The following is a 552,814-nucleotide window of genomic DNA, read 5'->3' on the forward strand; positions in this document are numbered from 1 at the left end:
AAACCAACAAACTGGCCATGGTGGAAAATCTCTTCCCTACATTGTCCAGCCGCCTGCCATCCTTATCCGGAGGCGTAGTCAAAGGTGTTGACGGATTCTTGGACTTGCTTTGTGCGGCCTGAGATATCACAAAGTCAGGCTTTGGTTGTCCTAGAAGACATGCAGGACTGCCCTCAGGGGCCTTGTATTTCTTCTCCAGCCGGGGAAGAACCGGGATGACAGTAGCTGGGTTCTGCATAACCTTGATTCCCTCATCCCACACATGCTCAATGATGGGAATTGACCTGACAGACTTTTTATACTGTGCCTTTAAGTCATATAGAAAACAGTCCGACTGTTCCACTGTGAGAGGCAGACCAAACCTTTTGGATGCACACTCCATAAGATTATGGAACCCCCCAATATCTGCCGTTCGTCTCCCGCCCTGCCGCATCCGGATCTTGCATTCCAGTGTCATCAGGATCCACATCCGGATCCCCTGGATCAGTAAGTGGGACCACGTGCCCCTCATCGTCGTCATCCGTATCCACATCCTGTGTATCCTCATTTGTAGGTTCCGGATACGAAGTCTGAGGAACCACTACTGGTACCACCACTGGTGAGGTACGCGGTATGTCTTTAGGAAGAGGTGGCAAGTCCATTGCCGGCCCACGCGGAACCACTGATGTAGATGGGTGCACTGGTGGAACGTCAGGGTGTGATGGAAAACGAGCTCTGTAGTCCTGCAACATCATCCGCAAGTCCGTAACCAGAGCAACTGGTAAAGCTATCATGTCCTGTCTCAAAGTGTGAGGATGTACTTCCTGTTGAACATATTGTTGTTCCTCCTGTTCATCCTGAGCATAATACTCCTAAGTATCAGTCTCTTGCTGCTTTACATGCAGATCTGAGGGACTGTAGGCATCCCCATACTGCTCAACCTCATCCTCGTCCTCCGACTCATCTAGTAGCATAGATGGTGGTAAAGGCGTAACCCGCCTAGGTGAAGTCATGTCCGGTGTAATTTTCAACCTCTGTATTGAAAATCCTGAATTTTTACCCGTCGACGGAGTCGTCGTCGAAGGGATCCCAAGCGTCAACGAAATCGACGATGAAATAGTCGACGGCACGGTAGTCTTCGTCGACGGAGTGTGAATCGTCGTCGACAATGAGGTCGTTGACGATGCTTGAATCGTCGTCGACGGTAGGATCGTCGACGGAGCCTTTTTCTTCGTCGACGGCAAGCTCGTCGACGGAGCTTTCTTCATCGTCGACGGGACAACCGTCGATGGTCTCGTCGACGAACTCGTCGTCATCAGCATCGACGAAGACATCGCCGTCGTTGTCATCGTCGTCGTGGTCTTCGACGTCGATACCGCCGTCGACAGGAGCTTCATGGAAACCGTCGTCGAAGACGAGAATGAAGCTATCGTCGACGATGAAGCAGACATAGTCGACGGTCCCGTCGACGAAACCAAGGAAACAGCCTTTACTGTGGAAATCGTCGTCGACGTACCTGCTTTAGTCAACGTCGACGGACGCTGTTTCTTCGCCGGAGCCATCTGTGGAGTTCCTGCAGAGTGTTTCTTCGCAGGCTTTTCCTTTTGGGACGGAGGAGAAGATATAGAAACCTCCTTTTTGTCCCTAGAGGCTGTGTCCACACCAGCAGCCTGTCCATGCCTCTCCTTTTCACTTCCGTGAGGAGATTTCATGGAACCAGCCTCCTCAGACCTTTCAGAGATCCCGTGAGGGGCTTTGACAGGGGGTTCCGCAGAGATGGAGGGAGATGACCTACCCCTCTTCTTTGATCTCCTGGAGGAGGTGCCAGAAATCGAATCCTCCTCATCTGAAGAGAGAACCTCCTTCCTGGTCTTCAGCTTTTGCAGCCATGTCAGCAACCGATCTTCTCTGTCCCGCAAAGTCTTGGTAGATAAGGTCCGACAAATCTTGCAGTCTGTGGCCTTGTGTTCCGGGTATAAGCAGTAAATACAACTCTCATGCTTATCCTCAACGAAAAGTCTCTTCTTTCCACAAGAAGCACAGGGTCTGAATAAGGCTTTCTTTTCCTTTTCTGACATAATGTCACTATAGAAGTTAAAATGTAGATTTCTGAAAGAAAAATTTGAGAAAACTGAGCAGAGCTCAGTGGAGACTCCCTAGCACAACGTGCGGTAGAAAAATCTGAGGCTCTGAGCTCTCTCAGGAAGGTTCCAAAGGGTGAGGCTGTGCTGATTGGTCCTGGCAAAAGTTTGGGCTCTTTTACACAAAGAGGGTGATATACTACAAAATGAGATGAGGCCTAAGCCTATTTTCTCTTTTGTTTCTATGGTTAGGATATATTTTTTATTTACCGAGGCTCTCATTCCGACGACGGGGAATGATACAAAGCATGAGAATCTATGAAAGTTCCAATACTGGGGTAATCTGGGAATTCATCAACCAGCACAGAGCAAGGAAACTTTAGCACCCATGAATGAGGGCAAGAGAACATACTGGTAATCCAATGCTTATATATGGCCTATATAGAAGGTGAAGCTTATCGCGGTCTTAAATTCATTTTTTGCTCACCATGTATTTGCATACATGTTGACATTAAAAATAATTATTCTAAAATACAGAGGATGGTCAAAGGGGCTTTTGAAAAGAGTGAATTTCATCATACCACTATCTGAATCAAGTCTGAAATAAAACAATTTTAAAAAGATTGTACACGCTGTGGCAATGAACATCTTCATACACTGTACTTGTCTGCATAAAGCACGGATCATCCATTCTAAGTACCCTATTTTGTGGAGTTTGACAAAATAAACTTTCTTTGTACATATCACTACACGGTAAATTGCTTGGAGCACACCCTGCATTAGCATGTTGAGGCTCACCACCACCACCCCCACAGACTAAACACCTTCCACCCACACACAAACCTCAGTAATGCACTTTCCCAGACCAGTCTCAGCACAATACTCTCAATACAAATGCAGCCAGTAAGCACATGCTCATCACACACAGACACACACATCCACCCACACAAAGAGCCTTTAGTGCATCTTTCCTCACACATACCATGCACTCCTGCTCACTTCCTTCACAGATTCTCCGTACACAGATAAATGAAGCCCTCATAGATCGTAGTTCTCAGGGCATAGCCAAACACCCACACACCACATACTGAACTAGCATGCAAATATGGAAGAAACCCTCAGCTCATCTTTGATGTTCTAATATATAGATTATTTTTTTATAGCACACTACAACATTATTTCTTGATACTGAAGTGGATAACAACTAGAAGAGGATAACAAGAAAAGGGCAAAGTAAAATAAAATGGAGATCTATTAACTTTAAAAAAAATTACAAAAAGTTTTCACTTTTTCGGAGGATCATAAGAGTCGACACAAAGTTCATAAGAGAGGGGAACAAGAGAAAATCAAAAGGATGTTTTATTCCATTATCGTGAAGCTGTACAGAGAAGACCCAATCACTAAAAGAGACAATCCTATATTTCCCATCATAATCATGTTATATAGTCATTGTCCATTGTGTAATTCAGGAGTGTGCTCCCTTTTTTTACCTCTAAATTTCACCTGCAAATGCCTAGTGCTCTCTGTTATGCCTGCCAATTTCTGCTTGATAGCCCTAAGATCAGGATTATACTCACAACAGGTAACCTAATGGAAACTGTGCTAATATGTGAATCACAAAATGCAAAAGACACACTCTAAAAGTAAGGAAATGAGCATAAGCTTTTTAAAGACGAGAACCCTCACTCACCATTTGGGTGACATGCTTCATCATTGGGCTCCCTCTTACACACAGTGCCCGCAAGGAGCACTGTGTGGGCTACCTCTGGAGAGGAGCGTGAGGTGTTTTTTCACTCCAATGTTTGAGGTGAATGAGGGGCAGAGTGCACAAATTATAATCAAAAGTGTATTAAAACCATCTCATACAGGGAAAAAGTCTCCAGAGGGAGAGTGGTAGCCCACACAGTGCACCTTGCTGGCACTGTGTGTAAGAGGGAGCCCAATGATTAAGCATGTCACCCAAGTGGTGAGTGAGGGTTCTCGTCTTTAAAAAGCTTATGCTCATTTCCTTACTTTTAGAGTGTGTCTTTTGCATTTTGTGATTCACATATTAGCACAGTTTCCATTAGGTAATCTGTTGAGAGTATAATACTTTGGAGTGGTATTCCTTTTTGGTTATAGCTACTCCGTTAGTGACCTTTTTGTGAGATAAAAGGGAAATATAGGATCTCAGAGGCAAAAGCCAGTTATCATGCATGTTAAGGTATGCTCTGTGAGTGGAAGAGTTCTTAGAAGCATATTGGGAAAGCCACAGTAATTGTCAAAGTCCAGACACAACCACAGTAATGGGGTAATTAGAAGTAACGCAAGTCAGAATTGTTTTCAAAAGTATGATGTGCCAGAAGCAAGTAATTGGTACTCTGGAGATCTGAGGCACAAAAGAAAGGTGTAGGTCAAAGAATGTCTAGGTGAGGGCCAACTTTAAAAGAAGACTGAGGGAGGGCTATGATCAACTGCCAACTAGCAGGGTTTCGGTTATCAGCGGTCTACCTGGTAATAAGGAGCTCTGTTTTGGTTGGATTAAGTTTTAAAATGTTTCCAGTCATCCAGTGATGAATATTAGGACACTGGAAAGATCTGACACAGTACCCAAAGTCAGGAAGTTGGCTGGCTTGACTACCAGCAGGGTATCATGAACGTGCATGGAAACCTGGCCTCCATACAGTGTGAGAAACTGGAAAGGGTTATTATACGGATGTTAAAGAAGAGTGGTGAAAGCACCAAGCACTGCGGTACAGGAGAGCTGATGGATATGGCTTCCAATCTGTAAGTAGGGAGAAGAGCCTTCTTTCTAATAATCCGTGTAAAAGAGTTTATCCACTTAACAGCCAGATTATCTAGCCCCCCCCCCACCCTCGTTTTGCTCTGTCCAAACGTAGGGAGTGGTCAATGATACTGAAATCTGCCAATAGGTCCACGAGGATCAGGGCATGACCAGTTATCAAATTATCTGCACAAACCCTCCAGTACTAAGGCCACAACCTGCTCTATGCAATGGCCAAATATGAAGCCTGCCTGAAAAAGAGTGGAATAATCGAGTAATTTGTTGGTTCACAAAACAATTTCAGTTAAGTGAAAGCTAGTTTTCCAACATTTTGATAAGACAGGGCTAAAAGGAAATGGGAGTATGGAAATGGGACAAATGTTGTTGGGGGTCGTCCTGCAGGAGAGTGATGTTTCTCAGCAAGGGTGTAATAATTGCTGAGCTCCAATGATCTGGTCCCTAGGTAATAGGATCGTTCGAATGGAGTAATCGGATGGGAATCCAGAACTGGGGGAAGTTGTTGCAAAATCTTGGTGTGCATGAATCAGGGAGAGCCAGAAGGTCTGGAGGTGTTGAGGACTTAACTACATCAGCAACCAAGACTTTATTGAGGAAAAAAATGAAACAAATATCTATCCTTGGGGGTTGGTAAAACAGGGGGGTCTTCCCTAGATGAGAACAAGATTTAAAGGCCTGTTAAAGAAAGAGAGTACTGGTGGAAGAATACAGTAAATAGGGTATGGGTCATGGAAAGGACAAACTCAAGCTGGACAGCCTAAAACAAATTAAGCCAGCAAATAGAAAGGAAGCAAATGTGATTTACAAACCAAAAAGCCAAAGGTAAACAATGGGCGGAATGCATTTAAATGTAAGTTTTCCGAATATTCCCAAGACGTCCCTAGCAAACCAGACAGCTGATCTGCCTGGTAGGCTTCGATCTAAAAACAGGACGAGCCTAGAATCTTGTTTCTGCTACTTGAGATAAAACAATAAATCATTTACTGTAGGAATTAAAAACAGTATTAGTGACATCAAGTAATCACTGAGCTATATGGTATACCATTATTAACACAGACAATACTGGGACATTTACTAATATCTGAATCGGGAGCCAGTCATGGATCAAATTCTCAGAAGCAAATATGGAAAGGGCGAGAACCGCTAAAAGAGCTACAACGCCAGATCAGTGACAGAAAATGCACTATACTAATACCTCTAACATAACATAGCTGAACTCCACTGCTATACATTGCAAGATCAAACAACAATAATGTTTCCATTACAATACCCAATTTAAGTTCAAAAGAGTGTTGTTTCGTTAAACAGTAAATGTTGTATTGTTCTCAAAGTTCTTCGAATTGTCCACAGAACAGGGTTTGAAGTAAATATGTTTTGAAATCCATTGAGGGCACATCTTAATATGGACTTCATAACATTTTTCCAAACTAGGCTTTTTGAAGGACAATATATGTGTTCATAGTTCATTGTAAAGTTCAGAGCGAACACCGTTTACTTTCAAGGAAGTAGTTTTACTAGTTGAGAGGCACTGAGTCTTATTTTTTTTTGCACCTTTCTGCAGCAATTTCTCAACCTCAAACAGCAGACCAGGCAAGCATCACACGCACGTTTACAGGAAACACTAAAAATGAAACTGTTAGAATTGGGCGGTTCTATCTTCAGACCCACGGACCATGAAGTATGAACTGTATTAAGATTTTAGAAGATTCTTGTGATCTCTGGCCTGGTCTACTCTGGTGAATGAATACGGACTGATGAAAGGAGGGAATTCTAACAGTGCGCTGGATTTGGATTCAAAATGGTGTAAATGTTTCACCTGATGCATGCATTTGACTATTGGATTGAATTAGTTTTGATGCAATGCCAATAGCGAAGGCTTACAAACGCACGGTCAAGCCAGACGTAACAATTTATGAATGTTAATGATTGTCCACTTCCCATCTGTGCTGCTGACTGAGATAAACGTCATCTAGTTATCTAATACCTTGAAAGTTTAAGTAATGCAGCTGAATAAATAAATAAAACAAGAAATTACAATGCCATTAAGTCAGGGTTTAAAAGATGTTATATGGTAATGTGAAGCATTACTAGTAAAGAATATGTGAATTAATATGTATTCACTTAACTATAATGCTACTTTAACCTTTGTTTCTTTAGTGAAAACATACATACATATATATACACACACATACATACATATATACATACACACACACACACTGATACTTCCCAACCACATCCACTTTGTTTGGATAAATGGACACGGACTCCGTCAACATCAGTACATAAATCTTCTTTATTGTGCTCGCATCAACTCGCCATTACGCGTTTAGGTCACCACAAGTGACCTTGATCACATGAGGAAACGCTGCAAGTCATTGCTTTTAAATTCATCGTGTCAACGTATCACCTGACAGAAGTTCACTTGATAAGCATAGAAAACAGACTTTTTAGCTGTGAAGCTAAAATAACGAAGTATGAAGCTACATTACATTAAACTTAATAGTTTAAAAATATCCAATGTGGTTTCATATGGTCATTGACATTCTTCAAAATGTATATAAATATACATATAAATACACACATATATATAAATAAATAGATAAATGTACTCGTCTCACATTCCCAGTGCTCTTGTACGTGATGACAATACCTAACTGCATAGTGCATATAAATAGACTGTCATATCATCAAAAATAACTCTATAATACCTAATGATTTATAAGGCTTATAATGAGACATTGGTTAGCAACCATGTTAAGATAACTTGATTTAATGGTTTGATTGAATTCTTTTCCTCTTACCACGTACTCAACTTATTTCAGCTTATACCATCAAACCATCACCAACCGATGTTTTAGCTTCTATAAAAATGTGCTGTGCATATATTTGTAACAACAAACAAATGATGGACGGAATGCTGACAATGCAGACATTCTCCCCCAGTCAATAGATCTGGGTTAAATCCATCGTTCTTTTGCCCACTACACCACCCCAGTTTAGACATGGCCATATGCAAATCAGTCTTGACCCTGTGCCTCATGGGAACAGTCCAGCCCGAACTGCCAAGCCATGTCTTCCCTGGACCGGAATCAAGCATCCTAGGACCGGTTTCTGGCTATCAGCCGTCATCAGCCAGGATAGCTTGACTCCAGTGGCGTAGTGAGCACGGGTCCCACGTCTGGGAATACCCATCCCACTTAGGGCGAAAAGCGTTACAACAAACAAATGATGGACGGAATGCTGACAATGCATACATTCTCCCCCAGTCAAGAGATCTGGGTTAAATCCATCGTTCTTTTGCCCACTACACCACTCCAGTTTAGACATGGCCATATGCAAATCAGTCTTGACCCTGTGCCTCATGGGAACAGTCCAGCCCGAACTGCCAAGCCATGTCTTCCCTGCATATATTTGTAAACAGTATCAGAAAGTGCTTAGTGCTGCCAAAAAGTGCTATGTGCCTGTATTCTTAAAGTGCTTATTTTCTCCTATAAATGTGCTACAAAACAGATAAAAACATTATGATACAGCTGAATGTTGTTTACAGAGGATACAAAGTTTAAAGTGTAGAACTACATTGGACCATTAGATTCATCTTAAATCCTTTTGTATACATACACACATTCTAATGTGGGATAGACTACATCTTTTTTTACACCTTCCCTTTCCTTTCATGAACATAGTGAAAACGAAAATGTTTTGCTTCAAACCGAGAGGTAAATAATATTTGAATATACCCAGCTATATGATCAGTATTGCACAATCATATCCCATCCCAGTGTATTTCCAGAGTTATATAGGACGTATACAAAATTGAGATATAAGTACGATCTATAAAATGTCATAAAAATTCTTAATAAGATTTCTATATAGATTTATAATAAATTGTGCAAATCTTCGCGGTTATTCAAACCAAAAGGCGACTTAGAGTCCAGTTCTGATTTCATTCTAGATTCTAGTCTTCTGAGCAGTTTTTCTCGGTTAACTCCTCTCCTGAGTGGTGGTATGGCCCCAATAACATAATAGGTAAGACATTTAAGATCATTGTTGTGTTCAGCTTTAAAATGCCTTGCTACAGGATAGGTCTGATCAGAGTTAACTATAGCTCTTAAGTGCTGGAGTATTCTTACATGCACCTGCAGCTTCGTGCTTCCCACATAGCGCAGGCCGCAGGTACACGTCAGCACATAGACTGCATATTCTGTAAAACAGTTGTAGTTGTTTCTCAATGGTGTGGGTTATGTACTGAATGGGGTAGTGTACTCGGTGGTATTGCCCCAAATGTACATGCCCTACAAGATGTGCATCTCAAAAAGCCTTTTTTGGGCTTCAGCCACGAAGTACTGGGGTTAATCGCAGGACTATTTTTAACCAGGGTTGACCTCATTGAAAAAGCCCGCCTGAATGTTAATGTAGGCTTTTTGGGGACTTTTTGCGCCATGATTCTATCTGTTAATATAATTGGCCAATTGTGGTGGATAATGCCCCTAATCTTGTTTTCCTGTCGGCTATAGCTTGTTATTAGCCTTCAGTCTCTTTTTCCTTTTGTTTGCCACTTGCTCAGGTCACCTCTGTCATACTGTTCCTCCTAACCTATACATTTCCTCTAGGAGTAGCACTGGCTTTGGCATATTGCCAGATTGAGAGTAGATATGTTATATCCTCTCTTTGAAAATCTTGTTACCATTTCGCTAAGTCAGTTTCTGTGCTGCAGATTCTCCTTAATCTTAATAGTTCACCGTATGGTATGCCATTAATGAGATGCTTAGGATGGAAACTTTTCTCATGAAGCATTGAGTTTCCTGCAGTGATTTCACAGTGTAGAGTTGATTCCAATTTGTGTTCTGCTGTATAGATTGTCACATCTCTGAAATCCAGAGAGTGTTCATCGATATGGGCAGTAAATTCTAAGTTAAACTGTTATACATGATTGCCTTTACAAAATTCATTGCACTTTCTATGCTGCCATGCCACACTATAAAAATGTCGATGAACCTCATCCACTTTACAACAGGTCTTTCAACCAGGTCAGTGTTCCCTTCTGAGAACCTGCTCCTCCCACCAGCCTACATGCAAGCACCCATAACTGGGGGAGAAGCAGCTCCCATCGCCACTCCTCACCTGTCTATACATTTATTTTCCAAATAGAAAAAAGTTATTGTATAAACACCATGTTATGAGATTCAACAACATCTTATTGTGTTTTAACATTCCAATCGGACGATTGTTCAAGAAATGTTGTACTGCATTCAGACCCACTTGATGATCTATACTCATACAGAGCGATGTAATATCTAGCGTGATCAGGATGTATTCATCTCTCCATGTTATTTCCTGCAGTTTCATTAAAAAGTCCCCTGTATCTTTGATAAAAGATAGTAAAAATCCACATATTGAGATATATTCTCAAATAGGCTGCTTCTCGCAGAGATAATTGGTCCCCCTGGTAGTGTTCCTTTGTGGATTTTAGGTATGAGATACATGATTGGAATTACCGGATGTTCTTTGTGCAGAAAGTCAAATTCTTCCTTCGTGATTAAGCCTTCTCTTTCCACTTGTAGCAAGTCTTTTTTAAGTTGTTACTTCGTTGTATTATACTTTTTAATGTTCGTACGCTCATAGCATGATTTGTCATCCAATTTTTCCCACCTTTTGTCAGAATTATTACAACATCATTGTTGTCCTTCAATTTTTTCATTAGTTTATCATACTGTTGCTGTTGATATTTCCATTTTGTACATAGTTTCTTATTCTTAGTGTACAATTTTTTCAAATCATCAGTGACTTGGTCATGGAATATGTCATCTCTTGGCATCATGGGTAAAAATGTCGAACTTGGTTTAAATGGGCTACCTGCAGCTGCTGATGTGTTGACTCCCAAGTCCTATAACTTTGCTTGTATTGAGTTGACATCATCATTGTTCTCTATTTCTTTTAATTCACTAGCTAATTCATACATAGTTAGTAAAATATTAGCATCCGATCCCTGTAGGTTTCCCTGTTCTTTCCTTGCTTTTTTGTCCCTCACTTTTCTGAAGGAAACCTTCTTTGATTGTAAAATAATTTGTGAGCTTCAATTTTCTAATAAATTTGAAGATGTCCACGCTTGTTTGTCCATAATTGAAATATATATATACACATATATATATATATATATATATATATATATATATACATACACACACACACACATTACTATATACATATAAATAGTTAGTTTGGGCCACCAGAGATAGTATTAGAGTGGAGAAGAGTAGCGTATCATACAATATAGTAAAGTGTTCTATAGTGAAGTGGCATGGTGTCTCATATAGTAGAGTCGAGTATCGTAAAATGGAGCGGCGAGTTGTACAGTGGACTGGCGTGTTCTACAGTAGAGTAGGGTGTTGTAGACTGTCAGAGTGGAGTAAAGTGCTTTAGAGTGGAATAGGGTGTAGTTAAGTGCTGTTGAGTGGAGTGCCATGTCAAAGAGGAGTGGAGTATCGTAGAGAGTAGCGGAATGATGTCGGTGTCAAACACTGGCGTAGAGTGAATGGGCATAGAGTGGAGTAGAGTGTCAGGGTGGCAAAGAGTATAATACAGTGTTGTAGAGTGGCACTGTACACAATGGAGCAAAGTATCGGGCAGTGGATCAGTGTAGAGCGGAGTATGATACAGTGGCGTAGAGTGGGATAAAGCATAGTAGGGTGAAGTAGAGTGGAGCATACTGGAGCTGTGTAGCATAGAGTGGAGTAAGTGTTGTGGAGTAACGTGTTGTACACTATAGTGCCGTGGAGTGCAGTAGAGTGGAATGGCACAGCATACAGTCAAGTAAAGAGTCATACATTGACTACTGTGTTGTACAATAAAGTTTAGTGGCGTCTTGCACAGTACTGGAAAATGTACCCTTTCAATTGTGCTTCATAGTCAACATGAACTTACCTTCCCATGCAGTGTATGTTATAGGGTCAATGTTGCACATAACACAAGCTTGCTTTTCCTATGGGGTTTGTATGTATGATAGTAGTAATAATGCTTCATATTATTCCGAGCTATGTTTCACTTACTTTCACAGCTCTAATGCTATATTCATTTACAAAGGAACATGTACAAAATAAGATCGTATGATGTCATCAGTGATCTCAACGATGTAATTTGAGAAGTCATAAATGATGTCATAGAACATGTCATATGTCATATGTGAGGCCATAAGCAGTGCAGGGCTGGGGGAAAGTTATTGCCAGCTCTGCCAAACATAACTGGTGAATTTCTGTTTTTTGTTTTTAGTTCAAAATGTTAATGTTATTAGTGACATAGTCACCTAACTATATTATTAACTTACCCTTTGTTTTTCTTCAGTGAATTTCTTATTTTTTTTATTTATTTTTTTTTAAACAGATTTTTATCACACGTAACTATAACCTAATTTTAACCTGTGGCTTTTTCAGTGAATTTCTAGGTTTATAAAAAAATAATAAAGTAATATTTTATTACCAGATGTAATGCCAAACCCCTGCCGTGCACGGTTTTCGGTCAGGCCTTGCAGCAAACCCCCACCGCCCCCCCGCAGCCTTTGGCTTTTTACAGCAAAGGCTTGGCAATAGGGCCTGGCTGCAGTAGCCAACCCACCTAGAGACAGCCGACCCCCTAAAAGCAGCCAAACCCACGCCACGCACGGCCTTTTCTTGTGCGTAGCGTAGGGTGGGGTTAGCCGCATGGCCAGTGTTGCAACAAGGCACTTCTTCCAACTCCACACTGCATGCAGCCTTAGTCCGAGCACAACAGGGTTGATCACAGGGCTTAGCCTGCTGCTATGCCCAGTGGCCAGCACCCAGCAGGCTGCCAACACCACACCGCGGACAGCCTTTGCCTTGTGCAACATAGAGTTGGCCTTCGGGCCCCGGGGCCAAATATAATTTTTTTTTAAAAGGGAAAGGGCCGCGTGGCTCCCCGCCCCCTTCCCGAGCTTTATTAGGCCCCAGAGATCCTTTCTCCCGAGCTTTACCAATAAAAAAGGGTCATGTAGCCCACCTTCCAAAGCCTCATTAGGCTTGGGAGAACCCATACACTAGGGCCCCTATGTATTTTGAAGGGGGAGCGCGCCCCCTCCCTTCCCAAGCCTCATTAGGCCTTGGGTTCCCCATCTCCCAGGTCTTTTTAATTTTCTAAAGGGGAGGGGGACCGCGTGCCCCCCCCCCCCCTTCCCAGCCTAATTTAGTCCATTAGGACCCAGGGACCCCATCTCCCAGGGCCTTATGTTTATTAAAGGGGAAGGGGCCCACCTCCCTGAGCTCATTAGGCCCTATGGACCTCACCCCCAGGGCCATATCTTTTGAAGGGGAGGGGAGCCACGCCCTCCCCCCTTCCCGAGCCTTATCAGGCTCTGGGACCCCATTACCTGGGGACCAATGTCATAATTAAGGGGAGGGGGGCCATGCGACCCCTCTCTCCAAGCCTTAAAAAGCCCTGGGGGCCCCCCATCTCCAAAGGTCGTTTTTTAAAGGAATGGGGGGCCACGCAGACCCCTCTCCAAGCGTTTAAAAGGCCCCCATCCACCAGGACTATACAGCTTTAAAAGGGGAGGGGGGGGGCGAGGCCAAGATGGCAGCAGAGTAGGATGTGCCCGCTCGCCGCTCCGAACCACAGCCGCATCGGCTGATAGTGGACCTGGGTGGAGCGTAGCCGGCTGCCCACTCTCCCCCTTACCCCTCACCCCGAGGACGACCCCACATCAAATTGGGCCCCAAAACAACCTAGAGCGCTGCGTAGCCCGAAAGCAGCCGTAAGCACTCTTCCAGAGTGGGCCAGGTCTCTCGCGGCAACGGACAGGCGGTGCAGCACAGCGGAGCCATAACTTGAGTGGTCCGAGGCTGCCGGCCGCGGCAGAAGCAGACGAGCACCAGATCCCCGATCTGGTACAAGAAGCTTCCAGGACCGGATGGCGCAAAACAACAAGGCTGCGGCTAACGGCCCGGGAGGAGCGCGTCGCCAGCAGCGTCGACTTACTGATCAGTACAGCGGAGCCGGGGCCTACTTGGATATGTGTCCCCCACCCCCGCAGCTGACTAAAGCCACCTGAAACTGGGCCCTTAGTTAACTCAGCCTAGGAGGAGAGCTACGGGTTTGATGGGAGCTGTGGGCTGGAGGGAGAACAGCGACAACTAGGCTAGGAGGCCCTGCCTGCTACACTGCCACAGCACTGCTCACACAACACCATCCTGGCATTTCTCCCCATTCCTGGAGATCGGGTGCAAGAGAAACAAGAGGGGGGATTTCGGGGGCGAGTGGGGCCCGTGACTGAATGGCCGCCCTTCCTTAGCGATTCACCACGAATCAATCTGCAATTCAAGGCCTAACACTTCACACAATTAAAGGAAGACATGACAGCCCCCTACCCCGCCCCCCCTCCCCTCGGTTGGGGAAACAGAGGCTGGAGTGTGGTGTGATGCCCAATCCAGAAAGGGCAGGAGTGGAGTGGCTGGCAGAGCATACCACAAGACTGAGTCAGTGACACAGACTGTGCAAGGGTCGACATAAGTGGGCCAGGGGCTCCCGTCTTGGAAGCCTGAGTGCGTGGAGGTCTCTCCAACAAAACAGAACATCTACAGTAACTAGAGGAGGTGGGTCCCTAGACATGGCGACTAATAAAACAAAGAAGGAACGCTCAGGAAAGGACCTCCTTTTAATTGAGTGGAAGCCATGTGGAATCTGAGCAGGGGGGCACAAAGGGTCCGATAACACGTGCCTTTCTTGAAACACTATTCGCCTCGCTGAAAGGAGACTTCCACTCAATGAAGAAGGAGATTACCCCAGAGCTCCGATACATGCGTAGAGACACAGATTCGGTGGGCGAAATGGTTGACGCACTAGAGACACAGGCCACAACGAGGGACGAGGAGATTGAACAGCTCCAACAGGAGGTACTCTGCCTTCAGGACCAGGAATTGGACCTCCAGGGCCATGCGGAGGACCTCGAAAACCGCTCTAGGTGGAACAATATAAGAATCCGAGCGGTATCTCAGATGGCGATTCTGAAAGAACACTCTCTGGCTTAGAGTAAAAGCATTTTCATGGTTTCCCCAGTGCCTGCTTCAGAAGCAGTCAGGAAGGCTAGAGCACCGAATTCTAAAGCCTTGCATCTACATTGGATACAATGGGCTAGTTCGTTGATGTCAGCTGATGTCAACTTTATCTTTGACCCTTCTTTACAAACACAGGAGTTTTTACAATATGAACATGTTCATCCTCCTCCTTTATCATTGCGCCCTCTTGATCAGTACAAATGCATTATTTATACTGATGGGCGGCACAGTCAGCCATTGGTTCGAAGCATGCTTATTCAGCAGCCTGTGCAATAGTGGAAGGCACGATAGTGGATAGCGATTTCAAATCCTCCTTGGTGCACACACAATCCCTTGGGAATTGCACGGCACAATTGGCTGAGTTAGGTGCTTTGGTTTTGGCTCTTGAGTTTGCTGATCCTGAAGTTCCTACACTTGTAGTGTGCAATTCTTTTTACTGTGTACAATCCTTCAATGACAACGAGCAGTAATGCTTGTCAATTACGCTTTATTAATGCCACAAAAGGATTTACACAAAGTAGACCTGATCCTCGTTTTCCACATTCCCATACAGTTACCACATATTCTGTTGGTAAATTATGTCAACAATGGATGGTACATTTCACACATTTTCGTCTGTGAAAAAACACATTTCCCTTTTGTCAGGTGACATTGACGTTGCTGATTTTCTTTTGGGTCCAAAATCACCCTCCACTAAACATTTTGTTTATGCAGCATATAATGAATTTTGGAAGCTGTCGCAGATGGAAGCTGCGATGCGCCTATGTCAAATGGATCAGGATAATTCACAGAAAATTCTTGCTGTAGTCGATAACAGCATTAACACGGTCTTCTCGCATATATACTTTGGATAATATTGTATCATCTGTAATTTACATTGCTCAAAATGAAGTGTCTGTTGATGAAAAACGCGACATATACAATGTTACATATTGAAAAACTAGAACACTTACGGTTTTCTGTGGCATAAACTGATTCAGCGGTGTGGTTAATACATGGGGTTATTTCAATGCCCATCTCACCGATCCGGTTTACGGCATACATGAAACACTATCCAGTTGGTAGATATGAACCCCTTGGGAGTAGAAATATTCATGAATTATGGACCTCGCCTTTGGCGTTTTGTTGTCAACGAGCGGTTAAGGAGGGTTCCCCTTCAGGGGAGTATTGCGATTCTACAGTGGGATACTCCCTGGTCTGTAAACAACTGAAACTTTACGGTGCCAGCAACGTTTCGGCCCCTAATCTGGATTGCTTTTTAAAAAGAACCCCAGCCCCAGCTATTATTCCCACACTGACTCTGCTTTCTAATAACCACAACTCCTGCAGCTTACGGGCAGGCATCCCATATATAGTAACAGTTTCACAATGTGTTACATGTTGCAGCAATGTTCTCTTTCAACCCCCACGCAGGATAGTAGATAGTTGGCTGTGGCCTTCCATTTCAACTTTGAAAACATTTTTCAATAACATAAGCAGACTCAAAGTGCTATCATTTCAACAAGAAGAGGCTCTCACATCAGCTTGTGAGACCTTCGAATTGCGGGTGGCAGGAACCTCGAGTGAGATTCAGTCACTGCTAAATACGAATCTCCCCCTACATTTTGGAGAATTAATTCACCAAATATTTAATGCGTCTGATACGGAGGGCCTGGCTCACTTTTTTAAACTTGTGGGACCCAGCCTTGTAACATCCTTTGCAGTAAACCCAGCTTCTATCAATTCTATTTTTTCCAGCACCTTTGGAGGGTTTCCCTGCTACTCTTTTTAGTTTGTGGCATATTTATACTTCTACTGCTGCTCCGTACTGGCTGCTTGACCTGTGGTGCTGCCAAGCCAGGACCAGTTACGGCTGTACCATGATCGAATGCGGCAACTTTTTGGTTTGATGTCATTAGAAGCTCTTAACATGGACTATTGGCTGACCTTCTGGTATGCCTATTTCACTTGCGTGCAACCTGTGTTCTACTGCCGCCGGTGCCCTTTTCAATGGAACCTGAATGTCTGCCTCTCCGATACGTCACACGCTGCCCTGGATTATGAACTGTTGATGGATCCGTTGATGGCCCATGACCGGGACTGTTCCATGGGTGGGCGCTTTGCGTACGATCCTACACTTGGACCATCGGCAGCCTTGAGTACCTGTGCCCGTGCAAAGCACCTCTTGGATCGGAGTTTCAGTGAAGTTAACGCAGGTTGTCCTGAAATGGTCCGGACTGCCTCTGGATATAATGAGCATGTCTGCTCATTCAAATTGCTTAATTGGATAGCATTCCTTTTTAATATTAAAGGTTCTGAGAGCTTGTTGGAGCTTATGGCATTCCACTTATAACTCCAAATTTTGGCCCGGAAGATACACTGTGAATGGATATCGTTTTGGGTACCATTTCGGCTTAATTTTTTAGTCCTCAATGATTCTGCTTTGGATTTGAAAGGCTTTTTGGCCTTCCACTAAGACGCTTTGCCTCTACTTACCTCAGAATTCTGTTTTAGCCCGGAGCTACCGACCTGGCCAAGGGGAGTGTGTTACATGGCCTATTAGAACATTGTCATTTTCTTTAAGTTGGCATGAGCATGCTGCATATTGTCCGCTGCTTGCGCACGTTACTACATGACTTTATTTTTGCAAATGTCTCTTTTGCCATTTTCACATTAAAACGTATTGTGTTCACTCTCTGCTAGTTTCTGGGATTTAGTCTTTACATTGTGAGGAAGGTTGAACAAAAATGCCCCTTGTTATTTTGTTCTGGCCAGGCCTTAGCACTTAGACAAACACTGATGCAGCTGTTGCTTAGGACAATGTACTTTGGTCTTACTGAAATACACAAATAGGTAGGACACACTTGGAAAGGGACCTTTCCGGGGAGACAAGCGAGACATCACCCAAGATGTAGATCTACCATCTTTAGGGTCAGGTATGGGGTCTGCAGACAAAGCCCAGAGATCTTCTAATATATAATAATACTTTTTCTATGCAAGTGGAGGGAGGTTAGGCTAAACTGTCTTATCATAATGACATGTCAGTTTATGATTTATGGACTAATTGCTATGGTGACCGTATTTGTATTATGCATTTTTCTGCCTTTTTGTGGCACATATACTGCATATTAGGGCACGTTAGTTAAAATAAACATTTAAAACTGGTTTGTGTCTCTGTCAGATCTCATTGTGGACAAGTGCAAGAGTGCGGGTGAAAGGGTGCGTCTTGCAACCGCAATTCCTGAGAGATTCGGGAGTGTTGTGTTATGGGCTGTTTAATCATTTGTTTCTCTGTGAATGTGATGGAGAGCAAGTCAGATACTACAGATAGTCGGTCCTGGGCTCATGGGTACTAAGGTAGGATGATTTAGGCCCTACGCACGAAGGCCCCGTAATCCTACACATAATTCTGTTTTTGGGCAGAATCCCTGCAACAGTGCCCCCCTCCTACAGCCTCATTAGGCCTTGGTGATCCCATTCCCCAGCACCCTATGCATTTTTAAGGGGATGGGACCAAGCTCCACCCCCTCTTGAGCCTTATTAGGCCCTGGGGTGCCCCATCCCCTTGGCCCAATGAGATAAAGTAATAGGGGGGCACGCTGCCCCTCACCCCAAGCCTTAAAATGGCCCTGGGACAGCATCCCCCTGGGTGGTCTATTTTTGAAGGAGAGGGGTCTGTGTGGGCCCCTTCACTGAGCCTTTTTTGGCCCCGGGCACCCCATCGCCTGTAGTCAATATAGGTGGGTGCCCTGGTGCCCACCCCGGGCACCCACGACTCACTCATTGTGGCTGTGGGGGGGGCCCGGGGCCCCTGCCGCCCTAGCTGGCTCCCCACATGCTGCAGGAGCCAGCATTGCTCCCACCCGCAAGGAGCAGCTACTTATGCTGCTCCCTCCAGGCGGGAGCAATCTCTTGATCTGTTTGTCTGCCCCCATCAGTGCCGGCAGGTAAACTGATCAAAAGTCTTCTCCCATCTGACTGGAGTATTTTTAAAGCTCCCTCCCGCTGGGAGCAGACTTTGTGTTTGCTCTCACATTGTGGGAGATTAAAAAGTGCTCCTGCCAGACATAAGCAAACTAAAGTTTTCCTGCCGCGCTGGTGAGGGCAGGGAAACTGCTGTGTCCCGGGGGTGGACTCATCAGGACACAGCAAGTTAGCTGGCCACAGGGGATGGTGTCCTCAGGGTGAAAGAAGGACCTTACTTTTCATATAAACAGCAGACCTGGGGAACAGGGTCCTCAGGGCCTATTAAAGGCTATGGGAGGGGGTCTGCTTAGCCCCCTCCTTGAGACTCATTAGACCCAGGGGACCCCATTCCCCTATGTATTTTCAAGTGGAGCGGGGCCAAATGCCCCCGTCCCCACCCGAGTCTTATTAGGCTTTGGGGACCCTAGCCCCCAGGCCCAATGTGATAATTAAGCGATGGAGGGCTACGCAGCCTTTAAAAGTCCTGAGGACCGCATCTCCCAGGGCTATGTGCTTTTAAAGGTACGGAGGCTGTGCGGCCTCACTTCCCATCCCCTGGTGCCTGTATTTATAGATACATACATACATACATATCTTCAGGAGAGGGGCTAAGCCCCGGAGTCCAGTAATGGCTATCAGCAACATTTTCCTCTTGCTGCTGGCAGCTATACAGAGCGTGGTGGCCAGCAGGTAAAAAGCTCCCTGGGCTAATCAGAGCACTCTATTTTGTTAAAACTGGCTTGGAGTAACTCTCGCATGAGATCGCACGTGTGCTTTTGTTATTTGATGTAAACTCCAATCAGTAGTTTTTGAGAAATTAAGGTTCAAAGTTTATTTACATACGAGCATGTGAAGAAACTGCAGATCTAACAGATCAAAAGGTGAAATCTGATTGGGTGCCCCCACATCATCAAAGGTGTGGAAGCAGCCATTTTACGACTTGGGGAGTCAGTCTACTGTCCTAGCAAAGGTTTTGAAAAAAGCATTTAGGGGACAGGGTAGAAATACTCTGCTTTCGTAGGCCGGGTGAGGGGACCCCCCCCTCCTGGGGCAAAAAATGTCATTTCTGGTTTTTTAAATCGGCATAGTGGATCCATGCATCTGGGGAAGAGGGGTTAAGGCTCCAGCCCTTTTTCAATAAGAGCCCTTGCCTTCCCACCCATCAGCGCATCTACGTTTTGTGGGAGGGCGTGCACAGCCCTCCCCAAAGTCTTATTTATGCATGGGGACACCATTTCCCTGGACCGATTTAAATTTAAGTGTAGGGAAGCAAGCAGCCACCATTTCCTAGCTTCATGGAGGCCTTAGGGACCTAATCAACCAGGGGAAATTTTAATTCAAGGGTACGGGTACGGGAACCCCCCCCCCCCCCCACCCACCCACCTCTACATCGGCCCCGTTTACCCAATCCCCCAGGCCTGATGACTGCTGCAAACTTTTTACCTGCCCGCACTCTCCTGAAATGGCTAGAGAGCCAGCACTGGCTGCAGGCACATTAGGGCTTCTCCCGCAGCCCCAACGAACAAGTTACTTACCTCCGGTAATGATGTATCTGTTAGAGACACAGTCTAGCCGCAGATTCCTGAATTTAGAATATCCTCCAGGCACCAGACTGGATCCGGAGATTATTCAACAGTACCTCTGGCACCGGGGGATGGCGTTGCATAGCTCCGCCCTGACGGGGTCCACGGATATGACGTCAGTGGAGCCATACAAGTCCCTCCCGGTGTGCTGGCGTCAGTTTTCTAATATGAAGCTTTACTGCATCATAACGCAGAGCCACTATTAAAACTGTGAGTGTGGATACAGTGTGTCAAAAAAGATTACAAATATTTGAAACAACAATGACAAATAATAAAATGATGAGAAACATCACAGTGCATTGTAGAGAAAAACCGTCATACTGTAAGGAACTGAAAGGGAGAGAGCAGAGTACTAGCCCTTAGAAACAGTCTCGCAGAAGCGAAGAATCATACCCTCTTATGAGGCAAAACAGCAATGGAAATTAATGTTATGGTAAACAAGCAGTCTGCAACCACATGATTGTCACTGTAATGGACAGACAACAAGACTGTAACGCCATGAAGTTATGGCAATTGAAAACATTTCTGCAACAACAGAGAATGTGCATCCATACGCACTAAATATGACTAATTGACTTTAGCATAGTCAAATAGACCCCAAACTAATGGAGAAAAAGTCTCAGAGGGAAGAAGGACATGACCAGTCTCCACAATGGAAAAGAACCAGGGTGCAAGAGCATGGATGGATATAGGAGCCCACCACCCAGTTGTGAGAATGGGTAGAGAAGCAACAGGTAAAACAGAATAAGACATCCTGACCTGGGAAGGATGCAGAGAGACGAACACGCATGAAGACAGAGACCACAGGCAAAAAGACCAGTGGGAAGAACCCAACCTAAAATGGTCCTCGCAGAGTGGGGAGGATGGGTGGGCGTTAAGGAATCTGCGGCTAGACTGTCTCTACCGCAGGTACGTAACATGTTCATCTGATAGAAACATCTTTGAATGTTATTTATGGAATGTTTCTCTGCCATTACCTGATCGTTGTCTTTTACATTTGGGTAATCCGGTGATTACTAGTGTTGGCAGGCTATGATCTTACTGGTACTTTGTACATTGCCTATTCTTCTCAATTATTGGATCCGTCCTGTCTAGTTTTTAAATGCTCTGAATCATGCTGTTATCATGCTCTCGGCTTGAACCTATTTGTGACGATTGCGCTTGTCCCACTTTGGTATCCTGCCTATCCCAACTGTGAAGCGCTCCGATACCCTCCTGGGTCTTGTTTGCGCTTTTAAAAACTTTATAAATAAATAGACGCAGATTCCATAACTTAAAATAGATACCAAAGCTATACCCCATTGGAGGAGGGTCTGAGACTGAACCCCACCAAGTTCCAAAGAGAACTAATCTGTCAATAAAGATGGACTAAGACAGGTGGAAACAGCAAGTGCAAGTGTGGCTGACAATAGACCCATTAAGCTCTGGAAAAGGAGCATGAACAAAGACAGGTGGAAACAGAAAGTGCATGCGTGGCTGACAATAGACCCATTAAGCTCTGGAAAAGGAGCATGAACAAAGAAAGGCAATGTCACCATAGTCTGTGTCACAGGACAGTATGAGACTTTCAACTTCCAGGAAGGGACAGAAGGAAAGCACAGAAATCAGAAAGGCCAGTGCACAATGAAAGAAATTCCATAAGCTTCTGTAGCAAGAATAAGAAGCGGAACTATGTGCAGCATCCCATGGATCTGGCAAAAATAAAAGTCCCAGAGAAAGGACAAAACAGCATGACAGAGTCCAAGCATCGAAAATGTGCGTGTACAACAGTGAATGCCTAGAATGACATGTAGAGAAACAGATGTCACTCATTTAGAGCTATACTAAACCATGATTACAAGGAGACACATGTATGTGGATAATAGGGATACACATATGCAGACTGTGTGGACCATGGAAGCCACAATACACACATGCCCATGAAATGTAGCATCGACAGCACTTATGCGTCGGCAGAAGACACAAAACGTATCACTAGGTAGTCATACCGACCAACCATACACCAAGGTACATTAGTCAAAGAATATCGGCAGAAGCAGGACATTAAAATAAGACTCGCTCTCAAACTAGAGAGAGAGAGAGAGTAAAAGAGAGAGAGACAGAATCTGGGGCTAAGAAACCCAAGTTACTGCAACAAGGAAACACATAGTATAAGTGCTCTCCCTCAGTCAGTATATATATATATATATATATATATATATATATAGATATATATATACCAACAAAGAAATGCACCGCACTCCAGTTGTCTTGAACAACAGCTTTCCTTTTAATAAAGCACAATCTCCTCCACCACCACCATCACCATGGTGATGGTGGAGATTGTGCTTCATTAAAAGGAAAGCTGTCATTCACGACTACTGCAGTGCATTTCTTTGTTGGAATACTTTGTGCGAGGTACAGTCCGACCTCGACATCTAGCACCCGCTGTGCAATAGAGCGCGTCGTTTATGGACTGTTTGTTGAAAGAGATATATATATATATATATATACACACACACACACACACACACACACACACATTTTTTTGTTATCTCTTTTGTTTTCAAGAGAACGACACCGATGTGAACCATAGTGGTACATAACTTATGTCAAAACACAGTAAATCACATACAGATACATTCAGAAATATGTATACATAACCATTATACAGACAGTATAAATGACAATGAGCATCTCTGAACAGAGAGACTTCAAAGGATAACATCTGCCGATGCCAGGAGTAGAGGGCCCGGAGCCCCTGCCTGGCAATGAGCAGAGTGAAGACAAAAGACATAAGCACTTCCCAACACCAGGGATTGAAGCGCAGACAATATCACAAGGAGTAGACCGCAGCCAACGCTGTGGGGCAAGTTGGACCAGCAGGCCACCCAGTGCCTATGAACGTACCCAGTGTGTACCCACAGACCGTGCTAGAACTGAAAGCGAAACAGAAAATGTTCCAAAAGTAGAACAGAAAAACATGCTCACAAGAGACACTGGCTTACTGCTAAGATAGCTAACATAGGCAAAAAAAGGTAGAAACACAGCGGAACGCATGAAAGACCGCCAAAGGCAAGAAAATGAAGGCGTGAACACACCAGAACGAGACGGTCATAGCGTAAACCCAACAATACTCTGGAGAAGTCAGCATCCTCAGAAGCAGGAGAGAATTACAGACCAACCGTAAAATACAAACAAGTAAGGTCCAAAGAGAGCTACGTCACCCTTGTGGGTCTTACCTACCAGAGGAGAAATCCCACAACAGTAGGGGGGACAGAAAGAAGGGAAAACCATATCGCTATAATCCTACAGCATGAACTAAAGGAAAGTTCCCCAGAGGGAAGAAGATAACAACCCTAAGAGGACCTCGTGGGATCCTCAGTAAGAAGCTACACCATCCAGGAATAACAGGACCTGGGGCAATGTACATACACCACCAAGGAATAACACCTCCTGTGGCAAGGTAGAATGGCTATATAATAACCAACGAATACCCCACCTAGGGTATGTCACATCCCTATAAAAATCAAGGGAACACCGAGACTAGCTATAAGACAGAGGAGATGAAAATATGGGAAGAAACAGCTGTCTAGCTGTACTGTCCATCTGGGAAATAACTTGAACCCAGAGACGGACACCAGAGAAAGACAGTAACACTACTGCAACCAATGCAAATAAGACAATAACTCCGCAACAATGGACTTAAAACAATGTCAATCACAGGAAACGAGACACGAGATGCTAGACCGCTGAGTCCGTATTACTGTCAAAAAGATGGGCCCCATCAAAGGGCAAATCTTGGAGACGCTCCTGAACATTCTCAGAAAAACTGCCATCACATAGCCAAGCATGGCGACGCAGAGCAACTAACCTGGCCATAGCCCGACCCGCAGAGTCAGTGGTGTCCATGGCTGATCGAATTGAAAAATGTTGCCAGCTCATGACCATCGTGGAGTATCTGGGTCAGGTCAGCTCGAGGGCCTCCCAGAAGAGAGGGAAGGAGGCGCTCAACCGAGTCCCAGAGGTCGAAAGTAGCCCGTGCAAACACTCGGGACGTGTTCAATGACCGAAGGCCCAAGCTCGCGGATGCAAACACTTGTCTACCACATGTCTCCAACCAGCAAGACTCCCTAGTGGGTGAAGTATCAGAGGAGAGGACGACGGCAGCAAAACTGAGGCTGCCTGGACGACAAGCCCTTCAGCCCTAGGGTGTAGGGACAGACAGTCAGGGTCATACGGAGCCAGGCGATTACGATGTGCGATAGCACGTTCCACAGGGTCCCCCGAGGAGGGCCTCGCCCAGGTCCCCAGAAGAATGTCATACAACAACGTGCCAAAAGGCAGCATGGGCTCGACATCCACGTAGCCCTGGTGGAGCAGATCAAACAAGGGATCAGACGGCAGAGAGACAAAAGGAGGCTGGAACTGTAATATGTCAGCAGCTTTGCGAAAAACTCGTGCACGTGCTGCACTAGCCTCCGTGGCCATTCTAGGTGGCGCCAGCAGATCATAATTAGGGGACGGTTGCAGGCTAACACGTCCACCACAAGCTCTGCAGCCCGAGGAGGGCCATGCAATTGCTCCACATTAACATGTTCCAAAGAACGCTGAAGCAACACGGGGGTGAATCCCTAGGGACCTCATCCATCATCAGCAAGGGAGGAGGAAAGGAAGTCTACGGCGTCGAGACAGCGCGACGTCGATTAATGCTGAACAAGACTCCGTTGACCGGTGTTGGGCCAGCGTCGACCCCGACATCCATCGCGATTGGAGACTGCGGTGTGGGATGGCATTGACATGGGGATAAGTCCCCTGCTGCGGCCCGCATCAGACGTCATCGCAGGGAGCCCCACAGGACTGCGCCCTGACGCCGTAGGTGGACTGCAGCCCGACGTTTGAACGGGACTCCCAACGTCACAGTGACTCCAGAACCAGAGTCAGGGTATTCGACTGGCGCCGAGGGCGAACCTGCCGGCGAGCTCCCAGTCTGAGACCCTACCACCTCTGTGGAGCCCAAAGGCATGCCAGAAAGAGGGGTCAACCCAAAGATGGCCTGCAAAGCCTGGTAATAGGCTTCCATCTGAGACCTAATCGCCCCATCCCCAGGAAAGGGGGGGGGGGTAGGAGGAGTCAACTGCTGAGAGGCCGGGAGCAGCGACCACCGACCGGGACTTCTTTTTGTGCTTACCTGAGGAAGGCAAATGACGGCCTCAGGAACGACTCTGTGACCTGCCCTGAACAGGAGCCTCAGCTCGAGATGGAGACTGGCGACGCTTGGACTCCGAACGGGACATCCGGGCGGACAACAATTTCATCCTACGTTCCCGCAGGGACTTCGACTTCAACTTCCGACAGGCGTCGCACTCCACAGAGTCGTGGTGCTCACCCAAGCACCACATTCAAATTGCATGCGGATCCGTCGCCGACATCTGCCGCGTATAGGTCTCATACGACTTAAAGCCTGAAGGCATCGGAAAACTGTTCACAGACGCGAAGAGGCGTCCGTTAGGCCTAAGAAACAGAAATAGGCCAAAGAAACCGCTTCTCCCGGATCCACGCTGCAGGTGCGGAAAAGAATAAAACTGACGTCAGCGCACCGGGAGGAACTTGTATGGCTCCACTGACGTTCTATCCGTGTACGACGTCAGGGCGAAGCCATGCAATGCTGTCCCCCGGCGTGCAGAGGTATTGCTGAAAAATCTCTGGATCAGATATTTGGATGTGTGTTGGTGCCTACATTATTTAAAAAAAAAAAAAAAAAAAAAAAAAAAAAAAAAAGGGGGTGGGGTAATTTTAAATAAATAAAAACGTACCTTTGGCGGTCAGGTCCCGCGTCATCCTCGCAGGAAGCAGCCGCAGGCAGCCTGCTTCCCTTCCCCAAAGCCAATAACGCTGCAATGGCAGCGTTGTGACTAGTTGGGAGGCCGTTTTCTCCATGTAGGCGAGAAAAGGGAGTGTGCGCATGACTGGTTTGGTCAGCCCTGGGGCCGACCAAACAGTCAGTGCCTACAACACTGGGTTAGCCACTCCTCCCCTAGACTCTAGCAGACCTGCCCACCACCAACCAAACCCTTCTTCTGCTTTCTCACAGTGCGAGAAGCAGAAACATAAAATGATATTTATACCATTGTATGTTTCTGCTTCTCGCACTGCGAGAAAGCAGTGGGGTGGTGACACTCCTCCGCCTACATGGAGGAGCCGCCCCTGGTCATAGAGAATGTCATGAGTGATGTAATATAGGAGGTAATTAACAGTGCATAGTGAGGGCATGTTATATACAAAACTTTATATATAAATAAAGGAAAGACAAAGGAGCAAGTTATATCATTAATTTAGGTGGAAGGGCCAAAGCTAAAAGAGAACCTCAGATTTTATACCAGGAAGACTGGGGTAGAGGGCGGGTATGCAATCTTAAAGTAGTGTACTGCACAGTGAAAGCTATGACCCAACTGCAATGCACAGCGGCATATGAAGGCATGGAGAAGCATCCCTCCCCCATACACCAAAGGAAAATGAAAAGCATGGGTTTGGAGAGGTATTCTATCAACTCAATGAAAAAAGAGCCCACCACCAGGGGAGTGCGGGCTACCAAAGTCAAGCAGTGCTTCCCATCTAAGTGGTAGCCTCCAAATTCTCATTTGGCAATGTGATGACGAGTGAAGCTACACAACCAAGGGTAAAATTTTTAGAATAAACCTACCTAGTATTCTTTCCATTTCTTCACACTTCTTCACTTCATTCACAAATTTCCTTTGGAAAGCGCTCACATGGGGATTTAACTACATGAGAAAACAATTTAAATAATCATTATTTACTATGTCATGCACAAAACTAAACACAACTACAGTAACATCATGAGAAAAGTTATTTTTCTAAAACATTTTTACTAGCATTTAGCATACTGCACAGTACAATACTAGTCTGTACAGCATTTCAAATATACAACATTGTATGCATAACTATAAGCAGGAGACCACATTTAAGCAAAAAGGACCTACATTTTTTCTAATTTAGGACATCCATTCAAAAGGAACCAACATATTTTCTTTTCCCCTGGACAGATCACCACTGTGTACACTTCAGCGTCAACAAACCCACCGCCCCCAAACCCGCAACGCGCCCTCCATAAAGAAACTGAGGCACAATCACCGAGGAACAGCTCAACCTCACCCTCAACCGTGACACCCCACCTCCTCGACCGATGCAAACCTCGCAGCCAAAGCACTCCACACATGGATCTCCAAATGCGCAGACGAACTCGCACCCCTACGCAACAACAGACAGCGCCCCAGAAAAGTCACCTGGTTCACCACCGACCTCCAAGAATCCAGACGCACCTGCAGATGCCTAGAGAAACAAGCATTTGCAATGCAATAGATCTCGCATTTGGGAGAGTTAGCAGTAATGGGGTTATAAATGATAATGTCTTTTACCCATGTGTTTTGGTTTGGAGTGGAGTCAAATTATATGGGTTGCATTGGAATTGTTAGTTGTGGAATTGTGTGTTAGAGTTGTGGGTCAGAGTTAGTGGCAGAATCAGGATTGGGTATAAGGTTTGGGTTTAAGAAAAAAACTAGGATTAGATGAGGCATTGGAGCAGGTCTTTTTTGAAGGTGAAACTTAGGGTTAGGGTGAGTGAAACATTTGATTTAAGAGTGAAAGCTGGGGTTACTGTGAGGGATTAAAGCAAGGTTATGCTTAAGGTATAGATTATGAGTGAAAGCTATAGTTATGGAGATAAATAGGATCTGGATTAAGGGTGAAAGTTAGGTGTTAGGTCTGGGTTAAGGGAGAAAGGTAGGGTTATATGAGGGACAGGAGCATGGTTAGGCATAAGCTATGTGTTACCAACTGATTTAGGGCTAGGGAGATTGTTTGAGTGAAGGTAAACTGCAGTACACAGTTAAAATTAGGGTATGGGTTATTGATAGAGTTAAGGTTCAGGGAGCAAGCTAGGGAAATGAAAGAATAAACATTCGAAAGAAAAGTACATTTTAAACAAATCATCTGAACTAAATATATATTTCAACAGATATAAACAATTTTGATGCATTTGCAAAATAATATTTTGAAATGGAGCGCGTTATAATATAATTTACAAAGACGTTTGTGACTATAGCTCTGATACTCAGAGTGACCGAGCAACCAATAGCTGACCAAAAAAAAAGAAAATAAATTTAAACCCGCCACAGGCCCTGCCGAGAGCGGCACGGGACGGCAGAAGCTGCTTGTATTGAAGTATGTTTTCCCTCTCCAGAAACGTATGCGTTATTTAATTGAGCTGCTAATCTGGCAGCAGACATTGAACCAATATCTAGCTAATTTAAAATAAAAATTCTAATAATTAAAAGACATGAGCACTTTAATGGAGACTCAATGTAATCCACGGTAAGCATAGACTCATCACAACTAGACCTGTACAGTATTCTGGCAACAGCAACCACCAGAATGACATACAAATTTAGGAGATTATCAGCATCAAGGACACACCTCCGAGCACCTTTTACCTGTGCATCAAAATAGTTTCGTTTTGCTGTTGCAAACGACAAGGCCAGAAGAAATCTGCGTTAGTGTAGCATGTCCAGTCATGACCCTTGGACATCCATGATGTAAAAAACATAGAGAAGAGACACCATTATTGACATTGGTACTTGAACCATTGTCAGCGTTTGTGAACCAGAAGCCCAGCAACACTTATGCCGTTCAATCCCACAAAATGTTCCTCTCTTTTTAAAACGCATAATAAACTCTAAAGCTATTAGTTGTATTCACATTTTGGCAGTGGTAACGCGCAGCAGGAAAATTCTAAAGTCGCAGTGCAGGCTTTTAGTGAACAATAAAGAAAAACAAATGTACGTTCAGAGGTGTAAATATGCCAAAAATACAAACTGCACACATTGTTGCAGCATCAAAAAAAGCCCAGAGGTCGAGAAAGGAACAGACAGCAGGCTTCCACTAAGAATTTATGAACTAATAGACATACACGAAATGAGGTAAAGACTTGTAACTGCGTGCCATCTCGATATCGCCTGACACTGTGTTTTTATGTATACCTCGCATTAATGTCCGGGAACTCTGAAGTGGCATGCTTTTCCCAAGTCATAATGAGCACATTTAGAACAAGCAGCCCTCCAGCCCCACTCACCGTCACACAACGCCGCATCACTGTCACTAACCTGTTCAACGGCGCTGGGTGGGACAGGAGCGGCGCACACCCCCGGCTATAAACATCCAACAGCCCGGCCCAGCTACAAACAGCATAGCCCTCGCAACCCCAGTGCAAGTCACATGGAGCTCTGGATCGGCATCATGTCAGGCTGCAAGGCTAGCTACTGGGACAGAGTGTGAGCAAACATAGGCAGCGTAAGGGGAGGAGAGCAGTGCGCCCGAGCCGGCCGGAGCCGTGAACGCGCACATCGCCTGTGAGCAAACATAGGCAGCGTGAGGGGAGGAGACCAGTGCGCCTGAGCTGGCAAGAGCCGTGAACGTGCACATCACCTGTCCGGGTGCGAGCACAGCTCCTGTCCCCCTTCCGCCGAAAAACAGACAATAGATCTCGCCATGGCGAGCAGAGCATGGGCTGCGTCGCTAGGCGAGACCTAAAAATGGAGAAACAGCGAAACCCCGGAAGACCACACCACCTACAACACAGCCATGACAGGATACCACCAATGCATCAGATCCACCAAAAGCACCTTCATCCCAAACAAGATCACCACCATCTCTGGCAACTCAAAAAAACTCAACGTCATCCAGGAATTCACCAAACCCCACAGCGAAACCACTGACATCACCACCTACCAGGACCTCTGCGACAAGCTTGGATCCTACTTCTATCTGAAAATCAAGGGCCTCTACGACCACTTCAGCGACCAAGCACCAGACACCAAAGCCCCCTCCCTCTCGAGCAACACCAACGGGCCTACCATCTCCTCCTGGACCCCAGCCACCACAAAGAACATCACCTCGACCATGAAAAGCATCCACTCTGGTGCCCCCACGGACCCCTGCCCACCGCACATTTACCACAAAGCCGCCATCGTTCCTGAACTACGACGCACCACCACCACCTTCCAGACTGGCACCTTCCCCGATGACTAGAAGCGTGCAGAAGTCAGACCCCTGCTCAAGAAACAGTCAGCAGACCCCACAGACCTCAAGAACTACCGGCCCATCTCCCTCCTCCCTTTCGCGGCCAAAGTCACAGAGAAGATCGTCAATGCCCAGCTAACAACATTCATCGACGAAAACTCCATCCTCGACCCCTCCCAGTCCGGATTCCGCAGCAACCACAGCACCGAGACCGCACTACTCGCCACCACAGATGACATCCGCAACCTCCTAGGACACACCGCGGCCCTGATCCTACTCGACCTCTCTGCAGCATTCGACACCGTCTCCCACCGCACACTCACCACCAGACTCCACGACGCCAGCATACAGGCAACCGCCCTCAAATGGATCAGCTCCTGCCTCACTGGCAGAACCCAAAGAATCAGACTGACACCTTTCCTCTCTGAACCCACGGATATCAACTGCGGAGTACCCCAAGGATCATCGCTCAGCCCTCTTGTCAACATCTAAACGGCCCCCCTCTTCGCCATCGTCAGACACCATGGACTCAGCATGGTATCCTATGCAGACGACACCCAACTTATCCTCTCCCTCACCAAGGACCCCATCACCACCAGGCTCAATTTCCAGGAAGCAATGAAGGACATCGCATCATGGATGAGCAACAGCTGCCTTAAGCTCAACTTGGAGAAGACAGAAGTCCTCATCCTCGGACCATCCCCCTCTGCATGGGACAACACCTGGTGGCTCACCGCCCTCGGCAACCCTCTCGCACCCACGGACCACGCCCGAAACCTCGGCATAATCCTCGACTCCTCCCTCTCCTTGGCCCAACAGGTCAACGCCGTCCCCTCTGGCTGCTGCAACACCCTCTGCATCCTCCGAAAGACCTTCAAACAGATCCCCTCTCTCTCCCCCGCCCACCCCCCAGTCAAGAAAGACAGTCACCCACACACTCATAACCAGCAGACTGGACTACGGAAACGCCCTCTATGCCCGGATTAACAAGTCTCTCATCCACAAACTACAGACCATACAGTACACTGTTGCAAGACTCGTCCTCGGCTTCCATCGATAAGAACACATCACTCGACACCTACGCTACCTCCACTGGCTCTCCATAGAGAAGAGAATCACTTTAAAGATACTTACATACGCCTTCAAATGCCTCCACAACACCGGGCCCCAATACCTCAACGACAAAATCTCCTTCCACATACCCAAAAGAAACCTCTGCTCCGCCAACCTCTCTCTCACCGAAACACAGCGCATCTGCAAAGCCAGGACAGGAGGAAGAACTTTCTCCCACATAGTGGCCAAGACCTGGAACGAGCTCCCGGTCAACATCAGACACGCCCCCTTCCTGAACACCTTCAGGAAGACACTCAAGACCTGGCTTTTCGACTGATCAGAGTTGCTAAAACATGCACCCCCCCCCCCCCCCAGCGCCTTGAGACGCTCACGGGCGAGTAGCGCACTTCACAATTCCCCGATTGATTGATTGATCTAGAAGGCAGGTCAAGTGTGATCCTTTTGGCACCACTCTCCCCAGATTTTCTGATGTTTATGTGAGAAACCACTATCTTAGTATACTGGGATCTCCAATGTCATACAGTATTGATTCTTTCCACCAGTTTCTAGCATTATCGTGGTGAGCAACTAGTGAACTAATCCATAGCAATGTAAGTTTATAGATATCTGAATCGGTGTCAATTATTACATGTAGTAATGTGATTTTAGGGTAATTTTGCATGTTTCCTCCAGTGCTGGACAGCCCCCCCCCCCCCCGCCACCAAAAGGGCTTTTTTGTCACAATACCTTAATATGTGCATGAGGTCTTTAGTTTCTTTTTACATCTAAGAGAAGCACTGGCAAAGCCAATAGGTCTTGCCTTTGCCAATGTTTTTTTTAGCCATGTTGCAAATGGCTTAAAGCAAAGAAAAAAAGCTTTAAGCCACAGCCAGCATTTGGCTGAGCTGTAGCATTTTGTTTTTGTTTTTTTACTTGTAGCTAGACCGCACTGAAGTCATTGTTGTTGTATAATTTATACTGTAACTTCCCTGTAGATCTATAGTCTGGGGGCCGCAAGCACACTCCAGACCTTTGCATGCTGCATCCTGTTCAAAACAGGCAACCATTTATTTACAAGTTAATTGATGTGAAAGAAAGTAACTAGGGTGTCTGCACAGTTAACTTTTAGGCCATGTTCATTTTTAAAGACATTCTGCAACAAGCGTGTAAAATATGAAAAAGTCTCTTCAAAACTTAAAAAAAATAATTTTATTCACATGCAGTACTGTTCATCTTCGTAGAAGTGGTACATCAGACTAAATCAGTGGAAGTAATTTTTTTTTTTTTTTAAGGAATAGTTTTCAAGCATGAATTTTGAAACGTTCATACTTCCACCCACCCTGGCAATGCCAATAGTGAACTAAGAGGCAAGTCAGTTATGTGCACCCTTGAGATGGCCTCGGTTGCTATTCTACATGGACAACTTCTAACTGAAATCAAATGTTGGAGAAGTTTTGGTACAACGCACATCCTAACAGTAAGTTTTTCAAGATCATATTATATGCAATAATAAAGACCAAGCATTGGCAAAGCTAATGGGTTTCGCCTACGCGAAATCTATTGTCTTTCTCAATGTTTTTTGTAAATGTTGTAGATGTAATAAAGATGTGAACTGACAGAAAGAGGTGCCTACTTGGGGAACTGGGCTTGAGTCTCTGCATCGGCTCAACATCCTGTGATCCTGGCCAAATCATACAATCTCCCTAGGGCCATAAAAAAGTATATTTGGGCAATATAACTGGTGCTCTTATAAAACGCTTTAAGACTTTATATAACTTTTAAGCGCATTTTATAAAATCTGCCCGTACTGTGAAAAAAGGCGATCCATACACTTAAGGTGTACAAATGTCCTAGGTGAGGAGAAGAGGAAGCATGCAAGGGAGGAAGCCATAGAGAGGGAGAGGAAGGGTCATGAAGCACAGGGTGGCACTCGCACTGTGACACAGGTAGAATTGGGATGACAAATACAAAAAAACAACAATTGATGGACAGAATGCAGAAGAATGTCATACATTCACCCCAGTACAGAGATCTGGGCCTAAATCCATCGGTTTTTTGCTCACCATGCCATTCCAGTTTACACCCAGCCATATGCACATCAGTCTTGACCCTGTGCCTAATGGGAACAGTCCAGCCCGAACTGCCAGGCCAGGTCCTACCTGGACTGGTACCAAGCATCCTAGGACCGGTTTCGGGGTTTCACCCCTCATCAACCAGGATAGCTTGACTCCAGTGGCATGGAGAGCACGGGACCCACGTCTGGGCATACCCGTCCCACTCAGGGTGACAAATTCAAAAACAACAATTGATGGACAGAATTCAGAACAATGTCATACATTCACCCCAGTGCAGAGATCTGGGCCTAAATCGATGTTTTTTTTACTCACCATGCCATTCCAGTTTGAACCCAGTAATATGCAAATTAGTCTTGATGGCAGTTGATCACTAGGGAGTGTGGTGATAGCGGCCAGAGTCGGTTCTGAGTTGGGGCAGTAGTAAAATAAAGCAATATTCGGTGTTCAGTCAGTTTCCTAGACCTTTCGGCACCTGCTGCACCATTCAAATCATGACCCTAGTGCCTGCAAGGAAAGTGTACTGGTGATTGCCTGTTTAGTAGTAAAATATAGCACTAATCTGTGTTCAGTAGGTTTCCTAGAGCTTTTGGCCCCTGTGCCACTGCACCTGCTGATTCAAATCTTGACCCTAGTGTCTTAAAGAAAATTGCACTTGTGACTGCTTGTTTAGTAGGAAAATATAGCACTAATCAGTGTTCATTGATTTTCGTGGAGCTTCTGGCACAGCATTAATGACTGCTTGTTTAGTAGCAAAATAAAGCAATAATTAGGGATCAGTGTGTTTCCTACACCTTTTGGCCCCTGTGCAACTGCACCTGTGGCACCATTTAAATAATGACCCTAGTGCCTGCAAGAAGAAATGAGGAAATCGTTTATAGCCAGTAATATAAGTGTTATGAAAAAGGCACAGTTGCAGACGGAATACATAATTATTGGTAGCTTAACATAAACGCAAAAGCTTTCATTAAAAAAAGTGTATTTAAAAGTCTCCAACTCTCCAAAAGGAGTTGCCACAGATGTCATAAATAAAACATATGATTTACACATTAAAGTGAAAAACAAGCATTGTTAAATTGTGTTACAATGTGGCTAGCTCTTTCCTGTGAAAATACCTTATTCTGTGGTTGACAGTGAAAGGGCCATAAACAGTGTAAATTGCACAAATTCACTATATGTTAGGCTGAATATGAGATTTAAATGCGGTTTTGTACTTTGTTCCTAAAAAGGCAGTTTCCACAAATTAAATGAACTCGCCAAAAAAGAGGATTTTTTTTTTTAAAAAACGTGTTAAATATGAAAAAGTCTCTGCAAAAATTCCAAAAATGCAGAACGGTTTCATCTTAGTACATCAGACTAAATAAGTGCAGTCTGCAAGCGCTCTCCTGAACCTTGCATGAAGCCCCCCCACTGAAAACGTGCAAGCATTTATTTACAAGTTAATTGAAGTGAAAGAAAGCAAGTACCTAGTTCATCAGACTAAATCAGTGCAAAATGTTTTTTTTATAAGTAATAGTATTCAAACAGGATTTGAGAAACGTTCATACTTCAATCCACCATGACAATACCAATAATGAACTTCATGCCCCACAAATGAAAGGCAAATGTTTTGTGCAGCTGAAGAACGAGATACCTTTTGAGATGGCTATGTCTAATATAAAAAATATTTAAAGGGCAAATGGGCACAAGCAGACTATGGAGAAAGTACGCTGGATTCCTCTTTCCTGTAAACGCTCTCATTTTGAAGTCACTCGAAAGCAAAATAAACACCAGGCTCTCTCGAAGACGCAGCTTGACTTTTAACCTAGGTCTCTGAATGCCCCGCAAATGCAACGAGATCAAGCCATGATTTACAGGCATGTGTATTACAGAAAACGAGTTTGTGGACAAATACTGTAAACACAGTTTTGGCATGGGGAGGTATGAACTCTAGCTGTACAGCCTAAAACAAATAAAGCCAGCAAACGGAAAGCCAGACTACATGAATTACAAACCACAAAGCCAATGGCAAGCAACAGGCAGACTGCATTCCCAGGTAAACTTTTTGAAACACCCAAAGATGTCTTTCGCATAGGATGTGACCTAAAAAAAGGTGTGGTAATATGGCCATATGTCCAGAGCCCTGGGCGGGTAAGATAAACCCAATGTAGATAATTAACGCGATTATACTAAATTGTGCTGCAATTACTGATTTGTACGGGCCCATTCACGTCTCCTGCCTCATTATCCATCAGCTTTCACAAACCTCCTTGCATTTCTGTCTCAGCTTTTTGAAAGAGTCTGGGGGTATTAGTGACCAGTGATCTGTACACATGGGATATCTTGTGTGAATTCAGTTCCTCCATAAACAACTGCACTTCCAATAGGTGAAACTTTGGGAGCTCCAGTAACCTTTCGATATATAGGGTTATTGCATGATACAACTGTCAGTATGGGAAGAACTGACTCTTATGGAGCTTATTTACTCCTGAATATCTAAGAATGATATGAACATCATTTCTGACATCATATCCCCAAGTTTGGAAATTCTAATGGTTTTCCACACTTAAAAGCTCTAAAAGGTCAACCCCTGATCCAAACCCCTCCCCTGCCACAAAGGAGTTTCCACAGTTAACCTGTTCCTCCAAACTCGATCTGGGAGAGCATTGTACCATATGGTAAAGACAGTCTGCGTAGAGGGAGGGAGGGTGGACCTAGGCTTAACCCTATAAAGTAGGTGCAGCGCTTGGTTGTCCACCACGGTTCACCTCTCAGTTGCAAATGCATGGCCTGCCTGTGTTCATAATTCCACTCAACCAAGATTAGATGTGCAGCTCTGTAGTATGAGATAGTGTTTGCCACTGCGATCTTTCACTCAGAGGTGGACTGAAACCATTTCATCAGAGCTTTTCCTGTGTTTTTCTGATTCCTAATGAAGCTGTGCAGCAGTGTAGAGCTGTATGAAATATTTCAAATGGGTAGTTGTGAAGTTGATACAGCAATGGGCACACATCAATTATCTTAAATACAGCCACTCTACCCATCAATGACAAGGAGAGGGGTGGGGGGCAAGAACCCAATTTCACTCTGCAGTTCATCTATTTGTGACTAGACACTTCTGTGCCACATGGTGGTCCTGCTTTCTTTACATGAACTCTTAAGTACTTAAACTCCTCTTTGGCAACCATGAAGGCCCTAACCCATCTTGTTTCCTGCCTACTGGATAAATCGTAGATTTAGCACAGTTATTAATACACACATATTTATCAAAAACGTTACCGAATTAGAGCACCCTGAAACCATAAAATTCTGCGTCTTGTAGAAATATAGAGACACTCGATCTGCCTCACTCAGGGCCAATTTAAATCCTTTAAAACGTTCTTCTACACGGATCTGTTCAGCTAGAGCGTCTATAACAATAGTAAATAATAGAGTGGGCAAACAGCAGCCCCGTCTAGTGCCTCTGCCTTTAGGAAAGGGCTCCGATATCTTACTGCCCACCCAAACTCTGTCCAAAAGGAGCATGTGGAACCTACATTAATTTTCCTTAGCAATACAAAAAGATATCCCCAGCCACTGAATCAAATGTTTTTCGAAGTTGATATAAGGACTGCTAGAGGGCCCTCCAGCCTACCCACCAAAGCAAGTGAATTGTGCAGGCATCTGCAATGAATGAAATGAAATCACATTGGCCCTGTCAGACCAATGATCAGACCACTTTTGTTAATGGGCTGGCCATAGTTTGGTGTGGATTTTCACCTCAGCATTTGGAGGGAAGTAGCACAAAAGGCGAAGCATCTTATGGAGGGTCTTCCTGATTTATATATCACTATTTCAGCCAGCCACAAGTCAAGTGAAAAACTCCCAATTGCATACAGGGCCCTCAAACATTTCATAGAGGGAGATCTATTATTTTGGTTTAGATAGGTTTATAGAATTTGTCCGGTAACACATTTGCACCACAAGTTTTGCAGGATTGCATTTTAGAGTTCCTCTCCCATGATATCATCAAGGAATTCCCTCCCTTCAAGCATCAGATGTCCCACTAAGAGAGCCTTTATAAGACTGGCATGGTTATCTGGGGTTACCGCTTCATTGCATGTGTATTGAATGGAGTAATAGAATGCAAAATTGCATGCTATAGCCTGACTGCCTTCAACCTAGGATCCATTTTTGTTTATTATATGTGCTATATGTTCTTGCTTTTTTTAATTTTGACATAACCAATTAAATATTTTGCTAACTTCATTTACCCCTTTCGTAGATTTGACTTTGAGGCTAACCATGTTGCTTTAGCTTCGCTCGTGACTGCTGTAATATAGTTTTATTGAGTTTAATATTACGAAGTAAGACTGAGCTATGTGAATCTTGATATTGTGCTTCTAATTTGAGAAGAGGAGTTTCAAGCTGTGCCACTACTTCTTGTTAGCAATGGGATTTCCCTGTCATGAGGCTGAGGATTTCTCCTCCAATGTTCACAATAAAAGCCTTCCATAGTGTTCCAGTCACATTCACTGTACCATGATTCTATGATTCTGCGCAAGTACCTTTCCTTCTCATCTATTATTTGGGACTTACAGTTTGGATTAGGCATCCATGACGCTTTGTGACGCCAACCCATCCTCCTGATCTTAGGAATTTAGTGCTAGCTTCACTGTAGACTGGTCCTTTATAATTCGAGCCATCTGTCCAAGTCAGGCCCTGCATGACCACTTAAGGAGTGTGCGAGACAGACACACTCAGTCTTGAGTCAGATACTGGAGACAGCTGCACACCTGTTTGGGCTACTCCGGTCAGCGACCCTATCTCCTACACTGCCCCTCACCTATGTAGGACCCATTAGTCTCCTTCTGGCACACTGGCCACAGGCATCCCTCAAAGCATCAGAGAGGAAAAGGGTGGCTGTAAACCACGTCTGTCAGCGAGTCCTCACAGGAGCTCCACGTCTGATCGCTCAACCAGGCACCTCAAGCTCCAACCCAGTGGCAGGAACTCATGACGGGCCCGATGCCACCAGACCAGCCGCTCACTGCATCTACTCAGGAACCAGCTCCACCGACCTGCCCGTACGTCACAACCACTGTCAGCAGTTGCACACTGCTGTAATAGAGGCCTTCTGTCCAGCAAGCGGCAATGACATCATCTTACCCCACAAATCTGCTGTGACAACTAGCCAAATGTTTTTGTTTACCCTAACTGCCAGCTGAATTTCTTCTACTGTGACCGCTGGTAGAGAGCAACGTCACTGAAGTTTGTACTTTACTGCTTATGGAAGCTCCATCATAGGCAGGATGGTGCTTGAATATAAACAGCATCCGCCATGCTGACCTGTAAATGACGCCCCCAGAAAAGTTAATTTTAACATAACCACATAAGTGGTTTGTTTTCCCACATGCTACTATCATTCATCTACTCTCCATGCTACTTGATTGTTCCTGTCCAACTCCCTACCCGAAAGGCCCTCTATCTTCCCCTCGACCCTCACCAGTTATTGTCGTCTTTCTCCAGAATACATGGGAGAACAATATCTTGAAAGGCATATCTATTTCCTCACAAATATCTCCCTGTAGTTTGCCTTCCCCCGTCCATAGACTATGAATGCTTTGATATAACTGGTTTTGAATTCAGATAAATCTTGGAGATTCGGATTGGACTATCCCAATTTGTACCAACTTTGTAAAGCATATGCTGTACAAAATTTACACAGTACTGGATTAATGACCCAACTTCACATGCAAGAAATGCAAAACCAATGTTTTTTTACCCTAAGTACAGCCCCTGAATCATATTACTTAACCTCATTCAAGTTCCATGGGATCATAGTAAGGATGTGCGAGATTACCTCAGGGGTATAAAAATAGCATGGGGAGGGGTCTTCTCAACCCAGTTAATTTATTTCAAGATGATTGGACTGTTATTGGTTATATTAATGACAAGGAGATCACAGATTGATATTTAGATGAACACCATCAACATGTAGACAGGAGAGTCCCCAACACCTGCTCAGGCAGAATGCAAGCTAAATTTCAAAAAATGCAAAATAGGTTTCCTGAATGTGATTTTCCTGTGATACGAGTTATCGAGTGAAAGGAAGGGACTTGCCTGGATTCCTAGAGAAACATAGGACATTAGAGCTCCAACTACTCTATAAAGAAATTGCAAGCATTATTGGGATTTACGAAATTCAGGAAAATATATCTCCCGCATCATGTGCAGAGAGTAAAAGTCTTGTACTGGTTCATTATCCCAATGATGCTGGAAATCCTTGCAAAAACACAAGACTGCAACCGCACACTTGCACACACCTTAGTGATATAAATAATTCCAAGCCAGTCAGGATACATATACTATGTACAATGAAGTTCAAGCTATGCCAATTGTGTACAAATCACATTTACATCACACACAAGAGGATTGTATCCCTCCAATTGAGAAAGTTCTCACAACAGTCAGGCAGCAATCATTAAAGTACAACCCACCACATAAGGCAAGAAAACTACCGTAAGAACACCTATACCATCCTTGGAGATTGATCAGCACTGTATGCAGTGGGTGCTAAACAACTTTTAGCTTGTACAGCTGTGCAAGGAGTGTTCGAGGTTTAACAATTTAAAAAAAAACAATTCTGCGTTAAGCCATTATTTGTTATAGGATTTGCAGCTTACCTGGCAAAGTAAGAGAGGATGCTACAGCCCCATCGCCCTCTGCTGTAACTCGCTGGCTGCTAAAGGTCTGAGACCTCATGGCAGAGGAGGGGGGGAAAGAATATAGCTTTGACCCTGTCCTATCAAAAGACTGTCAGTTTTCGCAACAAAAGGAACAGAGATCTGATATTAGCACAGTTGCACAGGTAATAAAAAGCAGAAACACGTGTCTAATAATTAAGTGAAAGCATATTATCGAGACCATATTGTACACCCAACCACTGCGGCCTCCAAAGCTACTGTAAACCAAGTACTGGGTACAGCATTGGAGAATGGGTCACAGTTGGAAACTTCTCTCACTGACAGAGTACAGATCATCAAGCAGTAAGCATTGAATTGACTGAAATGCCAGATTACCACCACAGCACCACTACTGACATGAATTCTAGAGTCACTGGTAGTTTGCTAGCTCCAACAGTCAGAGATTCACAAGTTTTTGACTCCGAATTTTAGGAGTGTGAGGCATCTGTAAATCAATAATTTAGCTACAGAAGGCCAAATTGTAGGTTTCAACTGACTGGTCCTAAAAACCCATTGTAAAAAAGCATGAGTGAAATTTAGACGTGCAATGAAGATTTATGCAAAGCCCCCAGGATTTACGGCTGTATTGAATTGACGTGGATTTCATTTTTAACGAAGGCTACAGGTTGTGGTCTTTTAGTAAAGATGGTGCATGGTGAATACATTCTTGCAATTGAGGATCCTGACTTAGGAGCTATCAAGAAGGATTGAGTCAGACTGAAGCGAGATATAGCCAGCTGGAAATCGCTTCCCCTCTCCCTCCTGGGCAAGGCTACCCTTATTAAAATGATGTCCCTACCCCGTTTCCTCTATGTCTTGCAAAACACACCTGATCCAGTCCCAATGACATACTTTAAAGAAATTGAAAGTCTCCAGAGAGACTTCTTGTGGAATGGAGCGCCACGTATCGCCCTTGGTAAACTCACCTTAAACTGGTATGACGGAGGCATTAGCCTCCCTGATATAAAGAAGTATTATTGGGCCGCACACCTGGCGTCTATCAATCATGGCACATACGATAACCCTGAAGACCCTCGACTTCGCATGGATAGGTGGCTTCTCCCGGAAGGGAGCTACAATAGAGAACTTTACTCGAAACCGACCAGATTTCACCTAACAGGCCCCACTGGTTATTCAGTAAAGGTGTGGCATGCAGCTAACAGATCCCTCGGATGGGGGAATAGACGGACACTGGCAACCCCCTTGTGGGACTCTGAGCGGCTGGGTAGTTTGTGGAAGTCAAAGGGATTTGATAAATGGGACCTGATCGGCATTTCCTGGATTGCTGACCTGTGGGAAAAGGGAGGTGTTAAAACATTCGTGGCTCTTCAACGCCAACACGAGCTAGCAGACACTGAACATTTTCGCTATGCCCAAGTTTGTCACGCATTATACTCACTCCTTCCAAAGGGTTCCTCCCCTCCGGAGTCCTCCCCACTAGAGGATAGGTTATTAGATGGCAACCTCCCCGAGAAAACTATCTCCCTTATATAAAAAAAAAAGAATATACAATATGGATGACCCCCTTCTAGGTTTACGAAACAAATGGGTGGCAGAGGGTATAGAAATGGACGATGAGGAATGGCGGGGCGCAGTGTCTTCTCCCAGAGTAGTAGCTATCACAGCACGACTTAGGCTAGTGCAGCTCAAAATCCTGCATAGGACATATATTACAGGACCCCGCTTGGTGCAGATGGGTAGAGTGAGCGACGGGGAATGTCGTAGAAGATGTGGACAGCCAGGCACCTTTATGCACATCATATGGGCATGTGAGCATATCCAACCATATTGGAGGGAAATACACAGGGTAATAAGTGCAGTGTTTGAAATGGTTATTCGCCCGGAAGCACGTTGAGGTCTCCTGAACATATGGGAACCTACTGATTTAAATGCACACCAAAAACAGTGGGCCACTCTGGGGTTTATGAGAGCAAAAAGAAATATTGCTCAGGCCTGGGGAGCGGCGGCACCACCCACAGTAGGGACATGGGAAATAAACCTAGACTGGTACATGTACCGGGAAAAGACAGTATATACGGCCCGTGGCTGTTCTAAAAAATGGTCCCGAATATGGAGTGCATGGAACTCATATCGTGGAGACATATACCCTCCCCCTTTTAGTGTTGAATTAGATGACCTACTCACACCATGATTTATCCCTACGGTGCATACTGTAAATGATGATTGTACTACTCCGTCAAGCCTATAATGATATTGATTGTTTTGTATGACTATATGTCGATGATTGTTGAATATAAAGATTTATAAAATGTTTTTAAAAAGTCTAATAGATAATGTAAAATCAATGACTGTTATATCCTAACAAATTAGTTTATCCTAATTATGGATGTTTAACATGCTTAGAAATGTAAAATAATTTGAGCCATGAGTGCAAGTGACTGGATCGTATTCAAATATTTCAAGACATGTAGCAACCATATTGTGTTTCAGACCCAACCGTAAAGAATAGGTAGGTGGTACAAGTAATCACATTTCGTTTCAAATATAGAAAATCTTGTTCTCTAGGGTAAGACCTGGACTTTAGAATATTGGTTTTGAGAGAGAGTCATCTTCACACCAGCACAAAAGGATGCATATTAATGACAATGTGGTTATGTTGATTATTGGAGACTTAATGCAGATATACAACAGTGTTAACCAGTGGTTTGATGCTTTAATACATATGGAAATGGGTGAGGCTATGTGAAACTGGTATATTAAAGTACTGGCTAATAAAACAAGCATTTGCAAGGCAATAGGTCTCGCAGTTATACGAGTTTGAGCTATTGGCATTATAAATGACTGTGCCTTTTATTTATGTTTTAAAAAAACCAAACTTAAATAAAAAGCATTGTCATTTACAATGCCAATAGCTCAAACTCCTATAAATGCGAGACCTATTGCATTGCAAATGCTTGTTTTAACAGTGACTTCAAACACATTTACTCCATCTGTGCTTCCGAGAGGAGGCAAATTATCAAATTCTTTAATCCCTTGACCCCCTAAGCAATGCCTTAGCAGGTCTAATTTCCTTTTAGGGGAGCAACCATTCTCCTCTAACACTTCCACGTAGGCTAGAAACATGGGATACCATAAATCCCATTCCATCTTAGGTTCCCCAGCAGAAGACAAAAAATGTGGAGGTGCTAAAATATTTGACATTTTAACAGTAATGGCAAACAAGATAAAAGAATAATGCAAATATAAAGAACATGCAAATATGTAAACTTTCCCTGCTATATTTGATCCAAATAATGTATAAAGCACAGATGTAAATATCTGTGCTTAACTTGTTATGGTTATTTGTTTTTGTTTTTTATTCTAGAAAGGTGTGCGAATCACCGATGTGGAATTCGCACTCAGTAATGTTTTTGTGTTAAAATCTGTTGAAAACTATCCCATTTTGTTTAGTTAATGTCTATTTTCTCATAGATGCGAGTAAAGTACTCTTACTATCTTAATGAAATCTGCACACTTTTAACTAATAGCACCGGGCAGCCTTTGACAACTAGGCAATGAATATATTTTCACTTACCCCCGAAGCCCCCATGTACCCCGCCCCCTTGGTAAACTTCATTGCATCCCAGTGTTTGGGGGATAACCAAGATGCAGAAGAGGGAGTCAAATAGTCTAGAAAATGAAAGAGAAGCCGGGATTTGGATTCACATGCTCCGATGCCGATCGCGTTGGTTAGTCTGTAAGCACTACTTTTATTAATGAGTTTTGCATTAGTAAGGCACCATGGTGTGCATGTGTGGCAACACTTCACCCATGAGGTGCGTGCCAAGCAATTGTTGACACAATCCACACTTTGAGTCTTTTTTAATATATTCATTACGAAGGGCAGGACCTTTCCAAGGGATTTAGCACACTACACACATTCACTCCAAAAATATATATTCATCTGCTGCTCGTACATTTTTTAAATGCAAAGTGAACAAGCGCGATAAAGCCGCAGAACTGTTAAGTGTACAATTTAAACCTGCTCAAATAAGGGAAAGCTTTAACCAAATAATCAAAATGTAATCACCATAGTGCATAAACATTTTGACAAAGTGCAATATACAATGTACAAAAATGCTTAAAGAGTCCAAAAGAGCAATACATACACAATAAATTGCTTGAAGCAGCTTTCAAAGATAGAATCTCAATACAGACAAATACATATTCCGGCTGTGCTCATAACTCAATATCCCCCACTGTACACAGCGGGAAATAGCCCCACAGCTGCTCAAATACATCACTTTGGTTCATTCTCTTTGGATACATATATTCTAGCTGTCATATCCTACTCATTTTGGATTGCCACTGGCCAAAACCAGGGCATCTGGAAGATTTCCGGCACTGTAAAATGAGTGATCTAGCAATCAAAGCTACCATGAAAATTAACTTTTGTTCTAATCACGTGAAAGCTTCATTGTTAGTCAATACCCCCAAAAAGTGCTACTAATAAGCCTGGCTCCACCCTTTTAGGTAATCTTACAATCCTGTAAAGAGAAAAAATAATGACCATCAAAAATCTTATATTTTAACTCAAATTCATTTTTATGCAGAATTATTTCTTTTAGTATTATGTATCTTGTTTTCTTGGGGCATTGCCATAATTTCCGAAAAGCAGAGAGCTGCAAACCTACCTCCTGCACCATCAATCTTAAAAAAATTCATATGTTGAGAATGAATCAGCATATAAATGTGCATGATAATCGACAAAGGCTGCCGGATAGTTTCGATAAAAATCGGGTAGGGCCAGCTTGCCCTGGTCTTTGCTAATTGGATAGCTGACAAATCAACACATGGGTGCTGTTGTTGCCATATAAATCTCCTAATTAGACTGTCCAATTACTTAAAAAACTTTTTACTAAGTCGAATAAGTACATTAGTATACAAAAACAGAGGCTGAATCAACATTTTAATTAGGGCAAATCAGCCTAGAATTGACAGGGGCATAAACCTCCAGAATTTCTAAATTCTCTTAACTTTTCCGACCATTCATATTAATTTATCCCGTACACATCAAGAATGTTGGAGGTGACAAAGACACCAAGATATCCAATAGGAATAGTGGGCTCCCACTGCTCACTAAGTACAATAGGAAGGTCCTCAACGAAAGCATTAAACAACGAAATTTCTGATTTGTTGTAATTAATATTGTAGCCCCTGATTAACAAACTCGTTAAACCTATCAAACGTTTTTTCAATATTACCTCGATCTGTATCCAAATATAGAATAATATAATCTGCAAAGTGTTTTAGTTTGGACATACCAGAAGCTGGAGGTAAAATAGAATTGCCATTTCGTAAAAGAACGGCCAACAGTTCAATTAAAAAAGTAAATAAAACAGGTGAAAGAAGCGTTTCACATGAAAATGTAAACTTACCCTACATTACTTGAGTTGATACTAATCGTAGCTACTGCTCCTACATAGAGATTCTTAAGAAGAGTTATAAATTTGACAGGAAAACCGAACCTCCTCAAAATCTCAAATATAGCCGACCAACTAACTAGGTCAAAAGCTTTTTCTGGGTCGACCATAATTAAGGCAGCTTTGGTGCTATTGACCAAGAGATAGTATATGGCCTGAATCAAATATTTAGTGTCAACTCCCACAGACCTATTAGGAAGAAAGCCATTTTTATCACCATGAATTAATTTCTGGACAACAGGAACCAGACGATTGGTTAAGATAGTCATTCAACGTTTATAGTTTGCATTCAACAAACTAATAGGCCTATACGAATTAGGATTGAGAGACGATTTATCTTTTTTCAAAAAGCTTATTACAGTGGATTAAGTAAATGAAGGAGAGCTAGGCCCACCTGCAATTATCTCATTAAAATGTTTGATCCATATATCTTGGGGGAAAAGCTGCAAATTCTTTATAAAACTCGATGGGAATGCCGTCCAGTCCTGCTGCATTAGCGTTGGCCAAAGCCATCCTAAATTCTGTTTCTAAAACTGGATTTAGTAACCTTTCCTGCTGCTCATTAGGTAGCTAGGGAAATGGAATTGAATTGAGAAAAATTGCAATAGTATCCTCTGCTACCTCAGATGGTGCCCAATAAAGAGGGGGCATAACCCTTAAATAATATTTTCTGGATCTTCACTACTAGCAGTGATTCAACTGGTGCCGGAATCTATCATCTCTGATATTCGATTAGCACTGGCCCTAGATTTTACTGGCCAGGCCACAATCTGACCCGCATGCTTACTTTCCTTGTAAGGTTGCTGGAGGCAGCCTTCTCCTTCACTATTTCCTCATTCAAGAAGAAATTCTGAAAATTACTTACAGGCAGTTCTACAGATTTACTAGGAACAGAGAAGATAGATGCAAACAGTCCTTGATCTTGCGCTGTATATTGGCCTGCATTCCCTTAAACAAGGCACAACAAATCTTGATAGAGTTTGCTTTAAACGCAATGAGCTGGCCTCCAAAGCAAGCCTTGAATGCTTCCCATTTACTTGCTAATTGTTCCAAATTCACATTGAGCCTATAAAATTCCCCAATAAAAATACGAACATTGATTTTCCAATTATTGCGTACTAAGAGGGACCTATCAAAGCACTATCTAGTACTTCTTGTATTAACTGATCTCATTTTCAATTGAAAGGATGCCACAAAATGGCCCAAGAAGCGATTTCCTATAATTTGTGAAACAAATCTGTTAAACTGTGGAAAATTAAGAAAAATAAAAAATAAATCCGAGATGAGGACTTAAATCTTTTAGAATAACAAGGATAAAGTCTACCGTCAAGATCCTCAGTGAACCATAGATCTAACAAGCCATAATCTTCTTTAAGTCGAACCACCATAGAACAAGATTTATATTTTGGTTGTTTCTTATCTATACACGACGCATCAAGCTGAGGGGCTTCTGCAGTAGATTAAAATCGCCCTCCCAAAATGATTAGCCCCCTTGCACCCATCAAAGTTGAATACATTTGTTTAAGAGGGTGCATCTCATGCTCTATTGGGCAGTAATAATTAATAAGATTAATAGACTGGGAATCTAAACGCGCAACCAACCTCAGCCATTGTGTGGGTATTCTTTCTAATACTCTTGATAACCCAATTAAATGATCTAGAAAAGAAAATAACGACCCCACTACATGAAACCCCACCGGTGAAAAAAATGCAAAGGAACGCCACTAGGCAATGGACAGTTTAGGAGTATTTGATCACAAGCGGGTTTCTTGCCAAAAGAGAACGCTCGAGCTACATAATTTTAACCAACTAACTGCAGCCATATACTTTTGTCTATTGCCTAGTCCATTTATATTACAAGAGATTACCCTAAAAAAATCGAGCCACTCTCACCGTGCAATATAAAGAGATTTTACCACTTCCTGTAACAAAGCATCAACCTGAGCCATAAAACGACCATTTTTCCAGTGCCACCTCCTCAATTCCCATAACCTCTATGCCCCCCTACCCTGTGACCTGTGAGACCCAACCTTCGCTCATCTGGCACCATGGTTTTGTGCCATGCTTTCTCGCTCCCCCCCGCCAAACCACCACCCACACTGCCACTCCTGAGAAAAAAAAGGGGTTGGGACTTAGATTCCACAGTCATGCCTGAGAAAAATAGGATTGAATACTCATTGTTCATATTTATTGCTTTCTCCTGAATTACCTTTCTAAGAACCTTCTCTTTAACCCGAAAGTCAGCAAAATGTATTAATAACATGTGAGGATATTTAGATTTGGCCAAAGCTTGACCAGGCACGAGATGCGCATGCACAGTTAAGTCCTGCGAGTAGTCAGAGAGGACGTATTCCTTAATAAAATTATTCACATATGTGATCAGACTCTCATCGTCCTAATGTTCCGGAATACCTATGATTCTAAGATTAGACCTTCTTGAGTGATTTTCTTAGTCCTCCTGCTTGATCCTTAATACCCCTAGCTGTTTCCAGAAGTGCTGCATTGTCCCGGAGGACAGGGTCAGTTTATCCTCACAATCAGAGATACACTGCTGCATCTCTTCCATTGTATTGAGTGCTTGTGATATTTTCCCCTCAAGGCTGGACAAGCGTTCTGTGACCTGCTTAGCAATTACTTGTTACAGTTTTTCATTGATTTTACCTCATCAAGGATTTCACATAAGACCCCTTGGAAAGCAACAGGAAAATCAGTTACTTTCAGACCTTCAGTTGATGTGGTATTCCCCCTAAGACTCGAATGTATTAGTTCCACTGCCGGAGTCAAAGCCTCATTCCTGCTGGGGATCAGAATATCTAATGCAGCTTGCCCTGGTGAAGTGTAAGGACTTGAGGGAATAGGGGGTGTTGACTCCAGTCCGGACACCGAGCTCGGCGCAGATGTATTACTCAGGGTACATGGCTTATTGTGAAAAAAGATTAAGAACTCCATAGTCCTGCTGTTCATAATGTGTTCCAGTTTGATTTTGCAACCCATCCAGCCCCGTTGGGCTCTTACTGGGGCCAGGGATGGAGGACATTCACGTCTCTCATGAAGTTTTAGATCAACCTTTCTGTTTTAAGTTGCCTCATCCTCTACGTCACGCGCAGGAGGCTGCTCCTCTCTCACAAGTGCTGCATTTTTACACTTTACCGAATTGTGAGCCTCTAGTCTTGCCGGTATCTGACCCAGCCATTTGGGGTCCAATTATTTCTGGTTGCTGAGCAGCATAGTCTCGTAATGCCAGCTCAGATACTGCTATCTCAGACACTGACCTGCTCACCAGCAGCCCATCATGAGAATTCACTGCCACTTTCGCCTTAATGCTGCTTGGTCAGTTCATACTGGAGTCTCTCAAGCCACCCCTGCCAATCGTGCACACTTCCTAGTGGAAGTCACCTTGTTTGCATAAATGCCTCCTTTAAATGATTTTAACTTCATAATCATCGCAAAATTCCAAAAATGGCAAGAACCACAAAAGAGTCCCCTCCCTTATCAAACAAATACTATGCTTATTTCGGTGAGTTATGGAACCCTAAGAGCGCATTTCTGCTTTGGGGAGAAGGGCACCAGGGATTATAAACTTCGTTGCGAGTTTAAGCAATCAGATGAACCGCCCAGAAAGCCCGATAGTCAGTTGAGATCCGCCAAATCTCGCTGTGTCACGTCACCAGTATTCAATTTCTGCAGGACACTGGTCTCCAGAACTCGCCATAGCCCTGTTCCCACGAACAGGTTAGTGAATCAACAAACCCGAGGTCTGAGCATGCTTCAGGGCTGCTTCATGGCGACCATACCTCTCGCTCGTTTGAAGTGGTGCCGTCAGGGCAGGGCGAGAGAAGCGGCGTACTACAGGGACCGCCTACAAGCCATTTCCACCCACTGAAAGATCTGCAAATAGTTCATATTAGTTTAGAGGCACTATTAATAAGTTCTGTTGCCTTTGTTTCTCGTGTTGAATACCCTGTGCAGAACTTCCCCACACCTTGGCACATGTGATGGGTGGAAACACACAATTGAATATAGTGCCATACAACGTTGGAGCATCCTAGGGAAGCTTATGAGACTGGGAGCAGATACATGTCTCTTACAAGAGACTCATCTGCTAAGACCTGCACCAACTACTCTCTACGTGCTTCCGTACATAATATTATGCAGCTGCCCCCACCAAGAAATCTAGAGGTGCCGTACTATTGCATTACACACACAAATTTGGGGAAAAGATGGTCAAAATAGACAAAAGAGGCAGGCGACCTGGTCGTGGTGGGAGAATGGGTGGGCCAGCCTAGGACTATAGCAACAATTTACAACCAAACATGGGGCAAGAAAAGTTCCCCATCCCAATGATCCAGTTCGGATTTCAGACAACCCAGTTATAATTGGCAGGGACCTCAACTGTGTGATGCACCCTACACAGGACAAATCGGAACAGCAGGTGGTGTGGGGGGGGGCAGCAGATCTATCAACAGCTAGCAAAACGTGGCTCAAAGACCTGCGCTTACACCAGTCCATGACACTTACACATTCAACATACACATCCTGGTAGGTCAAAATGTAATTTAATTTATCTCAGGCAAGTCCGTAATGATAAGACAAGCTGACTGAAAGACGATTCCACATTCACAACTGTATCCACATGAAGAATGTGCTCCCTGAGAGGTTACTGTAATACCGTTGAGAACAGAACTAAGATCTGTGATTTTATGAAGAATACCTGAAAACTATTTATGGAGAAGGTTGGATTGCACAACTGATACCTGTCATATTTCTTTGTATTGATAATGTGCATAGCTTTCTGCTGCTCTGATACAGACCAAGAGAAAGTTTAAAGTAGTGTGATAACTTTACCATTTAAGGTAAAACAAACTATTGACAATGGATAAAGTTATGATGAGGGCTCCCGATTTTTTAACAGTTCTCTCTCTATGTAGTCAAATGTCTTTTGGGCCATCTTATCAGTATTTATCTGTAGTTATTGTTGAGTCTTGTGTACAAAGTAAGTTGTACAATGTATATTTCTAAATTTAACTATAAATGTGCACTCATACTTTGTCGTCTGTCTAGTTTTACAAGGACAAATATAATACAACAATACAAAACAACAATATGGTAAAATAATAGTTTAATACCACAAACAAATTTCGAGGTATGGAGTTATTTAAGGAGATGTCACCCTGTTTTAAACTTCGTATGCTGTCACTTCAAATAAGCCATATATCTGTATTTGTCCACTTTTAAAAATAAATAGAAACATGAAGCACACTGCTTCATGGGTGACCCTAATAAGCCTGCTAGAAAGTAATGTAGGGACTGACTCAACCCTGCTACCTATGAGCAGTTCCTTCATGTCGCAGCTTTTTGTACCTTGTCCATCCCACGGCCAGTAGAGAAAGAGTAGTGCAGCAGCTAGCGCGCAGGTGGTAGCAGCACAGCCCCGGGAAGGACCCGTCATGCCCCTTCACGGTTCCTCTTACCTCGAAAGGGGGCGGGGAAGCGCGGGGTCGCGACGATCGCTCGCAGGACTTGGACCATCTGCGCGCTTGACAGGCTGCAACACAACTAGTGGCACCGGCTCCGAGTCACAAAACAAGGACTATCTCCATTAAAGAAAAATTCTGCAGCAAGCTTCAAGTCCTAACGAGAGAAGCCCAAAACACGCTGAAACGTCCAAAGTCATACATGGCACTTATAAAACAAGCCCGGCGGTCGGCGGAGCGTGGCGCGCGCGCGCTTGGGGGCGTGTGCGTCTGCGCTTCTCAGAAGCGCGTCCACAGACCCCGATCGCTGCGCATGCCCTGGTCTGTCTCCCTTGAGAGGCATCACGATAACAATAGTTCTCGTTGGCGGCAGCGCTTCGCGCTGCAACGCCAGCGAGACCTAAAAAGGAAGGATTGAGTCAATAGGTGTGTGTCGAACAAGCCTCAAGACACCCCACTGCAAGTTGCTGTCTATTGAGAAAATTGGAGCATTTAACCCTAGGCCCAAAAAAGACTACCCAACTGCCACACACCCTCTAGTTAAACCAAGATTACACCTCATCTCCATGACAAGTCACCAGCAACTGGGATAGGAACAGTATAAATAACATGCTCACAGATTTTCAGTCCCATGCTTCCATTTGTCTCTTTCTAGATACAAAATTAATTATTCACCTTTTAGATCAATATACTGAAAAAGGTTCAAGGATTGGAATAAGAAAATACCTTTATAATCAGTGTTGGTAAATGAGGGTAGGCAAAATTCAAGGATCAGACACATTGTTTCCTAGACACATTTTTGTTTTCCTAGAGACTTCATCATTTGGAATGAGATTTTACAACACAGTAATGAAACAAAAAGGGGGACTGCGGAATATACAGGTTCACTCAATTTACAATAATATCCTATTCAATCTTCACAAAAGAGAGATCTCGTAATAGAATTGCCTCTCTGGCTTTGAATACAGCAAAGTACACATTTTAATTCTGCAAATGTTATTCATTTTGTTAATGCCCATACAAAACTACTGTAGGTTTAACAATGGCACAATGCACGCATTAGTTACTAATGCCACTTTTAGTAAAGTAACTCCTGAATCAAAAAGACTGTTTGGAATTTACATAGAAACTAATGCAATCAAAAAGATTTTCAAAGAGAGCCATAGGACCATTTGCTAGCAGAGTAGATCCTAAATATTTATGTTAGCACCTGTAATGCTGATAAACTATGTTAGCATTGGAGCAACAACCATTCATTAGACACAATCACTCCAAATTTAGAAACGTTTCGTGAATGAGTGCAAATTTTTCTTCAAGGTCCCAAAAAAAAAAAAAAAAGGTCCCTGAGAGATTGGATATCTTGGATTTTACAGCCCATACGCATCAACCGGCTTATTATGCAAGAGAACAGTGAGGAAAATTAGAATAGTAAACACTGAGAATACCGGAGGAACGCTCAGGTTAACTGATAAAAACATAAGGATATAAAGAGAAAATGTATTCATGTACAGAATTGACTATCTGCATTTAAGATTGTAAAGGATTTTAGAGCAATACAAACATGACCAACATCAACATAAAGCAATAGTTGTAAAGCAGTTTATTCTAGATTTTTTTCTATAAATAGTGCAACAGATTCAATGTTTACCATCTGGCAGGCTTTCAAGGCAACATTAAGGGGGAAGGATTATTGCCTTGACGGCAAATCAGAAGAAGAAAACGTTCTCAACTGGCAGCGGGCCTACAGGCAGCACTAGAAAATGCAACCAATGCAAGGGAGTGGAATTTTGGAATAGAGCCAGTGGTAGGCTCACTAGCATCAGCAAAACAAAACCTTGGGGACTACTATATTCTAATAGAGATGAATAAATCCAACACCTTTCAACAACAAGCATTGGCAATGCCAATCGGTCTAGCTATTGGGATCTTATATGTATTTAGCTATGCAGCACATTCGCAGAGGGGGAGCGCGACACTCAGCATTTTAGCTGATGTCTGCGGAGGGCTTCTGCTGCCTCAAAAAGCGCCTTTCTTATTGATACGCACTTACCCTGACGTCTAGTGTGAAAGTGATTCAGCACCCACGCTAATGTGCTGCATAGCTAAATACATATAAGATCCTAATGGCGAGACCAATTGGCATTGCCAATGCTTGTATTAACTTGCTGGCCTGTCCACAGCTGCTCTAAACATACGTAGCGTTCGTCTTTTCACTCTATGTTAGAAAGCTGAACAATTCAAACACGCCCTTCTTAAGGACGTATTGCGATTGGTCCGATAAAGCAGGCACTCCTAGCCAATGGCGTAGAACCCCGCTGTCAACCTGAAGACAGCTTCTGAAAACACACGCGAGGAGAAGGCTGAAAAATGGTGAAAATAGAAAAGGGACGGCAGAAGCATGAGTGAACGTGACGAAAACCTTAAGCTGCTGTTGGTCAAGCTACCCTATACTCCGTTCGCCATGACGTCACAAGCAACAACTAGACGTGGCATAGAGGCTAATGAACACCGTGCGTGGTGTGTGCGCACGAACAGTGGACCCTTGGACGAGCTTGGAGTGACGCGACAGGTTGCGGCACTGCGCCCGCACAGCTCCCTAGGGTTTGGGATCGCCCTGGTAACTGGCCTCGCGCTGCTTCTGACTGGTCTTGCGCACAGTCTCGTGGCGGTTAGAAGGTGCACTTCGGCCCGAGCAAGAGGCGGGATGGAGTCTGTGACACCTGGGAAATGGTGAAGAAAAACAAGAAGCCCGGAGTAGGCGGAGGCAAGAAGAGCTCCGGCAGAGGAGCGAGGAAGGCTCTGGGGGAGGCCAAACTGCCGTGCATAGTAGACCCTGCACGTGAGTATCCAGAGGAGCCACTATTACTTGCCCCCTCATGTGTTCATAACGTGAGAGACGTAGGGTTTCGGGGGGAGCAAGGCAATGTCGAGGAGATCGCCTTCAAAGGATGAAAGCCCACACCTCAGCTTTTGTAATAGGTGTGAGAAGAGAGGATGGGGTCCAATAGAAGTGGCTGTGAGTGTATATTATATATATATATATTTTTTTTTTTTTTTTGTAAGTTATTGTTAGTTAGGGAGAAATGCAGGCACCATCCCCTCACTCCGGGTTTGAGGACAGCCCAGGCGCCAACTCACCACACTTTGGTTTGAAGACAGCCCCCTGTTAACCTCTTCGGTGCCCGTGACGAGCTGGACTCGTCATGGGCCGCGGTGGCGCTGTGCCCATGACGAGTCCAGCTTGTCACAAACCCCGCCCGCTAATGTAACGGCCGGCACAGGGGGGGAAAGGGGCGGGCACCGAAGGGGTTAATAAGTTTGCGGTTGAAAAGACCCTCTGCGTGTGGATGTTAATGAAGGGAGATTGTCTGTGAATGTATAAAGCCAGCATTACATAGGGAACACAGTCACTCAGGGTCAGTAGAAAGGCCCAGGCGCCAAAGTAAAAGTGGTCCACATTAATACATTGGAAAGCTAAAAAGGAACTCATGTTTACAGATTGGGGGCGCTTTTAACTTGTTAAATACTACACATTGTATAAATAAGTGTGCGGCAATGTATGGATTTTATCTTGCTGCTGGCAATTTTTGTTTTGATTAAAAAAAATCAATATTAACAAGTAAAATGAAACTCACCTAGATATGCACACAGACGCAGCTATGTAAGCAAAAAGGCACGCATGTTTTCGGGAAGGAATTTAGCGTTTTAATTGCGAGGTGGAAAGACAAACCGCTCGCGTGCGACGCTTATCCTTGATGTCTCGGCATGCAGCCTGTGGTGAGGGAGGGGGAGGGGGAGGGAGCTGAAGCGCAAGCAAAACAGAGGGAGAGAGAGGCGCACGCTGGAGAGCGAGAGGAAAGCCAGATGGCGCCTCTGCTCATAAGCGCTCGCCCGCGCGCATAACTGCAAGCTCTATGCTGGCCATGGTAGCATTTTCTGAGCCCACTTACTAAAAGACTCGCCAGAGCAGCGCATGCGCTGGCTCAGGCGAGACCTAAAAAATATATGAAGAAAACCAATATATTGGCAAGTTTTTTGGTCTTGTCCACCAGGACCAAAAGGAAGACGGCCACCTTAAAATCTTTGGAGAACTCCAAAGGCAATTGGTAACAGATGAAGAGGAGGTGGCTAAAATGCTTTTATAACACTATTGTAACATGTATCAGACACAATATACTGTGTCAAAACTAGTATCGAACCGAAATATGCTGCCATTCAACTTCTTACTTTACCTAATTCACTCTCTCAGTCATTGCTGAAGCCTTTAATGTCCACTAAAATTCAAGAGGCCCTTAAAAAATGCCAAATGCAAAAGTTTGTGGAAATGATGGGCTACCTATGTAATTTTTTAAGACTTTCTCCAGTGACCTGGTGCCATTTTTAGCTGATCTTTTGAATTATATCAAAGAAGAGGAAGAGATCCCTTCAACTTACCAAGAATCTACAATGATCTCATTTTTAAAGAAGCGTAAGAATCCAAATTCAGACCATTCTTATAGACCGATTAGTTTACTTAATTCAGACTATAAATTATTTACGAAAATCTAGGCAACTCGTATAACGCCAGCAGCACAACATTTAATCCATTAGGATCAAAGTGGCTTTGTGGCAAGCCGTTTAATGTTAGTTATTACCCAGTTTTTAATTCAGACTATAGATTGCTTTTCTACGACTAACATAAAAGCCTTAACTATGATGATCGATGCCGAAAAGGCATTCAATCTGGTGAACTGGGATGCCCTGTTTTATAGTCTTCAAAGATTTAGATTTCCTTCTCAGTTAATTGAAATGCTTTCGAATTTATATAATGAGGCGCAGGCTACGGTGATGTTTAATTCTAAGATGGCAGGCTCAATAACAATTAAAAGGGGTATGCGGCAAGGGTGTCCTCTTTCTCCCACCTTATTTGAATTTTGTATTCAACCCTTATCGGAAAAACTACGCAAAGACATTGTCAGGCCACCTATAGAAGGGATGGCTAGGCTCAAATGATTCACAGCTGATATTATCTTGCATCTCCAGCCTGATCAGGTCAACATCAGTCGTGCAATGTAAACGATAACAGACTTTACTAAAATAGGTGGATATAAGATTAATCATGCTAAGACATAATTATTGCTTTTTAACATAACAGCTGTCGACCTCCCGACTCTACGACAACCTCAAACAAGGATACAGTCCCCAATAAGATACTTAGGGATACTAGTCACAAATAATGTTTCCAGTCTGTTTCAGCGGAGCTATGAAAGAGCTTTACGAAAGATAGAAGAAATGCTTGATAGCTGGTCACCGCTCCTCTTGACAATGATAGGACGTGTCTCTATGATCAAAATGACGGTGCTACCATTGATAATATTTCTTTTTTCTAATACTTCTTTAAAAATACCGAACCGTTTTTTTTTTCGGGAACTAGATGCAGTTTTTAGAAGCTTTACCTGGAATAAAAAAACATCCAGGGTAAAGCTATTAGTTCTACAACTTCATGAATTGCAAGGAGGATTGGTCTTGCCCAATATGCAAAGCTATTATCAGTCTGTTTTGATGGATACTCTCTCCAGTTATTTAAATAGGTGCAGAGCATTAGATACATTTTTTATTAACAAGATGATTCAGGAATCTAAGCTTAGCCTACCAGTTTTCATAAAAGTCGCCAAACTTCCAAAAAAGAGCAGATACAATTTTTTACAGGAGATTTATGGGGGGGAGTGAGTGCTTTAAATAAATTTATAAGATGCCTTACAATGGACTATCTTTGTTGCTGCAGGAGGGCAGGTACTTGGGGCTCCTCTTAGGGGATAGTAAAATAAGATTTTAAGAATTCCATAGGCTTTAAGTCCTATGCTGACTTTTTCGTTCAAGGCAAATTTATCTCCTGGGTAGACCTGGTAGCAAGGAGTGGCCCACAATGTACACAATATTTCTTAAGCTTTAGCCAGATCAAACATTTTTTTGCAGGTTAAGATACAAAGCGAAAATTACGACCCTCATTTAATTAGTAGAGCACTGGTGAAGAACAGATTGCTTGGTACAGGAAATTGGTACAGATTAATGAAAGACCTTTCATTGCGGTTTGATCAGAATAATTTTCTTTTCAGGAAAGAACGCGTTACCATTTATCAGCGAGAGATTGGCAGTATATTGCGGAGATAGAAGACAAATCCCTTGGGGCGGCGAATTTTAAAAGAAGGTCATTCCTGTCCAGATAGATGGCATACTTAACACCGGAGACTTTACATAAAATGTATCCAGCAGTATCAAATAATTGTTTTCGCTGTCAACAACAAGGTGAAGGAGGTTGGCTCCACAAGTTTTATTCTTGTCCACATCTGTTCAATCTCTGGCAGGAGCTGTTTGAGGCAATTGGTCAGGCTTTAAGGGTCACCGTAGTTCCAGATGCCACCCTTGTACTATTTGGTGTCTCAAAATGGAGCAGTAAATTGTTTGTTTGTTCAAGTAATATGGTTTCCCTTTGAGTATTCCATTTATCATGCACTAAAAGCATTCTTTCCATCTAGGATTATTTTTAACAAGGAGAACGCGTTTAATGATTTATGATATTTCGGAATATAATGATACCCCTTTAATTGTTTTGGAGGATGAATTAAGGCTTCTGTAAAAGCTATACAGCGATTTTGTTACTGTATAGAATAGATGTTCTTAATTAGGTTTACCCAAATATATTGCACTTGGTATTGTTTGATATTAATAATGTTCATTGTTTTTTAGATACATCCTGATCAAATGATCAAGATTAGATGAATTGGTATACACATACGATCAATGTAAAAAAATATTTTATTTTTAATAACTACTCCATGTATTTATATCCTATGCCCAATATATAATTTAAAAAAAGAAAACTTTAAAAGACCAAGCCATAGCTGCATTGGAGCATTCTCTACAGATTTTAGCCACACAGCACCTTATCAAAAACTCCATATTTTGTAACCGTATAAAAATTAAGTGAACATAAGAGAATGTAAGTCAAAGTGAATCAACATAGTAAACCTACCCATTTACAGCTTATAAAATACAAGTATTACATGGCCTTATTACAATACAGATTAAAGTTGTATGCACTGAAGATTGCCTCTTGAAGGCAGACATAAGATGATGTACATAGTTAGGAAATTCATTTTTGTATTATTCCTGGGAAATACGATATTCAATGCATTGTTTATTAGCAGGGCAACTGATTTATCTGAATGTGAAGGACTGCTTCACCCTGCCAGGAACCCCTCTCATTTGGAAACAGACCAAATTATTTACCAAATGTAACACATCCAATACAAATTACGTCTGCAGACTCAAGGCGTTCCCAGAACAAGAAATAAAAACAGTACTTACTAAATTTAGTAAATTCACAAAATATTGCTGTTCTTTAAAGGAAGGCTATAGTTAACTAGTGACGATGAGTGAATTGATTGAATGCCATAGTCACAAATTAGGTCCACCTTCACAAGGAACAATTGCTTTGCTCTGTTGCCCAAATACTAATAAGTTCTCATATGCACGCTTTCACAAATTGGCTAGCATAGTTTCATTATTATTAGAACTGGACATAATGATTGAGTTAGGTGACAGATTTTACGCAGCAAGTACAAAGTGCACCACAAATAAAGCAGCTGATACAGTTCCCACTTATGTCTTACACACTAGAAACACTTTTTATGCTTCAAATACAACAGGGCTAGTTCCCCTATTTGAAGGCTGCATGTAAGGCAATGTTAAAAGCATTTAAATACACAGTTAGGACCAGCTATACAAACATGAGGATACTTAAAGACTTTTTACTGGAATGGCTCCAATGCAAATCGTGGGTGGAATCATACTTGCGCTAGTGCTGCTGCCGAAGAAACAAAGCTCAATAGACGAAAGGCGATATTTAGATTGTGAATTGAGAAGCGATCTAAGAAGGGTTAAGGATAACCTTAAGCACAAAGGAGCATCAGCTTAAGAATAATAGTATTCTTAAAGACTGTTATGCATCTTATCGTTTCTGATCCAAAAGTTGCTATTCCACAGAAAGAGCACCAGCAATGCATACTGGCGCTCCACTGACTCACTGAAGAGAAGCACTAGGAAGAACTGATGGTCCGAAGAACTTAACAGTAAACAGAATTTCCAATGGGCATCTTTTTTTGTTCAGGCGCTATCCTATACTAGCATTAATACCATAAGATAATACATCACTACATTACATTAGTAGTAAAGAGATAATACTTAACAAAGCCTTTATACTGTATACAAGGCAGGGGCAAACAACTGTCAATCATGACAGTTGCTGCATAAGACATGGGTGCCGTGTGTGACGGGGCTTTCGTGTGACCATGTATGTTCAATGCGTCACAGGCCTGAATGATTGTAAACAAGACTGCATTTATTATTAGCAATGTCGGATAGGACTAGAATCTAGAAAAGCCAACTAACTGCTCAAATGATAAAGCTAACAAATGTGTTCTCATTCACCATGCTTCTCAAAAACTCGGTTTTCTGACACCGTTCAAATGAACAGGGCAGTGGAGGGAAACGTTTCACTTCTCTGATGCGTGTGAATCCCTCGCTGCAAAGTAAGATGACCCTGTCGAGATCTGCCTTTGAAGGAAGAAGGAAAAACAAGCATTACCTTTCAAAGTTAGTGTATGCCTCTTCAAATGGGTATTGTTTGGACATTTTCGTAGTAAAACAGGTGCTAAGCACTAGTGACCCCATCCTCCTCGCTTTAAGACAATCTCAGCAGTAAAGGTATATAAAGTCCACTGGTGCAGGAGCAGAATCAGGCACAAGGGCCAGCTGCTGAGGCGAGATGACGAAAGGCAAATGTTCAACTGCTCACTCAATGAGACCATAAGGTATGCGGGGAAACCCTCTATGGCTTGGCATAATTAAGACTCCGTAAACTCGTACATCTACTTAACTGAGATAGATGATAATATTTACACATTATAGGGAGGGAATACATTAGGGGTGTGTGATGAAATATGATTAGGGCAGATCTAACAACCTTGATTTGCATATTACCAGCTGAGTTGTTGACAATAATCATTATCATTGTGATTGTGATACACGTGATAGGTAGGCAAATAGTGTTGAATTGGTTAGCATATGATAGAAGAATACCTATCCATGTGTGTGGGTACTAATTTTGGGGTACAAGGACAAGTACTCATGTATCATCACCTGCTGATAAGAGATGCTATGACATGTCAGTTTGGGACATATGTATCAATGAAAGGTTTTGGGATTTACAAATAGCGATTTTTAGAGAATCGCTATTTGAGAACCGCAAAACGAGATTTAATCAAATAAATCGCAAATATTTTGCGATTCCCTCATATTCCTTAATTGCGACTCGCAAATTGCGAGCCGCAATTAAGGAATCTCTTCCCATTCATTCCTATGGGCCAAGAGACCCATAGAAATGAGTGGAAATTGAGTGCGTAAATTGCGAGTACCCAGTAGGTACTCCTGAAATGTGCTTCCCCTAAGGGCATGTATGTGTGCCACATGGCACTTTGAAAAAAGCAAAAAAGTGCTTTTTTTCAAAGAATTCGCAAATTAATTTGCGATTTCTTATGCCAACTTCGCAGAACTTAGGTGCTTTCTACATCGCATTTAAGGAATCTCGCAAAATAGGGAATCACAAATTTTGCGATTCTCTAATTTGCGATGTCCTTTTGGGATGATACATCCCAAAAGGCCTTTTCCCGTTCGCAAACGGGCTGATTCTGAGACTCGGCCCGTTTGTGAACGGGAAAAGGGCTTGATACATATGCCCCTTTGACTCCTGACATTCCTCAACAGAGAATAACTTGCTGAAGAGGAGGCGAGGTCACACCTGGTGTGACCCCAATAGTATTGGGGTAAACACGACACAAGTGGGTGTCCAATTAGCCTCATCAGCTGCTGGGGTGAAACATTTCTGACTATTACTATATTACAGTAATGCCCATCAGCTAAAGAATGGGCAATCAACAATGCCAATTGGAAACAGGTATGAACAACAGATTTACTGCTGGTCTCTCAAACCACCATGGAAGATGGGAATGGAAGAAGAGTAATAACAATTGGTGAAAAAAGTGGCTGCCTGAAAATAGATCCGGAGAACTGAGGGCTAGGCTTGAAGGTCTTGTATTGAAAGCTGATTCACTAGAAAGGTACAAAACGCACAACACAAAAAGGAAAGGAGATGCAGCTGCATGAGGTGGAACAGAGGGTGGGCTCTTTAGAGAAGAGTACAACATAGATGAGGACAAGGTCAAATGCATGGGGGATAAACTTAAGAAACATTTGGACTTGGAAGGATGCATACGGCATAATAATAGAAAGACTGACAGATCACCCTAACTTTATCTAGGAAACTTTTTTATCTGTACATTTTCTTGTGACATCCTTGATAGACCCCCACTATCAAGCATGTTTACAATGGAAACAGCATAGCTGTTGCTGTGGCCTTGACCTCTTCCGACCTGCCCCCCAGGGCTCCTGTTCACGCCATTATAGCATGTCCGATAAATTACCTCAAGAATGGCACCAAGGGACGAGGAAGACTTGCATCACATTGGCCTTTACAGCTTTATTTATCCTAGCTTTAATCCTGGGGGTACAGAGCGTCCACAGGCTTCACAGCTTTGGGAGAAAAGAATGGAGTTGCCAAACTAAATCCTAGTCGGATGAGAGGGATTTATGAATAGAAATCACTATTCTTTACTGCTCTAGTGGAGATACTGGAGGAGGCATTATTCCCCAGGATCCATGCTTTTTTTTTCAGGGGGGGGGGGGGGGGGCATGCTCATGCTGCAGAATTTATTTTGATGCAATCTAACAACCCTGCTCTATTAATGTATGACACCTAATGTGCCTCAAACCACTAGATCGCTCTAATTAATAGAGCTGCCAATTTTCTCTTTTCTTAAGGACATTTATTAAACTTCGCAAAAGATACAAGTGACATGTGGGCGCAGCAAAACATTTTTGACCAAGGCCCCCAAACTCTTCTGACATGCCCATTTTAACCATACATTTACATACAACTCAATTATTGGCTCTTGGTCCTAGCCTCTAGCAGTGCTACCCTGCTCTAGTATAATACTTAGGGTCCACTCGATTGTTTAAATGTAAAAACATGTATGTAAACTGCTTGCTACAATCGGCTTCGTCTATTGAGGAAACATTTTGCTGTATGACTTCCGTACCGGAGGCCAGCCTGCTATGGCACGGCTGGTCTCTTGAGTACACACATTTGTTGGCATTTTGATAATTCTGGTGCCCAAGGATCACTTTGTTTTCAGAGTCTAATACATAACTTTTTAAGCTAAAGCAGAAAAGACAATCATTTAAGCAAGCTCCCATAGGCCTGGAGAGGAAAATCTTCTTTTCAGTTTTGCTTGCTTGCTCAAACTGCATCATTTTTACACAACATCTGTGGTCTTAATGACCACATGCTGAGCATAAGTCAACCCCAAACTAGCCTATGTCAAAAAAAGCTCAAAACGCTGATCCTGGCTACATGATGGTAAACTAATACTAAACATTACACTAACAGTGGATAAAGTTACATTTAAACCCCTGTGCTTCTTACATAAACCTCTACAACATAATGTCTTGCATTAGGTTATAGCTTTGATCTCTCTTACATAAGAGATTTCTTAACCTGCGCTCTGCCACCAATCATTCTCCCTTATCTCCAGATTCAAGTGGAAACACTGGAGCAGTCCATCCTTCAGGTCTAGACTATGCAAGTTTGGAACTTACAGCCTACCCATCAATGATCAGAACATTAAAACATATATTTCAAAACACTGCTAAAGAGTTCCCAAACTCGGAATCGGTAGTTACACGTTCGCTTACCTGGCAGATAATGACCAAGAGAGTACGTCTTTAGCAGCTGTCTCGGAGGCCCTAAAGCTGGTAGTGCGGGAGAATTCATCGCGCTGACTGCCGCGTTCACGCGTTTGCATAAGGCTAAACGAGCAGAGCTGGAGAAGGAGGTGGGAGCTTTAGAGTCTGTCCACAAAAGAACGGGTGCTCCTAGGGTGTGGAGGGAGCTTGAAACGAGGCGGCGCATGCTGAAGCACTTAGACCTCGATAGAACCGAGCATGCACTTCTGCGCTTGCGCCATAAATTTTACCTGTGTGGAGATAAAGGGGGGCGGCTGTTAGCCCATAGGTTGCAAGCGCGCGCATAGCGGACAGCGATTCAGTTCATTAGGTACTCCCAAGCGGTTGAGTATACCACTGATGCCTTTATTGTGGATTCTTTCCGCCATTTCTATCAGCGCTTGTATAGCAGGGAGGTGTCAGGACAAGTGGGGAGGGAGTATTACCTTGCATCCTGCCGCATTACACCGTTGTTTGCATCCTCGGCCAACGCATTGGGGAGTCCGCTATTCGCATTGAGGAAGTCATATCTGCAATAGCCCGTCTCAAGATAGCCAAATCGCCTGGGCCGGATGGCTTTTCCGCTCTGTTTTTTAAAACCTTTTGCGTTGAGCTGGCTCCGCTTTTAATTCGTCTTTTCAACTCTTTCCTGGATACTGGGGAAGTAACACCCTCCATGTCGGGGGCTGCGATTACGGGAAGGATCCGAGGGATTGTGGCTCGTATCGGCCAATTTCCCTCTTAAATATAGACATAAAGTTGTTTGCGAGTATCCTGGCGGCGCATCTCAGCCCCCTCATGGATGGTATCACAGACCCAGATCAATCAGGCTTTATTCCTACACGACAGGGTGGGGACAACACCAAGCAAATTCTTCATCTCATAGACCTGGTTCATCGATCTCAGGCTCAGGCTTGTCTGCTTTCCATCGACGCCGAGAAGGCCTTCGATTGAGTGGATTGGGAGTACCTGTTTGCCGTTTTGCGGGCCATTGTGCTCGGTGAGAATTTTATACGCTGGGTGCAATGTCTTTATGCAGCCCCTAAGGCATCGGTGAGAGTGAATGGGTGTACGTCTTCCCTCTTCTCAATCTCCAGGGGGACGAGGCAGGGGTGCCCCCTGTCCCCGCTACTATTCGCACTCTATATGGAGCCCTTTGCCCAGCGCATACGCTTGAATCCGGATATAGAGGGAATCAAGTTTGGCGCCGACATGCACAAAATTAGTCTCTATGCGGACGATGTTATTCTTTCACTTATCCATCCTCACACCACCCTGCGATACTTGGCGAGGGAGCTTCATGATTTTGGAGCAGTGGCAGGGTTTAAAGTGAATATTTCGAAATCACAGATTCTTAATCTATCTATCCCGGAGGAAGAGGTTCGCGACCTGCAGTTTGACTGACTTCCAGCGGGTGCATTCTGACATTCCCTATCTGGGTATCAGGTTGACCTCTTCCATTGCTAAAACTGTCACCCTCAACTACAACCTGTTGGTGGATCAAACTACCAAGTCGCTATCCGACTGGTCTCGCCTTAATCTGGCCGGGTATGGGAGAATCGCGGTGATAAAAATGACTGTGCTCCCACGTGTCCTTTATTTGTTTCAGATGCTCCCTGCGCAGCCTCCACCGGGAACGCTCCGGAAATTGCAGGGGCTTCTTAATAAGATTTTGTGGAATAACAAGAGACCGAGGCTCGCATTATCCCTTGTTACCTCGCCGAAAGCCGCGGGGGGCTGGGCTTTCCGCTCTTGGGTGCCTATTACCAAGCATCTTGTCTGCGCTATATCACGGAGTGGAATAGACGGCTGTCCAGCAAACACAGGAACTTTATGGATCAGACGGTCACTGGGTGTAATATATGGCGTGAACTCTGGCTTCCACGGAAGCATAGGGCATGGGGCCTCTATTCGTCGCCAGTGACTTCCGACTCTCAAAGCGTGGGATCAGTTAGCTGGCCCTAAGGGTTGGACCACGTTTCCATCCCCTATGACCCCTATAGTGGACAACCCTGACTTTCCGCCGGGATGTGCGTCTCCTGTCTTTCAGCGATGGAGGGAGGTGGGGTGTAAGAGAGTGGGCTCGCTCTTTGATTTAGATGGCATGATCCCCTTCGCCCAACTGCGCAAAGACTATTCTGACTTGTCGAAGTCTGACACTTTCTATTACTCGCAATTGGCACACTGGGTGACGCAACCTTGTAATTTTGCTTTGATGTCGCGTCCCCTGACCACTTTTGAGCGCTGGTTGGTTTGTAAAAAAGATGACCGGAAACTCATATCGGAATTGTACGCAATGATAATGGCACGTCCTAAGCAACAGCGGTCGAAGGCGCAGGTTAGGTGGGAGACTGAGTTGGGGCGCCCTCTGACGCGCAAGGAATGGGAGCATATTTTCTACCGAGCCCATCATACAGCGTCTGACACGGCGGGCGCGGAATCTGCCTATAAGGTGGCGGCATATTGGTACTATACTCCAGCGCGTATTCAGTCTTGAGACAACACTAAGTCAAGCCTCTGCTGGCGGGGGTGTGGTCATCCTGGCACCCTAGTCCATTTGCTGTGGCACTGCTCAAAGCTGGTGCGGTATTGGGCAGCGATTCTAGATGACCTTGATGAGGCGTTCCCGATCATGTTCCCCCGGGATCCTGTGTACACGCTGTTGAGTCTTCCTCACCCCAGGTCCTTTCCCTTGTGCTCGTTGCGGGGCAGACAACTTGCGTTAGCGTTGCTTGCGGCGCGGCAGGTTCTTCTGGCGCAGTGGGGCTCTCCGATTGCAACGGACCCGAGGGATTGGATACGGAGACTCTGGCACCTTCTCGCGATGGAGCACCTATCGCTCACCGTTAATGAGGGGTCAGAGTATGCAAAGCTCTGGGGTCCTTTCTTGCAGCTCCTGTCAAAGGAATTGAGGGAAGTTACGTGCCCAAAATATTTACAAATTCTTCAGCTTATCCCTTTGGAACCGGCAGGGGCCGCTGGGGCAGTTTGACTCATCCCGGACTAGGACTGCTGACCTCGGGGGGGGGGGGATTAGGCTTGGAGGTTCCAGACTGATGCGGAGAGGGTGGGGATTTTGGGGGGGGGTTGATGGTTGGGGATTTGTCTTGTTTTCAATTTTTATAAAAGTGGTATATGAGCAGTTGCCCTGCAGGTCTGTTCAACACTAAATCGTTTTCTTGCGGGGTCGCCCTCCGGGCTCTAGACCTGTGCGCTGCGTACTGACCATCCCGTTTCGCTCTGCCGGCCGATGGTTGTAGGCAGTTGAGCTGTGTACTTTGGATGAGTATCACGTATTAAAAATGATTGATTCTAAAGCGTTCCCAATTTGTGCAGCAGAGTGTGAAGAAGCCAAGCAATGTGGATGGCAGAGTCCACAACAACTTTGTATCTATCAGTCAGGTCTCGGCAGCAGACCGAGGAGTGAGATGAGGCACCCTTGACAGATAATTCTGCTGAAGGAATTGATGATGAACCAAGAGAAACAAATCACTTTAAAAATGTTTTTGGTGAATCTGCAGTAAATTAATGAATGACACATGCCTGCACCTTCTATGAAAAAGACGAGAGGTATTCCCTCCCAAACCCCATTTCCCTTTCTCCTACTGCCACTACAGCAGCCCAATTCCAATGCAAGATTATTGTACTTGATTACTCCTAAGCGAGATATTTCTCAGTGATTGCTGGCTCTATCCATTTTCCATCGTCAGATCTTGATCATTTAAGAATGATTTATGGCAAGATACAGCGGAGTCGTTGGGGTAAGATCAGTGAAGGTTGAAATCACCAAGGAAGATTTGGGCCACAACTGAGTCGGCATTGCTAGTGATGATTTCCTTTAGTTGCTCAATGAAGGGGAGACTGTCACCCGGGGGTTGGTAAAAGGTGTGAAGTTTGCAGACCGGTAGGTTCTTACTTGAGATGCTGAGACACAGGTATTCACTGGAGGAAGGCGCAGAGGACTCCAAGTGAGAAATCGAGAGTGTGTTCTTGTGAATACAGGCTAGTCCACCACCCAACTTCAGAGCTCAGTCTAGCATAATTATGTCATGAGTGGGAGGTACTAGGAGGTCTAAGATAGGAATGGAAGCGGGATTCAACCAAGTTTCAGTGAGGATGATAATGTCCAACTCATTGTGTTGGATGATGTCGAAGAATTAAGTAGTACACATTTAAGTCGTAGTGGATTGGGGGAGGAGTCTGACTGATGTTCACACAGGTGAGGTTGTCAACAATGTTGCTTCTAGGATTGCGAGGAGGTTCTCTGTTCGGGTTAGAAAGGATGGAATGTATGTGTCTCGGCTGAACCATGTTAGATTTGGACCAAGAAGAACAAGAGTTGTAACTGTCCAGGTCGGAGATCAGTGGATGCCGGGTGTGTCTCGCATCCTCTGGGGATGGCGGAGGCATCGGGGAGGGGAATGGATTTCGAGATGGAGGGGGCTAGAGGCTGAACCATGTGGTCGCTATCCCTGGTGGATGCTCTGTGCCAATTCAAGGAGGTAAGGAGAGAGCTGATCACAGGGAAAAGATCATTTGAGAGGGCCTTCAGGTCGTGTAGCTCAGAAGTGAGAAGGTGCAAATGTATCTCGTCAAGGCGCGCAGCCAAGTCTGAATGTTGGTCTAGGGGTGTAGGGTGAGAGGGAAAAACGAGCGGTGAAGGGGAGCATCTGTGTAAGCCAGTTGAGGCCTGTGTGGAGGATCGTTGTCCGGATTCTGGCATAGCATGTGGCAAAGTTATAGGGGTGGGGGAAGGGGCATCGTCTAATAATCGAGGAGACAGTAGGTCTTGAGGGAACCTACCAGCTAGAGAGAAACCTGTGACAGACTGACAGACAGTCGATTGAGCCCATAGATTCGCCAACCACCTGAGAGGGAGTTCTAGTGGGTTGACATAATTCCAGCGACGACAAGGCAGCTCGAGAGTCAGCTAAAGGAGATGTGGGGTTAAGGGAGAATGGGGTACTCAACTGTTAAGGGGGGGTACTGGTTAAGCCCAGCTGAGAAGTAGTGGTTGGGTAGGGGTCAGTGGAGTTGCCAAGAACCGCTTTTCTAAGAGCGGGGTAAAAATTGGCCATCTTTGCTAGGTTGATATTAGAGGCTTGGATTAGGATGATACCATTATTGTAGAGGGTGATAGTGGTGGAAGCTTTGAGAGGGGATGAGGGAGACGTAAGTTTGAGGCCATGTGGGGTTTTCTTAAATCCTGTTATTCGAAGCGAGGAGTAGAGCACAGCTTGCCAGCAAGCCCGTTTTCTGGTATAGAAGATGAGGTCATTAACCAGAGTACCTCTGTTGGTGCAGAAGTAGGGGTCTGAGAATAGAATTTCAGGTCTAGCTTTGAGTATGTGATGTTTGTATTTTTTTGCCACATTTTTAGAGAGGTCAGTTGGGTATTTGATGATGAAGGCATTGGAACCATTGGTATCGGGACTTATCTCCATTGTGAAGTAGAATCCTAGAGAGGATGGGAACCCAGAGAAGAGAATAAGGAGTTGAGAGAAAACGACAACAATCCTGGTTCTCTCAGCGAAAAAGTGAGGGGGCGGACAGGCAGCACGTTGGGAGACGTAGAGATCTTGCTGTGCAGAGCTAGTGACTAGGGCCCCCTAGGTCACTGCAGTTGTGGGATCACGTAGCTCGTCTCGGCTCTATAGGCTGGCATAGGCCGTTACACAGGGAGATAGGAGGCCCATCTAGGAAGAAATAAGCGGAGAGCAGAATGGTTTCTGCTCTACGACCTGGGCACAAGACTACGAACCTAGAGAGAAAAGTGCCCAACAGACGCTGTTTTCAGGACAAGACTGCGAACAGGACATGCAGTAGGGACCCAGGGCTTCTAGAGTCATTGTGGGCTTCACAAAAGGGTCAGCATAGTAGTAACATCAGTAGCGTGGAGAAATGATACTCATGATATGCCGGCATAACATCAGGACCATTGTTTATACCCAAGCATAATCCTGAAAGGCGTCCGACCACAGCCATTATCAAGTCTGGCAGACAGTTCCTATGGCTTCAGCAACCAATGTGGGCTTGACACAGGCAACCCATAGAAAGAAATCTGATGTGTATTTGGGCAATTCAACCTGAAATGTAGGAGCTGCAGCAATACAATTAATTACAGGCTTAGATTTCCACTCTCAATATAACTAGAGAGGGTACAGTAATCACAATGTCTTTGTAGAGCCGCCATTTTAATGTCAGGCAATGTACAGTGATCAAGAAGTCTTCAAATTGCCGCCATTTTAAAGTCAGGCAGTGTTCCGCATGCGAGAACTATTGGAGCTGTAAATGCCCAGGTTAAATGAGCTCAGTACCCAAGGCTGAAATTCAGTGCCTAACAAAATTGCCTGCATAATCTTCTCGTGGGAGATACAGAACCATAAACGAGCCCAGTGCAGTGAGCCCCGCATTGCATATGGCGCCGTCAACATAAGCGCGACCACGATCGTCAATAGACAGATTACGGTCTAAGGCGGTGAAATACCGGGCAATCGTCAAGCTGAAACAAAGGGAGGCGGAGGGGCAGGACTCCAAAGAGGACGGAGATCACTGCCGGGCACCGGGATGTCATGGTTGGTGCTGAACCTTGCCAGGTAGGTAGGTCGCTCCCCCCCGCTGCAGCTCCACCTGCGTTCCTGCTGTCACCGCCGAAGTCGAGGCCCTCCTCCACCCGCAGGCTACCACCTGCACCTCATCCCTGGTGGCCAGTGGTGGCCTTAGGTTTGTATGTTTCTCTGAGTGCCCTTGTTGCCCCATTGCCGTTTTCTTCTGCTCTGTGTGCCCTTTTGTTCCTTCTGTGCCCCGCTGCCCATTTTTGCCTTCTGTACCTCGTGCCCCCTGTTGTGCCTACTCGCCCCCCTCGCCTCTCCCGTTCCCGCCGCTGCATCCCCTGCGGCCCCGCCCCCCTCTGTGCTCATTCGCTTCCCCCTGCCACCCGCCTCCCAGGTGCTCCTCCCTCCTACCTCTCCTTAAATGGCGGCCGCGCCTAAGGCAAGTCCGGCTGCGCCTGGACCGCGCCCAGCACCAGAACCCCTGGCCCCCGCACCAGCCATGAAGACCGCCTCCGATGCGACGCCAGCACCCTCATCGCTCTCAACCCAGGACGGACCCTCACCTGCTGCAGGGCCGCCCCGAAGCGCACCCACGGTCCCTACGCCTGCCGGAACTGCAGCTTCTCCTGCATCGAAGACGCCGAGACACCCGCCACGACAGAACACAACCAGCTCCGATGCATCCTGATCAACACCCGCTTCGCACGCAAACACGCCGTCGAGCTCTGGGACCTACTCAACACCGCATCACCAGACGTCGACTTCCTGACCGAGACCTGGATGAACGAAGCCTCCTCTCCAGACATCGCCATAGCCATCCCCGACGGATACAAGATCGCCCGCAGAGACCGCACCAACGGAGTCGGAGGAGGAATCGCCATCATCCACAAGAAGACCATCAGGGTCTCAACAAACACTGACGACACTCTCAGCACCGCCGAACACATGCACTTCCAGATCAACACGGACCCCATGACCACCCTAAGAGGCACCCTTGTCTACAGACCACCCGGACCCCGACCACAATTCTGCGACGCCATCGGCGACTTCATCAGCACGCACGCACTGACCTCCACCGACTACATCCTCCTCGGAGACCTGAACTTCCATCTGAAGAACAACAACGACAGCAACTCCTCCACCCTGATAGACAACCTCGGACTGGAACAGCTCGTCACGATGCCGACCCACATTGCCGGACACACGCTCAACGCTATCTTCTCCTCAAGCCCTCACGTCTCCTTCAGCCACATCTCCGAACTCACCTGGACCGACCACCACTGCATCCACTTCACCTTCCGGAAACCCGTCGCACATCACCGCACCCTACAGATCCCCCATCGCTGCTGGGGCAAGATCACCGAAGTACAACTACCGAAAAACCTCGCACTCAACTCACCGACCAACCCCTCCAACCCCGACGATGGTGCGCGTACCCTCAGACGATGGATGGACGACTGCGCCAACACCTTAGCCCCGCTGAAAAAACAAACCCTCAGACACCAGCAAGAGAGCCAACTGTTTCACCTCGGAACTCCTAGCGTCAAAGCGCACCTGACGGAAGTTGGAGAACATATGGCACAACGAGAAGTCGCCGGGCAGCCGCGCAGCCCACAAAGACGCCATCCGCAACCACCACCATCTCATCAGGACTGCCAAGAGGACCTCCTTCAAAGACCGCCTCAACAACAACGCACACAACAGCAAGGAGCTCTTTAACGTCGTGAAGGAACTCTCCAATCCCAGCTCCAACGCCAACAACATCCCGCCGTCGAAAACCCTGTGCGACTCCCTCCCCACCTTCTTCCACCGCAAGATCGCAGACATCCACAACAGCTTCAACCCCCGGACGACCCTAACAGGCACCAACACGCCGGACCCACCACACCCCACCGACCACGAACCCCTGACAACCTGGGCCAACGTAAGCATCGAAGACACAATCAAGACCATGGGCACAATCCACTCCAGCTCGCCGTCCAACCCTTGTCCACACCACATCTTCAACAAAGCCGGCAGCTCCATCACACCCCACCTGCGCAACATCATCAACCTCTCCTTCGAGACCACGACCTTCCCTGAGAGCTGGAAACACACCGAGATCAACGCCCTACTGAAGAAACCCAAGGCGGACCCGAGCGAACTCAAAAATTTCCGGCCCATCTCCCTGCTACTGTTCCCAGCTAAGGTCATCGAGAAGATAGTCAACATCCAGCTCACCCGCTACCTCGAAGACAACAGCATCCTGGACCCCTCCCAGTCGGGATTCCGCAGCAACCACAACACCGAGACCGCCCTCATCGCCACCACAGACGACATCAGGATCCTACTGGACGACGGCGAGACGGCGGCCCTCATCCTTCTGGACCTCTCTGCCGCCTTCGACACCGTCTGCCACCGCACACTACTCCACGACGCAGGGATCCAAGACAAGGCCCTGGACTGGACCTCCTCCTTCCTCTCCGGCAGAACCCAGAGAGTCCGCCTCCCCCGTTCCGATCCGAAGCCTCCGAGATCATCTGCGGCGTCCCGCAGGGATCCTCCCTCAGCCCAACGCTGTTCAACATCTACATGGCGCCTCTCGCACGCATCGCCCGACATCACGACCTCAACATAATCTCCTACGCCGACGACACGCAACAGATCCTCTCCCTCACCAAGGACCCCCTCACCGCCAAATCCAACCTCCACCAGGGAATGAAGGCCGTCGCCGACTGGATGGAGGATAGCCGCCTTAAGCTGAACACAGACAAGACGGAGATCCTCATCCTCGGGCCCAACCCCTCAGCATGGGACGACTCCTGGTGGCCCGCATCGCTGGTGGCACCCCCCGCACCTACCAACCACTCACGCAACCTGGGAGTCATCCTCGACTCGAAACTCACCATGACCAAACAAGTCAACGCTGTCTCCTCCACCTGCTTCAACACCCTCCGTATGCTCTGCAAGATCTACAGATGGATCCCGACAGACACAAGGAAAACAGTCACCCAGGCCCTAGTCAGTAGCAGACTCGACTATTGAAACGCCCTCTACGCCGGAGCCACGACCAAGCTCATCAACCGACTGCAAAGAATCCAGAATGCCTCTGCACGCCTGATCCTCGACGTCCCACGCCGCGACCACATAACCCCCCACCTGAGGAACCTGCACTGGCTCCCCGTCGACAAAAGAATCTCCTTCAAGCTCCTGATCCACACACACAAGGGACTCCACAAGACCGGCCCAGCCTATCTCAACAGTCGACTCTCCTACGTACCAAACAGGAAACCCCGCTCCGCAGACCTCTACCTGGCTACCGTCCCACGCATCCGTAGAACCACAGCCGGGGACAGATCCTTCTCCCACCGCGCCGCCAAGACCTGAACACCCTCCCCCTCAACCTACGACAAACCAAAGACCTTCTAACCTTCAGGAGACGACTCAAGACCTGGCTGTTCGACCAGTAGCAACAGCACCCCCCCCCCCCCCCCAAACCCTCAGCGCCTTGAAACCTTTGCGGTAAGTAGTGCGCTTTACAAATTATTTGATTGATTGGTTGAATAAAGCTGCTTGATTATGCCCATAGGGCGAAATGGTTGATCTAGCAACCCTTCCCTGTACAAATAGTCTTTTTGGTTAAATGGAAATTGTAGCTGCCACTTCCCTAAATCCGCATTTATTATCCTATGCACATCTGTTTCTGCAGCTCTTCCCGCAACACTCTACTAAGCGATTTTTCTGATGGGGGCTGTAGCAGTACTTTACAAATGCAGCTTTAAAAACAAGATTCTGATTTGTTAGGATAAACTCCAGTCTCACTTGCAAAAGAGATACTGATTTTGGATGACCAAAATCCTCCTTAAAGACAGCTGTTTGTAGAATGTTCAAACAACACCAATTCTTCAACATGTGCTACATACGCAAAGGACAAAGTTGGTCACAGCTTGCCTCTAATTGCACCCAGCAGCGGAGTCATGTCATGACTATAAAGCCTCCTATGCAAGCACCACAAAAGCTAATGCCAAAGTTGAACCTTTCCTATCCATCTCATGGAGATTGAGCTGCAGAGAAGCACACATGGAGAGCCAGAAACCTAAAAACCTATAGGATGAGACATATGTAAGTGTCCGAGCCCCTACTGCACTAACTCCTTTTTCTTTTTACATCTGCCTCACCCCACACGCAATACTCATCGCTCTCGTTTTCCCAGCACTGATAACTAGTTGGTTTTCTTGGTTATATGGACTGAGTTGTGCCCATGCCATCAAAGCCCAAGGTCAAAGACAACTAGGTCATCGGCATATCGCAGCAAATAAATAGGCTGGTGACCTACCTTAAGGGGAAATGTCCTAGCAGAATAAAGGGCCAGGCCAAGGTCTGCTATGCACAGTCTTGTAAAGCAGGGGACCGAAGACCAACGTGTCAAACTCCTGTTAGTTGAAATCCTTCCAGACACATAACCACGTGATCCTGGGTTTACCGTCACCCAGGTATACATATACTGCACCTGAATACCACGCAGTAGGATCTTTTAAATTCTCCAAGCTACTAACGCTCACCACATGTCCTAGTTGACCAAATCAAAAGCCACACCACATCGATAAAGCAAGTAATGAGGTGTGACCTGAGGTGTGGGCATCTTGCAGAATTAACATATAGAGTCTACCAGAACATGATCATTTGTACCTCTTGCAGGATGAAATCCACAAAATCCACTATTTTAATTCTTCAAGCAATATTTTGGTATATAATTTAGCCTCCACATCTAACAAGGCTATCAGACTGCCACTTCGCGAAAATCGCCCTTCTTAAATGTATGATGGAGCATGGATTCCCTTCAGCTGTGTGGCACTATGGAAGATTGCAAGGCAGCTGTATACACCAAGTCAATCAGATTGGCAGCAGGAGAAACAGATTAAAATTTTCAGAAAGAAACCCTTGGAGTAGCACTGCCCCATCTGCCCTCAATCCTTTAATTCCTTTTGCCACTTTCTTCATCCAAATACACAGTATAATATACTCCCCCATTGGCCATCCAAATGATGAAAGGCTGTTGCTGAGTCAAATGACTTGTGTATACAGCCTGATAATAGGAGAGAAAAGTCTAACAGTCCAATTTGTTCTCAGGAGTAACACCATTTAGCTTGTTAAAAAAGGACCAAATGGGGGACGTGGCTTAGCAAGCCAACATGGCGGACGCGTGCTAAGTGAGCTCTGTCCAGCCCACCGAATATCCGTTGATAATCCTGACTTCCCCGACTTCTGGGATTCCATTGAGACGGCCCAGCAGTGCTGCATTGCCCTCACCTTCGCCCGAGTGGTTTTGGGGAGCCCACGGCGATCTCTGGAGGTGCGGTCGACCCACGCCTGGGGTGAGGGGGGTGGATGCTTTGATCAATGGCTGCATTTTCAGATCCTGGGTCATAATGACTAGTTTAGGCTCTCTACTATTGTAGTATGCTGCATAATCTGGACAACTCTATAACAGACTGTTGAATCTGTATTCAGTGGTTCTACTCAGTAACCCTGACTTCCGGCTTCCATTGTGAATTCATGCTTTAGATATGCTTGACAGATACCACAGTCTCCTCATATCAACTCGTATTTGGAAAGATGTTGGTGCTAATAGCACACGATTAAGCAGAGAAACTGAGCATAAAGTATTATTATCCATAATGCATCTATTGCACAAAAATTAGAGTTAAGCAGCAGTATTAGCTGCTACAGCTGTCAGGACATTTGCTAACCCTGTGTCTTTAGTATAACTGCTTTTGGGGGTTCACCAAGCCAGTTGCTGGATTAGACACTATACATAGCTTTAAAGGTCGTGCACAGAGGCATCAAAAGGAAGACAGAGGCTCAAGGTGGGTCAAATGATCAACCATGTATTGCCATACATGGTCAAAGGGCATGCAATGTCAGGCCCACTTTGGTACGTTAGTCATTCGAAGTCTGTGACTGCACAGAACCAATGTTATGTTATTCTGATTTTTAAAGTGCACGGATACTCAGCAGTGTGTCCCGGTGCTCAGGCTAAGGGCAGCAGAGCAAGGCATCTAGACTGACTGCCTGAAGAGCCATGTCTTCAGTTTCCTCTTGAAGGCAGCGGGTCTGTTGGAAGTTTGTTCCAGCTGAGCGGCCCCAAGTAGGAAAACGATCTACAGCCTACTTTACGGTAATTGATCCGGGGCACTCTTGCAGGGCGCGCGGAGGATGACGCAGGGTACGCACTGGAATGTATTCGCTGATCCTCTCACTGAGATAAACTGCGCCTGCATCATGCATGGCCTTATACACTAAGACCATGTCCTTAAAAACAATCCTCTTTTTTATAGGGAGCCAGTGGAGGTTCCAAACAGAGTTTTGGAGAGGATCAGGCTGAGGCACATCAGTTGGCTAGCAGGTTCTCACCAGATTGTGGGGGACATCTCTGAAAACTTGTGTAAATTTACCCAAGTATGCAACATATATATATGTATATAGTAACATGAGAGTAATAAATAGTAATGGTTTCTGAAAATAGTAACAGTGCAAGAAGAGGGAATTCTACAGTCTTATTAAGTCTGTGAGATTTCTAAACAATGTTTTTTACAGTTGGTGTGGTGCATATATTTAATTAGAAACCCTGAATGGGAGCAACAGGATTAGGAAATATGACGTTTTGCAGTAATGGTCAGTAAAAGCATAACAATATACTTCTAGAAACAATGGTAGTCTGGCTTCTTGTAGCAGTGATGGGGTTAAATCAGAACAATTATGAAAAGGGTTTTGGATACACAGAATTAATTTACACTGCCCCTCTTACACACCTAAACATCTTCCTCCTATCTCTTAAAGAAGTATTAAAGACCTAATCTCTCCAAAGCTAACAGCCCATGTCCTTCCAGGTAAGATTTCCTCCAACACTTCTTCAGCAGTGGGCACACGGTTGTATATATATTAGTAGTAGAATCATAAGAGGTCAGACTTTAGATACTGTGGAGTAGCTGGACAATATTAGGACTCAGTTGAACTCGATCTGAACTACCTTAGTATCTCTTTTAGATATACAAAGCTCTGCCAGCATAGGATTCTTCTCTCCCTAAAGACCCCGAACTGATTAAATCATGTAGAAAAGCTTATGATTTAGCTTTAAAATGTAGGAAGGCATCACTGAGGGTTCAGGCTTGGGATAATCTAACACAGGCGTGCTCACAAGCGGATAGGGCAAAATTTTGAAAAGTGGTAAACAGCTCATTTTTTCAAGACAACAAAACAACAAAAGTAGAATGTGTAATTCCAGCTGACAGGTGGGTTGGCTACTTTGAACAAATCTACTCAGAGGTTGTTGCAGAACCTATAGGTCCCTTCTGGGCACCTAGCCCTTTACCCCTAGACCTGACTGTGGACATAAAAGAAGTTCAGAAAGCTATTGAGGGTATGTCCGCCAGGAAAGCCCCCGGTCCTGATGGGATACCGGTGGACCTTTACAAGTCAGATGTGGGTGTATGGGCAACAATTTTAACTGGAGTGTTTAATGCAGCCGTAAGGGCCGGCCAACCTCATTCATGGTCAACAGCGGTGATATTGCCAATTTTTAAAAAAGGAGCCAGGGAAGAACCGGGATGTTATCGCCCAATTTCTTTATTAGACTGCGCAGCAAAGATCATGGGAAAAGTAATTTTAGACCGCTTAGCGACCTGGCTGGAAGAAATGGATGTGTTATCAGAACTACAATTTGGTTTTCGTAAAGGGAGAGGCACAGTAGAGCAATGCATGAACCTACTCATGATTACCAGTAAATACACCCTAGCTAAAAAAGGACGTATGTCATTGGCTTTTATGGACTTAACGTCCGCCTTTGACAGGGTAAATAGGTCTAAGTTATGGCACTTATTAATTGATACTGGGATGGTCATGAACTTAGTAAGTTTCCTGCATTGGTCCCATCTCAATCTAACTGCCTCAGTGAGATATAACAAAGATGGCTCCCTATCTAATGCTTGGAAGGACCAAAGAGCAGTACGGCAGGATTGCATCCTTGCCCCGGTCTGATTTACTTTGTATATTAATAATCTGGGGATGGTATTGTCCAACTCTTGCCTAGACATTCCTAGAGTAGGTTCTAAATCTATTCCAGCACTTTTATATGCGGATGACGCAGTGTTAATTGCCAGGACCCCAAATGCATTGAAATCTTTATTGAACTCGTTTTATTAATTTTATGGTAGCCCTGGATCTTGCAGTTAATTTTTAAAAAATCACACATTATGTCAATGGGTTACTCCAAAAGGGGAAATAAATCTCTTCCCTGTAAAGGTGGAGTGCTAACCAATGTGCCCACTTATCCATACTTGGGAGTATTATTTGACGATAGGGGCTCCTGGGTAGCACAGCGCACGCTAAAGAAAAATATTTTGACTGGAGCCTCACTGAACTTCGCTAGAAGATTAGGTAGTAAACCAATACAACCACTGCTAAAAATATAGAATGAGAAATGTGTCGCATTGACAGCGTATGGTAGTGTGGTGTGGGGTTTTAAGGATTGTAGCGAAATCCAGGGGGTAGAAAATAACTATTTACGAAAACTCTTGGCTGCTCCCCCTAGCATTCCACCTTTTATCATCCATGAGGAACTAAGACAGGGCTACTTGACAGACAAAATTGCTGCAGCACCCCTTATATGGTGGCTAAATATTTGGTCGAAAGATAAACCAAATCTAAACCAGACCATCTTAGAAGATTGTAGGAGTTTGGATGGAGCCATGGGAATCCCGTGGTTAAACTATATTTCACAGCAGCTTTCAACTCTTGGGCAACCAGAGCTATTTAAGAATCCTAGGAAGCTGCAACCTAAAAGTGTGAAAATTGTAAAACTCAATTTCTCACTAGGAGGCAATTAGATAGAGCAACAAAAGAACTTATGAAACCTTTGTGTAGATATTTTATGATTTTAAGTCCTGGCATTTTAAGTCAACCATTTTGGTCTTTTGGAAATAACCTGCACAACCGCTTTATTTTATCTAGGTTTAGATTTAGTTGTATTCATTGGCTCCTAACTGTACCTAAAGGCTTCTCTAAGTTAGGCTCTCTGCAACCATGCCCATGTGACAACTTCTCTGAACAAGATATTTTGCACTTTATGTTCTTCTGTGGCTTTTATACTGAACTGAGAGTTAAATATATTCTACCACTTTTTAAAGATTGCTATTTTGCACAAGTTAGGCCAGCACTGACCTACCTACAAATGCTTTCTTCCCCCTTCGTTTGTTATGGGGTTGCATGTTTTCTGTCAAGGGCGATCCGTAAACGAAATAATATGGTGGGCTTACATTCATGATTTGGGCCATTAGAAAACTTCTGCCCTTTGTGTCTCTATAACTTTATCTATTTTAACTTACAACTTCAATGTCTTTTTTAAAAAAAATTAACATGTACTTTTATGGCCATCATGTGGCCGAATAAAGTTTTAATTGATTGATTCAGTTGAACTCGATCTGAACTACCTTTGTATCTCTTTTAGATTTACAAAACTCTGCCAGCATAGGATTCTTCTCACCATCAACACAAGAACGGCCTTCACTTTGCTGAACCATCCTGCCACCCGTTGCATAGCTCTTAATCAGATGCTTACGGCTGGTTATACAAAAAGCAATGCTGGCTGGCTGGGGAAAAACCAATGTCTTAGAGAATACCCACTTCATATACAAGGTTCATTTGCTCTGCCAGGAGTTCTTTCTTTCTCCTTGACCATATTATCTCTCTCTCACTCCCTCCCTCAAGGTGATCGTATGAATGCTTAAAAAGCTATACAGAACAGATCCTGAAGATGATGCCTCGGACTCAGACTAAAGTGGGGGGGCCCAGAGGTATGGGAGCGGGGTGGTGGATATTGAAGATGTGCACTGTTGTGGAACTGTTATCTGCAAATTTGTCTTTATCAGTGGCTACTGCATTGCTAGTCATTATGGAAAACTGTGTGTTCGATTGCTGTGTTGTACTGCTGCTAATGAATAAAATAATAACAAGTTTAAAAAAAAAAAAAAAAGCTATACAGAAAAGCAAAATATCATCTTGAGACAAATAAGCAAAATAACATCTTAAGGTGATTAGGGACGACAAATAAAGTCCCTTTGCGCTAAGTTTTAAAGTTAACATTCCATTACTTTTGCAGCACCTTTTCTCTCTCTGGAGATCTTTCTTGTGGTTGCACACTTTCTCTCAGATTTTGCTGCTCTCCCTGGATCTCCTTCTATGATTTTTTTCAGTCTCTTTTTCTCACTCGTTCCCTCTCTCACCCCCAATATACTTCTCTTAGTTACTCCTCTGCTCATCATCATGCAACCACTTATCACTTCTTCCTTTGTCAATCTCCACTAGCCTGCTCAGTCTTCCTTCTTTAGATCTACCAGCCTTTCCTCCTCCGCCTCTTCTATGAGATTCTTATCCCATCACTATCTACATCCTTACAAACCTCACCACCTTTCCTTCCTCCAACACAGTCCCTCGTACTAATATCCCCTCTTACTTTTCGCCATCCCTCTTCTCCACAGCAAAATCATTTTTCTCTCTTCATCAACTTCTCCCTCAGACGCAGACATCCGTCACATTGGCCTAGTGGGACTGTAACCAAACATCCTGGGAGAAGGTTTCTCTTGAGTGAGCTGCAAGTGCCATTTGCATCAAACAGATGTCCCACAAAGTCAGAATTTTAGATAACCCATCTGGAGTGGATGCGTGTGACCAGACGGTCACCATGCCCCCTTGTCAGCATTTGGGTCTAAAATCAAAGGTAGCAGTATAACCACAATATTATGTGGTACATTACCCCACTCCACCCTCCAAATATGAAATATTTCTTCAAAGGCAGTAGGATCATTGCACCTCCAAAAAACACACTAAACCGACAGCATAAGTACCATTTACGCATGGTTTTCTCCCACACAAAACATGCACATCATTGGCAACAGCAATACACACTTACCCCCCAGACAGAACAGGTACAGCACAGTCGGCAGAAAGAGGAGCTTTGGGGCCGCATAACACCAATAGTGTGTGAAGGCTGGTGTGAGGAGCAGGGTTAAGCTATGAGGATCATCCCTGTATTAAAGTCTGTGGGCCTGATTCACAAAAGTAAATGTACACTTTTGTGTAACTTTGTGTTGCTTTTCCCAATGGGATTTACGAGTACTATCTTTACGAGTGCGGAGTCTCTGCTCATAAAAAAAACAGGAACAGGACACTCCTATCTTTTTATATGCAGAGACTTCGAACTCGTAGAGGTACTATTCATAAATCCCTTGGGGAATAGCAACCAATCGCAAACTTACACAAAAGTGTACATTTACCTTTGTGACTCAGGGCCTTTGTTTCAAGATAAGGTAAGTGCAGAAGTCTGCTTCAAGGTCCCCAGCAATATATGCAGAAGGGGAGAGCAGAGGTAGATGCAAGCTCAGAGTGTTGGGTCAGAAGACTCATGCTGACACCTGTCTCCCAAAACTCCTCTGTCTTCTCTCAGTACTGGTCTGCAAAACACCCAGCCAGCTGCATACTTTTATTCTGGCCCCTAGAAAACCATGAGCCAGCCGGGAGGTTATGTTATAATTTTTTGCAGAGCATCACAATTACCCGGAGGTGTCAAGGCACTGAAAGGTAAGAATAAGCATAACCCTGTTGATGAGTATGGCATCTAGGTGCTGATATTGTGAAAAGCCATGTTTTTAATGCCTTTCTGAACATGAGCAGATTTGAAATGTTCCTAATATTGTGGGCTAGAAGGTTCTATTCCTTGGCTGTGGTATTCACAAAACTTCTCCTTCCCCAGTTGGTAAGTCTGAACCTTCGAATCTGCAGCTTCCGGGCTCCCGGGGACCTCAGTGTCCTCCCTGGGTTGTACCATGTGAAGGATTGTTTCAGAAACTTCGGGCCCGATCCATGTAAAGCCGTATGGGCAAGGCAAAGGGCTTTCAATTTTGATCATTGCCGAACCGGTAGCCAGTGAAGATCTTTAACTGCTTGTGCGACTGATTTATGTTTAGGGATCCCTATCAATATTCTGGCAGCGGCATTTTGTAGGACCTGAAGCTTATTTAGGTGTTGATGCTGCATACTAAGGTACATGGCATTAAGGGAGTCTATCTTGCCCATGAACAATGACAGGATCCCTCTTTTTGGGCGTTAGCTGGAATAAATGGGAAGATCTTTCCGAGCATCCCGAGTGTATGGAATGTGGAGAAGGTGACTGCCTTTACCTGTGGCCCAAAAGTTAGCTTACTATCCATTACCATTCCAAGGTTCCTAACTTTAGTCACTGGCATGGGCAGAGCCCTTGGTTCTGTTGGCCACCAGGATGGGGCCAGAGAGAAGGATTATTACCAAATAGAATTACCTCTGTCTTCCCTGAGGTAAGTTTCATGCAGTTTAGGTGCATCCATTTGCCAACTGCTGCCATATGATTGTGGAGTGGAAATTAATATCTGCTAAATAGTTGGAGGAGGACATTAACACCACAATTTGGATGTCGTCGGCATAAGACGCAAGATCCAGCCCAAACGATCTCATCAGTGTGGCTAAGGGTTTTACGTAGATGTTAAACAATGTTGGGCTGAGGGCAGAACCCTGCGGGACCCTGCATGGTAGACTAAAAGGTTTTGATACAAACGGGTCCATGGCCACTACTTGTTTGCTATCAGTACGGAAGGATTCTACAGTTTTAGGGCTATCCCATTATTACAGAACTCCTGGAGACAGTCAACCAATATCTTATGGTCACCTGTGTCAAAGTCCGCCAATAAGTCAAAGAGTACTGGGGCTGCACGGTTACCTTATTTAACTATTGCTCCAATTTCTTCCATAGATCTGATGACGGCTGTTTCGGTACTATGACTGCTTCAGAAGCCAAATTGCGTGGAATCTGGCAGCTGGTTGACTGCTACGGATTGTGCTATTTGATGGTTTATTGCTTTTTCTATAACCTTGGCTGGAAGGGGTAAGCAAGAAATGGGTTGGTAATTATTTGGGCCTTTTGGAATTTGAGTAGCCTATTTCAGCACAGGGCGGATGGATGCTTCTTTCCAGAGTATCAGAAAATGACCTGATTCCAACATAGAATTAAAAAATAATGGTCAGGCCAACTGCCACGGTATCCATAGCCAACTTTAGGATTTTTGAGGGACATGGGTCCATAGGAGACCCTGATTTAGTGACTTTAATTATGGAAGAAACTTCTTGCGAGGAGTAGGGGGTGGGAGCTAATCAATTGAGCATGAACCTCAGACACCATTGTTGTGAGGTTTCTCCTCCTGAAATGGCCTCCCTTTGTTCAAACTTATTAAAGATCTAAGCAACTTTATCCAGGAAGACGTCGGCCACCATGTCACACAAAGCTTGGCAGTTATTTAATTGCTCATTCCTTGACGCCGAGACCAGGCATGACACCACTTGGAAGAGTTCCATTGGCGAGTTATTTGCTGCTACTATTTTGTGTGTGTAAGAGACGCTCTTTTCCTTGATCATTAAAGTTTTATAGTCATTCAGACAGACCTTATATTTTTCATTTTCGTTCCCATTTTTTCTCCACTGTCACTATTGCCTTAGACAGGCTTGCTTCTCAAGCTTTAGGTTTTCATAGTACCAGGGGGCTGTGGGCTTTTCTCTGTGCCGAGTTAGGGTTTTAAGAGGCGCAGAGAGTGCTATGGCTGATTGGATCCATTTTGTATATTTAATGGATGACTTCTCTGCTTTTTCCGAGAAAGGGGACATCGTATCTTTTAAGGTTTTATTGAGAGCGTCTGCCTTTATATTATTCCAGATTCTTCCTAAAGCAACTGGATTTTGAGTTTTTTTGTGGTGGATTTGTGTTCCAGCTTGATATCAAACATGACCGCATGATGATAGGTCCATGTAAGAGCTGGTACATCTTTCATAACTACGCGAGAATTGTTAGAGAAAATCCCATTAAAAGGTGTGTCCCGCATTGTGGGTAGGTTGATTTACTAATTGAGTCAGGCCAAAACCCTCAAGGATCTCGATAAGTGCCACTGTATCGTTATTTTCTGAACTTTCTACATGAAAGCTGAAATCACCAAATATGGTGATAACTTTGGCATAGAGACCTTCCTCTAGGATGGTGCCGATGTTTCTAAGGATCATTGCAAGTTGCACACCTCATTTAAAGGACCTATCAACATGGTGGAGAACAGGAGGTGTGGTGGCAAATCCCTTCACATGAAAGCAAAAAAAGACTGCTAGATGGTAGGCAAGGTGGTAGAGAGTCAGGGTGTGAAGGTTACAAGGCTCAGACAAAGCAACAGGGTAGGAGCTAAAAGACGCAGCCCACAGCAGATGATAAATACTCTACAATCAGCACACATTTCTCACTGTGCTTTAGGAGTGGAAAGAGGCAAGAACAAGGAAAAGACCGGGATGTCATGATAGTCCCACATACACCAGGAAAGCCAGGGTACAAACTCGAGCAAAATCCATGGAACCTTTGCCATTTAACAAATATATAATGTGTTCTACATAGTGATTTCTGTAGCAGATTTGCAAAAATCAGAAAAGTGCTGTGTGGAATGTTTGAATTAATCTCAACCATTGGTAATTACTCAGGAACGCATTCCAGTACATGATTGCTTCTGCCCACCATACCACCCCGGACAGAAACAAGCAAATCAGCCGTGGCCCTGCTCGAATAGGATGTAAATACGCAGAGCTCAGACCCCTCCTGAAAAATAAACAAAAAAAACTCTGCTGACCCCAAAAACTACCAACCGATCTCCCTGCTCCCCTACCCAGCCAAAGTACTTGAGAAAGCCCTCAAACAACAGCTTACTGAATACCTGGAGCACAAGCACCTCCTCGATGCCTCACAATCAGGATTCTGTACCAACCATAGCACTGAGACTGCGCTGATCGCTACCACAGATGACATGAGAACTCTCCTCGACCGGGGAGAGACGATGGCCCTGATCCTCCTCTACCTCCATGCTGTGTTAAACAACATCTCCCACCACACCTTCCTCTACAGACTCTACAACATCGGCATACAGCAAAACGCCCTCAAGTGGATCGCCTCCTTCCTTACAGGACGGACAAAGAGCATCGGACTGCCTTCCTTCACCTCCGCATGGAAATCACATACAGCGATCATCGGTCAGCCCCACCCTGTTCAACATCTACATGACCGCCTTGCAGACGTTGTCAAATCCCACTTGACTCAACATAATCTCCTACGCAGATGATACTCAACTAATCTCTTCTCTCTCCGAGGACCCCTCCAATGGTAAAACCAACTTCTGCCACACCATGTCCAAGGTAGCGAAATGGATGAGAGACAATTGCCCCAAACTCAGCTCCGACAAAACAGAAGGACTGATCTTCGGGAAGAACATCTCTGTATAGGACCAGCTGATGGCCAGCAGAACTCTGACCCACACCCACACCGACCGACCATGCTCCCAACCTTGGCATCATCCTTGACAGCCAACTGACCATGAAATGAATAATCAATGCAGTCACCTCCTCCCACACCCTTTGCATGCTCCGCAAAATCTTCAGATGGATCCAAATCATTACTTAAAAGACTGTCACCAAGGCCCTCGGCACCAGCCGCCTTGACTATGGCAACGCTCTCTACGCTGGACCCCTAACCCAGCTACTCAGAAGACTCCAGATCATACAGAACACTGCAGCCATTCTCATCCTTGACCTCCCCAAACTGACCCACATCATTCTACACCTCAGAAACCTCTACTGGCTCCCCATCCAGAAGAGATGCCAGTTTAAGATCCTCACACACACCTACAAAGTTCTTCACAACCAAGGACCATCTTGCATCAACCGCCGACTGAACGTCCATGTGCCTGCTAGACACCTAAGCTCTGCCTCACCCGACCTTGCTCATACAAACCTGCATCCAATGCAGTCGCACAGGGAGCCACTCCTCCTCCTACACTGCCGCCAAGAACTGGAACTACATGATCCACCACGCAGCTTGTTTCTTGTTGCAGCCTTGGCTGCAGATCAGGAGTAGTTGGTGGTTCTCTCCTCCTTATAGCACCGTCCCCAAATAGCGTGACTCTTCTAACTGCTAGTGAATATTTCTTTGTGCCTTCCTATGCCTAATACCACCTCCCTATTTGTTTATACATGATCCACCACCTCTGAACAGCCCCCTTCCCCGGCAGACTTCAGAAAGAAGCTCAAAACATGGCTTTTCGACTGAGACATGATACCCTTAGGGGTGACAGTGCTGCACTTTGCAATTGCTAATTGATTGCTAGTCCAGCTTAATTGCTCAGGCTAGGGCAAACCCAAACAAGATCACAAGCAACCCTAAATCGTTTAGGCCCATTTGGCCTGGTCAGTGGGGTAGTTGAGTCCTAAGATGATGTGAGCACAGGACCCAGGTCTGGGCTCTTACAGCGGTGCCTGAAGAAAGCAAAGAACTGATGGGTGGAAAGCTTGAATTAATCGCCAACACTGGTAAATGCTTGAGGCTTCATTCCAGGCCATCATTTTTTTGTCTACTGTGCCACCTCTGATAAGAACCAGCCATATGCATATCAGCCTTGGTCCTCCTTCAATTTTTCCATCCCTGTAAATGACGTGTTCTATCCTTACTCAATGATATGCATTTTATCAGCCTCTGAAAGATTACATGAATTTAAAATCTCTTCACGTTGCTCATAGATGTCTGTAGTTGGCACAAAAATGATATATATCGCTGCACTGATTTAATTATGACTGATTGGATCAAGTTTTTATATTTAATGGATGACATCCGAGATTTTATATATATATATATATATATATATATATATATATACATATACACACACACACACACCTGTCTGGCTGCATATAATGCGTAATAAGTAGGTTTATAGATGGAGGGTTATTTTTTTAATATTGAGTCAATCAATCAACCAGGGTTTTTAAAGGGCGGCTAATCACCCAATAGGGTATCCAGGCGCTTGCAAGCCCCGTCAACTCAAAACATAATTTTTCTTTTGTGAATTTTACTTCTACTAGTGCTGTACAATATTACTGGCTTCACAGGACCAAGAAATAAACAAACCTCTGTTAAGATGTATGCTATAATTCTTTTGGAATGCCTACTTCTTTCTCTATGTACGGTAGGCATGTACTTGGATCTATATATATTTATTAATTTCCTCAAAAAAAAAAAAAAACACATTATATGCACTATCCTATTTTTCACCCTTTACCTATATCAATATCTTTAATCTACATATACGTACTTCCTTTATGCATCTATAAACTTTCCATGTACTTATGGATCTATGGATTTATTACTTTCTTCTAATTCAGCATTTCCAATGCACTACCCTATTTCTCACCCTACACCTCTACCAATATATCTATTACCTCCACTCTCTCATTCATCCCCATACCACTACTATGATCCCCAAAATAGCCCTTTCTAGACTTTCTCCTACTCTACCCCTCCTTGCACCACCTGAAACCTCTTTTACTATACTGATACCCCAAAACAAGCCTTTCTAAACTCTTCCCTCTGACACTTCCCCTCCACATCCCTTTTTACTTATCCCAAACCTCCCAATACTGCTATGACCTCCAAAAAAACAAAAAGTCTAAATCCTTCACTTTTTTATCCCTCCACTATCCTTTTCAATCGAAACAAAAGACTAACATGTCCACTTGTCAAATTTCATATTTCACTATAATAATTCACAACTAATCCTTTAAGGGTTCCAGAGTAGCGTGCTTCTTGCCTAAAAAAAAGAACAAAAAACACAACTTCAACACCTCATTAGGGGTAGCAAACCTTTTCCCTCTTCTATCCCTTCGCTATCCTTCTCAATCCAAATAACTGACTAATATCCACCACTCAAATTACTTTCATATTTCACTATCCTAATTCACCACTAATCCTTTAGGGGTTCCGGAGTAAAGTGCTACTCGCCAAGAAAGTGCTTCAACACCCCATCAGGGGAAACAAGCGCTATATAAATGCAAACCTTTTTTCCCTCTTCTATCCCTATGCTATCCTTCTCAATCCAAATAACTAACTAATATCCACCACTCAAATTACTTTCATATTTTACAATACTAATTCACCACCAATCCTTTATGGGTTCCGGAGTAGCGTGCTAATAGCCCCAAAAAAAGCGCTTTAACACGCCATCAGGGGTAACAAGCACTATATAAATGCAAACGTTTTTTTCCTCTTCTATCCCACTGCTATCCTTCTGAATCCAAATAACTGACTAACCTATCCATCACTCAAGTTACTTTCATATTTCACTATACTAACTCAACACAAATCCTTTATGGGTTTCGGAGTAGCATACTACTCGACGAAAATTTACTTCGACCCCTCATTAGAGGTAGTAAGCGCTATATAAATGCCATTACAATACAATAAAAAGTAAAATCTCTTAGTACCATTAACATGGACTGCCTGCTGATACAGAAGTAAAGGTTATGCAGGGCCAATCATACCAAATCCTTGGATAACAGGTCACTTTTAGAAGTAAATGTTGATTTGCCTTGTACTGTGATCGTAACACTGCTTCCTAGTATAATGTTCTTCTGTTCAAAACTCAAAGAAATTAGAAAAAAAACAAGATGTACGCTATAATTGAATACACTGCTTATTTTAATGAGCTTTTGTTTGGAAGGAAAAATATTTCTGTCATAGCAGTGGTTTAACTGCCACATGCTGGGTATTTATTGAAGCTCATATGTTAAGGTGTTGATGGATAACCCTGCTATCTACTTGTTGATGGGAGTACTGTGGGATGTGATATTACATTTTCGATCGCTGCCATTTTCCACCTGTCCACATTAAATAGAGCAAGCCATTGCTTTATGTTACGGTAATGAAAAGATCATGTTGCAAAATGTGAGACAGAAAGGCAGCAGCGATTTTGGAAAGAAATAAAAACACCCAGGGAATAGATTAGATGTGGCTAAACATCAAGTCAGCAGCCTCAGCCCAGCCAGAGAACCTGACGTGGGCCCTCTCTGCCCAATGGTCGGACGCGCCCGAACCGAGTATAAGTACCAACTCTTGTGAAGACTAAGTAGCCGTTTCTTGCAGCATGCTTATGGTTTATCGCAAAAGTATCTAGATTTAATCACTATGCAGTGTGCGCTATTCAAAATAAACTTTGACTCAGAGATGAAAATATCTGTGTCTCTATCATGGTCCCTGATGCTCCTGTACTTAAACAGATGATGACCCACAGGCACATAAATGGGAGCCCCAGATTTTCCAAAAGGGGCCCATGTGGTCGTCTTCGCTGCTGCCCCTCGATTTGAGTGCTCTGAATATCACGATGTTCCAATCACTGGCAGGTGGAAAGTACCAGAACTCATAGCCCCTCAGATACTTGGGTGCACAGTTGAAAGCAGTGACTGCCCGGCAGCCTCACACAAAAGTGTACATACGAAATCTCTCATGTGCTAATAAGCACAAAGATAAATACATCCAATTTATCCAAAAGCACATAGCGTGTGGGAACTTCTGATTGACCTATAAGCGCTCGGATTTCCCATCAATGTTTAACCGGACCGACAAGCCTTGAAAGTACAGAGACAGGAGGTGTATCTTCACCAGGGGCATACAATGGCCCGGGTAGCTACTAAGCTCCCTTTAGTCACCAAGCCAGCGCACAACATTGCCCCGCAAGACGACACCCTTCGTCCCACTGTACTCACATCCCTAAACTCGACGAGTCCGAGCTCTCCCAGCTCACTGATACAATCGTAGGCAGAACCGGACTGTAAAAAAAGCTGCGCCAGGCACACAGCCTCGCTGCGGAAGAAGCCTCCCATCCTGCGGCGAAACCAGTCAGACAGCGGCAGGAGAGGGTCCGGGTGACAACTCAGCGGTGTTCACTCAGTAACTAGCTGGTCCACAGAGGCGGCACCATCATCACAGCACATCCTGCTTCGGACATAAACACAGAAGAGGGACAAGTCAACTGCATCCCCGTAGACAGGGCTTCCGCATCAAACACAGAAAAAGGACGAGGGAATTCTAGAAGAGATACAAAAGAAGGACTACATAGGTGACATTCCATTCCACAAAGTTGCGTTGACTCAACGAGCAATGTCAATGTAAGTCGGGTTAAGGGTTGCCCCCTTCACCAGAGAAAAATACCGGCAATCCGTGGGCGCTCTCAGATTCTGAAAAGGGCTGTGCGTTTTTCTTAAGTAGAACTTTATATGATGTCGTCTGTATTCATTTTTAGGTCTCGCTGAGTCAGCGCGCATGGGCTGCTCCGAGAGACATTTTGTAGATGAGTTTTCAAAGTGCTGCTGGCTGGCCTAGCGCTTGCGTTCACGCGAACATGCACATGCGCAGCCGGCCGCCAGCAGTCTTTCACGGGTCATTAGAGCCGTGATGACTTTCACTTTCGCAAAAGTAAAGAAATAGAAAAAAACATCTATTTTTTTACCTTTGCTATAATCGCGGCACCCGCACTTTACTTTTAATGTTCAAAGTAAAGCGCCGGTGCCGCGATGCTTGTTCTCGCGCAGCCAATGCTTGTTCTTACTGAAGGCAGCACATGGACGCCTGCTTTCACTTTAACCCGGGCACTGGCATTATCTCAATCCCCCACTCGCCCCGTTGTTGCTTAATCTTGCTTTGTCACCCTCGTGTATGTTTCTCCACACCCCCCGCACCAACAGACCTAAAGGCCCGGCTCCTCCATGAGACCATCTACACTTAGGTCTAATTCTATCGTTTTGTTGGCATTCTTATCTGTTTACCTCCTGCTACTCCTTTCTCCTTCTCCTTGTCGCTGGCCCACTCTTGCTTCTCTGTTGGATCCTCTGCACCACATTTAAATGCACCGGTGCTCTTGAGCTTTGACTTGTCTTCAGTTTTGGCGGCCTTTACTCTTGGCTGTAATCTCCATTCCATGTGCCAGCGCCACCTTGCCTCTCCTGTCTCGTGCTGTCCACCTATTGGCAAGTCTCACTTTCTTTTTTTTCTGTGCTTGCCCCCAAGCAGGAATGGTAGGAGTAATTTTCCAGAGCTCCAGGCAAATTAGAATTTTCCAGCTGGACCGCTCCCCATTCACCAACGTAAAATCATTTTCATGTCCATTTCCTGTGACTTGGTGCCGGCACTAGGGGAGGGGGGGGGGGGGGGCACTAAAGCTGCTGCTTTAATTCTCATGAAGGCACCAGCCCTCAGTCTCTTTACTCACTCTGTTCCCTCCTAAAGGACCAATCTCTCTTCTTGCTTTCCATCTTAAAGGTCAATGCTGTTGCTTCACAGTTTTATGCATTGTTTGATTCGATGTGACACTGGAGAAGGCGCCCTACACATTTAATAAAATGAAGCTAACTATGAAAGTTATGTATCAGTGACAGAACTGCACTATATTGCAGGGTAGGAGTGACGTTTCACTACTATTGGAAGTGACTATTTACTTGGGCCAGTAAATAGCTTTCCATTAGGTATGAGCAGTAACACACCTACTGCCCTTTCAAAAGTTTCCCTGATATTGCGTGTTTCAAGAAAGAGTGGCATCTAAGAGCTTGAGAGCTCTAATAAACCGTCCATACCAGGAGTAGCCAGTAGAAGGGCTTCCAAGGGCCAGCTCACTGCTCACTCACTACATGAAGGTCAAAGCTCCAAGGAAAGACCTGAACAGCTAAAGTTAGTTGTCCACTATACGGCGCAGAACGGGAGAGACGTATCTGGGATGTAAGCATTGTATTGAATATTTCCATAAGAGTTTCTTTATACAACGTGGCACCTTCCCACAGGTGAGGCCACAAAAGGTTCTTTTAGCCCAAGTCAAACACTTCTTTTGCCTGTGGTCCCCGCGCAGGAGGCGTTAGTTTCCAAACTCGTGCTGCATTTTTAAAAAGGCACAGGTGGTGCACTCCAAATCTGATGTGCCCCTGAGCGTCCCCCCTTTTCTTACATATGAAACATGCTTTATGAATTTATTTTCCAAGTTTACTGTTTTTCCTTCCCTTTGAGTCTTGGCTCTAGCAAGCTCAATTGCCTGCACTTATTTTTCAATACCAGCACTTATAAGATTACACCACAGGGATACAGAACTAGCACTTCCAGGTCTTCCTGCTGACCTGAAATTGTCTAAAATTTCCCACTGGTTTGGTGTGATGATAAGTAAAGTTGGCACTGGAATTCCTCAGCAGTAGTAGCAGGAACTGTGGGTAGTCCCAGCTGGTGTGAAGACCTCGGGCCCTGGCACTTACATTTTAACAAAGTAAGCACTGGTGCGGCCCACATGTGGGCTCGTTGCTAAGCATTGACATGAGGGTAGTCAGGCGCGCAATGCCCATAGGGCTCAAAGAGCATCAGCCCCCCCGTTGTGTGTGTCAGTCCAGGCTGAGTCAGCTTCCCAGGCAGTACCCAACAACACACACAACCACACACCCAACCACACACAACCACAACCACACACACACACACAACCACACACAACCACATACACCCAACCACACACACACACACAACTACACACACACAACCACACACACACAACCCCACCCAACCACACATCCACACACACACAACCACACACACAACCACACATGTAGCCTCGTTGCTGAGCGCTGACACGAGGGTAGTCAGGCGCGCAATGCCCATAGGGCTTACAGGGCATCAGCCCCCCCCCCCCCCTGTCGTGTGTGTCAGCCCAGGCTGCGTCAGCTTCCCAGGCAGTACCCAACCACACATACACCCAACCACACATACACACAAACACACACACACACACGCACGCACGCACGCAACCACGCACGCAACCACGCATGCAACCACACACACACCACACACACACACCACCACACACACACACACAACCACACCAAGCATTGGCATAGCCAATAGGTCTCGCCTTTGGGCCCTTATAAGTGTTTAGCCACGCAACAGTTGATGTGGTTGCACCAAGGATATTGTGCTGCATAACTAAATACTTAGAAGGTCCCAAAAGCGAGACCTATTGGCTATGCCAATGCTTATTTAAATGGTCTTTGTGTCTTTGTTCACTTTATCAGTCAGCGGTCATTAGGGCTGCTGTAGACCATAATTTAAAACGTTTTTTTCTAACATTTACTGTTTAAAGTATATACTGATAAGAGGGAAAAAGTACCGGCTTTCAGTGATTTTTTTTTTCTAACTTTCGAACTTGCCTGAACATTAAAATGCAGGTGTAAAACCGGTCAGGTGGTTGTTATATTCACATTCCTATGTACTTTGGTATCCTCCATTTATTTATTCTTAAGATTCTTAGTGGTATCTATCAGAATGTCTATGCCTGCCTAGCAACGGTATGACGGGGGATTCTGGAAGGTGGAGGGACACGGAGGAGTTGGATGAAGACCGGCACGCAGAACATTAAGGGCTTTCTGTATACTGAATTAAATCTATCTGAAGCTTCCTTGTAAGACTCGTCATTGCAAAATTGGCGACGAGGATGGGACAAAGAGTAATGCAAAAGATCTTAACGGTAGTTAAGAACACTTTAGTATTTCAGGACGATGTATTGATTTGGGGATGTGATGTTGTACAACATGATTCCATCTTACAATCTGTTTTTTGTAAACTAGCTGATGCGGGGTTTACCATAGGTCTCGAAAAGTGCAAATTTTGTGTACCCAAAGTAGAATATTTAGATCACACTTTAACTAAAGAAGGAGTCAAACCCAAGAGTAGTTTAATAGATGCCATAGAAAAAGCACCTTCTCCTACAGACAAAGATCAACTAAGATCCTTTCTTGGTCTGGTGGAGTACTACTCCAAATTTGTATGTCATTTTTCTGATAAAATTCAGAATTTAAGAAACATCATGAAGAAAGGAGTGAAATTCACATGGTCCGATTAATGTCAAACTACATTCGAGTGTATAAAAAAAGCCATTGCTAAGGCTGTTAGTTTAACACCTTTTAATCCAAATGACAAGACCATTATATCTACTGACGTTAGTAACCATGGTCTTGATGCTGTTCTTATCCAAGTACACGAGGGAATGGAAAGAGTGGTAGTGTTTGCTTCTCGCACCTTAAAGGGTGCAGAACATACTTCTTCCACAGTGGAAAAAGAGGCCCTTGCTTGCTGGTGGTGTGTGCAATACTTTCGCATATATGTATGGGGCATCAGATTTACATTAAGAACGGACCATAAACCATTGGTAGATCTTTTTTCCACCAAAGGAACAGCTAAAGCCACGCCCAGAATAGCCAAATGGCTTTATCGACTTCAAGAGTATTCTTTTGATGTCAAGTATGTTCCTGGTGTAAAGAATGTTAATGCCGACTGTTTATCTAGATTACCAATTGAAAATACTTGTGTGGATGATGAGGATGAATGGATGATTGCTGACATTAATGACATATGTAATGCCATATCTGAAGAGGAATGGATGTCTCCTACCAGTAATGACACAACTTTAAAAAATCTTATGGAAGCTCTTACTGATATCCAAGGGTGGAAATTACATCCGAATCATTAGAACCATTCAAACTTATATGGTCTGAATTTGCTGTATTGAACGATCTTGTAGGAAGGGGATGTCGCCTGGTAGTTCCACAAAGTCTTAGAGAAAAACTATTAAATCTCATGCATGAAGGTCACTGCGGCATGTCCGCCTTGAAAAGACGTATCAGGGAAGATTTTTGGTGGCCAGCTATGGACACTCATATTGAAAGATTTGTACGTGATTGTGTGGCGTGTGCTGTGAGCGATAAATCACACACCACCCAAGATACCACTATCAATCCTATACCTTTACCTGAATCACCCTGGGAAAAACTAGCCATTGACATCTGTGGTCCATTTGAGACCCTAGGCAACAATGACAGATTTGCCATTTTCATGATTGATTATTTTTCAAAGTGGCCCGAGGTAACATTTGTAAAAGATGTAAAGTCTAGTGTAGTAATACATTTTTGCAAAGACATTTTCAGAAGGGAGGGTTGTCCTGCTGAAATTGTTTCGGACAATGGTTCTCAATTCATTTCAGCTGAATTTGAGAAATTTTTAATAAAATGGGGAATTTAAACATACCAAAACTCCTTTATATCATCCCAGGGGTAATGGTTTAGTGGAGAGGTTCAACAGAGTGCTAGCTGAAAACATACAACTTGCTAGCAAAAGTGGTTTGAATTACAGACAACAAGTAAAAGACATGTTATGGTGTTATAGGACCACTCCACATTCAGTTACCAAAGAAACTCCTTTCAGTATTCTCAAAGGAAGAATACCTTGCACTGTTGCTGTGCCTGCTTGGATGAATAGAGCATGCAAAAGTGAAACCAATCATGACGAAATTAAGGCTCGTGTTAGAAAATATCAGAACTCGTATGGCCATAGACACAATTCACATATTTACAAACATCCCCGGTCTTTCAAGACAGGAATGTGGGTAAGAGTTTACATTGGGGATAGATCAAAAAAGGCACCTCTAAATGGTCATGTCCCAAGGAAGTTGTACATGTAAAAGGTAATTGCGTAAAATTGGCGGATGGTAATTGGTGGAACATGAGAAAAGTGTCCATATGTAATACCACTGAACAGAATGAATGGCTTAGATGTCAATCTCCTAAACCTAGTCACAGCAATAGTTCTGACTCCACTTCTAATATGAATACACCACAAAGTAAAGTGTATCTAAAACAATTTGTACCCGCCAATCTTCCCGTACCATGTTCAGGCCTAAATTTCTGGATGATTATATTTGTGATCGATCACTTCTATGTCAAGTAAGCATATTATTCAATTTATTCAAATAATCTTATTTGTATGTATATATATATATATATTTTGTTTTGTTTAGCAGGAGAAATGTGTATTGATGCTTTTTTTTCTATTGTTAGAAGGGAGATATGTTATATTCACATTCCTATGTACTTTGGTATCCCCCATTTATTTATTCTAAAGATTCTTAGTGGTAACTATCAGGATGTCTATGCCTGCCTAGCAACGGTATGACGGGGGACGCTGCATTGGGAGCCTTTCCCTCTGGAGCAGTCCTATATTATGTTGATGGGGTAGTGTCCGCCCTTTTGTGAATAGAAAAATGCTCTCCGGCTATCTCTTTAAATGAGGCTATCATTAGCTAGCAATAGCACTCTGTCAATAGTAATACAAACAGGGCTCGAGTGGAGTGTAGACACAGGTAGAAGCCATCTACCCACTATTTTCAGAGGATAAACGCTGTCTACCCTACTGTAAAGCTGGCCGCATTCAGCAGAGTGCCACGCTGCTTTCCTACTTCTCCTAGAATTCACATAAATACGCTAAACTTGTCCTGCTGTAATTTTCTGACACGGGACACTTTCAGCCGCGCCTGTATCTTGTCTGCTTTTGTTCCGAGCAGCAACGTGAAGGTGGGGAGGGGCCTTATCAGATTCCATCTTCGTCCATAACAAAGGCCGAAGCTAAAGGGCTATTAGGCCTCTTTTTGTTGGAGTTCCCTTGCTGGGAGCCTCACACCTAGATGCAATATAGGGGAAACAAAGGCTCACATCTTATCACTGCACAGGTACTTAAGAGAAAAATGCTTTGACTTTGTTTAGTCCCTGTATATAAGAGATATATATGTATACACTGTTAGAATGTCAGATGTGTTGGTCGCCCTAGTATTTACACAAATAGCAATTTAAATAGAACTATTTTGTTTTATTTCTTTTATAACGCTTTACCACTACAGTAGTGCTTAACTACTATAAAAGAAATAAAGAAAAATAGTGGTATTTAAATTGTTATTTGTGTGCGTGTGATGTAAAGCGCTCTGACACCCTGCACTGGGAGGAGAATGAGTAGTAACACTATTCATCCCAGTGTAGGGTGTCAGTACGCTTTACATCACACGTACAGATTATACATTGACAATAAATAATATGTGTGTACATCATTGTAAAGGATGTGTTACAGAAGACAGTGAGGGTTACAAGATGTGGGGGCCACATGTCCTTCAAACCTCGCTGTGCTACATAAGGATTACAATTTGTGAACTGCAAGTAACAAAAGTATCTCCGTCTTAAAAGCAGTAGCCCACTTACCTATTTACATAAAATAAAAACCTGTCATCTGCATGTTACATGATGTGCTTGGCAGGGGAGTTATTAACCCTCTATGCTACTTTGACTCAAAACTAGGACTAGGCAAAACACAGATCTCTCCAGCAAAAACGTTATCGTCCAGTTATATTACCATTATTATTATTCCCGGAGATTTAGCTAACCCACAAAGATCTCTGCAACAGGTGTCTTAACCCGATAAGATATTTAAAAATACAGACATTGCAACTAATTAAGGGGAACAGATTTACTGCATTTCTCCTTGTTGCCTGATTCTTTGTGGCAGGGTATAAAAAAAAAAAAGCTTTTCTATAAGTTGAGCCCCAGATTTTGCATCTGGGTTGCATCTATATTATGGCACAACCCCAATGTAAAATCTAATTCGTTAAATATTGTAATGTGCTCAAATGTACTCATGATAGACCTGCTAAAAATATGTGAGGTCTTAAGACCCGATCACACTTTCTGCGAGGTCATGGGTTGTAATGCCACTTCCGGTGATGCCACATGTGATGCCACACGCCGTGATGTCACTTCCTGTGAAGTCACACGCACTGATGTCACACTCATTCTGCTTACAGTGGTGAGCCCCCCCCTTCCTTTTTAGGACCTGCATCCCGAATATAAACACCTGTTCCCATTTCTCAATAGTTTTGCAAATACTGGTTCTTTGTTTTTAAAAGTGTAGGAGGTAGATAGTTATGTTATCCTCAGGAATGTTGTGGGGAGCGGTTAGTTAAATGTAATATACTGAGCCTTCTTTTTCTGCATGAACATGGCTTAGCTATGCGAGACAGGACTGTGTCTCGGAGTCTTAAGGCATAGACCGTGATTTAGCCTTAATGGCTAACCTGTTGGTTTCTAAATCAATGTCTTCGTCATTGTCCAAGGCCTTACAAAAATTGTAAGGCATGCCATATGGACCCCACAGGGCTCGCAGACTGCTTCTACACTGATATGCCCAGTGGTTAAAGGTGCACCACCAATAGGAAGCTGGGTTACGAAAAGATCCACAAAGCAGGCAGAATCATTTGATAAGTTGTGTAAACCTATAAATTCATTCTATAATACCCAGGCTGATGAGGTGGCAGGTCCCCGTGTCCTGCATCCCGGGATCAGGGATAACTTTTATGATGTGACCACGTCAATAGACTTGTGGCAAGTTTCTTTCGTTCTCCATCCTTCTTTCTCCTATCTTTCCTGCTATCCATACTTTGCACCCTTCTTTCTTTGCTTCCTTCCTTCTTTTTCCCTTCCCTTTTTATTGTCTTCCCGTTTCCATCGTACTTTCCACATCATTCTTTGTCTTTTATCCACCCAGCCATACAAACATCCATCATTCCCTCCGACTTTGACTTTTTCTTTCCTTTGATCTATCCACTCTTCGTTCTCTTCATCCACCCACTCGTCCGTATTCCTCCTTCCTTCATTCAATCTCAGTCCATACATACATGCACCCATCCTCTCCCTCTATCCATTAACCATTTTGAGTCTTCCATCATCCATCCTTGTCTCTATCCTTCCATCCATTCATGCATTCCTCCATTTCCCAATCTATCTGGTCTCTCAATGCTTACTTCCATACAGCCATCCTTCTTTCCATCTTTCCTTCTTTCTGTTCTTGCTCATGTCCATCCATATCCTCTTTCATGCTTCTATCCATCCTTTTAATTTCTATCACCCAAACTTCTTTCTCCCCTTTCATCTATTTTTCCGTTCCTCCATAAATCCAACCCTGTCTCTCTATGCATCTATCCATCCTTCCTTTGTCCCATCCATTGTTCTCTCTGTTGCTCCTCCAGCTCTTCATTCCTTCCATACTCTCTTGTTCCATTTGTTACTCTATTCAAGTGCTCCATGAACCTACCATCCTACATTTATGATTTTCTCTTTGGAGACCAGCCTTAAAAACAAGCTAAATGTTCATGTTACACGGAACTCCCCAGTGACACCTCCACCCCGCATCTGCTACTAAAACAGGGGGTTCATGATAGCCCTGTTGCAGACCTTTCAGTTTTGCCTCTTAACTAACCCTGGTACACAGCACCGTGCAGTAGCCCCTTATTCAGAGGGCATCTCCTGCTTTGGAATCATATTCATCCTCCTAACAAGCCAGATTCTTCCCCTAAACTTCAGTGTTATTAACTGCCCTACACACCTGTCTTTGTCTCCAAACTATATAACATATAAAGGGCAGTTAATAACACTGAAGCTAAGGAGAATAATCTGGCTTAAGAGGATGAGTATGATTCCAAAGCAGGAGATGCCCTCTGAATAAGGGCTTTGCTCATTGCAGTGTTGTGATTGGCTTAGGGGAGCTTGGATGTGCTTCTTGGAGGAGAGATGGCGGTAAGGTACGTTTTTTTCTTATTTTAGATCCACTTACAGCCCCACCCCCACCCCACCCACTCCCGATCTGTGCCAGCCGTCACTGGGAGTCTGGTAAGGGAGGTCATGCACAGTTGGTCCGTATGAGCTCCACCAAAGCGGACACACCTGCATATGCTCAGACTCACTCAGCTGGGGACTCTCAGTACCTGTGAATATTTAGATAAATCCACATGCTACACTTGCGTCATCTCGTAGAAGACTCTAGTTGTCTTACTACGTTCATCACACCACAGGGTCTATTTCAAATCCAGAGGATGTTTTTTTACCTTGCCTCAGCGGCATCTGGGTTTCAAAGGGCAATGTTTCATCATGTGTTTAAAGGTATGGATGGGTTTATGAGGTACTTCAAAGTCAAAATACGAATTTTTTACAAGGATGTACAGGAGCATGTTAATCACCATACGGACGTGTGTAATAAATGGAAAAGCATGCTCTCATGTAGAAACAGAGTAAATGCAGACTTTTTTATGATTCAGTTGAATATTTAGGCCATACATTGTCAGGGAAGGGTGTTGTACCAAAGAAATCTTTGGTAGAAGCCATTGTCAAAGCACCCAACAATAAGGAGAAGTTACATTCATTTGCGGGAGTATGTGAATACTATAGTAAATTCATCAGGGATTTTGCCACCAAGATGGAACCGCTCAGAAAAGTGACCAGGAGGAATGTTGAATTTATTTGGTCAGAGAAACAACAAAGGGCCTTTGATTTGATTAAATGCCTGATTTAGATCTCAGCAGAGGGGTTACTCCGTCACAATGGTGACAGATATCCCTACGCCAAAATATAAATCCCAAGGACATAATGAGATTTATTTTTCAGCAGACGGGATATCTGTCACTGTTGTGACAGAGTAACCCCTCCACCAAGATCCAAGTCTGAAATTGTTATACCGTCAATGTTAAAACTTTTTGTATGTCGACAAAGAATGCATGATTACAGTGGAAGCAAGTTTGTATGGTGTATGAAGTGTACTTTCGCAAAGGTCTGGGGAGAAATGAAATGTGGCATTTGCCTCTTGCTCCCTGAATGACACTGAAAGAAGGTATGCTATCATAGAGCGGGAGTTCTTGGCATGTGTGTGGGTGGTGGAACACTTCCGCAATTATATTTGGGGATCTTGCTTTACTTTAAAAACGTATCACAAACCTTTTGTAAGTATTTTGTCTCCAGGTGGGGAATAGGCTGCTACAGCACATATTGCCAGGATGATGTGTAAGCTTTAGGAGCACAGTTTTAGGGTTAAGTATGTTCCTGGCAAAAGCAATGTTACGCCAGATATTTTGTCTAGCTCACCATGTGTCCATGAGGAAAGTTCAGATGAATTGAGAGAAGTGGACGTGATTGCCACCATTACAGATGTTGTCTCTGGAAGTTTTGGGAGTATCAGCGAGGAGATGTGAAAAAGAGTGTGTAGAAGGTTATCAGCTGTTGAATAGTGTAATGGTACCTGTGAAGGAGGGTTGGCCAAAGAGGAGAGTTATTTCTCCTGAAGTGTTTCAATTCATGAAGATTATTGGAGAGTTGTAGGTTGATGGTTATATGTTGTTCAAGGAAGGAAAGTGAATACTGCCCTGTGGACTGAGTGACCACATTTTGTCATTAGCCCATGAAGGAGATATGGGTATGTCTTCCAGTAAAAGACTTGTTAGGAGGTTTTGATGGTCAGATTTAGACAGAATGGCGAAAAGAGTTGTGAGAGAGTATGAGGTGTGTGCAAATAGCAAAAAAATGTCAAAGGTGGTTCTAACACTTTTATGTCCTGTTGAATGGCTAGTTTCCATGGCAGAAAGTGGCATTTGATATTTCAGGACCTTTTAATGCTTTACCCTTGGATTTCCGTTTTATCATGTTTTTGGTGGATTACCATTCCAAGTGACCTGAAGTAATGTTTGTTGCATAAGCCACCACTAATGCAGCTATTGAGTTTTTCAAAGAGATTTTTGCCAGGAAAGGATATCCTGGAGTTTTGGTCACTGACAAAGGAATGCAATTAAAATCACACGACATGGAAAGCTTTCTTAGGTATGGTAATATTTGTCATGCTGCCTCTGTGTTATATGAACCTCAAGGGAATGGACAAGCTGGAGAGGTTTAATCATGTGTTGAAGAAAAGCACTGTGTGGGCACGGGGCTTTGATTGGAAGTGGAAAACCAAGTTGAGGAAGAAGTTTTAGTTGTATCGCATTACTGTTAAGGGGCAGGAATACTGTGTCTAAGTTGTGTCCATGGTGGTTTAGGAAGAAACAAAAAGGGAAGGAAGATGTTAATGTAAAGGAGGAAGTGGCTCTCAGGCCGGAGAAAGTTAAGCATTCTTATGATTTTAAGTGAAAATTTAAAGAAACTAAGTTTGAAGAAGGTGATTGGGCTAGGATTCGCAAACCGAGGTGGTTTTCAAAAAATGGTGCCAAGTTTTGAAAGGCTAAGAGCGGCCAAAGTCAACAAAAACAGTGTGGTCACTCAAGATGGCAAGGTTTGAAACGTCAGTAGAGTAGCAAAGTGTAAGAGTGATGAGAGACTTCAAGATGGATGTTTAGTTACAAATTCCAGAACAATACGTGGTGACCTGCAGATGGACCATCAAGGTACGCTCAATGGCACTGATAACCCTGAATGTGTGGTATTACGAGGCAAGGGTACAAGTCGCTGTAGAAGACCACCTGTTCGATTTATAGATGGTTTAATGTTTGTCTTTCGGTTGTTGTCTTGTTTCTTTGCGTGTTGTGATGGGTTATTATGTTGTCTGTTTAAGGAGATATGTGTTGTATTTTGTCACTTTCACTTATTATCTGTTATAGAGTGTTTGTTTTGTAGTATGTCTAGTGTTCTTTTATGAGGGATTCTGAATCTATAATGTGAAGGGAGTAGATTTGTTGTGAACTGCCTGGCATGCAGATGTGGGCACTGTGCATTTAACAACTGCCTGCCATCAGAGCCTATCAAGGCCAGCTTCACCGTTTCATTTCCAAGTCAATCAGCCTGGTAGCGAGCCTACTATTAATCTGGGACCATCAAAAGTACTATTCTGATAAGCAACTGTGTTCTTTTATCGTGAAGCGCAACCAATGCTGCAGTAAGAGATGCAGGAGGGCAAGGTACACCTCTAAGTGCACCAAAGTGTAACTCCCGTGAGACACATGTAGATTAGAGCTCTGCCTCACTACTTAGCTAGAACACTGTACGTATGCTGAAACATTTTTATTGTACTTGTTTTTTTTTTTATAATTTCACTCATGCTACATCTTGTGTTACTGACATTGAAGACTGTGTGATATCACTTCCTATGACATATGATATGCTTAAAAAAAAAACGCTTGATAGCTCTGAAGTATACTTCACATTCAAGAACAAAGTTAATTTAAAAAGGAGGCCCAACGTTCTTGCCTTTTCACTTTCTGTGAACTATTGAGTATATTGGCCAGTCTTACCTACGTACTCAGATGATTTGCTGACCTACAAATGCAATGCATTTCTGTCTTAACAAATAATCTCTTATTTTAATATAATTTAAGGCAAGAACCTGAATGCATCCTACAACATATTTCAAATGCCTATTCAGGCCTGTATTGCTTGGTTGTTCACTACAACAAGTGAACATGCAGAAAACCTTGTGCTCAGGTCGGGAATCCAGTTGCCAAGTCAAACAAGTTACTTTCCTTTGGTAACATCCTTACTGGTGGATACTCTAACCACAAATTCCTCACCCTGTGAATACCTCCAGGTGCCAAACAGGATCCAGGAATTTTCTCAGCAATTTCTTTGCGCATCAGTAGGTAGCATAGTGTCCCTTCCGCTCCGGATTTGATGTTGGGGGCCCCTACATAGCCACCACTTCTGCTCGTTGATGTCAGTTTCTTTGTGAAATCTGCCACACTCTCAGATGCCGAGCCTTCAATAATCAGATTGTGACAGTGTGAAGATCTCTAAATTGGAACCTTATTAGTATGGACTAGATTAGTCAATTCCACACAACAGGGGTTGTGGGTGGGTAGGTAGGTGAAGAATCTTTGGTTAGGTAGAATATCCACCAGAAAGAGAGTTACCAAAGGTAAACAACTTGGCCTTCTAATGCCTACTTCTAACCACAGATACCTCATCTTGTGAATAGATACCAAAGCAGTACCTCCCCAGGTGGTGGGGCTGTGGAATGGCTCAGACAAGGAAATCCTGCATGACCGAATAGGCAAAATACCCCTCCCACCAGACTTGGCTATCCACAAAGTAGTGCTTTGTGAATGTGTGGAATTAGGCCCACATAGCAGCTTGGCAAAGTGTCTAAGAATTGTCACACCGCACACCAGAGCCGTGGTAGAAGCCTTTGCTCTGGTGGAATGAACATTTAGATCTTCTGGAGGCTGTTACTTGGCCAGTCCATAACAGATTTTGATACTAAAGACAATCCATCTGGAGATAGTTCTTTTCTAAACAGCTTTCCTTTTCTTCACCCCAGAGAACCCTACAAAGAGCTGATCGTCCACCAGGTGTTCTTTGGTGCGATCAATGTAAAAGCTTAGGGTTCTCTTTGGGTTGAGGAAATGACATCTTACTTCCTCTTTAGATGGATGAGGCGGGACGAATAAGGCAACTGGGCAATAGACTGTCCAATGTGGAAAGGTGTGACAACTTTTGGGAGAGATGCCGCTTTCGTCCTGAGGAACAGCTTATCCAAAAAGAATGTGATGTATGGCTGCTGGAAAGACCGTGCTTGTATTTTACTCATGCATTGAGCTGACGTGATCTCTACGAGTACTGTTGTCTTCAGTGTAAGTAGGCGCAGATAACAACTGTGCATTGGTTCAAAGGGGGCACACATAAGGAAAGTGAGGACAAATTAGGGTCCCACGGAGACATCGTAAATGGTGAGTCAACCATTTAAAAAAAAAAAAAATCAACAAATCACAACGTAGCGAGTACTCACTGTTGCCATAACAAGACCTTGCTTGGCTAGCAAAAGACACACACAAAAAAACAGTATGTCAGACAGGTGTGCCTATAGAGACTGGGTATTTTGGGAGTAACACCAGACAATAAACTTCTCCCAGATTCTTGCATAAACTTTTTTAGCAGAGGGACACCTGGTTGACAAGATGACATCTACTTCTTGAGGAGGAAGATCAAATGCTATCAACTACCGCCACTCAATTTCAATGCAAGGAGGTGGCGGTTGTGTAGGCTTGGGTGCAGGACTCTGCCCTGCTGCTGCGACAGGAGGCCTTCTCGAAGGGGCAGCTGGATTGGAGGACTGATGCTTATGGCCAGATGTTCTAGGTACCACACTCTCCTTGCCTAGTCCGGAGTCACTAGGATGACATGGATTCAGTCTTTCCTAATCTTCTTCAGAACTCTGGTCAGAGAGGTAGAGGTGGGAAGACATACAGGAGTCCCGATGTTCAATGCAAATGAAATGCTATCAGAGTGAGAGCTGGTTTGGGAACTCCAATGCTCAAAAATGTGTACACTGTGAGTTGTCTGAAGAGGTGAAAAGATTGAGCCTGGATTCTCCTCATTACTGGAAGGGACCCTGTGCCACCTCCAAGTGCGCCATTTGCGATCCAGTTGGCAGCGTCGACTGACTTCGTTCACACTGGTGTTTAAAGATCCTGCCTGATTATACAAACTGACGTGAAGACCATGATAAGAGGCACCCTTGCCTACAGACCCATGGCACCCAGAGCAACATCTTGCGACGCCATCCCCCAAGCTCATCGCCCCAGTAGCAATTGAAACTCACCACTACCTCCTACTCGACGACCTCAACTTCCATATCAACAAGGCCAACTTCATCGCCCTCCTGGATAACATGAACATCGGCCTCACCCAACCGGTCCCCAAACCTACGCACAAAGCCAGACACACACTAGACCCCATTTTCACCTCTGGTGACAGAATCAAATTCAACCACACAACTAACCAGGACTGACCACACCATCGTACACTTCACCATCACCAGGCGCCAGATCTCCTCCCATTGCAACTGGAGCAAGGTCACCGAAACTCAGAGTTCACAGGCCCTCACCACCTCCCAACCCAAGGCCTCAACAGACCTCGACCAGGCTGTCCAGAACTTCGCTGCCTGGATCACTGACCAAGTTGCACCACTGAAACTTACAAAATTTAACAAGACCTCCAAACAGGCCAGCCGATACACACCAGAACTCAGGACCATCAAGTGAAACTGCCACAAACTAGAGAAACAATGGCCTGCCACTAAGAACCCCACCGACACAGCAGCACACAGAACAGCCCTCAGCAACCATCACATGCACATCAAAGAAGCCAAGAAAGCAGCCATCACCACCCGGATTGACTTCACGGCCAACCGCACACAGAAACTCTTCAAAATAGTCAAAGAATTCTCCAGCCCTACAGCCATAGAGAACACCATCCACCCCTCCCAAGAACTCTGCAACACCATCGCAGACTACTTCCAAAGCAAGATCATCCACATCTACAACAATTTCAAACTCCAGCCGGCTACCCTCAACTCCCACAACCTCAACCAACCAGCACACAGCCAAACCATTACCACTTGGTCTCCACTCACCGCCCTGACAACCTCAGCCATCATGTCTTCCATCCACTCCAGGGGGCCACCGACCCCTCCCCGCATCACCTCTACAACCTTGCAACAAACCCTATCAGTACGCAACTTACCAGCATCCTCAACTCTTTCATCTCCACTGAAACCTTCCTGGACAGATGCAAACACGCAGATGATAGACCCCTCTAAAAAGAAAGCCTCCGCCGACCGCAGCGATCTAAAAAATCTTCGATCTCCCTGCTCCCCTGCCCAGCTAAAGCACTTGAGAAAGCCATCAACCAGCAGCTCACCGAATTCCTGGAACAAAACCACCTGCTGGACGCCTCAGAATTTGGATTCTGTGCCAACCAAAACACTGAGTCCACACTGATTGCCGCCACATACGACATCAGAACACACTCCTTGACCATAGAGAAACTGTGGCCCTGATCCTCCTCGACCTTTCCGCAGCATTCGATACCATCTCCCACAATACCCTCATCAACAGACTCTACAACTTAGGCATACAGCAAGATGCCCTCAAAGTGGATCGCCTTCTCCATGACAGCGCGCACACAGAGCGTCCAACTGACTCCCTTCACCTAGGCCACGACCGGACTGGGTGCCGAAACCGGCCCCTGGTAACAAAAATGGCCCCCATGGGTCCAAAACCAGCTCCCACCCTGGTGGCCCACCGGAGAAACGCCTGGTACCTGCTACGGCCAGTCCGGCCCTGACCTAGGCACCCAAAGACATCATATGCAGAGTACCACAAGGATCATCCCTCAGCCTCACTCTGTTCAACATTTATATGACCCCTGCCTTTAAGATGTCGTCAGATCCCATGGACTCAACATAATCTCCTACACAAACGACACTCAACTGATTCTCTCGCTCACTGACAACCCCTCCAACACAAAAACCAAATTCTGCAACGCCATGACTAATGTAGCAAAAAGGATGAGAGACAACTATCACCCGGGACGAGTCTTCTTCGCCATGCTGCGCTCGGAACTCATACGATTAGTATGGGGGTAAACAGTCGCGACTGAAGTAGTCTATACTAACCAGGCCATATGAACAAGGGGGGTTTGATGTTCCAGACCTAGAGGTTTACTTTTTATGTGCTCAAGCGCATTACGCCTATTATTGGGTGTACCCTCCGCGATACATGCCGCAAGTGGCGGTAGAGGACTGGCTCACGGACCCAATACCCCTTAGTGGCCTCATATATGGTCCAGCGAACACGCAGGTAACGTCACCTACCACAATTACTAGTACGGTGGAGGCGTGGCGTCGCATAGTAGCCCTTTTAGAGGTCTCGTTCCTCTATTCTCCCAGGCTACCGCTCACGTACCACCTGAACTTGACGTTGTTACAGGAGAAAGGATTTCAGGATTTATGTAAGCAAGTACAGATCAGAACATGGGGGGGATCTTTTTCAAGAGGGAACCTTTCGCACATCTGCACAATTCTTGCAGGCAGAGACGCGTACGCCACTAGACGTATTTTTATACGTGAGATTGCGACAGGGTATGAGATCGATACACCCGGACTTCCCCCGGGAACCGGAGAGTTTAGAGCCATTGCACCGGATGTTGCGATCGGCGGATGGGGGGCACTTGGTGTCCAGGCTGTACACCACGATACGAGAGTATAAAGCGGGAGCCGACAGTTCGTCCAGGATACGATGGGAGGAAGAGTTGGAGAGCAAAGTCACCGAGGATCAGTGGCGATATTGTGGTCTTCAGACGGCGCAAATATCGGCTAGTAGCAGGTTCCGTGTAATACACTTTAAGTTTCTGCACCAGCTATACTACACGCCGGTTAAGAAACTGCGTTTTAAACTAGCTGACAATGATTGCTGTGGGAGATGTGGTCGGCCGGGCGCGGGGTTTCTGCATCTAGCCTGGGACTGTGAAAAAGTGCGAGAATACTGGGAACAAGTGTTCACAGCATTAGAGGAAATGATTGATACTCACCTAGCCAGGAATCCGTTACTTGCGCTCTTGGGGCACACAGCACATATACCCACAAAATACAGAAAGTATGTTGCCATCTCTCTAATGCTGGCAAAGCGAAAAGTAGCCTGCAGATGGGGTAGAGGTCGGGCCCCGAAATTTAAGGAATGGTTGGTGGATATGGTATACTGCCAAGAACAGAGTAACACATATGCTGAATTACTGCCACGGACCTCACGACCCAAGGATATATGGGGGCCGCTGGTGGGATACCTCCTAACGCATAGTCCCGAGGGGGTTGCTGGAATGTCACGTCCGACTGAAGTTGAAGGGGGTGTAGAATCAACAGTAAGACTATCTCTCGTTACATAGGTTCTTTCCTTTTTACCAGATAGGTGTAGCCTAGATACTAGCCTTATAGGGACTCCATGTGTGCCGCAGGACTAGAGAATAACGACAGGGTTCCTGTGTGGGTGTGGTCTTCCTGCGTTGATTGCATAAGGTTTAAGTTGTATTATTTACTCACCTGCGCCCTAGCCATTGATTGGACAGTATAATTGAACATGAGATACCATCCACGAGATTTGTATTGTGGACTGCGCGCCATTCATTACAAGTGCTTTACTGAACCTGCTGATAATGTAATGCTGATTTACTATGTAACTGTTTAAAATCACAAATAAAGTTTAAAAAAAAAAAGGATGAGAGACAACTGCCTCCAACTCAACTCTGACAAACCTGAAGTACTGATCTTTGGGAAGAACACCTTCGCATGGGACCACAGCTGGTGGCATGCAGAACTCGGACCCACACCGACCGACCAGGCACGCAACCTCAGCATCATCTTCGACAGCCAACTAACAATGAAACGGCAAGTCAACGCAGTTGCCGCCTCCTCCTGCTTCCACACACTTCACATGCTCCACAGCAGCTTCAGATGGATACCAGCCAACACCCGAATGAGCATCACTCTGGCCCACGTCACCAGCCTCCTCGAATACGGCAATGCCCTCTAAGCTGACATCTCTACCCAGCTCCTAATAAGACTCCACATCATACAGAACACTGCACCAAGACTCATCCTGGATCTGCCCAAATGACCCCACATCGTCCCCCCACCTGAGAGCCCTCCACTGGCTTCCCCATTCAGAAGAGTTGCCAGTTCAAGATCCTCACGCACACTTTCAAATCCCTTCATGACCTAGGACCTGCCTTGATCAACCATCGACTGAACTTCCACCAGCCCTCCAGACACCTTCACTTCTCTTCACTCGCAGACACTCCCTGCATCTGTCACAGCGGCTGCGCTGGCCGCTCCTTCTCATACATCGCTGCCAAGACATGGAACAACCTTCCCCACAAACTCCGTACAGCCTCCTCCCTGGCAGACTTCAGAAAGAGAATCAAGACCTGAATTTTTGAGGAGGAAAACAGCACCAAGATACCTCCAGGGTGACAGTGCTGCACTTTACAAATGACTGATAGATTGATGTGGTACGGCCAGGGAGATACACTGGCAATTTAGCCACTTCCAAAAGTGGAAAGCCTCCTGGCACAGGACCGACGACCCCCACTCCAACCTCTTTGTTGCAGTACCACATGGCAGTAGTGTTTGTGAGGACCTGTCCCTGACGGGACAACATTTTTCAGTGGCAAGCGTATCGCCCGCAGCTGCAACAAGTTGATGTGGAGACAGGCTTCTGCCAGAGATCAGAGTCCTCTGGTGTCCACCTCACACAGGTGACCCCCCCAACCAAACAATGATGCATCCGTCACTCTGGGTGGAGTATGGTGAACGGTCTACCACTGGAAGAAATGCTGTCCACCAGCCACCTCTGCAGATCCTTTGCAGTCTCCTCCTACACCTGGATGGAATCTGAAAGGTTCCCTTGGTGCTGAGCCCTCTGAGAGTTCAGATCCCACTGCAGAGTACGAAATTCCATCTGCTCAAGCAATTTCCCCAAAAGGGTTGCTTTTTAGATACAGAATATCTAAATATTCTGTGTGCTGCAGACTTCAGAAAGTCTGTGCTCTACTAGGATGGCACGAGTGTCCTCACTCCTGCCCATTTTAACATTGATTTTGCCTGACGTGTCTTGTTACTAGGTTGATAGATGGAAGTGTCAAATATGAATAAGAGGTGATATATATATATAAGCTCCCTTAGTGCACAGCCAGCCCAGGTCTAGCCACACGTGTTGGGCTATTTGTCTATAGAGTAGAAATTGTTTTCTCTATAGTCAAACGTGACTCATTCAGGCTCCACTGCTAAACTGCATTTTGTTACAAAGGGCTGGTGCTGGCTACATGTACTGGGGTTGTCTCTCAATGAGCACAGTCAGCCCTTAGTACACCGGATTAGTGCTTGCCTGTGATCACTTTTCCAAACCGAATGCTAAATGTCTGCATCTTCTTGTGTTAATATACACCCGCCTTCCTGCTTTCATAACAAGCTGTCACTCACAGACTCCAATACACCCCCGCCTTTCTCCTTTCATATCTAGCCGCTACTCACAGACTCCAATACACACCCGCCTTCCTCCTTTCATAACAAGCTGCCACTCACAGACTCCAATACACACCCGCCTTCCTGCTTTCATATCAAGCTACCACTCACAGACTCCAATACACACCCGCCTTCCTCCTTTCATAACTAGCAGCCACTCACAGACTCCAATACACACCCGCCTTCCTCCTTTCATAACAAGCTGCCACTCACAGTCTCCAACACACACTCCCCCTACCTGCTCTAGCTCCTCAGTCATCCCCTTCCTCCCTTCTCCTCTGCCTCCCACCCCCTTGCCCCAGTCCTCTGCTCTCTTCCAGGCCCAACCTCCTTTCTGCGACCCCCCATTCTGCCCTCATTCTCCATCTCCAACCATCCTTGCCTCTCATTTCCGTCCTGTATATCCTTTCCTTCTCTTCCTCACCAAGCTCCCTTCTCGCTCACCTTACCCTGCTGCATTCCTCGTCCCCCCTCTACTTCTCTCTCCCCGCTTCTTTTTTTGGCTGTACCTCATTGGCTATCCCTTCCCTCCCCACGAGTCCTCTTCCTTTCCCCGCTCTTCCCTCCAGCCCCTTGTCCCTCTCTTCATCTCCTTCCATGCCACACCCTGCCTTCTCTTACCACCTTCTTTCTCTCGTCTTTAGCTGTCACTCCTTAGGTGCCCCCACCAATAAATCCCTAATTTTCCCTCACTTCCTCGTTTATTCGTCTACAGTTCATTAAAGACCTTGCGTCATAGTTACTGTTACTATGTAAAGATACAGCAATACCGGTCGGTGTCCATGCACTTAGTTAAAACTAATAAATGATTGAAAGGCACACAGGAGACAAGTGCACGCCGGGATATTAAATACCTTCTCAGACCCGATGCACTCATGGCACGAGACACAGTAGACCGGGACAAACACTTCCATATTGGGAACATTCAGAAAGAAGCAGAACACCTCGGCCCCATGCAGATCAGGAGACCCTTCCCACACTTGAAAGAGATGTGCAGCTCACGCTCCTTTTCAGCTTGTTTTTATCCAGCCCTAAGAGTGTTGATGGGCACTGCAACCAACGAAGGACTGAAGGGCGTGTAATGATTCTAGATTGCAGTGAGAGGCCACGTTTAGTTTTATCGTTAAATGCTGTGTCTCTAAGTTCCAACCCTGTGAGCAAAGCATTCCTGGTACCAGAGGATCTACTGGTAATGCCAACTGATGATCATATCTGGCAAGGATTTGTAAAATGGTAAGAAGAGAGGCCCAGACTGATCATAGGAGGAGAGTCCTGTACATAGTAACAACCTGCTGTAAAATAAAAAGTGCTTTTATAGTGTCTCAAGTAATAAAAAGTGCACTCTGCACATTTATGAGCTGCGCAAGAGACAGAGAATCAAACAATTTATAGTATGGGAACAGAGTCATCTAAAAAATAGACCTAGGAAAAGAGCAGATATGGGGTCGAATTTAAGAAACAATATAAGGACTCAGTATATGAGCTAGGCAATAGGGTCCAAGGGGCAGAAACTAAAGATGATGTAAGAAGTGAGTCTAGGCAATATATAAGTACTGATATTGGTGCACACAGTGGGTTACTGTGGCCAATCTCCTCGCTGAAGCCAGTAGTAAGCCGGCAACAAAAACTAAAAAAGGACTACCAAGCTAAGAGTTAATACTGGGAGCATTGTAAGAGTTCATATTAGGACAAGGGGAAACCGAAGAGCTCAGGGAAAAATTAAGCTAATCGCAACAATTAACCTATTGTCAACTCCAAATATATCCTCTAGCCTTTACCCCATCTTTAATTTCACATTTTACTCGGATTACCTTGTACCTCAGCTACGTCTTACCGCAAATATTCTTAGCTTTACACATTCTGCTTTACACGACTCCCCTCCACATGTAGGCCTTTCTAGACCTCTGTCTTCCAGATCCATCAACTCATGTTTCAGTATTTCTACGCACCATTATGGCAAGGCCTTTTCTCCACAGTATTTTGTTCCATGCCTCCTCTGCATCTTCAGTGTACATTTTACTTCACACTTTTTCCCATTTAACATTTACTTCACATACACTTTACTACACGCATATTTTACATCCTATATTTTGTCAGTATCTATACTATTAACATCAATTAATCAATTAATTTAACATATAAAGACTCAACTCTAAAGTACTAGCTTCTTCCTTTCATGACTGTTCAAACTTACTGGTTGTACGGTCAACCTGATTTGGATGTGCGAAGACATTCATGGTTTGTTACAATATGGATAGATCTATTTTGCAACGGTGTAGTAGTAGTATATTAAAATCAACAGACTTAAGGTATCATTTAAAGGCAGATTACGTCAGCCCTCCTCTTCCTTCCCCACCTTATTTAGGGAGTGGGGGAAGGTGGCGCTCCCTATCCTATAGATGCGGCAAGTATCACCATTGGGAACTCCCTTACTAAAGATGTAATGCCTGTCAAAATAGCCCTGAAGGGTTGCGAAATTCCCCTCCAGTACCACTTCCTTTGGCATACTTTCTGCCCAGCTATGTAAAACATTGAAGTCCCGGATAGAAAAAGTTGTGAAATGCCCTCCCTAACACAGGGAGTGAATTTCCAGTGCCTTCGGAGGATTAACTATGTTATCCCTGAAGATGAACTACGGCTTTCAGGCTCTGTCTCCAGGGGTAACACAAATGATGACGGATGTATGACGATAGAACGCAAACAAAAACAACGAATGCCATTCCATCGCATTTTCTACATCGCATGCACCGTTACATCCATGCATTTACCATGAAAACCATGACATCGCATTCCCCTTCACATGCATACAAAATACCTTTTCAACGTACACAAATACCACGCATTCAATTACATCGCAAAATTCTCCCTAACAGCCCCCCAAACACTAATATAGGAACCTACCAAACACAGTACGACGTCCTGACACTACCCTCAACCCTAAGCCTTAAGTCCTAAACACTAAAGCCTATAAAACGACCCTACACTACAACCTCAACCCTAAACCCTAACCCATAAAGCCAAAAACAGTACCCAACGCTATTAACAATAAGCCCTAACCCATAAAGACAAAAACAGTACCCTACACCACTCTTAACCCTAAGCCCTAAAGCCTAAAACACTACCATATACTACTTCCTCAACCCTCAGCCCTAATGCCTAAAACACTACCATATACTACTTCTTCCACCCTAAGCCCTAAACCCTAATCCCTAAAGCCTTAAATACTACCCTCCACTACACTCCCCACCAACTACCCTAAACCCTAAAACAGTATGAGTCCAGCGTCGTCCTTACCTGTCTCATCATGGTTCCAGCGTTGTCTCCCCGTCCCGGCGCACGACCTTCCCGGAGCCCGTCCCGGCGCACGACCCGTCGGTGTAAAAGCAATGGTTGGTATGTCGCATGCGATGTAATGGCGTGCGTAGTGAATGCACGCGTCGTAACGTCGAGTGCGTTGTAACGCATGCTTTGAGATGGTTGTTCGCCATGATGACAGATCTACCATGTTGCTGACCAGCCGTCGCAAATATTTCTTTCCCCCTGCTGCAGCTCATACCATGAGTACAGGGAAAATGGCCACGTAAATTAAATTGCGGCCCGAATAACAAGGTTTTTTATGTTCATGATATGCATCACATATTTATACAACACATGGAAACCGAAACATTTATTACAAAAATAGATTGTTTAATTTTAAACTTTGCTTTGTCACGTTTTCAATAAAATGTGTAAAACAGACTGAACATTCTTCAAAAACATAATTCTACATTAGATTCCCCCAAACCTTTATATACATATTTTAGCTCTGACAATTTCATTCTAGTACAAATAATTTTTACAAATGCCTTAAATATCTGAAAGTATAAAATTAGTGTCACATGGAAATAAACTGTGCAAATGTATTGAAACCCACAGATGCCAAAACAGTTTTTGCTTTAACAACCATACATTAAAATGTAGTTTTGTTCCAAGCTTGACGGATCTTGTTCCAGGGTCCCCCCAGAACTGCAGCCAGTATGAAGAAACCGACCAGTATCATTCCTTTACCAAGAGCATCGGCATACGGCTCTCCTGAAAAAGAACACAAGTTTAAATATACCAGGTAACATGCCTAAGTTTAGTTACAGCCCTGTTTTCTAGACTTCCTTCTTCCAAGACTTGATCCTGCCCCCTCTTTTGCTGAGTTTTATGAAAGAATTGAAAACCTTGCTTTTAATCTGCTTGTGACCAGTTGACGTTCACCTTCGGGAGCAGGCTGAGCATTTGGTAGCTACTTTCCTTTGCATTTCTGCACGACCTGCATTGAGGTCTAGCATTTCTTGGGGAGAAAAGGGGGTGAGGGAGCTGCGATTTAAAGGTTATCACATTTTTATGACATAATTTCTATCTTTACCAATATTTCTATTGTTACTCTTATTTGTACTGCATATTTCTATTATTACTTTTATTCGCATTGTTTTTACGTATTTGTATTCATTGAGCTATTTTGGCAAGGTTCATGCATAATTAAAAAAGCCTATCACAAACATTTTGTGAGACAGTTACATAAGGATATCATTGCATGCATAAGCATAATGATGGGTAGTGAGAAAGAAAATAAATGCTTATTCAATTAATTACGTCCAAAAGCCAAAAGGTTCATGATTGGCAAAAATGATCATACCCCTTACCCCACCTGTGGCTGGAATACACGGACTATGGGAGTCCAGGCCTCCAAAATCTCGACCCGCTATTTTGGAATGGTGCACAAGATTCTGCCATTGCTCCCTCAGACCTGGAGACGGGTGGTGTTTCAGGCTCTTCTATCTCTCCTGAATTATGGCTATTCACTTTACTTCAGATTTCCCTAAGTAGTCACTTGGAAACTACAAGTTGTGCAAAATGCAGCCGCACGCACGTTACTTGGAAATCCCAGGTCTCAGTCAGCCAGGCAAGGATTTCCATTGCCCAAAGAACATAATTCAAGTTCTTGTGCACAGAGCCATACATGGGCAAAGTCCGTCTATCCTATGCCAGTTAGTCCCTAACAGGTCACTCCAATCGTCGAATCTTCATTTGGTTACTGTTTCGGCTATCAAAAGGGCTAGAAGCAGAGGACGATCCTTTAGTTATAACACAGCTAAGCTCTAGAATTCTCTCCCCTTGGCCATCAGAGCTATAGACAATGAGCCAGGCTTTCATAAAGCTATAAAAACTTGCCTTTTCTAAATGTTCTGGACTCCCTAGGCGTTTTCCTAGTCCTTTATAGTGCAGTCTCTCCTAACTACCGTTGGGATGCCTCCGGGTCGCCAAGCGCTTTACAAATCCCTTAGCATAGATTAGAACCTCCTTTGATGTACCCCTCAAAACCTTTGTATGGAATCCGAATACTGTTGCCTAAGTCTATCCTTAACCTAAAGTAATTGAAGTAGCTAACATGTAACCATAACGTCCAAGACTCATTAAAGGTAGGGCAGTGGGAAGATGTGAATCTTTTCTTCTACAAACTCCATTAAGCTTTTTCAAAACTTAACAAGGTGGGGAGCGCGCGTGGCGGCGCCTAAGATGGCCGCCTGATAACGGAGCTCAGTGCCGCGTCGGGAGTGCCGTAATTAATATGTGGATCCTGCGATCCTGAAACAATAGGAATTGGACAAAGAACGGCATCAGAACATATCCTGCACTGAAGGAGGGTCTTTTTATCCTATTTTTTGTCTTTTCTATACTTATTTTGTGCTCCTAAACTCTTCCTCAGTATTGTGGCAGCCATTTTGTTTTTTGGATGCTTTGATTCTACTCAACACTGGACTGATTGTGACTGCTTTTGTTGCTTTGGTCCCTCATTATATTTAATATTATATTGGTCTTATATTGGTTTTATCTTGCTCTAACCTGCCCTGAGCCTTTTAGTCTGCGGAGATTTGCGCAACTGGCAGACTGACTTGTCTTTCTGGCTTTGAGAGACTATTGGAGGGAAACATAGGTTTATTGCTGTCTGCGCTTTTTTCTTGACTGCGTATTTCAAGATTACTTATGGGCAGAAGCAAAAACTTATTATATTCAAATAAGAGTGGCACTTCAAAGGCATCTAAAGCTGATTCTTTGTGTACTGAGCCCTCCATGAATTGTTTGTTCTCTACAGCAGATATGGCTCAGTCATCTGCCTCTCGCTCAGTACCGCCGCCTTTACCGAATTCTAAAACACAAGCAGTACCTACGGCTAACAAGCGCCTAAAGCAAGATCTGCCTTTCCCTCCTAAACTTCCTGCTCCTGTATCTTTAGATACTAATCTGGAGGAGATACGCACTTTGCGCCCATTTATTCAGGAGACTAACACTCGCCTACAAGTGATGGATAATAAGTGGTCCTCTATGGATTAACGACTCTCCTTAGTGGGACAACGTGTCAGTGATGTCCAGGATGGTGCTGTAAAAATAGCAACATTGGAGAAAGATATTTCACTCCCTAAAAAATCTGTGGAAGATCTCGAAAACAGGAACAGATGTAATAATCTACATTTATATGGTCTTCCGGAGGGCCTTGAAGGGAATGATACAGTTGCTTTTTGCACATCCATCTTTTCAAAACATTTGGATCTTCCTCCTTCGACTAACTTGAACATCCAGCGTGCCCACAGGGTAGGTCCTTGTCTGTCCTTTACGTCTGCCCCATTAAAACCTTGAGGAGTGATTCTTCTCTTCTTGCAGTTCAAAGACCTTCTTCAAGTGTTAAACACAGCCAAGTCTAAGAAACGTCTTGTCTGGTGCTAACTTGTTTATCTCCCAAGATGTTTCTACAGCAACGGCTAAACTACTTCCTTGATCAAAGACCTGCTCTACGCACCCTTGGTGCCCGCTATGGTCTTCTTCATCCATGCCTCTTCAAAGTGACATTTCAGAATAATACGTCCACACTTAAGGATCCTGCAGACTTAAGGAAATTAATTCATTCACATTCTACAACATCGATGGAAATTCCTGGCCCTTCTTCTTTCACTTAACTTTTATAATTTTATATCACTATTGTTCTCAGTTATACTAATGATTGCTTCCTTTACAGGTTGCTTCTTGATGTATGTTTTCCCATTTGTAGTATGTTAATTTTATTCTTCAACTTCCTTGCAGATAATTTGGAATTCGGTTTGTCCGTTCCTTAACTGTTATGTTGGCATCCTGGTGTGGTACCTTCTCCCTTGTCAGCTATGCCATCTTCATTTGTTGTCACCACTCCTTGTTGTCTTCCTCTTCCCCATAAACAGTATGTATTACAATCGTCAGTTTGACATGTACTGTCCCTTCTTGCTGTATCTTTTGTTCCTCCTTTTCCTATCCTCTTCTATCCTTCCTCTTTCCTTTCCTCTAGCATGTGTACTATTATATTCTTCTTGGTACATCTGTTTTTTCTTTTTTTTCCTTTCCCTCATTTTTTATGTGACGTTTGCGTCTCTATTTTCAGAGTCATGTTATGGAAGGTGAAAGGTTTTGTTATTCTTATTAGGAGCCAGAGAATATTCCCTCATTTGGTTTCCTTTAACCTTGAATCCACTCTCTTTCAAATATTTTTCCTTATGAAAGAGGAAGCCTCCAATTTTAATTGCATCGGGTTGGCTTAGTCCCTATTAATCTTTATATGCTGTTCTATGTAAGTTCAATGTTTTCACATTCAGTCATATTGTGGAATGTAAAAGTCTTTGTTAATCCCATTAAGAGACAGAAAAGTTTGTCTCACTTGGCTTCCTATAATCTGGACCTGGTCCTTTTGCAAGAAACTCATCTTACAGAAGCGGAAGCCACTAAACTTAAACGTAATTGGGTTGGCTTAGTTTTAGTCTTTCCTACGTTGACTAAAAAGAATGGAGTTATTATTCTTTGTCATAAAAAGTTAAACTGCTCAGTTGTATCTAAAGAGACTGAATCTGAGGGAAGTTGGTTGTTGGTTAAATTACTCAATATTGGTGTTTCTCTAACTGTTTTTAATGTTTATGGTACCACTCAACCTGACTGTTCATTCTGGCCCAACATTACAAAAAAATGTATTCAACATAAGGATGAATTTTTTATTTTAGGTGGAGACTGTAACCAAATTATTGATCCTTTCCTAGACCAGAAATCCAAAGTCTGTTTTTCTTCCCATAGATCACACAAACAATTCCTCACTACAATTTCACAAACACATTTGGTAGATTTCTGGCGTTTATGTAATCCGCAGGCATTGGAATTTTCTTTTTTTCTCACCCCCCCCATTGGTCATTTAAACGTTTGGATTATATTTTTATTTCTACTTCCTTATCTCAAAATCTTCTCTTCATCTCTTGAACCTATTCTCATCTCAGATCATGCTCCAGTTGTCACTGATTTCGATCTGATCCCTCAGCATCCCAAGTCTAGTAGGTGGAGATTTAATAACTCTTTATTGAAGGATCCTACTTTTTCTTCTACATTTACTTCCTTTGCTAATGAATTCTTTTTATTAAATGTGTCATCCGATACCTCTCCCCAATTATTGTGGGACACTTTTAAAGCAACTGCTCGTGGATTTATTATTGACTATGTGTCCAAAATAAATTAACAATTTATTACAAAACATAACATTCTTTTGGCAAACATCAAGCATTTAGAACATCAGTTTCATACTACTTCCTCTGATACCGCCTTACAAGATCTTATCCGGGCCAAATTGGAATCTAAAAAGTCATCTACGGAGAAGGCTTCCTCTATATTATTACGTAGTAGTGCTCGATACTATGGAGGCCGTAACAAAGCAGGGTCCCTTTTAGCTAACTATCTTAAATAATGAAAAGAACGTTCGCTCATTAAATCCATTCACACATCAGATCCATCCTATTCAAAGATTAAGATATTCTGCATGAATTTACAAAACGTTTTCAACACCTGTATACACTGGAGTCACCTGCCACCTCCTCTCTTATTGATGCACATCTCGCTAGTGTTTCCTCTTCTTCTCATGACGCCCTGAACTTCTCATCGCTTGACGCAAATTTATCATTAGAAGAAATTTCCAAGGCTTTACATTTTCTTAAAAAAGGTAAAACTCCAGGGCCAGATGGTTTTACAGTGGCGTTTTATTTACATTTCTCTAATTTACTCCTACCTAAACTTTTACAACTCTTCCTTTATTTTCAGTAGATAGGTGGAGCCCTTTCAGGAAGCCACCATTTGTTTAATTCCCAAAGAGGGCAAGTATTCCTCGTTTTGTATGAATTATCGACCTATTTCCTTGATAAATGTAGATTATCATCATCATCATCAAGTCTTTATTTCGGCCACTAAGGACCATAAAAGATGCAAATAAGTACAATAACAATTTTACAATAAAACATGAACAATAATAAAATCATGATAAAAAAGACATTTTTAGATGTGTTGTTATCTGACATAAAATGATACACTCATAAAACCAATCTAAAAGTATTTGGAAATGTAGTATTATCTAGTCATGAGGCGATTACGAATAAACCATGCTGTAGTTAAAAATTTGGCTACGGCACATACAAGAGGGGCAGACAGATCAGATTTTAAGATTCTATATGCGGGACGGTGTTCCTTGAAGCCTAAATTCCTGAGGAGTGGAACAAGCCAATATTTACGTGGATTATTATATGCAGGACAAAAGAAGATCATATGTAGATCATCTTCTCGCGTGAGAGGGCAAACCTGGCAGTTAGGTGTAGTCTGCGTTTTGAGCCAGTGTTCTGTGTGAGCCCTCCGCGGGAGTGTTCCATAGCGCCACTGCAAATACAGTTTCCGTGTTAGTTGTGGGCCAACATCGTCAAGGACCAACTCCAGATAGTAATGGTCCTTTAGAGCGATGAAATGTATGGACAACGAGTCTTGGCGAAGAGATTCAATTGTTGCCTGCAACTTGTACTCGCGGTATGCGTCCGCCAGTGACCTACGAGAGATCCTTGGGCAGGCACTCCGCGGGTCAAGCCACAACTCTGGCTTCCCCATCAGTTTAAAAGTTTTCTTGATGTATTTGAACCAGGGTATTTGCAGCACCCTAGGGAAGCGCATAATGTCTTCTAGTTCTGCTCTATAACTAGATAGCTTTAGGGAACTCCAAACTCTGCGCCAGTACATTAGGGGCCTGAGTCCCAGTTCTTCAGTAATTAGTCTTAGGCCAAGATCTAATCTCAACGGGAGGAGCGGGGTATTTGATGGTAAGGCGGTTAGTTGTCTGATGAAGTTGTTCTCAGTTATCTGCAACTTCTGACACGCTGCATGACCCCATATCTCACCCCCGTAGGTCACAGCCCCTCTAGCCTGAGTTTTATAGATATGGAGGGGTGGACCTAGTGGCTTGTAGGTGGACCTAGATATCATCCTGGTTATACCACCTGCAAGTTGGGTAAGTTTTAAATTTACTCTGGTAATATGCGTGTCCCAGGTGAAGGATTGGTTCAGGGTGACACCTAAGTATTCAAAGGTGGAGACCCGATCCAGACTTTCTTTGCCAATTGTGGGATTAGGGCGGGTTGACTGGGGTGGGTTGAAGGTCATGAACTTGGTTTTAGTCGCGTTCACCTCCAAACCACGAAGCTCGCAAAAATTGATGAATCCATCCAAGATTCTCTGGAGGCCCATTGGTGATTTTGAAAGCAGGAGGGTATCATCCGCAAACATAATTGCGGGTACCCTCCTGCCATTCAACACTGGGGCGTCAATATAGCTTAGCCCTGTCAGGAAGTCTATAACACCGTTCACGAAGAGGCAGAACAGGGTCGGTGCGAGCACACAGCCCTGTCTGACCCCCGTGTCCACGGGAAAATCCTCTGTTAGGGCACCTCCCTTGCCACACCTGACTTTAGCATAATTACCCTGATGGAGTCTCATCAGCATAATTAAAATGTCGCCCGGAACATCTAGATCTTTGAGTACTGTCCACAATTTGGCACGGGGCACCAGGTCGAATGCTGCCCGTAGGTCGACAAAGACCGTATACAGTGTGCCTCTACCCGCAGTCACAATTTTCCAATATAAATAATTAAATCGAAAAATCTGGTCTATTGTAGAAACGCCCTCTCTGAACCCAGCCTGGTATGGGCTCAATATGTCCCTCTCTGCAATCCAGGTTTGGAGACGGTTCAATAACAGTCTACCAAACAGTTTTTGTGGGACATCTATTAAGCTTATTGGTCTATAGCTGGAAGGGAGCAGAGGTGATCCCTTTTTGAATATTGGGACAATCTCTGCTCCCAACCAAGTATACGGGACCTCCATGCCGCCCAAAATAGAATTGAATAGGCACAGCAAGTATGGCGCCCAGATGTGTGGTTCGTGCTTAAATAAATCACCAGGCAGACCATCCAAACCAGGCGCCTTGCCTGGTGTTAGTCTATCTATCGCCTCGTGTACCTCCCTTAATGTAAAGGAGTGCACTTTGGTTACCTCAATATTAAAATTGGACATCTCCATTATATTGGATGTGCTGTATAGGGATTTAAAATGATTCCGCCAAGCAGTAGCTGAAATATTTGGTTCAATTGCATCTGGTAATGTGTCTGACCCTGTGTTAACAAGGCGCCAGAATAAGCGGGAATCTCCTTTTGCTAAACTCATTTTTAGTTTCTCCCACCTACTATGCTCCCACTCCTTTTGTGCAAAGCCCGTCATGCGTTTGTATGCTGAACGCCTAGCCCTAATAGCCTCAGTCCCTTGGCCCTCTTTCAGTGCAGCCAGGAGGCTCAATTTGGCCTTCCGGCATGCAGAGTTATACCAGGTGGGAATTGGTAAGCGTTTGGGCGGTGCTTCCTTTGTTGTAAAAAAGGATGTCCGATAATACCAGGGTTAGGTCTGTATGGAGTGTCCCCCACTCCCTCCAGTTATCAGGGCAATCCTCTCGGTCAGAGATTTCCAGAGCCTTAGTCAGTATAGGAATTGCCCGGGCGTAAAGATTGGGAAGGTTATCTGGATTTAAAAGTAGTCTTTCCCATCTCACTCTCCGTCTATTATTAGTTAATGTTAGACCCGTCCGAAGGGACGTGGTCTGCTCCCTCACAGGCTCATAATCGTGAATAATATATTCTGCTTCAAGAGCGTGATGATCACTATCCACACCTGGCAAAACCCTAAAATCTTTAACGGAGGACCAGGACGCTAGAGGAACAAGAATGTAGTCTAGTTTAGATTCCCTCCCACACCTGCTGTATGTGTATTTTGGAGGGATGTCGGATTTTTTCCGGCCGTTACAGGCCCGTAAGCCGAATTTTAAAGTTAATGTCGTGATTTGGACCGCAAGAGGTGTCCATGCTTTTGGTCTGGGCGCCTCAAGAGGGGGTATGGACCAGAGCGCATCCTCTTCATCGGCCAAACCATCTGATAGGCCAAGGAGGGGCTCAAAGTGACAGTTAAAGTCACCCCCAATTAAATAAGGCGTGTCCACAGGGATTTCGCTTAGAACTAGAGCGAGTTCCTCTATTGTACCGGATTCCTGCCCGTTAGTTACTGGGCGGGAATAGACATTTACCAACATAAGTCTATTGGAATTAGGCCAATCCAGTACTACCACAAGGATATCCTCTGTGGAAAGCGGATGTAGGGCAGCACTACAACCCAAATCTGCCGCAATCCATGTTGCCAGTCCACCCGAAGGTCGTCCTTTTCCTCCCCATTTTGCTTCCATGGTAAATGACTCGTATCCTAAATATGTCACCTCATCGCAAGCCCAGGTTTCCTGGAACATACAGATGTCCTTACTCCTAATAAATGTGTTCCATTCTGGGCAATGCAACTTATTAACAAGGCCCGCCACATTCCATGATAACACTTTTAAAAGGGGGGAATTAGTATTACCAGTGGGTTCATCTAAAACTATGATATTGCCCCGCTCATGTGTTGAAAGTGTGCTCGTATCAGAGACAGGAGCTGTGGGGATCGCCAGCTCAACCGGCGGGATGTCTGGATGTAAAAGATTGCAATCTACCAAGGTCCTGGCCTCAACCTTCGAAGGAATGAATTCCTTTATTAGAACAGATGAGGCACATTCCTCTTCACTACTCATCCAAGTCAGTCAGTCCACCCAATCTAGACTCCCAAATCGGTTCTGCGTGGGAAAGTAATCAAGGTGTGATGGGTCAATCATGTACGGGATACCCCTTTTCCCCAAGCTCTGTCTTCTGCCTCTGCTGCATACAAGTTCCCAATCGGCCTCTCCCTGGACTTGTGCTAGAGGTGGATAAAAGAATGATAACGGTAGAGCTTGGATTGTGGTTCCCCTGTCACGGTAGGGCCAGTTACATATGTGGGAGACTGTCCTGGAGTCCCTAAAATTGACCAAGACACAATCTCCCTGTATCGTTTTCTTTAGGCCACCCAACCATTGTACTCTTCTTACCATCAAAACCTGGCTACTTATTCCAGGAGGGAGTGGTCTGTTGATAGTAAGCCAATTGATGACCGTGTTTTTAAGCGACTCAACAGATTCTTGGATTGGTTCTTTTAGTGCAGGGATACCTGCTAGAATTACAATATATGGACTAGCCTCGGGGGGTAGGTTGATGATCGTTAGTTCCGCACTAGAGCTCTTATTCAAGTCCTTAGTGCCACCTTCAGGCATGATCTTTTTTGGGGTTCTTTTTGGTGTTAAATCAGTAACTGGTAATTTGGGTGGAAGGGAGGGAATGTAAGGTTTAGAGGGAAGGATGGCAGGATTCAGGTTGGGGACTGGGGGGGGTAACTTGTTCGACGGGCCACTCGAGACAATATCTGGAGCAATAGTGTCTTTTACGTGAACAGTTGTTAACTTAATTAATTCACTAGCCACACGATTTAGGGAAGTTTCAATTTTCCCCAAGCGTGCTACCAGTGGATTAAGAAGTCGCCTCATCAGATTGTGAATGTCTAAAAGTGTGATGTCCTCCTCCCCCAAAGTTGGGCCAGTATTATCTGCTTTGTTCGATAGCAGATTAGGTGACAGAGGCTCTTTGGTTTGTAGTCTTATTTGGGGTTTGTTTGTAGACTGAGGTTTCTCGGTCTGTGGCGCATTTGGTAATTTGGCGTTTTTGCGTTTATTCCCCCGAGACGTCTGGGGCTTCTTGGTATATTTAGGGATGGCTCCTTCCCTCGCCCCTGCCCCATTATGAACAGGCAGCATGGCCCCCAAAGTGTTTTCCCCCCTGCGGTGTGCAGAGGTGTTGAAACTGGTTTTAGATTGTGGTGGCTTGGGTTGGGGGAGGGGGAGGGACAATATACTAAGGTCAGCCTGTGATAAAATAGAACTTTCAGAGTTGGGAGTACCAAGTAATGGGGGGGATGGAAGTCTAGCCAAGTCTGACGTTTCCATTGGACCCTTGCTCCTATCCATTTGTTGGTTGGCATCAAGACTCTGGGTCGGGGTTGTTGCGGCGGCTAGAGGACCCAACGATGATCTCCTTACCCATTCGATTTCTTGGGAGATGCGTCGTTCTAGTGTGGTAATGTCCTCGATTAATAAAGTTCCAGCTTTGGCAAAATACGCATCCAGGGTGCATTGGGAATTCCCAGCAGCGCTCTGAGTCTTACTTCGTGTCTCCCTCATGGCCATGATTCAAGGGCAATCCACGAACAGACGACAGAGGGCACAGGAGGGCAAGATTGCAGAGTGGCTGCCCGAGACCGATCTCGACCGTACTCGAACGGCCTCAAACGGCCCGCTCTTTGCCCGCTCTTCGCCCCGAGCGTCGTCCCGCGCGCGTACCGCTAGCGCGCTAGGACGTAAGCAGAGTTAAGCCCGGGGGAAGAGTAGGGGGCGTGAACGGGAAGAGGAACCAGGTGAGCACAGTTAGTGGAGAGCAATGCTCCGTGGTCCTCGCAGTCCCGTGGGTGAGTCGATCAGCATCCAGCCCCCAACAAACAGCGTAGCGTCCAGTACGGTGAAGAGCAGCAAAGAGTCCCACGCTTGAAATGCCCCAGCCAAGATTTCATACGCTTGTGGCCAGCGAGCGGCACCCGCGCAGCGGGGGCCGCGAGGCGTGGCGTTAGAGGGAGGCACCAGACGGGAAGAGGAACCAGGTGAGCACAGTTAGTGGAGCGCAATGCGCCGTGGTCCTCGCAGTCCCGTGGGTGAGTCGATCAGCATCCAGCCCCCAACAAACAGCGTAGCGTCCAGTACGGTGAAGAGCAGCAAAGAGTCCCACGCTTGAAATGCCCCAGCCAAGATTTTATACGCTTGTGGCCAGCGAGCGGCGCCCGCGCAGCGGGGGCCGCGAGGCGTGGCGTTAGAGGGAGGCACCAGACGGGAAGAGGAACCAGGTGAGCACAGTTAGTGGAGCGCAATGCTCCGTGGTCCTCGCAGTCCCGTGGGTGAGTCGATCAGCATCCAGCCCCCAACAAACAGCGTAGCGTCCAGTACGGTGAAGAGCAGCAAAGACGCCCTGAACTTCATCGCTTGACGCAAATTTATCATTAGAAGAAATTTCCAAGGCTTTAAATTTTCCTAAAAAAGGTAAAACTCCAGGGCCAGATGGTTTTACAGTGGCGTTTTATTTACATTTCTCTAATTTACTCCTACCTAAACTTTTACAACTCTTCCTTTATTTTCAGTAGATAGGTGGAGCCCTTTCAGGAAGCCACCATTTGTTTAATTCCCAAAGAGGGCAAGTATTCCTCGTTTTGTATGAATTATCGACCTATTTCCTTGATAAATGTAGATTATAAAATCTTTGCTAAAACAAATGCCCTGAGACTTGACCCTCTTCTTACCCATCTCATTGGTAAGGAACAGTGTGGATTTGTTAAAGGTAGATTGACCTTAGACAATTCTAGGCTCTTCTTCAGTGTCCTAAATAAAGCCCCTCATCTCTCATACTCTTTAGCGGAAGTTTCTGTTGATGCGGAAAAAGCCTTTGATAGAGTTGACTGGTCCTTTTTAGGTCTCGCCTAGTGTTGCAACGCGCATGCGCTGCTCACTCTGCGAGAAATATTGTGTATGAGGAGATTTAAGAAGGGGACTTGAAGCCCCACCCATCATTTTCATTGGGTCACGTCGCTGGCTTCCCATTGAATAGGATGCTTTTTCGTTACCGCCCTTTCTCCTTTTCGTCCAGCCCATCCTGACTGGATCTTCTGCTTCACGTCCATCGTGAAGCAATTTCTTATCTTTATGGGGCCATCTGTTTCTAATTAGCGTGGCCTTAGCGCGGTCGCTTTCACTTTCGTGATTATTCACATCGGGCCAGGCGTGTTTCAGTGGGGACGGGTTTATGATGCTTTTGAAGTGTCTGGGGCTCAGCTTACGTTTCCTGCTCCTTGGCCACTTCAGCTGCCAGTTCCTCCAAAGGTATGTGCACCGTAATTAAACCAGAAGCGCAAATGCTGCGTGTGAATGCCTGTCACTAGCATTAAAGTGGCCAGAACCAGAAGCAGGGGGTTTAGTGTTACCTGAGATATCGTTGACTACCCTGGTGCAGGGGCAACAATCGTTGTATTGTATTGGTATTTATATATTTTTTTAAATGCCATTTGTAAGGTCTAAAGGGAGTTGTGGGTTGCATTATTGATGCATTGCCGCATACACCCGCGAGGATGTGCAGTGTTGCACTTTGTTTCCGGTTCCTGGACGTCTGTCAGACTGCATGGTTGAAATGGAGTTTAGCTTATATATGCCATGCTGTGCGAGGTGCGAAAGCGTTAGTGTTGTTCTGGAACATACCTGTCGCACCACAGACGCATGCCTCCCAGGAGGCGCTACATGAGGCTCTAGAGCTCCAGTGAGTGCACGTCATCTAAGTCCCAGTGGACGGAGCTCCCTGTCTCTCCTCCGGCACAACATAGGCCTTCAGAGCAAGGCTCTCGAGGTCTGAAGTCTGGGTAAGGTGCACAGTAACCCTCTGAGTCTGAGAATCACCAGGGCAGGCGCGGACAGGCTCCTGCAGCTGCCTTAAGGGCCCAGTATTTACAGCAAATCAGAAGCACTTTCGACGCAAGCTGAAGCAGAAACTGAGCTGTACATTTGTGGGGAGTACTATTTTTAACAAGCATTAGAAATGCAATAGGTCTGGCATTTTGTTTTTGGTAGGCACGGGTGATTTTGAGTGATTTGCCCAATCCACAATTAGATGCCGAGGCTCGAACCTCGGACTGTTGTGCAATTATCGGTGTTGACAAATATGTATGGGCGTGCTAGTTTGTGCCATGCTCTTCCAGTTGTGGTTCTGAGTGAGGATGGGTGGAGGAGAGATCAAATTCAAGACCTATACTGAAGAGATATACTTCTTTAGTACTTTGGAGGGGATGAAGCCCTATGACACTGGACGTGAATCCTGAACGGCTGCATTTCTATTTATTGTAGGTTACTAGTTATACTGTTATTTGGGGAAAAAGCTCCAGTCAATGGCGACCAACCGGCCTGTTACCCATTTTAACTCTGTATAATATTTGACATCATACAATTTTTCACCAGATTGGCCCCAAAGAATGTAAATAAACCAGGGATTGACACACAGCTCTGCGCACACCAACACACCCCACCTCAAACCTGATTCACAGCACACAGCTCTGAAGTGCACACACAGACACACACCCCACCTCAGACTTGAATCACAGCACACAGCTCTGCACACAGACACACACCTCGCTTCAGACCGGAATCACAGCACACAGCTCTGCACACACAGACACACACACCACTTCAGACCTTAATCACAGCACAAAGCTCTGCACACACAGACACACACCCCATGCACACAGCTCTGCACACACAGACACACACCCCACCTCGGACCTGAATCACAGCACTCTGCTCTGCACACACAAACATGATTTTGAGCTGTGTTCGCAGCAGTGAAAGTCCTACAGTGTTTCGTGTGATCATCTGGTTTGCTTTTAAGGGGCTTGTGCTGTGACATTGCTTTGCTGCATCTACACCATGTTGTAATAATTTATCTCTTCATTTTAGAGCTCAAATGACGGGGTATTTTAGTCACTTCAGATAGCTTGTCGATGCTGTTGAGTGCTCACTGCGGTGACATGTCGGTTTCTTGGTTCTTCGAGGGAAACACGTGGAAGCCATCAGGTGCCTGTCGTGCAGGACGTGCAATGTTGAGGCAATAGTGAAACGGTGCGATAGCTCTGCCAGATGTTTACTAATCATCTGTCCATGACGCATGCACTGCCCACAGTGCTTGATGGCGCCTGGCACGCCACAAGTCTAGGTATACAAATCCTGTACATCTAGCAATACGACAACGAATACTATACAGTCCTGTCCACCTGAACATTGGAAAACAAGCATTGGCATAGCAATAGGTCTCGCATTTTCGAAACTTTAACATATTAGTATTGTAAATGGCAATGTCTTTTATTATTGCAGGTTTTTTAAACAAATAAATAAAAGATATTGCCATTTACAATGCCAACAGCTCAAAATCTCGCAAGTATAAGACCTATTACATTGCAAATGCTTGTGTACCCTTCCTCCTAGTGAAAGGACCAGTACCATTAACAATACCAATAACTCACACTAATGCAAACGCAATGCCATACATTTCACAGTTACCAAAAAAAAGTATTTTCTTTGTTTTTACTATGAAAAAATAACAAAAAAAATGTCATTTACAGGTGGCGGGAGGTCGAGGACCGAGGGACAGGGTCGACCATTGAGGAGGATTATTGGGGGATCGCAGAGTATGGAAGAACTATGACCTGTCAGAAATGGTTAGAACTCATGGACTTGAGGCTTAAGAGGTCGCTCCTGCGGAGGGAGGGTGGTGGGTGGGGGGATAACGGGGTACCTATCTGTGACTTGTCAGCTGTGCATATGTTGGTTGAAAATGCAAATAAAAATATTTATTAAAAAAAAAAAATTTCATTTACAATGCCAATACCTCAAAATAATGTCATTGCGAGACCTATTGCATTGTAAATGCTTGTTACTTAAAGCCCTTGCTTGGCATGGATTTGCAAAAAGAACAATTGATGGACAGAATCCAGAACAATGTCATACATTTACCCCAGTACAGAGATCTGGGCCTAAATCCATCGTTTTTTTGCTCACCATGCCATTCCAGTTTGAACCCAGCCATATGCAAATCAGTCTTTACCCTGTGCCTCATGGGAACAGTCCAGTCCGAACTGCCAAGCTAGGTCCTCCCTGGACTGGAAACAAGCATCCTAGGACCGGTTTCACCCCTCTTCAGCCAGGATAGCTTGATTCCAGTGGCATGGAGAGCACGGGACTCACGTCTGAGCATACCCGTCCCATTGAGGAGGATTATTGGGGGATCGCAGAGTATGGAGGAACTATGACCTGTCAGAAATGGTTAGAACTCATGGACTTGAGGCTTAAGAGGTCGCTCCTGCGGAGGGAGGTTGGTGGGTGGGGGGGGATACCGGGGTACCTATCTGTGACTTGTCAGCTGTGCATATGTTGGTTGAAAATGCAAATAAAAATATTTATTAAAAAAAAAAAAAAAAAATGTCATTTACAATGCCAATAGCTCAAAATAATGTCATTGCGAGACCTATTGCATTGTAAATGCTGGTTACTTAAAGCCCTTGCTTGGCATGGATTTGGACATACTTTTTTCCCTTATTTCTCGGCTCTATACTGCTCCCTGAGCTTCGGTATTGATTAATGGACAGACCTCTCAATTTCTTCCGCTACAACAGGGTGTCCGTCAGGGCTGTCCCTTGTCACCTCGTCGGTTTATATTAGCCCTCGAACCGTTCTTATCTCATATTCGTGATAACAATTCTATTTCTGTCTTTCAGTATGGTGAACGACACCTAAAATTATCTACCTACGCTGATGATATTTTGCTTTTTATATCCCCCCCTTTATTACGAGGAAGTTCTGATTTTTTTTAGTTTCAGGTTACAAACTTAATACAGATAAAACAGAGATTCTTCCCATTACCAAATTTTGTGTTAAACAATCTTTTGATCCTACTGGTTTTCTTTGGAACCGTTCTAAGATCAAATATCTAGGTATTTGGTTTACTAGTTCTGTTGCTGATACTGTTACCATTAATATGAAAGAGGGTCTCAACAGAGTTGAGAAACTTCTCTCTTTTTGGAACCCGTTATTTCTCTTGTGGTGGGGACGTTTAGATGATTCTCCCTATATATCTTGTCTATGATCCCCCTTCCTGTCTCATACTCTTATTTTAAAAAGTTGGATTCAATATTATCTAAATTTCTCTAGAATAATAAGAAACCTAGAATATCCCTACAACGTCTCAGACAGGCTAAATCTAATGGAGGGGTTCGCTTTCCCAATTTTCGCCTTTATCATAAAGCTTATTGTCTTCAACAAGCTTCTAGATGGTTCCTTTCTGATGCTTCTCCTTTTTTACCTTTATGGTGTATTATTGAACATTCTCTATTAGCACCTTTCTCTGTGAAAGAAGTTCTTGCTTTTTCCTCAAAGACGTCTGTTACCTCTTCCCCATTATTTAAGCATACTTGCTCTTTGCTAAGTCCTCATTATCAACCCAAGATCCTTTCTAGACAGGACTTTCTTCAGTCACCTATATGGTATAATCATGTTATCACTCTCAAAAATAGACCCATCTATTGAAAAACTTGGAGACTTAAGGATATAATTTGGGTTCAAGACTTATTCAATGGCATGTCTCCCTGTTCATTTCCTCAATTTCAGGTTAATTTCCGTTTTCCTCGTTCCTTTTGGTATAAATATTCAATTCTTATAGAAGTAATTCTTGAAGTTTTCTATTCCCTTCCGGCATCTGATGACACTCCTCCGGATGATAGTCTTCTTAAGATCCTCTCTCTTTTCCCGAAAGCTGCTCTGATTTACAATTATTTAAGAGCCCGAACCCTGAACATACTAAAACGAAGCTGGAACTTACTTGGGAGACTGACTTGGGATGTGTTTGGAGCATTGATCTATGGGACAAAATTTGGGCTAGATCATTGAAAATTTCTAGATCTGCGTCCACTACCCAAACTATGTTCTTTGTCTATCAAAGATTATATCACACTCCAGTTTCTATTGCTTCTTTTTCTCCTTCACATAATTCGGTGTGTTGGTCTTGTGGCCACCCTTTAGCAGACTTACTGCATCTCTTATTCACTTGCCCTCACACTGCCACGTTTTGGAAGTATGTTTGGTCTCGTATGTCACTTATTTTTAATTTACATTCCCCCTTGTCCATCGTATTATTTTTTCTCGGTAGTCTTTCTGACACCTTGAGCTTACCCTTTTGTCAATGAGGTTTATTTGACCTCATGTTGGCTTTGGGCTTTCAACAGATCACATTAAACTGGAAATTATCCTCAAAACCTTCAATCACAGCATGGTGGAATGTTTGTCACTACCATAGGTTAGATGTTACATTTGCCTTTCCTTACATACCACACATTAACAGAGACTTATTTTGGTTACCACTAACTTCTTATTTGAATAAAGTTGCAAAATGACAATTAACTCGCAATTGTTCTGAAAGTTTTAAGCCCCCATGAATGCTTTCTCTATTCCGTTTTTCATTACTTTTCATCAATAGTCATTTATTTACTTCATTAATTGTTTAAGTTACTATATATCACTATTATATTAACCGATCCTCAGTTGCATGATGTATTTTTTACTCTACTCCTTCCTTCCTTCCTTTTTCCCCATATTTTCTTGTTTCAAAAATTATAAACAGCTTTCTCTTCTGCTGAGCAGTCAAAAACTTTATTTTCCAGATGAATTCCAGGCGTTTTGCAGATACCACTTAAGAATTTTGTTTTCTTTCATCAAGGCTGAAGGATTACCATATATATCAATTTTTTTCAGTCTCATCAATTGTTATTTCATATTTATTCTTTGCAATTTTGTTGCTAATAAAGCTTATCAAACATAAAAAAACTTAACAAGGTTCTAGACAACAACAAAAAAGTGCACTTGAAGGAAAATCCCATAAGGAAGGTTTAACCAAAAACAACCCTTCCATGATAAAACTCACTTCTAGTAGGGAAAGAATTCCTACTGCGCTCCACACCTAGGACGGGTGGGAGGTCGACGATTGCTGTACCGATCTATGGGAAGAAGATTTGCTCCGATATTTGAAGGGGTGGAGAGGGTATGAGAGTGGAGTGGTCTCAAGCGCTGGCGCCTTTCACCTGATATGAATCGGTTCTGGGTTGAAGCACCCTGCCCACCGACTGCCCCCGGGAGGTGTGTATGGCGAGGTGGTGCTGGCAACGGTTTCTGAAACGAGCAGACCTGCACGTGGTGTACGCCTCGGCGATGCGACTTTTGCTAACGCCGAGATTTAAATTATTGATGACGCACCAGAATCACCAGAAGTGGACTGACGCAGGGGTGTTCTCTGGGGGAAATCTTTTCTCTAACAGCACCCTCCACACTTTTGACACCCTAGCAAATATTTGCGGACTTAGGTACCAGCTGGTTTCTCATGCACAATGCACTGCTGGGAGCAATCAAGGACATGTGCATGGAAGGTGAGGTTCACCCCCCTATGGAGGCCGGGCTGCACACACTCCTTATACATGGGATAGAAGAGTGAGCTATAACAATCCTCCAAGTGGCGATATCAGCATCACTATATAAGAACCTAGAACCTGCCAAGAAAAAGTGGGCAGACTTACTTTATAGCGAGACAATTGATGTACGATACACTAAAACTGTGACAAGAAACCCACGCTTTAAGTACACTCAATTCAATTACTTGCACCGAACGTACTTGACACCGAGACAGGTGGTGAAAATATACCCCAGCTCTTTAGACACGTGCCCTCATTGCCAGTCGCCAGGTGTGGATTTTATGCACATTAGGGTGGACATGGGCTGCAATAGTACAATACTAGGTACACATCACAACACTACAGGAACTCCCAGGCAGACAGAGGTTCTGAAGAGAATAAGAGGTCGACAGGGTACTACAGGGCTTGACAGATGGAAGAATATGCAGTCAGTAGTGCAAGCCAAAACAAATACCAAACACCCTATGCCCTGGATGATAATTCTCTACCAGTGAAACACCAGAATGAGAGAAACAAGATAAACAGATAGCTTGGTGCTAACGAACAAGCCAAATGCGGTGGACTGCACACGAATCTAACTTAGATGGAGATCATACAGCATGCCGCGAGCACACAGTATCCGCAGAGTTAACCTATGATTGCCCTCATACTCCCACCAAGCCACCGGGTTGAAGTACCAGAGAATCTGATGATGTGCTCGGCCATGTATTCTGGCTAGATGGGGCTCTGATTAATGTTGTTCTTGTTGTATGGTTTGTTCAGTTGCTGACTATCACCTCCTGTATAAGGTGCTCATTGTAACGAACACCACCTATTGTGCAACAACTGTAATAATGTTAATATCATTAGTTGAATGGGCGTTGAACTGAGATGGGGGCGCTAGCATCGTATTATTCTCCTTGAAATGTGCCACGCATATAACCTACAAAAATGAAAAAGGCCAATAAACATATTTGCAAAAAAATAGTAGGAGAAGAAAATGTACAGGAAAACCCTTATGCTGGAATGTCTGAGTGCAGGGCAAAGACTGTCAAGTCGTTCGGAAGTGTGACATTTGTCAATATTACACAACAGAGCTGGTGAAATTAGAATTTTGCAAACTTGAGACAAAAGCTGTTGTGAGCTCTAACTCGGACTAAAACAGCCCCTATACCTGAGAGTATGTGATCCTATTTTGATCACGGTTTTTAAAAAAAAAATATTAATATGTAGCTTCTGCACAAATTAAAGAAATTACTTGCAACAAAAAGCACAATCAAACAGCATAACTAATTACAAATAAATACGAGAGAACCTATCCATGGGCTGCTCAAATCTCTTGACTGAATGTCTGCAACTCAGCACACAAATCGTAGTTTAGGTCTTGCCTAAACAGTGCATCGGCTCCTCTTTTCAAGACCTTTTGTTTTCCAGCAGTGGGCTCAGAGGCCGCCCATTGCTTACCACTGGTTGTATTCACTGACATTTTTATTTCCTTGCTTCTTAGTGGTCAGCTGGCGTATACTTCCATGCCATTTGTATGTCTGTCCCTTCCCTGGAGCATCAACGCATTACTTGTGTCGTTCCATGGCTCATTTATTCAGCCACTACTTTTTTCTTTGTCTACAAGTGCTCTACAAGAGTGCGTCTTTTTGAGCTCTCTCTCTCATTTACCTGTCCACCTCCATTTTCCTACCGCCTGCTGACCCTCCACTGTCCGTCTGCTTGCCCTGACCCTTACTCTCAGCCACCATTGCCTCCGTCCCTCCGGACTTCCCCTCTTTCTTAAAGAGGCACCTCCCACCCCATCCTTCCTCCGTGTTGCCCCATACCCCACTCCTTCCCTCCATCCATCCATCCATCCATCCATCCATGTTGCCTCATGCTACCTCCCTTCCGCTGTGTTGCTTCCTGCCCAGCAATAAACAAAAAAAAGCACTATTACGCAGCCAGCACTTTTTGCCCATACTCTCACTGGTCTGTGTTGCCCCAGCACGCTCCCTCCTTTCCTCTCTCTGGGCTGCCTTCTGCTCGCCCGTCCCACGAGCAATTAAAAATAATAAACACCAACACGGGCCAGTTCTGGCTGCGTCAGAGTGTTAATGAAACTATTTTAGCCCATGCTTACACTTCTGATTATGACAGCGCAAGAATACCGATGCAGAGTCTGTTACCTGTGTAATACTGCGTCAGAGGATAAGCAAGTTGTGGCCAGCACACCTCGTTTCGATCACAGTCATATTCTGTGTAGTTTAGCTGGAAACTGTAAACAGAAAATATGAGAAGGTGGGCTAGCTGTCTTGTTGGCATTGATATAATAAAGAACAGGCAAACTGTGATTTTCAATGGTTCAATAGGTAAAACAGTTGAAATGTTAGTAAGGTGTCATTCGGTTGGGAGATCTTAGTCGAGTCTTAACAATTAAGCCACTGTGACTGCTCCCTGAATGAATTCCTGAATGAGTGTGTTAGAGTTTGGATTAACTGTTTGACCCACGAGGTAATCAGGAAACCTTGACAGAAACTTGATCAACAAATATTGATTTAGGGTGGATGTTCTTAGGTTCTAGAAGCTGTAGATTTGTACAGTATATACATTTGGAAATCTTTAAAACCAGACAAGGATCGAGCCTTGATGGACCTGTGTTGGAACAAACCTATTCATGAGATCATTCTCCAGAACTGAACATGCTGCTCCAAGTGACGTAGGACATTATTAGTGATTGTTTAATGTCGAGACACAATCTCTCTATTTATCCTGTGTATATACACATCATTCTCTACCATCTCACACTCTTTGTCTTTTTGCATTTGTCACGTTGTGTAGCCATGTGTCCATTTCATAAGGAATGGGTCCAAGCCAGATTTTCATGATATCCACTGGTAGATATGAACACACAAGTATTCTAAAAGGGAGTCAATTACATATTCAGTGTTTATCCTGGAAATCTGTCATTAATCTATTCCTCATGGGCCAACAACGGACAAGGTTGTAGCTAATTTGAGGTAATCAAGTTTATGAAACACAAATTCCCTCTCCAGTTTTAACACCTTTCAGAATACACCTTCGACCCTCTCTAAACGGACTTTGCACATTGGACCAGAATGTATGTTATCAATTGTGCGAACATCCCTCCAGCTTTCTAAAGTCAAAATATAGCCGAAAATGCTCTTAAAATCAGACAACAGAATTTTTCTGAGCTGTTTCCAATCTACCACCAACTTCTAAGTGGCACCCAGATGCTCAGCCCCTCATGCAGCGGACGGGTCTCAAACAATATATAATTAAACAGGAGAGGCTTTCCCTAAACCCTAACTTGGTGTCTCCATTCACAACCACTGCACTCATTTGTCTATATTGCCTTTTGTTGTTTGCTCTACCTTTGATCTACATGTGCCTTTTCTCCATCATTTTGCTGTGCTCAAAGCCACCACTGAAGTGGGTATATAGTGGACATCCAGTTGGATGTTTGTGTAGAGACCAAAGATGGTCTCTGCATATATTCTTAAGTTCCTTGGTAGGTGGCATCTGGAGGCTTCGAGTTCTGCAGAAAACGTGAGGTGTTATGGCTCTCAAACTCAACATCCACATGCTAAATTCATATAGGTTCAATTCGCAGTGTGCGAAATACAAAAAACAGGTGCTTCGTTCTGGTATCCTGTTTACTCCTGCTGGAGTGACCACCATAAGCATCTTATCTACAAACAGACATGATTAACCATCATGCCACTTATGAATGCATAGAATATACAGACAAATCTATTCCCAATGCACCTCCATTTATAAGTACGGCACTACCAATCACTCAACAAGCTCCTCGCAGTTTCCAACCTGCCTCCCACCTGAAGGATGTCAAACTTGTTGGCCAGTCGTCAGTCTTAAACAATCTAAGAAGTGTGCGCTAACCACACTCATTGTTCTGCCCTGAATCACTAAGTGAAATAACTCAATAGCATTGCCTCTGATGTGCCTCTTTCCTTACGACATCAGGGGGATCAGCTCCTCTAAAAGTAATCAACTTTTTTCACATTGTACATGGCTCTCCTGAATTTCCCAACACAGATGTCTGATTAGTTAATGACAGCATGCTCATATATGACTTTCTCCAGCATTATGGAAACCTTGTTTGGTGAATGGACATGGCTGGCTGCAGTGTTACCATAATCTTATTAAGCCATTTAAAATTCTATTACCCAATATGTTCTTTCATCCACAACTTGTGACTTTGCAGTCTCAAGCGGCACTCTCCTCAACAAATTCCTCTGTAGCTCATCTATGACCCCTTATGTGGGACAGTGATACAGGCAACCATCCAGCCAACACATTACGGGTTGTAGAATGCCGGACAATGAAGAACCTAGACATCCCCACAACCCATTTCTTTACACACACTGGGTGGTACACAATGAGGTTCCTTGATTTTGAAAGAGGCCCCCAGATGAAGATCATGCACTCAACTGTTGGAGAGGTACTTTTTAACAGTACCTCTCAGGATTTGCTACTCTTTGATAACTAATGTGGTCACAAGCTTTCAGGATTTCCCACATTTTACTGACTCTTATAAAACATTGACTGTATCACTGTACCATTAGGTGCTATGTTTTGGGTAATACCATAAGGAAGACATTTTAGACACCAAGACATACAGGATAGCAAGCATTGCTTTGCCTACTGCAATAATATATTTGAGTCCAGAGAAATATGTGTTTCACCTTGTTATTGCAGACTGTTGCACTGCAGGTACTTTGATGAACTGGACTGAAGCGCTGATTGGAAAAGAAAAATTTGTACAGGAATCTCCACAATTTAAAGTAACTGTTGAAAAGCTGAAGGAAAAAGTTTTTGAATGTTATTAATAAATGTTAGCCACATCTGGTATCACGCACAGCCCTAAAATGCATTACAAATGAGGTGATATATCATTACAAGTCATGACATATCATTACAAGTCAGTTTGTGGGCATTTGTCTCCTTCATTTTCTTTAAACTGACATTGGTGTTTCAGAGTTTTCTGAAGAAAAAAACCCTGAAATATATATTTTAGTTTCTACTAGATGAGAAAGTGCTGAAACCATAAATAAGGTATTCTGAAGCTAAGAATCAGAGTAGGTTTGCCTTCCTCCTTTCTAAAATTAAAGCTCAGCAAATCATCAAATTGTGATATCCATCTCCTGTATACTTTGGCACATTTGGCTTTATTGCACTACTGTGGGCACAGGCCTTGTGCCTGTCTACTCAGTCAAAAATCTATTTCCACCTGTAGCCAATCAAATCAGAATTAAACGCAGCCAAGAAGTGAGGCGTGCAGTAGATCTGAAATGCCCTTCATCAGTTAGAATAACCTGTAAGTGCCAATGGGAAACCAAAGCACATTCCTTTAATGCATTCTGAGAACGAGGAAAGCTTGGGTGACCCTCTATAAATCTCTAAAAATAGAAAGGGCAGGTTTCCTTCAATATTTTCAGAGAAAGCCACCCATACTAAATAAAGTCCTGATTCCGAGTGGGAGGTGAAAGTGTCACGGGCGGGTCCTACCAAAAGCTGAAGATTCTTATTTATATACCTACTTGATTTTTACTCCGAGTATTGCTTGCTGTGGAATCCCTTCTACTGCACCAATATTGGCAATGATGATTTGTATATTCATGTTGGCAGGAACACTCAAACAGAGACCACTGACATTTCCAAAATTTATGCCAGTTTTATTGGGCTGTGCGTCTGAATATAAAAGTATTACGTTAGTGATTATATTTCATTTGTGGTATTATATAGAACAATATTTAGCACTCCTGTTTAAATTTCATAAATTTATCATAACTAAAATCTCAAATTATTTACTTTTCACTTATTAAATTTGGTGCTATTCCATAAGTGGCAAAGTCCAACGCATACCCTCAATGCTGAACGATTCACTGACAGACTTCATCACACACATTTATCCCTGATGGATTGGCCTAAGCCTTTGACCGTTTATTTCTTGACACCATAACACTTAAGAATAAGATTTTGAGAAAAAAATAAACACTCCCACTTCAACTCTTCATTGTCAAAGTTCAGCACTATCAATGTACTAAGTACAGTAACTCACAAAGGTCTTCTTCAACACATGCATCTAAACTCACTCTCTCCTTCATCTTCCCATTTCAAACATATTCCCAGGTTTGTTTCCCTACAATTAAAAATTGTCACACATGGCTATGTCCGCTAATAGCTTCACCATCACCATCGGTCAGAATTACAACCACAAGCACACACAACATCAATAAACTTTAAACATCCGCCCGTCTCTGACGACATTCTACCTTCCAGAGTCTTACCATAATTTCTTACCCAGTTACAACTGCACCATCCACACCACCACCACCAACATGTCAACTTTAAGTATTCAACATTTATTTTTGTATTTTACAAACTCTGAAAGATATGGACACTCTAACATTTATGAATAGAAGTTGTGACTGTAAGGGAAGGGATATGCCATCAAATTTATTATATACACATCCCCTTTATGAGAATGAACATTGAAAATCTTACATTGCCTTGTATTTTTAATAAACTCGCTAACATCTCCCTGCTTGTGTGACTTATTAGACAGCAGATGATGGAGATAATTAGTGGCTGGGGAACTCAGCATGTTCTGTATTTAACTAGAAGTATGCGTCTTTCTCGATTATGTACAAATGAACACATATGTACAGACTGAAAAAGGAAGCATACCTTTATCCACTGTCTTTATATATACTTCTATGAAATATTTGTGTACATAAAAATATATTCAGAAAACAAGCTCCCTATACACCCAAAATCCAAATGATGAAAAAAATGCTTATTCAGGATAGGCCTGTACATCTTGACCACAGGCTGAAAGGCGTCAGATGGTATCACCTATTCAATGCAAACTATCCTGAGCAAGCACTTTTCCTTTTTTAGACTTAAAGATATGACTAGAATAAAAAATGAAATACACATATATATTATGTATAAAATATATAGGGTAAAAAAGTAATCTTAGTTAAGAGATGCCATTAAGTGACTATCTCAGTCTTCAAGGGATACATTTTTCAATGTGTGTCCTCTAAACTATACATACATATGTCATAAATTTTAATTAATGAAATTGGATTCAGCCATTGACAGTACCATAACGGGGAGTCCCACACTCACAAAGTACACCCACCTCTGAAGATCCCTTGCTACTTCGAAAAACACTTGCCTGCATTTCTCATTGGATACAATGCCCATGAAAGACACAGATCTCGATCATGGGGATGAGGAGTAAGGCCCCCTGCCCCCTCCTCCAGCTGCTCTCCATAAGCCTGATGACATTTAGGATATGTTGGAAACCGGGCAACCGGGTTAGCAGTCACCAGGTTCCCAGCACAGTGGTAGCTTGGCTCGAGCGGTTGGGGGTCAGGCACCGTGTTAAGCATACGTCACACCCTCACAATAACCATGCGTTCATCCGTTCCAAAAACGACACTACACCGTAAAAATTATGGAAGTCAAGTTGAAAATATATATGTCTTTATCTTATTTTCTCTTAGTTGCAGGTTTCATCACATAAATACAATACAATAGGATTTTTCTACAAAAGAGCAGGCCAAATAAATAATGCTACTTTGGAATTTCAATAAATAGGTTCAGGTCATCATTAAGCAAAGAATAAATAGATGTGCAATAAATACCGATGGCAAATAAATACAGTGCAGGAATAAATTAGTGGATGACAATAAATAAAGCACCTTCAATAAATAAGGTAAAACAATCAATGACAGTTACAGTTCAAATCATTTTCATGAGGTCACTTGGTCTTACTTTGTCCATACACAACTTAAGGACACTTAGATGGCATGGGGGTGTCCCACCTAGATTGATCAAGGCTGGGGCCTAAGCTGAGGCAGAACAAGGGTAACCTAAAGATCTGGCCCTCCAAACTACACAGCCCCTAACAGATGTCACTGCACCAGTCTCAGTTCACCCCTGGCACTCCCAGGCTGGTTCTAACACCCCTCTAGCCCCTAGAATGGTCTTTTAGGGCTCCACAGGGCCTCAGACGCCCCCTCTACCACTTACTGCCCTTTTCACGATGATCGACTCCGCTCGGCGCCGTGTCGATGTCGTGAGGCGGCTCCGGCTCGATGTCGCTGGGTGGTCTCGACTCGATGTCGCTGGGCGGTCTCGACTCGATGTCGCCTTCCGGCGTCGCAGGGACACTGCCTCCCCGCTTCCGGGTGTCTCCGGAGTGCGATCTCCACTCCCGACCTCCGGCGCGCTTCACGACCTCCGTCGGCGCCCTCACCTCGACCTCGGGTGGCTCCGGGTACGACGTCTGCCTTCTGTCAGCGCCGCTTCTCTACCTCAGGCCCCAGGTCTCCAGGCTTCTCGACGTCAGGATTCCAGGAGGACACCACTGAACAGGTCAGGAACTTGCTGTTCTTCCTTTTTAAGGCCTGTTTCAAACGTTCAGTTCCTTAAGATGGTTCTTCTGGTCTTGGTCCCACACAGGGCTTTAGGCTGGGCTTGGTCAGTAGGGACTAGCATCAAGGGTGGGTTTCTGGACCCCACTCCAAGCACTGGTTTCCACCCCTGCTGCCTTACTCCGACCTCCTTCTATCTCTGTCCTCTCTCTTCTCCAGTCAGTTGCCAACTGCCACTCTGAGATGGCCTCCCAACATTCTAAGCTGCCTCCTACTGTCACAGGGTTCTAGAATGTTACAGAAGGTTCTAGAAACCTCCAGTGGGTTCTGGTGATGTCACAGGTGACAATGGGTGGCCACCATTTTGTGTCTCAGGCCCTCAGACAGAAGTTCCAGGGGTAGGGAAAATGGCTCCCTGACCCTGCATCAACACTAAAAAGTCTGGTGGTTCCCAAAAAGGAAAAATTATAACAGGGTTTGAGGCAGAAGTGGGACAAAATAAATAATAATGAGGAGGGACCACCCAAAGGGCTGACAGGTCTAACAGGATACATTCCGCGTTTGAGGAAAGCTAAGGTTGACAAGAGTGGTACTTCTGAGTTATTTTGCAGGTAATGTCCTTCAAGGATCTTTGAGTGAGAAAAATAGTAAAAAGGTTTTTCCATGTGGTGGGCAGTGGAGTAGAACTATCATAGAGACAGAATTCACCCCTAAGGTTCAGTGAGAATGGAGAACAATAAAAAGGAATATGCCAACTATTGATACTTTTGTGTAGAAAGGAAAAATGATAATTGGAACTATTTGGTACAATGTAGTCATGAACATTGTGGCTAAGAGGCATATGGGACCCACTCCAGGGATACCTTTCTGCTGCAGATGCCTCTGGAGGTCGCCTTAAACAGGAGATCATAAGTTTAGGGAATTTTCTGGGGGCGCAATGGGGGCTGAGGGACGGATATAGGATCTATAAATTATAATTACAAGAATGTAAAGATCCCACCGATAACGCATCAGCAAAACTGAACAAGGCCTTGAGAGGAACCAAACCGGACTTGGCCAACACCAGAGAGCAGGGTATTCCATTGCCCACCCTTGACAGTAACATTACCTGCACAACCACAGGGAACATTTCAGATTAATCACCACAATAGATCAAATTTCTGATTCAGGCCTTTGTTTTGGGGATTGGCTCTTTACCACAGCAATTAGCTATTCTTCTCTTACCCAATAATAGTGCAATTGCAACTAATCACCTCGAAGAAGCTGGGGTTTTCTTAACACATACCAGCAGCACCAATAAACGTGATGGGGCAATGTGCGTACCCAACCTGGCAGTCAACATCCAAAAGATTAACATCCATGCCGCATGTAACAAATCTGCCACCAAGTGGTGACATGCGGAGCAGCTTGGTTCCTCATCCAGACCAAAGGACTTCAGTTGGAGCAGTATAGTCTATGTGGCTATTTATAGAGTAGTGATATTTGCCTGCTATTTAAGGAGATATGCCTTATTTGGGAACAACAAGAATTCAATCTCTTACCCTTTAAGGACATCCCCAGATCCATGTTTCAGTGTTCCAAGTAGCCCTATACCAACAGCACGCATCAATGTGTAAGCAACTATCACATGTGTGAAATCAAACAAGTATTGCCACTCCTTCAGGAAGGAGGGGTAATTTTTCTGCGGAGTGTGCATAATTAAAAAATATAAGAAACATCTAATACTGTTGTATCTGCTAGCATTTTAAAATGGGCCAGAGTTCAGAACTGCCAATCACGATAAAAATCTCCTAGCCTAAGCAGTTCGATGTGTTTCAGCTGATGCTGGAATTTGTGCCTACTAGTGACCTTCAAACAGCGACTTTCTACCAGAGGCAAAGCCAGGGAATAGAGCACTAGAGCCCCAACACACACCACTAGCCGATGCAAGGTCCACAACATGCATGCCACTGTATTTACACATGTAGAGTGAAGGTCTAGGCATGGGCTACCCCAATATGATATTCAGACGGCAAGGAGCTACCACCTCAGACTCTACTGCAACGTGCAGTAAAGGGTATGCTCATGATACCAGTGATGGAGTTGTTTCTTACCTGTAACTCCAGTTCTCTCATAGGGGAATTTCTATAATAGTCCTAAGCACTAAATAGTGAATAGTCCTGCCCATGTGCAGGGACCCCGGAGCACTTTTTCACAATATATCTTCTTGAATGTAGATGTTCGCCTTTCTTCAGGAAGGCCTGCAGAGTCACTTAAGGAAGAACAATATTATGAAGCCTATAGGGATAGGCTACAATGGCCCAAGTCTTTATCTTTGTATACGAGTATAGTTTCGTGATGTTTTAATATAAACGCATACATCTCATTCACTAACCCTTTTTTGAAGGGAGTAAGGAGAAGGAGGAGTGTAGAACAGTGTTGCCCCATACACTGCCATTATACGAGTTAAAAATAAAGGCTGTGCCTTTAAGAACCCAGTGACCCCCAGTATATCATCATGCTGAACAAGTGACAGTTGCTTCAGTTCTTTTTTTGAGGCGATGCGTGAATCAAATGTATGTCCCATGGTTACTTCTGTTCACTCCGCCGGGGAGAAGGGAGCTTTGCTTATGACTATAATGGAAGTTCCCCTAAGAGAACTGGAGTTACAGGTAAGAAACGATTCCTTCTCTCGTAGGGGATTTGCATTTATAGTCATAAGCTCTGAATAGAGTAGTAAGCCCATCCATACTAAGAATGGTGGAGAAGACAGAGACTGAACCAAGGTAGCCATTTAAGTGAAGAGATTTCGGAGGAAGCAAAACCAAAGGGGATGATGGACGGAGTGTTGAACATTGCAAGCACTCAGCCCCAGTCAACTGATCTGGGTTTAATCCATCATCATTCTTTAGCTCACTCCGCCACCCCATTTCAGACATGACCATATGCAAATCAGTCTGACACTGTGCCTCATGGGAACAGTCCAGCCCGAACTGCCAAGCCATATCTTCCCTGGACCGGAAACAAGCTTCCTGGGACCGGTTTCTGGCTAATCAGCCATCATCAGCCAGGCTACCTTGAATCCAGGGGCAAAGTGAGCAAGGGACCCACGTCTGGCCATACCCTGCCAACTTAGGGCGAACAAAGCAAAACCAAAGAGGATGATGGACGGAGTGTGTTGAACATTGCAAGCACTCAGCCCCAGTCAACTGATCTGGGTTTAATCCATCATCATTCTTTAGCTCACTCCGCCACCCCAGTTCAGACATGGCCATATGCAAATCAGTCTGACCCTGTACCACATGGGAACAGTCCAGCCCGAACTGCCAAGCCATGTCTTCCCTGGACCAGAAACAAGCATCCTGGGACCAGTTTCTGGCTAATCAGCCATTATCAGCCAGGCTAGCTTGAATCCAGTGGCAAAGTGAGCGAGTCCTACTTGAGCGTCTGTTCTAGCCTCAGAGTCTAGGCAGTAATGCTTGGTGAATGTATCAATAGATCGCCACGTGGCTGCTTTGCACATATCCGGAATAGGGATATTTCTCAATAAAGCAAAAGTAGCCGCTTGTAGTGGAGCGTGCTTTTGGTTTAGCTGATATTGACTTGTTAGCTTTCCGATAGCACAATAAGATACAGGAAACTATCCATCGGGAAATGGATTACTTGGAAGTGGCTAATATCGTATGGACCGGACCATAGTTGATAAACAGTCGGTTCGATCTGCAGATGTCTCGTGTCTTATCAAGCTAAAACTTCAAGATTCTTCTCACATCTATAAGAATGAAGAGATCTCTCAGCTGGAGAAGAGGGATTCTGAAAGAATGTTGCAAATGATACTGTCTAATTAACATGGAAATCCGAAATAAAGTTAGGGCGGAATTTCGGGTGAGTTCTCATAACCACTTTGCTAGAGTGAAAAACAGTGTATGGTTCATGAGAGTATAATGTTTGGATCTCGCTAATCCTGCGAGCTTATGCGATTGCCACAAGAAAAGCAGGTTTCCATGATAGATGTTGAAGAGATGCCTTGTATATGGGCTCAAATGCGTCGTGCATGAGCCTGGAAAGGAATACATTGAGTTCCCAGGGAGGTGAGGGACGCCTAATGGGAGGGAAAACCTTCTTCAAACCCTCTAGAAAATCCTTCATTACGGGGATTCTGAAAAAAGAGGTTTGTGAAGGACATTACCTGTAGGGAGTAAGAGCTGTCAGGTGGACCCTTATGGAAGAGAATTGCAAGCCATGTTTTGCCAATTGAAGTAAGTATGGTAAAATGACTTCTTCCTGGCAAGTTGTAGGGTCCACGTTCTTAGAGGAACACCATATGCAAAACCTCTTCCATTTGAAGGCATATGCTGAATGTGTTGAAGGCCGCTTCACCTCTTTTAGGATGTCCATGCAGTTTTGTAGCAGAGTCAAGAGTCAGTCCTGTACTAGCACAGGAGCCATGCTACCAAATTCAAAGATGAGGGATGGGGATGTGGAGATGTACCATCTGGTCTCCGAACTTCGTTAGAAGGTCTGGTGCATGGCAGCGTGAGATGTGGCTGGTCGGACCAGTGAAGAAGGCCCGTGAACCACCTTTGATGTTGCCAATCTGGAGCTATAAGGATCATCTTGGCTCCCGAGTGGGATAACTTAATGAGGACTGAAGGTATCAGGAGAATTGGTACAAAGGCATAAAGAAATCTGCCGAACCAGTTGATCCATAGGACATTTTCCAGTGTCCCTGGCTGGAAGAACCTCGAGGCGAAGCTGCGGCATTTTTTGTTTTCTGCGGTGGTGAAAAAGTCAATGGCTGGAGTGCCCCACAGTTTGAAGAAGTTTTGAACGACGTCATTGTGTAAGACCCACACTTGATTTTCTTGCAGAAGTCTGCTGAGAGAGTCTGCCTGAGTATTTTGGACACCTGGAAGGTGAGTTACTGTGATTGTTAGGTCCCTGGCTATGAGTAATTTCCAGATAGTTTGAGCCTCGTGTGAAAAGGGTCTGGACCTCGTCACTCCCTGCTTGTTGAGGCAGTACATCTCTGACCTCCTGGTCAGGGACCTGCTCTCACCCCAGCACCTCCGCTGGTGTGCCGCTTCTGCCATGTTGGACGCTGCCCTGATCAGCAGGGTTTGAGTCGGCACTCTGCCGGTTTTTACTGTTGGGTATCGTAATTATTTTGTATTGTGCCTCTTTATTGTGCCCGTTACCTGTTTGTCTTATTGTGCATCTTCAGTGCCTGCTCTCTGAGCCCTTTCCCCGCTGCTTCTCTCTGTGCCCTTGTCCCACCGCTGCTGCCCTCGCGGCCCCTCCACCCCCTCGACTCTCCCAGCTCCCGCCTCCCAGCTGTACTTTCCCTCCCCCTGCCCTATTTAATGGCGGCTGCTGCAGGGGTAGCGGAGCAAGACCTCTGACCTCCCTGTCAGGGACCTGCTCTCACCCCCGCAGCTCTGCTGGTGTGCCGCTTCTGCCATGCTGGACGCTACCCTGATCAGCAGGGTTCGAGTTCACGCTCCGCCGGTTTTTACTGTAGGGCATTGTTATTATTTTGTATTGTGCCTGTTTGCCTGATTGTGCCTCTTCTATGCCAGCTCTCTGTGCCCGTTTCCCACTACTGCTCTCTGTGCCCTTTGCCCGCCGCTGCTGCCTCCGCGGCCCCTCCCCCTGACTCTCCCCGTTTCCGCCTCCCAGCTGCACTTTCCCTCCCCCTTCCCTATTTAATGGCGACCGTGCCGAAGGCGCGCCAAAGGCAAGCCCGACTGCGCCAATCCGCGACCCGACCGCGGCCAACGCCAGGAACCCTGGATCTCCAACCATACACCGCTACGAAGCAGCTACCCTCCTTGCACTCAACCCCGGGAGGAACAACAACTGCCATCGTTCCACGGCGAGCACCACCCACGGACAATTCTCCTGCCGTCAGACCTTCCCCACCATCGGCACCCTTACGGCCACCACCCCCGCACCGAATGCCAACACCTTCGATTCCCTGAGGTGCATCCTTCTCAACGTCCGCTCCCTGGACAGACACGCCATAGAGATCTGGGACCTCCTCGACACCCTCTCACCAGACGTTGCCTTCTTCACAGAAACCTGGACCAATGCCTTCTCCGCCCCCAACATCGACACGGCCATCACCAACGTATACAAGGTCCAGAGGTAAGACCGCTCCAACCGGCCAAGAGGAGGACTCGCCATCGCACACAAGAGCTCCCTCCAACTCACCACCTCCACCACGAATGACGCCCAGTCCACCACCGAACACCTTCACTTCCAGATTCAGGACAGCCCTAGAACCACCATTCGCGGCACCCTCGCCTACAGACCCCCCCCCGAACCTCGCACCCCGTTCGCCACGACCATCGCCGACCTCATCGCACCCCACGCCATCCCCTACACGGACTACATGCTCATCGGATACCTGAACTTCCACCTCGACAACCCCAGCGATCCCAACACCAACACCCTACTGGACAACCTCGCAAACATCGGCCTGAAACAGCTCGTCACCACACCCACCCACAAGGCAGGACACACCCTCGACCCCATCTTCGCAGGAGGCAACAACATCCTCTGCAGCCACACCACGCAACTCCCGTGGCCGGACCACTACTGCGTACACTTCAACATCAACAAACCCACAGCCCCCGAAACGACGACACGTCCTCCACGAAGAAACTGGAGAAAAATCAGAGGAACAGCTCAACCACACCCTCAACAACGCCCTCACCACCTCGACCGACGCCAACCTCATAGCCAAGGAACTCCACAGATAGATCTCCAACTGCGCAGACGAAATCGCCCCCCAATGCAACTACGACAGACAGCACCCCAGGAAAGCCACCTAGTTCACCACTGACCTACCGGAACCCAGACACAACTGCAGACGTCTCGACAAGATTTGGCGAAACAGCAAAACACCAGAAGATCGCACCACCTACAAGAACGCCATGACGGAATACCACCATTGCCTCAGATCCACCAAAAGGACCTTCATCCGAAACAAGATCACCGCCAACTCCAGAAACTCCAAGGAACTCTTCAGCGTCATCCAGGAGTTCACCAAGCCCCCCCAGTGAGGCCACAGACATCACCCCCTCCCAGGACCTCTGCGATGAACTCAGATCCTACTTCCATATGAAAATCAAGGGACTCTACGACCACTTTAACGACCAGACACCGAAACCACCTTCCTCCCCAGCAACACCAGCCGGCCCACCAGCCCCTCCTGGACCCCAGTCACCATCAAGATCACCACCTCAACCTTGAAAGGCATCCACTGAAGGGCCCCCACGCACCCCTGCTCACCGCATATCTACCACAGAGCCACCACCACCATCGCGCCCGAACTACGAACACCACCTTCAAGACCGGCATCTTTCCCAGCGACTGGAAACGCGCAGAAGTCAGACCCCTGCTCAAGAAGCAGTCAGCAGACCCCACGAACCTGAAGAACTACCGACCCATCTCCCTCGTCCCCTACGCAGCCAAAGTCACACAGAAGATCGTCAATGCCCAGCTAGCAACATTCATCAAAGAAAACTCCATCCTTGACCCCTCCCAATCCAGATTCCGAAGCAATCACAGCACCAAGACCGCCTTCCTCGCCACCACGTACGACATCCGCTCCCTCCTCAACCAGGAACACGCCACGGTACTGATCCTACTCGACCTCTCTGCAGCTTTCAACACCGTCTCCCACCACACAAACATTGACGGACTCAACGATGCCGGCATACAGGGAACCGCCCTCGAATGGATACGCTCCTTCCTCCCCAAACCCACGGAAATCAACTGCGGACCACCCCAAGGATCGTCGCTGAGCCCCACGCTCTTCAACATCTACATGGCCCGCTCACTGCCGTCGTCAGACAGCATAGACTCAGCATAGTATCCTACGCCGACGACACCCAGCTCATCCTCACCCTCACCAAGGATCCTGTCACCAACAGACTCAATTTCCAGGAAGGAATGAAGGACCTCTCATCCTGGATGAGCGGCAGCTACCTGAAGCTCAACTCCGAGAAGACAGAGGTCCTCGTCCTCAGACCCTCCCAATCCGCATGGGACAACACCTGGTGGCTCACCACCCTTGGCAGCCCTCCAACCCCCACGGATCACGCCCGAAACCTCTGCATCATACTCGACACATCCCTCTCCATGACCAGACAGGTCAACTCCGTCGCCTCCAGCTGCTTCAACACCCTCCGCATCCTCCGAAAAACCTTCAAATGGATCCGCCCAGGATCAAAGAAAACCATCATACACGCACTCATAACCAGCAGACTGGACTAATGTCTCTTACAGATATATCGTTACACAAGTAGTAACTTGTGCATCTGAAAGAGACACGTTAGTGATAGATTCCTTACCTTAGAATAGATACCCCAGCAATACCAACACTGGTGGAGGGTCTGCGAACAATATTACACCAGAAAGTCACGGAGCACAGAACGGCTAAAGAAGCCGTCTCTCCGGACCTGACTGTCAAGGCAGTAATGCTTGGTAAACGTGTGCAACGAGGCCCACGTAGCTGCCAGACAAATGTCCTGCAAGGGAACGCCACGTCCCAAGGCAGTAGTGGATGCAGTTGCCCTGGTCGAATGGGCACGCAGCCCCACAGGAGGCTCCTTCTTAGCCAAGGAGTAACATGCTTTGATACACAGAATGACCCACCACGAGATGGTCCATTTGTGCACAGCCCAACCTTTTTTGGTGCCCACATAGCCAACAAAGAGCTGGTCATCCACCCAGAACTGCTGTGTACGCTTCAGATAGAATGCGAGCACACGTTTTGGGTCTAGACGGTGGAGCCTCTCCTCCTCCCTTGAAGGATGCGGAGGCGGAAAGAAGGTAGGCAAAGTGATGGTCTGCCCGGTGTGGAAGTGCGTGACAACCTTTGGCAAAAAAGAAGGACGGGTCCTTAAAATCACCTTGTCCGGATGAACAGAAAGGAAAGGAGGTTTAGAAGAAAGAGCCTGGAGCTCACTCACTCTTCTGGCAGAGGTGATAGCTACCAGGAAAGCTGACTGGAGAGTAAGAAGACGCACAGGACAGGTATGAAGGGGCTCGAAGGGAGCGCACATCAGATATGTCAAGACAAGGTTTAAGTCCCACTGAGGCATTATGAACTGCACCGGAGGAAACGTGTGCGTAATGCCCTTCAGGAAACGGTTAACAACCGGGGACTTGAAAAGAAAAGGCTGATCTGGAAGCCGTAAAAGGCGAAGATGGCCGAAAGATAACCTTTGATAGTACCCAGAACAGAGCCCTGCTGGGCCAAGGAAAGACGGAACAGAAGAACTTCGGAAAAAGGGGCCGAAAGGGGATCCACAGTCTTAGCTGTGCACCATGCCACAAACTTGTTCCATCTGCAGGCGTATGCCATTTTAGTGGAGGGACGCCTGGCTGCCAGAATGACATCACAGACTTCGGGAGGAAGATCAAAAGCTATCAACTGTCGCCGCTCAATCTCCACGTATGGAGTTGGAGACTGGACAGGTTCTGTTGGAGGATGTCCCCTGCTGCTGCGACAGAAGATCCTCCCGAAGAGGCAGCCAGATCGGGGGGTCGATCGCAATGCTGAGTAGCTCAGAATGCCAGTATCTTCGTGCCCAATCCGGAGCCACCGGGATGACTTGGGCCCGGCGGCGCAGAATCTTTTTCAGCACTCTGGGCAGAAGGTGTATAGGCGGAAAGGGGTACAACCGACCGCAACTCCACTCGCGACGAAAAGCGCCGCCTAGCAAGTGCCGCCTTAGAAATTCCAACGGGAAGAACTGATGACATTGCACGTTCTTTTCGGTGGCGAATGGATCTAACCAAGGCTCTCCCCACTGCTGAAAGAGACCTTGCGCCACGTCTGAGTTCAGACGCCATTCGTGATCCATCAAGCACCGGCGGTTGAGTTTGTCCGCCCTGGCGTTCAGAGAACCTGCCAGGTTTTGAACCACCAAGGTAATGCCTTGATGTTCCAGCCATGTCCAGAGGCACAGAGCCTCCTGACATAGGGTCCAGGACCCCACCCCGCCCTGTTTCTTGCAATACCACATGGCGGTGGTGTTGTCCGTGAACACCTGCACCACACTTCCCTGGACAGAGGGAAGGAATGCCTTCAGTGCAAGACGGATCGCCCGAAGCTCCAAAAGGTTGATGTGGAGCCGGGCCTCTGCCGGAGACCAGAGGCCTCTGATCTCCGCCTACCCCAAGTGGCCTCCCCATCCCAGGAGGGACGCATCCGTCACCACTGTGTACTCCGGTTGACGAAGGGAGAGGGTATGCCAGTGACCCAATCGCGATTCGTGAGCCACCACTGCAATTGTCGTGCAGTGCTCTCCGAGATCTGGACATGATCGGACAGGTTGCCCTGATGCTGCGCCCACTGGAACTTCAGGTCCCACTGCAGAGCCCGCATATGCCATCTGGCACGTTGCACTAGCAGGATGCAGGAGGCCATCAGGCGCAGGAGCCGGAGGGTTATCCTGACTGAAACCCGGGATAGAGGCTGAAAGATCGGAATCATAGCCTGAATATCCTGGACTCGCTGCTTGGGAGGATAAACCAGAAACTGCGTCGAATCCAGAACGGCTCCGATAAAGGGGAACTTCTGAGAGGGACTCAGGTGTGACTTCGGCACGTTGATGGAGAACCCCAGCAAATGCAGGAGGTCGGCCATAGTCTAAAGGTGGGTGACGACTGTCTGGGGCGAGCCCGCCCTCAATAACCAGTCGTCGAGGTAGGGGAAGATTGACACCCCTGACCTGCGCAGATCAGCTGCGACCACTGCCATCACTTTTGTGAACACCCGAGGGGCGCTGGTAAGGCCGAAGGGGAGCATGGCAAACTGAAAATGCTTGTGGCCTACCGTGAACCGCAGGTAACGCCGGTGGACCGGCAGCACGGGGATGTGAAAATATGCGTCCTTCAAGTCCAACGCTACCATCCAGTCTCCAGGGTCGAGGGCAGCCAAGACCTGAGCCAGAGTCAACATCTTGAACTTCTCCTTCTGGAGGAAGCGATTGACGTTCCTGAGGTCCAAGATGGGGAGCAGGCCCCCTTTGTCCTTCTTGGGGACCAGAAAGTAGTGGGAATAACAACCACGTCCTACTTCTGGCCCAGGAATGCGCTCAATGGCCCCCTTGGCCAAGAGGGCCGTAACTTTCTGCTGGAGAAGCAACAAGTGATCCCCCGACATGCGGTGGCACCAAGGTGGCATGGCGGGAGGGGAGGAGTGAAAGGGAAGAGAATAACCCCCGCGGATGATCTGCAACACCCACTTGTCCTATGTGATATTGCGCCAGTGGTGGCGGATCCTGCCACCCACCGGCGTGGGGTGCTCCACAAAGCTCGGATTAGGAAGGTTTGGAGGTAGAAGCAGCAGGGGCGGAGGTGGACTGCCCCCCACGCTGATTCCCAGAGCCGCCCCTGCGGAGGCCGCGTCCGCAGCCGCGCTGAGGCTGGTTCTGCACAGGCTTGTTGAAGGAACGTGCCTGGGCGCCCCTGCCTTGGCCACGAAAGGAACGAAACCCAAGAGTGGCTGTGCTCTTAGTGGACGAGAACAACCGCTTACCAAACTGCTCCAGCTTCTTAGAGTCCTTATCCGGTGGAGCCGTGGGAAAGGCACTCTGCGATGTTGAGGCCTGGATGACCAGACTCTCAGGCGTGGGACGAGTGGTCAGAAACGCGGGGTCACCAGGCACCGGGCGGTGATGCCTGGCGACATTCTTATCCACAGGGGCCCCTGTGGCCGGCTGGAAACAAGTGCCCAACAGGACCTCGGTGAGGGCATCGTTGAAGGGAAGCAGTGGCTCCGACGAAGTTGAAGCCGTCTGGAGCACCTGAGTAAGGAGGTTAGTTTTGAGGGCCACTGTAGGAAGCTCAAGGTTGAGGACCTCATCAGCCCAACGGAGCACCATCGTGTAGGAAGCGCCCTCCTCCATCGTAGGTGGGGGAGAGGCAAACCCTGGGTCAGAGGAGACATCAAGGTCGCCGGCGTCCTCCAGATAGTCCACCCAGTCCTGCTCGGAGTCACATTGAGGGGAAAGAGGGTCCTTGGACCCCTCAAGTCATCCTCCACCTCCGTTGCAGGAGGAACCGGTCGCGGCGGCAGAGCGGAGAGGGTACAAACGGCGTCGGAAACGGCACCGTGAACGGTGCCGGCCGGGGTCGGGCTGATACCAAAGGGGATGATGGACGGAGCACTCACCCCCAGTCAACTGATCTGGGTTTAATCCATCATCATTCTTTAGCTCACTCCACCCCAGTTCAGACATGGCCATATGCAAATCAGTCTGACCCTGTGCATCATGGGAACAGTCCAGCCCGAACTGCCAAGCCATGTCTTCCCTGGACCGGAAACAAGCATCCTGGGACCGGTTTCAAGTTCATAACCCTCATCAGCCAGGCTATCTTGAATCCAGTGGACCCACATCTGGGAATACCCTGCCAACTTAGGGCGAACAAAGCGATACCAAAGGAGATGATGGACGGAGCGCTTGAGCAAATCAAACACTCACCCCCAGTCAACTCATCGGGGTAGGGCCGGCGCCGTCTGACAATGCAGATCCCAGGCAGGAACAAAATGGTCCTGGAACCGGGGCAAGGGTGGAACGAACTGCACCCACTGCGGTGCTGGGGCCAGAGCCGGCAGCGCCGGACCTCGTGGCACCAGGGCCGGAGCCAACGGCGTAGGATCCTGTGGCGCCTAAGCTGGATCCGCCGGCAGCCACGACTGGCCAACAGGATCGGGGCCGCGGGGTCCGAAGGCGCGCCGGCGGGAGCCCTAGGCCTAACAAGGCGGACCATGGTGGCAAGAAACTCTTGCACCTGTTCGGGAGTCGTCGACGGACCCGGGTAAGGCGGTTAGGCCGTGGAACACCCAGGCTCCAAGGGAGCCGCAGGGGCAGAACCCCTGTCCCCCCTTCCTAGGAGCGACGGGGGGGGGGGGGGGGGACGTCGGAGAGCGAACACGCTTCTTCAACTTCTTTTTATGTCGTCGCTTATTGGAATCCGAGGACGAAGACTTGGAGCCCGAGGAGCGACGACTGCGGCCCCGCGAGCAGTCCCGGGAACGGTCCCTGGACCTGGAGCGGCGTTGGGACGAGTGCCAGACCTCCAGCAGCTTCCAGCGCCACTCCCTCAAGGCATTCAGGGCCATGGCTCGACAGTCCCAGCAGGACCGGGAGTCATGTTCGGTCTCCAGGCAGTAGAGGCAAACATCATGGGGGTCCGCCACCGACATGTTGCGATGGCAGGCCCTACAAGACTTAAAGCCAGGCATCCCTAAGTGCACCAGGAGAAAAAAGGGGAGACAAAAGTCTCAAAAGAGTAGTCAAAAAGTGACTAAGGTACGTGCTCTATCCGGATCTGCGCTTGCTAGCGCGGAAAAAGAAAGAACTGACGTCAGCGCGCATGGGTGGCGCCTACGTATTCTCCGTGACGTCATCTCGGCGCTTACGGTGCCAGCGATGGACGCGAAACCGCATGACGCCACCTATAGACGCGCAGGGGTACTGCTAGCAAAACTTTCCGGATCCAGTCTGACGTCTGGGGATATTCTAAGGTAAGGAATCTATCACTGATGTGTCTCTTTCAGATGCATGGATTCCCATATTGCCCTGTCATACCCTCCTAGAAGGAAGTGGTTGCACTGGCTGCTTTAATGATGGTTGCTGCCGTACTCAAAACTTTACGACCCACGGAGTCCAACGAACAACTCTCCTAATCTGGAGGCACTGTAGAAGTAGCAGTAGTGGCATGTTGTTTCTTTGCTGCTACTATGCTAACTGAGTCTGGTGTTGGGTCAGTATTGAGAAAGGCAGGATCTTACTTAAGAAAAGATCCATGGCCGATTCTAAGAGACCGGTCACTAGCAGTAGCAACGGTTTTGATACTGACCTGTGTTGAAGAGTTTCAAATATTACTGATGACATGGGAGTTGGGGTCGACATAGCTATATTAAGTCTTGCAGCTCCCCTTACCAAGACCTCTTGGAATGTGTTAATGTCCACCACTGGTGATTGCATGGAGGCAGGGAGTCAGAAAGAGTTCGAGAGTAACGCTCAGTAGACCTGGAATATGAATCTGTAGTGTGATGTCTAGAACAAAACTGCTGTGGAGAATGACAATGATAGGAGCGCCTAGAAGACGGAGGGGAGAGCCTTGGAGGTGAGCGCCTTGAGCTAGGATGGTGGGGCCTGGAATGATGGCACAATCTGGACCGTGATATGTGCCTCGATGTGACTGGTGCCAGTGGAGGTGTTGGAGGAGGTGGTGATGGTGGTGGAGGCGGAGGAGGAGGAGGAAGAGGTGGCGGAAGAGGAGAAGGTGCTGGAGGAGAACGTGGTTCGACCCTTAAAAAGGGGAGTATGTCCTGGAGTACTCCGAATCTGGAGAGGAGTAAAATTTGTTTCCTCTTCTTTCTCGACTCCTGTAGCCTTGAAGACGTCGAAAGAGTTTGACGTCGAGCTGTTGTCAACAGTGATCTTCGACAGCACCTTGACGTTGGTATCGATCTCGACGTCGATCTGGATCTCAACGGTAACCATTGTGGGAGCCCGGTAGTCGATGAGCTTCTCGATGTCGAAAGAGGCTTGCGTGTGGACTGGGATGTCCTCGATGTCGATATACCTTGTCTCAAAGCTGATCTGCGGCACTTCCTTGACATCGAATGTTGGATTGACGGCAAACAGGTAGGCGCTGTACCTCTCCTCGACATTGTTCCTTTCGGCCGGGATAGATTGCGATTTTCTGCAGTTTTCTTCCTAGCACACCATCCAGAGATAGGTGACAGAGCCCTGGTAGAGGACTGACCCTCTCCTCACCCTGAGGTCCCACCTTCCGACTGAGTCTGTTGTTGTCTTCGCTCCTCAGTGTCATGAAGGCAAATTTTCTCCCTGTCCTTAAGGGTGCATTTTGTGAAGTTCCTGTAGTTGGGACAAGATTCAGGAACAGGACTGTCTGGGAGGCAGATAATACACACCTCATGAGGGTCTATTTTAGCCTTTTTCTCCCACAGGCTGGGCATTTGACAAACAGAGAAGGCATTAACCTGTCAAAAATCCTCTATTTTCTGTCAGAAAAAAACAGAAAAAGACAGGGAGAGATTAAACGTGTTGAGTGAAATGGTTTTCAACAAGTTTTAGTTGAAAATTCTGAAGAAAAAAGCCATGAGTGGCCGAGCTCAAAGCTCTGGAGGTCCTGTCAGCAGGAGCCAGCAAAAAGAACTGAAGCAACTGTTACCTGCTCAGTATGATGGGATACTGGGGGTCACTGGGTTCTTTTAAACTTAAAATGGCAGCCTATGGGGCTACACTGTCCTACACTCTTTCATCTCCTTACTCTATCAAAAAAGGGTTTGTGAATTAGATTTATGCTTTTATATTAGAATATCATGAAACTATACTCATTTACAAGTCTCCTGGCCGCTTTTTAAATACAAGATGAAGACTTTGGCTATTGTAGCCTATCCCTATAGGCTGCATAATATTTTTCTTTCTTAAGTGATTCTGCAGGCTAGGGGTGGGCAGATTTTTGCGTAGTCGCGTTACGCAAAGTTCGGCAAAACGGTAAAAAATCTCCGCGGGCACGCGGAATTGCTTTTTCCGCCCGTTCGCGATGCGTTTTACCTGTTCAGGGACGCTGTTTGCGTGCTCGGGGGGAAATATCTCGCAAACTTGCTCATGCGGTCGTAAATTGGCGCGGCCGTCATGTTTCACTTGTCCCGCCCGCTCTCGATGCGTGTTTACTGTTCGCGAGCGCGGATGTCCGATGGCGCATCCGAATGACGTGTTCTCGATCGCAGGATCTCGTGGTGCACGCGAACGGATAGGAAAACTCGTCGCTGAATGCAGGGATCCCGGTAAGTCGCTCCCATGCACGCGAACACTCATTTGGAAAGCGCACACAAGGAAAAATTCCGCTATGGATCGCGGAATTTTTGGCAAATCCACGTTCTCCACGGAACGCGGAATTGCCAAAATTCCACATATTCCGCGAGCGGAGCAGAATTTACCGCCCAGGCCTACTGCAGGCCTTCCTGAAGAAAGGCAAACATATACACTTCAGAAGATATATTGTGAAAAAGTGCTCCAGGGTCACCGCACATGGGTGGGACTATTCAGTGCTTAAGATATTTCAATGGAAATCCCCTACTAGAGAAATGCCTATTGTGCCTGCAGTTCCAAGAAGTACAGTCCTACATCCGGTACCACAAGCCCCCTTTTACTGTAAGGCAGAGTTAGTTTGTGCCAGCTAAGGGTGGTTTGTTAACCCACCCAATCAATTTTATAAACAATGTATGCAGGTTTTTAAAGGAGGATCTGCATAAAGGGATTGGGATGTTTACAACGAGATAAAATAATCTCAGGTTTAATAACATCTTGATTGCGGCCACCGTTGCAGCCATCGAAAAGGGCAGTGACAACCAAGTATCCACAACCTCCTTTGTTTGAGTGTCCACCAGTCCACAGTTATCTCTCAATATCACCCAACATCTCTGTGCATCCTAATACCCAGTTACCTCATAGAGTCTTCCCTCCACTGCAAAAGGAATTCCAGGGTAGCCTAGACGTGGCTGTCATAGGAAATACCTCCAATTTGCATAGAAGCCCTCCAAATTTGATAATCCCCCTCACTACAGGAGTGATATTATCCACTGGTTTTGTGATGTATAAGAATATATTATCAGTTCATGGGCCAAAGGCCCCTGTCCAAATAATATGCTCTTGAGCGCACAAGCCAGTGGATCCACAGAGATAGCAGATAGGAGCAGGGACACCAGACACCCTTGTCCAGTGCTTCTTGTAATCAATATGGACACTCACATATTCCCAGTGAGTCTCACTCAGGCTCTAGGTGACATTTATAGAAGAGAAATCCATTCCACTAGTCCCAGTTTCCACAGCACAAATAAAGGTCACTGCAAGGAATCAAATGTTGTTTCTGTGTTAAGCACCAGTACCCCTCCAAGGAGATCAGGATAATTCTGGTGTAAGAGGGAAAAGAAAGTATATAGGTTATCCAACATTGAGTGACAAGTGATGAAGTCGGACTGCCTTCGCAGCACCAGCCCTGAAATATATAGCATTAATCACATTGTTATTACTTTAGCAAGTATATTAATATCAACGTTCATTAGGGATAGGCTTCCACAGGATGCACGACAACGGTGCCTACCTGGTCTTTGCAAAGTAATTATGACAGCTTCTCTTAAGGTGGGAGGAAGAACACCCTGCTCTCTGGCCTCCTCAAACATCTTTAGAACATGCAGAGCTAGGCCATTGATACAATTCTGCCAGCAGCCCATTCCAACTGGTACTTTGCTCCCCGCCTTTAATTGTATGGCCGCTCGTATTTCCTCTAGACATACACTGCATCAGCCGGTCACTTTAACGGCCTCCAACCAGACTATTTCTACCTATTCTTGTTAGAGGTTGACTTCGCTCCCTTGTGTGACCCTTGCATACAGTGCAGTGTGCAAGAATACACAGTATTTAGTGAAGAATGTAAATATTTTAGGGGTAGTCCGACAGGTCCAATCCATGACATCCTCCACCTCAAATACCTCATAGCTAGCATCCTGCTTGGTAGTTCACTCTCCCCGTATCGTTTTGTACTGGCAGATTTTCCTAGGTACTGGTCGTCCCAGTCCGCTTATTCCAGAAAATCTAAACTTTATTTTATTTCCTCCAATGTCTCCTGCTTGTGCAATCTAGTTTAAATCCCTTTCAAAGTTTTAAGTTCCACTTCTAATCTATCTAAAGCTGTCCAGATAGCTTTCAGCACCTCATGTTGTTTTGAGATGCATACTCCTCTGATAAATGCCTTAAAGGCCTCCCATACAATGCAGGCGCTTGGGACAGAGCTTACATTCATCATAAAGTAGTAATCAATGGCCTGAAGTACCTCCTCTCTAACACTACATCCATCAATGCCTCAGAGGGGAATTTCTATGTCCTACATCGGTCCTTAAAAGTTGACAGTCTCAATGTTATGGTTATAGCAAGTGATCTCCGAGAGTATGGGTTGCATCTTAGCTTTCGATACCCAGGTGCATCCGTCATGTGTGAATAGCCAATTGTTGATGCGAGATTTTGCGTAGCGTACCGAGAAGAACGTGTATCCCCTCCTATCCAAATTCTTATGAAACAGGTTCTATACATATTGTCTCAATTTTACCCATGTTTGTTTATTCTGGTACGCCTGTGATGCTGATGTTACTATGATACGATCGGGCTTCAAAGTCTTCTTAGCTCGAACTTCCTCCAGTACTCTATCAATTTTTAGGAACTTTCCCCTTTCATTCCTGCATCAACTTCATTAGTCAATATCTGTTGCTCTGTCATTTCAATGCGTGCGGTGTTTTTATCTAGAATCTCTTTCATGTGATCCAAATGTGCTGCAAGAATGTCAATTTTGCAATCAATGATGCTGAGGCTTTTCCAAATTGCAAGTTTTTAACATCAGCACCCAAATCATAAGTGTCATGGGACCTCCTAGGCAGGTTCTGTCCCCTCCAACTCCTTGCCCACATTGTGGTCAGGTCTCCTTAGGCTGAAGGAGTTTTGTTTGTTATCACCATTATCCATGGTTACCCCAGGTCACACACAGGAAGCTGCACCAAAAACGTTGTCAGCAGATTGCTAGTGCTATAGTGCTGTAGGATAAAATGTCACATTTTTAATGCAGTCTCAGAAAGGGGCATACATTAGTGCTCATTCCGTGTTTCTCAGGGCCCTGTCATCCACATCCAGGGTTTTCACTTTTGACTCAAAAGTTCTTCAAGGTCCTATACTATTTACTCTCAGGCCTCACATATATCTGTTTTTCATTGCATGACATAAAAGGTCCCTCCAGAATGGACTTGCCTCCAGTACCCTGCAATGGATGGCAGTGCTTTCACCAATCCTTAAGTTATTCTGCCTCTGTTAGTCTTTTAGTCATTTCCTCAGTCATTCTGCCTGCGGTGACCTCTCTCTCAAGACAGAGCCACGCTTGCGATCCTCCCTAGAGAAACAGAGACACCCTCCCGCACCTTAATCTGAAGTCGCAGTAGTGGGCGGTCAGATCACAATCTGCCCACACTTTTTTCCACTCACGTTATGCAGGGCAGCCTATGTATGTCAGACTGTACACGGAGCCCGAAGTGCTCATCTGTCTGGTCATCTCAGGCAGGCATTACTGTTCCCTTTCTCCTTAGGTGATCCCACCATTCCAGTCATCAGTACCACATGGCCTGAAGAATTATTTTACCTCATTAGGCTGCCTCAGTGTGACTGCCCTCATCTGTAGCATAGAGCCACACAGCGTTTCAGAGAGGCTGACGAGCCCAGGTAATACTGCCAGGCAGCCTCCGATCAGCTTACTCCCAGGTTTCAGACACCCCCCCTTCAGTCCAGGCCTATCACCTTACCAGTCCGAGTGGCACTATCCGACCAGAGAATTCATCAATAACAGTAGCCAAAGGCGTGACCTTGCAAACTGATATCGGGTATTACTTTCTAGTACGGTGTACAATCTCTGCAATCACTAATTATGCTGGATTTTTGGTTGGGTCACCAGAGCCTCTCTAGGCAGCAGCCATCATGGTTACGGTTCTCTGATGATCCCTCCCTCACCTGTAGCTGTTTCTTGCTGCCGATTAAAAGCTTGAGCACTAAAGCTGGAACCCAATAAGAGAAACAGAAAGAGACAAAGTTCTGAAGACCATTTCAGAAGCAGAAGGTTACAACAAAATAGCCTGGCCAATCTTGCTTTGATACCTAAATTGAGGCACTACCAAAAGAATCTGATCAGAGGAACCAAGCCCATGCAGAGGTGTATTGACTGCTTAAGAAACTTGGGGCGTTTGCATATATTACTCAACGGGTAACTTATGAAGACTATGAGGACAAATACAGTCAGAGGAGCACACAAACAAATGGAGAGTCACAAGTAAGTAGGTTAATCAACTTGGGGGACTGGGCTTGACTTTGCAAGATGGAAGGCGCTTGAGCTCCCACCCCACCACATTAATCCTGCACCAAAGACTGGAGCCGATTGGTGCTGGGGAACCAGTGGGAGGTCCACAGCGAGGCTGCAACAGCGTGAGTCTTTGGCGGATTTTGAAGGGTATGGCCCGCACTGTCGAGCTACCCGCATGGCAGATGCAGAGCAGAAGACGAGGAAATAGTGGTGGCTGAGTGGTGTCGGCACTGCTCTGATGGGCCCGTGAGCCTCCTCCAGCCCCAGCGACCTGACACGGTATGATTCATGGACACCTGGTGGCCTTGAAGATGCCACGTCCCCTGTGATGGAGCGAGGGGCGGGATGTCTGCTGGCTGCGGCCCTACTGGGAGTGCGGTGGAGGCTGCACTTACTCCTATGCTGTAAGTGACCACAAAGAGTCGTATTACATATAGGAAGTATTTTCCTGGTTAACGCTGGGCACACCTTTCAAAAGGTGCGCCCAGCGCTAGCCAGGAAAATGTGTTGCATTATAGTGAATGCACTGCTCCGAGGGCAGCCGCGAACTCTCGCTGCCCTGAGGGTAGTGCATTCAGGTGAAAAATGGAGCGGCTGCTTTAAACCGCTCTGTGTTTCACTGTGCAGGTGGCAACCCGCCTGCACTCTAAAGGAGATTAGAGATCCCCTTGCAGGAGGGTGAGGTGAGTGACTGCACCCACCTGAAAGGGGATATACTGGGGTCCATGGGACCCCCTTTTCCCTCTCCAGAGGGATGCCACCAGGGGGTGCACAGACAGTGTGCCTCCTGACAGTTTCTTTGCCTCTGCGCCCGCATCTGTAATACGGCACGGGCGCAGAGGCAAAGGGATTCCCTCATTTGCATGGATCCATGCCTCCATGCAAATGTGGAACGCCCTCTGATGATGGAGCTGGCGCTTTATGTGCGCCAGCGCTATCGGTATTGCAGAAGGGGATGTGCATGCGCCTGCAGCCCCTTCTGTAATACCAAAGTGACCCAGGCGTGCAAAGCTGCCGTAAATGTCCGTTGCGCCCTTAGGGCACTTCCGCAATACGGCCTCTGAGGAGCCAAATCTGTGGGTCGGTGCTTCCCTTTCTTTCCTGCATGCCAGTGCTATGACAAGGACGCCCACACGTGCATCAGGACACAATGAACCTGCAGCTTCACGCCTTCAGGATGTGGTCTGTACTGGGGGTGAGGGCGCATGGCACTGAGGCAGTGCCCAAAATTGTGGTGCGTAAGAACGGGGACAAGCTGGTGCCTCGGCTTGCTGCATACAGCAACCCACATAATATAATAAAAGACTCGGACAGTGACTATGTACGCAGAATACTCCTCTCTTCCGCGATCCTGCGTGGGTCCGCTGGGGAGCTGAGAACTGGATGATATTGTGGCTAGCAGCTTGGTCATGGAAAGCGATTGCCCCGCCTTTACAGTGCACCCCACACACCCATAAAGCAAGGAGTAGATGACACTGGTTCCACTGGCTTAGGTGGGGTGCAACGTGGTTATGGCTGGACCCCTAGCTGTGTGCACGAACCATGCACCAAGGGCAAACTTGCCAATAAAACCCCCCGAAATGTGAAGGGTTCCCAGGAGAGCCAAAGAAAAGTGATGGCCGCTTAGTTACTCCAGGATCGGTAAATGAACTGAACTGACCCCACCTAGGTGGTGGTGCGCAGCAGGATGAGCACCAACGGAGGCCACGGACAACCGCAGACTGGGGACACGAGTATTATCTCTGCCGCGGTGGAGGGACAATGCCATTGCCTTTGATTTCAAGATTGTACTCTGCAGATGTGCAAGTATACAAGAACTAATGTTGTGTTGTTTTTTTTGTTTGTGTTGGTTTTCAGTTGAAATGGTCGAGGACGTTGCACATTGACGGGGCACTGAGTAAACAACCGCAATCTGACACTACAAAACGGAGCCGATACATCCGGATCAATGTGGTTTCGTCCTCAGCTATAACACACACATTAATATCTGTGGACTAATGCATATCATAGATCTGCTTGAGAATCTCTCAGGGGCCCCATCTGTGGTTTCTCTGGACATTCAAAGGCCTTCGAACCTAATGTGCCCATAGTTTTTGAAGTGTTGAGCACCATGGGGATCAAGAGAAATCTCCTGAAGTGAATACGCCTTCTATCCACAGAGCCCCAAGTTCGGGGTGCACTGGGAAGGTGTATTCGGAAAGGTGGGAGCTCTACAGGGGCATCTGACAGGGAAGTCACCTATATGGTTTGTTCTGGCTCGCGAGCCATTGGTCAGTCTGATGCATGACAAAGACCAAATGCAGAGACTTAAGATAAGGGACACATACCAGGCAGTGGCACGGTACGCAGATACCGTGTTCCTGGTTCAGCAAGACCCGAAGCACAGTCTCCCCAAGCTTGAACAGTTACTGTCAGAATTCGGGAAACCGTCTCGACTTAAGGTCAAATGGCGAGAAATCCCATTTATTCCCGCTTACTAACATACATACACCTGACTGCCCATCTTGCATTGGCGATCCCTGAGATGGAAACATACCACTGCCAGATATTTAGGAGCCCAGATTTATCATATGGATCTGGATCTAAGGAAGGGTAATATGGCTAAATGTGTCAACAAAACACGGCAGGTCCTACTGTTCTGGCAGCGCTTACCACTTTTGCCTCTCTGCCATATGGCTATTATAAAAACTATCTTCCTTCTGCAACATTTTTACCTTTTTGTGGCCCTACCCCTATACTTGCTGAGATCCTTCTTGCAGGAGCAGAGATAGTTGTTCTCCGAGCGGATATGGATAAGGTGATAGACAAAGCAATGTGTCCATTGGTGGCAGTTCAGGCTGGACTGTTCCCATGAGGATGAGGGTCAAGACTTGTTTGCATATGGCTGGGTCTAAACTGGGTTGGCATGGTGAGCAAAAGGATGATGGATTTAACCCAGATCTCTTGACTGGAGGGTGAATATTTAATGTGTTTCGCATTCCATCTATCATTTGTGTCTTTTGCTTTGGACGAGGGGGGCATGGGAGTTTCCAATCTGGAGTCTTACCATATGACTGTCTAATTTGTATGGTTTGCAGGGTGGCTCGCAGTAGAGACTAACCCTGAAAGACAGGACTTTGGACCCATTCTAGTTGACAGGAGTCTCCTACAGGTGCTAGACGCAGGCCCAGGCACCCATATTCTCAGACAATAAGTCCTTAAAACCTGCAGGGACAAATACTCCAAGAGATTGCGTATGGATGTACTGTACTCCCCAGCCTTGCCACTGTGGGTGACACTCAACCAGGTGACAGTGGCTAACAATCACGCCACAGAGGCCTGGGGTCAGGCCAGGATGACCACAATGGGTGACTTGTATGCAGGCGGCAAGTTTCTTACATTCAATGAGATAGTTAGGGCTTCGTCCTCCACAAAGGCCAATGTTTGACATACCAAGCGCTGAACGACGCGATCAATGCCAACTGAGGAAAGGGCACTGAGATTCGACAAAAAAAGAGGCCCGGACTATACTGACACACTGGGTACAACGCAAGACAGTAACCAATATGCACTGTGCTTGCCCCTGTATACCTCATGTCCCAACTGCTTTGAGGGTCAAGAGGAAGCAAAAGTTAGATGAGGACATATTTGACAAAGACTGTAGGCGGATACAAGAATACACTAAACACGTTGATCAAAACCCCTGTTTCAAATACACAGAATTATTTACACTATGCTTGCATGTCACCAGCACATCTGGCAAATGTACACCCAGTACTCACATCCGACTGCCCTAGGTGGCAAGCTGCACATTCGACAACCACCTCTGAATGCAACACCCAATGTTGGTGACAAGCTAAATCGGAGGACTACCTCCCTTGAACATCAACGGACAAACTCATATATACACCCGGGTACAACAAGCGACGTAGGATACATGCTACATGAGGCAGGATGGGTCCCCATTCCCAGAGACACAGATTCCGATATGCACCCAAATCTACCATTGGCAGAGATGATAGCTGAGGGGAGCTAATACAGGGATCAAGTAATGTAGGGAGACAACCAGGTGGCCACAGGTTATGGGGATAACTAGCTGTGGGTACATACGAGTGGGAAGCGTGAGAGTGATCAGGGGAGGATTGTATGTGAATAGGTCAGAATGGTGATAGACATTATAGCATGATTACGGTTGACAGGTTTATATATTTATGTGTCAATGTTCACTATAATAAAGCTCACGTACCATATAAATGCAGACAATGAAGCTAACTGATAGGCAGAAGACTAATAATACTGTTGAGGACTGTAACTGGAACTATTGTGAAACAAAAAGTCGATCAACTTGAAAACAGCATTTTGACCAAGTTGAAGCCAGGATTTGGAACTTTGGGGAAGACTCAAAAAAGGGAATCTTCAACATTTGAACTAGAGCCCATCAAAACCAGGACAGCAGACATGATCTATTATAGTAGTTTCATTTGAAAGATACATACTGAAGAATCCATCAATATCTGTGCACAAAATGCCATGCCCATGTTCATCATGAAAACCACATTCTTAACTGGAGAGGTGTGGTGCAGCGGCCAGGGCAGCTGACTTCGGAGCAGAGGGTTCACAGTTCAATCCCCGGCTCCGGCGGCAGCTCAGCTCAGCACAAGAGGCTGGATGACAGTGAAAACCCTGCAGGATCCTCGAAGTCAGACCTCTAGGTATACAAGTTAATGGAGAATGACTGGGAGCAGGCCTGCAAAAGTACAAATCTTGTTTATTTATTTGCACTTTTTGTATAGGTACTCTGCATGATTGAGTTGACATTAGGCTCTGGTGAGAGAGAGGAGAATAGGACCTCAGCGAGGCAGAGTTTAGAGTAGAAAGGTTTACAATTGTTTTATGAATGTCAGGAGGGATTTACAGTTATGCAAGTGCTGTGGCAGGTTGTTCCACAGGTGAGGCTCAGCCACTGATGAGAGCATGACTCCTTTGGACCCTTTTGTCTTAAGGACCAAGCGAAGGTTGAGGTTGTTAGAACAGAGGGATCTGGACTGGGGGTAGGTCGCGGTTTTGTTCTGTAAGTAATTGGGTGCCAAGCAATCAAGACATTTGAACGTTAAACACAGTGTTTTAAAGGTGACCTAGTCCTGTACCACCAGTCAGTGGAGGTTTCTGCGATACTGGGTTATGTTATGAATTTTGTCCAGGCCATAGATAAGTTGTAGAGAGGCATGTTGGGACTTTTGAAGTGTGTTTATTTGGTAAACACGCAGGCCAATGAATTGGAGTTCCGGTACTCCAGGTACTTATGGTCTGGGTATGAACGGCAACAGTTTTTGAACAATGTTAGTTGCTGGAACAGTGATTTGACCAATGCCCGATTTTTAAGTTGAGGCTAAGGTCAATGCACCTAAGGATTCCGAGGTGTCTGGCCTTAGTTTTGACTGGTACACATTCCCAGAAGACGAGGGAGGCATATGGTCTCAATTCTCTTCAAGAAGTAGGGAAAACCTAATACGAAGGCTTCCATCTTATTACTGTTGAGTTTTAGGATGTTTTGACTCATTCAGACTTCACCTGCTTTTAGGCCAGTGGAGACATCTCTGAATTGGTTCTCTGAGCTTGTGATACGCAGGTATATTTGTTTCATCTGCCTAGGAGAGAAATAATGGTGTGAGGTAAATGAGGTCCATAAGAGGCTTTACATATATGTTGAAAAGTAGGGAGGCAAGTAGGGAGGCGAGTGGGGAACCAAGTGGTACCCCGACAGGTTACTCACGAGTGGGGAATCAGGGGGTACCCTCCCAAGTCTGATTTCGTGTGTCCTGCCTTTCAGGACAGATTTGAACTATTCATGTATTTTGTCTGTGATGTGAATCTATGCAGCAAAATGTTATGGCGCATCATATCAAAAGTAGTAACAGGTTGTTGAGGATCAGCATGCAGAGTGATCCCTGGACAAACATTTCCAGGATGGTGTCTGAGACATTTAGAAAGGCTGTTTTGATCCCATATTTGGAACAGAAGCAAGATTGGATGGAGCCCAGTCATCCTAGCCATAAAATAAAAGGACAGTTCAACAGAACGGTATGTTGAGTTGGAACAGAGTGTCACTTGGTCTAAACAGAGTGACTTCATGTGGAGAATACAATCAATTTACAGATTAAGGATTATGCCCCTCTCCTACACAATACATCACACCGTAAATGTTTCCACAGAACACATATGTGGCCGACTGGTGATTAGAAGTGAGTTAGCATGGAGATTATGGTGATCTAGTTTAAATCTGACAGGTTACAATTAAGGTTTCATTTTCTTTGGAGACTTGCCCAAATATCCAGCACATTTGATCTACTAAGATACCACACAAAACCTTACCCAGTTGTTAAAATTATTCTGGCTCAGATCACTGGAATTTTGCCTTAATATATTTATGAAATTGTCTGTCCTGAGGAAGGTGGAGAGTACAGAACAATACCACTGAAACACTGACATTTGTTTTCAAGATTACTGTTAATACTATGCTGAGTTCTTCCTGGGTGAATATGATCTTCACTACTGTGCGTTGCTGTTTAAATAACAGGATCCGGAATTAATCAGTTTGAGAATATACACAGCAATTTAGTCATAAAAATCTACTTAGTATTTAAATATCAAAGCAGTCTTGACGTAAAATGCTGTATGTAATAATGTTATAATTTTTATCTTTTGGTTGTCTTTTGCTGTAGAGAAGGCTCTGTGATTTACACAATTTTATTCGCACGTATTGTATTGTATTGTATAAAGTATTTATAGAGCGCAACAATCACCCTACGGGCATCTCGGCGCTACAGTACATAATACATTGACCAGTAGCTAGGGGGAGCCAGAAATAGAGCAAATAAGACCATAAAGGAAATGAATAAGCTCTAGGAAACAGCCAAGCCTTAAGTCTTTTACTGAACTGCAGAAGATCATAAGACTGTCTGAGTTCCAAAGGAAGGCTGTTCCAGAGTTTAGCTGCAGAAAAGCTAAAGGCTCTACCCCCTGACCTGGCTTTCCGAACCTTTGGAACTTTCACCAAACAGGCAGTGGTAGAGCGAAGACACCTGGTGGGTATATACCACGTGAAGATTTCTTGAAGGGGTACAGGTCCTAGTCCGTGCAAGGCCTTAAAAACCAGACATAGAGACTTAAACTGGATCCTCTGCATTAACGGTAACCAGTGAAGTTCAGCAAGAGCCAGCGAGCCTGATGACCGACGTGGTTTCATCAATGCCAATTTGGCCGCCATAATCTGTATTCTCTGGAGGCGTTCAGTCAAAAATTTAGGGGCGTCCAACAAAAGAGCATTGCAATAATCTAGTCTACTGAGGATAATACCACCCGTGACCAGTGCTCTGCCCGCCTCTGGTAGTAGTGGAAGAATTTTCTTCAGGGCTTTGATCAAAGAAAAACAAGTCCCTACCACCTTATTGACATGCATCTCCAGAGTTTGAGTAGCGTCAAACATGACTCCCAAGTTGCGTACAGCTTTAGCCGGCGCCAAAGTAGGCATAGATAGAGAAGACCAAAGATTCCCAGGAAAAGGGGGGGGGGGGGGGGGGGAATGCTCCCGGTGGTGCAATAGATAACCTCAGTTTTGCCTGAATTAAACTGGAGAGAATTTGCTCTAAGCCAGTGGGCAGTATCTCGCATACAATCGTGGAAGGCAGTCAGAGGGATAGAATGATTACCCTCCAAAGAGAAGAAGATTTGAGTGTCGTCGGCATAATTCACCAGTCTCACACCATGCGTTTTTATAATTTCGACCAGGGGTCGCATGTAGACATTAAAAAGAATGGGACTGATCGCCAACCCCTGCGGAACGCCATGGTGGACGTAAAAAAACTTGGACTGATACGGTGGAAGGGAAGCCGCCTGACACCTATCCAATAGATAGGATCGAAACCAATCGAGGGCAATACCAGACACCCCAATTTCTCCCAGTCTGGTCAGCAAAATTTCATGATTGACCGTATCGAAAGCGGCAGACAGGTCGAGCAAAATTAAAATACCGGATTGCCCCCTGTCAGCTCGCATCCGAAGATCATCCAGTATGGTCACAAGTGCAGTCTCGGTTCCATGGCCGGGTCGAAAGCCAAATTGGTCATCATCCAGCCTGAAATTGGATTCAAGGAACTCAGACAGACTTTTGCTAACCAGACGTTCAATGATTTTTATCGGAAAAGGAAGGAGAGAAATGGGTCTGTAGTTAGCCACACAGGTCGGGTCACAATTTTAATAATAATACTTTATTGCGTGATTAAAAAAAACCATTGCAAGTACAAAATTAAAATATCAAGAAAGATTCATTTAAAATAAGACTAATTTAGTCCAATAAACTTAGGGATATCAAGTTGTGCCTGCCAAGACGTTATGCCGACGGAGGATCGCTGACTGGGATTCCCTCACAGAGTTTTTTTTCTGCGTAAGCCATGAACCTTACCAGGGCACAGTTTAATTTGGTGTTCTTGGGGTCAAAGCAAGCCAAAACTGCTTCTCTACAAGTTCTGATCTTTCTTGTGTTCCAGTAATGTTTGAGAAGGGCCCGTCTTTTGGTCAGTAATTTTGGGCATAGACATATGATGTGTATAATGACTTCTTTTTGGTACACACAAAGTCGGCAGAGAACTCGTCCACGTTCTCTTTTCCATTTTGGCAAATGAACCAACAAGTTAATGACTCCCAGTCTCAATTTTAGGAAACTTAGTTTTGTTCGTACAGAAAAGGGTACGATTAGGTACTGCTGTGAGATCGGCAAGGCGTAAAATTGCAGCGTCAGCCACCCGTGACTTCTTTTAGCTAGGCGAGCCTTGTCTTCCACTATTGAAAGTTGTTTTGTACTTTTTTTCGCTAGCCGTTTGAATTCCTTCTGGCTTATGTGCATGCTCCAGAGATCGTTTAGACCTAAAGTGGTTAGGCCTTTTGCCAAATAGTTGTGACCTGCTCGCCATTTGTTTGTGTCAAGACTGGCCCACAAGTGGATGCCTAGACTTCCCTCCTTAGATGACCTTAGCTTGTGGCAGCACACAAGAAAAGTCATAGCTCTGGCAAGTGATTGCTGGCAGATTCCAAGTTCCAACCTGATTTGTGCCGGTGATGTTTGAGTTGGTAACTTGAACACCGATCTGTAAATCTTTGAAATTATTTTATCCAATTGGCTGCTGTCTAGTCCTTTAAGGACTTCACTGCCATAGGTTAGGGTAGGGATGATTTTCGCCTGCGCGACCTGTAGTGTAGGTGCAAGAGTTGGACCTTGTAGTTTCTTTTGAATTGAGCCAATTGCAAAAGCAAGTGCAGCACCCTTCCTTTTTTGTTCTTCTAAGTGAGATTTATATTTGTCATTATTGTTGTATATGACTCCAAGGTACTTATGGCAGTTGGATTCGACGAGGCTTTCCTTATTCAGGGTCCAGGACAATGTCTTGGCTTTCCCTGGACGAACCACCAGGATTTTGGTCTTCTTGTTGTTGATCACAAGTTCGTTCTTGTTTGAATATTCAAGAGTGGCGTCCAGGAGCCTTTGCATTCCGATCTTTGTTTTACTCAGCAGGACCACGTCGTCGGCGTATAAGAGGTTTGACAACAAAAGGCCAGTTACTTTGGGAGCGTGGGAATTGACCTTATTTAGGGCTTCTGGAAGGTCAAATAAAAAAAAGTTGAAGAGTGTCGGGGCCAGGACACAGCCCTGTTTTAATCCTTTTCCCGTTGGAATTGGGCGGGATAATTTTGAGCCGTCCCCGACCTTAATCCTGACCCATATATCCCGATGTAAAAGTTGTAAAGCTCTTAGGAGGTTGGCTGGAATATTGAGGCTGGACAACTTCTTCCAGAGCTTTGATCTGTTCACATTATCGAAGGCCACTTGGAAGTCTATGAATCCCATATAAAGTGGGCAGGAGCTGGACTTAGCTTGGTCAATCAGACAGGTCGGGTCTAGAGTAGGTTTTTCAAAAGTGGAGTAACCACTGCTTTCTTCCAGCAAGCTGGCACTGACCCAGAGGTCAGAGAGCTATTGCAAATCTGACAAAGAAGGGGGAAGAGCTCAGAGCCCAACTCCTTCCAGATTTTATTAGGGAGGGGATCTAAGGGGGACCCCGAAGATACACTCCCTGCAATTCTAAGAAAGGTGTCCTCTGAAAATAGCTCAAAATGGGCCAGGGTGGGTAGTAAGCCCATCTCTGTTACTTTGACCCTGTCCGACTCCAGTGCCTCAGTGTGATTGTCCACAGAGTCTTTGCAATTGGGTGTATCAGTTAGTCTTAGTCCATCAATAATATTACTTATTTTTTCAAAAAAGTAAATGGCTAGGCTATCACAGAGAGCTTGGGTCGGCAGAACTCTAGATTGTAGACATTCAGGGGCAGTCATGTCCTTCACTATTTTAAAAATTGTCCGTGAGCTATTTTTTGAGTTTAAAATAATATTGGCAAAATATTCCGACTTAGCCATATTAATTTCCTTCCTATATTCCCCTAATAACACCTTCCACTCAGTCCTGCCCTTATCTGAATACGTTTTCCTCCATTTCCTCTCAGCTTGCCGACAGGCCAGTTTCAGAGATTTAAGGTGGTCATTATACCAACTGGCCGATGGCCTACCTATTTTTCTACAGATTTTTTCGGGGGCAATTAGGGCAAGTTGACTTTGAATTTGAGTGCAAGGGGCCGTATAATGATCTTCTACTGTACTACAATCGTTAAAAAGGTCTTTAAAAGAGAGTACAGGAAGGGAGCTAGACTTTCTCTTAAGGAGTTCCCTCCAGTTTCTATTTTTGAACATCCTAGCCTCTCCAACGGCGAGCTGTGTTCTTCGGAGATCAAATATCCGGAATTTGATCAAATAGTGATCAGACCAGCCAACTGGGAGGATTTCGATCACTTCCAAGGCCTGTACCTTGGAAAAGATAAGATCAAGTATATTTCCTCCTATATGCGTGGCCTTATTGACTCCCTGGCATAATTCCAAGTTCTCACAGGCCTGCATAAGGTTACCAAAGCCGGAGTCCAGCGCCCCATTGCACCATAAATTAAAATCACCCAGTATAAACAAATTAGAATGGGTAATGGCCATATTGCAAATAACGTCAATTAGACCCTGTAAATGCGAAGACCTAACCGCTCCTGGCGGTCTATAACAAACAATACCCGCCAGTATACAACCTTTAGGGTCTTTAAGGGAGAAACCAAAAAGTTTGAAACCCTCTACTTTATCTATCTCTAACTGAGTAAAATCCAGGGCTTCTCTAAAAATAATCCCCACTCCACCTCCTCTTCCATTGTTGCGGGGCATGTGTAAAATTTTATAGCCCGGAGGGCATGCCAAGGTGTGCATGCACATAGGCCTTCTTAAAGATGCAACAAAATGTTTAGCCCTTTGTCAAACACATCTACTATAAAACATTTGTGCAGAAAAAGCTTTTTATTTTCACCACTAAAAACAAGCTTCATTTTAGGACTCATTTTCATTGCACTCTTCTTTGGGAATGTAGCTTAACTCTTCTGATGCAGTCTTTGCAACATTGGGCCTTACTCCCAACTTTCATAAAGATGTTGCTTTACTATAGGATTTTATTTCTAAGTCAGCTATGGCAACACATAAATCACTCTACCATGACAATTATCAAACACCTACTATTACAAAAACTCAAATACTATTGTATTTACCAATGCTAACTTCACATGTATCAGCTTGCACACTTGTGTGAATGAGGGGAAGAAATGAACACAAGATTGCACTGGGGGATGACGTGTGAAAAGAGATTGCAAAAACAAATTCAAATACATGGACTATGAAAACATCTACAATACACCAATATCCCTAAACGCAAAGGTTGAGATGTGCCTCTATGCAAAATCAAACCTTTCCCTAAAATATGCATGTACAGGAGTTTGAATAATAAACAAATACTACCCAACAGTGCGTGGGAAGTAAGTTTGACTGGATTTAGTAATTAACAAAGCTGATGCTTACACAATGAAACATTTTGTTTGTGCTTTCACCTGCTTTACCTACATCGTTCACTTTAAGTAAATTAGAAAAATCTTTAAAAATGTAAAAACAAATGAATTAAAGACCTATGTAACCAATATGATAAATCTCTACATTTAAGATGTGAAAAGAAAATCCCATCTACATTTTGTTTTAAAGCCGGAGTCAGTTCAAGGATTTTAACACCCCTAGTTGAAGTAACATGTTGCCAACCCTTACTTCCTAATGCCCTACTACCAAGCTCTAAAGTCTGTAAGGACAATTTGGTACACCCTTGCTGGTGGCGCACTTAGTAGCTGCCTGGTTTTGCCTTGTACTAGAAACGGGCATGGCTAAATCACTGCCATGCATTCCAAACTCGCCATGGCCTTATTCTGGTCTCAGTGTCAAGATGACAGACAGCGTTAGGAATAGACAATTTCAGAAATAAGAGAGGCAGGTGCCAGATTGCCCATAAAAATATGCAATATGGCTGAACTCTTAAAAGGGGCAACTGGGATCCAAATCTAAGTGACAGGGTAGGGAAGGACGTTTAACGATAGCAAAATTGCACTTTCAGGCAAAAATGCTTATACTAGCCATGCTTAGAAGGTGTCCAGCTGTCACTTAGCCCTCGGCCAAAGAAAATCAAATATTTGGCATGGGCTGGACAAGAGTGGACCAAGACAAAACAGAACATTTGACATGCACATAAAACGTAAATGACAACACAGGATCATCCACGTATGTACAAAAGCATTTAACAAAGCAACACCATTTATATAGATTTAGTCCTAAAGATAATGCTGGAATGGTAAGCAGATTTGTATTTGGGCTATTTGCTTTCTTTTAAGATTGCAGTGTCAAATTCTCAAATTCATAGCTCTCCTCTCATCTTACTACGTTGTTCACCGTCTCGTGATTCAATACTACAACCTGTTTATACTCTCGGTTTTATATTAAAACATTTTTTACATTTACAGCAGACTTTATCCGTATTTTTTTTTATTCTTGTATCAATTTGCACCCATATTCATTTATGTAAAAGCGAAATTATAATAAAAATATTTTCGCATTTTTTGCATCAATAAATGCACACTTATACCTGTATATTAAAGGGGTTTTAGTAAGCATTTTAGTATAAACATATGCACAATTGCAACTATTTACCGTGTGTAGGAACATTCATTGCTTTTTTTCAAACTTTCATACCTGTCAGCGTGCACAGCTATTGGATAAGCAACCATTGACAGTACTGAAAATCCCTTCGGGGTCGCAGGATCCATTCCATCAAGGAGGGGGTCTGTCGAAGAGCCAGGTGTTGAGGTTTCTTGCGAAGATGGGGGGCGATGTGGTCTGTCTGAGGTGGAGCGGAAGGTCATTCCAGGCTCTGGCCGAGCGGAAGGTCGTTCCAGGCTCTGGCAGCGCAGAAGGAGCGGCCTCCCGATCTGGTCTTTCTTGTGAGGGGTACCACGGCGTACGAGAGCTGAGCTGATCGTAGGGTTCATTTGGGGTGCGTGGAATTTGAGTCGGCTGTTCAGGTATGCTGGTCCGGTGTCGTGGAGGGCCTTGTGAGCGTGGGTTAGCATCTTGAAGGGGGCTCTAGCTTTGATGGGGAGCCAGTTGAGTGTGCGCAGGTGCTGGAAGATGTGGCAGTGTCTTGGCAGGTGAAGACCAGTCTTGCGGTGGCGTTTTGGATGTTCTGTAGCTTGTGGGTGAGGTTTTTGTTTATTCCGGAATAGAGTGCGTTGCCGTAGTCGAGCCTGCTGGTGACCAGGACGTGAGTGATGGTCTGTCTGTGTTCGAGGGGGATCCATTTGAAGGTTTTACGTAGGAGGCGGAGGGTGTGGAAGCAGGAGGATGATACGGAGTTGATCTGGCGGTCCATTTTGAGCTCTGAGTCCAGGATGATTCCCAGGTTGCGTGCGTGGTCTGTGGGGGTGGGGAGGCTTCCGTGGGCGGGGAGCCACCAGGTGTCATTCCAGGCGTCGGGGTTTGGGCCCATGATGAGTACTTCCGTTTTGTTGGTGTTTAGTTGTAGGCAGCTGTTTTTCATCCATTTGGCGACGGCTTCCATGCCTTCTCGAAAGTTGTGTCTGGCGGTGTTGGGTTCGTTGGATAGGGAGAGGATGAGTTTGGTGTCGTCTGCGTATGACACAATGTTGAGTCCGTAGGTTCGGACGATGGGGGCGAGCGGGCCTTGTAGACGTTGAAGAGCGTAAGGCTGAGGGAGGACCCCTGGGGGACTCTGCAGGTAATAGGTGTAGGGTCCGAGAGGAAAGGGGGAAGTCTGACACGCGGCGTTCTGCCGGAGAGGAAGGAACGGATCCAGTCGAGGGCCTTGTCTTGGATCCCTGCGTCGTGCAGTCTGCGTGTTAGGATGTGGTGAGAGACTGTGTCGAACGCCGCTGAGAGGTCGAGGATGAGCGCTGCTGTTTCTCCTTTGTCCAGTAAGGTGCGGATGTCTGTTGCGGCAAGGAGGACGGTTTCCGTACTGTGGTTTTTTCTGAAGCCGGATTGGGAGGAGTTGCTGAGTGATGAGGTTAGCTGATCGTCGGTGATTCTGGTCCAGTTTCTTTGTGGGAGAATGTGCTGGTGTCTGTGGATGGTGGGTGTTCTAAAGGTGAAGTGGACGCATCAATGGTCAGTCCATGGGATTTCGGTGGTGTGGCTGAAGGTGATGGAGTTTCCTGTTGTGAAGAGGGGGGTCGAGGGTGTGTCCTGCTGAGTGCGTGGGTTCGGTCACGATCTGGAGGAGTCCAATGTTGTGGAGGTTGTCCAGGAGGGATGTGGTGCTGGGGTCCAGTTGGTTGTCGAAGTGGAAGTTGAGGTCTACCAGTAGGGTGTAGTTGGTGAACGCGATGGCATGCGGGGAGATGATGTCCGTTATGGAGTTGGCGAAGAAAAGTCCGTGGGATCCAGGGGGTCAGTAGATGAGGGTTCCTCGGAGGGTGGAGGTAGGGCTGGCCAGTATTTTGAAGTGAAGGTGTTCCATCAGGTCTGTAGGCTCGTCGGGGAGTGTGCTCAGGCAGAGGGTGGATTTGTGCACGATGGCGATTCCTCCTCCCGGGCGGGTGGGGCAGTCCTTCATGGAGATCTTGTATCCTTGGGAAATGGCGATGGCGATGTCCGGTCCAGAGGTGGTGTTGGTCCAGGTTTCAGTAAAGAATGCTACGTCCGGGGTGGTGCTGTCGAGGAGGTCCCAGATTTCGGTGGAGTGTTTGTGGAGGGACCGGACGTTGAGGAGGATGCATTGCAGGGTCTTCGGTTCGGTTGTGTTCTTGTGGGCGGGTTGCGCTGGGTCCGTGGTGTTGGTGGTGCTGCAGGTGTGCCGGCAGCAGTGACAGCTGAAGGGTCCGTGGGTGGCATCTGGTGATGCTAGCTTGCAGCTGTTGTTGCGGCCTGGGTTGAGAGCGTTGAGTGCCGCTGGGTCGTAGCGGTGGCGGTGCAGAGATCCAGGGTTCCTGGAAGTGGTCGCAGTCGGGTCGTGGACGGGCGCAGACGGGCTTGTCTATGGCGCGGCGCGACCGCTGTACGGCAGCGCAGCAACCGCCATTAAGTAGAGGTCAGGGAGGGCTGGACAGATGGGAGGCGGAAGCGGGGAGGGGAGCTGGATTGGGCCGGTCGCACTGGCCGTGCTGGGGGGAGGGGCCGCGGGGGCAGCAGCGGCGGGGAAAACGGGCTGAAAAAACTAAAAAAGAGAGAAAAGTGCAAATAAGGCAGCAGAAATGCAAGAAAGAGTGGAGGAAGACACAGAGGACACAGAAGGAGAGTGAAGGGGGGAGATAGAAGTGAGGGAAAAAAACAAGTGAAAAAGGAGAGAAAAAGCGGAGCGAGAGAATGGAGACAGAGGTCCACTGGACCACCAGGGATGAGGCGCAGGTGAAACCTGCGGGTAGAGGAGGGCCCGATCACCAACACTCGAGAGTGCAGGGGCTCGGGTGAAGGCCTCATTTAATGATGGAGCTGCGAGGGAGGGAGAGCAATTTCACTGACAATGAGTCAGTGGCCTTGCTCCTAATCATGGTAATCCAACCATTCTTTTCTGAAATATGCTCGCCTTTACGCCCAGTGCTTAACATCTTTAGATTGCTTATTTTTCGTTTCTGTACATTCCTTTTGGATTTACATGTTGACAAAAACACTTAACAGACTGTTAAATCCAGTTTACACTGTTTGACTTTCATGTTAGCTCATTGCCCTTCAACCTACTTTTGGTCACCTCACCCCTTAAAGTGCTTTGAAGCACCTTGTGTAGAGCACCACAAGTACAACATATACTTTAAAACAACACAATGTGAAATGTTCACATCAGTGCCTCATTTCACAAAGCGTTGTGTCCATGAGTGAAACAGACACTAGCATGAAACAGTCTATGGATGTAAATCCTCTGATTTTGATTCAGAGTAAGGCAGTGTGGATATTTGCACTCACGATTGCTAAGGACAAATCATCGCTACGCAGGGTTGTTGACAGACAACTGAATGGCAAGGTGCAGGAATGTGGGTGGCCCTTGGGGCGTTTGTAGGTTTTTACAAACCTTTTCCACATTTCCACCATTCTTATTCCAGAGGACCATCTGCCAGGCTGACCAACAAATAGAGATGCTTGGTGGACAGGTAATAGAAATAGAAATCTACAATTTGAGTCGAATACCATTAATGTATTTTGAGAATGATCAAATAAGCATACATCTATGCCAATATGTCAGAAAATTACAGTTCATGGTTTTATACACTCTTTGTGAATTAAGCCCATAATTCTTTAAATCTGGATTCCAACATTTCAATATTTTTGTGTCATCAATTTGCCCAATATTTATCAGATAAACATATGTAAGCCTATCTGCTCATCTTACTGTCTCCTCTGTAGATTTAACTGCAAAGCTTAACATAATTAAACACTCAGTGATAAGATGATTTAACTATTCACTTCACACTTTATCACTGCAGCCTCACTACCTATTTTACATTAAAATAAATATTGCTGACATTAACATTTAAATTTTGTATAGAACTTTACCACTTGCTTCCCCTTATGTCTGATGTTTAAAACAATATTAAAAAACGAATCAGAGAACATGACTTGGAATATTAAATTTACAGAAGTACAACGACTAAAATCACATTCTCAGGTATAAGCATATAATTGTTGGTCCGTTGGAGAAAGAATGTGTTTTTACAATTGTATGGGGTGGTGGTAATGAGAAAGCTGTATCCTGATACTATAGTGATTGTGTAGGTCACTGCAAACGTCACACGGCAATTTAACAGTCTGTACATTACATACTCACATATAATTTCAACCCATTCAGTTAGATCAGTGGCTTTCGAGTTGCCTCTTATTGCGACATATTTAACTTGTGCAAACGATTTTAAGTACCTCACTATTTCTTCACTGTAAAACATAAAAACAAACATACATGAATATTACAAATGATATGAAGGTAAAAGGAGTGCCAAGTTGCTAGGTTAGCTTAGAGCACATGACCAGCCAGCAAACACTAGCAATTGAGAGAGAGCGTAGCATGACTGGGTATTTAATAAACCGAAATTAAGATCCAGTGATCTGAATGCATAAATTACATTCCAAAATGTTAAGCTCTATTTGAAGAATTACAAGAGAAGGGTCGCCAATTTATTTCTTATTTAATTAAATTTCCGCTGACCCAGAGATCAGCATGAAATGTATTTAGAGGAGACTTTATAAGCTGAAGCAGCATCAGTCCACTTAAATGGTTAAAGTGAATATAATGAGAAACAGCTTAAAATTACCAAGTAGAAAATTAGAAGCACAAGAACAAGAATTAAGCAACAGAAGAAAGAACCACAATTACCGTAGAAGAACAAGTAACAAAGCATTCAGAGCTGAAGATAGCTAAAGAGAAGGTACTGGTGGGAATAAGGAGAATTAATAGGAATAAATGAATGGATAGTTGAGTGAAACAAAAAGGAAAGAAAAGGGAGGAAACATGGAGAAAATGGAGACTCTAGAAGAAGTGGAGAAAAGAATAAAATATACTTTTAACATTTCAACACTTAGAAGTAACCACTGTAGGTCTAGAGTACAGGATTTATGCCAGATTTCCAGGTTTGCTCTGATTTTAAATGAGATTCGTTTTATGTAAGTTTATCACCTATGGCTATTTGAAGAATCTAACATGGGTCCATTCTCCTGGATCTATGTTTGACACATCTGTCTTAGTCCCCTCCATTCAAAATGTCTGTGACCACTGCTGGGTGGTGGAACATATTAAAAAGTGATCCAAACGCAAAGTGAAGTAACCCAAAATGCTTAAGGGGTGCTCCGTACATCTCACCACTATCCATTCCATATAAATCCCCTGTGTGCCTGTGAAAAGCAAAGGCCTATAACTAAGATAGCAAATGTTATCAACTTGGCATTTCCATTCCCACCTTTCCTTGCTCTTCTGCTTTTCTGAAAAGATGATACATTAACTATGAAATAAGGAGCAGGAGATGACATGATCTTCTGAGTCCAACACTTCTAACATGGCCTATCACTTCCACACCACAATGTGGTGCCTGTTTCTTATGTGCCTACATGAGTACTAGACTTTTTTGGAGACGTTTAAGTGGTTGCATACTTAAGCTACAGGAATAACACCTTTATCCGTAGATATTGAGTAAAGTAATGGAGAACCTCACCACCCATCATAGAAGATCTTGTCTTCTACTAAGAACAAGGTACCCAAATGTGCACAGTCACATCAGAATACTTATGACCATTTTCTGAGAGCTAATGTGCCTGAGCTAGTGTATTACTACAGGATTGTCTTAAACAGAGAATAGATGCATACAGGACCACACTGACCACTGTAAGAAGATGACAACCTCTTGGAATATCTGGCTCTTGCTGATGCAGGATTCAAATCATAGGCCTTTGTTCTTGTGTTTGATCAGCAAGCAGAACACCTTGGGTTTCAATATTCACTCTTGCATCCGGGGAGGGGTTTTGGTGGGGATGGTAAAGGGAGTTTCGTGCAGGACATGTGCTAGCCAGCCTGTCTCGATTGTCTCGACTCTCACCTGATTGATAGTCAGGGATATGCAATGGGGAAATTACCTACATTAGACTGGATTTTTACTTTGCTTCCTTATGCAGATCAAGACTGGTGTTTTTAGTGTAAAACACAGCCATAATCTCATGAAGGTGTGCCAGAACCTATTTTAGAGCAGGAAAGATTGCTATGCGCTGCAAGATGGTGAGGTGGTCCCTAAGCTACAGTGTATCTGCAGCGATTTGGTGGGAATACACCACTCAAACAGAAAACCCATTGGTGGGGGAGACCGGAGGGTTTAAGGAACTGAGATCATCAGATTTCCCCAGTGTCCATCTAGAGTTTTCTGTGCTATTGGACATCTTGCTACTGTTACCCGAAAAGATCCTTATGCAAACTTAGTCCTTTATGTAAAAAGATACTGCTAGCAGCTTTTACTGTTGACATATTCACAGACCGCTGCTGACATATACCTTGTTACATGATGTGTTAAAAACTGCTGACACAAAACCGAATACTACAGACACAAAACTGTTTGTATGATAGAGCCCTGGATGTAATACTTTCTACGAAAAATGGTGTCCATGACTGTCTCATGCAAAGTCCAGTGATCTAATCATTCTGTGACCTTTTATTCAGAATCTGCACATAAGTAGTTGTTAGCCTTACTAAATGTTCTCCTTGTTTTCAAGTTAGAAACCAGTACTTGGCTCTTATAGCCCGTCCTTCATAGTTTCAATTAATTGATTAGCAACACCAATAATTAGAAAGTTAGGGCCAGATGTACGACGGCCAAAATAGCGCCTTGCAAATTGCGAGTCTTTTGCGACTCTCAATTTGCGAGGCGCTATTTAGGTTGTACGTCAGTGTGTAACACACTGTTAGCGATTCCCAATGGGGTCGCAAATAGAGAGGCTCATGAATATTAACGAGCCTCTTGCAATTTGCGACCCCATTGAGAATGGCAGGCCCTCCCAGGTATGGTGGCCTGCTGGGATCAGCAGACCACCATGTCTGGGACTGCTTTTAAATAAAGCAGTTCTTTTTTTTCCAAATGCAGCCCGTTTTCCTTAAAGAAAAACGGGATGCATTTAAAAAAAAAAAAAAAAATGTTAAACATTTTCGTTTCATTTTTTAAGGGCAGGCAGTGGTCCCTGGGACCTCTGCCTGCCCTTAAAAAATATTTTCCCCAGCGTTTGCAAAGGGAAAGGGGTCCCATTGGGACCCCTTCCCTTTTGCGACCCCCATTACCACCCTCTTGAAGAAGGTGGTAATTTGCAATTGTTTTGTGCCCGCAATTGGATAGTTCCAAGTCATAGCTGCAGAAAGGCCAGCGATGATTGTTTAGAGGTCTAGTATGCTTCCAGTGTGCTGTCAAGCAGAAAGCTTAGGTGCTTAGTTTAAGATGAGGGAAAGACAGACGTATCATAGGTTTTGGACAAAGTCTGCAATCCGCAGATCTTCCGTAGTCTCTAGAAAACATGCTCCGTTATGGATGCCTTAAATTCTTGGCAAATGCTATACATCCTCCCCCCTATAATTCCAGGCACTAATGTAAACAAGCAGCTGACTAACATCTGTAATAAAATCTGGGTATTGTTCATTCATATAGAGCCTAAGGCGGCAATAAGTGCAACAAGAGGGTTAACATACTGACGGAAAAACGGGTTCAACAGACCACAGAGGGAAGTGCGTGAGATGGCTGGAAGTGCTTAGCTTTGCAATTGGCCTGTGAGAACCCTGCGGATCCACAGTAACGCTACGTAAAGACTCATTTACCAAAGAGTTCAAACATTACTAAATCGTCAAAGGTACCAAGTGCAGCAACAGGTCCGAAAGCAAAGCACTCACACTGCAGCCATCCGACGCTTGCCATAAACCTGCATCTACCAACTCACAGTCAGTCTCTCTTCAATAATGAAAATGGACTGGAAAGGGTCGAAACAGGGGTTATACTCGACAACCGGCTGAGCTTGTGTGGCTGGAAACACTGCATTTAATAAATGCCTCTGGTTGCTGGAATCCAAGCGAATGAGATAGTGTATTTTATTTTAACAGGCCACATAAATGTACATTTCAGCTCCGGACTTTTCTTCCGGCAAGGTCTGCTGCTAACCGTCTTGATTTGGGTTTGAGTTTGAACACAGGATGACTTATAAAATTAACTAATTACTGGCGTTACTAAATCAATTCATTGAAACTATGAAGGACGGGCCACAAGAGCCCCATACGGATTTCTATCTTGAAAACAAGGAGAACATTTAGTAGGCCTAAAGGCCACATCCGGGCAGTTTCTGAATAAAGGTCACCGAATGATCAGATCACTGGACTTTGCAGGAGGCAGAGTCATGGACACCATTTTTGGTAGAAAGAATTACATCCAGTGCCCTATCATGCAAATGGTTTTGGGTCTGTAGTATTCGGTTTTGTGTCAGCAGTTTTTAGCACATCATGTAACTAAATAGGTCAGTGGTCTTTGAATATGTCAACTGTAAAAGCTGCTAGCAGTATTTTTTTTATTTTTTTACATGAAGGACTACGTTTGCATGAGAATCTTTTTGGGTAACAGTAGCAAGATGCCGTCCAATAGCACAGACAACTAAGGATAGGCTATGAGCAACTGCTGTCCCTCATGGAACAAAATACACGCCCTACACGCATATACAAAGTACACTCCAATGACCCCTAGCAGGATCGATACATCAGATTAATCTGCATGACTAAATACAAACCACAAAAAAAGACTGATGCTCACTGACTATTTATTATTATTTTATTTAAAACACTTGTAGAGCGCAACTGTCACCTGACAGGTATCCTGGCGCTGAAACTCACTCCTTAGGAAGGAAAGATATGGGAGACTAGTTAGGGGGTTAGCAGTGAACGGGATTGGGGAAGAGCCAGGTTTTGATTCGCTTTCTGAAAGACAGGAGTGTTGGGATTTGGCGAATGTCAACCGGCAACATCAGACCACCGTCACTCCAATCAACAACAAATCCCTCAACTTTGCAGAAGCGGCACCCAGACTTAAAGTGTTACATAACTAAAGTAATGGCAAAGGTGCCCTACTCTAATGCTGGTCCGACTGCACAACATAATTATATAGGTTTTCCATAATCTAACCAACAAACAACAGAGAGCTTTAAGGTTGGTCCATATGTGGATTCCTACATTTCTCTGACGCAATCTATTCTATTCTATTGGTACTAGTATAGCACATAGCAACCAGGAGGCATCCTAGCGCTTAGAGTGCGCCACAGAATATTACTAGGAAATTACCGAGACTCATTTTGGAAAAGCCATGTTTTTAATGCTTTCCAGAAAGGAAATTCCTCTTCTAGAGATCGAAGAGGGTAAGGCTACGGTTCTACAATTTCGCTGCGTTATATATGAACGAATGCCCTCCATATTTAGCCCTATTGATGACAGGGATATTTGCCAAAAAGGTATTAAAGGAGCGCAGCGATATCCCAGGTATGTAGAAAGATAGCAAAGAGCGGGAGATCACAGTCCCTTTATCAAGCAGTTCCCTGTGGCCATTACAAAGTGATTTGAATGTAGTCCTTATAGCCACAGGGAGCAAGTGAAGGACGTAGAAGGCTTGACAGGCGGATAGATGACACGGTATATTGTACAATAACTGAACCGCAGAGTTTTGGACTACCAAAGAAGCGTGGCCAGCTCACATTTAAAGATGGATTGGGATTGTTGCCAAGGATCATAAGCTCGTTTTGTCTCCATTTAGTTTGAGACAGGAGCTTTCCATACATTTGGCAACTATCTCTAAAGAGGGGCCTAGTGCGGAGGGTCAGGACCATGACTCTGAGTAAGTGCAAAGACCAGTTGCGTATCGTTCGCCGACTACTATTTATCACAAGCAATATAAAAGTCATATTAGGGAGAAAAATAACTTGCGATGGAAGCAAGAAGCAAATTTGCTTTAAGTAGTAGAGATCAAAACATTACTGGGGGCATCCCTATCAACCTGGAAACCTGGGTTCATGAACATATAACAAAACAATGGTTCCCTTCGGGGGAAGTCTAAAGCCTAGACTCCCTCGGCTGAAAAATTCAAGGTCAAATCATTTGAATTTTGACAGTAATTTTAGTCTAGCAGGTGCTCCAGAACTGATGTACAGGAAGTGTAAGGTGACATCAGTTAAGTGAGTGTGCATAAGTGCAGTACAAAAAAACCCAAAAAAACTATTGATATATACGTTAGTAGTTAGGGACTACAACACTTAATACAGGTAAGACTCCAACGAGGAGTATATAGTGATTAATACAATCAATGGATATAGTCCGCTAGCGAAATTGTCAATGTTTTAACTCTGTGATCAACAATTTGTCTGGGTCATCATCAGTATAAACAAGATAATGATAGCAGCCTGCAAGAATAGTAGTAGAAGTAGTAGAGAAGCAGAATATAATTGGTGAAAATCAGAGACTAGTAAATGTCAAAAACATTTGCAATTGAAAAAGTTACTTGCGGTAACGGTCTTTCTAGTGGATGCCCTGCAGAATCCTCACCTGTAGAATAAACCCTGGTGCCAGACTGGATCGAGAAACTTCAAGGGACTTCAAGGGACATCCCTGGTACGGGACGCTACTTCCTATCAATGCTAGAAGAGGCGTCAGATGACTTCACCAAAGCCATATAGTGCCCACCCTCGACCAACGACGTCAGTTTCCGTCAATTTTTTCCCCAGCCTTCGATACAAGTGGATGACTAAAATCAATATAGTGCAGTGCCAAAACAGATTGAGTATCTTATGAAGCGGGAGGTGGGCAGGTCTTTTCCCTATAACACATCCATCAAAGGGGGAGGTGGGCAGGTCGGTGACTTATCTGCAGATAGACAGAATATCCACCAGAATGATTGTTACTGCACATAAGTACTTTTTTCTTCTGCCGGATACTTTTACCTACAGGATCCTCACCTGTATAATAGATACTGGAGTAACACCCTGTCACGGAGGATGGTTGATGGATGGTTAGTTGATAAAATCCGGCAAAGAAAGGTCTAGCAAAGTGGCAATACTTGCGCACTTCGGAATCCAGGTAGTAATTCTTGGTGAAGTTGTGTAGAGTCGCTTACATTACTATTGTGCAGATCTCTGCTATGGGAACACCTATGGCAAGAGCAGAAGTGGTGGATTTTTCTCTGGTGGAATGGAATACATTCCCTTCCAGAGGATCCTTCCTGGTCAGAGCGTACAAGGTTTTTTTTTTACAGAGGATGATTCAACTTGAAAGGGGTCTTTTTTTGCACTGCGTTGCTTTTCTTGGCACCACAGTACCCCATGAAGAGCTTGTAATTCATTTTAGATTATGTTATTTCTTGGAATCGAGAAATGGGGATTGTCTGTTGGTATGATGGTGACTACCGAAGGCAAGTGTTACTGTGTAAAGCAATAAAAATTGTTTTTGCAAAAAAAAAAAGAAGAGCTTGTAATCCAGTTGTTTGTCCTTGGTGGGGTGCAGGTACTAGTTAACTGCCCCCCTAGGATCCAGCCTATGCAACTTCTCCTCCTCCTTATTATTAGTGGGATGGGGCAGAAGGTAAAAAGCTGGAAGGGTGCTGGACTTACTCAGATGAAAAGGGTTCACCACTTTTTGCAGGAAAGCAGCCTGGGTTCACAACACCAATTTGTCAGAGTAAAAAGAGGTAAACATTGGATAGGGGCTAAGACAGGGGCTAAGAGCTTGCATTTCGCTCAACCATATGGCTGAAATTGTAGTCACTAAAAACAGAGTCTTTAAGGTCAAAATCCCTGAAGGACAACCATGTAGGGCCTCATAAAATGTCCCCATTAGAGAAGTAAAAACTACATTAAGGTCCCACTTGGGCTCAACAAAGGGGGTTCAAGTATACATATCCAACAACCCCTTCGGAAAATGGATTAAAATGGGGAATTTGAAAAGAGAAAGCTGGTCTGGCAGACAGAGAAACACAGACCATGCAGCCCAAATACCGCTTGACAGTCGCACAACTCCTCTGTGCAAGGGAAAGAGCGATTTGCAGGGCCCGGGACAACTTAGCCTGCAACAGCCCATGTTCTTGTCTGCGCACTATGTAACAAAGTTGCTCCATCTGCCAGAATAGGCTGAGTTGGTGGAAGGATGATGTGTTGAAAGAATAACATTACCACCTGTGGTGGCAGATGGAAGGAACTCCGATGTCCCTGCTTAATCTCCAGGCATGCAGGTGGAGGCCTCGGACATTGGGGTGCAGCACCATCCCCTCCAATCGAGAGAGGAGATCCAGTTTGAATAACAGCTTCAGCAGGGGACAAGTGGAGAAGCGTAGAATCTAAGGTCTACATACTACACCTTCCTTGACAAAACTGGGGCAATGGAAATAACTTGGGCCCGGTCTTGGTGCATCTACTTTAGAACCAGAGGAATCTAGAGTATGGGCAGGGGCAATCGCGTAGTGCAGCTAAAAGTTCTATTTCAACTGAAACCAGTTCCTCAATGCTCCCCTCAAAGGATACTGGATGGCACAGAACTGCTGGAATTGAGCATTGTCTGGTGAGGCAAACAAGTCCACCTGAGGTGTGCCCCACTGGGCGAAGTTGTTCTGGACAACCTCTGGCAGAATTGCCACTTTTGATTGGCAAGATAATGCTGGTTCAGACTGCCGGCACAGACATTCAGAGACTCCCACTAGGCAATTGCCAGTTAACCAGACTCCTCTGCAGTGTACCCAAGACCACAGTATCAATGCCTTCAGACAAAGGAAGCACGACCTTACTCCCCCTTGCTTGTTGACATACCACATTTCTGTTGTGTTGTCCATCAAGATCTGTATGAACCGACCTTGGATGGAGGGGATGAAGGCCATGAGTGCCAGCCAAATCAGCTGCAGTTCTTACAGGTTGATGTGAAGAATCTGTTTTTACAGAGGCCTCTGATCTCCAGATTCTCCAAGTGAGCTTCCCATCCTCAGGTGGAGGCATTCATCACTACTGTAGCCACGGTTGGAGGGGGGGTAAAGGTCATCCCGCAGCTTAAGTTCGCCTCATTCCCCCACCAAGCCACTACCGCTGCACGGCTGGGGGAGATCACAATGGAGTCCGAAGGGACTCCTCTGTACTGTAGCCATTGCCTCTAGAGGCACCACTGCAGGCCCCTCATGTTCCGATTGTCATATGTGACTAGGAAAATGTAGGAAGCAAGCAGACCTAGGAATCTCAGGAGTGGAACATGCAAGCCTTGTTGGAAGGATAGGACCATTTCTTGTCAGCAGTCCGCTGATGTGGAGGAAACGCACGGAGAAGGGTGGTGTCCAAAACTCATCCTATGAACTGGACACTTTGGGAGGGCCTTGGGTTGAATTTGGGCTTGTGGATTGAAAAACCCAGGTCGAACAGAAGGGATACTGTATACTGCAGATGGCGAGACACCATCTCTGGCGATCCGGCTTTGATAAGCCAGTCGTCCTGGTAGGGGGTAATTGGGAAGCCGACCATCAGAAATGGGTTCAACCACTGCCATCACCTTCATGAAGACTCAAGGGATCCATGTCAAATCAAATGAGAGCAATGCAGATTGGTAGCACATAGAACCCACTACAAAACACAAATAATTTCGATGCAACTTTAGGATGGGATGTGGAAGTATGCATCCTGCAAGTAGAGTGACACCATCCAGTCTCTAGCTCCCAACACCAATAAAATGGGAGATAGGGTCAGCATCCTGTATTTTTCCTTTTTGAGGAAGAAATTAAACTCTGAGATCCAGGATTGGACGGAAACCACTGCCCTGACCAGAAAGTAGCAAAATTAACATCCCTGACGAAGTTTGCAGCTCTGGTACTATCTCCACAGCTCCTTTATGTATGAGTGTTGCCCTTTCTTGTTTCAGGATAAAAAGGTGGTCTGGGGAGAGGAAGGAAGAAGCCTGGGAGAAGTGGGGGCTGGAGCCTGTAGAAGGGGAAGAGTGTAGCTCCTTTCTACAATTTGAAGGACCCATTGGCCAGAAGAAAGAAAGACACTGCCCTCCCAAAGGCTCTGATTAGGCTAGGATAAGGTCAGCTTGACTGCTGGTGCAGGAGAGGAAGACGAGGAGGCTTGCTTGCCGGATCTGTGGCCCTTAACCCCAACTCTGTACCTGTGTTGTCTGACCAATGGATTTTATTGCTGATGTTAGGTGTGGTGTTGGTAGGTCTGAGGTTTGCGAGAAGGAAATCCTCTTGAGAAGCCACGAAAATACTTGAACTAGCGGCAATCCTTTGTAGGAGGTGGTAGTAGACCAAGGATGGTTGTCTTGAACTACTCAAGCACCGCATCAGCCTCATCACTAAAAGGGCATGAACCATCAAACTGAAGGTCCAGGAGGTTGGCCTGATTATCGTAGGAGAAGTTGGAAGTGCGTACCCAGGCAACTCATCGAATGGAGACTGCAGCCACGGAGTCTGCAGCCTCAAGCCCATACCTAATTATATGCCAGGAGACATTCGGACATCCTGGATTACTTCCTGGAATTGTGCCCTCATGTCCTCGGGCCCGTGAGGCACCATCATCCGAGCCATGTCTCTCAGAGCATGGTTGTAGGGTACAAGTAGGCAATAGGCACTCGAGGACTTTAGCACCATACTCTCCATTGAGAAGGTCTTTTTCTTCCAGGCCTCTAGGCATTGGACTCTCTATCCAGAAGAATTGTCGGAAATGTGGCAGCGTAATATCCTGAAGAACATGATGCCTGTATGACAAGACTTTCAGGTGAAGAGTGGGAGGAGAGAAAGGGTGGGTCTCCCAGAGCAGGACGATAGCATTGTGCCACCAGTCTGCTAACCGTAGGAGCGTAAGTGGGCATATGCCAGGTCAAGACTGTGTTCACGAGGGCATCTTTAAATGTCAGTAAAGGTTCCGCTGTAGGATCTGCCGGCAGGAGGACCTCAGTGAGGAGAATCAGCACCTTAGTTGCCTTCTTAATGACTTTAGGGAAGGATATCACTTCTGAGGTAGGGATTCTAGTCGGGTGGGCTGATGCCCTTCTGCTAGCTCATAACTCTAGCTGGAGGCATCGTTATCTCCAAAGAGATATAGATTTAAGGGGTTCGAATCTGAGCCAAGCAGGTCATGGATTTTGTTCCTGTACTCTTTTTCCTCAATTAGTTTCTGTGCCTCAAAGAGTCTCTCCTTGGCCTATTTTGTGCTACTTTTTCAGGGGATGGGCGACGTGTCCGGCACAGGAGTGTGAAGCGGGGCCACCACTGTAGAGACGGTTGTGGTGTGGTTCATCTCAAAGCCAGGTCAAAGTTCGGAGGGGCCAGTGTTGGTCCAGGTTGGATGCAGCCGACCAGGGTTGGAGCTAGAGAGTGTCTGAAGGTGCGCGAGATGGCACCAATGCTCTGGCGAAAATAGAGTACATGGCATTGAAGAATGCTGTCCGGTCTGAGTATGGAGCTGGGAATTCAAGGAAAGTGTGGTCCGGTGTTGGATTTTCTGGTATCGCTGTCAAAGGGCACAAGAAAAACAGTGGTGGAGCTGGTGAAGTTCGAAGACGCACCAGGGCCAGATCCAGTGGAGTCGCTGGTGTAGAGCCGCTTGGAGTAGGATGAACAGGCTCCACAACAACCAACTCAAATTCAGAGGATGAATATCCTGTAGTAGACGGAGGGCACCTGGGCCATGCTTTCTTGTGCATTGTGTTTCTTGCATTTAGCCCCCGACTAGTAGGAAGGAGTCCTTGAGCGTGGCCTGGAGTGTTGACAACTATGTCTTTCATCCCTGATGCAGATCATGAAGAGCTTGACCTCATGCTCTTTGATTGCCTTCAGGTGCATACTTTGACAGGATTCACAAGAGCGCGAGTCGTGGCTCGAGCACAGGCACATGACACAAATGGAGTGAGGGTCTGCAATCATCATCTATCCCTCACAGTGCTAAAGGGAATAAACCCTGAATGTTTGGATGGAGATATACTGTAGTAGTAAAATCTTTTGAGTAAAACTCACAACTCTGAAAGGCGAGTTCCAGATGCATGTCGAATGGCATATAAAAAAGGGAACTGATGTTGTTGAGCATGCAGTATATGACTTCGGTAACGCAGACTGATGCCTGGGCTTATTCTACAGGTGAAGAATCTACAGGTAGAAATATCCATTAAAAAAAAACCTGACTATATCATAAAACAACGATATACTGCATACGATTTGGAACGCCTGGAACGTGCTGTATGGCCATAAATACACTGTATGTATTTCTTTCACTTTGTTAAAAAATTCATTCAAAATAAAAAAATAAAAATCTTACACAACAAACCATGCTTAGATAGGAAGCGTTTTAACAGCAACAAACCGCAGTACACCATACCCTCAAGGCAAAAATCGGACAGAATGCTTCTAATTGTTGTTTTGGCAACATATCAGTTTTGGCAATTGAATTTTGGAAATTTGCTACATACACAAATCATATACATCACAAATGGGAACTGAACACCGAGAAGCAAAGTTCACCATACCCTAATTGGGAGCAGTTTCCACTAAAATTGATGTTGAATAGGCATCCACGTGTTGAGTCTTCACCAAACAAAATAGGCGTGGGAGCAGCAGAGGAGCAGAGTCCTTGGCCAGCTGAAGAGAAGAAAAGACTCTTAAATCTTTAAACGTTTTTATGCTGAAATAAAACCAATAATATTGTGAAAAAATAAAATAGCTTCATACCAATAGCCAATACATTAAAACATTAACACCATCCACTTCTAAACCATTAAGCAACAGTCTACCCTAGCTTTTCTTCTTCCTTTTCAAATGTTTTTCATGTGACCCAAGCAATTTCTGGAGGCAGATATCTTTCTGATAAGGTACACTATTTGGCACTGTACAGTAAAACTATTCCCACCATTTAATCGAACACTCTATATCATAAGGAATCCAAATCAAGAATCCTGGAAGGTGACACTCAGTCTACCTAGTATTCAGAACATGCCAGAGCTCCTTCCTTTATTTTGCATAATTTATGAATATCCTGTGCTGGTAGACTGGCTTAAAGTTTGTTAAAGCTAACATACGAAACATGTGCCAGGAATTACTACTCCCCTACTAAGCAAGATATTTTACCAGCCCAAAAGCTGAAAATATTTTTCCTGACCTGAATTGTCTGTAAATTCAGTTCTGGCTTGGTGTGGACTTTACTTTATCAATCAGAATATATCAAATTAAGTCCAAGATAAATAGATATTTGAACTGTCAATTTAGAGTGTCACTGGTGGATAATTGACAAATATTATTCTAGCACCCAAAAAGACAATATCTCAGAGTGCTCTCCATCCTTTTGTACTTTTCATACCACAATAACAAATTTAAAATAGAGGCACAGGAAAATCCCATCCAACAATCTTGTATTCTTCAATCAAATACCAAAAATAATTGTCTACTACTTCTTTCAGCTCTGCACAGACGTTAACGCTCTATCATGCCTAATACCCTTAAGTGTAATAATCACTTCCCTGCTTCCTCAGCCCCATCACCATATTGGCCCTATTTGTGTCCCCATACATACAATAACTCCACCCAGTCTGCCAGGAACCTCAGTGTGCTTTTCAACTCAACTGTGTGTTTGGAGTCATTCATCCGGTGCAATAAATAAATAGGAAGAGGTCAGACAAGATCCACAGCAGCCAGATACCAAGTACTCTCAATCAGAAAGATCTGTCTACACCTTCCCTTCTAAACATCCAACTCTATGATAAGCTCATTGGCATTCAGTGCTTGTATTTGTGGCAATAGTGTCTTACTTAGTATTCCATTTCCTTCTACTTGTTAATGTTGTCAACTTCTCCACAAGAACCCTCTTTAACCTCCAAAGATAGACTCCCACGTCTTCCTATTGATAAGATGTGCGGCTGTCAGCTCAGAACAGGGTCATTTACAAATGTGTAATCTTGGTCTATAAAGCAATCTAATGCTCCCTCCCTGTCGTAGCTTTCAAAAATCTTTCTCAAGTTTTCCCAAGACACCGGTTCCTCAAACCATACAGATCCTTCAGCATTGGCTCATGTGAAAGTTCTGTTATTAATTTGTATTTATTTATGAATGACTAGTTTCTACCATAAATGCAGTACACAGTAACAAGGTGGTACATTAGATTACTGACTGCAAAACAGTTAAAGCGATGGTGAGGGTGATACGTTTCGAATCAAACAATATGTTAACAGTAAATTAAGGACACTGCATATTTTTTTGATAAACTTCTTTTTATTGTGTTTTGCGGCATAAAGAACAATATCAGGAATAATATACAGCAGTGCAGTGAACAAGGCATCAGTATCGGCAATCAGGAAAGCATCAACAGGCAAGTGCAAAAACCCTCCCGCCCCCTCCCATCCCCCGTCCCCCCCCCCCCTGCGCACCCACCCTTCAAAGCAGGCCCCCCAACCATTTCCCCCATATCTTGCGAAATTTTTTTGGGCAGCCCCGTGCAGTGTATAGCGACCGCTCCTGAGCTGCACACCAATCCACCCCTCTACTCCAGGTAGCCACTCTGGGCGGGTCTGGCTGTGACCACGCCGCCGCTATGTCTCTTTTAGCCACCATAAGGGCAGTGGTGAGGAAGTACTTCTCATTGCGGGACCCGTCCATCCCGTCCATGATGCCCAGCAGGGCCATTCTAGGCTCGTGGGGGACCTCCCAACCCAGGACCTCCGCTAGATCGGCCTCGATCGCTGCCCAGTAGTCCCCCAGACGAGGGCAAGACCACACCATGTGGAAAAAATCTGCCGGAACCTCCCCGCAGCGAGTGCAAGAGGCGTCCGCGCGGAGTCCCGCACGATACAGGCGGGCCGGGGTCAAATAGGCAGTGTGGAGGTAATAAAGTTGGATAAGCCGCAGCCTCGCGGAGGTGGTAAGCGACCGAGGGCCCATAAGGGCGTCCCTCCAGTCCGCCTCATCCAGGGGTCCCACCCAAGCCTCCCATCGCTGCTTTAGCCCGCTCCAATCCACCGGTGTATTGTTAATTAGGGATTTATAAATGCGGGATATGCCCCCCCTCCCAAGATACCCCAACATCACCTGGGCCTCAGGCGGACTATGGGAAGGCAGTCTGGAATCTAGAGGGACGTGAGCCCGAACCGCGTGGCGCAATTGAAGGTAGCGGTAGAATTGAGAAGGCTGCAGCGAGAAGCGGGTCCGAAGCTCCTGGAAAGAACACATGCGGCTTCCACGCCATATATCGCCCAGACAGGAGATACCGAGAAGATCCCACTGCCGAAAGCCCGTGAGTCCCACCACCTCCCGCAGCCACGTCCCGTGCCAAAGCGGAGTGAGTTGCGTGGACGTCCCCGACCATCTGGTGTGTCGCAAGGCCGCGCGCCACGCGAGAAAGGGAGCCCGCACGACGCCGGGGAGCGACAGGGGGATCGTTGTGCCGTAGAGCATGTTTTGGATGGAGGGGAACCCGAGGCAGTTCACCTCGAGTCGATAAGCCGGGTCGCCCCAGCCCCCTGAGAACCAATCGTGGACCACCAGTAGTTGGGTGGCCAGATAGTAGAGGTAGAGGTTGGTCATGCTTAGGCCGCCGTCGTAGGAGGGGACCCTGCAGCGGTCCAAGGCCAGCCGAGGTCGACCACCGCCCCAAAGGAATTTGGTCACCATCTTATCCAGGTCCCGGAACCACGGGCGCGGAAAGGGGCATGGAGTGTTCTGCAGCATGTAAAGAAACTTGGGGAGGATCATCATCTTATATAAGGCGACTCTCCCTAGCGGATTCAAAGGGAGGGCCTGCCACCGGAGCATATCTGATCTGGCTTTGTTTACTACTGGAGCCACATTGAGTGCCCAGCAGAGTTCCGGGAGGAGGGTGACCCAGATCCCCAGGTACTTAAAGGAGAGTCTCCGGAGGGGAATATCTGATTGCCAGTCGAAACATTCCCGCGACGGGTGTAGCGGGACTAGAACAGATTTTTTTGGGTTCAGATGGAGACCCGACGCCTGGCCAAACCGATGGAGGATCCGGCGGACCCGGGGCCCCGAGGTCGCTGGGTCGGAAAGATAGAGGAGGACATCGTCCGCGTATAGGGCAATCTTATCGGGGGCCACAGCTGGCCATTCCCAACCGCGAAGAACGGGATCCGCGCGAATCAGCATTGCCAGGGGTTCCATGGCCAACGCAAAAAGGAGGGGCGAGAGCGGACAACCCTGGCGCGTCCCCCGACCTATGGGAAACGGGCGAGAGAGAGCCCCGTTGACCAACACCCGGGCCCGCGGGTGCGCGTATAGGACCGCTACCATGGCACGGAACCGGGGGCCGAAACCCATGCGTTCCAGGACGTCGGCCAAGTACGCCCATCCCACGGAATCGAAGGCCTTTTCAAAGTCAACCAGAAGGAGGGCCAGGTAGGGAGAAAGGCGGCCGCGGTGCGCCATCGCAAGATGCAGGCGCCGCAGGCAGTGTCTGGTCCCCCGCTCCGGCATAAAGCCGCATTGATCCGGATGGACCAAGGAGGCGAGCGACGGGCGCAACCGCTGTGCTAGGACCGTAGCATAGATTTTGAGTTCGGTGTTGATAAGGGATATCGGCCGATAGTCAGAGCAGGACCGCGAGGGAGGCTGAGTCTTGGGGAGGGCAACTATGGTTGCCGTGTCCGTCTCGGGCCGGAACGAGCCCGTGTCCACCACGGCTGCAAACAGGTCCCGAAGCCTCGGGGCCAGCGTCTCCCGATAGTGAGCGTAGTACTCCTGGGGGAACCCGTCGGGTCCCGGGGTCTTCCCAGGTGCTAAGCGGCCTATGGCCTCCTCGATCTCTTGCAGCTCGATCGGTGAATCAAGGGTCTCGGAAACCTCGGGCTGCAACCGCGTAAGTGTAGCCGCGGTCGTCCCCAGCAATTCCTCAAGGGAGAGCGTGGACGGCCTGCGGCGGTATAGCTGGGAGTAATAGTCAGCGAACGCCTGGGCTATCGCCACCGAGGCTGTGTGAGTACCACCCGCTGGGTCCGCGATGGCCGGAATGATCCGTCCCGCCCGGGGATAGGTCGCCAGCCGGTGGAGAAGAGTGCCGTTTTTGTCTCCCCACCCGTAGACCCGGGCCACCGAGGAGCGCCATAGAATCTTCGCCGCCTCCAGGGAATGGAGGCGAATCTCCTCCCGCAGGAAGGCCAAGCGACGAGATCGGGCGGCATCGTCCAACTCCCCCAGACCGCGCTCTAATTCCACGGCTTGGGCTTCGCATTCCGCGAGCTTCTGGGATTGTGCCCGCCGTTGGCGCTGCAGATGCCCCTTAGCGGCGCCCCGGACAGTCGCCTTGCCGGCCTCCCACAAGACGGCAGGGGAGGTGACAGAGCCCTCGTTATGGGAGTAGTAGTCGGCGATCTCGCCCCCGACCGCCTTCCGGAAAGCCTTGTCGTGGAGGAACCAGGCGTTCAGACGCCACATCGGACGGGCAGAGAGGGGTGGGGGACCAAGAGCGAGGAGCACAGGCGAGTGGTCCGAAAGGCCCCTCGGAAGAATGCGTACATCTCGCACCCCCGCGCAGTCGGTGGATGGTACGAAGATGAGGTCGATCCGGGCATGGGAGTGATGGGCCGCCGATGTGTGGGTGTATTGGCGTGCCTGTGGGTGCCAGATCCGCCAGACATCGCAGAGGCCCTGCGCTTCGGCCCAGGATGAGAGCTGTTTTGCGCGGGCGACGCGGGACAGGGAGACCGGGCCCGTCGAGTCCAGGGGAGGCGAGTAGACGGCGTTGAAATCTCCGCCGAGAATGAGGGAGCCCGCCGGAAGTGTCGGGAGGAGACCCGCCGCGTGGGAGAGGGCCGACTGCAAGAGGGATGGCGCCGCATAAAGGGACATCAGGGTAAGGGGTCGCCCCTCCAGATTGCCAGAAACCACCACTACCATACCTTGGGGGTGCAAATGCACCCGGGACAGGACAAAGGGGAAGGACTTGCGGAGCAAAATGGCCACCCCTCGGGATCCCCGCACAAAACCGGAATGCCATACCCTGTCGTAACCGTAGCGGCCAAGGAAGGGGCAGTTGTTACCCAACAGGTGAGTCTCCTGGAGGAGGAGTACATCGATCTCAGCGCGTTGCGCGTATTTGAGGACCGCCATACGTTTAAAACGGTCCAGAAGACCATTGACGTTCCAGGATAGTATGCGCATGGCGGCCCTAGGGACAGGCGGGTCAGCCATGGTCTAGGACAGGAGAGGGGGCCAGTAGGGGCGCGGCTGAGCAGGCCCCCAGAGAGGAAGGACAACGGGACATCGGGCAGGAGAGCAAGCCAGACAGCACATGATGCCTTAGTACAACAATTAAGAGGGAGTCATCCCCCACCAACAAAGTCTTCCCAACGGGGAAGAAACAACCCCAAACCAACCCCAACCCCCCCCCCACCCTACACTTCGAAAACGGAAGCATCTGTCGCCCGAACCAAATGGAAGAACCACCAAGCTAAAACGCTTGGGCTTGAGCGCTAGTGGACCCCTGAGACCGATGAATTCAGACCTGAGTTACCTGCCCTGGCTAAGAGCAACACTGATAACGGGGCATCCCATCCCCGTCCAGGCATCCCCAGCCCCCCCTCCCCCCAAAGGAAACAAAGAGAGTCAAATGTTGGGGCTGCGAGAGAGGTCCGAAGAGTCCACCAATTCGACCGGCTGAGTTGCAGGGCCCGTGGGCCGGGGCGACACGGTCCGCCGTCCATCTGCCCCGGGACTGGCATGTGCGGCCGAAGAGGCAGAGGAGGCTCTCGACCCTCGGCGTGACCTTCTCCCAGAGCGCGTGGTGATCACCTCCTCCGCTGTGCGCTCCCGGGGTAACGTGCGGTGCCGCCGACGGGTCCTCGATGTCCGGGGTCTTCCTCGTCCCCTCCGCATACCCACAGGCGAGCCGCGCCCAGAGCACTGCAGGGGGTGCTCCTCCGTCAACCAGGCCCAGGCCGCCCGCGGGGTATCGAAGAACAAAGTCTTGTGCTGGAGACACTGCATATTTTTACATTACGAATATTTACAGTTGAAGCCAAAGGGAGATAAAGTAATGTGCCCATTCACACATTACTTACTGTTGGTCAGGTCTCTGAAGTTAGATATGTGACCACATCTGCTGCAACATTTCAGAATCTGTCTCAGTCACCAACTCTACTCCTTACAATGAATTCCAAATGTAATCACTGAGTTTGTAATTCTATCCCATGTACCATCACGCTGGGAGATAAAACATTTCTGTACGAAATGCTCTTGTTTGACACAAAAATAAATATATTGACTAATAAGATTGAGTTCCCAGTTATGTCACATCATCTTCCTCAAACAAAGCAAACTTGATATCTTGTGACCTGAACAGCTCCTCCTTTCTAACTTTATCTCTGCTACACAATTACATTTTCTTGAAAGATTTTCAATATTTTCAAGTTTGCCAATGAGGTGCTTTTGAGAGTTATGAAGCTGAATTTTTGCCCACATCTCTGAATGTTCCAGGCCAGCTAGCCTGTTTGCTTCTCGCATAATATTAATGTCTACTACTGATTTGAACAAGTTTGTTTTCAGACTATATCTTTATATTTTCCAGAAGCTAGGAATTTATATTGTTGATTAAACAACAATGCTTCTAATTAGACAAGAGTTTGAAGGGGTGGTAAAGGGCTAAAGATTTGAGAGAATCACTGGATTGTTACCATCTTCTTAAAATGTGACCGTATTTATGGATTAACGCTGCTATACAGACGATAACAAGCAAATGGAAGGAAGCAGTACCACCATCATAACAGCAGTGGTGGAATGTCTTATGCCATCAACCTGAATACCAACTCAGCCTTCAAATACACCTGACCCCACCTTGAACTCTTTCTCAATAAATCAGCTCAAAGAAGATGGTTCCAGCAGGTGTCTCCCTGGAAGAGGAAGAAGACTTTGCACCTCCAGAAAAATCCCTAAAATGGACTGATTTATGTGTTGCTATGATGTACATACATTTCACTTGTGAATGGCTATGTCCATATGCCCGTGATGTACCTGCGCACTCAGACTCGCAACTAATGATACTAAAGACTCTGCTTAAAAAAAGTGATCAGCTCACTTTCTATCCTTCTGAATTGTATTTCCTTTGAGGTTGTACAACCAAAGAAGTTGTCTACCCGTCTTTTTTGACCCCACACCTCTTCATAAAAAGTACATCTTTGTAGCTCTGCACATGACTTCACGATTTACGAGATTAACTAATCTACAGCACTTTATTACAGATCAATATAGTTGATTCTACTCAATGTTGATGTGATACAATACTGATGTAGCTAGTTGAAATATAAAAGAATAAAAATCTTCAAATTAAAAAGATGTTTAGGAAATATGACTGTATTTATGGCTGAACGTAAGGGTTTCTATTATTTATGAATTAACATGCCTGAGAGCCACTGCTATAAATAAGCTATTATAATAAAATGGGTACTATTAACAACTTTTAAGAATAGTGCTTTGAAACAGCAGAAGGGTGGCTTAAAGAGTGAAACAGGAGTATTAATATTATAGTGGCATGAGGTAGCCTGGCATGTTGTGATACTGTAAAAAAATGCAGAAGCAAAATCCCAAAATATATTGATTTCTCTTTGGCTCATGGTCTGCAAGGCAACCGGGAAGCAAAAACAAGAGGAGTTGTTTAACATTTCCATGGCTGACAGGACGGCATACATTTCCATGCTATACATTGACCAATCTTCTGTCCAGGAGGCTTTTCAGCCATTCTGATGATATGTACAGCTTAGTAGGTGGTCCTTCTTTTCAAATTACAGATGAAATGACCTTGCTGCAAGCATCTTCAAGGTAGCAACCAACAAATGGACTACCAATTTGACTTGCCTGTTTAACAACTGCTTACAGAATGCTACGGTGCCAGAGAGTTGGCGTGGTACCAGTTTAGTTCCAATACACAAGAAGGGTGCATAGGATAAGCCGGGAAACTTCAGACTCATCGCCCTTCTGGATGTAGAGAGGAAATGCTATGCAAAAAGCCTCCACAAGGAGCTGGAGGCCTGGACACAACTTTACAAAATAACTCCCGCCACACAGACCGGATTTCAAAAGGGGCAGGACACGTAGATTTATCTACTATGTATGTTGATACTTATCAATAAGGTGACAAAAAGAGGGGCTGGCAGCTTTACAGTGCTTTTATCGATTGTGCTGCGGCTTTTGACTAAGAAGATAGAAACTTGTTGTGGCCCAAATTGGACGCATTGGGCATATCTCCTTGTATATCGGATGCAACTAGGAGCCTTCACACTAACACATGGGTCAAGGTACGAATGTCCAGCAAATGGGCCTTCTCAGATAAGCTCTAAACCAACCAGGGCCTGAAGCAAGGATGCTTTTTGACTCTTTTACTCTTCAACTTCTATCTTGTGGATCTGAATGTCCATGGGGTAAAAAGTTTTCATCCGAAATTACAAGAGACGAAGGTGCGTATAGGTTACAATATGCAGATGAGCCAATACGTCTGGACCAGACTGCAATTGGTCTTCAAAGATCCCAACATCTCTGGAAGAATACTGCAAGATAAACAAGCTCAGCATTAATACATCGAAAAATGATATCTTAATTTTTGAGAATAAGAAAATCAAAAAGGGAGCTTGGTTTATAAACTCACAGAAGACGGAAAAATTACCAAGCATTAAGTATCTACGCGTGTGGATCAATGAATGCAGCCTTACTACACCTCATATTGAGGCTCTGGAAACATTTGCTAAGGCTCTTAAGTTTGTTTTCAAAATCTTTATGGCCCGGATATGACTACAATCCGCAAAGTGATCGAAAGCAAATTGATTTCCATATTAGCATATGGAGCATTTGTTTATTTAAACCGTATCATAAATTGGCTTGAACAGGACCAATGTCAGTGTTAAAGGTGCTTATTCAAGCTACCAGCCGGTACAGTACAAGCACAGATTCACCTAGAATGTAATCTGGCCCATCAAAACTATGTCCTGTACATGTGTTTTCTATCCATGTGCTCCAAAAACTTGCATCAACCGAACAGGGATCGTTAAAAAGACTTGTGGGAATGAAACCTGTTTTTTGCAAGACGTGGACTTTGTTGACTCGCTTGGCCAGGAACTGACGAGCTACTTTGAGATCAACACGGGGTCGGTCTCATCGCCAGGCACTCTGTGGGAGGCCGGTAAGGCCACCATAAGGGGGGTGGCTAGGGTCTTGGTTCACGCGAAGCGCAGGGCTCAGGTCGCCCGCCTTGCAGAGTTGGAGGCCCAGGCTGCCCAGCTGGAGTCGGCTCAGGGGTTGACCGGGGGTGAAGAGTCCGCACGGCAGCTTGCGTTGCTACAGGAGGAGATCTGCCAGGTCTCTCTGGAGGCCGCCAAAATGCTATGGCGCTCTTCAGTGGCTCAGATATATGGATGGAGAGATAAAAACGGCAAACTTCTCCACAACCTCATGTCTTACCCAAAACCCGCCCACATTATTCCTGAGGTCCGCGATGGAAATGGGACCCACCACTGCACCTCACGAGCTATTGCCCAAGCCTTCGCAACGTACTATGCCACTCTCTTCACATCCCGCCCCCCGATGCCTCGCTGGCTATGCTGCTGGCGGAGACCGGGACCCACCTGCAGCGCCGGCCCCTAACGATCTCGGAGACTATGGATCTCCCAATTACTCCGTCTGAAGTCCATGAAGCCATATCCCACCTAGACTCCGGTAAGACGCCGGGTACCCGCAAGAATTCTATGCGACTTTTCGTGAGTCGCTGACCCCACACCAGGTAGAACTATTTCGCCACGTGGTGGACAAAGGATCCTTTCCCCCTGAAACAGACGTGGCCGCTATCGTGGTGCTTCCGAAAACACAGCCCCCTTCCGTCAACTGCGCAGACTATCGCCCTATTTCCCTCATTAACACCGAGGTGAAAATCTTCGCTACTGTCTTAGCCCAGCACCTCCGTCCCTTCTTACGCGAGTTGGTCCATTTGGATCAATGCGGCTTCATGCCTGCCCGGGGTACGCGGCACTGTATTCGCTGCCTCCACCTGGCGCTTGCGCACCGACATCATCTCCCTCCATATTTGGCTCTACTCTTGATCGATTTTGAGAAAGCCTTCGATATGGTCGATTGGACCTACTTGGATGAGGTGATGGAGGTGATGGGGTTCGGCTTGCCTTTCCGGCGCCTCTGCCAGGTGCTCTACTCTTGCCCTAAAGCGAGGGTCCTGGTCAACGGGGTACTATCGGAGGCCTTTCCTATCCGAAGGGGCACTCACCAGGGTTGTCCGCTCTCGCCCCTCCTATTCGCGCTGGCGATGGGACCCCTGGCCTTCCTTATCCGTCAAGACCCCAACATCCGGGGCTGGGCGTGGGACCCATTGCGGGTGGACAAGATCGCCCTATACGCGGACGATGTCCTCCTTTTTCTGGTGGACCCCGAAACCTCTGGCCCGCGCTGTTTGGAGGTACTCACCGCCTTTGAACAAACCTCAGGCCTTCGGCTGAACCCGGCCAAGTCAACTCTGGTTTCTCCTCCACCCATCCCGTGCCTGTTTCGATTGGCAGACAACCATCCCCTTACGCAGGCAATCCTTCAAATACCTGGGGATTTGGGTTGCCCTGCTTCCCGAGCTTGAGTGGACCCTGAACATCACACCTCTAATCATCAAGGCCAGGGCAGGCCTGAAGAAATGGCAGGCTCTTCCCCTTAACCCCCTAGGCAGAAGTTCCCTTTTCAAGATGATGGTCCTCCCCCGTTTCTTGTACATTCTGCAGAACATCTCCTTTCACGTACCGGCGGCCTGGTTTCGAGAGTTTGACGGTGTTCTCACCCGCTTTTTGTGGAGGGGTGAGGTCACGGATGTCCTTGGCACACTGCCGAATACCTCCTTATGACGGAGGTATGGGAGTCAGTAACCTTCATCTCTACTACCTTGCCACAAAACGTATTGTGGTTCACGACTGGTTCACGGGCGGCTGGTCCGACCCGGCGTATCAAGTGGAACTTCAAACGATGGACTTTCCGCAACTCCAGGCCTACTTGTATGGGTCCTCCATGTCGCGCGAACTGCCCTCATCACTCGGTCGGTCGGTCCTCCTGGCTTGGCGCACCGCCTTGCGCCACACGATGTGGGAATCGGACGCTTACTAGGCAGACCCCCATGTGGCAGGGCACATGGCTACAAGAGACCTCATCCCTCCGGGATTTTCACCGATGAGACTGCATAGGGATCTCGCTTCTAGGGGATGTTTGGGTGGGGGACCATATCAGAACCTTACTAGACCTGCAACAGCGCTATTCTCTCCACCCCTCCCAGTTCTACAAATACCTGCAACTTAGGCACCCTCTGGGGGTGCACCTTCCCTCCCCCTCCTTCCTTCCCGAGTTTAGTCCCCTGGAGGCCCAGGTGGTGATGGGGAATCTGGGCATATACCGTTCCCTGGTGAACAACACCCCTGCGAACTTGGACGCGCTGCGAGCCCTTTGGTAGGGTTGGTTGGGCCCCTTGGAGAAGGCGGATTGGAGGGACGCCCTTATGGCCCCCAAAGACCCTGACGACCTCGTCGAAACTGCGCTTAGTCCAACTTTATTACTTGCACGGGGCTTATCTCACCCGGAGCACCTATACAAAGCCCAACTATGCCCTTCCCCGGCCTGCGGGCGTTGGGACCATGCCCCTGCGGATTTTTATCATATGGTGTGGCAGTGCCCTACCCTCGCTTCCTTCTTGGCGGGTGTGGAATTAGAGCTCTCACAGACCCTGGGGTGGAGCGTTAGCCACAATCCCCTGCGCCTGATTTTAGGGGTGTTTGATGGCCTGGACGGCTCTCGGGCCGACAAGCGTTTCCTGGGGACAACGGTGGCAGTGGCAAAGCGAGACATTGCGGTGCTGTGGTCCCAGGCTAAGCCCCCCACTGTACGGAGGTGGAGGCGAGGGGTGGACTGGTGAGGAGTTCCTCTTCGAAGCCCGGGGCTGCCCTGAACTTTTTCAAAAGATATGGGGCAAGTGTTCAACCTGAGCTCTTGAGTGGGTTTGTCTTCTGGGTCAACCCTTTGTATGAATTTACCCAGCTATTTGATTCACCGATCTTTGACGCTGTACACATGCATGCACTGTATGATATTCTGTCTGATTGTGATGCCACTATGAATTTGTGTTTTAAAATTACAATAAAAATTGATTATCAAAAAAAAAAAAGAAAAAAAAAAAAAAGACTTGTGGGACACTATACAGGACCCGAAATCAGATATTCAGAAGCTTGTCCAAGAAGCTACTGACCTACTCACTGCTGGAGACCTCTTGAAGTTTGCACTGCCTCTGAAAAGTATTTCAGAGTTACAGATAAAGCAAGCAAGTCTTTTATAAGCTCACGAGGACTTAGGTCTTATTAGTACTAAGATGTATGCTGCCCTGCAAACTGTTATATATCAACCAATCACTCCTCCAGTCTACATATTAGTTACACCTAAAGTGCTTGAGATTCAGCTTAATTTTTCTAAAAAAGTACAACTATGGTCGCCTGACAGGCCCCTCTGATGCATCTTGCAGGGGCTGTGGTCTTAACCAGGAATCACTTATACATGTCCCATGTTTATGCCCCTCCTTACACTCATCTAGACATTATCTTTTTCCAATTTTCATACAATTTAATATCAGGGCTGGTAATACAGCTGTAGCAGAATGTTTGTAAGGTGACTTGTGTCAACTGACAGCAAGATTCATTAGGTTCATGGCTATCAATACTTAAAATGGTTACACCTTGAAAGTAAAGTTTAAAAATGCAATGTCTGCTTCAATAAGCATTGGCATGGCTTTCTTCATTGTAGGCCTGATTACTTAATTGGCATCGATACATCTTGCACTTTAACTTTGGTATAGGTAGGACGAGAGTCATGTCTTTTTATTGACTACGATATGCACTTGCACTTTTATTTGTCCTTGTTCTTTATCTGCTGTTAGTATGCATGAATGAATGATTGAATGTTTGTACTTAAATTACGTGATACGATTAAAAGTCTGCTTCAGTAAGCATTAGTATGGCCTGCCTGCCTTATTAAAGGTCTGCTGATCCTCATGGTTCATCTGCATTGATACCTCTTGCACTTTAACTTTGGAATATGTAGGACGAGGGCCTTTTCTTTTCTTCCTACTGGCTCAGATATGCACTTGCCCTTATATTCATACTTGCCTTAGCCTGCCTTTGCTCTTTATTCGCTGCTAGTGTAAATGCATGTATTTTGATCATGTGATAATGTATGGTACAGTCTCTTCATACTGTTGTGTATTTTTTCCCTAAATTGTGTAATGATTTTAATTAGTTGTGCAGTCAGAATACACTTTGAACTTTCATTAAAAAGTAATAACTTAGTGGACTTTACACTCAATCATGATGACATTTGCTGAGAATACATGGAGGCTATGTTGCCTCACTAAAAAAAAAAAAAACTATTTCATCCCTCAAAACACAGTACCTGTTGTCCAAAGATTAAGGGTGCCAATGCTAGCAGATGCATTTGCAAGAGCGAGAACAGGTTTTCCCACGTGGTAACCTAGAGATAAGAAAGCATGAATCAGAGAGTGAAACTACTAAATAATGAGTTACGGTGATGCAAAATGATAAAGGATGAGCTTAGGTGAAGCACAGCATATGATATAACATGTTACAAAATGATGGTATAAAGTGCTAGAGCAGGGTAAAATGGTTCAGAAGATCCTTATTATCTGCAGGCACCGAAGGGCTGTATCCATGAATATTTTCTAGATATCCGCATAAAACAATCTTAAAAGTCACTGGTTATTCTTAAATGTGTGTGTGGTTATAATGCAGACTTGTCACCGATCCACCCGATGGTGGGGGCACCTCTGGTGTGGAAGCAAGCAGACAGGGGAGGCTTACGGACTAGACTTCGACAGATAGTTCAATACCCTTGTGAACCCATATTTTAGATATAATGGAACTTAGTGCCAGGAGAGGGTTTGGGACATCTTCATCAGTGCAAGCTCCCCCCCCCCCCTTTAAATGCTTCTTTGTGCTTGCAAGTGCACTGCACCAGAATGGACTAAGGGACACATGCATCAAGCATTTTACCGGTCACAAACGACCCAATGCGATGCATCAAGCCCAAAGGCATTCTCAAAACAGGCAATCGCAATTTTTGCAACTACCTATTTTGTGAATGCAGGATTCCCTAATTGCGATGCATTATGCATTCGCAAATTGCGTTTTCGCAATTTGGAATCGCAAATTACCATCAACTCAAAGTTCATGTTAATTTGCAACTCCTTTGAAAAATGCACAAAAATAAAATTTTCAAAGTGGAATGTGGTGTATACACATGCCCTCAGGGCATGTGTGTGATACAACATGTTCACATTTACCTTTGTTGGGGGTGCTTCAAGGTGTCCTTTTGGCTCCCTTGAAATTACATGCACAATTTGAGATTACCTATTTGGTAATCGCAAATTGCGAATGGGGGTGCTACAGGGTGGCCTTTTGGCCCCCTTGAAATTGCATGCACAATTTGAGATTACCCATTTGATAATCGCAAATTGCGAAGGCTGTCCAATTTATTCCTATGGGCCTCTAGGCGAATCGCAATTTGTGTTTTGCAATTAAGGAATATTTAGGAATCGCTAATACTTAAGTGAAACCTACATGCATAAGGAATTGCAATTCCTTAATAGCGATTCCTGAAGACTCGCAATTAACGAATCGCTAATCCTTGGCTTGATGCATGTGGCCCTAAGTGAATAAATGTGTCTAGAAGAACGGGGGAGCGTGCAAAGTCAAAGTTCTTCCCAGACGATATAGGCTTTATCAAAAAGGCATTTGCTTTAAAGTACAGTCAGTGTTGAGTTTTCATTTTAATGTCTGAAGGGCTTTTTTACAGGGTGGCACTATCGAGGATTCTGCCAAAAATTAGCCACGTGTTCACCATGCAATGGCTGACTAGCAGAAAATAAATAAGAATGGTTCAGTGGGACTCTTTCATTTTATAGTCAATACGACTCTGCCTCTTAATGCCAATCACAGATCAAAAAGGTGCTTCTGTAATGTTAAGCCCCCGGTGGGCCAGGTCACAGGGGCATGAGAGGCAAGGAGGGGGGGTGCACGAGGCCCCCCCCGTTAGGGCTTATGACAGCCCAAGGGACCGCCACCTCCCCAGGGCAAAACTCTATAAATAAATGTGGGGGTGGGTGGGCCCGCACCCCCATCCTGCAGCCCCGGGGACTTCCACCTCCCTGGGGCACTTAAAAATATGTATGCGGGAGGGCCCTATGGGCCCACCTGAAACCTCAAGTGTCAGTGACCTCCCTGGGACAAATCATGCTGAATACTAATGCAGGGGGCACACGTCCCACGCCGCAGCCCCGGGGACCACTACCTCTCCGGGGCAAAGTACTACATAGAGGAGGGCAGCGTAAACCCCCTGCCCCCTCATTCAGTCATGGAGCCCTCAGGGCCAGCTCCTGCTACCTCCTGAGGTGCCCACTCTCGGTAGGTAGCTGTTTCCCTTTACTTGGTGGGAGCAGACAGCTCCCCTCAAGCAAAAGCAAACATAACTCCACTTTCTGCAAGCAGGAGCTGTCAAACAGCTCCTGCTTGCAGAAAGCGGAGTTCTCATCTGTTTCCCTGCACGCAAATATGTGTGCAGAGAAACAGATGAAAACATTGCTCCTGCACGTAGGGAGCTGCATTTCCAGCAGCTATCTGTGTGCAAGAGCAATGACAGCTCCCGCCCGAGGCGGGAAGTCGGCCGGGATCACAGGGGCCTTGAGGCTCCTCCCACGGTTTGATTAGGAAAAGAGGAGAAAGAGGTAAAATAAAGGTCAGAAACGAGGAGAAAGATGCAGAATAAATGTCAGAAATGAGCAGAATGAGGCAAAACAAAGCTCAGAAATGAGCAGAAAGAGGCAAAATAAAGGTCTGAAACGAGCCGAAAGAGGCAAAACAAAGGTCAGAGACAAGAAGAAAGAGGCAAAATAAAGGTGAGAAACTAATAGAAAGAGGCAAAATAAAGGTCAGACGGGAGCAGAAAGAGCCAGAATAAAAGTCAGCAACGAGCAGAAAGCGGCAAACTAAAGAGGGTGGGGCCTCCAACAAGGTTTCAGCAATCCCTCTATGGGGGACTTACTTGTGGCAACAATATGGGTTCTTGGCCCCCAATGACCCTCAGCAGCCAAGGGGACTTCATCCCCCAACCAGAAGGGCGCCAGGAGGCCCCTTTGCTTAGTAGTTGAGAAAGGGATGGGGCCTCCGAAGTGGTCTCAGCCATTCCGTTGTGGTGGACTTACTTCTGTGCAACAATAGGGTTTCTTGGCCCCTAACAACCCTCAGCAGCCAAGGGGACTTCATCTCTCAACCAGCAGTGAGCAAGGAGGTGTGTTTGCAAAGTGGTTGAGAAAGGGGGCAGGGCATTAAACGAGGTCTCCACAATCCCGCTGTGTTGAACTAACTGGTGGCAACACCAGAGGTTCTTGGTCCCAAACGACCCTCAGCAGCCAAGGGGACTTCATTAGAGGTGGCCAAGCAATACTTTGCTGCACACGGAACTCCATGGAATTTGGTGGAGTATTTCGGTAACTCAGTGGAATTCAGCGTAGTTCCACCCAGCCCTAAAAAATGAGCAGAACCCACTAAGGCACCCATGCACCCACTCACCAGACCACCCCAGGATATTGCAGCATAGATTTGCAAATCTGCAGCACAGAAGTTGAAATTTTGCGGCGTTATTATGGCACTTTATTTGACTTTTAACCATTCCTTTTCACCCTTAAAACAATAGAAACGATATTAGCAGAGTATTCCACTCTGAAATAGGAATGCTTCAAGTGTGTGAAGGTCTACGGAAACCACAGCTCCAATCCTAATCTCAGTGGAGGGTGCCGTATTTCTCCCTGGGATATTTTAGCGCACATGTATGCAACCCTGCCGGGGCACCGCTGCCTCCTGGACCCATCAGGCATGACACCTCTTCCTCTGGTGCCTCAGGTGCCCTAGGACGCAGGATCGTAGTGGGTGGAGGTGCATTGCCACTGCTTATATAAGCACAAAAAATATTGCTCTAAGGAGATCAGTGGCATGGGGGTGGGTGGGTGGGTGCAAGCCGTTTCACAATGCAGCTTCCCACCTCCATGTGACTTATAGGGGCTGTGTGCTTTCTAGAGCCCAAATATGAGACTATTCCCACCACAACCCCTCTGCTAGCAACCCCACTCCCCAGGCAGTGGAGTCCCCCACAAAGACAGAATCAAGATCTGAGGGGTTCATTACTTTGCATGCACTTATTGTCATTGAATCTGAATAAATATCTCTTAGACTAAAAAGGGCACTGGATATTTTGCAGAGTTTTAGTACAGTTGACTTTCTGAAACTCCTTTAATTCGTGTCCCCTTCCCAAAAAGAGTTTTTTGTGAATTTACCAAATGGAGCACCATAACACTCTGAGGCCCACTGTGTGTCTTTCCTCTCTCTCGTTTCTCTCTTCCCTTTCTTTCGCTCCCTTCACTTACTGTCATTCCCTTTTCAGTGAGCTCACTTTGGACGCCTCTAGTGTCCACCCTTCCAGCTTTCTGATGGCAGGCTTGCAACACTGCAGAGCTACCTTTACACCCTTCAGAGGGCAGGCTTTTAGCATTGCAAGCTGCCTTTCAAACTTCAAAGCTTGCAGCACTTTTTAACATGACAGAACCAACATTTCTGAGGATAAGCTTGCAGCACAATTAATACTGAAGAGCCTCATCCCGTGGGCACTGGGTTGCTTGCAGCGCAGTACGCATACCCTGACGAGCAGCCTGTTAGCCTACACTACTGCAACGCATTACCAATTGACGCACCTGCAACGGTGCAGGCTCTCCAGGGCACACTCCTGTCATGAAGGGGCCTGGACTGCCTTTGTGTGGATCCGAGGGTGTAGTCACCCATGTGTGCATATTGCCTGAGCAAAATGGCACAGTCACCCAGTTAGAAGGAAAACTGTAATGCGGCAGGAAGAAGCAGCAATTACGGCTGTATAGCAGCACGTAGTGACATGTGCACGTACAGCTAATAAGAGGTCACCATTTTTTTATGTCTTCCAGGTAACCATTTTTTTTTGCGGCCAAAATAGTAAATATTGCGTTCATTGTGCTCCTTTACTGATTTTGCAATTATTTCACGAAACGCAAAATTGCGAAATGCTGGAGGGTCTGACTCACAGAACTCAGACACTCTCACAGCCACTTATAGATCCATTCACTCATGCACCCGCTCAAAGACCAACTCAGATATGTACATCCAATCACAGACACAGTCAGACACTCATGCTCTCACTGATCTATTCAGAGACCCACACACCTACTCACAGACCCTCTCAGAGACTCAAACACCCACTCAGAAACTCATACCCATTTACAGCCCCACTTCTCATACACCCACTGAGACACTCATGCACTTGCTCACACACTCCGTGTCAAAGGTTAGTGGTTACAGTTAGGAAATACAATTATAAAAAAACCTAACAAATTCACTTAGAAAACCACATGTTACAGAAGCTTTATAGTTTTGAAATAGAATTTTTAAAAATGTAGAAATTCACTGAAAAAAATCCAAAGGTTACAAGGATGTTATAGTTAGGAAATAAAAAATTTTAAAACGTAGAAATTCAAGATGGCCGCGCCGAGGTAAAGCTCCGGGATGCCTGACCCCTCGCATCCGTCCTGACTCAGTTGCCGCTGTCCTGGGCGCACTCCGCTTCATGCCACCTGACAAGGAGCCGTAGCCCTACCCTCGCTGCAACTTTGGGCTGATTTGGAGCCGTGGGGACTGAGCTCTGCCGCCTGAGAGCGGCACCGTTGATGAGGCGCGCACTCGGCCGGTTCTTCGGCCGGCGGCGCCTGCTACGAGCGCCCGCGGCATCACACGAGGGGTGCAGGCCGGTGACTGCTGGCGGTTGACCGGTGGCGGGAGGAGCTCGCGGAGAGGAACCTCGGCCCGTGGCGCACTGCGGGTGAGTCGGGGGGGGGGGGCGGTGGATCCTAAGCGCCTCCCCGGACCACCTCCGGCTGCGAGGCCCTGATCGGCGGGCGAATCGGCCCGGGCGGTGGGAGCTCACTCGTGGGACTGGGCCCGGCTACGCAGTTGCCGCCACCCGCTGCCTCGTTGCGATTTGAATTGTGGACCGGTGCGTCCTCCGGGAGACTGCCTCCTTCTGCCCTTCCCGCCCTCCTGCTCTGCACGCCTGGTGAGGATCTGCTGCTGGTGGGGTGACTCCCGCGGGGGCGCGGTCCCCCCGGGTCTTGTGGTGGGCCTCCGCGCGTGGAGCGGTCTCGCGCCCTTGCACCCACGGCGGCGACCTGAAGGGGGCACGCCGCTGGACTGTCCCTGCCCGGCGCCACCTGTTTAAGGGCTATTGACGAAGGGGCCACCCCCTGCCCATTGCCCCTCATCCTCCTTACCCGGCGAGGTTGCCCACGGAGCTGTGTCAGGGCTGGAGGGGGGCGCTTTACGACCTCTGCGTCCCGGGAGGGGTCTGGCTGTTGGCCCTGAGCTGGGGCAGTGGCGGTGCTCCACGCTGCTGGATTGACCCTACGGATTGAGGCCGTGGACAGCGTTGGTGCGGCCAGAGTGTCGCGGCTTGCCTGGGGGCCGCTTCTGGGAGTTGCCAGTGGCGCAGGACCAGTGGCGGGGCGGTGCTGGCCCGGCCCCAGATCCGGAGGGTGAGACGTGTGGACCCGCCATGGGCAAGGAAAAAGGCCCTAAGCCACCGGCGGCGTCCCACCAGACGAAGATTGACCGCTTTGCGACCCCAGACCCCCCGGGTGCCGGCGGGGGGGGGGAGGCGCCCGCCCCAAACAAGGACTTGGCCACCATCCTACATGCTATTGATGCATCTCGCACCTCTTTGGAAGGGATGGTTGGGGAGGTGAAGATAGATGTTGCGCTTCTGCGGCAGGATCTCCGCAACGCCACGGCCCGCATCACGGAAGCAGAATCGCGGATCTCCACGGCGGAGGATGACATTCACCAATTACAAGACCAGGTCCGGGAGCTCACGACCCACTCCAAGGAACTGCATAGGCGGGCGGAGGATGCCGAAAATCGCGCCCGCCGCAACAACCTTCGCTTGGTGGGCTTTCCGGAGGGGGTTGAGTCGGGCCGGGCCGACGACTTCCTGGAGGCCTGGTTTAAATCCTGGATGCCAGCAGACAGCTTGTCAACTTGGTTCGTGGTGGAGAGGGCGCACCGGTCGCTGGTGTCCAAGCCTCCGGTAGGGGCCCCCCCACGCCCCTTTATTCTTCGGATCCTTAACTTCAGGGACAGAGATGCCATTCTGCGGGAGGCACGGGTGAGTGGCCCACTGACTTACAACAACCACACCATTATGATCTTCCCGGACTACAACCGGGAGGTGCAGGAGCAGCACCGTTCCTACACGGAGGTGAAGCAAAAGCTGCGCTCCCTGGGCCTTCAGTACCAGCTTCAGTACCCGGCCCGCCTCCGCCTTGTCTTCCAGGGTACGACGCTATTCTTCGACACCCCCAGGGCGGCCTGGACATGGCTTACCAAGGAGCGGCCTCTGCGATAGCCGGGCGGGGGGCCGTCCGCTGCTGGGCCCAGAGGCCCCGTCGTGGCTGGGTCCCAGCGGCCGCGGCGCGGGAAGCGCACGCGCTCCCGGCAGCGGCGAGGTGCAGCGGTCATCAAGGCCCGGTCTGCGAGCGCTTCTGGCAGACCAGTGAGAGACTCCTCCGCCTCATCTGAAGCCTCCTCCCGGGCGGCCGGGGGGTCCCGGCGCCGAGCGTCGCCTGGGCCGGATGGGTCTCCGACCCCCCTCAACACGCACATTGACTCATCGGACCTTTCCCGCAGTCCCGCTATATGACTTTCTCCTTGTCTCTTGTATTCGCGGGGAAGGTGACGTCCTTGCCCGAGGGCGGGGGTGGGGGGCTCCACAATCTTGCGCTCCCCAGTGCCAGCCCAGGTCAGGACATTGTAATCCGTACTTCAGGAGGGGTCCACCACGCTCTTTATACCCGAGCGCCTGAGCTTGGGGTCTTGTGACTGTTGGTTTGGTTCGGGCGACAGATGCTTCTGGTTTCGAAGTGTAGGGTGGGGGGTTGGGGTTTGGTACTTGTTTGATGTTTCTCCTTGTGAGACTGTTTTCTTTGGGTTGGGATTGTTATTTACTGAGCCTTTCACACAGCGCTGCGCGGCGCGTGGCGTCGTGTCCCTTCATTCAGATCCACCTGTGCGCTCCACTGCCGCTCACCTTCCGCCACCGTCCGCTGGCTTCCCCCGGTGAGAGATCCGTGGTCCCTCCGGGGCCTGTGCGCTCCGTGCCCCCTTCCGCTGGCACCCGGGTCCAGGGGTGTCCTCCCGGCGCTCTCTGCCTGCCTCCTCCCCGGCGCGCTCCATACCCACTGCTGCCATGGCTGATTTAGCTCCCAAAGCCCAGGTGCGCATCCTGTCCTGGAACGTGAATGGCCTGCTGGACCGGCTTAAGCGCACTGCCGTCCTTAAATACGCCCAGCGCGCGGGTGCAGATGTGCTCCTGCTTCAAGAAACCCACCTCCTCGGCGAGAACTGTCCCTTTCTGGCGCGCTTCGGGTATGATCGGGTGTGGCACTCCGGGTTCTCGCGGGGGGGGGGTTGCGGTCCTCCTGCGCCATTCCTTCCCTTTTGTGTTGGCCCGGGTGGTCCATGACTCCCAGGGGAGGGGGGTTGCGGTTAGCGGCACGCTAGAGGGCCGGCCGCTCAGCCTCTTGTCACTCTATGTGCCGCCCACGGGGCTGTCTCCGGCCTTATCTCTGACCGCGTCCTGGCTGGCGACTTTTCCGCCTGGCACTATTGTTCTTGGAGGGGATTTTAACGCCGTCTCGGCCCCACACCTTGACTCCTCGGGTCCGGTCTCGGACTCCCGCGCGGCACGGGCGAAGCAGCTGGCCGGTTGGGCGGAGGCACAGGGCCTATGCGACGCGTGGCGACTCTGGCACCCACACACGCGGCAATATACACACACCTCGGCCGCCCACCACACTCAGGCACGCATCGACGCGATCTTTGTCCCCCCGGCCGATTGTCTGGGTATCCAGGACGTCCGTATCCTCCCCAGGGGGATATCCGACCATTCTCCGCTTCTTCTGGGTTTGGGCCCCCCGCCTCACGGGGCTCGCCAAATGTGGCGCTTTAATGGATGGTTCCTGCAGGACAAGACGCTCCGTAGGGAAGTGGGGTCCGCGATGACACTCTACTTTGGCGACAACGACGGATCGGTCTCCTCGGCGGGCACCCTTTGGGAGGCATGTAAGGCCACGGTTAGGGGGGTTGCCAAGTCACAGGTGGTGAAACATCGCCAGGCGCAGCTGCAGCAGCTCACGGCTTGCGAGGCTCAGGCGCTGCGCCTGGAGCAATCCGTTTCTGACTCTGGCGATCCGGCCGAGACCCGGCAGCTGCGGCTCCTACGTGAGGAGATTCGTCAGCAGTCGCTTGACGCGGCCAAGCTTCTTTGGCAATCCTCGGTGGCGAGGGTATACGGATGGGGTGACAAAAATGGGGCGCTCCTGCACCGTTTGGCCACTTACCCCAGGGCATCACGCATCATCCCGGCGGTGACCGATTCGGGTGGCACGCTTCAGTCTTCGTCCGTGGCTATAGCGGACGCTTTCGCTCAGTACTATTCACAACTCTACCGGGCCCGGGCATCGGATCTGTACCTGGCTTCACTGCTCGCCGCTGGTGATTTAAGCCTTCCCCGGCTGAGGCCGAGTGATTGGGAGAGCCTGGAGGTGCCCATCTCTCCCGAGCAGATCGGGGACGCGATAGGGCGCACGTCCGCCGGGAAGACCCCGGGTCCGGACGGGTTCCCGCAGGAGTTTTATGCCACCTACAAGGATCATTTGGTCCCACGGCTGGGTGCCCTGTATGCGGAAGCGGTTGAAAGAGGCTCCTTCCCCCCGGAGGCCGACATAGCCACGATTGTGGTTCTGCCCAAGTCCACTCCGCCGCCCAGTGACAGGTCGGCCTACCGGCCGATCTCTCTGATCAACACCGATATCAAGCTGTACGCTGCGGTCCTGGCCCAGCGGCTCCGGCCCCTCCTGTCGTGCCTGGTGCACCCGGACCAGTGCGGCTTCATGCCGGACCGGGGCACTCGCCACTGCCTCCGCCGCCTTCATGTGGCACTGGCACACCGCCATCGCATATCTCCCTACCTCACTCTCCTGCTTGCCGACTTCGAGAAAGCCTTCGATTCGGTGGGGTGGCCCTACCTGTTCGACGTCCTGACCCACATGGGTTTCGGTCCCAAGTTTGTCGGGATGGTGCGGGTTCTGTATGCGCACCCTCGCGCCAGAGTGCTGGTTAATGGGGCGCTGTCGAGAGCGTTCCGGATCGGCCGGGGCACGCGGCAGGGGTGCACGCTCTCACCCCTCCTCTTTGCGCTTGCAATGGAGCCCCTTGCTGCCCTGATCAGAGCGGACCCTCTCATTCGGGGATGGGAGTGGCCGGGCCTTGAGGCAGACAGGATCGCCCTTTATGCGGACGACGTTCTGCTGTACCTTGGTGACCCGGCGCGCTCGGGCCCTCGGGCTCTCCACATCTTGGGCCGCTTTGCCCGCGCCTCTGACCTCCACCTAAACTCACACAAGTCCGTCCTCGTGCCTCTTCACCCCTCCCGGGAATGCTTTGATTGGCAGACCACGATTCCCCTCCGCCGGCTGTCTTTCAAATACCTGGGCATCTGGGTCTCCCTCCTCCCGGAATTGAGCTGGGCACTCAACGTGGCCCCCTTAGTCAAGAAAGCCAAAGCGGACCTCATACGGTGGCACTCGCTCCCGCTAAACCCGTTGGGGAGAGTGGCGCTCTACAAAATGATGATTCTCCCCCGGTTTCTGTATGTACTGCAGAACACTCCGGTGTCCTTTCCAAGGTCATGGTTTCGCGAGTTGGACGGGATGGCCACCAGATTCCTCTGGGGTGGTGGAAGGCCACGGCTGGCCCTGTCGATCTGCCGCCTCCCCACCTTTGACGGGCGGCTTGGCATGACCAACCTCTACCTTTATTACCTGGCCACCCGGCTTCTGGTCATTCATGACTGGTTTGGGGGAGGATGGTCTGACCCGGCTTACAGGGTGGAATTGGAGGCCCTGGGTTTTTCCAGTATTCAGGACCGCATGTACGGCGCCCCTATTCCCGCCTCCTGCCCCGACATCACCAAGGCGATTTTCCTGGCTTGGCGGGCGGCGCTCCGCCACACCAGGTGGACCGGGATTTGACGCGCGCCACCCCCCTCTGGCATGGGACATGGTTGCGGGGCTGGAGGGTTTTAGGCCATGGGATTTTTCTCGGCATCTCCCAGCTGGGGGACGTATGGCGGGGGGGGACGCATGTGCTCGTACTCGGAACTGCAGGCGCGCTTTTCTCTCCACCCGTCCCAATTCTATAGGTACCTTCAATTGCGACACGCTATACGGGCATACACCCCGCTGGACATCCGGCTGCCGGATCATAGCCCCCCGGAGGCTCAGGTTCTGATGGGTAACCTAGGGAGGGGAGGTATATCCAGAATATATCGTTCTCTTATTAACAATGCCCCCGTGCTCCAGGAAGGTCTGAAGGAGCGGTGGGAGGAATGGGTGGGTCCCCTGGACAAGATCGATTGGCGGGACGCCCTTATGGCTCCCAGGCTGGTGACGGCCTCCGCCAAGCTGAGGCTTATTCAAATCTATTATCTTCACACGGCCTACCTCACACCAGCGCGCCTGCGCCGTGCGGGCCTTTCCACTGACGCAGCTTGCCCTCGTTGTAGCTTTGACCCGGCCGACTTCATCCATATGGTGTGGTCATGCCCGGAACTGGAGGGGTATTGGCGTGGCATTGAAACTGATCTGACGGAGGTCTTGGGGTGGGAAGTGCCGCATAACCCCAAACACCACACACTGGGCATCACTGACGGCCTGGACGGCACACGCGCTGAAAAAGTGTTTATGACGGCGTTAATGGTGGCGAAAAGGGATATTGCGGCGGCCTGGAAACAGCCGCAACCACCCAGTCTAACCAGGTGGAGCGCAGGAGTGGATTGGTGTGCGGCGCAGGAGCGGACTCTTTACCAAGCTCGGGGCTGCCACAAAAAGTATCGTAGGGTTTGGGGGAAATGGCTAGGAAATGTATTGTAACTTTGCGGTGCAGTGTGGGGGCGGAGGGGGGGTAGTTCGGGGGGGGGGGGGGCGGAGAGGGGGATTGATTCTCAGACGGGGCTAATGTACACTGTTGGTCTGAAAGGCTCACTGTTTTTGTTGCATATGATAATAAAAACTTGTTTATAAAAAAAAAACGTAGAAATTCACTGAAAAAAACAAAGGTTGCAGGAACATTGCAGGTAGGCTCAGATTTCACTCGACAAAGCCAATGCAATTCAGCAGTTAAATTTACCTAAGCTAACTATACTTTACAAACATTAAATTAGAATACTTTGTGTACTACTGAGTAATTCTTATTTTTGACATAGTTTAAGTGAGTAGCTGTGTGACTGTGTGTATCTGTGTGTGAGTGGATGTCTGAGTACCGTATAGGTGTGTGAGTGGCTGTATAAGTTGGATTTTGAGTAGCTGTGTGGGTGACCTAGTCACTGTGTGAGTGGCTGTACTTGTTAGTGAGTAGGTATATCAGTGGCTGTATGGGTGGTTGAGTAAGTAGCTGTGTGAGTAGCTGTATGGGTGGGTGGGTGGTTGTATCAGTGAAAGTATGGGTGGGTGTCTGAATTGCTGTGTGAGAGACTAGGTGTGTAAGTGGCTGTATGGGTGAGTGAGTAGCTGATTGAGTGAGTGGTTACGTGAGCGGGTGTGTGAGTGTCTATATGGAAGAGTGAGCATCTGTGGGATTGGCTGTATGGGTGATGAGTGGCTGTGTGAGTGGTTGTATGGATGTGTGAATCGGTATGTAAGTGATTGTGTGGGTGTATGAGTGAGTAGTTGTATGGGTGAGTGAGTGGCTCTGTTGAGAGGCTGTATGGGTGAGTGGGGGGGTGTGTTCCTGTATAGGTGAATAACTGGGTGTGTCAGTAGCTGTATGGGTGAGTGTGTGGCTGTGTGAGTGGCTGAATGGGTGAGTGACTGGTTGTATGATCAGGCTCTATGAGTGAGTGAGTAGGTGTGTGAGTGGCTCTAAGGATAAGTGAGTGGTTGTGAAAGTACTTGTATGGGTATGTGTGTGGGTGTGTGAGTGGGTATATGAGAGTTTGTATGTTGGTGTGAGTGAGTGTGTGAGTGGATCTGTAGATGATGTCATCAGTGATGTCATTTGAGATGTCAGGAGTGATGTAATATCTGAGGTCATAAGCAGTGCATTGCGGGGGTGTTAGTTATAGTTGACTCGGGTAACTACAACTGCTGAATTTCACTGGTTTTGTATGAGTAAAATCTGAATCTAACTAGAACGTTCCTGTAACCATTGGTTTTTTTCAGTGAAAATATTTTATATATATATATATATATATATATATATATATATATATATTTATTTATAGCTGTGGGATATTGCAATAAAGCACAAATAATCCTATGATACGCTGTGGTCTGTACCTGATTCTGCATGAGAATATTGCTTCTGGACTGTGGTTTCTTCATATATTTATATCTATACATGTATACACACACACACACACACACACACGCACACACACGCACACACACACACACACATACACTCTGCGGGCCACTTTAATTTTTTTTTTTTTATATCCTGGACTTGTTACAAATGGGCTAGAACCATCACACCAGCAGTTTGGCAGCTGGCCAACCAAGTTATAAATAAACCGGTATGAAAAAAGCAAATGTTGTGTTGTGTAATCGGATTTAAAGAACATGGCTGTTCCCCACAAAAGTACTTGTTTTAAGAATAATTAGGGTACAATTAGAACATCATACCAAACACAACACATTGAGCTTTTAGATGCCAAAGAGATGTGTATGCTTCAATCTCTGTCCATGTTTTCATCCACTAGCAATCGCTTTACAAATCTTGTTATTGAATAGCTTAAGCAAAAAAAATCGACTCACAGTACGGTCCACCTACCGCATCATTCCTTGCACTGTGGTACGTTTTGTCAAGAAATTTGATACGACCAGACAACTTATATCTAAAATACCTCTTGCCATAGTGTGGGACATGGAAAAGTCAGCTTCTTTGTTGTGTATTTGCAAAGTGAAATTCCTCATGAGCATGCTAGATCCACATTAGTCATTTATAGTAATTACAGCATTTAATCTCCTACCATTGTCTTGTACTTCTTACTCAGATTTCCAATTTTCAACAAAAAGAAAATGTGGGCAAACGCGAGTGCACCAACATGTTCCACCCCTTCCACTGACACCCCATTTCAACTCTAGATATTTGGGCAGTCATGACTGCAACCTTACTTCATCTGTTTAAAGGCAGGGGGTATTCAGGGAAAGTGTGGAACAGACGTGTGCTGTGCATTTTCAACTGCTTCGAATTAGTGGAAAATATAATTATTCAAGCTACAAATTCTTATGCATAGTAATAAAATGCATTATTGAGCTGTACAGTTTTGGAGCATGGTCATGATAAATAGTTTTATAACATCTTTTCTGTGTCATTGAAGGTTCCATTTTATAAGTAGACCACTTCGTAGACTTAGTTATTGTTAAGGACTTTCAAACACATTTATTATAGAATGAAACCCACATTACAAACCCCTTTAAATGGCCTTTACTGATGCTCAATGATTGGGCTGCAGTTTAACAAAATTATCTCTTCAATATTCGATCAAGGCTGTATCCGAAACATTATCCACTACTTGAATATTTCTGAAATTGTAAACCTGTAGAAATTTCCTACCAGCAAGTATCAGGGATAAGGGGGAGAAGTTGGCTAAGAGGGTGTGTGTGTGTGCTGTAGCCTGAGGCAACGTTGTCACAGAATGACTATCCAAAAGTCAGCTGCATTTTCCTATGAATATATTTTCCTTTTTTATTGTCTGTTTATTACATGCAACACAATTTACCATGAAAAAGAATTGGCCATTTGGGAGTGAATCACATTTTGAATCTCTAGTGTCTATTCAGGGCCTAAGCTATTTAAAAAAATCAATTAATTTTACTCAGCGGTAGATGGCATGGTCTTTTGTGTAATCTCACATATTTAGGTATCGACAATCATGGGGACAAAGCAAAATTGAGTAGAAAACAGTGAGGAAACTGCATAAAAACTGAGAATGGTAAATATTCTAATCCTTTTCTGCCCACTTAACATTTGTTGGGCTTTATTTGAAACGCAACACATTGCCTTTTGATGGAAACAGACAAATCAGTACATGCAGATTCTTCACACATATATTTAATACTTACCAGGGTTTCCAGACAATGTTGTTAAAGGGAAACTGCTGTTCACACTTACAAACTTTGCTACAAATCTCTGTGTCACTATTGCTGTAAAAGGAAAAAAAAACAGCTTTGTCTTCAGCAATTGTACAAAATATCAAAAATAAATACTTAAGCCAGCATGAGATCTAGGAAGTTTTATAATGAAGGCGCTTAGGGGGTAAGAGTATAACAATGTTACATTTTTAGAATGCGCATAGATCCTGATGTAGGGTACAAAGAGCAGTAGGAAGCAATGAAAACCAAAACAGACTTCGATGAAATTAACAGCCCGAACTCAGAGGTGGTCAAGAAGAAAGGGTCCGGGGAGGAGGGATTATGGAAAATACAAAAATTTGCCCAATCAGCTTTGTACAAAAAGAAATAAGTGCATGCCGCATATAAAGTGACTGGAGCAGTCATCGCTTCAACAGAATGGTAATTGATGCCTCTAGAAGAGAGATGCAAAAAGAACACTTGATGGACGGAATGCAGAAAAATGTCATTTGGATACACCTGCTATGAAAGCATGGCCATAAGAAGAGACTAGCGGAAGAGTGAGCACCTGATTTATTTAAAAACAAAAAGCAGTACAGGGATCAATAAGGGACAGGTCCAGAATACTGTTTAATACTGTTTTTAAAATGCTAAAAGTCTATAGTTTACGCATTTAACCAATAACTAGTTCGTGCTCCATCGTTGAGCCTCTTGGTGATACTCAAAGTTGAGAAGGGATACATTCATAAACTTATCCTGAAGGACTAAGGGCCCGATGTACTAACTAACATGCCGTAAAATGTGGCTGCAAATTGTGCACCAACTATTTGCATCTCATCTAAAATTCTGCAGTGTAGTGTAACTTATATACTAATGAGCTGGGTCTGTAGCTAAATTGCAGGTTGCAGAATGACCAGCCTATTGAATAGTAATTTGTCGGGTCGCTAATTACAACACCCAGCAATTGGCTACAACCAAAGGAATGGCGGACTTCAAGTAACAGCCTACCACCAATTCTGTGTTTGAATTCGTTTTGTTCAAAGCAGCCCCTACTTACAAAAAAGAAAAATTAATGCCCTGCTTCCCCAGGGGTCTACCAACACGATTCACAAAGGGGAATCATTGTGAATCAATTACCACTTCCTCTAATTTACTGGTTACTTACCAATGGTTTGCAACCACAATTACAAACCTTTGCTAAACACCAAAGTGACTCACAATTAGGAAGGGACACCCCTTTCATCACCCCTCCTATTTATGGTTCGGTATGTATAGCAAAACAATTTTACAAGACAGAAAGGTTTTTCCAAAACAAAAGTAGATTTAGTAAATAGAAAAATAAGTCACAAACACTGTGAGTGTGCAATTCACAGGGTTTGCAAACTCAAAATGGCTTTGTACATTAGGCCCCAGTAGAGGAAAAGGGAGCCTGGAATACAAAAACAATCCAGACTATTCCAAAGAGGGCACCATCCCCAATTAAATGAAAATAAAGAAAAAATAAACAAACAGGGAATCATGTCCAGTAAAGATTACTTCACACACATTTTTTGTAAGCCACACACAATATCTTTACTACAAGCTATGGGTCCAAGTTATTGAGCCAGCTTAGTCTCTAACTCTATGTCCAGACTCTTATCAGACCAGATGGTCTGGGTGTTTCAGTGCAAGTCTATCTTAAAAGAACGCTGTAATGATGTTTGCAATGTAGGCCAAAACTAAAGTCCTTTGGAGATTGACAGGCAGTACTCTAAGCCTATTAAGACTGGTTTCAGCTCTAGAAATCTGCTTTGGACCGACTTATTTTCCCAAATTCCCTTAGAAAGTCCAAAAAGGTCCAAATAAACCATGATGGATCTGGGGTGCCAAAGGCATTGGCCCTAAAAGAATGACTTTTTAGCAGGAGTGATTCCAGAGCCTACCAAGACAGGATTAGACAATGAAAAGAAAGACAATGGACACCAATGGGCATCAGTTGCATTCACTTTTTCCACCAGAAGAGCATGACATGAGATCATTATTTTATTTTTATTTTGCAGGAGTTAATCACCAGAATGAGCATCTTCTGCAACCAACAGGCTGAAGTGGATAAAAGGCGTGGGAAGCAATGTATAGTGTCTATCAATTTTTAAGTTCCACTGGAGCCTAAAAATATATCGATCGTTATCAAGAATACTTGGGTGGTGCTCAATGGTGACAGGATGTAGCTTAAATAAATTTCTACAGTATGTTCTAAAATGAGGGACAAGTTTATGTATTTGGTAATAAAACCACCTACCACTGTGTTAAGGCGCTTTGTCTCCTTAACTTGGAGAGAATCTACCTGAGAACAGGTGGATTTGACAGTTAGAGTAATGACCCATTTCCCTCATTTGGTTAACGAATAAAGAGTTGGTGATGTTCTACTCAATTTCCTGACTACGTCCCTTCCCCATAACTCCAGCTTTAAATCCAATTAATGCTTTAATATTTTTCACTTTTTGAAGCTATAAAAGGCTTTATACTGTTCGACAGAAGAAGCTGGGTTAGTTTAAGGAAAGGGGCCCAGAGGCACACTGAATTATCTAAAAGTGATTTCTTAGTTGGTTAACAGCCTTCTTATAAGTTACTACGGCTCCATTCAGAGTGATGCAATGCATTCCTACATTGGACCTTGTCCAGTTGCGCAGCAACCAATGTTAGTCCTTTCTCAACATCATCCCATTGAGTCTCCAGGGCTTCTCCCCCATCGCACTTCAAGTGGACATTTCCAAAGAAAGTAACCTGCAGGACACATCTGTGCATGTAGGTTCAATTTATGTCTATAGACGTGCTTTGGGCCAATGTATTCATGACTTATGAATCTACCTTCCCCTGGAGGACTCCAACGAAATACTTCAAGGCAAGAAAGATTGTAATCTTGCTTGTTCAGTTCCTTTGACTACAGCAAGAAATATGGGTTTCATATTTGACAACCAACTAACCTGCTCTACCCGGCTTCCACGAGTTGCTGCCGTCTAGATCTTAAGGACTCTTGAGAAAATCTTTATTTTCCTTCCTGTAGCATCACGGAATACTGTAGTTCGTAACTTGGAGGATAGATCATAGTAATTAATTATATCTTGGCCTTCCCTCCCACCTCATGCAATGACTTCACATGGTCCAAAAAAGCTGCATTAACTATCCTGAACATCCCCAGAAGAAGCTCAGTTGGAGCACCTCTGAAATCTTTACTTTGGCTGCCTGTAAGAAAGAGTTCCAACTTCAAGGTTCATTTTCTTGTTCACAAAGCCCTCCACAACAGTGGGCCCTTTCCACATAGAAAGAAGCTTCTAACCTGCCGTCCTACTCGCAATCTCATATCTTCCTCTGTCACCCTAAGTCATTCCCAAAATGAAACTGGTTAGACAAGGAAGTAGATCCTTGTCAAGAATTCCTGTCATGTGAGGGGAGGAAAACGGTAACCAGCGAAAACGGACTACATCTCCCAGGATGCTTAGCGGTTGAGAGGTTATGTAAACAGGAGAGCTGTTACATAACTCAAGGAAAACACGCCCTATAAAGGGAGGAACCGGGAGGTACAACGCTGTCGGATATTGTGTTTACACCGACGTACCTGCTTAGTGAAGAGCAGTGTTCCGGAGTGGTGCTCCAGTAAGGCAAGAACGGAGGTAGGTCGAGTCGTTACTCCCTGGGCCGTGTCTTGCCCCATCGTCACCTGTGAAGGACCCGGAAGCTCTACCGGATAACCATTGAGCTTCGCTTTTTGACTCGGCTGAGTCAAAGCGCAGTGGCGCTTTTGCTGGTTGGAGTCGTAACTCCCAACCCGACCAGAGATACAGGGACTGCCAGCTGTAACGCACACCAGGAGGTGTTTGCCGCGTTACAGACTCGGAAGTCCACAGGATCGATCGAGCGGCTGCTCTCGGTTCAGTCTTCTTTGCTTGTGATTGGGGTATCGGTGACGCATCACCAGGAGGTGACTCCGCGTCCCGGTGCAGTCTGAGGAAGAGGTTGAGCGGCTGCTCCCTTCAGGTAGAGACCCCGGCTGGGTGTTTCCCTGACTCCTCGATTCTCCCCAACACTCTTCGTGCCCCTCACAGCCTACCGATTGGCATTGTCGGCCATTTCATTTCTGCCCTCTGTTGGCATACGCCGGGATCGGCGTATATGCAGAGGACGGTTAGGACCATCCGTGCTGTGGGCTGGTAACGTACTTAGCCTGGAGGATTCCAGTGACTATAACCTTTGTTTATTCCTTGTATTATTTTTGCCTTCATTAAAATAACTAAACCTTCACAAGTGGTTGCGTTCTCATTATCGTGTCTGTTAAACGATCCTGAGACGTTCAGGGCGTTACAAAATATCCGACCTTAATAACACTAACTGTCTCCCGGTCGATAACAGACATGGCAACACTTGATGATGTGCTGGCTGCTTTAGCGACCGTGCAAATTGAATTGGCTGCCTCCAGGCAAGAAACAGCCGATGTAAAAGCCAGACTGGATGCTATCCAATTGGACCCGCTCACGCCCAGCACCTCCCTCACGAACCAGACCCCTGCGGTAGTAGTGGAAATGCCGGTAGCCGTCCCCTTGGCAACACCAGAGAGGTACAGTGGGGATCCTAACACAGTGCAGGTATTCCTCACACAAGTGGCGCTACATTTATCGTGCAAACCAAGGGCGTTCCCCACGAATCAGGCTCGTGTGGCTTTCCTTATATCCTATTTGGCTGGAAACGCGGCACAATGGGCCGTACCTCTGGTGAGCAGGGACGACCCCATCTTATGTGATTGGGGTGCTTTTCGCGAGGAATTCCTGAAAGTCTTCGACAGAAGGGCTGACTCGTACACGGCGGACCGTGAAATGCTTGAGTTGAGACAGGGATCCAACGACCTGGTGCCGTATCTCAACGCGTTCCGAAGGCTGGTTGCGGAAACCAAGTGGCCTGTTGCTAAACAGACGGTGCTCTTCCATCACGGGCTGTGCGATGAGCTCAAGGACGCCGTGGCTCATATTGACCCACAACCCAAGACATGTGAGGGCCTTATCAACCTGGTATTACGGCTGGAACATAGGCTAAGTGAAAGAAAGGGGGATCATGGGAGAAAAGGAAACTCCCTTCCATCCTATGTGACAGTGGGAAGTCCTGAAACTTCCACCGCATCCAAGGGAGAACCCATGGACATCGGCGCAATACGAGCGAGCCTCACAGCCACGGAGAAAGAGTCACGCCGTAAACAAGGATTGTGCCTATATTGTGGCAAAAAAGGCCACTACGTACGTGAATGCCCTGCCAAACCGAAGACGTCACGTTATCGGGCCAACCGGTCGGTAACAGCCGTGGTGGACGTACCGGCGGAAAACTAGAGGACTCCCAGACCAAAGAAGGGGCATCTCGGAGTCACTCATCCATCCCTTCACTTTCCAACTCGGTCACTAAGGGACAACGACACCTGTTTCTCACGGTGCACGTGGGAGTGCATGAGCAGTGGATACCCGTTGTGGCCATGGTGGATTCAGGGGCCACTGGCATGTTTATGGACCACAACGAGGCATGCAGGCTAGGGCTAGTGCTTCTTCCCAAAGCTGTACCCGAAGACGTCTATGCTGTAGACGGAAGGCGATTGGTGACGGGGCCCATCGGGCAGCACACGGGGGTCCTTCCGATGAGATGTGGGAGGAACCATTTGGAAGAAATCGATTTTAACATCATCCGAGCGCCCCAATATGGCGTCATATTGGGATTGCCGTGGCTACAGAAACACAACCCCTCTGTGGATTGGCCAACACATCGCATCGAACTGACGTCACCGTATTGCATCCTGCATTGTGGAATAAGAACGGAATCCCTTGACGCAGATGAGAGCGGGAGTCAGACGGTGGCTACAGCGGCAGAAAACGATGTGGCTCTCCCCCAGGCTTATCACAGTTTTGAGGATGTATTTGATGAGGTGAAGGCGGAAGTGCTACCACCACATAGACAGTTTGACTGCCAGATCGACCTGGTGCCAGGGGCCAGCGTTCCCAGCGGCAGGCTGTATGCCCTGACGGAGCCTGACAACGTGCATCTCCGGGGGTACCTGGACAAACTCCTCAAGCTAGGATTCATCCGCCCGTCCAAGTCTCCGGCCGCCTCGCCACTCTTCTTCATCCCGAAGGCTAATGGGGAGCTGAGAGCCTGTGTGGACTTTAGGGCATTGAATGCGATAACCGTAAAGAATCGGTACCCCTTGCCTCTCATCAGTGTACTTCTGGAACAGGTCAAGAAAGCTCGTATCTACACCAAGTTGGATTTGAAAGGGGCATACCATCTGGTGCGCATGAGGGACGGAGACGAGTGGAAGACCGCCTTTAAGACCAGGTTCGGCCTTTTTGAGTACCTCGTCATGCCGTTCGGTCTGTGCAACGCCCCGGCAGCCTTTCAGTACTTTTTGAATGAGGTATTCAGAGAGGAGTTGGATATCTACGTGGTCGTATATATCGACGACATCCTCATCTATTCGTCCAGTGTGGAGGAGCACGTACACCACGTCAAAGCTGTGTTCCAAAAGCTGAGGGAAAACATGCTGTTTTGTAAACTCAGCAAGTGTGACTTCCACGTCACATCCGTGGAATTCCTCGGAGTGATGCTGAGTCCAGAGGGACAGGAGATGGCAGAACGAAAGATCAAGGCGGTGAAAGAATGGCCAGTGCCCAAAAAGCGTGAAGGACGTCCAAAGTTTCATTGGCTTCGCCAACTTTTACAGACGGTTTATAGATGGATTTTCAGGATTGGTGGCCCCAATCACACAGCTACTGAGGAAGTCCAAGGAGTTTGTCTGGTCCCCTGAAGCGAACAAAGCCTTTGAGGCACTGAAAAGCGCCTTTGGTAAGGCGCCGGTGTTGGCTCACCCCGATCCGGATCTCCCCTACGTGGTGGAAGCGGACGCATCGGATGTGGCGCTGGGGGCTATCTTGTCCCAACGCAACCACGACACAGGGGTGCTTCATCCCGTTGCGTACATGTCCCGCAAACTCAACGACGCCGAACGCAACTACCATATTGCGGAGAAGGAGCTTCTCGCAATCAAGGACGCCTTCACCGAATGGAGGCATTGGTTGATGGGGGCAAGACATGTGGTATCGGTGTACACGGACCATCGGAACCTACAGTTCATGACGGCCACAAGACACCTTTCTCCCAGACAGCTGCGGTGGATGATCTTCTTTGCGGGGTTCAACTTCCGCATCACATATCGGCCGGGGACGGAAAACCGGAAGGCGGACGCCCTGTCCCGTCAATCTGCAGTTAAGGAACCATTGCCTGCGACCGAGCATCCCATCATTTCCCCGAGGATGGTATTGGGGGTTATCCAACCGGATACTTTCCTGAGGGGAATAAAGAGAGGGATCAGGTCATTCGCATGGCAGAGGTGGCTCCTCAGTCACAGAGAATGGCAGCTGAAGGACGGGATACCCCTGAAGGGCAGGTGCCTATTGATACCCACGCCTAGGCTAAGGAAACAAGCATTCATCTGGTGCCATGACTCTCCATGCGCAGGTCATTTGGGCTTTGAAAAAACGGTGGCTAGCATGGGACGGCATTTCTGGTGGCCAACCATGAGAGTGGATGTCAGGAGGTGGGGACAGGAGTGTCCTACGTGTGCTACCATGAAGGCCGACCATGGCCGAACCCAAGGGCTCTTACATCCACTTCCGACCCCGGATAGACCATGGGATAGCATATCACTGGACTTCGTGGTGGGCCTACCAGTAGACCAGGGGATGACGGCAATACTGGTGGTGGTGGATTACTTGACGAAAATGGGGCACTTCATCCCCTGCAAGAGAGTCCCTACGGCCGGGGAATTGGCGTCACTACTCCTAAAGAATGTGGTACGACTGCATGGATTACCTGGGGTGATCGTGTCGGACCGGGGGTCGCAGTTTACTGCGCAATTCTGGAAGACTTGGTGCACTGCGCTGCATGTTAAGACCGCCCTGTCCACCAGCTACCACCCTCAAACGGACGGTCAAACCGAGCGCCTGAACCAAACGCTCAAACAGTATCTGCGATGTTTTGTGGACCAGGGCAGGGAAGAATGGGTCGACTTGCTATGGGTTGCAGAGATAGCCTATAACAACGCCACTCACAGCTCCACACAGTCATCTCCGTTCTATAGCAACTATGGCCAACATCCCAGGTTCTTGCCATTTCTACATCCGTTCAGAGAGGACAGGATTCCCGCCACAGCGGACAGGGTGGCACACATAAAAGACACGTTGATGCGCTCAAGGGCTGTCCTAATAGAGGCCAAGAGAAGATACAAGGCTGCGGCAGACAGGAAGAGAAGGCCCGGGCCACTGTACCGCACTGGAGACTACGTCTGGATATCCACAAGAAACATGAGGTTTCGAAAGAACAGTGTGTTCCATCCCAAGTACATGGGCCCCTATCGAATTACCAAGTGTATGGGTCCCGTGAACGTGAAGGTGTGCTTGCCCCAGTCATTGCGGATACACCCTGTCTTTCATGTATCATTACTCAAACCAGCACCCTCCAAGCCGTCTGGGACACCTAGGCCGGTATGCGTGGAGTCGGAGGTGGAGTATGAAGTGTCGGGCATACGGGCGTCCAAATGGCGCAGGGAGAAGCTGTGGTACCTGGTTGCGTGGAAAGGCTATGGCCCGGAGGAGCAGTCATGGGAACCGGCTGAAGGGGTTCATGCTCCGCGCTTGGTCTCCTTGTTCCATCGGCGTTTTCCTGCCAGCGCTGGACCCGTGGGGAGCCGCTGAGAGGGAGGATGTACTGTCAAGAATTCCTGTCATGCGAGGGGAGGAAAACGGTAACCAGCGAAAACGGACTACATCTCCCAGGATGCTTAGCGGTTGAGAGGTTATGTAAACAGGAGAGCTGTTACATAACTCAAGGAAAACACGCCCTTATGTAAACAGGAGAGCTGTTACATAACTCAAGGAAAACACGCCCTTATGTAAACAGGAGAGCTGTTACATAACTCAAGGAAAACACGCCCTATAAAGGGAGGAACCGGGAGGTACAACGCTGTCGGATATTGTGTTTACACCGACGTACCTGCTTAGTGAAGAGCAGTGTTCCGGAGTGGTGCTCCAGTAAGGCAAGAACGGAGGTAGGTCGAGTCGTTACTCCCTGGGCCGTGTCTTGCCCCATCGTCACCTGTGAAGGAGCCGGAAGCTCTACCGGATAACCATTGAGCTTCGCTTTTTGACTCGGCTGAGTCAAAGCGCAGTGGCGCTTTTGCTGGTTGGAGTCGTAACTCCCAGCCCGACCAGAGATACAGGGACTGCCAGCTGTAACGCACACCAGGAGGTGTTTGCCGCGTTACAGACTCGGAAGTCCACAGGATCGATCGAGCGGCTGCTCTCGGTTCAGTCTTCTTTGCTTGTGATTGGGGTATCGGTGACGCATCACCAGGAGGTGACTCCGCGTCCCGGTGCAGTCTGAGGAAGAGGTTGAGCGGCTGCTCCCTTCAGGTAGAGACCCCGGCTGGGTGTTTCCCTGACTCCTCGATTCTCCCCAACACTCTTCGTGCCCCTCACAGCCTACCGATTGGCATTGTCGGCCATTTCATTTCTGCCCTCTGTTGGCATACACCGGGATCGGCGTATATGCAGAGGACGGTTAGGACCATCCGTGCTGTGGGCTGGTAACGTACTTAGCCTGGAGGATTCCAGTGACTATAACCTTTGTTTATTCCTTGTATTATTTTTGCCTTCATTAAAATAACTAAACCTTCACAAGTGGTTGCGTTCTCATTATCGTGTCTGTTAAACGATCCTGAGACGTTCAGGGCGTTACAATCCTCTACTTTCCTCACACCAAAACTTTAGAATTCTCTTCCATTTGTTGTCAGACAACTCCATTCCCACCACTTGTTTAGAAAGTTACTAAAAACCTAGTTATTTCTACAATCTCAACTACTGGTCTTAGTTTCTCTTTGATAGAATTCGTCAGCATTGGGACGCGCAGCTGTCGCACTTTAGAAATATTTCATTACTTTATTTCATTCATTCATGTTCTTAATTATCTGAGGGCACAATTTTCACATTTTGTCTTTAACCATACTATCCATCTCAGAGGATATGGGGCTTCCAGGGGCAGGATCAGTTTCATTTTTGATATGACCCTTACCTTGCCCATGTTTAAATCATATTTGGCCCTATTAGAAGGTACTACTAGGATATATAGTGATAGTACATAATAATACCACCAAGTAAGAGGTGGCTTTTTTTCTATATCAAAGCAATCACCTAAATCAACATAATTTATACGAGCTGACCTCTATTATGCAAGTTTGTGATCACTAACAATGATGGGCTATGCATATAAAGCGTACACTACAAAATGTGTCTATTACCACTAAACTAAAATTATGGAGCTATAAGTTTCAAAACCTCTACAGAGCTCAAATGTTTACGAGAAGTCTAGGTTTTAAAATCTAATAAATAGAACATGGCAAAGGGTCCAAGCCCCATGTATCCAGTATCTTGGATCGAGAAGAAAATGAGTTATTTACCTGTAACTGCTATTATCCAGTTTTGGTATCTTTCATAGATGCACATGCTCAATTCTTCCCTGTCTTTGAAGGGGGAGTCCCACGTTACCATAATAAAGCAGTATGTATCACTATCGTAGGCTATAATGGCAATGGAAAAGTCAGTTTAAAAGCCTATCCTTGTCCTTTTTTTTTTTTTAAAGGACTAAACTTGAACTATGACAAATTAAGCGACAGCACCCTCTAGAACACTCCCAACACAGGCTGAGTCCCTCAGATTTTAAAGCACAAGTGGGAGTAAATAATACAGAGTTATAAGGGTAGCCTCTTAGGGGAGGAGGGTGGTTCGCATGTCAATCTATGAAAGATACTAATACTGGATAACTGCAGCTACAGGTAAGTAACTTATTTTCTTATCCAGTATTGGATGTTTCATAGATTCACATGCTTGAATCAGAATAGCAAGGAGTGTTGCAGGAAATGTAAGTGCCCCTAGATGATGCCGGGTAAAAGTAATACACTGTTGTAGCAGTTCTTATAGAGTTAAAGCATACATAAATACACATAAATACACATATAGATATATATATATATATATATATATTACCTACTGGCGGTCGCCAGTAGGTAGTTATAGTTAGGACCCTGTTTCCATAGGAAAACCGCAACATTCTATTTGGAATAACTTTGGCGCCGGTCGACGAATCCTCGCGAAATTTTCAAAATAGGTGGGGCGCTACGCTCCGCTCCTACCCTGAAAGTCTCGGGGGGATTCGTCAAGCGGGGGCTGAGAAAAAAGGGGGGTCCCAAAACGCGTTTTTCCCATGCATTTTTCCATAGGACCTTTAGGCACAGCTACAGCCCGAACGGCTGAACAGAGTTACTTGAAATTTGGCAGAGAGGTAGTCCTCAGGTCCAGGAAGTGCCTTTTGTAGGTCTGGTGTAAATCTGTTCAGTAGTTCCTGAGAAAATAGCATTTAAATCAATATATATATATATCTGTGGCAGCTTACGGTGAGCTTACGGCGCGCTTACGGTAAGCTTACCGTACGCGTACGGTGCCGTGCGGGAATCTGATTGGCTGTTAGATCTTAGTAAACATTCGAATCGGTCGAAACCAGGAAGTTGCGGCCGCCATTTTCTCTCTCGCACTCTGAGAGGGGGTTGAAAAACAAAGGCCAAAAACATGTAAAGGGGCTGTTTAGACAGCTCCTAAGCACCTAGCCATGTCGGGTAAGTCCCCAAAGATCCCCCAAGGCCAAAAATGGAATTTTAATTTTTTCGAAAATTTCGCCGATTACGCTTACCGCACGCGTACGGTAAAAATTATTAAAAAAAAAAAAAATTATCCATACTCTCCCCACCCCGTGTGCAAATGGTGCCCGAAGGGCAACATTTGTGCAAGGCATATTTAACACCGTAAAAATTAAAATATTACCTTTCACAACGAAGCGCATCATATGTCCTCCATGTGCGCACGGTGCGCGAAGCGCATCGTGCGTACATGGCCCATCTAGCGTAACGTGGGCACGCGGTGCGCGTAGCACACCGCGTGCCCACTGTGCGTGCACTAACTGCGTAAAGTGGGCGCGCGGTGCGCGAAGCGCACCGCGTGCTCACTGTGCGCGCACGGAACGAACTGCGTTAAGTGGGCGCGCACGCCACGAATGGCGTAAAGTAACTTAGCATTTAAAAAACCGTACAAATTCACTGAAAAAAACCATAGGTTTCACACACGTTATAGTTAGGAATTAGCATTTAAAAAACCTTGCAAATTCAGTGAAAAAACCATAGGTTTCACACATGTTATAGTTAGCTGGACATTTTACTGATTTACTGATAAAAACCATTGAAATTCCCCCGTTATAGTTAGTGCAGGCAACTATAACTCACGCGACCGCAATCCTCTGCTGATGCTAATACTGTATTTAGACACTTATTTGCCCATGTCTTCTTCCATTAAATTTTAGCTATACATATATTACAAATATTTTTTTTTCATAAAGACACATATGTCATCAGCAGAGGATTGCGGTCGCGTGAGTTATAGTTGCCTGCACTAACTATAACGGGGGAATTTCAATGGTTTTTTATCAGTAAAATGTCCAGCTAACTAGAACATGTGTGAAACCTATGGTTTTTTCACTGAATTTGCAAGGTTTTTTAAATGCTAATTCCTAACTATAACGTGTGTGAAACCTATGGTTTTTTCAGTGAATATATATATATATATATATATATATTCACTGAAAAAAACATAGGTTTCACACATGTTATAGTTAGCGGACATTTTACTGATAAAAAACCAATGAAATTCCCCCGTTATAGTTAGTGCAGGCAACTATAACTCACGCGACCGCAATCCTCTGCTGATGCTAATACTGTATTTAGACACTTATTTACCCATGTCTTCTTCCATACATTTTTAGCTATACATATATTACAAATATTTTTTTTTCATAAAGACACATATGTCATCAGCAGAAGATTGCGGTCGCGTGAGTTATAGTTGCCTGCACTAACTATAACGGGGGAATTTCATTGGTTTTTTATCAGTAAAATTTCCGCTAACTATAACATGTGTGAAACCTATGGTTTTTTCAGTGAATTTGCAAGGTTTTTTAAATGCTAATTCCTAACTATAACGTGTGTGAAACCTATGGTTTTTTCAGTGAATTTGTACGGTTTTTTAAATGCTAAGTTACTTTACGCCATTCGTGGCGTGCGCGCCCACTTATCGCAGTTCGTTCCGTGCGCGCACGGTGCGCTTCGCGCACCGTGCGCGCACAGTGAGCACGCGGTGCGCTTCGCGCACCGCGCGCCCACTTTACGCAGTTAGTGCCGTGCACGCACGGTGGGCACGCGGTGCGCTACGCGCACCGCGTGCCCACGTTACGCTAGATGGGCCATGTACGCACGATGCGCTTCGCGCATCGTGCGCACATGGAGGACATATGATGCACTTCGTTTTGAAAGGTAATATTTTAATTTTTCGTATATGTTATAAGCCATGCACAAATGGTGCCCTTCGGGCACCATTTGCACACGGGGTGGAGAGAGTGTGGATAATTTTTTTTTTTTATATAATTTTTTACCGTACGCGTACGGTAAGCGTAATCGGCGAAATTAGCGAAAAAATAAAAATTCCGTTTTTGGCCTTGGGGGATCTTTGGGGACTCCCTCAACATTGCTATGTGTGTGGGAGCTGTCTAAACAGCCCCTTTACATGTTTTTGTGCTTTAGATTTTAAACATCACTCTCAGTGCGAGAGAGAAAATGGCGGCCGCCGCTTCCTGGTTTCGGCCGATTCGAATGTTTACTAAGATCTAAGAGCCAATCAGAATCGCGCACGCCACCGTACGCGTACGGTAAGCGTACCGTAAGCGCACCGTAAGCTGGCTCAGATATATATATTGATTTAAAGGCTATTTTCTCAGAATCTACTGAACAGATTTACACCAAACCTACAAAAGGCACTTCCTTGACCTGAGGACTACCTCTCTGCCAAATTTCTAGTAATTCTGTTCAGCCGTTCGGGCTGTAGCCTGTCTAAAGGTCCTATGGAAAAATGCATGGGAAAAACGCGTTTTGGGACCCCCCTTTTATCTCAGCCCCCGCTTGACGAATCCCCCCGAGACTTTCAGGGAAGGAGCGGAGCGTAGCGCCCCACCTATTTTGAAAAATTCGCGAGGATTCGTCGACCGGCGCCAAAGTTATTCAAAATAGAATGTTGCGGATTTCCTATGGAAACGTGGTCCTAACTATAACTACCTACTGGCGACCGCCAGTAGGTAATATATATATATATATATTTTTTTTCTTCACTGAAAAAACCATAGGTTTCAGGGCTGTTATAGTTAGCTGGACATTTCACTTGTACAAAACCATTGAAATTGCTCTGTTATAGTTAGTTCTGCTAACTATAACTCGCGCTCGCAATCCACTGCTGATGATGTCACATATTACATCATTCATGACATGGTCAGTGACATCACTGATGAAATCACTGACCTTGTACTACACTATAAGTATTCGCATTTTTAGCTTATGTTATTTATGTATATGAATATATGTGTCATAGCTAAAAGATGATGCGAGCGCAGTATTATTTCTTTCTACTGCTTACACTGTACATAATATATATCGCATACTGTTTTGTGATTGTAACAGCTCATATCTCTTACACGAGAAACAAGACTGTTCAATAAATCCTTTTATTGAAACGCCCTTCTATTCTTTCTGTGTAACTCTGAAGAAACCAAGCATGCACGATTAGCTGAGTGAAACTGTTATCTGTTGTTTCCACGATTCTGAGCGTGTTTCGATTATAATGGGAAACAAAGTTGTCAAGTTTATGCGGTTGCCAGAAACTAATCCCTTCTTGTTTACAAGGAGATTCTAGTGGCCTCTGAGTTAGCTGGTACAAATTAATTAAGTTTAATATACTCGATAGGGGCATACGGACCTCAGTCCTATGCCAAATCTATAGGGTATATTATTCCATTGCGCAGAGCATATTAGGGAAATAGGAACTACACTACATGGCGCCCAAACGTTTGGTAAGGCACTAATTTAACGCTAGATACAGAGTACTCAGTCGTGCTTTCCTCAGAGACCCCTCCTCACATACTCCATAAGACATCTGGAGTGGGTAGGGTTAAGTATCCACCAAAGCTGAATAGGACAAAAATCCTATATATTAGCCATTTGGTTTGTTCAACGTTGAAGGATACAGTGTTCCAAAAATATTATGCGCCTTATCTTTGTTTCTTTGAAACTTGTTCTACATTTTTCAAAAACAATGTCCCAGAACGGGGATAATGCGGACACTGATCCAGTCGTAACAGCTTTTAATTTTATAGGTTTAAATGAAACCGATGAGGGTATTATAAACATCCCTCCAAACTTAAGGAGTGCCATCACTCTAAAAGTTATAAAACACAGCCTAACACCAAGAGGTGGTAGAGCAGTTTTCGTGATAGAGGCACACAAATCCTTTCAGAGGTATTCTATTCATGAATTGTATTCCCAGAATCAAATCCAGTAACAAAAGTATTTCACTTCTTGAAAGAAGATGAACAACCTGATGAATATATTCCTTTTGAGGATATTGAAATTCCACTTACATACCAGGAGCATAATCTCTGGGTTAAAGGCGCCCTAAAACATCACAAAAACATTACCAGGCTCGATTCACTAGGTAGACCAGGAACAACATGGCCGATTTTAGCCGGCTACACAGCTCATCCTGACATCGAAGAAATGTCAAACGAAGAATTACTTACTCAACTACAAGAATTAATAACAATTTACAGACAATTAGTCCAATATGTCATGCAGACTTTCACAGTGCAACCAACAATAACCATTCCAAATCAAACCCCTCAACAAGGGTTACACTAAATATTACTCCACAGACTTTACACGCAGTCATGGGTGAAATGCCCACAAAACGTGAACAAATTCCATTCTGGAAAGCTCAAAAAAATACTCAAGTCGAAGCAGTATTTCCAAATTCTAGCCTTATGAGAAACACAGAATCTAACAATCTGTTTGCCAATGGGGATCACACCACAACTGGAAGACTGCACCACTTGGGGCACAGTCTTTGCTGCCATCTATACTAAAACACATGGTTTTCCGTCAATTGCAGTAATACCAGATGTCCTGAAACAAATTCAAAATGAATACTGGGCAGAGCCTGCTCTGAATTTAGGTATGAAACTACTGAAAAACTTCGACCTGGTCTCAACAATAATATTATCTAATATTAAAGGGGAGGCAGCATCAGTGGCGATAAGCCAACGCTTAAGGGAATTTGATGTAACAGAACATCAACATGAACTACCTAGAATAATAGAAAAATCTTATGCAGAATTAGGAAGAGACAGTTTGGGTGGAAAACCTTTGAAACCAAAACTGTCTGAAGGTCCTGAGAAGAACTCTAATATTCAAAATCCTACATCTTCTAAAAAAAAAAAAGTGGGAAACTAATAAACAAAATCCAAAAGAGAGAGGGGGGCGTGGCCTGCAGCCGAGTAAGATGGCCGCACTCTAGCGCGGCTCCGGAGCCCGGCGCCTGAACCCGCACCGATCCTGCAGTAATCCTGGCCTTGAGGCTGCCTGCAGCGGACGCGCGGCCTGGGAGCGGCGGCGGAGCCGGGGCCTCGAGTGGTGGCTGCACCGATCGGGTGCAGCCGGAGGGGGCGTGGCCAAGGACCCGAGGCGTCGGCGGTCGAGCGCCGAGACTGGAGGCCCGAAGCGGTGGATCAAGTAGGGCAGCAGGCCTGGGAGTGAGACGTCCCCTGCCTCTCTCCGCGCTTGAGGCATCTGGCGGTGGAGTCACTGGCACGACGGCCCCTCTTCCGAGATAAACGACGCGTGGCCTAGGCATCTGGACCTCCCCTGCGGCCTCGTGAGGCCACGCGGGGGCGACGTGAGGAGGCTGCGGGAGAGGCGCTGAGGGAGCCGGCGGAGCATGAGCAGCGACTGACCCGGTAAGGCGCCGGTACACGGCCGGAGACCTGCGTGGTGTGGGGACTAAAGAGTGGTGACGACTGGACCCCGGGAGCGGCGGATAGGTGGCGAATCTGTGCCCCCGGGACGGGCAGCGACATCTGCTGACCCTCCGCTTACGTTTCGAAACCATCCCCGAATCGCCCTTGGCCGTGGCAAAAGGGGTGCGGACACAGCCTGCGCCAGACACCATGGGGGGGAAAGGGCCACCGCGGGGGAGCACAGGCGAAGCTGGAAAAGTTTGCATTCCTAAAAGATCGGACTACATCCCTCCCCCGTGACAAGACAATTACCCTGGCGGATGTCATGGCCACGTTGACCCAGATGCAGGCCTCCATCGGCACGATCTCCACTGACGTTACGCTGATCAGAGCAGACGTCGCAAAAATTAATTCTAGACTGTCCGAGGTTGAGGCTACTACGGCAACCCTCACCCACGAAGCGGCCGAGAGTAAGAAGCGAATACAAACTCTGGAACTGGTGCAAAAGCAGCTGCTAGTCAAGCTGGATGACCAGGAAGGCAGGTCCAGGAGGAACAACGTGCGTGTCGTAGGGGTGCCGGAGAGTGAGCGCGGCCCGGCATTGGATCTCTTCGTGGAAAAACTCATCACGGAACAGTTGCAGCCACGTGGGCTCTCAAAATTTTTCTCAGTAGAGAGGGCACACCGGGTGCCCGGTGGGCGGCCTCGACCTGGGGCCCCCCCGCGCCCGATCCTGGCCCGCATTTTCAACTTCCGCGACAGAGACGCAATCCTCCAGGCGGCGTGTACCGCCCCCCCGCTACGGGAGGACAACAGCACAGTTACCCTCTATCCGGACTACACCGCGACAGTGATGCGGCAACGAAGAGACTTCCTGGCGGTCAAGGCGGAACTCCGCACTCGAGAACTTAAATATGCGATGCTTTATCTGGCGAAGCTACGGGTGGAGGCTGAGGGGCGCACTTGGTTCTTTGCAACGGAGTGGCTGGAGGGGTGGCGTCCGGCGAGAACGAAGGGCCGAGCGGAGCGGCCCCCTCGCAGCCATTCTGCCTCCCCCGAGAACCTGGAGGTCGATGAGTCAAGAGTGGAAGGTGGCGCGCCGCGGAGCTGAGGCTGCGATGGAGCAACCGAATTTGGCGACGGTGAGGGGCCTAATGCCAGATTGCACCAGGCGACCACAGGAGGCTCGGAAGTGGCAGGGGAGTTGTTGTCTTTGAACTTTTTTTGGTCTCCTGACAGTCGGTTACTTGAATGGACAAACACATGGTGCGGGGATCGGCGGCGGGACTGTGAGCGGCTTCCCCCCCATACGCAAGTAGCAAGTTATGGGAACTAAGCACTCTGCTAAGTTGGGGAGGCGGGTAGTTCTAAATCCGCTGGGCAGGGAGGGAGGGGGGTGGGGGGACGGGGGCAGTTTGGTAACATTGGTTTGTGTTTTGTTTTAGGTTTAGCAACTACTCATTGGCGTATTTGGCAAGCTAGGCATGTTAGGGACCGAAGGAGGGGTACACAGCAGCGCACACTTTCCATATCCATCCATGACGACGGAAACACAAAGCGAGACCCAGGGGGCCACCGCAAGCTCAGGAGACGGACAGGCACAGCAGCACAGCCCCTCTTTCAGTGTTCTGTCCTGGAACGTGAACGGATTAGGAGACAAGATCAAACGTGGGCTGGTATTACAATATCTCAAGCGCAGAGGGCCGGCGGTGGCACTCCTGCAAGAAACGCATTTAGTGGGCACAACCACGAAAGCACTAGACAGATGAGGATTCAAGATGGCGATACATTCGGAGTTCACGACTGGGTCCCGTGGGGTGGGCATATTAGTCAACAAACGCTATCCCCTGATTATGGTTGACTCTCGTAGAGAGGAGCAGGGCCGCTTCGCGGCACTGACCTGCCAATGGGAAGGAAAGTTGTATAATTTGGCGACAGTATACATCCCCCCGACACTTCACCAGGCCACTTTCAGGGCATTGGGTGAGTTCCTGCTGGCGCTACCACAAGGGGAGCTCATCATGGGCGGGGACTTTAATGCAACCATGGACCCGCCTCTGGATAGGTCTTCATTCAGGGACCATGGCAGGGCCACCCCCATTCTGCGAGAATTCACGGAGGCACTGGGCCTCATAGACACCTGGAGAACCTATAGGCCGGGGGAGAGGCAATACACATTTCATTCGGGGGCCCACAACACTCTTTCCCGAATAGATTACATTTTCACATCACCCTCGGGGTTAAAGGGAATGACTGAAGTGTTGCACCTACCCAGGGTTATTTCAGACCACTCACCGGTGGTCAATACGTTTGCAACCTCTGACCCACGTAAACGCAGAATATTCCCAGTTCACCCAGGTTATCTCAAAATCCCTAAAATTAGCAAGGCCCTTAAAGCGGCGACCAAACAATACTTCACTGAAAATAAAGATTCCGTGGGGAGCCCGACGACACTCTGGGAGGCTTATAAAACAGTCCTTCGCGGACAGGCTATCTCCATGATTGCCGATCACAAGAAAACCCAGCGGCTGGCGGTACTGGAGCTCGAGCGGGGGGTGAGTGAGGCGGAGGCAGACCATGCAGCACAAGCAGATGATGACTCAGCACATAGAGTCCGCATGGCGCAGCAGGAATATAAGTCCCACCTCTGGGAGGACGCACGAGCTAAACAGGTGGCAACTCAGCTTACGATTTATGAGCTGGGGGACAAAGCAGGTAAACTGCTGGCCTGGCTTGAAAAGGGGGAGCGCGCGGCGCGATGGGTGACGCGGATTAGGCTGGACTCGGGGGAGTATACGTCGGAGCCGCGGCAAATAGCGGGGGCCTTGGCGGCCCACTACAGAACGATATATACACCTGAGGCCTCCTCTACTGTTGCGGATAACGAGGCCTTCCTTCGGGACATCGTAATGCCGCGGCTGACCCTATCTGGGGCTGAGGCCCTGGAGGCGGACCTGACGGCTGAGGAGCTCACATTTGCAATCCTGGCCCTTCGCGCCGGGAAGGCGATGGGGCCAAACGGAATTCCGGTTGAATTCTATAAGCAGAACGCCACTCTAGTGGTCCCGCACTTACTGGCCATGTATAGGGACAGCCTATCGACCGGGATCCTGCCCCGAGATCAGAGAGTGGCTACCATAGTGGCAATCCCGAAACCTAACAAACCCGCGCACGAATGCGCTTCTTATCGCCCAATTTCTTTGTTGAACGCAGAGGCGAAGATCCTAGCAAAGGTGCTGGCGACAAGATTACAGCCATACCTCTCGACCCTGATACACCCGGACCAGTTGGGATTTATGCCTCACCGAAATACAGCTCTGAATATACGGCGTCTCCACGGGATTCTCGCGTGCCGCTCCTCGATAGAGGAGGATGCGGCCATCCTGTCATTGGACCCCCGGATGGCGTTCGACCGGGTGGAATGGCCGTTCCTCTTTGCCGTTCTTCACCACATGGGACTCGGTCCCAAGATTTGCGCCTGGATTCAGCTTCTATACACCCAGCCACTGGCACAGGTGGTAGTAAACGGACATGTCTCGGACGCCTTCCCGTTGGGACGAGGGACGCGACAGGGCTGCCCTCTTTCCCCGCTCCTTTTTGCTCTGGCTCTGGAGCCGCTGGCGGCGTGGGTGCGACAGGACCCGGTGATCCGGGGCCTAAAATGGATGATGGGATGGGAAGATCGTATTTCCCTATATGCAGACGACGTTCTGCTGTACCTGGCCTCGCCGGCGCGCTCAATCGCTTGCCTCCTGGACATCTGTGCGTCGTACGGGAGGAGGTCCGGATATGAGATCAACTGGGAGAAATCTATTGTCTATATGCTCCGAGGATCCCCGCCTCGGCTCCCGAGGGGATGCGAGATTCGGGTGGTCGAGGACGGATTCAAATACCTCGGCATCTATGTAACTGCGGATAACAACAGGTTTGTGGCTGAAAATCTAACGAAGCCCCTGCATAGGCTTCGCAGCGACGTCAAGCACTGGCGTTCCTTGCCCCTGACACTGCTGGGGAGGGCCTCTCTTTTCAAAATGTTGGCCCTCCCTAGATTTTTATACGTACTTCAAAACACTCCTTTCCCGGTTGCGCCTACGTATTTCGCAGCCGTCAACGCGGAGGTCACCGGCCTCTTGTGGGAGGATAGGGCGCCGCGGATAGCACTCCATAAGCTCACCAGTGGGTGGTACGATGGAGGTATAGCCCTCCCAGACATGAGAACGTATTACTGGGCGTCGCAACTTATGGTTGTAAATCAGTGGCTTCATGTGCCTGGAGACGACCCGGCGTATCGTATGGATAGACAACTGCTGGGGGTCGAGGGGGTCATGGGTGCGCTTTACAACCCCAAGAGAGGTCGCTTTCCGGCAGGGCCCACAGCACATACCCTCCAGGTATGGTTTGCGGCACAGCGATCTATGGGATGGGCAGGAAGGATTATCCAGGCTACGCCTCTATGGGAGACGAAACAGCTGGGGGTGCTACGCACCACCAAAGGGTTCCACCAGTGGGATCTAATTGGCATCTCCAGGGTCGGTGACCTCTGGAAGAAGGGAGAGGTGGTCACGTTCACCCAACTGCAAGCAGATTACGACTTGGCTGACACTGAACGTTTCAGGTACTTGCAAATCCGTCACGCACTTCGGGTGGTGATCCCGCCCGGGACCCGGCTCCCGGAGTCATCGCCACTAGAAGACCGGCTCCTCACGGAACATCTAACGCAAAGAGCGACGTCCCTAACTTACCGGAAAATGATAAACAATCGACCTGACCCATTTGTGACCCTTAAGAGTAGATGGGAGGGAGAACTGGGGGACTTGGATGAAGCGGAGTGGCAGGCGGCGCTTTCCTCCCGTAAGGAGGTGGGCATATCGTCCAAATTACGGCTGGTCCAACTTAAAATTCTGCACCGCACGTATTACACCCGTACACTCTTATTTAAAATGAGGCGAGCGGACTCCCCACAATGTCTCAGGCAGTGTGGGCTGGAGGGAACTCTTTTTCACACTCTCTGGGAATGCCCAGTCATAGCGCTGTACTGGAAGGGGGTGCTGCGCACACTCTCCCAGGTGACCAAAGTCCCGACACTCCCGGAGCCGCGGAGGTGTCTCCTCAATATCTGGGAACAGACAGACCTTAAGAGAGTGACACAGCTCTGGGTGACACTGGGGCTCATGCTGGCGAAACGCAATATAGCCCAGCGATGGGGATCGGGGCAGTCACCTACCCTTGCTCAATGGATCCAGGACATGGACTCTGTAATGATTGTTGAAAAAACTGTATATGTGCATAGAGGCTACCCCAGAAAGTGGACCCAGGTGTGGGGTGGGTGGAATGTTTATAGAGGAAATATATGTGAACCCCCGCGCGATGCTTCAGACTCTGAACTCAGCGACCAAGAATAGCCAACCTATCGTTTGCTCATAGAATGAGATGGATACGATTGTATGATACAGATGGAGCGTCTATGTATATTAAATGTGCCCGTACAGATTTGTTGCACTGCCGATGGGCTCATTTCCTGCTGAACCTGATACCAATGTATGTTGCTTTTTGTTTGCAAAAACTCAATAAAAATATTTCCACAAAAAAAATAAAAATCCAAAAGAGAAACATTCTTAATTCCGAGGTAGGTCTCCTCAAAAGGAGCCCTCTGAAAGAAGGAATATCCTCAGGAATAGGGATACTTTAAGAAAACCTGACAGGTATCAGGATACTGATACACGTTCCTCTCGTACCTTTCAGATATCATCACAGACATAAGAAAGAAGAGGACGGTCAGATCACAAAGAAGAACGTGTGAAGTCCAAAGACGATCAACACGTTCAGAAAAATAAATCAAAACCTCAATTCACACAGTAGAAACTGTAGACACCAGGGTTAGTACTCCACAAAAGTTATATGAAATAACACTCCGAATGGAGGGAGACATACCAAAAAAAGTGAAAGCCCGGGAGAAACTTTCAAGGGGTTATGATATACTTCTAGCAGAACAGGACTGGCCACCAAAATTTGTCAGGGAGTGCCCACATGGCGAGGACATCATTATGCCAGCCTTCTCCAACCATATTCCAATTCACCTAAAATATACGATTTCCAGGAAATGGGCAGAAGCCCAGGCCCCAGCATTATGCAAAAATCATGTAGGATGGGATGAGGACTCGCCTCACCACAAAATACAGCTAAAAAAAAAAAAGTCAACCTACTGCACAAAGGCAGTACCCAATAAAGCAAGAAGCTAAAAAACAGGTCAGGGAGATCTTAGATCAACTAGAATACCTAGGGGCGATTGAAACATGCCCCTCCTCAATGAACAATTCTTTGTTTCCTGTATCCAAACCAGACAATACATTTCGTCTAGTTTTGGATTACAGACACTTGAACACTTGTTCCAAAACATTTGCAGTGCAAAATGCACATAGTACAGCATTAATGAATAATATTGTGCGTAAAAAATATAAAACCACATTGGACATTTCAAATGGTTTCTTTTGCCAAAACATAGCACCTGAAAGCAGGTACTTAAAAGCTTTCTCAATAATGAGGACCCTACGTCAATTTTGTAGACTCCCACAAGCGTTCAAAAACAGCCCGGGTTATTCTCAGCAAGGGTAACAGAGTTACTACAAATTTATGATAACGAGGCATGGTCATATGTCGATGACATCAATCTGACAGACGATGACCTAGATAGGCACTTGATCAAGGTGAATACCATTATACTGGGCTTCGCCTCTGAGGGCTATAAATTCAACTTTAAAAAATCCAGAATTGCCCATCTCAATGTCCATTTCCTAGGATATGAGCTTTCAAGTGAAGGCAAGAGCCTGGCAGCTAACATTTTAGAAAAGTGTGCGCTGCTCAAACCTCCAAAAACGCTGAAAAATTTACAATCCATCTTGGGTGTCTTACATTTTGGAAGAACTTACATTCTAAATTACGCAGAAAGGGTTAAACCTCTCTACGAATTAATCAAACCCGATTTTTCAACAAAACATTGGACACAGGAACACACAGACATCCTGCGTTCACTCCAAGCTAACATGTTAGCAACCAATCACTTACAAACACGCGTAAATAAACGCAATTTAGTGATCCAAATAATTTCGGGTCAATGCGGATTCACCTATTTAACATTTAATGAGGGTGAAAAAGAACCATTAGCATAGAAATCACATTTGTATACACAAGCAGAAATGCGCTTCACTTCAACAGAAAAGATACTGACAACAGTTCAAACCGCTGTAGCAAAAGAAAGAGCTCTAGCTCACGGGAAACGCATTATTGTCGTGACTCCAGTACCAGCCTAAGAGGCGGCTACAAAAGCGAGCATTCCAAATGCAAAAGCTTTACATCCTAGATGGATTCAATGGGTTAATTCTCTTGCTGCAACAGATGTTGAATATGTTTTTGATCCTTATTTAAAAACACAAGCGATCCTGCAAAATGAACATGAATGTCCTCTTCCCACTGAAATTCTGCCTCTTGATCAGTACGAATTTATCATTTATACTGACGGATCAGCACAACCCACTACAGGGAGTAAGCAAGCTTACAGTGCAGCGTGCCAAATCGTTAAAGGTTGCATGCGCGAAGGTAATTTCTGACCAATTGCCACTAAATCGCAATCTCTAGATTGTACATCTCAGCGAGTTGAAATACAAGCATTGAAACTGGCACTTGAGAATACAGATCGCGAATTCCCCACACTTATAGTGTGCGATTCCTTTTACTGTGTCCAGTCATATAATGAAAATTTACAGAATTGGCTTCAAAACGGATTCAAAGATGCAAAAGGTAGCACAATAAAGCATAAAACGCTTTGGGAACAAGTAGTTCAGTAACGAACTACCAAAAGCTCATGTGATACACACGCTGAATCATCAACGTGATGGCGTTCACGTTACAGGGAATTCATTGGCTGATGAAGCCGCAAAGGCGGCTTTACAAACGGCTTCCGTAGCTGCCATCACTCGTTCAAAAACGAAAATAGACAGTGAGATATTGTTGGCTGTCAATGCTTCAAGCAAAGACAGTGGTGCAGCGTTACCAAAGAAATTTCCACTCAAGTACTCTTATGCAATTGATGCGAACAACGTTCCTTTCGCTCGAATCCCTGGAGTGGGGGATAGGGTGATTCCAAACATGGAACGTAGAGCAGCTTTGATTTATGAAGCACATCTTGGGGAGGGTCTGTCACATCAGGGTATCTCAAACAATATTAACATTAAAAGAGATGTACTGGTGGCCTGGAATGAATACACTGAATCACATCTTCATCGATGACTGCAATAGACAGCGTGGTGCAGAACACCATCAGACACCAGACTACGAAGTAGCCTGCCCAGTACAGACACCATTGTTAGACAGCATTAGACTATCTACGCGCAGGCGTCCTTTATGACAAATGCAATCCCACAAACACTAAGTCAAGGTTCCTATGGATGTGGCATCAGCGCTCGGCTGACGCTCGAACTGTTATAAAATATTTGCAAGTCTTTATCGGCACATACGCAATTGGCACACTACAGTCTGACCAGGGCCCAGCGTTTAGCTCTCGGCTTACACAGAAGCCATGGCCAGTTTGGGCGTAGCATTGCGGTACTCCTCTCCTTTTCATCCGGAGGGAAATTCTGTTGTGGAAAGGAAAAAAACAGGACATAAAGCAGTCTATAACAGCTAGAGTATTAGGTTCGGGTGATGGGTGGGTAACACATCTTTATGGGTCCAACCCTCATTAAATAATTTGCCAAGAAGTTCTCCGGGGGGGTGGGGGGTGGGGGGGGTCTCTCCATATTAGGTCCTATTTGGGACGAGAATGTGGGTTCCTGATCTCGAATGTAAAGGCACAGTGGTGGAAAATAAACCCTTTGATTTCAAAGATCGTTTGGCTGTTTTACAGGATCTAAATGAACTAAGATCGAAATAAAGCAACTTGTTCCTGAAGCCAACCACCACTGGGGAAAAACCGGCAATCCCAGCAAGGCCTGTCTGGATCCTAAAAGTTAGGGATCTAGTCAGAGAGAAGATTGCGGACAAGAAGGAATTTGGACCTGCTTACAGACAACCAGTACCTGTCCTAGCCGTCCACGGAACAAGAACAGTACTGCTATCCCTTGCTGGAAAAAAGGAGAAAAGATTTGTGTCAATCAACCTCATTAAACCACACTATGTGGCCGATACTAAATAGTAGGCCTCGTGGACTCCGACCTAGTAGCAGATGCCCTCCTCTCGCTACTATCCAAGAGGTTCAGACTGAAAGACTCATAGCCATCGAGAATTCAGCAGTAAGAGATGAAGGACTAAGCAACAATGCTAAGGAACTCATCCCTCTTGAAACTGAAGTAACAGTTCGTCCAGATACACCGGTCTACACAAACGTAACACGTGATCAACTGGTTCCAGCGATTTCCACGAATCCTGATGCAATTCCAACAATTGACCTAACTGCTTCTGGCTACTTCATTAACTTTGATATGTTTTCTGAGGATCCAAGTGAGCCTGAAACGATGCCAGCTCTAAAAACTTTCAAATAACAAGTACAAGAATTTTTTCGTTTTCTGAAAGACACCTATCTGGATTCCCCATGGATTGAACTATGGGTTATTTCTGGAATATTTTTCTTTCTGCTTTGGCTAGCTTTGGTAATGACTCTTAGCGTGCTTATGAATGGCAGATATATTCGTTTGGACACTGAAAGTAAAAATGTGAACTTACATTTAAAACCACACCAATCTTCCCATCGTGAAGCAAGAGACTTGTCAGCAGTAAACATCACAGCCGTTCCTATACAGGATGGTATAGTTTGGGACAAAACCGATTTCGACATATTCGGCCCGACTGAACTTTTGAAGATTCCACATTTATTAAAAATTTCATTAAGTGACTTTATTACCTCCAGTACCTATTCTGATGATTGGGACTTTGAGACTGTTAATAACATGATGTCTGATCTAGAAAGGTCTGCTGCGTTCTCTAGCAATGAAAACTTAGAGGGTTCATCAGACTACGAACAGCTTTTTTGTTACAACCACTATGGTCATCATTTCTTGCATAGATCTGCAACACCTAGAAATGTATTTATGTTTAACCAATGGGGACATTGTCCTACACCACCAAAGGGTAGTTCAAAAACGTTTGCAAATAAGTTTCCATATTTTTCAGGGTACAATACATCTGATCCAGAAACATTTTTCTATAGAAATGTGAACACAACATGACAGAAAAATATGTTAACTAATATAAAACAGATTTATTCTGCAGCCTTTTTTGCCCAACTGTAACAGGAGGGGTAGTTGGCCCCCAAGGACCCTCAATAGCCAAGGGGACTTCATCCCCCTACTAGTAGTGTGCCAGGAGGCGCATTTGCAGTGTGGTGAAGAAAGGGGTTGTGGCCTCCTACGAAGTCTCAGCAATTCTGCTACGTGAGACTTATTTGTGGTGAAAGGAGGGGTATTTGGCCTCCAAGGGCTTCCTTGGGGGCCAACTACCCCTCCTGTTATCTCCAGAAAGTCCCACACAGTGGGACTGCTAAGAGGTCTTCGGAGGCCAGGCCCCCTTTCTTCACCACTCTGCAAACGTGGCTCATGGTGCACTTCTGGCTGGGGGATGAAGTCCACTTTACTCCTGAGGGACCTTGGGGGCCAAGAAGCCCTCCTGGTACCTCCTGTAAGTCCTACACAGCGGGATTCCTGAGAGCTGGTCGGAGACCCAGGCCACTTTCTCCACAACTATGCAAACGCGACTACTACTTAAAAAAACATAGAAATTCACTGAAAAAAAACAAAGGTTTCAGGGGAGTTATAGTTAAGAATTAGCATTTAAAAAACGTAGAAATTCACTGAAAAAGCCAAAGGTTACAGACACGTTATAGTTAGGCTCAGGTTTAATTCGTACACAACCAGAGAAATACAGCAGTTCTAGTCAGCTGAACTAACTAGAACTCGTGCCCCCCGCAATGCACTGCTTAGGACCTCACGTATTACTCATGACATGGTCGGTGACATCATCCACAGAATCTCTGATGCACCCACTCACACCCCATATAACCTTTCATACACCCACTCCAACTTCCACACTACCATTCTCAAACTCATTCACACACACATACCAGTACTTACACAGCCTCTCTCTAATTTTTAGAACTATACACACATCCACTCACTTACCCACACAGCCTCTCATACATCCAGTCACTCACTAATACAGCCACTGACATATACACTCATACACACACACTGAGTCAGTCAGCCATAGAGCTACTCACTCACCCATACAGTCAATCACACAGCCACTTATTCACCCATAGACTTACACTCACTCACCCATACAGTAACTCATATACTCCAACACTCACCTTTGCTGCCTTTCACATACGCAGTTACTCACCCATATACCTCTGACAAATCCACTCATTCAATCCTCTGCTGATGATATATGTGTCTTTATGAAAAAAAAATATTTGTAATATATGTATAGCTAAAATTTAATGGAAGAAGACATGGGCAAATAAGTGTCTAAATACAGTATTAGCATCAGCAGAGGATTGCGGTCGCGTGAGTTATAGTTGCCTGCACTAACTATAACGGGGGAATTTCAATGGTTTTTTATCAGTAAAATGTCCAGCTAACTATAACATGTGTGAAACCTATGGTTTTTTCACTGAATTTGCACATGGAGGACATATGATGCGCTTCGTTGTGAAAGGTAATATTTTTATTTTTATGGTGTTAATTATGCAATGCACAAATGGTGCCCTTCGGGCACCATTTGCACACGGGGTGGGGAGAGTATGTATAATTTTTTTTTTTTTTAAATAATTTTTAGCGTAGGGTAAGCGTAATCGGCGAAATTTTCAAAAAAATTAAAATTCAATTTTTGGCCTTGGGGGATCTTTGGGGACTCACCCGACATGGCTAGGTGCTTAGGAGCTGTCTAAACAGCCCCTTTACATGTTTTTGGCCTTTGTTTTTCAACCCCCTCTCAGAGTGCGAGAGAGAAAATGGCGGCCGCAACTTCCTGGTTTCGACCGATTCGAATGTTTACTAAGATCTAACAGCCAATCAGATTCGTGCTCACGCACGGCACCGTACGGTAAGCTTACCGTAAGCGCACCGTAAGCTGCCACAGATATATATATTGATTTAAATGCTATTTTCTCAGGAACTACCGAACAGATTTACACCAGACCTACAAAAGGCACTTCCTTGACCTGAGGACTACCTCTCTGCCAAATTTCAAGTAACTCTGTTCAGCCGTTCGGGCTGTAGCAGTGTCTAAAGGTCCTATGGAAAAATGCATGGGAAAAACGCGTTTTGGGACCCCCCTTTTTTCTCAGCCCCCCCTTGACGAATCCCCCCGAGACTTTCAGGGTAGGAGCGGAGCGTAGCGCCCCACCTATTTTGAAAATTTCGCGAGGATTCGTCGACCGGCGCCAAAGTTATTCCAAATAGAATGTTGCGGTTTTCCTATGGAAACAGGGTCCTAACTATAACTACCTACTGGCGACCGCCAGTAGGTAATATAAATAAATATATAAATGAATAAATATAATGCATTTAAAAAACAGTTACCTTGCCGCACCGGGTCCCGTGTCTCTGCTCTCCTGGTCAGACAGGCACAGGAAGTACAACCAAGCTCCCCTGACCAATCACAACGCTGCAATGCAGCGTTGATTGGTTTTGAGTGTCCTGGTCCGACGATCAACCAGGGAATGGGGGCCTGGGGTTGTTCTCCATGCAGGCTGTAATGCAGTCTGCATGGAGAATGGGGAAAGTGCGCATGAGCAGCCCGAAAGGGCCAACCACACAGTCATTGCGCACTTAGGAGTGGGCAAACCACTCCTCCCCTGCCCTGCTTCAAGAGCAGAGCAGCCCCGCCCACCGCCCGCCCACACAAAGGCAGGAAACATAAAATGCTAATAACTATGTTATTATCATTTTATGTTTCTTCTTCCTCGCACTGCTTAAAAGCAGTGGGGCGACGCTCCATCGCCATAGCAGAGAAGGCGCCCTGTATTTTTATACTTGTCATGAAGACTGGTAAGTCTGCCAGCTGACAGAATCTTGTCAGACTGTTGATATGTGGCACGAGATTAGTCCACGGCACTAACTGCGTAAAGTGGGCGCACGGTGCGCGCACGGAACGAACTGCGTTAAGTGGGCACGCACGCCACGAATGGCGTAAAGTAACTTAGCATTTAAAAAACCGTACAAATTCACTGAAAAAACCATAGGTTTCACACACATTATAGTTAGGAATTAGCATTTAAAAAACCTTGCAAATTCAGTGAAAAAACCATAGGTTTCACACATGTTATAGTTAGCTGGAAATTTTACTGATAAAAAACCAATGAAATTCCCCCGTTATAGTTAGTGCAGGCAACTATAACTCACGCGACCGCAATCTTCTGCTGATGCTAATACTGTATTTAGACACTTATTTGCCCATGTCTTCTTCCATTAAATTTTAGCTATACATATATTACAAATATTTTTTTTTCATAAAGACACATATGTCATCAGCAGAGGATTGCGGTCGCGTGAGTTATAGTTGCCTGCACTAACTATAACGGGGGAATTTCATTGTTTTTTTATCAGTAAAATTTCCAGCTAACTATAACATGTGTGAAACCTATGGTTTTTTCACTGAATATATATATATATATATATATATATATATATATATATATATATAGTCTACTGGCGGTCGCCAGTAGATAGTTATAGTTAGGACCAATTATACATAGGAAATCCGCAACATTCTATTCCCAATAAGTCTGGAGATGGTTGACGAATCTTCGCAAAATTTTCCAAACTTTTGGACAGCTCCGCTTCTACCCTGAAAGTTTTGTGGTGATTCGTCAAGCGGGGGCCGAGAAAAAAGGGGGGTCCCAAAACGCGTTTTCCCCATGTAATTTCCCATAGGATCTGTTGTCGCAGCTACAGCCCGAACCGCTGAACGGAATGACACCAAATTTGGCAAAGAGGTAGTCCTCAGTTCAGACTCGTGCCTTTTGCATAAATGGTGTGAATCTGTTCAGAAGTTCCTGAGAAAATTAGAGTTAAAAGTACATATATATCTATGGCATCGGAGGATCCGCGCACCCTATGCGCACCCTGAGCGCACCCTCCCCGAACCGAGCGCGCACCATCCCGATCACGTGCTGAATGCTAATTGGCTGTCGAGTGTCTGTCTACGTTCGAAACCAGGAACTGTTGGCGGCCATTTTCTGCCTCGGTAGAAGCGAGGCTGAAGAAGCAAGAGGATTAAGTGTGTAAAACATATAAAGGGGGCAGAGTGGAAATACTCTGACCCTCTAGAGGTGCTTAGGGGGTCCCAGAAGGACCCCCTGGGGCCCCTTTTTTTTTTAAACGGCGAAATGTGCGCAGGGTGCGCGCATCCTATCACGTTTGGTGCACGGATCCTCTTGCGTTGGGTGCGCGGATCCAAGGAAAAAAAATTTGAAAAAATACAAGAAATCATTGGTTGTATGACAACTTTCTACACTGAAAGGCAGGGCGTATATTTCTGTTTTTTAAATGCATGATTCTTATTGGTTAACAAAAACTGATTGTAAGGAACATTATATATGATAAGCTGATATGTTGATAAGTCAAGCACACTTGCTGTCTTGTTTAGCAACATTGTGTGCTGAACTTGTGACCTGTGTGCTCAGTACAGTGTTCCATGACCTGTTTCTATGGTAACAGGCAGAAGGCAGATCGGGGGAAGGGTTGAAATGTATTTCATTTGGAAAGGGTTGAAATGTTTAACCAATAGAAATGTGTGTTTGCTTTTGAATTTATGTGTGAAGGATTGTGATTTGATATTTACATGTATATGTGTGGAAAATGAAAGGGAAACTTTGCTATTCTTTGTTTTTGCTGAGAGGTGCACAGGGCAGAGATTCTGTATAAGAAAATCTGGTGTGTGACTGATATACTTCTGAATCTAAAAAACAACTTGAAAGGTGAGTTATTTAATTGTGCGGGGATGTATGTAGACTATTTTGATTTTAATCAGATTAATGTATTTCTCCTGCTAAAGTGTAGGGAGTACTTTTTTTCTCTACAATCTTATTGACAGTGTTTGTGCATTCTGTGATAAGCATTTGTGTTTTTCATGTGTTTGCAGACAGATAACTGTGCTGTTTTTATATTTTGGTAGAATTAGAAACCAGTCATTGTTTATGAATTTTTTAAATGAGTTATGTTTCTACACTAAAATGTAGTACTCCTTCTAGATGAAGAAATGTGTTTTGGTATAGTGCAAGGGATAGTGTTGCTTGTGTAGAATCACACAGTGAGTCTGTGTGCATTTGGGAACCACTGTGAGAGAAGCATTTGGTAACATCATGTATTTGCTGACAGATAACGGTTTTAAAACATGTCATGTTGTCAAGTTTTAGTAGCATTAGAAGCCAGTCTTTGCTTATGCATTGATAAAATAAGTCATGCTTTGACACCAATGTGCTGTACTTTAATATGTAGATTGTGTGTAGTCTCCTTACCCCTTGCACAGTAGTGAATGAGTTTTTGTAAGCTGCTATGGATAGTGTTGCTTGTCTAGAATCACACTGTGAGTCTGTGTGCATTTGGGAACCACTGTGAGAGAAGTATTTGGTAACATCGTGTATTTGCTGACAGATAACGGTTTTAAAACCTGTCTTGTTGTCAAGTTTTAGTAGCATTAGAAGGCAGTTTTTGCTTATGCTTTGATTAAATGAGTCAGGCTTTCACACAAAAGTGCAGTCCTGAAATATGTAGATTGTGTGCAGTTCCCTTATCACTTCCACTGTAGTGAATGAGTTTTGGTAAACTCCTAGGGATAGTGGTGCTTGTCTAGAATCACACTGAGTCTGTGTGCATTTGGGAACCACTGTGAGAGATGCATTTGGTAACATCGTGTATTTTCTGGCAGATAACTCTTTTAAAACCTGTTGTCAAGTTTTAGTAGCATTAGAAGCTATTCTTTGCTTATGCATTGATAAAATGAGTCAGGGTTTGACACTAAAGTGCAGTACCATGTACTATTCTCTTCACTGTGCCAGAACTGAAAATTTAAAAGTTTTACCCAGGCACTGTCCTAGCAGTAGTGTGATGATTTAGTAAGTTTCCATGTACTCATGTTGTGAACCATACATTACCACATAGACTGCTTTAAATGTCTATGCAGTATGCATGCAGTCTTCTAACATACTATACACTTGTCTTTCACACCTTCAATTCCCTAGTCAGTATCCATACAGTCCAGCAAACATCCTGTCACTCCCTTTGCACTCCTCTAGTGACCCATTCAGTACCAAGTACTAATCCATTAACTGTGTCAACAGCCAACCACTTATAAATTCACCCAGGCACCCTCCTTGCTGTACTCTAATCATTCAGTCAGTACCCAAGTACTCATGCAGTGAGCCAGGCTTTAGCACATAGACTGTTTCAAATGCCTATTCAATATGGATGCAGTCCTCTAATCACCTACACAGTTGTCTTTTACACCTTCAATTCCCCAATCAGTATTCATACACTTCTAGCAAACACCCTGTCACTCACCCAGTGCGTCTCCTTATCGGACTGTAATCATTCAGTCAGTTAGCATGTAGTCTTTTAGTGAGGTAGGCTTTAGGGCATGAACTGCTTCAAAAGTAGAATGCACTATGCATGTAGTGTTTTAACCATTGTCACACTTGTGGTTCAGGGCTATAGTTTCTTAGTCAGTTTTTATATAAAATGTGTTTGTACAGTAATGGAATAGTATACATTTGAAAGTTATTAATATACATGTATTTGTGATTCATTTTTAGAGATACTGGTTTTCAACGTAAAAATAGAGAAATCATGCCAGAAAAAAAAAGAAAAAGAAAAGAAACTCAGAAAGGCGCAGGAGCAGGAGTGTTTCTCATCCATTTGCACTCTTCTCGTGCAAGATTGTTCGGTTGAAGGGTCCTTAGGTGTTTCATCATACTTGCCGTGCCGTAAGAGTATTTCTTGTTAGGATCCCCTCGCGACAGAACTCTTTTGCAAATCTTGCACGTGACCAAGGTGGCATTGGTCTTTGTTTGCCCCTCGGGAAAAGTAAAAAATTTCCACACCACTGAAGAAAAACGTTGTGGGCGTGGTGCCTTCTCCAAAAATGTATCCTCAGATTCAGTGAATATTTTAAAGCGGCAACATTTACAGTTTTTGTAAGTTAAACTTATAACATTTAGATTAGCCCTAAGCATTTTATATATCTGTGATTTTTATCTTGTGGTATTTTAAGTGAAATTCAATATATTCTGAGAACAGCAAAAAAGGCAAACAAATTACTTTGTGGAAATTATGCTGTGTTGTAAAAAATGTATTATTACATGTTATAATTTTTTTTTCCTTTTCTTTCACAGATCCAAATTTTAAAATAAGCAATTTATATGAATTTAGATTGCAATGAAAATCTGAAAAAAATGTATACCATTTTTTATTCCTATTACTGTGAAGGTAAGTTTAACTAAGTCTCTATATGCAGAATGAGGAGGTCTGCAAGAAGCTACAAAGTTGAAACACGTTTCTAAAAACACTCTGTTTATACCTATGTAGTTTTGAAATCTGACCATAATCAGATATCATGTGACCTGCAAAAAAAGAGATTTGAGGGGTTCATAATATTTCCCATTGTACCTATTGAAGGACCACAATCATTTCAATCATTCTTCTTTGAACATCTTTGCAGACAAAACTCCGTGCTTACCTTCTATCATTCACAAGGAATTTTAAAACCGGAAATATGTCACTTTTTGTAACATAGTTATTGTGCAAGACACTCTTTCATATTTACAAAGAGAGGAAAAGGCACTCTGTGCACTTTTTATACTCCATGTAAATACAACCTCATTATGCACACCACTTTGTGTTGAAAGGGTGTTCTATAAGTGTTGTTGTGCATGATTGCACTGAATACTCATAGAACAAGACACATGTCTAGATTTATCAGAAATCATAAATCTCGATGTGTGTGTGAATACTGCACCATTCTAAAATTGGTGTAGGAAAGCACAACAAGGAGAATTGTTTTCATTTCTCCACATTTTTATATCTTCAATGCATGCTACAATGCTCAGCATACATTGAAAGAGAAAAATGCCTTTACTGATTGTTTTTGTGCAGGAAGGTGTGTCTTCCTGCACAACAACAAACAGCACATGACACAGATATCCTTGCACTATGGTGCAAGGGTGCCTGTGACACCACATGGCTGCAGTTTAAGCAGCCGTGCAGAGAGAAGCATAGATTTGCAACATATTTATGTACATATGTTGCATCCCTGTGCTTTGGAAGTACTACAGCACACTGCAGTTAAAGAGGTTACTGTGTGATGCTGCAGCACTTCCTCATAGTTCTGCACTTATACATTCACCATATGCTACTAATGCATTCATTAAGTCAATTACATACTACACATACATTCATCTAAACTTTCACACACTAACTAAGAAATGTAGCTCTCTTTTTTAAACCAGGAAAGTTAGTTCTTACAATAACTTTTTTTTTTTGGGGGTTTTTCCAAAAAAATTTGTCATTTTTTGGGGGGGGGGGGGGGGGGGGGTGGGGGGAACAAATCAGGAGGAACCAAACAATGAACTTCAGGGAACAATAAAAAAAAAAAATAGCAAATGTGACTTTCTTGCCGGCGGCAGCTCAGATCGATCGACTGCTCACCGTAGCACAAAGTCGCATTGCACTTAGTGCAGAGCACTTTTAAATAATGAAATTGAGGACGGATGTCCAAGTTTTGGGCTGATGGATGCACTCTTGAAGTGCTCGGCTGCGATGAGGTGGAAGGCCCAGGAGCAGGAGTGTTTCTCATCCGTTTACACTCTTCTCGTGCAAGATTGTTTGGATGAAGGGTCCTTAGGTGCTTCATTATACTAGCCGTGCCGCACGAGTATTTCTTGTTAGGATCCCCTCGCAACAGCACTCTTTTGCAAATCTTGCATGTGACCAAGGTGGCATTGGTCTTATTCTGCCCCTCAGGAAAAATGAAAAATGTCCACGCCACTGAAGAAAAACGTTCTTTGCGTGGTGCCTCCTCCAAAAATTCATCCTAAGATGTATGAGGAGATGCAGGTGATGCCTGCTGCCCTGAAGCCATTTTTAGTTGAAAAAAGTTAGAGCCAAGTGTAAACTTAGTCTAAAAAATCTTCTTCTCTACAAAGAGATGCTCCTCCAAAGAAGGTCACAGAAGAATGATTGAATTGGGTGGGGTCTTTCAATAGTTAGAACAGGAAGTGTAATGAACCAATCAAATCTCTTTTTTTGCAGGTCACATGGGATCCGCGCACCCTGAGCTTACGCATCACGCATCCAGCGCGCATCCGCGAAATTGAATTAAAAAAAAAATATAGGATTACATGTAAAAATATATTACTTTTAAGACTAGTTTAGAGTTTGTCTTCAATTAGTATTCACATGAAATACATATATATGTTTTTTTAAATGTTAAATATTTCGTGGGATCCACGCACCTACCGCGTCAAAGACGCAGATGACGCATTGCGGAAGCGCGTAAACGTCGCGTTACATACATCAAACATGTCGCGTATAGGCTGGGAGTCGCATTGTGATCGCACATCAAACACATACCCAACGCATACCATGCGCGGATGCTAACGCGTAGGGATCGAGAACGGTGCGCATAGGGTGCGCGGATCCAAAAACATGGAAAAAATAAAATAAAGTTTTGAACATATACTTAAAAAAATATTTGGAAAAATATAAAAAAATATGTTTGAAAATCCCAATAAAAACAAATAATATTTTTTACGTTTTTAAAAGAATTAATTAAAAAAATTAATTTAAAAAATGGTGATAAAAAAGAATTTCAAAAAAACATAATTAATGTAATTGACACACTGAATTTGATAAATATAGAAATCCAATGAAAATCATTAAACAAGATATCTTTAGAGATAAGTTATAGATAGGAATTAGCATTTAAAAAACCTTTGAAATTCACTGAAAAAAACATAGGTTTCATACACGTTATAGTTAGGAATTGGCATTTAAAAAAACCTTTGAAATTCACTGAAAAAAAACAAAGGTTTCAGGGGCGTTATAGTTAGCTGGACATTTCCCTCGTACAAAACCCTAGAAATTCCCCTGTTATAGTTAGTTCAGCTAACTATAACTCGCGCCCCCGCAATACCCTGCCATAAGTTGGCAGGGTATGCTCAGACGTGAGTCCCTTGCTCACTTTGCCACTGGATTCAAGCAAGCCTGGCTGAAGACGGCTGAAATGCCAGAAACCGGTCCTAGGATGCTTGTTTCCTGTCCAGGGAAGGCATGGCTTGGCAGTCCGGGCTGGACTGTTCCCATGAGGCACAGGGTCAGACTGATTTGCATATGGCCATGTCTGAACTGGGGTGGCAGAGTGGGCTAAAGAACGGTGATGGATCAAAACCAGATCTGTTGACTGGGTGTGAGTGTTTGATTGGTTCTGATGCTCCGTCCATCACCACCCCCTTTTGTACCGCTTTGTTCGTCATAAGTTGGCAGGGTATGCTCAGACGTGAGTCCCTTGCTCACTTTGCCACTGGATTCAAGCAAGCCTGGCTGAAGACGGCTGAAATGCCAGAAACCGGTCCTAGGAAGCTTGTTTCCTGTCCAGGGAAGGCATGGCTTGGCAGTTCGGGCTGGACTGTTCCCATGAGGCACAGGGTCAGACTGATTTGCATATGGCCATGTCTGAACTGGGGTGGCAGAGTGGGCTAAAGAACGGTGATGGATCAAACCCAGATCTGTTGACTGGGTGTGAGTGTTTGATTGGTTCTGATGCTCCGTCCATCACCACCCCCTTTTGTACCGCTTTGTTCGCCATAAGTTGGCAGGGTATGCTCAGACGTGAGTCCCTTGCTCACTTTGCCACTGGATTCAAGCAAGCCTGGCTGAAGACGGCTGAAATGCTAGAAACCGGTCCTAGGAAGCTTGTTTCCTGTCCAGGGAAGGCATGGCTTGGCAGTTCGGGCTGGACTGTTCCCATGAGGCACAGGGTCAGACTGATTTGCATATGGCCATGTCTGAACTGGGGTGGCAGAGTGGGCTAAAGAACGGTGATGGATCAAACCCAGATCTGTTGACTGGGTGTGAGTGTTTGATTGGTTCTGATGCTCCGTCCATCACCACCCCCTTTTGTACCGCTCAGAATCCATAAGAGCAGTTTTCTTTTGAGGGCTAAATCGAAGAACACAATCTTTGAGGGTGTGGGGGGGGCGGTTTAGATTAAAGACGTCTCCTCCTGCAACTGCCATAAGGTCAAGAGCCCCTTTTAATTAAAGGCATTTTAAGGCACAGTAGTAATAATAATAAAGTTTTACTATATTAAAGGTAGATAACTGAGCAGAGCTCTGGGAGACTCCCTGCACACAAAATGTGGTAAAAAACCTGAGGGACTCAGCCTCTGTCGGGAGTGTTCTAGAGGGTGCTGTCCCCTGATTGGTTATAGTCTAAGTTTAGTCCTTTTTTTAATAAAGGACAAGGATAGTCTATTAAACTGACTTTGCCATTGCTATTATAGCGTAGGATAGGGATACATACTGATTTATTATGGTACCGTGGGACTCCCACTTTGACGACGGGGAAGATTCAAGCATGTGAATCTATGAAAGATCCAAAACTGGATAACAGTAAATTCCTGTGTAGATAATAAAGTATTTTATCACTACTTATTCACCCTTAAAGAGAAATTCTTGTTTGCAAGGAAACTAAAACGTATGTATTTACATTTTTTTTTTTTTTTTTTTAACAACTGTCCGATACCTGCCTGCTTTTTTCAGTCTGATTAAGGGCTTAAACAAAATAGTCACTTGGGATAGATTGAGCATTGATCGGTTAAGAGGGGAGAGCGGTTTAAGACTGCTGATTAGCATGTATGATTTTAACTGACATTCCTGTCATTAATGCCATGTATTAGTTTATTATGTATGGTTCTAGGAGGAATAATTCCATAGTGGTCATATGAATACAGCAACACTTCGTCACACTTTTGAAAATAAGGAGGGCACATTTGGCCTAAATAAATGAACAAATAGTATAAGTAGGCACCTATATTTTCCTATTTGCTTATCATTTCTTCAAGAAAATTGGTTTGGAAGATACAGTGTAACCGATGCCTTATCACTTCAGCAGTAAAAAGGATGAAGTTGTCCACTGCTCATTGCTCAAGGCATGAAGGGACCAAAACAGGCTTTGTGCAAGTAGCCAGGATCTTAGTCTTAGTTAGTCGTCTGAACTTGCCGGACTCCCTGTGATAATGTTGCAATTGATGGCAACAAATGCATGAAAGTATGGGAAACATGGTTCCTATATTAGAAACGTGATGGGTTTGTGTAATGCAAGGCAGATCAGCAATGGAAGAGAGTTCATAAGAAATGTACTACCCACCAAATTCAGATCCAAGATAAGAAAATATTGAACTCAACACAGGTCTAGGCCTCAAAACAAACCCATTTCTCATAAACTGGAGGATGAAAATATTAGTCGCGGTTCAGAGAAAGCGGGTCCAAATCTAGCAAATACAAATTTCCTCAGTAAAGACTAACCAGGTCCATGACATAATTTATAAATGTGTATTTGTTGCACCACATGCAAATGAATTGTTTGCAAAAAAAGAAATTACCACTTTCATTCAAGCAGATATTAATCAAGCTGACTGCCACTGTTATAGCCTTTATTTCATTCCTCTCCCACACATATGTGTAATTGGCCTCCACCGTCACATTTACACATGAATTTGTGAGTGCACCACCTCCTGCAAAGACAGAAATTCTTTCTTTTAGTATATTACTTAAAGGTGTATAACTAGTGTTCAAAACAATGCATTCCAGAATTCTTACAAAGAACAAAGATGCAGGGTAAAAATTAGACCATATCACAAGTATTATTTCACTACTAAACAATTTACATCTGTACAACATTGTGATCGCATTTAAAAAAAAATGTTTTCGAACATGGTGATCTTCAAACTAAGCTCACAACTAAAGTGAGCTTCCTCAAAGATTGCCAGCCCTCGTACTTTTCAGAGTATTACCTTTACATATGTTAAACAACTAACTGAATACTAAATCAAATGAAAAGAAACAACAGAGGAAATTACACCAAAACCTGACTTTCCCAATCGAGCACTTTAAAAATATATATATTATATATTTTTAAAGTGCTCGATTGGGAAAGTCAGGTTTTGGTGTAATCTCCTCTTTGTTATTAACTTTCATTTGATTAATATTCACAAATGTAAACGTAATTATACACATATATATATATATATATATATACACACACACACATATATATATACATATATATATATTGTACTTGCTGAATTCCAAGTTAATTTATTAACTTGGAATTTATTATCGGGCATCATGATGTTCACGATTTGCACAATGTTTAAGTGTATATTATCTGGATCACACTGTTCAGCTCCTTTTTGAATATGCATGACAACTTATTTGCAAAAAAGCAAACTGAAACATAAATGTAATGGAACTTGAAAGGCAAACTCTTCAGGTCCAGTACAATTTAATGTCCCCATGGCAAAAATATTTTTATTTGTGCGGGTCGGGGAGGGGCTAAAAGGGAATTAGAGGAGGAGGAATTCAAAGAGAAAGCATGACGACATGAAAGTGTCCCCCTTTCAGGGAGCCAACAGTTCAGATTATTTATTTTGTGTATAAAACTCACTCGTCCATGTCTTTGTGTCTAGTAATCACCAGGGGTGGCTCCTCCACTATGGTGGAGGAGCGTCACCCCACTAGTGAAATGCCAGCACACAAAAGAAAATGACAATAAACCTATTTTATTGTCATTTTATTTTTCACTTCTAGTCTGTAGTTGCAAGTCTGAGACAGGGCGGGGCCATGGCTGCTCGGCAGCAGGGGGTGGGGGGAGTGGTAGTAGGCACCGAATGTGCACATGTCGGTTTGGCCGGCTAGGCACAGCCCACCCAATCAACATGCACCGGATATCATCAGTGCTCAGGGCAGAGCCTTCCACCCCCAAGGAGCGTAAAACTGTCCTGCTCTGCCCAATCCCAGCGCCTCTCTCATGCTGGAAATAATTGCATGAGAGAAGCGCTGGGATTGCACAGGGAGTCTCGGAGAATTGTGGTGCCAAAAGGGGCGAGGCACAGCGATGGAGCATAAGAGCGCGGGCGGGCGAAGGAGAAGAAGAATGCGGGCCGGCAGCGAAAGGTAAGTGTTTAAACTTTTTGGGGGGGGATGATACTCATTATCCTAGATTTGGGAAGGCGGCCAGGTTTTCATAGGAGGAGGAATAGTGGACAATAGGAGGATGCAACAGGTGTGAGTGGGATGTGGATCTGCTTTGGTACGAGGGAGTTTTAAGGGAATTTATGTAAAGTGGGTTTCTACACTTTGTTGTAAGACAAACTTTAATAAAGAATGTTTGAAACCTAAACATGATGGCATGTTGGGTGATTAGTATGCTTTAGAAATGTTAGTTAAGAATACTTCTGCCAAATGGGGTGAGACACAGAGATATCCTGGTTATTTTCACACCTTGTTCAACTCTACAGAACGAGCACACTTTAGTCTAGAGGATCAGAATTTGTTGATGGAAGCTACTTTAAGTGAAGCAGATAAGGTTTTTGTATCAACATGCAGAATAGTTAACAGAGTACTTGCTTGAAATCCTTGCTTTGGAATTACTCCTTTCCACAGGGCAGCTCTACAGTGTGATAGTTGCACTAGAGGGCTCAGTTTCAAATATTCATGACTGCAGAAAGTTTAATGGGCAGGTTTAATGGAGCAGACAACTTGAGCTCATGCTGGGGTTTGCAGGCCGGTCTACAGGTTGGACGTATACCAGAGAAGGTCCAGGTATTCATGAGTGCGCATTAGCAATAATTAAGAGCAGTCTGGTGGGCTTATAGATGAGAAAAAACTTCTCTAGGGATGCTGTGTTTAGTGAAGATGGCTTTGAAGGCACACACTAACAGTTTGACAGTACACAAAAGCTTCAAGGAGTTTAGTACAAGCCACCTCCGGGAGCCATTTCTCTAAAGGTATCAGCAGCAAGGCTGCAACTTCCTATTTTCTATTGCAATTGGTTTTGGGAGTGAGTATTTCTTGTTCGGAAGTTAAGAAAGATTGTTCCAATTGTACATAAAAACCCTTAATTCACTGCACGAACAGAAGTGTTTCATGATTTTCGTTTGCAGTTCATGCACTAAAATATAGAGGGTACCTGCATCTGTCAACGTGATGAAATCGCTGGGATCAACTAGTCGTAAATTAGTCACTGTTAATGTCAAAACACCTAGAGAAAGAGCACAAGAAAAGAATGAACAGATAAACCACTAGTTTAGTTTAATAAACCTATTAATAGAGCCCTGTGTTACTGGTACCATGATAAACACTACTAATGAATCCTGATGAACAAGAGAGTACGAGTGTGAATGCACTCCATTCTAGAGCATGGGTACTCAGATGGACATTAGAAGTTACCTCACCTCACCCCTATACCGTAATAACTGGAACCACCTCTCATTTTCAGTCTTTGTGTTACTTGCCAAAGGCCAGATTTAATTTTAAAAGTTGACAAAGAGGTGGCAAACGTTAATAATGTAATTAACAGGTAAGTTTGAGCATCACAAATATGGTACACAATGTAACTCAGGCTAGGGAACAGAATAATTTTTTATGCACACTTTGCTAATTAATGCAAGTTTATAGGTGTGCTTGTTGGTCAATATAACGTGACACTATTGTAGCACAGACTCTGGTCAAACAACCATCTATATGGTTCACTAAAAGAGGGGGAGGGGGTCCTGTGATTTGGGAAACTGTAGAAGTCTGAACAAGAAGCTTTACAAACTGAACAAGCAATTAAGTATTTAAGATCAATTGACCAATGCTACTCTGTAGGCAAAAACTGCAAGAGGGATGTGAAGGATGTGGCCAAATCTTTAGGCAGAATTAGACACCAAAGAGGGATCGTCTAGATGGCTCTTTTTTCCTATTTGAAAATAAATAACCCCCTAAACTAGCTGCCACTTTCCAAACAGTATCTACTTTTTAATATGCTAAACCCCTTATGGATGATGGGTAGGGCTCTCTAATTAGACAAGATTGTTTCTGCTTAAATTCCTGTTTACATTGATGGGTGCACATTAGATCTGAAAGACACTCCCTCTCCCTATCCCAGAAACTCCAGGCTCCAAAGAAAAGAATGACACTGTAAGGCCACTCACAAGCAGCAATATATTCTAATTTACCATTGCATACAGAAAACTATTGCCCTTTTCAGGACTCAAAACACCAGTGAGTGTCTCAGACTAAAGAGTCATTGTGAGAGCCCCTTTCCTTGATTATTGTGGGTTTTTTTTTAAACTATGAAAATATGCTCAGGGACTGGTGAGTTCAGTCATTCTTTGTGTCAAACTGCCAGACTTCCTTCGTCATTTGTCCCAAGTCAGTGTCACCATGTCACTGGCGTCCCTATCTCCCACACTAGTTCTTGGACATCCCCAGGTCAGTGTCTTGCAACCATGGGGTCAGTGCTTTCCCATCCCAGTGTGTGTACTTTCCAGTCTCTGCATCTCTCATGTAGGCATCCTCCTTCTTCTATTTCTCCTTTGCAATGGATATTTTCTATCCCTTACATGATATAATAAAAGTTATCCCAACATCATACCTATATGCAAGTTACAATGTGTCGTATGCAGCTCCTACTATGCTCTCTGTGTCTAAATCGTTACTTTAGAGAGGACATTTCTGTAAAGGGTTGCTTTCGAAGGATGACTTCAGAAGAGATCACATTTATGTTCCAAAGTGCAGTTCAAGGCTAAATAGTTAGACTAGTGCATGAAACTAATTTGATGCTCTAAAACCCCTGACCTTTTGCTTATTAGTGTCCAAAACAAATGTCCTTGGGCAGAAGACAGATTATTCACATGCGTAATTAATACAATCGTGCCAGCAGGGCTTATCAAAATACACATGAACCCCATTTTACAGATTATCTTTGAAATGCACGCGCCACGTACCTCCACTACCAGAATTAATGGTCGATGCAGTGATGGCTGCAATATTTTCATATGTTAGTGGACGAACACACCTGATATCAAAGTTCTGAAGGTATGCCACTGGAGCGTTGTTGATGCAATGTTCACCAATTGGCTGGAATAAAAAGCAAAAGAAGTCAGTTCAGTGTGATAAACATTTGATTGCCTAAAGCATGTTTAACAGTCCTACATTGTTGTACTGGCATACCCTCCCGGCCTATTTAAGTTGCTGAATTTGTATACTGTATGGGGACTGAAGGGTGGCAACGAAAGCATGTGCTGGTGTGATTTGCGATCAATGCTTTTGAGTTTAAATTATAAAGCTTCAACAGAAATTTTTCTTTCGTAAATTCTGCCATTCCTGGAGTTTTCAATTTCTTGCCGCATAACTTATATGGAATTACGGTGTGCATAGCTGCATGCGTTTCTTTACATGCTTTCTTTAAAAAATAAATATACATCAAGAAGAAAAAAACATAACTGCTAAACTTGTAACACTCATCAAGACTCATGAGCAAACATGCACAGAAAGGTCCTCCAAGGTTGTTTTCCCAAATCATTGCACTGTTGAAAATACAAGACAGAGTGTTCCCTTGGGTCAGAGGACAAACACTATGTTCCAAGTCCTGTGCATTTTACCAGAAACATTAAGCTCACAGCTTCAAAAGCAAACAAAATACTGAAACTCAATTTCTAATTAAGTAATGCAGACAAGGGTTGAAATAACTCCAACAAAGTCTCACGAAACCAGAGGACGGTACATCGATAGCACCTTTTTTAGGTCTCGCTTATGCAGTGCGCATGCACTGCACAGGAGTCCTTTAGCCGTCGTGTAGCTCTTTTTACAAAGCACATACTCGTGCTTGTGGCGGCATACGGCTTGCGGGGGTGCGCAGCCACGCGCCACAAGCACGAGTATGTGCTTTGAAAAAGAGCACGCCTACTCCTCGTGTATCGTTTGCGGTTGGTCTTCGATCTTCATGGGTCTTTGAGCCAATCGCACAGCAGTTCATGCTTACTTCTCGTGAGCCGGCAGGATCTTTTGGTTTCTCATTGGCTGCGCCCAGCTCTGACTTGATGCGATACTTACACGGTCTCACCGTGCATGGACCTAGTGGTCTCTCATTGGTTGTCTTCACTCTCACTGCTGTAGCAGTTACGAATCACGCATGCCCCTCGTGCACAGTGTCCCAGCTCTCTGACTTCAGCATGTAAACAGCAAAACTTGGAACAGACGGAAAGTTCTATGACTACAAGAACAATTATTGCGCTACCCAGCCTGTTAAAACTGGTTTATTGAAGTAAATCTGTTGATACTTAAGGGGAAACTATTTTCGACCTATTTCTCAAGGTATGAGCTTTCAGGACATACACAAACTACTCACCCAAATATAGTAATAGGCTGTCTAAGTTATCATGAATAATCACAAAAGGAACCCCTCTGAGCGCCAATAAAGAGACAGACAGACACACACACCCCACCCCTTACACACATACGCGTATTCTATGTGGCCCAGGTGCTACCTGTTCAAATAATTCACTTCTAGTAAAACAGCACATACTACATTCTAAATTCAGTCACAGACAGAATACCCAAGGCAGTAGCTTGCCTGAATATAATAAATCAACCATAATCGGAATTAAACCTGAATGCAATAGGAAAGTCAGTTTCCGTTTATTAACAGTTAGGTGTCATGCATAAAAAAGCCATACAAACAGTTCATATACACAGATAATTCACATCATAAAAAAGTATGCTTTTGAGGTAAGAAAACATTTGTTTGGGTACTAGTATACAAATAAACTTTACCTGCCCACATACAAGCATTTAAAAACAAGCATTGGCATAGCCAATAGGTCTCGCCTTTGGGACCTTATAAGTGTTTAGCCATGCAACGGTTGATGTTGTTGCACCACGGATATTGTGCTGCATAACTAAATACTTATAAGGTCCCATAAGCGAGACCTATTGGCTATGCCAATGCTTCTTATAATCTCTCTTTGGGAGGTGATCGATTAAGTGGTTTAACCACCATAATGCTAGGATTGCCAATTCAGTTGGCTTAAATTTCTTTTACTATTTTATTTACCTTTCGGAGTTGATGTAGTGGGAACTAGTTCCAAGAATCAAGGAGGCTATTTTTGTGAACATTATTATAGAAAAGCAACACAAACATGAGGTACACATTGCACAAAAAGCATAGCGCAAGGTCTTGCCTGTGTGTTGATCAGTTGACACCTAATTACAGAAACAAGGATGTACAGCTGGTATTACCGTATTATGTATATTTACATATTTTTACAATATGAAGGACAGATTTAAAGTGATTTGCTAAGTAGCACATAAGTCTAAGCCAGGTTGTAAGATTCAGCAATACAGCTGGAAGGCGGCTACATCCCTGGAATAGTTAATGAAGCTCGCTTGAGTTCTTACAAGTCATACCTGGAGCTTTAATTCCTTTCCAGTGGACACTTAGGTGCCGATTCCGATCCTGGAAAAAATTTTCCCCGTACGAATCGTATCTGGATTTTTTTCCGTACGAATCGTACAAGTACCGTACAAACTGGCAAGTACGATTCGCATGGGAAAAAGTCCATACGAATCGCATTGGGAAAATTCCCCCACACGTCCTCGGGTCGGAAAAAGTGTCCGACACATCCCCGGACGATTCATCGTACGAATCGGAAAAATGAAGTCCGACCGCGCAAGTACGATCATTCCGGTCCTTTCGATTTCACAACCGTATGGAAGAAACACCGTCCGGACCGAACTCCCATAGCAACCATGAAGACATGTGCCCGCATACGCGCCGAACCCCCCCCAGCCCCCGCATGTACGCGCCGAACCCCCCCAGCCCCCGCATGTACGCGCCGAACCACCCCCAGCCCCCGCATGTACGCGCCAAACCCCCCCCAGCCCCTGCATGTACGCGCCGAACCCCCCCAGCCCCCGCATGTACGCGCCGAACCCCCCCCGTGTATGTACACCAGTGTACGTACGCACCGTACCCCCACCCGTGTATGTACACCAGTGTACGTACGCACCGTACCCCCACCCGTGTATGTACACCAGTGTAGGTACGGACCGTAGCCCCACCCGTGTATGTACGGCGTGAACCCCCAGCGCCGTACATACACGGGTGGGGGTACGGTGCATACGTACACAGGTGTACATACACGGGTGGGGGTACGGTGCGTACGTACACTGGTGTACATACACGGGTGGGGGTACGGTGCATACGTACACGGGTGTACATACATGGGTGGGGGGTACGGTGCGTACGTACACTGGTGTACATACACGGGTGGGGGTACGGTGCATACGTACACGGGTGTACATACATGGGTGGGGGTACGGTCCATACCTACACGGGTGTACATACACGGGGGGGTTCGGCGCGTACATGCGGGGGCTGTGGGGGGTTCGGCGCGTACATGCGGGGGCTGGGGGGGTTCGGCGCGTACATGCCGGGGCGGGGGGGGGTTCGGCGCGTACATGCCGGGGCTGGGGGGGGGGGTTCGGCGCGTACATGCGGGGGCTGGGGGGGGTCCGGCGCGTACATGCGGGGGCTGGGGGGGGTCCGGCGCATACATGCGGGGGCTGGGGGGGGTTCGGCGCGTACATGCGGGGGCTGGGGGGGGGTACAGCACGTACCGGGCCCCCTATTCCGCTGGCAACGCGGCGTACTTAGCTTTTCCGGCACTTTTTGGGTGCCGGAAAAATATTGCCGTCCGGACTGCTGTCGGTTCGAATCGTACTTCCTGGTTCGTGAAACGCAGCCGGAATGCATCCCGACGTCACGTCGGCGCTTTCCCGGATCACATTTGTATGGATATTTTCGTCAATCGGTGTTTTTTACGGTTCGTACGGAAATGGTGTTTCCGTGCGAATCGTACTTGCATGTTTGTAATTTTTTTTCCCCGGGTACGAGTCGGATGGAGAAAACCCTCCGACCGACGGTTCGTACCCGGTTTTTCCAGGATCGGAATCGGCACCTTAGCTGGGTATCTTAGCCTCTCAGTGATCTCCCAGACTTCCAAAGACAGCATCAAGATCTTGCTGTCGATAAAGCTGGCAAGTGTGGTACAACATCAACACACCCTACAAAGAGTGCATAGCTGCAACTATGCTTCAAGAGTACCTTTATTTCCATACACAATTTTGAGAACCAAACCACATGTTTCCTGTCCATCTTAAAGGAAACCATATAACATTTCTGTAAGAGCGTGCAAGAACAGACTACGAAAGACCGCAAGTCAAGCTACTGTAACAACAAGCTTTGAATGGCCAAAGGATGGACGTTTGTTAAAGATCAGCTGGAGCAAGATACATAGGTCGTATTCAGAAAGAAATAAAGTTCTCCAAACAAGAAGGAAACCGTGTTACCAGCAACAAATAATATGACTCGCATATAAAGTATTATTTAGAAGAAACAATCACCTGTGGAATGGTAAAATACTCATTGGTGCCGGTTAAAATTGGGTCTCCTTGTCTATAACCACCAGTGGATCCTTGTGTGTTCGCTTGGAAAGGAGCCTTAAACGTGGAAAATTGTGAAGGAGAACTGCAAACAGAGATACAATACAAGTAATTGTAAAAAAATATAAAGCACATACCAATATGTAATCACTTCCAGCAGCAATACTGCTCAAGCAGAATCAATAAAAGAACAGGAAACGTAACAGCAGGCTATAAAAAGTGCGTACAAACATTGACACTGTGCAGTATAAAGAAAACAGTTCCAACACAAAAACCAAACTTAAAGAAAGCATCTCTAATACTTAAAAAACGTGTTACATTTGGTTTCAGAACATCGCAACATATATTCCTGATGAAGCTTTGCCATGGCACAAACCAGAAGATATACAGTCTAGGCAGAAAAAAACTACCTAAAGAGTGGGTGAGAAGTGCAGTGCTGGCATAAGAGTAGTTCACAAGATTTGTATACAGCAAAGCAGTCACATTCATTCTTACAGTCAGGGAATAGAGGCTTATGTCAAGGTTCAATTAACTTCCCTCTCAATGGTTTAACTTAAGCCAAATATATCAAATGAAGGCCAAGCTAAGGAGACAGAACACTACCACGCATCAATACAAAGGCAAAGGGGCATACATACAAATAACCACACTGTAAAAATTAGGTATGCAAAACAAAAAACTGAGATGGCAAATAAAAACCTCTAACTCTAACGGTTCTTCTGTAAGCAGTCCAACAAAATGTGTGTCATCTCTGGGTGGGGGTTTCTGGATTTATGCCATCAGTTAGTGCTCCATTATAATTCATAATTAAAGACACCAGAAGTGCTAGTACTGATGTCAATTCATGCATTCATTTATACGCCAAGATTACACCATTCATTTTTCATGATCACATCAATATGTATTCATAGTGACATTTTTGATATGTCTAATATTCAACAATTTAAAATAGATATTTTGTCAAAATATACATACACATTTTTTATTAAACTTTTTTAAATACACAGGCCTAGCCTTACTGATTAGGGGCCCAACCTTATACATTTTCCCATTACAATTCATAACATTTTATTAAGAGTCCCTCATAAAGATGTATGAAGTTATCCTCTAGTTCCTATAAGGAGTGAGTCAGTAAACGGTGCCCCAGCGGACCTTGCTTTTATGTCAACCAACAGAGGGTATGTTCCCAGACATATATTGGCCTGGACTCACAAATTAGAAACTTAGGACCATTCCTTAAGAGAGTTACACTTGTAATGTATATAATTCACATCATTCCTGGAATTTGCAAAAATATTTCTCCCATTATGGCCCTAATTCTGAGTTGGTCAGAGATTACTGACCCCTGCGCAAACTCCTGTTTGCACTGTGGTTGGAATTCTGAGTTAGAGGATATTCACCAAACCTGCATTCATTCATACGCCAAGATTACTTACGATACTTTAATACTTTATTCGATAGATATTTATCATAAAAGTACAAACATGCAAAGTACATAAAAACAATCCATCCATAGTACTACAATTACATCCAGAACAGCAAATAGCGAAAAAAGGGACAAAAAATAAAAACAGAATTTAAAACAATGCTTTCTTCATTCATGAGAATGTATATATCACCCAGCAGCCTAGAGCGGATTAACCAGGCACCCGCGAGGTATTTAGCAACCCCACAGATGGTATACATAGAAACAGTATTGGTTAAAATAATACGCAGGGCTGATCTGTGATCCCTTACTCCCAGCTCCCTGCATACAGGTTTCAACCATTTAGCCCTAACGAACTTGTAGGCTGAACAAGCAAATAAAAAATGGCCAAGGGATTCCTCTGGACATTGGCAACCTGGGCAATTTAGATCAAGCCCCCCCCCCCCCCCTTGGCCTTCCACCTTTCCCAAAAAAATTTAAGGGGAAGAGTGCCATATCTTAGTTTCAAGAACAAAGTTCTATCTCTAGGTAGTTGGATAAAATCTAAAAAGGGTTCCAACTTCATAGATGGTTTATGGTCAAGAAAGTTCATCGTTAAAGTTCCCAGGTTTAAGTTATTGGTAACATTGGCCTCAACCCAGTCCCAGTATAATTTCTTTACAATTTGTTTTGCAGGGGGAACTTGTGTGGCTCAGGACTCCCCCAGGCCTATTAATACTACCAGTTTCTTAAGGTTGTTGAGCCACTTTATTTGGTGAGAAACATTTAGGGATATTAACTCGTCCAACTCTTGAGCATATCCGGCTAATTCCTGGGTTCTTCTAAGGCGCACCCAAAATAACAGCGGCCTTAGTTGAACTTTGTCCGAGATTGATTTTTTACCCATATCAAAAAATAATGGTAACAGAGGGGTTGAAACTGGAAGTGAGACTAGATCTCTGATAAACTTATTTTCTGCAGTTGCCAGGACCTTAGTGTTTTCAGCACCCCATAATTCGGAGCCATAGACTGCCGAGGCTAAAGCCTTCCCTTCATAGACTACCAAGGCAGGGGCAACCGGTCTACTAATAGAGAGGCGCCGATTCTTTAGTATGGCACCGGAGACCCTTTTGAGGTTTAGTACCATTTTTGATATATGGGAATCCCAGCTCATGTTGTTGGACAACCTAACCCCTAGATAATCAAATTCATTCACCACCTCTAAAGGGGACCCATACAAAGTAAGACGAACATTCCTAACCTTTCTATTTCGAGATAAAACCCTTAACTTTGTCTTCGAAGTGTTGACCGTTAACCCACGGTCGTTACAGAAGAAGGAGAAGCGGTCAAGCAATTTTTGGAGACCCTTGGGGGTCTTGGACATCAGGAGGGTATCGTCCGCAAAAATAAGTGTGGGGGTTTTCTCCCCGGCAAGGACAGGGGCATCCGCAGGGTCCTCCCTCAAATGGTCCACCACCCCATTTATAAAGAGGGAGAACAGTGTCGGAGCCATCACACATCCCCTGTTGACTGATACCCTCCCTGTCAATTGGCCCTGGCACCCCCAACGTATCCTTGCGTAGTTATCCTCATGGAGTTTGATAACAAATTGCAGCAGGGAACTAGGAAACCCCATGGCTAATAAAACCTCCCATAGCTTGGCGCGTGGGATAACATCAAACGCGGTTTTCAGGTCTATGAAACCCAAGTAAAGACAACCCTAAATAATTGATACTGACTTCCAATAGACCGCGCAAAACCGGAAGACTTGATCCATTGCACCAACATTCCGCCTAAACCCAGCCTGGAAATGGGTTAGAATATCATTATCCATTAGCCATGTCTCAACTCGATTTATAATGACCCTGCCAACTACCTTTTGAATGGTGTCAATTAAACTAATTGGTCTGTAGTTGGCAGGGTCCTCTCTATCACCTTTCTTATAAATCGTGATCACCTCCGCCCCTTTCCATGATTCCGGGACGGGATGGCCTTGCTGGATGAGATTCATTAGATTTGCTATATAGTCTGCCCAAATTTGGGGGTCATGAAGTAGAAGATCCCCTGGCAGGCCATCTGGACCAGCCGCTTTGCCTGGAAGGATATTTAAAATAGCGACCTTGACTTCTCGCAGGGAGAATAAGTTTTCATTACTGGGCAACTCCAAACTAAGGTTGCGCTTATTGCACACTGCTAATGGCAATGGAGGGACTTGATCGCCTTCCTCACAATACAATTTAAAAAATGGGCGTGCCATTGCTGTTCATTAATATGATTTAAAATGGGGTCAACTCCCCTACGGTCTAAAGCATTGATCAATTTCCAGAATGTAGTAGAATTCTTCCCGCTGGCAGCGATCTTAAGCTGCTGCCAATGCTCCTCCTCCCAATTTTTCTTGGCTGAGGCTATTGAACTACGGTACTCCTTTCTAGCCAGTTTCACTGCTATTGGGTCCTTCAATTTTATAGCCAAACCAATGGCTTTCCTCTTTTTCCTACATCCAATGTATACCACGCGTTCGCCTTCAGGGGTCTAAGATCCGCTGGGGGGTTCCCTTGGGTGTTTGAGGAAATACTTTCCTATTTTATCTGTGAAAGTTTGGTACTGGCCCAATAATTTGGGCCCCAGAGAGTGAGCCTCTCCCAGATCCACCGCTGCGAGGCTGGAGGTTTCTGCTTTAACTAAGTCCCCAATACTATTAACTTTCCCCTCTTCACATTTTACCACGTCCCATCTAAGTTTCCGGTTACAATTAGAGGGGAGGACATCCTTGGTGATCAGCTCCATCCCCCCGCTCTTACTAATCCCATTAGCCCAGTTGATTCCCATACATAATGGGTTATGATCGCTATCTGAAGACTGCCTGACCTCCATATCTACTAAACTAGCCTATGAATGAACATCTAAAAAGATGTAATCGATACGTGATGGGCAGCCTATCCTATTATAGGTCATTGCCCCGTTACGATCAGATGTGGTCCGGCCATTTAATGCCCGTAGATTATGTTCCAAAGCCAGTGCGTTCAACTGTATAGCTATGGCAGACCACTTCTTAATAGGGGCCAGTACTAAAGGGGGTATAGTCTGTCTCCAGTCCTCTGAGTTCAAACCCAATACATCCTCGTCATCCAGGGGTTCAAATGTACAGTTAAAATCACCCCCTAACAGGATTTTGGACCTAGGTGGAAGCTCAGACAATTTTACATCAAGCAGCTCAATTGTTTGCGAGGTTAAACCACCCTATACCCCTCTTGCATAAACACAAAACAAATGAACAATACCCCCGTGTGGGCTTTTCAGGGAAATGTGCAAGATATCATTGGATTGGACCTTGTGTGTAATAATAGTACAATTCAAATTCACCTTTACCCAGATGAGCAGACCACCTGAGGGGCGGCCTTTTCCTATGGAAACTGCTGGGACAAAGTATGTAGAGTACCCATTTTTATATTGCGGGGACAAACTCCAAGTTTCCTGAAACATACAAATATGGAAGGAGTCAATTAAGTCATTCCATTCCGGATTTTTTTTTTTTTTTTTGCGAAAACCTTTATTGTACATAAAAACTCAATACAAACATGGGCCTACAACCACCAGGGCCGGCCGCTAATATATACATGGTCATCAACATCAAGGCAGCAACAGGCCCCCTGGGGCTCAGCCAAATTAACAAATTACTGAGTGCACCTCAGAGGCTATCAAGATACATACATTTTAGAAATACAAACAAAGGAAGAAAAAAATAAAATAACACCAAAAAGCAAGGCGGAAACCATCGAAAAAGGGCGTCTAACCACAGCCGGGGGACCACACAATACATACTCCACCCTCGGGTGGTTAATGAGGATGATGAAGGGGGAGGTGGGGGCGACGGGAGAGCCACAACCATCTACAGGTAAAATGTAATAGTCCGGGAACCTCAGGATCAGGGGGACAAGGCAGCATCAGATGTGTCCACGAGGGGGGGCGTGCAGATGTTCCCTCGGTACGCGTTCCACTGACCCCAGATTCTACCCCACGCCCCCGGCTTACCCCGGGCCACATACACGGTCTTCTCTCTGCACATGCACCAGTCCATGTTCTCCTTCCATACTGACACGGTGGGAGGCCGCCGGGAACCCCAAAGCTGAGCGATGTCCCTCTTAGCAATCATGTTCCCAAGGGCCGCCCACCGAGTCTGAGCCGCATTATAGTCATTAGGCTCCCGCACGTTCAGCAAACATCGGCGAACCTCAGGCAACAGAGCGACCCCAGTGACACATTCCATGACAGCATGCACCCGGCGCCAATACTCCGCCACCTCACAGCACTCCCAGAGAACATGGAGAAAAGTGGCGCTGAGCCCACAGCCGCGCCTACAGAGCCCGTCTTCAGAAAAACCCATCAAAACTAAACGAGGGCCCGACACGTAGACACGGTGGAGAATTTTAAGCTGGACAAGACGGAGACGCGCGTGTATAGCCACCTCCTTAGGGGAGGACAGCGCTGACTGCCAATCCTCATCGTCCAGTTCCACCCCATCCCCGATCCACGCCTCCCGAAGACGCACGAGGAGATCCGCCCGAATGTTTATTAGTTTTTTATAGATAAGGGAAATAGTACTGTCGGGCAAGTGACCGTCGAGTATGTGGTCCTCGAGTGGCGAAGATACAGGGACTGCAGTCTCAGCCCCGAAGACCGAGAGCAAGGCGTGCCGAACCTGAACATACCGAAAGAACTCCCTCTCACTCAATTCGTACTCACACTGCAGCGCAGCAAAGGATTTAACCGCACCCTTCACCCAGAGGTCACCTACTCTGCTGATGCTAATCGTGTCCCAACGCTCAAAGCCCTTCGTCGTCCAGAGGCTTCCCAATCTTTCAGACGCAAACAAAGGGGTCGCACACGTCAAACGATCATTCCAGCCCATGGCCACATTCGCAGCCTTCCACAAGCGTACTGCAATCTTAGTGGGACCGGTTAAGTTCCTCCCAGCCGATCTAGAGTAAAGCGCTCTATTAAAGTTGCCGCCAGGCAACAAAAATCTATCCATTTCGAAAGCCGGATTCGGACCAGGTGCGTACGTTGCATGGTTAATAGCAGATAGCTGGGAAGCCCAATAGTACCTCCTGATGTCCGGGAGCGCAATGCCCCCGTCATACCAGGGGAGAGTCAGTTTTGCAAGAGCAATACGTGCACGACCGTCCCAAACAAGTCTCCTTTGTAAGCTCTCCACTTCCCGGAAGTAGGCCGCCGGAATAATATCAAAGGAGTTCTGAAGTGCGTAAAGGAATCGGGGAAGAGACATCATTTTAAAAAGTGCCGCACGACCGAGGGGAGACAAGGGAAGCTTACGCCAACGGGCCACGTCTAACCTCAATCTCCGAAGTGGAGAGAGGAGATTATGTTCGTAGCGGACAGTCGGGTCCAATGAGACGTACACCCCCAGGTACGTAAAGCCGGAGTGGGACGCCTTAATGAGAAAACGAGAAGGCAGGAGAGGAAAGCCACCGGATATAGCATAGACACAAGATTTGGACCAGTTAATGATCAAACCAGAGAAGTTATTGAAAATGTCAATAAAAAGAATTAAAAAAAAAAAAATGATCAAACCAGAGTTCTTGCCGAAGGAAGTGAGGATGTCAAAGAGCACATTGAGTGACTTACGTGGTGAGGTGAGGTACAAAAGAATGTCGTCCGCATACAACGAAACACGATCCTCGAAGCCAGGGGCCCACTGGATCCCTCTTATCGAAGGTTCCCAACGAAGCCAAGCAGCAAGCGGTTCCAAAGCCAAAGCGAAGAGCAGGGGAGACAACGGACACCCCTGCCTAGTGCCCCTCCCAAGAACGAAAGGCCGGGAAACCCTCCCATTAACGACAACCTGTGCCAACGGAGCAGCGTATAAGAGTTTAACCCAACTAATAAATCCCGCCCCGAAGCCAAACTTTGCCAGGGCGGCCCAAAGATACGGCCATTCTATCGTATCAAAGGCCATCGTGGCGTCCAAGGAAACCAAGATGGCCGGCTCTGAAAGATATTCCGCCCTTGCAAGTACGCCATGTAGGCGCCGCAAGTTAAGGGCCGTATTCCGGTGCGGGATAAAACCGGATTGGTCCGGATGCACCAGATCACAAATAACAGTAAGCAGGCGGTTAGCAAGAACCTTGGCAAGGATTTTCGGCTCGGCGTTCAACAGAGAAATAGGCCTGTACGAGGCGCAACGGTCCCGAGGCTTACCGTCCTTGGGAATCACGACTATAGTGGCCAGACGTTGGTCATCAGGGAGAGAACCAAGTTCAAGCGACTCCGAAAACATACGACGGAGAAATGGCGCAATTTTATCCGGTTGCAGTTTATAGAGTTTATAGAGTTCAATCGGGAGTCCGTTGGGGCTCATAGCCTTGCCTGAGCGAAGGAAACGAATCGCGGTAGCAATCTCGTCGACCGATAATGGGGCATCTATCTGCTCACGCTCATCCACCGACAGGCAGGGCAAAGCAATATCCTTCAACAAGTGACGAGAGACAGCCTCATCTCTAGCAGACACCGGGGAGTACACAGCACTGAAGTAGTCAGCAAAACACTCCACAATCTCACCAGGGTCAGTCACACTCACTCCCTCCGACGTCTGAAGCACGGGGACCACTCGATTCACTCTCTCCTTCTTATCAAGCCAAGCAATCAATTTACCCGCCTTATTCCCAGCATCATACAGTCTACCCTGCTGTTCCCTATACATTGTCCGAGCAGCATCCGTAACAAGGGACTTATATTCGAACTGTTTCAGGCTGAGGGCGTGGAGCCCGTCCTGAGTGACACCCGTCTCCAAGGCAGCCTCCAACCCCGATATCTCAGCCTCCAACGCAACCACCACCCCGTTCTTAGCTTTCTTGGCCTCCACGATCAGGGATAGGGCGTGTCCTCGGAGAACCGTTTTGAAAGCCTCCCACAAGGACACCGAGGACAAGACGGACCCCTCATTCTCAAGAAAATACTGTTCAAGCGACTTAATGAGACCCTTGCGAATCTTGGGGTCACGCAGGTACCAGGGGTTAATGGGGGCGATCCACCCGGCGGATCGCATCCCGGTATCGAAGAGGAGCCACAATGGGGAATGATCGGAAATGCCCCGGGCCAGGTGCTTAACCTCCCGGACCCGGGTGGTCTGGGCCGCGGGCATAAGAAAATAATCTAGTCTGGAGAGACTCCCGTGGGCCCCGGAGTGGAATGTGTACTGACTCTGTGTCGGATGTATCAACCTCCAGCAGTCCACTAGACCGAAAGTGTCCAAGAACCCGCCGAGCGACGCCTGGGCAGCAGAGAGGGCTCTGGGAGGGTAACGATCCAACTCGCCAGAAATCACGGAATTAAAATCCCCACCCACAAGCAAGAGACTATCAGGAAGTTCAAGTAACATACGACCCACATCCGAGAAAGTGGAGGTCTGGAGGCCCGGGGGAACATAGACCGAAACCAATGAAAGAGTCTGCCCCTCCCACCGTCCAGTCAAGGACGCATAGCGCCCTCTATCATCAAGAGTGACTTTGTCAATCTCAAGCAGGAGGGAAGATCGCAGCAAGATGCCCACCCCTCTGGATCCAGTGGTGAAGCCAGAATGTGCAACCAGTCGGTAGCCCCCCCTGTTCATAGCATGACATACATTGCCCACCAAGTGCGTCTCTTGAAGAAATACCACATCAGGGGCCAATCGGCGCAAATATTGCAACACAACCCCACGTTTGATACGGTCCCCCAATCCATTGACGTTCCAAGACATCAGTTTCAACCCGTCCCCCCCCATCCCAACACAAGAAGCTGGAGTCCCCGGGCACGCAGCCAGACACCTGAAACTGAAAGGGAACAAACATACCGCCTTGAAAAGAAAAAACACACAACCCAACAACCACTGCCACCCTCCCACCCCCACACCATGGCAACTCCCCCCACCCTGCACCCCTGCGGACTATACAGCCCCCCCAACTTGCAGTGTGCCTGTCGCCCTAACAATCCCATGCTACAAAAAGACCCTAGAGGAGGAAAGGGACCCGTCCCCGCCCGCACCCAAACGAAACATTAATAGACAAAATATACAATTGAAGTAGAACCTGGCTGGGCGCAGAAGGAAATGTCAAAGTGGAGGACCAAGAATCATGCCTGCAGAGGCCCTCCGCCCTCGGCACCGCCAGTACGCCCAGGTCGTTCGCCCCGGTCCGGCAGGGAATGCAACCAGTCACTCACGGTGTCAGGGCGTTCAAAAAAGATAGTCCGATCTTCATATTCCACACGAAGCCTGGCAGGGAAAAGCATAGAGTATTTGAGTTCCAGATCTCGAAGACGGCGCTTCACCCCCTGAAAGCCCATTCTCTGTTTCTGAACGAGTTGGGTGAAGTCCGGAAAGAGGTTAACGGAGGAATTCTCATATTTAACTGGGCCGTGCACCCTCGAGGCCTGCAGGATCGCATCCCGGTCTCTGTAATTGAAAAGTTTTGCAATGATAGGCCTAGGGGGAGCTCCTGGTCGAGGCCTGCCGCCCGGGACACGATGGGCACGCTCCACGGCGAAGAACTTGCTCAGGCCTGAAGGAGCAAGATGATTGAGGATGAGATCTTCGACCATGAGGTCCACCGGACGATTGTCGAAAGTCTCCGGTACACCTATGACGCGGATATTGTTGCGTCGTGCCCGACCTTCGAAATCCTCCAGCCGCCGGGACATAGTGTCGTTTGCCGACTTTAGATCGCCAAGAGTTGCCTGGAGGTCTGATACATCCGTAACAAGAGTGGATGTCCTCAAGTCCAGCGACTGAACCCTCTCGTTAGTCTTAGAGAGATCTGCCCGAATTAACGTAACATCAATGGCAACCGTGTAAATTTTACGGGCTAGAGCCTCGTACTGCTGGGCGATGGTCTCCCTTATGCCGTTGATGGCGCCCATAACGTCCTGTAGCGACAATTCCGTGGGGACGGACGGGCCACCACCGGAGTCCTCCACGACGGCACTTGCTGGCCCGGGGGACCCTTTACCCTGGGTATAACGATCCATGATGTTACTCTGGACTGGTCCCCCACGCTGGGATGTCTTGGCCCTCCGTTTCTCGGGATCCCCCTTGCCCGCCATATTGAGCGATGCTCACCGGAGGGGTCCGCCCGGACCAATAGCACAGGGGCGCCAGCAGATCAGACACAGGCTGTCCTAGAGCCCGCTCGGAAGAGTTGAGAAAAAGGCACAAATCAGTCCAGTACAAAGGCCGGAGGACGCCCCAGCCGCGCGAAGTAGCTCCTCGATCAGGCCATGCAGAAGTGCAAAAGCGAAACTGAAAGTGGGGGCGCGGTCATTGGCAAGGCTCCGATGCCGTTGTTGTTCAACTACTCCCCGGCCCCACAGTTCACCAAAGCACCGGGCACAGTTTCCAGGTGGGCCTCCAAAATGCAAGACGCTGTATTTCAGGTCTCCCAAGTCCGATTTACGTTCTGAAAAGAGTTATGGATTCAGCCAAGGTTCATCTTCCAGAATCCGTCCACAAATCCAGGATAAGTTGCGAGGAGCGGCAAGGGTCCGGGGAGCCCTGTGCTCACGCGACCATCTTGGATGCGCGCGAAGCTCCTCCCCCCATTCCGGATTTTCAAGATTTTTCCTGAGCCCTGCTATGTTCCAAGAAAGGATGTTAATCGAAGAGAGTACTACAGTTGGTGCAACGGGTGTGGCTGTTGGACTACAATCCAATTCACCCCTGCTAGGGCAACCATTATCCATAAACACTTGAACCCCCGTTCCAATTGGAGTTACAGCCCGTGGTAACCCTACCTCCTCCCATATAACCTCTTGGCCAGAGTGCTGGATCGAATGTCAATCAACTGCTTCCAGGCCACTGAAGCGATTGAAACAGGGTAATGGAGGGGGGTTATGCTGATGACCATGCCATTCCCCTTGAAACTGAGTAGAACCAAAAGGGGGCCTACCTACTCTCCTGTGTACTGTGCTCCACCCTCCATCTTCACCCGCATCCCACTGGTTAGAATTATAATCCATAAAAGGCTCCTCTGTCATCCCCCTTCTTGTGTAATTTTGAGTTTTTAACCAGCTCCACCTATTACTGCGGTGATCTGCAAGCATATAGAAATAGGAGAGGGGTTTAACTAAGATTGAAGAGTTGTTATTACATGGGGGCCCAGCACGGATATATGCCACCGTACGCGAGTCCTCAAATGTTACAACAACGCAGTCGCCCTGGAGATTTTTTTTATTCTCACCCACCCATGGTGCTCTCTCCACCATAAGCAAATTACTGCGAATGTTAGGTGGAAGTGGGTAGTTTCTATCTAACCAATGGCAAACTTTGTTTTTGAGAGCCCAAAAGGATTCTGTTGATGAGGGGGCAAGCTCGGGGACACCTGTTAGAACTATTACAAAGGAGTGGGCATCAGGAGGTAAATTAATATTCCGGCGTATCTTAGGATTCGCTGGAAGAGATAAAAGGGGTTTGGGAGCAGGAATAATGGGACCATTTACTTTCTGTGATTTACTGGGTGCCTTGGAGGGCAACTTAGTAGTACTATTTGTATTACCCTTAGGTGGTATTTTTGGTGGACACTTTGGAGGGGGAGGGTTCTTCCCTGCTGGTTGTTTAATAGACAGAGGCAGTTTGATGCCAGCCAGTGCTGGTCCACCAATTGCCTTTTGGGCAGAAACTTTGGGTCTGGCTTTTAACTCCAGATTTAGAGCCTGTAGTTGATGTTCAATACCCTGTAGTCTAGTCTCCATGGGAGACAGTAAGGATTTAATGAGCTCAGATATGGAGCTCATAAATATACCGTTCCGGTCTTCGGCCCCCTCAGAAGATTCATCCAGACTACTCTCAAGGAGACTTGCTAAACTATAAATTGAGGCTGTATCGTCGGGAATACCCAATGGTATCGGGTGTGAAGCACGATGCGCCTCAGCTCTTCCTCCACTATTATCTATGGTATCCACATTAGCCCTCCCCACCTCTGGCCCACAAGAAGTGCTAACAGAGTCATTGAGGCCTCCTGCCCCATCAACTATAACTACTAAATCAGCACTGTCCTTACTAGATATTAGGGAGCATTTGGGAATGGCACCCTCCCTTAAACCCCTTTGTGCAAGTGTTTTATCATGGTCGTCGATAGCTAACGAGGAAGCCATGGGAGAGGTAAGAGGGGCTACTGGTGGGGGCATCAAAAAAGCAGAGTCCAGGGGTACAGATTGACTGGTACTGATGGAATGGGTTGCAGGTATAGACTGAATGGGGTTTGGTTGGTGAGTGCATTGGGCTTTACTTGGTGTGCGCGCAGAGGCTATGAGGCCTAGAGATGATCTTCTCGCTTGTGCGAGATCCTGTGACACCCTTCTTTCCATGAGGGCAATCCCCTCATCAATTAGAGTGTTTGTACGCACAATAAAGTTATCTAATGTGCCTGTTGTGAGAAGTTGGCCTGATATGTAGTGCTCACTATTCTAGTGATCACTGTGTATCATTCCAAACGACCCTTATTGATGATTGGTTGTAAGTCAACCTTATAGACCAGCTATCCTAGTAGCGTGGATACGAGCAGTCTTAGGCTAAACTCTAGAGGGCGTGTTAAGCCAGCTGTTTACCATCACATATACCCCTTGAACACCAAGTGAAAGGACACCACACAAGTTGTTATGAAAATAAAGGATATTTATTTATAACAAGACTACCCTGACTCTTTATGAGTCAGGGAGCTAAGCACAATACAAAACTCTTAGGAAAATACTTCTGGTTGCACAATTTACACAAATGCCCGAGGGCACGAAACCATTACACTGCAAGTGGAAGGGGAGAAGTTAGAAAGTCTAAAGTTACTTATTCCGAAGTGATCCGATCAGTGGGACTAAACGAAAAAGGAACTGGACACTTGTAAAGCGAACCTGCGATGGAGCACCGAAATGCTCGAGTTACCTAGCCCAGAGGCTGCGGCTGTGGAAGGTTCGGCAAGATGTCGGAAGTCCTTGTTGTAGTCTCAGGAGCCTGAAGGAAGAGTTGCTGGCAGGCGACCAGTGTTGATGTTCAACGAGATCCAAACCTGGATCGGTGATGAAGGAAACCTGAAAGCAGATGGGACTCAGTTCTCAACCGCTAGCCAGCGATCGTGTGGGCACCAGGAGGGTACCGGCTGAAGTCACCTCGACCAGGTGAGTGGATGACGTCGGACTCGGCTGTTCCTCGGACCAGGAGGCGCGGCGGCGACCAGGATGGAGGGCGAGCTGTCCCACGAAGGTGTCTGCTGTCGGTGATGCTGGGCCCAGGAATGGGGCAGCGGATCTTGGCAGTGGCAAGCCCACGCGGTGGAGTCAAGATGGCGTCTGGAGTGGACCAGGAGGGTCCGTGGTACTCCTCTGTTGAAGGGGAGCAAGAGCCAGTTTGGAGCAACCAGACTAGTGATGAAACAATCGTGGTGCGTCGTGAAGAGGGCCACAAGCCGGTCGGCAAGTGGTCGAACAACGCGGTGAACAGCAAGGAGCGGAAGGGCCCCCACGCAGATCTCGTGGATGCTGGGGAGGCAGACTTCGGTGCTGGAGCTGCTCAGGGTTAGGGCTTCTCAAACCCTAGGTGCACTCACTCGAGGGTCCCTCGGTGGGCGTGCTTAGATAAGCGTCGTGCAGGTTCTGAAGATAGTCGGTCCCGCAGGTCTCGTCACACCTACGACTCTCAGCTGGGCTGATGAGGGAGGTAAAAGGTCAGAGATGGCAGGGAACTCGGGTCTCGTCGAGCTGGGCAGTCTTGATCCGTAGGAGAGACTTACAGCAAACCGCAAGCGCTTAGGTGGTGCCTGCTGGTGCAGGGTGGCTACTCCTTAGCCACAAGGGAGAGTCTTCAGAAATCGTCAAGAGTTCCTTTCGTGGAAAGTAGTTCAAGATTCAGAATTATCCAATTTGGGAAGGGGACTCGCTCCTACCTTTATTCTAAGAAAAAGGGGCTGGCCCGTGACTAGGTTCTACCTATGGGTGGAGCCAGGAGGGGGGTGGTTACACCCCTATCCTTTGTCCGGCTTCGCCCCAGTTCAGGGGCTGGTGTGCCCCCAAAACTGGTTTGAGCCGGGCTATGCACAGTGAGCACCGGGGTGCCACTGGCAATCACCTTCCTTTCAGCCCTGCCTACCTGGGATACACAAACCCTGTCTGGGATGGTGCTAACACTGCCCTCGACAGGAAACCCTTTGTCCAAGCTCCCCTCGCTGGAAGGTCTCCCAGCAGCAGGAGGTCAGACTTGTGTCTGGTGGCAGCATCCATTTTGTGATGCTGAGGCTTGAGTCAACTTTAACCGGGGTTCAAGGTTACTTCCATGTCGTGCCCCTCTAAAAGGGGGGGAATGCTAACCCCGTCGCCAGAACCGACGAGGGGTTCGTATTCCGATTCGTATGACACCTTACTCGACATGTGTAGGTGATGCGATGCCAAAGTTAGCAAATAACCGCGAGGATTATAATGCATTTAAAAGTAGTTGGCCCGCGTCACCATGGAACGGCTATTAGGACTTGGTTCCGCAAGCCGTCGACGGGCTCAGCTCGCGCCAGAGCACCGTACCACATGATTCCCTGCACTCTGCCTTCAGGATTGATAAGGCCTGCCATAGGAGTGACTGATAGGAATCCATGTGTCCATTTTAGGGTTAGGTGTAGGAATACTACACCTACAGCAACGGGTGATTACACCACGTTGCCCCAGCTGTCGTGCAGCCAGTTGTGTCAGATTTGGGCGGCCATTCCAGGGGTGGCATAATACATGCTGCAGCCCCTGGTAGGCCCTGGGTACACCGATGCCCTGGATACCTGTGGTATGCTGAGACAGGGACTGACAAGGCGGCCCAGTTCCAATTGGTGGATGCACCTAATGTACATGTGGTTAATTTCGAGAGAGAACAGCTAGGCTGTGGGTCTGATTGGCAGGCCCACCGCCGGGGAAAGTCATAAACCAATGAAGCAAAAGCAAAAAATCTGGGTGATCATAGGATTGCAGACCCTACTCTCCTACATGACCCCCCCCCCAAACTTTGGGACAATAAGCTAACCTTGACCAGGTGAGTCTTCTTGCTCTAAGTGGAAATACCTGGAGAGCCCATCTGCATTGCCATGATCAGTGCCAGGTCTATGCTCCACTGTGAAGTCCATCCCCTGTAGGGAAATGGACCACCTAAGTAGTTTGGGGTTTTCACCCTTCATTTGATTTAGCCACAAGAGGGGCTTATGGTCGGTCTGAATCTTGAAGTGAGTGCCAAACAAGTATGGCCTCAACTTCTTCAGGGCCCAAACCACAGCAAAGGCCTCCCTCTCAATAGCTGACCAATTCTTCTCTCTGGGGGTCAGCCTCCTGCTAATAAAAGCTATGGGCTGGTCATGACCATCAAAATTCAGTTGAGATAGAACAGCTCCCACACCCAGCTCCGAAGCGTCTGTTTGGACAATGAATGGTCTGGAGTAGTCTGGACTCTTTAGGATAGGTGCTGTGCACATGGCCTGCTTTAGGTCATCGAATGCCTTCTGACAGCTTGCTGTCCACTGAATTTTTTTTGGCATCTTTTTACTTGTCAGGTCGTTTAGCGGGGTCACAATGGATCCATAATTTCTGACAAACTTCCGGTAATAACCAGTCAGGCCCAAGAAAGCTCGAACCTGAGTCTGGGTGGTTGGAGGAGCCCAGTCCTGGATGGCCTGTATTTTGCTCTCCAATGGTTGAACCTGGCCTCCACCTACAAGGTGGCCCAGGTATACAACCTGTGTCTGCCCTATCTGGCACTTAGTGGCCTTGATAGTGAGGCCTGCCTTTTGCAGGGCCTCTAACACTTTCCTCAGGTGGACCAGGTGATCCTCCCAGGTGGAGCTAAAGACAGCGATATCGTCCAGATACGCCGCGCAGAAGTCGTCCAACCCAGTGAGAACTCGATTCACCAGCCTTTGGAAGGTGGCAGGTGCATTTTTCAAACCAAAGGGCATTACCACGAACTGATAATGCCCACCCGGGGTAGAAAATGCTGTTTTGGGCTTGGCTTCCTCAGCTAACCTGATTTGCCAATACCCAGCTGTCAGGTCAAACGTACTTAAGTAGCTGGCCGAAGCCAACCGGTCGATAAGTTCGTCTGCTCTTGGTATTGGGTGGGCGTCAGTCTTAGTGACTGCATTGAGACCTCTGTAGTCCACGCAAAACCTCATCTCTTTCTTACCGCCCTGGGTGTGAGGTTTCGGCACGAGAACTACGGGACTAGCCCAGGGGCTGTCCGAGGGTTCAATGACTCCCAGCTCCAACATTTTCTGCACCTCCGTCTTGATGCAGTCTCTGACATGATCAGGTTGCCGATAGATTTTACTCTTTACGGGCAGACTGTCCCCAGTGTCGACCTCATGGGTACACCAATTGGTCTGACTGGGCGTCAGAGAGAACATATGTCGAAAGGATTGAAGAACCTGTTTACAATCCTTTTGTTGATGTCCAGAGAGGCTGCCACAAAAGACAACACCATCTACTGACCCATCGTCAGGGTTCTGAGAGAGCAGGTCCGGGAGAGGGTCACTCTCCTCCTCCTGTCCCTCGTCTGTGGCCATGAGCAAGCCCATGCCCTCCCTGTCGACATATGCCTTGAGCCTGTTTACATGGAGCACCCTGTGGGGGCTCCGGGGAGTTCCCAGGTCTACCAAGTAGGTGACCTCTCCCTTTTGCTCAATGATCGTGTGGGGCCCAGACCATTTGTCTTTGAGTGCTGCTGGGGCCACTGGCTCCAGCACCCACACCTTCTGTCCAGGCTGGTACACAGTCAGGACAGCCTTTTGGTCGTGCCAAGCTTTCTGTAATTCTTGGCTCGCCTCAAGGTTTTTAGACGCCTTTTCCATGTACTCCGCCATCCGCGAGCGGAGACCGAGTACATAGTCCACAATGTTCGATGCCGGCTTTCTGAGAGGTCTCTCCCATCCTTCCTTTACCAAACAAAGGGGTCCCCTTACAGGATGTCCGAACAGAAGCTCAAAAGGGCTGTAGCCAACCCCCTTCTGCGGGACCTCTCTGTAGGCGAACAAGAGGCAGGGTATCAGGACATCCCATCTCCGCCGAAGCTTTTCAGGTAGTCCGTGAATCATCCCTTTTAGGGTCCTGTTGAATCTCTCAACAAGCCCATTGCACTGTGGGTGATAGGGTGTGGTGAACTTGTAGTTGACACCACACTCCTTCCACATTGCAGTCACATATCCCGACATGAAGTTTGCACCTCTGTCTGAGACGACCTCCTTAGGGAAGCCCACTCTGGAGAACACTCCAAGTAAGGCCCGTGCCACCACAGGTGCTGTAGTGGTCCTAAGTGGAATAGCTTCAGGATACCTAGTGGCGTGGTCCACCACCACCAGTATAAACTTGTGCCCTGATGCTGTCTGGGGTTCCATTGGTCCGACAATGTCGATCCCCACTCGTTCAAAGGGTACCCCCACCACCGGTAGTGGTATGAGGGGGGCCTTTGTCGTGCCACCTGACTTACCGCTGGCTTGGCAAGTGACACAGGAGCGGCAAAACTCCTTCGTATCTTCGGACATGTGGGGCCAGTGAAAGTGTGGAACAATTCTGTCCCAAGTCTTATTCTGGCCTAAGTGACCTGCAAGGGGAATCTCGTGGGCCAAGGTAAGAAGGAAACCTCTCAGAGACAAGGGGATGACCAGCCTCCTGGTCGCACCAGGTTTGGGGTCTCTTGCCTCGGAGTACAGGAGTCCATCGTCCCAGTACACTTTGTGGGTACCTGTGGCGTTCCCTGCAGCCTCAGCAGCAGCCTGCTGTCTGAGGGGTTCAAGGGAGGGGCAGTCTAACTGTGCCTTCCCCAGGTCTTCCCTGGAGGGTCCCCCTGAGCCCAGAAACTCAACCTGACCAGGTTCAAGCTCTTTCGGCTCAGTTTCCCTCAGTTCTTTAAGGTCAGCCTCCTCAGAGACTTGATCCACGACCTGGGGCAAGGGGGAAGGCGAAGCCTTACCCTTACTGCTCCTCTTCTCGGAAGGTGTCTGGTCCGTTCTTCCAGGATCCAGCACCTGTTCAGTGGGGCACCTTTTGGCCTGTGACCTGGTCACAGCAAGGACATGTGCTGGCAAGCCTAACATTTCCATGTGAGTCCTCTGCTCCACTTCTGACCATTGTGACGTTTCCAAATCATTGCCCAACAGACATTCTACGGGGAGGTCTGAACTAACCACAACCTTTTTCGGGCCACTTACCCCTCCCCAGGAGAAATCAACAACTGCCATACTGTGGTTGGTAGTGACGTTGCTGGCATTGGTCACTAGGTAACTGGTACCTAGCATGATCTGTCCAGGGTCCACAAAGTTAGGCGTCACCATGGTGACACTGGCACAAGTGTCCCTGTAGGCCTGAGCCACTTTTCCATTAATCAAAGGTGTCTGTCTGTATTTGCCCAAAGTATTGGGACTGGCATCAGGGGACATATCCATATCCCCTGTACAGACAAGGACGGCCTGAGTGAGTGTGCCGACTAAGTCGTCACTCCCCTCGGTTCCCAAGGTTAACCCAACTAATGCCTTGGGAGGCGCACTACCACTGATGACTGTACTAGGGGGTGCAGGTGCCTTAGGGGCTGCAGTGGTAGGAGTTTGCCCTCCTTTCTTGGTGCACTCACTAAACCAGTGAGTCTTACTTTTACAGTATTGGCACCACCTTTTTGACTGGCCTTCTTGAGTCTTCTTCTTCTGTGAAGCCTGACCCCCACCCTCTTTGGTTTGTTGGGGACCTGTCGAAGACTTCTGGTCATTTTGTTCGTTCTTGTTACTACCCTTCTGGTCTGCTTTCTTCTGACCACCCTGGTTCTGGTTCTGCTTGACCCTTGTTCTGACCCATCTGTCTGCCTTCTTTCCCAATTCTTGGGGAGAGGTCAGATCCGAGTCGACAAGGTGCTGATGCAACAATTGGTTCTGACAGTTGTTTAAAATCTGTTCTCGCATGATAAGATTGTACAATCCTGTGTAATCAGTAACCTTGCTACCCAGCAACCAGCCTTCCAAAGCCTTAGTGGCACAATCGACAAAGTCAGTCCAATCCTGAGACTGAATCTTCTGGGTGTCCCGGAACAGCACCCGGTACTGTTCCGTGGTTAAGCCGAACCCATCAATCAGTGTGTTCTTCAGGACTTGGTAGTTGTTAGCATCCTCAGCTCTAGTAGTGAGGAGCTTGTCTCTTCCTTTACCTTCAAAGGAAAGCCACAGTATAGCTGCCCACTGACTTGGGGGGACGCACTGGACAGTGCAGGCCCTCTCCAAGGCAGTGATCCACTTGTGGATGTCGTCCCCTTGTTTAAAGGGGGGCACTATTTTACTCAGGTGTCTAGTGTCTATACCCCTGTCTTTCTCTCTATTGAGAATGCTGCCACCAGTGGGATCTAACCCACTTAATTTCTGCTCTCGGGCCAGGGCAAGTCTTTCTTTGGCGAGGGCAAGTTCTTCCCGCTCGATCCTCAGATTGACTTCCCTCATCTTCGCTTCATGCTCCCTTCTCTGAGGGGACGTCATTCCTCTCTGAGAAGATGCCTGAGAGACATGTGTGTGAACCGATCTGCCAGAGCCTCTGGAGAGAGACCTAGCTCGTCCGTTCCCAAGGTTAGGCCTGCTTGAGCGTGGGCCCGGGGCTCCCCCAGTTCCATTCTCATGCCTGCTTAAGTTGGTCCTCGTGAGCCTGCCGACTACTACTGGACCTTTGTCTGCCTCGTCTCCCGATAACTCCTCCTCGTCCTCCTCCTCTGTGTGGAGGTCGAGGTCTGGGTCACCGAGGGTTCCCTCTAAGAGAGGCATGTTCCCATCAGCACTGGGGGGACCTGTGTTAGAGGACCTCCTAGCATCGTACGCCTCTAAGAGACCTATCAGAATTGCGATGGTAGGGTTAGAACCCTGGTTTAGCTTCCTGGAGGCACACAGTTGTCGCATCTCCTTGAAGCTAAGAGCTGCATATCGTGACACGACCTGTGGAGGGTCACTGACCACTAAGGGAGTCTGCGAAGACTCTCCGTGGACCGACATGCTTTTCTAGTGAGGTGTAAGTGATGCACCTACCTACACTATGTGTTTACCTACTGATCCCTTGCTAAGAGTTGTAGTCAGGGTGTGCTAAGCCCTGTTACACTACAACAGCCGGTTCAGTAGAACTCGGAGTATTCTAAGTTAAGTTATATGTACCTGGGTACTTATGTGATCTTTCACTGCGATATTCTTAGGATACGTGTGTGGTAAAACAACAGCAAGCTCAAATCCCAACCGCTGCTCACCAATGTGAGAAGTTGGCCTGATATGTAGTGCTCACTATTCTAGTGATCACTGTGTATCATTCCAAACGACCCTTATTGATGATTGGTTGTAAGTCAACCTTATAGACCAGCTATCCTAGTAGCGTGGATACGAGCAGTCTTAGGCTAAACTCTAGAGGGCGTGTTAAGCCAGCTGTTTACCATCACATATACCCCTTGAACACCAAGTGAAAGGACACCACACAAGTTGTTATGAAAATAAAGGATATTTATTTATAACAAGACTACCCTGACTCTTTATGAGTCAGGGAGCTAAGCACAATACAAAACTCTTAGGAAAATACTTCTGGTTGCACAATTTACACAAATGCCCGAGGGCACGAAACCATTACACTGCAAGTGGAAGGGGAGAAGTTAGAAAGTCTAAAGTTACTTATTCCGAAGTGATCCGATCAGTGGGACTAAACGAAAAAGGAACTGGACACTTGTAAAGCGAATCTGCGATGGAGCACCGAAATGCTCGAGTTACCTAGCCCAGAGGCTGCGGCTGTGGAAGGTTCGGCAAGATGTCGGAAGTCCTTGTTGTAGTCTCAGGAGCCTGAAGGAAGAGTTGCTGGCAGGCGACCAGTGTTGATGTTCAACGAGATCCAAACCTGGATCGGTGATGAAGGAAACCTGAAAGCAGAGGGGACTCAGTTCTCAACCGCTAGCCAGCGATCGTGTGGGCACCAGGAGGGTACCGGCTGAAGTCACCTCGACCAGGTGAGTGGATGACGTCGGACTCGGCTGTTCCTCGGACCAGGAGGCGCGGCGGCGACCAGGATGGAGGGCGAGCTGTCCCACGAAGGTGTCTGCTGTCGATGATGCTGGGCCCAGGAATGGGGCAGCGGATCTTGGCAGTGGCAAGCCCACGCGGTGGAGTCAAGATGGCGTCTGGAGTGGACCAGGAGGGTCCGTGGTACTCCTCTGTTGAAGGGGAGCAAGAGCCAGTCTGGAGCAACCAGACTAGTGATGAAACAATCGTGGTGCGTCGTGAAGAGGGCCACAAGCCGGTCGGCAAGTGGTCGAACAACGCGGTGAACAGCAAGGAGCGGAAGGGCCCCCACGCAGATCTCGTGGATGCTGGGGAGGCAGACTTCGGTGCTGGAGCTGCTCAGGGTTAGGGCTTCTCAAACCCTAGGTGCACTCACTCGAGGGTCCCTCGGTGGGCGTGCTTAGATAAGCGTCGTGCAGGTTCTGAACATAGTCGGTCCCGCAGGTCTCGTCACACCTACGACTCTCAGCTGGGCTGATGAGGGAGGTAAAAGGTCAGAGATGGCAGGGAACTCGGGTCTCGTCGAGCTGGGCAGTCTTGATCCGTAGGAGAGACTTACAGCAAACCGCAAGCGCTTAGGTGGTGCCTGCTGGTGCAGGGTGGCTACTCCTTAGCCACAAGGGAGAGTCTTCAGAAATCGTCAAGAGTTCCTTTCGTGGAAAGTAGTTCAAGATTCAGAATTATCCAATTTGGGAAGGGGACTAGCTCCTACCTTTATTCTAAGAAAAAGGGGCTGGCCCGTGACTAGGTTCTACCTATGGGTGGAGCCAGGAGGGGGGTGGTTACACCCCTATCCTTTGTCCGGCTTCGCCCCAGTTCAGGGGCTGGTGTGCCCCCGAAACTGGTTTGAGCCGGGCTATGCACAGTGAGCACCGGGGTGCCACTGGCAATCACCTTCCTTTCAGCCCTGCCTACCTGGGATACACAAACCCTGTCTGGGATGGTGCTAACACCGCCCTCGACAGGAAACCCTTTGTCCAAGCTCCCCTCGCTGGAAGGTCTCCCAGCAGCAGGAGGTCAGACTTGTGTCTGGTGGCAGCATCCATTTTGTGATGCTGAGGCTTGAGTCAACTTTAACCGGGGTTCAAGGTTACTTCCATGTCGTGCCCCTCTAAAAGGGGGGAATGCTAACCCCGTCGCCAGAACCGGCGAGGGGTTCGTATTCCGATTCGTATGACACCTTACTCGACATGTGTAGGTGATGCGATGCCAAAGTTAGCAAATAACCGCGAGGATTATAATGCATTTAAAAGTAGTTGGCCCGCGTCACCATGGAACGGCTATTAGGACTTGGTTCCGCAAGCCGTCGACGGGCTCAGCTCGCGCCAGAGCACCGTACCACATGATTCTCTGCACTCTGCCTTCAGGATTGATAAGGCCTGCCATAGGAGTGACTGATAGGAATCCATGTGTCCATTTTAGGGTTAGGTGTAGGAATACTACACCTACAGCAACGGGTGATTACACCACGTTGCCCCAGCTGTCGTGCAGCCAGTTGTGTCAGATTTGGGCGGCCATTCCAGGGGTGGCATAATACATGCTGCAGCCCCTGGTAGGCCCTGGGTACACCGATGCCCTGGATACCTGTGGTATGCTGAGACAGGGACTGACAAGGCGGCCCAGTTCCAATTGGTGGATGCACCTAATGTACATGTGGTTAATTTCGAGAGAGAACAGCTAGGCTGTGGGTCTGATTGGCAGGCCCACCGCCGGGGAAAGTCATAAACCAATGAAGCAAAAGCAAAAAATCTGGGTGATCATAGGATTGCAGGCCCTACTCTCCTACACCTGTCAGCTTTGAAGCACCAGCCGCAGCCTTGCTTCGAGTTTCACGTGTGCACATCACTATGACCGGGGGTTACTGACTAGCTAAAACCATATACAACCACAGTTACAACGTCAGAATACCAGCAAATAATATAAGGGTAGGCAGAGTTACTCACAACAAATATACCCAAGACAGCTAAACAAGAATCAAAATACAGTGGGGTGAGCAAAACCAAGAGCTATGGCCCAGACCAGACCCTACAGGCCTCGGAGGGCCACAGAGGGCCCGCCCTTGTCCCGGGCTTCTCCCGGGACGCTCCCGCGCTGCGGCCGTGCGTCCTTCTAAAATAACAAAAAAGGAGTGATGGGCGGGGGGGGCGGGGCCAGCAGGGAGAGCAGCCCAGGTGAAGCAGATTGGGCTCGCAGGGACTCCTGGGTGATGGAGTCCCTGCTAACGTGCTCGCAGCCCTGCCAGCAACAACACGCCCCAAGTCTTTAGACAGGAGACAGCCCCTCTCCCAGCAGCAGCTCTCGCTGATGGTATATGCGCTGCGGGACCCGCGAAGCGGGTCCGGCGAGTTGCTGGTAGTTTCCAAGGTCAGAGGGCGAAGAAGGCAGCAACAGCAGTCCGGTGGCAGGTCCGAACAAACAGCCGGTAAGGGTCCCACAAACAAAGTCCTGAAGTCCGCTTTTACTCCGTGGGCAGGGGGGATGGCCAGCAGGGAGAGCAGCCCAGGTGAAGCAGATTGGGCTCGCAGGGACTCCTGGGTGATGGAGTCCCTGCTAACGTGCTCGCAGCACTGCCAGCAACAACACGCCCCAAGTCTTTAGACAGGAGACAGCCCCTCTCCCAGCAGCAGCTCTCGCTGATGGTATATGCGCTGCGGGACCCGCGAAGCGGGTCCGGCGAGTTGCCGGTAGCTTCCAAGGTCAGAGGGCGAAGAAGGCAGCAACAGCAGTCCGGTGGCAGGTCCGAACAAACAGCCGGTAAGGGTCGCCAAGATTACACAATTCAATTGTCATGATAACATCAATATTTATTCATAGAGACATTTTTGATATGTCTAATATTCAACAATTTGAAATAGATATTTTGTCAAAATATACATACCATTTTTTATGAAACTTTTTTCAATACACAGGCCTAGCCTTACCGTTTAAGGGCCCAACCTTATACAGTTTCCCATTATAATTCATAACATTGTATTAAGAGTCCCTCATAAAGATGTACGAAGTTATCCTCTAGTTCCTATAAGGAGCGAGTCAGTAATCGGTGCCCCCGCGGACCTTGCTGTGTGAAAACAATCAGAGCCAGAAAAAACAAGGTCAGAAAATGGAGGTAGGAAGGCAAAAAGTTGGGGGGGGAGACCACCCTAAGGCTGTCAGGTCTATCAGTTCATCTTATCACACCCACTAAATTCCAAACCCCATGGTGTTCAATTATATCAAGGCAAAAAATAGCACCTACATCTGCTACACACTCCGCTTATGCATACAGGGTGTCTGTACTGCACAGATTTCACATGCATCAGGTTAAGAAATTAGGAAAATTAAATATTTTTTTTTCTCTTGTCTGCAAAAGTGAGTTTTCTTCAAAACTGTTTCCTTCCTTTCACATGGAAAATATGAATGCACTTTCCCGTCTTTACAGCATCATGAAAACATGAATGGAGATGGTCTGATTTGAAAGTGCAGATTTATTGCAGGTGTTATAGGTGGTCATCATGTTGGCATTCTACTTTCCAGATGACCAATCCTCCACAAGTGTGAACACCCACAGTAACTAAAAAACACACTTTGGAGGAATAACAAAATGTGTACATGTTTAGATGACACTTCCACATGCAAAATTGACCTTGTGAATGACATGCAGCCTTCCTCTACAAATTCTGAACTATGGGAACTCTATTCTCTACCTGGTTTGAGCACCACACTTTCCTGGGATAAAGACGGTAACGGTACACTTATAAATGAACTCTCATACCCTACTAAAGTGTACATAAATGGCATAGTACCTCTAAAGCCGATTGAGAAACCTGTATTCTGTACTATGCAAGCTTTTTTTGTCCTGCTGAACACTTTGAAATCATCATGATACACTGCATGGATTAAGCTAGGTAATAATTTCAGAGCCTGACGGCATGAGGAAAAATTCTTATTTCTAAGAACATAAATTTGTGATGCGCTACAGGTCTCGGAATATTTTAAACTTACGTTGTAGAACCTTGATAGAAATAACCCAAAAAGGGGGAGTTGTCCATGGTGGACTGTACACACAAGAAGGGGAACCAATCAGTGTTATTCTCAGACTGAACAGAGCACAGCTGGTCAAACGCTGGTGTTACATTCCCACCAAAAACTCCGGTGTAGCAGAATCCATTGAACAACTGCGATACATTTTTGCATTCCTAAAAGAAAAAAGAGGGAGTCGATTCAATAAATATTTACTTCGATGTTTACAATACATTTTTCATCACAATTCCCTGATATGAACATCACTAAAATAGAAGGAAAAGACAAGACCTGCTTTTTTGAAGGAATCGCAATGCAAGTTGAGATACAGGGCAGGATTAAAAGTTGGGCGGAGTTGTGTAGGTTATTTTCCCTTCACACTGGAGCTACCGATAAAGGGGGCGTTGGTATCTCCGGGAGGGTCAGAAACACTCATTATTACATGTGTTTGAGGCATAACTTGAAGGAATATTTTTCTGCGCCGATTCCCACACGTTTCCCACGGTTTATTTTTACCCCAGAGACATTGACGGCTTCAGAAGCCCCGTTCCAAAAATGAAACTAGAAAACTTGCAATTCAATGGGGCTAGTAACACCATTTAACTGCCCAATCGGGAGTAGCAAGGAACACTTGGAATTAGGCCTTTAGTGAGGTATCGCGGTCAACAAAGAAGACTAGAGTTTTAACACAGACCTTTCAACCTACTATTCAGTCAGTTCCATACAGGAGAGGGCATTAGGCAGGCTTAACTAGTACACCTTTTGGTGATCTCAGATGACATTTAAATCACACGTCTAACATCAAGGTGAGGTTATTCATGCCAGAGTCCCAAATTCTAGCTTTAATGCATATAAAAACAAAATAATGGATCAATATATAAAACAACAAAAGTTCTCCTACATCCTGGTACTTCATAAACTGTTTGCTGCCTTTGACACAAGTGAGCACTCCTCACACCCTGCGCACTCGCTGCCACTTTAACAACTTGCGGCTATGCATGTGAACGTAGCCACCACTTCACCATTACAAAATTTCTGATGCCAGCACAATAAATCATTAATTTAGTATATGGGCAAATTGGTTTCACGTTCTAATATGTTGGATCAATTTGGTCTTAATTAATTTAGATTTACAATCATTTGCTTACTTTCTTCATTTTTTTACACAACAAAATTCTTCAAAGATGAATTTCATCTTCAGAAGTTGCAAGAAAAGGACTCGACACCCTTGCTACCTCATTCCGTACAAATACACGGTCATGAACGTTTGCGCCAACCACGTGCACATGAACCTCTCCTAAAGCACCCACCAACCAGCACTCCTTAAGGTGTCATGCTCTGCACAGCCCATCAAGATGACACAGCTCACAGGACAGAATCACCCCATCCCGCCCCTCTACCTCATGCTCAAAATCGAAAGCTCGCCAAAAGCAAAGTAACTTCAAACGAAAATATACTGTGCTCCTTCACTCACTGGCTAACCCAGAGACCTGGAAGTCTCTTAAATGAACCAAGCAGAACCAGAAGAGGCTCAGATCAAAGACTATAAATTAACATCTCTTGAGGTATTTCCTTCCAGCACACATGTTGCGTTTGACAGACATCAAATGGAAAATTATCCTCTTGGCTTCCAAACACTCCGAAGAGTTTCAGGACATGCAGGAAAGAAAGGCGTCACATACAGGGCATCAACAGAACCTTGGTTCATTGACAACTCTTCCACCATCTTTGGTGGGTTTCTCCCAGAATAATGTGCACCACACAGAACGCTGGACTGCACAGCAAGAAAGAGGGTGGCGAGTGGATTACGAGGTGCACCTAACCTGGGAGTTAGCGGAGTCAAGGCTAGACTATTACAACGAGTTCTGATGCAGGACTCCAAAAAAAGACCCACAAACTACACAAACAGGTGAAGATGGCGTGGGTTCATGCGAGTCCCATGTATTCACCAGCCTACTACAGAGGCAGCCACCTGATTGTTTTTTATAAAACAAAAGCATGTAACAGATTTATTAGGAAAAAAGGCAGAAAGGACAATCTCTAAACAAAAACAGCCACAGACACCCAGCAGAGAAAACCCGATACAAATTAATTCAAGAAGATAAATGACTAAATGCTCACCAGATGCAGTAGCATTTCAAACCCACGTTTGGTATGAAATTGTTTTTTCCCAATAAGTTTAATTCAAACTATTTACATAGTAACAGATGGATATTAGTATTTCTCCCAAGCTAAGAATATCCTTGAATTAGCATCGAGATCACTGATGGGTTGATTCCACTTGCTGGGCATCTTCAATACATGTAGAAATCAGAAGCTGTTTAAGAGGATGTTTCCTTTTCCCCCCACTCTATTTTATAAATCTTATTACATGATTGGTTACATCTGGAGTAATAACTCAAGTTACTTGTAGCTAACATCATTGCTATCTAAGTTTGGGTAAATTTGTATACAAGTGTTGTATTCAGATAATTTGCTGTTTTTAAAGTTTTTATCTCTTTTGTAATTGTTTAACTGATACAAAAAAAGATTACTTACTTACTTCCTGAGGTCACATGCCAAGTTCCTCAAAAGATTCCACTCATATTTCTACCTGCCATGCACATATTTCAATAACCCATGTAGACTAGCTATGCAAAGACAGCAAAATAGGACAATTCTTCTTGCTCAATACTCCAAAACTAGATAGCAATGAAAAAACACCAGAGATATTCTGAAAGTGATGTGATGTGTATGGAGAACATTGTGGCTTTTTGTGTGTATTTTCATTGAATAAAGTTCTAAAAAAACATACAAAATCAAATATACATGGGATGAAGGATAGTTTCACAATATCATAAACATATACAAGGCATATACTAAACTTCAGCATAAGAGCAAAGCGGGCTGAATTTTTTTTATTAAATGGAGAGTCAATCAAACAGATGCTTGGATCATTGCCTAAGAACTAAATCCTTCATGTACTCAGAAAATCAAGAATAATAAAGCATCACAACTCAAGGGGTTTCAGCACTTTTTTCTTCTGTTTAACCTCTGCAGGCAGACCCAATAGAAGAAGACAGACCATAACAGCTCTTTGACACGGTAGAACTATTGACGTGGATACCCAAGTAAAAGGATACACTTGAATAGCCATGATACATCTAAAATGTTAATGCACTAGGTGAAGAAGAAGAAAATGTCATTTTCTAGAAAACTATGCTCCAAACCATAAGTGCTTTTACTCCACATCATAATTAACTTCATGATCATGACTGGTAAGACTGAAACATGACCAATGCAATCCATGGTCAATCTTCACCACTGCTGCACCGCAACATGCCCTGGTCTTACTAGATTTCCACGAATCCTTCATACTCTATTGCTACGGTAACACTCAGGGGTTTTGGAGGCAGCCAAGCTTCCAGACTACAATATCCAGAACATAGGGCTGGCCTACCTCTTGGCAGGCTTGGGTCCATAAAGGAGGCGTGGCCTCAGTGACGCTTGCTGGACCCAAACCCTGTCGGAAGCCACTATGTATACAGAGTCCCCTGTAATGTAGTCTTACCTTGCTGTTTTGACACAGAATACCTCTTCTGAGGAGCATGGAGAAATACAAAGAAGCTCCCCTGTACACCCAGGACAAAAGCATCACCCCGCGGGGAGAAATACAAAGAAGCTCTCCTGTACACCCAGGACTAAAGCAGCATCTTCTTTCGCATATAATCGCGGCGCAAAGGAGACTCAGCTGTAACTGAAGTTCGCTGCAGCATGAAGTTGGACACTGATTTTGCGTGAAGTGGTGGTTTTGGGTCTGGTGTGACTCTAAAATGGAGTGTATTTTTTCCCAATCCTCTACCTTGCTGATGTTGAGATCCTCGCCCTCCTATATAGGATGATACTGCACAAGGTCAAGCAGCTTGATAGGAGGGCTGACTGACGTCTTTATTTGCCCCTCGGGCTCTAATCTTCAAAGTATCCCTGGGGGGGGGGGGGGGGGGGGGGGAGCAGAGGAACTTCTTTCTAAAGGTTGAAACTCTTGTTAGTACAGTGCTGAAATATTTGGAAGACACTGTGCAGAGAACTGAAAGTAAAGATGACCTCCGTTGAAGGATCACTGGAGAGGATCAAAGGTTGCTGGCTAGAACAGAAAAGGATGTGGGAAATTTGGACAAGCAAATGTGGAACATGGAAGCTACATTGCATAGTGTAAGTAAACAGGCAATTATTTGTGTGGTGCACACAAGTAATGGGTCCACATTTACCCCTTCACTGGGAATCAACCATCCCATTGTAGCACTGGACTCGGTGGTGCAGGCTAGTAGTCACCATTCACTGGCATGAAATAATAACACTCAATAAATGTTTGTCAAGTCTGTGCTTTTTCTTTAGAATGAAATTTACAAATATACTTAAGGCTGTTGGAAATACCTTTGACAACATTACATTTGACCCTTAAAGGGTCATGACCCCCCTCCCTTTACAATAGAGCACGTAATCATATAGGAGGGTGTCACTTTACATCAGGTCAATGTTACTACACTTAAAGACCAAAATCACATGTCAAAAAACCTCGTTCTATCAATGACTTCAGTAACCATAATCAATCTGCAATCATTGGAAGTGATAAAGCATTATAACCATGTGCACATATTATAATTAATAAAGAATTGCAGCCTTTCAAGAATAATTACTACTGTCAGCAATAAAATCATTAAATAAAGCACTGTATATACCACTTTTTAAAAAAGCATTGTTTAAAGCATTGTGAATAATAGTTTTAAATAAAGCATTGCTCAAACATAAACCGAGTATCTGTGCCTTTATTAGACAACCTTAGGCTACACAGTGCAGCCATAAAGCCAGTCTCTAGAGGGCACTGCACTCCCAGCTGTAGAGCTAAAGCTCCAGTCTGGGGAGTGCTCGAAAATGCACAATCCAGACTAGGGTGGTCCCAATTCTTCTGAACCACTTAACATAGGGTAGGTGCCCTTTTAACTTTGCTTGGGGGAGCTCCTGCTCTTCTGCAGCCGCCCCCACCATCTCTTGCTAACGTTGGTGGTGTCGCTGTTGTCTTGAGGCCATCACATTGCTGAAAACCTTTGAGCTGGAACAGCCCTGCAGGGCATTAGAGGGTGCGCCCTCCTGGGTGCCCGCATTAGTAATTAGCGGCTTCGGCCACATTCTTTTGTAGCTGCCGCATGGATTTCCTTTCTTTTTGCTCCTGGGTGTGACTGGTCCCACCCAGACACCCTGCATCCCTACATTCGTTGGGTGCAGCACGGGGAGCCTAACCTGGCTGGTTCCCAGCCCAAGCACCCTTCAACATTTGTGCGACAGGAGCAGACAGTTCGTCTCCACTGTGGCCAGGAAGCCATCCTTGTGGTGGCTGCCCTGCACACCCAAACACAGGGAGTGGGGGACAGGCCACCACCGTTGAAGGGAGCCCTGCAGCACTCACCCAACTCCATTGAGTGACGGAGCCCGGAGATGGTGGTCTTGGGCCCCTCCTCTTGGGGGGGGGGGGGGGGAGCACGATGGCGTGCTTGGCGGGGAGTGCGATAACTCTCCCAAGCTCCTCTTGCTGGCAGGTGTCTGGAGATGGGGCTTGGGGCCCCTTTCTTTTTTTGGGGGGTGGGTTGACGGCACTCCCCCAATTGCTTGGTAGCTGGGGCCAGAATATTGGGTCCTGGGCCCCTAGAACATAAATCAGCCTGAAGGTTGGGATCTCTGGGGCTCCAGAGCTAATAGGAGGGGGATCAACACACACACCCTCCCAGGGTTATTCATTTATTAAAAAAGGCTCTTTCCGTTGGCCCTCGGGCACTTGCCCAACCCAGGGGATTTACTGTCCATGAAGCGGAGCTCCACGCGCTCAGTGTCCTCACAGGGGTGTCAGAGGTCAAATCCTTCTCCCTTCGATATCTCTGGCTCTGTTGGGCCGATTCTCGCAATCTTGGGCTAATTTTTCTTCTGGTGGTGAGCCTTAGCCACCAGGAGCCTTTTCCTTAGGCCTCCAAGGAAGCACACTCTGCAGGGAGCTGGTTCCAATGGCTCCTTGCACCAGCCTTTCTCCTATTTCTCCTCTGGTGGAATTCTCCTCCTGGGTGCAGAAGTCACGTTCCTCTCCCAACTAGTCCTTAGGGAATTTAAAGTGACCAGCTTTCCTGGTCCAGAAGAGAGATCCAATAGTACTGGGGTCAAATGTAGTCAGAGTCTTAGGTTCAAGAGGGCACCAGGGGGGTTCATCTTTCAGTTGTCCATGGCTGCCGCCCTCCAGCCTCAGTGTCCAGCTCCATCAAAAAGCATTCTCTCCCTGTGGGCATGGGCTTTTAAGTTGGGGTGGAAAGTTCTAGAAGCCAGGCACCCATGAACAATCCTAGGGCTCCACATCAACGCTCCACCCCGTCCCAACCCTCCTGCACAGCACGCTGGGACAATTCCAGATGGTGCTGTCCAGGAGTCACTGGCCACATCTCCTCTGGGGGCCACATCTCCTCTGGGGGCCTCAGCTCCGTCCCTCGCTGACATCACTGCCAGGGCCCTTCCCACCACAACTTCAAAGAAGAGCCCCCTGCTGCTTTAGCCCCATAGGTTTGGTTCCCTCCTTTGTTCAGTGGACCTGGACTGTTCTAACCCTGGTGCAGTATGACAACTAATTAACGGATGCAGATGTTTTCCCCCCCAACTCCATCCTCCTTGGAAGCCGAGTGAAGCACTGGCAATGGTTTCCTTTGATTGGGAAGACCTTTGTTCCTTCTGCTGAAGAGCAATGTAATTAACTTGGCCCAACAGGGTGACAAAAGGACTGGGCTCTGATCCTGTGCTCTGCCAGAGAAATCTGACAATTATGGATGACACACAAGATGTGCAGATACCTTATTGGAAGTTGCAGATCTGATCTTGGTGTATATATTTCGCCCCAGTTCGATACCTCTCTGGTCTTTGTAGGCCAAAGGGAAGCGAAACTGCACTCCAAGGCAGATTTCCTTCCAAGTTTATATAACAATGGTATCACATCAAACAAAACAGTAAACCAAAAGGATTTTCCAATGAGTGTCCACTAATATTATAAGGCACACCTAGATCAATATCTAAGGCTGCAGAGTCCCTCTGCCCCAGACTACCTGTGCACAGTTACAGGGCTGCACACATAGCCCTCAAACGTGTGCAAACATGTAACCAGCCAAGTGCCCCTTACTTTTGCTGCATCGCAGTGGCCTTATTTTAAAAGGTAGACACTGACAGTAAACAAGCACAGTCTGTTTACCGTGTGTTTACCGTGGCTGAGTCACCAGTTGTGAGGCTCACCCACAGAAAAAATTCCAAAACAAGGGGATATAAAAGTGAAAAAGCTGGACGGATTAAATGAACAGAACCCAGTTCATTACATATAGTTACCAAAAGAAAGTCAAGAGAGATCTGCATAGTTTCAAGGAATGTGCGTTTGCCTCCTCGCTAAACAAAGTGAACTGATTTTCAGAGTTACACGGAAGTAGAAAAATCTTCACTACAGTATCTCAAGGTTCCACATTTTACCAGGCTTGTGCACAGTGACCCTAGTGAGGAGATATTAATTTTATGTTATGAAAACAGATATGATCACTCAGGGAATGGGAGCTTCCCTTTGGTATCCAGCCAGACCTTTTTGCTTTCTAATCAGACTGCCTCCTTAGCATACTTGGTCTTAAAGGAGAGTGGCAAAATGTTGTTAATATTTGTCAGTTACTCTCTTGTAATAGCTTGGCTTGTCAGATTTAGTATCCTGTATAAGCACAATGTCAGATGCATTTTGGGGATTTATCATGTGAAAATAGCTCAAATATTAACTGATATTAGGTTTGTAGAATTTCTGATGTTCTCATTTTGATGCCGTTTCGGTCTACTCCCTTTTGTTTACACCCCAACTCTCTTGTAATAGCTTGGCTTGTCAGATTTAGTATCCTGTATAAGCACAATGTCAGATGCATTTTGGGGATTTATCATGTGAAAATAGCTCAAATATTAACTGATATTAGGTTTGTAGAATTTCTGATGTTCTCATTTTGATGCCGTTTCGGTCTACTCCCTTTTGTTTACACCCCAACTCTCTTGTAATAGCTTGGCTTGTCAGATTTAGTATCCTGTATAAGCACAATGTCAGATGCATTTTGGGGATTTATCATGTGAAAATAGCTCAAATATTAACTGATATTAGGTTTGTAGAATTTCTGATGTTCTCATTTTGATGCCGTTTCGGTCTACTCCCTTTTGTTTACACCCCAAATGATCTTCAGAATGAGATACTACAGTTGCTGTTCAATTTGTTATAGCAAAAAATGACTCACTCCAGAAGGTATCTTGGCGCTCCACCAAATCAAGACAAGACGACCAATCAGAGTAACCAGGTCTTCAGAGGTTTTTTGACACCTACTGAAATCTAATCAGGAACAAATATGAAAAGGGAGCTTGTTCCAGTGGTGTGGGGCAAAGTAGGGAAAAGACCAGCTGCCATATCTCGTAGTGCGACTACAGCGGGGACATAATAGCAATTTGTACTTTGATCGAAGGTTTCTTCTTGCTAGGGGAGTACTGAGTGAGTTTTCCCCATTGGTAGGAAGGGCCCTTGCCAACCAAGGATTTGTGAATGAGACAGAGAAGCTTAAACAAGGAATGTTTTTTCGAAGTCAGTGAAGAGCTTTTAGCATAGGGGCCGACGGGGAGCCAGGGGGAGGTTTACAGACAGGCACACAGCCCTGTTTTAAACTCCATGCAATTAGCCGCTAGTAGCAAGACATTCCCATAGTCGAGTGACTCATAATGAGAGCCTGAATAAGAGTTCCTCTTGACCTCAACGGGAACCTCTGGAACATTTTTTAAAGCAGGTGCATAGTACCAAAAGAGGTGCCATAGAGGGACATAACCAGTTATCTTATGGAAAGATACTCGTCAACCAAAATGCCAAGATTTTTAACTGCCCTTCTAGGACAACGGGCTAAGTCCAGCCCTAAAAAGTCGACGAATCTGCCTAGTAGGCTAGCGCCTTACCAAACAGCAGAATCTCAGTTGTCTCCATTGAGCTGAAAACAGTTGAGTCATCCCAGTAGCAATCTTCCTTATGCAGTCAATAAACCCAATTTTAACATTTTCCAGATTTTGCACAAAAGAGAGTAATAATTGGGTATCGTCTGCAAGGATATTATGTCAAAGGCACAGTTTGGGCAAGGGGTGCCACATAGATATTTAAAAAAAATAGGGCTCAGGGAGGAGGCCTGGGGGACCCGCTTGTCCGAGAACATGGTACGAGATTTAAAAGGTTCGAGTGAGACCATCTAAAGTCCTGTTTTCCAAAAAATATTTAAGCCAGTCTAGGGCCTTCCCATGGATACCTATCTCATGGAGTATACGACCAGGACAGAATGGGAGACAGTGTCAAAAGCAGCTGACAGGTCGAGTAGAAACAGCATAGCTGGAGAGCTGGTACTGAATAAAAGTCTGATGGAATAGACTACAGATACCAATGCGGTCTCATTTAAGTGGAAAGCTCTAGAGCCAGACTGCATGGGGTCCAGAAAATGGTGGTCACCCAGGTAGGAGAGTTGTTTATTCACGAGAGCTTCCAAAACATAGCCTGAAAGGGGAAGGACCAAGATGGGCTGATAATTGGCAAGCTCGTTAGAGTCAGCATTGGTTTTCTTTAAGATAGGAGTAACCCTATATATAATATTTGGCTCATCCTAGTTTCTTCTAGGGAAAGGTTGTATTTATGGCCCTTTACTTGAATGATTGCGACACTATGCTGCTAGTATTGTTGATTCGCTGAATACAAATATTTTTACAGTAACACTTAGGGAATATGCCTGCTAACCATTCTGTACGTTGTGATCAATGCCAAGCACCAAACCTCAGTATGCTATTTTCTGTAGTCCTCAGTATGCTAACTCCTGCAGTCCTCGGAAAATCTTTAAAATGTTGCCACACCTGCAGATCTAGAGACTATAATTATCTTCTTACAGAGTAAGAGTAATACAATCAGCCTATTATTATTATTGTTTTTGTAGGTATCATTAACATTAGTTGAAAATCTAAAGTGCACTGCTTCTCAAAAAGGGTGTCCAGCCACTGAGAGATCAGAATCCACTGTAGTAAATATTAGATCTATGAAAATTGCGAAGTTTTAAGTGGTTTCTTGAAATGGGCAAGGGAGGTGAGTTGTACAAGGAGATAGGGAGACTGATCCTCCATTTGGCAGCAAGGAAGGAAAAAATAATGACCTCCAGTTTAAATGTCCTTAGAGTGAGGAATCTGAAGTGGAAAAGAATTCAATTAACATAGATTGTGCTCGGGAAAGTAGGTCTGGAGTCTGTGCTTTAAGTAAGAAGGACCAACATTTTCTAAGGTTATTTAGATCAGACAAAGGGGCCGATTCCAATCCTGGAAAAAGGCCGTACGAATCGTCGAACAGAGCGTTTTCTCCGTACGACTCGTACCCGGTAAACTGTCCCTACAACCTTGGAAGTACGATTCGTACAAAAAGCCTATTTACGTACGAATCGTACAAAAGACCGTACGGGTAAAAAAAAACTACGATTCTGATCCAGAACAGCCTGTACGCGACGTCCGGACGTATTCAGGCAGCGGTTTCCGGCCCAGTAAGTACGATTTGTCCCTACGTCACTCCGTACGGCTCTTTTTTTACGGGAGTCAAACACAGCTGGAAAAGCAGAGTCCGACACGAACCGCTACGCAACGAAGCCCCGGTACGCGACGTACACGCCATGAACCCCGTCATACGTGTCATCCCGGTCCTCTTGGCCTACGACCTGGAGCACCGCACCCGACGCACACGCCGCAGAAGGTGAGAACAACACCCAGGGGCCAGGGTGGGGGTGAGGGGCAGGAAACAAACCCCATACTCAAAGCCAAACCTATAATATGGAGGTCAAACATTACCACCAGGGTCTGGTCATTTGGGGGGGGGGGGGGGCGTTTCCAGCAACCCCTGCGTACCGCAACAACGGAAGTGGACGTGTACGATTCGTTGCACGTGTACCCCTACGGCACCATTAGAACAGTGATACGGACCGTACACACGCAATGAATGCGTGGGTACGGTGCGTACCACACGTACCCCTACGGCAGATTAGAACAGTGATACGTACCGTACACACGCAATGAATGTGTGAGTACGGTGCGTACACCGCCATTGCGTATGTACGGTGCGTACACCGCCATTGCATATGTACGGTGCGTAGACCGCCATTGCATGTGTACGGTGCGTACACCGCCATTGTATTTGTATGGTGCGTACACCGACATTGCTATGTATGGTGCGTACACCGACATTGATATGTACGGTGCGTACTACAACATTGGTGCGTACAACAGAATTGCGTATGTACGGTGCGTACACCGCCATTGCGTATGTACGGTGCGTAATACAACATTGGTGCGTACAACAACATTGCGTATGTACGGTGCGTACACCGACATTGCATATGTACAAGTCATTCCCCGTGTACGGGACGTTTTCCGTACGAATTGCAAATCGGAAAGCGGGTCCGGATCGTACTTGTACGCTCGGACTGCATTTTTACGATTCGTACGGAAAAGTGTCCGGGTCCGTCTCGTACAACTTTTCCCGTTACGATTCGTACGGATCGGGCCGATCCGTATGTACTTTTTCCCGTACGAATCGTACTTCACGGGTCGGACGTGACTTGTACGATGCGTACGGAAAAAAATACGGACACGAGTCGTACGGGAAAAAACAATACAGGATCGGAATCGGCCCCAAAGTGTTTTAAGATGGATCGTCTACAGATGGGAAGCCAACTTAGGTTTTTGAGGTTGGTAGATACAGACTGACGATGCAGCACATTTAAAATGAGGCAGGCTGAACTTTAGCGATTGATGAGAAAGTCTGGATTTGGGAGCCTTAACCAAGGCATGGCTACTGAGGGGGGATGAGTTATGTTTTGCGAGAAGCAATGGGAAGAAAATGAATGCACTTTCTAATCATGCGGAGTACAGGAAAGCAAGTGGACTCACCTGTGTTGACCTAAGAAAAATGGTTGCGGTCAAAATTAAAAACATGATTTTTTGTAGAGGTGGTTGGTACATGGTGAGTCCATAATTCCGATGGACACCAGGAAGAGGACCAAATGAAGGATTGGTTGCTAAACAATAGAATTTCTAGTTTGTCACTACAGAGTTTGGGCAACTTTTACTAACCTAAATAGTGGCAGCTGACATACAATCTCGAAAATTATCTTGAATGAATGTGCAACTAACAGGAATAGATATCACGATTTGTTTATCAGTAGCATGACATAATTTCAAACCCATTGGGTCTAAACAAACCCAAAAAGGGAATAATGTAGATATTAAATAGCAGTGGGCTAACTGAAGATCCTTGGGTACACCACAGTTACCTCTAGACGAGGAGCAGTAGAAAGGAGAGAGAAGCATGGTTGGAAACTATGTGTTGAAAATAAATGATCTCAACATCTGAGAACCTCTAGACCAATATTTTTTTTAAAAGACGCTTGATGAGGACAGCGTAAGAGACCTTATCAGAGGATGCAGAGAGGTCAAGTAAATCAGGGAGCCTGAGCCACGACGGTCTAAGATGGCTCTGAGGTCCTCAGACACGGACAGAAGCGCAGTTTCCATACTGTAATGAGGCCAAAAGACTGACTGTGTACAATAAAGTAAATTGGCCCCTTTATTTAAAATCTTAGAATGGAATGGATGAAGGGAGATAGGGCGATGGAGACTGGGGTAGTTGTGGGCATCTTTAGAAGCGGCATAACCATTTTGTGCTTCCAGATGGAGGGATCCTATGTGGTGGGAAAAAAAAGAATACAAAGCTCAGTGACTATTGGAATTCAAATGTTTTCTGCTAAGGAGTAGACATGAGAAGGGCAAGGGTCTATGGGTGAATCCAATTATGCAGAAAAGAGGGCAGACTTGCTCATTTCATTGGGGAGCAGTGAAAAGTCGGGAAAGAGGGACCAGCACTGAAGAGACAGGAATGTTCATAAATATCTTAAGAATTTAGGGAAGGTAGTTCCGTGAAACTAGACTGAAAGTGTGAGATTTTGATGTGGAAGAAAGTTGCCTTAGTTATCATAGAGTTCCTGCGATGGTGCGATATTGTTGCTGCAAGGCTTGGAATTCATAGATTTTTAACAAATTAAAGCATTTCTTTGGAAAAGTTCTTGGCAGAATCGATTTCGAGAAGAATAATAGGAAATGCAAGCCTTGTGTTTAAGCCATTTAAGATCTGTAGCTCTCTATTGTATTGAGCCTATAGGATTTCCTGCAGGTCTATTCTGATGTTTTACAGTGACGCTTAGCTTCATGCAATTTGTTAGAAAACCATGGGGCGACAGAATTTCTTTCTCATCAAGCAAGAAGATTTTGAAGGGGCTATATGATCAAGAGTAGACAAGATCTAGTAATGGACGTTCTTGGTGGCGCACAAATTGTCAGCAGTGAGCCAGAGAGGGGCTGTTATGGTAGCTAATATGTTCTCTTGATTAACTCTGAACTAAGGCCGGGAGAACACAGGAGAGGGAGTAGACTCGGTAAGGCTTTGCGGTTGGAAGAAGGGAATATTAACTGGGAAAACTAAAGGGTCGGTACAGATTAGAGGTGTAGGGAAAACTACAGAGAGTGCTTCTAGGTTAGTAAAAACAGGGTCCAGGAAGTGGCCAGCCAGGAGAATGGGTGACATTACTTTCTGTATACCAAGCACCTCAAACATGTCTTTTAGAATGGTAGAGTCTGAGTATACCAAATCATCCAGATGAAAATGAAAGTTTTCTAACATGGTTAAATTGGTGACGTTAAGTATGTAAAGACCTAGACAGCCCACAGGTTCCACACAAAATTGTCTCTGTGGCCAGGAGGGTGACAGATAAAAACTTCTGAGAAGGAAAAAGTAGGGCTAGTCTTAAGAGGAAAGTAGGCACTCTACACTTCAGAATTCAGTCGAATCCAGAAAGGTGCATGAAAAAGAGGATTGCTAAACAATAGCCATGCCCCAGCCTTGCTTATGTGGTCGGTCCTGGTGCCCGGTGGTATAGCCAGGAGTATTAGCAAGGAGATTCATAACGGAAGATTCCTTTAGCTAGGTCTCTGTTAAAACAAAGTACTTTGGGCCAATTGCAAGTAATATAGTAGTCAATATGTGGGAAATGTTTGTGCAAGATCAACAGTTGAGAACAAAGCACCTGTGTGGGGGAAGGGGTTTGGAGGATCTGACCAGCACTGTGACATAGGTAACGAAAGAGACAGACATAATCACAAATGGTCTACAGATGTTGAATATGTACACTGGAATAAAAAAAGCTGGCTTTAAAGCTGGGACATAGCAGGACCACGGGGCCTTCCATCCAGGAGTTGGACCCAGCTTTCATGTTTTAAAACAATATAGCAGCCCTGACAGACCAATTACATTGCTTTTTCTAAAGTGTGTCATGCTACACAAACAGCATTTTAGTACACTTTACAATTTAGGAAGATACGTGGCACAGGAAGCACAGCCTCTAGCAGCTCAACAAGAGCCTATTAAGGTGTTCATAAAAAAAGAGGGAATGCAATAGTCATATGGGACACAAGTACATCATGGAACAGTGCAGCTCACTTCTCTCATTTTATACTCAGACAAGAATTAATCTAGGTCATTTTTTGACCCTCCTTCACAATGTTGAAGGGCTACAATTATGTTATGTTTAATTGCTAAAGTTTGTAATGGAATGGGCGTTTGGACAAAATATCGAGTTGTAAAAATTAGGAGACAGAAATATTGGAAACAAAATATTGTGATGCAAAAATATCGTTGTCAAGTATATTGTTTTTTAAGGTAAGTAATATCGTTTTTTAGATTATTGTTTTTAAAATCGTTTTCAGTAAAATAGTTGTAAAAATATCATTTTTAAATATTTGTCAAATATGTGTTTTAGTTCATATGGTAATTTTGTTACTATTGTTTGTATAACTTATTCATTTACAAAAAAATATACTTTGCAATGTTAATTAATTTAGAATTGCTTACTTAATTCTTAATCAATTTATCGTGTTGTAGTGGGTTGTTAGGATTGTAGGGGGATAGGTTGGGAAGTTAATTACGTAATAATGAATTATTAATCAATTAATTTTTATTACGTAACTGATATGTAAATTATGTAATACAGATTTATTTTACTAATATTTCAAGTACGTATGCTAGGTTTGTAGTGGTATAGGGTGACAAATTAAGTAATAGCGAATTAACAATTAATTAGGAAATCATTTAATTGACTATTAGTTATATAAATTGCGGGATACTTATATATTTTAGGTGTGGGTTGCTCCATTTGTAAAGGTTTAGGGTAGGTAAGTAAATTATGTAATAATTAACAACTAATTATTTTAATATTTTTTAACATCGTAAATGCTTATTACATTTTTGGGAAAATAGTAAAATATTATTTAAGTGTTTTTATATAATTGGCTAATAATTATGTACATTGTCTAAAATGCATATATATATTTTAATGTTAAATAATAAAGTATATATTAAGAAATTTATATTTTCCAATGTTTCCCCTTCTATTGTGCTGTCTGGAGTAGGAATAGTAAATATAACCCCTCCAAAATCCAACGCTTTCCCTACTGTTCCTTAGACTGGAGTGGAAATAGTATATGTAACCCCTCTGAAGTCCAACACTTTACCAGCTGTTGCGCTGTTTAGAGCAGGAACAGTAAACCTATACCCTTCTAAGTCCAACACTTTCCCTATGATTGTGCTGTTTGGCGTGTGAATACTGTTGCATATATTGGAGTGGGAAGAGTATATCTAACATTCCCAGACTAAAATACGTTTCCTATTATTGGTTACATATTTTTTTCAATTTGTGTAATTTTTTTAATTGTTTATTATACTTTTACATTTTTGTACATTTTTAGATTATTTGTTTAATTGTGCTTTTTTGGTTTTTAAATGTTTTATATTCGATTTATTTGGTAATGTATTTAATATTTTGTAATTTACCTTCTTTTGTTAAATTCATTTAAAATAATGTAAAATATATATCTTTAACAATTGTGGTACACTATATATTTAGCTACATATATAAACACACACGTGTGTTTGTTTATATAAGTAGATATACCATTACGTATTAGTGGAATTTATTTAATTTGCATTATATTCATTTTGTATAAAAAATAAGATGTACTTCTTTAATAAAAATAAATACATTATATATATATATATATATATATATATATATATATATATATATATATACACACACACAAACATTACTCCACTTTGCTGGGGGCCTCCAACTCTGCAGGGCGGGCTCACAGGCAGGAATGGAGAATCCTGTTTGAATTTGGCACAAAAAAGAAGAACGGAGCCCACAGCTTCGGCATCACTTCATGCTGAGACTTTATTGCTCTGGTTAGCGTGGCAGCAAAAACCAACTCATTAAATACCTTACGCGTTTCGGCACGCAGCGCCTTGCTCACAGGTGAGTTGAATTCATTTTGTGTCCAAGTGGTCATGTGATCCTTACTTTCGACCACAGTTCCCAGAATGCATTATTATTCAAATTTTTAAGCTGGGCTTGACCTCGTATCGTACTGTGCATTAATAGCGTTATCCTTTAGTCAAAGTCCATTTATATGCTATTTTGCAAACTGCATTCAGGAAAAAGTCTTTAAAAAGCATAGTGCACTTCGCTGCCATGCACTGAATACTTGCTTGACTTGAAAACACGAAGTCTGTCAGAAAGAGGAAGGCTCCTCCTTCGTTACCCTTTCGCTTGTATCAACACCGAATAAGCTTGGAAATCCACTTTTAGCTGGTGTGACATAGCGCGAGTCATGCCCCCTCCGTTTAACACACAAACATTACTCCACTTTGCTGGGGGCCTCCAACTCTGCAGGGCGGGCTCACAGGCAGGAATGGAGAATCCGGTTTGAATTTGGCACAAAAAAGAAGAACGGAGCCCACAGCTTCGGCATCACTTCATGCTGAGACTTTATTGCTCTGGTTAGCGTGGCAGCAAAAACCAACTCATTAAATACCTTACGCGTTTCGGCGCGCAGCGCCTTGCTCACAGGTGAGTTGAATTCATTTTGTGTCCAAGTGGTCATGTGATCCTTACTTTCGACCACAGTTCCCAGAATGCATTATTATTCAAATTTTTAAGCTGGGCTTGACCTCGTATCGTACTGTGCATTAATAGCGTTATCCTTTAGTCAAAGTCCATTTATATGCTATTTTGCAAACTGCATTCAGGAAAAAGTCTTTAAAAAGCATAGTGCACTTCGCTGCCATGCACTGAATACTTGCTTGACTTGAAAACACGAAGTCTGTCAGAAAGAGGAAGGCTCCTCCTTCGTTACCCTTTCGCTTGTATCAACACCGAATAAGTTTGGAAATCCACTTTTAGCTGGTGTGACATAGCGCGAGTCATGCCCCCTCCGTTTAACACACAAACATTACTCCACTTTGCTGGGGGCCTCCAACTCTGCAGGGCGGGCTCACAGGCAGGAATGGAGAATCCTGTTTGAATTTGGCACAAAAAAGAAGAACGGAGCCCACAGCTTCGGCATCACTTCATGCTGAGACTTTATTGCTCTGGTTAGCGTGGCAGCAAAAACCAACTCATTAAATACCTTACGCGTTTCGGCGCGCAGCGCCTTGCTCACAGGTGAGTTGAATTCATTTTGTGTCCAAGTGGTCATGTGATCCTTACTTTCGACCACAGTTCCCAGAATGCATTATTATTCAAATTTTTAAGCTGGGCTTGACCTCGTATCGTAATATTATTTAAGTGTTTTTATATAATTGGCTAATAATTATGTACATTGTCTAATTGTTTTTTAAATGCATATATATTTTAATGTTAAATAATAAAGTATATATTAAGAAATTTATATTTTCCAATGTTTCCCCTTCTATTGTGCTGTCTGGAGTAGGAATAGTAAATATAACCCCTCCAAAATCCAACGCTTTCCCTACTGTTCCTTAGACTGGAGTGGAAATAGTATATGTAACCCCTCTGAAGTCCAACACTTTACCAGCTGTTGCGCGGTTTAGAGCAGGAACAGTAAACCTATACCCTTCTAAGTCCAACACTTTCCCTATGATTGTGCTGTTTGGCGTGTGAATACTGTTGCATATATTGGAGTGGGAAGAGTATATCTAACATTCCCAGACTAAAATACGTTTCCTATTATTGGTTACATATTTTTTTCAATATGTGTAATTGTTTTAATTGTTTATTATACTTTTACATTTTTGTACATTTTTAGATTATTTGTTTAATTGTGCTTTTTTGGTTTTTAAATGTTTTATATTCGATTTATTTGGTAATGTATTTAATATTTTGTAATTTACCTTCTTTTGTTAAATTCATTTAAAATAATGTAAAATATATATCTTTAACAATTGTGGTACACTATATATTTAGCTACATATATAAACACACACGTGTGTTTGTTTATATAAGTAGATATACCATTACGTATTAGTGGAATTTATTTAATTTGCATTATATTCATTTTGTAAAAAAAATAAGATGTACTTCTTTAATAAAAATAAATACTATATATATATATATATATATATATATATATATATATATATATATATATATATATATATATAATATATATTCTGTATGTCTTTGGACGATATTGTTAAACGATATTTTATTTCTGATATTTTTCCACTTACCATCATAAGTATAGGGACATGATATTTTGGTAAACAATAATATTGACACTATATATGTGTCAAACAATACTGTTTACCTCGATATGGAGTCATTGATCAATATGACACGATATTGAGTCATTGATCAATATGACACGATATGACTTCTCTCTTGCTGGGTTTGTGCAACTGACTTTGGGTAAATTTAGAGATGGTTCAGAATTATGGAGATGACTGTACAAACAAATATTACATAGGTACAAATTATTATTATTATTTTTTTTGTTTCTTTCTTGGTTAAAATGGACGGCCTCGTCTCTCTTAAGTGATCGCCATTATCCTGACAGGTTGCCAGAAAATTCTACAATCACAGAAACGGAGGAAGGTCGTGGTGCACTCTGAAGCTCGCCATGATTTTTTGAAAGAATGCAATGGTGACAACATGGGCCTAATCAGAGGAGCTGAAGTAAGATGAGGGATTTTGTAGTATACACATTAGGGATTTTGTAGTATAAACAGACAGATAATTTCAAACATTCAACTCCTCTGACAGACCAGGACTAGTTCAGAGTGCATGGGCACAAACCAGTACGAGCAGCAGGTGTCCTCCCTAAGCAATAGTGAGCAGCCCACTTTGATGAACTGGCAAGTTTACACATGTCCATTTAGAGTGCACAGACAGGCAGCACTCTGAGTGAAGATGTGTAAACCTGTCACCTTTCTCATAACAGGGTGGGCTCTGTGATGTATGCTTGGACTAAAGACTTGTGCTGCGCTCAAGATGTGGTTTGGTGGCTGTGTTCAGTCACTGCTGTGCTGAATGCAGATTGTGGCTGCTGCTTCTCCCAACAAAAGAACCAATAGGCCCCAAAAATGTTTTGTTTTTTAAAAGCGTCAAGTACAATTTTTGAGTAATGTCTTGCAGATTGCAAAAATGTCAAAAAGATGATTGAAGACCACACTCAAACTCACTCCTATTCTGTGTCCTACTTACTCAGCCATGAAGGACCAAATATTTGCCACCTGCACAATAAACATCGATTTCCCTGGCCTTACTGGCACCAGGCCACTCTTGTCTGATAAATCAATAAACTTGCTTTATACAGGATCTCATACGACTAGCATCTTGGTTCAATTAATGAACAAGTTACTTACCTACAGTAACGATATTTCTGTAACAGACATATATTAGTTATACATTACTTACCGTAGAATTACCCTCAGGCGTCAGACTAGATACGGAGAATTTGTTTTCCTTAGCAGTACCCCTGCGCGTCAGTAGGTGGCGTTGGTCGACTCTACGTTCGTCGTAGGCGTTGTGATCACCGGGATGACATCGCAATATCTATTTAGACGCCGCCCATGCGTGCAAACATCAGTTCTTTAGACAACATTCCACACCAGAATTTCAGAGCCATGCAAGACACTGACCACTGTTGCACAAAACTAGGGCACTGAAAGGGAGTCCCTTACACTAGAAATCAGTTTGCAGAACAGGGAGGATGGGTGGGGCGGAATGGAATCTATAACTGATATATATGTCTCTCACAGATATATCGTTACCGAAGGCAAGTAACTTGTTCATCTGAAAGAGACTATTAGGTATAGATGCCTTACCTTAGAATAGATACCCCAGCAATACCAACCCCGGAGGTGGGTCTGCGAACTAACTTCACACCAGAAAGTCCTGGAGAACAGAACGGCCAAATAAGCCGTCTCTCTGGAATTGAGTATCCAGGCAATAATGTTTAGTGAGCGTGTGCAGCGATTCCCACGTGGCTACCTGGCAGATGTCACTGAGGGGGACTCCATGTCCCAAAGCAGTAGTGGCTGCCGTCGCCCTGGTGGAATGGGCGGGCAGTCCTACTGGAGGTTCCTTTTCGCCAAGGAATAACAGATCTTAATGCAAAGGATGACCCATCTAGAAAGGATCCGTTTTTGCACGGCCCGACCTTTCTTGGTGCCCACATAGCCAACAAAGAGTTGATCGTCCACCCAGAATTGTTTTGTGCGGTCCAAATAAAATGATAATGCACGTTTTGGACCCAGACGGTGGAGTCTCTCCTCCTTGGAAGGATGGAGGGGCGGGAAGAAGGTGGGCAAAGTGATGGTCTGTCCTATGTGGAAAGAGGTAACCACTTTGGGAAGAAAAGAAGGTCTAGTTCGAAGGACAACCTTGCCGGATGGACAGCAAGGAAAGGGGAAAATAGAGCCTGAAGCTCATTCACCCTGTGAGCAGAGGTGATGGCAACTAGAAAGGCAGTCTTTAAATTCAAAAGTCTAAGCGGACAAGTATGTAGTGGCTCAAAAGGAGCACACATAAGGTAAGTTAAGACCAGATTCAAATCCCACTGGGGCAATAACAAAGGAATAGGAGGAAAGAGGTGAGTAATGCCCTTAGGAAACCTATTTACAAAAGGAGGACTTGAAAAGAGAAGGCTGATCAGCAAGGCGAAAAAAGGCCGAAATGGCCGAAAGATAGCCTGTAAGAGTGCCCAGAGCAGAACCCTGCTGGGCTAAAGATAGAATGAAGAGTAGAACCTCTGAAATAGGGGCAGAAAGGGGATCAACAGCCTTTTCTGCGCACCGTGCCACAAATTTGTTCAATCTACAGGCGTATACCGTTTTAGTGGAGGGACGCCTGGCTGCCAAGATAACATTACAGACTTCGGGAGGAAGGTCAAAAGCTTTGAACTGGCGCCACTCAATCTCCACGCAAGGAGTTAGACGCTGGACAAATTCAGGTGGAGGACCGTCCCCTGCTGCTGTGACAGATGATCCTCCCAAAGAGGCAGTCTGATCGGAGGGTCGATGGCCATGTTCAAGAGCTCAGGATACCAGACTCTTCATTCCCAATCCGGATCCACAAGAAAGACTTGGGGCCTGGTCGCGCTTGATCTTCTTTAGCACTCTGGGCAGAAGTGGTATAGGCGGAAAGGCGTATAGAAGACCGCAACTTCACTCGCGACGAAAAGCGTCGCTGAGCAAGTGCCTCCTTGAAAATTCCAACGCGCAGAACCGCTGACACTGCGCGTTCTATTCGCTGGCGGACAGATCTAACCAAGGCCCTCCCCACTGCTTAAAGAGACCTTGCACCATCTCCGAGTGAAGATGCATTCGTGATCAATCATTCACCGGCGGCTGAGTTCATCCACTCTAGTGTTTAGAGAACCTGCCAGGTGTTCAACCACCTGGGACATGCCCTGATGTTCCACCCACGTCCAAAGGCGAAGAGCCTCTTTTCACAGGGTCCACGACCCCACCCGCCCTGTTTGTTGCAGTACCACATGGCGGTGGTGTTGTCCGTGAACACCTGCACTACTCTTCCTTTGACAGAAGGAAGGAATGCCTTGAGTGCAAGACGAATCGCCCAGAGCTCCAGAAGATTGATGTGGAGCCCGGACTTCGCCAGAGACCAGAGGCCTCTGATCTCTGCCTCTCCCATGTGGCCGCCCCATCCCAGTAGTGACGCATCCGTCACCATTGTGAACCCTGGTTGGGGAAGGGAGAAGGATCTGCCATTTACCCAATCCTGGTTTGTTAGCCACTACTGCAATTGGTGTGCAGTGCCCTACGAGAACTGGAAGCAATCAGAAAGATTCCCCTAATGCTGCGCCCACTGGAACTTCAGGTCCAACTGCAGAGCTCGCATACGCCACCTAGCATGGTCCACCAGCAGGAGGCCATGAGGCTCAGCAGCCTCAAGGTCATTCTCACTGAACCCCGGGATGAAACATATGTATCATAGCCCGAATATCCCAGGCTCGCTGCTCAGGAGGATAGGCCCGGAACTGCGCGGTGTCCAGAAATGCTCAGATGAAAAGGAGCTTCTGGGATGGAATCAGGTGTGACTTCGGCACGTTGATAGTGAACCCCAGCGAGTGCAGGAGGTCCGCCGTCGTCTGGAGGTTGGAGATAACAGGCTGGGGTAAGCCCGCCTTCAACAGTCAGTCGGCGAGATAGGGCAAGACTGGAACCCTGGATCTGTGCAGATGAGCTGCCTCCACTGCCATTGTGAGAAGTTGGCCTGATGTATGATGTCACTAGTTATAGTGTACACCTTATATCAGTCCAAATACCCTTATGGTGATTGGTTGTAAAGTCAACCTTATAGACCAGCTATCCTAGTGGTAGCATGGACAAGAGCAGTCTTAGGCTAAACTCTGAATGGCATGTGAAGCCAGCTGTGATACCATATATAATCCCTTGAATACCAAATGAAAGGACACCACAACAGATATATATATAAAATAAAGTGTATTTATTCTAAGCAAACCCTCAGCACTCTTTATGAGTTTAGAGGTAAGTACAACACAGTCTTATTAATGCATACAGTAAGTCACACAGGTAAGTAATACAGTTAGGCCCTAGGGGCCACGCAAACCATATACTAAATAAGTGGTATAAGAACCACTGTCACGGAAATAGAATAGGCCTAGGCCTAGGGAATCGCTGGGGCTACACTACACTAGCGTTAGTTAGGAAGTGGGAGGCCCACGGGATTCGTGTGCAGAGTGGAAACACTCACGCGTAATGCGTAAAAGTCAATAGCAATGTTACAGTTTAGAAATAGATAGATTTAGGACACTTCCGGAGTAGCTAGGAAGTTGAGACTTGAAAACTAGACACTAGGATAGTCACTATCCTGATGAGCACCGGAGTACCCAAGTTACCTAGCCCACAGGCTGCGGGTGCATAGGGGTGAAGATGCGTCGTTTTCGTCGTCGACTCCTATGGATGCCTGATGCTGACAGGCAGTCAGGGGAGAGTGTCCGGTGGATCCCAAGGCTGGGATCAAGAAGAGAAGAAACCTGCAAGCAGAGGGGACAGAGTCAAGGTCACTAGCCAGTGACCACGTGGAACCAGGAAGGAACCAGGCGATGTCGTGAAGAGTTGCAGGTGAAGGTGAAGCTTGTCGCTGCAGCCAGGAGGACCAGGAAGCGTCGAGGACGACCAGGACCAGGAGGCGAGCTGTCCCACGAAGGCTCTTGCTGTCGGCGGCGTCGAAGTTGGACTAGGACTCACCAAGCCTTGGCAAGCGGAACCCACGAAGAACAAGGGACTTGCTTCTGGTGCAGACCAGGAAGGTCTGGGGTGCTTCTTCTTTGCAGAGAAGCGGGAGCCAGTCTGGAGGAGCCAAACCAGCGCAGAAGATTTCAGGGAGCGTCGTCACAGAGGCCACTAGCCAGCGGGCAAGCAACCGGACAGACGCGGCAAGCAGGAAATTGCTGAAGGGCCCCACGCAGGACTCGTGGAGTGTGGGGGGCTGGTCTTCGGTGCAGATGGTGCTTGGGGTTGGGGCTTCTCAATCCCCGGTGCACAACTTCGAGGGTACCTCAGAAGCTGCGCTGTAAGTTACTAGCCACTTTTCCCAGGTAGCCGGTCCCACGTCGCTCGTCGCCTCCACGGATCTCAGCTCTGCTGCAGATGTGGATGAGGGTCGGAGAAGTCTGGAAATCAAGGCTCTGGTCGGGCTCTGCAGTCGGTTCCTCGTCGAACGTTTCACAAAGCAAAGGGTAGTCTCTTGATGGTGCCTGTTTGCACAGGGTAGCCACTCCTTGGCCACAAGGGAGATTCTTCAGTCTTCTTCTTTCGTCGAATGTCGAAGGTCCAGAGTTTCTGTTCAGTTTTGCAGGTTCAGGATAATCTCAAGTCTTGAGGCCCAACTCCCACTCTTATACTAATCTGGGGGGCTGGGATACCTGCTAGGTCACGCCTTATGGGTGGGACCTGGGAGGGGGTGGTTACACCCACTTCCCTTTGTCCAGTTTCGCGCCAGAGCTGGGGCTGGAGTGCCCCAGCGCCGGTTTGAACTGGACTATGCAAGGAACACCTTGTGTGCCCCAGGCATGTCTCATTCCTTTCAGCCCACCCTGCCCCAATACACTAAAGGCTGTCTGGGGAGGTGCTAGCACCTCCCCAAGCAGGAAACCTATTGTCCAGGCCTCCCTGGCTGGGATCACTCCCAGCTGCAGGAGGTCAGACTTGTGTCGTGGCAGCAGCATCCATTTTGTGATGCTGAGGCTTTGGTCAGAGGCTAACAGTTGAAGTATGATTTTAACATGTCTTTCCCTCTAGAAGGGGGGAATAATATTCTCATGTCCAGAAATGGCATGGGGGTATTATTCCCGAGTGTTAGACACCTTACACGACATGTTTTGATAAAGCCAAACCATAGTTACCATAACCGTCTAAGATTATAAGGCACTTTAAGAGTATATGGTAGGCTATATCATAGAACAGCTATAAGGACATGGTTCCGAAAGCTGCAGACAGGCTCAGCTCATGCTAGAGCACCATCTCACATGTTACCAAGCACTCTGCCTCCAGGATTGTTAAGGCCTGCCATAGGAGTGACTGATAGGTACACATGTGTCTATATATAAGGGCAGATATAGGCATACTATATCTAAGCAAGGGGTGATTACACGACCTTGCCCCAGCTGAGTGATCAGCCAGTTGTGTCTGATTGGAAGGCCAGACCAGGGGTGGCATAATACATGCTGCAGCCCCTGGGAGGCCTAGGGTACACCTATGCCCTGGGTACCTGGGGTACACTGTACAGGGTCCAATAAGGTGATCCTTACCAATTGGTTATGTACCTAGGGTACATGGAGTCCATTTTACAGAGAGAGCAGACAGCCTGAGACCCTGAATGGCAGGATCTCAGGCCAACTAAGTCGAAAAACCAGCTAGACACTAGGCAAAAAGTTGGGGGTAACCATAGTCAGATATCCACCTTCCTACAGCCATCACTTTCGTGAACACCCGAGGGGCGTTGGTAAGGCCAAAGGGGATCACAGTAAACTGAAAATGCTTGTGGCCTACTGTAGATAATGCCTGTGGGCTGGCAGGACGGGGATGTGGAAATGTCCTGCAGGTCCAACGCTACATCCAGTTGCCAGGGTCGAGGTGAAACAGGACCCGAGCTAGTGTCAGCATTTTGATCTTCTCCTTCCGGATGAAGCGGTTGACGTCCTTCTTGGGTACCAGGAAGTAGTGGGAGTAACAACCACGACCTACTTATGGACAGGGACTCGCTTGATAGCTCCTTTGGCCAAGAAAGCCAAAACTTCCTGGCGGAGAAGGGCCAAGTGATCCACCGACATGCGAGGGAGTGTTGATGGCATGGAGGGAGGGGTAGTCTCGAAGGGCAGGGAGTAGCCCATTCAGACTATCTGCAAAACCCACCTGTCCGACGTGATGTTGTGCCAGTGGGGGAGGTGATGGCAGATCCTGCCGCCCACTGGCAACTGGTGGCCCTGAAAGGTCAGACTAGAAAGGTTTGGAGCCTGCTGCAGAGGGGGCACTGGGGGACTGGGCCGCCAGCTGGCCATCAGACCCACGCGCTGAGTCCCACGTCCCCGGCCACGCAGAGGCTGGGTAGCTTGCGCCGGCATGTGACCCTGGGTGGAACATGGTGGGGCAGCCCTTCCGTAGCCACAAAAGGGGCAAAAGGCATACTAAATGGGCGAGAGGTGGCCGCGAGGCCCAAGGATTTGGCCGTAGCTCTAGAGTCGTTGAAGCGCTCAAGCATATTGTCCGCCTTGTCGCCAAACAGGCGACGGCCATCAAAGGGCATGTCCAAAAGTGTCAATCGGACATTCCCGTAGAAGCCAGTGGACATCAGCCAGGCAGAGCATCTCAAGGCTACCGACGTGAAAATCGTTCTACCCAGCGAGTCGGTGGTATCCAGCCCACATCAAATGGCGAACTTTGCTGCATCTCTACCCTCTGCAACCGCATAAGAGAGTACGGCCCAGGCCTCCTCCGGACACTGTGGCAGCACATGCGCAACCGTGCCCCACACAGAGTGGGTGTAACGGCCCAAGAGACATGCGGTGTTCACCGACCGCAGTCCTAAGCTGGTGGAAGAAAACATCTTCTTCCCAAGATGATCCAGCTTCTTGGATTCCGTATCAGGGGGAGCAGTAGGGAACGCGCCTTTGGATGCTGAGGCTTGGACCACCAAGCTCTCAGGGGTAGGGTGTTGGGAGAGGAAAATTGGGTTGCTTGGGGCCGGGCAGTGGCGTCAGGCAATCATCCTATCCACAGGAGCCCCTGTGCTGGGCTTGGACCAAGTACCCAGAAGGATGTCTGTGAGGGCCTTATTGAACTGCAGCAGAGGCAGCGAAGAGGCTGGTACCGGCTGAAGCACCTCAGTCAGGAGGTTAGTCCTGACTGCCACCATAGGAAACTCAAGGCCCAAGGCCTCATCCGCCCTATGCAACACCACAGCGTAGGAGGCTCCCTCCTCTGTGGCCACAGTAGGGGGAGAAAGCATACCAAGGTCTGGGGAGGTATCCAGACCACTGGCCTCACCCAACTCCTCTCTCCAGCCCGGCTCTTCAACCTGGTCTGCCAGAGGGTCAACAGACCACTCTCAGTCCTCCTCATCCTCCTTTGGCTGCGATAAGGAACGCCAGGGTAGAACAGTGGTACAAAAGTACCGGTCAGCGCCGGTTCGGCTGCGTGTCCAAGTCGAGGGCGAGGCCAGGGTCGATGCCGGTCAGGGACACAACCGACGCTGGAGGTGGCGGAGGCGTCAGAGGAATCAGCACCAGGGGATGTGTCGTGAGGTCGACCGGCACCCTTCTGGATCCAGGTCTGGATCCCTGGGGGCCCTGCGGCGCCAGGGCCGGAGCCGCCGACATTTAAGGCCTAGAGCCCCCAGCCGAGTCTGTGGGGCCAAAAGGTGCACCGGCGGAGTTTGGCTGCCCAAAGATGGAGTGGAGGGCTTCGTAAAATGCACAAAGCTGGGCAGGGGACGCTTCAGCTCCCAGGAAGCTGGGAGCCGTCCCAGTAGGCTCCGCAGGCAGAGCCGAAGGAAGACGACCTTCCGCATCCCGTGTCGCATTGGCCGAAGGATGGGGAGAAGGCAAAGAGAGATGGTGCTTCTTCGCTTTATTCTTGGGCTTAAACTTACACGATGACGAAGACTTCGAGGAGGAATGATGGTGGTGGCTCCGCGACCTCCCTCTCGACCAGGACCTTGAGCGGTGCGGAGCTGACTGCCGGGCCTCCAGAAGCTTTCGGGACCGATCCCGCAAAGACTTCGGGTCTGAGCACGAATTCGGGTCATGGTTGAGCTCCAGGCACCAGAGGCACACGAGGTGCTGGTCCGTGACCGACACCAACTTGTGACAAGAATCACAAGGCTTGAAGCCGGTCCGACGATGGGACATACCTAAGTGCACCAGGAGTCGGATGACTCAAAAAAAAGAGGTTGACAAAAGTCAAAAAAGTGTTAGTCAAAAAGTGACTAAGGGTACTGCTCTTTCTGGATCTCAGCTGGCTCGCTCGGAAAAATAAAGTACGGACGTCAGCGCGCAGGGGGGGGGGGGGGGTCTATGTAGATACCGCGACTTCATCTCGGCGATCACGACGTCGAAAAACGTGGAGTTGACGGACGCCACCTACCGACGCACAGGGGTACTGCTAAGGAAAAATAATTCTCCGGACCCAGGCTGATGCCTGGGGGTAATTCGAAGGTAAAGCATCTATAACTCAATCAATCAATCATTTATAGAGCACACTACATACCCGCGAGGGTCTCAAGGCGCTGGGAGGGGGGCGCTACTGGTCAAACAGCCAGGTCTTGAGTAGCCTCCTGAAGGTCAGCAGGTCTTGGGTCTGTCGTAGGCTCAGAGGGAGGGTGTTCCAGGTCTTGGCGGCGAGGTGGGAGAAGGATCTCCCGCCGGTGGTTGTTCTTCGGATGCGAGGGACGGTGGCGAGTGCAAGGTCGGCAGAGCGGAGCTGGTGGTTGGGAATGTAGAAGGAAAGTCGTCTGTGGAGGTAGACTGGGCCGGTCTTGTGGAGTGCCTTGTGTGCGTGGATGAGGAGCTTGAAGGATATCCTCTCGTTGACGGGGAGCAAGTGCAGGTTTCTCAGGTGGGGGGTGATGTGGCTGTGGCGAGGTATGTCGAGGATCTGTCGTGCAGATGCGTTTTGTATGCGTTGCAGTCGTTTGATGAGCTTGGTTGGGGCTCCCGTGTAGAGGACGTTTCCGTAGTTGAGTCTGCTGCTGACGAGGGTCTGGGTGACTGTTCTTCTTGTACCTGTCGGGATCCACCTGTAGATCTTGCGGAGCATGCGGAAGGTGTTGAAGCAGGAGGAGGAAACAGCGTTGACTTGCTTGGTCATGGAGAGCGTTGGGTCGAAGATGATTCCCAGGTTGCGTGCGTGGTCGGTGGGTGTCGGGGCTGCCCCCAGTGTCGTCGGCCACCAGGAGTCGTCCCAGGCTGAAGTGTTGGAGCCGAGGATGAGGACCTCCATCTTGTCCGTGTTCAACTTCAGTCAGCTGATCTTCCTCCAGTCGGCGACGGCCTTCATTCCTGCATGGAGGTTGGATTTGGCGGTGATGGGGTCCTTGGTGAGGGAGAGGATCAGTTGAGTGTTGTTGGCGTAGGAGATTATGTTGAGGTCATGCTGTCGGGCGACGTGTGCGAGCGGGGCCATGTAGATGTTGAACAGTGTCGGGCTGAGGGAAGATCCCTGGGGTACGCCGCAGATGATCTCAGAGGCTTCGGATCGGAATGGGGGAGGCGGACGCTCTCTTTCAGATATCTTATCGAACTAGGCACACATATGCTGTTGTCATCACTAAGATGAACAAACTACTGCAAATACTGTGGTAGGAAGAAATACCCCAATGTCAAACATATCTGAACCGGTCCTGTTAATCAAACAATTTATTCCAAATGCCCTATCACAGTCCAAACCTCAATGCCTGCATTTTATGTTTTATGTCCAGGGGGTAGGTCTCAACTGCAAAGTAGTACATACCAGCATTGCCCCATTTGTCTCCACTGTTTTCCAAAATAATGGATGGCTAGAAGTTTAACATAGAGTATTGCTTTGGGATTCAGATTTCACAATCTTCTGTTATTTGCAGGTGATGTTGGAGCAGCACAAACGGACTCTAATAATGGAAGGTTTTGAAAAAGACATTGCAATCAAATTGTTTACACATAAACCAACCTCTGAATTTGTGGGTAGACAAAATTACAGCTGATGACTAGATTGCCAATAATCACTCAATATGTTGGCTGTGAATGAAATTTTAAGCCATTTATTAGAGAGATGTGAATTGAGAACACTGTGCGGGGGGGAGCAACTGATTTCTATCTTCTGGGAATATAATTTATAATATTAGTGTCTTGATTGGTTCATTTTTGAAAAATATATCCTAAAAATGTTTGTAATCTGCCTAACCAAACAAAAACATACAAATTGAGGTCAGAGCTTGATGGAGTCTGGGACAGTAGCTTTCCTCACACGTCCTCAACCTTAGTACCCATTTTTGCTGCTCAGCAAACCTCTGGTGAGGATGATAGCCACAAGGAGGGAAGCAGAAGAGTGATAGATCTGCTGCTTCGATGGACATATCAGAGAGGTGACAGCGGTGTAAGTGATGAAGGTTTCTGGTGCAGCTCCTGCTAGCTGGGTTCTGCTGAGATGCACCAAGACTGATGGGGGACAGAGGAAGTTAGGAAGAACAAGGAGGCATGGCCCGCTGGAAGGTCTGACACACAACTGAGAAAATGAGGAAGTTGGTTTTTCTTGATGTCCAGGCCACCATTCACCTCTCCCAGTGAAGTGGATTATCATGGTAACAACTTAGATTTACCTGTGAGGCCGCAACGCGTCTGTGTCGCAGTACACACTTTGAATTGTTCCTCTCAGGTTGATTTACGAGCGTTGGGGTTGAGGTTGATCATTTTTGGTTCTCATGGTGTTGGCAGGGATTATACTGGAGGGGCAGGAGTGACTTGCCGCACAAAGTGGAGCTCTTGTCTCATCAGTGAGCAGACCACACATTACGTTCCCCAATGGCAGTGGCTATGGACTCGCCTTCTTCCTCTTTCTAGTCTTGATCGACCCCTGTGCTTCTTAAATACACTTAGGCTTGGTTTTGAAGTAATTATTTATAAATATTGATAATGGGATTGAGTTATATATGCCAGTAGTGGTGTCTGTTTTCCTATGTGCATCTTGCTTCATTGCACAGTGCTATTTGTGTTTATAATGAATTAAATAAAAAAGATCTAAGCCTAAACATTACCAATTGATAATTTACTGTAAGGGATTTACAACTGGGGCAACTGTTTAATTTGGATTTCAGGTTTTCAGGGTAATATTTGTTGCTTGCAAATCAGCTGATATATTAAAAGAGACATCAAGCACATGTGACAAGTGGATATGGATGCCCCCAATAGTATCCTCTGGCAAGACCGAGATTAATAGGATGTGGCTGTCAACGTCACTGGTTTCAACATGAGACAACCTCCTGCGACTGGAAGATGAACCAATTCAAGAATGGATGTGGCCAAACAACATTAAAAACTAAGGCAATAATAATTACTTATTTCGTTTCTGTGAAAATCCACGTTGTAATGGTAGCCTCAATAGTACTTGGTTCACAGACCTCAGAGGAATGAAGCACTCAGTTGACCTGCTGGGAATAGACTCTGTTATATGGCGTTATATGGCGAGTACACACAAATGGCTTTAATGTGTGTTCAACCAACGTAATTAACGTACGGTCTTTTTTCAGTTTAGACAGAGAAAGTGAAGACATATTGTCCAACCCCTGCTCGAACACATCAAAAAAAAGACAAAGAAACCTAGTGAATAAGGCAGCTCCTTCTAATCAAATAAACTGTTTGTGAAAGGCAAGGTGTACCTGCTTAGCAGTGAGACAAAACAATGTAAATAATGCTCAAATACCTGATCACAGCAGCAACCAATGTCACATGCCCCAGCTGTCAGGTTACAAGGACAATCTCCAAGAGGGTGGTACACTTGGTTAGGAATCACTGTTGCGTTTTCTGTAACAATGTAGACCAAAGTGCGTTGATTAGAGAATTAAACTGTTAGCATTAACTAAATTAATAGCACAGAGACACACATTCTTTAAAGCATTACTCAAGTTACAAACGGGCTAAAACTCAGAAAGTCTTTAACCATTTAAAGGTTACAATTTGTATGCAATAATTCACTAGCCAGTCAAAATGTATCCAAGGTTACGAGTGTCGGAATCAGTTACACGCTGGCCATAGAAGCATCCCTTACAGATGCTCCATCATATATGCTAGCTTTGGGAGCTTGGTGCAACAGCAGTATTGTCAGGACTAGAGGATGAAACTGAACCTAGAGTAGACAAGAAAAAGCCACAAAATATATACATATACAAAACTAACTATAAGGGTAATCAAGCAACACTAAGCATTAAATAGATCCAAGCAGCTCTTAAGGGATTAATCAAGGAAAATCTGAACTTGACTGAGGCAAACCAAGGAACAGAGCATATCATCAGTCCTATCCACCGAGCAATGCATTGGCTACAGCTCTTCACCTTTCCATCCAGCAATCAAAAGCCAAGGTTGCTAATCCACCTAGGTAAAATCCATTCCACTGTATCTTGAAAACCTTTTTCGAAATTCCAACCTTGACTCTTGAAGCAAAGATGGAAATATTACAAGGACTCAACCATTCAGAGTTGTAGATACACTGGCGCACAGTCACACAGCAGAAGGCTTCAATCGAGGGGACCTATAAGTTGTGACAGAGGTGTCTGGTCTATATCGGCTGCAACCAGATACCGGAGGAGCAAGACTCATAGGCCATTTCCCTAATCTCCCAAAAGCCATGGGGGAAGCGGTGACATTGTGGAAATTACAAGGCTTTGCAAAAAGAAATGCTGAATGTGTCACATGGAGGCAGGGATGCTTGGCCACCTTACACAGGCAATAATTTCTAAAGGACCAACCTAAACCATACTTGCACCCTTTCTAGTCCACGTAAAGGGAAATAACATGCTTCACACAAAGAAGTGCCTCTGGCCTAGTTGTAGATCTGTGATGGAATCAAACTCACAAACTGTCTGATATAATCTACAAAGTTTATTCAAAATTGAACGTTTTCAGAAGGTAATAAATGAATAACTCGCCTCTAAGGAAAGATGAGGAAAGAAACAATTCAGAGAACACATACACAACTAAACTGTCCTTCTCTCTCTCAGCCCTAGTGGCTGACACACACCAGTGAGGTAGGGACTCTTCATTGTACCGGCGGGCAGTGGAAGTGATTCTCTCCATGATGTCAGCATTGCTGACAGAAGTACCCTACAACTACTCTGGGCAGTGACTCAATACGTAGTGAGGCAACAACGATGTGGTTAGCTGGAGTGGCGCCCAATCTTTCCTGTGTCCCCCTCAGTGCCACCTAGGCATCTGGCTGTGCCAATGAGCCCTGGCAGGGATATACATGTGTGTTTGGCAATGGCTGTGCCCCATGCCTGGGGGAAGGAACTGTTTCAAGCCCTTCAAGTGTTGATTAACTAACTCACAGTTTTGGTAGCCGTTGGTGGAGATTCAATGCGAGTCACCCACCAAGGAACTGCAGGTCTGGGTCCTACAACGCCTCTCTATTTTTCACAAGGATAAGCTCATGGAGGGCCTTAGGAAATCTGCCCATTGGTGGCTCGACATGTCATAGTGCCTGGCTGTCAAACCCATGGTTCCAGACATTTAAGTCAAGTAGCTGCCCCTGGCCTGTCAGGGTCCCAACCTTTAGGGGTGATGATATGTCAGTGGTGCCCATGTTGAGCATGGCAGGGCAGAGGTCTGGCAGGACTCCTAAACAACCAGTGCCAGTGAGTATTGGTTTACTCTCTTAGAGACCATCTCTGAATGTTCTAACCTTAAACTTCTGGAAAATCCTCACTCTCTCGCACTCTTTCATATAAAAATGGCCAGCTAATCTGACAACAGCTCTCCCTCTCAGTCCACCAAGTAACCTTTACCTCCTCACCTGTATCAACATACCACATTTCTGGAGGTGCTACAATTCAGCTTCCTCCTCAGCATCAAGGCAGGGCACCTGCTGCAGTCCTCAGGCGTCTATACACACCATCACATAGCACTAGGGAATTGGGCCTTAACACATTTTGCTTCAAATCTGTATCCTAAATCTATACACATTATACCCGTCTGTTTTTAATCAATAAAAGGGGAAGGAATACATAAACTATAAGAAGAGGACAAACAAATCTTATGCAGCTCAATTCCTTGAACTTGCTGTGGAACGAGATGTGGTTCTCACCAAAAACTGTTAGAAACTTCCGAACTCTATTTAAGACACAACAATTTTTTATGGCTGAAGAAATTACTGCAGAAATAAAAATACTGAAAAGGGCTACTACACTCTTGGGATTTGAGGGACAATCTCATGCTCGATTACTTTAAATCATAAAGTAACCCCAAAAATGAGAATTACAGAATTATTTCATGTACAAGGTTGTACTTATTGTATGTCTACACATTTTAGCCATAAAATACATTTTCTGAATAGTTTACCCAAGTAATCGGTTTTTAGGCACATATGTGCAGGAGTTTAAGCTGCAAAAAAAGTCACCTGCAGTAAAAAGAAAAACAAAATCCCTATAAAACCGAGTACAAACATTCGAATTTAAATAGGGAATCCGAATTTACACAAATCTTGGCCAGAGAAGAGAGAGAACATTTTGTACTTCTCTAGTTAAATTAGGAGGACAATTAAACAACTCATCATTGTGAGAAGTTGGCCTGATATATGCTGACCACTAGTTAAAGTGGGCACCTTGCACCAGTGCAAACGACCCTTATTATTGATGATTAGGTGAAAGACAACCTTTATTGAAAGCTATCCTAGTGGTAGCTATGGAGAGCAGCCTTCAGGCTAAGTCTTGAAGGAATGTCAAGCAGCTTGGTTTCATCATATCGAGGCTTCTTTTAACCCCAAAACCAGCGGCGACAGCCTTTACTGCGATTGCAGATACTTTTAATCCGTCATCATCTTTGATTAATTTTTCTCCTTTTATACCATGTTTTTCTACTTCTGTTAAATTTAGACATACATCATTCCATGCGAGGAAATGCAATTTCCAACTTTTCTCATATCCCAGTGGGCCATCCGAACCTCTTCAAAGAATACGTAATAAAGCAACGTTCGTTGAAAGCAGTTTATTATAACCCAATGCATTTCGGGCCCCTCAGGGCCCTTCGTCAGGGGTAACTGTGAATGAATAATAGAACATATATTTAAAATCTCAAAAGCACACAGCTACGTATATGCCTTAACAATACTCATTGTCAATCCAATTAAATTAACACAATTCTTTTCCCCATGTAACTACAAATGTTTAATAACTTTCAATTTATGTCCCCCATTCTTTCTATGGCCTCTTATTTTCTACTCAATTCCCTCAGTTGATAGTTCCCGTCAAAAACCTTCTTCCTTGGAACGTTCCTCCCTCCTGCTTACACTTCAATTACTGTATGAACCCTCCTCCCCTAGTAATTCCATGACTATATCTCCGTTACCATCATTCACGCTTCACTGTTCTTTCCTCCTCCATCTTCCTTCGAGTCAAAACATACCCAGAGATCTTTCCCTTCCATTATTCTCAACCGTTCCCATTACGCTCGCTTTCCCTTTCACGTACCTGCTAAAACATGAACCGTCCTCGACTCCCATTCACTAAACGGATTACCATCTCTGATTTCCTCCCTCTTTTTTAAACGTTCCACGCTGCGTCTAAACCCTCCTCCTTCTGTCATGTAATTATTTACACCTGAATCAGCCAAACCTCCCTGGGACACTACACCTCCCACAATGCATGCAATTCGTTAGGTTGTGCATTTAAACAAATGTGATACATATGCGATCAATTGATATAACTCCTTTGACAATGCTTTAAAAGTGCCAATATGTCCAATATCTTAATTTGTCATTTCAGTATTCATCTGACTCTTATTCAAAAATAAAGTTGCTAGACAAACGAGAATTTTCCGCCTTGCATGGAAAAATAATGTCATTTAGATGAAAGTCCATTATTGAAAGTCTGTTTTCTTCGCGTGGGTGCCAACCCGTTAGGGCAAAAACATCAACTTCATCAAACTTGAGTGCAACCCTCTCAAGTTTGATGAAGCAGCTTGGTTTACCAGATTATAACCTCCTGAATGACCAAATGAAAGGAGAACCACACAAGGAATATATAAAATACATGTACATGAAAGTGGTATAACAACCATGACTTGACTAGACACAGTGCCTAGAGCACATAGAATCGCTGGGACCCCAAAGAACCACCCAAGGTAGTGACACAGGGGACCCACGGAGGACGGGTGTAGTGTGAGAACACAGCAGCGAGCTCCATACAACTCTATGGGAAAGTCGCAGTTGGAATTTTAAAGATTAAGGACACTTAGGAGAGGACTTCAAGCTAACCCTTTGGAGCATAGAAGGTTCTAAGTCCAGCACCCTTGTGAGTACCGAGGTACCCGGATTACTTATCCCAGAGGAGCCGGGTGCATAGGGGTCAAGTGGTGTCGGAAACACTTGTTGATTTCAATGGCGTGATGCGGAGAAGGGCTGCTGCTGGGAAGATGAAAAGTGTCCGGTGTGATTCAAGCCTGGATCGGAGCTGAGAAGAACCTGAAAGCCCAATCAGAGTTAGAGTTGCCCACAGAGGCCCACCAGTCGACGGACCAGGGATTGCGAAGGGACCTTGAGCTAAATCACAAAATACCAGCCCACGGAACACTCGTGCAGTGTAGGCCAGATATCTTCAGTGGAAATACTGCTCGGGTCGGGACTACAAGTAGCCCAAAGCACAGCCTCAGGGTTCGCCAAAAAGCATATGCTGCTGCAAATGTACACGGTGCACAGGGGTTCAGGTTGCATGGTCCCCACGAGGGATACGGGCCTCCGAATTGCTGAGAGCACTGATCAACCTCAGAGACCGCGGGAACCCACCTCCTGTGTTGCAGAAATCTTCGGAGTCCTCAAAAGCTTCGGAGATGCAAACCGTCAGATGTGTTTCAGGTGCCTGCCTTGCAGGAGAGAGTAACTCCTTTACTCCAAGGGAGATTCTTCAGTCATCTAGCGTTGTGCAGATTGTCGAAGTACTTGATTTATGTAGCAGAGTTTAGTCCAGGTAAAATCTAAAGTCCTGTAGCCAGGGGTTCCTACTTTATACCAAAGGAAGGGGTGGGACAAGCTCTGGGGACCCACCTATGGGAGGACCAGGACAGAGGGGTGGCTACACCCATGTCCTTTGTCCAGTTTCACGCCAGAGCAGGAGCAAATGGCTCTTGCAACCGGTTTGAGCTGGACTATGCACAGGGACACCAAATGTGCCACCAGTGCAGACATCAAAGCACTCTGAGTGCACCCACCCAACCCCAATGCATTAAAGTCTGTCTAAGGCCCAAAGTAAATTAATGTCTATCTTTTTTTTTTTTACATTTTAGGGACTGTTATGGCAACAAATTCTGAACACAATTTTGTAAAGGATGTATATAAAGAACATCTATGACAGTATCCCAAATCATTTTTTGTTCATGAATTTGATCAAAGAACTTTTTTCCCAGTTTTTCAGGGTGAGCTGCTTAAATGTTGTAAATGTATTTTGTTAAATCGCACTTCTGTATTACTGATCAAAAACACAGGTGGGTTATTTTTGAAAGAACAGTGTGACACTTCGAAAATCAGATAAGGACTGAACATGTCCCTAGGGGACGCTAAGGGATCTTCCAGGGATGTTTAGGAATGTCGCTCAAAGGCCATTTGAAAGAGATTATGGAGTGAACAAAGTTCAGTGATTTAAATACTAGCTTCTGTGATAGTCTGTGACCTGCAAGTTACAGGCTGAAATCTGGAAAGTTCGCCTCAGCCTTGCATTCTGTAGCGGTGATTAAAGGAGTATCGGGGATTTCAGTAATAGTAATGCTTGCTCTTGGCACTGCAACAAATGTACAGACACACTGCAGTGGGAAGGTGTTTCCTGTGAACCCCTTTTCAACTCCAAAGCAAGAATGCCATAAGTGTTTACATTTGATGTCAGAGGCAGCCTCTTAACTTGATGAACTGCCTGGACGAATCAAACATGTTTAATTCATACTGCACAATGTACGAATGTCCAAAACAACATATCTGGAAAGGCGAAGTGCAAGAAGATGAAATGTTTATCTGTAAAACAGCACACTTTGTGTGGCTTCTTGCTTAAAATAAGCAATTGCACATCTTACATAACTACAGTCAATTTATATTTATTGGATTATTCAGGGAAATAGGGGCTGCGTGTACTTTAAACTGGATAGAAAATTCCTGATATTAAAAAACGTAATTTACAAACTTTCCCCGACTACACACACGACCATGGCTAGAACATAGTGACATTTAATTTTAATCGACTCTTGCCCTGAATGACTAACTAGTATCATCATTCTGAATTCCATAACAAGAAGTACGCATTTACTAATCAATAACCTAAATTGACATACTGCAATACCTTAAACAGTTCCCACAACCCCTGTACTAGTTAGTATACAGCAGTAGCTTTCTTCATAACGGATGTTCTGCATACAGGGGTCACCTGTGACAATTCAACCCATACATACTGAAATGAAAAAAATGTGTTGCGACTCTGATCTGACTTTCTTACCTGACACGGTTCCTGTGAAAGTGGAATTTGAATAGATCTCTGCTTGAATGATCAGACTTGCAACCACTGTAGAATTCTGGCAAGCCACGACCTGAAAGGTTCGGGCCACACAGAGTGTGCAGCAGTTCGTCTCATTGGTGGAGCATAGGGGGCTACCCCACGTCAATGTCACTTTGAAGGTATTCTAAGTGAGAGGGAAAAATAAATATTGTTTATTTTTGAAATTTCAAAACCCTCTACACTGAGCTGTAAAATGAAGCGTATAACTTGAAGGTGGGCTGGGATCAGGAGGCCTCTACAGTCAGATCAGCTCTGCGCCTTTCCTCAATGCTAAAACACATTAATATCTGTAGATTTGCCCTTGAATTTTCCAGTGTCACTAATCCATGGTAGTTCAATTTAATTTACTACTTTTTGTTTCCACCACCTCTTCTAGGGAGGATGGTCTATGTTCTCACTACTTCCGGCGTTGCTTCTAAGCTGCTCTTTCCTCGGTCTGGCTTCTACATCCCAGATCGTAGAGTTCTCTTCCATTGACAAACTTATAATAACCTACTAATGTGTTTATTTCCTTCATGAATTGGGCAGTCTCTGTGAAAGGTCTACCTCTCACCTCAACTTACTCAGAATCAGAATATTGGACTCGACTAAGCAGACAAGTATGTGGTTTAATTCACACACTGTTTCGTAAGCTCCATGCTAGCCTGGTCTCCAATCTGATATCTGACTTACTCTAAAATGTTTTACTGGCAAAGACGTGAATAATTATTACAATAACCCTATACACAAGACTACCTTTATCTCTGGAGTGCTATGTGTTCAACAGAACTGCATAAAATACAACAGACTTGAGCAACTTTTTGCATCTAATGTGGCGGCACCAAAACTAATTTCTGTCACAGTGTTGGCCAAGTTGTGGTATAGATAAGCAGTTCAAAAACAAGCCCAATGGGTGTCACCTTTAAAATGTGGGTGCTAATATTGCCTTTGCCAATGCTTATTGATTAGGCATGGTTACCAAAAAAGTAAAGGAAAAAACATTTAAAACACTGGAAGGGGGCAGGTCATCTCTTCAGGGTTCTCAAAAGTGTACACTCAATTCAATATTTTCAGACTTCATAAACAGCATAGTTGATTTTTCAAATTTAACATAGGACACTCTGAACAGAATTTAAAATCCAGCTTAAAAATAATACAGAGGGCTAGCTGCAGGTTTTCAAAAATAACAGCTGCCTGTGTCAGTATTTAAAGAAAAAACTGCCATTTACTTTCCCCTCGAATTTGAACTGGAACTTTATGGGCCTCCGGGATGAGAGAACGCTCTTTTCCTGTCACCATAAGTAGGCCTTCTGCCTCGAATGCAGGCTGCATGCGTGCAGCAAATTGCATCTACCGAGCGCCAGAAATGCTGCACATGTGTGCCAGTACCTGAGCTTTCATGCAACACGCGGAAGGCCGGTGAAAACCCAACCAAGTCTGCTTTTTAGTCAAACCTGCCAAAAATATACCTGTTGCTTTGCTTTTGGGACAAACGTGTAAGCAACAGGGAGAACATAGGAGGGTGGGTGGAAGAACATTATGGGGGAAGGGGGGGGAAGAGTACGTGGGAGAAAGGGAGTTAGTGAAAGTGAGTGAGTGAGAGAAAACATTCACTCCTGTGGAGTGCTGAAAGTACTTCCACGACGTGGGACCTGGAAGGATGCAAGTCAAAGGACAGTAAAGAATATACTCTGCATGGAAGGGGTAAACACAAGAAGGGAAGGAAATACACTGAATAAGAAGCAAGCAAATGAGACTGACAAAGCCACAAATGAAAAGCAATGGGCTGCACTAAAACCCACTGTAATTATTGATACTGTACACAATAGCTATTTGTCAACAGACAGCTAAAAGGTGCTGGAAGGGAGACCTAAAACGTAGGGAATAAAGTTACAACTTCTACCCAAGTATAGAAGCAAACATGTCAACAAAAATAAACAGAAAAAATAAAATCACTTTGCATCGAAGAAGCCTTGCTAAACATTCCTTTATATATTTTTGAGTCGACCGCCTAAAACTTCTCAACTATCTGCCTAAGTTGAAAGCAGCTTCACACAAGACCATCTTATCTAGGTTTCCTGGTGCAGCCACACAAGAGCAATTAAGATGGCTATAATTTCATACATTCACTGCATTTTTCAGGTGCTCCATATCAGGACAGAAATTAAAAGGCTGAAATATCACCGGAGAGAGTTACTGAAATGTGGGTGGAGGAGGGGGCTCTCTAGTAAAGACACCATACCAAAAAGGCGGATATGAATTTCCTGACATAGTCAGCTAATATTTGGTAGCGGAATGACCTATTACGAGAGAGTTAGCACAGAGAATCGGGCATACACTGAGTTCAGATGGTTTGGGCTTTTACGGGGTGGGACCTGTGGGATATCTTGAATTCACCTATGATAGGTAGACTGCCTAACCTGTACCACAACCATATAACCATCACAGTGTTGGATGACTAGGGTGCAATTACCCCTATCCAGTCACTGACTTCATATCCATCCCCATTTATATCAATTTGTTTTAAAAATACATGCATTTTACGCCAGAATTCTACCAAGCAAGCTTTGGCTCATCCTGCAGACAATAGAGGCATGGGGCTTCCAAAATGGTGGTATATCTGTTTGGGTGTTTAAAGAATAAAACATATAAGAAGTGTGAAGTGCAATTTGTGGTGACCAAAAAGGAGTGTTTCAGATACCAGCTACACAATTTGGGGTTGTGAATTTCTTGACTAAGAAGGCCGTACCCAGAAAGAAGAAGACTTTTAGCACATGCGCTACCAGGGTCAGTCTTACACATATGGAGGGCATGCCTCATTTGTAAGGGTTTTGGAAAGAGGTATTGACTGCTATCAAACACAATATGTGTATCCCTACACCGGATGATGTATTCCCTCTAGTGTACTGGGGTGGAAACCAATCACTGAGAGTGAAATTAACTTGCTCAGGGGAAACTCATTTGCCAGTTACTGCAAACCTGGTTACACCTGGGAACTGGAAAAGGCTTCAGGCACCAACGCTAAATATGTGGTTTTTGAACGATCAAGATGGCGACCTTGTAAGTTGCATACTTTTGAGCTCTGTCTGCTTCCTGCTCCTGCAGTCCTCCTGATGGCATCCTGATCCCCTCTCTGAGTTGCAAAGGATTGGATTACCGCCAACCCCCATGACACTACGGCTATTAATTTGTGTTGTGTTGGGTGAAGGGCGTGCCCGGGAGAAACTGCATACATGCAGTCAAGTGTGCGGTCTGTGTAGCCTTTGGAAGCCCTGCCCTTTGATAGCTGGAGGTTCATCTCTGGGCTCACCGGAGACGCAGCTCTGGGCTGTTAAGATAAAAGCCTAAAGGTCATACCCACCGATCATTCCCAGCATCCCCAATAGGATATATCAGAAGGGGCACCGGATCAGAGTGATACACGAGTGCCAACTTGATAGAGACAGTTCTCAGACTACGCTTTCTGCCTCCAAGGTAATGTGTGCTTGTTTCTTCACAGATGTGGCCTCTCCCTCGTGTTTGGCCATTATGATCTTCGCACATGAGTTCAGGGCTGAAATACTTGGACTTGTTGCAAGTACTCAACCTGCTCTGGCCGTCTCTGATGTGACTTTTGGGGGACAGGGCTCCTCTATTTGAGAGCCCTTGTGCTCTGTGGGACGATTGTGCTGTGGTGGAGATGCTGTGTAGCAATGGCTCTTCAGTTTTGGGCACATGTGAGCAAGCTGGCTGTGACTGGACATTCTTACATGTGCAGAGTGAGAGTGAAATACACCTTGGGTGCCCCCTAGACTCAGAGTACATGTACTCGAGCAAGAACCCTGGTGAAACTGAAAGCCTTCAGGTCTGTGTGCCTCCCGGGGGAGTTGGGCCCTAAAGGGGCTAATGATGAAGAAATGGTCACTCTCTTAACGTGGTGGAGAAAACGCTCCATTAACACACTGACAAGTTTGAAGACATTCTGAAAGCCATACGTGATATCAAAACTATCCTGGAAACCAAGCCTGATGCATTGGCAGAGGACGTGGGTTTCCTTAGAGCAGAACAAAACAAACTGAAGGAGAGGGTAGAAAACAGTGAATCACACCTGTCGACAAAGAGACAGACATTGACCATTATGCAAACTCAAATTAAAACACTGCACAACTAAGTGCATCTCTGGAAACGGAAGGTGGACAATGCAGATGTCGAATCACAATGTATCAAGATGGGGATAGTGGGAATTCCAGAGCGGCTCGAGGGTACAATCATGGAACTATTTGTGGAGGAATGGCTGGAGAACACCGAACCAGGAGGTAAAATGTCAACTTTCTTTTCGGTGGAGTGAGCCCATAGAGTTCATGCTTCTGAAAGTCACTCAACTCATGTGCTATGTTCATGCAAGGTAGTTGAGGCCTTATGAGGGCAAAACAGATGTACAGCCACATGCTGAGGATTATTCTTTATACAGCACATGGGAGACAAACATGGTATGACCTAAAATAGTCACAATATCCTGACCTGGAATTTTACATGTATCGCTACGCACAGAAAAAGATATAGGATACACGCATATCTCAAAAGTTGGCACATGCATTTAGAATGCTTGCAGGAGAGACACCTCACAGATGGGGAACTTCGAAGATTTCACAAGAGAAGGCGGGCGACAGTCATTGGAACTACCTAATCAGAATTTGCCAGGTGGGTGGTTGTTTGGTTCACCCCATGGTTCAGTTTACTTTTCAACGCACCACCATAAACATTGAGGGCTGATATGTGGTGATAGAAAAGACCTTAGGTGGTGAGCTCATTGCCCTGCTTCCTTTGTACACCCTTAATGCGAATCAGGTTATATTCTTTAACTCCTTGACACCATATCTTGTAAGTAACATGCAGGTGCCCTACGTTTGGTATGGGAACTTTACCTGTTTGCCCGACATGATCAGGATAGATCCACCCCATCCCAGGAGCTCACTCTATTGTAGCCGCTTGCAGCTTGAGACAATGGGCATCCAATTACCAGGTAACAGACAGATGGAGCTGAATACATCCAAATGACAGAGTATTCTTTTTACTTTGGGTTGCATTAGTTGCATGCCACAATCGATCACGTCCACTACAACAATGAAGCATGAAGAAGGCGTGAGGGTAAATCACATGGCATATCTGAGTCAAAGAATATCTGATCAGAACTCAATTAAATTATCTCTCGGTTGGGGCAGACCTCACCCGAAGATATCTACATGGTATCTTCCAATGGAGGCGCACTGAGATTCTGCATTCTGAGAGATTATAAGGGAACATATAGATCTGTACTTTACTGAAAATACAGGCACGACCACAGATCTCACAATAGAATGGGATGCCTTTAAGGTAGTACTGAGTGGTCTGTGCGTGAATACAGTCTCTGAGGTCAAGAAAACATTAACCGTTTTGAACGCTAAAGAGACCAAAATATGGGATTTGGAAACCAAAAGTGTTACAGATGCCAATTTGTTTCCAGCACTTATCATATTGAAACTAGAACACAAGAAGGAACTGAGCGACCTATGCAGGCTAGATTACATGGAGTATATTGCTGCCAACATGCAGAAGGAGACAAAGCACGGTGGCTGCTTGTATGGCTGCTGAAGTACGAGTGTCCATGGTCTCTGAAAGGTGCTGTCGAGCCCCACAAGTTGATGTAGTGCATACTCAAAGTGGGATTCATCGGGTATTTGAGGAACCCTACAGAGAGCTATTCAGGACACATCAGAAATGGGGGAGCTCTCAATCGCAGCTGAGCTTACCTATAACATATCCTGATGCCACATAGTGATGCATTACAGCGTCAGGAATTGGAGGATACAATAATGCTGGAGTAGATTAAATTAGCACTTAATCAACTAGCAACAGGCAAAACCCCTGGCACAGATGACTTCGCTCTCAAATTTTTCTCCACCTACAGCTCATGCCTAGCTCCCTACCCTCTAGAGGTATATTATGACGATCGGGAAAAGGGGACCCTGCTATTCACTATGAGGAAGGAGTCACTGGTGGTCTTTCCAAAGCATGTCAGGGACCATTTGAACTTGGGCTCTAATCGTCCTTTGTCTTTTTTAAACCTTGACTACAAAGTACCTGGGAAGGTCCTAATGAGTCGTCTCAACTGTAGTACAGGCAGTGGTGGATCCAGATCAAAATGGATTTATCCCAGGCAGGAACACTTTTTTGAATCTACATAGAATGCTCTGAGTCATGGATGGAAAAGTCCCTGTTCTCTCTAGTTAAATTATCTGAAGATCATAGGGCAGTACAGCCTACATTAAGACTGAGGTAGGAACTGAATGCTATTAAATACCTTTAAGAGAATGTTTATCACAATGAGAAGGATCGGTTGATGGGAATTTGAGGAGAGCACTGATAGCAGCATGATAATCTCTCCCCCTCTGGTGAGTGCTGTTGCTTTCACAAATGGGAAAGATAGGCATTTTTAAGATGCTGGTGCTCCCTAGAATTATGTTCTTGCCGCACCCGTTCTGATGAGGATGATAGTAAGGGTGGTCTTTAGGAACAAACAGTCATTCCTTATCTCCTTGATATGGGGCTTGGGAAGTCAGGGGGTGGCATTACAGTGTTAAATGCTCCCCTGACTGAAGGTGGGCTGGGGGCCCCCAATTATACACTGCAGTGGCACTACAGTGGCTAATGTGTTGGGTGGATACTAAACCATAACCCGAATGCGAGGATGTCCTTAAAAAGCTAGAATGACACACTGTACTGGAGTGACTGTTGGAGGCAAGGCTGAGCACGTTATGGGAAGATATATTACAAAATGAGACTATTAGATCCTTTGATAATTTGAGGGAGATATATACATTGGGACTTTGGACAATTCCTTATGTACATTGCCTTGGTCGGGCAACTATCCCAGATATGGGGCACTATCCATGAAATGCTCACCGTTTCTTTTTGCAAACGTTAGTGACTCATGGGTACGACAGGAAAGCGATCACATGTTTATATGTCACTCTGTTGAAATCAGGAGCACAAAGCTGGGTGACCTTAGGGAATAGTGGCATATCCGCTTGAGGCAGAAGTTTCCGGACTTAAAGTGGGCAAAGTGTTTAGGCACAGTGAAATTGATTTCTAGTAGGGCTGGGCTGAAATACACCCAGTTCAATTATCTGCACCACACATACCTGTCCACTAAGTGGATTGGCCGTATATGTTCCCTGGAGTTCAGAATGTTTGCCCAGGTGCATGGAAGCTAAAGTGGACTTTTATCGCATTGTGTGGTTGTGCCTGGTTGTCTCTTAGTTTTGGGAGGGGTCCTGTGATGTTTGGTGGATGTGACAGGTAATCTAATACCTAGGGAGTCACTTCAATGTCTTCTCAATCTGATCTCCGACAGAGAAAACAAAACGTGTATTTAAATTTGTGGAACTGGCCATGCTATTCAAGAAGAGACACATCACCACATCATGGAAGTCTTAGTCTGACCCAGCCATAATGGAGTGGCTGTGGGATCTGAAGAAATGGGCGTATGCAGAGGTAAGCAATAGACAAGTGGGGGAAGCACTCACTATCAAAAATAGGATGACTATTTAGCAAAGCTAAAACTGATGAGACCTCCTTGAGACACATCATTTATGTATTGCTGTAGTGATGGAAACTGTCCCGCAGTGGATGCCATGGCAGTCCCTTATATATGCTCCTGCCCTGATCTGTAATGAAGTCTTGAGTGCATGGGTTCTGAAAAAAGATAGACATAAGGTTAATGCCAGGTGCCTGTGGCCTATATGCACTGCCTAAAAGAAAGTATTATTGACCTTTCTTGCTTGTTATGGCTATTACCATTCTACAATTTTGCTAAGTTTGTATGTATGATTTCTAGGAGCCTGTAATATGTAGAGGAACACATACTTATATGATGTGTTGAAATGGCTGTAGGTACTTACTTGTGTTGTATAAACATGTTTACGGTTCTTTCATTGTGTAATGTACCTTCCAAACTCTTAAAATCTAATAAAGTACTAATGGGAAACACAGCTTGTGAGCAAACAGGGCCATAAGTTCTTGGGTTGCAGAGATGTAATATGAGTTAAGAAAGCATTCAGCTGTAAGATAAAGTTGATACTCCATGAAACCGTTCTTTGAAACTAAAGAGATCAGTGTGGGAACTTTGCTTGGGGTGAAAGTTCCGGGGCACAATTGTTCTTGGTTGCTGATCAAAAGGCAGCTCACCATTGAAGTGATATCATTTTATTTTATTTATATTCTGATCCTTTGAAAAGCCAATAAAAAGATGTTTACATTGTATAGGAAAATGGAGCTTAAATTTCCACTAAAAATCATCAGTGGTTGAAAGAGCTAAGAAAAGAGACCTACGTATTTGTGAACAGTGTACACACTCAACAGGGACTACTTCAACTGAACTGTCACCCAATTAAAAATTAAGAATCTGAATCTCAAAGTGTACAGGATTTTTGAGTGATGCTCAGCACCAAACGCAGATTTAATTCAAATGTTTATAAACTGCAACAAAATTAAGATTTGCTAGGGACCGATGCCTCAAAGTAAGCACACTCACTAAACAATCTTTTTGACTGAACAATAATTCAGGTTGTCCTAAACTTGCCAAGTACCATAAACTGTGAGTCATCTATAGATTTAGAATTGCAAAAACAATTTGTATATGTAACTGGAAGAAGTGTTCTAAACTTTAAATAGATTATTGATTGCGGTGAATGTTACAGGAACAAATCTCATACAATTTTGGGCAATAAGTAGATCTTCAAACGAATAATGAAAAATTTCCAACGCTAAGGAATCAGTAAGAGGGATACTGTGGTGCACTTCATTATTCCCGCCTCTTTAAAATGCCTGTCTGCTTAATGTTTGGCCTTTGCCTATAGCTGTGTCATTAAGACACTAATTTAGATAAGAAGAACATTTGCTATCTTAAAAAGGGATTACATGATACTGTTTATTTTCTTGTACGCTTTTTTAAATACATCTAAATACATGTAATATATTTCAAGTTAAAACATTCCAGCAACCTGTTGCTGAATTTACTACGTTTGTTCACAGTTACTGCATTGTTTGAGAATGTTAAAGGTTAAAAAAGATTTGCAATAAGATCAAATTAACAGCACATGAATTTTGTCTCACATATGAATACGTTATGGACTTGATGTGGTCTGTGAAACAAGGAGATCTGCATTGTAGTCTAATCAAAAATAAGCTTTATTCGATTGAACATTGTAAATCATAAAAGCATACAAAAAATAAAAGGCAGTTTTCAAGTTATAAAGATACAGTATAAAAAGTATGATGAAAAACATGTGCAACACAGATAAAACTGGTAAAAGGACAATTTCTTTATATAAATTAATAGAATTGGTTATAAAAGATTTCTGCGGGTGATAACAGCCCATAAATAACATGACAAGAGAACACAGATATACAAACTTGGAAGTTATTGTAAAAACAAAAAAAGCCGGTCGACACTACACAAAGTTTAAAGGTCTTAACAATGGCTTGATTAAACATTTTCTTAGATCTGAATATTAATTACAGAAAACAATGTGTACGGTGCTCTGGGTGGATACGTTTTTACAGGGGCATTTCTCCAAGCCTTGTGACTAGTTGTTTATGATGGGAAAGTTAGTTAGGCAATTAAAAATATGCATTCTAAATCGTGTCAATACAAATCTATGGCGAGCATTGTGTACATTTATTAAATAAGGTTGCATATTATGTGTGGTCAGAATCAAATGATTATTAAGAACAGAAGATTTCAAAAGTTCTGTAGCTAACCTTATATCCTCAGGCATTGATAAACATTCAGATTTTAGCTCTTTCCTAGAGATGTTAGTCAAAGACTCTGGATAACCAAAATAGTCAGAATGACCCAGATCTGCTTTGTAGTCTCTTGTTTTCCACAGTTATTCATATTGGGTGAGCCTGGAAAATCCCTTGAAGTCTATGGACCCTACTCCTCTTACCTGTAGAGATAAGAAGCCTTTAGAGAGATACCAAACCCCACTACTAAGGGATATATAATAACTAGTCCTAAATAAGCGGCTGTACAAATTGAGGCACATCCTTTTCTCAATCAAGGGGCACCGTCTACGGAATTTCAAATCTTACAACTGCACAGAGAGCAGCCAATAATCCAGCAATAAAGAAACCACTTCCATCTGACAGTCTAACCGAAGAATGCTGCATGAGTAGCAGGACAGTACTCCACTGCTGCCCAGCCACAGGCTTAACAAACTCGTGCCTACCTCGGTTGCAACTTTATTCGAGTCCAAATTCCAGTCCTGTGTTTGATTAATGCCACTGCAACTTGGTGATGGCAATCCAACTGCAAATATCAATACAGGCAAGAAAATCAGGAAATAAAATATCAGGAAAAACAATGTGTCTCATGGAACAATTATTTAAATATTGTAACAAATGTATACAATTCGAATAGGATAACTTAGAGCAGCATGCTTACAATGTCATTGAGTCATGGGTTGGGTTCATTATAAAAAACAGGACAATGGAATATCCCGAAACCATTTCTTTGTTTGATAGCATCAATTTGTTTTGGTGACAAATGACTTAGGTTTATAATGAGTTCTAAAGCATCACCAGTATGAATAAATGTAAATGGTCACTAATACTGACATATCTGCCCTCGGTAATGACAAGGCAAACAGAGCTTCATCCAAGTGAAACAAACAGAAAAAGCTCAACAAAATACTGTAGGTTGGTATGTTGAGAATGGGTGCTCCACAAAGGGCGGCAAACAAATATACTGATTAAACCCACAGTTACAAGGGACTACATCAAAGTACGGACTAACCTGACAACCTGGTTGCCAAAATGCAACTGGCTGCTATGATCAAGGCAACACAGAAAACAAACTGAAGTTCCATCTGGAACTAGTTTTGTTTTTATGGTTGCCATGCTAATAGTGCACAGCATTTTCTATCTTCTGCATAATCATCACCAGCTACTAAACTGACCTTATCAAAGTTTTTTTTAATCATATTTGATTGGCATTTCAGATACAATAACAAAAAGACAATGGGGGCTGCTCAACGCAGGGCACACGATGAATACAACACAGGCAGAAATAATATTATTAAATAATATCCACAATAAGGATCACCTATAGGCTGCTTCTGCACATCCCTCCCAGTATTGCCAGTCCATGAACATCACAGGCAAATGCAATGTTATCATTACCATTACTGGTCCTGTTAAGCTAAACCAACAATCCCATCACACCCACGCCCTGCCCATTCGCCACATATTAGGAGCTATACAGAGTACACGCACTGTCCCTGTCAAAGTTGATTCCAATTGAAATAAATATTAATAGGCTTACCTGAATTATTAACCTCAATCGCAGTAAAAACAGGGATGTTTGATGTAGTCGCTACAAAAAATGAACTTGCTGTGCGGCTGGTCATTAGGATGAAAGAAGGCTGAAAAACTAAAGAAAAACGTTTTTCAAAAATAAATATTTTTTAACAATTAAGTAAACACTGTCTGGACTAAAATAAGCCTTTTGCTTTGAATGTCGGCTATTTTTACAAACCATAACGAAAGGTGCATTTTTGAAATTTTAGCAGCATAAGGAACAGACCTACCTCAGGCAAGCAAATTTAGCAGACTGCAGACATAGGGGCATGAACTAAACACACTTGGGGAAAACATGTTGTGGAATGGGACTGAAAAAACCTCCCCCCCCACCCCCTTCCCCTCATGTTCGGTCTTGGTGGAGAAATGCCAACCTGAAAAAAATTAACCAGAGGAAACTAGGAGATTAAGCCACATGTTGACAGACACATTTAGAAGCATGTATAATCAATTTAAGGTGTGAAAAGAAAACAACAAAAAGTGTTGGGCTAGAAAGTGGACGAGACTACTCTGAAATAAACAACGAACTGACCATCCAACTTTTTGAAATTTTAATGGTTATGTTTTCCAATAAAACAAACTAATACATGCCCATGTAATCGTCTTTGGGCAAAATTGGTAGAATGGGGCATTCCAAGTAATTTGTTAAGGGCAATCATAGCATTGTATAAAGGAACTTGGGCTCAAGTTAAAATAGGAGATGGCAGTAGTCATGAAAAAATAGACACAATGAATGGCCTTAAACAGGGATGTGTGCTGGCCACAAGTCTGTTTAATTTATAACTTGCCTACTTCGCAAGTTACCTTCCACAAGAGGAAAATCGTCCCCATAGCTTGGCAAGAGACAAAATAGGATGCTTACAGTATGCCGACAACATTTTTCTCTTGAGCCAAACGCCAATTTGCCTGCAACCATGTATGAATGCACTAAAAAACTACATGGACCAGCAAGGCTTAGAGATGAACTTAAACAAAACCAAAGTCGCCTACCTAGTCGACACAAAGAATTAGTCATTTACTTGGATCATCAAGGACAAAAATGTTGAGGCAGCACCAACATACAAGTATTTGGGCATCAATATGGAACACCAGATGTCCTTCAAACACCATATTGACAAAAGCACATTTGCTAATATTTGGGTTGAAGTTGCAGAAAAAGAAACTCAGCTGCCCCTCACGGGGTCACCTACTAACTGTAATGGCAGCCCAATTCATTCCAACGGTACAGAAATTATGCATGGTGGGGAAACCGAAATGCTCAATAAGCTCCAAGCAAAAACATACAAAGCAGTATTCTCCATATCAAAATCACCATCCACTGGGCTGGTTCACCTTGAATTTGACTTAAAAAGTTAAAAAACTACAAAGAATGAATGCTTTTGTAAAATTATGATGAAGACTGCGGGCCTCCGGGAGGGGTTATTTCCAGAAACTATGTTGGATGGAAATTGAGGGACAAACAAAAACACTCTTGGGGAGAATACCTAGAACAGGCAATAGATGAATTAGGTAGCTGAGATGCATGGGCCAGCAACATGGAAAGAACAGCCTTTTGTCTAGTAACTAACTCTTCAACCAAAGATCGGTCTCATTTAAATGATAAGAATAACTTTGCAAAGAGACGGCATGCTTGGACAGGAATCAACTCCTATAAAAGCTGGAGACCATTTTTCACCAACCGTAAAACACCTGCTCATTCTATACCGCTTTGCGCACATACACCAAAGATTTTATCCCAACCTGGAAGAGCCTGCCATCAAACCCATGTTGTCACATATTCGGATACAAACAAGAGACAATATTACACATCCTTTGCTTATGCCCAGCAGTCATGGCCCAAAGGAAAAGCTGAAGCTAAAAAATGTTGAACTTCATATCTGCACCTGCAAACAAACCATAACCATTTGGTTGAGTGGAGCTTCCATCCCCTTAGCTTGCCAGGGAACACATTTTTTAAAACTGGCATTGAAGAAACTCAGTGGCTTCAGGACAGAGAACGGACATGGTTAGCATGCATTTTAAGAGCTCCTTCCACAATGCACATGCACTTTACAATCAAAAACAAGGGATCAAAAAGAACCTCACAGCTCAATGAGGCACCCCTTGTTCCAAGTTAAAGGCACACAGGAGCGGGTCTCCAACATGCAAAAACAAAAAAATCATTTATTTCTCCAAGAAACCATGACAAAACAGTCATTTGCACAATATGATAATGGGCCTATAATGAGCACAAGGAGAAATGAGCCACATTATAGTGGCCATTCAGAACGCAGTAGTGCAGTTTCAAGCTTTCTCTGATACATAAATACTTCAACTAAGAACGAAAACAGCCAATGTCTGAACAGTGCAAATTTTTCATAACCTTTGAGTCAAATCCTCAGTGTTTTTTAAACTCACTGTACAAAGCACACTAATACAAGAGGCAGTAGACAACTGTTCACCATGCAGATTGAAATTAATGGCCAAGTCCTCAGACACTAGAAACGATACACTGACAAGACCCAATAACACTACTAACCATTACAAAACTATGCAATGGGCAAATCGATCTTCTTTGTCAAACAAAGCACCAGACCAGGTTAGCTCTGGTCAATAAGAAACATCAGACCTGCACGGAAAGGATGTCCAGACTCTAGAAGTCTACGAAGCCATACAAATGGTAGATATGGAATTTACAAATGCTGATAACATGCACGTCTGCAGGTATAACTGCAAATGTTATAAATCAACAAACTCAAACATATTTTCTGCAAATGTTTCAGGATTTTTAGAACAATTGAGAAGACCAATGTTCCGACTTAAGGGCACTCCTGTACTTTTACAACAACAACAACAAAAAGCAGTGGTGCTACACAGATCTCTGCAGTGCACAGGAGTAACACCATTGCAAATGTGGACTAAAGAATCCCCATATCTCCAGGTGAGAAGTAAGTGTTTTTTAACGAAGAAGATTAACTGTTGCATCCATACAGGAGAGGGACCACAAGACAACTGTTTCAAAATGGAATCTTGCCCTCGAGTTAAACACATACAGAGGTTATTGGTGACATACTTCTGTTAGTAATACTTGAAGAAAATATACTATACAATGCATCTCCTCTAGATAATAATAATCAAATAAACAAGCAGGTCAGAGTTGAACATAAACAAAAGATATATCTATAATTCATGAGCAACTATGTGGTTCTGCAATTGATAATGCATCAAATAAAAGGTGAATACTACAATAAATGTACACCCATAGTAAAAATCCCTACACTATTCTACATATTCTTTCAATCAAACAGCTTTGTTCCTAGTCCTCTTGCCAGACACACCACTTGATTCCTTCTCAGTTTTCACAACTTCAGCCCCTAAAGGCCCCCGGCCTAATCACACATTCAGGAACCAACAATACCCTACTTTTATTCCATAAATATCCATCACTCAATTCCAAAATGAATCTACCCACTCTCCTTAACATCAAACAATCTGAAAACCAGAACAAACCCTTCTTCGTTAGTTTACTCCCTTTTACTCTCACATCACCCACTTTAAATCAGTTCCTATTGTTTATTCAGTCCAACCATCATTTTACACAGTTATCTTTTGCGAATGATCACTTCATGCACAAACGTTTTCCTCTGCACTCCTGTCTAACCATGGCCACCAAAAAACAGTTTGCACTATGTGTTTCATCTCACTCACTCCAGAATGTCTCCCGTATGCCAAATCAAGTACTTTTTTTCTCTCAATACAGCAGTCACCACTAATAATTCCCTTCTATACAATATACCATTATGAATATTTAACTTATTTAGCAGTACATTGAATGTACTAGTTTCTTCGAATAAATATCTCTTACTTGGCCACCCCTCCTCAGTGTAAGACACCACAGTTTTGAGAACCTCATCTTCAAGCGCACCTAATCATTTTTCTCTAGAAATTTGAAATTACCTTGGAAAAACATGCAACCATGATATCCAATTCATTCTCTCCACTTTTCTCAGTCTCTTTAATTACAGAGAGCTGTGATAAACAATCTGCTATCACATTCTTGCATCCGGGCATGTACTATAGTCTTGCATCTTTTATTGTCAATAAACAATACTCTAGATTGCTCTACACTCACTTTTTGTAGCAAAAGGTCTACTAATGGGCTATGATCTGCATGCACAGAGAACTGGGTGCCGCACACATTGAATGAATGTATGAATAACTGAATGATATGTTTCTTATAAAGCGCACTACTACTTAGAACAGAGCATCATAGAGCTATTTCAGACAAGTAACCACTCACCAAGAGCCGACCAAATGGAGAGAACATCCACACACAATAACACCAGTGTTTCCTTTTCAATGGCCGAATACATTTGCTTTGCCTCTCTCAGTTGTCTTGACGCAGAAGCTACAGTTTCTAAATGACCTTCATGACCTGTCATAGTTACACTTTTAAAATGAGTATCCTACTGATTTAAAGGAACTACGTTCACTACTTCTCATTTTACTACACTGGATTCCTCCTCACATAACTTGTCCCACACAAACTGTACATTTTTTTAAGTAACCTCAATATATTCAGAGTTTTATTTTGGGAACAAAGTTCACATAATATCACTCCAGTCCCATGACAGACTTTAACTGATCCTTACTTTTGGGACTAGGCAACTCTACAGTCACTTAAACCAAACTTGTTTTTGGAGCAACACCCTCACCAATGATTGTGTTCCCAGATAGCCTACACTCTCTGGTTCCATCTTACATGTATTCTTCTTAATCGTCACGCTCTTCTCACTCAACATTTCTACCACTCTATTCGAAGTGACTTAAAGTTCTTCTTCGTTCTTCCCTTAGACCAAAAGATAATTCTGAAAATGTTACATTACATACATTTCGGAACAGCTGGTACATTACCCTTTAAAATATGACAGATGCAAATATAAAACGAAAGGGCGTCCATCTGTACCCACTAGCATGATGAATGATGGCAATGATTGATTCCTCGTGGAGATCTAGCTGATGGTATGCAGATAATAAATGTGAAGTACTAAAAATCTTAACGTCACTTGTTTTCCACCAATGTGTGGTAACAGGTGGCGATCAACACAGACACACGGTTTATGTGCTAAATCATTTAGAAATAACCGTTCTGAGGACACTCTCACTTCTATGACAATCTCCACATAATAAATCCAACACCGCCCTTGGAATTTCCCTCATTGACAAAGGAACACTTTGTGCCTTATGAACTCTGGGAACAACTCCGTCTTTAAGCACAATTTGTGTTAAAAACCTCTTCGCAGACCTAACTCATCATTAAATATCTCTGGATATTCTTTTTGCCATTCACCTTACTTTAGTTCCCCCAGGCTGATTTCATGGTATCTTCAGATCCCCACGTTTTTTTGCAATGCTTGTGGTCTTGTGTGATCATCAAGTCTCCTTGATGAGGCACACCCAACAGACGTGAACTCAACATAGCTATGTAAACTTTGGATTGGACATTTTTCCCTCTGAATTCTAAGGTTCAAATTCCTGGATATATCAGTTGGGTACATCAATTGGCTTGTTGTCAGTTGCCTCAACCCTGCTTATTATTTGGATGGCCTTCTCTGATGTGAATTTTTTTGTCAACAGCATTTTCTCTTGCAACTTTAAATTTCTAGTTTGGCGAACAATTTGATCTCTTATCGGGTCATCTTGAAATGGCCCATAATTAGACATGGCAGCAAGGGGACATAAGTCAAACACGTATTTGGCAACGGATTCTCCTGTTGCTGACCAAATCCCATAACCTTATGTCGGGCTACCACTTAATTGAGGGGTTTTTTTTTGGTTTTTTTTTTTTAACTGTAGCTTTCATCCAATGTTTTTATTGCTACAAATTCATCCAAGTCGTTTTTCTCTTCATCCCAATCTTCTATCATTTGGAAAGATGAGTACTTCAGTACTCTTCTGCTCCTAAACATGGTTTCAGCAAAGCTCATTTGCATTTTTCAGTGAAGATGTTGCCCATACTGCCTCACTGCATGCATCAAATTCTTCTTTCCACTGATCCCGTTAAGTATGAAATCTCTTGCTGATGGAAAAGACTCGGTGCACTTTTAATTTCCATAACCACTTAGTAAAATTCTTCATGATCCGGATACATATACATCTGTATTTAATGTTGTTATACGTACGCTTCTTTTATTATTTTGTTAACTGTAATGCAATTTGTGGTTGTAAATCGACTTGGATGCAGAAATTCCCATCAAGATGATGGCGTGTTACAGGATGATATCACGCGTTCAACGTGGATAAGCGGTCTACTTTCTGGATGCTGAAATTGACACTAAGATGGTGGCACACAGCATGATGACATCATGGAAACATTGAGGCTTCTAAATGGTATGCACTGTCTCGTTTCTGGATCGCCACTCTCAGGGGTATTACAGCGGTTACCCTCAATGTACACCAGGAAAGGTTGTACATTGAGCAGTACTCACAAGCTTAGCTACCTTGACTAGGATCTGATCACTGGGGCGGCCAAAATGTGCATCATGAATCGGGCAAAATCTTTGTCCAGGTACCTTATCAGTAAATGTATTACAGCTGTGCCTCAGGCTGAAAATACGATGAAGACAGCGAATTTGAGCTTTTAATGACCACAGTTCTCAGTCCTTGAAGAATACCATCAAAGTGTGCTGGGGTCACACCATATAACGTTTGGTCTGACTGATGAGCCATATTGCTCCTGATGTATTAAGACACCACTCATTAATAAGGCTATTTCAACAATGGTCTGTCACACACAAAAACTGTCTCTCTCTCTTCAACTCACTGCCAGCAAAGAGATTAACGTTCTTTAATGATGAAGATTATATGCTGCATCCATACAGGAGAGGGATCATAAGGCAACTGCATCGATATAGGAAAGGGACCATAAGAAAACCGCCTTAAAATGGAATCTTTCCCCAAGTTGATCACATAAAGAGAATGTTGGTGACATAGATTTGTGCTGTCAGCAATACTTGGAGATCATACAACACAACATGGAACCAGTCAAACTGATGCTTTACATGTCTCCAAGTTTGCCAAAATGGATGCAAAATGCTGGCAAGTTGGCAGTTAACCTGAGGTTTGTGGGAGATTTGGGGACTCCTTGCCAAATTTTGAAGGAGGTGGTACAATAAAATTGAGGCTACACTTACGCCACTGAGTAAAGGGTAGAACTTTGCAAACAAAGCCGGAAACTGTATACATAATCCTAAAAGGCAGTCCAATAAATTTAGAATGAATGAATGTTTATGTCTGGCATCAAAAACGTTTTGGGACACTTTGCTGAGAGCGAAGTCTCAGGGGAAAATGCTATCTAGAACTGGGTAAGATTAAGTAAGAGTAAATGATGCAGTATCACAATAGGAGGACAAAAAAAGAGCTACTGGAGTGAAAATGTGATTTAAATCTTCTTATGCCAGTGGAAGCAAGCGTTAAATGAGAAAGTCATTGGATTCGAACAAACCACTTCCCCGTTGTGTAACATTAATCAACAGTATTCAATCCATATTGTAAAAGCAACAGGAGGTGAGGTGATTTCAACCATAGGATGATGCATGTGTTCAGGACAGTCACTAATAGCCTATATTTTCTAGGGATCTTTGTTGTCAGTACTTGTGACTGTCATTTCACATCAAATTACAAACATTAATACAGATGAAACATTTAATGTGTGAGAAAGTGCCCCTTTTGGCTGTATTACCCCAATTTCTTTCTGGACTGGTGCTGCTGGTTTTTTGCCTCTGAGCACTAGGACCCTCCTAATCAGCTCCCAATGCATGCAATCTGACCCCAAAAATCCGATAAAATTGGGAACACTTGAACTGGCATATTTAACTTTCATATAAGATATAGACCAAATGTGGTGCAAAAATACACCTCGGGAGGTTCCAGGAACTTCATTAACTTGAAAGAAACAGAGGTGAAGCCGGTCCATTAATAGTTTAGTGTAAAAGGAGACCTGAGGAGGGGGAAGCCTTTATTCTATAGGCCCAGGATAGCAGACTGCACACCCACCCCATGTAAATCGGAGGTGATCCCCAGAACCAGTTTTGTGTAGCTTAGGAGGATGGGACTGCTCATGTCCCTAAACACATTCCTGCCTGGAATACAACCCGCCGCAAGGGCAGAAGGCCTGTGTCATTTTCGATTCCCCAAGAACAGTGCATTATTTGCCAGTTTGTAGTAAAACAAACTGGATGTGCTGCACACATAGGTAGGGTTGTCCCTTTGAACCTTTTCTGCATCGGTTAGGCCGTGTCCGAGAGACAGACAGACAGACAGAGACACACACACACACACACACACACACACACTAGTGAAAGCTACAAAGCTAGCACTTTACCCACAACTCCTCAGAACATTTTCTGGACCTCTAGAAAAACAGAACAAGCATTTACAATGCAATGGTCTCGGCATTGTTAAAGTTAGAGCTATTGGCATTGCTCATAACCCCCACCACAAATCTTCAACACAACACTTAACCAGCACTCTTAACCCCCTTTATTCTCCCGATGTAGGCAGCAGTAGAACGAAAGCACCAGCTGGCAGAGTTAGAGGTACAAAGCTGAGATGCAAAAAAACAAGCATTCAGTGCACTTTGCGCCAGGCGGAAACAAAGCACCAGTGCCTCAGGAGGAGCAGAGTTCCTCTAGGCCCTGCTTGGTGAGCTGTTTTTCGTGGATGGAGAAGCTGGCTGAGCTTGGAGAAGTATGTTTGTGCACTGTCCTCTACAAATACGGTCAGACTGAATAGCACCCTCCAAAGTAATTAGTGAAACAAGTCACCTTTTAGCACCTCGAACCACAAACGGTATCTTGGCACTTACTGTAGGTGGTATTGTGAAACTGAAAGCCACCATTTTATAGACCCCGGTGGGTGAAAGGGATCGTCTCTACAGTCCTTCAGACCTACAAATGACAGCTACAATGTGGGAGCTGAACCAGAAATCTAAATGGCACGAAGAGACCGAAGGCACATTACAATGACGAAGTTCCACAGGGATCTTTATTATGCGCTTGTGAACTAAGCTGGGGAGAAGTTACGCCATCCTTACAGCGAGCCTGCCACCCTCTCAGCAGGGGTGTACACATTCTGCTCCTTCCGACCCCAGGCGAAGCTCACACACGCAGTGACCCAAAGAGCTCCTGGCTAAAGCACGAATGTGCTGGTTATCATTGCCAATGCACTTCAGTCATTACCGTCAGCACCTGCACTGCCCCTTCCATCACGACCCCGCAGCAGAGACCTGTCCGAGGGCACCCTCGACCGCCTATTAGCTAATAGTTGACCCTCCGCACCCACCCCCACCTCTGGGACCGTCGCTGGCCTCCACCAGTCTGCACAATGCGCTGCAGCAGGGGTATGCATAACCTGGATGGGTGACAGCGATTGGGAATGCCCTGAAAAATAATGGTTACCTGTTGTCCTTCATACGGCCCTGGGTCCTAGTGCCTCCCACAGGGTTTGTGGCTCATGCTGGGTGAGTCGGGCTTCCCTCCTCTGTTCTCGGCTGGCAGCAGCAACTCAAGCACGCACCCCGAGCCGCCGCCTATACTGCTGGAGGAGCCCGGGAGGAGGCGCGGCTTCTCCCCCTTCCCATGGAGTCCCGATGGCTGAGCCTGGCCGGGAGGAGGAGGGTCGGCGCGGACTGCTTTGCTAGACTCTCCCCCTTGTCCTCCAATTCGCACTATAATGCGGGCTTTGATTGGTCGCAGTGCCGAAGCTGCCAGCGAACCAGGAACTGGCAGCATCACCCCCACGCGCCCACCGGCGATAGCATCATCAGAGGAGCGGCGTGAGGGGAGGGGGAGCGGAAGCAGGGTCAGAGTGCCGCGAGGCACGGTGCAGCGCGCGGGCGCCTGTGTCACGAGTTTATTCCGTCACAGCCCCGCTGTACGGGAGTGGCGGTTTGTCCCCGCGCTAGTCCCTAAACCTTGATCCTGTGCTGCTCATCTCGCTGCTCATTTCGCAAGCAATTAAGTGCATAGAAGCAAATAAATATCAGAAATTGCACTCTTTCAAAGTGAACCGCTAATATATCTCGAAAATGCTGCATAACCCTAGAAATGGACGGTTATCAGTTAATGACATTAAATCCGTGCACTCCATGCTGCAGCCTATCCAGGGCTTTAAGGTGGATAAAAAAAACAAGCACACCACTGCCTAAGCACACCACTGCCTTTCTCCGAGGCGAAGCAGAAATGCCTCGGAGAAAGGCAGCGGCCATTTCGGATTCAGGGGAGTGTTCTCCTCTTGCCATTGGCTGGAGGAGATAATTAGACTTCTTGAAAAAAAACACGCCCCCCGATCCGAAAAGGACGGGGCCTAATCGGAATGACGGACCTCTTCTCCAATGGCTGGCCAACATTCAAGCGGCCAGCCAATGGAGAACAGGGGAGAAGAGGGGCGTTTCAAGCCCCTCTTCTCCAAGTCATTATCTCTCGCAAGCGAGACTGCGCAAGCGCAGCCTTCGCTAGCCGAGACCTAAAAAGGACTGCACCTCATGTACAGTTTACAGGGGCATTGCAATCTGCAAGAGGCATTTTTCCAGGAGCGATCAGTGGCCAGTTACAAATGGAAGAAAACTGAACCCTACTGGTGGTCTCTGCTGGAGTGCTTACTTACACATAATTGCTGTCCCTGAGGTCCTGAGAACTTTTCTGGTGACCAGAAGGACTCTTTCTAAAATTTCTGAAAAATTTGGAAGTAGAAATATTTTGGAGTTCCAAATATCTGAAGGACTGACAACCCAAGTCAATCCGACTAAGGTGCGACCTCGCTGGGCAAGACTATCAAGTTGGTCCTGCTGAGAGCTTTTGCTGCTAAAAAAAAAAAAAACTTGTTCAGTGGACCATCACAATGCAACCTCTCTGGATACAGTCTGCAGCCTTGCCCTGCTGGAGGCTTCTGGGCTCTAAAAGAAATACTAAGGGGCCTATTACGATGGTGGGCGGACTTGGTCCACCTACCACCGTAACGGAACACGAGACCGACCGCCAAAGTTGCGGCGGTCCCGCTTTGCAAATTATAATGCGCCCGCCACACTGGCTGCCGCATCCTCGACTACATACATTGCGGCGGACGGTGCTTTAAGCAGCACCCGCCGCAATGGTAAAGTCCATGTTGTGCATTGCCATGCACAACTTGACCGGCACCGTGCGGGCCTGCCACCTTGTGCATGACAATGATGGGGCCCCGCGGTGAATTACCGCATGCCTTTCCATGGCAAAGTATCCGCCATGGAAAGGCATGCATCCTAATATGGATGGCGGTGCCTGCCACCATATTGAGTCCCTTTTTTGCCCGGCCGGCAATCCGACAGGCAGAAAAGCAACGGACGGTGCCATGCTAATATGGCGGGGGTGTACCAGGGAAATTTTGCGGGCGGCGGTGGCGATCCGCCCGATATCATAATGGACCTCTAAGTCTTAGCATTGAAATCCTGACCGGGTGAAGCCCAGAGGACCTCTTACGGCGCAAAATGTTAAACTCTCCCGCTCTGACTTTTTCCTGCCAAAACCAATGACTTCAGCGGGACCTCATCCAAGGGCGATCCAAGTCCAAGAGGATTTCCTGGGATAAAGCTTGTAACCTCGTCCCAATGGAGGATTTCGACTTCCATTTCATAGACTAAGTTGCAAGGTAAAATCTTTGTCCAGGACAAACCGGCTTAGTATATCTGGCTCACGCTCAATAGCGGCTGGCCTGAAATTGCTATGTCACAGTCACACATGAACAGTATTTTTTATTGCCGCTATACATTTTCTTTGTGTTTTTCTCTTAAATCTATCAAAAATCATATTTTTGTATCCCCCGATTTGATTTTTGTCATTTTATTAAATTCTTCTCCATGTGTATAAATTGGAGTCCGATTTTTATTTTGGTGTGTTTTGGATTTTAACTGTTTGGTACTCCTAAATACTTTACTCATTTTCTCTAAGTTCAGCCTATCTGCTTTGTGCTGTAGATACCAGAGGTTGAGCTAACATTCAAATTATTGAAACTTTTGCCTGGACCTAACAGGTTACTGACTTTATTACGGTGGTTGACTACCTCAATGAATAAATCACTTTCTTACACCAAGAAAACAAACTAGTGCAAAGACTACATGACCAGTGCCAGGCGCCAAAGCAGGGACAACAAATTTACTGACATGTACGCCCTGTGTTTATTTATTTCCACAGCAGAGTATATAGGAAGCATGCCCGTTTTTAGGTCTCGCCTACGCAGCGCTTATGCGCTGCTTAGGAGGACCTTTAGCCCGCGCTCTGCTCTTTTTTGAAGCACATACTCGTGCTTGTGGCGGCATCCGCCTTGAGGGAACGAGCAGCGGCGCGCACACCAATTGGCTGTTGCTCGCTCCCGCAAGGCGGATGGTGCTGCACGCACAAGTGTGCTTGAAAACAGCTGCTGTCACACGAGCACGTGCGCACCACACAGCTCGCATGTTGGTGACTTGTTTTTTTACTTCCTGTTCTGGTGTAAGCTGCTGCTCGAGAAATATTACTTTCAGATTAGTTGACAAGAAAGTAATGTGCATCACTGCTGTGTGTGCATCTTTTAGTGATGGCTGCCTTTCATTGAGAAAAACCTCACAAAAAGAGATGCTGCCTTTTGATTATTGCATTGTTCTAATCATTTGTTGTAAGTTATTGTAGCTGAAAATTGGGTGTTTGCTCTGCAACTGCCTTCTTCCTGAATTTGCGGCGAGATCCTTTTATGTCACTGTTTGGTATGAACTGATTGTCCTGGGGAAGATGAGCTTGTGGTGCGAGGTTTGCTCGCTAGGTTGAATGTGGCTGTGGACAGGGTATTTATTATTCTGATTGTTTTAATCTTTGCCAGGTGTCATTCACATTTCGAGTTTTTGTGACATTAACTGTTCCATATTAACTCTAGAAGGACAGTGTTAGTGTTAGACAGCTGTGGCAATAAAAGAATGTTTCTCACTCATACGTTTATCTTTCAATTAACTTATCCCTTGGTTTAAAAAGCACTAGAGTTTTTCATCTGCGAACTCCCTTTTATTGTTTTGGTAAAAGAGGTGCCACTTTCGTGTAAGTTTTGGCGTTCTGCTATTTTGAAATGCATTTTAGCAGTGGTCTTTTGAATTTCTCCTTGATTTTTTACTTTTGCTAAATTTAAGTCTAATCAATTCCAGGCCAGGGTAGACAAATTGCAGTCTTCTACCAAAGTACCTCGAAGACAAGCAGAAGTAAATTCCATATGTAAAGAGTGTACCATGTGGTAGACCGAGTTATAAAGGAAGAAACGTGTATGGCTAATGTGCTGCATAGCTAAATACATATAAGGTCCCAACGGCGAGAACGATTGCATTGTAAATGCTTGTGTTATCATGGTTGCGACTTTTATCACTGTAAAAGCAGGTGACGTTGCATTCTGATCATTTGTTCTCTGTGTATTTTTAAAGCATGCATTTAATTCACAATCTCCAGTGATGTGGGTAAAGAATGCCCTTGAGAATGTTATGTTATCTGTGATTTGTAGAGTGCGCGGCTACTTCAAGCCTTGTGTCCCGGCGCTACGGAAGACCACAACAACTAACAAACGAACGCCCCTAGTCACTGTACCAGGAAAAGAAACCTAAAGCTGGAAAAGCCACGTCTTCAGGTTTCGTCTAAAAGTCAAAAGGTTCGAACACCGACGCAGTGAGAGGAAGATTGTTCCACAGTCAGGAGGCTTTACCCTGAAACGATCTTCCTCCTACCTGCGAGAGCCTGACCCTTGGAATAAGGGTCAGGGACTGGGAGGAAGATCTTAAGGAGCGCTGAGGTAAGTAAGGCTGAAATCTTTCCCGTAGGTACGGTGACCCGATCCCATGGAAAGCCTTAAAAACCAGGACTAGGGCTTTAAAATAAATTATTTTTTGCACTGGAAGCCAGTGGAGTGAAGACAGAAGATGTGAAGTATGTGTCCTAGGCTTCGTTAAAATAGCCCTGGCAGCCATATTCTGGATGATCTGCAGACGACTCAATAAATACTCGGGGAGTCCCAGGTACAACGAGTTGACATAATCCAGTCTCGATAACACCAAGGCCTGGACCACTGTTTTACGATGTGATACTGGCAGAAGTGGAAGAAAATGTTTCAAAATCCCAAAGCATGTGCCTGCCACAGATTGGACTTGCATCTTCATAGAGAAAGTAGAATCCAATTTAACCCCCAGATTTTTCACAGTCGTGACTTCAGATAGTGGGGGAAGACATGTCCTGTGGCCACCAGGAGTGCCAAGCTTCATGAGGCTGAGAACAAAAAAAGATGATCTCCGATTTATCAGAGTTACACTTTAATTGGTTGCCATTAAATCATGCAAAAATGCCCATGAGGCAGTTTTTTATGCAGTCCCCATCAAACTCCAAGCCCTTCTCGCACATGAACAACAGTTGAGTGTCGTCCGCATATGACACTATTTTAGCGCCATACTTCTCGGCAAGAAGGGCAAGAGGGGCTATGTACAGATTAAACAGCATGGGACTAAGAATAGATCCTTGCGGGACCCCCACATTCAAGGAGGGGATTTCAGCTGAAAAAGGGGGTGTCCAGACTGTTTGAGAACGGTTGCTGAGGAAAGATCTCATCCATTTCAGTACCGAGCCTCCAAGCCCGCCCTCCTCCAGTCTTTGTAATAGACGCTTGTGAGGGACGGTATCGAAGGCCACGGAGGGATCAAGAAGCACCAGAACTGCGCTCCCACCCCTATCCAGCGTGGCTTTAACCGTCTCGGCCACCTCCAGCAGGGCAGTTTCAGTGCTGAAGTTGGTTCTGAAACCTGACTGACTGGGGTGAAGAAGGTTATTGGCCTCAACAAAATTTGTGATAACTTCATTCACAAATTTCTCCAAAACTTTGGAAAAAAAGGGCAGAAGAGAGATTGGCCTATAATTACTTACATCGTCTGGGTCAGCCGTGTTTTTTTTTTTTTAAGAGAGGTAGAATTTTAGCGCTTTTCCAAACTTGAGGCATAAGGCCCTCCCGCAGAAGAGAATTTAAAATAGTGTTCACAATAGGATTAATCACTTCTGCTATGGATGACAGAACTTTTGCTGGACAAGGAATAGAGTAGAATAAGCAATCTGTTATTGCTCTCTTGTGTAGTGATACTGCGAACGATAACAAGCATTGGCATAGCCAATAGGTCTCGCCTTTGGCACCTTATAAGAGTTTAGTTATCCAGCACAATATCCTTGGTGCAACAACATCAACTGTTGCATGGCTAAACACTTATAAGGTCCCAAAGGCGAGACCTATTGGCTATGCCAATGCTTGTTGTAATTAGAAGTGCAGGAACTAATTGCATATGCTGTGTGTCTCTTTGTATGCCGTAGCAGAGCAGTGTTCTATTGCACTGAAAATGTGCCATTAATAGACCAAGTAGCACTAAGAAGGTCCACATGGATCCGGGCTAAATGGCATGCATGTCTGCATTGCCCCTTCGGCACTTTGCAAACAGTACAGAGATCTAGTGAACATACTGCAAGTCTCTTTGTATGGCCCACCACACTGTAGGACTTAGATTGGTGAATTCCTCCATTTGTCAGCATACGGTACAGAGCCCTAGTGTCCTAGTTGCATGCCCTGGGCGAAGCAGAAACACCTAATTTTATGGGAGTAAAGTCACAGAAAGACAGAAATGCTGGTATCATATATTTAGCCAGTAACTTGAACAAAAAGGTTAGAGACACTAATCTCAGTTTTGTTCATTTACTCAGATATTACAATAATAATTACAGAAAGAAATAGGGTTAATCAATCACAGGAATTAGTATAATCAAATCATAATCAAAAAGATACAAGTAGATAGCTAGCCCTGTTAAGCAGACTTACCGAATGTCTATCTCATTTAAAGTACAAAGCTAAGGACGATTGCATCTGCGCTCCAACCCTCACTGACCTGAATCTAAAAGTAAAAGGCATAAAAAGCTTGACTGCTCTACAAGAATCTGGCAGAATCTCTATTGAACTGCAAGTGAAAGTTAAACAACTGCATGCAATGCATTAAAGGAATAGAATGAAAAAGAGTCTAATAGAGCCTCAGAGAAATTAGGCGGTTTCCCAAAACGCACATCTTTTTATAATAATCTGGACAAAGGAAGCACACAATTTTCATAGAATGACATTATGTAACTGGGCAATACTGAAATGTTAATTGCATAGTAACCAATAAAACTATTATTAACGCTTTTTTCCATATGATTTCTACTGGACAATGTATCCACATAAGAAATAAACACAAATTTGAAACTTCACACAATAAGCTGCTCCTGCACGTTTTATAACAGCAGACATAACCTTTTCTACCAGAAAAGCAGAGAGGAATGTTGCATTAGGAAGCACATCATAAACTGCAGCTAATTTTCTGAAACAGAATTAAAACAAACATGAAGGGCTCGTTCACACAAGTAAACAACCCCTCTTTTAACTGCTGCAGCGTAGTACGGCCTAATCGTGCTACCTAAAGCAAATCTAAATTAGACTCAATATTTTGAATTTGAAACTCTGCTCCCACAACTGCATGCACCAGAAGACCAGAGATCTAGTTAGCACACATGTCTGCGGTCCAACAGAACAAAGCTGCAGTACACAGACTGAGGCAATGTATACGAACCCAACCAGTGCAGTCCTGCCAATTACCATGCACCACTGGTTAGACCAATGAATTCTAGTGCTGGTTTCCACATCACCGCACTAAAATGCAAAAGTTGCCCATAATTAGGGGGCCCCTGTCCATGCGCGATGAAGCGCTACAGCATGGGGAGCAGGTGTTTAGGTAAATGAACTCAGCAGCCAGCACCCCTGAGGTACTGCCTCGGGCATATGTAGGAGCAGGGCCTAGGTTGAAGAGGGGTGACCGGTTGCTATGGAAATCAGCATGGGCCTGGCACGCTGTATTTAACTTTTTCCGGTTACAAGGACAATGAGGAGCTGCCTCCGATCCCAGCCCTCACACAAGTCACATCACATCACGTTACGTCGTCTCCTCCTTCTGCTCTCTCATATATCAGTGGCCCAGGGGCCCATAATGGTTGAACCTTGGTCAAAGAGTTAAAATCACAGATCTAGCAGCTTCCTGAGCATCCCATCAAACAGCCTTACTAAGCACTGTTAAACCAGCAGTACTAGCACCTGAGCAGCATTTGCAATGTCCCACTGCTGCTCAGTGCACCGGTCTGACTATTGGGGCCTGTCTCTGGTCTGCAATTAAGCAGTTTCAGGAGAGCAACGGCCAGACACAGGACCAAAGAGATCTCATGCACATACTGCCCACAGGCTACCACTCACAAATTGGAAAAAGCATTTGCAATAGAATCAGTCTCTCCTTTGGGACCTAAGTATTTAGCCATGCAGCACATTATTGTGGGAACAAAAAACTTTTACTGGTGCAATGAAAAGCGCCCGGCCTCCCGAAGCCACCACATTTGATGAAATCGGGCGCCATGCAAACAAGCATTGACATAGCCAATAGGTCTCGCCCTTGAGACCTTATAAGTATTTAGTTATGCAGCATAATATCCTTGGTGCGACAACATCAACTGTTGCATGGCTAAACACTTATAAGGTCCCAAAGGCGAGACCTATTGGCTATGCCAATGTTAATTTTGGAGAGTAACTGGGCATTTTAGCAGGCATATACAACCTCTATAATGTGGCGCTCAAAGGACCCCATGGCCGCCGCTACTGCCTGATGAATTGAAGCATCCATCGCTTCACAAAATTCATCATCTAAGGGCAAGACCTGTAGAGATTCTTCCCCTGCATATTCCTCTTCCATGGTAACAGATGGAAAAATAATTTTCAAACAAGAATTAAATGGCTTTAAGCCAGTAAAAAGAAGATGCCCTTGACTAGGGGTGAAAGTCTATGGCAGCTCGAGGCTTGTATTCAGTGGGCACAAAATGCTGTTACTGCGATAGATACGCAAGTCTCTTGACAGCCTGAGGCTTGATTTGGCAACTTAAAAGTTATGGGGTTTGGTGCGCTGAGTGCTAGCAATAACAGAGGGCCTCTGTCCTGGGGCGACTCGCCCTTCTGGCCCCTATCGCTATCAGCCGATCAAGATTGTCACTTGCCGGCGTTCACTGTGAAATACGGCCCTGCGTGCAAGCGGGCATCAGGCTGAGCAAGTATTCAATTACAGGTGGCTCAAGCAGGGCTGGTAACGTGGCTCTGCGTGTCGAAGCACTGCTGCTGAAGCTGACAGCAGCGCTTCTGCCCAGACCAGCGAGACGCGACACACTTACCCTCTAGATTTCTCCGGTGCACATCACACCAACACGCTTGAGGCTTTTAGAACAATGATTGGCCGAAAGGAAACGTGCGGCCGCGACCAGGAGTTGTGTGCGCGAGCAAAAATAAACAAGCACGAAAGTGAAAGCTCATTGAGGCACGCACAGAAACCCACATGGCGGCTGCGCGCGTGAACGCAAGCGCTAGGCCACCAAAAGCCTGTGGCAGCACTTTGAAAACCCCCTTACTAAACGTCGAGCAAGCAGCGCATGCGCTGCTCTAGGTTCGACGTAAAAAATGAAGCGCGGCATTGTGTGTGCGCGTTTTATGCTGTGCACTAAAAGCGCCGGCCTCCCGAAGCAGCAGCATATCTTGAAAGGAGAGCATAACGGAAGCTCTACATGGCCGCTCCTCCAGTGTTTAAAAAAATGCTAACACAAGCAGTGACAATGGGAGGTGGTGGTGTGGGGACGGCACTGGGTAGATATAGTGACAGTAGTAATGACGGGAGGGGGTGCGAGCGAGGAGGCAACTGATGGCCAGAGCTGGCCAAGCAAAAGAAACAATCAGTGAAGTCCACTGGGAGGGAACCAAGCACCCAAAGGCAGGACAGATGGACACTATTGACCAACCAGAGTATAGGAATTTCGAAAAGCATGCCAAATTATCAACCAATGGCCGTGTTGAAAGCCCATGGACTGAATACAGCATGCCTCGCAGAACAGAGCATGCACTGCCAAGATCGACCTAAAAAGTTAAGACTTCACCCTGTCCTTATTCAGCATCGCCAGTAGCAAATGTGAGCCCTGCAGCGCTGGGAACAGCTGACATCCTGGGGTGGCCCTAATGAACAGGTCGGTAAAAGTGAACCATATTCCAAAGATCAACACTCTGTTTGATTTGAGGTATATTCTTCTCCCTTTGTTTGTCCAAATAATAATCTCTTTTTTTTCATTTTTATACACAGTTTTAAAATGTAAACAAGGCGACACAGTGCATGACAGAACAATAATACATGGTTACTTCTTTTATGGACATGCAGACAAGACAGTGAGGAGAGGCATAATACATGCAGGCCTGAATACACAATTTACTTTTTAGTTTGCAATTTAATACCTAATTGCTTCATATCAAAACTCCTTGTTGCGTATTCAATTTGGCTAAATATGTGTGAGGCCCAATTATTTAGCTCTGACATTCATAGCCCAATTAAGTTTTTTTCTTGGTCTTAATGAGTGGCACTGGCTCAAGTGGTAATTTTTTTACCACTTCTGAAGCCATCAAGAACGTTAACATATTTTGGTTTCCGTAAGGAAAACGAAAATTAGTGAAAGCTTTTGTCAAAAGCTTTAAGGATTGCACTGCGGTCTTTGGTTTAGGAGAAAGGCTGCTTACAAGAAGTTATGGAACTTGCAAGAAAAAAAGTGCTTGAGAAAAATAGCCTCTCTTGTGATGAAGCGTATAGACACACACTAGGGAGACAGAGGAGTTTAAAGAGTGATGAGATACATAAGGAGGAGGGTGGGAAGTGAGAGGAGAACAGACATAAAGTATGAGATTGAAGAGAGAGGGAGAGACATAAGCTGCATGGAAACACTAAAGGTGAAAAAAGAACCATGTTAGAGGAAAGAATACTAGGAGGCACAAGGAACAGTGAAAGGGATGTGATGGGAGGAGAGAGACAAAAGAATTAGGAAGACGGACAGCAGGGAAGGGAGACAAGAGTTATAAAAAGGAGAAGCGGAGGACAGACAATAGGAAAAGAAAAGAGAAAGCAATCAAAAGCTATAAAAGCATAAAGAATGAAAGAGAAAGGAGATAGGGAGAATGAGGAAAACACAAGAGGGACAAGATGAGAGGAAATAATTAGTGGGTGGTTAAGGGGTGAATTAGAGATTTGTAGCGTGAGAGGGAAGGGTGGGACAGAAAGTGGGGAGCAGGTAGACAACAAAAGGAGAGAGAGAGGAACAAATGGGAAATTGAAAGATAGGATCGGAAGAGGAGATAATGTCAAGAGAGACCTGTGTAACAAAAACGGAAGACTGGATTGTTCCTCCAAACTTAATTCCTTTGCGATCCAATTTTCTAGAAATAAGATTTAGTGGTGGCTATTATTGCATAATCTTCAGTTTCCTGGACAAAGTGCTAAATCTGGTGAAGAATCCACTGGTTTATTTTACCTCACCATAGGGATAGTATTGCAAAGGAAATGCCACCAGTGGATTCTTCTGGGTTTAACACGCTTTAAATAAATCTGAGGATTTCCCAATCTATTTACTTTATTTGTACGTTTTATATAGCGCTAGCTAGACCTGAAGGTGTCAGAGCGCTTTACATGGTCGTGAGCGAATCCGGTGAATCAGGAACACCATAAACATATGAGGCGAAACTCTAAAAGATAATAGTACACAACAAAAGCACAGTTACAGAAGCCATGATGACAGATTCAAGAGGATCAGTAGACAGCATAAGCAAACAAGCAAACAAGCAAATAGCCAACTATGACATAGGGTTCAGTCCTGAGCACGAGGATGGTAAACCCGGATCAGAGGTTTAAGAATTAAAGTATGTGTTGAGTTGGAGGAGTTTCAGGTCTTTTTTGAAGCCAAGGAAGGATAGGTTGCATCACAGGTCGCTAGGTAGAGTTCCATATGCTCGGAGCATTTCCCATTAACACACAATTCGAAAAAAGGCCCTAGGACTGCTCATAGCTGAGGGCAAAAAGGGCTTCTTCGCTTCCTTGACTCACTTCTGAAAGGGTGAGGCACCTAAGAAGCTTGCAATACAAAACTAATAATGAGTCATTAATAGTATAAGGGTAATGGTTCAAAACAGGGCATGAGTCGGGGGTACACGTGGGTGGACAGCTTTTCGCAGGGTTAACGCCGTCCACCCTGCCAAGAATTTGGGCCCCACAAAATAATGTGCTGAACTGGTCCCGGTGTAATTTTCAAACACCAGGACACTTTCAGCAGCGCCTGCATGTTGTCTGCTTTCCATCTGCAACAAGCAACAGTACAGGCAGTGACAGGGCTTTCTTATTTTAGACTCCTGCAGGGCCCATAACAAAGGCCGAATTTGAGGGGTGATCAGGCCTCCTTTTGTTCTAGTCTCTTAGCTGGGAGCAGTCAGGAACCTCACACCTGATGCAAATGAAGCAGAGGGAAAACAAAGACTCACACCTTGTTAGCACTTCACACATACTTAAGAGAGGCAGCTTTTCACTTTGTTCAGACCCTGTTTAGGAGATATGCATGCACTGTAAGATTGTCAGATGTGTTGGTCTTTCACAGTATTTAAACACAACAAATTGCATTTATATAGAGCTTACTTCCCCTGAGGAGGCGTTGAAATAATTTAAGTACCACTATTTTTTCTTGTATAGCCCAACTCATCCCAACTCATCCCAATGCAGGGTGTCAGGGCGCTTTACATCAACACGTGCATATTACATGTACGATAAATTCTATAAGTTTGCAAATTAATGTACAGGATGTGCTGCATAAAACTGGGGGATTGCAAGGTGTAGAAGTCACATATCATCTTCCGTTGCTCACTTGGCTATTATCGCTCAAACATACACATGATAGACCTGCTACACATATATGTGAGGGCTTTTGATCTGATGTCACTTCTTATGATGTCAATTCTTGTGATGCCGTGCTCCGTGATGTCACTTGCATACTGCCTAACTAGGTTAGTCCCCCCACTTCTTTTTTTAGAACTTGTGTCCTGGTTCAAAACCACAAGTGCTGAGGCCTGTTACTGCAGGCAATCACTGACTTCTCCTGTGTGTGTCTATTTAAGAATGGTGTTGCTAGTTATCAATCTTGGGATAAAATTCCTGTATCAGCGCGGGCCCAGATTTATACAGTGAAAAGAACATTTGGGGAAAATAGGTGCTAGGTGGCATATGTCATATAATGAAAGAAACCTCAACACTTCAGGACCACTGCATTTGTTTTAAGGCAGATTTAAGCTTGTCACATTTTGCTGAAATTTGGCCCTTTCTTATATTTACCTCATTGCATGAAAATAACTGCTTTCTTCAACTCACTATAAAGTGTCACTCAAAGTGTCACACATAAGGAAGCAAAATGACACTCATCAGTGTAATGAAAACTTGCAAACTGAAATCTTGGCAGCTATGCCAGTAGAGACGGGTGCACATCCCTTTGTATACAAAAGACATGTGGCTCTAACAAATGGGAAGCATGGGTGCCCACAGCAGTGAACCAATGCATGCGTGCACAGACTGTATGTACAACCCAAAAAACGTACACACGATACACCACACATGCCAACCGCCCAGCTTCATGTGGGAGACTCTCGATATTTTAAACCAATCATGGCTTTATATTAGCTGGCTCCCGCCTGAAACTGCCTCTGCTTCCATAGCAGTCAATGGGAAAAATGCATCCCTCAGATTATTTTTTCAAAATCTCCCACGTGTAAGCACAATCCATGCATCATAAACACGGCTCAGCACCGCAGAACACAGGAAGTTCATCCATACCTTGCCCCCATGTTAGTGCTAGGAGCACAGCGAACCAGAGCAGTGTCACTTGCTGTCTAAGAACCGGGACCATGCTGTAGACTGCAGCCTCAGAGAGGCAGCGTTGCTAAGACGCCGTATCCATAACCCGCTGAACATTGAACACTTCCCCAAACGACTATTCATTTCCTGTGGTCAAACTATCGAAAGACATAGACATAAGACTAAACTTGACCCCTCTTATGAACGCATTAAAACGTGACGGCCACCTTCCAAAGTGCATCACTTCAACTGTGCAGGCCACAAATTAAGGCTTAATACGAGCAGTCTCGAATTGAATCGTTTTTACATTTGTTTCGAGGCTGTGTCATTCTTGTGGAATGAGTCTTTTAATTAATTCATTGTGAGAGATAATTATTTAGCAATCCTACTCATTTTAAGCAGGTGAACTTACTAGATTTTTTGTGCAATTCAGAAAAATATACGACTCTTAGCTGAACAATTAGTGTTTGTTGCTTACCATATGTTTAAAAAGAGTTATTTATTCAGGTTACGGATGAATGTTGCCCGTGGTAAAATGGCCGCCACGTTTTCTGTTAACTTAAGCGTGATACTACATGACTTTCAACCGCATTGTTCTAGTTTACCTCCCAGGGTAAGTGTCAGAAAAGGCCGTCATTTTGCCGCTCAACTCGGAAATAGATTCGAACATTTTTGAGCCGCTGTTTTTGCAGAGAAATCCGTTACTTTTCTGAGATTTATGTATTGTATTGCAGCATATGTACAGGGTTTATCAACCCGTGTGGGTGTGCTGAAGCGTTTAATCCGTATTAAAGTTGTGCTAAGAGCATGTAAAGGAAGACGCCGACCAGAAGTAGTAAGCTGAAGCATTTATTTCTTAGTTACCAACAACGGGTCCAGGGGGAAACCCTGGACGCAGAATAACGTGCAGGTGGCAGGGTGATCAGCTGTCAACTGTCAACGGCAGCTGACAGCTGGTGACCTCACTCACGGTAGGGTGCCCAGAGGTGACACCCGAGAGCGCACAATGATACAGTGTCCGCGCAGGGACACAATAGTAAAACACAACACATCTTCCTCCTGTGGAAAAGGTGGGGGAGATGATGGGAGAAAATTGAAAGAACTGGTTACGTGCAAACAAAATCTCTAAACCTAGTAGGTGGCCCTAACAGTCTTCCAGACCTACTGGTTGTAACGGGGTCAACATTACATCGTTCTGGTAATGCAGGCAACATCCGTCTGACTCCTTCCTTGGTGGTGAGCAGTGTTTGTCAACATTTCCGGTACTCACTCTCTCTCCATGTCTACTAGCTGGTCTGTCCTCTGTGTTATCTTCACAATCAGTTTCCTCATCAGAAAAGCCAAGATGTTTCTGTTCCTTTTCTCTTTTACTGTCATTTTTTCCATCCTGGAATGTGCTGGTAGTTGAGTCACTACTTTGGTGCTTGAATGGTGCAAGATTTGAGAAATGCCACACTCTACCATCACTGAGTAGAGCAGAGTTGCAGTAGACTTCTTGTACTGTTAACGGAGGTGTGAACTTGTCCTGTCCTTTGGCAACGAGCCCACATCTCTTTACTTTAACCACATCTCCTTCCTTTAGACTTACAGGCTTACTCCTGTGTTTTTTGTCATAATAGTCTTTAGTGGAAGCCTGCGACTGCCTGAGTTTTTGCAACACCTGCGGAGCTGACCAGTCTATTCTCTTGCTTGTTCTTATCCAACCTACATTGTCTCTTGACAATGGGGTTCTACCACGCATCATTACAAAAGGACTGAGGCCGGTGGATTCACACGGGGTTATTCTGTACGCCCAAACAGTCTTTAGGGTTTCCTGCTTCCAATCCAGATTGTTGCTGTTGGCTATCTCAATTACACCTTTTATGACTCTGTTAAATCGCTCCACTGCCCCATTCCTGGCAGGATGATACAACGACGTGGTCTTATGGACCATGCCATTTTTCTTGATGTAACTTTGAAACAGCTCAGAGGTAAATTGAGTGCCGTTATCGCTCACGATCTGCTTTGGTAAACCCTCCCGGGTGAAGGCCTCATCCATGAACTTCACGATGTTCTTAGATATCGGATCCTTAGTGAATCTCACTTCAGGCCATTTTGTTAAATGATCAATCATGACCAACACATACCATTTTTCATGGTTGTCTTGAATGGGACCCATCACGTCTATTCCCACTCTTTCCCATGGCATTCCTGGTATGGGTAATGGCCGAAAAGGTGGTCGGTAAGTCACTTGTGACTTGTCAGAGTTAACACACAAGGTACCTTCCCTTACCGTTCTTTCTATGTTCAAATTTATGCCAGGCAACCAGTACATTTCTTTTACTCTTCCTTTAGTTTTTACAATTCCTAAATGTCCTTCATGACACAATTTCAGTATTTTACTCCTTATTGTGCAAGGTGGGACATATTTTCCACTTCTTAAAATGAACTTGTCTTCATATGATAATTCATTCTTTACTTCCCAGAACGCTTTGTACTCATCAGTAAGTTTTGTTTTTTGCATTCAACCAGTCTTGATCATCTGTACAACGTTGCTCAGTATCTCGTCTTTCTCCTGCTCCTTTAACCATTCCTCCCTGGTTATTCCGCCTGCTTGATCCAATACGCCGGCAATGGCACTCTCCTCCATTTTTGTTTCTTCATCTTCACTTGCTTTACCTACAGGCATCCTACTCAAAAAATCGGCTACGACATTCTTAACTCCAGGGACGTATTCAACTTCGTACATGAAATCGAATAAACGCACCGATAGTCTTGCCAGTCTAGGGGACGCAATATATAAACCCTTCGTTGTTAGCACTTTCGTTAAAGGTTTATGATCAGTGCATAATGTCACCTTCCTGCCCCACACGAAATGTCTGAAACGTTCCAAAGCCCACATACAAGCCAAGGCCTCTCGTTCGATGACTGAAAAGTTTTCCTCGGCAGGGGTGAGTGAACGTGAGGCAAATGCAACAGTATATTCCTTACCGCTGGTGTCTTTTTGGGTCAACACTGCCCCTAGACCCTTGCTGCTGGCATCTGTGGTTACGAAGTTTTTCAAGGTAGAGTCAAATCCCTGAAGGGGAAGTGCGGTGCACAAGTCAACCTTCACACTCTTGAACTTTTCCTCACATTTTGCTGTCCACACAAACTCGTTTCTCATTTTAATGAGCTGTCTTAGTTCATGAGTTTTCTGTGAATTTTTTTTTATGAACTTGGAGTAAAACTCCACCATCCCCAAGAATGACCTCAGCTCATCCTTGTTGGTGGGGGTGGGTGACTCTTTGATCGCCTGTAGCAGTTCTCTCTTTGGACTGATACCGTCCCCTGTAATGCAATGACCAAGGTAATTTACAGACGTACACGCAAATTTGCATTTTCGGTACTCCGCAGTTAAACCTTTGTCCTCCAAAATGTACTTGATGCACTCTTCTGTCGTGTTCCACCTTAGTCCTACCCATGACTAAGATGTCGTCCTGGAATATTAGGATGTCTGGCACACCTTCAAATATGTTGTTCATGAGCCTCTGGAACATCGCGGCTGCAGATGCGAGGCCAAAAGGAACACGCGTGAACTTATAACATCCAAATTGTGTAACAAATGTCGTTAGTTTCTTACTTTCACGGTGGAGTGGCACTTGGTGATAAGCCGACTTTAAGTCTATTGTCGAAAACCACTTTATTCCTTTTGTCGTTGCTAACATTTCATTTATCTTTGGGAGTGGGTATTGTTCAACTACTATGCTTTTATTCAGGTCACGAAGGTCCACACATAGTCTCATTTTGCCATCGGGTCGTTTCGCAATCACCAAGGGTGCAACCCACTCTGACGCTTCCACTTTCTCAATTATACCTTCCTCAAGAAGTTTATCTAGTTGGTCTTTCACCTCTTTTCTTACGGTGAAGGGTATGTTTCTCACTTTGTGCACCACCGGTATATTTATTGGCTTAAGTCTTATTCTGTGTTCGTATCCAACCAATGCACCTACTTTACCGCTGACAATTTTTGGGTATTCTTTCTTTAGGGAACTTGCTGGGTCATTGAATTCCGTCACACTCAGTACTGGGTCACTCTTTGTTGGATCTAACATTATACCCAAATTTCCCTGGTCTTTCCACCCCAAGACTGATGGATGAACCTTTGCAACATACAATTTTCCTGCGGTTTCTCTGCCTTTGAATTCAAATGTTAAGTCTCTGTATCCACAAACATCTATTCGCTCACCTGTGAAAGATTTTATGATTATATCCGGCCTCTTCAAGTGACCTCCAATTACATCTCTGAACTTTTCCAACCATACTTTCTCATTTATTATCGTGTAGGGCGACCCTGAGTCTGCAACGATGCTCATCTTTATTCCACCAATAGTCATATTACAAATCGGTTTCTTCGTTTTCGTTGCATTTCTGTCATTTGTTCCTACGTCTTATTCCTCATCAATATTTAAGATGAACATGTTCATGTTTTCATCATTTGTTTCTTCTTGTTCATATTCATCGGTACCGTCTACTATCCTTATTTGCTTAGACTTCCGCCTATTGCATGCTTTTGAAAAATGACCTCTGATGCCACAATTTGTGCATTTTGCGTCTCGTGCCGGGCATTTCAAGTCATTCGCCAGGTGAGAACTACTGCCGCATCTGTAACATTGTCCCCACTTTTGTTTTTCATCTCTCCTGAACGGTGGCTTGGATTCTTTCTGTCTCCAATTCTGATTAGACTTCGTTTTTTGGTCGTAAACTCTGTTAATATTTTCACCATCCTTTTTGTCCTTATTTTCTGTTAGAACTGCCTTTGCGCAACGACCTGTTAGCTTTGCCTTGCGCGCTATATCGATTATATTCTGTAGTGGATATTCTCCCTTCGCCCATAAGTTGTCTTGAATATTCTCATTCGACCCTTGCATCACAATCTGGTCTCTTATAAACTCATCATGGAGCGCTCCGAATCTACAGTTTATCGCTAGATTTTTCAATACAGAGACATAGTCATCAATTGATTCTTCTTTACCCTGTTTGCGATGGAAGAACTTGTAACGATCCACTCCTACACATACCGTTGGTTTGTAGTATGTGTTCAGGTCGTCAATAGCATTCAAGTATACATCTCCTTCATTTTCTGCCCTCACTTTTTTGTTTATTGAATTATAAACCTTTATGCCTCCTGCCCCAAGACAATGCATTAACATTTTGTATTTCCTTTCAGGTTTCACTTCATCATCCTCCTCCAAGGTTGAGATATAATTCAAAAAATATTCTCTCCATTCCTCCCATTTTAGTGTTGGTTCTCCACCACCACGTAGAAATGTTTCTGGAGGAGATAAATTCCATATGCATCCTGTAGCCATTTTACTTCCTGAAAAGGTTTAAGTTTTTGCTTTTTATCGCTGTGCTGCCAGAACAACTTGAATGGAATTAGTAATAGTGGAATTGTGCTTTATAATAGTATTTTCTATTTGTAAAGGAAGTTCAGTATTATATATATATATTTTTTTTTTTACTTCACTAAGGTTCTCAAAGTTCTCATGCTGTTCAAACACAATGGTTTATTCTTTATTATTTTTTTCCTTAACAGAAGTATATAAACCCTTTGTTATTAGCACCAAGTTACTTGTGTTTATCTTCGTGTAGGATCACGTTCAGAATCAACGCGCACACTCCGGTATAACCACAATAGGAGATACACGCGCTACTCATGTATGCCTCGTTGCCATGGCTGTGTGCAATGTTTTCCTTCCTTAAAATGGCACTTACGTTCAGTGCACGTACGCTGGAACGCAGACTTCCCTTTTTAAAATGGCCGCCACGTTGTAGATTGTACGTGATTTCGTCACAGGAACGACAGAGATGACGCGCTGTTCAGCTGTTCAATGCGGCAGTTGACAGTTTGTTGACAGTTTGTTATTTTTTTTTTTATTTACCGTTGGCAGCATGAAGAGGAATACTTCTTTCTTCCTTTTCAGATGAATACAGTAGTGTACGCACTCCGTTTCTTCACAAAAGTAACTTGCATAGACTACAGTCTTTTTTAAGAAATTCAACGCATTCAGGCTTGAAACTCCGTATGACCTCAATATTACGAAGATTTTCCTTAGAATAAATTACTCGAACCTGCCACGAAGAAGTGCACCGTTGTTTTCTGAATTTTTGCTGTCTAATGAAGACTTTGCTGGTTTGTTCAGAAATGTCCCATCTTCTAACCAAAATACACTCCAATAAACTTCTCGTAATTTTAATACCGTTGCGTGGGTGTTCCGTTGTTGGCCCTCGTCGCCACTTTGTAAAGGAAGACGCCGACCAGAAGTAGTAAGCTGAAGCATTTATTTCTTAGTTACCAACAACGGGTCCAGGGGGAAACCCTGGACGCAGAACAACGTGCAGGTGGCAGGGTGATCAGCTGTCAACTGTCAACGGCAGCTGACAGCTGGTGACCTCACTCACGGTACGGGTGCCCAGAGGTGACACCCGAGAGCGCACAATGATACAGTGTCCGCGCAGGGACACAATAGTAAAACACAACAGAGCAGCGTCCAGTATCCCCAGTGATTACGTTTGGTGTGCTTCTAATTCACTTGTTAACGTGCCAAGGGTATTTTTGTTAATATCACATCGGTCCTTTTCCTTGTTCTTCGCTTTCACCCGCTGCCGACCAGCTCACACATACATGCCATCATTGGAGCATCACAAAGATGAAGATTAAAAAAAAAAAAAAACGTAGGAATGTATTTTTCCCATTGACTTGTATTGAATTGGTGCATATTTCAGGTGGGAGAAAACTAAAGACATTTTGTGCATTTGAAATCGTGAGTCTCCTGTCTAAATCGGGTCTGTTGGCATGTATGGGTAATATCCCTCCCCGTGTATAATGTAATGATACTCATGTAAAGAGCTCCAATACCTTTGGGTTGAGTTTGTGCTATATTTTTTAAAAAAATGGCAAAAAGGGTCAGATTTGTCATGAGTACTTTAAAGAGTAAATGTTAGAAGAAAACACTTTTACAAATGTTGTACAGCAGCCTTAATGAACCCTGACTGAAGTAAACAAAGGGCAGGTAAAAAATGAATTCAGATGATTTCATATGTTTCTACTTCAGAATCCAGTCTGAGCCATTGCAGAATCTTAAACCGTTAACAGATGGCTGTATTTTTCACTGGTAAAGGCGGCAATCCTACTCTCCACAAGGGCTGCCACTTTTCCCAGAGAAAAATACTGGCCAATTGCTCACCTAATTACTGTGACAGGTGGTCGTCTACTCTGACGTACCTTTGAACCTTTTGTAGCTGCGTCGCTGGTGATATTTCAAGGTACCGTGTCATGCATGGCAACACTCACTTTAGAGGGAGACTCCTGATAATGTTTTAATTTTTGGTACACAAAAAATACATTATTTCACATTTCTGAGCACTTTGGGCTTTGATAAACATTTTTTAAAGGTACTGCTGAGTTAGTTATTCTTTGTGCTTGTTTCACGCAGTGAATAGATATTAGTTCTAGCAAGGTTTTGTTTTATAAAGTAGAATTGCTTTGACACAAGACCTCCAAGTGCTGTTGTTATCTCTGGTTGTGAAAGTGTGAGTAAACAGGCTGGCCAGAACGCTCTATTTGAAGTTGGATTTGCAGTGGCAGACTGTAGAAAACAGCAGCAAGGCAGCTCAGATGGGGCAAGAAGGGAAGTGGACGGATACAGAAATCTCAGGCCCTGTAATGAGTGGACAAGTATGCTCTGAGATTATAGGGTTAAAATAAAACACAACACGTCAGGAAGTCAAAAGTCTAACGTGTTTTATGCAAAAATAGCAAGAAGCACGGTAAATAATGAAGAGACAATTGTCATTTCAAACAACTAGAGCTCTTGTTTAAAATAGCCAACACATAATACTAAAATGCATGCAATTGTAAACAGTTTATATACATTTTTCCTTCAACACAAGTCTGTGGAGTATTAACATGTAACAGAAACTTGTTACTTTAAGCAAAACGTATCTGATGAGCAGGTGGCAATGTCTTCTCACTGAGAAATTTGTGGGATACAATACATGAACACACTGCTGACTTCATATATTTTTTTTAAATATGCTCCTGGTTGCCGATATTGAAGGCAAAACTACGCTTAATATGAGATTCAGGAAATGTGCAAATTAACTATTTTGAATAAATGGTTTTTAGGCCAACTAGAGTCATGAAACTGCACAAGCATATTCAGGCTAAAGGTCACTTCAAATTATTAAGAAAACAACATCAATATTTGATTTTAGAATATATCAGTGCACGTTGTGATATACAAGTATAAGTTAAATCCCAAAAAATATAAGAATGCTTTACAGTAATTCAATTGCAAATAGTCTCAAAACTTCCGCTTTTACATCTTCATTGTCACTGTCTTCAACATCCTCAAAAGTAGCAAGTGGAAAAGTATTTGCCTTTATTTGCTCCTGTACAAGACAAGCTGAATGCAGAAATGTTCACGGCACACCCCGAGACATCAACCAAGATCCTTCAACCACGGCCGGGCCGTGGCTAGCGCCCAAGGATGATTGCGGCGTTCCCGTGACTCGGATGAGGACGGCGGGGAGACGGACGGCATTTCGCATATAATTCGCGGCATGGACTGGCTATCCTGAACGAGCGGACGTCGAAACCTCCTCCCCACAAGGTGAAGCGAGTTTCAGCAGTTTCAAGGCGTGTCTCAGCCTTATATTTCCTCACTTCTTCGTGACCGGCTTGATGGCTGGCATCTTAGCGCCGCTTGCGTCCTGTGAGAGATTACCGTCACTGCGTTACCCGCTCTGTGAGACTGTTTCAAGTTTCTTTCCCTGTGCCACAAGCATCTACGTGAAAATGAAGTGGCACCTTTCAGAATTATTACATGTTCTGTTCATTTTTCATTAATTCTAACTTCACCTCAGCCCTACTTATTTGGATGGCGTAGCGATACCTCCCCTCACCTCATATGCTCCTTAACCGCATTCTATTTTTAAACTCTGGCTTCCGGTAATGTCGCTCTGACCACTTCAACAGCTCTGCATTGTGCTTTGTTGTTTTGCTGCCACACGTTTATTCAGAATTCAACAGAAAAGAGCTATACCTCTATTATGTTTTGGTCATCTCTGTAAAATTGGGGCTCTCAACTGCATATTTCACCCCATAATACTTCACTGTTACATATTTCAGATATATGTCTTGGCCTTCAGCTTGTGTATTATCCACTAAACGCCTGTGGTCATCACTATTGTTCCAGGTCATGACACTTCAATATTAATTGTGCACCATTTCTCAGTTTGCATATTCTTAATTGGAGGGGTTTGTGTGCCTCTATTAACATTAACTTTGATATTGATTTCACCTCTCTACAACCAACTTCTAAGCGAACACTTTTGATACGTGCCAAATTTCATACCTATTCCGCCCAAATGGTACCAGCACTGAGTTCACCCCCTAAAATGGCAGCTCTATTTGTTGTGAGTGGCTCATCGGCAGGTAATAAGGTTACGACAAAGCGGTTGAAAAAAGACCCTCCTTCTCCCTGAAGCAATCTTCCTCTGTTTCTATGGATCTTCTTCTGGAAGAAATCCGCGCTCTGAGACCATTGGTGGAGGAAACAAACTCTAAAATCCAAGTTCTTACAGACGGCTGGGAGAAATTAGAAGACAGGGTCACTATAGCTGAGCAATCTATCAAGGCGCTAAATTCTTCTGTTGCTAAAACGATGGCTCTTCAAACACAAGTTACTACCCTCCAAAAGCAAGTTGAAAATTTGGAGAACAGAAACAGGAGGAATAACCTCCGCATTTATGGTTTGGCAGAAGGTTCAGAAGGTCCTGACCCCATCTCTTTCTTTCAAAAGTTTTTGCCACCACTTCTCAACTTACCTGAGGGCACCATCCTAAATCTCCAAAGAGCTCATAGTCTAGGCCCGATGCATTTGTCAGCCTCGAGCACGAAAAAACCCAGAGGTTGCATATTATACTTTCTCAAATACACAGATCTCCTCAAAGTCCTGCAGGCAGCCAAACTCATGAAATGGATACCATTCTCAGGCAACCAACTTTTCTTTTCACAGGATTACGCTAAATCAACGGCGGATCATCGTAGAGAATTTTTTAACATGAGACCGGCATTACGTTCTATCGGAGCCAGGTTTGGACTTCTACACCCTTGCTTGTTCAAGGTCACCCACAATAACAGTACCACAACTTACGAAGACCCGATTAAATTGCGAAGTTTCCTCAGTGCGCACTGCCCAGATCAGATGGACACTTCCAATGCATGCTTCAAATGATCCTGCTTCTGATATTTACATTTTGTGGTTTCTTAAACTGTTGTATCATTTCTATTGCAGATACCACAGTTACTTTCTTAAAAATCATTTGGTTTTGCCTGTCTTAATTAAATTTTTTGGACTCTAGGCTGTTAACTTTAAATTCTTGTTTTAGAGTGCACATTATCGCAATTTGTTCAACATTACTAATCATTCCTTTTCTCTTGACAGAGTCCGTCTCAATCTATCCAGCGAGTATGTCCTATATGTTGTCTACATCCTGATATCTCCCTTGCCCTACCTCAGGGAGTCTGGACGTGTGATCGTTCCATGTGGTCTCACCCCCCCCTCACCACTTCATTGTTTTGAACTCTTTGTAGGTATATTCTATCTATCTTTACTATTTTTCATAGTATTCATCAGCGCTTTTATGTTCTTTCTCACTTCCTTGTCTTGTGTAATACTCTATCATTTATCTTTTTCTTATACATCATCTCTTCTTGTATCTTTATCTCTATCCATCTTTCTTTTTCTGTCATATACTTTTTACTTCTCTCAATTGGTTTTGATTATCAGCATTTTTGTACTTAATAGAAGGTTTTTTCCAATGTTTGATATTGCTATTCTTGTTGAACTTTTCACATGTATTCTTGCTCTTGATGTACAGTATTTTACCGGTTCACTTTAATTTTATTACTTTTATCTCATACATGTCTTTGAATATTGTTACATGGAACGTTAGAGGCTTGAATTCCCCTATCAAATGACAGAGAGTCTTGTCCCACCTTTCCAAACTAAATGCTAATATTGCGTTATTACAAGAATCCCATCTCACCGAAAGTGAATCACTTAAACTCAAAAGAAATTGGGTTGGTGAAGTGTTTTTCTCACCAGGAGATGGTAAAAGGAATGGGGTTGTGAATGAATGAATGAAAGAATAGGTACTTGTAGAGCACATGGCTACCAAAGGCCTCCCAGTGCTAGCGACAGAGCCAAATGCCGATAAAAAGAGCATCAAGGGAACAGCAGGGTCTTCAGAGATGTACGGAAGGAGGAATGATTGGTCTCAAGCCGAATACGGTCTGGAAGTTGATTCCAGCTCTTCGCTGATAACTCTTTGCCACAAAGCATTGAATGTCAAGCTTGTTTCTCAGGAATCAGATACAGAGGGTAGATGGGTTTTCACTAATCTCCTGCTGGGAAAGACTTCCTTGTCCCTGCTTAACATATACGCTACTACCAGTGGTGACGCTATGTTTTGTCTCGTATTTCACAGTTGTTGCTTAAATACCCATCAGAAAACTTAATTCTCGCAGGTCACTGCAATCAGGTGATGGACCCGTTTATTGACAGAAATTCTAAATCTCCTTTTCATTTGAATGCGTCACATAAAGCTTTCACTCAAACTATTCATCAAAGGAATCTATTGGACTCTTGGCGACTATGTAACCCATCCACAAGAGAATATTCCTTTTTTTCCCCTCCACATCACACACAATCTCGAATAGACCATATTTTTATTTCACGAAACTTTCTCAATCCCTGCGTTCTGCTGATATAGACTCCATTCTCATTTCAGATCACGCACCTGTTTTGATTCAATTGGACATTAAGAACCACTACATCACCAAAGAAATGGCGTTTCCTCAACTCCTTACTTCTCGATCCTAGCTTCAACTCGTCCTTTGTATCTTTTTCATAGGAGTTTTTTTCCCATTAATCTCACAAATGATGTCTCTTTTCACACAGTATGGGACGCTTTTAAGGCCACTGCCCGAGACTTCATCATAAGATTCGTGTCCAATAAACGTGAAGCTTCTCGTATCTAACACCACACTCTTCTAGCTAAAATTAAACAACTTGAACACTGCATTCACACCTCCAATTCGAAAGAATCCCTCAAGGACCTTATCAATGCAAAAATTGCCTTTAATGAATCCACTACTAAACAAGCCTCCCTATATCTGCTAAAATCCTGAGCGAAATACTATGGTGGCCAAAACAAATCAGGCAAACTTCTAGCCAATTACCTAAAGATTAAACATCATAAACTCCATATTGATTCCATTGTAGATGACAACCAAACACCGACGCTCAAAGACTCTGAAATACTTCAAGAATGTGTACACTTCTACAAATCCCTTTACACACCAGAAACACCTCCTTAGATATAGACCTCTCCCATTATTTTTCCACAATTCAGCAACACATTAATCCCCAGCTAGATTTATCTCCTTTTGAGGTTGACCTCTCGCAAACAGAACTGTTGAACGCTTTAAAGATACTTAAAAAAGATAAGGCTCCTGGTCCTGACGGATTTACAGTAGAATTTTATTTACATTTCGTCCACCTCCTAATACCCCACTTACATAATCTTATTTCTTCCTTCCTCACTTCTTCCAATTCCACTGGCTCTTTTTCCAAAGCCTTGATTTGTCTAATTCCAAAGGCAGATAAGGACCCACGATTCTGTAAGAACAATAGGCCTATATCCTTAGTTAACATAGATTATAAAAAAAAATCAAAAGCCTTAGTCCTAAGATTAGAACCACATCTCCCCCTGCTGCTTGGCAAAGAACAATCCGGTTTCGAAAAAGGTTGCAACATCACTGATAATACACACCTCTTCTTTGACATTCTAGCCAAATCATCACAATATCCAGACTCTTTAGCAGCTATCACATTAGATGCGGAAAAAGTCTTCGACAGAGTGTATTGGCCATTCATTTTCCACGCTCTCAAATGGTTTGGCTTCGGACCAAGAATAACTTCTTCAATTGCCCTACTTTACCCTGAACCCAAAGCCGCAATATCCACCAACGGTCTTACCTCCCCTTATTTCAGGCTCAATCAAGGAATTTGTCAAGGTTGCTCCTTGTCCCCTTTCCTTTTTAATTTGTCCTTGGAACCCTTTCTATCAAGAATTCGTCAGAACCACTTAATCACAGGCTTTATCTCAGACCCTCAACAAATTAAATTAGCAGCATACCCTGATGACATTTTAGTTTTTCTTTCCCAGCCACAAACCTCACTCACAGCTTTCCTGGGAGAAGTGGATGCCTATGGACTGGTATCTGGATACAAACTGAATAGAGGAAAATGTGAGATACTTCCCCTAACCAAATACACCTTCAAGGATGATTTTAAGACTTCTAATTTCAATTGGAATTCTAAACATATAAAATATCTTGGCATTTGGTTCTCTCCCTCTATAAAGACTTCTATATCCCTAAATATGGATAGATGTTCTGCCAAACTTAAACAGCTTACTGCAAGATGGCATCCCCTTCATCTCTCTTGGTGGGGTCGCCTAGACACAATTAAAATGATGTTGACTCCCATAGTTTTGTATATCCTTTCTAATATACCAATATACATTCCATCTACATTTTTTCAAAAAATAAACTCCATTTTAATTTCCTTTTTATGGAATGCTAAAAAATCACGAATGGCGTTACAAAAGTTAACAAGACCAAAATCGGAAGGTGGTGTCAACTTCCCCCACTTCTTCAATTATCACAAAGCCTTTCAGTTAAGACAACTATCGAATTGGATCACACACCAAAACGAGGATAAACCTCTTTGGGTAGATCTCGAAACCTCTTTTTTAAGTCCCTTCTCATTTCAGGAATACCTCTCCTTTACTCGGAAACCACAAACACTCTCTACTTCCATTATTAAGCACTGTAAATTATTATCCATTGCACTCCATCTCGTCACACACAACTTAGACATTTTTCTCAATTCCACAATCTCGCATAATAAACAAATCCTTATTCACAGGAAACCTATATACTAGAAGACTTGGAGAAACAAAGGCCTGCTCTGGGTTCATCAACTTTTCGAGCAGGATTCGCCCATTCAATTTACACAATTACAAACTCTTTATCATTTGCCTTCTTCCTTTAAAACTAAATTTTTAGTTTTGCAAAACACAATACTTGATGTATACACTAAACTCAAAACCTCACCTTTTGTACCTTCACAACCCCTCTTCCCATGGCACACTCTTATGTTCATAAACCCTAGGGCTTCTACCATATATACCTGTCTAATGACACCTACAGAGTACCGAGACAAAACTAAAATAGAACTCTCATGGGAATTGGATCTAGAGACGGACTGGCCTATTTCTCTATGGAACCAAATTGGGACAAAACTTAGGAAATCCTCCAGAGCGGCCAGCACAACACAAACACTTTTTAAAATTTATAATCAAATGTTTTTCACCCCCACCCGCCTACATAAGATTCATAACACAAATCCCAACACTTGCTGGACACTCTCCCAGATTGATGCTGATCTTAAACATATGCTTTTTACTTGTACACATGTTTTTCAATTTTGGAAACAGGGTTGGTGCCAAATCAACAATATTTTTCATACTACAGCTCCCCTTTGTTTTACAAATATTTTCTTAGGCAGTTTATCACCGGACTGGAACAAAAAACAGTCCCAGTTATCACTCATTGATTTGTTACTAGCGGTAGCATTTCAACAGATCTCAAAAAATTGGAAAGATTCCTCTAAACTGTCTTATTTAGCATGGTGGTATGTGGTGTGTCACAATCATCGCCTTGATACAGCACTCGTCCACCCTATCTCTCTTGTTATGAAACGATTACGCCTTTGGTGCCCCCTCACACAATTTCTAAATGATTCCCTGCAGAAAACTTTTCTACCTGCTCCCTCATTACAAGAAGTTCCCAAGCCTCCCTGACTTCCTTTTGTTTTCCTACAACACTGCTTAGCTTATCAAATTCATAGTATCTTTTCGATTATGTATTTTCTCTTTGTATTTTGATATATACATGTACTGATATGTGAGATTCTTGTGAACCTTTGACCGTATTTATACAATTTTTTATATGTTATCTTTTCATTATTTCAACGGTTATTGTATAACATTATCATTCTTTATTACTTTTTCTTGTACTTATACATTGGCTAATGACTGTCTATACGAAGTATTGTTTTTATGACTATATGATTATTTTCAATAAACCTTTTCTTGAACTTAAAGATCCTTCAACCACTGTTCACATCGATTTGGGAGGGAAAGAAATGACTAGACAACTGGAACCAAGCCATCATTGACAAGATTCCAAAGAAGGGAGCAATAACCAACTGTAACACCTGGTGGGGAACACCCTTCTGTTAATCCTTAGTAAATTCCTTGTGAAAATCACTATACAGCGCATTTCTGATGCAGTGGATAAACAGTTAAGAAAAGAACAGGCTGGGATCCGCAAGGGCAGAGGGTGTATTAATTAGGTCCTTACTCTAGCCTACATAGAGCAGTGAACAGAGTGGCAGAGACAACTATGCATCAACTTCATTGATTGTGAGAAAGCCTTTGACAGTATCTATAGTGACAGCCTCTTGCATATTCTAAGAGCCTATGGCATACCGCAGCAGATAGTTCTCCTCATCAAGAGTTTCTATGCTAATTTTACTTACAAGGTGGGAAATAGTGTAGTTTCAAAGTCAAGACCGTTGTGAAACAGGGATGCATGATATCAGTGTTGCTTTTCAACCTAGTCATCGACTGTGTGATGCAGCACATGACAGAAGTCCAACCCTGAGGCATCAGATGGACCTTATGCTGTACACTGGAGCACCTTCACTATGCACATGACCTAACTTTGCTCTTTCAAGCACACCAACATATGCAGGAAAATATGTCTCAGCTCAACAGCTATGCACAGCAAGTGGGATTAAGAATCAATATGAAGAAATCATAACTCATGCCACTCAACATCCCAAACTCTTCACTAATCAAGGTGGGTGGAGAGGACCTAGCCATGCCTGAAGAGTTGACCTACCTAGGCAGTAATATCAGACGTGATGAAGGGGCAAGCAATGACATCAATGGCAGACTAAATAAGGCCAGGAATGCCTTCAGGATGCTTAACAATGTGTGAATGTCATCTCAGTACAGCACCAGCACCATGCTGAGGCTTTTCCAGAGCTGCATTCTGTCTGCACTCTTGTATGGATCAGATTGCTGGTGGGTGACGCAAAGCAAGATCACCAAACTGTCTGCCTTCCACACCAGTAATTTGAAAAAAATATTGCATATTTTCTGGCTGTGAACCATCTCCAAGCAGGAACAGCTAGCCAGATGAAAGCAAGAGAGCATGGTCACCAACATTATGAGAAACAGGTGGGGATGGATAAGACACACCATCAGAAGAGAAGAAGACTCCGTCACAAGGATGGCAATCCACTGGACCCCAGAAAGCAAACAGAAACTTGCCCAAGACCGACGGGGAACAACCTTTACAACGCAACTGTTACAACGCACTACACTTACAACGCATTTTTTACAACGCATAATCCATTACAACGCACTACACTTACAACGCATGACACTACAACGCATTTTTAAAAACTACCTTTACAACGCATTCCATTACAACGCCTACCATTACAACGCATAATATTACACTACACTATCCAACACTTACCCTACTGTTGCACCCCCTGGAGTTAGAATAGCAATTTTTACCCCTATACTATCCAACACTTACCCTACTGTTGCACCCCCTGGAGTTAGAATAGTAATTTTTACCCCTATACTATCCAACACTTACCCTACTGTTGCACCCCCTGGAGTTAGAATAGTAATTTTTACCCCTATACTATCCAACACTTACCCTACTGTTGCACCCCCTGGAGTTAGAATAGTAATTTTTACCCCTATACTATCCAACACTTACCCTACTGTTGCACCCCCTGGAGTTAGAATAGCAATTTTTACCCCTATACTATCCAACACTTACCCTACTGTTGCACCCCCTGGAGTTAGAATAGCAATTTTTACCCCTATACTATCCAACACTTACCCTACTGTTGCACCCCCTGGAGTTAGAATAGCAATTTTTACCCCTATACTATCCAACACTTACCCTACTGTTGCACCCCCTGGAGTTAGAATAGTAATGTTTACCCCTATACTATCCAACACTTACCCTACTGTTGCACCCCCTGGAGTTAGAATAGTAATTTTTACCCCTATACTATCCAACACTTACCCTACTGTTGCACCCCCTGGAGTTAGAATAGTAATTTTTACCCCTATACTATCCAACACTTACCCTACTGTTGCACCCCCTGGAGTTAGAATAGCAATTTTTACCCCTATACTATCCAACACTTACCCTACTGTTGCACCCCCTGGAGTTAGAATAGTAATTTTTACCCCTATACTATCCAACACTGTTCTGCTTGGGTTGTTGGATCAGATAGAACCCGCTCAACAGGGCCTCTCTAACCCAGCCAGAACGTTACCCCCTCCCTAGGGCCTATTCACAATAAGTAACCACATATATACATGTACCACCTAAGGACAGGGAATTCCTATTATATGGATATATATATATATATATATATATATATATATATATATATATATATATATATATATATATATATATATATATATATATATATATATATAGCAGTCTCGCGGTCCCAAACGGACCCAGAACTTCCTGCCCAGACGGCAGCCACAGTCTCGCGGTCCCAAACGGACCCAGAACTTCCTACCCAGACGGCAGTCTCAGCCTCGCGGTCTTAGACAGACCCAGGACTTCCTACCCAGACGGCAGCCTCAGCCTCGCGGTCTCAGACAGACCCAGGACTTCCTACCCAGACGGCAGTCTCAGCCTCGCGGTCTCAGACAGACCCAGGACTTCCTACCCAGACGGCAGTCTCAGCCTCGCGGTCTCAGACAGACCCAGGACTTCCTACCCAGACGGCAGCCTCAGCCTCGCGGTCTGAGACAGACCCAGGACTTCCTACCCAGACGGCAGCCTCAGCCTCGCGGTCTTCAGACAGACCCAGGACTTCCTACCCAGACGGCAGTCTCAGCCTCGCGGTCTCAGACAGACCCAGGACTTCCTACCCAGACGGCAGTCTCAGCCTCGCGGTCTCAGACAGACTCAGGACTTCCTACCCAGACGGCAGCCTCAGCCTCGCGGTCTGAGACAGACCCAGGACTTCCTACCCAGACGGCAGCCTCAGCCTCGCGGTCTTCAGACAGACCCAGGACTTCCTACCCAGACGGCAGTCTCAGCCTCGCGGTCTCAGACAGACCCAGGACTTCCTACCCAGACGGCAGCCTCAGCCTCGCGGTCTCAGGCAGACCCAGGACTTCCTACCCAGACGGCAGCCTCAGCCTCGCGGTCTCAGGCAGACCCAGGACTTCCTACCCAGACGGCAGCCTTCACGAGTTCATCCTATGATCACTATAACATACGACAAGGGAATCAGTGTATCAGATCACACAAGAACTGCCAGTTTGAGCACAACCTGTTCTCTGGTTCGAGGGGCTCCTTTCTCCCCTATTCAGTTACCACTTACCGGATCAGGGTTAACATCTGTTCGTGTTGAGTTGCAGCTGACTAAAAGAATAGGCTACCTTCTTATACAAGAACACACAGCACATGTTGACTACAAACTGACTTTATTATATATATAAATATATATCATATACGCAAGCACATAATGTAATGTAACACATAACCTGTAAAGAAAAGTGAAAGATTAGGTTGTACACTCTAATAAGAAAGGGGTCGACATCACCTTAGTCGTGTGTAGCCTGCATTCAATGGTCATCTAGGTCCCCTTCTCGTCTGTGTCTCGGCTCGCCTGGAGATCACACCTACGTAGCTCCCTTCTCCGAGTCACTGGGACCTCTTCCTCATCGGCTACTCTCTCCTCTCTGGCAATTCTGCTAGAAGAGTAACTGTCTCTTGGTCTTTCTCCGTCCTCAAGTTTGTCATCTGTCTTCCCTGGAATAAGTAGTAGCTTTTCTGCTAACGGCTAGGTGCCGCCTATGGATTGAAAGAATAAGTGTCCGTATCTACCTCAGGCTTTCACTAATATAGAGGTGCATTTTCTCATGGAAAATTCCAGCCCGTAACCTGCCGCCCACCAAATTCTTGTACCTCCCCGTGCCAAGGACACTTTCCCAGCCGGCCGGCCTGATGTAGCGTCTTCGGCATGAAGAAAAATACAATCCTTCGATAAGGGCCGGTCTGAACCGGTTCTCTCCAAGCGAATAACACCTCATAACTAAAACATCCCCTGTAACTTGGAAACATCTCAAGCTGCTGGAGCAGAAAGAAAGATGGAGTCTCCCCCGTTTGAGGCCTACCAGGCCTGAATTCAACACGGCTCCATGAAATACCCTCACTACAGGGCAGGTTATCCCTAAGACTAACGAATCTATCCCCTAGGATATGTGTGCAAGCCCTAATCTATGGGGAAGAACACAGGATCATGTCGAAGTGCCTAGTAAATAGACTTCATTCACTACTCTAACCCTTAGGCTTGAATGGTAATAGACTGAAGTCACCCTAATCACCCATCAACACAATAGGGCCGGGAAAATCGAGCAGTACATTTCACCCTTGACTTCAGTCTATTGTACATTCATTAAACCGAACTAACATCCGTAGAGGAATAATATGAAACAAAACTAACTGACCTATGTCTAGCACCAAGTGTGCAGAATTGAAGTAGTGAAGGGATACACTGAATAAAACAACAAATAGAAATCAAAACAGCGATGGTAAGTAGAATACCTCCTAATATTCGACGTAATACATACAGGTCGGGTAACCAATTAAAGAGCCAGTCAAACCAGCCTTGGTCAATGTGTTTTCTCACTTCCTTCGTCAAATCATGTAACCTGTCAATGTGGGCGCGAATAGATTGTGTATGATCAGACAAGTTAAAACAACAAAGACCCTCAAAGTCAGAGCAGTCATGTCCATGTTTAAGCAAAAGATAATCAATGGCCGCTCTATTTTGCAAGATAGCTCTACGTTCACCCTGGGCGTCTAACAGCATGTCAGATAGGACTGTAGAAGTATGATTAATAGATTTTACCATCCAGCAGGCCATTTTCTCAATAGATTTAGCATTATAAACCGCCAAAGCAGGAACACCAATAATTGAAATAGCCAAGCTAAGGTATTCAGACTTGGAATACAAATGCAAAGATGAGTCACAATCCTCCTGTAACATCACTGTATCTCGAATCACACGAGAATTGGCATTCGGATGTGACGAGAACATTAGTAAACTGAGTCTTGTAATAGCACAGGGGCCACCAGAAATATTCGCGGGGACATATGGCCAAGAAGTATTACCACATGAGAAAAGCCATCCGGCAGGTAGCAACATCGTGCGATAATGACTGGGGGTAACTACCAAACTCTTGCAAGTCATATTGTTCATGACCGAAGCACACGTTTTCGGTGTCCTTTGAAAGCACAAAGTTCGCTCATGAAAGGTGAAGGAAGTAGCACCTTTCAATTTCAGCTGTAGACATTCAGATATTGCACTAGGATTACATGTAAGGAAAAAGCATATATCACCTTGTGTGATATTATAGGTAACTATTTGGGATTGGATGGGGGGTATCCTGTCCGGAAGTTCCGTACATAAGGGGCAATACGTGTGGGTAGCAAAATCGCCCAGAAGAACATTGGGGCGAGCCTTCGAAATGTTGAAAATATTAGTTAGGGTTTCCATTGAAGCAGGGACAGCAACCAGACAGGTCGCTAGGATATCATGTACAGATCTCATCGGCGTCAAACAAAAGTGAGGGGCATCGGTCACCCTTTTCGCCAGTAGTGTCCAAAAGTTCGATGACGAATCCCACGTAGCAAAGGAACGCGACACTCGGGCGCGTAGCTCATCCGGGGTTGACGGGAGTCCTCCTCCCTCGTCGAACCAACCCGAAAATAGTCCTGCGACGACACATCCTGCAGCAACAGTCCAAAGAATGATCTGAAAGAGAATCAAATACAGGCATTAATCATTCTCGTAAGTAACATTTGTCAGCCGGGACTGCTTCCCAGCTATCTTTCCCTGGTCTCATAACTAAAATGGTATTATCATGACCGGTGGCGATGACCTCTGCCTGTTCAGGGGGAGTCTTAGGCGACTGCACCCAAACCCTGGCCCCAGGGTTATCTGTGGAGCCAAAACCTTTCTGGCCTCGTACAGTTAGCAAAGTTGGGGCAGTGCCTTTTACCATCCCACCACTGAAGACAGGCATTATCAGTAATTGAGCCACTCGGTCAGTTCGATGGATCAGCAAATCAGCCTCACTGCTATTTAGCAGGAGCACCTTAATCTCTCCCTGATAATCGCTGTCAATGACCCCTCCAAGTACCTGAATGCCTTTTACGGCCAGCCCCGATCTAGGGGCGATTAATCCAAAATTCCCGGGTGGTATATGAACACCAACACCGGTCGCGATGATGACCCGATCTTTACCTTTTAGAACGGTGTCATCCATGGCATGCAAGTCCAAACCTGCTGACCCTGGGGTCGCTCTACATGGAGCCAAAGCTCCGGGAGTAATCTCCCAGTACATCACGGTCTCTCTGATTTCATTTGGTTGAGCATTAACATTCGGAGGGAACAAACGCATAAGTGGAGATTCAGCATTTAGAAAAGGACGATTATTCAAAATTAATAGTGCTTGAGATAAAAAGTCTCGCCAATTCTTATATTTGTCATCAGTTAGTTTACGCAACTGCCCCTTCAGCAGACCATTCATTCTCTCCACAAGACCTGAGGCCTGTGGATAATACGGGACATGAAACACCCAGTCAATATTGTTTTCCACACAGAATTCCTGTACCAATCTTCCACGAAAATGGGATGCATTATCAGATTGAATTTGGAATGGCACACCATAATACATGATAACCAATTCCAACGTTTTAATGGTATTCAATTGAGTAGCTTGCTTACAGGGAAGGGCTACCAACAAGCCACTGTATGTATCAACAATTGTGCAAACATATTGACAATTCCTGCTCATGGGAAGTGGACCAATGTAATCAATTTGCCAAATTTGAGCGGGCAGTTTCCCGCGATGTAAATGACCTTTAACAATTTGGGGCACTTTGCGCTGTCTGATATGCTGACAAATGGGACAATGTAAAATAACATTCTTGATCAAATCCAAGGGAATATGAATTCCTCGATCAGCAGCCCACCTGCTAGTGGCTTTCTCTCCAAAATGTCCTGCCTTCTGGTGGGCCCATTTCGCCAATCCCGCCATATCAGAATCTTGCCTGTCCACCACTGCCTCAGCAATTTTAGATTTCTCATCTGCAATGTTATGAAAAAATTTGTCAAGAGAATCTATAGGGGTGTGAGCATCCACATGGAAGATTGTAACAGTACTCTGTGGGAGCATCTCCCAAATCTCTTGCCATAACTCTCTGCCCCACAACTGTTTAGAATGCAATTCCCAATTATGGGAATGCCAAGTCGGTAACCAAACTGCCAGTCCATTGGCAGTAGACCAAGAGTCAGTGAAAATATGACATGTGCCGGGTAATTCTTGTTTCAGGACTTGGTAAACAGCATACAATTCAGCGAATTGGCTGCTCTTACCTTCACCAGTTGTGCTCAGCAGTTTCTGCGTGACCGGATTATAGGACACCGCTTTCCAGTGCCGTTTCGGCCCTATGAACCTCGCTGAACCATCCGTAAACCAGACATGGTTCCTGTCCTCTACGGACAAATCATCAAAGGGTCTACCCCACTTGACAGGAGACTCCTGTACTAAAGGTACGGAACATACACTCTCAGTCTCAGTCGATGGCGCTCGCGCCACCTGCTCATGTAAAGATGCAACTCCTTTCTGTCCCACACGTGCCCTGTCTTGTATATACCATTTCCATTTAATCACACTCGCCTCCTGGGCGTGTCCAATGCGGTGAGTTTTTGGCGAGCTCATAACCCACTGCATAATAGGAATCTCGGGTCGCAAAACTATATCATGTCCCAAAGTCAGTTGCTCGGTATCCACCAGAGCCCAATAACATGCAAGTAACTGTTTCTCAAAGGGTGTATAACGCTCACCAGCATCAGGTAACTTTTTGGTCCAGAAACCTAACGGCACTCTACTTCTGCCTTGCTTCTGCCACAAGCTCCAATTCGCATAAAGGCCCTGTACAGACACATTTAAATCTACCTCCCCATCACGTACGGGCCATAAATCCAAAGCATGTTGAATTGCCTCTTTTGCTAGGTCGAACGCATCTTGCTGTGGTGTACCCCAATCAAACGCATTCTTTTTACGGGTGACACGGTACAAGGGGGCCAATATTTGACTCAAATGAGGAATATGCTGACGCCAAAAACCAAATAAACCAATGAAGCTTTGGGCTTCCTTCCTATTCCTTGGAACTGCAAAATCAAGAATCTTCTGTTTAACCTGAGGGATCACTTCACGGTGCCCTTCATGCCAATTAATACCCAAAAATTTCACAGCCTGGGACGGGCCTTGTAGTTTATCCGGATTGATTTCCCAACCTCTCTCACGCAGGCACTCAATGACTCTGTCCAATTGGGTCTGAACTTCCTCTTGTGTTTCGCCTTGGATCAAAACATCATCAATATAATGACACATCTGAACCCGTGGATGAACTGTCACCTCAGCCAAATGCTCAGCCACCAGCCGGTGACATATAGTAGGACTATGCACATAGCCCTGAGGAAGACTCCTAAACGTCATTTGACGCCCATTCCACGTAAAACTGAACTGTTCCTGACACTCAGGGGCAATCGGAATTGAAAAGAAAGCATTAGCAATATCAATTGACGCATACCATGTACCCGGATGTGTTTGGATTCTTTCAAGTAGAGTAATAACATCCGGTACTGCAACAGTCAAAGAGGGTGTGTGTTTGTTCAATTCTCGATAATCAACAGTCATACGCCAAGAATTATCACTCTTACGTACAGGCCAAACAGGATTATTCCAAGCAGAAGTAACTGGGGTTATAACACCTGCATCCACCAACTCCTGAATAGTGGTACTAATCTCCTCGTGACCACCCGGAATACGATACTGCTTCTGACAAACCACTTTTGTCGCCTGAGGAACTGTTATGGGGGGCATTCGTAAACGACCAACCCGTATAGGCCTGGACGATATATAATGCGTAGTACCAAATTGGTAACATCCATCATCTAAATGCAAAGTCATTCCTTTCAAAATATCTATTCCAATTATGAATTCTAAGAGAGGCACCACTAGTACAGAGTATTCTTTTTTAGGGATTCTACCTATTCTCATTTCAAGTAATGTTTGAATTGCGGGAGTTTCCTTTCCACCTAATCCGGTAATTGTAAAAAACTGACATTTAAACTTCTTTGATTTACCATGAATAAGAGTGGCCTCCGCTCCTGTATCTACCAATGCTCGGGCCCTTTGGATATTACGATGTCTCCAATAAATTTCAATATCTACATAGGGTCTATTATCTCTGTGAGCCCATCTGTGTACTGGAGCTTGACCTATTCCCTAGTCATGTTTCCCGCATTCTGTGTACCAGGATAAATCAGGATAAAGACTCTCACGTTTCTTAGGTATAGGAGCCTCCTGTTCATATCCATTCCCAGTACGAAATGGATTCGTGTCATCAGCAGTACAGCGCTGGTTTCGATCGGCCAGATTATGACGATCCTCTCTCCTCCTCAACTCAGGGGATTGATCCCTATCATCTCTACGTCTGTTGTAAATATAATCATTTTTTCCCCTCTCTCTGTCCTCTTCTCTCTCTCTGTCTCTCTCTCGACGAGGGGACATATCACGTACATAACGTCGGTCATCACGACGAACAGAGCGCCCACGGCGGTCGTCATCACCGCTACCGTCAGAACCACCGCGATCACACTCAGACATCCGAACACGCCGGGCACCCTCCTTCCGATCCAAGCCACGTTTGCGAAACAACTCCCACAAACGAGCAGTTGTCTCACCGTCAATGTCCTCCCTCCGCACACCATCGACCAGAAGACCAGAAAAGATATCACGTCTAGTAAGCTTATTGTCACCAGGAGTACGAGTGTCAGGCCGGGACTGACGTTCAGGTTTAAACCACTCGCCTAACTCACCGAGTTGGCGTACCGATTCCAGTACTGTAGATAATACGTTACCAGTTTGATTAATCAATAAAGTCATCATGACCTGCTTATAAGCAACAGGGGAAGAACGAATAATACGATTCCGCACAGAAGATGTCAATGAACCATCAAGCAATCTGTCAGCAGTACCTAGAAAAATCGCCGTTTTCATCACCTCTTCTTTGAGACGTTGTGCAGCGTCGCGCAAAGTATACCACTGTTTGTCATTCACAGGCCAATCAGACTCAGTAGGGTACTTTATATTACAACCCTCAGTCGCCAATTGAAGTAAAGAAATTTGACCACCACCATTATAGTTACGAAAATGATCCTGTACAGTAGAATCCGAGCTCAAGGAACAAAACTTCAAACAATCACCATTATCCAACATAATGCCAGCAGCGCCCAGTTCATAAAGGCGCACCATCCATGTGAGCAATGTCTCACCAGCTCGCTGCCGAAATCGCTGCAAAATATCACTAATTTCCTGTTGGGTAAAGTCCTCTAAAGAGTCTAAAGAAATACCCTGCGGAGCAGCAGGAGACTGCTGCAATTTCCGACGAAAAACTGGATGCACCGAGACCGCGGGGTGAGCATCACAAGGAGCTCGACCAGTACACGTAGAGGAACAATCAGCGGAAGAAGCATCAACCCTGCTCGAAGGAGGAGCGCAATCACGGGGTGCACCATCAGGGGTGCGAGAAGCAGGCTTACAATCATGGCGGGAGCGGGAGGACTCACATTTGACAGATTCCTCACTCGAGGAACCAGAGTCGCTCGAGTTCCAGATATTACCATCCCATTCATCAGGATTCCAATCCAGTCCGGCATTCGCCACGACCAGGCGCACCTTTCGCGTCGAAACCCGGCCGCGCCGATGTTTGTATTTATAACGGGCAATTCGCACAGCCGCCCTCTCGGCAATAGTCTGATAAGTCTCAAGTTTGTCAGTAAGCAACTTATTTTGACACCGCAACAAAGTATGAGAATTCTGAATCTCAACAAAGTGCGCTTCCACATCCTTAAGAGAGATCTGTAGCTTCAACAATTTCTCATGCAGAATTCTGTACGCAGACAGAACAATCCAACCTCTGCGCCCTAAAATGGGAATCTCCTCACCCTTCGAGATGGGTGCCTTCTGTAAACAAGTAATCACATTGGCCGGCTCCGCCAGCTCCAAAGAAGAATTCCAATTCTCACTCAAACCAGTAGAATCAGCCCACTCCCGGGCTAAGGCTTCATAAGGCGTTGAATCCCATCCGGGAATATCAATGGGCAACTTGAGAGTAGATTGTGACTTTCTAGAAAACATTGCGAAAAAGAAAGAAGAAAAGAAAGAAAAAGAAAAGAAAGAAGAAGAAAAACTATACACACAATTATACCACAAATAATACACAAACAAAACCACGCACACGCCGAAAGCAAACACGAGACAACACGACGCACACAGGTTTCGAAAACGGTTCGTGACGCCAAATGTTCTGCTTGGGTTGTTGGATCAGATAGAACCCGCTCAACAGGGCCTCTCTAACCCAGCCAGAACGTTACCCCCTCCCTAGGGCCTATTCACAATAAGTAACCACATATATACATGTACCACCTAAGGACAGGGAATTCCTATTATATGGATATATATATATATATATATATATATATATAGCAGTGTCGCGGTCCCAAACGGACCCAGAACTTCCTGCCCAGACGGCAGCCACAGTCTCGCGGTCCCAAACGGACCCAGAACTTCCTACCCAGACGGCAGTCTCAGCCTCGCGGTCTTAGACAGACCCAGGACTTCCTACCCAGACGGCAGCCTCAGCCTCGCGGTCTCAGACAGACCCAGGACTTCCTACCCAGACGGCAGTCTCAGCCTCGCGGTCTCAGACAGACCCAGGACTTCCTACCCAGACGGCAGTCTCAGCCTCGCGGTCTCAGACAGACCCAGGACTTCCTACCCAGACGGCAGCCTCAGCCTCGCGGTCTGAGACAGACCCAGGACTTCCTACCCAGACGGCAGCCTCAGCCTCGCGGTCTTCAGACAGACCCAGGACTTCCTACCCAGACGGCAGTCTCAGCCTCGCGGTCTCAGACAGACCCAGGACTTCCTACCCAGACGGCAGTCTCAGCCTCGCGGTCTCAGACAGACCCAGGACTTCCTACCCAGACGGCAGCCTCAGCCTCGCGGTCTGAGACAGACCCAGGACTTCCTACCCAGACGGCAGCCTCAGCCTCGCGGTCTTCAGACAGACCCAGGACTTCCTACCCAGACGGCAGTCTCAGCCTCGCGGTCTCAGACAGACCCAGGACTTCCTACCCAGACGGCAGCCTCAGCCTCGCGGTCTCAGGCAGACCCAGGACTTCCTACCCAGACGGCAGCCTCAGCCTCGGGGTCTCAGGCAGACCCAGGACTTCCTACCCAGACGGCAGCCTTCACGAGTTCATCCTATGATCACTATAACATACGACAAGGGAATCAGTGTATCAGATCACACAAGAACTGCCAGTTTGAGCACAACCTGTTCTCTGGTTCGAGGGGCTCCTTTCTCCCCTATTCAGTTACCACTTACCGGATCAGGGTTAACATCTGTTCGTGTTGAGTTGCAGCTGACTAAAAGAATAGGCTACCCTCTTATACAAGAACACGCAGCACATGTTGACTACAAACTGACTTTATTATATATATAAATATATATCATATACGCAAGCACATAATGTAATGTAACACATAACCTGTAAAGAAAAGTGAAAGATTAGGTTGTACACTCTAATAAGAAAGGGGTCGACATCACCTTAGTCGTGTGTAGCCTGCATTCAATGGTCATCTAGGTCCCCTTCTCGTCTGTGTCTCGGCTCGCCTGGAGATCACACCTACGTAGCTCCCTTCTCCGAGTCACTGGGACCTCTTCCTCATCGGCTACTCTCTCCTCTCTGGCAATTCTGCTAGAAGAGTAACTGTCTCTTGGTCTTTCTCCGTCCTCAAGTTTGTCATCTGTCTTCCCTGGAATAAGTAGTAGCTTTTCTGCTAACGGCTAGGTGCCGCCTATGGATTGAAAGAATAAGTGTCCGTATCTACCTCAGGCTTTCACTAATATAGAGGTGCATTTTCTCATGGAAAATTCCAGCCCGTAACCTGCCGCCCACCAAATTCTTGTACCTCCCCGTGCCAAGGACACTTTCCCAGCCGGCCGGCCTGATGTAGCGTCTTCGGCATGAAGAAAAATACAATCCTTCGATAAGGGCCGGTCTGAACCGGTTCTCTCCAAGCGAATAACACCTCATAACTAAAACATCCCCTGTAACTTGGAAACATCTCAAGCTGCTGGAGCAGAAAGAAAGATGGAGTCTCCCCCGTTTGAGGCCTACCAGGCCTGAATTCAACACGGCTCCATGAAATACCCTCACTACAGGGCAGGTTATCCCTAAGACTAACGAATCTATCCCCTAGGATATGTGTGCAAGCCCTAATCTATGGGGAAGAACACAGGATCATGTCGAAGTGCCTAGTAAATAGACTTCATTCACTACTCTAACCCTTAGGCTTGAATGGTAATAGACTGAAGTCACCCTAATCACCCATCAACACAATAGGGCCGGGAAAATCGAGCAGTACAAACACTTACCCTACTGTTGCACCCCCTGGAGTTAGAATAGGAATTTTTACCCCTATACTATCCAACACTTACCCTACTGTTGCACCCCCTGGAGTTAGAATAGTAATTTCTACCCCTACACTATCCAACACTTACCCTACTGTTGCACCCCCTGGAGTTAGAAAAGTAATTTTTACCCCTATACTATCTAATACTTACCTTAAATGCAATGTAATATTATGCGTTGTAATGGTATGCGTTGTAAAGGTAGTTTTTAAAAATGCGTTGTAGTGTCATGCGTTGTAAGTGTAGTGCGTTGTAATGGATTATGCGTTGTAAAGAATGCGTTGTAAGTGCATGCGTTGTAAAAGTGTGCGTTGTAACGTCATACATCCAAGACCGACAGAAGTGGAAGTCCTTTGTTGCTGACCTACATACAAGTCTGTATAATGGGCAGTTAGTAAGTAAGTATATTTGCTCAATAGATTAGGATGATGCACATTATCAGTTTTATTAATACATATAGAACAACCACAATTAAAACCATTTCAATGATTATTTCATATATTTTAATTCTCCAGTGTTCATATATTCCACCTAACCACACCCAGATGCCACTGAGCTTAAAATCTAGCCTCTTCTGTAACTCGGGTAGTTTCCTAGCGCTATCCCAGATGTCAGCTATTTGCTCATGTATGCTGAGGGAGGTTTTGGAATGTTAAGTGCAGCATTCAGAACCTACAATAGCACAAAACACCCCCCTTTGGTAAAATGTAATCTAATGCCAGCCTGTTCTGGACCAACATCTTGGCGAGGGTGTCTTATTGATCAAGATGATGAGGGAGAGGATGTGGTCCGTCGGCTGAGCTGCCGCCTCTGGTGCAGGAAACCAGGGTTCGAGCCTCGAGGTCGCGTCCACATCATGTGATTCTGGGCAAATCACTTCATCTCCCCGTGCCTGAATGTGTAATGTAAATACGGTGCTATGTAAAGCGCTCCAATACCTTCGGGTCGAGTTCGCGCTATATATAAATATGCAACAAAAAAAATCTAATCCTAATGCTAATGCGGTGGAGTTGGCAATCTTTTCCATGATCTCTGTATTTTTTCCACACTTCATCTAAATCAACTGTTACTCCATAGGCTGGGTTTAGAACAGAAAGGAAACTAGAAGTAGCAGAGGCAGCCCGTTTGCCAATAGTCCATTGCAAAGGGTGGTTAGCAAAGTGTTTCATAGAAGGAATAATATATCGTAGATAACAGGTCCCAGTTCAATATAAGGGCAGTTATGGATAGGCTTAGGATCCACAAATGAAGTATGCTTAGGCCCTTAGCTGTTGGCGCTTGTGAAACAACACTCCATAAGGTAGAAGCTCGAAAGGAATGTTCTCTATAACAAGGGCAAATTTACTGTCTCCAACGACAACAATGGAGGCTTTTTCTTCAGAATACTCCTATATAAATCCTGGCTCTGCCAATGCAAGATGAGTCACATCTGGTATGTTGCAGTTGAAAGGAGTGTTAAACTTTTCAACACCCTGATGAGAAGTGAGGGATATGCCGGAACACTGGCAGTCAGTTCCCATGGTAGAAGACATCAAAGCAAGTGTAATTTTAACTGATGGGCACATTAATCAAAGAAAAACTACCCCCACACCCAAATGCAAGTGCATACAAATCCACCAAAAAGAAAGAATAATAGTTTGTCTGTACTTTTTCAGCAACTACACTTAAGAATTGTTCCAATGGGGGAACAGCATCCCCTTGCAAGGACAGTTTCAGTACAATTCGTCCTTGGCATTAATTCCCTTCTGCAGCTACAATGTACGGCACCAACAACCAAACACTCAAGGCAGAAGCAAAGATAGCAGGCCAGACCCACAGAAGGTATCCAGGAGGGGGCAGCTTATGCTCACAGAGGTGGTTAAGATGAGAACCTGCAGAGGCGTGGTGGTGGTGCAGCATGCAGAGAAGGTAGACACAGAGGATGTGCCCCACTTGCTGATGGCAGAATAGCAACAGAAACAGTTACAGCTGAGGGTCCAGATCCAGGGCAAGTAGAGGTCCACAAGCAGGGACGCTGTTATCTCTAAGAGGAGCAGTTGGCATTTTTCATACAAAACACAAATTTAATATAGCAAGACACACAGATCTGTCCAATCTACTGCAACATATGAAACACTGCTTGAGCTTAAAACAGCCATATCAAATTTTATCTCAGAACCCTGGGCTAAATGCAATCTATAATGATCAACAAATGTGGATAGATCAGTATTCGAGACCCCATTCCATTCTGCCCATGAGGCTGCCATCCGTGTTGTTGAACGAGCTTCTACCAAGTATAAAAAACTGAAATCACCTCCTTCTTCCAGTGACATAGGGTAGAGAAGGAAGATTTACCACCCTTATTAGCTTGACCAATAATTCACAATGCGTACATTACTTTTCTAGTAATCAGCTGACCCGAAAAGTTCAATTTGGACTGCTCTTACTCCATCCATGAGAGCTATTCAATCAGAAATAATTGAACAGGAAAATACTCAAAGAATTATTTCCTGGGTTCACCTATTGCTCAAACTAGGGACCCAATCTCAAAATTATTCAGTTGTCAAAATCCTGAGATAAGGAGGATTAGATAGCAATGCAGTCAATTCTCCCAATCTCTTGGCTGTAATTATAGCCACCACAAACCACTTTGGGAGTCTTAAATTTAAGAGGAATCGCCTCAAAGGGAATTTTTGTAGAAATTCCAAAACCAAAAGAAAGTCCCAAACTGGAAACATGTTTCTTACTCAAGGTCTCAGAAGAGCCCTTAAAAGAGTTTTGAAATCCAATTTTCACCTTCAACCAGAGAACCTCAAGGAGATCAAAATTCCTTAAAAGCCGCCCATTACAATTTCATAGTGGAGACTTTATCAAAGCCATTCTACAACAATTACAATATCATTTCTGGGGTACAAAGAACTAAAGAGAACCACTATCCTTACACCATCTTGAAAATGAAGCCCAGTGATGAACATATGCTTGACAAGTGGAACCTTCCCCCAATCTCCTAAGCCTCTCCCTTTCAACCTCCTGACCACTAAGCTTAACTTCTGAAGACATGCAAAAGGTAACCAAGGTGAGGGAGCAATGGACTTCGATCAAGAGGAAGAAACTGCACCTAAGTAACTAACATCTCCCTGAGTAATGCAAATCAATGCCTCCGAGGCTAAAACAGACATACCAGGCTCACGTCTGGTCTTTCTATTGGAATTCTTGCTATCATATGAGGAATCAACAGAATTAAAGAATATGCAGAGAGGGGTGGCCATAACCACTGACACGCCAATGCATCCTCTCCTGCTGGTAGATGATCCCGGAATTTTGAGAAGAAGAGATGAAGAAGAACAGTAATGATCCTCAAAAAGATCTGTTGTTGCATTGTCAAACCTCACATACATTTTCTGACACACGTACTGAAATTCTAAGAAGATGGAAACACTCTGTTCAGGGAGTCTGTCAAGATATTGCTTTTCCCTTGCATATGTACTGCCCTTAGAGACAAGAATTTTTTTCTGCCCATTTTACTATTGTCTGAACCATTTGATTTAGAGAAGATGACCCTGTTCCAAATTGCCCGTTCAGATTAATGAATTGTCCATTCTTACTACTGCGTTTTAATGTAATATCTTCTTGTAGAACACCCGAAGAACTTCCCAAACTGCCATGAACTGCCTCCAATTGGAGAAGTGATCCCTCCCATGGCTTAATCAATGCCCCTGAGAAGTCCTTGAGTTCAGCACCGCTCCCCAGCCCATTTTGCTGACACCTGTAGTCACCACTATAGTAGCCTGCGTTGAGAGGGTAACCTTCTTTTCCAAATTTGCAAGAACCAGCAACAACTGGAGATGTTGTTTCATACTACATAAAACTGGAAAAGGGAAACTGAAGTTGTTTAAAGCTGAGACACTGCACAGTGTTGCAGTATTTGGAGAAACAAAGGACCCAGATGTTTCTGAGCCCATAGACCACAAACAAGCCAACTGGCTAAAAAAATAAGACACGATAATGTACATTTTCCACTTAGAATATAAAGATCAACTTTGCCCCCTAAAATCTCAAGGAAGATTCTCCAACCATATCATTCTGAACTCGTAGGAATTCCCTTCCTGAAGCCAGGTCCCTGTGAAAAAGATCCAACAGTCTGAACTCAAGCCTGAAGCTTCTTCCCTGAAGGAAACAAACGAGATCTAATCTGTAAAGAATCAAGTTTCTATGTATATGAGGCTTTGAGATGGAACCAAGGTTGACATTTTTGAGGTTAAGAGGAAATTCAAAGTTCTTTAGAGTGTCCAGTACCTGTGTTATGTCCCTGTGCATATCCTCCCAAAAATGGGAGACCATCAAGGTCATCTAGGTATAGATGAACCTAAATGTCCCTCTAATGAAGAATGGCAACAACTTGGGCTAAACCCTTGGCAAACACTCTGGAATAAGCTTTTAATCCGAAAGGCAGCACCTGAAACTGCCAATGAATTTATCCCACCCCTAACCTCAGAAACCTCTAATGTTCTGCCTTCGTGGGATGTAGATAAGCATCCTGGAGATCTAAGCATACTAGGAAATCTCCCTTCTGAACCATCAGAATCACCTGTCGAAATGAATTCATTTTGAAGTGAACTGTCTTTAGAAAAACTGTCAGGTCCTACAAGTATATCATTAATTGATAGCCCCCAAAATAGTTCTTCACTAGGAAGGCTAGAGAAGACCAATCCTGGCCTCTCTTTCAAGGTGGAACAAGAATGCAAACTTTCTTCTGCATCAAAATGAAAATATTTTTTTGCAAAGCTTGTCTCTTGCCTAAATTCTTGAGATTAGGAATTACCAGGAAGTGATTCCCTTAAAGAAGATCCTGAAACACCAAGAAATAACGCAGATACATTGTTTACAGTACCCAATTGTCCTTAGTTGTTCCCAGGACGGCCGGCCAAGCATACATGCGCACAAATGAGTGCACAGTACTCCTCCCTGCCTCGGCCCGGCCCGGCCCTATACGTATTGTATTGCAGGACTCAGCATAAATAAAATGATAATATTGTCTTATTATCATTTTATTTATTGTCTGCTGGCACGGGCTGTAGGGAGATGCTCCTCCGCCATTATGGAGGAGCCGCCCCTGAAGAAGAAATTCAAGAAGAAGATGTACAAGATGTAGGAAAGTGCCCCTTTTTGCATTGTTACACCCCATTTTTTGCCTGATTCTGATGTACTTTGACTGAGTATGCACTGGGTCCCTGCTAACCAGGTTCCCAGTGCCTGTGTTCTTTCCCAAAACTGTACCTTTCGTTTCATAATTGACACACCTCTGGCACACATATAAGCCCCTTGTAAAAGGTACCAGTGGTACCAAGGGCCTTGTGATCAAAGAGGGTCTCTAAGGGCTGCAGCATGTATTGTGCCACCCTCAGAGACTCCTCACCAAGCACATACACACTGCCATTCCAGGCTGTGTGTTTTGGTGCAGCTAAAACAGAAACGTCGACATTTAACACATCCATGTGTGCCGTGCCTACAAACCACTGTCTGTGGCATAGATAAGTCACCCATCTAGCAGGCCTTACAACCTTAAGGAAGGGTGCACTATACCACAGGTGAGGGCATGGCTGAATGAGCAATATGCCCCTACAGTGTCTAAGTTCATTCTCAGCCACTGTAAGTGCAGTGAAGCCATATTGAGTACATGGGCTTGGAGTTTGTCATTTCGAACTCCAGAGCTCCATAATGGCTTTATGATTGCTAGAATGTTTGGTATCAAACATTTCAGCATAATAAACCTATACTGATGCCAGTGTTGGATTTATTATATAATTCACTAGTGTGTAGCTGTCTGGTCTGCACCAGCCTGCCACACACAGACATGTTTCTGACACCCTGAAGTGGGAACCTAGTGCTCTCGTGAGTCAGAAACAAAGCCTGCTCTGGGTGGAGGTGCTTCTCACCTACCCCTAAGCTGGAACAGCAAATCTTTACAAAATAGAAAAAAGCAGAAAACATTTGATCAAATTTTACAACTGGTCAAAGCGAGTGCATGGGTGGGGCAGGTGTACCTAGTACAAAACTCTAGTATAGAATTTGTGGGGGAGGATACATCCCTGTCAGAGGTTGGGAGGGGCTAGTATCAGGGGTCGGCCGTCCTAGGTCTGTGACCGGATGTGTCCCCTATGGGTGCTCCCTGAAGGCAACTATTCTTATTTTTCACTGCTGAGTCATGGATCAAATTTTTTAAAATACATTTTGTTGCTACCGCCTGACCGGTTTGACAAGAAGAGTAAGACAACAATCATCAGAGAAATAATACTGTCCTTTTCTTTAAAAATGCAAACACTGAAGTTACTTCAAACAAGTGTCTGCCTACTGATTCAGTTGCTCCTGCAGTCTTCCATTTGCTGAAAACTTCTTCTATATAACAGCGACAGATCATTACTGCAGTTAGTAAGTGAGGGGACGAAGATTGGAGACGAGGAGGTCATGGACTACTAGTTAAAAAACAAGCATTGGCATTGTTAATAGGTCTCGCCTTTGGGACCTTATAAGTGTTTAGCCAATCAACAGTTGATGTTGTTGCACCAAGGATATTGTGCTGCATAACTAAACACTTATAAGGTCCCAAAGGCGAGACCTATTGGCTATGCCAATGCTTGTTTTTCCTGCAACCGTGTGATATCGGCTCCTCACCAGGACACCGTATGATGGGAGCTGATATCGTGTGTCATACGTGTTACATGTTATACTATTTCATTCTCCTTCTCCTGGCTGCTCAGCGCGCGCGTGTGTGTGATGTAGTTAGAATACTGATGGATGCATGTTTTGAATGTAAGGGACAGTTCGAGTGTGAGCGGCTGAGCAGCAGGACGTGTTCCCAGAGGGGCTTTCTTACTCTACATCTTATTACCAATAAACTTCGCATACAATCTCAGGAGTACTGGAACCTTTATTACGGAAGTATCACTTGCATGTAAAAGTGGCGACGATTAAGAAACAAACCCACCGTGCACTCGGATATCAAAAACTTGAAGGAAACAGACCAACTTTTATTGACAAATTCCTAAGGTACGTGTGGAGATTGAACTTTGTGCTAATTTGAGTACTGATCGGGGGCATAAATCGAGCCTCGGTGCAGCGATTTGCATTGTTATCATATCGTGTTTATAGTGCCCCGTCTGGGAATGACCGTAAATGCATTCGCGCTCCGTGATTAATTACATGTCAATTTGCTTTTCGACTGTTTATTGTACATGAACTCTATGGCATAAGAATCTGTGTAACTTCCTTGGTTGCCGCATGTGGATGTCTTGGGCTCAAGCAAATAGACGGAACAACTGCATTTTTTTTTGCTTCACTGCTATCACGTTTTGTTATGTTTTAAAAACAATTACCTGCAACAGTATTCTAAGCGCAAGCCGCCATCGTTCTGAAGGCATTGTTGTTTAGAATCGAGTCTCCAGCGTTTCGTTTACAAGCCTCCGGCCATAAATCTCCACGCATGACAGGAAACTCGTCATTGACGTCCTTGCGCGTTCATCTGATTCAGCGTCAGCATCTCCATGACAACAATGCGTGCTGAGAAAGTTATCGCCGATTTCATGGAATAGGTCAGCGCTGCACATGGATCTAACGGTGATCGTTTATTGTACATGAACAACACTGCATACTTTGATTGCACTAAACCAACGGTGACTATTTACATTTATGCAAGAATCTTTCTGCTCTAATTGGGACAACGGTGTCTACCTTAATTATTTACATTTTTTTGTTTTTTTTGTTCACGTTGTTCATTATTGGATTTTACATATTTCAAGCATCTGGAACGTTACACAACAAGTTCTAAGCTTCACAGCGTCCAATTGACAACGGGGTCTACTTTTATTGTGTTAACTTTTTATTTTCATTTTCATATTACACTGATGATAGCATTACTGCACCCAAGAACTTAAGACAGCGGTGTCTACTTTATTAATTTAGTTTATTATATTATATGTTCATTGTATATATCATTTTTACGACTTCATTCTAGTTTTTTCATGCTACTAATTTTTATTGTAATGCTTTAACTAGTAGCGTAAACTGTAACTATGGAAACTAATTCAGTGTTAGACCCACCTTAATTTTTTCAAAATCCTGGCTTGCCTCCCATGGCTTGGGAAGATTGGCAAGAATCTTTTGAGACGTATCTTGAGGCAATAGGTGGTGAGACCTTCTTGGCCTCGCGTAAATTAGCTCTTCTAAAACATAATTTAGGGGTACAAGGAAGGAAAGTTTTAAAAACCCTACCCAAATGCTGTTGGTGGTGAAGACGGCAATAATTCTACCAACAAAGAGGTTGTTTTTGATAGTTCTAATGCAGAACAATATGTCACTGACGAGTATCTAGAAGCTTTAAAAGCTTTAGAAGAGAATTGCGGAAAAAAACCTAGCATAGTTGTCGAGAGACACAATTTTTTTTCGAGAGCACAATTATCCGGTGAAACGGTTGAACAGTATGTTGCAGTCTTAAGAACACTAGCTGCGACATGTAAATTTAAAGATCTTCACGAGGAAATCATTAGGGATCGTTAGGGATCAATTTATAAATAGGACCAACAATTCAAAAATTCAAGAAAGATTGCTGGATCTCAATGATCCGTCGCTACAAAAAACCATCAGTGTAGCTAGAAGAATTGAAAATACTTCACGATATGTAAAAGAATTAAACAATGAACACATCAATAATCATAATGATGTATGTGCTGTAGATAATCGCAAAACAAAAACTATGAATAACGTATCGAAAGATAACAGTGATATAGTTAAACCCAAATCAAGGTTTAAATCTGCCAACGAAATGTACAATGATTCTCGTAATTATTCTGCCAAAGCAAAAACGTGTTTCACAACTAACAAGCGTTTTTGTTTCAGATGTGGTAGCAACTATCATTCTGCAGATAATCCATGTTGTCCTGCCATCAGTATCACATGTTTTAAATGCAACAAGACAGGACATTTCTCTGTGTAAGACTGGTGATCGTGAATTCTGGAAGCGTTCTGTGAATGTTGTTAATGACACTTGTGAATTATCTTCTAGTGATTGTGATAGCGAAATCGAAGTATTAGTTATTTGGGACAATGAGGTGGATGATGTGTCAGGTGCATACCAACCACCCAAATGTGCTTTGTCTATTGACCATGTCAATGTCTCCTTGTGGGCTGATTCTTGTTCACCATTTACTATTATTGACAAACATATGTGGGCGTCCATAGGCAAAGGTAATCTAATGCCATCCGATGTTGAACCCATAGGTTATTGTGGAAACAAACTTCCTGTTGTAGGATATTTTGTTGGTAACATCTCATACAAAGGAAGAAGTGCCCAAGCCAACATTTATGTGGTTGATAAGGGTAGAGCTTTATTGGGATGGAAAGAACAGAAAAGTTTAGGAATTATTCTCGACCCTAATCATCCCAATCAAGTTCTATTAACTGTTCTGTTTCTAAATGGAGCAAAAGATATCCTGACCTATTCAAGCCAAAATTAGGATGCTTAAATAAATTCGAACATCGCATCGTATTAAAAACAGATGCCCTTCCTGTAGTTCACAAGATCCGTAGTGTTCCCTTTGTTTTGAGACTTCAATTAAAGCAGGAACTAGATAGATTATGTGAAGACAATATTATTGAACCCATTGATTCGTCGGAATGGCTTAGTCCGGTAGTTTTGGCACGCAAACCCAATGGAAAATTGTGCATGTGTGTGGACCTAAGGGATCTTAATAAAAACATCTGGATAGATCGCCATCCACTACCGCGTATTAACGAGATGATTGCCTCAGTTAAGAATGGCAAGTATTTCTCATCTATAGATCTATCTAATGCTTACCACCAGATAAAATTACACCCCAATTCTCGACACCTTACATCGTTCATCACTCCAGAGGGTGCGTTCCAATTTCTTAGTATGCCCTTTGGGTTAGCTTCTGCTTCGGCAGTTTTTCAAAGACTTATGAGCAGCATTCTCAAGGGCATCAACAATATCCTTGTGTTCCAAGATGACGTGCTCGTGTGGGGGGAAGACCTAACAAGTCATGAATCCATATTAAATGAAGTTTTGACGAAATTACAATTGGCTGGTTTGACCGTTTCTGCGGATAAGTGGAAATGTGCGGTGACACAAATAGATTATTTGGTTCACACCTTGTCAGGGGAAGGGGTCAGACCCAAGAAAAATTTACTTGATGCCATTGAGAATGCCCGTCTCCTTCGGACAAGGAACAACTACGTTCCTTCCTGGGGTTGGCGGAGTATTACTCTAACTTTGTAAATCACTTTGCATCAAAAGTTCATTGCTTAAGACTTTTTATGAAAAAGGGCGCAAATTTTACATGGAGCCCAGGGTGTCAATCAGCTTTCGATAGCTTAAAGAACGATATTGTCAAAGCAGTAGCTCTCTAGCCTTATGATCCTCACAACAAATCTATCATTGTGGTAGATGCCAGTGCAAACGGTCTAGGAGCTGTTTTAATGCAAAGGAAAGACAACTGTGAATGGGTTGTTGCTTTCGCTTCTCGCACGTTAAAGGGAGCAGAAGCTACTTATTCTGTTATTGAGAAGGAAACCCTTGCTTGTTTTTGGGGTATCAACCATTTTAGAACCTACATTTGGGGCACCAAATTCGAATTGAGAACAGACCACAAACCGTTAGTAGACATTTGCACTACAAAAGGTGCCGGCAAAGCCACGCCTAGAATTGCAAGGTGGTTGTACAGATTACAAGAATATGATTTTCAAGTACTGTACGTACCTGGTCTTAAAAACGTCAATGCTGATTGTTTGTCGCGCTTACCTCTTTCAGGAGTCTCCAATGAAGATGTAACTCTTGAAGATCCTGATGAGGGGTGCTTGATAGCATCAGTAAATGAAGTTTGCAATGGCGCAATTAGGTTGTTGGAACTTTTGCATGAAGTACATTCGGGGATGTCTAGCATGAAAAGGAGGGCGAGGGGTGATTTCTGGTGGCCAGATATGGATAAAGATATAGATAGGTGTGTAAGGAACTGTGTTGCATGCATGTGCAGTGACAAGTCACATGTATCACACGAAACCGCTATTACCCCCACTGCATTCCCTGAGAGACCGTGGCAAAAGCTAGCCATGGACATTTGTGGTCCGTTTAATGCCAATCACATAGCTGGAAAATTTGCTTTTGTTTTAATGTATTATTATACAAAGTGGCCCGAGGTAGCTTTTGTGAAGGAAATTAAAGCATCCAATGTAATCAATTTCTGTGAAGAAATTTTCCATAGGGAGGGTTATCCAGAGAGCATCACTACTGACAATGGTCCACAATTCTTAGCTAATGAATTCCAAGAGTATTTGAAAGAGCATGGAGTGAGGCATAATCCTACTGCTGTTTACAATCCCAGGGAGAATGGTATGGTTGAAAGGTTCAACCGTGTATTGAAAGAAGGTAAACAGTTGGCTGAAATGGAGGGTGTAGATTGTAAATCTTCTATCAAGAGAATGTTATGGAATTACCGTAATACACCTCATTCTGCTACTCGAGAAACTACTTTCAGTCTTCTCAAGGGGAGAATGGCGTGTAGTAAAATCACACCAGCATGGATGCGTAAGGAAACTTCAAAGTTGGTTCCTAGGGAAATTTTGGAGCAAAGGGTAAGCGACTATCAGTGCAAATATGCCCTGAGACATAATGACAAAATAAAAGGTTGTACACGTGTATTTAAAATTGGAGATTGGGTGAGGACTTCACAAGAGGGTTTTCCACGAAGTGGTTCGTCCAGATGGTCCAAACCCAAAGAAGTGTTAAAAGTCAATGGTAATTGTGATAGGTTAAATGATGGACGCTGGTGGAACCTTAGGAAAGTAACTTTATGTAATGATCTTGAACGCAAGTTGTGGCTAAATAAGGAAGGCTGTGTTAGAGTTCCGAATGGTAGTGATTCCAATCTTGCTGCGAATAAAGAAAATGTTGTGGCAGGTTCGTTAATCACACATAAACCAGAAACCAGAAGATTATCTAGTCGCATTATTTGTAGGCCTAGTTGGCAAAAAGATTATTATTGTACATAACATTTTCATGTTCCATCATTCTGCATTGTAGACAATCTATTCTGATTTTTTATGTTATTTGATTTGCTGTAGTGATTTATGATCATCTTATTTATTTATCTTATCAATTTTATTACACATTTATCTTTTGTTCTTTTGTTTAAAGAAGGGAGATGTGTTACATGTTATACTATTTCATTCTCCTTCTCCTGACTGCTCAGCGTGTGTGTGTGTGTGTGATGTAGCTAGAATACTGATGGATGCATGTTTTGAATGTAAGGGACAGTTCGAGTGTGAGCGGCTGAGCAGCAGGACGAGTTCCCAGAGGGGCCTTCTTACTCTACATCTTATTACCAATAAACTTTGCATACAATCTCAGGAGTACCGAAATCTTTATTACGGAAGTATCACTTGCATGTAAAAATACGGTGGCACTGTGTGAGTTGGCAGCAGGGCTGGACTGGGAACGCAAACCAGCCCTGGCAATTACGTCGGACCTGCCCCTTCAGGTGGAGAGGTTTGGGGGGTGCTTGTGGGAAACACTGCTGCGCTTTTGTTGCAGGGGGCTGATATTGCGGCACTAGTGCAAAACCGGCTCCCAGTATCAAAAACAGCCTCCACCCTTCCGGCACACCAGGAAAACACCCGGTGCCCGCTACACCCAGTCTGGCCCTGGTTGGCAGATATTGTATTGCATAATAATTGCATTTTTATAGCGTTTACTACCCCTCAAAGCACTTTTTCGGTGAGTAGCACGCTACTCCAGAACCCATAAAGGATTAGTGGTGAATTAGTATAGTGAAATATGAAAGTAAATATGAGCCCTGCCAAGTTTCCCAGGTCCATGCATTGGGCTCGCTGCTCCAGTCTAGGTTTTATTTCTGAATTCTGGGACTTGAAGGCTTGTTTACTCTATTATAAACGTGGACTACAAGTCCCAGAATCCAAAGGAAAGAAACCTGGAGTGGAGCAGCACATCATACATGGACCTGATAAACTTGGAAGCTATGCTGGATCTATTGGGAGAGTGTTAATTTTTATAATAATAGATTCCGTACATTGTTTGATAAATAAAAAACAAACATTCCAGATCAGATACAACTATTCAGGTGTCTTTGGACGTAAGGAAAAGGGGATCTCTCGTTATGTAAAAAAAAGGGAAAAGGCATACAGCCAAAGAAGAAACAAACTTTCTCACGAGGTTGTCCATTATCTAAAAGAAATGTAAATGTTAGCAATTGGTTAACCAGAAAATCCAAAGGCAGAGAACGCAGCGCAGCTCGGCTCAATGCAACAAAAAATGCTAGGAAAGCAGACATTATTTTTGTGGTCCACAGGAAAGGACAGCGCTCTGATTCGTTACTGATTTCAATACCGGGAGGCTGCCAATTTAGACTTTACTCTGTAACATCGACAAAGAAAAAGGACTAAAACCCGGGTCTACCGTAAACACAAACATTTTTTTCATTGAGTGGTCAAATGACCTTGTTAAATCATCATATTTGCCCACACATAATATGGCCGCTCTTCATTCCAATTGAATTTGCTTTGTCTGCTATGGCAGCTCTAGTAGCAGTGACGCGTTTCCATGACAGCGGCGGAGCACTCAGCGTCTGGCCTACAGTGTGATCGGTGCCTGTGCCCGTGTGCTGATGCTGGAGCAGAAAAGATGCCGGGCAGCATGGAGGACCCCAGAAAGCACTTCATTCTTAGCACCGCTCGAAACTACTTCGGTCTTTCCGGAAGCGAGGAGGAGGCTGTGGAGGCGCTAGCCACACGCGTGGAGATGGATCGCTTTTTGGACGATGGTAACAAAATCCTGCTGAGCGTACAGCGACGGCCAAGGGGTGAGCTGAGCCTCGACAACAAGGTACGGAGTTTAAATCATCTTGCATCGGTCGGGTGCAGACTAGCTAATCCACTGTACATCCTGTAACCCCAAGTATCTACCCTGACTAATCTGTAACGTACAGGATCTTCCCATGTACAGAATTTCCTCACCAACACTGCAGCGGAGTACTAGGGCGAGGGAACCGAGTTAAGCAGCCTGGCCATCGAGTCGCAGGATTACCTGTTGGTCTCTTTCTTTTCATGCGGAGATAAGTGTAGTCCATATAGATAAGCCTTTGATGGAAACAACATGAATTTAAACGGTTGCTTTCCGCACCGGCATGTGTTCAACATCAACAAGCATTGGTCGCGCGGCCGTGAAAGCGATGGCGCTAAGAAGCAGCGCGAGTGTTCCTGCCCCGAAACAAATGAACAAATATTGGGAGGGGTGGGGGGAGTGTACAGAATAGAAGAGACGCTCTGGGAATGCTTCTGAATGCGCGCGCGCGAAGCAGAAGCTGTTTGCTCTTTTTGGAAGCACATACTCATGCTTGTGGCGCGCCCCTGCACGCTCCTGGATGCCGCCACAAGCACGAGTATGTCCTTAGAAAAAGAGCAGAACGACAGCTAAAGGTCCTCCTATGCAGCGCATGCACGCTGCGTAGGCGAGACCTAAAAATGGAAAAACTGGATAATTTTATTTTTATTTTTATACAACTTTGCTTGTTCCTAAAAGCTGGTAATCCTAGTGTAGCAAACCTTTAGCTGGTGCCATTTTTTTTAAATACTTATAAGTACAGCATTTTTTTCCCATTTTCCCAAAAAAACTAAAAATAACAACATTGTGATAGTTTTCTCTAATCTCCCTAGAGGAATCCACAAACACTATGTACTTTTAGAATCTCAGGATGTTCGGAAAAAAGACACAAATATGGTGTGAATACCTTTTATAGCAAAAAAAGGTTTTGAAGGTTTAAGGATTAACTCTCTCAAGCAAAGTGAAACTGGGTAAAGAGATTTTTCTTTTTTCTTTACATTAGATGCTGTTTTAAAAATAAACATTATGTCAGTAACTTGTCATTTTGAAAAAGTTAAAGTACATCTGTTTCATAGAAACAATTTGAAGTGAGTTAATATAACCACCAGGCCTGTAGTTCTTTCCTCAAGTGCCCAGTTAAGTCAAAAACAGAGGAAGCATTTCTTATTACATTGTGGTCGAAGGTTATTGAAAGGCCGGACAGTTGGGGCCTGATTCACAAAGGGCCTTCGCAGTGCTTAATTTCTAAAATAATAAGTGCCAGGGCCCTGACCAGGAGGCCACAGCAGCTTGCACCACCCATCGCCCCTGTCATTGCTGCCAAAACAACTACTAACCATCTCTCTCACCTGCAAGTGCGAAAGTTCAGATTATTCCAGGTCCCCAAAGCTAAAGGAATGTCTGGGGAGGCAGGTATTAGTATTTTTAAATGTATATTGTAATCATAAACAACCCTTGTTGTGCATACTCTAAATTAGATGAGCAGCTCCACCATGTGGCAGACTGTCCAGAGTGCCCTGTTGACAATTAAGTGCAGGTGCCAGCTCCAGAAACCAATTAAGCACAGGAAACCACCGGCTCAAATTAAGCACTGGGCCTTCGCACTCGTGGGGGAGGCCCTGCAGTCCCTGGAGTCACTGCACTCTGGGCAGAATCTCCACAATGAATAAACTGCGGAGATTGCACCCCCAGTGCTGAGACTCCCCCAGAACTGCAGGCCTCCCTGGGAGTACAGAAGCCCTTTGTGAATTAGGCCCTTCAAACTGGCATTTCCTCTCATTTTCCATCAAAACCCTGCGACACCTCAGGTCAAACAAAGGGTTGGTACTGCCATGTAACACCAGTGACCTGGTTTTTTTTTTTTTGCAGTTTTAAATAGGGCAAACTCGACCCGCAGGTTTGGCACGCTTTACATGTGCGCCAGTTTCATTACACAATGACACGTTAATTTTTTCGGTAGGAACGGGAGATTACGTGAGGTGCCCAGAATTACAGGCTGGTGAGCCGATGCCGAGACTCGAACCTGGTTCCCCAGCTCCAAAGTCGGCAGCTCTGGCTGTTGGGAAAACGTCATCAATCCATGCTTTGTTGCTCACGTGCCTGCCATTACAGGAAAGCCCTACAGACTAAAGTGTCAGCACCATCTACATATGAGACAGGAACAAGAAGGCTGTGTGGCTTAAAACGGAAAAAAATGCATTATGTATACTTCTTTAAAATCTATCCACCTTGCTAGCAAACACCAGTAGCATTCGGAACGAAGAGGCGGGTGTCTTTAACTCCCTCTAGTATATTAGGTTTTCATACTGGCTGGAGTCAGGTGGGGGCGGGGGGTTGTCTTATGACTTTTGCAATTTTTGTCACAACAGCAACATGTGGTCACGTTGTAAAGTCTAATTCTGTTACCCTGTCTGATTAGGCCAAGGTCTGTTGTGTCCTGCTGGACACAGTCTAGTGTTTCTGCCAGCCACTTCCCCGAGGGCTGGCACACACCCACTCACCCATCCAACACGGGCGTCACCAGTCAGGTGACCCAGCAAATAAAAGAGCCCGAGTGCATGTGCTTGTGGCTAATTGTTAGTACCACATTACCGAGTCCGTGTCGTCCTTCCTACATCATGTGGGCCTAGGGCCCAGAACATAACACTGGCGACGAGGGAGGGATCTCCCCTCGTGTGCTGCCGCCTTGTTTGGTGGGTGATCCAGCGGTAATTTCACTGTATTTTCTCAATGCAAAACCTCATTTACCTCTTATTTACCGCTGTAAAGGTACTGGACCCTTGCCACTGTATATTGCCTTCAGGAGACTTTACATAAACATGAAAAATCAAAAAGGCAATTAATATTAAATCCAATAAAGAGAGTTGTGAGTATTTTTAAAGGGTTTAATTTTCTAATTAAAAGTTAAAGTTCTCTGACCCTTTATTCATTAGTCAAATATCAATCAGGTTACATAATTGAAAATAGAAAAAATATAATTAATACAAACATATTATAGGTTGCATATAGGTGAAAAAAACCCTAATATAATATCAGTCAGAACTCTTTAAAGAGTTTCAGGAAAAATATAATTCAAGAGTGAGTTTGCAAGACTAATCAATAATTAATAATTGGCAAAAATCTCCCATAAAGAGAAATAAATGCATAAGACAAATCTTTTCAAAACCAGTTAATTAGTCAAAGCATAAACTTAGAGTTTTAGCATTTACATCTAAACCTTTTCTATCAGTTGCACTCTCTGCCCTGGTCTGTTCATCTGCGTCTCTGTGCTTCACAGAGAGAGACAGCCCGGCGCCCTTCACAATACCACAGAGGAATGTGGTCTGCCTTCCCAAAAATATGACGTGCAAGGACTCTCTGAAAAAAAATATGAGCAAAGGCCCCCACCTCCCTCTGTCTCTCCTCGGACGCAATCTCCTCCCAGAATGCACCCGCGACGTTCACGTGCCTAACCCATATGATGTCTGGCCTCATCTGCTCCCTCTTCTCTCTCCTCCTATCTCTTCTAGTCCCAAAAAGCTCACACGCCCGCTAAAGCTTCTAAAAGCCAACACGCCCCCTAAAGAGGTCATTATTTATACTCTAATTCTTGGCTGACTACACTAATAATGTTGTAGTTTCAGTAGAAACTCGCACTGTGATTGGTTAGCATAGATGACATGAGGGTCTCACCATCCTGTTCTCATTGCAAATCCAACCCATACCAGTTTTAACAAAGGAAGCGTTAATGCTTAATATAGTCTTATTGTTTCACCATCAATAATTATAAAAATATGCAACATTAAGGCAGAGAAATGTATCAGTCCATTTCTTCCTTCCTTTCACATCTCACGCAGGAAGGATACTTTCCACAAATACTGGTACATTGGCACGATAACAAGAATGTACAGTTCACTTTAGCCTTGAACCATTGTCTCTCACTTGAGGCACTTGGCAGTATGTAGCTGGTTCTGTGCATGCGTTTCTCATTCAGTACAATTCTCAGCCATGCTGGATTCCCAGGCAGCCATTTTATGGTAGGCCAAAAACAAGACAAACACAAAAAGTATTAATTTATGAAATAAAATCCATTATGTTTACCTTCCCTCATACTAGTACCCTGTTTTAGTTATTACCTAGCAAAAGCTATTAATTTAAAGCAGCGTTTCTAATATTTGTGCACAACATGCAAAAATGTGCAATGTACAACATAGCATAAACATGCACCAGTGCAAATTTTCAAAGCACCAAAACAGTTAATACATCAACATGCTCTAATGCTTTAGATAGATTTTTTCAAGCAAAATGCTTTTGCCCCACAGGTAGTGTTGGTTGATTAATTAAAAAAACAAAGGGGATGATGGACGGAGTGTTGAACATTGCAAGCACTCACCCCCAGTCAACTGATCTGGGTTTAATCCATCATCATTCTTTAGCTCACTCCGCCACCCCAGTTCAGACATGGCCATATGCAAATCCGTCTGACCCTGTGCCTCATGGGAACAGTCCAGCCCGAACTGCCAAGCCATGTCTTCCCTGGACCGGAAACAAGCATCCTGGGACCGGTTTCTGGCTAATCAGCCGTCATCAGCCAGGCTAGCTTGAATCCAGTGGCAAAGTGAGCAAGGGACCCACGTCTGGGCTTACCCTAACAACTTAGGGCGAACAAAGCAAAAACCAAAGGGGATGATGGACGGAGTGTTGAACATTGCAAGCACTCGCCCCCAGTCAACTGATCTGGGTTTAATCCATCATCATTCTTTAGCTCACTCCGCCACCCCAGTTCAGACATGGCCATATGCAAATCAGTCTGACCCTGTGCCTCATGGGAACAGTCCAGCCCGAGCTGCCAAGCCATGTCTTCCGTAGACCGGAAACAAGCATCCTGGGACCGGTTTCTGGCTAATCAGCCATCATCAGCCGGGCTAGCTTGAATCCAGTGGCAACGTGAGCAAGGGACCCACGTCTGGGCATACCCTAACAACTTAGGGCGAACAAAGCAAAAACCAAAGGGGATGATGGACGGAGTGTTGAACATTGCAAGCACTCACCCCAGTCAACTGATCTGGGTTTAATCCATCATCATTCTTTAGCTCACTCCGCCACCCCAGTTCAGACATGGCCATATGCATATCAGTCTGACCCTATGCCTCATGGGGACAGTCCAGCCCGAACTGCCAAGCCATGTCTTCCCTGGACCGGAAACAAGCATCCTGGGACAGGTTTCTGGCTAATCAGCCGTCACCAGCCAGGCTAGCTTAAATCCAGTGGCAAAGTGAGCAAGGGACCCACGTCTGGGCATACCCTGCCAATTTAGGACATGGTGAGCAAAAAAACGATGGATTTAGGCCCAGATCTCTGTACTGGGGTGAATGTATGACATTGTTATGCATTCTGTCCATCAACTGTTGTTTTTGCATTGGTCACCCCGAGTGGGACGGGAATGCCCAGACGTGGGTCCCGTGCTCTCCATGCCACTGGAATCAAGCTATCCTGGCTGATGAGGGGTGAAACCCCGAAACCGGTCCTAGGATGCTTGTTTCCAGTCCAGGGAGGACCTGGCTTGGCAGTTCGGGCTGGACTGTTCCCATGAGGCACAGGGTCAAGACTGGTTTGCATATGGCTGGGTTCAAACTGGAATGGCATGGTGAGAAAAAAACCGATGGATTTAGGCCCAAATCTCTGTACTGGGGTGAATGTATGACATTGTTCTGCATTCTGTCCATCAACTGTTGTTTTTGCATTCGTCACCCCGAGTGGGATGGGTATGCCCAGACGTGGGTCCCGTTCTCTCCATGCCCCTGGAATCAAGCTATCCTGGCTGAAGAGGGGTGAAACCCCGACACCGGTCCTAGGATGCTTGTTTCCAGTCCAGGGAGGACCTGGCTTGGCAGTTCGGGATGGACTGTTCCCATGAGGTACAGGGTCAAGACTGATTTGCATATGGCTGGGTTCAAACTGGAATGGCACAATGAGCAAAAAAACGATGAATTTAGGCCCAGATCTCTGTACTGGGGTGAATGTATGACATTGTTCTGCATTCTGTCCATCAACTGTTGTTTTTGCATTTGTCACCCCGAGTGGGACGGGTATGCCCAGACTTGGGTCTCGTGCTCTCCATGCCACTGGAATCAAGCTATCCTTGCTGAAGAGGGGTGAAACCCTGAAACCGGTCCTAGGATGCTTGTTTCCAGCCCAGGGAGGACCTGGCTTGGCAGTTCGGGCTGGACTGTTCCCATGAGGCACAGGGTCAAGACTGGTTTGCATATGGCTGGGTTCAAACTGGAATGGCATGGTGAGAAAAAAACCGATGGATTTAGGCCCAAATCTCTGTACTGGGGTGAATGTATGACATTGTTCTGCATTCTGTCCATCAACTGTTGTTTTTGCATTCGTCACCCCGAGTGGGATGGGTATGCCCAGACGTGGGTCCCGTTCTCTCCATGCCCCTGGAATCAAGCTATCCTGGCTGAAGAGGGGTGAAACCCCGACACCGGTCCTAGGATGCTTGTTTCCAGTCCAGGGAGGACCTGGCTTGGCAGTTCGGGCTGGACTGTTCCCATGAGGCACAGGGTCAAGACTGATTTGCATATGGCTAGGTTCAAACTGGAATGGCATGGTGAGCAAAAAACGATGGTTTTAGGCCCAGATCTCTGTACTGGGGTGAATGTATGACATTGTTCTGCATTCCTTCCATCAACTGTTGTTTTTGGGGTTGATTAATTAATACATATTATAAAAAGATGTGTTATGAACTGAGTATGTTTTGGCTAAATATGCAACAAAGCCAAAGTCTCTTGAGATGGAAACAGGGAGTGTAGATTATAGGGCAAAGGAGCTGGGAGGAGAGAACACACTCCATTTTATCTTCAAAGCTAAAAAGGAAAACTGCGATCACGAGTTTCTCTACACTGCAAAAACACATGTTAATTCAGCACAAGCATTTCAGACTGTAAGCATTTTGACCAGTCCTAATTTTATGTCTTTCACTTTGCAAGCATCAAAAGTGCCCCTTTTTTAAAAGCATTTGATTAGGCCTCATTTAATTTTTCATGTGCCATGTGTTTTACTTGCACCAAAATCTGTGTGCCATTTTTAAATGCAGTTTGTCTGAAATACATGAGCAATGCTTAATCTTGAGAAATCTAGCTCTATCATGGAAGAAAGGCACCCCTGGTGAGAAGGCACAGTACGCGCCTAATAGCCCGTGGGGCATGTGAACAGCCCCGGGGTAAAAAAGGTGATCGGGACCCCACCCCGCATCCGTTGAGCCCGTGAATACATCTCAGCACCTGACAGCAGTAGACCCTGCGTCGTGCAGAAGTCTGGTGAAGCGGAGCGGGTGCCCACCCCGCATCAGCAGAGCCCGCCAAGTTTCGAGCGAAATGTGAGCGTATGAGTGCAGCTGAATGCGAGTGAGTGTAGTGGCAGAGTGAGGGAGGCGAGACGTAGATGCTGCAAAAACAACTTTATTGCTTCCATGCACAAATGTAACGGCCCACGAGGAGCAAGCGGGGAAACCGCTCCGTAGGGATTCCGCGCTCCGTCTCCCGATCCGCCGCGCCCCCCTGACGTCACGGCCGACCTCGAAGTGCGATTGGCCATGACGTCAGGAGGCCAGGCAAACAGGGAGGAAAGACTGCGTGTATCCCCGCGGCGCTAGTCCGCTAACATCACGTACGACATCTCCCTTATTAACAGAAAGAAATAAGTAAAACACATTTTCATCTCATAACAAAGTCATCAAATCTCTTGGGTGCTCTGACATGCCGTGTCGGCCTGCTAGGGTTAACATACGGGGTTTGTGCCACCCCACCAGCACCAGTACCGCTTTGGCCTGGGCTCCCCATGCTGCGACTGTCACACCTCACTGGTCTGGAGCCTGTGCCCATCTGCCTCTCAACACCTCCCGTGCCATGCCATGTGCTCCCACTCATGTGTGGACTTCCGCATCCGGCCCAAACTTGTGCGGGAGAATTACCCCCAACCTCATCATCGCACACACTTCCGCCAGTGACCTCATTGTCTTGCCATTCAAGCGCATTATCAGCGCTCTCGGACTCACACATGTGACTACTTTTCATGATGATTTCCTCTTGCCCAGCTTTGAGCTTGACTATGTCGTCTTTGCTCCGCCATCCCCCACCTTCCAGACACACTTCCCCTCTGGTCGCTCCGTGTACCCGCAATGGGGTTTGAAATACAGATTCCCCCTTCATTACTTTGTAGGGCTTCTTCACCAGTACCCAATCTCCTTGCGCAATTTCCTTCGGTTTGGCTCTGTTAACCATGTCAGCATACAGTTTATTGCTCTCTTGCTTAGCCACTATTCGCTCCTTGAGTCTCAACCCCTCTTCCTGTATATCCTCAGTTCCGTCCCTCATGTCATACCAATTGTTGAATTTGGGGGTAAGCTCGCTCATGCACCTTCTCCCTCTCATCAAATAGAACGGCGTGTGTCCTGTGACTTCATTCGGCGTGTTATGGAAAGTATTCACCTTATCAGCCAAAAACGCCTTCACGTTCATTTGAGACGCAACAGCCTGTTGGACACCTTCTTTGAGGAACCTGTTCATCCGCTCGACCTGCCCATTGCTCTTCGGACTGTACAGTGGAGTCTTCTCCTGCTTGATTCCCAGCTTGGCCAGGAATTCCGTCATCTGCCGGGACACCAACTGGGTACCATTGTCGGAAACCATGATCTTCGGCTGCCCCTCCGTCGCGAAGATTTTCTTCAGCACCTTGATCACCCGGTCAGTAGTAACCTCCCTAACGAACTTGTAGTGGATCCACTTGGAGAAGTAGTCCGTAAGAACAATGAGATGCCTGCAGTCGTCCGGCAGTATGGTAAACGGGCCTGCGAAATCTATGGCAATCTTCCCACCATGGGCCGACTGGAATGTCCACCATCTGCAGTTCCCCCTTGGCCGTCTTCCAATGTTTGTCGGCTCTCAAACACGGCCCGCATCTATCAATGAAGCCGCAGACGTCGCTGCACATCCCCGGCCACCAGTAGTATTGCTTGAGGAGATTTTGGTGGCGGTACTCCCCGGGTGGCCCCTGTGAGCAATCCTGATTAGCTTGTCCCTCAGACCTTCCGGGGGCACAAACAGTTCATGCCTTTTCAGGAAACCATCTTCAATCGTAAGTTCAGCGCTTATCTGCTGGAAACATCTGAGTGCCCCGTGCAAGTTCCGGACCGGAGGCCACTGAGTCGTCATGTGGTCCACTACCCTTCGGATGGTCACGTCCTTTTCCTGGGCAGCCAGCTATTCTTCCTCAGAGATAGATCCCTCGCAAATGGCCGTTGCGTCTACCATCGCCACCACACACTCCGTGTCGTCCAGGGAACCCTCTTCTTCGCCGGCGATTGGCAAGCGCGATAGGCAATCTGCCCTGCTGTTGAGGCCACCCTTAATGTGTCTGATGGTGAAGTGGTATTCTTGCAATTTGGACAGCAAGCGCAGGAGTCTCGAGCTGGCTTTTCCATTACCGCGGCCTTCGCCGTCCATCATATAAATCAACGGTTTGTGATCCGTGACTAGCTCGAACTCCTTGCCCCACAGATAGTTCTTCAGTTTCTCCACTGCCCAGATGCACGCAAGCGTTTCCCGCTCGATGGTGCTATAATGTCTCTCGGCGTCGCTCAGCGACCGGGATATGAACGCGATGGTGCTTTCCTTCTTCCCTTGGAATTGGCAAAACACTGCGCCGATGCCCTTAGCGCTGGCATCGACAGTGATGACATTCCGGTGATCCTTGTTGTATGGCTGTAACACTGGAGCCGCAACAATGGCCAGCTTAACAGATTCGAAGGCCGCGCGTTGTTCCTGCGCCCATACATACTTTTCGTTCTTTTGCAGCAGTTTCCTAAGAGGCTCCACCGTGAGTGCGTAACCCTGCATGAACTTCGAGTAATATTCGCTGAGCCCCAGGAATGACCGTAAGGCGTCCTTATCTCCAGGGCATGGGGCATCTCGAATGGCCTTCACCAGGTCCTCCTTGGGCGCAATACCATCCGGAGTCAGAACGTGCCCCAGATAGTCTATCCTGCCCTCCATGAACTTGCACTTGTCTTTGGAGACCGTCATCCCTTTCTCCCGCAGAATCTCCAGCACAGTGCCCAGCAGCTCCAGGTGCCCCTTCTCATCCTCCGTGTGGATCAGGATGTCATCCTGGAATGCTTCGACGCCCTTCATGTCGCAGAAGAGCAAGTCCATCAACTTCTGGAAGACCCCCGACGCCGATGCAAGGCCGAAGGGGAGACGGACGTACCTGTACACTCCGAACGGGGTGATGAAGGTGGTCAGTTTTTTGGACTCCTCCGTGAGGCACACCTGGTGGTATGCTGATTTCAAATCTATCAGGGTGATGAACTTGGACCCTGACGTGGACGACAGAATTTCTTGGATGTTGGGCAGCGGATGGCAGTTCACTAGGATATTTTTGTTCAAGGATCGCAGGTCTACACATAGACGAATGTCCCCTGTCCTCTTCTTCTTGGACACCACTATCGCGGCCACCCATTCTGATGCGTCTGCCTCCTCTATCACACCTTCCTGCTTCAACTTATCGAGGACCACCTTCAGTTCCCCTCTGACGGAGAGAGGGACTGTTCTGACCTTATGCTTTATCGGTATTGCCCCTTCTTTCAACTGTATGGCGTGTACAAACCCTCTCACACGCCCCACCTCATTTTTAAAAACGGACTCAAAGTTGCCAATGACCTCAGCCAATCCCCCATGCACTTCGCCTGGTTGTATGTAGGCGACCCAGTCATCACGCAGAACTATGGGATCGTCAGCCCCCGGGACTAGCATCACACCTAGCTTCGCCAGGTCCTTCCATCCCACAAGGCTTCTCCCCTTCTCAGCCACATAGACCTTCGTCATCACAGTGCGCCCTCGAAAGGTGAGTGTATCGCAGAAAAACCCTTTCATCACTATATCCTGCTCCCCAAAGGCCTTGGGATTCACATCAGTCTCACGCAACCGCACACCCTGCCATTTCGCATCAAACGTGGTATCATATATCAGGGTTATCGGTAAACCAGAATCAGCCGTAAATTGCAGCTCTACAGCACCAATCATAACGGAGCCAATAGGCCCCTTCACTCTGCCGTCCTCGGCATCAATGGACAACACTATGTCCGCACTCGCCTCCGCATCGCTATCACTCACCGAGCTCACTTTCATACCCCCCCCTCCCGGTTTCCTCGTTTTGCACACAGCTGCAAAATGGCCCACCTTCCTGCATTTCATGCAGCTCTTGGTCAGAGCCGGGCAAGACCTGCTATCTGCCAAGTGGTCCCGCGCCCCACATCTAAAGCAGGCGAACGGCTTCCTGCCACCCCCTCTATCACTTGCTGCTTTGTCAGGAGTCCTAGACACACTTTTACTTTTGTCGTGCACGTAGCACACCGTCGAAGCCTGACTTGTGCAGGCAAGCTCCCTCGTGGACACCATGGATCGTTCAATGGCCTTCGCAATGGCCACCACATCCTTCAGGGAAGGGTTCCTACAGGACAGCAATCTCTCCTGCACCTTCTTAGAGTGGCAATAGAACACCACCTGATCTCTGATGTAAGTATCGGTCATCTCCGCAAATTCACAGTCTTGAGCCAGAATGCGCAAGCAGGCAATGTACTCCTCGATAGTCTCTCCTTCCTCCTGTCTCCGCAAAGCAAACTTATGGCGCCCCACCATGATGTTACCTTCCTCGGAATACTGCAGTTCAAGCCGTTTAACCGCCTCCTGATACGCATTCAGAGGAGCGGGAGCCCCAGGGGGGTCCACGAACACTGGCAGACTGTCAAAAACTTCCTGGCCGGCCTTCCCCAGCAGTCCGAACAAGAGTGCCTTCTTGCGCTCGGGGCTATACCCCTCACCGTCTATGGAAACGATATAGTTCTCAAACGCGCGTAGCCACCCCTTCCATTTCATGCACGGCTTACCAGGAGTATCGAGGAACAGGGGAGGCACGCAGATGTTGACAGGCTGCGCCATCGTTGGAGATCAGGGACCACAGCAGGAGGACGACGACCGCAAGGACAGCCACCGAACAGGCACGGCTGACAGCACGACCTGGAACCTCAGCACGCAGAACTGGACCATGCCAGCAGATGCACCAGCATGTAGGGCCCCACACCCACCGGAGCACACTGGGTGGGACAGGGAAGTACGATCCTCACGGCACACCGCCTGGGCACATGAGACAGGGAGGTCCAACACTCCAGTCCCCTCAGCAAGCAGCAGACTGTAACACCGGGGCCCAGAGGGGACAGACAGCACCCAGCCAGAAGCAGGACGGGCCAACACGACGTCAGGAGTCCCACGGGGTAGCAAGAAGACCAGAAGGGGGCAGCACCGTAGTAATGGAGGAGCGCGAGGAGCTCAGTGCACCAGATTCCACTCGTGGGCCGCACAGCGTTAATTAACCCTCGTCGCCATTTGTAGTGGCAGAGTGAGGGAGGCGAGACGTAGATGCTGCAAAAACAACTTTATTGCTTCCATGCACAAATGTAACGGCCCACGAGGAGCAAGCGGGGAGACCGCTCCGTAGGGATTCCGCGCTCCGTCTCCCGATCCGCCGCGCCCCCCTGACGTCACGGCCGACCTCGAAGTGCGATTGGCCATGACGTCAGGAGGCCAGGCAAACAGGGAGGGAAGACTGCGTGTATCCCCGCGGCGCTAGTCCGCTAACATCACGTACGACAGTGAGCCGCACAAGCCGCAGTACCCGACTCCCGGAGTGACCGCGTCCCGAGCAAACACCCATCCGCGGCCCCGAATGCCATTTTGGCCGGTAGCAGACTGAGGCCAGGAACCAGAGGTCTTCTGACGCAGCTCCAGCCCTCCGGCAGCCCGTGAGGGGAGAACGGCTGCCGTGGAGGAGAGGGAGCATAGGTGGTGTCAGCGGGCGTCAATCTGCTGCGCCGCATGAGAGCTGGGCAGGAGGGAGTAGTGCACGCTACCGCAATCCCGCAAGGTCTGAGAGAAAAGGGCGCAGAGAGCGCGACGCTGGGCCCGGCGCAAGGCCTGCATCTCGGAGGAAGCCAGTGATAAAAGGGAGCACGGCCAGCGAGGAGAGCCTGTTGCGCCAAGAAGGAACATATGAGCATCACTGGCATGGTGTGGAGCCCGCACTGCCCAAGAAGGTATTGAGAGGGGCCATAGCCTTTGCAAACTGGCTGGAGTAGCACGTCTAGTAGCGAGGAAAAGAGAAAGTAAATAGTTGCTAAAAAGGACTCACCCAGCAGAGAGGACAATGTGGGAGGCTGTGCCAGTGTGAGAGGTGGCCCACGGAGTCAAGGGAGCCCCGAGGTTGCGAGGAGGTCTGGGCGCTGGCATCCCCACATGATGAAAGTGCAACGGGAGCTGCAGGACGCACTGAGTCAAAAGCACGGAGTTGACCTGGGGAGAGACTGCAGAAAAACTAAATAAGAGCAACACCGCCATGTAGTGGCTGTTTGGCGCTACCGCAGTGGAATAAGGGAAAAGCTGGATGGTGTAAGGACAAGCCTGCAGAAAAGGAAACCCGGTTGCTGCAACCGACAATCAGTGCCAAAGGGAGAGGCAGCTAAGTTCATGTTCTTCCTGAGAAAGAGAAAAAAGAACTAACAGCAAATAAGGATATATAATGTGTAGCATTCAAGAGAAATAAGTTACAAGACAAAAGACTGCACCCCAATGTCACCACACAATAAAGACTGACAAGACATGCAGATACTGCAGAAGGAGAGGCAGCCCCGTGTAAAAGGGGACAACACAGCACCAAGCACAGGAACAGCTGCAACAGTTCTATGAGAGTGAGTGATCCCAGACTATTTTTCTAAAAGCGGCAGTGCTGATGAGATCATTCGTATCGCCCACAGACGTTACAAACTCTCACGCCTGACTGCTAGGCATGGAGCTGCCCCAGCGAAGAAAGCTATCTGGTTGCAGGACGCCACCACTGCAGGACATAGCGGAGACACAAGGCGCCAGTAAGCAGCACCCATGTAAAGTAGTTACTAGCCTCACCACTACCAGAGCAGACAATATGTACGGTTGCATGTAAGTCGAAGCACCAACGCTGCTCAACGCACCCAGGTACCTGCAGGCCAAACGCAGAGCGAAAAAAGCATTGTAGGAGAGTAGGGTCTGCTTCCTATGGTCACCCCCACTTTTTGCTTTTGCTTAACTGGTTTTCGACTTAGATGTGGCTGTGGGCCTGCTAATTAGACCCACAGCCCAGCTGTTCTCTCTCTAAATTCATACTATGTACTTTAGGTACATAACCCAATTGGTAACGATCACCTTATAGGGCCATGTACAGTGTACCTTAGGTACCCAGGGCATGGGTGTACCCTAGGCCTACCAGGGGCTGCAGCATGTATTATGCCACCCCTGACTGGCCTCCCATCATGACACAACTGGCTGATCACTCAGCTGGGGCAAGGTCGTGTAATCACCCCTTGCTTAGGTATAGTATTCCTATACCTACCTTATATATAGACACATGGGTAACCTTTCAGCCACTCCTATGGCAGGCCTTAACAATCCTGAAGGTAGAGTGCTTGGTAACATGTGAGATGGTGCTCTAGCATGAGCTGAGCCTGTCTGCAGCTTTCGGAACCATGTCCTTATAGCTGTTCTATGATATCGCCTACCATATACTCTTAAAGTGCCTTATAATCCTCGTGGTTATGGTAACTATGGTTCGGCTTTATCAAAACATGTCGTGTAAGGTGTCTAACACTTTGGAATACTACCCCCACACCATTTCTGGTGATGAGGATAGTATTCCCCCCTTCTAGAGGGAGAAGACATGTTAAAAACCTACTACCCGGTTAAAGTTAACTAGAGCCCCAGCATCACAAAATGGATGCTGCTGCCACTGACACAAGTCTGACCTCCTGCTGCTGGGAGTCCTTCCAGTGAGGGAGGCTTGGACAATAGGTTTCCTGCCTAGGGAGGTGCTAGCACCACCCTAGACAGGGCTTAGTGTATTGGGGCAGGGAGGGATGAAAGAAACGAGACACTGCCTGGGGCACACAAGGTGTCCCATGCATAGTCCGGTTCAAACCGGTGCTGGGGCACTCCAGCCCCAGTCCTGGCGCGAAACTGGACAAAGGGAAGGGGGTGTAACCACCCTCCTCCCTGGTCCCACCCTTAGGAGGGACCTAGCAGGTAACCCAGCCCCCCAGATTAGTATAAGAGTGGGAGCTGAGTCCCTAGGACTTTGGATTATCCTGAACTGAAACTAGACACGAAACTCTGGACCTTCGACATTCGACGACAAGAAGACTGAAGAATCTCCCTTGTGGCCAAGGAGTGGCCACCCTGCGCAAATAGGCACCAACAAGCGACCTGCCGTTTGCTTTGCCTAAGTTCTACGAGGAACCGACTGCAGAGCCCGACCAGCGCCTTGACCTCCAGACTTCTCTGACCCTGATCCACATCCACAGCCAAGCTGAGATCCGTGGAGGCGACGAGAGACGTGGGACCGGCTACCTGGGAAAATTGGCGAGTAGCTTCCAGCGCAGCTTCTGAGGCATCCTCGAAGTTGTGCTCTGGGGACTGAGAAGCCCCAACCCCGAGCACCATCTGCACCGAAGATCAGCCCTCCACACTCCACGAGTTCTGCGTGGGGCCCTTCTGCATTTTCCTGCTCGACGCGTCTGTCCGGTTGCTTGCAGCGACGACGAACCCTTGACTTTTCACCGCTGGTTTGGCTCCTCCAGACTGGCCCTTGCTTCCCTGTGAAAGAGAAGCACCTCAGACCTTCCTGGTCTGCACCTGAAGCGAATTTCCATTTCCGCGTGGGTTGCCTTTGCCAAGGCTTGGTGACTCCAATCGGGACGTCGACTCCGCCATCAGCAAGATCCTTTGTGGGACAGCTCGTACCCTGGTTCTGGTTGTCCTCGACGCCTCCTGTTCCACGCAGCTGCAGAGACAATTTTCAAGACATCACCTGTGTCCTGCACGACATCGCCTGGTTCCGTTCCTGGTTCCACACGGTCACTGGCTAGTGACCCAAACTTTGTCCCCTCTGCTTGCAGGTGTTCTTCCTTAAAGATCCATCCTTGGATCCACCGGACATCTTCCTCCTGGCCGCCTGCCAGCATCTGTTCTTCAGGCATCCATAGGATCCAGCGACGACACCCAACACATCTTCACACCTATGCACCCGTCCCCTGTGGGTGAGGTAACGCGAGTACTCCGGTGCTCCAGTGGATATTGACTATCCAAGTGTCTAAGTCTGTAGTTGCTTACTCCTAGTTACTTCGGAAGTGTCCTTATTCTTCCTATTTCTAACTGTTACATTCCCATTGACTTTAATATAACCCGCGTGTGTGTTTCCACACTGCACACGCTTCCCGTAGGCATCCCACTTCCTAATATTGGTAGGGTAGTGTAGCCCCAGCGATTCCCTAGGCCCTAGGCCTACTCCCTGTTCGTGACGTGGTACTTATACCACTTTCTTAGTATATGGTTTGCGTGGCCCCTGGGCCTAACTGTATTTTCCTGTGTAACTTAACGTATGCTACTTAAGAAATTGTTTTTGCTTAGACCTCTGAACTCATAAAGTGTGCTGAGGGTATATGTTAGAATAAATACATTCTAATTTTATATATACCTGGTGTGGTGTCTCTTCATTTGGTATTCAAGGGATTCTAATGGTATAACAGCTGGCTTCACATGCCATACAGAGTTTAGCCTAAGACTGCTCTTGTCCATGCTACCACTAGGATAGCTGGTCTATAAGGTTGACTTTACAACCAATCACTATAAGGGTTGTTTGGACTGATACAGGGTGTGCACTAGAACTAGTGACATCATATATCAGGCCAACTTCTCACATTGGTGAGCAGCGGTTGGGATCTGAGCTTGCTGTTGTGATACCATTGTAATCTTGAGATATCAAATTGAAAGATCACATTAGGTACTGTAAGGTACATATAAAACAAAATCTTAGAATACTTAAGTTCTACTGAACTTAGTTGTTGTAGGTTGAAGGGCCTAGCACACCCTGACTACAACTACTAGAGAGGTTTTAGTAGATACAACTAGTGTAGGTAGGTGCACACACCACACCCTCACTAGATCATGCCTCTGAGAGGAGATCAAGATGATTCTCTCTCAGGAGGGGGATATCCTAGAAAGATACCCTCTAGATATGATACCCTAACTTTTCAGGAGATGAGACAATTGTGTACCTCCAGAAAGTTAAAACAGGGTTCCAACCCTACCCTCATTTATCTAGTGGAGATCTTAGAAGAGTATGATGCTCAGGGAGCCTCCCAGGATGGTACCTTAGGTACAAATGAGGGTCTGCCCTCTACAGAAGACTCCCCTCACAATACTGATCAAGATGAGTCAGAAGGGACTTCAGGAGATGAGGTAGACAGCCAGGTCCAAGTTGGAAGACTTAGTCAGGCTAACTTAAGCCTACATGGGAGTCAGAATGGGGTCCCCCCATTCAGACCCTCAAGTGGACTTAACCAGAGAAATAGGAGAGGAAGATCCCCTTCCAGGGAATCTATCCACTCCCATGTCTCTAATGGCTCCAATGCCTCTTCTCACAGGGGAATGACTTCTCCACAGAGAAAAGAGCATAAGGCCAGAATGAGGGAAGTCAATCTGAGGATTGAAAGGGAAGAACTTGCCCTTGCCAAAGAGAGACTTGCTCTGGCCAGAGAGCAAAAGTTAAGTGGGTTAGAACTCACTGGTGGCAGCACTATCCCTAAGGATAGAGACAGGACCTATGACAATAGAAACCTGAGCAAGATTGTCCCTCCCTACAAGTGTGGGGATGACATCCACAAATGGATAACTGCTTTGGATAGGGCTTGCAAAGTACAGCAGGTACCCCAAAGTCAGTGGGCAGCTATCTTGTGGCTCTCCTTCTCTGAGAAAGGTAGAGACAAGCTCCTCACAGTTAGTGATGAGAATGCTGACAATTACACTGTCCTGAAGAGTGCTCTGATTGATGGGTTTGGCCTAACCACTGAACAATTATTATTATTATTATGGAGTTTTGTAGAGCGCATGGTTACGCACCCCGGCGTGTCCCCGCGCTAAGAGGAGAAACAAAAGGCGAGTCAAGCAAGAGATCATACCAGTGCGGTGCGGAACAGGTGTGTTTTTAGTGCTTTACGAAAACTGATTTCTGAGGATTCAAGGCGCAGCTCCAACGGGAGTAGGTTCCATTTTTTTGCCGCCAGAAATCTGAAAGATCTTCCTCCCATTCTAGCTTTTCGAACTTTGGGGATGGTGACCAGTCCAGTGCCCGAGGATCTGAGCGACCGCTCAGGTCTGTAGGGAGTAATAAGATTACAAAGAGGAGTGGGTGCCTTACACATAATGATGCGATGGCATAGGCACAGTGCCTTAAAGATAATCCGTTCCCTGACAGGTAGCCAGTGGAGGGATTTTAAGGCCGCTTTAGATGATGTTCTTCTAGGAAGCCTCAATACCAATCGGGCAGTTGCATTCTGAAGAACCTGGAGACGGTTAAGGCATTTTGTTGTCACACCCAGATACAAAAGATTTGAATAATCGAGTCTGGATGTGACCAAGGCATGAACAAGAGTCTGCCTAGCACTAACTGGAAGTAAGTCGAGAGTCTTCCTAAGACTCTTAAGCATGCCAAAGCAGATTCCGACCACCCGATTAATCTGGGCCGTGAAAGAGAGTTTGATGTCAAACATCACTCCCAGATTTTTTGCCTGCTGACAAGGTATAGGGGTATGTCCTAGGCAGTCCGGCCACCATGCCGATGACCATACATTTGGTGCACCTCCTATCACGAGCACTTCAGTTTTTGACCCATTCAACTTCAGGCAGTTGTTAGACATCCAGGATGCAAGCTCCTGCATGCAGGCACTGAAGCTGGATGCAGCGGCGTCAGGAGCTCGTGACAGTGAGATGACCAGCTGTGTGTCATCGGCGTATGACACTAGTTGGAGGTCGTGTCTTTCCACAATGGTGGCAACAGGGGAAACATAAAGGTTAAACAGGGTGGGGCTCAGGGCCGAGCCCTGAGGAACCCCTTGGTTAAGAGAGAACATACGAGAGTAATGTTCTCCCTGTCTAACCTGAAAGCTCCTGTCAGTAAGAAAAGACTGAATCCACATAAGTGCCGAACCAGTGACACCTCCTTTGTTAAGACACTGTAGCAAGGTGAAGTGTGCTACAGTGTCAAAGGCCGCACTAAGGTCAAGTAGTATAAGGGCCATAGTGTGCCCCTCATCAACCCCTTTCCTAATGGTCTCAGTGGCCAAGAGTAACGCAGACTCAGTAGAGTGTCGGGCCCGAAAGCCAAACTGAGTAGCGTGAAGCAGGTTGGCTTTATCCACAAAAGCCATAAGTTGGAGATTGGCCACCTTTTCTGCCACTTTAGCCATATAGGGTAGGAGTGAAATGGGTCGGAGATTATCCAGCCTATCCCAACTAAGGTTGGGTTTCTTTTGGATCGGAAGTACCACAGCCTGTTTCCAGCTTTGAGGTACGCTGCCGGAGCCAAAAGAAAGGTCCAAAACCTCTCTGATGTACGGTTCAAGGGTCTCAATACTCCCTGCCAGAAGCTTAGGAGATGCAGGGTCACGTGGGGATCCTGACGTAATTGAACGACATAACCGCTGAAGTTCTTTCGAGGAAGGAACAAGAAAGTTAGTCAAGCTGTTGGTTCCTACATCGACTGCTTTACTCTCCCTGAAGGCTGTTCCATTTGTTTTTCCTCCCGAGAAGGTGGAATAGATGGTAGCCACTTTGTCCGAAAAGTAGGCAGCGATGCGATTGCATGAGTCTTCCGAGACCAGTGACGGGTCAGCCGAAGAGCCACAAACGGCAATCTCTTTATAAATTTTAAAAAGCTCTTTAGTGGAGTTGTTGGCTTCAACTATTCTACCAGAGAAATAATTGGTTTTGGCACACCTAATTTGGGTGTGGTATTCTCTACGTTTAGCGATATATTTCTGTTTTGCTTGATCCAAATAAGCCAGTCTCCACTGTCTTTCCAGTTGTTTACAATCAGCTTTCACCAGGCGTAGTTCTTTAGTATACCATGGGGCGGATTTCTGACGTCTGCTAAGCGGATTCTTATAGCATAGCGGGGCAATATCGTCAAGGGCCTTGTTTATACGAGCTTCTAGTTTCTGTGATGCAGATGTTGCATCCACACCTCCTGGATTGCCATCCTTGGTAAGAGCAATGTCAAACTTGGATTTAGAAAAAGCAGTCCATTTGCGACTCATATATTTAGAATTAGTGCTCTTATAGTTATGGCTAGGAGGGATGCTTAGTGTAAAGGGCACCAGAAAGTGGTCGGACCAAGAGACTGGAACGGGGGCCCGAATTTCAATATCTTCCCAGTTCATAAAAATAGGATCCAATAAATGTCCTTTTTGATGGGTAGGGGTTTCAGATTTAATCTCTAGTTGAAGAGATTGTAGTTGCTGACTGAGATCAGTAGCTCCTTTGTCCAGTGGGTCCTCCCAGTGGATATTAAGATCGCCTAGGAGCATAAATTTGTCTCTGCGTAGAGCTGTCTCAGTCAGACCCTCAATAAGGCTATTAGAGAAATGAGTAAAAGGGCCTGGAGGACGATAAATCAAAAGGCCCTTCAATACGTTTCCATCATTAACCTTAATGGAAAAAGCACCCGCTTCACTGTCGGCAATGTTCAGTGGTTCAAGCTGGCAATATAGCGGTTTTTTGTAAACTATGGCTATTCCGCCACCTCTGCCCACAGTTCTATCTAAGCGTGTCATGGCGTAACCAATAGGCAGAGACGCCACTATGTCAGGCTCAGAATCAGAATCAAGCCAGGTTTCAGTAAGGAATAATAAATCCATCTTATGGTCTATGAGTAGCTCATAAATGTCAAGACTATGTTTTCGCAATGACCTAGTATTAAGTAATCCGCATAGGAGCCTTCTATTCATAATCTTACACGCAGGTTATTGTTCAGGGATACCCAGAAGACACAGACTCAGGACTGGACTGACTTTGTAGATATTGCCACTAAGGCTTTGGAAGGCTGGTTATTGGGTAGTAACGTTAAGGATTATACAGGATTGTATAATTTGATCATGAGAGAACAAATCCTTAACAACTGTCAAAACCAGCTGCTGCATCAACACTTGATTGACTCTGACCTAACTTCTCCCCAAGAATTGGGAAAGAAGGCAGATAGGTGCGTCAGGACTAGAGTTAAGCAGAAAAACCAGAACCAGGGCGGTGATCAGAAAAAGGCAGACCAGAAGGGTAATGAGCAGAAAGCAAAAGACCTGATGTCTTCACCAGGCCCCCAAAAGGCTCAGGAGGAGGGTGGTCCCAAAAAGAGATAAAAAGAAATATGGCCAAAAGAAACCTTGGTGTAACTATTGTAAGTCCAATTCCCATTGGTATAGTGAATGCACCAAAAAGGACAAGCCCCCAACCACCATTGCCCCTAAGGCAACTGTACCCCCTAGTCCAGCTGTAAGTGGTGGTTCCCAGCAAGAGGGTGTAATAGGGTTAACCCTGGGAACTGAAGTGGATTCTGGCCTAGTCATAATACCAACTCAGGCTGTTCTGATCTGTGATGGGGACATAGCTTTGTCCTCTACTGTGAGCCCCAGTAACCTGGGCAAGTACAGACAGACTCCTTTAATCAACCATAGGATGGCTCAGGCCTACAGGGACACAGGTGCTAGTGTCACAATGGTGACTCCTGCCTTTGTGGACCCTGGACAGATCATGCTAGGTGAGAATTACCTAGTGACCAACGCTAGCAATGCCACTACCTCCCATAGTGTGGCAATTGTTAACTTCTCCTGGGGAGGGGTAACTGGCCTCAAGAAAGTTGTGGTAAGTTCAGACCTTCCTGTAGAGTGTCTGTTGGGAAATGACCTTGAAACTTCAGTTTGGGCTGAAGTGGAGTATAGGACCCATGCAGAAATGCTGGGAATAGATGCACATGTCCTTGCTGTGACTAGGTCACAGGCAAAAAAATGCAACACTGAACAAGTGCTGGATCCTGGGACAATGGACCAGACACAACCCAAGAGAAAGAGCAGTAGGGTTAAGGCTGTGCCTTCCCCCCTGCCTCAGGTAGAGAATCAGCCCTCAAAGGAGGATGATTCTGAGAGCCCTGAAGGAACTGTCCTAGAAGAACTGGAACCTGACCAGGTTGAGTTTCTTGGGACAGGGGGACCTTCAAGGGCAGATCTGAGGCAGCCACAATTAGACTGTCCTTCTCTTGAACCCCTCAGACAGCAGGCTGCTGCTGAGGCTGCAGGGAATGCTCAATGTACCCATAAAGTGTATTGGGATGAAGGGCTGCTGTACTCAGAGGCTAGAGACCCCAAGCCTGGTGCGTCCAGGAGGTTGGTCATACCATTGAGTTTCAGAGGCTTCCTTCTTACCTTGGCCCATGATATTCCCCTTGCAGGACACTTAGGCCAGAATAAGACTTGGGACAGACTTGTCCCTCACTTTCACTGGCCTCACATGTCAGAAGATACCAAGGAGTTTTGTCGCTCCTGTGTCACCTGCCAAGCCAGTGGCAAATCAGGTGGCACCACAAAGGCCCCCCTAATACCACTACCAGTGGTGGGGGTTCCCTTTGAGAGAGTGGGGATAGACATTGTTGGACCAATGGACCCCCAAACAGCATCGGGGCACAGATTTATACTGGTGATAGTGGACCATGCCACCAGGTACCCAGAAGCTATACCCCTGAGGACCACAACAGCTTCTGTTGTGGCAAGGGCCCTACTTGGAGTGTTCTCCAGAGTGGGGTTTCCAAAGGAGGTTGTCTCTGGCAGAGGTGCCAACTTCATGTCAGGATATTTAACTGCAATGTGGAAGGAGTGTGGTGTTAACTACAAATTCACTACCCCCTATCACCCACAATGCAATGGGCTTGTGGAAAGGTTCAACAAGACCCTAAAAGGGATGATAAAAGGTTTACCAGACAAGCTTAGGCGAAGATGGGACATCCTTTTACCCTGCCTTCTGTTTGCTTACAGAGAGGTCCCACAAAAGGGGGTTGGCTACAGCCCTTTTGAACTTTTGTTTGAGCATCCTGTGAGGGGACCCCTATGTCTAGTAAGGGAAGGATGGGAGAGACCTCTCAGACAACCCAAGCTTGACATAGTGGGATTATGTGCCTGGCCTCCGCTCAAGGATGGCACAGTACATGAAGAAGGCTTCTAAAAACCTTGAGGCAAGCCAAGAACTCCAAAAAGCTTGGCATGACCAAAAGGCTGTGCTGACTGTGTACCAGCCAGGACAGAAAGTGTGGGTGTTGGAGCCAGTGGCCCCAGCAGCACTCCAGGACAAATGGTCTGGACCCCACACTATTGTTGAACAGAAGGGAGAAGTCACCTACTTGGTGGACCTTGGGACTCCCAGAAGCCCCCATAGGGTGCTTCATGTCAACAGGTTAAAGGCATATGTTGACAGGGCAGACATGGGCTTGCTCATGGCTACAGATGAGGGGCGGGAGGAAGAGAGTGACCCTCTCCCAGACCTGCTGACTCAGAACCCTGATGATGGTTCAGTTGATGGTGTGGTCTTTTCTGACAGCCTCACTAACCCTCAGCAACAGGACTGCAGACAAGTTCTACAGGCCTATAGACATATGTTCTCTCTGACCCCAAGTCAGACAAACTGGTGCACCCATGAGGTGGACACTGGTGACAGTCTGCCTGTGAAGAGTAAAATCTGCAGGCAACCTGACTGTTAGACCTGGCATCTTTTGGCGTGGTTACCCCTGACTTTTTGCCTCTACCTCCTGTATTTTTGATGCTATGCTGGATGTCGTTTTTACTGGTATAGATGCTATGGGCACTTTGCCACTGCTGATCAGTGTCAAGGTGCAAGTGCTCCCTAGGGAAATTGTGATGTAATTGGCTATACATGTTTGGCATATTTGTTCTACCTGCAAGGCCCTAGTAAAGTGCACTGAGAGTGCCAGGGCTGGTAGTACAAATGCTACTAGTGGGCTGCAGCACTGATTGTGCCACCCACAGGAGTAGCGCTAAAATGATGTCTTAGACCTGCTTGCAGTGCCTATGTGCAGTCCAGGACTGCCATGTCGACCTGGCCAGTGCAACCACTGACCAGGCCTTATCCTTCCCTTTCTGTACATGTCAGGCATCCCTATGGTGGCCCTAGGTACCCCCCTGAGCTGGGTGCAGTGTATCTGAAAGGTAGGGCATGTACTGAGGTGTGTAACATGCCCTGGTAGTGAATTACAGCCTTTTTCGTTTTTCACTGCTGAGAGGCTAACTTGCCCATAGGACAGAATGGGGGAGGCTGTTTACATGCCTATCTCCCCCTAAAGGCAAGATAGAAAATCCAAGTTTGGTATCTGTGTGTTCAGAATTTAATTATACATCTTTTTAGCAAGATGGTTTTTAAATTCACTGTGTGAGAATAGCACTTTTTAGAAAGTAGCTATTCTCCTGTTTAACCTTCCTGTGTGCCTGTGTGCAGATTGGCTGACTGGTGTCATGTGATGGGCTAGGTGGCTCCAGGAGTCTGGATGAGTCAGCAGCAGGGTGAATAGGGAGATCTGCTCTAAATGGGTGGGAGGAGTAGCCCCTGGGTTTGAGTAGGACTGCCTCTGCCAGCACAATGCCGGCTCCACCCCCTGCTGGCCAGGCTGAGGACTCTGCCTCTGCCAGCACAAAGAAGGCTCCACCTCCTGCTGAGCGTCTAACGACCCTCCCCCTCACTCTGAAAGGAACCAGGTGCTTCAGGGCAGAGCACACCCAGGAACCAGTTTGAGCAGGGGAATCCCCCCACTGAAACAAAGAGAGACAAAGACTTGGAGGGGTATAAGAAGAGGACCCCAGACACCTAAATTTTAGATCACTGTGGAACTAAGAAGGAACCTCTGCCAAGGAGAAAGCTGGAAGGAACTGAAGAGGAGAACACTGCCTGCTTGCTGTTTTGCTTTGCTGCCAAGGAGAGGGGAAGGACTTTCCTGTGTCCCCTTCTTTTGATTCTGATCTCCAAGGGCCTGAGGAGAGCTGGCTCCCTGTTAAGAAGTCCCAGGAACAAAAGGACTTCACCACCAGCTCCCCTGGAACTCTGCTGAGGGAGTTCTGACCTGCCTTGGAGTGCTTGCCTAGTCTTGGGGCCTCAGGAGGTCGTTTTGCTGTGTTTGGGAGCTGGAAAGCAGAAGCGTGAACAAGAGTAACTGGTACCCATCGCATCATCCATTTGAGGGACGCATCATCCGGTTGCGAGTCGCAAGAGCGAGAGTGCGAGAAGAATTTCATTGCGGCGTCATCGCAGCACCCGGAGTCCCCGCATCGCCGAGTGCGTCGAGCATTGTCCCGGTGCGTGAAGATTCCTGACGCTGCGAGGGTCGTCGCAGAACCAGTTTGCGGGCCGCACCACTGCCGGTGCGAAAAAGTATCATGTCGCTGCGTGTTTCCACGCAGAGTCCCGTCCCGTGACGCATCGAGGGTGGTGGCGCCAGAAGTCAGCGCTGCGCCGCGCATCGCGCCGCACCGAAGATCGTCGCATCGTACCTGTGCGTGAAGCTTCCCCCTAAGAAACCTACGCAACGAAAGCCAAAGTCATCGCATCCTCCCCCTACAGATCGGAGCCGGCGCATCCACCTCTCCTGCGTGAAGCAGGGCTGCTGCAGAGCCTCCCCAAGGTCTCAGGAGTATCGCATCGCCTTTGCCATCTTCATTGTTATAGCTTTTGGGAACCTTAGCGCAACTACAGGTACTGTTGGGCACGAGAGTGTCGCATTTTGTGCATTGAGAGTCGCATTGTGCAGGACACTGATTTTTACATCCTGGAGTACTTTCTGCAAACTCTTGAACTATATTTAAAGTAACCTTTTTAATTGTATGTTGGTTTTTCTGTAGTATTTGGTCTTGTGAAGTTTTTAGTAAAGATACCTTATTTTTCTAAAACTGGTGTAGAGTAAATCTGTGGTGTTTTCACTGTGTTACTGTGAGTGTTGGTACAAATACTTTACACATTGCCTTTGATAGCCTAGACTGCTCAGGCCAAGCTACCTAGAGGGTGAGCAGGGGTTATCTTAACAGTGTATCCCCCTTTCCCTGACTAGAAGCAAGGGTCCCTACTTGGACAGTGGTACCTACCCTGCCAACTAGAGACCCCCAGATCTAACACTGACCATGTCAGGGACTGCATAAAGATTGAGGTACAAAAGATGTTGGAGCTGGGAGTCATTGAACCTTCAGAGAGCCCTTGGGCTAGTCCTGTAGTCCTTGTGCCAAAATCTCACACCCAAGATGGTAAGAGAGAGATGAGGTTGTGCATAGATTACAGAGGTCTCAATGCTGTCACTAGGACAGATGCCCACCCAATACCTAGGGCAGATGAGCTCATTGACAGATTGGCAGCTGCCAAGTTTCTGAATACATTTGACCCGACAGCAGGCTACTGGCAAATCAGACTAGCTGAGAGTGCAAAGGCCAAAACTGCTTTCTCAACCCCAGGAGGACATTATCAATTTGTGGTAATGCCCTTTGGCTTGAAGAATGCACCTGACACTTTCCAAAGGTTGGTGAATCAAGTCCTTACTGGGTTGGATGACTACTGTGCAGCTTATCTTGATGATATTGCTGTCTTTAGCTCCACCTGGGAGGATCACCTGGTCCACCTGAGGAATGTTTTAGAGGCCCTGCAAAAGGCAGGCCTCACTATCAAGGCCACTGAGTGCCAGATAGGGCAGAGCAAGGTTGTGTACCTGGGCCACCTAGTAGGTGGGGGTCAGGTTCAACCACTGGAGAGCAAGATCCAGACCATAAAGGACTGGACTCCTCCAATTACCCAGACACAGGTCAGAGCTTTCTTGGGCCTGTCTGGGTACTACAGAAAGTTTGTTAAGAACTATGGGTCCATTGTGACACCACTTAATGACTTGACCTCCAAGAAAATGCCAAAGAAAGTTCAGTGGACAGTAAGCTGTCAGAAGGCATTTGATCACCTGAAGCAGGCCATGTGCACTGCACCTATTCTGAAAAGTCCAGATTACTCCAAAGAATTCATTGTCCAAACAGATGCTTCTGAGTTGGGTGTGGGAGCTGTTCTTTCACAACTGAATATAGATGGTCAAGACCAGCCCATTGCTTTTATTAGTAGAAGGCTGACCCCTAGAGAGAAACGTTGGTCAGCTATTGAGAGGGAGGCCTTTGCTGTGGTTTGGGCCCTGAAGAAGCTGAGACCATACCTGTTTGGCACTCACTTCAAGATTCAGACAGACCATAAGCCCCTCTTGTGGCTAAATCAGATGAAGGGTGAAAATCCCAAACTTCTTAGGTGGTCCATTTCCCTACAGGGGATGGACTTCACAGTGGAACATAGACCTGGGACTGACCATGCCAATGCAGATGGACTCTCCAGATATTTCCACTTAGAACATGAAGACTCAACTGGTCAAGGTTAGTTTAATGTCCCTAAGTTTGGGGGGGCGGTTGTGTAGGAGAGTAGGGTCTGCCTCCTATGGTCACCCCCACTTTTTGCTTTTGCTTCACTGGTTTTCGACTTAGATGTGGCTGTGGACCTGCTAATCAGACCCACAGCCCAGCTGTTCTCTCTCTAAATTCATACTATGTACTTTAGGTACATAACCCAATTGGTAAGGATCACCTTATAGGGCCCTGTACAGTGTACCTTAGGTACCCAGGGCATGGGTGTACCCTAGGCCTACCAGGGGCTGCAGCATGTATTATGCCACCCCTGGCTGGCCTGCCATCATGACACAAATGACTGATCACTCAACTGTGGCAAGGTCGTGTAATCACCCCTTGCTTAGGTATAGTATTCCTATACCTACCTTATATATAGACACATGGGTAACCTTTCAGCCACTCCTATGGCAGGCCTTAACAATCCTGAAGGCAGAGTGCTTGGTAACCTGTGAGATGGTGCTCTAGCATGAGCTGAGCCTGTCTGCAGCTTTCGGAACCATGTCCTTATAGCTGTTCTATGATATCGCCTACCATATACTCTTAAAGTGCCTTATAATCCTCGCGGTTATGGTAACTATGGTTTGGCTTTATCAAAACATGTTGTGTAAGGTGTCTGACACTATGGAATACTACCCCAACACCATTTCTGGCGATGAGGATAGTATTCCCCCCTTCTAGAGGGAGAAGACATGTTAAAAACCTACTACCCGGTTAAAATTAACCAGAGCCCCAGCATCACAAAATGGATGCTGCTGCCACGGACACAAGTCTGACCTCCTGCTGCTGGGAGTCCTTCCAGCGAGGGAGGCTTGGACAATAGGTTTCCTGCCTTGGGAGGTGCTAGCACCACCCTAGACAGGGCTTAGTGTATTGCGGCAGGGAGGGATGAAAGAAACGAGACACTGCCTGGGGCACACAAGGTGTCCCATGCATAGTCCGGTTCAAACCGGTGCTGGGGCTCTCCAGCCCCAGTCCTGGCACGAAACTGGACAAAGGGAAGGGGATGTAACCACCTCCCTCCATGGTCCCACCCATAGGAGGGACCTAGCAGGTAGCCCAGCCCCCCAGATTAGTATAAGAGTGGGAGCTGAGTCCCTAGGACTTTGGATAATCCTGAACTGAAACTAGACACGAAACTCTGGACCTTCGACATTCGACGACAAGAAGACTGAAGAATCACCCTTGTGGCCAAGGAGTGGCCACCCTGTGCAAACAGGCACCAACAAGCGACCTGCCGTTTGCTTTGCCTAAGTTCTGCGAGGAACCGACTGCAGAGCCCGACCAGCGCCTTGACCTCCAGACTTCTCTGACCCTGATCCACATCCACAGCCAAGCTGAGATCCGTGGAGGTGACGAGAGACGTGGGACCGGCTACCTGGGAAAATTAGCGAGTAGCTTCCAGCGCAGGTTCTGAGGCATCCTCGAAGTTGTGCTCTGGGGATTGAGAAGCCCCAACCCCGACCACTATCTGCACCGAAGATCAGCCCTCCACACTCCACGAGTTCTGCGTTGGGCCCTTCTGCATTTAACTGCTAGACGCGTCTGTCCGGTTGCTTGCCCGTTGGCTAGTAGCCTCAGCGACGGCAAACCCTTGACTTTTCACCGCTGGTTTGGCTCCTCTAGACTGGCCCTTGTTTCCCTGTGAAAGAGAAGCACCTCAGACCTTCCTGGTCTGCACCTGAAGCGAATTTCCATTTCTGCGTGGGTTGCCTTTGCCAAGGCTTGTTGACTCCAATCGGGACGTCGACTCCGCCATCAGCAAGATCCTTTGTGGGACAGCTCGTACCCTGGTTCTGGTTGTCCTCGATGCCTCCTGGTCCACTCAGCTGCAGAGACAAGCTTCAAAACATCACCTGTGTCCTGCACGACATCACCTGGTTCCTTCCTGGTTCCACACGGTCACTGGCTAGTGACCCAGACTTTGTCCCCTCTGCTTGCAGGTGTTCTTCCTTCAAGATCCACCCTTGGATCCACCGGACATCTTCCTCCTGGCCGCCTGCCAGCATCTGTTCTTCAGGCATCCATAGGATCCAGCGACGACACCCAACACATCTTCACACCTATGCACCCGTCCCCTGTGGGTGAGGTAACACGAGTACTCTGGTGCTCCAGTGGATATTGACTATCCAAGTGTCTAAGTCTGTAGTTGCTTCCTCCTAGTTACTTCGGAAGTGTCCTTATTCTTCCTATTTCTAACTGTTACATTCCCATTGACTTTAATATAACCCGCGTGTGTGTTTCCACACTGCACACGCTTCCCGTAGGCCTCCCACTTCCTAATATTGGTAGGGTAGTGTAGCCCCAGCGATTCCCTAGGCCCTAGGCCTACTCCCTGTTCGTGACGTGGTACTTATACCACTTTCTTAGTATATGGTTTGCGTGGCCCCTGGGCCTAACTGTATTTTCCTGTGTAACTTAACGTATGCTACTTAAGAAATTGTTTGTGCTTAGACCTCTGAACTCATAAAGAGTGCTGAGGGTATATGTTAGAATAAATACATTCTAATTTTATATATACCTGGTGTGGTGTCTCTTCATTTGGTATTCAAGGGATTCTAATGGTATAACAGCTGGCTTCACATGCCATACAGAGTTTAGCCTAAGACTGCTCTTGTCCATGCTACCACTAGGATAGCTGGTCTATAAGGTTGACTTTACAACCAATCACTATAAGGGTTGTTTGGACTGATACAGGGTGTACACTAGAAGTAGTGACATCATATATCAGGCCAACTTCTCACATTGGTGAGCAGCGGTTGGGATCTGAGCTTGCTGTTGTGATATCATTGTAATCTTGAGATATCAAATTGAAAGATCACATTAGGTACTGTAAGGTACATATAAAACAAAATCTTAGAATACTTAAGTTCTACTGAACTTAGTTGTTGTAGGTTGAAGGGCCTAGCACACCCTGACTACAACTACTAGAGAGGTTTTAGTAGATACAACTAGTGTAGGTAGGTGCACACACCACACCCTCACTAGATCATGTCTCTGAGAGGAGATCAAGATGATTCTCTCTCAGGAGGGGGATATCCTAGAAAGATACCCTCTATATATGATACCCTAACGTTTCAGGAGATGAGACAATTGTGTACCTCCAGAAAGTTAAAACAGGGTTCCAACCCTACCCTCATTTATCTAGTGGAGATCTTAGAAGAGTATGATGCTCAGGGAGCCTCCCAGGATGGTACCTTAGGTACAAATGAGGGTCTGCCCTCTACAGAAGACTCCCCTCACAATACTGATCAAGATGAGTCAGAAGGGACTTCAGGAGATGAGGTAGACAGCCAGGTCGAAGTTGGAAGACTTAGTCAGGCTAACTTAAGCCTACATGGGAGTCAGAATGGGGTCCCCCCATTCAGACCCTCAAGTGGACTTAACCAGAGAAATAGGAGAGGAAGATCCCCTTCCAGGGAATCTATCCACTCCCATGTCTCTAATGGCTCCAATGCCTCTTCTCACAGGGGAATGACTTCTCCACAGAGAAAAGAGCATAAGGCCAGAATGAGGGAAGTCAATCTGAGGATTGAAAGGGAAGAACTTGCCCTTGCCAAAGAGAGACTTGCTCTGGCCAGAGAGCAAAAGTTAAGTGGGTTAGAACTCACTGGTGGCAGCACTATCCCTAAGGATAGAGACAAGACCTATGACAATAGAAACCTGAGCAAGATTGTCCCTCCCTACAAGTGTGGGGATGACATCCACAAATGGATAACTGCTTTGGATAGGGCTTGCAAAGTACAGCAGGTACCCCAAAGTCAGTGGGCAGCTATCTTGTGGCTCTCCTTCTCTGAGAAAGGTAGAGACAAGCTCCTCACAGTTAGTGATGAGAATGCTGACAATTACACTGTCCTGAAGAGTGCTCTGATTGATGGGTTTGGCCTAACCACTGAACAATACAGGTTATTGTTCAGGGATACCCAGAAGACACAGACTCAGGACTGGACTGACTTTGTAGATTGTGCCACTAAGGCTTTGGAAGGCTGGTTATTGGGTAGTAACGTTAAGGACTATACAGGATTGGATAATTTGATCATGAGAGAACAAATCCTTAACAACTGTCAAAACCAGCTGCTGCATCAACACTTGATTGACTCTGACCTAACTTCTCCCCAAGAATTGGGAAAGAAGGCAGATAGGTGGGTCAGGACTAGAGTTAAGCAGAAAAACCAGAACCAGGGCGGTGATCAGAAAAAGGCAGACCAGAAGGGTAATGAGCAGAAAGCAAAAGACCTGAAGTCTTCACCAGGCCCCCAAAAGGCTCAGGAGGAGGGTGGTCCCAAAAAGGATAAAAAGAAATATGGCCAAAAGAAACCTTGGTGTAACTATTGTAAGTCCAATTCCCATTGGTATAGTGAATGCACCAAAAAGGACAAGCCCCCAACCACCATTGCCCCTAAGGCAACTGTACCCCCTAGTCCAGCTGTAAGTGGTGGTTCCCAGCAAAAGGATGTAATAGGGTTAACCCTGGGAACTGAAGTGGATTCTGGCCTAGTCAGAGTACCAACTCAGGCTGTTCTGATCTGTGATGGGGACATAGCTTTGTCCTCTACTGTGAGCCCCAGTAACCTGGGCAAGTACAGACAGACTCCTTTAATCAACCATAGGATGGCTCAGGCCTACAGGGACACAGGTGCAAGTGTCACAATGGTGACTCCTGCCTTTGTGGACCCTGGACAGATCATGCTAGGTGAGAATTACCTAGTGACCAACGCTAGCAATGCCACTACCTCCCATAGTGTGGCAATTGTTAACTTCTCCTGGGGAGGGGTAACTGGCCTCAAGAAAGTTGTGGTAAGTTCAGACCTTCCTGTAGAGTGTCTGTTGGGAAATGACCTTGAAACTTCAGTTTGGGCTGAAGTGGAGTATAGGACCCATGCAGAAATGCTGGGAATAGATGCACATGTCCTTGCTGTGACTAGGTCACAGGCAAAAAAATGCAACACTGAACAAGTGCTGGATCCTGGGACAATGGACCAGACACAACCCAAGAGAAAGAGCAGTAGGGTTAAGGCTGTGCCTTCCCCCCTGCCTCAGGTAGAGAATCAGCCCTCAAAGGAGGATGATTCTGAGAGCCCTGAAGGAACTGTCCTAGAAGAACTGGAACCTGACCAGGTTGAGTTTCTTGGGACAGGGGGACCTTCAAGGGCAGATCTGAGGCAGCCACAATTAGACTGTCCTTCTCTTGAACCCCTCAGACAGCAGGCTGCTGCTGAGGCTGCAGGGAATGCTCAATGTACCCATAAAGTGTATTGGGATGAAGGGCTGCTGTACTCAGAGGCTAGAGACCCCAAGCCTGGTGCGTCCAGGAGGTTGGTCATACCATTGAGTTTCAGAGGCTTCCTTCTTACCTTGGCCCATGATATTCCCCTTGCAGGACACTTAGGCCAGAATAAGACTTGGGACAGACTTGTCCCTCACTTTCACTGGCCTCACATGTCAGAAGATACCAAGGAGTTTTGTCGCTCCTGTGTCACCTGCCAAGCCAGTGGCAAATCAGGTGGCACCACAAAGGCCCCCCTAATACCACTACCAGTGGTGGGGGTTCCCTTTGAGAGAGTGGGGATAGACATTGTTGGACCAATGGACCCCCAAACAGCATCGGGGCACAGATTTATACTGGTGATAGTGGACCATGCCACCAGGTACCCAGAAGCTATACCCCTGAGGACCACAACAGCTTCTGTTGTGGCAAGGGCCCTACTCGGAGTGTTCTCCAGAGTGGGGTTTCCAAAGGAGGTTGTCTCTGACAGAGGTGCCAACTTCATGTCAGGAAATTTAACTGCAATGTGGAAGGAGTGTGGTGTTAACTACAAATTCACTACCCCCTATCACCCACAATGCAATGGGCTTGTGGAAAGGTTCAACAAGACCCTAAAAGGGATGATAAAAGGTTTACCAGACAAGCTTAGGCGAAGATGGGACATCCTTTTACCCTGCCTTCTGTTTGCTTACAGAGAGGTCCCACAAAAGGGGGTTGGCTACAGCCCTTTTGAACTTTTGTTTGAGCATCCTCTGAGGGGACCCCTATGTCTAGTAAGGGAAGGATGGGAGAGACCTCTCAGACAACCCAAGCTTGACATAGTGGGATTATGTGCCTGGCCTCCGCTCAAGGATGGCACAGTACATGAAGAAGGCTTCTAAAAACCTTGAGGCAAGCCAAGAACTCCAAAAAGCTTGGCATGACCAAAAGGCTGTGCTGACTGTGTACCAGCCAGGACAGAAAGTGTGGGTGTTGGAGCCAGTGGCCCCAGCAGCACTCCAGGACAAATGGTCTGGACCCCACACTATTGTTGAACAGAAGGGAGAAGTCACCTACTTGGTGGACCTTGGGACTCCCAGAAGCCCCCATAGGGTGCTTCATGTCAACAGGTTAAAGGCATATGTTGACAGGGCAGACATGGGCTTGCTCATGGCTACAGATGAGGGGCGGGAGGAAGAGAGTGACCCTCTCCCAGACCTGCTGACTCAGAACCCTGATGATGGTTCAGTTGATGGTGTGGTCTTTTCTGACAGCCTCACTAACCCTCAGCAACAGGACTGCAGACAAGTTCTACAGGCCTATAGACATATGTTCTCTCTGACCCCAAGTCAGACAAACTGGTGCACCCATGAGGTGGACACTGGTGACAGTCTGCCTGTGAAGAGTAAAATCTGCAGGCAACCTGACTGTTAGACCTGGCATCTTTTGGCGTGGTTACCCCTGACTTTTTGCCTCTACCTCCTGTATTTTTGATGCTATGCTGGATGTCGTTTTTACTGGTATAGATGCTATGGGCACTTTGCCACTGCTGATCAGTGTCAAGCTGCAAGTGCTCCCTAGGAAAATTGTGATGTAATTGGCTATACATGTTTGGCATATTTGTTCTACCTGCAAGGCCCTAGTAAAGTGCACTGAGAGTGCCAGGGCTGGTAGTACAAATGCTACTAGTGGGCTGCAGCACTGATTGTGCCACCCACAGGAGTAGCGCTAAAATGATGTCTTAGACCTGCTTGCAGTGCCTATGTGCAGTCCAGGACTGCCATGTCGACCTGGCCAGTGCAACCACTGACCAGGCCTTATCCTTCCCTTTCTGTACATGTCAGGCATCCCTATGGTGGCCCTAGGTACCCCCCTGAGCTGGGTGCAGTGTATCTGAAAGGTAGGGCATGTACTGAGGTGTGTAACATGCCCTGGTAGTGAATTACAGCCTTTTTCGTTTTTCACTGCTGAGAGGCTATCTTGCCCATAGGACAGAATGGGGGAGGCTGTTTACATGCCTATCTCCCCCTAAAGGCAAGATAGAAAATCCAAGTTTGGTATCTGTGTGTTCAGAATTTAATTATACATCTTTTTAGCAAGATGGTTTTTAAATTCACTGTGTGAGAATAGCACTTTTTAGAAAGTAGCTATTCTCCTGTTTAACCTTCCTGTGTGCCTGTGTGCAGATTGGCTGACTGGTGTCATGTGATGGGCTAGGTGGCTCCAGGAGTCTGGATGAGTCAGCAGCAGGGTGAATAGGGAGATCTGCTCTAAATGGGTGGGAGGAGTAGCCCCTGGGTTTGAGTAGGACTGCCTCTGCCAGCACAATGCCGGCTCCACCCCCTGCTGGCCAGGCTGAGGACTCTGCCTCTGCCAGCACAAAGAAGGCTCCACCTCCTGCTGAGCGTCTAACGACCCTGCCCCTCACTCTGAAAGGAACCAGGTGCTCCAGGGCAGAGCACACCCAGGAACCGGTTTGAGCAGGGGAATCCCCCCAGTGAAACAAAGAGAGACAAAGACTTGGAGGGGTATAAGAAGAGGACCCCAGACACCTACATTTTAGATCACTGTGGAACTAAGAAGGAACCTCTGCCAAGGAGAAAGCTGGAAGGAACTGAAGAGGAGAACACTGCCTGCTTGCTGTTTTGCTTTGCTGCCAAGGAGAGGGGAAGGACTTTCCTGTGTCCCCTTCTTTTGATTCTGATCTCCAAGGGCCTGAGGAGAGCTGGCTCCCTGTTAAGAAGTCCCAGGAACAAAAGGACTTCACCACCAGCTCCCCTGGAACTCTGCTGAGGGAGTTCTGACCTGCCTTGGAGTGCTTGCCTAGTCTTGGGGCCTCAGGAGGTCGTTTTGCTGTGTTTGGGAGCTGGAAAGCAGAAGCGTGAACAAGAGTAACTGGTACCCATCGCATCATCCATTTGAGGGACGCATCATCCGGTTGCGAGTCGCAAGAGCGAGAGTGCGAGAAGAATTTCATTGCGGCGTCATCGCAGCACCCGGAGTCCCCGCATCGCCGAGTGCGTCGAGCATCGTCCCGGTGCGTGAAGATTCCTGACGCTGCGAGGGTCGTCGCAGAACCAGTTTGCGGGCCGCACCACTGCCGGTGCGCAAAAGTATCATGTCGCTGTGTGTTTCCACGCAGAGTCCCGTCCCGTGACGCATCGAGGGTTGTGGCGCCAGAAGTCAGCGCTGCGCCGCGCATCGCGCCGCACCGAAGATCGTCGCATCGTACCTGTGCGTGAAGCTTCCCCCTAAGAAACCTACGCAACGAAAGCCAAAGTCATCGCATCCTCCCCCTACATATCGGAGCCGGCGCATCCACCTCTCCTGCGTGAAGCAGGGCTGCTGCAGAGCCTCCCCAAGGTCTCAGGAGTATCGCATCGCCTTTGCCATCTTCATTGTTATAGCTTTTGGGAACCTTAGCGCAACTACAGGTACTGTTGGGCACGAGAGTGTCGCATTTTGTGCATTGAGAGTCGCATTGTGCAGGACACTGATTTTTACATCCTGGAGTACTTTCTGCAAACTCTTGAACTATATTTAAAGTAACCTTTTTAATTGTATGTTGGTTTTTCTGTAGTATTTGGTCTTGTGAAGTTTTTAGTAAAGATACCTTATTTTTCTAAAACTGGTGTAGAGTAAATCTGTGGTGTTTTCACTGTGTTACTGTGAGTGTTGGTACAAATACTTTACACATTGCCTTTGATAGCCTAGACTGCTCAGGCCAAGCTACCTAGAGGGTGAGCAGGGGTTATCTTAACAGTGTATCCCCCTTTCCCTGACTAGAAGCAAGGGTCCCTACTTGGACAGTGGTACCTACCCTGCCAACTAGAGACCCCCAGATCTAACACTGACCATGTCAGGGACTGCATAAAGATTGAGGTACAAAAGATGTTGGAGCTGGGAGTCATTGAACCTTCAGAGAGCCCTTGGGCTAGTCCTGTAGTCCTTGTGCCAAAATCTCACACCCAAGATGGTAAGAGAGAGATGAGGTTGTGCATAGATTACAGAGGTCTCAATGCTGTCACTAGGACAGATGCCCACCCAATACCTAGGGCAGATGAGCTCATTGACAGATTGGCAGCTGCCAAGTTTCTGAATACATTTGACCCGACAGCAGGCTACTGGCAAATCAGACTAGCTGAGAGTGCAAAGGCCAAAACTGCTTTCTCAACCCCAGGAGGACATTATCAATTTGTGGTAATGCCCTTTGGCTTGAAGAATGCACCTGACACTTTCCAAAGGTTGGTGAATCAAGTCCTTACTGGGTTGGATGACTACTGTGCAGCTTATCTTGATGATATTGCTGTCTTTAGCTCCACCTGGGAGGATCACCTGGTCCACCTGAGGAATGTTTTAGAGGCCCTGCAAAAGGCAGGCCTCACTATCAAGGCCACTGAGTGCCAGATAGGGCAGAGCAAGGTTGTGTACCTGGGCCACCTAGTAGGTGGGGGTCAGGTTCAACCACTGGAGAGCAAGATCCAGACCATAAAGGACTGGACTCCTCCAATTACCCAGACACAGGTCAGAGCTTTCTTGGGCCTGTCTGGGTACTACAGAAAGTTTGTTAAGAACTATGGGTCCATTGTGACACCACTTAATGACTTGACCTCCAAGAAAATGCCAAAGAAAGTTCAGTGGACAGTAAGCTGTCAGAAGGCATTTGATCACCTGAAGCAGGCCATGTGCACTGCACCTATTCTGAAAAGTCCAGATTACTCCAAAGAATTCATTGTCCAAACAGATGCTTCTGAGTTGGGTGTGGGAGCTGTTCTTTCACAACTGAATATAGATGGTCAAGACCAGCCCATTGCTTTTATTAGTAGAAGGCTGACCCCTAGAGAGAAACGTTGGTCAGCTATTGAGAGGGAGGCCTTTGCTGTGGTTTGGGCCCTGAAGAAGCTGAGACCATACCTGTTTGGCACTCACTTCAAGATTCAGACAGACCATAAGCCCCTCTTGTGGCTAAATCAGATGAAGGGTGAAAATCCCAAACTTCTTAGGTGGTCCATTTCCCTACAGGGGATGGACTTCACAGTGGAACATAGACCTGGGACTGACCATGCCAATGCAGATGGACTCTCCAGATATTTCCACTTAGAACATGAAGACTCAACTGGTCAAGGTTAGTTTAATGTCCCTAAGTTTGGGGGGGCGGTTGTGTAGGAGAGTAGGGTCTGCCTCCTATGGTCACCCCCACTTTTTGCTTTTGCTTCACTGGTTTTCGACTTAGATGTGGCTGTGGACCTGCTAATCAGACCCACAGCCCAGCTGTTCTCTCTCTAAATTCATACTATGTACTTTAGGTACATAACCCAATTGGTAAGGATCACCTTATAGGGCCCTGTACAGTGTACCTTAGGTACCCAGGGCATGGGTGTACCCTAGGCCTACCAGGGGCTGCAGCATGTATTATGCCACCCCTGGCTGGCCTGCCATCATGACACAAATGACTGATCACTCAACTGTGGCAAGGTCGTGTAATCACCCCTTGCTTAGGTATAGTATTCCTATACCTACCTTATATATAGACACATGGGTAACCTTTCAGCCACTCCTATGGCAGGCCTTAACAATCCTGAAGGCAGAGTGCTTGGTAACCTGTGAGATGGTGCTCTAGCATGAGCTGAGCCTGTCTGCAGCTTTCGGAACCATGTCCTTATAGCTGTTCTATGATATCGCCTACCATATACTCTTAAAGTGCCTTATAATCCTCGCGGTTATGGTAACTATGGTTTGGCTTTATCAAAACATGTTGTGTAAGGTGTCTGACACTATGGAATACTACCCCAACACCATTTCTGGCGATGAGGATAGTATTCCCCCCTTCTAGAGGGAGAAGACATGTTAAAAACCTACTACCCGGTTAAAATTAACCAGAGCCCCAGCATCACAAAATGGATGCTGCTGCCACGGACACAAGTCTGACCTCCTGCTGCTGGGAGTCCTTCCAGCGAGGGAGGCTTGGACAATAGGTTTCCTGCCTTGGGAGGTGCTAGCACCACCCTAGACAGGGCTTAGTGTATTGCGGCAGGGAGGGATGAAAGAAACGAGACACTGCCTGGGGCACACAAGGTGTCCCATGCATAGTCCGGTTCAAACCGGTGCTGGGGCTCTCCAGCCCCAGTCCTGGCACGAAACTGGACAAAGGGAAGGGGATGTAACCACCTCCCTCCATGGTCCCACCCATAGGAGGGACCTAGCAGGTAGCCCAGCCCCCCAGATTAGTATAAGAGTGGGAGCTGAGTCCCTAGGACTTTGGATAATCCTGAACTGAAACTAGACACGAAACTCTGGACCTTCGACATTCGACGACAAGAAGACTGAAGAATCACCCTTGTGGCCAAGGAGTGGCCACCCTGTGCAAACAGGCACCAACAAGCGACCTGCCGTTTGCTTTGCCTAAGTTCTGCGAGGAACCGACTGCAGAGCCCGACCAGCGCCTTGACCTCCAGACTTCTCTGACCCTGATCCACATCCACAGCCAAGCTGAGATCCGTGGAGGTGACGAGAGACGTGGGACCGGCTACCTGGGAAAATTAGCGAGTAGCTTCCAGCGCAGGTTCTGAGGCATCCTCGAAGTTGTGCTCTGGGGATTGAGAAGCCCCAACCCCGACCACTATCTGCACCGAAGATCAGCCCTCCACACTCCACGAGTTCTGCGTTGGGCCCTTCTGCATTTAACTGCTAGACGCGTCTGTCCGGTTGCTTGCCCGTTGGCTAGTAGCCTCAGCGACGGCAAACCCTTGACTTTTCACCGCTGGTTTGGCTCCTCTAGACTGGCCCTTGTTTCCCTGTGAAAGAGAAGCACCTCAGACCTTCCTGGTCTGCACCTGAAGCGAATTTCCATTTCTGCGTGGGTTGCCTTTGCCAAGGCTTGTTGACTCCAATCGGGACGTCGACTCCGCCATCAGCAAGATCCTTTGTGGGACAGCTCGTACCCTGGTTCTGGTTGTCCTCGATGCCTCCTGGTCCACTCAGCTGCAGAGACAAGCTTCAAAACATCACCTGTGTCCTGCACGACATCACCTGGTTCCTTCCTGGTTCCACACGGTCACTGGCTAGTGACCCAGACTTTGTCCCCTCTGCTTGCAGGTGTTCTTCCTTCAAGATCCACCCTTGGATCCACCGGACATCTTCCTCCTGGCCGCCTGCCAGCATCTGTTCTTCAGGCATCCATAGGATCCAGCGACGACACCCAACACATCTTCACACCTATGCACCCGTCCCCTGTGGGTGAGGTAACACGAGTACTCTGGTGCTCCAGTGGATATTGACTATCCAAGTGTCTAAGTCTGTAGTTGCTTCCTCCTAGTTACTTCGGAAGTGTCCTTATTCTTCCTATTTCTAACTGTTACATTCCCATTGACTTTAATATAACCCGCGTGTGTGTTTCCACACTGCACACGCTTCCCGTAGGCCTCCCACTTCCTAATATTGGTAGGGTAGTGTAGCCCCAGCGATTCCCTAGGCCCTAGGCCTACTCCCTGTTCGTGACGTTGTACTTATACCACTTTCTTAGTATATGGTTTGCGTGGCCCCTGGGCCTAACTGTATTTTCCTGTGTAACTTAACGTATGCTACTTAAGAAATTGTTTGTGCTTAGACCTCTGAACTCATAAAGAGTGCTGAGGGTATATGTTAGAATAAATACATTCTAATTTTATATATACCTGGTGTGGTGTCTCTTCATTTGGTATTCAAGGGATTCTAATGGTATAACAGCTGGCTTCACATGCCATACAGAGTTTAGCCTAAGACTGCTCTTGTCCATGCTACCACTAGGATAGCTGGTCTATAAGGTTGACTTTACAACCAATCACTATAAGGGTTGTTTGGACTGATACAGGGTGTACACTAGAAGTAGTGACATCATATATCAGGCCAACTTCTCACATTGGTGAGCAGCGGTTGGGATCTGAGCTTGCTGTTGTGATATCATTGTAATCTTGAGATATCAAATTGAAAGATCACATTAGGTACTGTAAGGTACATATAAAACAAAATCTTAGAATACTTAAGTTCTACTGAACTTAGTTGTTGTAGGTTGAAGGGCCTAGCACACCCTGACTACAACTACTAGAGAGGTTTTAGTAGATACAACTAGTGTAGGTAGGTGCACACACCACACCCTCACTAGATCATGTCTCTGAGAGGAGATCAAGATGATTCTCTCTCAGGAGGGGGATATCCTAGAAAGATACCCTCTATATATGATACCCTAACGTTTCAGGAGATGAGACAATTGTGTACCTCCAGAAAGTTAAAACAGGGTTCCAACCCTACCCTCATTTATCTAGTGGAGATCTTAGAAGAGTATGATGCTCAGGGAGCCTCCCAGGATGGTACCTTAGGTACAAATGAGGGTCTGCCCTCTACAGAAGACTCCCCTCACAATACTGATCAAGATGAGTCAGAAGGGACTTCAGGAGATGAGGTAGACAGCCAGGTCGAAGTTGGAAGACTTAGTCAGGCTAACTTAAGCCTACATGGGAGTCAGAATGGGGTCCCCCCATTCAGACCCTCAAGTGGACTTAACCAGAGAAATAGGAGAGGAAGATCCCCTTCCAGGGAATCTATCCACTCCCATGTCTCTAATGGCTCCAATGCCTCTTCTCACAGGGGAATGACTTCTCCACAGAGAAAAGAGCATAAGGCCAGAATGAGGGAAGTCAATCTGAGGATTGAAAGGGAAGAACTTGCCCTTGCCAAAGAGAGACTTGCTCTGGCCAGAGAGCAAAAGTTAAGTGGGTTAGAACTCACTGGTGGCAGCACTATCCCTAAGGATAGAGACAAGACCTATGACAATAGAAACCTGAGCAAGATTGTCCCTCCCTACAAGTGTGGGGATGACATCCACAAATGGATAACTGCTTTGGATAGGGCTTGCAAAGTACAGCAGGTACCCCAAAGTCAGTGGGCAGCTATCTTGTGGCTCTCCTTCTCTGAGAAAGGTAGAGACAAGCTCCTCACAGTTAGTGATGAGAATGCTGACAATTACACTGTCCTGAAGAGTGCTCTGATTGATGGGTTTGGCCTAACCACTGAACAATACAGGTTATTGTTCAGGGATACCCAGAAGACACAGACTCAGGACTGGACTGACTTTGTAGATTGTGCCACTAAGGCTTTGGAAGGCTGGTTATTGGGTAGTAACGTTAAGGACTATACAGGATTGGATAATTTGATCATGAGAGAACAAATCCTTAACAACTGTCAAAACCAGCTGCTGCATCAACACTTGATTGACTCTGACCTAACTTCTCCCCAAGAATTGGGAAAGAAGGCAGATAGGTGGGTCAGGACTAGAGTTAAGCAGAAAAACCAGAACCAGGGCGGTGATCAGAAAAAGGCAGACCAGAAGGGTAATGAGCAGAAAGCAAAAGACCTGAAGTCTTCACCAGGCCCCCAAAAGGCTCAGGAGGAGGGTGGTCCCAAAAAGGATAAAAAGAAATATGGCCAAAAGAAACCTTGGTGTAACTATTGTAAGTCCAATTCCCATTGGTATAGTGAATGCACCAAAAAGGACAAGCCCCCAACCACCATTGCCCCTAAGGCAACTGTACCCCCTAGTCCAGCTGTAAGTGGTGGTTCCCAGCAAAAGGATGTAATAGGGTTAACCCTGGGAACTGAAGTGGATTCTGGCCTAGTCAGAGTACCAACTCAGGCTGTTCTGATCTGTGATGGGGACATAGCTTTGTCCTCTACTGTGAGCCCCAGTAACCTGGGCAAGTACAGACAGACTCCTTTAATCAACCATAGGATGGCTCAGGCCTACAGGGACACAGGTGCAAGTGTCACAATGGTGACTCCTGCCTTTGTGGACCCTGGACAGATCATGCTAGGTGAGAATTACCTAGTGACCAACGCTAGCAATGCCACTACCTCCCATAGTGTGGCAATTGTTAACTTCTCCTGGGGAGGGGTAACTGGCCTCAAGAAAGTTGTGGTAAGTTCAGACCTTCCTGTAGAGTGTCTGTTGGGAAATGACCTTGAAACTTCAGTTTGGGCTGAAGTGGAGTATAGGACCCATGCAGAAATGCTGGGAATAGATGCACATGTCCTTGCTGTGACTAGGTCACAGGCAAAAAAATGCAACACTGAACAAGTGCTGGATCCTGGGACAATGGACCAGACACAACCCAAGAGAAAGAGCAGTAGGGTTAAGGCTGTGCCTTCCCCCCTGCCTCAGGTAGAGAATCAGCCCTCAAAGGAGGATGATTCTGAGAGCCCTGAAGGAACTGTCCTAGAAGAACTGGAACCTGACCAGGTTGAGTTTCTTGGGACAGGGGGACCTTCAAGGGCAGATCTGAGGCAGCCACAATTAGACTGTCCTTCTCTTGAACCCCTCAGACAGCAGGCTGCTGCTGAGGCTGCAGGGAATGCTCAATGTACCCATAAAGTGTATTGGGATGAAGGGCTGCTGTACTCAGAGGCTAGAGACCCCAAGCCTGGTGCGTCCAGGAGGTTGGTCATACCATTGAGTTTCAGAGGCTTCCTTCTTACCTTGGCCCATGATATTCCCCTTGCAGGACACTTAGGCCAGAATAAGACTTGGGACAGACTTGTCCCTCACTTTCACTGGCCTCACATGTCAGAAGATACCAAGGAGTTTTGTCGCTCCTGTGTCACCTGCCAAGCCAGTGGCAAATCAGGTGGCACCACAAAGGCCCCCCTAATACCACTACCAGTGGTGGGGGTTCCCTTTGAGAGAGTGGGGATAGACATTGTTGGACCAATGGACCCCCAAACAGCATCGGGGCACAGATTTATACTGGTGATAGTGGACCATGCCACCAGGTACCCAGAAGCTATACCCCTGAGGACCACAACAGCTTCTGTTGTGGCAAGGGCCCTACTCGGAGTGTTCTCCAGAGTGGGGTTTCCAAAGGAGGTTGTCTCTGACAGAGGTGCCAACTTCATGTCAGGAAATTTAACTGCAATGTGGAAGGAGTGTGGTGTTAACTACAAATTCACTACCCCCTATCACCCACAATGCAATGGGCTTGTGGAAAGGTTCAACAAGACCCTAAAAGGGATGATAAAAGGTTTACCAGACAAGCTTAGGCGAAGATGGGACATCCTTTTACCCTGCCTTCTGTTTGCTTACAGAGAGGTCCCACAAAAGGGGGTTGGCTACAGCCCTTTTGAACTTTTGTTTGAGCATCCTCTGAGGGGACCCCTATGTCTAGTAAGGGAAGGATGGGAGAGACCTCTCAGACAACCCAAGCTTGACATAGTGGGATTATGTGCCTGGCCTCCGCTCAAGGATGGCACAGTACATGAAGAAGGCTTCTAAAAACCTTGAGGCAAGCCAAGAACTCCAAAAAGCTTGGCATGACCAAAAGGCTGTGCTGACTGTGTACCAGCCAGGACAGAAAGTGTGGGTGTTGGAGCCAGTGGCCCCAGCAGCACTCCAGGACAAATGGTCTGGACCCCACACTATTGTTGAACAGAAGGGAGAAGTCACCTACTTGGTGGACCTTGGGACTCCCAGAAGCCCCCATAGGGTGCTTCATGTCAACAGGTTAAAGGCATATGTTGACAGGGCAGACATGGGCTTGCTCATGGCTACAGATGAGGGGCGGGAGGAAGAGAGTGACCCTCTCCCAGACCTGCTGACTCAGAACCCTGATGATGGTTCAGTTGATGGTGTGGTCTTTTCTGACAGCCTCACTAACCCTCAGCAACAGGACTGCAGACAAGTTCTACAGGCCTATAGACATATGTTCTCTCTGACCCCAAGTCAGACAAACTGGTGCACCCATGAGGTGGACACTGGTGACAGTCTGCCTGTGAAGAGTAAAATCTGCAGGCAACCTGACTGTTAGACCTGGCATCTTTTGGCGTGGTTACCCCTGACTTTTTGCCTCTACCTCCTGTATTTTTGATGCTATGCTGGATGTCGTTTTTACTGGTATAGATGCTATGGGCACTTTGCCACTGCTGATCAGTGTCAAGCTGCAAGTGCTCCCTAGGAAAATTGTGATGTAATTGGCTATACATGTTTGGCATATTTGTTCTACCTGCAAGGCCCTAGTAAAGTGCACTGAGAGTGCCAGGGCTGGTAGTACAAATGCTACTAGTGGGCTGCAGCACTGATTGTGCCACCCACAGGAGTAGCGCTAAAATGATGTCTTAGACCTGCTTGCAGTGCCTATGTGCAGTCCAGGACTGCCATGTCGACCTGGCCAGTGCAACCACTGACCAGGCCTTATCCTTCCCTTTCTGTACATGTCAGGCATCCCTATGGTGGCCCTAGGTACCCCCCTGAGCTGGGTGCAGTGTATCTGAAAGGTAGGGCATGTACTGAGGTGTGTAACATGCCCTGGTAGTGAATTACAGCCTTTTTCGTTTTTCACTGCTGAGAGGCTATCTTGCCCATAGGACAGAATGGGGGAGGCTGTTTACATGCCTATCTCCCCCTAAAGGCAAGATAGAAAATCCAAGTTTGGTATCTGTGTGTTCAGAATTTAATTATACATCTTTTTAGCAAGATGGTTTTTAAATTCACTGTGTGAGAATAGCACTTTTTAGAAAGTAGCTATTCTCCTGTTTAACCTTCCTGTGTGCCTGTGTGCAGATTGGCTGACTGGTGTCATGTGATGGGCTAGGTGGCTCCAGGAGTCTGGATGAGTCAGCAGCAGGGTGAATAGGGAGATCTGCTCTAAATGGGTGGGAGGAGTAGCCCCTGGGTTTGAGTAGGACTGCCTCTGCCAGCACAATGCCGGCTCCACCCCCTGCTGGCCAGGCTGAGGACTCTGCCTCTGCCAGCACAAAGAAGGCTCCACCTCCTGCTGAGCGTCTAACGACCCTGCCCCTCACTCTGAAAGGAACCAGGTGCTCCAGGGCAGAGCACACCCAGGAACCGGTTTGAGCAGGGGAATCCCCCCAGTGAAACAAAGAGAGACAAAGACTTGGAGGGGTATAAGAAGAGGACCCCAGACACCTACATTTTAGATCACTGTGGAACTAAGAAGGAACCTCTGCCAAGGAGAAAGCTGGAAGGAACTGAAGAGGAGAACACTGCCTGCTTGCTGTTTTGCTTTGCTGCCAAGGAGAGGGGAAGGACTTTCCTGTGTCCCCTTCTTTTGATTCTGATCTCCAAGGGCCTGAGGAGAGCTGGCTCCCTGTTAAGAAGTCCCAGGAACAAAAGGACTTCACCACCAGCTCCCCTGGAACTCTGCTGAGGGAGTTCTGACCTGCCTTGGAGTGCTTGCCTAGTCTTGGGGCCTCAGGAGGTCGTTTTGCTGTGTTTGGGAGCTGGAAAGCAGAAGCGTGAACAAGAGTAACTGGTACCCATCGCATCATCCATTTGAGGGACGCATCATCCGGTTGCGAGTCGCAAGAGCGAGAGTGCGAGAAGAATTTCATTGCGGCGTCATCGCAGCACCCGGAGTCCCCGCATCGCCGAGTGCGTCGAGCATCGTCCCGGTGCGTGAAGATTCCTGACGCTGCGAGGGTCGTCGCAGAACCAGTTTGCGGGCCGCACCACTGCCGGTGCGCAAAAGTATCATGTCGCTGTGTGTTTCCACGCAGAGTCCCGTCCCGTGACGCATCGAGGGTTGTGGCGCCAGAAGTCAGCGCTGCGCCGCGCATCGCGCCGCACCGAAGATCGTCGCATCGTACCTGTGCGTGAAGCTTCCCCCTAAGAAACCTACGCAACGAAAGCCAAAGTCATCGCATCCTCCCCCTACATATCGGAGCCGGCGCATCCACCTCTCCTGCGTGAAGCAGGGCTGCTGCAGAGCCTCCCCAAGGTCTCAGGAGTATCGCATCGCCTTTGCCATCTTCATTGTTATAGCTTTTGGGAACCTTAGCGCAACTACAGGTACTGTTGGGCACGAGAGTGTCGCATTTTGTGCATTGAGAGTCGCATTGTGCAGGACACTGATTTTTACATCCTGGAGTACTTTCTGCAAACTCTTGAACTATATTTAAAGTAACCTTTTTAATTGTATGTTGGTTTTTCTGTAGTATTTGGTCTTGTGAAGTTTTTAGTAAAGATACCTTATTTTTCTAAAACTGGTGTAGAGTAAATCTGTGGTGTTTTCACTGTGTTACTGTGAGTGTTGGTACAAATACTTTACACATTGCCTTTGATAGCCTAGACTGCTCAGGCCAAGCTACCTAGAGGGTGAGCAGGGGTTATCTTAACAGTGTATCCCCCTTTCCCTGACTAGAAGCAAGGGTCCCTACTTGGACAGTGGTACCTACCCTGCCAACTAGAGACCCCCAGATCTAACACTGACCATGTCAGGGACTGCATAAAGATTGAGGTACAAAAGATGTTGGAGCTGGGAGTCATTGAACCTTCAGAGAGCCCTTGGGCTAGTCCTGTAGTCCTTGTGCCAAAATCTCACACCCAAGATGGTAAGAGAGAGATGAGGTTGTGCATAGATTACAGAGGTCTCAATGCTGTCACTAGGACAGATGCCCACCCAATACCTAGGGCAGATGAGCTCATTGACAGATTGGCGGCTGCCAAGTTTCTGAATACATTTGACCCGACAGCAGGCTACTGGCAAATCAGACTAGCTGAGAGTGCAAAGGCCAAAACTGCTTTCTCAACCCCAGGAGGACATTATCAATTTGTGGTAATGCCCTTTGGCTTGAAGAATGCACCTGCCACTTTCCAAAGGTTGGTGAATCAAGTCCTTACTGGGTTGGATGACTACCGTGCAGCTTATCTTGATGATATTGCTGTCTTTAGCTCCACCTGGGAGGATCACCCGGTCCACCTGAGGAATGTTTTAGAGGCCCTGCAAAAGGCAGGCCTCACTATCAAGGCCACTGAGTGCCAGATGGGGCAGAGCAAGGTTGTGTACCTGGGCCACCTAGTAGGTGGGGGTCAGGTTCAACCACTGGAGAGCAAGATCCAGACCATAAAGGACTGGACTCCTCCAATTACCCAGACACAGGTCAGAGCTTTCTTGGGCCTGTCTGGGTACTACAGAAAGTTTGTTAAGAACTATGGGTCCATTGTGACACCACTTAATGACTTGACCTCCAAGAAAATGCCAAAGAAAGTTCAGTGGACAGTAAGCTGTCAGAAGGCATTTGATCACCTGAAGCAGGCCATGTGCACTGCACCTATTCTGAAAAGTCCAGATTACTCCAAAGAATTCATTGTCCAAACAGATGCTTCTGAGTTGGGTGTGGGAGCTGTTCTTTCACAACTGAATATAGATGGTCAAGACCAGCCCATTGCTTTTATTAGTAGAAGGCTGACCCCTAGAGAGAAACGTTGGTCAGCTATTGAGAGGGAGGCCTTTGCTGTGGTTTGGGCCCTGAAGAAGCTGAGACCATACCTGTTTGGCACTCACTTCAAGATTCAGACAGACCATAAGCCCCTCTTGTGGCTAAATCAGATGAAGGGTGAAAATCCCAAACTTCTTAGGTGGTCCATTTCCCTACAGAGGATGGACTTCACAGTGGAACATAGACCTGGGACTGACCATTCCAATGCAGATGGACTCTCCAGATATTTCCACTTAGAACATGAAGACTCAACTGGTCAAGGTTAGTTTAATGTCCCTAAGTTTGGGGGGGCGGTTGTGTAGGAGAGTAGGGTCTGCCTCCTATGGTCACCCCCACTTTTTGCTTTTGCTTCACTGGTTTTCGACTTAGATGTGGCTGTGGACCTGCTAATCAGACCCACAGCCCAGCTGTTCTCTCTCTAAATTCATACTATGTACTTTAGGTACATAACCCAATTGTTAAGGATCACCTTATAGGGCCCTGTACAGTGTACCTTAGGTACCCAGGGCATGGGTGTACCCTAGGCCTACCAGGGGCTGCAGCATGTATTATGCCACCCCTGGCTGGCCTGCCATCATGACACAAATGACTGATCACTCAGCTGTGGCAAGGTCGTGTAATCACCCCTTGCTTAGGTATAGTATTCCTATACCTACCTTATATATAGACACATGGGTAACCTTTCAGCCACTCCTATGGCAGGCCTTAACAATCCTGAAGGCAGAGTGCTTGGTAACCTGTGAGATGGTGCTCTAGCATGAGCTGAGCCTGTCTGCAGCTTTCGGAACCATGTCCTTATAGCTGTTCTATGATATCGCCTACCATATACTCTTAAAGTGCCTTATAATCCTCGCGGTTATGGTAACTATGGTTTGGCTTTATCAAAACATGTTGTGTAAGGTGTCTGACACTATGGAATACTACCCCAACACCATTTCTGGCGATGAGGATAGTATTCCCCCCTTCTAGAGGGAGAAGACATGTTAAAAACCTACTACCCGGTTAAAATTAACCGGAGCCCCAGCATCACAAAATGGATGCTGCTGCCACGGACACAAGTCTGACCTCCTGCTGCTGGGAGTCCTTCCAGCGAGGGAGGCTTGGACAATAGGTTTCCTGCCTTGGGAGGTGCTAGCACCACCCTAGACAGGGCTTAGTGTATTGCGGCAGGGAGGGATGTAAAAAACGAGACACTGCCTGGGGCACACAAGGTGTCCCATGCATAGTCCGGTTCAAACCGGTGCTGGGGCACTCCAGCCCCAGTCCTGGCGCGAAACTGGACAAAGGGAAGGGGGTGTAACCACCCCCCTCCATGGTCCCACCCATAGGAGGGACCTAGCAGGTAACCCAGCCCCCCAGATTAGTATAAGAGTGGGAGCTGAGTCCCTAGGACTTTGGATAATCCTGAACTGAAACTAGACACGAAACTCTGGACCTTCGACATTCGACGACAAGAAGACTGAAGAATCACCCTTGTGGCCAAGGAGTGGCCACCCTGTGCAAACAGGCACCAACAAGCGACCTGCCGTTTGCTTTGCCTAAGTTCTGCGAGGAACCGACTGCAGAGCCCGATCAGCGCCTTGACCTCCAGACTTCTCTGACCCTGATCCACATCCACAGCCAAGCTGAGATCCGTGGAGGCGACGAGAGACGTGGGACCGGATACCTGGGAAAATTGGCGAGTAGCTTCCAGCGCAGGTTCTGAGGCATCCTCGAAATTGTGCTCTGGGGATTGAGAAGCCCCAACCCCGAGCACTATCTGCACCGAAGATCAGCCCTCCACACTCCACGAGTTCTGCGTGGGGCCCTTCTGCATTTTCCTGCTAGACGCGTCTGTCCGGTTGCTTGCCCGTTGGCTAGTAGCCTCAGCAACGGCAAACCCTTGACTTTTCACCGCTGGTTTGGCTCCTCTAGACTGGCCCTTGTTTCCCTGTGAAAGAGAAGCACCTCAGACCTTCCTGGTCTGCACCTGAAGCGAATTTCCATTTCCGCGTGGGTTGCCTTTGCCAAGGCTTGTTGACTCCAATCGGGACGTCGACTCCGCCATCAGCAAGATCCTTCGTGGGACAGCGCGTACCCTGGTTTTGGTTGTCCTCGATGCCTCCTGGTCCACGCAGCTGCAGAGACAAGCTTCAAAATATCACCTGTGTCCTGCACGACATCACCTGGTTCCTTCCTGGTTCCACACGGTCACTGGCTAGTGACCCAGACTTTGTCCCCTCTGCTTGCAGGTGTTCTTCCTTCAAGATCCACCCTTGGATCCACCGGACATCTTCCTCCTGGCCGCCTGCCAGCATCTGTTCTTCAGGCATCCATAGGATCCAGCGACGACACCCGACACATCTTCACACCTATGCACCCGTCTCCTGTGGGTGAGGTAACGTGAGTACTCCGGTGCTCCAGTGGATATTGACTATCCAAGTGTCTAAGTCTGTAGTTGCTTCCTCCTAGTTACTTCGGAAGTGTCCTTATTCTTCCTATTTCTAACTGTTACATTCCCATTGACTTTAATGTAACCCGCGTGTGTGTTTCCACACTGCACACGCTTCCCGTAGGCCTCCCACTTCCTAATATTGGTAGGGTAGTGTAGCCCCACCGATTCCCTAGGCCCTAGGCCTACTCCCTGTTCGTGACGTGGTACTTATACCACTTTCTTAGTATATGGTTTGCGTGGCCCCTGGGCCTAACTGTATTTTCCTGTGTAACTTAACGTATGCTACTTAAGAAATTGTTTGTGCTTAGACCTCTGAACTCATAAAGAGTGCTGAGGGTATATGTTAGAATAAATACATTCTAATTTTATATATACCTGGTGTGGTGTCTCTTCATTTGGTCTTCAAGGGATTATAATGGTATAACAGCTGGCTTCACATGCCATACAGAGTTTAGCCTAAGACTGCTCTTGTCCATGCTACCACTAGGATAGCTGGTCTATAAGGTTGACTTTACAACCAATCACTATAAGGGTTGTTTGGACTGATACAGGGTGTACACTAGAACTAGTGACATCATATATCAGGCCAACTTCTCACATTGGTGAGCAGCGGTTGGGATCTGAGCTTGCTGTTGTGATACCATTGTAATCTTGAGATATCAAATTGAAAGATCACATTAGGTACTGTAAGGTACATATAAAACAAAATTTTAGAATACTTAAGTTCTACTGAACTTAGTTGTTGTAGGTTGAAGGGCCTAGCACACCCTGACTACAACTACTAGAGAGGTTTTAGTAGATACAACTAGTGTAGGTAGGTGCACACACCACACCCTCACTAGATCATGTCTCTTAGAGGAGATCAAGATGATTCTCTCTCAGGAGGGGGATATCCTAGAAAGATACCCTCTAGATATGATACCCTAACTTTTCAGGAGATGAGACAATTGTGTACCTCCAGAAAGTTAAAACAGGGTTCCAACCCTACCCTCATTTATCTAGTGGAGATCTTAGAAGAGTATGATGCTCAGGGAGCCTCCCAGGATGGTACCTTAGGTACAAATGAGGGTCTGCCCTCTACAGAAGACTCCCCTCACAATACTGATCAAGATGAGTCAGAAGGGTCTTCAGGAGATGAGGTAGACAGCCAGGTCCAAGTTGGAAGACTTAGTCAGGCTAACTTAAGCCTACATGGGAGTCAGAATGGGGTCCCCCCATTCAGACCCTCAAGTGGACTTAACCAGAGAAATAGGAGAGGAAGATCCCCTTCCAGGGAATCTATCCACTCCCATGTCTCTAATGGCTCCAATGCCTCTTCTCACAGGGGAATGACTTCTCCACAGAGAAAAGAGCATAAGGCCAGAATGAGGGAAGTCAATCTGAGGATTGAAAGGGAAGAACTTGCCCTTGCCAAAGAGAGACTTGCTCTGGCCAGAGAGCAAAAGTTAAGTGGGTTAGAACTCACTGGTGGCAGCACTATCCCTAAGGATAGAGACAGGACCTATGACAATAGAAACCTGAGCAAGATTGTCCCTCCCTACAAGTGTGGGGATGACATCCACAAATGGATAACTGCTTTGGATAGGGCTTGCAAAGTACAGCAGGTACCCCAAAGTCAGTGGGCAGCTATCTTGTGGCTCTCCTTCTCTGAGAAAGGTAGAGACAAGCTCCTCACAGTTAGTGATGAGAATGCTGACAATTACACTGTCCTGAAGAGTGCTCTGATTGATAGGTTTGGCCTAACCACTGAACAATACAGGTTGTTGTTCAGGGATACCCAGAAGACACAGACTCAGGACTGGACTGACTTTGTAGATTGTGCCACTAAGGCTTTGGAAGGCTGGTTATTGGGTAGTAACGTTAAGGACTATACAGGATTGTATAATTTGATCATGAGAGAACAAATCCTTAACAACTGTCAAAACCAGCTGCTGCATCATCACTTGATTGACTCTGACCTAACTTCTCCCCAAGAATTGGGAAAGAAGGCAGATAGGTGGGTCAGGACTAGAGTTAAGCAGAAAAACCAGAACCAGGGCGGTGATCAGAAAAAGGCAGACCAGAAGGGTAATGAGCAGAAAGCAAAAGACCTGAAGTCTTCACCAGGCCCCCAAAAGGCTCAGGAGGAGGGTGGTCCCAAAAAGGATAAAAAGAAATATGGCCTAAAGAAACCTTGGTGTAACTATTGTAAGTCCAATTCCCATTGGTATAGTGAATGCACCAAAAAGGACAAGCCCCCAACCACCATTGCCCCTAAGGCAACTGTACCCCCTAGTCCAGCTGTAAGTGGTGGTTCCCAGCAAAAGGGTGTAATAGGGTTAACCCTGGGAACTGAAGTGGATTCTGGCCTAGTCAGAATACCAACTCAGGCTGTTCTGATCTGTGATGGGGACATAGCGTTGTCCTCTACTGTGAGCCCCAGTAACCTGGGCAAGTACAGACAGACTCCTTTAATCAACCATAGGATGGCTCAGGCCTACAGGGACACAGGTGCTAGTGTCAGAATGGTGACTCCTGTCTTTGTGGACCCTGGACAGATCATGCTAGGTGAGAATTACCTAGTGACCAACGCTAGCAATGCCACTACCTCCCATAGTGTGGCAATTGTTAACTTCTCCTGGGGAGGGGTAACTGGCCTCAAGAAAGTTGTGGTAAGTTCAGACCTTCCTGTAGAGTGTCTGTTGGGAAATGACCTTGAAACTTCAGTTTGGGCTGAAGTGGAGTATAGGACCCATGCAGAAATGCTGGGAATAGATGCACATGTCCTTGCTGTGACTAGGTCACAGGCAAACAAATGCAACACTGAACAAGTGCTGGATCCTGGGACAATGGACCAGACACAACCCAAGAGAAAGAGCAGTAGGGTTAAGGCTGTGCCTTCCCCCCTGCCTCAGGTAGAGAATCAGCCCTCAAAGGAGGATGATTCTGAGAGCCCTGAAGGAACTGTCCTAGAAGAACTGGAACCTGACCAGGTTGAGTTTCTTGGGACAGGGGGACCTTCAAGGGCAGATCTGAGGCAGCCACAATTAGACTGTCCTTCTCTTGAACCCCTCAGACAGCAGGCTGCTGCTGAGGCTGCCGGGAATGCTCAATGTACCCATAAAGTGTATTGGGATGAAGGGCTGCTGTACTCAGAGGCTAGAGACCCCAAGCCTGGTGCATCCAGGAGGTTGGTCATACCATTGAGTTTCGGAGGCTTCCGTCTTACCTTGGCCCATGATATTCCCCTTGCAGGACACTTAGGCCAGAATAAGACTTGGGACAGACTTGTCCCTCACTTTCACTGGCCTCACATGTTAGAAGATACCAAGGAGTTTTGTCGCTCCTGTGTCACCTGCCAAGCCAGTGGCAAATTAGGTGGCACCACAAAGGCCCCCCCAATACCACTACCAGTGGTGGGGGTTCCCTTTGAGAGAGTGGGGATAGACATTGTTGGACCAATGGACCCTCAAACAGCATCTGGGCACAGATTTATACTGGTGATAGTGGACCATGCCACCAGGTACCCAGAAGCTATACCCCTGAGGACCACAACAGCTTCTGTTGTGGCAAGGGCCCTACTTGGAGTGTTCTCCAGAGTGGGGTTTCCAAAGGAGGTTGTCTCTGACAGAGGTGCCAACTTCATGTCAGGAAATTTAACTGCAATGTGGAAGGAGTGTGGTGTTAACTACAAATTCACTACCCCCTATCACCCACAATGCAATGGGCTTGTGGAAAGGTTCAACAAGACCCTAAAAGGGATGATAAAAGGTTTACCAGACAAGCTTAGGCGAAGATGGGACATCCTTTTACCCTGCCTTCTGTTTGCTTACAGAGAGGTCCCACAAAAGGGGGTTGGCTACAGCCCTTTTGAACTTTTGTTTGGGCATCCTGTGAGGGGACCCCTATGTCTAGTAAGGGAAGGATGGGAGAGATCTCTCAGACAACCCAAGCTTGACATAGTGGGATTATGTGCCTGGCCTCCGCTCAAGGATGGTACAGTACATGAAGAAGGCTTCTAAAAACCTTGAGGCAAGCCAAGAACTCCAAAAAGCTTGGCATGACCAAAAGGCTGTGCTGACTGTGTACCAGCCAGGACAGAAAGTGTGGGTGTTGGAGCCAGTGGCCCCAGCAGCACTCCAGGACAAATGGTCTGGACCCCACACTATTGTTGAACAGAAGGGAGAAGTCACCTACTTGGTGGACCTTGGGACTCCCAGAAGCCCCCATAGGGTGCTTCATGTCAACAGGTTAAAGGCATATGTTGACAGGGCAGACATGGGCTTGCTCATGGCTACAGATGAGGGGCGGGAGGAAGAGAGTGACCCTCTCCCAGACCTGCTGACTCAGAACCCTGATGATGGTTCAGTTGATGGTGTGGTCTTTTCTGACAGCCTCACTAACCCTCAGCAACAGGACTGCAGACAAGTTCTACAGGCCTATAGACATATGTTCTCTCTGACCCCAAGTCAGACAAACTGGTGCACCCATGAGGTGGACACTTGTGACAGTCTGCCTGTGAAGAGTAAAATCTGCAGGCAACCTGACTGTTAGACCTGGCATCTTTTGGCGTGGTTACCCCTGACTTTTTGCCTCTACCGCCTGTATTTTTGATGCTATGCTGGATGTCGTTTTTACTGGTATAGATGCTATGGGCACTTTGCCACTGCTGATCAGTGTCAAGGTGCAAGTGCTCCCTAGGGAAATTGTGATGTAATTGGCTATACATGTTTGGCATATTTGTTCTACCTGCAAGACCCTAGTAAAGTGCACTGAGAGTGCCAGGGCTGGTAGTACAAATGCTACTAGTGGGCTGCAGCACTGATTGTGCCACCCACAGGAGTAGCGCTAAAATGATGTCTTAGACCTGCTTGCAGTGCCTATGTGCAGTCCAGGACTGCCATGTCGACCTGGCCAGTGCAACCACTGACCAGGCCTTATCCTTCCCTTTCTGTACATGTCAGGCATCCCTATGGTGGCCCTAGGTACCCCCCCGAGCTGGGTGCAGTGTATCTGAAAGGTAGGGCATGTACTGAGGTGTGTAACATGCCCTGGTAGTGAATTACAGCCTTTTTCGTTTTTCACTGCTGAGAGGCTATCTTGCCCATAGGACAGAATGGGGGAGGCTGTTTACATGCCTATCTTTCCCCAAAGGCAAGATAGAAAATCCAAGTTTGGTATCTTTGTGTTCAGAATTTAATTATACATCTTTTTAGCAAGATGGTTTTTAAATTCACTGTGTGAGAATAGCACTTTTTAGAAAGTAGCTATTCTCCTGTTTAGCCTTCCTGTGTGCCTGTGTGCAGATTGGCTGACTGGTGTCATGTGATGGGCTAGGTGGCTCCAGGAGTCTGGATGAGTCAGCAGCAGGGTGAATAGGGAGATCTGCTCTAAATGGGTGGGAGGAGTAGCCCCTGGGTTTGAGTAGGGCTGCCTCTGCCAGCACAATGCCGGCTCCACCCCCTGCTGGCCAGGCTGAGGACTCTGCCTCTGCCAGCACAAAGAAGGCTCCACCTCCTGCTGAGCGTCTAACGACCCTGCCCCTCACTCTGAAAGGAACCAGGTGCTCCAGGGCAGAGCACACCCAGGAACCGGTTTGAGCAGGGGAATCCCCCCACTGAAACAAAGAGAGACAAAGACTTGGAGGGGTATAAGAAGAGGACCCCAGACACCTACATTTTAGATCACTGTGGAACTAAGAAGGAACCTCTGCCAAGGAGAAAGCTGGAAGGAACTGAAGAGGAGAACACTGCCTGCTTGCTGTTTTTCTTTGCTGCCAAGGAGAGGGGAAGGACTTTCCTGTGTCCCCTTCTTTTTATTCTGATCTCCAAGGGCCTGAGGAGAGCTGGCTCCCTGTTAAGAAGTCCCAGGAACAAAAGGACTTCACCACCAGCTCCCCCGGAACTCTGCTGAGGGAGTTCTGACCTGCCTTGGAGTGCTTGCCTAGTCTTGGGGTCTCAGGAGGTCGTTTTGCTGTGTTTGGGAGCTGGAAAGCAGAAGCGTGAACAAGAGTAACTGGTACCCATCGCATCATCCATTTGAGGGACGCATCATCCGGTTGCGAGTCGCAAGAGCGAGAGTGCGAGAAGAATTTCATTACGGCGTCATCGCAGCACCCGGAGTCCCCGCATCGCCGAGTGCGTCGAGCATCGTCCCGGTGCGTGAAGATTCTTGACGTTGCAAGGGTCGTCGCAGAACCATTTGCGGGCCGCACCACTGCCGGTACGCAAAAGTATCATGTCGTTGCGTGTTTCCACGCAGAGTCCCGTCCCGTGACGCATCGAGGGTTGCAGCTCCAGAAGTCAGCGCTGCGCATCGCGCCGCACCGAAGATCGTCGCATCGTACCTGTGCGTGAAGCTTCCCCCTAAGAAACCTACGCAACGAAAGCCAAAGTCATCGCATCCTCCCCCTACAGATCGGAGCCGGCGCATCCACCTCTCCTGCGTGAAGCAGGGCTGCTGCAGAGCCTCCCCAAGGTCTCAGGAGTATCGCATCGCCTTTGCCATCTTCATTGTTATAGCTTTTGGGAACCTTAGCGCAACTACAGGTACTGTTGGGCACGAGAGTGTCGCATTTTGTGCATTGAGAGTCGCATTGTGCAGGACACTGATTTTTACATCCTGGAGTACTTTCTGCAAACTCTTGAACTATATTTAAAGTAACCTTTTTAATTGTATGTTGGTTTTTCTGTAGTATTTGGTCTTGTGAAGTTTTTAGTAAAGATACCTTATTTTTCTAAAACTGGTGTAGAGTAAATCTGTGGTGTTTTCACTGTGTTACTGTGAGTGTTGGTACAAATACTTTACACATTGCCTTTGATAGCCTAGACTGCTCAGGCCAAGCTACCTAGAGGGTGAGCAGGGGTTATCTTAACAGTGTATCCCCCTTTCCCTGACTAGAAGCAAGGGTCCCTACTTGGACAGTGGTACCTACCCTGCCAACTAGAGACCCCCAGATCTAACACTGACCATGTCAGGGACTGCATAAAGATTGAGGTACAAAAGATGTTGGAGCTGGGAGTCATTGAACCTTCAGAGAGCCCTTGGGCTAGTCCTGTAGACCTTGTGCCAAAATCTCACACCCAAGATGGTAAGAGAGAGATGAGGTTGTGCGTAGATTACAGAGGTCTCAATGCTGTCACTAGGACAGATGCCCACCCAATACCTAGGGCAGATGAGCTCATTGACAGATTGGCAGCTGCCAAGTTTCTGAATACATTTGACCCGACAGCAGGCTACTGGCAAATCAGACTAGCTGAGAGTGCAAAGGCCAAAACTGCTTTCTCAACCCCAGGAGGACATTATCAATTTGTGGTAATGCCCTTTGGCTTGAAAAATGCACCTGCCACTTTCCAAAGGTTGGTGAATCAAGTCCTTACTGGGTTGGATGACTACTGTGCAGCTTATCTTGATGATATTGCTGTCTTTAGCTCCACCTGGGAGGATCACCTGGTCCACCTGAGGAATGTTTTAGAGGCCCTGCAAAAGGCAGGCCTCACTATCAAGGCCACTGAGTGCCAGATAGGGCAGAGCAAGGTTGTGTACCTGGGCCACCTAGTAGGTGGGGGTCAGGTTCAACCACTGGAGAGCAAGATCCAGACCATAAAGGACTGGACTCCTCCAATTACCCAGACACAGGTCAGAGCTTTCTTGGGCCTGTCTGGGTACTACAGAAAGTTTGTTAAGAACTATGGGTCCATTGTGACACCACTTAATGACTTGACCTCCAAGGAAATGCCAAAGAAAGTTCAGTGGACAGTAAGCTGTCAGAAGGCATTTGATCACCTGAAGCAGGCCATGTGCACTGCACCTATTCTGAAAAGTCCAGATTACTCCAAAGAATTCATTGTCCAAACAGATGCTTCTGAGTTGGGTGTGGGAGCTGTTCTTTCACAACTGAATATAGATGGTCAAGACCAGCCCATTGCTTTTATTAGTAGCAGGCTGACCCCTAGAGAGAAACGTTGGTCAGCTATTGAGAGGGAGGCCTTTGCTGTGGTTTGGGCCCTGAAGAAGCTGAGACCATACCTGTTTGGCACTCACTTCAAGATTCAGACAGACCATAAGCCCCTCTTGTGGCTAAATCAGATGAAGGGTGAAAATCCCAAACTTCTTAGGTGGTCCATTTCCCTACAGGGGATGGACTTCACAGTGGAACATAGACCTGGGACTGACCATGCCAATGCAGATGGACTCTCCAGATATTTCCACTTAGAACATGAAGACTCAACTGGTCAAGGTTAGTTTAATGTCCCTAAGTTTGGGGGGGCGGTTGTGTCGGAGAGTAGGGTCTGCCTCCTATGGTCACCCCCACTTTTTGCTTTTGCTTCACTGGTTTTCGACTTAGATGTGGCTGTGGACCTGCTAATCAGACCCACAGCCCAGCTGTTCTCTCTCTAAATTCATACTATGTACGTTAGGTACATAACCCAATTGGTAAGGATCACCTTATAGGGCCCTGTACAGTGTACCTTAGGTACCCAGGGCATGGGTGTACCCTAGGCCTACCAGGGGCTGCAGCATGTATTATGCCACCCCTGGCTGGCCTGCCATCATGACACAAATGACTGATCACTCAGCTGTGGCAAGGTCGTGTAATCACCCCTTGCTTAGGTATAGTATTCCTATACCTACCTTATATAGACACATGGGTAACCTTTCAGCCACTCCTATGGCAGGCCTTAACAATCCTGAAGGCAGAGTGCTTGGTAACGTGTGAGATGGTGCTCTAGCATGAGCTGAGCCTGTCTGCAGCTTTCGGAACCATGTCCTTATAGCTGTTCTATGATATCGCCTACCATATACTCTTAAAGTGCCTTATAATCCTCGCGGTTATGGTAACTATGGTTTGGCTTTATCAAAACATGTTGTGTAAGGTGTCTGACACTATTGAATACTACCCCAACACCATTTCTGGCGATGAGGATAGTATTCCCCCCTTCTAGAGGGAGAAGACATGTTAAAAACCTACTACCCGGTTAAGAGTAACCAGAGCCCCAGCATCACAAAATGGATGCTGCTGCCACGGACACAAGTCTGACCTCCTGCTGCTGGGAGTCCTTCCAGCGAGGGAGGCTTGGACAATAGGTTTCCTGCCTTGGGAGGTGCTAGCACCACCCTAGACAGGGCTTAGTGTATTGCGGCAGGGAGGGATGAAAGAAACGAGACACTGCCTGGGGCACACAAGGTGTCCCATGCATAGTCCGGTTCAAACCGGTGCTGGGGCACTCCAGCCCCAGTCCTGGCGCGAAACTGGACAAAGGGAAGGGGGTGTAACCACCTCCCTCCCTGGTCCCACCCATAGGAGGGACCTAGCAGGTAACCCAGCCCCCCAGATTAGTATAAGAGTGGGAGCTGAGTCCCTAGGACTTTGGATAATCCTGAACTGAAACTAGACACGAAACTCTGGACCTTCGACATTCGACGACAAGAAGACTGAAGAATCACCCTTGTGGCCAAGGAGTGGCCACCCTGTGCAAACAGGCACCAACAAGCGACCTGCCATTTGCTTTGCCTAAGTTCTGCGAGGAACCGACTGCAGAGCCCGACCAGCGCCTTGACCTCCAGACTTCTCTGACCCTGATCCACATCCACAGCCAAGCTGAGATCCGTGGAGGCGACGAGAGACGTGGGACCGGCTACCTGGGAAAATTGGCGAGTAGCTTCCAGCGCAGGTTCTGAGGCATCCTCGAAATTGTGCTCTGGGGATTGAGAAGCCCCAACCCCGAGCACTATCTGCACCGAAGATCAGCCCTCCACACTCCACGAGTTCTGCGTGGGGCCCTTCTGCATTTTCCTGCTAGACGCGTCTGTCCGGTTGCTTGCCCGTTGGCTAGTAGCCTCAGCGACGGCGAACCCTTGACTTTTCACCGCTGGTTTGGCTCCTCCAGACTGGCCCTTGTTTCCCTGTGAAAGAGAAGCACCTCAGACCTTCCTGGTCTGCACCTGAAGCGAATTTCCATTTCCGCGTGGGTTGCCTTTGCCAAGGCTTGTTGACTCCAATCGGGACGTCAACTCCGCCATCAGCAAGATCCTTCGTGGGACAGCTTGTATCCTGGTTCTGGTTGTCCTCGATGCCTCCTGGTCCACGCAGCTGCAGAGACAAGCTTCAAAACATCACCTGTGTCCTGCAAGACATCACCTGGTTCCTTCCTGGTTCCACACGGTCACTGGCTAGTGACCCAGACTTTGTCCCCTCTGCTTGTAGGTGTTCTTCCTTCAAGATCCACCCTTGGATCCACCGGACATCTTCCTCCTGGCCGCCTGCCAGCATCTGTTCTTCAGGCATCCATAGGATCCAGCGACGACACCCGACACATCTTCACACCTATGCACCCGTCTCCTGTGGGTGAGGTAACGCAATTACTCCGGTGCTCCAGTGGATATTGACTTTCCAAGTGTCTAAGTCTGTAGTTGCTTCCTCCTAGTTACTTCGGAAGTGTCCTTATTCTTCCTATTTCTAACTGTTACATTCCCATTGACTTTAATGTAACCCGCGTGTGTGTTTCCACACTGCACACGCTTCCCGTAGGCCTCCCACTTCCTAATATTGGTAGGGTAGTGTAGCCCCAGCGATTCCCTAGGCCCTAGGCCTACTCCCTGTTCGTGACGTGGTACTTATACCACTTTCTTAGTATATGGTTTGCGTGGCCCCTGGGCCTAACTGTATTTTCCTGTGTAACTTAACGTATGCTACTTAAGAAATTGTTTGTGCTTAGACCTCTGAACTCATAAAGAGTGCTGAGGGTATATGTTAGAATAAATACATTCTAATTTTATATATACCTGGTGTGGTGTCTCTTCATTTGGTATTCAAGGGATTATAATGGTATAACAGCTGGCTTCACATGCCATACAGAGTTTAACCTAAGACTGCTCTTGTCCATGCTACCACTAGGATAGCTGGTCTATAAGGTTGACTTTACAACCAATCACTATAAGGGTTGTTTGGACTGATACAGGGTGTACACTAGAACTAGTGACATCATATATCAGGCCAACTTCTCACATTGGTGAGCAGCGGTTGGGATCTGAGCTTGCTGTTGTGATACCATTGTAATCTTGAGATATCAACTTGAAAGATCACATTAGGTACTGTAAGGTACATATAAAACAAAATTTTAGAATACTTAAGTTCTACTGAACTTAGTTGTTGTAGGTTGAAGGGCCTAGCACACCCTGACTACAACTACTAGAGAGGTTTTAGTAGATACAACTAGTGTAGGTAGGTGCACACACCACACCCTCACTAGATCATGTCTCTGAGAGGAGATCAAGATGATTCTCTCTCAGGAGGGGGATATCCTAGAAAGATACCCTCTAGATATGATACCCTAACTTTTCAGGAGAAGAGACAATTGTGTACCTCCAGAAAGTTAAAACAGGGTTCCAACCCTACCCTCATTTATCTAGTGGAGATCTTAGAAGAGTATGATGCTCAGGGAGCCTCCCATGATGGTACCTTAGGTACAAATGAGGGTCTGCCCTCTACAGAAGACTCCCCTCACAATACTGATCAAGATGAGTCAGAAGGGACTTCAGGAGATGAGGTAGACAGCCAGGTCCAAGTTGGAAGACTTAGTCAGGCTAACTTAAGCCTACATGGGAGTCAGAATGGGGTCCCCCCCATTCAGACCCTCAAGTGGACTTAACCAGAGAAATAGGAGAGGAAGATCCCCTTCCAGGGAATCTATCCACTCCCATGTCTCTAATGGCTCCAATGCCTCTTCTCACAGGGGAATGACTTCTCCACAGAGAAAAGAGCATAAGGCCAGAATGAGGGAAGTCAATCTGAGGATTGAAAGGGAATAACTTGCCCTTGCCAAAGAGAGACTTGCTCTGGCCAGAGAGCAAAAGTTAAGTGGGTTAGAACTCACTGGTGGCAGCACTATCCCTAAGGATAGAGACAGGACCTATGACAATAGAAACCTGAGAAAGATTGTCCCTCCCTACAAGTGTGGGGATGACATCCACAAATGGATAACTGCTTTGGATAGGGCTTGCAAAGTACAGCAGGTACCCCAAAGTCAGTGGGCAGCTATCTTGTGGCTCTCCTTCTCTGAGAAAGGTAGAGACAAGCTCCTCACAGTTAGTGATGAGAATGCTGACAATTACACTGTCCTGAAGAGTGCTCTGATTGATGGGTTTGGCCTAACCACTGAACAATACAGGTTGTTGTTCAGGGATACCCAGAAGACACAGACTCAGGACTGGACTGACTTTGTAGATTGTGCCACTAAGGCTTTGGAAGGCTGGTTATTGGGTAGTAACGTTAAGGACTATACAGGATTGTATAATTTGATCATGAGAGAACAAATCCTTAACAACTGTCAAAACCAGCTGCTGCATCAACACTTGATTGACTCTGACCTAACTTCTCCCCAAGAATTGGGAAAGAAGGCAGATAGGTGGGTCAGGACTAGAGTTAAGCAGAAAAACTAGAACCAGGGCGGTGATCAGAAAAAGGCAGACCAGAAGGGTAATGAGCAGAAAGCAAAAGACCTGAAGTCTTCACCAGGCCCCCAAAAGGCTCAGGAGGAGGGTGGTCCCAAAAAGGATAAAAAGAAATATGGCCAAAAGAAACCTTGGTGTAACTATTGTAAGTCCAATTCCCATTGGTATAGTGAATGCACCAAAAAGGACAAGCCCCCAACCACCATTGCCCCTAAGGCAACTGTACCCCCTAGTCCAGCTGTAAGTGGTGGTTCCCAGCAAAAGGGTGTAATAGGGTTAACCCTGGGAACTGAAGTGGATTCTGGCCTAGTCAGAATACCAACTCAGGCTGTTCTGATCTGTGATGGGGACATAGCGTTGTCCTCTACTGTGAGCCCCAGTAACCTGGGCAAGTACAGACAGACTCCTTTAATCAACCATAGGGGGGAGGAGCCTAGCGCTTGACCAAGATGGCCGCGTGAGCTTAGAGCTCCCGAGACCCTCGCGCCCTCCGTCGACTATCCTGTCTCTAATCCTGATGGTATGCATGGCACCGTGTTGCTGAGTTGTCAGGGAGGCGATTGATGCTACCCGCGGTCGGATCGCCCATCGGGAACCGGACTTACGACTGGCGGAAGATTGCGGCCTAACTCCCGGGGATGCCAGGGGCTAGAGTTGGCAGGATGCCCGACTCCTAGTTGATCAACAACGGCCTGGCGAGGTGTGAACTGTCGGACGGAGGTCCTCGCACTTTCACTTTCGATTTCGTTCCCTTTGTCTGCCCGGACACTGTAGAGCTCTGGGTGGCTTTATTACCCCAAGGACGCTCGGCGGGCTGCTCACTCCTTATCCCTCTCTCTGAGAGGGAACAGTCTTAACTGCACTGGACTGCCCGGAGTCCATTATGTCGGGCAAAGCAGAAGGGGATCGGCTGAAGACTAAGTCCACCAGGCGGGGAACGTATTCCCAAGTCAACAGTATGGACCGCTACGCCCTCCTGAAAGCATTGCCGAGTGGATCGAGCCAGGTGCCGGATGCCCAGAAGGAGGACTCGCCTGGGACACCGGAGCTCTCCCTACAGGATGTCATGGGCGCGCTCGACGGGATGCAGACCTCGATGGGGAAACAGTTCGAGGCCCTGGCGCATAAGGTGGATGCCATCCTGGTAGATGTCAATCTGATCCGCTCGGACCTGGGCAAGACGAACGAGCGCGTTAAGAACCTGGACCACAAGACCACGGGCCTCACTGATGATGTTTCGGATCTGCAGACCGAGGTTCGGAAGCTGAGGGCCGAGAGTGACCTCGCCGCCCGCCGGCTGGAGGACTTCGAGAGCCGGGCCAGGCGCAACAATGTGCGCGTCATCGGGGTCCCAGAGTCCTCGGATGAGGCTTCGGCGGACCTGCTTGTGGAGGATTTGGTCCTCAATCATCTGAAGCCTAAGGGCCTGGGAAAGTTTTTTGCGGTGGAAAGGGCCCATAGGGTGCCGGGCGGGCGGCCTAAGGCGGGTGCCCCGCCGCGGCCGATTGTCGCCCGGCTCTTTCATTTTCGAGATCGGGACGCTATCCTGCAAGCTTCGAGGGTGACGGGCCCAGTCCCCTTCCAGAATGCGTCGGTGAATTTTTATCCGGACTTCACCCAGCAGGTGCAGAGACAGAGACAGAGCTTCCTGGGGGTGAAGCGGAGACTTCGGGAACTGGATCTGAAGTATGCCATGCTTTTCCCTGCCAGACTACGGGTGGTGCATGAAGATCGGACATTCTTTTTTGACTCTCCTGTTATGGCCGACGAATGGCTGGACGCTTTGCCCCGGCGACGGACGGGGGATGACACAGCCGAGCGTGGAGACAGTGGCCGGGATGGACAGGGCTGAGATCTCAGAGCCGGCCTGACTTGATTTGACCATACTTGAAGATTCGAACAGAGTGCAGTAACTGTGGAGGGTTGCGGGAGGACGAGGGGTGCTCTTTTCCTCCCTTAGGGTACTTTTTGTAGATTTTTTGTTTTTGTAGGGCGACAGGCACACTGCAAGTTGGGGGGGCTTTGTAAGCTGCAGCAGGGGTGCAGGGTGGGGGGAGTTTTGGGGATTTTGAGTTTGTTGTTGGGGGGTTTATTTCTGCAAGGCATGATGATTATCCTCAGGGCTGTTCCATGGTGGCTCCTCGGGTGTGGGGTGGGCCTCTTTCCGTTTGAGGATGGGGGGTAGGGGCTTAAGTGTTATAAGCTGGAATGTTAATGGTTTGGGGGATCGCATCAAGAGGGGGATTGTTTTGCAATTTTTGAAACGCTCAATGCCAGATGTTGTCCTGCTGCAGGAGACGCATCTCATAGGTAATATGTGCTATGCCTTGAATAGGAAGGGGTATAAATTCATTGCACACTCGGGATTCTCTTCTGGGTCCAGGGGTGCGGGCATCCTTGTTAGAGCATCGTTGCCTTTTGAGGTGGACTCCACCATTGTTGACGATAGGGGGAGGTTTGTGGCGGTGGCGGGGCGGTGGGAAGGAAGGACTTTGGTTTTGGTTTCGGTTTATGTCCCGCCGGCCCTGCAGGCCTCCACACTTGCTGAACTGGGCAGGGCTTTGCTGACTCTCCCGGGGGGAATGCTGGTAGTGGGAGGGGATTTCAACGCTGTGGGCTCCGGACTGTTGGATAGATACCCGCCCAGGGACACAGGGGGGGCTCAGAAATGGCTTCCAGACTTCCTGGATACGTTTGGTCTGATAGACTGCTGGAGGCTCCGGCACCCCACACAGAGTCAATACACGTTTCACTCCGGGGCGCATGGTAGCCTCTCCAGGATTGATTACCTGCTCACTCTGGCCGCACATGCCTCGTTGATATCCGAGGCGAGGCACATGGCACGCGGTATCTCTGACCACTCGCCAGTGTGGATCCGGCTGGATCTAGGTCGGGAGGGAGGAGGGAGGGTGGCCCCCATCAACCCATGGTATTTCCGGGACCCCAAGATGCGCAGCGCCCTGGTAAAGAAGGTGGATAATTACTTTAAGGACAATCTGGGGACCGTGGACTCGGCGGTGTCGCTGTGGGAAGCCTTTAAGACCGTGCTTCGGTGGGAAGCCCTCTCCCTGGTGGTGGCTGCCAAGAATCGGAGGGATGGCGAGGTGCGGCAAGTGGAGTAGGAGATCGCGGCCCTTGAGGGGGCTATGGAGGAGGAGGTTACAGAGTCCTCACTGCATGAGCTTTGCTTGAAGCAGGCGGAGTATAGGGACCTGGTTACGAACGCCGCTAAGACCCTCAGTAGGGAACAACAGGGCCGCCTGTATGACGTTGGTGATAAGGCAGGGAAACTCCTGGCGTGGTTGGACAGGAAAGAACGGGTCAATAGAGTGGTGCCAGAGTTGACGGGAGAGTGGGGAGAGGCGATTGTGGAACCTGAGGGGATTGTGAAGTGTTTCGCGGAGTATTTTCGTAGGGTTTATTCCTCTGTGTCGGACAGGCCGCCCGAGAACTCGTCTGAGCTCCTCCGTGATATCGAGTTGCCCTGCCTCTCCGACATAGATAGGGATGATCTGGATGGTGACATAACGGTTGACGAGGTGGCGGGGGCGATTCGCGCGTTAAACTCGGGTAAGGCCTCTGGACCGAATGGACTGCCGATCGACCTGTATAAACTGTTCCCGGATAGGGTCGCCCCTCACCTGCGCGCCATGTTTTTGGAGGCGCGGGGGGATGGGATCCTTCCGTTGGATCAGCGGCTGGCGTCGATCGTGGTAATACATAAAGAGGGTAAACCCCGAGATAGGTGCGCCTCCTATCGGCCCATTTCACTCCTCAACGCTGAGCCGAAAATTCTGGCCAAACTCCTGGCTACCCGTTTGAGTAGGGTGCTTGGCGATTTGGTCCACCCGGATCAATCTGGCTTCATCCCGCACCGAAACATAGCATTAAACCTTAGGCGTCTCCATGGCGTCATCGCCAGGGCGGGCACGCTGCGTGAACCGGCTATTGTGGCATCTCTTGATGCCACGATGGCCTTTGACACGGTGGAGTGGGCATACTTATGGGCCGTGCTGGCCAAGTTTGGTTTCGGTCGCGGTTTTGTGAGTTGGGTTCGGTTGCTGTACGAGGGGCCACTAGCGAATGTTGTGGTGAATGGTCGGGCATCTACTCCGTTTCAGCTTGGTAGGGGTACTCGGCAGGGTTGCCCCCTGTCGCCTCTGTTGTTCGCCCTCGCCCTTGAACCGTTGGCTGCGTGGATACGTTGGTACCCGGATATACGGGGCCTTCGGTGGTCGCCTGATCACGAGGACCGTATTTCGCTTTATGCCGATGATATCCTACTGTATCTTGCCTCACCTAAGAAGTCACTTATAGTGGTCTGTGACGTACTCGCATCGTTCGGTAGGAACTCGGGGCTTGTGATTAATTGGGGCAAATCGTACGTTCTTAGTGGCGAGGTCCCACCGATCCCTAGAACATGTTCGATACAGGTTGCCCAGCAGGGTTTCGTGTATTTGGGGATTTTTATATCCATGGATCCTGCTGTGCGCTATGAGAGGAATCTGCTCCCCCCCTTGGCGCGCTTGAGGCGAGATGTTGAAGGTTGGCGGAGGCTGCCGCTCTCCCTTGTTGGGCGTGCGGCCCTGTTCAAAATGATGTCTCTTCCCCGCTTCCTCTATGCCCTCCAGAACACCTTGGACTGGGTACCGGCCAAATACTTTCGGGAGGTCGAAGGCCTCCAACGGACGTTGCTGTGGGATGGGCGGCCGCGAATAGCTATTTCAAAGTTGACGCTCCCATGGTACGATGGGGGCATTGCGCTCCCAGACATCCGACGGTACTATTGGGCCACGCAGCTGAGCGCGATCAACCATGGGTTTTATGGCCCTGCCCTCAGCCCTGGGTATGCCCTGGATAGGTGGCTGCTGCGTGGCGGCAACTACTACAGGGCGTTGTATTCGCGGTCCTTAGACTCGTCCCTCACGGGGCCCACAGGTGTGGCGGTGCGTGTATGGAAGATGGCGACTGATTCGTTGGGCTGGAAGGATAGGCTCACCCTCGCTACCCCATTGTTTGAATCGGAGAGATTGGGAAGACTCTGGCATACGAAGGGCTTTGATAAGTGGGACCTGATAGGTATATCCAAGGTGGGAGATGTGCTGCATAAGGGGAGGGTGAAGTCCTTCGAGGAGTTACAGACTGAGTATGAGCTAGGGCCCTCAGAGTATTTCAGGTATATCCAGCTGCGTCACGCCCTCCGATCAGTCCTCGTGGAGGGTGAGAAGGTGCCGGAGTCCTCTCCCCTTGAGGACCGAGTCCTTGATGGTCATATGCCCGAGAGCACGATCTCGCTCATATATAAGAAGTTGATTAACGTCCGGGCAGATATGCTTTTGGGGCTGAGAGAACAGTGGACTAGGGATGGCCTTGAGTTGGATAATGAGGACTGGCAGTCAGCGGTTTCTTCTCCTAAGGAGGTTGCGATCCCGTCGCGTCTGAGGCTGGTGCAGCTTAAAATACTGCACCGGGTGTATGTGACGGGGCCAAGGCTGGTCCACATGGGATTCTCGGAGGACGGCCTGTGCAGAAGGGGATGTGGTATGGTGGGTACTTTCCTGCACATCATTTGGGAATGTGGTGTTATTGTGGAGTTCTGGAGGAGAGTCCATGCAGTTATGGGGGAGGTGACGGGCACTGCGGTACAGCCGGAGGCGCGGTGTTGCCTCCTGAACGTCTGGGGGCCCACTGACCTCGATGAGGCGCAGACCCAATGGGTGACTCTGGGTAACATGGTAGCTAAAAGGGATATCGCGCGATTGTGGGGCTCCTCGGGACCCCCTACACTGACCGCGTGGAAGGAGAACATGGACTGGAGCATGTTTAGGGAGAAGACGGTCTACTGCTCTAGAGGTCGCCCCCGGAAATGGCACGCCATCTGGGGGCGGTGGAACCAATACAGGGGGGGGAATATGTCTTGCCCCGGATCTGGAACCTCCCGAGGAACAGCTTTCCCCCTGACCTACTTTCCAGCAATGTTTGGTTTTAGGAACCGTTTTGGGCCTCTGCTGTCCCCCCTCTTCCTCCGTACACAGTCTTGTAACTAGTAGATGAGTGGGGTCCGGCCTCCCCTGGGGGCTTTCGCCATGGGCTTTCAATGTTCTGCCTTGCTGGGGTTTGTTGTGAGTGTTTTCTGTGTTTATTTAAAATTGGACCTTTGCATTACTCTTTGAACTGTATTGGGGACACATCACTGTATCTAACTCTTAATGCTGCCGAACCTTCGGGCTGTCGGCTGAATAGCTGTGTCCTGAATTTTGAAATAAAGGTTTTAAAAAAAAAAAAAAAAAAAAAAAACCATAGGATGGCTCAGGCCTACAGGGACACAGGTGCTAGTGTCACAATGGTGACTCCTGCCTTTGTGGACCCTGGACAGATCATGCTAGGTGAGAATTACCTAGTGACCAACGCTAGCAATGCCACTACCTCCCATAGTGTGGCAATTGTTAACTTCTCCTGGGGAGGGGTAACTGGCCTCAAGAAAGTTGTGGTAAGTTCAGACCTTCCTGTAGAGTGTCTGTTGGGAAATGACCTTGAAATTTCAGTTTGGGCTGAAGTGGAGTATAGGACCCATGCAGAAATGCTGGGAATAGATGCACATGTCCTTGCTGTGACTAGGTCACAGGCAAACAAATGCAACACTGAACAAGTGCTGGATCCTGGGACAATGGACCAGACACAACCCAAGAGAAAGAGCAGTAGGGTTAAGGCTGTGCCTTCCCCCTGCCTCAGGTAGAGAATCAGCCCTCAAAGGAGGATGATTCTGAGAGCCCTGAAGGAACAGTCCTAGAAGAACTGGAACCTGACCAGGTTGAGTTTCTTGGGACAGGGGGACCTTCAAGGGCAGATCTGAGGCAGCCACAATTAGACTGTCCTTCTCTTGAACCCCTCAGACAGCAGGCTGCTGCTGAGGCTGCCGGGAATGCTCAATGTACCCATAAAGTGTATTGGGATGAAGGGCTGCTGTACTCAGAGGCTAGAGACCCCAAGCCTGGTGCATCTAGTAGGTTGGTCATACCATTGAGTTTCGGAGGCTTCCTTCTTACCTTGGCCCATGATATTCCCCTTGCAGGACACTTAGGCCAGAATAAGACTTGGGACAGACTTGTCCTTCACTTTCACTGGCCTCACATGTCAGAAGATACCAAGGAGTTTTGTCGCTCCTGTGTCACCTGCCAAGCCAGTGGCAAATCAGGTGGCACCACAAAGGCCCCCCCAATACCACTACCAGTGGTGGGGGTTCCCTTTGAGAGAGTGGGGATAGACATTGTTGGACCAATGGACCCTCAAACAGCATCTGGGCACAGATTTATACTGGTGATAGTGGACCATGCCACCAGGTACCCAGAAGCTATACCCCTGAGGACCACAACAGCTTCTGTTGTGGCAAGGGCCCTACTTGGAGTGTTCTCCAGAGTGGGGTTTCCAAAGGAGGTTGTCTCTGACAGAGGTGCCAACTTCATGTCAGGAAATTTAACTGCAATGTGGAAGGAGTGTGGTGTTAACTACAAATTCACTACCCCCTATCACCCACAATGCAATGGGCTTGTGGAAAGGTTCAACAAGACCCTAAAAGGGATGATAAAAGGTTTACCAGACAAGCTTAGGCGAAGATGGGACATCCTTTTACCCTGCCTTCTGTTTGCTTACAGAGAGGTCCCACAAAAGGGGGTTGGCTACAGCCCTTTTGAACTTTTGTTTGGGCATCCTGTGAGGGGACCCCTATGTCTAGTAAGGGAAGGATGGGAGAGACCTCTCAGACAACCCAAGCTTGACATAGTGGGATTATGTGCCTGGCCTCCGCTCAAGGATGGCACAGTACATGAAGAAGGCTTCTAAAAACCTTGAGGCAAGCCAAGAACTCCAAAAAGCTTGGCATGACCAAAAGGCTGTGCTGACTGTGTACCAGCCAGGACAGAAAGTGTGGGTGTTGGAGCCAGTGGCCCCAGCAGCACTCCAGGACAAATGGTCTGGACCCCACACTATTGTTGAACAGAAGGGAGAAGTCACCTACTTGGTGGACCTTGGGACTCCCAGAAGCCCCCATAGGGTGCTTCATGTCAACAGGTTAAAGGCATATGTTGACAGGGCAGACATGGGCTTGCTCATGGCTACAGATGAGGGGCGGGAGGAAGAGAGTGACCCTCTCCCAGACCTGCTGACTCAGAACCCTGATGATGGTTCAGTTGATGGTGTGGTCTTTTCTGACAGCCTCACTAACCCTCAGCAACAGGACTGCAGACAAGTTCTACAGGCCTATAGACATATGTTCTCTCTGACCCCAAGTCAGACAAACTGGTGCACCCATGAGGTGGACACTTGTGACAGTCTGCCTGTGAAGAGTAAAATCTGCAGGCAACCTGACTGTTAGACCTGGCATCTTTTGGCGTGGTTACCCCTGACTTTTTGCCTCTACCTCCTGTATTTTTGATGCTATGCTGGATGTCGTTTTTACTGGTATAGATGCTATGGGCACTTTGCCACTGCTGATCAGTGTCAAGGTGCAAGTGCTACCTAGGGAAATTGTGATGTAATTGGCTATACATGTTTGGCATATTTGTTCTACCTGCAAGGCCCTAGTAAAGTGCACTGAGAGTGCCAGGGCTGGTAGTACAAATGCTACTAGTGGGCTGCAGCACTGATTGTGCCACCCACAGGAGTAGCGCTAAAATGATGTCTTAGACCTGCTTGCAGTGCCTATGTGCAGTCCAGGACTGCCATGTCGACCTGGCCAGTGCAACCACTGACCAGGCCTTATCCTTCCCTTTCTGTACATGTCAGGCATCCCTATGGTGGCCCTAGGTACCCCCCTGAGCTGGGTGCAGTGTATCTGAAAGGTAGGGCATGTACTGAGGTGTGTAACATGCCCTGGTAGTGAATTACAGCCTTTTTCGTTTTTCACTGCTGAGAGGCTAACTTGCCCATAGGACAGAATGGGGGAGGCTGTTTACATGCCTATCTTTCCCTAAAGGCAAGATAGAAAATCCAAGTTTGGTATCTTTGTGTTCAGAATTTAATTATACATCTTTTTAGCAAGATGGTTTTTAAATTCACTGTGTGAGAATAGCACTTTTTAGAAAGTAGCTATTCTCCTGTTTAACCTTCCTGTGTGCCTGTGTGCAGATTGGCTGACTGGTGTTATGTGATGGGCTAGGTGGCTCCAGGAGTCTGGATGAGTCAGCAGCAGGGTGAATAGGGAGATCTGCTCTAAATGGGTGGGAGGAGTAGCCCCTGGGTTTGAGTAGGGCTGCCTCTGCCAGCACAATGCCGGCTCCACCCCCTGCTGGCCAGGCTGAGGACTCTGCCTCTGCCAGCACAAAGAAGGCTCCACCTCCTCCTGAGCGTCTAACGACCCTGCCCCTCACTCTGAAAGGAACCAGGTGCTCCAGGGCAGAGCACACCCAGGAACCGGTTTGAGCAGGGGAATCCCCCCACTGAAACAAAGAGAGACAAAGACTTGGAGGGGTATAAGAAGAGGACCCCAGACACCTACATTTTAGATCACTGTGGAACTAAGAAGGAACCTCTGCCAAGGAGAAAGCTGGAAGGAACTGAAGAGGAGAACACTGCCTGCTTGCTGTTTTGCTTTGCTGCCAAGGAGAGGGGAAGGACTTTCCTGTGTCCCCTTCTTTTGATTCTGATCTACAAGGGCCTGAGGAGAGCTGGCTCCCTGTTAAGAAGTCCCAGGAACAAAAGGACTTCACCACCAGCTCCCCGGAACTCTGCTGAGGGAGTTCTGACCTGCCTTGGAGTGCTTGCCTAGTCTTGGGGCCTCAGGAGGTCGTTTTGCTGTGTTTGGGAGCTGGAAAGCAGAAGCGTGAACAAGAGTAACTGGTACCCATCGCATCATCCATTTGAGGGACGCATCATCCGTTTGCGAGTCGCGAGAGTGCGAGAAGAATTTCATTACGGCGTCATCGCAGCACCCGGAGTCCCCGCATCGCCGAGTGCGTCGAGCATCGTCCCGGTGCGTGAAGATTCCTGACGCTGCGAGGGTCGTCGCAGAACCAGTTTGCGGGCCGCACCACTGCCGGTGCGCAAAAGTATCATGTCGTTGCGTGTTTCCACGCAGAGTCCCGTCCCGTGACGCATCGAGGGTTGCGGCGCCAGAAGTCAGCGCTGCGCTGCGCCGCGCATCGCGCCGCACCGAAGATCGTCGCATCGTACCTGTGCGTGAAGCTTCCCCCTAAGAAACCTACGCAACGAAAGCCAAAGTCATCGCATCCTCCCCCTACAGATCGGAGCCGGCGCATCCACCTCTCCTGCGTGAAGCAGGGCTGCTGCAGAGCCTCCCCAAGGTCTCAGGAGTATCGCATCGCCTTTGCCATCTTCATTGTTATAGCTTTTGGGAACCTTAGCGCAAGTACAGGTACTGTTGGGCACGAGAGTGTCGCATTTTGTGCATTGAGAGTCGCATTGTGCAGGACACTGATTTTTACATCCTGGAGTACTTTCTGCAAACTCTTGAACTATATTTAAAGTAACCTTTTTAATTGTATGTTGGTTTTTCTGTAGTATTTGGTCTTGTGAAGTTTTTAGTAAAGATACCTTATTTTTCTAAAACTGGTGTAGAGTAAATCTGTGGTGTTTTCACTGTGTTACTGTGAGTGTTGGTACAAATACTTTACACATTGCCTTTGATAGCCTAGACTGCTCAGGCCAAGCTACCTAGAGGGTGAGCAGGGGTTATCTTAACAATGTATCCCCCTTTCCCTGACTAGAAGCAAGGGTCCCTACTTGGACAGTGGTACCTACCCTGCCAACTAGAGACCCCCAGATCTAACACTGACCATGTCAGGGACTGCATAAAGATTGAGGTACAAAAGATGTTGGAGCTGGGAGTCATTGAACCTTCAGAGAGCCCTTGGGCTAGTCCTGTAGTCCTTGTGCCAAAATCTCACACCCAAGATGGTAAGAGAGAGATGAGGTTGTGCGTAGATTACAGAGGTCTCAATGCTGTCACTAGGACAGATGCCCACCGAATACCTAGGGCAGATGAGCTCATTGACAGATTGGCAGCTGCCAAGTTTCTGGATACATTTGACCCGACAGCAGGCTACTGGCAAATCAGACTAGCTGAGAGTGCAAAGGCCAAAACTGCTTTCTCAACCCCAGGAGGACATTATCAATTTGTGGTAATGCCCTTTGGCTTGAAGAATGCACCTGCCACTTTCCAAAGGTTGGTGAATCAAGTCCTTACTGGGTTGGATGACTACTGTGCAGCTTATCTTGATGATATTGCTGTCTTTAGCTCCACCTGGGAGGATCACCTGGTCCACCTGAGGAATGTTTTAGAGGCCCTGCAAAAGGCAGGCCTCACTATCAAGGCCACTGAGTGCCAGATAGGGCAGAGCAAGGTTGTGTACCTGGGCCACCTAGTAGGTGGGTGTCAGGTTCAACCACTGGAGAGCAAGATCCAGACCATAAAGGACTGGACTCCTCCAATTACCCAGACACTGGTCAGAGCTTTCTTGGGCCTGTCTGGGTACTACAGAAAGTTTGTTAAGAACTATGGGTCCATTGTGACACCACTTAATGACTTGACCTCCAAGAAAATGCCAAAGAAAGTTCAGTGGACAGTAAGCTGTCAGAAGGCATTTGATCACCTGAAGCAGGCCATGTGCACTGCACCTATTCTGAAAAGTCCAGATTACTCCAAAGAATTCATTGTCCAAACAGATGCTTCTGAGTTGGGTGTGGGAGCTGTTCTTTCACAACTGAATATAGATGGTCAAGACCAGCCCATTGCTTTTATTAGTAGAAGGCTGACCCCTAGAGAGAAACGTTGGTCAGCTATTGAGAGGGAGGCCTTTGCTGTGGTTTGGGCCCTGAAGAAGCTGAGACCATACCTGTTTGGCACTCACTTCAAGATTCAGACAGACCATAAGCCCCTCTTGTGGCTAAATCAGATGAAGGGTGAAAATCCCAAACTTCTTAGGTGGTCCATTTCCCTACAGGGGATGGACTTCACAGTGGAACATAGACCTGGGACTGACCATGCCAATGCAGATGGACTCTCCAGATATTTCCACTTAGAACATGAAGACTCAACTGGTCAAGGTTAGTTTAATGTCCCTAAGTTTGGGGGGGCGGTTGTGTAGGAGAGTAGGGTCTGCCTCCTATGGTCACCCCCACTTTTTGCTTTTGCTTCACTGGTTTTCGACTTAGATGTGGCTGTGGACCTGCTAATCAGACCCACAGCCCAGCTGTTCTCTCTCTAAATTCATACTATGTACTTTAGGTACATAACCCAATTGGTAAGGATCACCTTATAGGGCCCTGTACAGTGTACCTTAGGTACCCAGGGCATGGGTGTACCCTAGGCCTACCAGGGGCTGCAGCATGTATTATGCCACACCTGGCTGGCCTCCCATCATGACACAAATGGCTGATCACTCAGCTGTGGCAAGGTCGTGTAATCACCCCTTGCTTAGGTATAGTATTCCTATACCTACCTTATATATAGACACATGGGTAACCTTTCAGCCACTCCTATGGCAGGCCTTAACAATCCTGAAGGCAGAGTGCTTGTTAACGTGTGAGATGGTGCTCTAGCATGAGCTGAGCCTGTCTGCAGCTTTCGGAACCATGTCCTTATAGCTGTTCTATGATATCGCCTACCATATACTCTTAAAGTGCCTTATAATCCTCGCGGTTATGGTAACTATGGTTTGGCTTTATCAAAACATGTTGTGTAAGGTGTCTGACACTATGGAATACTCCCCCAACACCATTTCTGGCGATGAGGATAGTATTCCCCCCTTCTAGAGGGAGAAGACATGTTAAAAACCTACTACCCGGTTAAAATTAACCAGAGCCCCAGCATCACAAAATGGATGCTGCTGCCACGGACACAAGTCTGACCTCCTGCTATTGGGAGTCCTTCCAGCGAGGGAGGCTTGGACAATAGGTTTCCTGCCTTGGGAGGTGCTAGCACCACCCTAGACAGGGCTTAGTGTATTGCAGCAGGGAGGGATGAAATAAACGAGACACTGCCTGGGGCACACAAGGTGTCCCATGCATAGTCCGGTTCAAACCGGTACTGGGGCACTCCAGCCCCAGTCCTGGCGCGAAACTGGACAAAGGGAAGGGGTGTAACCACCCCTCTCCCTGGTCCCACCCATAGGAGGGACCTAGCAGGTAACCCAGCCCCCCAGATTAGTATAAGAGTGGGAGCTGAGTCCCTAGGACTTTGGATAATCCTGAACTGAAACTAGACACGAAACTCTGGACCTTCGACATTCGATGACAAGAAGACTGAAGAATCACCCTTGTGGCCAAGGAGTGGCCACCCTGTGCAAACAGGCACCAACAAGCGACCTGCCGTTTGCTTTGCCTAAGTTCTACGAGGAACCGACTGCAGAGCCTGACCAGCGCCTTGACCTCCAGACTTCTCTGACCCTGATCCACATCCACAGCCAAGCTGAGATCCGTGGAGGCGACGAGAGACGTGGGACCGGCTACCTGGGAAAATTGGCGAGTAGCTTCCAGCGCAGTTTCTGAGGCATCCTCGAAGTTGTGCTCTGGGGATTGAGAAGCCCCAACCCCGAGCACTATCTGCACCGAAGATCAGCCCTCCACACTCCACGAGTTCTGCGTGGGGCCCTTCTGCATTTTCCTGCTAGACGCGTCTGTCCGGTTGCTTGCCCGTTGGCTAGTAGCCTCAGCGACGGCGAACCCTTGACTTTTCACCGCTGGTTTGGCTCCTCCAGACTGGCCCTTGTTTCCCTGTGAAAGAGAAGCACCTCAGACCTTCCTGGTCTGCACCTGAAGCGAATTTCCATTTCCGCGTGGGTTGCCTTTGCCAAGGCTTGTTGACTCCAATCGGGACGTCGACTCCGCCATCAGCAAGATCCTTTGTGGGACAGCTCGTACCCTGGTTCTGGTCATCCTCGATGCCTCCTGGTCCACGCAGCTGCAGAGACAAGCTTCAAAACATCACCTGTGTCCTGCACGACATCACCTGGTTCCTTCCTGGTTCCACACGGTCACTGGCTAGTGACCCAGACTTTGTCCCCTCTGTTTGCAGGTGTTCTTCCTTCAAAATCCACCCTTGGATCCACCGGACATCTTCCTCCTGGCCGCCTGCCAGCATCTGTTCTTCAGGCATCCATACATAGGATCCAGCGACGACACCCGACACATCTTCACACCTATGCACCCGTCTCCTGTGGGTGAGGTAACGCGAGTACTCCGGTGTTCCAGTGGATATTGACTATCCAAGTGTCTAAGTCTGTAGTTGCTTCCTCCTAGTTACTTCGGAAGTGTCCTTATTTTTCCTATTTCTAACTGTTACATTCCTATTGACTTTAATGTAACCCGCGTGTGTGTTTCCACACTGCACACGCTTCCCGTGGGCCTCCCACTTCCTAACTATTGGTAGGGTAGTGTAGCCCCAGCGATTCCCTAGGCCCTAGGCCTTCTCCCTGTTCGTGACGTGGTACTTATACCACTTTCTTAGTATATGGTTTGCGTGGCCCCTGGGCCTAACTGTATTTTCCTGTGTAACTTAACGTATGCTACTTAAGAAATTGTTTGTGCTTAGACCTCTGAACTAATAAAGAGTGCTGAGGGTATATGTTAGAATAAATACATTCTAATTTTATATATATCTGGTGTGGTGTCCTTTCATTTGGTATTCAAGGGATTATAATGGTATAACAGCTGGCTTCACATGCCATACAGAGTTTAGCCTAAGACTGCTCTTGTCCATGCTACCACTAGGATAGCTGGTCTATAAGGTTGACTTTACAACCAATCACCATAAGGGTTGTTTGGACTGATACAGGATGTACACTAGAACTAGTGACATCATATATCAGGTCAACTTCTCACAAGCATTACACGCCCCAGGACAGCGACAGCCTGCCACTGCAAGCTGCCTCAGCAAAGAAGTAACATACAGATTGAGTCCTGGTTGCAAGCCACAGCAAAAGTGACGTCACAGGCAGAGTGTCAGCAGACAGCACCCCTTTCAAGACTCTGAATTTGCACCGCTAGTACTCCCCATAGATAAGCGGGGAGGCTACTGCTCCACAGAGGCGGAGGAGCACCTCTTTATAATCAGTGGCAGAAAACACAAGAGAGAAGTGGCAACCTGTGCAACATATGTGAAAGACTGAGCGAGTACTCACTAGGGCCCATTGACAATGAATGGCTGCATGAAGGAGTCTGTGCCTGCCAGCCAGCCGTTCCAGCACTGAAAGGCCATCGTTGGGCCATCAATGAGAACTTTCACAAGGAATTAACGACCCTGCCAAGCATCCGGAGAACACAGCAGGATCCAACGCTATGATGGTACAGCCTCAGGTGCAAGAGCAATGCCCTGGGGCAAAGAATAGGCGGAAGGGAGATTACCCACCATCTGCAATACACCGAGGAGATCCCCAGAGGGGAGAGAGGCCCCGTGTGGCCCGAACGCAGGAAGGGGAGAGATCGTGATCACCCCACCTGCAACAACATCGCCCAGCAGTGGGCCAGAAACTATTCAGAAAGCGCCTCCGAACTGCCTTAAGACTGGTGGGCAGCCGTCCACTACAGGCATGAGGAGATTCCTGCACTCCGAGTGGCGCGCCGCCACAACTGACGCAAGAGAAGGGAGATATTTACCTCCCACAACGATCCTAAATTACAGCCGGAATACTCTGTCAAGGAGAATAAGGGTATGGAAGGCATTACAGTATGGATCCATCAAAACACATCTACCGCCACTGCCGTCCCTGAAATGGCTGACGCACCTGAGAAGACGCCCAGTCCTATTTGACAGGTGAGTGGTCCGTGACAGGAGAAAAGGCAGGAAGACGCCCAGTCATATTTGACAGGACCAGACCGGTGAGTGGTCCGTGACGAGAGAAAATGCGAAGCCCAGAGAACACGACGGAGTGAGCAGGAGGTCCCTGTGAGTTTGCGTGGCTTTTTTCACCACATTTCAGAGCAGGTGTGGAAGCGACCTGTATTGCGTGGCCCTTTGGCCACATTTTCAGAGCATGCACAGACGGAACATGCGTTACGTGGCCTTTCACCACTCTTCAGAGCAGGTGTTGAAGCGACTTGCATTGCGTGGTCACTGCAGCAAGATGCCACTGCAGCACGATGTCACTGCAGCGAGATGTCACTGCAGCAAGATGCCACTGCAGCAAGATGCCACTGCAGCAAGATACTCCTGCAGCAAGACACCACTGCAGCAAAAAGCGACCTGCCTTGCGTGGCCTTTCGCCACATTTCAGAGAAAATAAGGAGTGGAGAGATATAAGACGGTGACAGTCCTATTCCAGGAAAACAGACGACAACAAGTGTGCAGTAGAAATAAACAAAAGGGGACCAGAACGAGTACTCGCACCATCACCTGAGTGCACCTTCTAAGATACGACAGCCACTGGGGTGCGGTGACATCATTCTTCATAGTGACCGTCATCCACCTGTCGCCGGCTCCTCAAAGGAAAGGGCATCCCTGTTTGCGCACACACATGCCAAACAAGAAGAGCTGCACCCAGCGTACGATGAGTATCATGACGGCAAAGGTCCGTCAGTCACCCCAAATCACTGCCAGTCATCACCACCTGTTGTACAGTTGTCTCATTACAGCCACTCCATCATCTATCATGTGCATCACTACCATCCCGCGAGCGTCAAGTATGACGATGAGTCCTGCACCATTGCCATACCGAGCGACGACCTGAAGATACAGTGACCATCTGTGAAACTGGCGCATGTCCCAATCCTGGTAGAGAGAGCAGGTTCTGACTAAGACACATCCACCCCTGAAGTTTGCACGAGTGACTGGGTGGTGGCTCCAGAGTCAGAGCCCATATGCAGTCCCAGGGCAACTCATCCAAGGGGCCTCCCAGAGCGTGAGAGATGGACTTTTACTTTGCCCCACCAATGGATTCCAGGAAGCAGCCAGGCCATACAACCGAGAATTCAACAGGTCACAGGATGCCAAGACTGTCGTCAAAGGATCAAGCGACATAACCATCCGGTCCTTTGCAATGGACTCCCCTTACGCTCCTGATGCACCTATTTTGAACAAGACACTATTTGCCTCACAGCAAGAGTATGCTGGACCGATGAACATCACTTAGGTGGACTATCACTCAGCTGGCGCCAAGCTGAAAGGTCCAGACTTCATCAGCACCGTGTTCGTGTCCAGATATGCCTGGTTAAAAGATGACCATGTGCCCCGGGTGCTCCCAGCTGCACCTGTCCACCACTGTCCTGCGAGCTACATCTCTGAACTGTGAGACTTCCTTTATTTTAGTTCGTTTCTCTCATTCCTTCCCATAGGTTGGCCTCTTGTTTGTTATTTTTCGTTTTAATAAAATTTGGGAGGAATGTTGTTTCCTGCTGGACACAGTATAGTATTTCTGCCAGCCACTCCCCCAAGGGCTGGCCCACACACACACCCCCTCACCCATTCAACACGGGCGTCACCAATCAGATGACCCCGCAAATAAAAGAGCCCGAGTGCACGTGCTTGTGGCTAATTGTTAGTACCACATTACCTAGTCCGTGTCGTCCTTCCTACATCATGCGAGCCTAGAGCCCAGAACATAACAAGGTCCATGGACAGCGAGGTAAGCTCCTTCAAGACTAGGCCACGCTGTTTTAGGGAGAGATGTCTAATTATTAACCGGGACGGCAAACCCCAACTTGGGTATTAACTTGTTTACTTCACTTATGTTCCAAATTGTATCTGCATGACCGACGATGTGAAACCGCATTCCAATCTTGACTGCTATAGCTTAATTGTATCATATTACGTACAGGTCCCCGACGTAGTTTATGGTTGTGAAAAATTCTAATCAAAAAAGTTTTAAAAATATATATAATTCTGTTGCTGGACTTTCCTTTTGTAAATCATTGTCACCAAATGCCTTAGTCTAATTGGTTGATGTAAAGCTACCAAAGACGGAATCTCCCAGAATGCACTGTTTTAATAAATGAACATCCAGGCCTGGAGACATTGCTGACATTGAGTGCCAGTACATTCTATTTAATGCCCTGGGCTTCTCTGTTTCATATCATTGACATCTAGGGCGTTGGTTTTATTGGTTCAATGTAAGCAAACCAAGACTACATCTCCCAGAATACACCAGTTTGTCATATGAAAAAGTGGTTACTGTAAAATTGTATCCTGATGACAAGGAGCCAGGAGGAATGCTATGTAGCACTGTTGTAGATTTGCACTTCCGGCTAAGAAAAGAACGGCCACTTGCCAAAAAAGTTGTCTTCCTCCGTGTTTGTGTTTTTTACACATTATTCTGAGTGATATTGAACATTAAAAAATCCAACCATCATTATGGCTATCTAAGAACATAATAAACGATGGCACAGACCAGTGGCCTCAGAGAGAAGATCCAAAGAGGGGGCTGTGCTGTTCACATTTTCAAGGATGATCAGCCAGTGGCCCTTTCAGCAGAGAACCTAGAATTAAAGTAGCAGGTTTGGCTACACACATGTTAATAGAGACACGCTCAATCACATCCTTATCAATGGGTTTCACGCTGAAATGAAGGTGCAAGCACAAGCTGCAGCTGTTCAGGTTTTAATCGAAGAGTAAATCGGTGTATCAAAAGCTTTTGTGGGGCCTGGGTAAAAAAATAAAAGCATTTGTAATGCAAAAGGCCTCGCATTTGCAAAAGTTTGAGCTATTGGTATTGTAAATGACAAACCTTTTATGTATGTGTTGGTTTTGAAAATTTACGCTACTTTGAGCATTGAAATTGCAAATAACAATGCCTTTTATTTTTGTTTTCGTTTTCAAAACATAAATAAAAGGCTTTGTCATTTACAATGGCAATAGCCTAAACTCGTGTAAATGCGAGACCTATTGCATTGCAAATGCTTTTTGATATCCTATCAGTGCCAACCCTGCTACATTTAAAAAAAAAAACTGAAGACACACATCTTAAAAGACCACCTCTGCTGACCTGACAGTGCACACATTTGACCTTCTCTCAATTATTGCATTCCCAGGGGGCATGCCCTTGTTCACGGTTCTGTTGCTCTTGAGCTAAGTTTGCGCTATACAACTACCAGCACATAAACACATACATCCAAGGAAGCGAAAAGAACAGTTCTATTTGTCCCGTTTTGCATCACAAGCAATCAGTAGCAAAAAGCATTGTAAAATGTTCCTTTGTTTGATGATGTCTGCTTGGATTTTTAGCCCCATTATGAGATCATTGAACGGATGGCCATTGTAATATGGAATCATGCCTCTTAGTTGTGACACTGTATTGTTTATTTGCCAGTATACTTATATAGCAACATTATTTTTGGGCCTTCGCCGCCTCGTCAGGAAACCCAATCTGGTGTGTGATGGCTGACATATGGAGCAGCGTGCTACCCTTTCTGTGAAAGCGTCCCAACATTGAGTCAGCGGTACGAAGCGCTACATAAATGCATCTTCAATGCAATACCATTTCGCCTATTATCGCATCCCTTCTGTTTTACATTTGAGAAAACAAGGCTCGTGATTAAATTGACCACATTTACCACAGAATGCTTCTCTGGAGACGCAGAAAGGAATTATCCGGACCTCAGCTGAAAAGTAATTGCACTGAGGTGGGGGGCGGCTTGCTGGTAAGTACAGTCACACCTACTGGCAATGGAAACATGCCATTTACAGTGGTGGGAAGCCACAAGTCCAGGGCGGCAGGCGCTGTGTAATGAACACTGCTCACATTAACAACGGAGCCGCGAGAGAGCCATACTTACTGCACAAGCCGCATGCACGCACGTCAAACTTTTGGCGCATGTAAGGTAACGCGCACATGTTAATGCACACTATTTTAAATACGCTGTGTTAGCGTAAGGAGACTGTAGTTAGGTGGTGCTGCTTCCGAAATCACCAGAAGTTACCTATTGGCTGAAGGGCCAATAACAAGCCCACTAACAAAAAAAAAAAAGTTAACTAATGGCAAGCGGCGACAAATTACCAAGTTATAGGCAGAGTTTCCCCTCGCATGTAGATTACTAGATGTCTCGAGAAAGACAGCGCATGCGCTCTGCCTAGGCGAGATCTAATCATGCAGGGCCACACTAGTCAGTCGTTCTAAGTAGAACAAATGTTCTCCATAAGAAATAGGTTTCCTTTAGCAGACTGGTGCAGCATCTGGCGCCACCTAGTGGTGCAGCCCAGTTAGTTGCCTCATTGTAAATTATCCAGCCTTAGCCTTTAGTGGGAAGGGTGCAAGCATTTAAAAGGATGGGCTCAAGGCAAAGAAAACCTCTATATTTTCCTTGTAAGGGCCCTGCTTGTAGTGGCATTTATTTTCAGACATTTTACCCAGAATGAAGGCACAGTTAAAGCTTTAGTGAGTATGCACGTTGTCAAAGAGTGACTGCCATATGCGGCCAAATTACTGTACACGGTGTGGTGAGCAGCTCTGGAAATATATATTTTCTGCTCTACAGGACAGTATGGCTGCCGCTTGCCACATTTATCCAATCTTGTGATTTTTAGCTAACAATCTCTGTGAGCCAAGACCTGGTAAACCCTTACATGAACATCTATTCATCCCGCCATCATTTGCAGGAATTCACATGGCCCCCTCTAATGATCACACCTCACTCCCATTAATGTGATATTCCACAAAGTACGTGGAGTTAATGTAAGAGTAATGTAATGTAATGTAAGAGTTTCCTTTACAGTGCAGAATAATGCAAATAACCAACGTTAACCCATTATCACTATATTAACCACTATATTATTCACTGACCTTGGGTTCTGGAGTACCAAGCTACATAGGATTTCACTTCAGCTATTGGGCAAAAGAACACTATTTGTGTCTGTACTGTGAAAGAAATGAAAAAAATAGTACTCCTTCTGGATGTACTGCAACTAATGAAGAAAATGACACTCCTGAACGTAGTGCAATAACACACTGGATAACATCGCGGCAGCCAATGCACAAAAGGACACGTGTGTGTCTGAACCGCAACAAATGCTCAAAAGAACACTACTTGTGGAATACTACAACCCATACACAATTGTGATATGTGTGCCAGTGTTGCAACTAATGCAAGGAATTACACTGTGATTGAACAGCAGCTAATGCGCAAAACATAATTCCTTGTATCTATTATGAAACTAATGCACACAATGTGACTACATATGTTTGTACTGCAACTAATGCACCAAAAAGACATAGAGCATATTTATGAGAGGCTTGCGTCACATTTGCACCACACATGCCTCTAAGACAGATTTATGAAGCCATGAAAAGCCACTTTGCGTGGCTTTAAATGGCTTAAAATATCAGGAGTAAGGCAACGCAACGTAAATCGCTGGGTGGCTTCCAAAGCGCAAGAGAGACATTCCATGGGCGTTGCAGTGGGTGTTCCTACACAGCTCCCATGGTTTTTGATGCATTACCAGATTTACAAGGACTAGTAAACCTAGGAATGTACCAAAATCTCATGCCTGCCCAGGTGAGGCGTGAGGAGGAGAAATATCTTTATTTCTCTTCGTTGTCCCCTCTTTCTATGTGTGCTGCATTCTGCAGCACACATAGAAAGAGGAAAATGCCTCGCAGAATTATTTTTGTGCCGGAAGGTGCCCTTTCATGCACAAAAGCAATCCTGCATGCAACTGAGGCACCCTGGCACCGTGGTGCAAGGGTGCCTGCGTTGGCGCTAGGCTGCTAAAATGGCGCCAGCGCAAGGCGAAAGGACAGGAATGCCTCGTATTGGATAAATATGACACATTCCTGACCTTTTCCAGTGATGCAGGACAGCGCAGCAAGGTGACTTGCTGTGCTGCCATGCACCACTAATTTCATAAATATGCCCCATAGTGCGGGTGTATACCTTATCTAATGCATTGCATCACACTTTGTGTAGATTTACTGCAATTAGTGCACAAATGGACAGTACTTAGGCCTCTACCTTTATTAATGCACAAAATGTACACTACTTCATACTCTACTGCAACTAATTCACAAAAGGATTCTAATTGCGCATGTACTGCAGATAAGGGCAGGGCGATAAATATACTGAAGCGATTACACAGCATGACGTGACTTGTTTTGGTCATGCAGGTAGTGCAGAAAAGGACACTACTTTTAGAAGTACTGCAGCCAATGCACAAAAGGACCCTACTCGTGCCTGCATGGCAAGTAACCCACACAATGACACATCTTGTGACCCATTACACCAAATGCACAAAAAGACACTAATGCACATAAGGGTACTATTTATGAAAGCACCACAAGCAACTGATGCACAAAATGGTACTGCTTGTGTTTGTGCTGCAACAAGTGTTCAGAATTACACTATTTGTGGAACTATAGCTTTTTCCAAAGTAGGAGGGCAACAATATAATATTTTTCTTTTCAGCTGGCCAATTGATTTAGTGGCTATAATCACTCTTATTCCTTATATACCAAGCCTTTTAATAAATTATCAGGCGTCATATCTTATCTTAAGATCTTTTATTCAATCCACAACATCACTTTACTTTGGCAGATCCAGCCAACACGTTTCATCCCTTAAAGGGACTTCCTCAGGGCAATTGTCTGGGATGCACCAGGGCCAATGTTTCAATTCTGATAGCTTTAATTCATTGATATCACGTCTTACTTGACATGCCGTGGGTTCCCGTATTGAGGATAGAGTTCTGGGAGCAGTGGAAACTCTAGGAGTTGGCACAAACTTTGAAATAGAGTGGGACTTTGGCCTGTGCACTCCAACGACCACTACTACTGCATTTGTGAAAACCTACTTGGGGAACTACTGCAACGAATGCACTAAACGATGCGCTGTGTAGCTAGTGCACGAAATGACATGTCTAAACTGCAGCTAATGCACAAAACAGCATTCGGTGTGTGTACCACACCCAACGCACAAAAGAGCACTTCTTCTGGCTGTACTGCAACTAATGCAAAATATGACACTATGTGTTCTGTTGTTTGCGCTCACAAAGAAACTTCTTGTGAATGTCCGGCCACAAACACACAAAGTAGCAATGCGTGTGTCTGTGCGGCCAGCAATGCACTCTGAATTGGCTGGTGCAGGGATATTGCTGCTCTAGCAACTCCAAGTGTCAAACTCCAAAAATACTATTCTCACGCCTTCTAAGCATTCTCGGAGCTCCCTTCCAGACAGCATCATATCGTGTCCTTAGCAACCAGGTGATGTTGTTATCTGTAGCCAGGTCGGCGTTGGGGATGAAGGCCTGATTAATGTTTACTCGGGCTAATTGACACTTGCCAAGTTTTCGAAGTTTGCTCACTTCCGGGCGAACATCCCACTCTGCACGTGCGTACCCGCCTATGTCACGAGCGCAGCCCCTTCTCAATCAGCGCTTTCCAGAGCACTTAAGAACTGATGTGGAAGTTTTGTGCAATCAGATCATTGTCCTAGACAATCGCTCCTTTGATAACGTGACCCCCCAAGGACTGGGTAAATGTTTAGCTCGGCTGTGAAAGCCCAGCAGACTTCCCAGGGAGGTGCTGGGCCCTCCAGCTGGCTCAAACCAACCGAGGGGGAGCCTCGCGCACATCTCCCCGTGAGAAGATACCTCATCTGTTCAGAAGTCACAGCCTGGTCAACCAAGCAGAAAGGGGAGGCCCTGTGGTGTTTGTTCGTGGGTGGGATGCTCTGGGGGCCCAGATCTCCGCTCCACTTGGGGTGCCGGTGGTAGTGGGAGACGATCTCTCCTCCAAGATGGACGCCAATCCTGGGGTCGCGCTATCCTTCCTCTACAAGAGTGACCCCTTCTACACCCTCTGCATGTCGGATCTGATGACCGCATCCCAGTCGGTCACTAACCAATTTCTGAAAGAGCAAAGGCATCTAACGGCGGTGAGCCCTCTAATTCCTTGTCGTATATGAATGTATGGGCTATGAATTGTCCTCACGCGAGCGCTTCAAAAACAATATATTTCCAGTTCTAAAATAATGAAGTTAAAAAATATAATAATTGTAAATGGTATTTATATAGCGCCTCCTATCCCTGTCGAGGCATCAAAGCGCTTTACTGCGAGTATCACTCTACTCCAGAACCCTTGATTAGAGGTTGATAAGAAGTTAATTGTTAATAAATAAGTAATACTTTTTTTTTCTTTTTGTGCATTAGTTGTGTTAGGTTGGAGCTCTTGATTTCCTGTGTCTTCAGTAGAGTGTAGACTAATATATACATTTTGTCCGACGAGCCTGATTATCGATGATGTTTAAAACAAACAATTGTTTCACACAATAACTCAAAATGCTATCCTAGCAGTTTTGGATTTTAGCCTGCTGAAAAGCTGGCCACTGGGGAACCCTCATGACCTTGTACTGGAGTCATGCTTGCCATAGTAAAATATGTATTGACATAAAATGCGTACAGTTATCTAAATCATTTTGTATTCCCCAAGGCTCTCTTGAATTTCGATTGAAATTTGAAGGAGAATTTTACACACACGGAATACCCTTTTCCAAAACAATTTTAAATTGGAAAAAAGACATCTTCACGTGATTTAGACTTGGACCACGTGCTAATCCTGTATAATATTGAGGCCCAGATCAGGTACCCGTAGGCACTACCTGCACAGATAGTTCATTAGACCTAGCTCAGGCACTGTGCCCATAATGTTCGTTACAGATCAGGCATAGTGCCTGTAATCATTCACTCTAGGCACTATGACTGTGGCCACTACAGGCAGAGTGAGTTGTGGACCTGTTGCTATCACACCCAAGTCAGGCATTCATCAGCCCCAGAACAAGTAGCCCATGAGCAGGCACTGTGTGTAGTCAGTAATCCTAGAGAAGACATTGGGTGCGTAGTCAATAATCCTAGAGCAGGTGTTGTGTGTGTAGTTAGTCATCCTAGAGCAGGTACTAGGTGTGTAGTCAGTAATCCCAGAGCAGGCACTGTGTGTGTAGTCAGTCGTCCTAGAGCAGGCACTGTGTACGTAGACCGTCATCCTAGAGCAGGCACTGTGTGCCTAATCAGTGATCCTAGAACAGGTACTGTATGTGTAGCCAGTGATCCTAGAGCAGGCACTGTGTGTGTAGTCAGTCATCCTAGAGCAGGCACCGTGTGCCTAATCAGTGATTTTAGAGCATGCACTGTGTGCATAGTCAGTCATCCTAGAGCAGGCACTGTGTGTGTAGTCAGTCGTCCTAGAGCAGGCACTGTGTACGTAGACCGTCATCCTAGAGCAGGCACTGTGTGTGTAGTCAGTCATCCTAGAGCAGGCACTGTGTGCCTAATCAGTGATCCTAGAACAGGTGCTGTATGTGTAGCCAGTGATCCTAGAGCAGGCACTGTGTGCATAGTCAGTCATCCTAGAGCAGGCACTGTGTGTGTAGTCAGTTGTCCTAGAGCAAGCGTTGTGTGTATAGTCATTCATTCTAGAGCAGGTACTGCATGTGTAGCCAGTGATCCTATAGCAGGCACTGTGTGTGTAGTCAGTATTCCCAGAGCAGGCGTTGTGTGTGTAGTCAGTCATCCTAGAGCAGGTACTGGGTGCTTAGTCAGTAATCCCAGAGCAGGCACTGTGTGTGTAGTCAGTCATCGTAGAGCAGGCACTGTGTGCCTAATCAGTGATCCTAGAGCAGGCACTGTGTGCGTAGTCAGTATTCCTAGAGCAGGCGTTGTGTGTGTAGTCAGTCATCCTAGAGCAGGGACTGTGTGTGTAGTCAGTAATCCTAGACCAGGGACTGTGTGTGTAGTCAGTCATCCTAGAGCAGGCACTGTGTGTGTAGTCAGTAATCCTAGACCAGGGACTGTGTGTGTAGTCAGCAAACCTAGAGAAGGTACTATGTGTGTGTAGTCAGTACTTCAAGGGCAGACGCCATGTGTGTAGTCGCTAGCCACAAAACAGCTACTTTGTCTACAGTGATTGGACCCATATGAGGCACTGTGCCTGTAGTTATTCGATTTCGACAGGTTTTGTGCCTGTTATAATTGACCTTGGAGCATGGGCAGTACCTTGGGTCGTTACCCCATAACAAGTTGCACATCTGCAGCCATTAACTCACAGTAGGCATTTTTCTGTAGTCATTGTGCCGAGAGCAGCTGCTGTGCCTGCAGCCTGTAACCAAAGAGCTGACACAATGCCTGCAGCCATTAATCCCAGCACAGGGCTGGTGTCTGCAGTCGTAAGTCTTAGAGCTGCCCTACTGCCTCCGGTCATTATTTTAACATATGAGGTACGGTGTCGATGGTGGTTAGCGCCAGAGCAGGCGTCATGCTCAGAGTTAATCTGAGAGCAGGTTCTGGGTCGACATTCAGCACACACGAAAGCTGTGTCAGGGCCGGATAGGCCTTTTATTCAACAGGGCATTTCCCGGGTGGGCTGGATATAGAGGCGCGAGAGAGAGAGAGAGAGGAAAGAAGGAGAGAGTGAGAATGGATGGAAGTCTGAAGGGTTGGAGCTGGTTCAAGTATTTTTGTCAGGGCTGTCTTTGGTTCTCCAATTCGGGGACATGCTGTACCCTCTTGCCCTCCATCTATGGCAGTTTGTTGAACCCCTCGCCCTTTCTCGTACCCCTTCTCATCTATAGCAGTTTCTTGTGCCCCCTCAACAACTATGTTTACTCTTTCCCTCAATCTGCAGTAATTTGTTGTGCCCTCAACCTCTTTGTTCCCTCACTTTCACTCGTTCCCTCTATCTGCAGTAGTCTGTTGTGTCCCTCTCACTCTGTTCCCTCTTGTCCTCCATCTTCAGCAATTTCTCATCTCCATACCTTCTATGTTCCCTATTGTTCTCCATTTTCAGCAGTTTTTGTCCTCTTGACCTTCTCTGTTCCTTCCTTCCCTCCATCTGCAGTAGTTTGTTGTGTCCCCTCACACATTCTGTTCCTCTTTGCCCTCCATCTTCAGCAGTTTCTTGTCCCCAGGGTGCTATGCTCCACTCGGGATGAATTCACCATAGACTCAGGTTGAGTTGAAAGTGGGTTTAATAATACAATGGAACAACACCAAACCGGTCCTCTCCACCCATCGCCACCACCAACTGCTCACTGCCTAACATTCCTCCCCAGAACTAAGCGGCCACATAGCAATCCACTCGCAAGGAGTGGACAAAATGAAGCCGTGAATACAACACATCCCTTTCTTTACCAACAAAGGAGAAAACAGCATAATAACAAAAAAACATGTACGAAATTAGCCAACATTATCAGTAATAATGTAAAAGATGATGCACAAGGTACAATATTTATATACAACATTTTGACATAAACATCGCACAAGAAATCTGCACATAAGTAGCGCAGACTTAACAAAAATGTGTGGCTGTAACTCTTATGTTTTTACAATAGTCTTTCATCCACACAGGAGCTTGCATTGCTCTATGTGATCTGACAACACCATCACTTCAGTGCCCATTTCCTTGTCCAGCACAAAACTACTATCCACTCCACACTTCTTCACCATCCTGGACATGCTCTACCACTCCCCAGTATGCACAACCACCACATTCAACTTCACTTCTGTGATACAAAATGGTCCCACAAAACCACCTCTGCCTTTGGAATGGAACCTGGGTTTCTTAATCCATATTTCATCTCCCACAGGCGACAAGATCTTTTTTACACAATGTTTTGCATCAAACCTTTCCTTGTCTCTCCTTTAATGCCCGGCAATCTTCCCCTTCACATCGTCACTCTACACGTTATCCTCCAGTGCGCAACCTTTTAACCATTATGGATTTATTTTTGTGACACCACTTCTCCCCCTCAATACACTGAACGGGGTAAAATTAGTGTTGGCATTTGGAGCGGTTCTATGAACCCACAACTTTTCTCTCAACAGAACTTTCAAGGAAACTCCACTGTACACTGCCTGCTGACTACACGCTTTCATCAGTTTATTCAAGCTCTCCACTGGTCCGTTGGCTTGTGGTGAATAAAGTGCAGTTCTGCAATGTTTGACACTCATATCACTCAAGAATTCCACCATCTGCGAGGACACAAATTGTACACCATTATCAGTGACTATGCATTCGGGCACACGCCCCTTTACAAACTCTTACTTTAAAAACTCAATCACCGTCTGAGTGTTAACCTCTTTAACACACGCTGCTGAAACCAACTTGGACGTGTAATCCACCAGAACTAAAGCAAACCTCTTCACTTGAGAGAGAAAATTGAATGGCACCACTATATCCACAGCCACCTTTGTCCAAGGTTGATTAGGCACCTCCACAGGTGATAGGGGAACTGTTCTGGTGACTTTAGCTTTGTCACAATGTGCACACTGAACGCACTCCATCACCACCTTCTCCACCATGTGATCCATGCGAGGCCAACAGTAACACCCTCTCACCTGAGATTTGGTCCTGCTTCTGCACAAATGATCCTCACGGGCCAAATTAACAAGCTGGTCTCTTAAATGTCCTGGTGGTACCAATCTCTCCCCTCTATATAACAACCATTCCACAACCAACAATTCATCACGCACAGTCCAGAAACCTTCCACCTCGTGTTCCAAAAGTTTTTTCTCTGGCCATCCCTTTACAGCATATTCTTTCAAAGCATCCATGGTGACATCCTTCTCTACCGGCTTAGTCAATGCTTGCTCTTGTACCCACAGTATACCAGCTTCTTCATCCTCCTCCTTGCACCCCCCCAACAGACAAGTGTGATAAACAATCTATGGTCCAGTTGTGAGAACCGCACAGATATTCCACCTGGAAATTGTAATCCCTCACCCCTTCGATCCACCTGCTAATACGAGAAGCAGCTTTCTCACTACCTTTGCAAGGGAACAACACTTAAAGGGGTTTGTGATCTGTCCGTATCACAAAAGGTAGGCCCCACAGGTAGATGTTGAAATGCAAAATGCCCCAAGTACACGCAAGCATCTCCCTTTCCACAACCAAATAGTTTTGTTCTGCACCCCTCAGCGACCTTGAGGCAAACACAACTAACCTCTCTTCTCCATCAACGATCTGTGACAGCACAGCACCCAAACCTATTAAACTCACATCTGTGGTTAGGATGGTCTTCTTATGTATATCAAAATGCCCCAGCGTATGCATATTCCCAATGCTCCTTTTCACCAGCACAAAAACACTCTTACACTCCTACATCAAAAGAAATTTCTTACCCTTCTTCAATAAAGACATTATAGGCTGAATAATGCATGCAAAAGTCTGAACAAAATGTGGTAATACTCAGCTAGCCCACGGAAAGAGCGTACCTCATTCTTACAGGTTGGTTCAGGTGCATCAACAATGGACTTTGCCAGATAAAGTTTAGGACTAATTCCATCACTCGATATAGTATGAAGCAAGGAAGATACTGAAGCCACCCTGAACCTACACTTCTCCTTCTTTACTGTCAAACCACAATCTTGCAAACAACCAACCACATCAAACAACTTACAATCATGTTCTTCCTCACGCCCTACCACAGACCAAGATATTATACTGAAATACTTTGATCTGGTCAATCCGTTCCATCACCTTCAGCATCACCTTCTGGAAACATGCCAAGGCTAGTCCAAAAGGCATACAAACGAACCTGTAAGCCCCCAGCGGCGTAACAAAAGAGGTAAGATGTTTGAACTCCTCACTCAAAGGCACCTAGTGATAGGCGGCTGAGAGGTCCATCACACTAAAGAACCGCACTCCCTGCATCACAGATAACTCCTATCCAATATTCGGCAACGGTTGCCTGTCAACCCAAATATGTCTATTCAGGTCCATCAAATAAATGCACATTCTCAAGCTACGACCATTATCCTTGGGAGTCAAAACCACCAGAGCAAGCCATTCCGAGGATTAAATCTCCTAAATCACTCCCAACTTCAGCAATCTGCCACATTCTTCTTTTAATGGATCCAGCATCAAATGTGGCACTTCCCTAACCATATGTACAACCAGTTTTGCTCCTCCTTTCAACACAATACAATGTTCAAAACTTTCCAACTTCCCTAACTTCTCATCAAAAACCTCAGGAAATTTCGACACAATATCCACAATCCACCAACATCACCTGCTCCCGTGCGTTGGGATTTAAAGTGATGCCCAGATCTCTCTGATGCCTCCACCGCCACAAAAAATCACCTCTTTTTGCCACGTACACTTTTCCTTTAGGTATTCCTCCCCTTGAAACCTATTAGCATGGGGACATAACCCATAACCTTAATCATCACACCACCATACCCAAAAGGCTTGATATCCGACTCAAGGAGCTCAATTCCTTCACTTCCAAACACCTTCTCCCAGATACGATCACCCACTAAAGTCTAAGGTGACCCTGACTCCGCCAGTACTGTCAACACTTTGCCTTCAATCAACCCCTCACACTGTAGTGATTACCTCATCCATACTCTTATCTGTAACAGTAAATACCAAATTTCTGACTCCTTCATCAGCTTCCTCAACCGGATTCACCACTTTGTTCTCACTCCACATCTCAGAAAAGCCTTTGCGCACCCAGGCAAAGTGTCCCCTCATCCCAAATTTACATCACACCTCATTCTTTGCAAAACAGTTTGGATAGTTCGCCGTATGTTGCACACTACCACACCGATAGTACTTAACTTTACTGCTGTCAGACTTAGACTTAACCTCTTTCACACTCATGTCATCTTTTTTTGTGGCTAAAATTCTGGAAACAGCCCCTTCCTCAGGGTGATCATCCTTCTGCATTTCTTTGACCCAACATGCTGTATGTGCGAACCCTTCAATGATGGCAATAGCTTCCTTCAGACAAGGGCTCTTGGCTAACTGTTTTTCCTGCACCTTTACATTGTTTGTGCAGCGCACTAACTGATCATGAATCAATGAATCAGTTACATCTCCAAAATCACATGTCTTTGCCAAATCCCTCACACACGCTATAAAAGTTGCCAATGCATCCACCTTTGCCTTGTTCGCGGGCGAAACATTTGTGATGCTCCAACACCACATTTATCTGGGTGCCGAAATGCACTTCCAACATTCCTACTGACATCTCGCACACATCACTGGGGTTCCGTTCTGCACACCACACTGGAAAATCATCTAAACTCTCATAAGTATTCCTCCCCTCAACACCCAAATTATGTAACAATACACCTTTTCTCCTGCTTGCAGAAAACTTTTCACCCCCAATGTCCACTAAATACGAATCAAAAAGCTTCTTCCATCTTATCCACGGTAGCACTGGTTCACCCAACTCACTTAAAAACTGTAGAGGTTGCATCATTCCTGACATCCCCATAACAGACAACACAGCCCTCCCCTCAAATACAGTACATTTAAAAACAAACTCATACAAGAGATTAACAAAACAAACTAAACCAAAACCCTTCAAATACAGCAGAACTTCCAATAGCATAGCATCCCTTCACAGGAGGACCATCAACCGCATAGCGTTCTTCCAGCTGGGCAAGTGGTAAACCTCCACACACAGTTTGCCAACTTTAAATGAGGGTTCCTTAAAGATGCCCCATATGCGAGGAAAACACTCCAAAATTTTCCCACTTTTCCCCAGATTATGTGTGCCAAAGTGGCTCGAACTGCTAGCAGCGTAAGTGCCAACAACCGCTTCTGATTCCACCTCAATCGGGATAAAACAAGGCTTAGTAGTGGGGAAGGCAACCTCACACTGGCTCAAACCCTCAAATGTATGTAGAACCACCCGATCCAAGATAGTAGTAAATGTTGTCACTGTGGTAATGACGTAGGACGATTTCAGTCAGGAGCTCTCAGGCCAGGGTACTGTGCTGAGTGGGCCCCATGTAGCTCGGGCCCTCCCTCACCAGGGGGGCTGCGGGGGCCTATGTTATGCCACTGCCCACTATTCCCCCCAACCCGAGTGCCCACCTGTGTGACACTTGTTCCTCACACCAGCAACCATTTTCAGTTCTAAGAAGCCAGTTGCAAATACTTGAAACGCCTGGTCAACATTTTACTCATGTGTGCATTATTATTTTTATGAAAGTTGTTTAAAAGAAATACTAACAAAGGGCAATTCTCCTTTAATTTGAGAAATGTTTCAAGAGCAAACAGGTCCTGAGAATACTAGAAGTTTCTTATTAATCTCAAGATAGCTTGGAAGCGCACCATACACTCCAAGTATCAGTCGAAAGCATGAGTACAATAAAGTTTACAGCGAGAGCCTGAGTGACACAAAGGAATGCATTTAGATGTGTAAACTGTGGAATGCATAATTGGGTTTTACTTAAGAACATCCTGTGTCTATATATATGGGCACTCCTGTGCATTTGGTTCTCATATAATGTACACATCACAACAGTAGCGGCTGGCAGGGAGCGGGGGCAACAAAATATTTTTTTAAAACACTTACCTCCTTGCTCGGCGGCCGTCTCCGTCTCTCCTCCGTCGTTGCTGAAGAGTCCGGAAGCACACAGGCTCCCCTTAGCCAATCACAACAATGCAATGCACCGTTGTGATTGGTCTGAGCACCATGGTTCGGCGCCCAGACTGGGACAGGGAGCCTGTCCCTCTTCCCCACTCAGGCTGTAATGCAGCCTGGGTGGGGAACATGCAAATTGCGCACAACTGTTTGGCCGGCCCGAGATGACCGGCCAAGCAGTCATGTGCCCTTAGTGTGCACAGTCCATTGCTCCTCCCAGAGCCACCCGCCCCGCCCCAACTGAGCCCCACAGCAACAAAAAATAAAATTATAATAACCTTGTAATTATCATTTTATTTTTCCCTTTTCCACTGCTCTGAGAGCACTGAGGCGACGCTCCCCCGCCTTAGCGGAGGATCCGCCCCTGCGACTCAATGTTGTCTATCCTTTATGATAATCACGTTCATTGTTGATATTGGCATATTTTCTTAACCACAGTCTTAAAGACTATGTGCAGTGCTTCCTCTATATAAGTATAAAAGTATGAAAAATAAAGAAACTATATGCTATTTCTTGTAAACGACTAATTCCTTTTATGTTAATCATTTATCGACAGGAGATTTTGTTTCATTGGTTAATTGTTTGCCTTCCATCTCAAAGACCTGTGTTCTACTCCAACCCAAGGCACTTAGCCTAAAAACTGGAGTTTCGGTCAAAACACTTTAATTCCTTATTTTTTAAGTTTCAAGTTTAATAGTACTTTATTTAGACAATCAACGTAACACAATTCATAAATAGGTTTAAGCCAGAAATAGGTTATGGCATGGTAAATGTAAATGAATGAATAACAAAATACCTGCCTGTTGTACAGCATGCATAAAAAGAGGCATAAAACACTTCATGCTGACAAAGACAATTTATAAATAGATGTAAACTATGAATAGTGTAAGACCTAAGGGCACGATAGCATGTGAAATGGCAGTGTAAACAAATGTCTGAAAAAGTATCCAGCTGTCGTGACACTGCGGATGCAACAGGTTGGGTCTTGTATGTAGGGCCCTTTGCAAGTGGCTGCTACCCTGCCACACCTCATCAGGCGTGGGGGTTTGTTATTGTTGTTCGTCCGGTGGCAGAGCATAGTCCAGGAATGTTATCACACCAGCGATTGCTTGAGTGTGGTCATTATTGAGAAAATGGCCACAGCTGCCTGTATTGTTCAAATCCCTTGTTTAACAGTAGATGATGGAGGAATCTTCTGCGGTCGTCGATTAGTACAGGACAGACGCAGAGCAGACGGGCTAAAGACTCTTGGGTCAATCTACAAAGGCAGCACTTATTGCTGGAAGGGCAGATTGACCATGGGGAGAAGGTCTAACGAGAAGAAGTTACCCATTCGAATAGAGCAAAACTTGGTTTTATGATACAGGGAAAATGTATTTGTGAAGTCTTTTTGTACTCCTCGCTTATAATAACTCCCTAATACAAGGTCCACGTGCTTTCTGCTCCTATGGGTCCAACGGTCCTGGTCAAAGGATTCTTTGTGGAGCGCATTGTTTATAACAAGTTTGAAACGCTGGCGAGGAAGTTTTTGGTTCCAGTAGGTTGCCGCATTTCTTAGCTCCAGGGCATCAGAAAGGGCAGGCTTTCAGGGGGTTTTGAGGTGCTAAGTTGTTCACTGAATATACTTCCAGCGAGTTTAAATTCTTTAGAGTGCCTACTTTTCCGGCACGTGCTGAGTGCAGATATTTGAGGAGGCTGGCATTCTGATTGATTACACAGCATGAATCCCAGCCTGATCTGGGCTGCAGAGGTGTGGTGAGGGAGCTTAAACAATGATCTAAAAACAGAACTCTGGGCCGTGTGTAGAAAAGTGCCTAGTTTCCCCGGGAAAGCTTCCAGGCCATAACCTAGTGTAGGAATGAGTTTGGCGTTTACGGTCTTCAGGAGGGGCTCCAAAGTGGGTTGTTTTGTTCTTTGAAGATGGTGTGGAAGGTGAATTTTAGTGAAGCGGCTTTGGGTTTTAGTAAGTTTAAATGAGTTAAGCGTCTACCTTTATCATCCAACCAGCATCCCAGATATTTGTAAATTGATGCTGCAGTCAGGAGGTGATTGCTTAGGTACCATGTGCCAGTTTTGTTCTTTTTGCGGCCGCAAACTACAATGTTCGTCTTTTCAAAGTTCACCGCCATTCCATTGGTGCTGCTGTGCTGATGTAACGAGTCAATAAGCCTTTGCAGACCATTCACTGTTTGGCTTAAGAGGACGACATCATTGGCATAGAGAAAAGAAATGATAGGTCAATTCGCTAATTTTGGTGCGTCACGGATTATCGAGTCCATTGCAGGTGCCATATCACACATGAGCAGATTAAAAAGGGCTGGGGCTAAAATGCACCCCTGCTTGATGCCTTGTTCTATATCTAAATTGTAGGAAACTGAACAGTTGTAATCCAGTTTTACTCTGGCCCAAGTTTCGGAATAGAGCTATTGAATACCCTCGAGTAAGGGGTCAGGAATGTCCCAGGGTTTGAGCTTTGACCAGAGTAGTCCAAGGCCTTGCTGTGATCTGAAAAGCTACAGTAAAGGAGCTGTTTTTTCGTTATCTGCTTTGAGACCAACATCCTGATGGCCGCCAGATCGTCAGTGGTGCCTAACATGGGTAGGAAGCCCGGTTGGTTGAAGGGAATTAATTTTTTTTTAGTTAGTCCATGCATCCAAATCTTCTAATAGTAGCGAGGCGAAGTATGTGGCTACGACATACAGGAGAGCTATAAGGCAATAGCTCTACGGGGTCGCCACTGAGCCTTTTTTTGTAGATGGGATGCAATATTAATCCTTGCCAGGACGAGAGAATGGAGTCAGTGGAGAGGCAGATTCCAAACAGTCTTTCCATCAATCGAAACCAAAACTCAACATCTTGTTTCTAGACCGAGGAAAGGATACTGTTTGGTCCAGGGGCACAGGCTTTTCGTAATCAGAATGGCTATGCTTTTGGCTGTGAAAGACAACGAATCTTGGTAACTGTGCTTCAGCAGTCTCGGATCTTCTCTGTGCCTTATTAAGTTTGAGATGACTGGTTGGCAAGTTGAGACTGTCCGGTTTATTTCTGTAAAGGGTGCTGATGTACATGGTCCAACTTTCAGCCGTGACATTTTTTCCATATAGTTTGACCAATTCAGTTTCTCTATTTAAATGGTTATTGATAATCCAGAACTACTTGGAGTTTTTAGCTCGGCAGGCCATAAAGAGCTCTAACTGAAGTGCTTCCTCATATCTCTGTTTCACTTTCCAAATTCGTGTTTTGTAATACCTGCGAAAAGTGGGGATTTCATCCAGAGAAAATGTGTTAAATCCAGATTTCAGCGATCTGAGCTTTTTTATTCAAAGAGCTTTTCAAGATTTTTTGTAAATCAAGGACCTGGCAAAGTAGGCCCCGAAAGACTAGATCCTGGGCACAGTGGTCGGGTGCTGACAAGGGCAGAGAGACGCTGCTGCACCAAGGGTTTCCAGTCATACGTTGTTTGCCACAGCAGAAGACTGGGTAGATAAAGTAGATTTCCAGGTCCAGTATTTTGCTGCGACTTCCGAGGACCATTTAATTCGATTCCAGTTTTGGTGCTTGCCACTTGAGCCAGCAGCCCTTACGATGTTCTGTGCCTAATTCCAATGGGCTATGGGCATGCTCTGGGGCATATGGTCGCTTTCACAGTGTAGCATAATGGAGAACGACTTGACCATCTTGATCAGTGGAACTGAACAGAACTTGCAGTCTAACACCGCAGATCTTTTTGTGGAGAAGTGTAGGTATCGGAATAATTGATCTCCAGGATAATATCCATTCAGAGCCCACAGTGACATTCCCTCTAAAGCGGCTGTCAGATTCTGTCCTGTGACATCGGTTCTTTGTGATATTATGACCTGAACTGGGATCAGCCACCTGGAGTTTGCAATTTTTCTGTAGGGACTTCCAAATGGGGTTTGAAGAAGATTTAGATTGAAGTCTCCGGTCAAGATGAGATGAACTTTGGGACGGGAGTCCCTGATGACTACGATCAGGAGATCTAGTTCCAATTCCTTATGCCTCACATTATACATATATGTACAGTTATATACGTATAAACTATAAAAAAAAAGGGGGTGTATGGTCTATTATTTTTCATACTACAAACTACATTCTGATTTTAGCCAACCATACAATAGTGCTACAGTGTATCCCGTGTGAGATATTTCTGCTTCAATAATTATGAAATTAAACTCCGAAAAAACGGTTGTCCTATTGTTTGGAAAAGACCCTGCTTTTTGGAATCCCACCAGTTGGCCTCAGGAATTAGGTCCTTTACCGTCTCCTGTCTCTAAGGTCAGAAGCCTGGGAATTATTTTTGATAGCAAGCTCACACTCTCAGAGCAGATAAATCAAACTACTTCTGCATGCCTCTGCCTCCTTAGAACATTGAACAAGATATGCAGTTTATCCCCTTCGATGTATTAAAAATAGTAATCATCTCTTTAGTGCTCTCAAAGATTAATTACTATCATGCCCTTTATTTGGGCATCCAAAAAAGATACTTAAGCAAGTTACAGGCACTTCAAAACGTTGCTGTCCGTTTCATGATGAAAATTCCCAAACACTCATTAGTTTGTCAAACTATCAAGCAGTTGCACTGGCTGCCTGTGTGAAAAAAGAGTGGCTTTTAAAGTGCTGCGTCTGGCCTATAAAGCGCTTTATGACACACACCCTCACTATTTGAGGAAAGTCTGATGTTGGTATAGGCCGACTAGATCCCGCCGCCCCAGCTATACTAAATGCATGGCACGTACACAAATTAAGGGAAGCGCCTGGGGAGGAAGAGGTTTTTCAGATGTCACCCTCAAGTTATGGAATACGCTCCCTTTACGTAGCAAAGCATCCTCGACCCTCCTGCAGTTTAGGAAACAATGGAATACAAGGCTCTTTTCACAAAAGCAGGTTCTTTAATACCATCATCTCTGCCTTATAGATCTGTTCTTATTTATGAACACCAACGCCAAGACACCTTGGGGCATTCGAGCGCGCTACAAACCTATTCAATATCAGCATCAATAAAGAAATGTTCTCATCAAAGCGCTATGCTCATCCTTGGAGATATTTCATGCCTTATCAAAGACCTAAAACACATTTTAAAAAAAAACATTTTTCAACACATTTTTCCTTACCAAGTCACATTTAAAAAAAAACCACATGGCTTGCTACACTTTCCTGCATAACCTATGCAAAGGGTGTGCTCCCCGAATATGGAAACCGCACTTTCGGTGGGACAGAAAATCGAAGACAAAGTATCGAAAAAACAATATTGACAGGTAAGTAAGTCCAGATTTGTTATACCTAGCTCCACATGTATGAATCTAAGCAGCACATGTATCTTCAAGGTGCGCAGATGTGGAGTTAGGGATAGTAAATCTACACTCCCCTTTGTGCACTTACTTTTCAATATTTTGTCCCTCAATGCTCTGTTTTCCACGGTATTGTTGGTGTCAATACTCAGTAGTAGAACAATGCAAAGACCATTTGGAAGTTTCGAAGCAGGGGAACCGGGTTCGAGTCTCAGCAGGGACGCTCAACATTCTGTGATTCTCGGCAAATCACTTAATTTCCCAGTGATTAACAAAATGAACGTGCCCCTCTGAACTGGTGCTCATGTAAAGGCTCTGATAGCTCGGGGACGAGTTCGCCCTATATAGAGCTAAAAAAGAAATGTTTGGTGTAGGTGATTAAATAAGTGCAAGTGCCAAACCTTTTGAACATTCACTATCGTGTACTTGGTCACCAATTTTGCATTGCATGTCCTCAGTACTCTTCTGACACTCCCATGGGGAAATTACACGAGCAATCCTTGCACAGCCTGCACAATATTTATTCAGTGCATCATTGTGTTTTTTGTGCACGGTGTGCTTATGTTCAATACAACGTATGTACAATTTATGTAGTCATGAAAAAAAAGTTGTTAATCATAACCAGGCGTGACCGGCACAGATAAGAGCTGTGGGGCGGGGGAGGGGGGAGTTGACAGACAAAGGGATGGGTAGAATTAAATCAAATAAAAAAAATGAAACCACATCGCCGAGTCGGAAAATGCAGCGAGCGCAAGATAAGTGGTTTTATTTGTTTTTTCATTTAATTTTACCTAGCAAGTCATCTGTCGACTTTCCCCCGCCCCCGCCATGCCCTACCACGCTTACCTGTGCCGGCCGCGCCTGAATAACAGTTTTGTAAATACATTGATTTGCAGCCTGCCCAGCATCTACAATCCTGCAGAGCATGAATACACTTTTATTTTGTTTGGCTTTACTCTTATTGCAATATATCATCTCATACAAGTGACTTCCTGCTGAGAGGTGTTAGTTTTAGTATCTATGACCTGACACTGTTGCCATACTCCAAATCCTAATTTCAACCCCCATTCCATGTAGCCAAAGTTTCAACCTTTAAAACAAATGTATAATGTGATTATTTTCAATGTTGTGAGCATTAGCTTTAGCTGTCTGCCAGAATTATTTGTCGTTACTTTTCTTAAAGAGGGGTTCTCTCTTACCAGGAGTACAATAAAAGTACAATATTAATTTTAAATTGCTGAAGGCTACACAACACAGTGTTGGAATAAAAGCAAGCTGGGGGTTAGGCAACAGACAGGACTGTTTGAGTCATGTGGTGGTGCATCCTCCCACCTGGAGTAGTTATCTTGCAATGCATGAGGCATGGGCAGGGGGTTTTCTATATTTCAAAACTACACACGTGTGTCACATTCAATTCACGATGCTATCACTTCAATCCTGTGCTTTGCCATCCCACAACAGCATTACCGTCCTAGCACTGCCAAAGCTACCGATACTGCCACACTACCAGCCCATCAGGACCATGCTACCACCTAAGTACGAGAGTACAGTTCTCCCTTAGCCAGCCCCCACAGTAATATACAACCATTCCACTGCACTGCCATCTTTCATCTGTATGAAAATACCTAAATTTAGCACACTACCACCCAGCACCCTGATACTGCTACACACCAATGCGTACTACCCTCCCCAGGCTTCCACTGCTAACTGAAATACCTCACTACCACCCACCACCATCACACTACTACATCCTAGTAAGTACACTTCACAGCTTGAAATATCTTCAAAGCACCACACTCCCACCACAGTTGGGCACTACCACTGCACACAACCACATTACCAAATATGATGTTAGTTCGCCCACCACTGTTCAACATCAGAACAAAACACCACTCCAAACTGCCACCACACCACACAACCATACTATCTACTTGATCATGCAGCCACCACCCTCCACCTTTAAACCTCATCACAGTAGCATGTGTGCATCCATCATCACTATACATTATATCACTGCTCTGTGACCTCGCCACTATACCACTACCAACAGAACCACAGTGCCACCCACCATCACAATACTGCCAAACCCTGGTGCATATATACAATAAAAAGGTATATTTTGCTGCGCCGAGATGTGTCATTTAAAAAATGCAGGGATTTGCTGTATTTACAAAAGCACAGCACACCCATGTGCCCTCCCCTGTGCAGATGCTAAAAAAAAGCAGCTGTGCTCCAACACAGGCACCCTTGCACTATTGGGCAAGGGTGCCTGTGTTGCAGGGATAATTGTGTTCAGTGCCGGCTTTAGCGCTGGTGGCGCCCGGTGCGACAATTATTTTTGACGCCCCATGACTGCCTCCTTGGATTCTCTCACTACCAACGGGCAAAAGTGTCCCTCATCTCTCCAATCATAAGCTATTGCTAAGCATTGTGCCCCCCCACTGAGGTTTGTCACCCCACAGCATTCTCACTGCCCTAAAGCCGGCCCTGATTGTGTTTGTGCAGGAAGGGACACCTTCCTGCAGAAAAACAATAATTAATGGTGTTTTGCTCCTTCAATGTGTGCTGCAGAGTGGAGTAGATTGGCGTACAGTGCGGTGGCATAAAGTGCAGTGGTGTAGAGTAGATTGTTTTTAGAGTACAGTGAAGTGGCTTACAGTGGAGTACTGCACCATTGATTTCAGTGGCATAGAGTGCAGTGGCGTAGAGCTGCCCAGACTGAAGTAGAGTGGCGTAGAGTGTGGTTGTGTAGAGTAGATTGTTTCAGAGTAGAGTGCATTGGCGTAGAGTGGCATAGAGTTCAGTGGCATAGAGTAGAGTGGTGTAGAGTAGAGTGGTGCAGAGTGCAGTGGTGCAGAGTAGATTCGAGTGGAGCACAGTGGATTGGCATAGAGTGCCTTGGCGTAGAGTGGAGAGGTACAGAGTAGAGTGCCTCGGCGTAGAGTGCAGTGTTGCAGAGTATAGCGGAGTGGTGTAGAGTGAAGACATGTAGAGTAGAGTGGAGTGATCTAGAGTGAAGTTGTGTAGAGTGCAGTGGTGTAGAGTAGAGTGGCATAGATTGCATTGTCATAGAGTAGAGTGGTGTAGCGTAGAGAGGCGTAGAGTGGAGTGGGGCAGAGTAGAGTAGAGTGCAGTAATGCAGGGTGCAGTGGTGTAGAGGGGCATAGACTGTATTGGCATAGAGTAGAATGGTGTAGTGCAGAGAGGAGTAGAGTGGAGTGGGGCAGAGTAGAGTGCAGTGGGGAAGGTGGTACAGAGTATAATGGTTTGGCGTAAAGTGGAGTTTGCATGGTGTGGTTACGCACTGCCATTACCGACAACATATTTTCAATTGAAATGACCATTACATTTGCACAGACATACAGTTTTGCTGATGAAACTATACAGTGCACAAACGATAATGTGTGGAAATGTCATCACCTAGTGGATCAATTCAGAATTAACAAAACATGTGCTTCATTTGTGGTTTCCTAATTCGGATATATTCTGAAATATCCGCACAGTTCAATTACAGAATTAAAATGTTGTTTTGTGCTACAAAAGAATAACATGGTACAACCTTCTTCAGCTCACTCCCATTAACCAGCATGATTGTCATGTAAACCTTCTCACTTTGAAGTCACAGAAAGAAAAGTAAACACCAAGCTCCCTCTGTTGACAGACTATGACATTTGATCTCTGTCTCTGAATGCACCAGAAATTACAACATTTAAAGGCATATTTACAGAAAGGAGCACTGGTGGGAGATTACAAGGTGGCCTTTGTAAACAGGCGATGCTCCATGAATGGGACAAATTCAAGTTGGACAACCTAAAACAAATGAAGCCAGCTAATAGAAGGCACGCAAATATGAGTTACAAACCACAAAGCCAATCAATGATAATAAATGGGCGGAATACTACAAAGAAGGTGATCATTTAAAAAGTAAATATAGTTATAAAACAGAATATCACTCTTTAAACATTAAAACGGGGTGCAGTCAAAGATTCCAAGATTACTGTGCAGAGAGGAGTAAATAAAACAGATTTTGCTTACTTTGCTGCTTTCGAAATGCTGATATGCATTTCTGGTGCGTGAAACTTGAGAATGAGCCAGAAGATTGTCCTCGCTGGAGCGTGCCCAGAACTGTTTGTTTTAAAGTGGGAACACATCTCCCTCTCTTGGCAGGGGGTAAGAAATACACCGGCCTGTTCTGCACTGTGACACCCGGACTGAGCAGGCCCTGGCTGAGGTATGAGTTATCACACTCGGGAGATTATTTACAGCGCGGCTGCGCTTGTCACACCTCTGTGACCACTGGTCATTGCTTTAAACCAATAGAAAAGCATCACTGAGCAGTTCTACCATTACACACTGGACACACTGACCCCTTGCGGCTATGACTCTGACCATCAGACAACCACAGACGGATGAGATTGCCACCCGGTCTCAAAATGGCAGAAACTAGCTATTCATAGGTTATGAAAGAAAAACAAAAAGTGATGCGATCAGTCTTTGAATTAATGTCAGCCACTGGTAAGAACGCTCGGCCGCATTCCAATCCAGCGTGTTTTGCTCACGGTGCCACTAGAGACTGGTCCTATGCAAATGAGCCGTGGCCCCACCCAATAGGAGCAGATTAGCTCAAACTCCTAGGCCATGTCTGCAAGGGACCACAAGCAACCCGCGACGCCTCAGCGGCTTGCAGCTTGGCACATGCTTTCACATTCTCTTTCCTCTAATATGTCATTATTATATTACGTAGCACGCATTTAGTATCCCGGAAGCCCATGGCACTTTGGTTGTCTGGGAGCCCCAGGGAAGTGAATGACTGTGAACTAAATTAGTGTTTCAACTAACAAAAAATGCACCAGAAGTATGTAGACAGAATGCTTATAGTTTGCATTGTGTGTTCAGCGATTGAAAAATCAGAGTTTCAAAATGGCGACTATACTCCACTCTGTGTCCTGTTTACATAAATGGAAAGCGTGTTCCCCTGTACTACATAGGGTGACCAGACGTCCCGGTTTTGCCCGGACGGTCCCCGTTTTTTGTGAAATGTCCCCGTGTCCCGACACTGTACTCCAATGGAGTCAAATGTCCCCGTTTTAGAACAGTGTCCGGGTTGAACAAAGAAATGTCCCGGTTTTTCACTGTTCCGGTTGCGCGCATGCTCTGGTTTCACAGCTTGGTGACGTCACTGAGGTGAGCGCTGTAGCAGGAAGGGAAATCCTTTGAAGAGAGACATGTTCTCTCGGGATTTCCCTTCTCTTTGTCTACACAGCGCCACCGACGTCATCCTGCAGCTGGTTAGAACCACCTGTGACCGGCATGACCCTGATTTTACAGCCTGCCGCAATCCACCGTGACCCTGCTCTGCCTTAAAGCGAGCGAGGGTCGGACAGTCTCAAACTACAGCAGAATCCAGCAGCAGCTTCGTGACGCCTCCCCAGCCCTACCAGCACCGTCGGGACACTGCCTTGCATCAGAGCTGCATCATCCAGGAATCCTTGCCCTCCCAGCCTGCAAGCCCGCAACGTGTAATTTTAACCCTGAGAGTTTTATCCGCACCAGTGCTGGCTTCCTGGGGGCGCCGTGTAGCGTTTCTTTCCCCCAGCAATTACCAGGCCTCACATAAATGTCAAGAGTGTGATTAATTATCTTCCTGGAGACAGATCAGCATTTTGTATAGTTGAGGTTTTGACTTGGCTGAAGTTAGTGCAGAGGGTTAATATGCCTGCTGCAAAGAACGTGTACCAAGTAGATTACAGAGTGTGTATGATGTAAACAGATCTGCAGGGTTACTGCTTTCACAAGAGACATTTTTTTGCTACTTGCAATTTATAACTTAAAGTCCTAATATAGAATAGTGAGCTATTAACTTTCATCCTAGAACTGCATACACACTGCAAGGTATACATTATTAGAACATTGATTAATGTTTCAAAAAGGGTTAATCTGGCTAGAAATCGATTCTTAATATTAAAGAAAACTCCCAACTATGCTGTTTCTTTTTCGACTCTGCGTTTGTGCTTCTCCACACCAAGCACTCTTAAACTATACTGCCTACCAGTATGGATGACATGTGACTCCTACACTTTCAGTCCTTTGGCTTATGTAACATTTCCTATACACTGATTTACACACGTATGATTGATTGTCTCTGTGTAATGTGTGTGTGATGCAAAGTGCTTGGACACCCTACACTGGTATGAGTGGCGCTATATATAATGCATCTGATAGAGTGTGGTTATGGTGACTTGGTCACTGTTAAAGGGTGCTAGTGAGAGAATCCGTGGTGGAGGTGGTCATTGGGGGGGGCACCAACAAACATTGTCGCACAGGGCGCCACCAGCACTAAAGCCAGCCCTGTCTTATATGTTCTAAACTATTTACTATGCTAATGTGCGTAAATGTTTCCACGTAAATAAAGCAAACATTATTTATATTTCAGTCAACTGCGCTGAACGTAGGGGGAGTGCTTTATGGGAAGGAGTATTCTACAAACAGCAGTATCTGATTTTGACGAAGACAGAATGTGTGTGTGTGTATATGTGTGTATATATATATCTATCAAACTCGCTAGCGATGCACTCGTTCACTTCCTCGTGGCAAAAACAAGAGCACAAACTCCTCTTCGATTGTGCAATTTTCTTTATTGTTCAGTTAACAATCCCAATATATATACTTATCTAATAAGAAAACAAACTTGGACTAAAGCAAATGTTGAGGCAAAGTCTGTTTAAATGGAATTAATGCTTACTGCCGATAAAAGACCTCTGATTTGTCATCTGTAATGCTTCATCTCGGTCTTGGAGGGAGCAGTCGTAGTCCTTTTTCTATGTTTATCACATCTGTCAAATAGTCCTACTTTTATGTCGGTGGTTACTGCAAATCGTAGTCCTACTTCTATGTCTATGACCTGTCCCCGTTTTTTGTTTTGAGAATCTGGTCACCCTACCCTGTACATAAGTACTTACCACTGACAACACTACTTTGATTAACGGTGATTTATTTGAAAGTGTGCAAATAATTGTACCCAATTTTCACAGATTAATTTTCCAATGAATAATGCCAGCTTCTTGTAGGAATGGAGTATCCATCTTATATCTCCACCCCCATCCTTTCCTATCCATATCATACTCATAATTCCAGTGTGTGCAGTACGTTTTGAACAAGCCCTCAATGAAATTTCTATCAGGGCACAAAGTAAGGGAATGGGGTGTCAACATGCGCAAAAAATAAATAATTAGAACACATCAAAAAGTGGAGTTAAATAACCAAATCATAAAAGTGTGGGCAAACCCGGGGTCTTGTGACCATGGAAGAGTTGATTTCAAACTAAAAACGTTAATCATATTCCGCAAGAATCGTGTTAGGCATAAACTAAAGGAAAGAACAGAGGTTTCAAAGCAGCAACCCAAATTCATAGAGATTGGGATTTCCTGTAAAGAGATTGTCATAGGGAGTATGCTTAATGGAGTGTATGAGGTGTGTCTAGCAATAGATGTTAATAATAAAAAATGGTATGGCAAGAAATGCAGTGGTTTTCCAGATATTTGTTTTTGAATGGGGTTTAAACACATATACCTTTTCAAATACAATATCAGCTATCTAGTCTGCGATCAATGATATATTGGCGCAGGAAAGTAAAAATATAAATATACCACTAAATGCTAAACGTCCTAGAATTATCCAGAGTAAACTAACAATTTTATGTCCTGAGGAATGTCAATCCTTTTACTTCCGTGTCCGAAACATGTTGACATTTTGCATGGTCATTAACTATTCATTAAATGATCTCTCTTCTCAGATATACCTTTTCACCTATCCCTTTCTCGAGTCATGTAGTAAGATAATATTTTTTTAATGCAAAACACACACTTAAAAAATCTTTGTTATTTCCACTGGTTAAATGTAATTATGTAAAAAAAATGGCTAATATATCGTAGCAGTTTGTGAGCACAGAGTAACAACAATTAGACTCCATTAGATCACTGTGATTGCCACACATGCATGATCAAGCTGAAGGAGGGATCCTTAGGGAAATAATTATAAAACCTTATGGTCGGCTGACCTTGTGCGGTAGGAAAAGTCCACAAAACCAGCAAAGCCCACTTAGATAAGTACTTTAAGTTTTGTAATGATTCTTAGTTTCTTTTTCCCATCAGCAGTACTTACAGAATGTATCATGCTACAGCAACTGTATTGTGTAAAAACATTGCAACAATTTCTAGTACTTTATATAGCTTCTCCTCAACTGGTATAAATGTGATTTTCTTGAATTATTTTCAGACTTTAAAAAAGTTGGAACATCAACAGCTGAGTCGAATGAGGCAGCTGAATGAAGAAAAAAAACAGTTTGCTCTTCTGATGAAAAGAAAGTTAGCGCCGAGGAATATAAGGCTGTCTTCCTGTCCTGCAGACAAATCATTCAGAAGAGCCTACTCGGCGACCAGCTTCTCAGGTCTTACGTCTACAACAAGTAGTATGAGGAGCTATGACATAGGACCTCTATCAAAGTCCATTCCACAGGCGCAGTCAGCATCTACCGCGACGTCCTCAGCTCCCAAAGCGAATCATGGAAAGGTAAGCAGGTCTGCGATAGTGGACGTTGATCTTAATAGCGAATTTGTACTCGCAATATCTTTCTTTTTCTAATGTGTCACAGACTTCAGACACACTAGGCCATATAAATGAGGCCAGTTGCGTCGCACTTTAACCGCGCAACGTGATGCATGCTGGACACAACTGAAAAATGCGATTTATGAAGCCACGCAAGGCCACTCTGTGTGACCCCGAGTGGCATCATAACTCTGGAGTAACCCAGAGCAGCACAAATCGCGGCATTGAGTTAATTTGCCCTGGGAAGGTGTTCCATGGGAGTTGCATGGGTGCTCCCATGGATTTTGACGCAGTCCCAGATTTACCAGAACTGGTAAACCTAGGAATGCGCCAAAATGCTATGCATTCCCAGGGGGGCGTAATAAGGAGAAATATCTTTATTTCTTCTCCTTAATTCCTCTTTCTATGTGTGCTGCAGAATGGAAGGAATAGACCTCTGGGAATGGTTTATATGAAGGAAGGTGCCCCTTACCACACAAAAACAATCCTGCATGCAACGGAGGCAACCCTGCACCACGGTGCAAGGGTGCCTGCGTTGGCGCTAGGTAGCCCATTGTGTGCCAGCACAGGGGAAAGGACAGGAATGCACCATATTGGGATAAATATAGCGCGTCCCTGCCCTTTCCCTGTGATGCAGCGAAGTAAGGTGACTTGCTTCACTGCGTCACTTCGTCATATATGGCCCACTGTTGGTATGACTGGCTAGCTCATTTCGATGAGCCACCACTTCCGAAAGGTATGTGAATTCCAGGTCACAGGTAACTCATGCAAATGCACCAACTCAGATATGTCTCCTGCCCAGGTTTATAGAATTAGAGCCACTGACTAAAGTGTTATTACATATTATTAATCATTCAAGAGGCAGTTCAGTCTGTGTGATATGCTATATTAGCAATCAATATGAAAAATGAGTACTAACAAGAATAATTCCCAGGAGTTCTCGCCAATGCTCGATTTTTTTGAGAACCAAGGATAATTTTGGATTGTTGTCTTAAAGAGACACTCACTTACATGGGAGAAAGAGGAATTTTATTGACCAGGAGGAGCTGTGTTTGAATTTTTGAGTGAGGAGTAGATCTTCCAACTCACACGGGCACCCCGAGTCCCACAAGATATCATCTCCCTGGTGAAGAGCTGATGCCACATGTTGTAACAAAAGGTGAGCTGGAAACCCCTGCACATAGTGGGTCTCCATCTTGTATGTGGAGGCTGAGCTCAGCTGATGCATGCTCATTACAGAGCATGAAACCTCCCCAGGACATCAGCAGCAGCCTTAGAGGGCTTTTAGAGTGGGCTTGAAGGCGGGTAGAGGTGCCTCAGACTGTGCTTGGCACCGAGCGCTGCCCCTGAAGCCCTGCCCCTCCTCCCACATCGTGAAAAGTCTTTAGAAGTTGGCAGGTCTTCAGAAGTGCCTCTGCCCCCACCATCCAACCTCACCCCAATCTTTCAGCTCTGACCCAGGGATAAGGTTTCCACCAGAGCATCTCGCCCACCTCAAAGCAGCACATACACCGATGGCACACCAGAGGGCTCGATGGCACACCAGAGGGCTTCAGTGAGTGAGCTCAGCCTCAATCAGCCCCTACAATATGGAGGTGAAAACCTGGCAGCCCAGGGCTCTGTCATTCAGCCCCGTGCATAAACAAAATGCTAAAGAGAGGAACCTGACCAGGGATATTTGTATTTATTCAACTCAAATATATAAGCCTCAGTGAGGCTTTACAAATATATTATCTGGAGTTTCACCTCAATGATTTGCTCTCATTCAAGAGGCATACGCCTCTGCCTCTCTCAGTGTGCGCCTCTGTGCTTTTAGAGACACTTAATTCTATAGTGTACTACAGAAATGTCTTACAACTCAGCACAGGAATTTGATAATAATTATTGCCAAGTACGCTGTCATGTATGACATAACTGAATGCTTAAGAGCCATGGGTCGCCATCTAATAAGGTTATTGTTTTTCTTTGAACTCTATTTTGATTTTTAAGCAACCATACCGAGGATAATGGCATGTGATTCACAGGCTTGGCATAGACCGAACATGCACAGACAGTACAGGAGATTGAGGGACAAAGCATATAGACAGGGGTTCAAGAAGGCAGTCAATGAGCAGAACAGTACAGATGGCATAAACATTCTCCTGTACAGTACCAGCAGGATTCCTCACACCTTCCCAAGGGGCGTAATACACGGTCCCCCACCTAGTAGAGTGGAGTGGCATACACAGCCAGTTATTCCCATGTAATACGTGTATTACATGCTAAGCACGTAAAGTATACATTAGGCTCAATTTGTGTCCACCAATCTGGCATCAATGGAGTAGAAGCTGAGACACTCTGTGGTTATCGAGGACACTTCCAATGACCCAAGCTGATTAGGATCACTTAAGAGATGAGATATCTGCAAATGGTCCTTGTGGGTGATGCCCAGTGATATGATCATTGTGAATGGCATGCTGCAGGGTTTTGTTCACTAGTTTCAACCACGCTCTATTGCTTTCTACAGAGGTATAATTCCTATGGCTCATGTCAGCGGTACCCAGGGGCTGGCCGGATAGGTGTCGTTTGAAGGACTGTCATTCTTGACGGCCAGTGGCGTCCTGAGCAACAGAGCATGGTTCCACAGACACCTTTAGTGAATGTCTGTCTTATTATAATCAGGGGCTTTGGAATTATACGACAGGGGAGGAATAAATTATTATTATAATTTTTTTTTTAAACATTTTTTATTTGTGTTCATCTTCATCATATCATCCTCAGATTTTGACATATATTACATAGTTACTAGCTGCCCACTGTCCGTTAATTTCAGAGCTATTATCTATTCCAAGCATAGTATTACACAGTGCTATCTGGACAGCCATGTACTGCTTCTCGTGGCATATCAACAATTAATGCATAATAATACCAATGTTGTTCATCCTTCCCAACGATATAACTACTTCCCCTTCCCACCCCTATCCCACCCTCCAGTGTGCTCCACCTCAGTGTACAATTCCCAATGTAACCTAATCTATAGGTATTATGCCTAAGATGTGCCATCTCTGTGGGATGACCTCCATCCCCATGTCGTCTGCTACTCTCCGCTTCCATAGCGCCACCAATCCCAGTGTCCCCCCCACAATCCCCAATGGTCAGCGGTCTGGGGGAGAGTCTGGTTCCTCCTCCAGGTCTCTATCGGGCCTGCGCAATGCCTCGACCTGCGCCTCCCAGGCGCGTGCCGTTTCCAACATCGTTTCCTTCTGCAGCCTATGCGCCAGCCGTAGCTTAATCACGCTTTCGCTTGCTGCCCACTTAAGAAGTTCATGCTTCCATCTCTGCACCCTAGGCCCCTGGTTGTGTTTCCAATGACTGGTTATCTCCCTTTTTGCTAATAGCAGTCCCAGATCTATAAATTTGCTGGTCACTTTGTTATGTTTAGTGTGCGGAAACCAATGCAATAAACTCACCCCCATGTCCTTGTTAAGTTTTCGCTCCGTAACCAACTCCAGTGCAGTAATTACTTCTCCCCAATATACTGTCAAATTCGGGCAGGACCACAGCATATGCTGAAAGTCCGCGCCCTCTGTCCCACATCTAGGGCAGCTAGCCGTTTCTACCTTAAAGATCTGCTTAATATGCTCCGGGGTCATATATGCCCTATGTAACACATAAAATTGTATTAGCTGAAACCTAGCGTTCTGCGTACTCTTGCATGCTCTTTCCACTAGTTTAGGCCAAGTAGCGTCCGGGATATCCCTCTCCAAGTCTTGTTCCCACTTCCCCTTTAGGCGATCCATCGGTTGCCTCCCCTCCTGTTCCATTCTCCTATTAAGACATGTGATGGCCTTAAACGTGCCGGCCGCCATAGCTACATATTGGCAGGTTAAAGATGTTTCTGGTTCAGTCAGTCCTGTTTTCCACCTGCGTTGGATAGCCGCTACCAGCGCCACATGTAATAAGTAGTGTCCCCGCGGCAGGTCATATCTGTCTTCTAAAATCGAGAACGGCAGTAAGGCACCATCTTCATAGAGATCGCCCACCATAAATACCCCCTTCTCCTCCCAATCTCCCAGAACTGACCAGTCTCCTCCGTGGGGTAACGCTGTGCATGCCCCTATCGGGAGCTCGGGCGAGTAGGGGCGCTCCACGCCATGCTTTATATGACTCCTGACCCAGCAACGCTGCAGCGTTCTCTCTTCGTTCGTAATGGTGTCTCTACGCAGCTTCTGCCCCAGCAAGATATAGGAGAGCACATGCCGTGGTATCCAGCAGTTGTTGTTTGGATATGGCCCTCGAAACATCGATGCCACTGCCTGTGTGAGCCATTGGAGCTGGGCCGCCAGATAGTACCTTTCAAAGTCAGGCACTGCCCAACCTCCCGCTTTCCTGGGGCGCATCATTGTATCTAGAGCAACACGTCTCCTACCATTCCCCCACAAGAACTCTCCCACAATCGCTTTTAGCTGCCGAAACTTCGCTCCAGGTATCCATATTGGGAGAGTCCTAAAATAGTATAGCAGTCTCGGTAACACTACCATTTTTAACAGTGCTACCCGCCCTGCTACCGACATCTTCAGGGTAGTCCAGAACTCCATACTCCCCTTGACTTCTCGGATTGCTCGACTAATGTTGCCTTCCAGGAGCCCGTCCTGAGTATGATAAATGAACGTTCCCAAATAGGGCAGGCACTGTGCCTACCATCGGACCCCTTGCACCTGGGCCGGTGCTGGTAGGTTCGGTCTCACCGGGAATAAACAAGTCTTCGTCCAATTGACACGCAGCCTGATCTATTCCTTATATCCGGTCAGCAATTGTTTCGCCGCTGTTAAAGCCTCTCCAATGTCCTCCAAAAACATGAATAAATTGTCTGCATACAGCGAGATGTATTGCACATCCGCCCGCAGTGCTAGGCCCCGGTAGTGCTCTCCCGTGCATGCTAGCATGGCTAATGGTTCATTGCAATTGCAAATAGCAGCGGGGAGAGAGGGCAGCTCTGCCTCGTCCCTCGCTCTACTTTACACACCCGAGAGATTGTCGCGCCCGTTCGCACTCTAGCCGTGGCCTCGGTATAGAGGATCCGCGTCCATCTCGCATATTCTTCCCCTATTCTCATTTTCCGCATCACATAATATAAAAAAGACCATTCTAGGCTGTCAAAGGCCTTTTCAATATCCACAGCCAGCACCGCTGCTCCCGTCTCAGTTTCTCGCTGTTCCTCTAAAACACGCAAGAGGCGTCTGATATTGCCAGCCGTATTTCGTTTGGGGATAAACCCCCCCTGATCCCCATGGACTAGGGATGTCATATAAGAGAGCAGTCGCGTCGCCAGTATCCTGCTTAAAATTTTATAATCTGCCGTTAACATTGACAGCGGCCTATACGCTGCTAGCTCAGCGGGGTCTTTGCCTGGTTTTAGAATGGGAATTAAAACGGCCTCCCGGGTCGTGGTTGGCAGTGTTCCCGCCATCCAGGTATGTTTATATAGCGCTTGTAGCCGAGGCGCCAGTATATCTACAAAAGTGGCGTAGAACTCTATTGGTAGCCCATCAACTCCCGGGGTCTTATTTCGGGCCATGTGCTTAATTGCTGACTGGATTTCTCCTAACGATATCTCTTGTCCCAATGCTAGTGAGTATTCCTCCTCCAGCTGGGGCCAAACCAGCCCACCAAAGTAACGCTCCATGCCTTCATCATCTGCTGCCCCCATGCTACGATACAGCGCTGTATAATAGCGCGCAAACATATCGTTTATTCCCAGTTGGGTATATTCCATTGTAGCTGCCGATGTTCGAAGCCCCAGGATTGGTGCTCCTCTATTATTAGGAGCAACAAGCCGCGTTCGCGTTTTGTCCCCCTCATTATGCACCCGCGCATTGTATGCCTTATAATCAAATGCTCTGAGCCTCTCAACTTGCCACGCTACTTCCTCCCTCACTCCCAGCACCTCTCCAATGTATGGCTACTCCTTTCTGCTTCTCGCAAGCGCTCGTCCGGCCTTTGTATATCATCTAGTAAGGTTTTCAGTACCCCCACCGCCTTAGAAATACAGATCCCTCGGACCACTGACTTGAATGCATCCCATTCTATCGCTATTGTTGCTGCTGTATATTCATTTTCATTAAAATAGTGGGTGATCCCCTGCTGTAGCTCTTCCCGGAACACCGGGTCTTCTAGTGTTTCAGGGCGCAATCTCCAAGTTGGAATCAACGCCCGCTCTTTGTGCCAGCCCAAGTGGATCAGCAGGGGGTTATGATCTGACAATGTTTTGGCCAAGTATTCACTGTGTTGCACTTTAATACAGACATCAGATGTTCCCAGCATCGCATCCAACCGGACATGCAAATCATGCAGACCAGAATAATATGAATAACCTCGCTCTTGCTGGTGCTGCTCCCGCCACATATCCACTAAATTCCAATTTGACTGCCATCTCCGCCTTTTATCTGCAAGTCTCACACTCGCCGACTCGGGCAGTGGTGGGTGGGACCTGTAATGGTTACATCCAACACAGAGTTGAAATCGCCCCCCAAAAGCAGCGAGCTCGGTGCGTGCGCAGCCATGGCCCCAGACAGGCGGTCAAAGAAACTTCCTTGTTCAACATTTGGAGCGTATATACTCCCTATCATGACATCTACCCCGTTCAGGCTCCCCGCCAGCAGGACATAGCGCCCCTCAGGGTCAATCATCTTATGCGTCAGTTGGAATGGCATCCCCGCCCTGATCCACACTAACGTACCTCTAGCGTATGCCGAATAAGTAGTGTAATATACCTGCCCACGCCATCTGCGCTGGAGCGCCTTACCCTCTGCTAACGTGAGGTGCCTCTCTTGTAAGAGAGCAACGTGTGCTCCCCTGCGCACTAAGTAGGCATGCACCTGATAGCGCCTGGCTATAGTGTGGAGTCCACGGACATTCCAGGTTATGCACTTAAAGGCGGAGATAGAGGTCATTTTCTTTTCTCCTATCCCCATCCATCTTCAGCGTCATCTGGAGCACACTGGTTCCCCATTGATATCCCTGAACAAAACTAAACACACCCCAACTCCCCCTCCCCAGGACAGATGCCCCAAACTGAACACCCATCCAAACTAATGAAGTAACCAGAGTGCCCAGACTCCCAAGAAATCTCCAACACCCTATAACAATGGGGGTAGGCTCAAAGGTCCAAAGAGGCCCAGTTCGCCCGCACCCGCCGACACCCAGCCTTTGGTAAGCTATGTCCCCCCCATCCAGCAATATACAGACCAGCTAAGCAGGGGTTAGCTTCAAATGCTCAGGAGTGGCTAATCACAAGTCCACCAGCTCATCTGCCGTTCTCGCCGTCACATGTGGCAGCCGCACACTGTCCGCCTGTGAGGCATCTGTGTCCGATCTGTCTGTTCCCAGCTCCGATTTGCCTTTTTCGCTCTGCGAGTCCATCCCTGTCTTGGATAGCGCAGCTACTGCCTCTACCGCTGCTGATCTCTCCTTTTCCGCTTGTCCCAGCGTCGGCCTTGGAGAGCTCGCTCGTCGACTCCAATATTTCCGAGTTCGTCTAGGTTTAGGTTGTGCCGGGGTCATCCTTCCATCTTGAGTTGGTTGCTCGGCTCCAGCCTTATAACTCTCCAGCCAGTCCCACGCATCCTCCGGGCTGCTGTGAAAGTAGGATTTGTTGTCGACCAGGATTTTTAGGGTCGCTGGATACATTAGGGCATACTGCAGTCCTTCTTCACATAGCGCCTTTTTGACCGCCAGGTATGATGCCCTTTTGCGCTGGACTTCCCACGTATAGTCCAGGAATAGTGTTACAGTAGCATTGTCCACTTTGTACGGTCCCTTCTTGCGCGCCTGGGCCAATAGCCAGTCTCTATCTTTGTAATGTAGCAATTTAGCAATCACTGGTCTGGGTGGGCGCCCCGGCGCTAGCGGTCTTGCCGGTACTCTATGCGCTCTTTCTAGCGTATAAACGGGGGTCAAGCCTTCCGGGGCTACTACAGTTTTCAGCCAGGTTTCCAAGTAGTCCAGCATGCTCTTTCCCTCCACTCCCTCCGGCAGACCTACCACGCGAATGTTACTGCGCCAATTCCTCCCTTCTGCATCTTCCGCTCTCTGTTCCAATGTATGTATCCGATTCTGCACTTCTTTCATTTGGGCTGTTAACTTCCTGGCAGTCGGTTCCATGCCCTCCAGGGCATTTTCAGCAGTTTTCCCCCTTTCTGCCAACTTACTGTGATCCGCTCTGAGTAGTCCCAAGCTCTGCGTCACCTGCGCTATATCCGCCTGTAGTGTATCTCGCGTGGCTGTTATGGCTTGCAGGATCTGGTCGACTTGCTGTTGCGGGAGGCAGTCAGTTGGTGGTTGCTGTATTACCTGCGCTGCCGACGGGCTCGCCTCCTTGTCCCGGGCCGGCTACCCGCCGCCCTGTTTAAGTTGGGTTTTCCCCATCATGCCCTTGGCAACCCTGCCTCGTCGCGCCGCCCCAGTAGTTATTGTGATCCTGTAGGTATCAGGCCCTTTCGTAGTGGTCTAACCCGCACACTTCTGGTGTTAGTTGTAGTCTCCAGCGAGTCAGCACGTTCCAGTAAAGCGATCCGCCTCAGGGCCCCCTTCTCGCCACCGGTGCAATCCCTGCGCGTGCAACCCGGTACTCCTTTTATTGCTGTCCAGACCCAATCATCGCCGTCCAGTCATCAGGCGATTCTCGTTCAGGCCTGATCACTCTGCGTGTCTCAATGTTCTAGGCCTAGTCATCTCCCTCTGTGCTATTCGCAATAGGATCACCACCAGGCTCCGCAGAGCTGTCTGGGCTCAAGTAGCAGCTTTTCGCAGCTCCCTAGCGAGCGTTTCCGAGTCCTTCAGGGCTTCATCATACTGCCAGCGCCATTTTCTTTCACGCGGGGTCGGGCTCTAATCAGGGTCGCTAGTGCAACAAGGTTCCTCACTACTCCTCGGTGAGATGTGTTCCGAGCCAGGAATCCCCCCTCACTGTCTATAGTTTCAGCCTCTTTCCCACTACTGCTATCCTCCAGGCAGCCGCGACGCAGCTTCCCCCTTGTCGGCTGTCGCGCCTATCTCCAGGGCCAGAGGGGAAGAGGAAGTGCTCCGTGCAGGATCTCCACAATCCTCAGCTCCGTCACCAGAATATGCAGATCAGGCACTTCTCGTAGCCATCCCTTTTCACACAGCACTGACCTCCACGATTAGCGCTTCCATCCAGCGCCGGAGCCCGAGCCGTCTCAGCAGTCAGCTGCTCAGCTTCCACCGCAGGCCTGCGCTCTACGCCCGATCCCCTCACGGCTCTTGTTGTCGTCCGGATGCTCTCTTTCATTGGCGCATCAAATATTCTCAGCTCTGGCGCGGTTCGTGTCCACCGCCGCCCGCAGCCCCCGTCGACCGCAGACGCGTGGAGCAGCGGCCGCCAGTTCAGGCTCCAAGGAGCGCCGTAGCCGCCATCTTGTCACCTCTCGGAGGCGCGTCGCAGTCTTCGGCCGATGTTCTCTCCACAGTCTCCAGCAACCCTCTATCGTACATCTGAGTGCCCCCCGATTCAATGCCAGTCCAGCGCTCCGATGCGCACTGTTCACAGGGGAGGAATAAATTATGCAGCAGGTTTAACTAAATTATGTGGCAAAAAAGGCAAACTGTGCAGTGCAATGTGGCACATTTTGTTGCAGTATTACTCCATTATTAAATAAGTTTTACAATGTTAACACTGTCTGGGCAGGGGTTGCACCACTTTAACACCTAATTCCAGCAAACAGCAAAAGAAAGGTGACCAATCACTTTCCAATAAAAGGCCTGCGACTGGGTGGTCACACCGGTGGCAGCTTTTTTTGTAACTTTTGAACCGTTTGAGCTAAAAACATTTTTTTAAATTAAAATCTGAAAATTATGCAGAATTTGGGCAGAACTTTGGTCATTCTTAAAAAGGTCATACACAAGGCCACTGGAATTATATGGCAGGAGATCCATCAATCAGGATTTGTAGAGCGGGGCTACATCACCCATGAGGGTCTCGAGGTGCTGGGAGATCCTGCAGCCTGTTCTCCTATTGGTTGAACATCCAGGTCTTGAGGTCCTATCTCAACTAATGGAGTGCTGGTGAGGCTCTGAGGTTCAGGGGGAGGTTGTTCCAGGCCTTAGCCACTAGGTGGGAGAAGGAGCGGCCTCCGCTGTTTGTCCAGCGGATTCGTTTGGTGGCTGTTAGGGAGAGGGATTTGGAGTAGAGTTCCCTGGTATGTTGGTGAAAATGTATTTGATTGTTAAGGTACGCCGGTCCTTTGTTGTGTAGTGCCTTGTAAGCATGAGTGAGCAGCTTGAACTGGCATCTCTTCGCTACTGGTAGCCAGTGGAGTTTTGTGAGGTGAGGGGTGCCGTGCGTCTGTCTGGGGAGGCCGAGGATGAGTCTGGCTGCTATGGTCGGGATAGTCATGAGTTGGGCCATGATTCCTACATAGAGGGAGTTGCCGTAGTCTTGTCTGCTGGTGACAAGAGATTGCGTGATTGTTCGCCTGGTGTTGGATGGGAGCCATCTGAAGACCTTCCTGGGCATTCGGAGGTTGAGGAAGCAAGTGGAGCAGAGGAGACGGTGCTAACCTGCTTCTTCATGGATAGCAGGCTGTCGAGAATGATGCCGGGGTTGTGGGTGTGTTCGGTGGGTTTGGGGATTGGGCCCAGCTCCGGTGGCCACCATTCTTGGTTCTAGAGGGTATCCTTGCCTTTCCCGAAGATGAGTATTTCTGTCTTGTCGGTGTTGAGTTTGAGGCAGTTGTTCATCCAGCCAGCCACGTCTCACATGCATCTTTGGAACTTCGTGGTCGTTGGGTCGTTGGTCAGGGAGAGGATTAGTTGGGTGTCGAGTCTGTGGCTCTTGATGATGTTGGCCAGGGGTGTCATGTATACATTGAAGAGGGTTGAGCTGAGGGATGAGCCTTGAGGTACACCACAGCTGATGTTCTTAGGGAGCGAGGAGTAAGGGGGGAGGATAACCTTCTGCGTTCCTCCTGTGAGGTAAGATGCAATCCACTTGAGGGCTGCTCCTTAGATTCCTATTTTGGTGGTCTGTTGATCAGTGTGTGGTGGGATACGCTGTCGAAAGCTGCGGAGAGGTCGAGGGGGGTGAGGGTTGCTGTTTCTCTGTGGTCTAGCAGCATTCTAATGTTGTCCGTGGCTGTGTCTAGGGCTGTCTCGGTGCTGTGGTTTGCTCTGAAGCTGGATTAGAAGGGGCCCAGAAGGTTGTGGTTCTCCAGATGTCTGGTGAGCTGCATGTTGATGGCTTTCTCGATTACTTTGGCTGGGAAAGGGAGCAGGGAGATAGATTTGTAGTTCTCAGGTTCTCCTGGGTCTGTGGATAGTTTTTTCAGCAGCAACTTCACATCTGCATATTTCCATTTCTGCAGGAAGTGGGCCGTAGTGATAGAGGACCTTGGTGAGTTATTTGCCGATGGGTTGATTGCAGAGGTTGAATATATGGTGTGGGGAGGGGTCTGCTTGTGGTCCGCAGTGGATAGATCGCATGATGGACATCGTTTCCTTCTCTGTGAGGATGTTCCATGAGGTGAGCTGGTGTTAGAGTGCGTTGGTTGGCATGATGCGGTTGATGGTGTCCTCAGCGGGGTGTTGGGGTGCGAAGTCTTGGTAGATGGTATTGATTTTGTAGTGGAAAAAGTCAGAGAGAGTGTTGTAGAGAGCTTGTTTGCGGTTGCCGAGAGGTTAGTGAACTCCTTGACTACGTTGAAAAGTCCATGCTGTTGGAGCTGTTTGGGGAGCACCAAATTATGCAGCAGGAATGACTAAATTATGTGGCAAGAAAAGCCAAATTATGAGGCTTAATGTGGCATGTTTTTTAATACTATTACTTCATTATTTTTTCATTTTTATACATGGTAATACTGTCTGGGCAAAGCTTTCACCTAATTACTACTAGTTTAACAACCAAATACATGTTGTTAGTAACTTTTTATCCACTTGGGCTGAAAACTATATTTTTTGTTGTTAAAATCTGCACATTATGCAGCAGATGATGGATGATGTGTCCTATCCATAATTATGCGAAAAAAACGGCAGTTGCGAAATCGCAATCATTCCGGTCATAGATCAAGCTAAGTAAAATGTATATTACATATTCTCTTCAGCACAGAAGTGTGAGTGAAGTCTGCAGCTGTGAGAATACACTAAATACCACTACTACTGAACTAACAAAACTTCATTTTGTTCTAGGTGCCTCGCCCTTGTTTCACCGCCACGGTAGCCAAGAAGAAATGCGAGTGTAGTCAATCCACCAAGCTGCTATCAAAGAGCGTCAGCTGTTTTCCTGCATTATAGTCCAAATAACCCCTTCTCTAATTCTCCCTCCTCCTTGTTCACCTGCTTGGGGTCTGTGACTGGGTTGGCGCAGAGAGACGTCTGCCGGATACGTTTCCAAGCCTCAACCAAGCATTTCCAGGTTACTGTCCCTCAAACACGCTGGGTCACTGGAGTCCATTTTACAAACGATTCTGTCACAGACTCGAAATGATGGAATATTTTATACGGACCATAACACTGGATGGAAATGTCTTGCATGCTTTGAGACAAAGGACTGGTCATTTGGTGAGAGATGAAAGTTAAATACACCGTCGGATTCGACCCCCGAAGACCCCTTCATTCAATGTGGGCTCAGCTCTTTTTCAATGACTACCTGTCGTGTTTAAATTTACAATATAAATAGTTGAATTTGTATGACACTGTTATTGTTGAAACCCTTTTTTATTAAAAGAATTGTTTATTTTCACGTCAACCAGCTTTAGTTTTGTATCAAATTCTATGCAAATTGTTGTTATCATAAATCCCTGCATATACCTACGCATTTAAAGGTTTCAGGAGAAATAAAATTACATTTGAGAAAGGGGAAAATTACACATTTCTTGGGGGGTCTAACTAGGTGATATAAGGACTTGTTAAACATGAGCAATTTCAGGGTTGGTGGAAAGACGGAGCATGACGTGATGAGGTACACATTTGATCTTTAAAAAGGAATATGCTACTTACCAGTATGCATCTGTTCTTGGCATGTAGAGTTGCAGTTCTACACAATTTTCCTAGATCGCCATCTGGTGTTGGGACCGTATGTTTGCAGTTTGTTTTTCCTTTTGGAAAGTCTTTGGAAGTCACGAGGTCGGTGACTCCTCCTTTGGATCGTATTGCGCATGGGCTTCGGCTCCATCCTCAGATTGTTTTTCGCCAGCAGGGAAAGATGGAGCGCAGTAATAACAGTGAAGAAACCCATGTGTGTTGTATCTAAATAAGATAGACTGGAACAGATACAGGTAGCCGGGGAGGCGGGTGGGCGTGTGTAGATCTGCAGCTCTACATGCCAAGAACAGATGCATACTGGTAAGTAGCATATTCCGTTTGAGGCATATGAGCTGCAGATTACACACTTTTGCATAGACTATATAGCAGTTCCCAACCTTAGCGGCGACCACCGGTATCTGTTGCAGTTGTTTGAAAAGTGTTTTTAGTACAGCCTGGCCCACACTAGCTTGTTGCTTGGTTTGCACATCTACACAGTAGTGTTTAGTGAAAGTGTGAGGTGTTGACCATGTAGCTGCTTTGCAGATATCATCTAATGGGATGTTCCCTAGAAAAAAGCCATAGAAGCCCCTATCTTTCGCGTAGAATGGGCTTTAGGGGGAACGGATAGCGTTCGTTTTGCTTTGTGGTAGAAAATCTGTATGCATTTTACAATCAACCTAGCTATCCCTGATTTTGAGATGGGGTTGCCCTTGTGTGGTGGAGAGAAAGAGACAAACAGTTATTTGGTCTTTCTGAAAGGTTGTGTTCTTTGGATATAGTAAAGTAAGGCTCGTTTGACATCTAGCGTGTGTAGAGCCCTTTCTGCAACAGTTTGAGGTTGCGAGAAAAATACCGGTAATTCTACGGATTGGTTTAGGTGAAAAGGGGAAATGACTTTAGGTAGGAATTTTGACTTGGTATGGAGAACAACCTTGTTCTGGTGCATTTGAAGAAAAGGTTCTTGTATGGTAAGTGCTTGTATCTCACTGACCCTTCTAAGGGAAGTGATGGCTACAAGAAAAGCTGTTTTCCATGTGAGAAATTGCAGTTCGCATTTATGCAAAGGTTCGAAGGGTGGCCCCATTAGCCTTGTGAGAACAATGTTTAAGTTCCACACAGGTGAGGGTGGTACTCTGGGGGGAGTTATTCTTTTTAAGCCTTCCATGAAGGCTTTAATGGCAGGTACTCTGAAAAGTGATAGGTGCTGCCTATTTTGTAGGTAAGCTGCAATTGCTGCGAGGTGTAGCCGAATGGAGGTATATGCTAGATTACACTTTTGTAGGTGGAGTAAGTAGCATATGATGTGTTGTATAGACACGTCTAGAGGGTTGATTGTGTTGTTATGGCAATAAGCAACAAATCTTTTCCACTTAGCAGCGTAGCAGGCTCTAGTGGTAGGGCGTCTAGCTTCTCAGATGACGTTCATACAGTCAAGGGGAAGGTTTACGTATCCGAATTCTAGGATTTCAGGAGCCAGATCGCAAGGTTGAGCTGAGCTGGGTCCAGGTGCCTGATCTCTCCATGGTTCTGGGTTAGTAGGCATGGTGAGAGATGTAGCTTTTGGTGTGGTACTACCGAGAGTTCCAGCAGCGTGGTGTACCACGGTTGTCTGGCCCATGTTGGAGCTACTTGGTTCAGCGTGAGGGAATGCTGTTGTAGCTTTCGCACCACTAATGGAATTAGTGGGAGAGGTGGAAAAGCGTACGCAAATTTGCCTGACCAGTTCATCCATATCGCATTTCCTTTGGACAATGGGTGTGGGTATATGGCGGCGAAGCTTGGGCATTTTTTGTTTTCATGGGTGGCAAATAGGTCTATTTGTGGATGCCCCCACGTTTGAAAGAACGGGTGAAGAACCTGCGGGTGAAGTTCCCACTCGTGGATCTGCTGCGTCTGTCTGCTGAGCAGATCTGCCATGGTGTTCTGGACTCCTGGGACAGGTTGGGCTAGGAGAAAGATTTTGTGTGGAATTGCCCATCTCCATATGCTCTGTGCTAGTTGAGAGAGCTGTGGAGAGTGTGTGCCGCCTTGTTTTTGAATGCAATACATGGCCGTCATGTTGTCTGTGCGAATGAGGACTGCCTTGCCTAAAATCTGGGCCTGAAAGGATTTTAGGGCTAGAGAGATTGCTAGTAACTCCAGATGGTTGATATGGAGTAACTTTTGTTGCGGCGTCCATGTGCCCTGCACTGTGAGGTGTCATAGATGAGCTCCCCAGCCGGAGAGCGATGCGTCTGTTGTTAGTATTATTTGTGGAACCGGGTCCAGGAACGGTCGACCTTTGAAAGGTTTGTGGTGTTCCACCACTGCAGAGAGCGATGGGTGCGACCGTCTACCAACACCAGATCTGTCAGTTGCCCCTGGGCCTGGTTCCATTGGCGTGCTAAGCACTCTTGCAGTGGACGCATCTGGAGTCTTGCGTGGGGTACTATGAAAATGCAAGAAGCCATCATCCCTATCAGTTGCATAAACACTCTTGCTGGAAGGGAGTGTTGAAGTATGAATTTTTGACGCAAAGCCTGAATGCTTGCAATCCTGGCCGGATTGGGGTAGGCTATGGCTTTTGAGGTGTCTATGGTGGCACCGAGGTATTGTTTTATGTGGGATGGTGTTAGTTGGGACTTTTGGTGGTTCACCGTGAAGCCTAGTTGGTGAAGTAGTTGGATTGTAGTGGCGGTGTGGTGTACACATTGGTTGTAGGACGTGGCTTTTATCAGCCAGTCGTCCAAGTATGGGAAGACGTGAATGTGCTGTCTTCTGAGGTGTGCCGCCACGCATTTGGTGAATACCCGTGGTGCTGTTGTGACTCCGAATGGGAGCACCTTGAACTGGTAGTGTTGCCCGTCCACTACAAATCTGAGGTACTTTCTGTGAGCATGGTGTACTGGAATGTGGAAGTATGCGTCTTTCAAGTCCAGTGTGGTGAGGAAGTCGTTCTGGGAGAGGAGCGGAAGCACCTGCTGAAGCGTTACCATGTGAAAATGGTCTGAATGTATGTATGTGTTTAGGGGCCGGAGATCTAGAATAGGTCGTAGAGTCTCGTCCCTTTTTGGTATTAGAAAATATAGGGAGTAGACCCCTAAATTTTGCTGATTGACGGGAACTTGTTCTATTGCATGTTTCTGTAGGAGGGAGATTACCTCTTGTTTTAGTAATGTGGAATGTTCTTGTGACATTGGGCGTTGCCTGGGTGGAATGTTTGGGGGGGTAGATGTTAATTCCAGGCAGTATCCTGACCGAATAATTTGGGTCACCCATTTGTCTGAGGTGATGGTCTCCCAGACATGAAGGAAATTTTGTAGTCTGCCCCCGACCGGAGTGGGATGGTCTGGAGGGAGTGGGGGGAAGTCATTGGGTAGGCGGTGTGGCAGAGCGGGCGGTATTTGTTTTGCCTCTGCCTTTATTATTATTTCCCCTATAGCCGCCTCTTTGATAACCCCTTGTGAAGGTGGACTGAGTGGGGGATTTGTAGGAAGTGGACGCGCTATCCGAGGAGTAGCCTCTAGATGTACTCCGAAAGGAAGAGCGGCGAAAGGAGCGCCTAGGAGGGTGTGACTGCAGGGCTCTCATGGACTTCGCCGTATCAGTGTCCTTCTTCATTTTTTCGAGGGCCTCATCTACCTTTGGGCTGAATAGGTGTTCTTGGTCAAAGGGATGATTCAGGATGGAGGCTTGCACCTCTGGTTTGAAACCTGATATTCTTAGCCAACCATGGCGACGGAGCAGGACGCTAGTATTAATGGCCCTGGAGGCTGTGTCTGCTGCATCTAAGGCACAGCGTATAGAGGTGCGAGTTATTGTCTTACCCTCTTGAATTAATTAATTGGCCCTATTTTTGGATCTTTCAGGGAGGTGGTGCATTATGGTTTCTAATTCATCATAATGTGCCCTATCGTATCTGGCCAATAGCGCTTGGGTGTTGGCGATACGCCATATATTGGCTGCCTGAGACGCAGTAGCTTTGACTCTTTGTCAGGTGGTGGTGCTTCACCTGACGCCTGGGAATTTGACCTTTTTCGTGCAGTGGAGACCACTAGGGAATCTAGTGGCGCTGGCCCTTTGATATAGGCAGAATCTATGGGGGCAGCTTTGTACTTTTTCTCTATGCGTGGGTTAATGACCCTGGCCCTGACTGGGTCCTTAAAAACCTCTGGCGCATGTTTGACCACCCCCTTGAGCATAGGTAGTATGGAGGTAGACCTATGTGCAGTATCAAAAGTGTCGAAGAGGAAATCCTCCTCCACTGGGTCAGTGTGTAACTCTACCCCGTGATAATGTGCCGCCCTTTGAAGTAGGTGGTGGAAACCTAATGAGTCTTCCTAATGAGTCTTCCGGTGGAGATGGCCTGGAAGGGTAAAGGTCATCTTGTGGGACGTCTGGAATATCTGGGTTATTGCAGTTGTCCCTTGGGTCTGGGGATCCTGTAGGGGTGGGGTCTTGGGGCACATCCCCTGGATCGTGATATGATCATCATCGTCTGCAGACGGGGTCAGAGAGCGATGAGGTGGGGGTGGAGAAGGTGGAGGGGGTGGAGGCGGAGAGGGTGGAGGAGGTGGAGGAGGTGGGGAAGGTATTCTGAAAGGGGAGGTAGCAGAGTCCTTCCTCTTTGGAGGTGGAGGCGGAGCCGGTTTGTCTAAATGTCTCTTCTTGGAAGAGAGTGCCAAATGTCCAGTTTTTGGATCCTTGGTGAGAGTTTTTTGTAAGGGATCCGGTGTAAATAGTTCCTGTGACAATGTTTGGTCCGTCGGCGCCGAAGTCTTCGGGGCCGATGACTTTTTAGGCTTGTCCGTGCCATTTTGCTTCACACTGAACCTCCGATTTCTTGGTCGGCGCCGAGGTGGGCTTCGGCGTGGAAGTGTCGGTGCCGAGGGCCTTATGGGGTTTTTTCGGTACCGAAGATGGCGTCGGTACGGAAGCGCTGGGTTTCGACCCCGAGGACTTTGGTGCGGAGCTCGGTGTCGAGGAAGAGGCCGGTTTCTTTTTCGGTGCCGAAGTGTGTTTCTCGGCACCACTGGCAGGCTGGCTCGAGTCCGAGCCGCCGGAAGGCTTATTTGGCTTCTTCACCGGGCCCGAAGGTGGGGTGTGTGAAGCGGTGTCTCTGGTCTTGCCTAGGCCCGGAGGCGAAGGCGTGACCAAAGCCTTTTTGGGTGTCGGCGGGTGTGGGGGGGGTATATTACTCACGACCCTCTGCGCCGGAGTGATGTCCTCCACATCTGAGTCGTCGGCTTCGGAAGCACTGACGAGGTCCTCTTCGGTGCGCTGCTGTCCCGGATCTTCGATGTCGTCTCCGAAGATGTCGACTGGAACGGAGGTCAAGGAGTGTGCCATGTTTCGTCTGGCTCTTCGGTCCCGAATAGTCTTTTTCGATCTGAAAGACTTACAGGCCGGACAGTCTCGAGCCTCGTGTTCAGGGGAGAGGCAGAGGTTTCACACCTCATGAAGATCGGTGTGGGGGAATTTGGACCCACATCGAGGGCACTTCTTGAATGGAGTTCTTTCTATCAGCCGTGACCGGAGCTTGGGTAGGCCCGAAGGCCGCCGTCGACGACTGGAACCGAAGATTTGTCAATGAGAAGGTGCGTTGATTGAGGAGATCATGATCGAAACAATACCGCGATGTGAGGTGAGGATTCCGCTTCGATCGCCGAACTGGAAATGTTCGGAACCGGAGCGCGAAGATTACATCCGAGCCCCATGGCGGAAAAAAACAATTTGAGGATGGAGCCGAAGCCCATGCGCAATACGATCCAAAGGAGGAGTCACCGACCTCGTGACTTCCAAAGACTTTCCAAGAGGAAAAACAAACTGCAAACATCCGGGCCCAACACCAGATGGCGATCTATGCAAAAGTGTGTAATCTGCAGCTCATATGCCTCGAACACATACTTTTCATTGACTTTATACAATGTAGTGAAACATATCAACCAATACAAATTCTTAACACATTCTCACATTCGTCTTAGAGATTGCGTACATTTTTCATACAATGGAATTCGATGTTCATTCAAGAAATCAGAGCCTGTTTACTTGTTTTGCATTTCATTGCTAACAGATGATTAACTTATATTTGATGCTTCCCTATGTGGTCGCTCATTACAGCCCAGAGTCATGTATAATCCTTATGTGTGTTGTGTGGAGCCTCTGTTTGTCCTGTTTTCCTTCCAGTGCCACTTATGTTCATTGTGCTTCTTTGATCTGTAGTTCCGTCACATCTCTAAGCCAACTTCGCGTTGTCAGCACAATTGGGTACAGCCAGTGAATGGCCAAGACTGTTCCAAGTGCAGCAAATCTATTTTTCAGCTCTCCCTTTTTTTTGTGGTTTAAGACCCAGTTAGCAGTGTTTGTGTCAATTTATGAAGTCCCCTATAATGGTCTGTAGTTATATCACCACCTCAGTCAAGTAGGTCTGTACATGTGGGCAGCTGCATACCAGGCAACCAGAATCTGCTCTGGACTCACGGTGTCGTGGGTATCTTGAACCTTGCTCCAGGTATATCTTACTCCGTTCAAGCGGGCTCAAGTAGGCATGCGAAGAAGGTTAAACTGAGTTAACTTGGATTGTGCAATACTGGATAAACTTTTAACACACCCACTCGTCTAATCCCATTCTTTCTCTGATAATGGTCCCTCACAGTTTTTTTGAATTTTTTTTTTTACATTTGTTAAGGGCATGGCTACCCGAAGGCATCCCAGCGCAGATAACGGCAAGTAGAGGAGAACCAACCAGACTAGGGGAAAAGCCAGGTTTTTAACAGTTTACGAAAGGCAAAATGGTTGGGTTCCTTGCGCAAATGAAGAGGGAGAGAACATCGGGCCCAAATACCACAACGAGAGAGTATCCTTCCACGTACCCAAGAGAAACCTCCGCTCTGCCGAACTTGCCCTGGCAGAGGTCCCACGCATTAGCAGAAACAAAACTGGGGGAACAGCCTTCTCCTACATCGCGGCCAAGACCTGGAACGATCTCCCTGTGAACATCAGACGCGGCCCGACCCTGCACACGTTCAGGAAGGACCTCAAGACCTGGTTCTTAGACTGATCTGGAGCTGCTCCCCCTTATCCCCCCAGTGCCTTGAGACCCTCACGGGTGAGTAGCACGCTTTACAAACCCCTGATTGATTGATTTCCAGAGCTTAGTGGCATTGTAAAAGAACAGACAATTCCCACTTCTAGCTTTCATTATCCTAAAGACTGCGGCAAGAAGCAGGTCGTCCTCTCACCATCTCTAATCAATCCTCCTCTGCATCACCACCATTATTCCGCTGGACCGCCCTGTGAAGATTAGCCAACAATTGTCTTTCGTGCACCAATAGTAATATCATTGCCAAAGCTTGAGTAGCCTAGGGGCAACTGCCGGTGTTCTCCAGATTTCTGTCTGTCTACGATAATCGTGCATAATTTAGGAACTGTCTCGAGTTAATACTAAAATACCAAAATAAACTTCCACCAACTGTTGCAAATGTATTAGTTGCATGGAGATCACGTAAGACCTCGCATCCTTCCTATTTATTATACACACTTCTTGTATAATCTGTATCACAGGGCAGATACACCACAGTGGCATCTACACTGCAAAAGATGCTCATTTTACTATACGTTCCACAGTCTTAGCCCACTCTTGGGCAACCTGGTTGCACACTGAGCTTGTATTGTTCTTCAGCATCATGTTTAATGTGAATGGTCGGGTATCAGAAGTCTGTAACTTCTCTATATTTAAAAAAAAAAGCTATTATGTTTACAATATATATGAGCTGCATTATTCATATTGACATTACTTGGTGTTTAAAATCTAATTCATATTGTTCAACCACCCTTATTGTCCATCTCTATTTAAACAAATTGTTGTATTGGTGTTGTGCAGTCTCTTCCAGATTTAATCTCTAACTAGATTTTGGGTCTGCTGTTGGTGGCGAACAGCATTGTGGCAGTATTTGGGTGTTATCTCAGTCAAGGATCACAGGCAGCATCAGTTGAGTGTTAATTGGTTGTTGCTCTATTGCCTCCTTTCCTGGTCTCTTGACCGCCCAATTGGAGTCCTGATTAGGCTTTTTTTTTTTATATGACCAGCATCAGGTCTGGGCATAGTTATTGTCGTCGCCTGTTAAGAGCGTGAGGATTGTTTCCCATGCCCTTGCTAGGTAGGACTTCCTTAGCCCGCTTTTAGTCTCCACATCTAGGGACATACTTTCTAATTCGGCCGATTTTATTCTTTTGTGACCTCCGTTTTGTGAAGTTATGCCCCCACTGCCTTCCAGATCATCCCTAAGTACAATAGTTCATCGTGATCTGCCGTTTGACCAGTACCAATGCTACGTCTATAAATGTGTTGGTGGCCTTTTTCTTCATAGGTCATGGAAATAGGCCCAATAAGCATGATTCTGGTTGTAGTTCCACCCATCTATCTTTGGCTGAATTGATCAGTTGCACCGCCTCTTCCCCTTATGTTTTTAATAAGTGCACCTCCAGATCATGCCACATGTTGTACACCCTACCAGTGCGCCCGGATATATTTTGATAAATCTACGGGGGTGATAAATGTCCTTTGCATTATCTTGTACTATAATAGTTTCAACTGTGCATTTCTGGAACCTCCTCGAATATGGGTAGCTGCCCTCCCCAATCTTCTTCTAAGAGTCTATCCTAGTGGGCACCTGGCTTGTGTCAGGAGTGCCTAGTATAAAAGCAACCCTGCTCGGGTCCCTTTTTCTAGTGTGCATATTTCACGTAGCAGTTTCCTTCTTTGTATTGCATGTAATTATTGCTTTCAGGGGCCCATACGTCCAAAAATGCCTTTCTGGGATCCCATTACTATCCATCAACTCTTGATCGTTTTAAAGGGTTCTCCTACCATATTCATCTCCCATCAGTTCCATCCCTTTTTTTCTTCTCAGTCTTTTATCTTTCTCCGTTGTTCTCCCTATCAAGGCAGGCTAATCCCCTTAGCAGAATCTCAAGTGTGTGTTCTTTAGTAGTCTGTGGGCCAGATTTACGACGCCCAAAATAGCGCCTAGCAAATTGTGAGTTTTTTGCGACTCGCAATTTGCGAGGCGCTATTTCGGATGTAAAACAGTGTATTTCACACTGTTAGCGATTCCCAATAGGGTCACACATTGAGAGGCTGATGAATATTAATAAGCCTCTCGCAATTTGCGACCACATTGGGAAATAGCAGGCCCTCTCAGGTATGGTGGCCTGCTGGACTCAGCAGACCACCATGTCTAGGACTGCTTTTAAATATAGCAGTTTTATTTTTTTTTAATGCAGCCCGTTTTTCTTAAAGTAAAACGGGATGCATTTAAAAAAAAAATTGAAACGTTTTTGTTTCATTTTTTAAGGGCAGGCAGTGGTCCCTGGGACCACTGCCTGCCCTTAAAAAACATTTCCCCCTGCATTTGCAAAGGGGAAGGGGTACCCTGGGGACCACTTCCCTTTTGCGAATGCATTACCACCCTCTTTTTTTTTTTTAAAGTCCTCATTTGCCTCGGTTAACAAAAGATAATGTTCCGTACTCCGGGCCTCCCTTAGCGGAAAAGATAAGAAACCATGAGGGTATTCCCTCTTTTAAATTCCGAGGATGGGAGAAAAAAGTTGGGTTATATGCGGATGACCTGTTGGTTTACTCCTCTGAGGTTGACACCTCACTACCAGTGGTTTACGAACTAGCATCGCGGTTCGGAGCTATCCCAGGATATGAAATAAATGAAAGTATAATAGACTTGGAATATTAGCCCGCATTTGAATTGTATCCAGAAGGAGATGAGATACTTAGGCATTAAGTTTGTTTAAAAAGTAGAACAAATCCCGGAATCCAACTTTCATAAGATCAACAAAGAAGTGAGAAAATTATTACTAAGTTGGGCCCATCTTCCTTTGACATTATATGGGAGAATCAACCTTGTGAAAATGTCCATTCTTCCTAAGTACACCTTCATGTTTCAGAATATTCCTGTGGCGTTTAAGGAAGAGTGGCTCAAAAAGGCTCAATCCAAAATTACCAGCTTTACTTGGGCCTCAAAAGGGGTCCGTATCGCAAGGAAGAAGCTAAGGCGGCAGTATGATAAAGGGGGTCTACGATTGCCAGGTTTATCGTATTACGCTTGATTATTTCTTTTAAAAGCAGGGAAAATGCTATTTAGTATACCAGATGTTTCCGATGTCGGCAATATGTTTAAGGCAATGCTCCAGGATGTGGAAGGAGGAGAACATGGGTTTATACTTAAATCTGGAGATCTGCGTTTTTAAAAAAAAGTGAGACTTAAGATTCTGCAGTCTTTTTTTATACATGGTATAAAATCAGGAAAGAATTAAAACTAAATTATTACAGCGGAATGGCTCCCATCTGGAACTCGCCCGGTTCTCCGGAGTGGTCTAAGGATAGCCTGGCTCTCCCATTGAAAAAAGCAGGAATAGTACACTGGGGACAACTGACACCAGATGGGGCCCTGATTTCCTCGGATGAGAGTCAAGGAATAGCCAACAATCATCTTTCTAGATTATTTTTTTTAAAACAATTTTTATTGAAAAACAAAAAGACAAGGTACAGTGCATTGTTAACATAATGTAGGAGTCCACTGTAAAAGCACGTCACGTACAGCCAATAAAGTGCGTTATGTGCATAGTCCATCACCACACCTCCCATCAAGAGCGGGAGAAGCATTAACAACATTGGCAACAACTTGCATTCAGACATAAAGTTGTACTCCGTAGGGGTTCTCCCCCCTCTGCTGCATACAATGGGGCAAGCATATCGATACATCAGGGTGGGAGTGTGTCCTCGAATCCGTAGACCTCTAGGAGGAGGCGTCGATCTCGCTGCAATTCGATGGTAGGTGATACACACAGGTCGCCTCTATATTTGTTCTACCTCCCCCACTTGTGATCCCATTTTTTGGGGCACCCTCTGTGCTTGAAGACGTCTTTCTCGGCAATCATTGCCCTGTCCATGTCGATTGCCCAGTCCCTTAGGCATGGGGTCGTCTCCACCCCCCATTTCTGAGCAATGTTTTGTTTTGCAATGGACCACCCAGTTGAAGCCCATGTCTGTTCTGCCTGAGTGAGATCTGTGTCTTCCCACATGTTGAGGAGACAGAGCTGGGGGGTAGCCTTCAGAGATTTACCACACGCCCTCTCCATCTGCTTCGTGATTTCCCCCCAGTATGTTTGCATTTTGGGGCACTCCCACAATATATGAAAGAAAGTGCCCGGCAAGTTACAACGCCGAAGGCACAGAGGGTCTGGCCGTCTGCCCATCTTAAACAGGGTGCACGCATCAAAATAGACCCGTGTAGGATTTTCAGTTGTACCAGGCGCAGGCGCTGTGGAATGGCCACCTCTCTAGGGGACACCAGTTCATCACGCCAGTCCTCATCTTCAATGTCTCCCAGGTCCTCCCCACAACGCTGGTGCAATCGGGCCATGGGGTCCGGCCGGTTGTTCAGTAGTTTCTTGTAAGTGAGGGCTATTGCTTTAGTGGGCATACGGTTGAGTAACAGTCTATCCTCCAGCTGGGTGGAAGCGGTCAAAGGGCCATCTTTGGGCAGGGCAGCAGTAATGGCGTGACTTATCTGTAGGTACCGATAAGCCTCCGTTTGAGCTAATTGATATTTAACCTGCATGTCTTTGAACGTTGCCAATTTACCCTTCACCCACATGTCTCCTACCGATGAGATCCCCATCATGTCCCACTTATCAAAAGACAGGGCACCTGCTAAGCTGGCCCAGCATGTCAGGCCCCCAGAGTGGAGTGGCCTTAGTGAACGTATTCTTCCAACCCCTTTTCTGTTGACTCCATACCAAATCTCTACTGTGCGCGCCGTGGGTCCTGTAAGGTGGAGTTTGCGTGGGTTTGTGTAGAGTGCTCGATTATACCCACCCCTTCCCAAGAGCCAACGATCAGTACGAAAGTTCGGGTCATTGTGCTCCCCATGCACCCACTTATTGACAGCAATAAGTTGAGAAGTTTGATAATATAGCTTTATTTCTGGCAATGCGTGGGGCATGTCCCTCCTTTAACAGCTCTCGCACAATGGCCTCCATCCCAGTGAAATAAGCGGCGGGGATCATGTTGGGGGAGTTCTGCAGCACATAAAGAGAGAGTGGCAACGCCAGCATTTTAAAAAGGGCCGCCCGTTCCAGGAGAGTTAAGGAAAGAGACTGCCAGTGTTTAACATCAGAGCGGAGACGGGTCAAGGGCTTAAGCAAATTGGACTCGTGGAACACGACCAGGTCTGGGGTGATAAAGATACCGAGGTATTTGAAACCTTGCGAGGCGACTGGTATACAATATCCCTTCGGGTTACACGGAGGATCCCCCCATAGAACGTACAGCTGCGATTTGGCCCAGTTAATAGTGTATCCGGAGTGGGCTCCAAATATGCGGAAAATATTTAGGACTTGATTAAGGGACCGCGTGGGTGAGGCCCGATAAAGGAGGATGTCATCTGCGTATAAGGAAAACCGATCTTCATGGTCATCGGTCCATTTCAGGCCTCTTATCATCGGATTCCCCCCTGATCCAAACCGCCAATGGCTCGAGCACAAGCGCAAAGTGAAGCGGCGACAGGGGGCATCCCTGCCTGGTACCCCGTCGGAGTGGAAACGCACCCGATACATGGTTATTGACGACCACTTGCACGGCCGGCAGAGAGTAAAGTAATCTGACCCAGTTGATGTACTTGGGACCGAACCCTATACGGGTCAAGACAGCAAAAAGAAATTCCCATTCAATGGTGTCAAAGGCCATTGTTGCGTCAATTGACAGCAGGACTGCATCCTCCTTTATGGTGTCTATTCTCCCCAGGACCCCGTTTAGACGGCGTAAGTTCAAAGCTGTGTTACGTCCTGGCACCAACCCGGTCAGGTACGGGAGAAGCCTGTTGGCCAGCAGCTTTGCCAGAATTTTCGACTATGCAATAAGGAGGGAGATAGGACGGTAGGATTTGCAGTCCGCTGCCGGTTTGCCCGGTTTATGTATGACCACTATAGACGCCAACCGGACTTCAGTGGGTAACACTCCAGTATTGAAGCTCTCAGTGAACATATGTAATAGGTGGGTCAAGAGCTTGGATGCCATCGGCTTAAAAAATTCGATCGGGAGCCCATTAGGTCCCATAGCTTTGCCTGAGCGCAGATCTTGGATGGCTTTCTGAATTTCAGTGTCAGTGATGTCGCCCTCAAGGGATTCCCTATCTTCTGTGGACAAGCAAGAAACCTTAATGGTCAAGAGAAGGTCCGAAGCCATGGCGGACTGGGAGTTCTCGGCCGGTGTATACACCGACGAGAAATATGCAGCGTATGAGTCAGCGATTTCCTGGGGATCTGTGAGCAGTACTCCCTCTACCCCGTGAAGCGAGTGTACCCACCTTGATGCTCTTTTCCCTTTCTCCAACGATGCCAGAAGCCTGCCCGTACGCTCGCCGTGTTCGTATATCGTATTTCGAGTAGCGGTATGCCGGGCCTTAGCCGCTTCAGTCAGAAGCTGCTGATAATCTAGTCTCACCACCTCTAGCGAGTGTTGTGCATCCGCATCATGGGCCGTCGCCAGGGCCTTTTCCTTTGCGAGGATGCCTTCCACCAATTTGACCACACGTCTAGTGAGTTGTCTCCTGTGCCCTATCCTTTATAACCACGCCGAAATCCCCCCAGAGCACAGACGGTGAATAGACCGACCCCACGATTTCGATGAAGTAATGGTCAGTGTCTTTAAGGAGAGCCTCCTTGATGTGAGGCACCTTAAGTGCCCACGGGTTTATTGTGAGGGTAGAGCCGCACCTGGGTTGTCCCATGGTTAGTGTCTTAAGGATCGGGGGTGATCTGATACTCCACGGGCTAGACATTTGGAAGCCACGAAGAACTGGATGTCCTGAGGGAACATGAAAATATGATCGATACAGGACTGATTATTGTGAGCACCCGAGTAATAGGTAAATTGTGTGGTAGTAGAATTAAGCCAACGCCACACATCTACCAGGCCCAGCGCCGACACAAAGCCAGAAAACTGGGATCCCCCTTGGGGGTCACTCCTGGGAGGGAGGCGATCCCTAGAACCCTCCATTGCAAGGTTAAAGTCGCCGTCCAACACCAATAGACCAAGTGGAAGATCAAGCAGGAGCCCCCCAATGTCATGCAAGACAGAACGTTGCATTCCAGGGGGGCATAAACAGATACCAGATTTATTACCTGTCCTTCCCAAGTACCAGAAAGCGCAAAATATCTGCCTTGGTCGTCTTTACAGGTCTTATCCACAATATATGGACAACCCTTTTGTATGAGCACACCGGCACCACGTGAGCCCGATGTGAACCCTGAGTGTCCAACCAAAGAGTAACCCCATCTGTTTATCGCCCGCATGAATTGCCAATCAAGTGAGTCTCCTGGATCAGGACTATGTCCGGTGCTTGACGTTTTATGTACTGCAGAACCACCCCCGCTTAATCTTATCCCCCAGGCCATTAACGTTCCACGTGATTATATTTAGTACTAGGTGTGGTCCCATAGGTGTAGTGGAGCTAGGACAATGTCGTGGCGAGGATGGGGTGATAGACTCAATAAACATACGCTGCAGCTCAGTGGCGAGGACAGAGTGTAATGTGTGCAAATATGAAAACACCATACAAAGAGGACCACCCGCCAGGGAGCAGAAGTCATTCCAAGTACGAAAGCTGTTGCCCTTGGCGGTGAGGACTGAAGCCAGTGGTGAGTCGCAATGAAACGGCGATATGGTGCAGACCCAGTGGACTCAGCTGAATGAAATCTAGCAAGAAATAAAAATGCACAAGTACCAAAAACAAGACAAAAAGAACACCCCCCAGTCACCCTCCCATCCCAACGCCCTCACCCCACCCTGCATGACAGGTTAACAACCTCCCGCCACCCCCAACTTGCAGAGTGCCTGTCGCCCACCCTTAACAATGTGGGGAACATTAAACAACCCCACTCCCTTAAGCAACTGTGAATGAGAACTACAGTAACCCCGGCAAACCAACTCCAGAGTAAATAATATGAACTATCACAATAAACCTGCTATAGTAACATGGCTACTAAATCAACACTCCCATATCAGGGCAGCTGGCAATAGCTGACCAATGTATGCACCATACACAACAAAGCAAGGCAAAATAAGGAATATTGCAATCAGCGGCAGTCAGAGTCTATCTGGGAGACTCTGAAGGGGTCCTCCACCTCCATCTGTGGGCATTCATACTTGCAGTTCCGTACATTTCACCCTTCAGTGAAATGTCGAATCGTCGATTCATCCACGGGCGGTGATCCTTGCCAATGTCCTCGTCTGCCAGGGACCCCAGTGCTGCCCGCGGACATGTGGGAGCACTTGCCAACAGTTCTCCTACCCTCGAGCCAGTCCCAAGTGTCCTCAGGCCTAGTAAAGAACCATAGTTTACCCTCCAATTCGATCCATAGCTTGGCCAGGAACATCATCGCATACTTGATGTCTTGGTCACTCAAAGCGCGCTTCACTTCCAGCTGCTTCTGGACCCGTAGAGTGAAATCAGGGAAAAAAAGTAACCTTGCTATTGTCGATGACTATTGAGGGGCCGCCCTCGCCGTCATCAAAAAATGGTATCCCTGTCTCGGTAGTTAAATACCGTTGTCAGAAGAGGCCGGGGAGGCGCCCCCGGTCTAGGTCTGCCTTCGGGGACGCGATGTGCACGCTCAATTGAAAAGCCCTTGGAGAGTTCCCGTGGCTGAAGCTGCTGAAGAATCAATTCCTCCACGAATAGGTCTGCTGCCTGCTCTTCCGCTTGCTCCGGCACACCCAAGATTTGCACGTTATTGCATCTCATACGGCCTTCATAGTTGTCAAGCTGCAGGGTAAGAGCTTCTTGCTCATTTTGGAGTTCGGACACTTGGCGCTTAAGAAGATCCGAGTCAGTTTTCAGTTCTTTAGTAGTGACTTCGACAGCTCCAACTCGGTCCGTCATTTTCTTCATGTCCGCTGTCAGGGCCACCTTCGTGGCTACCGTGGCGATGCTAGATTCTAGGGATGTACGAACGTTTGTGATAGCGGATAAAATGTCCTACAGTGTGGGCTCCGTCTGCTCCCCGGGGTTTTTTTGGCTGGAGTGATCCCCCTCCTGGCTCTTCTGCCATGCAAATTTGTCGAGCTTGGCCTGGATGGCGCTGTGACCACTGCGGCCCGTCGCCATAGTGTTGGTTCGAGGCCCAGATCAGTAGAGAGATAGAGGAGGGTGGGAGGCCAGGCCCAACCGGTTACTCACCGCCGCCTGCAGTGGGTGTCAACCCACACCGCCCTGTCGGTTTCCGCCAGCTAGGTGCACCCCCCAACCTATGGAAGTCCGGGTGCAGGCCAGTCCACAGCAATGCAAGGCCACCAACACGAAAGAGGGGGGAGGGGCAACTCACCTTGGAATGTTGAGGTGTAAAATGCCCCCGTCCCTTACAGGGGAGATAGGGCGGCAGAGGAGCACCCTGTGATCGCCCCTCCCCCCCCCCCCCCCGAGTGTCCAAGGGAGCACAGGCTCAAGTTGCAGCGCCACAAAGCCACCTCTAGACCCCACAGCTGGCCCAAAAGCAAGGCATGTAAATGATTTGGTGCCCAGGCGAGAAGCGGCTGATTCAAACTCACCGCCGGTCGTTCAAGCTCATTACAACCCTTGGGGGGCCCCGCAGTACGGATATGGCAGTCTCTCCAAGTCTCAGGCTTTATCTCCCCACCGGCCGCGTCCGTCGAAACTGCAGGAATTTATGGCCCAGAAGACATTGCCTGCCGGGAGGGCGGTGGGTGGGGGTGGGGGGGGGGGGGGACATCAAGACCACAGTGCTCCGGGGCATGAGCGGAGACAGCCACGGAACCGTCGTGAGAAAGAGCAAGGCCCGGCCCCAAACAGCAAGTGTAGGGCCTTCGCACCACGCCGCGACCTCGAGTCCTGCGCGTGCCCAGGATGGTGAAGGGCGCGTGCTGTGCAACACGAGCCCCTGCGACAGATCGGCACCAGCCTCACCTAGCTGGGGCCTCGAATGTCAGCGAAACTTGGCACGGACGTAGGGCCAATGATACAATGCAGCTGGAGTCAGTCAATATCAGGCGATGACGGCCGGGGCACACTGTTTTAGACGGATATTACAGGAGTGGCGTGACGGAGCTCAGCTACCATGCGGCCATTTCCCTCTGCAGTTGGCCACGCCCCCAGCTTTCTAGATTTAAATATCTTCAAATAAAAAGTTGGTTCCTCTCGGTCGGTCCTGGTGTTGGAATATCAAACGAATTGGAATCTAGGATGATGATGAACATGACTCGCCAAAAAAGAGGTGGCGAGCTGGTACTGGCTTTTAATGGAGTTAGCAGACGGAGACTTCAATTTACCATCGATACTGTGGGAGAAGATCTTGCCCGGAGAACAGATGGAAGATTTATGGCAAGTATCTTGTAACTTTCTATACTCCACGGTTCGTGCTGCAAATTTAAGGCGGAACCACCTTTTCTGTCTTCACAGAGTTTATTGGACTCCGTATAAACTATCCAAATTGGGGAAAGGCCCTACGCCGAGATGTCCAAATTGTGGCTGAGAAAAAGGAGACGACACTCACATGTTTCTGGAATGCCCCTAAGTAAGCAAAATTCTTGTCTTCTTTGGGATCCCGGATCATTATGAAGTATTGTCGAACAACATTAAATAATTAATTTTCTATCTGATACTTTTGGCCCATAGAGAAATCTGTAAAAATTGGGTAAAATCCACTCCCCCAAATAAAATAGAATGGATGATGTCAGTAAAGTATACTAATCGGCTGGACAGGATATCTAAGAATAAGCGCCAGTTTTGGCTTCCCCATGAGAATTGGGTGCAGCATTCCACTTAAATTCAGTCCGATGATTAGGCCTCTATACTATACTGCTTGATCACTCCTTTGGTAGCTTCACAGGTGGCTGCGTGAAATCAAGTTATCTATGGTTGGAGAATTGTAAGCAAGGTATAGAGTGATCCATCCTTGGTTTGGAACAAAGATATCTGGCTGGTGCATTACCACCCTCTTGAAGAGGGTGGTAATTTGCAAGTGTTTTGCGTTCGCAATTGCGGACGCAAAACATTCTTACATTGGGTTGCGCACGCTATTAGGAAGGGAACGCCCCTTCCTAATAGCGAGTCGCAAAACCCTATTTTGCGAGTCTCAAAAAATTGCGACTCGTAAAATAGGGTTTGTACATTACCCATGCTGTTTTTGCATGTGCAAACAAGTTTGCAAACCCGTTTGTGCATGCAAAAATGGTCGTACATCTGGGCCCAAGTCCTTTGTAGGCAGGGTGCTCAGCAGTATTTGTGAACACCGAATTCCTGAGAAGCAGTTGTCCCCTGTCTACTTTTGCGCCATAGTATTAAGCCGATATATCCTCTATTGTGATTGAATTGGTATCTTTGCCCTCCCTGTCATTCCTCTTGCTGTTTACTGTAGGACTTATGAATTGTGTTCAATATGGTCAGAGACAGACACCCTCTAAAAGACACCTGAAAACAGAGTATGGTGAACTCCTTGAAGGAAATTATGGGCACCCATGGTCTGGTAGAGGTGTGGAGAATACAACATGTGACTGACAAGCAACACTTCAGTTAGTTGTCCACGTGTGGCACTTCTAGTATGGTGAATTATGAACTTATTAGGAGAGAGCATTATTACAAATACAAAGAAGCAGTGTATATAGCCAGCTTCCTATGAGATCACTGTCCATTGATTCTGGAATATGCTGGGGGGGGGGGGGGGGGGGGGGGGGTCTGGCTGGACCAGGATATTTACCTTGAAACTCAGAGGAGAAGCACTGACAGAGTGTATGTGAGATGGCTGGAGAATACTATTGTACAATACTTTGACATTAATTGAGATTTAATATTAGCAAGCCTAATTAATGGGAAATGTTGAAGGTGATTCTCAGAGGGCAGTGTCTGAGTAAAATATATGGTACTAATCTACAATTAGCACATAAATTAGTGCAGCCGGAAACCATAATATAACTAGAAGGGAGACTGGCACTACACCCTGTAACAATGGCAGATATAGTGTCCCTGAAAAGAAACAATGGTGATATATGTGATGGATTGGATAAGTGTAGCACCACCCCAATAAGCCAATCAAAAGGGTGATCAAATGTGCACATTATTGGCTAGTTGCTGCATGTTTTTACAAACATTCTCGAAGGGAAAGAGCCTTGGGGACCCCTTTCCATTTACAAATGGGTAACCACCTACTTGAGGTAAGCGGTAAAATGCGAATGTTTTGCAACCGCATTTGGGTCCCAAAACATTCACACATACCACTGCGATTCAGTATTAGGCAGGGACACCCTAAACACACCCCTTCCTAATACCGAATCACAAACCTAATTTGCGATTCAGTAATAGGTTACTGAATCGCAATTAGGGATTTGTACATAAAAAATGCTTTTCTGCAATCCTGCGAAAAAGGGCCATTTGCGACCTCAAAAGAGCTTTGTACATCTGCCCCTTAGTAACTCGACGGAGGCGAAATCCCACTATAAAACAATTTTGAAAGATTACCACAAAATAATTCATATCACCATGACATGCTTCTATACTAACAAAACAGAAGCATATTCCAATTCTGCGAGAGACATCTTCCTCATTGCCAAGAACTTCATTAAACCACAGGCATATAATATCTCAATCTCCACTTCACCTGAGCTTTGCTCGAATCTGCCATTATTATTTTCTAATAAAGTTCACCCTTTTTTGCCCTACAGAGCATCCTCTACATTATTGCAGCGCAAACCGATGAGTAATACCCACTTGACCAACTTTATGTTCCTCTCTACTGAGGAAACACATGTAAACATGTTCTCCATCAAATTGGGATCACCCAGTGATCCCTGCCTGCCACACATCTTTGCCCTGGGCTCTAAGCGCTTTCTACCATTAAGCTATGTAATCTGTCTACATCCTCAACACGGTGCCTGACCAATGGAAACAACCCCATAGCGCGCGCGCGCGCGCGTGTGTTCACTGAAAAAAACATAGGTTTTACAGACGTTATAGTTAGAAATTAGCATTTAAAAAACCATTGAAATTCACTGAAAAAAACCATAGGTTTCAGGGACGTTATAGTTAGTTGAACATTTCCCTCGTACAAAACCAGAGAAATTCCACAGTTATAGTTAGTTCAGCTAACAATAACTCGCGCCCCCGCAATGCACTGCTGATGACGTCACATATTACATCATTCATGACATGGTCAGTGACTCGGACACAGTGCATTCTTGCTTTCCACTTGGAGGATTTTGGAGCGTGTTAGGCATGTTGGTAATGCACTTTGTGTTTGTTGTTTCTGGTGTTAGATTATTTTGGTCCAATGACCATATTTGCACTGGCATTGCCCCAAAAAGTCGTTGAAATCCATCCATATTGAGGCTTTGTTTTTGATTCCTACCAATCGTAGAGGGAGAGCTGCGGCCCGTCAGCTCGCAGAGGAACAGCTGAGGGCCGACTGGTATAGGGAAAGGTGCGGGCCGTCAGCTTATAGCTGCGGGACAGTGATGTGAGGAAAGGGAGCGTGAAGGGTGTATCTCGCAGAGAGAGAGCTGCGGTAGATTTCCAGTCTTGGCTTCAGAGATACAACTGCGGGCCCGAGAACTCGCACACGAAGAGCTGCGAGCCGACCAGTGGTTCGCAGAGGGAGAGTTGCGGGCCCGAGAAGGTTGTTGGGGGCTATGCTTGGGAGAGCTGTGGTCTAACTCACACAGAGAGAGCAATGGGCCAACGGGCCTGCTAGCAGACACACAGCTACGAGCTAATGGGCTGGCTCGCAGAGGTAGAGCTGCGGGCCCGACGGTTCGCAGATGCAGAGCTGCGAGCCGACGGACTAGCTTCTAAAGGCATAGCTACTAGCTGGTGATGTGGGGACAGGGAGCGTTAAAGGGGTATCTCGTACAGTCAGAGCTCCGGTATGTTTTCAGAGTTGCCTCACAGAGGTAGAACTATGGACTCGATGTCTTGTAAACGGAGAGATGCGAGCTGACGTGGACTGAATCACAAAATGGCTGCCAACAGTTCCTAGTTTCAACAGTTCGCACCCAGGCTCGCAGAGGGAGAGCTGCGGCCCGTGGGCTCGACTCGCAGAGGGAGAGCTACGGGCCATCCGCTCGCAAAGGCACAGCAGCGTACTGGCTCGCAGAGGTAGAGAGCTGCGAGCCAACGCAGCAGCGTACTGGCTCGCAGAGGTAGAGAGCTGCGAGCCAACACAGCAGCGTACTGGCTCGCAGAGGTAGAGAGCTGCGAGCCGATGAACTGGCTTCTAAAGGCATAGCTGCGAGCTGGTGATGTGGGGAGAGGGAGCGTGAAAAGGGTATCTCGCACAGACAGAGCTCCGGTATATTAAATTGCCCCCGGGACCTTTGTTTTATTTTCACTCGATGAGAGGCACAAGATGGCTGCTAACACCTCCTGGTTTGAAGTGTTAGCAGCCAATCAGAGGCAAGCTCGTGCTCGGGAGTTATACTCCGCCCAGATATATATATATTTTTTTCCTTTTATATCTCAAAAAATACTAAACGGATTTACACCATTTCAACAACAGCGTGCTTTCTGGACCAAGACCTTTCTTCCTGCCAAATTTGACGTAATTGAATTCAGCAGTTGACCTGTAGCCTTGTCTGAAGTTTCCTATGCAAATTGCATGGAGAAAACACGTTTTGGGACCCCCTTTTTTCTCAGCCCCCCCATGACGAATCACACCCAAACTTTCAAGATAGGAGCTGATCTGAAAAGAGGCACTTTTTGGAAAATTTCGTAAAGATTCGTCAAACGACACCAAAGTTATAAGCACATCAAAAAATGCTTTTCCTATGGAAACTAGGTTCTAACTATAACTGTCTACTGGCGACCGCCAGTAGAATATATATATATATATATATATATATATATATATATATATATATATATATATATATAATCTGCTTATTGTTTTTTTTTATTTTTAGACGGGAATAGAAGCAGAGAATTTAACCCATTTCTCTGCTTCTATTCGCGTCTAAGAATTAAAAAACATCTTTAAGCAGATTTCCACTTATTTAGAAACCAGCAACATTTCTGATCACTCTCATTCAGGCTTCAGGCCTTAGCATAGCACTGAAATGGCCTTAGTGGCAGCCACAGACAGTATCAGCTCCAAACTGGATCAAGGACTTTCATCAGCGCTCATACTGTTAGAACTCTTGTCTGCTTTTGATACGGTCTCCCGCACCATCCTAAAGCACAGTCTTTTCCATATTGGCATCTGCTACAATGCTCTGGAATGGCTTGGCTAGTTTCTTTGCTCACATCACAAGGGTGCATCAATCCCCATTCCTATCATATTCCACCACAAACAATTGCAAGGTACCTCAAGGCTCCTCCATCCGCCTACCTTATACAACATCTATCTTTGTCCTTTGGCTTCAATGGTTTGAACATTTGGATTGGAGATAACAATAATTTGTGTGTCATCTGCGTACAATGTTATCACTCTCCAAAGATCAAACGCAAACCGATTCCCTCCTTTGAGCTTGCATGCGTGCAGTCGCCTTGTGGATGCGGTCTAACTGCCTTAAGTTGAATGGTGATAAAACGGAGGTCCTGTTCTTTG

The 552,814-nt window shown here is 46.1% G+C and overlaps 3 protein-coding genes across 3 annotated transcripts in view; 1 reads left to right on the top strand and 2 right to left on the bottom strand.

The window, feature by feature from the left end:
* The window catches only part of ATP6V0A2 (ATPase H+ transporting V0 subunit a2), a 417,607-nt gene extending 328,013 nt beyond the window's left edge, over nt 1–89,594 (bottom strand). Inside the window, exons 1-2 of the mRNA XM_085636095.1 lie at nt 89,340–89,594; nt 27,117–27,195 (exon numbers count right to left, since the gene is read on the bottom strand). Of these exons, the coding sequence (XP_085492221.1) occupies nt 27,117–27,195; nt 89,340–89,456 (196 nt within the window). The 5' untranslated portion in view covers nt 89,457–89,594. The remainder of the gene's footprint in view (nt 1–27,116; nt 27,196–89,339) is intronic.
* Nucleotides 89,595–113,736: 24,142 nt separating this feature from the next.
* On the bottom strand, nt 113,737–365,612 carry TCTN2 (tectonic family member 2). The gene is made up of 18 exons (XM_085636293.1): nt 365,437–365,612; nt 342,622–342,729; nt 341,528–341,607; nt 331,239–331,422; nt 324,479–324,579; nt 293,050–293,243; nt 267,574–267,697; nt 263,115–263,247; nt 261,314–261,385; nt 258,726–258,857; nt 219,075–219,155; nt 204,203–204,280; nt 190,276–190,387; nt 178,078–178,181; nt 138,042–138,192; nt 137,187–137,300; nt 134,649–134,737; nt 113,737–114,141 (listed from the first exon to the last, which is right to left on the bottom strand). Exons 1-18 carry the CDS (start codon nt 365,507–365,509, stop codon nt 114,020–114,022), a joined length of 2,052 nt encoding a protein of 683 aa, XP_085492419.1. The 5' UTR covers nt 365,510–365,612; the 3' UTR covers nt 113,737–114,019.
* Nucleotides 365,613–494,452: 128,840 nt separating this feature from the next.
* On the top strand, nt 494,453–529,931 carry LOC146783761 (uncharacterized). Its single transcript, XM_085636294.1, has 3 exons — nt 494,453–494,783; nt 516,863–517,156; nt 529,373–529,931. The coding sequence occupies exons 1-3, from the start codon at nt 494,646–494,648 to the stop codon at nt 529,475–529,477; spliced, it is 537 nt and encodes a 178-aa protein (XP_085492420.1). The 5' UTR covers nt 494,453–494,645; the 3' UTR covers nt 529,478–529,931.
* Nucleotides 529,932–552,814: the final 22,883 nt, after the last annotated feature.

The sequence above is a fragment of the Triturus cristatus genome, chromosome 11 (assembly GCF_964204655.1).
Source record: "Triturus cristatus chromosome 11, aTriCri1.1, whole genome shotgun sequence".
NCBI classification, from domain to species: Eukaryota; Metazoa; Chordata; class Amphibia; order Caudata; family Salamandridae; genus Triturus; species Triturus cristatus.

Excerpts from the sequence above, each read along its gene's own strand:
- TCTN2 (XM_085636293.1), bottom strand. The coding sequence starts at position 365,509 with ATGGTCCCGGTTCTTAGACAGCAAGTGACACTGCTCTGGTTCGCTGTG. Across the intron at positions 342,730-365,436 it reads AGCACTAACATGGGGGCAAG|TTTTTCAGCCTTCTTTCATC; the intron begins GTATGGATGAAC and ends GTTTTTCTTTAG. Across the intron at positions 137,301-138,041 it reads ATACTCGGAGTAAAAATCAA|CTTTTCAACAGTTACTTTAA; the intron begins GTAGGTATATAA and ends TTTTTCCTTCAG.
- LOC146783761 (XM_085636294.1), top strand. The coding sequence starts at position 494,646 with ATGGACGCCAATCCTGGGGTCGCGCTATCCTTCCTCTACAAGAGTGAC. Across the intron at positions 494,784-516,862 it reads AGCAAAGGCATCTAACGGCG|ACTTTAAAAAAGTTGGAACA; the intron begins GTGAGCCCTCTA and ends AATTATTTTCAG. Across the intron at positions 517,157-529,372 it reads CCAAAGCGAATCATGGAAAG|GTGCCTCGCCCTTGTTTCAC; the intron begins GTAAGCAGGTCT and ends ATTTTGTTCTAG.